This window comes from Anopheles merus, chromosome 3R (genome assembly GCF_017562075.2).
Source record: "Anopheles merus strain MAF chromosome 3R, AmerM5.1, whole genome shotgun sequence".
NCBI classification, from domain to species: Eukaryota; Metazoa; Arthropoda; class Insecta; order Diptera; family Culicidae; genus Anopheles; species Anopheles merus.
Window position 1 is genome coordinate 34,558,659 of NC_054084.1, and position 549,589 is coordinate 35,108,247.

At 46.2% G+C, this 549,589-nt stretch overlaps 16 protein-coding genes and 1 long non-coding RNA gene across 52 annotated transcripts; 7 read left to right on the forward strand and 10 right to left on the reverse strand.

Annotated features, from left to right (window-relative positions):
* Window positions 1–33,724: 33,724 nt before the first annotated feature.
* On the reverse strand, window positions 33,725–37,924 carry LOC121596551 (major facilitator superfamily domain-containing protein 1-like). The gene is made up of 7 exons (XM_041921600.1): window positions 37,401–37,924; window positions 36,814–37,068; window positions 36,209–36,485; window positions 35,406–36,140; window positions 35,228–35,340; window positions 35,053–35,152; window positions 33,725–34,982 (listed from the first exon to the last, which is right to left on the reverse strand). Exons 2-7 carry the CDS (start codon window positions 37,046–37,048, stop codon window positions 34,823–34,825), a joined length of 1,620 nt encoding a protein of 539 aa, XP_041777534.1. The 5' UTR covers window positions 37,049–37,068; window positions 37,401–37,924; the 3' UTR covers window positions 33,725–34,822.
* A 354-nt stretch (window positions 37,925–38,278) lies between these two features.
* LOC121596554 (vesicle transport protein SFT2C) lies at window positions 38,279–39,498 on the forward strand. Its single transcript, XM_041921602.1, has 3 exons — window positions 38,279–38,621; window positions 38,700–38,851; window positions 38,918–39,498. Exons 1-3 carry the CDS (start codon window positions 38,427–38,429, stop codon window positions 39,186–39,188), a joined length of 618 nt encoding a protein of 205 aa, XP_041777536.1. The 5' UTR covers window positions 38,279–38,426; the 3' UTR covers window positions 39,189–39,498.
* A 124-nt stretch (window positions 39,499–39,622) lies between these two features.
* On the forward strand, window positions 39,623–41,830 carry LOC121596553 (serine-rich adhesin for platelets). The gene is made up of 4 exons (XM_041921601.1): window positions 39,623–40,080; window positions 40,143–40,299; window positions 40,757–41,311; window positions 41,394–41,830. The coding sequence occupies exons 1-4, from the start codon at window positions 39,829–39,831 to the stop codon at window positions 41,618–41,620; spliced, it is 1,191 nt and encodes a 396-aa protein (XP_041777535.1). The 5' UTR covers window positions 39,623–39,828; the 3' UTR covers window positions 41,621–41,830.
* LOC121596555 (cytochrome c oxidase subunit 7A1, mitochondrial) lies at window positions 41,797–42,604 on the reverse strand. Its single transcript, XM_041921603.1, has 2 exons — window positions 42,393–42,604; window positions 41,797–42,169 (listed from the first exon to the last, which is right to left on the reverse strand). The coding sequence occupies exon 2, from the start codon at window positions 42,145–42,147 to the stop codon at window positions 41,923–41,925; it is 225 nt and encodes a 74-aa protein (XP_041777537.1). The 5' UTR covers window positions 42,148–42,169; window positions 42,393–42,604; the 3' UTR covers window positions 41,797–41,922.
* A 953-nt stretch (window positions 42,605–43,557) lies between these two features.
* Window positions 43,558–103,478, reverse strand: LOC121596550 (fibronectin type-III domain-containing protein 3A). 8 transcript variants are annotated; one of them, XM_041921596.1, is made up of 7 exons: window positions 103,269–103,478; window positions 97,940–98,617; window positions 96,602–97,727; window positions 61,370–61,563; window positions 53,146–53,428; window positions 49,834–53,075; window positions 43,558–49,768 (listed from the first exon to the last, which is right to left on the reverse strand). In XM_041921596.1, the coding sequence occupies exons 3-7, from the start codon at window positions 97,659–97,661 to the stop codon at window positions 49,274–49,276; spliced, it is 5,274 nt and encodes a 1,757-aa protein (XP_041777530.1). In that variant the 5' UTR covers window positions 97,662–97,727; window positions 97,940–98,617; window positions 103,269–103,478; the 3' UTR covers window positions 43,558–49,273. The 8 variants fall into 8 exon arrangements, with proteins under 8 accessions (XP_041777530.1, XP_041777529.1, XP_041777526.1 ...); XM_041921595.1 differs by having other exon boundaries at window positions 97,841–98,617; XM_041921592.1 differs by having other exon boundaries at window positions 96,602–98,617.
* A 5,355-nt stretch (window positions 103,479–108,833) lies between these two features.
* LOC121596405 (EF-hand domain-containing protein D2 homolog) lies at window positions 108,834–121,788 on the forward strand. Of its 2 annotated transcripts, XR_006005276.1 has the most exons (4): window positions 108,834–109,536; window positions 120,701–120,865; window positions 120,983–121,290; window positions 121,443–121,788. XR_006005276.1 is itself a non-coding variant. In XM_041921310.1 (3 exons), exons 1-3 carry the CDS (start codon window positions 109,367–109,369, stop codon window positions 121,230–121,232), a joined length of 585 nt encoding a protein of 194 aa, XP_041777244.1. In that variant the 5' UTR covers window positions 108,834–109,366; the 3' UTR covers window positions 121,233–121,788. The 2 variants fall into 2 exon arrangements, 1 of the variants encoding a protein (XP_041777244.1); XM_041921310.1 differs by having other exon boundaries at window positions 120,983–121,788.
* A 305-nt stretch (window positions 121,789–122,093) lies between these two features.
* On the reverse strand, window positions 122,094–124,915 carry LOC121596402. Of its 2 annotated transcripts, XM_041921309.1 has the most exons (3): window positions 124,874–124,890; window positions 124,674–124,802; window positions 122,094–124,604 (listed from the first exon to the last, which is right to left on the reverse strand). In XM_041921309.1, the coding sequence occupies exons 2-3, from the start codon at window positions 124,742–124,744 to the stop codon at window positions 122,195–122,197; spliced, it is 2,481 nt and encodes an 826-aa protein (XP_041777243.1). In that variant the 5' UTR covers window positions 124,745–124,802; window positions 124,874–124,890; the 3' UTR covers window positions 122,094–122,194. The 2 variants fall into 2 exon arrangements, with proteins under 2 accessions (XP_041777243.1, XP_041777242.1); XM_041921308.1 differs by having other exon boundaries at window positions 124,674–124,915.
* A 5,310-nt stretch (window positions 124,916–130,225) lies between these two features.
* LOC121596588 (probable cationic amino acid transporter) lies at window positions 130,226–144,491 on the reverse strand. 2 transcript variants are annotated; one of them, XM_041921668.1, is made up of 9 exons: window positions 144,417–144,491; window positions 137,542–137,712; window positions 137,216–137,410; window positions 135,440–135,666; window positions 135,060–135,214; window positions 134,516–134,904; window positions 133,851–134,456; window positions 133,611–133,784; window positions 130,226–131,879 (listed from the first exon to the last, which is right to left on the reverse strand). In XM_041921668.1, exons 2-9 carry the CDS (start codon window positions 137,693–137,695, stop codon window positions 131,707–131,709), a joined length of 2,073 nt encoding a protein of 690 aa, XP_041777602.1. In that variant the 5' UTR covers window positions 137,696–137,712; window positions 144,417–144,491; the 3' UTR covers window positions 130,226–131,706. The 2 variants fall into 2 exon arrangements, with proteins under 2 accessions (XP_041777602.1, XP_041777601.1); XM_041921667.1 differs by lacking the exon at window positions 144,417–144,491 and adding an exon at window positions 141,585–142,575.
* LOC121596591 (histidine protein methyltransferase 1 homolog) lies at window positions 143,539–144,950 on the forward strand. Its single transcript, XM_041921672.1, has 4 exons — window positions 143,539–143,670; window positions 143,735–144,180; window positions 144,241–144,497; window positions 144,599–144,950. Exons 1-4 carry the CDS (start codon window positions 143,610–143,612, stop codon window positions 144,753–144,755), a joined length of 921 nt encoding a protein of 306 aa, XP_041777606.1. The 5' UTR covers window positions 143,539–143,609; the 3' UTR covers window positions 144,756–144,950.
* LOC121596586 (rap1 GTPase-activating protein 1) lies at window positions 144,814–305,038 on the reverse strand. Of its 17 annotated transcripts, none has more exons than XM_041921650.1 (8): window positions 303,937–304,025; window positions 291,164–291,790; window positions 290,352–290,911; window positions 211,255–211,465; window positions 149,730–151,487; window positions 149,338–149,647; window positions 148,802–149,193; window positions 144,814–148,718 (listed from the first exon to the last, which is right to left on the reverse strand). In XM_041921650.1, the coding sequence occupies exons 3-8, from the start codon at window positions 290,609–290,611 to the stop codon at window positions 148,578–148,580; spliced, it is 3,072 nt and encodes a 1,023-aa protein (XP_041777584.1). In that variant the 5' UTR covers window positions 290,612–290,911; window positions 291,164–291,790; window positions 303,937–304,025; the 3' UTR covers window positions 144,814–148,577. The 17 variants fall into 17 exon arrangements, with proteins under 17 accessions (XP_041777584.1, XP_041777583.1, XP_041777587.1 ...); XM_041921649.1 differs by having other exon boundaries at window positions 291,003–291,790; XM_041921653.1 differs by lacking the exons at window positions 291,164–291,790; window positions 303,937–304,025 and adding an exon at window positions 304,808–305,038.
* On the forward strand, window positions 304,143–315,527 carry LOC121596592 (cytochrome c-2). 3 transcript variants are annotated; one of them, XM_041921675.1, is made up of 2 exons: window positions 304,143–304,232; window positions 314,941–315,527. In XM_041921675.1, the coding sequence occupies exon 2, from the start codon at window positions 314,962–314,964 to the stop codon at window positions 315,286–315,288; it is 327 nt and encodes a 108-aa protein (XP_041777609.1). In that variant the 5' UTR covers window positions 304,143–304,232; window positions 314,941–314,961; the 3' UTR covers window positions 315,289–315,527. The 3 variants fall into 3 exon arrangements, with proteins under 3 accessions (XP_041777609.1, XP_041777607.1, XP_041777608.1); XM_041921673.1 differs by lacking the exon at window positions 304,143–304,232 and adding an exon at window positions 313,903–314,015; XM_041921674.1 differs by lacking the exon at window positions 304,143–304,232 and adding an exon at window positions 314,099–314,210.
* Window positions 309,009–313,618, reverse strand: LOC121596590 (KIF-binding protein). 2 transcript variants are annotated; one of them, XM_041921670.1, is made up of 3 exons: window positions 312,219–313,618; window positions 310,373–312,144; window positions 309,009–310,256 (listed from the first exon to the last, which is right to left on the reverse strand). In XM_041921670.1, the coding sequence occupies exons 1-2, from the start codon at window positions 313,514–313,516 to the stop codon at window positions 311,679–311,681; spliced, it is 1,764 nt and encodes a 587-aa protein (XP_041777604.1). In that variant the 5' UTR covers window positions 313,517–313,618; the 3' UTR covers window positions 309,009–310,256; window positions 310,373–311,678. The 2 variants fall into 2 exon arrangements, with proteins under 2 accessions (XP_041777604.1, XP_041777603.1); XM_041921669.1 differs by having other exon boundaries at window positions 310,353–312,144.
* Window positions 315,528–316,657: 1,130 nt separating the features above from the next.
* On the forward strand, window positions 316,658–325,366 carry LOC121595454 (AP-2 complex subunit alpha). 7 transcript variants are annotated; one of them, XM_041919451.1, is made up of 8 exons: window positions 316,658–316,944; window positions 317,936–318,298; window positions 318,394–318,605; window positions 318,687–320,374; window positions 320,446–320,586; window positions 320,665–321,081; window positions 321,162–321,366; window positions 322,378–325,366. In XM_041919451.1, exons 2-8 carry the CDS (start codon window positions 318,235–318,237, stop codon window positions 322,453–322,455), a joined length of 2,805 nt encoding a protein of 934 aa, XP_041775385.1. In that variant the 5' UTR covers window positions 316,658–316,944; window positions 317,936–318,234; the 3' UTR covers window positions 322,456–325,366. The 7 variants fall into 7 exon arrangements, with proteins under 7 accessions (XP_041775385.1, XP_041775386.1, XP_041775387.1 ...); XM_041919452.1 differs by having other exon boundaries at window positions 316,658–316,940; XM_041919453.1 differs by having other exon boundaries at window positions 316,658–316,934.
* Window positions 325,367–325,617: 251 nt separating this feature from the next.
* LOC121595453 (DNA-directed RNA polymerase I subunit RPA2) lies at window positions 325,618–329,459 on the reverse strand. The gene is made up of 4 exons (XM_041919449.1): window positions 329,313–329,459; window positions 328,668–329,240; window positions 328,432–328,604; window positions 325,618–328,364 (listed from the first exon to the last, which is right to left on the reverse strand). Exons 1-4 carry the CDS (start codon window positions 329,379–329,381, stop codon window positions 325,742–325,744), a joined length of 3,438 nt encoding a protein of 1,145 aa, XP_041775383.1. The 5' UTR covers window positions 329,382–329,459; the 3' UTR covers window positions 325,618–325,741.
* A 126,791-nt stretch (window positions 329,460–456,250) lies between these two features.
* LOC121595632 (uncharacterized protein K02A2.6-like) lies at window positions 456,251–459,436 on the forward strand. The gene has a single exon (XM_041919736.1). It carries the CDS (start codon window positions 456,305–456,307, stop codon window positions 459,434–459,436), a length of 3,132 nt encoding a protein of 1,043 aa, XP_041775670.1. The 5' UTR covers window positions 456,251–456,304.
* Window positions 459,437–525,706: 66,270 nt separating this feature from the next.
* LOC121597773 (glucose dehydrogenase [FAD, quinone]-like) lies at window positions 525,707–527,731 on the reverse strand. Its single transcript, XM_041923888.1, has 2 exons — window positions 526,844–527,731; window positions 525,707–526,775 (listed from the first exon to the last, which is right to left on the reverse strand). Exons 1-2 carry the CDS (start codon window positions 527,673–527,675, stop codon window positions 525,754–525,756), a joined length of 1,854 nt encoding a protein of 617 aa, XP_041779822.1. The 5' UTR covers window positions 527,676–527,731; the 3' UTR covers window positions 525,707–525,753.
* Window positions 527,732–531,017: 3,286 nt separating this feature from the next.
* Window positions 531,018–534,851, reverse strand: LOC121597774. Its single transcript, XR_006005476.1, has 3 exons — window positions 534,766–534,851; window positions 531,460–531,719; window positions 531,018–531,393 (listed from the first exon to the last, which is right to left on the reverse strand). It is a non-coding gene; the product is annotated as an uncharacterized LOC121597774 (long non-coding RNA).
* Window positions 534,852–549,589: the final 14,738 nt, after the last annotated feature.

Sequence of the window (549,589 nt, forward strand, 5' to 3'; positions counted from 1 at the left end):
CTCGACGGGGAGAAGGGGAAGGAGAGCAGTGGCACATTACAACCATTGTGCCATTGTGTTTGCTACCGTTTTTCCGCACCTCACGAGCGAACGCTTCTTTTCCAATGGGGCGCAAGTGAGACGGACTGTGGAGTCGTGCGGGAGAACATTACCTTTGGAGAAAGGGAGACAAGAAAAAGCAGACCAAGTTGAGCTCAACAATTCGATGGAAAATTTGAGAAAATCTGTAGCTCATTTCCGTACCCAAACCATAAGCAGATGATTGTATCACAGACATGATTAAGATCATCAAACAAAAGGGTGAATTGTGTACATGCGCTTAAGCCCCCATTTTCTGCTGTCTTTTCTTGAGGAAAAGTTGAAGATTTTAATTCCCACTAGAGCGCGGCAGCTCGCTCTACCCTTTCATCGGCTTAATGCAATCGATTGTAAGACAAACAAATCGGAGCCCTTTCTTCTTCTGTGGGCAAAATGTATTCTCCCCCACCCGGTTTTTGATTTCAACTTACCCGTACCGTTTTTGGAAGACTGGAGGATCTAATCGCAAGTAACGCACCAACGATGCGCAACATGCAATGCCTGTTCCGTCACGCATGTCATGGAGTTTAAGTGTCAAATCAAGTGCGACCAAAAAGGAGGGGCAGAAGACGGTACGGATGGCAAAATTTCAGCTCATTTCAGCCTTCCACTTCCGGGGAGCTTCGGGGAGTAAAATGCAAAGCAAGACGGCAGTGCTGGAATTGTGCCTCTGTGTGTATGTGTATTTTTGACTGTTTCTGGCTTGGAAATTGAAACACAGAAAGCGATTCTCATCGCGAGTTGTTGTTTGTTTTTCCCCGATTTCCCGGCCTACCATACCATACACACGCACACGCCCTCACAGCCCTCCCGGGTGTGTGTTTGTAAGTGGAATTACGGTGGAAACTTCTCCGCTGGACCCCATCAAGATCATCTTCTTCGGGGTTGCCTAGTAGTAGTAACAGGCTGAGAGCAGTTGTAGTAACCTTGCGTGCGGAAAATCGTTTGATGATTGACGGCGAAAGAACACCGCCACCAACGTGGAAACTAAGACACAGGGAGGAGAGAGAGAAAGAGAGAGACAGGGTGGAATTGTTAGCATAACAACACCCGGTACATAATCAGTGGCGGACTTCGTTTTTGACGAGCTCGAAATGATTGTTTACATCCACGCAATCGACACGGGCTCACCCATTTCCACTAGAGATTGGGGCAGAGACACAGAGAGAGAGAGAGAGAGAGAGAGAGAGAGAGAGAGAGAGTCTGGATGGGCTGGGATGGGATGGGACACCAAACCATCATAGCACATCGTCATCATCAGTCTTGGCCATCGTCGACGTCTTACCGACGGTGAGAGACAATCTGGAATTTGATTCGTTTTCTCGAAGTCGATTTCCCTTCAAGCCTGTCAATTGATGTAACAACATGCGGTGGGTTGGGGCCTTGCAGATGAAGGGACCTGCTAGATGAAATGAAAGAAAATTCATTTCCCGAATGACTCGCAAACACACAAACACACACACACAATACAAACAACGCCAATAGGCACTAATAATTCGTTTGGTGGGTGCTATTTATTTTCCGTTTTAAGCAACATTCAACACAACGCAAACAAAGGACGTTTTTTGGGGGGGGGGGGGAATTGGGGGATTTTCCTGAAGGATGCTTTCTTGCTTTCTTCCCTCTTACTTCCAAAGCAAGCAAAGCAGTGTGTTCACTTTCGCGTGTGTACTGAAACCAGTGCCGTGGAGAAAAAAAAAGGAAGTGGAAACAATTTACCAACATGAAAGCGAATATGGTGCTACCGTTTATGTCCAATCCACAGCCCCAGCTTCCGTTTGCGAGCGGCGGATTAATGTTTTACGATCGAACCGAACAGATCGAGGTTAATCGCTACGCGCCCCGAGGACACTTGTTTTTTTCCCCGAGAGCCGAGTTTAGTGCCGCCGCGTTCGGTTGTTTGATACGCTTAGTTGGCAGTTTTGCTTTCGCCGTGTTGGAAGGTGATTATACAAAACAAACGGCGTTAAAGTGAATTTGGTTCTCTGGAAGCGCCCGAAGGTTGTTTGAATTAACGGAAGCGCCTAGTTGGAATGGTCACATTAATGGGAGGTAATAAAAATTAGTTCTAGTGTTTCGTGGTAGTAACAATCGCCGGATGGCAGCGCATTAGAATAGACATCAGTTGTCACATTCAGTTAATCTTTGAGTCATACTCTAGTTTATACTCTATACAACTGGAATATCGTTAAATTCTCTGTTTCATCCCAGGGATTTTCATGAGAAAAGGATCGGTTATTTAGGTGCACATTGAGTATTACTTTAAAAGGTACATCAAATTGCAGCAAGATTTAATAAGACACCTATACGATTTTAATGCATTTTGAGCAAACAAAATTCACTTTTCCATGGACCCTTTTGTATCAAATAGATAGGTTTCACTCTAATGCTACTCAGTATCAAGAGATTAAAACAGAACAATAGTGATAATATTGTTATGTTTCGAATATCTTCTTCTGCTTTGGGTATTGATGCAATAACCTTCTTCGTGGTCATTTCAAAACTCTTCTTTCATATCTTTAACACCATAAAACCGAATCGAAATAACTCTTGTTGTGAAGAATCTGTCTGGATGAGAATTAACGTGTCTATAGATTGTAATTTAAGAGAGAGAGGCCTTCTGCAGATATGGAAAATCAAGATCGTGTATGAGTTTTAGTGGTTTTGAGGAAGACCTTAAATAGATCAGATCTTAAAGAAATTCTTCTCACACCTTTATAGCTTAAATTAGGGAAATTTATCTCGCACTAGCGTCGTTAAGGACATTCTTAACAAGATGTTACATGTTTTTATAAATGCATTATGAAGTTATCATATGTCTAAATCTCAGATAATACTAAGAAATACTATTATCATTTTTTCTATGTCTTCTATACATTGTATCACATATCATTCATAGCCTTCAATTAAGAGAAAACTGCACCACTAACATCTTCTAGTTCTATTCTGGTGGAAATGACCATACAATACAATAATGTCTTCATGATGTCTCACAAAAATTGTAATCTAAATCCAACCTATTTGTAATAATCTCACACTCATGCGATCCTCACTTCCCAAATTTGTTTCAAACGAAAACTTGCAGAATTTTGCCCTCAAATTGACACATTTTAATCGGCAAAAAATAAACACCAACATACAATTGGTCAATAATTCCCATGGCAAGAAAACAGTACATAAAGAGCTGCTTAAAAATGCAATCAACATTTATCACTCACCATGTGTTTGATGTAGAAATGGTAGCTGTACAACATTTCACTCGCCAAACAACATAACGAACACACATACAACAACAAAAAAAACCGCTAGCCTTAAGAGCTCTTTCTGCTCAAGCATCAACATGCTCTTCCCCTCGTACACTAAACAATTGGCCCACGCCAAAGCGTGCTCTGCCAAAGGCCCTCAGACACAATTCACTCCTAGCTTAAACAAGCTGTCAAATCCATCATACGCCGAACCCGGGACACTAAACACTGCAACCGGTCATTCCAATTGGAAGTGGAGCTGCTTAAAACAAGGAACAGCTACAGCACCCCAGCCGATCCGTTTGGCGCACGCGTGTGTGTGTGAAAATCGTGGAAGATTTATTTCAAACTCTCCGTTTTTCCATACATTTCCCTTTAATCTCGCGCGAACGTTTTGTTCTCGCGTAGTATACGCAGCCGCACACACTCACGCAGAGCAGCGGGGTGGAAAATATATTTACTTAAGTAGATTGATTGTAACAATAAATTAAGTTTATTTCTGACCGTGTAACTAGTGTGTGTGGTTTAAGTTGTATGGTGCATGGTACCTGGCCACGCGGGAAAAAGGGGAGTGTGTGAGAGTTTTCGTTGTTATTTCTACACTTGATCATTCTCGGCATAGTTTTCCAAATCTTTGTGCGTGTTTTATGCCAGTCCCGCCACAGTCCCACACTCAGGTGGCCCTGCACACGCCCAGTACAGACTGTGGGTTTCATTCATCGTCAGCGTCAAGCTGCCAGTCGCAAATCGGAACAGAACCGAACCGAGGCAACACATCCGGACCGGGGTCCAGCGAGCAGTGAGTGAGTGCCCTCCATTGCTAGCCCTCGGAGTGACTACTAGTACGACAGCACTCGCTTTCTCGCTCGTTCACTGCAAGAAAAGATTTATTTGTTTCTGTCCGGGTGGGTCCGACGGTGGTGTCGGAACTATGGGTCTCGGTTGTTTAATCGTGCGGATTACGCGAGCGCGATCGTACACGCGCGCGCCAGCCCGTTGCCCGCTCGAGAATTTCTAAACTGCGGCCTACTGCGAGCGCTTGTTGATTTGTGTTGTTTGCCAAGATTAATGGAAATATGAATAGCTCTGTTCAGTGCTGTCTGTTTGATCTTCTATTCTGCTGCCGTGCGGGAGCAGTTGCATTCGCACAAAAGTGATTTCGCTTGCGTGGGGAATGTGTGCTCGCGCGTGTTAGTTAGTTTACGCGCTGATAGATTTGCTGGTCGTTTTGGAAATTTTAACGCAACCATCGAACGAGCGCCGGTGCCACCAATCATCGCACCGTGGAGAGGGCAATGGGCAGGGAAGCTAAACAATCGGTAAAGGGAAGCGAGTTATACGAGTTGTGTGTGTGTGTGTTACAGAATATACACTTAGCCAGCAGATCTCGTCAGCCCATTACATATTAATAGCTTCTTCGTTCTACGCTTTTCCAAACGCGTTCCAATAGATTTACTACCGTGGAGTGGAAAGATACACCGCGCATATCCGAAACCGATCTGGCAATAATAATGGCCCTCCTATGCCTACACACACACACATACACCTTCTCAGCCGAATTAACAGTTGTGTGTGACAACATAATCATCTTCATCCATCGCATCCTAATCCTAGCCTTCATCTTGGGATTTTGCCCCCCGAGCCCCAGACTCCGCAGCCAAGAAAACCCTTTTCGCTCTGAATCGTCCACATATCTCTACATTCCATCCGGCCTTACCGGCCACTGTTCACACCAGCGCAAACAACAAAACGACAACGAAAAAAACCCCCCTTCAACCCTTCTCATTTATGAGTGGGCGAACGTTCCTCCCCCCCCCGTTAAAATCGACTCTTTTTCCAATAGTAAGTAAATTAAATTCACCTGCTCTGCCAGCCACACTCCATCATCGGGACGGAACCCGAACACGCCCGGTACGCATAAACCTTCGCTCGAAATTTTCGGAAACCGGGTCGTAACGGGGGGGGGGGGAACACTGCGGATTTCGCAGCTGACGTGCCTATGTTTTCCCACCTTTCGTGCGGTACCGCTCCGGTAGGTGAGGGTGTGTGTGCGGTGGGGAAAATTGTCATTCCATGTTCCATGGCCCCGGACGAGGGAGCAGCAAACGAGCCAGCCAGTGTTGGCCACCGACTCCACGGTATTGTTCCATGTTGTTTCTCTTGTAATGCCGAGACGATGTGTCTAATAAACATGGCGTATTTCGCTGGCATAAATCACAACCCGGGAGGGCGTTGCGTTGGCTGTAGTTCCGACTTTTGCTTGCCTGTTTTTACTCACTTAGAAGTAGACTATCTTCCTCCCCGGTGTCATCTGTCATACGGATTGGATCGTTTCGTTTGTCTTTGGGCGCACGGAATGGTGGAAAACAACAGGCTTGTATGGGTGGGGGAGCGAGGGTATGGGAAAAGGGTTGGGGTTTATGATTTACATTTTGTTTTTATGATTTTAAAACGATTTTATAAATAAAATTTAATGTGTACGGTACGTCAGGTTGAAATGCACGTTACTTGAGCACACATTTGGTAATAGCAAAGCTTGATCCTCCAGGTAGAATTTGCTCCAAATAGTGATTTTTACGGACTTTTTATAGTGGAAACTATTCATTTACAATTCTCGTTTACCAATTGATGATCTACAAGGGAATCTCTAAACAAATCCTGTTACAGGCGCACTCAAGTAAAGCAAATATTGCTATAAACATCTTTGTGCCTACAGGAACGTTTGAAGCAAAAGAAATACAGTCAACCGAGGCTAAGAGAGCGCTCAAGACATTAGATAGAATTCTGGTTAATTATTAATCAACATATTGATCAAAAATGCACTAATCCATACACCGGAACGTATTTTCTTCCTTTGGCTGTTGTCGGTCAAGGCCTCTGTACCACTAATGGAGCTTGGCTATCTGTGACTTAGGAATTACCCTTATCAGGATAGTTATAAACTAACGTATCAGGGGCACACGGTTCATACTAGATTTGAGCCCATGACGAATATGTTATTAAGAAATTCGAGTTGACGACGGTACTACGGGAACACCCCGGACAGTATAGGGTTTTAAATGAATAAAAGATTGATTATTTTTTTGCACAACTTGTCGTAAAGGAAACCATACAAAACTATGTTTCAGTATATTGTTTTGGTTGAGAATCATTATTGTATGGAAATTGCAAGTAATGTTTAACGGAGCAGTAATTAAGTATTAACCATGATTCTTCAAACGTTATTATAGGATCATTACAAACCATTATTCTGGAAGCTTATCAATGTTCAATGTCAATTTCTAACTACAGTGGAACGCCGTTTATCCGGGCTCATCTGGACTTGACCTTGCCCGGATATGCGAATAATATGCCCGGATAATGAATCAAATCCGGCCGGTCTCGTAGTACAGTCGTCAACTCGTGCGACTTAACAACATGCCCGTCATGGGTTCAATCCCCAAATGGACCGTGCCGCCATACGTAGGACTGACTATCCTGCTATGGGGGGAAATCAATTAGTCACTGAAAGCCAAACCCACAAGTGGTGCAGGCAGGCCTTGACCGACAACGGTTGTTGAGCCAAAGAAGAAGAAGAATGAATCAAATAATACATTTTATCACAAACTCCTGATTAGTTTAAAAACAATCTTATTTTTCGATAAAAATAGCCCACTTTTGATTAACTTCATGTTTTTCCAATAAGAATATTTGAAATTTGCCATGAATTATAGTGTTTTTTTTTTTCTGACAATGTGCTCTGATAACCGTTTTTTCAAATATCATCCTCATAACGCAATGTTACCTTTGTATTGAACTGTCATTTCTAAACAGCACGGATAAACGGACAGCCGGATAAAAGGTACCCGGATAAACGGAGCTCCACTGTATATGTTGCTTTTGCTTACATCAGAGCAACAGAACACATACATTACTTTGCTTGTTTTTTTAGAATTAATTTTACAAAAATGGATCTTAATAAGAGGACATCAAGTTCTGGTAGTAATCATACTTGTAGAATTTATGTAAGATTTCTTCGACCATGTTCTCTCTAATATGTATGTTGAGCATTGTTTATTTTCTATCTCATTCAATTGCAATTCTTGTGAAAGTCTATCTTATTCTAGCTTGATTTTGTGAGTTTTGAGCAATTTAGTAACAATTTATTTTAACAAGTAACATTTAATCTAAATAAATCCCTCATCTAATCCTGAAGAATCATTCTTTTATAAATAATATAATAACAACTAGATGAAGCTAACTCTTTTCGCAGAAAACACCTTACACTATTGTGATTTCGCAAGACAATTTTGTACTTCCACTAAAATCTTCAAACAGTGTCTAGCAAAACTCAAAATCTCTATCAAACGTTCTTCACAAAAACGCCTCCGCCACTCCACCACACTGTGCACCGCGTGGAACAGCGCATTGTGGTGAGAAAACATGCATTAATAACGAAATATGTTTATGGCCCCCGGGGTGCTGAAATAAACGAAAGAGTTAAAATTTCAAACAAGCGCACGCACCCCTCTCGAGCATCCCCCCCTGTTCCACCCCACACACCAAAGCGATGGGGCCATCATAATAATATTGAATAAATTTCAAATGAACAGATTAATTTTTTATCGCCTCGGCTGCTGACTACTGGCCGTTCGGGAGAGCAGACACACATACACACCGTATACACGCGTGTTCTTGTCCGTCAACCACTTTGCAGCTGCGGAAATTTGGAACCGGAGCTGGCAAAAAACGAAAAAAAAGACTCAGAAGAGTGGAAAACTCGCCCGCGAGAAGATAAAACAACAAACACAAAATTAAAGATCACTTTTCTTCTCCAAAGATCTCCCCCCCTTTTCCCGCCTTTCACCGATCGATCCCCAAACAACCGTGTGGCCAGCCCAGCGGGAAAGGGTTTGGGTCGAATAAAATTTCCACCGTCCACGGCACGCGCTTGTATTGCGCATTTTTTTCTTTTTGGTGCGTATTTCCTGGCCCAGAGATTCACCGGGCAGGGCGAGAAGAAAAACCCATAAATGTCATAAAGTTATTAAGCGTGGTTCGGCGCGATCACTCCCATCGAGCGAGAGAGCGTAGTGCCTATCGAAGTGGTTTCTGTGTGTTTTTTTTTCCTTCGTTTCGGATTGCGGACAAAACCGGGCAGCGGCACACAGCCAAGCACCCATTTCCATTTGCTTTCCGTGCGGATGGGGCTATTATTCATCCGTCGATTTAGGCGGATTGGTGGTGGTCGTTGCGCGTCGGTCTGGTGTCCGGAATGAAACCTGTGCGGATGATCCACCAGCCAGTTTCCTGCTCGTATTATTATTCCCTTCCCGTCTATCGATTGCTTCATCCAGGCTGATCTCTTGTTTTCCGAAACGAGCTGGATTGGGTAGGACACAGAAGAAGAGGAACAGGGGGAGGGAGGTGTTTTATTTTGTTGTTTGATTTTCGCCCCACCAACTGCCTCGACCTTCCCGAACGTCGAACGGGCGGGAAATTGCGTCAATCGGACACGATTGAGCCTTGAGGAAAGGCGAGTTTTCGGCTCGGCTGGGTTTTAACGGCTTCCCCGGGAAAGGGTGTAGTGCTGAACCGTGGCCGAGCCAGTATAAAGCGCTAAAATACGGCCAATTTTTCAACCTGTCCGGAAAGGTGAAAGAATGTCATTATTTCGTCGTTCGGCGAAAAATGATTATTAAATTTAGCTCCAAACTTTTTCCCGCCAAGTCACTCTGACGCTCTGGCCCACAGTGGCATTTTTTTGTTGCTGTGTAGCTGTGTGCAATCGAAACTCGAAGCTGGACTGAATATTGTTTCTTAAAATAGTGGACCACATCTTCTCCCTGCCAACCCCATCACTCGCTCTCTCTCTCTCTCTCTCTCTCTCTCTCTCTCTCTCTCTCTCTCTCTCTCTCTCTCTCTCTCTCTCTCTGTGTTGTTGTTTCCCTGCGAAAGAGTTTAAAATTTATTTCCGCTATTAAAATCTACTGAAGACACTTCGCTTCCGAGTTTGCTTGTCACAAATACGACACTCGACACTGTGTGTCTCTGTGTGTTTTTCTCTCTGTGTGTGTGTTTGTGTGCCCCGGGAAACTCTGGAGCGATTTTCCCAACCGGGGTCGTTTTTCTTCGCGGACAAGAGCGGTCGAGGGCGCACACACACGGGGTTTGGCACTTTATAACGAGCCAAATCAACATTCTTCAGGCTCGCACGGACGTTGACGAGTGGCCCGCGACATGTGCCCGCGTTACGCCCGCACTATTGCCGGTCCGCTGCCGAATGTGGCCATTTCGGTGCGGACGGCCGCTGCTTCCTGGAGGTACTTCAAGCTCAATGATGCGTTTATGCGTTTATGCGGCTACTAACGCGCGCCGTGCACTGCTGCGGCGTGATTTAGTGAGCGGAAACCCTACGGAATGCCCTTCTTCCACCCTGGTTTAGGAGTTTGCTTACCGGCTCGTTGGTTTAACAGGGGCGAAATGCTGCGAAAAGATGCAATGAACCATGTGGACGTGTATGTGTGTGTGTTTGTGGGTAAGTGTGAGGTAACAATGCGAGTTGGCGAACAGCTGTGTCGATTGAAGAGGGTTGTAAATAATCAATTTTATGTTTGCTGTCATTATGTTCTGTCCCGAAGCTTTTTTACTCTGCCTTTGAATAGTTTATCATTAATGTTTGCATCTCTTGGCATGTTTTTGTTCGTGACAAACATGACAAACATGACAGAAATAATGAGTGCTTGCATGCTTGCAAGAAATGGGATTATTCTTCTTTTCGCCAACTTAAAAAACTGCAGAGGTTCTAATACTTCTACTTTTAATGGACTATTGAGCCTTATAGAACTGCTTTCTTCAATCGTGTTTTCTTCAATCTGCGATATGTAATGGCAGGAAAATATAGAAAATAAAAATAATAAGAACATAATATTACATCACAGAGACTTGAGAAAGTATATACAATGTCTGACATAAAATGAAAAATATTGTACGAATCGATTTAACTAACTTCAGCACAGTTTTAAAGCTTCTTTTCGATCTCTTGTTTTTGCTTTCCTTTTTGATGCTCTTCTTTCTTGCTTTCCTTTGCTATATTTTCATACTTTCTTTTTTTTATACTAGCAACAGATGTGTGCTTCCTTCGTTTGTTATGTTGTTCCTAACTACTTATTTTATTATTTTCTTTTTTACATAATCGGCCCTAGCACCGATGCGTTCCGGAGGCATTCACGTATTTTTTTAACGTATTTGGTGTAATTGGTGTAGAAAAATAGGTTATTTCTGTTTTTAGTGTTTTTTAAAACGTTTGAAAATAAATGATTTTTTTTTCATTTCACAATAAATACCGAAAATTGTACTGATTTGACATCAGAACTGTCAAAAATAAAAAATTCACATAGCTCGAATTCGCGTAACTCGAATGTCGCGTAACTCGGGGAAAGACTGTATGTTACAAAAAATCGATAGTTCCCCTTTGTATGGCGAAAAATCCGCAACGCATTGAGCTGCGGAAATATTCGAATATCAGAATAATTCCATAAATCAAGGTTGATGTTTTTGAAAAAAGTTTTGTAAAAGCAGGTTGATAATTGTTTTAGTTTTTTTTAAATGTTTTGGGTAATAAAAAATCACTCGTTAATTATTTTCAAAAAATGGTTTGCCTACACTAAATACTGAACTCGATGAGAATCGACTTCATGTAGGGGTATGAAAGAAATAGTTATTCTGTCAGTTTTACGTGAGCGCCTATCGAATTTTTTCGATCGAAAAATTGTGCTGAGGCCGAATAACAACTTTACTTCCTCTTTCATATGCATGGTGCATCCTTTAAGGCAGACGAAGTAATTTATGCACTTATTATTATAATCAAAAGGCTTAAAGCACCTACTACCGCGTGTACAGTTCTACAACCAGCCATGGAAAGTATTTTAACTCTATTCCCTTCGTTTCGCATCAAAAGTTACTGTACTGAGTTTTCTCTTCAAAAAGTTATGTTTACCATACCTTCCAGAACAAAGTACTCCAATTACTCATGCTCCCATCTATCTCCGTTATTAATCGCTCCCTGAGCCCTGGGCCAGGGCCATTAGTTGTGCTACTAATTGAAATTTAAACTCCACTATCGCACACCAACCCAGGCGACGCAACAAACAGCCACAATGAGCCGCCAAGCCACTCGAGCAGGCTACAACAAGCTCACCTCATTTCTCACTGCAACTTTCCCACTCGCTCAAGATACGATTTTTTTTTTTTTTGTTGTTGTTGTTTTTACTCTACGGCGGGTGAAGAGATCATTTAGCAAATGCCACTCGAAAACATACCCATCCGAAGCCGGAAGAAACTCTGAAAACAATTTAATATCTACATCGGTTAGGGCTGGGGGATGGGGGGGGGGCGGACCAATTCCAAATCGCAATATTTCCTCTGTCGCACACACACACAGAGAGCACCTCCCATCAACTGTCGGCGAAACCTTCGCTCTGCGGCATCCGTGTCGACTGACAGATGACACTTCGGTTCCGGCGAACACATCCTTCAGCGATAAACGCGGAGCAAGGGGACGCGCGCGCTAAGGAGAGGGCAGAAAAAATATGCACGTAATTAAAATATTTTACTCGTTGGAAATAATTAGAAGGAGTTAGTTCTGCAACGCTAAATACTTCCGCGTCACGGTATGCGAGCGCGCGCGAGCGGTTTTTTGATGTGGTAGCGCCCGTCACACCTACACGCGAAGATCGATGCATCCCTAGGACGGGTGGTATCGCAAGCGTGAAGGACAAAAAAAAACCACGCCGTTCGGTTTGAGGCCCGTGAACGGCATCTCCTGCCGGAAAGTGAACGCGGGAGTCGTTTTGGGGAAAAACTCCTTTATCGCAAAATGCCACCAAGGGACAGAGCAAGCATTATGTGCAAGCAAGCAAGCAAGCGGAAGCATTATACTGAAAAAAACAGGGTTGGGAGAGGATGATGCACCGCGAAAACCACCGTGCGATATAATTTTGCTGGTGCACTTGCACAGGTGCATCGCCTGCGAACGCGGGGCGCATACACAGTGAAGTTGAAAAGTGCACAACGCGCGCGCTGCATCAATGAATGCAGCGAGATGGGGGGGAAGCCGTTTTTCCCCACGGGAAGGGATTTTTTTCTCTCAAAAAAGAGCCAGTATACTTTGAAGCTGGCAGTTGTACCGTTGTGTGTGTGTGTGTGTGCGAGAGAGAGATTTTTTTTCAATTTCCAAGCGATTACGTGTAATTTAGCATGCTGGTGGTTAGAGATGAACTCCTCCACGCTGCAATAGACCTCATTTGTAATAATAATCGCCTTTGGGGACGAGGGAAGGCAAGAAAAAATGCGCTTAAACGCAGCGATGGTATACCTAAAGAAGTGTACCGTTTAATTAAGACGAGCAAAACAAGTGTCCATGAGACAACACTTTTCCGGGCGGCAGATACGGAGTAGAATAGGGAAGTCATTTGATGGTATCAAACGGCTTCGCTTTGGCACTTTTTGCAGGGGCTTTTTGTGGAATGCGGGGGACCTTGGGTAGTAGAGAGAGAGAGAGAGAGAGAGAGAGAGAGAGAGAGAGAGAGAGAGAGAGAGTGAGAGAGAGTTCAATTATTTCCATTTGTGTGGTTTCATGATGCTCCTGAATGTGTGCTCTAATATTCATGTTACAGGGCTTCACAAGTCAGAATCAAATCAAATCGCTTCTACTATTAATGGCAGGCTGAACATGGTTTTTGATGGAAGCAACATTAGTTGCATGCGCTAGCACACACCATATGATATCGTTTTACTTAGTTACTGGAAGCATAAGCGTATTAAAATGTGACAAAACTATGCAATAAAGCTTCAAAAAACTAGCATTGATAAAAATGGACACAAATTGTCGAATTATCATGGGTTTATCTTTAGGGGTTAATATTAACTTACGGGGTTAACAAAACGTTTATTGCACTTTCGATAATACTATCCCATGAATTAGCAGACAAAAGTTGACACCTCTATCCGCCAAACTCTAACCGTGGGGCCTTTTCCGTTGTAAGTTCGTAGGCTGAAATTTCAGCCTGTCAGCTGTTTGCATTGTATAGCAGTTTTCGAGCAGCTATCTAAGTGGGTATAATATACAGGTGGGCTTATTCCAAGGAGTATGAATTTAGAAGGATGTTTTTTTATCGTTTCTGTTTCTGAATGATTCTGTATTCGTCAAGCCTCCAGAAAGCTTGTTTGAACAAAAAAATTCACCCATCCTATAAAAAAGTGATATTCAATTTTTTTCATCACCAGATCTCTTTAATACACCTTGAGATAAATGTAAACACCACCTATTTTTTTAATAAAACAATACAAATCCGAATATTTGTTTACAAACTTATCCCTAACTTATCCTGAACTTCAACGTGTTTTTATTCGTTATTTGTTTTACTCCATTGTTTTCTATAAATTCTATGTAGTTTATGAAAAGACTCATGATTTTTTTTTGCCATTTTGCTTATTTATGCCTCTCAGTTCTGGTTTAGATAATTCGTTGAATGCAAGAGGTTTTATGTGGTACGATTCAATAATTTCTTTAAACATTTCCCAGTTATCTTCAATTTCTCTGCAGTTTTTAAATTTCTGTTCTAGTGCTTCAGTAATTCCGCAAAGGGAGCCATTTGCACTGATTACCGATTTGTAATTATGTTTGAATTTTTGATCCTGGGTATTAATTTTTTCATTTACTAGCAAATAGTATAAGATTCTTTCTTTTGAACTGAGATCCTTTGAATTAATATTTCGCCATATTTTGTTCCGTTTTAATGCTGGGTATGTATTTTGAGTAATTGAAAGAGAAGGAATAAAGTTTATTATTTTTTCATGTTTTTTTTTTTTTTGTTATAAAAAAGGTATCTTTTGCACAAATTCATTGCAAAATGCATTAAGAACATTAAAGAAATTCAAAAATAGCCAAAAATATTTCAAAGAATTAAAATATTTGCAAAAAACACATGGAGCTGTCAAATTGAGAGGAACCGCGTACTGCGAATTCGCGTATATCGAGTATCGCGTACTGTGGATAATTGCTGTATTAGACAGTAATCAAAGCAATCGAAAGCAAGCCCAGTTTCGAATGGCAGACGTCCCTGAGCGACAGGAGCCTCTAAATAATGCTGAAAATGAAGATGTACGGAAAAGTCGCTACATGCCTGCGTTCGCTTGGCCGGGAGGTCAGACAGTGCAACAGACTAAACAGTGATGTAGTACTTGTAAAACATTAACAAACATATCAGGCAGCGGAAATTGCGTCCACTGGCTTCGCAACGGCAAGCAATGACACCAAAACTAAATGCAGGAGTCCCATCGAGAATTTTTGGACCAACACGATGCAAAAGCTCTACTTCAACAATTTCGTCAAAAAACTGAGGAAGAATTCATAACGATCGAAGGTAGAGCTTAAAAACGTGCCTATACACATGTTTTCGTCTCTCATGGCGAAAATTCCGGTTAACTGGCGGAAGGTAGCTAGCAATGTCGTAAATTTATTTTTGCAAGTAAGCTTTATTAATTACCTTTCAAAGGATGAAAAGCAGTTATCTATCTTAGTTTATTTTCTGTAACCATCGAAACAAAAGATGTTTTTTTTTAAATGCAAACGATAATCTCATTTTAAATCCATCAAAATAGCTGCAGAGTAGGTAAAGCGTTCATTGTTTCTTGGTAAAAATGCATCTTTTAGTTATCAGTTCAATGTATCAGTATCAACATAGTTTGTTCAACACAATGACTATTTTATCTTAAAAGTATGTGAACTTATCCTCCAAACAAATGATCAAATGTAAAGACTTTGAAGACTTTGAGTTGTTGTGAGTGTTCATAACTGAGTGGCTTAATCTCATCATAAACATCTTAATCACTTTAACAATCTATTTGCCATGAATTGATAGAAGATATTTCACCAAGAATAGTTGTCGTGGAATTACTGAGAGGCAAAAACATGACCCATAGAACAGGGACAATGAGGGACTCTATAACATGTACGGTGATCTCACTATTGTCCACAGCACTAGAATCGTTTCATTCCATTAAACATGCCATGTCGTGAGGGTAAAACACGTTCCACTACATCGATTATAGTTAGTTTAGCTCATCAAATGGATGCGTGTCCATCAGAAGAGCGTCAGATATTTCTGATTGATCGACATCGACACAGATCAGAGCAAACGTTTTCAGATGCTCTTGGAGAGCAGTTCAATACATGCTTTTCGTACAAACCAGACAATATACAAGGCCTTGCCGGGGCAGAGGATCAGGTAATGGTATCATTATCAGAAAGCAGATAAAGCTATAGAAGAAGGTACCTATCTCTAGGCACTACACCCTAAGATGATGTAAAACTTCCTTTTTCTTACAAAAATCTCTGGAATAGAAGTACAAACCCCTGCATGGTTAACGCTTACTATATCCTACCGTCACCCACTGGCCCTCCCCGACACGCGTTCTTCATGCACGCATAAAATCAAACACCCTTCGTGCCCGTCCTCCTAATTGAGTCATTATTAATCGTGTGCCACAAATGAGCTCACCAACGAGTGCGCCACAAACACTGCTTGTAGGGTGGAGTGTGGAGTGTGAAAACGGGCGATCCGCCATCCGTCGCAGCGTAATCACGGTCATGATTGGGCCCGATCATCCATCCACGAGGCCCCACGCTAATGTTCGTGCGCGCTTGCATTTCACGTCGTCAACAAAAGAAACATTGTGTACTGACAGTGGCGACCGAACGCCCTCCGGGGCCAGTGATGTTGATTTCGTCATCATAATCATCAACTCATCGTACACACTTGTTCCGATCGCCCACCGCCCGGGTTCGCTTACCCCCTGCATCATCATCATCATCAGTGAAAGGACGGGTGCTGCTGCGGCTGCTTTGTCTGTGTTGCGAGAGTCTCTGTGTGGCGGCGATACCATCTAATGAAACGGCTGTTTTTCTTTTCTTTCGCCGTCGCATCGCCTGCGCTGGCGCTTTTCTTTTCCACCGGCTTTGTTTCCTTTTGAGAAAATAGACTATTCATGCAGAAAGAACCTCATCCAACCTTCTCATGCCAAACCGTCACGCCGGCTATAAGATGGTCTCCGGTCTCTGTGTGTGTGTTTTTTGTGTGTGTTTTGTTCCTGTACTGTACTGGCTACGGCTGCCTTTTCTTTTATTCTCCCGCAGCAAAGATTTTCCCGACCCGACATGAATGGGTGTCCCCCGTGCCTCCTGCCGCCGCCGCCGCCGCCTCATCCGAGCACAACAAAAGAATGGTGAATGAAAAGCGTGCTGCTAGCACACACACACACACACCGAATACAGAAGAACACAGCACAGGACAAACAACCGCCAAATGCGACGGTAAAGAAAGAAAAGACGAAAGGAAAAAAAGAAAAGAAAAACCGTGCAAAATAATACCAAAAGAAACAGCGACAGGGGTGGGATGGGGAGCTGCCCCCCCCCCCCTCCACCCTTTTTTGCTTCCTATAATGGGGAGGAAAATGAACAACATAATGTGAGAATGCGCGTGGAGCCATAAACCCGCTTTGAAATCCGATGAGCTGGCCCCAGGGAAAAGCCAGCAAGGACAGACGGAGGAGGGCCAAAAAAAACATGAAAACACTTCCACCGTCGCTCGTGGTCGCTCTCCTTCCCTCTCACTCTCCCTCTCTCTCGATCTTTCTTTTTGTATTACCGACTTCCGGTGCGGGAAGATTTTTAGCATTTTCTTCGCTTTTCTGTTCTTTTTGTTTTCCGTTTGATCCATTCTACTACTTTCACCGCGGCAAAAACGCGGCAAGACGTCAGCCGCTCATCCCCGAAACGATTCGACGGGGCCAATAAATCCCCACAAAACCGGAACCGGTGGCACAAAGACAATGATTTTTCTATCACTTCCTTTTCACCCCACCCGGGCGGGTCCGGCGCGGCCGCCCAGTCTCTGGTTTAATGAGTCTCGTGCGTATGGTTGTATCAAATGCGCGACCATTTTTACGATCGGCGTCTTGCCTGCTCCGTTCGTCGCCTGCGTTGCTCTGGGTAGACTGATTTAGTGTTTAGTGCGACGGGAAAGAAGGATGATGGGGATGAGCTCAGTGAGAAAAGGGGGTTGTTGTATTCTCTTACCCGTCTTAATTTTATATCGCTGACGAAAGCAGCTGTTTCAAGGAACTTTAACGTAGCAAACTACTTCAACAAACACCTCAAGGTAACGTCACTCACTCGGGTGCACCTTTTGCTAGCAACCCACCACCCATCATCATTTGCTCGATTGCACTCAAATCACACGTCACAAACGCGGTACACAGGGGCACGGGAAAACAAACCAAAACACCATACGAAATGAAACTATCAATTTTCTAATTTGTTGTGCCAATAAACGGTAACGGCCGCGTATGCGCTCCGAGGTAACAAGAAGCGTCCGAGGCGTCCAATTCGCACGGCAAAGTGTCTTCAAAACCCATCCCAGCATTTCAACGCACACTAATCTAGGCGTGGGGAAGGGTCTCCCATGACGACACCTGTGTGACGCTTGCTCTGATTTATGGAAAGCGACGACTTGATTTTTTGTTCATACGGCAATACTATACGGGCTGTCAAACTTGTTCTGCCCCGTACGGGGTTCGCTGTTCCCAATTCCCGCTGTGTGTGACATGCATATAATGAGCGGTTGAATTATTATTTTGGTGTCATAATTACTCCGTCAATGTGCAGTAAACAAACCTTGTTGTGCCGCACACTCTCTCTCTCTCCTCCCCTAAAGAGACCCCCAATGTCCTTGGATCAGCTTCGCGAGCTATCGGAAACACAATCCACCACCATCGCAAAACAGGTTGAAGGGACAGGAAAACGTCAATCTCGGGCCCGGACCGGAGGATGCGGCCGTTTGGCAGCATTGTGAAGATTGATGGTGGCAGTATACCCGGGCGATCGGGCCTAAGCAAGATCGCCAATGCACAATCGTGCGGCGACCGGGGCGACCTTATCGTGTGCCACTCCGAACCGCGTTGGCACGAGATCACGGGTCATTTATAAACGTGCCAAACCCAGGCCCAGGCCCGTGCATAACGGCCCGATGTAATAATCGATGCGCCCGCAAAAAGGGGTGAGAAGATGTTCCCAAGCGGCAGGAAATGAAGGACGGAACTGTGTCCAGGGGAGGGGAGGGAGGCGTGTGTACGCCGCTCATCTCTGCTTCCTGTCCACTCTTTTGCTAACCACTGTCAGCAGCAAAATGACCGGAAACAATCACTCCTCCTGCAGGAAGCAGATCGAACGCAGCAGACACCCACCAGGTTCTGACAGGTTCTGCTTCCCGGACTAGGGGCAGTTCCTTCTACCCGATGAATACTTTGTCGCCACTTCTCTATAAAGATGCTGTGTCCAACCGAGTCCAATGGCCAGTACGCGTCGGTACGCTCCGGTGCACAGGATTATCGGAAATTGGGAAACCTAAGTGGACGGTCTGCTGCCCATTCTTCTTCACTTTCTGATCCGCCGGAGCAGTAATTATCTTAATGAACCCGCTTCACCTCACACGGGGACGTGCCTGGGGACGGATCGTTCAGTTCGGTGAAAAGCGCGCAAACGGGGAACCTCGAACGAACACACACACACACACACAACAGAAGAAGGATACGGTGGGAGTGCTTTCACCGTGTCTCTGCAATAATATTGTTGGTTTTGTGCTCCTACGAGTTCGTTTGTGTTTGTGTGTGTACGGTGCTCAAGAAAACAACCCAGCAATACATAAACTAATACGTCCCCTCTCTCCCCCTTTTACTTCCAACGTTCTTCATCCTTCCACTCTGGGGTTCCGATGGGTTGGGCGGAATCCTTTCTACTTTATTAATCTCATATCTTCTCCACAAAGCAATGTTGGTAAAGGGCGAAGCTGCTGCTTGCTAGTTGTTCTACCCGTGTGAGCGTGTGTGTGTGTGTGTGTATGTGGCCATACCAAGAAACAGAAACCCCGGCACACGAAAACCCTTTTCGCAGCAGGGCAGCCAGCACACACACACACGCTCGAGCACGAACGGAGCGAAGTTTGGAGCGAAGCGTCCCTAAACACAAATACATCCCGAAAACAAATAAAAATCGTTGATAAATAATTCATCTGTACAAATACCTTATGCTCGTACATCCAGAAAACTCCTTCTACCGTCGCGTGCCAAGGGTGGGTCGTCCCCATGCCTTCCTACTATCCCCATGCCCATTCCGCGCGCCTTCCGAAAGGGACGCGCGCTATGTGCTAGGTTGTTGCCGCCGCCCCTATCTCAGACCGCCTCGTGTGCTCTATTTCTTCCGCACGCTTCCGCACACACTCTTCTATCCCACCCGGCACGAATAGGGGGGGGGGGGAAGGTCCGGGAAAGCTGCCACACAAGCATAACATCTCCGAGCTGTACTTGTACTGCTGTACAAGTCCTCGTCCTGATCTACTAGTACCACCCTTTCCCTCCCCAGCGCAAAAGTAAACCATCCGCTTATGCTTGTTGTGTTTTTCTCGCTTTTTTCCCCCTGCTTGTTCCGCTGCTCTCATTATTATCCTCTCAAACTTCCAACCCCCAAGCACAGCACACACATTGAAGCGGCAACATGATTTCCTTTCCCTCCTCCTCCTTCGACTCCTTTTTCCCCCTTTTCCGCCCAGCCCGAACCGAACATACTCTCTCTCTCTCCCTCTCACACACACGCACGCTTCATCTAGTGCGCGCACGGTGGTGCACAAAAGCTCTCTTTGTCCGGGTGTCGGGTGCCATCACCATGACAAAACCCACCTTAGGTTGAGCATGTGTTGTGCCAGAGCATGTGTGCACAACCTGTACAAGAGCAGGCAGTGGAAAGTGGAGAAGGGAAGGTATTCTGTGCTCTCGACCCGAATCTCACAAGGTGATGTCCCAGGTGGCGTTTTCGCTGCAAGGCAGCAGACGTGTCTGTTAAGCTGTGCTCTGTGTAGTATATGCAACGATGCGCTTATTAAGAACATTTAGGCGTTTTACGTTACAACGCATTGCCTACTTTAGGGCGCACATTGTGACAATGAAGCAAAACTACGGAGATCAACGCCTGACGGTATGCAAACTGTAGAACAAAACAAGCTTATTATTATTTACAGTTGGCTTCTCTCATGGTGGGTAGATTTTTTACTGAAACTATTCTACTCGGAGATGAAACAGTTAAGCTGCGCCAATGAGTCTTCACAACACCGCAATCATAACCAATCTGTATATATACACATTCAAGATTCACTAGAAATTCCCGGAATCTCTTGAAACTTCTTAAGGCACAAGATTGTTTCATAATTCCTGTAGTCTCTTGAGTTTTTGTCGGTATCAAGCAAAGGAATTGATAACAAAGATGCATCACATTGCATTTCGATGCATCAAACACTCTTTTATGTCTAAATAATGTAGAATATCTTGTTACAGGATCCTCTTTCTAATGTACAAGTAAAAGAGATCGTTGGGCTAAAAGAGTTTTCACCTCGTAGACCCTGAGTGAGAGAAAACAGTTCAATTCATTGTTCAGACAGTTACTATGTGAAACTATGAATATGGTTGAGCACTAGAAGATAATTTCATATCGAAATTTCAGATAGAAGCTAAAGGGTTCGAGGTTTGAGATTTTTTGCAGTAACAGTAGGAAATTGTACTGAAATTGTACTAAACTGTCAAAAATAGTTATATCATTGGCACTCTTCTGATTAAAAAGTGTGCAAAGAGAGTCTTCACTGTGTGCGCAAATAATTCTATAAAATTTTGCCCCAATTGCTGTTTTATTACAAACCATTGCCTACCTTAAGGCGTCCGTCAACACTAGGTAACAACCAAGGTGTTATAAATGACAAGGTGAAGTTGTTCAGAGCAAAATGACATTTCTCGACTTGACACATCTCTTCCGGGGGCTCCGGTATAAAAATCGGGGAGGGCTGGTGCGGGGTAATGAAATTTGTATGCAGAGAGTGACAGATGTCCCCCACAATGTCGCCCAGCAAAAGCGGTAAAAATCAACCTTCTAAATACATTATCCTTGGTAACAACGCAACACGCACAAACCCCCTAACAATATGCAATCTGCACTACAAATCAAGCTTACTACTATGCAAGGTACGTTTTACTAAGCCACGCAGCACGGTCAGCTGGGAAGCCGACTTGGGAAAACTCGGAACAAACGGAAGCAGTGCCGCTCGCTAGAAGCATTCTTCGGTCGTGCGGGGACGAGATCTTCGTTGCGCACTCTGGTGGCAGAGCCAGCCACGGAGCAAAATCGCGGCGCGTCCCTGGATGCTGTTGTGCTTGCTGAAGCTACCATACGCGAGACACACACACACATACAAAACGGGACCACAACATTCGGTGCAGTTGGAGTGAGCTTTGTGTATTGTTGATTTTAGTGCTCTATCTCTTTCGGATTGTAGTATGCTCTCATTCTCTCTCACTCCCGCTTGCTCGCTCTGTTGCATGTTTTTCTCGCCATTTTACATCTCGCTCAATGTCTCGCGTTGGGGAAGCGTTCCCTTACCCGGGCTCTGCTTTTGTACATAAGCACCAGCAGCACGGCGAACGAAATAAGCTTTCTCTTTTTCTTTCTATTTTTATCGTTCTGTGTGTCTTTCTCTCTCGCACACACTCACTCACATGGGCAAGCATGCTTTTCACATTTGCAATGTGAAGATGTCCCGATGAGGGTGGAAGCGAACAGGGTAGCAGCGAGGGACGATTTCGGAGAATGGAAAGGCAACAATTCCTAGCACCGTTTGTGCCCAAGCCGGTACAAGAGCTTCAAAGGAAAATGTATTGTAGACGGTAACACTCCCCCTACCACCCCTAACCCCATTGCCCATAGCATCGCTGTGTGTAGGTTTTGTGTTCGCGTGTGTGTGTGTTTATTTTCTCCACACACAAAAACACCACCAGAAGGGAAAGAAGTGTGGGTTTGCTCTTTGCTTGTACTGGTGTGTGCGTGCGTGTGTGTGTGTCTATCCTCTGTTGATCGTCGGCGAAAAGGGACGAGTGTGTGTTTTTCTTCGGGTTTGCCGAGTTGCCTGAAATCTCTTTGCAAGTTTGTCTAGGGGTGAACAACTCCCACCGCACCTGAATGCAGGCCCTTCCCTTCCTTCCCTTTTCCCCATTTCCAGCATTGTCCGCCACCCTCCTTGCGCTTCCTTGTCAATCCCCAAACAACAAACACACAAAAAAAAACGGAACACAGACGGAAGTTTTTCGCATGCATGAGTTTTCTTTTATTTGATGTTTGTTTTCCTTTCTTTTATGTGTGTGTGTGTGTCTACACTCAAAAGCAAAGGTACAACGGACGTACAGGGGTGGATGGCCGCAACGCCAGAAAGGATACAATTAATTAGAAAACCCCGAGACCCGGCTGCTTTAGTGATGAACGAACGATGAAAGGCCCGAACGGTACGACGATCCGTTGAAGGTTTTGGAGAACAAGAGGTATTATAAATAATCCTATCGTTGTTTTATTATGTGCCTTTTACCCGCGTGCCCCTTCTTGGCTCCGCAAGCTCAGGAAAGAGCCGAGAGAAACCCATGGCCACAGAAAACCATCCGCTCGTGACAGTGCGTCTTGGTTGTTTGAAAGACTGTGACAATCAAAGAGATTTCACCCGATGGCGGGGAGGGAGGTTTCTTTAAAGATCAAAACAAGACGCCCGAGTGTATCACAGAATGGACCGTGAATCTTCGGGGAAAAGTTTTTCCCAGTAATTATTACTTCATTCTGTTTGGCCGGACTTTCAATACGGGTGTGGTATGCTGATTACGAATGATGATTCGAACCATTCTGACAAGGGTCTTCTCGTCCAGACGTCGTCGACCTACATACTGCACCATCTATAAACGTCCATCTCTCTCCCCCCCCCCCCCCCCCCCCCCCCTCTTACCTGCCGTATTTGATTAATCGCATCGGACACGCCGCATGATATCTAAACGCTTTAATTATGCCCGAAACCTGCACTCCCCGTCCCGGGTGCAATTTATGCCGCCAGAGTCGAAACGGTCACTTGCGGCAACTGTCTGCGCCCCGCTTTGCGCGCGCGATAGTGTCTAATAATCATCGCGTCCAGGAAGTCCTCAGGCCCCCCCAATCCTCAGCCTCAGCGCAGGCGATCGAAACAGCGTTGAAAGAGGGCACCCGTCGACGGGAAATCACGGAAGACAAACTGGTTGCATGAACATCCCGGTGTACCTTCACTGTACCACTGCTCCCAGTCCCCAAAAAAAAAAGACACACACAGATCGGGGACCATTCGCCATTCATAATTCACAGTCCGCTTGAACCGGAAATGTCATTTAATTACCTACGCGCATCGGGACGCAACCGGTCGCGCTCGCTCAACGCGCACCGCGGCAAAAGGCGCAGTTGGCGATCGATGCGTGACACGATCTTCACGCCGAAAGGTATGCCCCGAGGTGTGGTACGGGGGGGGTGGGGTGCGGACCGTGGCGAAAGTTTTGCACATGTAATGTTTTGGATGTACAGATCGTCTAATTTTTCATTCCGACCGGCCCAGGAGGGACAGGCACGATGGTCTCGATGGCACGACTGCACGCACTCACGGCGACGCACTTTTCAGCTTTTGTGTGGAAGGTTCGGCGAAGGGGAAGAGATTGAGTTTCTCTTGCGAGCTAATCCACCGGGAGTGTAGCATCTACTGAAAGGGCAAACATACCCAAGATATTGCAAGGTGGCCTTGTGAACGATGTGAATCGCGATTTTACAAGGCTCTGATACAAGGCACGGTTATTCGCTATTCGGCTATTCGATCACGATGTACTAACAAGTCTAGGACTAACTTACATGTCTGTCACATGTCGATATTACATCCTTGGAGCTCATTATGCCAAACAAAAGGAGAAGATTCCGAATGTACCAGGATATATCTCTGGAGGATTTTGAATTTCCATGATCATCATTATCTGTGTACTATGTCTTCAATATAGATACATTATGAAAACATCTCCAAGAAAACACGTAAAACTATACTTTGAACGGAAGCTTAATTGGTTCTTTAGACACTCAATCACTTCTTCTATTTGGCGTAACGTCCTACGCGGACATGCCGGCCTATACAGGCTTAATCTGCCAGTCTTTAAGGGTTCGACTAATCAGTTCAATATCGTACAAATCTTACGCATGTGAGATGAGGCTTAGCTGGTACGATAACCTCTAAATAATGCATCAAATATTCTCCGAAAATTCAGTCTCCATTAGAGTTAATTTAAGTACATAAGTATCGTATTAAGATGATGGTTTTAAGCAAACATCTATGCCTACATATTCGAATAACAACTGGAACAGTATTATTCTAAGGTAGACAGTATTTCAGATGCGATTGTAGCAAAGAAAAGCAATGCATTCCACGTTTTTTTGGGAGCAGCCTGATATATATAATGCATAATACAAGGGTTGTAGTAGTACTTCAAACACAATACCATAGTTGATCATTGTCAAGCACAGTTGACGATCTCTTAAATTAACGCTAAACATTTATCTCTCTTATATACAACTAATAAGATTATTTAAGTCTCAAAAGCCATTGAAAGTTTAGTATGAAGCACTCTAGTAGAATCGAGTGTTTATCTCTACTCTCAGCCCTAGTGTTCGTTGATTATCAATATGTGGATATCCTTACATCCCATACTGACCGTTACTGTTTAACATCTATTAAGAGTCCTTGAATAGAGTTGGAATAGAGAGGTTGAAGTTAATTCTGTCCCAGGCTGTTGTTCTTGTTACAGTTCCGTTTGAGGTCTTCATCGCTATAATCATAGGCCTTGCTCCACCATGCCTCGTATCATGTTTGTAGGAAGAAAGCGCCTTATTGAAAATGTTAAACTACAAAAAGCGGCATCACATTTGTAAAGATTTTGAAGACAACTAATTCCACTAGCTGTGTACACGCTCTCATTTCAATACCTTTTCATCGCTTAAGCACGCAACGCCTGCATCCACGGACCGATCGAGGTCCGCCGAATGTTGTCTGTTTTCGCATGAAGTGTAATGCACCCGGGCCTGCCCGACCGTTTCTTGTGCGTTCGATTTCGTTCCTTCTAAATATGTCATCCATGCACGACCCGATACCGGCTGGCCCGAAACCGGCCAGACCCACTGGCGAGCAGCGGGATTCATTCATCCTGCCGGCACACCGCCCGTGTACCGCCCGTGTACACAAAACGTCCCAAACTGCCCCAAGTGGAATGCACTACTACTTTAACACCGTACTTTCGACCCCCTTCGGATGGTATATATTGTCCCACAGTATTGGCGAATCGTCGAGTTTAATACCGACAGACAGACACACACACACACACCCTATCTATCTGCGGGATCCAGCCCGCTGATGACGCAATAGCGGACAGAAAATCGCAACATAAACCAAACCCCATCGGTAGCGGCATCGGTAAGGGAGTGAAAAGAATTAATGTGATATTTTTAATTGGAGCACGAGCTAAATATAAAATCCGCTCTCCACACCTGTTCCTAATTTCCTGTTTCAATCTCTTCTTCTTTTTTTTGCTTTGCTTTGCTCGTGAACTTACTCACAATCCACAATCGAACACGGAGACGATAAGTTTTGACCGTTTAATGCGTGCGTTTGCTGAAGAGGAGTCGGTTTAAGTGGCTGTGCGTGCATTTTGCAGTAATTAATCGCTCCAAGTAAAAGCCCTTCCACCTGAAAGCTTGTGTGTAAATCCTCATCAGCAGGCGATCGTTTAGGGATCGGAGCCGTAAGCCGTCCTAAACGATTGATATCAATTACGTAGCGCAAACCCTTGCTCAAGAGAGCGCCCAAGTGCGAAGAGACTAGAGCTTGCCCCGTGCACTCTTGAGCTAAACTGCAGCAACGTACACTTCGGTCCTCTTATCGCTACCATATCGATCCATCATCATCATCATCATCATCATCATCAGCATCATCCCACTCGTAGATGCATCCTCCCGTCCGCTCGCATTATCACAGGTGCAATCTTCACGTGGTCCGAGAGAACGAGAATCTCCTATTCCGATTCTGTTGTTAACGGGGCACGACCGAAGTGCCCTGTTCTAGCAGTGCCCTGTTGCGCGCTCCACCGCTATTACTATCTCGATTGGTACGTACAATCGTACAATCAATCGTTTCCTATTCAAACCCCCCCCCCCCCCCCCCCGCTATTTTTGCAACAAAACCTAACGATTGTTTAAAAAGTGTGCTCTATACAGCACTGGGCTGGCCGACTCCTCGGTGATAAGAGGGAAGAGACTTTTGCTGCCCGTGATCTGCTTATTAGTAAACAGCTGCCGCAGTGGCAATACATTGTTGCGCTGGCCAACGTTGTACAATGTACAATGGAGCTCAACGTTACGGTTTGTAAACGTGGCAGGGCACATCATGAGGCTGAGCTGAGGTGATGGATGTGCTAGGCGGTGTTGGAGTTTAAAGAATAAGAGAAAAACATAAAACATCTATTTTCACTAATGTGTTTCTTTGTATGTAAAAGCATTCAAAGAGAACCAGTACATATACTACCGTGCGTTTATTTGCTCATTTCTATCATTGCAAAATGGGGTTTTTTTCCTCCCTGTAAACCTCCCGAAGCGATATGCTATTTATCCACATTCCAGCTTGGCCCATTCCTTTTGCCTGACCGTAGACCGTTTATTCGTTGGGGAAAACGTTTTACATTGCCCATCCCGACTGTGTTTGTGTGCCAGTGTGTGTGTGTGTGTGTATGTGTGTGCGAGAACCCTTTTCTTTCCATAAGAGGCTATTGGAAGCGAATGCGCCTGAAATGGCTAGACCGGTTAGGATTACTTACAGCGCAGGAATGCTTTTGTAAGCATACTTTCAAACGACAGAAATATTGCATTTAATTGTAGCAAGAGTCTCAGAAGGTGAAATATTACTATGAAATGACTTTAAGAAACTAGCCAACAATCTTTACTTATCAACAATGTTTAGTACATTTCAGAAATCACAATTAGAAAACATAACTAGAGACAAACGCCCTATATTAATAAATATTTTAATTAATATCATAGATTTTGTAGAAAACAATGATGTGCACACTAATAAACAGACCAATAAATCTTGAGAATCTGCATCAATAATAAGGTGATAAGTACATAAGTACACAGCAATATACTGATATACTTTGTACAAGGGATCATGAATTAGTAGACCATATATAAGAAAAATGGTAGAAAGAATAATAAATCAATATTGAAGCGAACCTGCTTTAAAAGTATGAAACAGATGTGACAATAAATGCCATATTTAATATTTTGTAGAATTTAGTACTCAGTTTAGTACTTAATTACGTACTACATTTAGAACAGTTTAGTTACTTATAGCCGGTCTCATGGTACAGTCGTCAACTTGAACGACTTAACAACATGCCCGTCATGGGTTCAAGCCCCAAATAGACCGTGCCGCCATACGTAGGACTGACTATCCTGCTATGGGGGGAAATCAATAAGTCACTGAAAGCCAACCCCACAAGTGGGTTGGCAGGCCTTGACCGGCATCGGTTGTTGAGCCAAACAAGAAGAAGAAGTTACTTATAGTTTAGAACAAATGTATGTAATAATAACATATTTTGTCAGTGAAATACCATTGATTTTTATCAGTGCTGTTCGCTATCTAGAATTCCATTCAAAGGAATAGATGACAGCTACTAAAACTACTATACAACAACTACCACCAACAAGCTATCTCCTCTTATCGTATACTTTCTTTTTACCCTTTTTTCCTGTCATACCGGCGCAAATTGAAAACAAAAACAGCTCAAAAACCTCGAAATTGAACCCTGAATGCAGCTCTATTTAAGTGCATTTTTACAAAACCAAAACAAACTCCACCTGTGCCAAATAAAATGAAACAAAAGAGCCGCGTAGGGCGAAACAAAGCGGGCAAAATATTTGTAGCCCGAAAATTCAATCGAACCCTTTTTTTTTTGTTGCTTTCTTCCCAACCTACAGCCGGAACAACTTTCACCGGAAACAAGCAATCGCAAAACGATTCCCAACCCTCCCATAGTTGGAAAATCATCCCTCCCTTTTGTGTGTGTGTGTGTATCGGTGGTGGTGGAGGTGGTGGTGGTACACTGGGAAATGTTCATTATCTTTCCGCACGGAATCGTGCCAAACAAATAGCAGCGTGTTAGCGCATCGCACAATCCCCTTGCTGGGAGGAAAAAATGGGGGAAGGAGGATCCGAAACTATTCAAAGCGCTGTCAGCACTCCTTTTGTACGTGTGCATCCCCGTTGCAGCAACAGCAGCATCAGCCACACACAGATACATAATCAGAAAAAGAGAAGGAATGAGAGAGAGAGAGAGAGAGAGAGAGAGAGCTACACGAACAAAGGCAAAGCTTCCCGGCGTTCGGTGTCTGTTCGTGTCGGGCTTGCGTTGGGGTAAAAGGGCATCGTCATTGCATTGTAGAGCAGCATCCTTCACAACAGCAACACAACCATGGCATGCTGGTGTGCGTCACCTTTTTTTTTGGTACCAGCGAATGGTACCAGCAGTCAGCCCGATCTGGTCACCCGGTCGTCGCCACCCGTTGCTTCCCTTTTGTTGCCAGGTTGTTCGGATCACAAGAAAACTGGAAAATGGCTTTGTGTGTACAGACACACACATACACCGAGTGTGCTTTCTACCCACTCTCGATTCTTATTTTCCTCAAACCACCACCAGCCTTCAGAGCATTCTCTCTTTCTCTGTCTCGCTTACCACCCGATCACAAAAGCGAATGCTTTCAAACACACAGACACACACACACACACACATACACAAGGATAACAGCATAACTCCTTTGCAACTGGAAGCTGCTGGTTGACCGCCCGGTGCAGTTTCGCTCGCTCGCAAGCACACACAACAGCATCGTTGTACCATAAATATACCCCTCCCCACTCACACACCCGAAACCCCCAGTCCTGTGCCACAAAACTGCAACCCCCGGGGGTTTTGTGTGTGCAATCCACCACCCCCTCCCCAAGTGGAGAGAAAATACGAAGGACACAGCCGAGCGAAATTCGTGGCGCTCGATTCGTTGTCGTCGTATCCTGGTCACGGCACCAGCAACAGCAGTTCCACAAACCGGCACGGAAAATCAGAAGTGCGGAGAGCGCAATGGCATGATAGAGTGAAGAGGGGAAGCGGGGGGGGGGAGGAAATGCAATAGAGATTGGTTGGGGGGAGGGTGGAGGGGAATAAAAGTTAAAGGGACAGGGAGGGACAGAGAAATAACATCGGAGCGTTTATTTTCATTACAATTCAATGTGTATACAAGGGACCTCCCTTCCCACCCGCATTCCTTTTGCTCGCCCGATGCCGGTTGAGGGACGGTTGTGTGTAGCTCAAGTTTTACCCAACCCAACTCCACCCCCTTCCACCCCACCATCTGCCATCTGCCCAAGCACAGCACAACGGAATAACCTTTTATCCTCGCCAAACATCATCAACAACGGGGCAACACGGTTTGCCGGGATCAGTAGCGCGGGGGGAGGGGAAGGGGAAGGGGGAGGGGCAATGAAGGCCATCCATCCCGAAGCAGTTTTTCATCCGGGCCCGGCTTCAGCTGGTACGGCTCGCCCGGCACACAATCTCCCCATCTCCCGCCCACTTTTGTCCTGTGTACGGGCTGCCTGGGTACGGGGGGGGGGGGAGTAGTAGCTGATGAATGCACAAAACACACCCGACAACTGGAATCCAACAAAACCTCCCAAAAGGTAGTTGGCAACAGGATGGTAGTAGGAGTAGTAGGGAGAGGGAAGGACTCGCTGGGTCTAGGACTTTCCGCTCAGAACGGAACAGCGAGGGAAAGCGATGATTGTATGTGTGCGAGAGAGTGAGAGACACAGGGAGAGAGAGAGAAGGATGGCAAGAGATTGTGCGGCTGGGGCTAGGGAAGAGGGATGGCTTGGGAAACACACACAAAATCAATAATTCCCTTTTATTCAGGATGCCAGCGTTCAGTCAGCGCTGGGGCTTTGTGTTTGTTGCTTGGTACTGGGGAGACAAGTGAGATAAAGCGAGCGGGAGAGAGCAAGAGAAAGAGAGAGAGAGAGAGAGAGAGAGAGACAGAATAGCAATGAATGGTACGATAATCAACGATCTCCACACCACGCTGCTGCACAGGCTGCTGCATGCATCGCCTACTTTTACCTTCCAGCGTTGTACTAGGCACAAGAAGCATCCTTGCTGTATGAGCTCTCACCATTCCAGTTACTTTCTCGCTCTCTTTCGCTCTCTCTCTCTCTCTCTTTCTCTTACACACACACACACGAAAGCACTGATCTGATTTCCGGGAAAATGGCAACGGTTGGAAGGAAGTTTGGATGATGCTGATGCCGGTGGAACCTTTTACCACACAATGCAGCAGCCAAGAACATGTTGGGGGAGACACACATTACTAACACCGACACACACACGGACACAAATACACGAGCACGCGCGCCTGTTGAGCCCGCCGATCCTCTGTGGCCGCTGTTTAGGACAATGTTGTCTCCTAGCTCCCCCTCCACCCCACAATTCCACCCAAAGCCTCACACAGTCATCCGAGTCCCGAAAGTGCATTTGGCAGGTAGTGTTTTGGCAGTGTTGCCATCCCTTAGAGGGCGAAAGAGTTCGAGAGTCCTGGGCGGTTCGGGAAGTAAATGTTATTGATTTTCCCACTCACCCCCCCCCCCTTTCTTTTGCCCCTTCTCTACCATCCACTTATTGTGTGTATGGCGGTGGAGATGGTGCTTCTTCCGCTTCATGCTACCGGGGCACCAGGCGTCCGCTTTTTAGTTCGCTCAAGCCATAAAAGCCATCGCCAGTTGCCGATGTTTTGGGGCGTGGTTGGGTTGGGTTCTTGCGACTCTTTCTCGGTACACACCATTGTGCCACGTGTTACTATGTCATGTGTGTGTGTGTGGTGCATTTTCTTCGAAGGCGAAGAAAGCGCTTTCACTTCTCCCTCTTTATTCCGTGTGTGTGTATGTGCTGTTTCCACACAGGAGCTTTCCTCTTGTCAAATTTCTACCCTTTTCTAGACCGAGCATTCTCTTCATTGAGCACTGCTGCACGGGGGACATTGTATGCGACAGCAGCGTGTGTAATGCAATTTATTGAATCGTCAACCAGTCAAGCGTGTACTCCTCCTCCTGTAGGACCGTTACGAGATAGCGATCCCGTTTCATTATGCATGCATGCAATATGCAGCGCGAGATTAATGTCCCTTCCCCTTTTGCTCACTTGCATATTGGAATGTGCTCCCTCGTCCCCAACTTTGGATGGAAGTAAAGAAATGGCTGGGAGTTCTTAAAGAAAAACCTCCAATATATGCTTCCGATCGTTTGCTCTTATCCCTTATCATCGCACTTCTTCTTGCATGATGCAATATTGAACCTTCTGTCTGAGTTCTGATGCCTTTTCTACTCTCTTTTAAGGAATGGGGAGCATTTTTCCCTGCTGTATCCTCCAAATTGGAACAGAAAGGCAGTGTGCATGTCCCGCGGAACCAGGAAGGCAAGATACCGCAACGCAAACATTTCACTCTTATCGCGCACTTTTTAGCACTTTCGCAGTCACTGTGAGGGGGGCTTTTATGGTGTGAAAAATCATGACCAAAAAAAAAAGGAAAAACCACAAAAACCCCCTCCCGAGAGAGGATGATTGAGTGCAACAGCCCGCTCCACCTGGCTGTCGCTTTTTTAAGCCTTTACTTTACTGAGAAAAAAAGGCTTAATATAGAGAAGGCAAAGTAAATACGGAAAAATCTTCGCTAAATCCGTCAATATTGAATGGGGTTTTTTGTATGGAGCGAACCATTTCTTTTCCTTTCCCATGGAGAGGGAGGGAGCCCATTTCATACGCAAAAACGAGGTGTGTGACGCCTATAGAGCGTCATAAGAGCGTGCCATAGAGATCTCGCTGGACCGGACCGGACCACAGCGGAAGTGATTAATATATTGTCAAATTGCACCACCAAATGTTTGCCCCTTCCTCTCCTCTTCCCTCTCCTTCTTCACCCCCTTTCACCGTGCCACGTTTGTTCCCGCGTGCGAGCGCGCGTCATGTTAGATGTTTCTAATTCGATTAAAAATAGCATTTTCAAAACAGCAAAGCATCCTTTCCCACCCTCCCTCTGTGTGGCTGCGCTACGTTCAGCTGTTGCTCCTGATTGAATGAATCAAACCCTTTCTGTCATTTCCCACCATCGAGAGGAGGGGGAGGTTTGCTCCATTCCGCTCCCTTCTTACCAGCGTTTGCGCGAAAAGAAATGATTAATAATAGAATTCATTTTTCGCGCATTGCGTTTTCTATGTGGAAAAGGGAAACTCTGCACCCAGGAGCATGAAATGAGAGGGGGCATGGGAGCGGGGGGTTGGGGAGAGGATCGTGCACCACACATCATCACACAAGGAAGTTGGAAAAGTTAGTTCTTTTGATGGAACAACGAGCGCAATTTCTAACAAAGTGCGACTTATTCCACCATTGCACCGTTCGGGTTGCTACCTCGGTCTGTGTGTGTGTGTGTTTGTGTGTGTCCCCTCTCTATTTTTAGGCCCGGGAATCGACCCTTTTGGAATCACGGGTGACACCGTGCCACTGCACCACTACTGCACTCTTGAGGTTGCAGTTTCGAGGTGCATTTGCGAGTACGCCTCTTCCCCGTTTTTGCCATTGCAATGAAAATATCTTCTTGGGGGTTTTTGATGAATGAAAGTGAATAAAATCGGCGGGGGGGAGGCAGAGGAAAGAGAGCGGAGTGTGGAATTTCACCCACTCCCTTCACTTTCTCCCCTCGGCGCCTACCAACTGCAGTGTGTGCAGCTGAGGATCGCGGCACATTCCCCAAAACCGCAGCGAAAGGGGGAACCGCAAACTACACGTCGATCATAAGATTTCATGAGATTTTTGAATGAAGTTGACGTGGTTTTGGGGTCGAGAATAAGCCGGGAATGAATGTGCATGTGTGTGTGTGTGTGTGCGCGCACACGATGTAAATTATGCAAACGGCAACTGCCTGACGTTCATTACCCGTTCTCTACCTCCATTAAAGTCGTTCCGCGTTAGGGAGGATCGTTTTTCAGCTGTCCTACCTCAACATTGTGTGTGCAAAGCGAAAAAGGTGTTGAATTTCTGCGGGGGAGAGGGGGAAGAATAGTTAAAAACACGTTGAAAGTTGTGTAAAAACGTTAAATAAGGCTATAAGCTATGAATAAAAATTTATAAAACGTAAATTACATAGAACTACTCGTTTTTTGTGCAAATTGTTAATGCTAAAATTCAAATCTCTTAACCGTTTTCTTGTAACGCATACGTAACGCCGCGTAACGCCTTTGTGTTTAACTGTAGCGACATCTAGCGGCATTTTAAGAGAAGCACGTTTTTCGAGAGAATGTTTGAGAATGTTTTGATTTACAAAAACAAAAATTAGGAACATAATTAGACTTTCTTCTCTTCAATCTATACCAACACCCATTGACCAACACACTTTACATTTGCATAGATTTGTGTATATTAGAACATATTTTTCCACTCTTTCTCTCTCTCTGGCCAATATACATAGTTCACAGCTAGACCCGGGTAAGCCTCTTAAACCCCCGGGCGAGATATTTGTGATATGTAAAATAGCATCGTACCGATGCAATATAATATATATATCCACTACTAAACTAACACATGCTACGGTACAGGTAAGCGACAACGCTCCTTTGTGTGCGCACTTGGTTTGGTGGTAGTGGCGCCATCGCTTAAACGTAAACTTTCGTTTTTTGTTCTGTGTGTGTATAACATCAACAATGAAAATGCAATATAACCAACCCACCCAGTTTCCCTTCCACCTATTGTAAAGTTTGTTTGTGTATGTGAGTTTAAATTTTGTAACTTGTTTTCTTCCCTTCCAAAAACTCCTTCTTTTTTGGCATCGTTGGCACTATTTGTGGTAGCAGTACTCTAATAGTTGTAAAACAGTCTAACATGAAGGAAAGAAACAACTGACCACAATACAAAAAAAGGGGGGGGGGAGTGTTGGGTGGTTGAAGTGTCTTTTTTGTTTTGCGTTAGAATGGTTTAGATTAGAATTATGCTGTTCCTCTTTGCGGTTAATACTTTTTCCATCGCCTAACCTTGGCCCTTTTTCGAGAGCTTCCACTTCCATTCCCGCTATTACACTTTTTTCGAGCCTTGCCTTCAAGTCTTGCTTCCCACATTCCTCCCTCACGCAATCATTCGCTAATCAGTTTCGATAAAATAACCATCATCTATAAAGTACATCTAAAAGAATAAGAATAGTCTTACATACGTAGACGGATAAAGACATTTAAGACATAACACGCACACACACGCACACATATACAAACGTACACGGGGACGCACACCGACACAGCCTCCATCAAAACCGGAATGAGCCTCCACCGCTCGAGCACATTTTCGTTTTCATCTTGCGGGAAGAGTTTGACGCCTGCACGCCCTCGATCGGACGCTTTGCTCCGACGTTACGCACGCCTTTACTCAGCCAACGGTTCCGTGTCGCTTTGATTGCCGTCGAGCACGCGGTTTACGTACCGGTTGCGGATCGCTTCCGGATCCTTGGCGCGACGTTCACGCTCCTGCTGGCTGTCGGTCATATCGCTGGACGATCCGGGCTCGCCCGACATGCGCGGCAATCTGGAAGATGCATCAATAGAGTTTTAATGTCGAGTTTTGTGCTGTAAATAGCTTTTAGCATGTGTCATACGTTTTGTTTGCGTAAAGGGAACGTGCCGCAGGGCTCATGTTCAGTATGCCGTCGTTGCTTGCGTCGTACATCCAGATAACGATGGTGGCCAGTAGCGAAACTGCAGAAAACAATATTTAAAACACATCGAACAAATGGGAAAAATACAGTAAAGACATTTAAAAGGAAGGCTTACCAATGAGCCATCCAATGAAAAACATTTCCAGCATGAAATATCCGCCCTTATCCACGATCATTCCCGAGATCATCGAAATCACGGCAAGGCCCAGGTTCTGTACCGACTGGCAGCTGTAAAAAAGAACAAAAATAAGCTTTAATCTCACTTTGAAGAAAGGAAAACCTCCAAAACCTACATTCCGTAAGCCGTTCCGAGCTGATATTCCGGCACGATCAGTGCAACCAGGGGCCACAGGCTGGAGGCCAGCATCGAGTACGCCAACCCCATCGTAATCATGCCAATGTACGGATTCAGATAGCTAAACGCCAGCATGCCGTGGGCCACAATCGTCACCAGCACGGACAGGAACACCCACAGCACATTGCGCCCGGTACGATCGACAATCAGCCCGAACAGTGGACTCGCGACCGCCGCAATAATGTACACGATCGAGTTGACCGTGTTCGCATCCTCGGACGAAAAGTCAAACTTGCGCATAAAAAACACCTTCCCGAGGGCAATGAACGGGAAGATGGCCACATAGTACGCCACACAGATCACGGTCACCATCCAGAACGACACCTTAAATGTGCGGACGTCCGACAGCTTCGCTACCTCTCCTCCCGGGGCCGAATCGTTGCGCTTCAGTATGCGTGCCGCCCGGCGATCCATCCACCCGAGTATGAGCGCACAGATCATCGACATTACGCAGGTCAGCGTGGCAAGCAGAAGGACCACCCCGGTGCACATGTGGCCCTGGTAGCCGAGACTCTTCACGTACTTGTAGATCGGTACCATCACGAGGAAGTTTACCGTGCTGCCGACGCGCGCAAACGACAGCTGCAGCCCAAACACCATGTTCAGCTCCTTGCCCTTAAACCACAGCACGGCGTAACTGTTCTGGGCCACGGCGAGCGATTCCGCGCCAATGCTGTAAAACGTAAAAAAGAGTAACAAAATGAACAAACTGAAATAAAGCTGAATTGTTTGCCTTCTTACCCAAACATAAAGCGCCCCACTATCATGAGCCAAAACAGATTGATCGTGGCGCCCATCGCGAAGATCAGCTGCCCGATCAGCAATATAAACATGTAGATGATCGTCCCGAGCCGGATGCCGAACACGCGGTCCATCAGAAAACCGCCAATAAAGCACAGGATCACATTCGGCCACGAGTAGATCGAGTACAGCATCACGAACTGGGTGGTGGTGAGATTAAGGTCCGACTTGAACGTATCCTGCAGCGCGCCCGGATTGTCGTAACAGAAGTACGAGCCTGTGGGAAACAAATTAACAAATTAATGAATGGGGGCAGCAAGGCAGAACGCTCTTTACGCGATGGTGGGGTCAAAGGTTTGCTTCCGGGCATGCCGCGCGATAAAATCGGACGCCCACACGGGGCACGCGATTCCACGGCACTGCTACTAGACCATCACATTCGGCCCACATTCGATGCTTGTGTTTTCTTCCCGGTGAGTGTTTGACAGGTCGCTTATCTATCTACAACGGCGTACGCGCGCGTAATCGCGCCCCGTCAGCTGGTGGAATCGGGACGGGCCGCCGTACCAATTATGGCGGAAAATTGCGTCGCTCGCGGCACTTACCGAAACCGACCAAACACATCAAGATAAGGGCCTGGAAGCGGTGCAGAAAGGAGGACGGATTACAGCACGCGCTTGCCCCACAGCCCGTCAACCGCTCCGCCAGCTCGTCGTCATCGCTTGGCCGTCCGTGGCGGGTCAGTGAGCGACCACTGCCGGTTCCGGTCGGCTCGTCCGTGTCCGTGTCCGGCTGCAGTATTGGACGGCGGGCCTCATCCTCTTCGTACTGGCGGGGCATGCTGCTGCCTCACAGCGGAACTGCGAACGAAGGAAAGGCGAGAAGGAAAGAGAAACAAGCAATTACACACTGGCTTTGACGGGGCAGACAGGGGGCCGTTGCTAACACACAAAGAAAATGAGTGATGCGGGTGACCGACGCAATCAAAGTGCACAATGACTCAGGCAACGAGAGACGACCCACATACGGGCGCATTACTCGGAAACAAACAGTGTTTAGAAAAACGCCCCGATTTTTCGGTCAGCAGTTTCCCATTCCCCCTTGTGAAGTGAACCGACTTGAACCCCTCCTCCTCCCAGGGGACAGTTCGGTGACGTAGAACCCCAGGAATGCACCGTCCCTAGCAACTTACTTCTCCTTCAGTGTAGGTGAGACTTTTGGTCGCAAACAGTGTTTATTGCGTAGGTAAATAAACGAAATGTTAAACGAAAGCTACAGTGCCAACAGGTCACAACACAGCGCTGCCTCTGCCTCTGCCAGCCCAAATCACAACACAATTGTTGGCCTAATTCTACACACACTCGCGCACACACACTCACACCCGCAGGAGACGGAGCGATTTAATCGATTGCGGGAACGCGTTGGCACCGAAGCCCGAGCGGCCGTTCTGTTCTGGCCAACTTCACCGATTAAATCCTCTATCGGACAGCAAACTATCGCACGGCCGGACCTCGCTTATTATCTCCACAGGCCACCACCAACTTTTGCACAGCTCTCTGTGGGTGAGTGTGTGTGAATTTGATCACAACAAACTATTCGTCACAACAAAGCGCGTTTACACTGCACGGTTCAGTTGCGATTGTACCATATGGGAGGGGTTTTTGACCTTTTTTGAGTTTTTATGTACCATTTTGGAGTAGTTTATGTTGAACAATGGTAGCAAAATTATTTTAAAACAAACTGTTTGTCGATTCGATAGAAATAATGGTGATTGCAGTGCAAATTGTTAACGCATTCAAAACACAACATTTGACAGTTCTTCTGATTTGACAGCAGTGGACCTGTACACACTATGTTTGCGATTTAATTTTAATCTTTATGCAAAAACGAAGGATAATATGAACTTCTTCTCAATTTTTGGAAATTATTTAAAAAATTTACTTGTTAGTTCTTCAGAAATTCATTGTTGGTTTAACAACATAATTTATTTCCGCTAAAATCACATAAGTTTACACTCTGCTCTCAACCTACCCCATTCGTGTCTCGTGTAGACGGTGCTTCAAATCTGCGATTGTTGTTGTTGTTGACGTCAAAACATACGTGTCGCCGTGAGAATCTGCTCGCGCGAGCAGCCTCCGTGTTTTTAGAAACTACAGCAGAAAAAGAGGTCTGCCCTTGTTTCTTCCCAAAAAGCAAACAAACGACCCACACCACCAGCATGGCGGATCTCAAGCGCGATCTCGACGAGTACCTGCTGCTGCAGGAAAATCAGAAGAAAAACTTCAAGCTCGAGATGCCCAAAATGCCCTCCCTTCCAAAGCCCGACCTGATGGGCAAGCTGTTCGGCCGCAACCAGGAACCGGAGGCAAACAGTTGGCTCAAGGATACGCAAGACACTTGTTGCCCCAAGCTGGTAGGTTGGTCAGACGGGGAGGAGCGAAAAGAAAAGGGAATTCTGTTTGCTAACCGTGTGCCCTTGTGCCTTTTTCAGTCCCGAATCCAGCGGATAGTCGGCTTCGTGACATGCATGGGACTCGGGATATTCTGCATGATCGTGTCCACGTTCTACATACCCGTGCTGATACTGAAGGCGAGAAAGTTTGCCCTCCTGTACACGCTGGGCAGTGTGTTTTTCATCATGAGGTAAGCAAAGTGTGTGTGTTTGTGTGTGTAGGACACATTGATGTACGTTTACCCATTTCGTTGTAGCTTTTCCTTCCTGAGCGGCTTCGGTGCCATGTTCCGGCAGATGTTCTCCCGGGAGCGGGTCGCCATGTCGATCAGCTACACGTGCTGCCTCACGGCCACGCTGTACTTCGCGATGGTTGCGCAAAGCACCGGGCTGACGGTGCTGTTCGCCGTGGCACAGATCATCACGCTGCTGTGGATGATTCTGGCCGCCATCCCCGGCGGCATGAGCGGGGTCAAGTTTTTCGGCAGCATGTTCCGAAGTTCCGTGTCCAGCACGCTGCCCGTTTGAGGAGTAACGTAGCGCAAGTGAGAAGAGGACGCATTATACTGCATGGAGAAAGCAATCGCGATGCGCAACTGTCTGTGTGTGATATCATGTTTAGCTGTAGCTGTACGTAAGCCAGAGATTACAATTACGATGTGTTTAGGTTAAATGTACCCCCACTACTTTCTTGGACAGGTCCTGCTGAGCCGGGCGCAGGGAAGGCGTTTCCCGCATGCCTTTCTGTGGCCGGTCAGATAACGATACTAAAGTATTTTTCAAATAAAACCGTACAACGTATATAAACGTAACAAAATAAAAGAACAACAAAATGCTTTTCTGTGAACCTTTTTTGTACGAAAACAGCAATTTTCAACGATTTCATCCAAACGAAACACAAAAATCAATCCCGGCTGGCAACACTGCTCCGTTCGCCTCATTAGAAAACGTCAAATTTGACAGCTGTTTGATGGTAAATAAAAGTGGGATTAAAAAACTCGAAAGCGAAAGTCGATCCGCGCTATTGTTTTTTTCAGTGGGTCGACGCTGTACAAGGGGGCGGGGGCAGGTATGAGTAATCTTTAAATTCCTCCCGATCCCGTTCGTGGTTGTCGATAAAATGTACAGCTAAAGCAAACAACAACAACAACGCCCCGCGGCAGGTTGGATGCGAAGCGCAGCACTACAATCGACACCCGACCACACCACAGGCAACACAACGACGACGACGACCAGGCGGACAAAGACCAGGGCCAGAAGGGCGTTCCAGTCCAAGATGGAGTGTGACGATGCGGCCGTCGAGCGCCAGAAGCTGGTGTCGAACGACGAGGAGGACGACCAGAACACCATCACGAACTTGTCCTCGAGCGGGCAGGCCAAGTCCGTTCAGACGCCCATCTCGCCCGTGCTGAGCAATAAGGTGAGTCATCGTCGTCGGAAGCGTCTTATCAGCTCGTGATGTGTTTTTGTCCCCGTTTGCAGCTGTTTTCCAGTGGCGAAACGAGCCGAAGTCAAAACTCCACCAGCTACTCGCTCGGGAAGGGAATCGCGACCGATGCGCCGCTGGCCACCAAGGTCAACTACGTGAACGAACGCAAGGCGCAGGATAGCAAGCCGAAGGCGAAGAAAATCCAACGAGGTAAGTAGAGATTGTCCGCCCGGGATAGCGATTTAATCCTTGCGAGGCAAACATTCAGGCGCTTTTTGCCCCCCTTTAAACGATCCCCCGTAAAAAGGCAAACATGCCCCCAAACACAGCCACAGTTACTTCCGAGTTCGGCTTGAATTGGCTCCCTCGCAGACGCTTGTGTTTCATGTGTTTTGTTGTGTTGTGTTTTGCTTTTTGTTCTAGTTCCTGTATTGTATCTGCTTGATTTTTGGGTTTTTTCATTTATTTCTTTTCCTTCTTCCTCTTTTTTTCTTCTTATTTATATTCCTTTTCATAATTTTGTTGCTCCCGATTTTGGTTCAATTTTCCACCACCACCTGGTATATGTGCCCCGTTGTGCTCCCGCTCCGTCCGTCCGTATGTTTTCGTCTCGCTCGCACTCTCTCTCTCCGTGTTCCTTGTGGGTTGGCTTTGCGAATCCGTGCAGAGCTCACACCGACCGGTGGCGTTCCGGTCACAGCCAATACCGCCTCCACTTCCACCACCACCGCTACCACCTCCTCCACCAGCACCACCACCACCACAAACATCACTTCGGCCACCATTGCCAACAACAGCTCTGCCAGCACAAACAGTAATCTCCCGGGCGGAGCAACAACGCTAGCACCGCCGCCATCCGTTGCCCCTAGCAACAGTGCAACCGCCGCTCGGTTGCTGAAATCTCCACCGTCACAGTACCAGCGCCCGAAGCCGCCCGATTCGTTGCCCTCGGCCGCCAGTAGTGGCGTTGGAGGAGGGGGTGGTGGTGGTGGTGGTGCTGGTGCTGGTGGTACAAAGCTCCGTCACCACCCCAATGCCCATCCCGGAGTGTCCACGTCCACGTCGGGCAGCTCAATAGCGCTCAATGCAAAGACGCACAATTTCTCGTCCCGTCCATTAAAGCACCATTCTTTCATATCAGAGGTACCCGACGTGCGGCACATGGAGCGGGCCCTGCTCGGGCTGCTGGAAGACTTCCATTCCGGGAAGCTGAAGGCGTTCGGTAAGAGAGAAGCTGGAATAAATCAGAAGCGGCCCCTTTACTAACCGAAACCGTTTCTTTCGTCGTCGTCCCCTTTCAAAAGGTTCCGGCTGCACGATGGAGCAGATGACCAGCATACGGGAGCAGCAGGAAAGTTTGGCCAAGCTACACTTTGACCTTGGCATGACGGAAGCATTTACCGGTGGCAGCAACAACCCGAACAACGACAACGAGCTGCAAGCGCAAAGCAATATGAAGAAGCTGGTGCAAAAGCTGGAACAGCTGTCCTTCTCGATCGAGAAGCTTCACTCGAGCAATGTGGAAAAGTAACCGCTGGACTGACACACGTAGCAGGCAGGAGATTAGTCTTAGGATGCGCTGAGCCCAGCCGCGGATAGGGATGGGATGTGATTTTAAAAAAAAATCGGTAATAACGTAAAAAGAGTAGAGGCGCCATTTTCTTTCCGTGGATCTTTCTACGGTGGTTACATTGAACATTTTTTGGGTTTTGAAGGGAATAAAAACGCAAATTTTATGTTACGCCCGGTTTTTCCATCTCTGCTCCAAACACACCACTACACACGCCCGACCTCCTCAGCCTGCTTCGTTTTTTTTTTTTTTTTGGTTTTTGCTTATGCCTTCTTCTTGGCGAATCCAAGATCGTACACCAGCTTGACGATGCCGAGCAGGCCGACACCGCACAGCGCGACCGTGATGCCGAACAGGGCCTTATCGGCCGGACCACCCTTCAGGAAGACGGGCAGCTCGTTCTTCGCCTGGAACGTCATCATCTTCTTACGCAACGATTCCGGCAGCTTGTCCGAAATCATTACTGGCGGCTCGGGATGGTGACCCATGGCGGATGGTTACTGCTTTAATCTGCAACAGACACACACACAAAACGGTGAAACGCGTATTTTGAAACGAGATGAAGTTTTTCACTGCGAGAGGGAAAAATTATGCAACACGCGTCGTTGCAGGGGCCATTTTTGTGCCAACTTTTCCTCCCGGGTAACACACGTGCTGCAACATTCGGCTTAATTAAACGCACTCGCGCACATTATCACCACAAGCGGCCACTGCGGAATCGATTCCCCCTTACCTGCGTGAGTCTGCGGACGAAGCGATCAAACGGTTTCGTTTGACTTTCCTTTGCTTCTTGCAACGTACGGTAACGGCTGCCGATGAAATGGATCAAAATGCACCGACTCTCCTTCAACTGTCAGCGAGTGGGAAGAAAAAGGGCATCGGTGTCCTAGCAACCGAAGAGCGGCTTCAGCGGGGCTTGCTTCGATGCACTGATGGTAACTGTCATGCCATGTGTGCCAATAACAAAAAAAAGGCAACGTTCGTGTCCACACCACCACTCAGCTGTGCACAGACCGAGGTGGATTATTTTTAGCACGCCCTGTTAGTGCAGCGAGCACTTTGCCCAAATGCACTTGCCAATTGCATTGCACAGGGAGGTGGGGCATCATCATGCTAAGATGCTTAGAAGGGTTCAATCGTTTCCTCTTTGTTTAACATTCGATAGCGTTTCGGTGCATTTGTTTCATGAGTTATGGGTGTCGGGAACGGTTTCGAAACGAACCACGTGCTCGGTTGAGTTATCTTTAGTTTGTTGGAAAATATTCAAAAATTTCCAGTTTTTTTTGTTTCTTTAACAGTGTTTAACAGACACTTTGAATTTCGGATTATTATCCTTTAACTGGGTATAGGAAGCTTTGCACCTAATAATTGTTCCATTGTTCCACGATCGTCCGCGATCTTTCCGACCCTTGGTAAATGCGTCCAAACAAACAAACAAAAAACCAGTCCAAAGTCCAAACATTTCAGGATTTTTTACATAAAATATATTTCTGTTAAATTAAATATTGTTTTATGTATTTATGTACGTGTATATATATATGTATATATTAAGATAATTTTGTTTGTTTCGTTTTTTTTTCATTTTTTTATATGTATATATATATATACTTAATGTCCACTTTTCAACATATAATCATCTTTTTTGTATTTTCATGCGATTTTTTTCTTCTTTTCTTATCCATTTCCCCACCTTATGTTTACACATTGTTTTGTTTTGTTGTAATGGGTTGTTTGTTTGTTTTTTTTTTTGTATGTGTTGCGCGTCTGTTGTTCGTTTTCTTTTCTGCTGTTGTTGCTGTTGTTGTTCTTGTTGCAATGCTTTTGCTTTGCTTGTTTCTTTACTGGTTTACCTTTGTTTTATTTTTATGCGTGTTTTGTTTGTTTGCTTGTTTCTTTTGTTTTTCATAACTCTCCGCTCGTTCTCTCTCTCTCTCTCTCATAGTAATTTGTTACACATTACACACATGCGGCTTTTGCAGTAGTTGTATTAATAGTAGTAGAATTAGAAGTAGTAGTAGTAGTAGTAGTAGTATCAGTAGCAGTTTGCCGTAATAGTAGTAGCAGTACAAGTCTGTGTGGCGTCTGTCCATTTTCTTGTTTGTTTGTTTGTTTCAATTTGATTTTTACCTACAGCGCGCAGCAAAAAAAAGACTAAGCAAACATGGTTGTTGATTTTGTATGTTTTTTTTTGCTCAAAGCCCATTATTAGTTTAACTTTGTTTTTTCTCTCTCTCTCTTTTTGTTTCATTTTTGCCTTTACCCTAATCGTTTCCTTTATCGCAAATCCGTTTTCTTTAATCGTGAATCAACATAACCACCTCCTCACCAGGACATTCACAATGTCCTCTCTCTCGCAGCCCACCCCACGCAGCTAGCAAAAACAAACAAAAATTCACTTTGTACAACTACCACCTCCTCTTCCCCACTCCTGCCCCACCCGGGGTTTGTTCAACCAAATTGGGGGAGCGGGCGCAACAACAACGTGCTACAAATTCAATTCAATTTTCCCTAATGTTTCCCACTCCCGTCTCATCGATATACATATATATTGCCTACCAACATCGCTATCTCTCTTGTTCCTCTTGATCAACAAAAGCGTTCTTGGGTTTCGTTTTAGCTTTTCCTTCCCCTGCTTCTCCGGTTTTGCCCTCGCTTGCTCAATCGTAATGCACGGTATAAAAAAAGAATAGTTAAATAGTTAAAATAGTACACACAAAAAAAATATAAACAACTCATAACTCCAGCATATTTCATAAAGTTGTTGATGCGCTTCAACATCCTTTCCTAAACGTGAGATAAAAAAATGCATATAAAAATTGTTAATCAATCAATCAATCCGCATCCAGCTTCCCTCTCATCGGTGGAAAGCCCGTGATCCCGGTGTCTGCCGGTAACCGGAAGCACGTGGCCAATCACGTCATCCCAACAGTCTTTACCTAATCTTTCGCTAAATCCTTTTCCTTTCTTTTTTTTTTTTTTTGCTAACAAATTGCAAACAATCCCTTGTATCATCTCTCTCCTGCGCTCATTCTCTACAACCAACCGACGCCCATAATAATTGCTCAATTGCGTTAACATAACAGACTTTTTTTTACTATTTCACCACTGTCACCTTCTCCTCCTCCTCCTTCTGCTACTACTGCACACAATCTACCTAACCCATCTTCAATCAACAAGCAAAGGGACGGGCCAGACCGTTAGCAATTCAATTCTAATACCTAATACATGCTACAAGTGTTTGCGTTGCTCTCGCTGTTCGAATCCGGAATCTCTAGCGTCGTCGTGTGTACCTGGTTGTTGCCCAGCAAACCCGTGTCAGTCCCGTTGTTTTCTTCTTCTTCTTCCACCACACACACACACATACACGCGCCTTTTCATTGGACTGGTGCCCGCTATAAGTAGAAACCTCAATGCATTATGTGTGATTGTGTGTGTGTGTGTGTCCATAGAAGAAGTAGTAATAATAGTGGCTCTCGATAGTAGCTCGATCGCTGGGGTTTAGTAGTTTTACTATGATTTGTTGTTTTTTTTTTTAAAGAAAATTTAGGAGGTTTGGCTTAACGAGAAACTGTTTCGCAGAAACAATGCCAAAAACAATTTAAGAAATCACTCAAACACGTGTTTTTGCGCTGTTTACAATATTTACAAACGAAAATAATCAATTTTTTTAACTTATAACCGAAACGATACCAATTTTGTCTTCTAATGTTCTTTGTGTGTGTGTGTTTTTGTTTCGTTTATGCTTTGCTTTTTTTTACTCTTCTTCTAACAAAACTTCATTTTCTTACAGCTGTGATTTGTGGTTTTGTGGTTTAGGCGCCATGTTTTACAGTATCCACAAAGATTTGTTATTTTTTTCTGTTTTTGTTTTCGTTTTATGTGTTTTGCTGGTTTTGCTTTTCCCTTATAATTTTCCATGCTTGTTGTGTGTCACACATATTATTCCACATACATTTTACATCAAACATAAAACAGACATACATACATTCGTTTTATGTTTTCTTTTGTGTTTTGTGTTTTGTGTTTTGTGTTTTGTGGTTTGTGGTTTGTATTTTGTGTTTTGTTGTGTGGACTGCAGTCTCGTATTAGTAATGTGGTTTACTGGTGCCATTAAGGTTTCCTTTTTTCTTCTCTGTTTTCTCTCCCCCACTGTACAAAATTAACAATACTTTGATTGAGAGTTTTTTTTTCGTGTGTTTGTGTATACATTGTTGCTCTTGTTGTTTTGTGTTTTGGATTATGAGAAGAAACAAAACCCCCTAACATTTTGTCATATTTTGTTTTGTTCCGGTGCTATTTGTTATACATTTTGAATAGTGTTTTGTGTGTTAAACAACGAACTTCTCTCTATTGCCCTTCTTTCCTATCTTATGTTTCTCGTTTTACCTATGCTTGTTTTTTTGCTACTACTTCTTCACCGCCCTTTCATTTAAATTCCAATAATTAAAGCCATTCTTTTCCAGTAGTGTCCCACTCCCACTGTCACTGTGTGTTTTCGTTATCCTCGTTTTCTTTTCCTTTTTGCTTACACCTATAAAACGACGTTATGTTTGTGCCTTTTCGCCTGACTGAGCTGACACATTTAGCATGCGGAAATAATTTATCAAAATCAGCTAAAAACACACACACACACAAGATAGAAGAGAGAGAAAAAAACAACAACAAAATGCACCATTTGATGAGTTGTGTGTGTGTGTGTGTGTGCGTGTTGGAATTGAAGGAGTAACCCGCGTCACAGTTTCTTTTGTCAATAAACACCCTTTTTCTCTTTCTCTCTTTAAAAGCTATCTCTAAAATAAAACACAGACAAAACAAAACAAAAGTATTTCGCTTGCCAACAACAGCAATAAATATATAAAAAAAAAACACTTCTATTGTTGCTGCTGCTGATGCTGGTATAAAATAAACGGTACAAAAGTAAGTATTGCAAAGTATTGGCTACAAAGTAAAGGGGAGGTTTTGTTTTTAAATAAAATTGCACATTTCGAACAAAGCTTCGTGACTAAACAACAAACACAAAATGCAATTTTTATAGGACAGCTCTTTTCAAACTGCATTGCGGAACAAATCGGAAACCTGCCACCGATCGTTGCCACCGATCGTTCTTGGGAGAGTGGGACGATCGATTGCATCATCAACCTTAACATTCCTATACTTAGGGGGGATATTTGTGGTTTAGCTACACTAGGAAATGGGGTATGAAGGGGGAAACACACAAGGAAGCTGTTGCTGGTGGTGGTGGTGATGATGGTTTAATCATGCTCTACTGGAAGACAACCCTATATTAACACCCTCACCGTACCGGACTGAACTCCTGACTATTTTCCAATATACGAATGTGTGTTAACATTAAGCAAGGACGCGAGCAGAAGACCAATATATGCTATAGAGAGAAATGGTTCGCAAAAAGCGCTTGAAAAAGAGAGAGAGATACTGTCTCTGTATATGTGTGTGTGTGTCTGTGTGTGAAGGAAAAACAGTAAACAAATTACTTACATCGAATGATAGCTTAAGTACACGTTTTCCCGTTTTCCACGTGCTGGTTTCAAACTCGCGCCCAATTTTTTAGTGTGGAATTTTCAAGCGTCAGCATACAAATTGCGCGTGTGTGTTACAATCAGGTAAGTAACAATAAAAAAAGACGGTGGTGTAGTTCTAAGGGTGGTACTGGTGGTGGAGGTGGAAGTCGTCAACTCACAATACACAAATTCTTCATCTTCATATGTGGAATGCTTTCGTTCCAGTTTCGTTGGACCCGGAGAGAAAAAAGGGCTGAGGAAAACGAACCCTATGTTTCTTGTGCTTTCCATTAATAAAAAGAGGAAGGAACAAGTAGACAATAAAAAGAACTGTTTTTCGTTTCCATCCCGTCTTCACACTGTGAGCCGTGGAAAGGGGAGATTGTGTGGTTCTGTGCTGTGGTGATTGAGGTTGCATTTCGATGCACAAGCCATTGCGATTTCCTCCTGTCTTATGCGCTAAAAAATCAGTAAACAAGAGATTATTGGTTTTACCAGTTGGCTTGGTTTAGATTTTCGGGATGTTGGCGGCTAAATGTCTATCGGGATATGGGGAGAGAGGACTGTTTCAACACCCTTCCAAAAAGGCTTTCCTTCACACTTCTGCTATGCAGCTTTTACACGATCGTGGAAAGTGAATCATAAATTGTGTTCGTGTGTGTTCTTTAACCATTAATAATACTTTTGTTTGCATTTTCTTCCGTAGTAGATGTATGTGTGTGTGTTTGTGTTTGGGTGTGTGCGTGAGAAGCAATTGCAGCTTCACACCAGAGAATGCCTCCTAGGTTAGAATGTGTCGATCGCTTTGCAGCGGGATTACCGTCTCTTCTAGCGTAATAATAGGTAGGTTTGTAACAAAAGTACCGAAAACGGACACATCTTTATGCTAAAATAAAAGCCGTACAAAAGTGATGGTGAGCATAGCTCCCTCTTCCTCCCTTCTCGTTCTCTTCATGCGTAACCTGCGTAATCTTTTGTCGTTGTTGATTTTTGATTATTCAATGGAAAACAAGCATCGGCTAATACAAACACGCAACAAAGTAGCTTCCGTTTTGCTTTGGGGCCAAACAACACAAAGAAATGGCGCGCTGCAACCGTAGGCAAAAGGCAATAAACAATATAGCAAATGTAACACATATTTTAGAGATAGGCGGGCGCTACGGTGCCGCTGCTTTCTTCTCGATTGCCTGGCTGGTTTTTGGATAATATTGGTTGATTAGCTATTTTTGAATTTCTCCTTCGGCCTCCCGTGTGGCTTTTTGTTCTGTTTGCTATACACAGATTGGTTTACTGCACACACACACACATTGTTGATTATTTACTCATAAAAATGGACAGTAAATGGTATATAGGTTTGTTGGCGCACTATAACAGGCTTGTTGTCCTTCGCGTTTCGCGTCGCTTTTTTCGATTGCAACATGCAAGGGTGACTTCTTTCTGGAATCAATTCTAAAAGGGGAAGGAAATTCCCCCTTTCGGTTAAAGCGTTAATGTTCCCCCCAACTTCTACCAGCCATGGATATGCCCTGTGCCCTGTGTGGCGGGGAGCGGGATGGTTTTTTTTTTTAGCAAACAGTGCTATTACTGGTTCTGTTTTTACTTGCTCGCCGGTGTTTTGTTCTTTCTTCTTCAATCGGTGCTTGCTCCTTCTCTGGGCTTTGATGATGCAAACATACATTTTGATTGTGAGAGTAGACTAATAATTGCATAAAGTATAGGTTAGTGCGCACATCACACGATTTTTTTGTTTGCTTGTTTGTTTTGCTTAATGTTGGTTTTTGTGTATGTATTTTTGTTTTATATCAATATTTATGTTTCATAATATACCACACACTTCTCTTCGTTTCGTTCTCGTACTGCACTTTTTGTTTTGCAATTACACCTGCACATCTCTCTCTCTCTCTTTCTCGTAATGTGGATGTATGTGTGTGTAGCAGGAAAAGGTTACTTTCCTCAGCTAGTACATTCGTTAGACATAGGAAGCGACGGATTCCCGGCGACGGACAAGGCAACAACATCGACAAGGACAGCACAATACAGCAGGCATACGGAGCGCGGGGATGGAGGGAGAGCACTTGTCGGCACCGGGGGGGCTTTACTTGAGGAATGCGGCCACGATGATGGACAGCAGGAAGAGCGCAAACACGCACACGACTGCTTTGCTCGAGTCGGGCTCGAAGAACTTCTGCAGCTGCTGGAGCGTGGTCGACGCAACCGTATCGCTGCGCGCCCCGTGCTGGTGACCGTCGCCGTCCGGACCGTACCCGTTGTTGCTGCCGGCCAGCAGCAGGCCCGCCCCGGTCGACGATTTGGTCGTCAGCACCAACTCACCCTTGCTGTTGACCACATTGCCCTGGAACGGGGTGCGCCCGTCGACGTCGTCCGTGGCGTGCCCGGCTGCACCGGACCGACCCGCCCCACTGCTCGACCGCGGCACGTTCGTCGCGAGATGGTGGTTCAGCACCGGGGAGAACGGACCGCTCATGAGCTCGCCGTTCGGGCGCACGCGCACCGGGCACACCTTGAACGCGTACGTCACGCCGTGCTGCAGGTTGTGTACAGTAAAGCGCGTTTCGGGTCCACGGTAGGCCTAAAAGCAAGGGGAAATCACGTTTAGTGTGTTTTTCGAGATTATAAAAAGCGCCTTCGACTTACCTGTTGAAATTCTTGGTCCCTAGCTTTGGCCATCTGCAGAATGTACTCGATCGGATCGACGAACGGGTTGTTCCGGCTCGTCTGCCACTCGATCGTGAGCGTGCCGTGGCGGGCCGCCGGATCATTGCCAGCCGCCGCGGCTGCCAGTGCAGCCGCATCGGTGCAGACGCGCGGTGCCTTGATGCTGTTCGGCGCTGCCATCGCCGTGGTGAAGCTGAAACCGTCGGAGAACTCGCCCCGCCCGGCGTGCCGCGTCTCGACGCATATCCGGAAGGTGTAGCTGGTCGTTTCGTGCAGCCGCATCACCTTGCACGTGTTGCGCGTGCCGGTGTACACGTTGTGGTATTCGCCCGTGCGCCTGTTCTCCATCTCGACGTAGTACCGGGCCAGGTCGGCCAGGTTCTTGCCCTCGCCCCAGCGCAGCTTCAGGTGCGCAAAGCCGGCCTGCGCACACTCCAGCTTGGGCGGTTTCGGGGGCAGCGGCGAGGTCGTAAACTTGATGTAGCTCGAGAATGGCCCGGTGCCGATGGCGTTCACCGCCTGGATGCGCAGCTTGTACGTCGTTTCCGGGTGCAGCTCGCCGATCAGCAGCATGTTGCTGCAGCTCGACCGGCCAGCAGTGGTCGCTGGGGTGGTGTTCGGCGCGCTGGCGGCCGCGTGGTTCTGCCCCTTGCCTCCCTTGGCCGAGTGGGCGGGACTGGCGGCGGCAGTGACCGCTTTGCCTAATTTGCTATCTACTAAATTCGTCGCGGCAGACGGTTCGTCCTCCGCGTCCGTCGAAGCCGCACTGCCTACGGATGCTTCCTCCTCTTCGTCCTCTTCCTCCTCCTCGTACTCCTCGTCGTAGTGGTGGTGGTGGTGGTGGTCGGCGGCCGGATATCCTCCAGCGCCGTGCTGCTGCTGCTGCTCGGGCGAGGTAGCTGCGATGGCGGCCGCACTGGCCGTGTGCGCGTCCGTCGTGATCAACCGATCGCCGCACTCGATGTTGTACTGCGTCACCGGCGAGCCGTTGTCGTGCGGCGTCTGCCAGCTAATAAGTATGCTCTTGGCCGTGATCTTCTGCCCGCCGACGGTCGGTGCGTTCGGCGCAGCCGCCGGCATCTGCTGCCCGATCGGTACGGAGTAGCGCGAGCAGCCGGCCGCATTCAGTGCGCACACGCGGAAGTGGTAGCGCGAGTGCGGGTGCAGATTGCGCACGTCCGCGGATCGGTGCGCGCCTCGGTACACCGTCTGGTAGTTGGCGTTCGCGTCCACCGCTCCTCCGCTCGCGTCCACTACCTCGCTGCTGCTCGACTCGGCACTGGATTGAAGAATGTACTCGCTTATCGGTGACCCGTTGCTGTGCGGCTCGGCCCACATCACAGTTAAATGCGTTGGCGACTTCAGCACGACGGACAGGTCGCGCGGCGACTCGGGCGGCGCCGAACCGGCAGTGAACGTAAACTCCTCCGACCAGGGCCCGGCGCCGATGCGATTCAGCGCCCGCACCTGCACCGTGTACTGCTCGCCGGGCAGCAGATCCTTCGCCACGCAGAACATGTCCCTGCCCCGGTACACCGCGCTGCGCACCTTCGTGCTGACCGTCTCCACCTCCATCTCGTACTCGAGCACGGGCGAACCGCCGTTGTAGTCGGGCTTCTCCCACCCGAGACAGGCGGCGTACGGTGTCGGGGGCGATTTGCAGTACGGTTTCTGGGGCGGCCCGGGCGACACCGGTTCCGTCGTCACGAGACACGGCTCGGAAAATGCACTTATCCCGCCGGGGCCCTCGCACAGCACGCGGATCTGGTAGGCGGTGCCAGGGTTTAGCCGATCGATCGTCGCTTCCGCCTCCTTGCCGCTGTACACGCGGTCGTACGAGGCGCCCGAGCTGATCTCCAGATGGTACAGCGAGATGTCCGCCCCGCCCGTATCGTGCGGTGCGTCCCACCTCACCCGGAACCCGTTCGCGTGCACCTTCCCCTTGACCTGCGGCTTCGCCGGCCGGCCCGGGCACGTGGGCAGCGTCCGGAAGACGACCTCCTCGCTCCACGGGCCCCGCCCGTTATCGTTCTCCGCCCTTAATCTAAACTGGAATGTGGAAGCGCGCCGCAGCCCGATGCACTCGTACAGCGTGTCCTGCCCGTTGTACACGTTCCGGTAGCCGTACCCCTGGTCGTCGTTCATCTGCAGGGTGTACTCCTCGCATGGGGAGCGCCGCTGCCAGGCCAGCTTCAGCGTGGTGGCGGTCGCGTGCCGCAGCGTCGGCGGTGCCGGTTGGGCCGGCGCATTCCCGACCGTGCTGTACTTGACCAGATCCGAGTAGCCGCTGCGGCCGTACTCGTTCACGGCCGACAGCCGAAACACGTAGTACGTCGACGGCTGCAGCTTGTTGAGTTGGAACTGCTTACCCTTCGTCTTGCAGACCTCGAAAAATTCGTACGCCAGCTGCATCGGTTGCTGTCCTTGCTGCTGCTGGTGGGCCATCGAGCCCTTGCCATTGTCACACTCCAGGATGTAGTGGATGATGTGGGAGCCGTTGTCCGACGGTGCGTTCCATCGCAGCTGCAGCGAGTTCTTGGAGCGGGCGAGCAGCTTGGGCGGTGCGGGCACGTCCGGCTCGCAGCAGGGCGTGTTGAAGACTGTCGGCTCGGTCGGGGAGCCGTGCAGCTGGTCGAGATACACCTGCAGCCGTACCGTGTACTCCTGGCCCGGTCGCAGGTCCTGCACCTTGCAGGACAGCGACGAGCCCTTGAAGATGCTCTTGTACTTGTTCTCCTTGCCGTGGTCGCTCAGCAGCACCTCGTACCGCAGATCCTGCACGTTGAAGGGCAGCGGCTCGAGGGCGGCACCGGGCAGGGGTGGTGGCGGCACGCCCGGCACGGGGCCGGCCGTTACCGGCGGCGGTGGTAGCGGCACGACCGGCACGGTCGGGGTCGGCGGCGACCACTGCAGCAGGGCGGTGCGGGGCGTTATCTCGGTCACCTGCGGCGATGGGACCGCGCTCAGATGCTCCACTATGAGCGACTGCGTGTTGTCGTCCTCTTCGTCCGGGGCGCTCGACGTGTCCTCCTCCGAGGGGGACGGCGTGTTGATCGCAACGGCCGCTCCCGTACCATTGCGATGATTGTTCATGTGGTTGGGAAGCAGATGGTGCTGCTGTTGCTGTTGGGGAGGGGCATGCGATTTCCGTACACCACCACCACCTCCGTTCAGTTCGGCATGTTTTCGAGGTGAATTGATCGGCGTCGTTGCAGATGCATCTAAAAAAAAGGGAACCAAAACGCTTTTAGTAACGAAGTTTTCCTTTCTCTACACCCAATTTGAACTTACTCAATTCCCGCTGCTTCTGGTCGAGCTTCCGGTGCAGCTTCGAGTGCTGCCGCTGGGCCCGCTCGTCCTTGTGGTAGCTGGTGTTCGTGTGGGGCGGCGACGGCGAGTGGGGCACGTTGCCTTGCGCCGTGTGCAGCCCGTGGTTGCCGCCCGTACCGCCGCCCACGTTCGCCCCGTTCGCACCGATCAGCTGGGATGGGTACATCTGGGGGGCACCGGCCCCGGGTCCCGCCTGGTAGCTGGCGGCAATCGGGTTGAAGAACGGCGTCGGTGTACCATTAATCTGTAATTGAAGACAGACATAACCCATTATTAGTTAGTTTCTCTATTAAAGAAATTCAAGTCTAGTCAGAGGCGGAATTCGTTGCTGCATCAAAGTAGATACTGTATCAGTTCCTAGACCGGGGCAGGTTCGTGATCCATTCCATGATTAAGACAGGCTTAGGACCAGTTCTTGAAGTGAAATAAGTTCAGTTGCAGTTCCAACAGCAGTACAGGATCAGGACTAGTTCCAGGACTGGTATGGCTTCTGTATAAAGGCAAGAAACTAACAATGGTTCAGGTTCAGTTCCAGGACCGATATCGGTACAGGTTCAGCTCTAAGACAGGGATGGATCAAGAACTATTTAAGGATCCGTATAGTTTGAAGACCAAGTCTAGGAACGGTAGGATTTGAGGATCAGTTCCAGAAATTATATGAATTCAAAATCAGTTACAGTTAATCAGTTAAGGTCAGGAGCAGTTCCAGAGTCAGTATAGGTTCTGGACCAGTTCCAGCATCAGTATAGGGTCAGGATTAATTCCAGGACTGGTATGAATTCTGTGTAAGTTCAAGAAACTGACAAGGGTTAAGGATCAATTCCAGGATCGGTATGGTTTAAGGACCTGATCTAGGAACGGAATGGTTTGAGGATCAGCTTCAGAAATAATATCAATTCAAAATCAGTTCCAGGCTTAGGTTCAGAAGCAGTTCCAGAGTCAGTATTGGATCTAGATCAGATGCAGTAACGCTATAGTTTTAGGATCAGCTCCAGTACAGCGCCATGGTATTGATTCAGAATCAATATCTCTCGATACACCCTGTGGGTTAAAGATGCACTTGAGAATACATTTGCTTCAATGCCTGTGTCGACCTTTTAGTTATCATATATCGCTAAAATTATTGTGCGTAACCCTGTAAAAGGGCTAAATTAACTATTGTCAAAATAGCAACAACATATCAACACCAAAGAACATTCTCGTTCAGTTTTCAATTTTCCGTTCCCGGAACCAAACTACCTGAAACACTATTCTTGCCACCGTGGCAGGCTTTCGTGACGGATCCATTAGCGGGGAAAGGGGAAACTGTGCCTTTTCCCCCCTTGCAGGTTTTCGGTACACTAAAACTCAACACAAAACACGCAAATTTGCGCAATGTTTTCCGATAAAAGAGACGGTTCAATAACACACAAGCACGAATTAATCCACCTCTTTTTGCAGTGAGACACGTCAGTAAATGCGTCTCGCTCCCTTTGCCGCGTATGCTTCGACTAAATTCGAACAACATACACCACTTGCGACGACCGCGGGAGAGAGATGCTTTCTCCCTCGCTCTCTCTCTCTCTCTCTGTCTAACTCACTCGGCCCGGGGTACGTAAGAAGGGCCTATCTGCCTTGTTACACCCACCCTCCGCCCGTGCCAGCACGTCAAAGTCATTAGACCCGCTGCAGGCTTCTTCCTCCCCCGACTCCGCTTCAGGTTGTTTCAGGTGGAGCACAGAAATGCAGCCACAGCAAACAAACACAAACACAACACAAAATGCGGTTCCCGGGCGATACATTCATGCATGGGACGCACTGTACTATACACAGACGACAGACGACAGACGACGACGACGGTTAGTAAATCGCCACGTATGCGTTTATTGCCGATCGAATCGTGGTGCGGACGATTCGCCATCCCGGCACACTAACACGGCCAATAGAAGAGGTCAATGTGTTCGTGTACGTGGCGCGCTGATAATCGAACACAACGGAAAACCCAAAAGGAACGAAGACGGCGTGTTATCAAACGTTTGTGGCAGGCGGCACACTGTGGCAGTGTGAGATAACACACCGGCCGGCAAATAAATGTATATATGTATGTGCACATGTGTGTGGGGGGATGTGGTGAACCTACACGTCTGGAGTCGGAGGCTTGGCAGTGCTAAAATCCCTCTCCGTCCTCTAACCGTGGTACAAACAAAACAGTACCGGCGTCGTCACACCAGACATCGCCCACCACAATAACAACAAAGATGTCGCACAGGAAGTGACCGCCGCGTGATTTGTGACCACGGAACAACAGCTTTAGGCGTCGTCGTCGTCACATATTTACATCGGCTTTCCTTGTTGGTCTCCACAACTCAAGCAATTAAGCCGCCCGGCGTGAGGATTTGGGTCTCCTTCCCCCCCTCTCTCTCTCTGTGACTGTTTATTTCAACTTCTTGAATGACTTGGGCTTGTTGTGTTCAGTGCTGCAAAATGTCATGAGCATCACGAGATGTTCACCGACGAAAACAATGAACATATCCGAGGTAGCTTGATGCTCATTGTTGATACTCAATGAAAGTTTGTTTAGTCAACCGCGATACCCTGACCCACAAGCTGAGCTTAATGCCGTCGCAAACATAATCATGAACAACGGCGTCAAATGTCACTGTTTCAGTCACCAACACTCATGACAGAATCGAACCTCAAATTAGCGTCACGTACACAACTGAGATGTTCAAAGGTGAAACACAATCAGTTGGTGGATCAATCACATGCCTGATGACATTTTGTATAGCACCGCACTCTTGGTCACTCACTTATTCACGACATTTTCTGTCAGTGATAATCACGACATTCTTGTACTATACTTGGCGTGTGGTTACAAGCAGCAAAATGAGCATGTCTTCTTGCTCAGTCTGCTTTGATGATCTGTCTAGTCAAACAGAGCGAGAAACCATGCTCATTTTGTATCTTGGAACCACTCCCACGCACCGTATATCTCCCACGACTATCGGGATGGACACCTACTGAAAATGTCGCGACCATGTGACTGACCAACAGTTGGTTGCACAAAATGTCACCAAGCATGTGATGGTCGCAACAACTGTATGAGTCTCACATCTGATCATCACAGTAGAGCTCGTGACGGTGTTATGATTTTGTTTCAGTCGGAATTTGTCATGACTATTTCAGAGACTTTTTGCAGAACTGATCACAGTATAAAAAAAGTCATGACAAAGCGACTGACCAAGCGTTGGTCAAGCATTGGTCACACCAATCGTTTTGAGTATCACCTCTGATTATCGCGTACTTAGACGCTGACATGGATTTTGTTTCAGTCAGATTTTGTGTATGACATTGACAGTGACATTTTGCAGCACTGGTTGTGTTACTTAACGACGACGAACTTGGTTGGTCGCGATGTTGTTCTTGCTCTTGTTTGCACGCAGATAACAGATACATCTTTGGGAGAATCGTGGTTTGCAAAATGCAAGGTGGATTGGGCGGCAGATTGTTTGTTTGCTCTTCACAGGGTAGTTTTGTGCTTCGTCGGCCTAGACAAAATATCCCTTTTCTTGGAACTGCTTCCCAAGCGATGGTGGAGTGATTTTGCAGAACCCGAAGCAGACAACCCCGCCACTCTAAATCAGTCGCGCGCGTGTGTGTGTGTGTGTGTGTGTGGGGATGTGGTGGCTTATTTTAGCACACTTTAGATTGCCCCTTTTGTTCCACGAAACAGGAACTTATGTTTTTTTTTTGTTTTTTTTTTAAGCTAAGAAGATAACAAAATAGCCACTCTTTCGTTAGAGTGCCATTTGACGCGCTAGACTAAATGCCCTCCCCTTTCCATTCCATTCCAATCCGCTTGACACCATCTCTCGGCATCGCCAGCAACAAACGGCGGAAGTAAGATAAACCGTACCGATACCACACAGGCTCAACAACACAACACACACTCTCGGGCCACATGGTCCAAAATTGAAGTGGGGTGTGGGTGGCTAGTGCCCCTGGGAAGGAGATGACCGGGGGTAGGGGGGATGACCAGTACCGGAAGCAAGGGTTAGCAAATTAGTTCCAGCATGTTCAGGTTTCTAGCGTTGCTGTTGCTGCACGAAAGTAGCATGCAGACAGCAGCACCACACAAAACACTCAGCGACCCATAAACATAAAATGCCACCGTCACTAATCGACGAAGAGAGGAACAGAGAGAGAGAGAGAGAGAGAGAGAGAGAGAGAGAGAGAGAGAAAGAGAGGGGTAGAGAAGAGGAAACACGCAGTTTTGTCACCAAACCGAGAAGGCCAATAACCGCCCCAAAAATTGCACACGGACGACGCTGTGAAGGCGGTGGCGCACGTTGTACGCGGATCGGCGCATAACACGGGGCCCAAACGCATGACACTGCAATTTACCTACACCCACACAATGGCACACCGGGGGAGCAATTTCTGTTGTTTGGTTTGGTTGGTGGCAACAACAAAAAAAAGCGACACCAAATTTGTTACCAAATTTTAATTTCGAATCAATTGTGGGTTAGCTTTTTATTGTCCCTTCTGCATCTCTTTCTATGGCCTTCTTAAAAAAAAAAAAGATACAAACATTGGCACCCCCGCGAAGGGGACGATGAGAGTGGGAGAGCAAAATCGGGGGACACAAAACGCAATTTTGACGCTTCTTCAACCGGCAACCGGATGTGATGTGCGTCTCTCGGCGTATGTGTGTGTTAGTGCCCCCGTATCCGGTTCATTCCAGCCCATTGTCTCTCTTGGCGGGGGGGTTGCCCCCGAAAGGTTAAATTTTGCACAACGCTATTAAAAATCTCTAAAACAAACAAAATGAGGCCTCTCTTTTCCTACCCCTTCCCTATCGAACACACCTTGTTAGGGGTCGAAAAGGGGTAACAGCAGCAGTTAACCGCAAAATAGGAGCCTGCAGGCACCCATTACCTTTGTCCGAGAGCGTACGACCTTGAGCCTCCGAGCTGTGGGGTGTGGGGGTTCAGGTTTGGAAGCCACCGAAATGCAATTTAGACGAGCACTAAGAGGTGGCCACGTCGGTTTTGGGCCACACGCAACACACCACACCGCCACCATTCGAACGCTATGTCGCGTATGCGATTTTTGCGCTGCGCAATAGGCGACGGCGGCGGCGGCTCACACACACACACAATTCATCAGCATTGACATTTTGCATGGACGAGCGTGAAGCTCTTTCGCTTTCTATTTTTTTTGTACTGCTGCTCGTTTCACATATCCACCTAATTCCAATCCATCGTCACATGGAGAACAGAGCACGTGGACGACAAGAGAAGCATGGTGGCGGTGGTGCGTTATTTTGTTTCGTGTTTCTTTTTTTTTTTCGACTGTTTCACAACGTTTTTTTGGGGTTAATCGTTTGGAATTAGTTGTGGTTGTTGCTCTTTTTTTGGGAGATGGGATGGAACACAATCTGTGCGCGATCTGTGCAGGTGAAGGTTGGCTTAAGGCACAGGCCTTGTACCTGTGGGCCATGAGGCAGCATCACACACGCGCAAACCGGACGGTGTTGACATTTGGAAGCTGAGAAGAAGAAAAAATAGATGGAAAGAACGCTGCAACCCTTGACCTGCCGCCACATTGAGGGGGCATTCGATTCGCAGCTTTCAGCGCGCGTTTCGAAATGCCACATACTCTCTACACTGTCAACGTGGATGAAATGTCAAAAATATGAAAAATCATCTAAAAAAACAGCGTGCGTTCCTCTCATTGCACTGCAAGTGATGGGCAGCAATTACACGCGAGTGCGCACATAACAACGCACGTTTGCGCGACAATGTCGGTGGTGCTGCTGTTGCGTGTTGTAGCGTGACCCGTGGGCGCGCGCGCGCTCTCGCGCACGCTCCTCTGGCTAATGCGATAGACCAGCTGCCGATGCCTCCACGTACAACACTCGTTGCTGTTGCACACCGAACAGTTCCGTTGTCGATTATAATTGTTCATATTTTTTCATATCCCTTTCCCGGGGTACCCCTTTGCTTGCTTCCTCCCTCTAAACACATCCCGCGATGGCCGTGCTTTAAATCGACGCCTAATACAAACGGGGGCCTGAACAGGGTGCCGCCGGGCAGTGGTGGTGTCTCCTCCTCGTGCGCTGCTCATTACGCTTGATATATTTTACAACAATCACAACAACACACCGAACCAGATGAGGCGCTAGTGTGGGGCGCGCAATAATGGTGCAATGTAGGGAAGGGAACTGCTACGCGTTCCGGCATCTGGCCGGCTCTCTGATGGCGTGCGCACATACATGAGCATGCAATGTTGAAGCTCGGCGTTGTTCTCTGCTCTGGCTCCACACTCCAATCATAATCTGATCAAATCCGGAAGCAACACTTCCTCCCTTTCTTGTCGGCGACCTTCCAAGAGGTTGGGCGAAAAAGAGCAGCGGGGGGAGGGGGGGGGGGCAGTTGGAGTTGGACCTTCCGACTAGAACTAGAGCCCCTTCAATTGGCCCCATACGTGTGTGCGGATGTACAGTTTTCTTCTTTCTTCTGCCGCCAAACCGTTTCTCGGTTGAATCGCCTTCAAATCCCGTTAGTAGTAGAAGCTCCCCAAAAAAAGAGTGTCTGTGTTTGTGTACCGGAGATACGGGAAACCGGGTCGGAGATTCGAATTTGATTTCGTCAAGCCGTGCCCCGGTCCTGCAGCTTCCTTCCGTTAGCTCAATTTTCACACAAACACACTCGACTCGACGGAGATTTTCTCTGTTTCTAAAAGTAAAAAAGAACCATACATAAAAATATAGCCAACAAGCGATCAAACACAATAAATCCATTCTCTACCCTTCCCTCCCCATACACACACCTTCTTCCTAGGGGACAGGATGGTTTAGTCGCCGGCAACTTGCCAACATACTACACAGCGGCCGCCGCCTCTGTGCTATCATAAAGCTATATTTTTGCGGCCCAGAGCCCCCCCTCCCCCACCCATTTATGACCGTTTTCAACGCGACCGACGATCATCAAACCGACCGGACCGTGTAATAGGCGAACACGCTGCCGGCTTTGGTGTTCCGCAAAAAAAACACACACACGGTTTAATTATTTGTCTTTGCTTCTTGTGACCACCACCACACGCCCCCTTCTTTCTGGATGAGTGGTTAACGTTTGACCAAGCCGCAAATTAAGCCACCCAGGGCAGACGAACGGACAGGTATGATGTATAGAGAGGAAGGATTGATGGTTCCAAGGAAAAGGATTGATTTGCGCCCAAACGGCGGCTTGGTGGATCTGCAAAAAGCCAATCAGGCAGAAATTTGCACCACCATCAAATGGCGGAAATCATTAGGCTGCGGCGTTCGTGGTGCTGCCGCTGCCTGCTCGTTGATAGAGGCGAGTGGCTGCTTTTATCTTTTTGTGCAGAGGACGTCTTTTATGACTCTTGCCTTTAATGCGCAAAGAAGAGGGATTGAGACACTTGTCCGTACCAGTATGCACGCTCTCTCTCTCTCTCTCTTTCTCTATGCCGATTGGAAGATGCAGTTTTATCGGCGTTTATGTTTTTCTTCGTCTTCTTCTGATGTTCTTATGTTTCTACTCCACGATACTCCAACCCCAGACTAAGTGAAGCGGTTGCACACATGTGCTAAGTATAGGACCGCTCTTCAGGCAATGCCAATTCGTTCACGCACCAATGGATGGAAGAACACAACTTTGCTACCACTCTTCTGCCAGTTAACGCATTCCGTTCCTTCAGCTAAACGATGCTAAAAGAAGAAAAACATGCAAATAATTGCAATTGTGTATCACTCGTATCGCTCCCAGCCCTTCCTGCTTCCCACTTCGGGCCGAAGAATAGTTTTAATTGATGAGTAATAGCATCATTCCGGGAGGTGCCGTAGTAAAAAGTAACACTTTTGCAAGTGTACACGCACACACGACGCTCCAGCGTTTCCATTTAACGAGCATTAAGAGCATCTCGATACGCTAATGGCGTCCCTCCATCAGAATGCCCACAAGTACGCACCGACGCGGCCATTGAACGTGCCACAAATTAGCAACAAACGCAGCATCATCTAGCGCGTGTGAGTGAATGTGTGAATTTCTAGGCGAATATGTTAGCACCAGCTATTTATCATGCAGCCTCCTCCTTTTGCTTGGTTGTGAAGTGGCCAGAGCCGCGGTGAGTCACCGCTTGCTACATACACGGCCGGCTCAGTCAGTGTCTCGATACTTACAAATGCTGACGGATGCAGATGGTGCTGAACATTCCCCTGCCGGAGCGGTTGGGGCGGCTGGGTCGACAGGATGACGTGCCGGAGCGTACCGTTTTCGTCCACTATCTGCTGCATGATGTGGCCCTGCGGTACCTGCATCGGCATCGCCATCGGGGGCGTACCGTTCTGCGACACCATTGGCAGTGTGACGGGACCTGTGTTGGAAGAAGGGAGAAGAGAAAAGCGAAATTTAATTAGTATATTAGTACAAATAACGAGGGGGAACGGAATCTCTGGATAATTTCCATCTCGCGTAGTAGCATCATCGACAAACTTCTTCGTGAAGGAAATGAGCGCGCAAAAACCGGGGGGAAACGCTACACCACAGGTCATTGGCGACGTTGTTTACGCTTTCAGTTTTTCCTCACCCACCAACCCACTCCAGTAACCACACACCTCCTCCACATCTTCATACCTTGCACTGATTGAGAGATAAACCTTCGTGCTGCTGCTGCTGCTGCTGGTGCTTCCGTTTTTTGTTCTTATTGTGGTGTAAATGTGCGATTCTTAATATATCCATCGTGTTTGGTGGACCAGCCACAGCAAGACGGTAGTGGGAAGGAGGACTCGACCTGATTTTCCCGACCGACGCTCCGGCGCAGATTAAGATATGCACGAAACGAACACTCCTCGCGATATTGTTATTTACGTATGCACTTTTCAAAGAAAAAGAAATCCAGAAACCCAAACGTGAAGTAAACCGACGAACGTCACACATGCGAAGAAGGACATGGTAAGGTGGCAGCGAGGAGCGAGGAGTCAGCCAATATTAAGGAGGTCAGACCATAAAACACAACAGATGTGCGTGTTGTGACGGGGTGATGGGCAGCGCAGTACCTGGTAAACCTTAGGTCAGACATTCCAGGACACACAGACACACGGGCACACGGACACAACGCACGCGTCTCGTCAAACAGAGAGCTGACGCGGATGATTCCTGTGCACCACACCGTCGTGCGTTCGGTTAATGCCCTCGCGCGAAAAAACATGCCAATTGGTGGCAAATAAACACAAACCGCCGCACACCGGATGTCTTATGCCCTCTCCCCTTCAGACGGTCTGCCGAAATCCGTTCGACATCCAGTGCTGAACACAACATTTCAGCTGATTTCAGCAATCTTCTGTTGACGTAGAGTGAAGCAGGGAATGTGTTCGAGGAGAGCAAAAGAATGACAGTACCGTTGGTTATGCTGTTTTTTTTTTTTTTTTTTTTGATGTTGTGTTTCTCAGGCATTATATATTCGGCCAACAGGAAAGCCGAAAAAGCCGTTCACGCGACCGGAGTGACCGGATGAAGAGCCAGAGAGACATAAAGACCAAATTCTGCACCAAACGTTGCCGTCTTTTGCGCAGTTGGTAGTGATTTTAAAAGTCTGTTTACTCGTGCTGGTGGAACAAGTTTCTGCGACATCAGCATAACAAAGAGTGGTAATTACCGATCGAGAGGAGCTTCTTGCTCGATGTCTTCGATGGCTCGAAGCATTGCAGTACTTGTGAGTAATTAATCTGGAGTAAATGATCCTCCAATGATTGTTCCCATCATCTCTCTCTCTCAGCTCTCGGTTTAGGTTCTCCAATGGCAGAACTGCATCGACGGCCCTACAGTAACTGCCCTTGGCGCGTAAATTCCCAGGGTGCTCATCGTGTGTTTGATGCCACTCCCGGGGCGTCCAAAGCAATGTCCAACCAAGCCGAAGGGAACTCGCAGGAATCTCGCGCCTGGTGAGGACGGGGACACGGGAAACATCAACAACAACGCGAGACGCTAATTGACACCCAAATGCTGGTCTGTGCACCACCACCCTCCTGTCGGGAGAGGGTGTGTATGAGTATGTGTGTGTGTGTATTCCCTCGGCAGTCCCTCCGATCTTCCTATCGATTCCGCATTCCCTCAACTCTCCCTGACGTCCAACGTTATGCGCTTTGGACACGCTTTCTTCACGCGTTCAGTACGGGTGTGCGTGTCAGGGCGCGTCTGGCGAACACCATGTGTGTGGCGTGTGGTGGTCCGATCAATTGATGAACGATTTTTCACCACAACGAGGGTCATCCCAGGGGAGACCATGCAACATGCGGGTTTGGCGGGTGCACTATTCTGCATCAAAGGGAATTCAACAAGGGTTCTATAATTTATCGCTGGATATTTATGGAGGGATATTGAAGATGCAGATTATCGTCGTGCAGTGCAAACGATTTTCCTATACACAGTAGTCGACAAGTAATGGCTGTTTTCTCTAGTTTTCTAGCAGCACCAGCAGTAGCTTCAAACACAAACAAATGGCAACCTTCTGGATAATGATTTGATATCTTTGCCTTACCAACGGACAGAGCTGTTGTCCAGCGACAAACACTGCCCTTTTTTCTCTCCAAACAACAAAACACACTCCAACGAGGAAAGCTTCGGAAAGCAACGGGGGCCCTCGGCAGAGGACGTGGAGGACGCCAGGGCCAGACCGCCAGACGGTCATTAATATTTCGTGTTTATATACATAGACAACTCGTGCGCTTCAGACTCCCCAGACGCAAGCCTCTCACTCTCTCGCTCTCTCTCTCTCTCATACACACACACACACTCCAAGCCCTTGTAGGTCGTTTCATCTCCCCTTGCGCCACCCCAAAACCCGCACGTGTGATGGCAGAAACCGAATGGAAATACATTTCGGGGTACTAACCCGATGCGTATTCGACCCAAACCAACCCAACCACATAGCGCTAGAGCATGCAGTTTTGCGCTCACTAGCGCTCGCACGCTCTCACTCACTTGTCTAGGCGGATTGCTTCCCTTTCCTGCGCATAGCGTAACATGGAGCTCCAGTTTCCAAGCGCCATCATAACCCAACCACCACCCCACGCCGAACGAACGAAGTTGGAGAGCAGAAAAAAAGAGCATAACTAATCAAGGTCATTATTTGCACAGAGTACAATCAACCCGTTTCGCGTGTCAGCAGCGTGCCTCCTTGGGCGTAGCTATCCGCCCTTTTCTTTGCTCCCCCGTCCCAGTGATCTCTTTGGATGGGAGAGTGTTGGAACAGTGAGCCAGAGAGAGAAAGAGAGAAAGAGAGAAAAGTAACCCCCCAAGAACGATCATCTTCTACCCACCGTTTAGAACTCTCACCTATCCCTTCCCTTTAAGGCCAGTGTTTATGTGGTGGTCGTGGTGGTGGAACCAGTTTTGAAGTTCTTCACCTTTTCTGCGCATCTTTTCCACCCTCGAGCGATGGCTCAGCTGGGCAGCCAAAAAGCAGGGGTAGGCAGCCCCTGTAAACCCCAATCAACGGCCAAAAAACCGGTCAAGAAAATCTGGATCTTTTCGCCACAGAGAGAGAGAGCGTCCTACCACAAATATGCCCACACACAAACACACACACAAGCTTCGAAGGACGTAGTTGCTTGGTAGGAGAAAGAAAGATTCGAGGAACAAAATCAAAGAATCAAACAAACTTGGAGGCGAACGAATCATCGGTGGTCGCGTGGAACGATCAAACCATATGTAGCGGTGGCTGCTTTCCAGCTTCTTTTGCTGGCGCCTATGCCCTCAAGCAACCCTCCAAAAAGTGTGGCCTTCACCACACATTCACCATGATCGAGAGGCAGCCAGAAGGGCACTTTAAACGGAAGCAGTGGTCCACGGAGGAAGAGAAAGGGGGAGGGATTCCAAAATTCCATTCTCGAAAATGCCGAACTGCTCGCCAGGTTCTTGAGGGCACACGGCGAGAGCGAGAAAGAACCTTCCTTCAGGCTGTGTTTGTGCGGATCATGATGATGATGATGATGATGATGCTGATATGGAGTCTTGCCCGTAATAGGCTTCAAGCTCTTCTCATCCTCTCTGCCTCATTTTCGACCTTTCATCATATGATAAACAACAATAAGTGAAATCCCGTTACCTAGCGACGAACCTTCTCCTGCTCCTCCTCATCCTCTCGGTCTTTTCCTTCGTGTCTGGTACGCACTCTGCAATCCTTCCAATTGCTTTTCGTAGCGACCTTTCCTTGCTTGGCGTTGTTTTTCTTAACCCGTTCCTACCGTACTAGAGCAGCAGCAGCGCCAACATTCTTGGCTGTACTGAATTTGGTGCTTAGTCCGTTACCTTAGGCGAGAACTGTGGTGGAAAGCTTCTTTTCGCGGTAATATCTTTCTCTTGCTTGAAGGAATTGGATCAAGTTTAAGTAAGAACCCAAGACCTTTTCACAAAAATTACTTTATCTCATCGTAGAATATGTATCATATTGTCTAATAAAAAGAACAAATTAAACCAATTGCCTTAAACCACACATAACAAAATGAATTTGCTCTTCAATTCGCTTGGTTAAGTACTACGAAGCAAATCGTTGAGAAATGATCACTTTCAAGAAACGTTAAACGTTGTCTCTATGCTCCACAGATCGCTGAAACACTCTAAAGCCACATTTTACGTATCTATCTATCCGCACCGCACATGACCTCTCTATCGCGCAATGCATTTGTCCCTTGCGGCTGCGGTGCAGCATTAAGTGGAGATATATATATTCGGTACCCGGTGTGGCCCTTGAGGTGCCTCTAACTTGCATCACCATCCCGCTGAGGGGGAGGGAAAATCTACCGCGAGGGCACGGGTGAGGGAAGGAACAACGTTAACGTTAGGGTTTACGATCGCGCAATGCTGGTGGTGTGCGATGGTGTCGTCTTTTATAGAGAACATTGGGTTGATATTTCAACATATTGGAGAAGCTTTAGACGCTTTTCCACATACCACACACCGCCCTGTGGACACCATCACGTTGTTCTGGGGGGCAAAAAGATTGGGGTCAACGTGTGGCAGAGAGTACACCACTTTTAGTGCAATTCTGTACCGCGTCCCATGAGGTAGGGCAGTACACCACCCTCGCGTACAGATCGAGACCAGAGACCGGAGAATGACATTAACGACATGGTTAAAAATTGATGGCGACATAGCGAGTGTGTTTTTCAAATAGATGGTTTCTCCGTCTGCTGTAATCGATTCGTGGAATTTATGTGTCGGAATCGAAGCCACACAGCTAGTGGTAGTGCTTTCGTAAAGATTCATTCATCATGCATCTCCAGGGTTGAGTGATTCGAATTACGAATTGTTTTTAGATATCGATTCAAAGCGAGTATTTCATGAAGTACAATAATAGGACATTAATAGAGGCAAAATGGGTATTATTTTTACCTTTGAACAAGAGCGAAGATGAATCTTCAAGCATCTATCTAAAGCTTCAGAATCATTAATACACTTTAAAAATTCATTCAGATTCATTCGCCATAACGACTCGCTAAGCATTTGGTGTATATTAGGATTGAACATACGACATTTGGCGTAAAAGCCTCAGCGCTAGGCACGACGCTACGAGCCACGTCAAAGACGACAACGTTAATTGCTTAATAAATACATGGATAAGCTCCAGATAAAAATGAATACTGTATCGGTAAGTAACAAAGAAATAACGTTGTATGGAAATGAGTAGTATCACAATAAATCATTTGGCAAAAGTTCGCCAAGTTGAACATACCCATTAATGGTAATGCCAGCACCCAAGTCACTCAAATGTGCATTTAATGCTGGAAATTACATTCAACATGCGATCTAACCATCACGAATGGCAAATCGTCCATCCCTTGCCTGTCCGGCCTGGGAAAGCATTTTTCCCAAAACCCGAACCAAAACAAAGAGCAATAAAAGGTGGACCGTTTGCGATAAACTTTAAGTAAGTTGTACGTCTAATTTCGACCTTGTTCGCGCGATGGGGTGAGATGCGAAAAAAAGTAGAAATACAAAAAAAGCACCGTACGACATTAGCACCGTGGAGAAGAAGCACCGTCTTCAACCTTTTCAAAACCATCATCATCTTCATCGTCATGTGGAAGATGTGATTCCACCTTCGTCTGCACATACACACACACACAGACACGAACGCGAAACAATCCTCTTTCACCATAGCCACCCAGCCAACCATCTCGAGCAAAGTCAAACGAGTTTTTTCGTCGATACTGCGAAGAACAGCCGGGCCAAAGTCTACACACATGCACATGGAGCAAAAATCGATGCGACCAACAACTCCAGCAAGACGGTCCCTTCTACAAGAGACAACGGAAGACGCTACTTCTCGAGATGTGGCCGGAGCGGAGCAGCGGCTTGAAACGGATGCACGAAACGACCTTTAATGATAAATACGTGCGCCGCCGCCGCCGCGCGCTAGAGAGCGCTCTAGAGTGGTGGTGGTGGTTTTCCCTCCCCGTTTTCGCCCAAGGTCCACTTGGTTTGCCACGTCCACGGCAACATCTACCAGCATGTCCCCTTTCCCCCTCCCCCCACCATTCACCACGTTACTGCGCGCTATTCCAGAAATTCTGCGAATCGCGTCTCAATCGCTCCACATGCGCGCGGCTTAAAAGTTGCCCCTTTTGCGGCCTCGGCCTAGGGGATGATGCTGCCAAATGGGGGCAGCAGCAGCAGGGCAATTGGGCGAAGGGAATGCGGTGAACATGGCGAACCACATTCTACGAGTTCGGCGAGTTTTGCACTACCACGCGAGGGGACGATTCGAGCTGTGATGATCATCCCTCCCCTTTCAGGCTCGAAACCTCAGCCCAGATGATGATGACGATGATGATGCTGATGATGACTTCGATGACTCGCGCGATGACAAAGAAAACCGGCCACATCACACCGCGAACATCGGGTGAAACAAAAACTCGCGAAAAGCGCGCCCTCTCGTCTTACCTTTGCTCCCTCCTCTGCTCAAATGCCTTTCTCAGTTCCGTGTGTTCTTCGCAAACTATTCGCACCACAATCCCCATCACTTAACCTCACGAGTCACTCGTGACGGTAGTGGTAGTAGTAGTAGTGTGCGGGCACATACAAACACACACACACACACAGACACACAGTGACAAACGCATCCTCACAAACGGCACAACCAGTTTCTTGCCATCCACATCACACACCAATTCCGGTTGCTGGCTCTCTCGCGATGGTTGGGTCTTTCCCAGTAAGCTGCCACCCCAACAACCCCTCTTCTGGTGAGGGTGCGCAAACCACCTACAACGAGAGAAGCTCGAGATCGGTAGACGTGTCATACGTCCATACAGCAAGAGACAGAGAGACACGCACACACAGCCGTGGCTTGGGCGACACACGTTATGCTTTTATGCTTATCATTATTTCAGGACAGCCTCAAAAACGGGTTTGCCTGGAAGAGTTCCGGGATGCAAAAATACACACCACATGTTTCAGTGTTCGAATTAGTGGGTTTTATCGGCATTGGGAAGCTGTTTAACATACATTTTAACCTGCTAGAGAGGCTATACCCTGCGCGCACGGTGACCTTTTCGGGCTTGTCGCGGCAAACTCATGTAGATGAATGTTTCTAACCTGCCTGCCTTTGTCTCTCGTTGCGCTGCGTGCTATTTGTGGCCGATGACAGCAAGTGCAATCGGAAACATGCACTTGTTGCTCACCGAAACAATGTTGTGATAGGCAGCACTAAACACACGCCATTATTATCATTTAAAAGCCACTTTAATTTTGTTGGGCACAAGTGCGCTTTGTTTTAGGGCGAAATAAAACCCAATTAATAGCTTCTCGAGAGTTAACAAGTCGTTAAAAAATAAACCATGTTGTTGCGTGTTTGGCTTGTCGCGAATGTCCCCAACGCTGTTGGAGAGGAGTCATCGCCACAGACTGTCATAAAGTTGTGTGGCAACAGATGCCACTAATGCAATGCATGCATTTTAGTTTTTGTTTGCATTTAGAATGTCAAAAAAATATATAATACAACAACCATTAATTTACATAAATATAAATCAAATTTTTTCCCAAGACCTTCTCCTCCCTGTTTTTAGGCACAAGAAGGTTAATTGGCGGAAATGGTAGAGGTTAATCTGTGTCTGCTATTTTTTTTTGCATTCGTTTTCCGGTGCACAACAATGTTCTTCCTCTTCGTTCTGTTGTAGGCTTTTTGGCTTTGTTTGCTTTTGCTCAGATCAGAAGAATATCCCTCGAAAATAAAAAGAACCAAAAGCGATTTCGCGGATTAAAAGTCTAAAAATTCGCACCCATTAGCAGTTAAACCGTCTCTCCCCTGATCATAACAAACTTCTGCCTAATTGCACACTGAAAATAAAAGAACGAGGTCCTCCGAGTGTTCCCAGAATTTATGTTTTCCATTGCAGATAAAGCGATATTCTTCCCGCGTATCTCTGTTTAAAGCCCGTAAGAAAAAACCATCAAATGATGTGCATCTAGGAAGACCAGAAAAACAATGCATTTTAAGAAAATTGCATCCCCATCCATCCATCCGTGGCGGGTCCGTGTGTCTGGTTGTTTGTTGACGGTTCGTTTAGAGATAATTAAAACTTCCAGCCCGCTCGCCTGCCCGCCCGTCCGCGTGAGTGTCCTGCATCCGGTCAAAGTCTCGCAAAACCAGATTTCCGACGGAGCACAGAATGCACCGTTCTGGAAATTCCATGCTTCGCAAACTGCAAGCGATAGACGAGTGCATTGGCTACACACCATAATATTTACATTTTTAGATTTAAAAAACCCACACACCCCATTTTAACACACAATCAGACAGCGTCTGTGTGCTCTCCACTCCATCATCATCATGCTCCACGAATTATTATTTATTGTTGTTCTTTGTAAGAACGATTGCGAGAATTACTTGCATTAATCGTGAATCGAAGTTCGTGCCACTCTGGCACAGGGAGGAGGATGGGGAGGTACGGATCATAGGTCAGTCGCAAAACTTTGATTGCACTTGCCTCCGACACAACAATCACTCTTGTAAGGGGACAGGGTTTGGCAAATGTACGGACTAGTGGATTTATTGTTATAAAGAAGATTCAAATGGACTTGATGTGGTGTAAAGGAGATCTTTTAAAAGAAAAGAGAAGGTTGATTAAACTAAATCAGAAAGGCGAGGACTCCGTGGAATTTTGAACTTTAAATGGAGATCAATCCACTTGCTGCAAAGAAGTTCCACGCGCTGGATGTAGCTCCGTCAGCTCAATTTACCTCTGTAAGCGTAATGTACTTCTTTAAGGTACATGTAGCTCTTTAAGATAAATGTACTCCTATAAGCTCAATGTAGCACTGTATCGTGAATCTCTATAAGAGCTCAATTTAGCTCCTATAGCTCAATGTACCTGTTACAGCTCAATCGAACTCTTTAAACTCAATGTAGTTTAGTGAGCTTAATGTAGGCATGCAATTTCTAGTAGTCTCTAGTGCAACACTGTAAACTCAATGTAGCTCTACACGCTCAAAGTAGCTCCGTCATTAAACAGCTAAGTTCAATAGGCATTAAGAAACTCTTCATACGCTTTCTGAATTAGTAGTGGGAGCTCGGAATCGGACCTACCTGATTCCGATTCCGTGTTCAGAATCAATTTCGGAGTTAATTCTGGAGCCGATTCCGGAGCAGATTCCGGAGTTGACTCCGGAGTAGATTCCCGATTTGACTCCGGAGCAGATACCGGAGTTGACTCCGGAGCAGATTCCAGGGTCGACTCCAGAGTCGTTTCAGAAGTCGGCTCCAGAATCGATTCCGCGATCGAAATCGGCACCAGAATCAGAATCGACTTCGGAATTAGGATTGACTCCAGAAATGAATTAGCTCCGGAATGAAATTTAGTTCTTGAAATGAAATGAGAAGTTTAAGAAGCGAAATCAATCTGGGAATCACCATTAGAATGTATCGTTTACAAGTAAATTTTTATTTTTTCGCGGCTATCAATATTTAGCATCGTTGGACATTATCATTATTCTGGTTTTGGAGCCAATTACGATGCCAGAGCCAATTTTGATTCTGGAACCAATTCTGGAACCAATTCCGGAGCCGATTCCGAAACCAATTCCAGAGCCGATTCCGAAACCAATTCCAGAGCCGATTCCGGAATTGATTCCGCAAACTGATTCTGGGCCTGCTATCCGGAATCGATTCCAGAAAACTTCGCAGCTAGCCGGAACCGATTCCGGTGAAATCTTCATTTTTCTCATCACTATTCTGAATCCACGTCTTTATACTGAATCAACATTTTTTACAAAATACTGATTTTTCAATGAAATCGATGTAGCGTATAACTTAATACGCATCGATTCAAGAAGTAAGCGCAGAGCACTGGATACAGCATTCTTTGAGTTCAGCTAAGCCACCATCCTCTTATCTGTAAAATTCCATTCCATTTGACAACTTTGTTGAGACGAGATTTGTTTCTGTTGCTGAGGTAGATAGAGAGACACCCTCTATATATCGTTTACGACCTTTGCGGCATTTGCTAATATATTTCGTCCATATAACAAAACAGATACTAAACAACGCTAATGACTAATGAAGGTCTAGAAACAAATGTTTACCAAAGAGCAGTAATACCTCCATTATATGATGCTAGAAATGATATTACCAACAAAGGAACTTTACGGTGTTCACATCTGAAGTTACAAAGCTGCAAAGTCTGATGTTCTCGTTGCGGTTACTCAAAAAGAAGTTGCCTATCCCTGACATTACAACAAAACCCAGCTAAGCAAACGCGAAGAAATTAATCCGTGCGCATTTGTTGACGTTGTTCGCGGTACGAAGGGTCAGGTCAAGCACCACACATCTCGCCATTCATCGGAATCGAAACACACATTGCACACATCCGGCGGTGGCATATATGCGTGTTTTCTGTTGATAACTACCTATCTCGCTACTAAGAAAACCTAAAGTATCATTGTTTACTACTCGCGCTTCTCTTGAAGCACACACAAACACGCGCGCGCGCGGGAGATTGTTGTTCGCCAACTCTGGCCAAATCCAACTCAAATCACCGGCGATGCGACGCCCGTCTATCTTTTGCCCCTTACCGTACTCATGATGCACCGGACAGGGATGGGGAGCTGGCGGCGGTGATCCATAGTCCGGGTGTGGGTAGTAGTACGAGTGGTCGGAGTAGTAGTCGCCGGCGTACGGCCCTGCTGCGATAAAGATGCCACCGGCAGCGCCGGCCAGTCCACCGTGCCCACCATTTTCGGCACCGTGCGGCGCAAGGTGAACGTGCTGCTGGCCCGGCCCAAGTGGTCCCGGCAGCTGCCGCACAAACTGAAGCACATCATATCCGCCGCCTCCGCCACCACCGTGTCCGCCCGTGGCATTTGTTCCGCCGCTGGCAACACTGGCCGCCGCCGCCGCCGGTGCACTGCTCACCGAGACGGGCGAGTGTTGCTGCGATGAGGGCGAGGGCTGCTGCGAGACGGGCTGACCGTCGGAGGCCGACGACAGCGAGGAGGTCGATGAGGTTGGCGTCTGTGCTTGGCTGAGGTGATGGTGGCTGTTCAGATGGTGATGGTTCGTCGACTCCGGCGAGGTGGATACCGCCCGTCGAACCATGGTTGTGGCTTGAGGGGGGCTTTTTTTGGAATATTGTCAGCAGGACACACGAGGACCCAGAGGACCGGGGATGCCCGTTCCGGCAGCAGAAGTCCTACCACGCGCCTGTGATCCTGTTGCTTCTACTTATCGTGCACTTTCACACTAAGAAACACACTTCTCCAGCACTCTAATCGCACAACACAAACACACTCGCTCAGTTTCACTTTAGTGCGCTTCTCCACAACACGACAAGATCTAGAAAGGCTTTCCGATGTGTGTGTGTGTCGGTTGGCTATTTTTGCCTTCAAACAACCCCCTGGGTTTTGGTTTTATCAACTTTTACCCCCCGTTTTCCAGGCCTTCTTTATACCTCGTCTCCCTTCGACACACAACGACGTTTAGATTGCTTTCACTCGCGCACACACACGCACACTTTTAGTCGCGCGCCCGGCCTGTGGAATTCACTTTTTGTGGACCAAACGGCGCACCAGCGCACACACCACAGCACGACGACGACGACGACGACCGTACCGTGTCGCACTGGATATCTTTTTCACTCACTTTTCCTGCTCGAGAAACTATTCCCTCTTTCTCTCGGTTTGCCAGCAGCCAGTGCGAGCAAAAGTGCGTTTGCAGTTAGGTTTCACATGACGCTAGCCGGAAGTAGATACTGTTATAGGGCCATGCACAGCCACACACATACACACACATATACACTCATTAGGCAGGCAGCAACACTGTCACTCGTGCTGTTGCTGCTGCTGCTGTTGCTGATGATATTCAGATAAACGCGCGTGCGAGAGCTTGAACACGGACTGCAAATGGAAAATGAACTTCATACCCTTGTTTTTTTTTCCCTGCCACATTTACAGAGACACACACACACACATATATATATATATATATATATATATAGACCGTCCGAGACATTCGACTTCCGTTTGCGTGGAATGTGTGTGTGTGTTTCTGTGTTTTGCCAGACGCGGAAATGGCCTCTTTGCTGTTTGGAGTCTCTCCGTAGTTTCGCTTGCCAGCAAAAGATGCACTCACAACATATATCGGTTACAACACTCTCTGTGGCCGCGAGGCGTACACTGGATCACATCTTAAGCGGATCTCTTCAAAGCCTTATCGTCCGTATCGTTTTCTGGAGGACCTTAGTTTGCGCAGTTTAGATTGCTTTGGGAACGTAACACCCAACACAACACGGAGAAAATATGCTCAAGTCTCGCTTCCCAGCAGACTGTGACAATCATCTTGGCGATCTTTTCATTTGAAGAATGATCCACAACCCCACTCAAACACCGAAATTGGAAACGTCAAGACGCGAAAGAGCAAAATGCCACATCTTCCAACCGGACGAGCAACGTACGAACCACACACACTTGACTCAATTTATCTCACTTGAGCCCCATATCCGTGATCTCTCTGCTTTCGACGATCAGTAACATCATCTTCACGGATTGTAAGACGGGTATAGGTAGCAGGAGGTAGTAGACAGAGGACGCACATTCAATTGTAATGCTTTCCTGTCTACACCTTCCCGCCCTTGTAAGCCCCAAAGATTCCATCGGCCAGCTGCTTTTGCGTCTTATGGCGGTGCGGTGAAGAGGCCCTCCTGCCACTTGGCTTCGAACAAATTTGGAACGCAATCCATCACAACGTCCTGCTGCGGCGAAGGCGAAGAAGTGTGCAAATCAAAGACATCAGCCTCACTCTCGAATTAAAGCAAATCTCAACCGGAACACGGCGAACGTCAACGAGTCACAATTGGGAATGCTACTGGTGGACTTGGGATGTGCTGGAGGCAACACAATTCCACACTGAGAGAGAGAGAGAGAAATGGAGAGCTGCTGCTCCCTACGATAGAAACCTCATTGCAAAGTGGCAGACCCGTACTAGAATGGAGCACACTTCTTTGTCAATGCTTTTGATAAGAAGAAGCAACGGTCACTTGTGGGCTTCTTGCGAGAAGTACATGATTGGGCGCGCGCGATATCTGGTTGGCGAGGCTCTTACTAAAACCCACAAGCTCGCTCCCTTGGTTACTGTCTTCAAGGAGCAACACAGCCACGGAATAGTACGACGTGCAGCGTTTGCGGCCAGCGCTTCAACAGAGCTCCAACAGAGCGCCAACGGAATGGAAAGGGACACTAAAATTACAAGCTATATGACAAAACACACACCACTGTGTCTGCGAGAGATTGTGTTCTGCCCTATCCGAGCCGTCTGTGTTGTGGTTGGTAATTTATTTAATCATAGCCTCTGTGCCATTCCAAAAACACACGAACAGAGGAGCGGGGGCAACGTTGTTGTTCGTCGGGGGAGGGTTTTCCCTTGCTGTGTTGCACAAAATTGTCATTATGCGTCGCCGATTCGCCGACTGTTGCTAACGGCCGGGGCCGCTCACTGTTGCTCTCTGCTCTGTGTGCCGCGCTTCGGTGACTTCCCTTTATTTTGTCTTCCTATTTCCTTTTGCAAAGAAAAACCACCCAACGCCCAGATCAAAACGTTAACGTCATCAAGCAGTAGGGTTTTTTTTAAAAGGTTCGTCGTTTCCTTTCCTAGTTCCTCGACTACTTTTGCCAATGCTTTTCAAAGGACGGGGTGTGCTTGATTCGGGAGATGTGTTGCAAATCCAAAAAAAACCCCACCAGTCGGCTTTGCGATGGAATTTCCATTCGCGCCGTGCAGATTTCCCAATCCTCCATGCCCGATTGGCAGCACGGCAGTGCTAGCGATGAGGACGCCACGAACAAAGGACGAGCGGAGCGATCTCGGGGAGTTTGGAGCAGGCTTCCTCTAACAGGAGGCCGAGCTAGCAAAAACCAGCAGCCACCGCGCAGACCGACGTCATCTCCACGCGACATGGCGACTTGGAGGGTAACCTTAGCAACCGAAAACTTGTATGCTGCTGCTGCTGCTCGCTTACTTCTGTTTCTTCTTCATTGCATCTTCTGTGGACTGCTCTAGCGCTCAGTAGCAGCAGGGAAAACCACAGCACAGAGACAAGGATTGAGAGAGAAAGAGAGAGAGAGAGAGAGAGAGAGAGAGAGAGAGAGAGAGAGAGGCGACTTTTTCTAGCCTGTTTTCTTGAGCGTTTATTGCTGCTCTTCGTACAAAAGTCCCTACAATATCATTATTGTATCGTTCCAAAGTGCAAACTGCACCACCACTACTCCCCGGGCTTACTCTCCTAGCACCCTTTCTACTGCCCCTCTACCACCCATCCTACTGGTCGAAGCACGTCATCAAGCAGAGACAATAATAGTTCAGTGTGCTGCTCTTTCTCAGTGCTTCTTGGCGACCCTTCCCCGGTTGTCTTGGTTCCCTACTCTGCATTGGCCACCTCAAATCAACCCCCTTGGCATCCCTCTCTCCTTCACCCACACACACAAACACACATACACAGACACACATAGAAACACACGCAAGCACGGTTCCAATTGGCAATTTTGAATGAAAGGAATGTGCCGATCTTTGCAGAAAACCTTCTCCAAAGCGAAGAAGCAAAACGAACAAAACATACAACAAGCACACTGACGCACCCACACACACACACACAAACACACGGCTCGCGCGAAACTAGGCCGCATACTAGCGACCCCCGGCAGTCCAGAGAAGGGAAGGGGAAATGTATGCTTTGGTGCATGCCACCCCCTTCCACCACCCTTCTTGCCTGCCTGCCTTGCAGCTAGAGTTGCATCCCCATCTTAACACACTCACTTATACTTGGCGAACTGCTGCTGCTACTCATCGAACCTCCATCGGGGAGGGAAAGGGAGCAGCAAACTACTTAAAACGTGGCAACATTAATCAAACACACAGCGCAACACAGAGAGAGAAGGGGAGAGAGTCCAATCTCACCCACACACATACACACACACAAAAACGCGACCGATACAAAAGAATGTGCAACAGAGCAACAGAGCGGGCAGCAGTAACGACACAAACGGGCTCCAACGCACGTACGCACACTAAACACACACACTCACACTGAGACACACTGACTGCAGCTTGAAGCGACAGTTGGAGCCAACCACCCCCTCCATAAGTGTGTGTGTGCGTGTGTGTGTGTCTGTAAGCGCTGGTGAGCCAAAAGGTTCGCCGCTTGGTGGTTTTTCTTCTTCTCACTATGCGACGGGCGTGAGAGATGTGTGCGCGCCCGCACGCATGCAAAAGCTCGACAAGCGGGGGTTGGTTTGGAGTTGGAAGGAAATTAACTTAACCAAAAACCCCAAACCCTTAACCACCCACTCCCAAACAAACAGTGGAATTACAAAACTTTGTCAAAGATTCGCAAAAAAAAAGAAAGGGTGAAGCTCCCAGAAAAGCTCCCACTCCCACACGGTATTAAGTAATTTTTTTAAAAAAGAAACAAGAAAATGCACACACACACACACACACACACACACATATTTCTTGATAGTGTTTGTATCTGATTTCGGTGTTTTTATCCAGTTCCACGCCACCCGTTCTTTTAAGTGTCTCTTCTCTTCATGAAAAGCACATTCCACAGCTAAACTCCTCATTTCAACATCTCTCTCTCTCTCTCTCTCTCTCTCTCTCTCTCTCTCTCTCTCCGTCTGTCTCCCTTTCCATTCTGCATTGTCGCGAGCTTTTGCCATCTTCTCTCTCTCTCTCTCTCTCTCTCTCTCTCTCTCTCTCCCTTCCCTTCAAACCCTTATGCTGTGCTGCAGTGGTAGCTAAACAAAAAATCGCAACAGTTACGTGGCACACAACATCGCGCGGGCAAGAGAGAAGGCCTTTTGCGCCATCCGCTTCTCCTCCGACGGGTTCGTTTTGGTGCAGCCATGAGGGAGGGAGGGGGGGGGGGGGGGCAGCATAAAAAAAACACGCGAAAAGCAGGACTTCAGCAAAATCTCAACCAGTCTCCAGCCCTCCAATAACTCACCCCCTCTTCCACTCGCCCCCCACCCCACCCCTTAGACGCGGCCCGCTCGCTATCCACTTTGCGGGTGGAGTTTATTGAACTTTCGGGGCTGCGCGGCTCTCCACCCGGTCGGTCGATCCGGTATGTGGCAGTGTATGTGTGTCTGTGTGTCTGTGTCTTTTCTTTGCGTTGGCCGTATTTCGCTTCTCTCTGTCTCTCTCTACCTTTTGCACTTCAAGTGGATAATGCTGTTGTGTGTTGGGGAGCTTTTTTTCTCTGTGCTGCCGTGTTGCTCGTGTGCGTTGTTATTACTTCGATCACTAGCGCACACTTGAACAAGCATAAGCATAGAGCGAGGGGGTGAAAACTTAAGGGTTGCAACAACAACAACAACAACAGCTAAAGTGCTGACCGACTTAAGCCGCGTTGTGCTTTAAAAATGCAAATACCACGCATGAAGTGGAGAAAGAGACAGGAAATTGCAAAAAACACTGTCGAGTTCAATTGCCATTTTGTGTTTTCGGCATTTTGGGGTTGAACATTTCAACGTTTGAAAACCCCCTAGTCCAGACACAACCCGAAGTAATTAAATGCCACAACAGAAAGAACAACCTCTTCAACCACTCACTGGGGCGCAAAGGAGAGACAACCCGAGTGAGCGGTTTTTCCATCCGTTTTACTCCTCCACGTGTCCTTCACGTGGACTCGTCTGGTCCACATTCCACATTGCGCATACAGCTACAGAGACACACACACAGACATTCAGCTCAATATGTACTCTGTCCAGTTCAGAACAGCAATACAGCAAACTCAGCCAAATTGCTCTTTTTCCGTCCCCACCAACCAAGGAGCTGCGAACTGCTATCTGCTGCTGCTGAGGACGATGATGATGATTGCAACTTCTCCTTTTCCCTTTTGGGAGGAAGGGTTTAAGGGCGTTTGTGGCAAAAGAACACCCAACAACGACAACAAAAATGTCGCAACAAATAGATAAACCATTGCATTCGTTCAAGCTCGTTCATCGTCATTCTAAGTCATTGCTGGCACCGGCACACAAACACACAAATACAGCTTTTATGCAACAAACAGACACTCACACCATCTAACAACACGTCCCACAGCACCAGGCCGCGCACTGGTCGCTGGTGTGATTCATAAAGTCGCGAGATGGGCCAACAAACTGGCAGCCAACAAGCGTAGCATTGCGATCATGTTCACCACCAACAATCAAGGAACACAACCAACAACAACAACAACAACAAAAACACTCTCTTCTATCCTTCTACTGTCGCAATATCCTCTAGCTTACAGTCCCTCTCCTTTTTACTTGGAAGAGAGAAAAAGAGAGAGAGGAAGAGGGAAATTTGCATGAATGACTTGGGACTTAATAAGCAAATTGGATAAGAAAAGAACGCCACGACAACAATGTGAAGCAGCAGCAACAGGCCAACGATCACCTTCACTATCTCCCTCCCCCTCCGACCCTTCTTCTTCGTCTTCTGCTTAAACACTCCACGATCGACGTTGTCATTTTTTCTCTCCTTTGCTCACCCTTTTCTATCTTATTCTATCTCTCTCTATCATTTTCATCCCTCTCTTTCTATCTCCTTCTCTCTCAGACTCCCTCGGAGAAGCTGTGGGGGGATAGCACTGTGATCTTTAAATGCCATTACATTCACTACACCACCAACACTACTACTGCACCGATACACACAATAGTACAGAGAGCGCACACAACACACTCTGGTGTGCCAACGCGCCACCACTAGAGCGAGCATAAATTGCTCCAGCAGACCTCCTCCCCTCCATCCACCCAACCTTTCATTGCCTCCCTTCCCCCCTGCCACAACACAACAATAGAGCAGCGGCGCAGTAGTCAGCATGGGCCCCGAATGGCGGTGTAAGTCATAATTTCACAACAAGCGACCAACCCCTGGTATGAGAATAAGGGAGGAATCGGGGGAGAGAAGCAGCAGCATTTTACGCCACGGGGTAAAAGAAATAACTAACCAACAAAACAGTAACACAGCGAGTCTTTCCCCTCACACCAGCAGACCTCCAGCCAGCAAGGTGGACGGACGTTGCCTATTTCTAGTATCTTCGGCGTACACACGGAGAGAGATGAACCACGCAACAGCAACAATAGCAAGCGCGAAAAAGGGAGATGACTTTTTCGCCAGCCGGAACAAAATTTGCCATCTTCAAGTTGTGTGTGTGTGTGTGGAGAGGTCTTTCTGTGATGTGCCGAACAGCTTCAAACACACGACACGAATCACGCGCGAACAGTTGGACCTCATTTTTTGGGGTCAAAGGGCGGCCTTCTTCTGGGGGGTTTCAGGCTTTACAACAGGAACCTTCTCCTCGGCATATCTCGCTTGGGATGTGATACACTTTTGACACTAGGAATCACACACACACACGCACTCAGGCACTGATCTTTCACCAAGAAGCAATCCACCGCTTATCATCGCCCCCCGACGGGACTGTTAAGGTCCCCACAGTCGAAAAACCCAGTCAAACAAAAACCCCAGAGGCGATCGAACTTTTCAAAAACTCGCGTACTACACACAGAGCCAAACACACACTTACAAACAGAGAGAACTGGTCGAGAGGAGCATTAGAGTCGCGCGCACGCCTGCGATCGCCGCGTGTGAAGTGCCACGAATACGGAATGCCAGCCCGTCGCGGACCCGGCAACTGCGGCGCGACATCAACTTGCTCTCACGAAAAGCATAAGCGCGCGGTGATGGTGGGGGTAATGTGGGGGCAAGATGGGAAGCAGTCGTGAATTGCGCCACTGCAGCACAATGTTTTTTTTTGTGTGTGTGTTTCAGTTGCTCTCAAATATCGATCGCGGAGAGTGGTGATCGCTGCGTTTGAAAGAAACAAGCGGCGATCATCGCGCGGATCATCTCTATGCTGGGATTTCGTCGATTCGGAATCGTGGCATAGATCGCGAGAGAGAGAGAGAGGGCAAACGATCGAGCAGCAAGAGAGCGAGTTTTGTATCTTGAAATTCTTACCACACACAACAAATACACACCGAGCGGGTGACAATCCAAAGCAACAACTAAAAACACAAATCCCCCACCTCTCTATTTTTGATGGATTTGAAAACCTGGAAAACCCCGCAATCGAATCATCTGTCGTGATGGCGATGTTGATGCGAGTAAACACACCGCGAGTTCGGGATCACGTACACACCAAACTTACAGCACGAACCATGGCGGCTGCCTTGCTGCGAGACAGCAACTGAGTAAACATCCGCTTCAGGTTCCACACACCTCTGTGGATTTGTCATCCGCAAAACAAAAAGAAGTCACTAAACAAGAGCGACAGAAGACACACTACTGAATTGGCTGAACAAGCACAAACCCCGAATATCTGATCTAGTCTGTGCAAACCATTGGGAAGCTCCCCAACAACAGATGATGATGATGATGAATCACATCCACTTCCATCTCTACCAGAGATTTGAATTCCAACAAAATTGCATAAGACACTATTCAATGCACCACCAATCCCTCGAACAAAAACCGTTCAACAGAGAAGGAAAACAAGGGCCACATAGTTGACATTCCTACGGTCTGCAGCTACGCCACGTACTCCAAAAGACAAGCAGCAACAGCAGCAGCAGCAGCAGTATCGAAGATAAAAACAACACACAAGACACTTGCTCTCTCTCTCTCACTCTGTATCTAAGCTCAAGCAAACTGTGTAATCACGAAAAAAAGGTCGTTGCATTTGTGTTTTGTTGTTGTCGCTTTTTCCTCCCCCTGTGTTGTCTTGTTCGGCGTTCGGCTGCTTGTGGGTGTCCTTCAGGGCTTCCTGCTGATCTTTGCAGGGTTTTAACGAGTCATTTTGCGTTTTAAGTTGGGCAGTTTACCTATTCACGGCAATTTTGAATATTGACTTTAGCGACATACTCTTAGCTCCAAAATGATCTCTTCTACACATCCAGTATGATTTTTGACACGTTTCATTTCTACAGTGCAAAGTGTGAATAAATGTCCATTTGATTTTTCTTACTTTGATCGCAAATATGCTTTTTGGAAATATAATGGAGTTATAAAAGCATAATAAATAGCTCTGTGTGCTTCAAATAATACATAAAACCACTTTTTACGTCTTCTAGTTCTACAACCACGCATCACACTGTACGAAAGCAGTTCACTTGGGACAAGTGTCAAATAAAAAAGCAAAAGAAATGCAAACAAACCATTTCTGACTCAACTTTCAACTACTCTTAGTTTAGACAATAAACGATTTATGAATAAAATGGTAAACTGCTGTTATTCATAACTATTAACATTCCAAAAATTGAAAACAGGATGTCTAAAAATTATTAACTGATAATGTTTAATACATCGGAAATATTTGCATCACATCAGAGAGGTCAAAGGTCAAATTCAACTAATAGAAATAAATACTTGGTAGAAATCAGAACTAATCTCGTGAACGATAAAACGTGTACAACTAACAGCGCAAAATGACTCAGTTAACCCTGCACGCTTCCTGCATTGTATCGTGGACTTTAAACCTGCTTGTTACTTCTCACTGCCTCTCTCTCTCTCTCTCTCTCTCTCTCTCTCTCTCTCTCTCTCTCTCTCTCTCCCTCTCTCTCTCCCTCTCTCTCTCTCTTTCTCTATCTCCCTCTCTGCCCTTTTTTACACCCATATCTGAAGCAATGTTTGCATACGCCTCTCTCTGTGTGTGTCTGTGTTAGAGAGCTTCCACTGATCCACCGTCTTTTGCTGCTTCTAATCTTCCACCATTCCGCCCGGATTTTCCCGCTTTTCCACCGACTTGACATCGTACTCCCATTTGGAGCGCCAGCCGTTTTCCAGCTACACACACACACACTCGTCAGCAGAGTTTCACATCTTCACCGTGAAGCAGCAGTGGCGGCAGTGGAAACTATGGAGAGCTGAATCTGCTTTCACATCCCGCCGCGCTCGTGTTTCGGTGTGTGCATGTGTTTCTTGGTGGAGGGGGAGGGGGGAGATGCACTTGTGTCTTACATGCAATACAGATGCACCATGTAGAGAGGGAGCGGAAAGGCCCACTCGCTCAAAGAGCGGAAAACTTCATTTCCAGCCACTCGGCCGCGCGTCTTCAAGAAAGGGGGTTGGAGGCGGAAAAGCGGCGAAAACAACGACATAGAAAAGGGGCACAAGGAAAAGCACCAACTCTCCTCTTCTTAATTCCATCTCTCAGATGGACCACACACACACACACACACACACACACACACACACACACACACACACACACACACACACACACACACACACACACATTCAACTACAATGGAGGAGAAGAGAAGAAAGAAAAACCGCCACAGAAACATGCAAGCGAAGAGGTCAACTTCCTCACAAGAGGCCACACCACAGCCGCAAACGACGATATGATTCGGCATTGGAGAAGTGGTGGTGGTGGTCCTGGTGAATGGAAAAGTCGCGGCAAAGGCAAAAGAAAAACGGCACAAAAAGCCACCCCAAACCAAGTGCGTTGGCCAGTGTGCACGCTGCCACCGCTTTTCCACGTCTTCAAGTCGCTGGCAGTCTCTCTCTCTCTCTGTATGGCTTGTTTTCTTCTCTTTTTGCTGTTTATGTTACTGTATGTGTCTGTGTCCAGCACTGCACCGGGGGAGGGGATGATTGTATCTTTCCTGCCAGCAAGCGCGAATATGTTTCAACGTACAACAAACAAAAGCAAGCGAAAACGAAAGTTCGACGGCATTCGATCGATTCGACCCCTGTCCCGTCCCCGTTGGTGCTGGCTGGCTGGCTGGGTGTTTTCCCGTTTTCGGCCAATCCCCTAGTGGTCTACTTTTTTTTGTCGGGATCAAGACGGAAAAAAAGGAAAATAGAAGAAACAAACCGAGCAGACAACCTTCCGCTACACTCCGCCAGACACACAACGAAAACTGAACCACCCAGACCCAAAAGCACAACAATAATTGTTGCAATTATCCATATCCCAAGCCTCCCACCGATCTTTCACTTCTCCCCCCGCGAGTTCTGCACCTCGTTGCCAATCGACCGCACTCTGCGCTTCACGCAATAGTTTTTGGCCAATTAGCGGCTCTTCCACCCCTCGCTGAACTAGCCAAAACAACGGCAACCAACGGAACACACAACGTCTGCAGGGGTTAGAAGTGTTCTCTCCGGGGCTTCTTGGGCGATCAGATCGGGCATTACGATCGTCGGACAGCCACCGGAAACCCCCCAAAAAACGAGGCCACTAGGAGCACATCTTCACCGCAAATTTTAACTTTGATTTCATAGAAAGAAGGCAACCATTTTCACACTTTTCCACTAAACTGTTGACAACCGTCTAACACTCTTTCAAGCTGTGGCTTGTTCACTTTTCTACGTCCACCGTTGCTGCATTTTCTTTTCTCCTTCATCCGCGATTGCACGACGCGTGTACACACAGCTACAGCTACACCACAACGGAACCCTTTTTCTCTCCTACTTGTTACACACGCACAATGCGTTTTCCTTCCAAACAACGAAAAATTTTCCGTTTATTTTCCTCCCTCATACACACACAGATACGTACACTTTTTCTCTTTTTATCTCAATCACACACACACGCAAACGGTCCCCTTTACGGGAAAGGGGGGATGGAAAATCAGATGCCAAAACGCAGGGTTAACAATAAACGCGCGCACCAACCACGGCGTACGGCGGCTGTCTGGTTTTGTTGTGCGCTTGTGCCACGACGACGCTAAACCGACCGACCGACCGAGAGCTCTGGCACACCCGCCAGCACCACCACCACCACCCTAACCGAGGGGGACCCGCGGGTGCAATCGCGGTCGGCCAGCTCTCTCTCTCTCTCTCTCTCTCTCCCAGCAGTAACAGACTCTCTCACACACCGCGAGGCTTAGAGGACGGGTGGCGGTGGCGTCGATCGCGCTCCACACGGCCCGGCCGCGCACCGTTTGTGTCACGACCCACTCTCTCGCGTGCGCCGCCGATCGCGCATCGAAATATCTCCACGCACACACACTACACGCACACACACACGTAGGGAGCTTCTGGAAGGGTGCCACCAACTAACTGCACACATCTAATGTAACAGGGTAGTGGCCGTCGCTTGGGCAGAAGCAGCAACTAACAAATAATGGAACATCAAAATCCGTACAATTGTAAAACGAAATAGCTGCAGCAACACTGTGAGCAATGTACTATTGGGCCACTAACACTACTGCAGTGTGTGTGTGTGTGTGCGCGTGTGTGTTGTGTCCCTCCTCACACGCTTCACATCACCGTAACGCGGTCCTCCTCACTGCGGTTGATGGAATGTGGACTGGACAACGAAACTATTCTTCAAATTCTTCTCCAATTTCCCCTTTTTGAAACACACACACACAGAAAAGAAACCTTTTTTTTACCTAATTTTTCTTCACGCAAAAAAGGGAAAAACGATGCGCCACGCGCCGTCGTGATACACAAATTCACGCTGCTCACTACACGAAGAGACAACGCAACAACACCAACAACGAACGAAATCCAAAATAAAAAATAAAATAAAAAAAACTAAGTGTGTTCGTGCGCACACGTCACTTGCAACTGCTGCGTGAGCGGATCACCCCTATGGGTGGTGGTTGGCCACTTTCCAAATCTGGAAAAAAAACATCACTCTCCGACGTCGCCATCTTCTCTCATCCCTAGTGGGGGTGAGAGTAAAAGAGAGAGAGCGAGTGGCGGCGCGCATAAACAAAACCACCCCTTGGCATGCGGGATGACAAAGGAGAGAGTGAGATGGAGCAAAACAGTGAGTTTCCCTCTCTCAAAGCTTCTCTCTCTCTCTCTCATTTTGCTTCTACGCTGGTGAGATGCTTCTCACAGTACAGTGAGAGACAGTGAGGCGTGATGAGAGACTTCGTGACCGACATGAGAAGGAGCAGGAGAAGGACATGAAAGGGAGAGACAGAAGATTATGCCACGACAGCGCGGACGTCGCATGGTGAGCCAGTGTTGTGCATACGACGGCAGCGTGAGAAAGAGAGAGGGAGAAATAGGGAGAGAGAGAGAGAACATCTCACTGCAACACCAACACACACAGCAACCTCTGGAGAAGCATTTTTATGCTCTCGCTAGAATGCCGCGCTTGATCACGCACACCGCGGCACACGGCCCGGCGCGCGCATACGCAACAGTGACTTGCGCACGTGTGTGAGTGGTGTTGATGATCCTCTCTCACTGGATCAGTTTTCTTGGTATGCAACCCTGTGTGCTAAGGGTACCGCATTCTCCAGCGATACAGTCACTTCCTTTTTCCAGCCAGGGTTGCGCCAGCTGCGTGCGAGAGGAGTCGAGCGGGCGACGTTCGCTTTCTCCCTCTCTCGTTGCATAGTTTCATCATCTTCATCACCATGATGATGCAGAAGAAGTCTAAAAACCCATCAACAGCAGCAGCAGCACCACTGTTTTGTTTAGAAAATGTTTTATTTGTAGCCGTCGCCTCTTCCCTCTTTCTCCTTTAATCTCAATAAGGAAGGAAAATGGAAAGCACAACAACGCAGATCACAAGACGAAACGAAACGAGCATAAAAAAAGCAATACACACTCACACTCAGAACACATGACAAATGGGCAACATAATTCGTTTTTGTTCTCCCGCGCAAGAGAGCTTTCAACAACAATTAACAAATAATTGTCGCGAAAATGGATGGCCCTTCCATGGAGAACAAAGAATTAGAGACACACGAACGACTCATGCTGGACACGTTTCGGTCTGGCCGCGCTATCGTTCCCTTTCTTTTTTTTTTAGAAATAGTTTTGATTTGATTTCACTTCACAACACTCTGGCATGGTGGCTGAGCAGTGCCTTCGGGCACTAGTGGTGGTTGCCTTTTAATGCGCTGTCCCACTGCCAGCCTGACTGACTAATTGACGGCGAACTCAATTAGACGGAATGTAATCACAGCGGCCCCGCTATATCCGCCGAAGAGGTCGGCCCGAGCGCGGACGACACACTCTGAGCAGACAAACGTCACCACATCGCGCACTATAGCCAATTCGATAGTGTGTGCCCTCGGTTCGTCTATATGTGTTTGTGAATGCACTAGCAACAGAAGCAGCACCAGCAACGGTGCATGATGTCAGCCTGTGTGTCTCTTAAGCTCAATGCAACCACATTCCAGTGCAATGAATCGGCCGGCCGAACGGAGCACAAGACAGAGACCAACGTCAATTGGTGTAATAAAGAGAGAGAGGATCTCCAGATACATCTGGTACTGTGTGCGTGCGTGTACAAACCCGGGAACTGACCCCCTCGTGAAGTCATTTCTGGACCACTTGGACACTTGGAATAACGTTGGTTTTGGTAGTCGCTGCTTGTGCAATCGCGAAGTGCGCAAACAAACCGTCCATACCACACATTCTGCCAGCGAAGAAGTTCGTCTTGCTAACACCACCGTAACAAACACCAATTGGCCGGTAGTGCATTCGTGTGCCACGGGTAACGAGATCCGGAACACAACATCAGATACCGTAGCAACCAGCACACACAAGTACACAGACAGAATGGGCTGATGCAGTTCACAATACAGTAAATCGGGCAAGAAGTATCTACCCATCTCGTTTTCTCCCCAACGGCTTTGGCAATGGCTATCGATTGCCAGCGCAGATGAGGCACACACTGATGTAATACATCTCAAGCGTTTACTGCCGTTTCCTTGCGCCCTTCGCCGGTACAGACATTTTTTCGGCACTGGAGACACCAAGATGATGTTCACCCGGCAGTAATGTGTGTGTCTTGGAGTTGTTGCTCGATTCCGCAGGCACACCCACGAGTAAAATGAGAGCAAAGGGTAACAAAATAGAGAAGAAAATGCACCTCTGAAAATGCAAATGATTGAAAATTATCACAAAGAGACCCAGTACACACTGGAGGAGTGCATTAGGCAGCCGCAAGTTGGAAAGAGGCTACATTATTGAGTTGGGTAACAGCAATACTAATTGATGAATTCGAATGAATCTTCAAATTGGGTCGATCAATCTGAAGCTCAAACATAGTTGATATCTGCGAGGCTTTGAAGTCATTCAAATCTTCAAATCTAAGATCTTCGGTTCTCTCAGCGCTGTTCAAAGATTCCTCCAAAGTATCACTGACAATTCTGAAATCTTTTGATATTCATTAATCTTTGAAAAATTATATAAATATTAAAATATTTACGAATCTTTAAAAATTCATTCCATTGAAAGATCGTGCCAACTTCAAAGGATCTCTTAGATAACCATAAATCTATGGAGAATCATGAGCCTTTTCAGTATCATATAATTCTTAAAGTATTCATGAAGCTTTAGCGATTCATTCCACTGAAACTTTGTGACCGCTTCTGAGAATCCCTGACAAATCATTAATCTTTATACATTAATGAGTCGTTTAAGAGTCATACGAATCTTGAGATTTCCTTGCATCTTTAGGGATTTATTACGCTTTACAGTGTTTTTCAAGTCAGTTTCGAATGGAAATATTTTTATTCACCGTATGCAAAATGTTGTTCCACATCGATCTGACAATTCATTTCCATCATAATAATTTTTAAAATCTACAGCTTGATTTTCAACACGTCTCAAGCTGGATTGAGTTTGACAGCTCTTTGTTATGTGTTGAAAAACATGTGTTGAAACTGAAATTTCATTTTGAAACAAATAAACCATATGAAAGCTGTTGAAAAACATTTTGGATGCGGAGAATAACAATGTTTATTCGAAACTGACTTGGAAAACCCTGTATGTTTGTGAACGATTAGACGAATCCCTGGGAATATACAAATTATTGCACAGTTATAAGTATTTGCAGAATTTTATAAGTCATTTAAGAATCAGAAATCTTCATGATTCATGAATTTGGAGACTCGAACCGTGATTCGGATCACTCATCACTAAGTACTAATATGAAAGAAACTATAGGAAACATTCACAGAACACATCACTACTATACAGTGACAAACATTCATTATCAGCAGCCAACTTACTGTCAAGGCCAATGGGAGTGTTCTTTACCATCACAAACAGCGTCAACGACAGCTTTTTGTCCCCGGTTTTCTAGTGTTCTTGCGCTTGCCATTTACTAGCAAATGCAGTTTTGCAACTGTGCAATTGCAATGAAGTCCGCCGCCCGCCCACCGACACACCCTTTCCCTCACCATTTGATTGCCACACGGGCAAAACTCTGGAACGAATGGATGCACAAGAGTAAAGCATCATTTTCCACAGGATTGTTCCATCAACACTCGCACACACACAAGTATTGTCAACGGCCTTGAAATGGCGGATGGAAACAATGTTGTTTGTGCTGGTGCTAAGGAAAGGAATGCTCTTTTCCGCAACACAGCCGGAGCACACAAAACCGAAGCTTAATGGCTGGGTGGCGAGCGAAACGGAAGGAAAGGAAAGGCGAGGCGGTTTATTACATTTCAACAGCGGTTTTGCAGCTTCTTCTGAGCGCGAGTGTTGTGACCGTAGCGAGCGTTATCGAAAACAAACAAACATACATAATTGAGCAAAAGGAAATGAGGTTAAGAAGGACTAATGCCCAACCCCCAACCTCTGCCCTTCCATTCCTGTGCGGTTTCTTCGATGTACCGCGGAGAGCAGCACAACTTAATAATACCTTCACCAACGGAAAATCTCTTCCTAGTGGAATTTCTGCGCCAGAAGAGACGAACTGTGGGCAGATGGTGACACATTTTCCGTTCATCCTCATCGCTTGTCATCGCGTTTTCACAACACAAAACCCTGTCCCAAAACAAGCACGCGACATGATACGAAATTTGTTCAGCATCCAGCAGTTTTATGTTGTTTCCCCCTGCCGGGCCCCCGATTGTCCTTCGGTCGTCCCCATTACAACGGGAAAGCGCAACATCTCGCTACAACGCAAAACTTGCTGCTGTCAACGATTGCCAAGGGACGCGGCGGGGCAGGAAGACGCCAAACTTCCATCATCATGTGTGTCGGTCGACGGCCGGTGGGTCGTTGTCTCGCAAAAACACACACCTAGCATAACAGTCTATGTGTGTGTTGGAAACGTTTGGAGGTGAACGACGCGATGGAAACTCCGAAGCGCGGAATATGTGCTGATGGGTGTAGCACTTCATTTTTTAGTACACTTGTGCCCGTTCCACGGTGGTGGTGGTAGTAGTAGTAGCAGTAGTAGATGACGCACACCAGTGCTCTTTATCGAGCCGAGTGAATCTACAACACACAGACATGCCTACACAACACACCAAGGGGATGTGTGCCCGAAAGGGTTCGAGAAGGATGCATTAAGGCATCGCTAACGAAGTACCGACGACCTCCTTAAGCTCCTTCTTGGCTCGTGGTCGTGTGTGAGTGTTGCTCGCTCCAGTGACTTTTCTGGGCGAAACGATAAGGCCGTTGGACACATCTTCCCCTCGGAGTGGAGTCACCTTCTACGGCGACAAGCACGAACTCGCTCGTTCAGCCTGAGATGTCGTTCATCACGATAGCACTCATATTTCACGTGCACTTGCTGCATATGTTGCATGTCTTGTCGGCGGGACGACAACGAACTGCATTGCAGCAGGAGAAGAACGGGAGTGGGTTGTAATGGAAAAATTGCAAACGCATGAACCCTTGAACCTGCCGTCTGTGTGTGTGTTTATGTGTGGAAAAGGCCATTCGCCTACTCGCCGGTAATTCAATTTTATCGAGAGCAGTACAGGAGGCTCTCGGTGCTTTGGAAAGCGTATTCAACCTTCCGAAAGGATAAAAAAGAATGTACTACACAATTTTGCAGTTTATTGAAGTATAAGATACTAACATTTGATAGTGTTCTCCAATGTCGTCACGCATTCTACGTGTCACTCAACGAACTCTCCACCGCATTTGATGCATTTGATGACATCTTTTACGTACCGGGGAACTCCCCCCTCTTAAAGAACGGGTAACATTAAGCTACCGTGTCGCCTACCGGAAATGAGGAAAGCAAAACTCGAAACCACAAGGACTCCTAGGATGGGAGGTGGGTGGGTAGGATATGTCTTTTAGAACATTACCTCGCTGAAAGTTCGTGACGTGGAAACTTAATATTTTGATGGGTTCATTTACCAACTTCTTCAACCCATGTCCTCCAATCTCAGGGATCTGCGTTGCAACTCTTGCGCTATTAGAGTCTGGCGCTCCAATGTCTACACCACAACGTCTTGTTGGAGAGCTTTTTGAATACTTCAATCAATCGCCCCCTCCTCACCGGCATCCCATCCCATTTTATTGAGCGAAAAATTGATCCCTCCAGAAAGCTTATCATTACGTACAGATGGGCGGACGACGACGAAGACGATGATGTTGAAGACGTTCGATATTTTCCGTATCCGTATTAGGCTCTGCAGCGAGATAATAAGGATTTCAAGACATGTCTAGATAATATGCTACTGATACGGTGTACAAGGAATTCTGGACAAGGACTTTCATACTATAAATCCTCTTTTGGATCGATATTCTTATTTCATTACTTGAAAGAGAAAGGCGTATGTGCAGGAATAAGTACAATAAATCGTACGGGCACATTAGAAATTGAAGTGTGTATGTCTCTGCCATTAAGATGGCCATAAGATAAAGCTAGCATAAAGATAAGATGAAGATCAGACTTGGATATTCATATGGCATTAGGATTACGATAAGATAAAACATAACTACATAAACCATTATAAAGATATGCCTCTTATTCTGGATCCCAAGCATTAGCTTGAAGAGCTTTAACGTGTAAAGAGATAGCATAAGCTCACAAAGCTCTGCAATACAAAACTCGATGTAACCTTGAATTGTCTGACCAAGTCGCTTCTTCAGCTTGAAATGTCGCGTTGAGTTATGCACCAGAGAAGATGTCTTCACACGGGAGTTCCAAAATGCCCAAGCAGAAACACGTCATCGGGTCGTCCGGACCCCCACTTCACATGGTGACCATTGCAGACCCGACAGCAACGACGCCACCAGGAACGTTAACCTTCTATACAACTACTGCTGCTGCCGCTGCTGCTGCTATTGCTGCTGCTGCTTCTGCTCATCAAACCAACAATAATTACATTTTTTATGAGCCTCTCTCTTCCTGCCGCGGGCGGTGATGGCTGTTGTTGTGAAGAAGCTGCACTGCGACTGCACTTTACTTTTACATCTTCACGTGGAGTTGTTGTAGTTGCTGTTGTGCCAACCCCTTCAACACACAAAAAGGCAACACAAAGCGTTGTTTTATTTCCGCAAATAAAACACAAAAGCAAACGCATCTCCCCACGTAGCGCGCGCACAATGCTTTACGATGGTCGGCGGGCCCGAAGGAGCCCGGGGTTTCTCGCTTGCATTGCCACCGGGCGCGCGCGCGTCTCTGTTTCGGTGTGCATCTCTTTTTTGCATTCTCGGCGCAAAGTCGTTGTCTGACGGTGGTCGCTCATAATGGGCAGCCCGGGTTTTGATGCACACAACAAGATTCACCAACATTACCCCTAGCCGGCTGGCTTGCCGAAAGGAAAACTCGCGCCAGCCAATAATAGCCATTCCTCGCTTCCTTACGCACAGAATACTGGCGCGGGAAGGGAGCGAAAGAGGAGGGGACGGGATCTTGACAAGGATCATCGCTATTTACACATGGAGCACAGACCCTTTTTCGCGAAATAAGCTTTGGCGGGAGGCGCAACGGACGGGCGAAGTACGAGGAAGTTCCAAGGCGACCCAAGACGACGGGTCGTGGTGTGTCTGCCGCCGTCGCCAGCGCTGTCGGCCGTGCGTACGCAACTGTAACTTACGATTTATGGCCCATAAAAGACATGGAGAGGCCGGGCCGGGCATATTCTATCCGAAACGAGGAAGTCGAGTGGCAGATTATCACCCCATCACTTCCATCTCGCGGCGGCAGTGGCGGCGGCAGCGGTGGCGACGGCTTGCGGGACACCATGCAATATTCATCCGGATGGCTTTTGTGTCTGTGGCGGTGGGCCGGTCCAGACCTACTACAACGACCACTACACGCCACTGCAAGGGAAGGGATTTGCAACAAGTTGCCCTGGTGGTGTGCTTAATTTCAAACCCCGAGAACCGTTGAAATGTTGATGAAAGGCAAATGCGTGGTGTGTGTATTTTATGCTACACGAGCCGACCCCCTTTCCGGGGTATCATCTTCCCAAGGTTCTGGCCACTGGGAAGTTTAGTTAATACAACGATTTTATTACGAACCGATTTATTGCTGCCGGTCCCGGTTCGCGTGTTGTCGGAGCATCATCATCATCATCATCATAAATGCAGAATGAAGTATTTCGAAAAAGCATTACCACTGGACGCAGCACAGTGGAAATATTGGTGTATTTTATTGAGCGAGTTAAAATCTCCCTATTTCCCTAGCTGCAAATTCCCGCAACACCCAAAGTTAACTAGGAGCAGAGACGGACCGGCGGTCCAGCGGCAGATACACGTATCATCATCTCATCCGACATATATCGATAGCAATTGCATTGCAGGGGGAATGTAGCAAATTGGTAGCAATATGGTGTGTCTGTACGTGCCGCACACTCGAGCACGATTTGAATAGGAACCGAAGGTCAAATTCATTACCGGTCTTTGGTTCAACAAATTAAGCGTCGCCGCGCCTTTGTCGACGAGGAGTAGTAGCGCAAGCGTCCTGCTACTATGCAGCTTCTCTCGTATGGCCATCGGCCTGTTGCGTTCCGTCGACGTCATCCCGGGGCCCCCTCATGTTTCCCTCCCCAGTGTGTTAAGCGTATCCAGTTACCGTCGGATATCCCGATCCCTGTCAGCTGCCATCGGACGCGGTCTCTCTCTTTCTCGTGTGGCCATCTAGAAGGGCCAATTTATCAGCTCATCGAGTTACAACGCCTCGCACATTGAAACATGCGCTGTAAACTCTCAATTGATTTTCATCCGTGTTGTTACCGACGGCTTATCAGGGGCTCCTCCAGGCAGGCACTGCGAGAACGTCAACAGATACTGCACATATCCTGCCGGCGAGGCGGTGACGCGCGCAGTTACCATCACACTCAGGGTCGTCGGCTGGGACACCGCCATATGCTAGCCGTAATGGCGCACATACTTTGCAACTCACCTTGTACTGCGAGCGGCCTCTGTAGCCGTAGACGGAACACAGTTCGATCGCAATCGATCGTAAACACTATTGATATTATGCAGAACATAAACTCTCGCGGGGACCGGGGCGCAGACATTGTTTGCTCAATCACGTACTTCTACGTACTCAGCACACTTCCGAGCGTAAATGTATGATTTTGAATTCAGTGTAAACAAGCAGTAAGCGAGGCTTCGAACCAGGGTGTATCCAGGACGGAAAAGGGCGAACGATTCACTGTTTGCAACGTTCGCATACATTCCGGGAGCTTTTTGCATAAACATATGCCCCCATCTATTTTTTGGGATGCTTCCCTGGCGCCGGAACTAATGGATTAAACGCCACATCCTCCAAATGACCGCCAAATAAAGGAAGCCACGTTACATCAGGTACTGGCTCTCCCACTGCGACCAAAAAAAGGGACGCCGAAATGCCTCGTGATCCCGCGGACAGCACCTGGAGGTGACTGTTTGCGCTACGTCCAAACGGGAGAGGGGGGTCGACGAACGGCGGAACCCATTTGAAAATCAAATTTATCACCTTTCTGTGTCCCATCAAGAGCAACCTGCTGCTGTTGCTGCTGGTGCTGGTGCTGGTGCCACGGACTTTTCTGACTCTTTCGCCTCTTGACGTCTGTTTCGCATAATTTCCATCCGCAAAACCTCTCCAATGCCTTCGCTTCTCTGGCTCTGTAGGCCGGTAGCAACCATGATCGATGGAGGAGGCAGAGATTTTGATTCAGAGCAGTAAATTTTCCCACCGTATCTAGTTCTTCTTTTTTTGTAGAAAGAATCGCAAAAAAAAGTGAACTTCTACAACATTTTCATAAGCACGGCGAGACCTAGAGTCCGGCTTTAACACACCGGCACAAAAGATAACCTTCATTTTTCGCTCTCTGTCGTTCTATTGGCGTTGTCCTTGGCACGGAGGAAGAAACCTGCGAAAGAGCCAGTCTTCATGCCACCTTTCACCACCCATTCTCTGTCCGGGCCCGGATAAGGTACATTAAAAATCACAACCCAAAAAATTACCGTTTGATCCTTCCCTGGATTATGACCCAACGCGGAGGCGTGGCGTACCATTAATAATCGTGCCACCCGATGTCCGACCGGTCGGGGGAACTGGTGGGGCAGCGAGAATGAGGCAGCGGTGAGGATAAATTTACATTGACGCAAATTGTCACCACATTTCAACTTTTTCGGCACGGCCGCCGCCAACAAGAAACGAACAGACAAAAAAAAACAACCGGTTGTAGCTTTTATCGGTTTAATGAGCGACCGGCTGCTCCCGGGGAAAAGGGGGAAACGACGGCATCCACAGGGAAAGGGACTAGCATAAAACAATTAAAGTTTCGTGATGCGTTGGCCGGTGGTGATGGTGACACTGTTACACCATGCACCCCTTTGCGGCACCTGTGGCAGCTTTCGGTCATAAAACGCCGTTATCAGCGCCACCAATAATGATCGGTAAAAGTTATCGCATTGCAAAGGGATTCGTTGTTACAATACGGATTGTTACTGTGTTTGCGATACGATTGAACAACGGTCGTGCGGGTTTGGGGCTTTTGTATGCGCGCCACAGGTGTTTCCGTTTTCACCCTACCAGGGTAAACATTGCAAGACGATATGGACTAGTGTTGGATTTCATGAATCTTTCGTTGTGATTTTTTCAAATGAATCTTCAGTGATGAGTGATTTAAATCACGTGTCGACTCTTCAAAGATTCATGAGTCTCTAAAGATTCACGAATCTTTGAAAGAGAAGAATGAAACTCAAATGCTCAAAGTCTCTATAAGCAAACCAAACAACAACAACAACGAATCTTTGAAGATTCATGAATCTTCCAAGACTCATGAATCTCTGAATATTTATGAATCTTCAAGGCTTCATGTTTAATATGTTTAATATATTTATTGATTAATCGATCGGGATCTTGAAGACGAGTTCTATAACGAGGGACGGATATGAATTGACGTGTACGTAGGTTACTAGATGGCGCGTTAAATTATATCGTAGCTAATAGAGTAGGAGCTAATAAAGTAGCTAATAAAAAGGCATTTAGCTATCTCACGGCGCTTTTTCAACGGTTGAATCCCTAAAAGCAGGCACCGGGAATGGTATGACGGGAACACATCGCCCTGTCGCCATGGTAAGAGTCTTACAGACTAGATGCTTTTCTTTGGATGGCCTCGATTCGATTACTCCATTGTTCGGTGCAGGGGTCGCTAACTGTACTGCCATATTCGAACACTGATCGGACGTAGGCACTGTAGAATCTATAAGCTTCATAATTGTATGAATCTATAAACTTCATAAACCCATTTAAAATTCATATAACTCAAGGGATTCTTGAAACTTTAGAGATGTATGATTTTCAAAATATCGAATTTACCCAATCCCACCTACAACTTGCACATTCTGGGTTCAAGCCTCGCATGGACCGTCTCCCCGTAGCAAAACAAACTATCCGGCTGCGTGGTACTTTCCAAAAAGACACAATAGGCTGACATGACCACGTAGGTTGTTACGCCAAGAAGAAGAAGCTTCATGTTTTTTTAGATATTCATGAATTCCTAGAGATTCGTTAATATCTCGAGATACACTCGAGATTCATTAATCTTTTCATCCGAGATTCTGATTCATTAAATCATTTCAAAGATTCATTCAGATTCATGAATCTGAATCAAATTTACCCAACACTAATATGTACTTCAATTTCGGAATTTCAAAAAACCGCCCTAAGAATGTCGATATGCGTACACGAAAGGTTAAGCGTACAATCCTACAAACAATAAGCATGCATTACAACGCAAATCAAAGCGTGCAAAACACTCACCTCGTATCGTTTCCCGGTTGCCTGCGATCTGGAACGTGACGGCCACCCCCGGCCGCACGTGAAACAGCACGACATGCTCCGACGGTGGCGTGTGGGTCGGACAGTACGGGCGCGTTTCCAGCTCGAACCCCGGCCCGAAGTGAAACACCGGCTCGACCATCGGCCAGCCGGCCGGCGACGGCTGGTGGGTCGTATGGGTGGCGGTCGAGGCGACCACGGCCGCCGCTGCCACCGCATTCGCCGGCATGCGCTGGCCGGCCGACGCCGGCACACCGTTGATCAGCTGATGGTGATGATGGTGATGGATGTGGTGCATCGATTGAATCCGCTGATGCTGCAGCGTGGGTTGATTTATCGCTTTCATCGTTGTTGCCGCTGCTCCTGGTGACGTACCGGCCGGCGCAAGGGTTAGAATTGGTTGCTGCTGTTGCTGCTGCTGCTGCTGCTGTGCCTGGCTCGTCGCCGACTGTACGACCGTTGCAGCAGCACCGCTGCAAACGGTTGCAACGGTCGGCGCGGGCGCTACCGTGCCCGTGGTCACGCAATTGCTCAGCGTACCGCCGGTCGCCATCGCGACGGCCGCATTCCGGGCGGTCGGTGCGACCACGGCGATGGCGGCCGACGTGGCCGTCTTCGTCACGACGATGCCGCCCGTCCCGACCGGTGGCGGTTCCGTCGCCATCTGTATCTGCACCCGGCGATGCTTCTTGACCGGCCCGATCGGATAGTAGGCCGTCGTGTGGGTGGCCGCTGTCGCCGTCGCCAGCGGTGGTGGGAAGCTGAATAAGGGGGGCTGCTGCTGCTGCTGCTGCTGTTGCGGGGGCTGCTGCTGCTGTGGCGGTTGTTGCTGCTGAAGCTGAAGCAGATGGTGATGGTGATGCTGGTGGAGATGGTGCGGCGGCTGCTGCTGCTGCTGTATCAGCACCTGGGAGGTGGACGGGGAGGAGGATACACAGGACAGCGTGACCGGCGGGGACGGCTGGTGGATGATCTCCTTCGGGCACTGGGGCTTCTGGTGCTGCTGCTGGGAAGCGGTCGACAACAGTGGTGCCTTTACCATCGAAAATCGGGTTTGGCGGATGGCACCGGCTCTACCGTCACACTCCGTCGTGATTTATGCCGTTGGCTTACAACCGCGCGAATGGAAAAAGGTAAAATAAAAAGGTTAAACTCTCTGAAGGGGCTCTACTACCGGGCCCCACTGAATTCACTTTTGCTTCGGTTCCACACTACACTCACAATGTAAACACATACACACACACACACACACACTAAAAGTTCACTAACTGACACGTATCACACTGGGCTTCCCACAACTAAACCACCGCGTGGCCCTACCTCCAGGCGCGACGACACACTGCTTACTGTGGCGATGGTGCGCCCGCGAGCTCATAAACCAACGCCAGCAACAGGCAGCTTTTCTCGCTCGTCGCTGTCGTCGTCGTGTCGCTCTCTTTCTCTAGTTACGGCAGCGGGGAAGCGTTGGACGACGCAGGGAGGGGAAGAGCACGGACAGCACACGCCAGATAAATTCATCAATCGGTTGTGCTGCGCCACAAGCACTCACGCAAACCGGGAGGAGGCAACGTGGCACTTGCGCGATTCGCCCAGTAGCTTCTTGCCCAACCAAGTGCGGAAAGGACACATGCGCCACCCAAGATGTCCCTCGTTTTGGCACACACACTGGACGGGTTGTGCTTTTCCTTACAATTTGCGCCGCACGCAGGACAACAGGTTACTGGTTGTGTCAATCAGCACACGCGCCAACGTGTCATTATCGCTACAGGGATCGGCTTTTCGGCTCGCTTCTGCTCCTCCTCTTTGGCACTTCTCGCTGACTGTGAGTCCCTACCGGCGGGAAGGATCACACCGTTCGCAGGACTTCTCGTTGCTAGTTTTTCTCGTTAACTTCGACGCGTTGTGGGGATAAGGTTCCTATCGGGGCTGGTTACTTCCGATTCTTGCGATACTTCAACGCGAAGTGAATGCAAATATACTTGTCTCGAGTTGTTGTTTCTGCAGATAGAAGGAGAAGAACTTCAATTAGTTACAAGACAAATAGGATCGATGTACAACACTTAGCACCAACCACAGACACACGCGCACACAACACCAGCAAGATACTGCGACGCAGTTTAATCGACACCAATTGCTATATATGTGTGTGTGGGTAGCACCAATTCGTGGCCCCAAAATCAACGTTCTGGCTGAAGCAAGGGCGCCTCTTATCACACGTTTCGGAGTGTGGGACAGCTTCCCATGGGCCCCCTCCCCGTTTCCCAGCCACCATGTGAAGCGTCCCTAACCCGACCCAAACGTGTGGTATGATTTATGATGGTTTGCAGGGAAGAAACGTGCATCAGCACAGCCTACGACTACTGCCCAGCTCCAAAGGTTCCGGAAGCGGTGACGTCGACGGTTCTATTGATATCGAAAGTGCAGAAGCAACCCGGAGACGGGAGATAGATATTACAACCCCCCTTCAAAATATTGACCCACGCACATCGGTTGGCAAACTAAACAATACGCACCGGCCAAAAAAAGGGGCCTTGGAAAGGTGGGAGAGCAAGCCCAGGCTGCCCATTCAACTGGCAAAATATTATCACTTCCGCCAGTGATCTATGACGTGGGACACAGCGTCGAGAAGAAGCAACAGCAGCGACGTGTCAACGAGTCATACACCACACAACATAATCACCGCACGATGATATCGCCACTATTGTGGTGGGGGGGGGGTTTAGCGGGGAGCATGTATTAACCCAATCGATGAGTGTGATGGGGATGATCACACGTCATTTGCCCAAGTGCGTCACTCGGACTAGATTTTGGTCGGCGTTTGTGTGTGTGTATGTTTCTATGTTACACTTCTTTATCGAGAAACCCCAAAGGGAAAGTAGGCAGGCAGCAGCATGGCCTCGTATACTTTTCTGCCACGTATGTCACTAGTATGCGAAGTGCTCTAAACACATCATGACTATTTAATGTTTTGAAAAGCTAACACCGATAGCCTTCCAAAGAAACTTCATGCGGGATTAACCGTTGCTGTGTGTGTATGTGCGCTCACGGGGGTCACCAGAAGGCGCCTCTCCTTGAGGGAAAGCGGAGATTGGTTTTTAATTCCGAAATCTATCGCCCGCGGAGCCATGCCGTGTAAACAATCAAACGATTTATTCGATTGTGCACAATGTTTTTGTTCCCATTTTTTTGTTGCTGTTGTGGTGGTGGCTCTCCTTATCTAATCACGGCAGCCTACGACACCGTTACAACAACAAGCAATCTTAATAACAGATGGGTAGCAAGGGGCATTTTTGGGGGAAGTACCCGGTACCGACCGTTTAATATACTATTAATAGCGAAATACGGGGCAGATTTGTGTTCTTTACAAAGTAATGTGTTCAATTAAAAACATTCCCATCGGTCTCTGAAACGAATGAATGCGAAACAACGAAAAAACTGTTCCAACTTCCGCGTATGCGTAACACTATGATTGATTTTCAGTCAAGCCAACGCATGCCAGGAGGATAGTGGATGTATTTTATTTCTTCTACCTTGGTTTTTGAACAGAATATTCCCACTTTTTTGTGAAATATCTGGAAGTATTCAAGGATTTTTCAATATTATTTGTTATATATGAACGAAGACTACTGCCGAATCAATCTCCTTTTCTCCACGACACACACGAACGAACCCGAGAGCGAGCATTAATTTTCTCTTACTCAAACGGGATTCGATCTCACACGGGCGCGCTCTGCTTGCTGCGCTGCTTACTCTCTCGCTTCAACCACACAAGCGGTGAGAGTGTGGTGACGCATCGCACTACACCATCCGGCGGGTTACGATAGCGGCCCGCTAGCATTGCAATATAAAGCGAGCACCAGGCGCACGCGGTAATCGCACTGTTTAGCTCTATATTTACCCGCCATAGAGGCTAAATCTTTTAACGGAAGACAGCAGATGAGCGGGTTTGCGGGTAAAGGGGATTAGTACTGCCGAAACACGCGATGTTAATTTTCACCAAACTGACTGATTCCATTACACAGCTATTATAGACGCCTGTTTTGTTTTGGGTATCTACCCCCATCTACCCCAACCGGGCGGGTGCGTACCGCAGTACGCGAGCACACTTAATTCCATTATTTATGTAGCCAAATCATGCTTCCTTCCTGCTGCGCTCTTTTTTCGCTCCTTCCCCGCGTGATCTGGTGCAATTTTCTGCGACGCTATTCGCCGTAATGGCGACAGCATATGGTAACGACACTGATTAATAATCCACACTTGGCTAATGCATTAACGGTTAGGCGCTACAGCCCACTTCTTCTGAGGGTTTTTTTTTCTTTGAAGGAACATTATATACCATGTCTTCAAAAAAAGTGCACACACACACACAGACTAATGCCGGATATAAACGCACTCAATCACGTTCCGCTTGCTCGGCTGCACACACCACACTCTTCCAGAGCATCTTGTGTCTTGTGTGACTGCTTCCAGCTCTTCGGTAACTGTGTATGATTGATTGGGTTTCGACGCTGCCTTCCTTCCGTGTGTCCTTGGCAACTGCAACTTGTCTCGCGCGCGCTTCACACACAAACACACACATTTGTAACGGGGAATCATCGTCCTACCCGGTCATTTTCGTCCGATCGAAGTAACCAGGGTGGGTTTTTAGGGTGTGTATGCGCACCGAACACACGTTGCGCGCTGCTGCAAACACACACAGACACACACATCACGCCCAAAAAAGGGAAGCATCCTACGTCCAATCAGCTGGACAACCGGGAATCCTTTTACACCCAGAGGCAGCTGCAACTGCGTGGTAGCGCACACTTTGGTCTTCCGTATGCGACCGCGTACACACACAAACACACACCCGCACACAGCATCATGGATGCTCTCGCTTGGAGAGAGCTGAAATGGGGTGGTGGCTGGCACATTGCACAAATTCTCACTATAAAAAAAATAAAAGCACAGACCTTGGACAAGACTGGTGCTGTGCAATTTTATGCAATTTATGTAACGCCTTGTCCAGTGTGGATCCTGCAAAAAAACGACTCTTCCTAAGACACACCAGAGCACATGGGTGGTCCGTCCGCCATAATCTGCCATATGTCAGTGTGGAATCCTACACCATTCAGCCCCGCCGTGTGTCGGTGTCCAGTAGAGTGTGGTGGTAATGCATGCACATGCACCAAACAACCCGGTACACGCACTGCACCGGGTGCTGTCAGTATACAATTTCCTGTAGCAGCGACAAAAAAAACACACGCTCTCTCTCTCTCTCTTCCTCTCCATCAACCGTCGAAGGACAGCTTCAGCAAGCATTAGAGAACGGTACGTGTAATTGGGCAGGCAGTTCAAATTGCCTCTGCCTCAATTACAATCAAAACAAAAACAGCAAAATGCATCGCAGCGCAGCGAAGGTTCCGGAAATTCCTCGAATGACTCACGCGTTACCCAGGGGGGGTAACGAGAAAAAGAGAGTGGAGGGGGGCCCAGACGGTCTGCTTTTCCAACACGCTGGGCACACACATTTCCGAGATTGGAAAATCTGCCCCGCAGGGCCCCTCCACCATTTGCTGTCGCCGTTCGTCGCGCCGCACAGCCGCATAAACACAGTCAAACACATGCGCGCATCTCCTCGTTTTATCGTCGCCTACGTGTGCGTGTGTGCGATGGGTGTCGGAGTTAGCTCCTTGCTGCAGCCTCTTGTGTTCCTTTTTTTTCTAATGTCTTGCGGGGGCCTTTTTACCCCCCAATACAATTACATATCTTGTGATGGAATGTTTTTCACTCCAAAAAATACCATTTTCTACATGTGACAGATGCATTCCAGAGAGCGAAAGAGCGAGAGAAAGAGAGAGAGGGAGGGTTTGTTGTTACTGTTCCCGGAAAAGGATCGCCCTGCTCGGGGTCCTGGGAATGAGTAGGCGATGCCTATATAGGCAAAAGTTCACCCACCATCTGGACCGATGGGAAGTGCGTGGAAAGTGAAAAAAAAAACAGATAAACTATTAGCTAACTTTCTTCACGACTTTCTTCCAGCGCAATTGTTTGATTGGAAAGGGCAGACGAGTGTCGGTGGCAGAAAGCCATCGAACCACTTCATGGGCCAATTTTAGAATCGACACTTTCCACTGCCATGACTAAGCGAACGCTTCTCGCAAACGGGGTTCCAGCGATTTTCCACACACCTCACCACACCACGCACGCACGCACTCGCGTAGCCCTTTTTCGCGAGAAACGCCCTCGCGCACACATATGGTACACACACACACATATACGGTGGAATATTTTGCGAATTTTCACAGGTGGCGTAGTATGCCGTGAACAGAGGCGTGCACACACAAACCCCCCCACTACAATTGCATCACATTGCGAACGACCACTGCGCCACCATCGTGTCCTGGAAAAGGGACACACCCGGGGCGGACATACAAAAAAAAAACACGTCCCCGATACACATGCAGCAGCTGCAGGTCTGCGTTTTTTTCCATCTCACCCGCACTTCACCATACGGTTCACACACAACACCAACAACCGGCGGTACCATACACACGCACACAGTCTGGCTTTTCTTTTCGGATAAAAGCGTCCTACTCGCTTTCGTCAAATGCCGTTTTTCATCGTTACCATACGTTTTCTTTTTTGCCTACGCCCGATTTCTACTTACATTCAATTCACTTCACCAACGCAGCACACGGCAAACACTGTGGCACGACGGTTTGGCGATTTATTTAGCACTAACACGCACGAGCACAAACACATACACAGAGCGACGGAGACGGAGATTGTACACCGAAATTTTCACACAATTTTCACCTATTTTCTCGCATATTTTCTTCGCGACGCGTTTGATGTGTCCCAGGTAGCAGAGAGCGGTACGCTCGTTTGACGTTTTGACAACCGCTGACCGCTGACTGTCAGACGGGTTAGCTCAAGGCGGGTCGTGGGGCCGGTTTCAAAAATATTCACGCAATTCTAAAAAGCAACAAATGCTTTTCAAATTGCAAAATAATGATAATTATTTGTTGTTTGTATTAAAGCAATAATTTTAAAATAGTTTTTAAATTATTATTAATTTTAAATTGATAATTTTTAAACAATTTTAAATTGATTATTTTGCTTGGCCGCTCAACGAGAACAACATTGACCAGCCTTGCTATGTACCGGTTCCGCAGGGCAAGGCGAGGGTTTTTGACGTTCGAAAATAGCTGCATCTCGCTCATTTTCTTTAGCCGTCCTTTACTCGCTTAACTGTCGGTTGAACTGTTTACACCTCCACGGTGAACACTCGGTAGCGCTGCTCAATATTTCAAATAATACCCGTTAGTACTTGATTTAAAGTTTTATAATTTCTTTTTTTTTAAATTGTGATGTGTCATGTTTTTGTTATTAAAAAAAGGAACATCAGATAATACAACTTTGTTGTTTTTTTCTTTTTTTCTATTATAAATTACCCATTATCATAGCTCACCTTGTTTCTATAGACTTTAGACAATTTCCCAAGGAATGTTTTATTTTTAAATTTAACCCGAAATTCGGTTTCGTTCAACGATTCCTTCAACGTTGTAATTTCATTCCCGTTTAAGCACATAGTTCCTCCTAAATGCTTGTCAAGTGCAATTGTTGTGTCCGCACAAAACAAACATGAAGACGGTGGTGTACGGCACAAACAGAATATGTATTTATTCACTATCTTTGGTATATGTTCAACTGTTTACAATAATAAATAATACCACACAATAACACGCAATGCGGGGCGAAGACGGCTGGTCCTTCTCGCGCCGCGATCCTCACTGAGGACGTCACAGGATGACAGCCCTGCTGTCAACAGTGAGCCCTCAGGATGAGGCAGCGGTCTGTCCACAACATCTCCCCGTTTTAATTAAGCCGGTACGGCTTAAGCCAACGCAGCGGTTTTAATGTAATTAAAACCGGCGTGGCAAGCGTACGGCTCAAGTGGCGCTGTGTAAAACGGGGGAGAGTGCTGACCGGCCTCCGTGTCTAACGCTCGAACGGGATGAGCGTTGCGGGCTGCAACAGGGGGCAGCCGATGTGCTGCACTCGCTCGTTCCGTTGCAGCCGCTGTGGTGTTGTTGTTGTTGTTGGTGTTGTTGCGTTGTTGCTGTAGGACGTTGCACCGGACGCCGATGATGCTGATGAGGCAGCTCTCCGGATGCTGCTGCCGTTGGGGCGTCGATGTGCGGCCGAGCAGGGGGGCGGCCGTGGTGCCGCGCGCGCTTCGACCGCTCAGCCGGAACCGCTGCACAGGGGCGACCGTGATGTCGCTGCCGGTGAACTGCTGTGCAGGGCGCGCAGGATGATGATGACGTTGACGATGATGATGAGGGTACACAGGGGGCGACCGTGATGCCGCGCACGACGACTGTGACCCGGGACACATACGATGTTGCTGCACAGGGGCGACAGTGGTGCCGCCGTCGAGATGCACCTGTGCAGCTGGAGCGCCGGCGATGAAGATGGACAGGGGGCAGCCGATATGCCTCAGCACTGTGCCTGCTCACCGGGCTCGACGATGATGCTGGTGCAGCAAGGGCGGCCCTGATGCCGCGCACGACAATACTGCACCAGTGTGTCCGATGACGCTGCAGCGGGCGGCGGTGATGCCGTGTGACGACGGTCCAAAGCGGAATGTCCCCTCGCTTTGCCCGGTATAGTGCTGCAGCGGAGTGAGGATCCTGGGGCTTCGCGCAAGCTCGAGCGAGCCCATCCTGCGCGATGGCGGTTGTGCGATGGTGACCTTCGTGCTGCGTCGGTTCGTTGTAGGATCCCCCCCTACGCGAGGAGGATCCCATCCTCGTCGCCACTGTTGTGTCCGCACAAAACAGACATGAAGACGGTGGTGTACGGCACAAACAGAATATGTATTTATTCACTATCTTTGGTATATGTTCAACTGTTTACAATAATAAATAATACCACACAATAACACGCAATGCGGGGCGAAGACGGCTGGTCCTTCTCGCGCCGCGATCCTCACTGAGGACGTCACAGGATGACAGCCCTGCTGTCAACAGTGAGCCCTCAGGATGAGGCAGCGGTCTGTCCACAACAGCAATAAATCTCGCTTTCAATCAGCAATCAAAACAAAAATCCCTAACTAGTCATGTTTGTAAGCAAAGCAATGGAAATGCCCAGTCTGTATTCATATCAACTCACCAACAACACTGGCTGTACAATGCAGTGTGTATTTATTTACGGATTTATGATTACATAAAATACTAAATTTAAACTCCTGCCAAACAAATGACTCATCTTTCACTTACTTTATTTTAATGTGAAATACGCCGTTTTGTTTTATAGCTTAATGTTTGAGCATATTTGCATCCTAAAGCAATAAACGTGCTTTGTGAGTTAAAAGCATGTTTGACTCATGCATCTTACATTGCCACGGCCATGGCCAAAGGGCGTCCATTCACTGGTGAACAATCTACAGAACAGCTCATTTATTGCACTTTGTCTATCAACGCAGAATCGTCATTTCCACCGACCGATAACATTTTTATCAAGGTAAATCTTTTTTAAATCTATCGTATTAATTATAGCTTCCATAAAAAAAAACAAGACATAATAAGCTACCCGTAAGGCCATCTTTGTGAAAGTTTGTTATCACTACCCGCTGATTGATTACATGATGAGGCGCGTGTAGGAACACAAAAATCAATAACCATTTGCTTATTTTCGATAGAGGAGGGGGATCCACAGAATCTTGGTGTGCGTGGCGCTATACAAATACAGCAAAACATGGTCCCTTTATCGCTTCGAGTGATAATGATGCGCGATGAAGCGATAGACGTTGCAAAATATAAACCCCTTCACTTCAACTGTACAGCCATTCAGTGCTAGAACACATTTCGCATCGAACGCGCCCCGATCAAGGCATTGCCAAGAATAAACCAAACCAAGTTTTGAGAAGTCCAGGAAGAAAGTGACACAAACCTTAGAATGCGTGTGCTGAGCTGCATCTCTGTGCTGTTGGTGGCACTGGTGGCCGTGCTGGTTCTACCGGGCAGTACCACTGCCTTCAGAAGGAACTATAACGGAGTGTGTGCCTGTCCCAAGATTTACCGGCCTATTTGTGGAAGTGATCTGATCACCTACGCCAATAGCTGCATACTGCGGTGCAAGGTGGACAGTTCCTACGGCAAATCGGTTCAGCTGCGGATACTTCGCGACGGAGAATGTGAGCGCAAGGCACCGATTCAGATTCCCGAGGAGATCCTGGATTAAGGCGAACGAACACCATAAGGAACTGTATTTGTGATAGCGAAGGATATGGAGAACAAAGACAAAGAAGTAAAGGAATGCTTCAGCTGTATGTGATGTGAAATAAATCGACAATAAAGTATTGATTTGTTAAAAAAAAAAACAATTTAAAGGTGCTAATAAATGAGTTTTACCTAACAATTTCTTTCAGTTTCTTATCAGTCAATTTGTGTGAAATACGCTTAGTTACAAACACTAGCAACAGACACGATTGAGGTTTAAGTGTGTTTTTTTAAACTTGATTCATTGGATTTACACCACTAGTTGAAGTGTTTCCCTGCATGAGCCATACGCTTTATCAATGCTATCAACAGGCCGCTTGGCAGCTGTAAACAAGACAACCCTTTTGAACAACAAAAATAACCATACTTTACTGCTGGATTTACAAAACGTAGCTGTTCCGCTATTACGCATCACTCGCCGGCTTGCTCTTTTGGACCTTATGGAACATTTTAAAAATAGAACACTGGCCAGCATGAAAATCAACAGCCATCTGCTGGCTGGTAATAATAAACACTTACCCCTATATATTGAGTATGTTTCGTGCGTTTCGCACGCACGCACACCCAATGCCACACTCCAGCCGGCAGTTTCAATCCAATTTCCAGACCAGCCCAAGCCTCCCATTTAACCTTCGACACATGACCTCATCTTCGTGCCATTTCATGTGTACGGAAAGCTGCGAGGGGAAGAGGAAATGGGGCAACCAAATGGAGCAGGATTCTGCCACCCGAATGACCTTGCATCGTACGCGGGAGCAACGGTTTTTTGGAGCTCCATTATCATCCCTTCCGAGCCGGAGGGATGATGCTGAGCAAGAGAGAGAGAGAGAGAGAGAGAGAGCGAGAGAGAAGTAAAAGGTTTCTTCTCCACGCTTTCTGCACGGTTGCCCACGTGTTTTTTTTATATATTTATCGATTTTTTTGTGACTTTTGCCAACGCGTCATTGTGGTATAACAGTATTATTCGTAGCAAATTATGACACACAAACAGTTGATTTGATTAATGTGTAATTAAGTTATGTTTATAGATTGAAATACAAATGTTTTAACATTTAAATTGTCTTCTATAATCCAAACAATGTTTAAAACACCACAAATCGTTGAAAATCCCACAAAAGAAGGACAACTGGTGATAGAATCCAATGAGAATAAAAATCGTTACATTCAAATAATCGAACCTATCCGAAAAGGGCAAAGTCGACTGAGAGAAAACGCTCTCAATTTACAAACGCACACATGTTTCTCTTGTCCGTTTTGAATTCATTCATTCCGCGTACGAAAGTGAAACAAACATCGCGTTAAATGGTTTGTCTTTTTCACTCCAAATCAGCCTTCGAAAGGTTCATTTTTGGTAATGGGTGTACAAAATCCTTAGCGCTTTTTGTTATGCCAGGCTTTTCTGTGTTGCAATGAGTTATAGAGAAGTTCTTTTCAAGAGTCAAGTGAGTTCTAAATCTAAATAAATAACTTGTTTTCGTACGAGTGATTTGAGTGTTTTGTCATTTTACATAAAAATGGTCCTATTTTAATAGTGACGTAGAATCGTACAAATTATTGGCACGAATTATTGGTACGAATTATCCCCCTTTGACTCTTCCATAACTTGTGAATACATATTTAATTCTAACCATGAATATAATCCTTAAATAAATTTAGTAAAATATTTTACATTAGACTTATTACATTTAAATACTTAAAACCATTAAAACAATTCTTACCATGAGTTGAATATTTAAAATAATTTAGTAAGATTTTTTCTTTTCCCGTATGACTTATGACACTCCTTCAAATACTTCAAACCATTAAAATTATCTTTAGCACACAAAAAAAGCAACATTAATAATATACTTGTTCCACTTTTTACTACTGCGCTTAAACTTACACCACACACCGTACCTTAACCATCGGTTGAGCGGAACGGAACCGAGCGCGCTTGGAGCATGATGAACCTACCAGTGAACACTTCTCTCCCGTCTGGCAACAGAAACGGTCGCGCACTCTGCTCCGTACTCGTTAACTTCAACACCGAAGAAAAACTCGCGCTTTTGTCGCAGGTCGGCCACCCCCCCTTTAAAGTGTTTTGTGACGCCAACCAACGGTACGCCATCATCCTAGCGCGATAAAAAAGGATACACTCTTGCAAAAACATTAAAGCAGCAGTACGGTGCCGCCACCTGCCACTTAAACACGTCCCGGCGTTTAACGACATAAAGGAAGAGCCAGAAGAAAAAATAACAAAGTTCATTACATTCGGCACCTGCTTACTTGCACGTGACGTAGTTCTAGAATTTCAGTAGCGCCGCGAAAGATTAAAGCGAAAGGTCCTTGAAAAGGGCTCCCTCTTCCTTATTATTGATCAGTAACAGAACAGTGCGCGTCCGTTCGTTTTGTTGTTGTGGTGGTTGTTGTGCGTTTGTGTATTCCGCTCTCGTTCGTTCTTCCTGTGTCTGTGGTGTAAATACAGTAAAATAAAAAAAAAATGTCAGCCGATGCGGAACTATCCTCCATCCTGAACCGTCGCCAGCAGATCAACGAAGCGCTGGACAATGGGCAGTCGGTAAAGCCCACGTTCAAAGTGGTCAACATCTACACCGAGTTCCACGAGTTCTCGCGGAAGGAAATCAAGGACTACCAAGCCACCTTCAGCAAGTGAGTATTTTGCTCGTGACACCAACATATAGAGCGGGAGAGAAAGAGCGCGAAAAAAGGAGAGCACAACACAAGAGAAGGAATATTGAAGGTTCATGGCCTACTGTTCCGCAGCCACGCACAGCTGCGGTGTGCTGGTAGAGGTCATCTGTGTGCAATCCGCCACACACATACGTTAGCCACCTTCTGCTGCTGCTGCTGTGTGCCAGTGGCTTCGAGAGCCTTAGAACAAATGCGCCGCGGCCAGGGCCAAATGGGTATAGCCCAGAACTGGTTTTTAGGGCTCCAATAGCAGCAGTTCACACAGACAAAAAAGAACGTTCGGTCGGTTGAATTCGAGAAGGATACAGTCGATGCATTCCGATGCATGTTGCTGCACTGCCGGATGCGCAGAAACATAACAAAGCAGATAAAGAGAGAAAGAGAGCAGCAGCACGGCACAGCACAAAAGGTTTGCCAGGGGTTTGGTCGGTTTTTTTTCTGTCCTCTCTCCTGTGCACATGCTGCACAACTGCAACTGCAACTCAAACGGTGGTCGAAGAGGCGTCTGATTTGAAGGCAGAGGATCGAACGCCTCAGATCCTGAGACAGATCATGTGTATGTGGTATTGTGCGTGTGCAGTTCGCGTTGTTTTTGTTTTGCATCTCGTGTTTCCTTTGCAACGACTGCTGCACTCGAATGCTCGATGTTTCCATAATAATCAGCTCGATTATCATGGGCCCTTACCTTGCTGTCGCTGCTGTGTCACAGTTCAAAGCACCCACACTCTACCCCGGCAGCCTCTGGCAGCATGTCATTGGATCGAAGGAAACACAAAACCATTGATTATGCTCTCCCCATTACTATGCTTTTCGCACAGCCCGTCGTCGTCGTCGTCGTCGTCGCAGGCGTTGTTTGCCATCTGCATATGAATCTCTCTTTTGTGTGTCTGTCTGTCTTTGTGTGTGGGGTCGGGGGGGGGGGGGATGCTGGGCTCAAACGGTTGAAAGGTTAACGACATGCGCCAACGCACCGAGAGTGTTGCAATATGTAGAGAAATAATAAGAGAGAAAGAGAGCAGCATCACAATGTCTAGCAGCTGACAATGTCATGTGAAAAATTAACCTACATTTTTGCAATCCCACCCCGGGACGCTCGAGGGGGAAGAAGCCCTTTGTGGGGGAGAGCTTTTGGGAGGCCCATAAAGTTGGGCAATTTAAGAGCAGTCGCACGAGCCCATGGCCCGGAAACAGAAATGTCATAATCTCTTGCCTGCTCTTATAATTTATTGAAGCAAATGTTCTACATAATTGTGTAGAATTGGGACTGAACCTTCATTCTTCTATACAAGACATCTCCAAACTGATTTTTTTGGAGCTAGGACATTCTTAACCAATCAAACTGAATACAATATCCTGCCCAAAACGGCTCTAAACATCCCCAGTCTATCAGCAAGAAAAGTTGTAAGGTAGAATCATATCAGAATTTATTAATCCCCTGCACGCTCCAGTCAGGGTCGACCACGTGGTGCACTCGTCTAGTCATACGACCAATCATCATGCTCGTTGTGAGTTCAAATCTTATGTGAATCGAACCTCTCCAGATGATGGAATTGGAATAATGGATGGATCCTAGCATGCCTTGGCTTTAGTAGACTACAGTTATGACTTAATAATTAGAATAGAAGAAGAAGAAGAAGCAGAAGAAGAATATCTACTCAAGACTAAATATGATATTTGTCTAATGAAGTAAGTCTGATAGAAAGTAGACGTTCAAAAATATGCTCAAAGTTGGCCCTCGTTGCTTCAAACAAGATCTTTCATTTTCAACATTGCAATGTTGAATCATCATCACAGTTGATGATCTAATGATCTTATGCCACACATCCCCATACGGGGGGTAGCTCGATTTCAAAACAATTGCCAATGTTGATATGTTGTGCTGTTGACAATTTCTCACCAGTAACGACCTCCGCCTCCTCCCTCCCCTGTGAAGGCCTTCCAGTAATAGGCGATCAGTTACCATCGTTCCAGCGGGGCCCATATTATCTACCCGACACGTAACACCATTGCTCGCCGTCCTTCCGTGTCGTGTCCAAACCAAAATATCTTTCTAATTAAATCGCAATCTTATCGACAACGCCGCATCGACACCATCCATCGGGAAACTACGCCGGGAATGTGTTGGGAGTTGAAATTTTGTCGCTTGGTAGCATTTTCTTCCCATCATACACGCCCCACGATCGTGGCGGCTTTTTGATGATGATCGCTGTTTCCTTCTTTTAACACCTCACCGCTCAAACCGTGAGCTTGCAACGCTCGATTGACGGCGATTAAACAGACAAACACAGAGCACGCACCGAGCACAGTAGAAACCACGGAAGCTGCTGTTGCCTTCATCGCGAACCAGTCGCCCCACGCAGTGATCGATGGTTCCGGTGAAATCTGACCCTCGCCCAGTCCGGTCGGTGACAATTCATTCCAAGCACTAGCACTAGGGAGGGGATACCACGAAGGGTTGAATTGCATTGGTTGGAACAAAATGCTCACTTCCACACCCCTTGCAACAGCAGTGGCGAATGACCTTCGACCAAATCTATAGAATCACCTGAACCTATATCCGTGGGACTCTGTCTGTTCATTCTTTTAGTTCTGGGATGTACCATCATCAAAGTAGCTAGTCCGGTAACTATGACGATCGCACCTTAAAAAAAAAGAACCATGCGCTTGTTTGCGCACTGGCGCGACAATTAGTACGCAGCAGCATAAAACTGTGGCAGGCCGTGCGGAGGGTCTCCACCGCTTGTGGTACTCTCGGTTTGGGGTATTTATATACGGCCATCGGGGCCACTCACGGACTGGAACGTTCTTTTCGGTCGGTGTTTCCTCATCTCCGGCTCTGCGAAGAAGAAGATGAATCTTTCCAGCGACGACACGTTTTGTTGACTTCAGGGAGAGCGCAAGATAGTAGATCGTGGATCGTCGTACGATAACAGCCGCTATGCTCCAGAGTGTGTTGGAGATGTGTTTGTTTTTATCTCTCCACCACTACTCGCTCGTTTGTTTCACTGTTCCTGTACGCACAATGCGTCACATTGTGTGTATGTGTCACATGTGTTTCCAAAGGTGGGAAATGGTTTAATTGTTTACATTAAACCCCTCCCTCCCTCTAGCAGCAGCAGCGGCAGCAGCAGTCTGGCAGGGTGTCAGATAGGGCCGACTGATTCTTGGCCACGCGTCGTGCTGCTGTCAGTAATGTAATATCGCCTCACCTCGCGTGCGTTTCAAATATCAAACAGTACAGAACTTGGTGGTGTTGTAGTGTCAGTGTTCTGGTTCTGGTTACTTATGTTACACCTTTTTTAGATATACAGACAGAAACTCAGTCCGGATGTCGAAGTGACTCAAGTTGTTCGGGGAGGGAGTCAACGCGCAACGCACGCTTCTTGAAGACCTTACGCGTTTCGCGCTTGAATTGCATCAATTCTTCCCCATTGGGGGTGTGGGGTTGTTATGATGGACTCGATTCGAAGAAGAAAAAACCCTTCAAAGACACACACACATTCACACAGCCAGTTCGTAACCGCAGCAGTAAAAGGGCGTAGAGCAAGTTTGGCAATATCTGGAGCACGTACTTGAAAGGCCCATGTTTGTCGAATTCAATTCCGATACCGATACCTTCATGCGTATCAACTGCAGCACCGGCGGGGAGGGGGGTTATTGAATACTTCAGAAAATCGCTCCCTCCGTATTTGCGCAGACGCAATCGATTAACTAACCAACCAAACGGTGAGGTGCATCGGTAGAACTTGCTGCGATGCAATATTACACGCCGTTGCGCAAACATGCAGCAAAACCGCAAACCGCAAACTTGCAGGGCGGCTAGTTCGACCGCGAGGTTCGGGATCAAATAATGTGACCTGGCACACATGATTGCTTGTCTGCCAGCTAGCCAGCAAAACGGGTCACCTCCATTCTCGACCCTTCGCGAGGTGTGAAAACGTGACTAGAAATCGGTATCAACTCCGTGGCAGGCTCAACATTGTGGACATGTATTTGTTTGTGTCCAACTGGGCAGAGGTTTAATCACAACAGGGAAGCCCTGTTGTGCGAGTAAGCATCGGATCAGGGACGCTTAATTAAATTTAAAATAGCCGACTATGGAAGGTTCGTTGCCGTCTCTGCACCGTTGTCAGGGAACTCTAGGGGCTCTGATTCTTGACGGTGACTGCGGTGGTTTATTGCGTGTAAGATTTCTGCATTGCATAATGCATCCCCACCGCAAGGAGGTATAGCAACACAGACCTCCAAACCCCTCCCCAAGACCGGTAGCGATACAAACCGATAAGTTTCGGTTTGGCGTTTTCCTGTTCCAGAATAGGTACAGGTGTATTGTGCCACATTGATCGTCGCCCGGGCTCGGTTCGTTGCTTCCACCCGCGCTACAAAACTAGGAAAAAACCAAAGCCTAATAAAGCCGAAGGTGAATCTAATGAACACTCACTGATTCCACTGAGCTTAACCTGTACTGCTGTCTCTCTCTCTTACCCGGGTCTCCTACAAAACAACAATAATCGGTTACATGTGAATGTAGGTCGGGAAAGGGGGGGGGGGCGCATGTGGAATGGGTTTCGGTTTTCTGGGCTGTTTACTATCGATTTCTAGTGGTGTAAAACAGAACGGGGGCCTGTTAATTCAGCTGCTACTTCCAGTCGGTGGTCGGCAAACACGTCTCGAAAATGGAGCTATATATGGTAAAAATAGTCTTAAAGTCTTGCCTAAAACTTGCCTTTTTAGTCATCAGTTTTAGATAGAATGACATATTATTCATCAATGTTTGCCTCTGAGGCTTCAAGTTCTGCTTCCAATGCGTGTGTTTTTGCCTGTAAAATGACAAATATTGCCTCTTATATAAAATATTTTAAATATTTCTGATAAAAAAGGTGTATTGGTGTCATTTATTATTGTTTCACTATCTCAAATTTCTTTTAATTCCTCGAAGATATGATGTTTAATATCACTCTATTCGGAACACACGAACATTCTCATCTGTATACGTCTAACGACATGCAATATATCCCCCAATATCCAATAAATATCCAATAGAACCTTCAAATGCTCCAAACCCACTTGACAACCACTACACTAGACAGCTAAACTACAGTAAAGCCCCAATACACGTACAAGTGAAGAGAAAATCTACGTAGCGAGAAGGTCAGGTACTAATAAAAAGCACTTCCCAAAAACATATAAAAAAGAAAACCTCCATTTCTAAGGCAAAAAGAGTAATTTACGTGCATTTAGGAGGTCAACCTGGTGTGTAGTAGCGGGCGTATATGCATATGGGCTCTGCTAGTCAGAAATACTAGAAGGCAAGGAGAAGAAAGCGAGCGGATAAATCGCTCGGAGCATCCAGTCCCTCTACCTACCCCAACATCATTTCCCTTATGACGGGTCTCTCCCACGTGCGCTTTGAAAGTGAAATCCCTGTGAGCTGTGTGGTGGTCAGTAGAGAAGCGGTGCCAGCAAAACGGTAGCCCAAGTCGGCAGCTAATGGGAAGGAAGGGAAGCTAATCTCTGCCCATCCAAATCTCGCACGTTAGAGATGGTGCATCAGCTTCTCTAATCCCTCTAAACCTCTCTTTGAGCGTGTGTTCGCTTTGGGGATGAAAAGTGACTACGATTAATCGTAATATGAGATCCACTGAAAGCTCGCACACAGCAGGGCCACTATGGTGAGAAGTTACCCGTAAATGGCTTTAGATTCGAAGACCTAATGATGATGCTTTTAGACAAGTCGTCGGCCCCCATATCAACACCTTCTCCAACTCTAAAGGACGTCTTTCGTCAGAGGGAGGAACACATTTTAACGACCCTTTTCCAAGAAACTAATCGATAAGGCAAGATCGATAAAGCTCCTGTAGTGCTTAGAAAGGCTCATCAACTACCCTCCCCAGATGAAGGTTCATTACAACTCCCCCCCTTGAAAATCTTTCTTGACGAATTTCTCAGAATTAACAGTTAGTCAAAGGTAGGCGCTGCGTTTATCTGTCATCTCAAATCAACAAAGAGAGAGAGAGAGAGAGCGAGAGGCACACGCACACGGCTCCACTGTCTTTTGCGTCGTAGGTCGTAGGAGGCGACGACTGGCCCCAGTGTCGTGTGTACGGTACGGATGAATCATACACACCTTTAATTATCGGCATTAGTAGCTCAGGCACAGTTGTTTACCTTGCGGCAGTGGGGCGTTGAGCAGGGTCGGTAGAGGAAGTTTCAATATTCAAATTGACGGTAGCCAAAGCACAAGGAACTGTGTAAATCGTGTTCCCCTCTACTCTACGGGTTCGACTATACGGTTGGTTATCATAAAAACTTCAATGGTGACGAATGTGTACAATTGTAATGTAGAGAGCGAGACAGACCGCGGGGACGACGACCACACTGGTTGGTTTATGGCACTGTGTTTTAGTACAGCGAGTTAGTAGTTTCCCCTGTTGTCCGCCTAACATGGGCGTAAGAGACACAGCGCCGGGGAGGATAATTGAGCGATTGAGCAACAAACAAGGAAAAGCGAAGCGCGTTGAATCATCCAAACAACACCATACCCGCTCTAGTATGGGTGGAGGAGTGTACATGATTCCAGTGCTGTGCAATGTCCAAAGGGTACTTTGGCAGAAAGGAAATGAAATGCCGCCGAGCCGGCTGGCTGATATCCATCGCTGCGCCATAACAACCCTTGCCTTTTCTTGTATTTCATGAGTTCCGTGAAGTTGGCAAGAACTACATCGCCCCTACCAAGAAGCTAGAGTGCCGTACCGTATTCTACACCATTTGCTGTTCTGGAGCTGTGTTGTGGTTGTGTGTTGTGAATTATGAACCGGAGGGAGCGCAATGTGATAACGTCATAAAATAATCAACAGCGGCCTATTATTCCATTTGTCGCTACTCTCCAATGGTACCCTTTGCTTATTGGCGTGTTGGAGGTTTGCGGACACAATTGTGTGACTCATGCCGCCCCTGGAACGCTTTGCAAAAGTGTTCAACTCCCCCTGTACTGTGGATCCTTGCTGTTAGAGTAGCCGCTAAAAAACAAAACGGTTAGAAATTTGAATTTAACGCCTGCGAGATAATAAAACCTTCTGTCAAAACGACGACTTCACGGCATGATGAAACACACCTCCACCGCAACGCAACAACAGCAAAAAACCGGACCGATTTTCTTCTTCCGCACTTTCCTTCTTTGGGGTGGGTTTGGGCGTATGTCCCCCACAGGGACAGGGACTTCTCGTCTCGTGTTTGGAGCGTTTTGAGAATGGTTAGTTCATCAGGAACCGGTTGCGTTTGCTTGCGACGAGAGCCAGCTCCAAATCTTGATGTTGGAAGTGATCTTCGCGTTTGTTTCTTCGTAACATTGAAGCCGTGCGGTCGATTACATACATCTTCAGCCCATTCGGGCGGCGTTACAATGTCGCTAGAGATGGAGATTTGCAAACAGCGTTGTGTAACGACACGATGAGGGCGGGTGTGATCGAGATTTTCTATGCAAAACACCCGCCGAATCGTCGATCCACGGTGACGTTTGAAATGAACCTTTCTCCTCCGAAATGACAAACCAAAACACAAGAGTGATGGTTTATTTTTGGGGCGTGGGACGCTTGCAGTACGAAAGCCGGTACTTCCTGTTTCTTTGGCAGGCCATGGAAACATGGAAAGTGTGTGCACTTGTCATGGGAGAATGTTCGTGTGTGTGTGTGTGTATGCAACGTATGCAACACAAGGTTCGTCGCCGGACGATGATTAGATATGCGTCGTGTGGTGTGCAGCACGTAGACAGTCCCCTGTTCCTACATAATAATTATCGTACTTCGGCACAACAACGGTCGGTCACACAATGTACATCGTTGCCCTTTTTTTCTGCAGCCCAAAAACGGAGACGGCCCTTTTGTGCTTTCCTTTTTGAAGCTTTCTTCTTGCTGCGTGTACCGTATTTCCGCTGCAGCGAGCAAGCCACAAAACTACGGCCCACACAGCACGGTTTGTATTCAAATGCCTGGTCAACACCGAGGCTCGTTTCTGTGCCTTCTTTCTTCGGCCTTTGCATCCTAGCGCTTCGAGCACCAATTATTCAATCGCTCCAGACCGGTCAACGGTCGAACGCGAGGGGTCGAGGGGGCAGAGGAGTGCTTGGTTGGTCACACGAAACTGGTCACATTCCCATATGGCTAAGACCCCAATTATGAAACCAGCTGAAAGCGTTTGGTCGTATCGGACACCTTAAACGGAGGATGACCGTGCTCGCCGGTGATCTCCTCGATTAGTCTCCAAGCTGCCTTTTTGCACCGATTTTAAGCGAACGGGACTCCACTCAGCTCGACCCCCTGCTAAACGATGATGACATGTTTAGCATTAATGTTATGCTTTTCTTTCGATTGCATCGTGTCTCGTCGGAATCTAAATTCCTCTAGCCGCGGCAGAGATCGTAAGATTTGCGTTGCGTAAAAATTTGCGTGTGTGTGTGTGTTGCGCAGAAGCTCCCGGGGAAACGGTCAATCATCAAGCGATCGAAAGTGCTTCCCGTCCGCTACTGGCAAGGAAAAAGGTGGAAGAGGAAGCCAGGGGGTTTTAGCGCATCATCACACTCGCTGGAGTTCGAAATCGAATTCGAAATTGACCGTAAACCGTAAAACACGCACCACGTGTGTTGTGACTTTTTTCCCGTTTCACGCGATCGGATGCGGATCACACACACACACACAAACGAGCCCGTAACTTATGTGACCGTTAAATTGGGTGGGCAGTTTCTCACGACGAATTTCGATTACTACTACTGCGGCTCCGGCGATGCGGCGATGAAAGGCCAATCGAAGGTGGATCAATTGATGGCAGCTCAATTGTGGCAGCTAAAGCGCATCGTGGGAAGAGAGTTGCGGATTGCGGAGTGAGCAAAACCTTGCCTAGGCAATGCGGTCTGTATTTAGAAAGTTTTACCACTGCTAACTTTTAGAAAGATTTATTTTAATAACTATTGCTTCCTTCCTTATTCTTTGGAGCATTCCATAATGCTTTCTGGCCATTTATACTGGCCTTGGATATGTTTTATAGAGCTATTGATCTGCTGTGTTGTTGGGCGAGAGTCAATTTAACTGTAATTTCAACTTATAACCTTTAACGTTGATGAACCAGGTATTTAACCACAGCTTAAAAGTCTTTATGGACACAATTTCCAAATGTAATTGGCGATGTCCTAAACTACTTCCGTTTTGCAAACATATTATGGCGCGTAAAGCTCATTTTGAGGATCGTTTAAGATTGCTAGACAAGATTTGACAAGATAATCCAACATTATTAAACCCAAAAGGGCTCTGCCAACGAAATGTCTGCAAAATTGCTTGAGTCATCTAGTCACGTTGTCTATTTATGGCCACCACCACATTGACTGATCGCATTGCTTTACACAGAAACCGGCAGCAGCTAAGCTATTGTCGACTTATGAAACTCCGATAAGCCGCCTGGCCCTGTAGCTGCAATGATTCAATATGCACAACCTGTTGCGAATGGCCAATCATGCGCTGATAGCGTCACCTAGTGTCTAGTGTCTTGGACATTTGCCTTCCTTCTCTACCAACACGCAAAAGGGAACGCGCGCAACGACACCGAACATCGCGTACGACGCAAGCAGGCAACCTGTTTTGTGCATTCACAAAAGAAGCAAAACACGCATCACCAATTTCTTATAAGGCACCAGCAGAAAACAAAACAAACACGCGCGCATAAAGTAACAAAAAAAAAATCCCCAATCGCATGCACCCAACACACAACAAAGCTTGCGCGGCGATAGGAGGGTTCATGCGCGAACGAGCTCGTGCGCACGACGAGGATCGCGGCACACGTTTTGCTACCAAATCGGCTACCGTCCCACGGTCACAGGCAGCACAGGGCTTCCACAGCGCAGAGGTTTGAGGGCCACAAAGACCCGAATGTCACGAAAATGTGACCGAGCGTGAAGAAACACGGTTCGATGGAACAATTGTCACCGTGCAGGCAGGAAGTTCCGTTCATCCGCAGTTCCGTTTTGCGCAGGGGGGACACACTGTGCAAAGGGCCAGTGCGCGCAATCAGTCTGAACGATAAATCCGATACACAACATGCTTGCTCAAGGTCATCAAACCATCCACAAACGCCCGTATTCCCGCGGTGCGTTAATTTCAATTTATGTTCTGATTCCAATTAGTCTGAGCTTCTGAGGGGGAGCGAATGATGGGGTGATGGTGGTGGTTGATCGAAAGTAGTCACCCTTAAAGGTGGAGGGAAACAGGTTTCGAGATTTCGAGATTTCGATTTCGACCGTTTTCGTTGACGGGTTCGTCGCTTGCTTGCTTCAGAAGCATTCTGAGCCGTTTGATTATCCGGATCACTTCATGAGGGGGGACTTTCCCTCGCGGATTGGTATCCATTTTTATCACAACAGGTTCCTCACACACACACACACAGGTGGTTCCCCTCGGGCAAGGTTTCGACTTTAATTTACGTTGGGATATAAACATTCTGACTCATTCATTGAAGAGTGAGCAACCAAGTAAGAGAGAGAGCACGCAAAAAGCACAATAAATGATTGGGTAAATACCAAACGGAGTGGAATTTACTAGCGGAGCCACCCAAAGTCAAGACATCATCTGGGTGGAATTAATAGCACGTTTTTTAGGTGCAGATTTGTTTCAAAAACAACACAAGAAAGTACACTAAAAACAGACGACACACGACACGCAGCTCCCGGTGTTTGAGTGTTGTACGAATGATTATGGGCACACACGCTTACGCGCCTTACAATAAACAATATTGCTCAGGTCAATAAATGCTCGAAAATTCCTTTTCGTGGCTGAACCAAAAATTCCTTCGTGACATTCTAGCCCGCACGGAGAAGGAGTTTATAGGCCATTGTGAGTAAAATAAACGCATGGAGGAAAGTGGGAGGGTGAAATGATATCATACAGTTGTGCCATAAAGCACCTTGGATTGAGTCTTTTTTACGAAATTAGTATTCAAATCTCGTGTTTGTGCGAACAGAGAGTCGTACCAGAGTTTTATGCCACTGTCGTGTTCCCATTCGAACGTTACGGGGAATTTAAAAAAAGTTGTCTGTCAATTCAAAACTAACCGTTTTGTGTCCCTTGCTCTCGTTACGAAGGTACGACGTCGGCAACGATGGCTATCTCGATCTGGCCGAGCTGAAGATCATGATGGAAAAGCTGGGCGCCCCGCAGACCCACCTCGGGCTGAAGGGCATGATCGCGGAGGTGGACGAGGACAAGGATGGCAAGATATCGTTCCGCGAGTTTCTGCTCATCTACCGGTAAGTAGTGCCTGTTGTTGTTGTACACTGGGAAATTTCAAAAATTACAATTAAATCTCTCTCTCTCTCTCTCTCTCTCTCTCTCTCTCTCTTTCTATCTCTGTTTCTAATTTACAGCAAAGCACGCGCCGGTGAGCTCGTGTCGGACTCGGGCCTTGGTCAGCTCGCTCGCCTCACCGAGATCAACGTGGACGAGGTGGGTGTTGGGGGGGCGAAGAGTTTCTTCGAGGCAAAGATCGAGCAGCAGCTGCGTACCAACAAGTTCCACGACGAGATCCGGCAGGAGCAGGAAGAGCGGCGCCGCATGGAGGAGGAACGCGTCCTGCGGCGGCAGCAGTTCCAGCAGCGGGCGGCCGTATTCCAGTAACTCCCGGGCGGATGGTTCAATGCTTTTTAGAAAAAAAGCGTGTTGTGTGTAATTGTGTGTACGTGTGTGTTTGTATAAAAAAAGATTAATTTAGTAGGTGCAGTAGGATAAGTCGTACAAAAAGTCCACCCCCAAAACCCCCTGTGAGGATACTAGGGGGAGATTTTGCTTTAAAGACGCAACCCAATTGACCGGTTTTGTTTGTTTTAGCCGCCAGAGTTTGCGCCAGTTCAATTCACAATTCACGCGTGTCATTTGCTTCCCCATCTCTCTATGGAGAGTTTCCGCAAGATCACAAGCAGCACCCCCACCCCATTAGTGTGTTCACCTTTTGAAATAGTTCACATACAAGTAAACAGTGACCACAGCAAGCAAGATGCTGAGTAAAAGGAAGCGATCAGTTGAGACAAGGGCCGTCCAGGCGAGAGAGTTTTACCCAGGCAACCAAGACGACAGATCCCAGCAAGCCGAGGAATGGATCGGATTTGACAGAGCATAAAACAGTTCGTTTAGTAGTTCACCCTAGTCAATTTTCGTCCGTAATATTGACCTACAACAAACAAAACATAACAAAGCGTGAGCGTATTAGAGAGCTAAAAAGGAAGATTATACAAAACGGTGACACAGGCGCAGGTTGTGCGGGTACCAAAAGTCTCAGACGGAAGATATATTTTTGATAAAGAGTAGAAAATTTGTGGGATCGATCGGGGTAAGTAGTTTTGGGTTTGGTTAGGGGAACGTATTGGGATCGCGAAGTAGGTACTAGAGAAAGAGAGGAATATTGCGTATAAATGTGTTTTAAATGTTTAAACTGTAAAACAAAAAGGGTAGATTATACAACTAGTTCAACCTTACCCCAGCCGGTGTTGTTCGTTGCTCTGTAAAACGTTTTCTTTCAAATTGCATCCGAAAGCTTCAACGATTTCAACCATGTTGCGTTCAACTTCTCCTTTTATTCTGCACTAACCCGTTGCCGACACCACAGCCACCGCCGGATCGTTCAGCCGGGAGTGTCTACAGCGTGCCATGTCCGCCTTAAGTGCATACTCATGGCCACAGGTCGGACAGTGGTACGGCTTAATCTTCATGTGGATGGCACGCACGTGCTGGCTGAGACCACCCTTCCGCTTGAACACCTTCGGGCACTGCTTGCACCGGTACTGGCGCTCCTCCGAGTGGGTCAGCCGATGCTGCCAAAGGTTCGACGGACCGGAGAACCGCTTCCCGCACGTCTCGCAGATGTACGCCTTCGTGCCGGTGTGGATCGGTTCGTGCACCTTGAGGCTGTTGTACGATTGGAACATTTTGCTGCAGGTCGAGCAGACGTACAGCAGTCGATCGATGGGGCGCGTAACGGTGGCCGCACTAATCGATGGTTCGGTTGGCATGTCCGTTGGGCCCGTGGTTGGTGGCACGGTCACCATGGAGAGTTCCTCTGGTTCAGCGCAAACAACAGTTGTGCTGCCCGCGGGAATCACGGGCAGACCACCAGCACACCCAGCTAGCTGGAGATGGCGCTTTAAGTCGAACAGCTTGTCGAAGATTTTCATGCAAACGCCACACTTGTGGTTCCACTGATCCGGTGGCCGGTGGGTGGTGAAATGTCGCCGCAAGTTGGACGCATTCGTGTACGAACGATCGCACAGCGAGCAGGGGTACTTGGTGAGGACGATTTCGTCTCGTTCGCCTGGGCGCTCCTTACCCGTCTGTCGACACTTTTCGCGCTCCAGCATTGCTCGCCAGCGGTACTGTCGGTGTTTGGCCGCCCGTTTAGCACACAAGCACACGTGGGAGCGAGCCCGTGCCCAGGAAGGAAACTTCCGCCTGCAAAAGCGACAATCCACGGTGAGTTTGGTGCGTCCAGTGCATTCCCACGCGCGGTGGGACAGCATTCGTCGCTGGCGAGTGAACCTCCTTTCACACATCGGACACGTCCAGCGGGGTATGCTCTTCGTTCTTAGTTTTGGTTCACTTTTCTGTGCCGTTACCGTGTCCTGCGTCGCTTCGAACCACTGACCACTGACGCCGCCAATCGTCATATCGTGGAAAATTTCATCCTTATTATCGTCCGCCTGTATCGGCAGCTTGGTGTAGCTGTGCTCCTCCAGCGTGTTGATAAAGACGAGCCGCTCGGGCAGGTAATAGTCGTCCGGTTCCGGTTCCAGTTCGGTCGTGTTTTCCACCTTCAAGCTGCTTACGAACTGTGCGGACGAGCTGGATGAGCTGGCTGCGGTAGAAAAGGATGAAAACTCTCCCGCTGTTGCCGTTGCCGTGGTAACCGATGGTAGTGTGATTTCGTACGGTTGCACTTCTGTCACGGTTGCGCTCGTTATGTCCACTATTGGTGGGTAGAGGTTAAGAATTTCGAGAATTTCACAGTTTTTGGAAGACTCGCGCACTTGGTTCTTGGTCGCATTGATGCTGGAAAGTGCTGGACCGTTCGTACCATCCTGTCCCACATTGTTGAACAGATAAATCCGGTTCGGTTCGCTGGTAAATGTCGGATTGTTTGCCATTACATGTGGAGGTTCTGGTTCGCTTGATTCTTGCACCGGAGGCCGTTCCGGATCTTTCTGCCGTGCGCTGTTCATTGCGTACTCGATTTTTTCCTCCTTTATGTTTATGCTCGCAATCGGTTCCTGCTTAATGATCATCGGTTTTGCCGACACAATTTCCTGCTTAGTTCTTGCGCTCGCAGCAAACCCATCCGGCACTGCAAACGCCCTGCCGTGCAGTTCCTGTGCGAAGCGATGCTCCAGGTCGGACTGTGCCCGGAGTACATTTTCGCTGAACTTGGAAAAGCCTTGCACCCGCTTGGAACAGTGCAGACAGATCTTGCGCGGCAGGTTGGGTAGGTCCAGGTTCACGAACGGCAGATACTTCCGTACCGCTTCTTCCGCCTGCACCAGATCAGTCAGCAGACTGTCGACGGCACGGCTGAACACGACGCCACAGATCCGGCAGGTAATCTCGATCAGCTGTATGTCACCGTCCGCCTCGGCCGGACCGAACTCGTCTACCTGTTCCGACGCAACCAGCGGGCAGAGCGTCCCACCGAACGGGGCGTAATCGAGCTCGACCGGAAGATAGTGCTCGAAGTGACGGTTGTGTGAGCGTTCCTCCTCCGGACAAACCGTTTCGTACGATATCACAGGCAGGGAGAGGTTGTTCGGTTGAGCTTTAGCGGCGACGGCATTGCGCACGGAAGGGACAGCTGTTGGGAGAAGGATTTTGCGAGCAGCACATCCCTTGAAATCGCTCGCCACAAAGTGTCTGCTGCAGAGGGCGCTCCATTTGGTCGGATGCCAGCCCTCGTCCCGGCCGGTGAATTGGATCCACTGTTTCAGCAGTTCGGGAGATTTGAGTGGAAATCTGAGGGCGGGAAGATGAAAGCGTTAGATGAGGAATGAAATGGGCGTCATGGAGCACTGGATAGCTTACTTGTGGAAGGACACATCGTCGCTGTGAGTGTATTTTAGGTCGCAATCGGGGATAACGCACGACGCAGGCATTTCAATCGAGCGCTTATTGGACTAATTAGTTAGTAATTTATTTCGTACCGTTGTTCAACTGAAAAGAGTCCAATTTTTATCTAAAATATGCAGAACAATCTTCTCACTGGATGGTTTGTTATTGTTTACGATTTAGCTCCCCTTTTTGTGATGACCCGTCAAACATTGCGACCCGCCATGCAATTGACAGCGATTTGTGGGGGCGCGCGAGGGCTCGCACGCCATACAAGTTCACCGCTTCAGAGCCCTCGCATTAACCTTTAACCTTTAAGTTGGCAACCGGATACCCGGGTATTTTTTTCAGCTTCGAACTGCAATAACTTTTGATTCATTGCTTTTATTGACCTGAAATTTTCCGTAGCCTCCCAACTTTTAATTTATGATTTTTTGGTGCATAAGTTGTAATTTGAAACAGCCTGTAAGTATTTTATTTTGATTTTTTTTAACTTTACCACGTAAGTTGGCAACCAGCATACCCGGGTATTCCATACATTTTGTATGGAGAATGACGTTTCTCTTCTTCCTCTTTTCGTATTGTGCTTATTTTCGAGTCAAATTCAAGCGATTCCAAATTTCTATTTGACCGTTATTTTTATCAAAAAATGAAAAAAAAACTTAATGAATAAATGAAATAGAAGAGAATATATGGTCAGCATTACTTGCTTACAGCATTAAAATATAGAAAGCATTGTTTACCTATGAAAATCGTTAATTTTTGCATAAAAACGTGTGGAATACCCGGGTATGCCGGTTGCCAACTTACTTGTGTAAATCTGGTTGCCAACTCTACGGTTAAAGAGCTTGCGAGCCTTGGTAGTTTTTTCACCCCTAGTTTTAGAAGTTATAATTATAGCACCCCAAACCTCGCAATGTTTGACGGGGAGGGTTGGGAGCGGTATCATCTGCTCGAAATCATAAGGTCATTAAATAATCTTTATTTTTCATACATAAGTTTTTGTTGTTGAGGTGTTATTCGCCGAAAAGATTACTTCTCCCATTTTGGGGGCGTTTTCGTTTTAAGCTCGTAGGCTGAAATTTCAGCCTGTCAGCTTTTTGCATTGTATATCAGTTTTCGAGCAGCTTTCTAAGTGGGTATAATATACAGGTGGGCTTATCCCAAGGTGTATGAATTTAGAAGACTGATTTTTATCGCTTCTGTTTCTGAATGAAGATTTTAAGAGTGTTTTGTGTATCCGTCAAGCCTCAAGAAAGCTTGTTTGAACAAAAGTTTTCACTCATCCTGTCAAAAAGTGATATTCAAAATTGGTTATAAAACATGCTATGAGACCACCTGGACTACATGCACTTTGATTCTGGATTCCATCACCATGTCTCTTTAATACACCTTGGGATAAATGTAAACAAACCCGTGTTTTCGAGCAGGTACTCGAATCTAATTCTAGCTTTGTGGCTAGAATAATCTAGACTGAAAATTGCAGGCTAGTTTTTTGTGTGGTTTTGTATGGAGTGTTTACATGATTTCAGCCTCCAACTGTCAAACTCCATACAAAAAACTAACTAGAATCGTGAAGGCCCCCTTTTGTGGATTTTTGCAAAATAAAATCTCAAAATGTAGGTGTTTAGTAAGCTATAATTTTCAATGTTATACCTGCTCTCGGGGCGCTATAATTATAACTGCTAAAACTAGGGGTGAAAAAACTACCAAGGCTCGCAAGCTCTGTATTGCGAGGGCTCTGGAGCAGTGAACTTGTATGGCGTGCGAGCCCTCGCGCGCCCTCGCAAATCGCTGTCAATTGCATGGCGGGGACATTTCATGTCGGATACCCAAGTAACCAAGGTTATTAGACTCTATACAGGTTACGACAGAGCGTTTGAGAGGGTCACCATTATGGATAGCTTGTTTACAATTTGTTTGTCAAAATAGATGCCGGCCAGCTGTTGCTTGGCACGAGCAACATAAATAAGTTTACAGAAGACGAAATTACTGCTACAATTTTTCTTCATGCTAACTCGTTATATCATTTATAGAATATGACTTCTATGTTGGATTGGTTAATGCTGAGCCACTTTTGCTTGCATGCCCTGGATATCATCGGATTGTCTCATCAGTTTCAATTGTTCTACAGGTTTGGTATTGCAGTCCCAGCTTCAGTGGACGAGAGTTCATGCCGTCCAGCAGCAGCAGATGCCAAACTGGGTTATTGTGCTGTCCCAGATGCTGCCCCTCGTATGAGAAGTAGCCAGATCCCATGTCGCTTCGCGCATAACAGCTCGTCCTTTATTCGGAGTGGAACAGACACGGAATAATTCAGTGAAAGAGTATCGATGTGATGACACCCTTTTGACGATGTTGGTCAGGGAACTTGTGATGATGTGGTGCAAAAAATGCTACCGGCATCACTTTCTTTCCGCTATTGCACTTGACCCTAGCTAGGACCGCGACTGCGCTGACGAACTTGCGGCAGCGGTGATGATGCGTATCCCTCCTTCGAAATTGCGGTGCTGAGATGATGATAAAGTAGAAGCTTGTGTGGCATGACCTCGTCCTTGCTAAAACACTGCTAAGCTACACCCAAGGTGACATGAATTATCGACCCCCACAGGAATAAGGCTGCAGCCAGAACGGAATGAACATTTGTTTTCTTTGAACTGGAACGGCAACAGTGGCAGCATAGTCGATCGTCTCGAACATGACGACTGCAACGAACCGACATGGAACTGCGGACAATAACTTAAATAACAACTTAAATAACAATAACTATGCATAAGCACAAATATACTTAGAGTTTATTTCCTAATTATAATTGTTACAACAGGACCGTTCAACATTTACTCCCCGGCTCAACCACTACTCTTCCTTCACAAGTGCTCTACTCGGTGACCCTCATATTCATCTCTTTCTCCTACTCTTTATCATATAATTTGTATGAAAAGTGAAATAATGTGGATAGGGTTTATCTGCCTCTATCAAAAATGAAAAATATTATCATACGAAATACCTCGGATCGTAATGCGAGATTTTCCTCGTGAAGAAGGGTATTTATAGAGCATTTGAATCTGGTCGTTATACGAAAAACTCGTTGTAACAGGTTATACTGTAGTGGGCTGAGATGAATTATGACGTGGTCACTTGCATCCAGTCTGCGTGTCAGACCTGTTGGACCCTGGAGTCGCTGTTGCTGGTTATTTATGTTCTGTTATGTTCCTCAATCATCACGAATAGCAGTTGCTTTTAAGAATGAACGGTAATTTGCTCCGAAGTCGGATCCGGCTCCGACCGGCTCCAGACAATTTAGAAGCCGGCTCCGGAGCCGGCTCCGCACCCACGGTTCCAAAGCCGGCTCCGCACCAACGGCTCCGGAGCCGGCTCTGCACCAACGGCTTCAGAGCCGGCTCTGCACCAACGGCTCCGGAGCCGGTTTTAACACAAGGGACCATACAAACTTTTTGAATAAAGTTCCAATCGAGGAAAACCGTGAAAAGCGGAGTAGGTCATGTTTAAAATAATTCACAAAAAAAATCGATGAGTTTTGAATATAATTAAGAAAGGCGAGACCAACGAATGCTACACAACGTCATACATGTCAATACTGCAATCACATCGTGTGTTAGCTTCCACGAGAAGATATATTAGTTTTTTTATTACGCTATCATACAATGCTGTCTCTATTGAACCGTTAGTCCGGAGCCGTTGGTTCGGAGCCGTTGATTCGTCGACGGCTCTGGAACAGTGGACCCGAAGCCGGCTCCGCAGCCGTTGGAACGGAGCCGTGAGTGCAGAGCTGTTAGTCCGGAACCGGCTGCGGAGCCATTGGTGCGGAGCCGTTGGAGCGGAGCCGTCGGAGCAGAGCTGGCTCTGGACCCGTTAGTCCGGAGCCGTTAGTGCGCTCCGAAACGCCTATCACTAGATCACAGGACTGTTCTTGGACGGAAAGGAAACTCGACGAGGAATTAAAAAATAAAATTATTTCTTTTTCATTTTACTAAAATATTAATCAAATTACCACGTGCTGTTAGAGACTGGTTTGATGTTAATCTATGGTTAGAAACGTGTCGTTCGATATGATTTTTTTAATGTCCAACCGCTGCATACATTTTCCGTCCAGCATATGCTCACTATCTGGCTACTTCATTCGCTTCTTTATCGGCTCTCCCTTATTGCTTATACACACATGATTTTGCAGCAAACTTAAGTTAATGCCCTGCGATTTTTCAACTCGTACATGTTGGGTCTTATTACGATAACACACGAATGTTTATAGCGGAATCCCTTCTCCACTTTCGATACAAGTCCAGTAGAAAGTACATAATTAAAATTAGATTTACAATAATTCAACCTAAAACATCGTACTATTGAATGATTGCAATCCAGTTGCAATCAGTCGAATTGTAAACAAACCAGTCCAATTGTAAACAAACCATTCCAATTTGTCTGTCAAAATTTTTTCATTCATTTTTTTATTGGAAATCGGCCAAAACAGGCTTTTGTCATAACCTGTATAGAGTCTAATAACCTTGCAAGTAACCAAATACCAACCATGAGATCGTTAACCCTCGTGTGAATGCCTCACTATTGGCAATGCTCTTTTTTACAGCTGATCAGCTGAACACTGGAAACCGAACAGGAGTTATTCACAATAGTGATGAATAAAGTTGACCAAAATCCGGATTCGACTCCGATCCGACTCCAATAATTTCGGAACCGACTTCGAAGGGTAGGTCCGCCTAGAATTATCCGGAGTCGTTCGAAGTCGTCCGGCATCGCCCAGTGTTGTCCGGAGTTGTTCGGAGTCATCCGAAGTCGTTCATAATAGGAGTTTTCTGGAGTCGTCTGGAGTCCTTCGGAATCGTCCTTCGACACAAAGTCCTGTATACGAAGTGCACACTCAAAGGAAAAGAAGAAAACACTTCGAAATGAAATGCCTGATCACAGGCACATTGCACCGGACGGCTCCTTTTGACTCCGACCAACTCCGTTTCCGGTTGACTCCGATCGACTCCGAATGACTCCGACTCCGGCTGACTTCAACTTTAAACAACTCCGGGTGATTCCGGATGAATCCGGATGACTCCGACTCCAAAGAGCAGATCATTAATTCACAATGCAAAATCAACGTATGAACAATTTTTGTTTCAAATTTCTTTTTCCATCGCTGTCATTTCTTTTATCGTTTTGTTATGAAAAGGTGACCGTAAATGTTCCTATAACAAATAAACCTCAACAAAATTCATTCATTTCTCCTTCAAAATCATTTCATGTGATTAGGCAAAACAAAAAAAATCTTGCCATATTTGTATAGACCCAGGTCGTAGGATCACATGCATTTTTCGTTGCCATTAGTTTTGTTCCTTGGGTGAACCTGTTGTAAGCCAACTGTCATCAAGCCATTCAAATTTGAACGAAACTCAACGAATTCTACGAAACAAAAAGTAGTGCCGAATTTTGTTTGACTCTGAACTCTGAATGTGCTGCGCGCGGAGCGCTTAAATTTCTCTTCAAAATTCCCCTCCGAACAGGTATTTAGTAGCTTAAGGAACACTTTATTTTAAATCATCCTTTTATACAGTACAGCGGTAACACACACCAAATTGGAGGAAAAACAGTTCCATATACAACTTTCCACAAGCACAGCAGACTGTTTTGTGAGCTCACGGCTCAGTATAGGGGTGGGCGAAGATGAATCTTATTCGAAACCACTCAGAAACATGCAGAGCTAGCGAGAAGATTAATTAAAATAGCGTTTCCTTCATCCTCCGTCTGTCTCTCTGTGTCGTGTAACATTGCCCACCGAGAAGAAAGTGGAACCACCACCTCTTACCCGGAAAACCATATAGTAAACCAATTCCCTTTTTTGTTATTTCCTTCCACCGGGGCACTTCCTACCCTAATGCTGCATCCCCCATTCCCCCGCCCAAAAAACCGTTTTCTACTAACAAATGCTACTATTCGCCTGCTCCCTTTAGCTTCTCTTCAAAAAATGCTTTAAAACAACTACGCAACTACGCGACTCGACATTTGCACTAAAGCCTTCCGGTTGTTGCAAAAATATGTATATATTTTTATCACCTTCCGGCATTCCTTCCGGGACTATCTGGTCTCTACCATCCAGCTTCAACTACGGAGGCTGCCGCAAAAAAGAGGCTGCAAAACTGTTTTGCAAAATGCGAACCGAAAACCTCGCAACCGCGCTATCTACTAGTACTACAATCATTGGTTTTGCTGAAGGCCGCACAAGTTAGGCTCGAGTGAGTGATTTGATTTAAAAGAGAATACATCGGAATAGCTTTAGTTTGGCTTTCTCTATCTCTACCGCAAATTGGGTTGGGCCGGTTGTTCATTCAAAAACAAAAGCACTATTTGAATTGTTCGTTGTGTAAATGTCGTTTTCTGTATCTATTAATTGACGGAGGCTAACGTTCGCTCAACGTCGACCCATTCCTGCCCGTCCTTGCTCTGTCACATGCGGGCTAAGAATATTGCAAAAAGAGAGAAACTTCTAATCTACCATCTGACTAGTACTACCCTTCTTCCTACTTCAGGAGGCATTCACTCGTATTTCCTTTGGTTTTTATCGTATCACATTCACATATATATGCAATCATTGCCCTTTTTTTCAACGACGACTCCCTCCGGGCTCCGGGAAATGGGCATTTCCGGTGGGAGTCAATGAAACGGATGGATGGTTGTTACACACAAACACACACTCACATACATGACATACACACACACACACACATTCACAGAGATTTAGGTACGAAAACACTGGAACGTGATCATTCATCCTCTGCTCTATTGATCGTTCGATCGTTGATCACCCCATCTTCCAACCCGTTTCCGATGACGGTGGAAGCACCTTTCTCTCTCTCTCTCTCTGTCGCTCTCTCTACACCGCCACACCACAATGGGCTGCAGTGGTGGTGTGTTCCTCGATCCATCAGTCAGTCCATTCCTCGACCGTGTCCTCGTCCTCGAACAGCTCGCTATCGGTCGAATCCGAGTGTCAGCTGTGCCCGGCAATGCGTGCCTGAATGATGGCACCCTTTGGTGGGCGGGGTACGCGAATGGTGGTCGTCTTGGTGGTGGACACGCTCGTGATGAGTGTCGTTTGGCCGCTGCCCGGTCGGTCCAAGCAGAGGCAGCACCAGGTGTCGCAGCGGATGAAGAGAAATAGTCCTGTTTTTTGGGGGTTATTAAAAAAGCTATTATTAAGTTGCTTGTTTTGTCGTCTCAGAATTCCTGAAATCCGTAGAAAAGATGTCTCAGAGAGTCAGTCAAAGCTATGCCTTAATACTGTATCCCTATCAGATGTTCCTTGAACGCCTGGTAAGTCACTGAAGAGCAACAATCTTTTGATTCCCAATCAGCCTAAAGATCATCATTCGTTCTTTTAACCAAAAGCCCTTGTTAACCAACATCGTCGTTTTAGAATTCCTGAAATCCGTTTGAAAGATATCTCAGAGATGCAGTGACAGGTGCAGTGTTCATCAAGATAGAATTCCTTCCAGATGTGAATTCGAAGCGTCGCTATCGCATCTTCAAGCTTAGCTCCTGTGCAATGCAGTCTGTTTGCCACAGAGCCAGGTGGAGCTACTGATCCGGGAGTAAGCTCGAACGGAGGGATAGGATGCTCAGCTGATGCGGCTGTTATCCAAACAGATGATCGCAGTGCATTGAATGGGTGGACAGGTGTTGTCAGTTCAGTTTCTATGACAGCCTGCTGGAGACGTGCTCGCCCGGTGTTTCGGGATGATTGCATAGCGTACTAACATTTGGAGCTTATAGTGGGTCTCTCGTTCACCACGCGGCAGATCTTGGAGTAGATGGCAGAATACTGATACGACACGTACCATCTCTTCATTGACTTCAAAGCTGTATATGATAGCATAGCCAGGTTAAAACTATACGACGCTATGAGCTCTTTTAGAATCCCGGCCAAAGTGATAAGGCTTCTACCCAGATACTGGCATACGCTGATGATACAGACATCATTGGTCTGCGGCTCTCCTATGTAGCAGAAGCGTACCTAGCGATCGAGCAGGCGGCAGAGAACCTCGGATTGTAGATAAACGAGGTAAAGACCAAACTGATGGTGGCAACATCAGCGACCGTACCAACAACAAATCCAAACTTACGTATGCGTGACGTACAGATGGGTGAACGTACTTTTGAAGTCGTCTCAGAATTCACCTATCTCGGGTCAAAGGTCAGCAACGACAATAGCATGGTGGTTGAGTTGCGCACAATGTTGATGGCTGCCAATCGGACATTTTACAGCCGGAAAATGAAGCTGGCACTATATAGCACCTATATAGTACCGGTATGAGTAACGGTACGCCTGCCATACGCCTCTGAGACATAGACACTGTCTTAATCTGACGAAACCCTCTTAGCCGCGTTTGAGAGGAAGATGCTTAGAAGCTTCCTTGGCCCCGTATGTGTGGAAGGACAATGGAGGAACCGTTATAACGATGAGCTATATGAGATTGTACGGCTGGACCTCACTGTCGAGCAGCGTATCAAGCTCGCTAGGCTCCGGTGGGCTGGCCGTGTTGTACGCATGGAAACGGACGACCCAGCCCAATAAAGTCTTTTTAGGCCGTCCACAAGGACAGAGAAGGCGTGGTAGGCCCTAATTGAGGTGGCAGGATGGCTGATGGGAAATACCGGATTGGCAGAAGAAGATGCTAGACCGTGAGAGGTACTCGGACACTCCTGAGACAGGCCAAGACCGCCGGAGCGCCGGATAAGTATGTGAGTAAGTGAGTCACTCCTGAACATATCGTATCTTGAGACAGCATCTTCCGACGAAATACCTGATTGTGCATCCTTGCGACATGCGACGGCGCTGACACTACGAGATGCTGCAACTGTTTCTAGTGCGTCAAATCTCTTGAGAATACTAACCTGCCAGAAACCATAGCAACAACGCTGGCCACGACTGTGCAAAGGAGGCCGAGAACAGGATGAACGATGCGAGCACAGTTAGCACGCAGCTCATCAGGGCCGGCGTTGCCGATGTGGAGCTTGCCTGATCATACCGCGGAAAGAGCAGCAGAATTGTTGCTGGAATGAAAACCACTAAAACAGAAAAATACACCAAGGTAATTACGCATTAAATCAAAAACTGAAAGCCTCTTTACATACCATTAACTCCAGCAATGATCATAATTGTATCCCACAGCATCAACCCGGACGCGGTTATCACACTCCCCAGTACGATCAGCACAATGAAGATGATCGCCAGGTACCAGCTGTTAGCGGTCGGCAACCGCAACGTGTCCCCATCGGACGTGTACCCCGCCGTCGAAACGGTCACCTTCTGCCGGTACTCATCCACAATGGCATCAATGTCCGTAGAGCTGTCCTCACTGTCCATGTTTTCCGGCTTGGCCAGTGCAATACACTCAATGTCGGAGATCTGATCGGACAGCACCGTTGACTCCACCGTCCCGGGTGGACTGTGTGGTGGTCCCTTCGGTGAGGATGGTTCACCCAGTAGCAACCACTCCCGTTCGTGCTCCTCCCGACTGCCACCGTTCAGCGTGTGTGACATACCAGCCCGACTGCCGGGCAGGACGTGATGTGCCAGGGCGGCTTTCGTTGAGGAGCAAAAGTTGGACGACTTAAAGCACCACAGACTGGAGCGACGACTATGTGCAGCACGCAGCCCGTTGGTGGTGTTTGCCTGGCCGGAAGTGGAGGAAGATCGATTGCCCGTGTTCAACCGACTGTAGCCAAGGCTGGACTCGTCTGCAAACGAAAAAACAGGTGAGTTACAAAAGGAAAATCACATCCAAAAGCTTACTTACTTTGCTGCGCGAGATAGTGCGGACGAAACGGTAGATAAAGAAAGTGAAACGATCGAAGCAGCGTCGCCAGCACACTGCTTGCGGCCAGTATGTAGGTGAGATTTTCCAGCGGACAGGCAAAGGCAAGCATCGCGCACAGACTACCCCCAGTAAAGATGGTTAGGGTCGGGCTGCCACTGTCCCGGTTTTCGTAACCGATCTGTTTCGCCAGAATGCGCCAATCGGACGTGGTTAGCTGGACGATTTCGGTGTACATCTCGGGAAACAGCTCCAGTAGGGCACCGGAACAGGTGAGCACGAGCAGACAGGCAACGGCCGGTATGAGCTTGTGAAAGTCCTTCAGCTCCAGGATGGACAGTATCGGGACGGCTTCATAATCGTGGCTAGAGCTGCAGAGAGTTGGAGGTTTACGGTTAATTGAAAACAGACGGGGCCGAACCCCCTCTCCCTTTTCGAATGTCTTAATTGGTTGTCGTCATCAAATTTATCGCCCTATTGGCAGTGTTTGTGGGGCAAGTGATGAGGTAGTATCGTGCACACTAACCTGAATTTTATCAGCATCGTTAAGCACGCGCCGACTAGCTCGGTCGATAGTAAAACTAGCAGGATAACGACCAATCCCAGGAGACGTTTGATGTAATTACCGTTTAGTAAATCGTTCGAGTAAGTGAACGTTGACAGTGCCGTCCCGGAAAGGAGCTGCAAGAAACGAGCAACGACCAAAGGCAGCGAAAACTTCATTAGCCAGCTTGTTTTTTGCTCACCCTCGCCCTCCGTTACAACACGATAAGATAGCACACAAAGCGGGGTGGAGGGAGAAAGAGCGAGGTAAAAAACGACTTTGCCGTCGTCGGTCGTGTGCGGCCGGTACTTTCGCTCGCACTAGAAGAAGCATCGTCCCAGTTCACGCGTAATCTCACTTACCCCGACGACTCCTTGCGGCAGTATTGGCTCGGTACGGAACAGGGCCGGATTGCCGCGCAGCCCCGTAATGATGACAATCAGTGTGCCGACGAGCAGCACGCCCGCCATCATCAGCAGCCCAAAGATTCGGGTGTTTTCCAGCCCGAGCATAAACATGCCGGTTACGATAAAGATGACCACCACGCCGATTACGTCCGGCCAGGGTTCGTTGGCGGGTGAGTTACGTCCTTTTGGGGCGAGAGGAGAGGGGAAAAACAAAACAGACGAGCTTAAATTAACATCTCCATCCGATGTTTCATTGGAAAATGAAATGAAGCGACGAGGATCCCTGGGGTTAATTAAACATTCACACGCGCGTGCTCTGTGCTCTCTGCTCGGTATGCGAAGGCACAAGCGAGGTATGAAATTATGTGACAGGCACAATTATGTGGCATAGGATTGCGGCGAGGTGGTGAGATACAATAATAATGTATTCAGTTTAAAATTACAAGGCCATTGATTCGTGCGTGTTCGTGTGAGAAAGAAGCGGAAACAAGGGAATCGTAACTTTTATTGTGCAAAAGCAAAGGTTTGTTGTTTCAATTGCATACTTTTGGGCGTTTTTAATAGTGGTTTATTTACCGAGTTGTTAAATTCGCCTAAAAGTATGCAATGCACAACGCAGACTGGGTATCACGTAGCACTTTTTCTGTTAGCTTCCAGGAAATTAATTGTCACATTGCTTTCAAAAGCCTAAAACCCCACCTTTTCTGCTTTTGTGGTGGAAATTCCCAGTAAAAAGGCAAAATATTCCCTTCCCTCTTACATAGAGAGCGCGGGGTGGAAACTGGAAAATCACTCACAGAATTAATTGCCCGAAATCACTTTGAATGTGGCTCATGCTCATGCTTCAACGCTTCTGTACCTTTTGCACACTTTGCCGTGCTCGGTTGCGTATGGCGTTGCGTTTAGTGATTAACCACCGCCACCGGTGTAATCCTCTCGGGATGGTCGGAGACCGGAACCGTTTAAAAAAAGCCTTTGCTCTGACTGTTGCTTCCCATGCTGTCACGTTGCCATGGTGAAGGTGGAAAGGCAGATACCAAACTCACAAAGCAACAAACAAGCTTTGTGTGTGTGTGGAAGGAAAAACATCACCCAAAGCGGGTTTGTTTTGCTACGCAGATTGCATACAGTTCCCCAGTGGCTTCAGTCCGATGCGCCCTACGGTATGCAATACGCCCGAACAAAATAACGCGTTTTGGTGTTTTGTAAACGCTGTTTTTGTGTTTTTTTTTTTCTATTTTTCGGTCGCCGAAGTGGGCGAAGCATCTTTCTGAGAGAACATTTTTGAAGTTTCACCTATTTATATCCCCCCAAACCGTCATGGTTAAATTTTGTTGAAAGGAAAATGAAATTTTCTTCTCTCCCAGCACGTCCTTTCGGCTTGGGTGGGATAGACTTGGCGGTGCGTCGGCACTGCTTACGTAAATTTCATTATAACGCAATCATTGTTAAACCAGCATTAAACCGTTTACCGTCGCTCGTCAACAGTCTTTCGCCGTCTCTCTCTCTCTTTGATGAACGATGAGTGCGCCTCCAGTATGCGTCACAGTTGGCTGTGGCTGTTGGAAGCAATTTGTCACGGACAAGATCCTGGTCCAGCGCTGCCTCGTCCATGGATCCCACCTCCACTCGAGAGCAATTTCTCACTTCGGAGAATATGAGCCTGTCGCGGACGACACCTAAGGATCCACACACATAAGGACCCATACACACACACACACACACACTTACCTAAAATATACATCCTCGCCAGCCCGCCGGTCATGGCGTCGAGGCAGGAGCTGAGCGTACGCACCAGCACGGCACAGGCCGAAAACAGGGCCAATATGTCCATCCACTTCGCCAGAAACAGGCAGAAGAAGTCGACCCGGTGCGTGGTGCGAATGTACGAGATCTGTAGCGATTTGATGCCCGATTTGCACGTGCCTGGAACAAAGAAGAGGAAGTTGTATGTGAGGTGTGAGAAATGCGAGCCCCTCTCGAATCGAACCCCGAGTCGTATGATTTGCTGACAGGTCGGTGTGGTCGCGTGTGTTGCGTGTCGTGTGGTTACTTACCGGCCAGGGCGGCGTACAGGGCGGCGAGCGCCATCCCTATCATCAGCCCCGGACCGCCCGCCTCATTGTACGCGATCAAGTGTGTCAGGATGAGCGTGCCCACCATCCACCGGCTGCCGGTTCCGCTGACGACGCACTCGAACAGATTCGCCATCGGGAAATCGCTGCCAACTGACGCCACGCGAGGGAGAACGAGAAACGAGAAACGTGGGATAAAATATGTTTTAAAGCATTCTTCCCGCATCCCCAACAACATTCCACATTTTGAACAGGGAGACAGATGAAGGAAGGGGAGGCGGCACGCTTTAAGGACGTTAAGTAATGTTATGCATGAACGTGAAACGGTCGTCCCGGGCACGAAGACGAACCGGTCGCCGGGACGGATCGGTTTACACTTTAGGTACACACGTTCACAAAGGCAAAGAGGCACGCGAATCGTTAGCGTACAGCAGAGCGGATGTTTTGCATTATGGCAAGGTTGTTTGATGTAAACCAAGGTCCCAGGGTGGAACGAGACGTGGCAGACGAAAAGAACAACAGCACTCGTATCGAATGTCAGGTGATATTGCGCAAGGTATTGGAGCGATTGGTTGGCTGGTTTGTTGGCTGAGTGTCTTAGCGAAACGAAATAATGAATACGAAATGCAAAGTTGAAGGACCGAAGGGCGAAAGGATCGAGTGACTTTGCCCACATCCCGTTGGTGTACTTGTTGATAGATTTTGGGAAGCACAGTGATATATCTCTCTACTCGAAAATGGCCCAATTTGGGAGTTTATTTTTTCAACTCGGCGCCTGAAGTTATGCAAGGTAATTTTCTTTTATTTTTTTTATTTTTTTGTTGTAACTTTTAGCTTCACAAACTCGTTAATGATTATTGTGATTATTGTGAATTGTTTCAATTAATATGTAAACTAAAAAAAGACATCCCTCTGCCAATTACTCTTCTTATCATTAAATGTTTTAAAACAATTACACAACCCTCTGTCGGGATAAATTGAAAGAGCGAAAAATTGAACCTCTGGACTTCAACATTAAATTAAGCATAGCTAAGGGACAGCAACATACGAGCGGCTCCTTCGTCCGGAATAGTTCTAACAAACAAGCCCCACTTAAAACACTTGTTTCGCCTTAATGTATGCAACTCGCAGAGCAAAAGCATCAACGTTGTGTTTTCTGTACCACAGATTGGCCATATGTTACATTCTTAACAGCTTGTTAAGAGCAATTATTAACATAGATACCATGTTGGATATCTATGGACCCTTGTGAGAAGCATACGACGAACTAGTTCCACTGAGTTGAGCAGCGGGAGTTAGTGCGAGAGTAAAGTATGACTAAATGGATGTCAAAACAAGTTATACAAATGGGGAGTTTGGAACAATTATTTAACATCTTTTCTCCTGGCTCTAAACACTCTGAACTTTAGTATCATTATAACTTTGCAGCAAATTTTCGAAGAGAAAATGCTACTAGACGATCGTCCTTCCTGAAGTGTCGTTTTGTGATGGTATTAACGATAAGCTAGAGAGCGAGAGAGTAGCAATATAGTATCCAGTCAGTGGCGGTATTATTGGCTTAAGCATTGCAACGGAGCAACACTAACTCGTTGGCACGGTAGACTTGGTCCGGGGCTTGAGGATTCCATAACATACGGCGTGGATTAAACCTTTGGATTTCGATCGTACGTTAGATGCGATACGTTCTAGGAATCCTTTTAACTTTAAGCAAATGTTATTGATGTAGCCGTTACTGCAATGGAAGGAAAGCAAATCCCAAGAACTTGCTCTACGGTGAAGCATTTTGTTTGAGCTAGACACGCCAACATTTATAGCGATACACGCTCGAATATAAATTCAATTGGCAAAGGTCTCGTTTCCCTCGCCCTTCTAAAATAGCAAACTCGCCTCGAATAATGAGAAGCAAAATCGATCGACTACTGTGCCCCTTCAGAACGGTACAAAACAAATCCTGGCTATAGCACAGGTTGTTTTTATTTCACGCAAAAAACATAAGAATCGAGCAACATCAGGGGCTCGTAATTCTTGCCCGCTGCACGGTTCCACCCGAAAAGAGTCTGTCCGTTCCACTCGTAGCTAATGAGCTCAGGCACGAAATCCAGACCCCCAGGTCGCATGCGAAAATACTTTGTCCTTCGGTGAAAAGAAAACTCGTTTCCGAAAACATTCATCACACCGGTCCGGCGGCTATTTAGACCGTATTTGAGCAAAGCGTACATTCCGCAAGACACGGAACCGCCAGAGCTTTACTTTCGGTAAAGCACTCGACTCTCGATTTTTACCGATCGTCAGGCTCGTCAGCTACATTGACAACATAATTAGCCAAGGTTCCTGCGCTGACAGGCCTACGACTGCCAGTTCTGTGCCGGTGAGATCGATTTCCAAACAACAAGTGAAAGGTGTGTTGCTGTACACCACAGGTTGGGCTGCACAATTCGGCAACAGTTTGGCCACCGCGTGCCTTGATGGCAGCCACCGACAGGCAATGTAATGTACTCTGTAATGTAGCGACAACCGCACGGGTAGCATGGTAGCAGGACGAAACGAAGACAAATGATCCTGCTTTGTGTTGGAGTTTTGGTGGAGCTGGTTGAGGTCGAGATCCGTAACAAGTCGCTTTTGCAAGTGACGATTGATTTCTTATTTGTTGCTTCCCGGGCCGGGGAAAGGAACAGTAACGTCCTTTGTGTTAGAATACAGCTACAGAGAGAAAAAAAAAAACCTATTTTATCGGGATTCTTCAGTACACAATGTTTCTGTCCTACTGGCGGGGGATATATCATACCGGTTTGTCATGAATTTTGCTTTGCCATTTTTGTTTATGATTGCCCCACCCTCGGAGCGGTACAGTTGGGTGTGGTGTGGCAATGGTAGACACGAGCTGACCAAGCTGTTAAAGCCATAAAAAGCATGTTTTAAGCTCAGTGGTGCATACCTTTAGGCGTTTTGATTTGTGATTTATGAGCCGGAATTCTTTTTTGGTAGTAGGACCTTCGGGGATCTGAATAAATCAATCGAAATGCGTATTTAGCTATTTACAAACATAGAATGGGACGGCAAAGGTAAATCTTAATCTTTTTTTGTGGTCTTTTTGAGAGCCTGAAGGGATGCAATGTAACGTTCATTTTTTGTAAATTTTTTTTTTCAAAATAAATTAAATTGATAGCAAATGTTACAAAGCGTAAAAGCGCTCAAAGTATCATCTTTTAAGTATTAATAATTACCAAGGCACCAAATAGAATAGAAACACGACAACATGAATATCATCTCCGCATACAAAACACAATTCAGAGTATTAAGAGAAAAATCCTATTGACAAAACGCCGTAAGTCATGCAATCTGCATGATGAAACTGCTTTCACGTGCGCTCTTGGTGGCAATTTGTAGCTGTTCCTTTCTTATGAAAGCATTTCATTCCGAGAATTAATGACTCTACATTTTTACACGAAGACTCGATCTTCAATTCAAAGCTCTCGTCTCGGTTGCGCTGAGCGTACAAAGCGCCTGTGGGTATGCAACGAATTTATGAAAACACAAAGGCAGCACTTTGGACGGCATAAGTGTAGTATACTTTTAGGCGTTCGTTAGTGTGCTGTTGCAAAAACGTTTAAAAAACGTTCCAAAACAAGTGCTGCGACGAAAATTGAAATAATAAACATATTTAAACATAACCTCACGTAGAAAAACGGCCAACAGATAATGCTTCCTACTGCGTCCCCGACATCACGTAACATCCCCCCCACCGCCTTGCAGGAAAGCTTTTTGAACCCAAATAGCAACTATCGCAACACTCGCGCGCAGACACACACAAACAAAACAGGGAACCAAAAAGCAACAACATTGCCACCCTGCCCTCCATTGTTCGCCCTACCACCTTCCTCCAGGGGTCTTGGTCACATACGCCGAAAATCGATCGATAAAGATTATACGAGTAGTTTTCCGTGCCCTCGGGCATAGAGAGAGCTTAGCCAATTCGTACTAGTTTGCGGGAGGGAAGTTGTTCCCTCTTTCCGATTGTTACTTACTTGCTTAATTGCGTCGTCTAGTGGGGTTGGAAAGATTGCAGTGGAATGAACGACGAACTGCTTTGGAGTTGTAAACAATAGAAAAAGATACGCCAAAAAAGCGCTCACTCACTTACGATCCAATCAATTGACGCCGCACACTATTGATCGACTTTGACTATTGGCTTATCAAACACACACACCGTCACCGCCACCGCCATTAATCTCTAGTGCAAATGGAACGATATCGAATCGAAGCCACCGCCACACAGAAACACACTAGCCCCCCGATACGGTCGATTGTTTCCTGCTGCGCCCAACGAAGGCATGGAAAAATTACACTTCCACTGTGAAATGACCGGTTTACGGTAACGAGCAAGAGAGCGACACACAACCTCACACACTGCGATGACGACAGCCTGACGATGCTCGGGTTCAGGACGACGTACGGTAAAAATCACGTACCAATCTCGCCCGATTGATGGGGTTTTGTCGTTGTTTTTGTTTCTCACTGGCCCACCCTCCCCCTCCGGGTGTGTCCGGGTGGCCTAATTGTCGTTCGAACACGTTCGACGTGTCTCCCGCTCCGAAGTGGAAAAAGCGATCAAACACTTCTTGAGGACATATCGGGGACACGCTGAAAGGCGCTGAACCAATCAATAGTCCGTGCAACGGTAGGCCAGCAGCCCCGAGCTATGACTTTGCATTGTTTGCCCTTCCTCTCACGGGGGGAAGTCAGTCGACCAGTATCAGTAGCAATCCCGTGGCCCGTGTACCAGTTCCGGTTAGCGGAATTAGTTCTTTACCCCCAGGTGGGGGGAGAGAAATCGTTTTTTCGTTCTTGGCTAACCACCTCCCAAACACTGCACAAACACACACACACACACACACACACATACACAAACACCGCCGTGGCTGGGAAACGGACGGAGAAAAACTCCCGCACGAATTGGTCCCCGTGCTGGACGCGCGATGACCACGTTACGCGCTCGCTCGTTCCGAACTAAAGACCGACCAGGAGAGATACCGTGTGGATCACACGGTGTAGCCTACCTTCGGGCGTTTGTTATGAATCGGACGACACGACACGACGACCGGAAAGAAACACACAGCGGCACGTCGTTTCGCTCGGACGCGACTGCGCACAATGGTGAAGGTTTGTGTTTGAACAAGAGGGAGAGAAAAAAAACCGGAAACGAACTGGACGGCTTGCCGCCAGTCCTGTCTGCCTAGTAGTTGACCAAATTTTGTGCCTGCCGGATCGGTTGCTGACGACCGGTCCGGTCACAGGACAGCACAGGCATTGCCAACCCGATTTGTCCCCGAACAACGAGCAACGCAATTAATTAAATAATGTACCGCGTGTGCGCTTTGTTTTTTTGGTGGGGTGAAGGGCTGGACCGTCTGCTGATTTTTGGGTTGAACCTGGTGGTTACCGTGTTGGGTGGTATGTATTGCAGGTGGCGTGCATTTAGGCGGTTTGGCGGACGGGTTTTGACGATGCACGCCTGTGCAACCTCTTGCTATGCGCTGGTTGCCTAATAAAATGAATAAATTTTTGAAACACGTTGTCCATGAGAAAGGTGATAAGATAATGGGAAACAACTTTTTTTTCTTTTATAACGCCCCGTGTTACTGGTGTGATTCTGAGCAAAATGGTTGTTTGGGGGTTCTGTGCGCTCTGAGCGCCTTACGGTATGCAATGTGATGTTTGACTGAAGATGGTTTGAATTTTTGGTTTCATTATTTACTCCCTTATTGATTACAAAGTTGGGTTAGAGATATTAAAATAAGCTTATTTAATTATTCTGTTGGATTGTATAATTCATGAAAAATTTTGTACTATAATCGCGAAAGCACTAACGGTCACTTTCAAACAAACCAGTACGAACCTTGTTTGTAGGTTTCAATCATTTCAATCCGGCTTGAGCAACTGTCATCCCGGTCGACTTTCAACCCCTCTCGCTCTCACAATGTTTACAAACAGTGTGCCGCTCTCAAATCACCGCTGTGTCTTTGCACGTGCTTCCCAAGTATTGCTCCGAAATGTTTAAATTTTCGTTTCAAGTAGAGCCGGAAGACGAATCACCATCAACCACATCGAAGGGTAAGGCAATATAAACAAAAAAAATAGTTTAAGTGTTTTTACGCCATTCTTTCCATCATTTTAGATGAGGAAAGAAAACCAGAATCCAGCACAGAGGAGAGCAAAACAACTGTAAACGGAGACAGTGATGTGTACCCTTGCGAGGAGCTTGATTTTGAGCTTGCCTTACAATCCAACAAAACTGCCGTCAATCCAGATGTAACGAGTACCTTTACACCGGGAGCGGAGCTAGCGATCGATTACCTTAACCATCTTGCCCTGCTGGATGAAACCTTCACAGACGATATCGTGACGGCCGAGACGGACCACTCGGACCTAATACCGAACCGGTACGAGGGTGGCCTAAAGGTGTGGGAATGTACGTACGATTTGGGAGAATTTTTAGCCACATGCGAGGAAAGGAGAGCCGAGTTTGACGGGAAGAAGGTGCTGGATCTTGGCTGTGGTGCAGGCCTGCTCGGTATCGAGGCACTGCTGCTGGGGGCCAGCTGTGTACACTTTCAGGATTACGTACGTTATCGAAAGAAGTCTTTTGAAAGTCACATTTTTAACTATTTTCTTTGGTTTTAGAACAAGGATGTACTGACGAAGCTAACGATGGTCAACTACGACCTTAACTGTCGCTCGTCAACGGAAAGTGACGAGGCGAGGGAGCAGAAGAGTACACCCGTGGAAGTGAAATTCTTTTCCGGCGATTGGGGCAGCTTTACGGAAAAGCACAACGAAACGTACGATCTCATACTTACCTCGGAGACGATCTACTCCACGCAGAACTACGCCAAACTGCTGCAACTGTTCGATCGGAAGCTGGAGCCTGGTGGCGTTGTGTATCCTTTTCTCAAAAGTTCCACGTTTTTGCACGACGATTTTCTTTCATTTCTTTCAGTGTTCTAAGACATTTTCCTTCATTCACGCCTTCACTACTCAGATATTTAGCAGCAAAGACGTACTATTTCGGTGTCGGCGGCGGTGTCCGTCTGTTTGAGCAAGCGATCGACACGGACGGTCGCTTCCGGCACGAGGTCGTGTGGAAGTGTGAGTCCGGTGTGAAGCGCGAGATTGTTCGAATCACCCGAAAGCTGTAGCAGTAGTCGCTTCCGATGACTGTTGACAACGAGGAAAGAAGAATACGAAACACAGAAATTGTTTTTGAAAGATATATTTAAAATATATACTCTACTAATGTCCGTAAGTTTAAGTTGTAGTTTTGTTTTGTTTAGAAGTAGTGTGTGTATTTGTGTATATTCTTTCCCTATTCTCTTTGCTTTAATTTCCGCCGTTTTCCCACCCATCCATATCGGTATATACGTTCTTGCTTTGCGCCCTCTTAAAAAGGTCTTTTTTTTAATAATAATAAGATAGCATCTCTTTCTCTCTCTCTCTCTAACAAGGTTCTATTTTCATTTAGCTCTCTTTCCCTCTCTTTCTCTGTTGGTACTTTTCTTTTGTTAAAGGGGGTGTTTTTAATCCTTCTTTTTCTCTTGGGTATAACTGTTATAATTCATTCAAAAACACAAACAAATCTTTACCATAAACACGCATCTTCGCAGCCGTCTCAATTAATGTCTCTATAATGCAAACGCATTCATCCTTCACTCTAGCCTTGTGTGAGTGTGTATGTGTGTGCCACCCATCTCCTTTACATCCTGCACCAATTCATCTTCTCTACTAGTGGTTTGAGTGTAATATTTCTGTATTTTGGGATATTATTTTCATCTGCGAGAGGGTTGTTTCCACATTTACACATCGATTGAAAAGCCTTTAAAGCCTGTAACATAGCCTTACAGAGAGTGTGTGTGTATTCTTTTTTTTTTGTTATTTTTCTTGCTTCTCTACAACGTGCAATTATAATCCCATTTACTAAATCTGCGATCTGTGTTGTTTGCTAAAATACTTTTTTGGGATTGGATTGGGTTTTGGATCGACCACTATTACCATTTCCACAATTTCCTAAAACACTGAGAATAAGCGCCCCACCGCCCAACACGTGGTGAAGCGTGGTGAGGGCCTTCTGCTGCTGCCTTCCTTCATCCCACCATCACCAACAACAAGCGTCAACAGAAAGCGACAAATACTGTTTACAATGCAGGTAGGTACTTTTTGCTCTGATGTGTAAAGGATAGTAGGTGTAATAATGATGGCCGGGGGCCAGCTTTGACACAGCTCTGGCTATTTGGCTATTCCACTAAGCGAGCAAAACACATGCACAATGACACCGAATGACACACAACACTTACAATGAACATTCTTACGCAGCCGAGCCGAGGCGCCTTCGAAGGCGTTGCGCAAAAGATTGATGTGCGTAAGCAAGAGATGAGCGAAAGAGAGACTTTGATGCTGCTGCGCGTAAACGGAAGAAAAGGGTTTTTTTTACAACAGTTCCGCCATTTGAGATGGTCACAAGAGATAGAGTAAGGGAGCTTGCTTGCTTGTTTGTTTTTCGTTATGCTTGGTATCTTTTGGGAATGTTGTTAACTTTGGTATCGATTTAACATTATACTCGGATGAGGGAGGGGGGGGGGGTCTCTCGCGTCTATTTTCTGGGGGCATTTTGAAAAAAAGGGAAAAGATAGTTTCGGGAAGGGGCGGGGGGAGGGATTGGTGTGTTCAGTGGTGGTAGTGATAAAACAATTAAAAGCTAAACCCTTATCTCTACTACATTCTGCACACTGCATCTTCTACTATTTCACCCTAGATGGGTTCTTACACAGTTCCTTTCCTTTCTCATTGCACTCATTGCACTCAAAACACGAACTGTGTGGGGGGGAGAAGAAAAGGGAAAATACGTAGAGGACGTAGAAAAACAGTCCATCCCAATTTTCACAATACGCGTATATACGCAAAAAAAACGGGATTGTGGATAAATACGTTTTTAGAAAAGGCAGTTGAGGTTTGATTTGTTTGCTGCTTTCTATCCTCGTTCTCTCTCTCCTTCTTCCATCAGTTTTATCTACACCATACCATACGGAAAAAAAATACTATAATTGTGTAATTGTGTTCGCTCTTAAGGACGAGCACAGACACACATGAAGAAGGGAGGCATAAAGTTTGTAAAAGTCGAAAAATCTCTTATCCCATACGGTAAAAAGCTTACCTAAATGTAGCTTTTCTTATTATACTCTCTTGTAATGTATCGTCGCTTAATATACTCTAAACTTAATCAAAAAGACAAAATGGGATCCAAAGACACGTTGCGTGTGTGTGTGTGTGTGTGTGTTGGTGGTGGCTGGCAGGCCGGCGGGCGGAGAGCTTTGTAAGGGCACAAAATTCAAATCCCCTCAAAACCGCCTCCGGCGTTTAAGTAGCCCTGTTTGAAGTAAGTAGTAGTTGAAACTGGGAAAGCACTTGCCATACCGCTTGCTATCGATCATCCTGCATTAGTCTAGGCGTATTATGTGCAGTGCCCCTTCTTGCGCCTGCAGTGCATAGCTTAAAACCCATCGAGAACCCGCTTTTAGGAGAACCTGCTGCTTTTCACCACCATTTTCTGCTTTTCAACCCCCGGGGGAGAGGAGTGCGTGATGGTGGTGCTTGCCTCTAGTCTACACATACATACACACATATGCTATCACTACTTCACTAGTACTGCACTACCGCTACTACTACTGAACCGCTCAGTATAACAGTTTGTTGATACTGTTATACTGAGCTCTTTCGGTGTCACTCTAGAGCAGCGAACAGATTTTCTCTGTGTGTGTGTGTGTTTTTTTTTATTTTATATGCCATTAAGGTCGCATTATTGCACATAGAAACGTTAGTGTTTTGTCTGTGATCCCCTACACTCACACACACACACGCACACACATAGAGTTCTGGTTTTGTTCTTTATGTGTCCCATCGCACATAATCCTAAAACACCCTATACACTACACAACACTACACCACTACATTCATTAGGTTTTGTTTTTTTTATATATTATCTTCTTCTTTGATTATTTGGTTTCTCTTTAGCAGCTCTCAAACTTCCCTTCCCCAGCCCTCCCCTTCTCCTTCTCCTTCTAAAAGGGGAAAACTCTTCCCTCGCTTCAATGCTGCTGCTTCGCTGCGTTACTCTCTAAATGGTAATTGACACTTACACCACACGCAGTTTAAATGTCTTGTAGACCGTTTTTCTTTTTGTTTGCTTCTAAGTAGGAAAAAAGCGGAACACACACAGACTAAAACATTATGTGCTTGGGAGAGTGTGCTTCACTTCGTACGTTCAAGGACAGAATGCTTTAGGCGTATCGATAGTGCATTACATATATACAAGATACAGTCTTAGTACAAGACCATCCTCCACACCGTAAAGGTGTGAGTGAGAAAAACAGATCTCTCTATCAACTGCTATCCATACTGCTGCTGTCCTTTCTATCTAATTCTAACATAGTAAATACTTTTCATTCATCTTCCTTCCATTACTAACCATTCATTGGTTTCTTTGCTCCTTCCCTTTTGGGGATGGGGGGGGGGATGGATAACAAAACTAACGACTTGCTAGACATCGCCACTGTCGTTCCATGCTAAAGCGAAGTAAACTGAAATAAATAGAGTGATGTTTGCAACGAAAGGTACCAGGGAACTGCTCGCTTACATGCTTGTATTTTGGGATTTTTCAAACTCCTCCTCCAACATTCAATTCCTCCTTAACTTTCAGTTTTCACGCGCACACACACACACACATTTTCTATACACGGGTCAACGTGTAGTCGCGATCACCTGTACCTGTACACAAAGGATACGTTTGGGGTAGTTTTTTTTGTTTTTAACACGAAAGGGAAAAATAACGAACAGAAAACAAGGGAAGTGGTGTACTGTACACAAAAGCATAGGCGTTACAAAAACAAACAACTCGTCCAGAAGAAGATCCTGCTTCCTGTGGCATGTCGATGTGTCTATGTGTGTCTGTTTTTTTTTATGTGGAGCCTTTAGATCGGATCGGCCACGGCAGTCGGTAGGCACTCCTTGAGCAGGTCGCGCAACCGAAGGATCTCTTTGCCGGCGGCGGCCAGGTCACCCTGTAGCGATAGTTCACGTTCACGTAGACGCTTGATGTCACGTTGGCAGGTCTAAAAAAAAAGGAGGAAGGGGACACACGTTAAAAGGACTGTCCATGTCTAGGTCGGGTCTGCTCTAGCTAATCCCTACTTACCACATTCTGCCGAAGGAGATCCAGTTTATCACATTTCAGGCGCGTTATCTCCTGCCGCATCCCTTCGACCTGCTGCAGCGTTTCCTGCGTCACCGATGCGGCCCCCTGGCCCACTACCACACTACCCCCCATCTGCCCTGCACTAGCAGTGGATCCCGTGCCCGAGCTCGCACTACCGCCACTGTTGCGCAGTTCGCGCGCATTGCCCCCATCGATCGTAACGCTTGCGCCACTGATGCTAACGCTTACCACGCTACCGCCACCGTTCGTCGAGCCCGTACCGTCCAGGCAGAGCGAGCAAGCCTTGGTGGTCGCGTCCGCCGAAGACATCGACTCCAGCCCCGTGTCACTGTCGATGTACGTAGCGCCAGCATCTACCGTTGGGAGAAAAACTTTAAATCATAAATCGAACCAAAAAGGCAAAATACCAAACCAAAGTAGGAGAAAATGGTAGGAAAATGGTTAGTAAACATGTTAGTGGAACTGCTACGGGGAGAGGGGTTACAAGGACAAACACACACACACAACACACTTACCCATCGGATCGAGATCGACACTGTTCAGGCTTGAATCGTCACTGGTTTCGGACATGGCCACTGGGCCATTGTTGTTGTTGCCGCCACCGGCCGCAGCATTACCGCTGGCTCCGTTACCGTTCGCACTGCCATTCGGGTGATTCTTTCCGATCGTGTTGTTGTTGTTGGGTGCATTACTATTGTTATTGTTGTTGTTGGTGAGAGTTGGATTAAGCGAACACCGGGACGTAATGTCCGGCGAGGAGGCAACCGAATCGTTCGGCGATTTGCGCGACCCAGTCGTACTGCTCTTCGACAGCGATCGTCCAATCTAAGAGATGGAAAATTGAAATTTCAGTCACACCGTGGGGGGAGGTTCGTCGTCTACATCCACTTCCCCGCACAATACTTACATTAACAGCTCCGCCCGGTCCACACGGCATGTCCGACACCAGGCTCGTCCCATCCTTGGACTTCTTCATCGAGTTGTGATGCTTGGCCCCACCACCCGTCGCCGTATCCACACTCCCTGCCCCACCACTGCCATTGTTCGTTGGGTCCGAATTCTGTGACCGTAACCGGGCGTTCAGCGCCTTCTTCACCGTATCGATAAACCGCGACCCGGTAAAACCACCCTCCGACTTGGGCGTCTCGGGCGTCGGCGAGGTAGGCACCCCGGCCGCCCCACCCCCCACATCCATGCCGAGAAAATCGCGCGTCTTCTCCTTGAGCTCGTCGACGAGATTCTGCAGCAGCGAGGAGCGCGTACGCAGCTCCAGCTGCGCAAACTTGTCCGCCTTGTAGCACGCATTTTCCGCATTGATCAGCTTCGTCAGCAGGAACTCCTTCAGCTCCGGGCCGCGCTTAAACACGGACGGCTGCGGCAGGGTCGGCCCAAAGAACGGCACATCGTCGCGCGCCGTCACCGAGATCTTGTACCGGCAGTTCGGCGTGTTCGGCTCGATCGGCTGCACCACGATGAACGCGTGCAGAAAGTGGCTCGCAATCATGGCCGGCGAGAAGGGCGTGTTTTCCTCCTGGAACACGATCGCCACGATGTCGTTGCCAATGTGCCGCTTGCGCTGCAGCTGCTGCGGATCGGCCTCGGTGTACGGGAGCAGCGTCGACACGTGGAACATGATTTCGCGCTCCTTAAACACATCGTACACGGCGGTATCGCCCGTGTGCCCGTTCTGGATGTCCAGCCCGCCCCGGTAGCCTTTGTGATCGCGCAGCCGAATGCGCTGCCCCAGCACGTCCAGGAACTCGTCGAAGGCGGGCGTCGTCTCGCTGTTGCAGAACAGCTCCTCCTCCGCCGTCTGGCCGAAGCGCTGGTACAGCACGCCGAATTTGAAGTTCGTCACCAGCACGTGCTCGTCGTAGCTCGCGATCAGGGCGGACGCTTTCGGGCACAGCACCGGCATGAAGCTGTCCACGTTGATCTGCTCGTTCAGCAGCCGGGCCATCTTGATGGGGGACGGGCTGCTACCGAGACAGGAGGCCGGTATCAGCTCGTGCATGGTGCCGGTGCGCAGTCGCAACAGTATCCGGATATGCTCCTGGTTGGCAACGTTTTCCGACTTGATCGAGAGCAGCACCGGACCGAGCTGATCGTCGTGCCCGACCAGGTTGGAGTGTTCGCGCGCGATAAAGAACCGCCGGTAGCACTTGGCCGTATCGTCCGACTCGATCTTGCCGACGCGCCACGTCGTGTGGGACGGCACCTCGTACGATGCGTCATGGTCCGTGCCGTCCACCCAGTAGCCACCGCTGTTCGGTACGATGATCATCGGATGCGGCCCCGGTTTGCTTAGCGCGTCCTCGAGCAGCCGCTGCACCGGCGGAACGGTCGAGATGATCGAGGAGGACTGCGAGCTGACGGACGATTGCGACTGGTACTGGGGGTGTTGCTGCTGGTGGTGGTGCAGACCGCCCCCACCGGCACCGGCGTGGTGCAGGTGGACGCTCGAGCTGTTGGACAGCAGGTGCGGCGAGGCTGGGGTCGAGTTCGAGTTCGAGTGCGGATTCGACGACATGCTGTTCGAGTGGCGCAGCAGTGATCGCGTGTTGCCGCCACCGCCCATCGACTGGGGAATTTGTACGCTAAGGTTGTTGGTCGACTCATTGGTGCTGTGCGGGTTCGCGATTCGCTCCTCGGCACTGCGTGTGTTCTGTAAAGTGGAGAGAAAAAAATGGAGAAAAGACACGATTAAACGGTTGTCCATTGGAGCGAGTGTGAGAGCTAGAAATAAGTCAAGCAGTTTAGTCCCTTTTTGCGAGGCACGATTTAGACCGGTTTTAAGGTCATTTTAAGGCGGCCAAATGTGGGTGTGTGCTTCTGTGCGACAGTTGGCAATTCAGTTGGTGCATTCGATTCGCGCAAAACAGGTGGCCATAATTAACTGAGCAAAAGGGAAGGCCATTCTGTTCCAATATTAAACTTCAATTACGTTTATCGATTCGCAACACTAACTACTCCCAGGTTAGACGCGCAACCAAATCCGCTGCAAATGATCTTACGCCAGCCGGAGCGTCACCAGAGCGACGCTGTGACTGTCAATCAAATCCAATGCTAAGTTGGGGCAGAGAAAGGGAGAGAGAAAGAGAGAAGTACAGTGAAGTAGTCAATTCTCGTCCACTTAAAGACTTCCCATCGAGCCGCGGACGCGCGCGAACATCCTACGCAAAAACAATCGCCACGCGGACTTGTCGGGGCTTGTCGCTTTCGAATTAGCGGCGGCATGAGGACAACGGTGTGACGTCGCCTGCTGCTCGATTATTCAAACCCCGTTGCTAATAGGTTTCGCAAACAATCTCGAAGAAGAAGAAGACAACCAAGTAAGTGAGGTTAAAGACATGGCCTACTGTTTGATGAGTGGATCTTGAAAGCATTTCCACACTCTGATGACTGTTATTTTGGGTTCCAGATGTGTTTTCCTATTTTTAGGTACAAATGACACACAAAAAGACCTCCAAAAGAGGGAAGAAGGTGTTGAATTCTTTCTCCAACCTTATAATGATCATCCTCAAGAAGAAGACACGACCGGAAGGTGCTAACTGAAACGTATTATTAAATCCAGCACCGAGCGTCGTTGGACACGGACACTGGAGAATATTTGCAACAAAAACCAGGCACAAAGATGCGTTCATAATGTCCATGTCGCCGTGTCGTCTTGCCGTGAATGCTCTCATCTCGGTCGTAACGAGAAAATGAAACAGGAAGCGCTTATAAGCAGGCCACTCATCGTGTTTGTCGGATGGGGGCAAGGGGCCACGAACTATAGGGTCTGAATGGTGGTGACAAATTTATGGACAGCGAACCGCCATCCTAACCCATCTATTTCACCCCGAGGGAATCACATTCTCTATGGCCGGTCAGATGCAAAGATGCAGCCTTAGATTTCCCGATGCGCCACCACAGCAAGCTGACTCTACTTCCAGGAACCACTTAATGAGGTGCATGAGTGTATGCACTGTGCCGCGTAATACACGAGAGCGTAATGTGATACACACACAACCACCACACTCCACGGAGATGTCACGACCTAAAAAGGCAAGATGTCACGGCTTTGGCTCGGGCTAACGATGCTTGTATAAAGCGCATAATCCTTCAAAAGTCACGTCCCACTACCATCACACACATAACGTGCGCTAGAAGAGATTGAAATGGGGGAAATTAGACTTACGTAACTAGTGCACCAAGGGGGGGTGGTAGAATTTCGCCCAACTATGACTAATCACTGGTGGTGAATTTTGGTGGGCTTCTCACTGGGGACTGGGAAGTTGGCGTTTTGATGTCCAGAGAACCTTGAAGAGAATGTGCGCTTCCCCGAGCTCCTCCGCCTGCTTTGATTTGAATTTACGAGCAACAGAAACGGAAGCCGCAGTAGGCAGTGGCTGATGAAGCCAGTGGGGGGAACAACAGTCACGTGTGTGACCGCGTCCGTGCGCGGGGTTCAAGGATTTTTGGCAACAACAAGAAAACCAAAAGCTGCAAAGGCAGTAGGCACTGGAAAAGGGAGAGCATTGATCCAGCACCGATAAGGTAAATTATCGTACATAGTAGCATAGCAAAACGGTACGCCGTCATCATTAGCGAACTTTTGAACTCTGTGCAGCACGGATCCTTACCACGAGAGACCCTAAAGGCCGTTAATCAGCTGCGTAATGTCCGATAACTTCCGCCGTACCGGTAACAACTCCCGGGCGCGGTTCATCGATCAGCAGCAGCGTCATTGTGTGTCCTCGAAACAATGTCCACAGAGTGTGACCCCGTCGGACCCCGTTCTTCCGTGTGGGTATGCAGTGGAAGGGGAATGAATTATTCAGATCCGCAAGCGCTACGTGTAATACGTTTCCGAGCGAGGGGGGGGGGGTTTCTTCAGTGGCGACATTATGTCCAGCGAACTACTGCCGTCGCCGCCATTTTCCAGGAGCGTGGTGGTAATAATAAATCCATTAACACAAAATACGACTGCCGGTCGGAGCAATCCCGGGTTGACATAAAATACACAAGACGCAAAACCAGAACCGAAGGTTGGAAAGTGGGACACCCCGAGGGGAGGGGGGAGGTCCTATCTGGAGCAACAAAGTGGAGAAGCTCACCATGCGGGTAAAACAAACAGAACCCGACGGTAGTCCATTTTTCTCTTTTGGGGTGGGTTGTCAAATCGTCCTACCGCGGTGGTCAATAAAGCAAAGCTAAATCCCGACACGGCACGCCATTTGCCGATTATTATGATCGATGGTGGCTTACCGCGTGTTTTGGTAAGCGCTAATCTAGCTAGATCTTGGGGTAAAGTCTTCGCTCTTCAGATTTAAACTTCAAAATGGGGGGATATTTGTTGCAGATGACTGTTTCAAAAAATTGGGTTGAATTAGTAAAGTTCCGGTAGTTATTTACTGTCTAGAAACAGAAAATATGGAAAATACTACAGTCTTTCCATTTTGATTTCTAAGAAGGTACAAGGAATTAAACTTTAAGAGCTAAACTGTTTTTTTTAAGTTAAAATTATCGAAAATACATTGTAGATATGTTCTTTTGGCTATCGTTTGGATGTCCACGACCAGATATCTATGTAATGAATACAAAAAAGATGTTTGTAGATGCTTCAAATTCGCCTGAAATTAGGGCCTAGAATAGTCCGAAACTCATCAAATGCCAATAACATGGTTTCAAAAACTTTAAAACATGAATCAAGCTAAAGAACTTCGTCATTGATTAATGCTAGAAGTTCAACAGAATTCTATTGTGAATCAATTTGCTTTATAAATGCTCTATAATATTCCAAAAAAACTGAAAGTTCCTCTCAGAAAATAGGCCAGCCAGTCTCACTAATTCCTTTAATTTGATTCCATAATTCCATCTTCAAATGCTTGCCAACCCCTGGGGACTATAGCTGGGGATTCATGCACTAATTTGTACCCGAGACTTTCCAGTATCGATTACTTCCAGAACTGCAAGGAAACCACCACGCTTTACGCTGCATAACATGATACACAGCCCCTTTAGCTTGCACTTATCCACTCTCATTCGGTTGCCTTCGTTTTTTTTGCCTTTGGGGGGTAACAAACAAACAAACAAACATTCACCAGACCGTTACTATCTTACCCCAAGCACAAAATTGATAGTGGAATATGTGTGTGTATGTGTGTGGTGTGCACTCGCAATAGTTTATGTAAATGTTTTTTTTTCACTCCGACTTTTTTTTTGCACTGCAGCAAAACGTAAGATTTACATGAGGAAAATAACATTTACCCGTGCAAGTGCAAGCCGCCGACTTGTGCAAGCAGAAGCAGTTGGAGTTAGAGTTGATAAGTATTTTAAATGGTGCAACCCCTTACTCTCTCTCTTTCTCTCTCTCTCTTTCTCTCTCGCTTGCATGTTCTCGTCACGCCACGCATAAGCACTAAAAGCAGATAAACCAAGCAGAACTAACCACCCAAAGACTGATTAGCGCGCGCGCGCGGACGTTTGCTATTTATTTCACTCCAAAAAAAAGCATCCCAGTAGACTTTGTGGCAAAGAAAAATGTAAACCTTAGGTGCTGCAGTAGTTCCTGGAAAAGCCTCTCTCTCTCTCTATTGAGCTCTCTTCTTGTGATGTGTCCAGGATGGATGGGCAGAAGAGAAGAGATGGAGCGAACAAATTAAAAGAATAGTCTACACAGCGTCTGTCTGCAACGTCTCCAGGTATAAACGTGTCGTTTCGTGTTGCGGTTGGCTTTTTAAACGTCCGAGACGCGAGTGATTCTTTGGTGGCCTCGGCAGCGGCCCACCGGACCGTGGCAAGTGGTTTAAGAGAAGTAATTATAAAATCATACACCGTCGTCTGCTTTACCCCCCTTTTGTCCCGGCGCTGCCGCTGGATGATATGCTGCTGGCTTGGCTGTGCTTTCTGGACCGTGATATTGCAGCTTTTCGCATTAAATCGCCCATTCGGCGTTGTTCTTAGCCTGCAACCCTTAGCCATTGAAGGGCCGGAATATCATCGTGTATGCAGTTTGCTTCCGACAAAGGCCAGGGGAAAGCAAAAGGGCTTTCTGCACAATTTTCACAGTGGGCCCACAGTTTTCCTTCCGATGTCGGTGGTGCAATTAATCAGCAGACCTAGAAGCGATCGCTCGGGCATGATAGCATGGAAAAAAGGGAGTCTTCTTTCCCCCGTGCTATGCTCACATATCTACTTCTGGAGCGTCTTTCTAAGCCTTTCCCTGACGGCACAAAGGACAAGCCACGACGATGTGGCGGTGGCGGTACTCTCTGAACCGTGAACCAACACAACCAACCAACCATTGTGAAGGACATAACGTTTGCGTCGTCCATCGGTCATCGGTGGGAACGGTTGTCGTCGTCGATTCGTTCAACCACACAATTCCTCCCCCCCCCCACCTTGGGTCCCGCGCATCTGCATAATCATAATTAAATGTGGGAAGAAAGCGCCATCGTCCAGCTCCCAAGGGTATATCATCTGCCTTTTCGTTACAAAATTAATGTAAGATCTTCGTTCTGGATCGCGTAACCCCCTGATGAAGCCCCGACACCGGGCAGAGCAGCCTGTGGGAAATAGTGGGAATATTTTCGCTTCGCTGAGCAAAGCGCTCCGATTCCTGCTCTGTCCAGCGCTCTTCTCGTCGGCCAAGAAGCTCTCTAAAAAGGCGAATAAACTTATCAAACAGGACTACGGGGCAACGACACACACACACACACACACCAGAGCAGAGGTCTAAATATAGTCGTCCAGGGGCGCACTAAGGTGTGTATTTTGCTCTCTTTCTCTGCCTACTTGGATTTTAGTGGAAACGCACGTTGGCAACACACGAATCGCGCGCTCGCACACAACACGACGATGCCTGCCTGCGCGTCCATCGCGTAAACAATATTTACAAAAATAAAAACGCATCAACATGGCCATCATGGGTGGTGGTGGTGGTGGTGGTGCTGTGTCTACCGGAAGATGGAGGAATTGCACATTTGGTCTCCCCTCACCAGTTCCAAAAATAAACAGCAAAAAAACCCCCGCGCGCGCACGTGTAAAATATGCACCAAATTTAACTGTTTTGATGAAAAATGACAACCCAAAACTCGCGCGCGCGTATGCGGTGGAAATGTGTCGGCAGTGGACTAATGTGTTTGATGCACATTTTTTTTACCGGGGAGTCGCTAGCGAACCTGTTTCCTGGTGCATCACATTTTTCTCACCCCTTTTCCAAACACACACACACACGAGAGCTCCACGGTTGAGTGAATGCCCCGCGCTTGGTGCGCTGCTCTAATCCTTGCAAGCGTGAATGCAGCTTTGGAGCTGCGTTTTCGTTAATGTACTGACGTCACGAAAGGTGGAAATAAATCGAAAGAGGAGGTTAAAAATTGAACCTGTACACAACACACCAGACCCAGCAGTAGAGACCAGAACCGTAAACATTAAAGCGAAATGTTTGATTAATGGATTGCGCTGTTAGACATCCTTCTCGGTAGGGTTTAGAAAATGGTTGGCGTTTTTTTTTTGCGCCTTGAAGTGGTTTGTCTTTCTCTATCCTTCTTTCCTTTTCGTGTCCTAACGAGGCCATCACCCATCCCGATGTGTTCCCATCCATATCCTTTTTTTCCCCGTTTTTACTCTCTCCTTCCATCCCATGTATGCATATTTATTCCTCATGCGGGACTCATGCGGGACTCATGCTCGTCCTTCCCACAATCCCCTTATTAGAGCCTGTGCTTCCGGCGACGGGAAGTCGGAGTTTGTATGAGGAATTAATTTCTCCATTTCCCAACCAGCACCACCAGCAGCAATAGACGTCCGTTTGAAGTGGTTCTCCTCCTTCGGTCGCTGTGTGTTTCACGGCATTTTTGCCGACTTCCGGGGGTGTTTGAGTTTTTTGTTTTGTTTTTGCCACCACACACGTACACACGATGGATATGGAAATAAGGGGAGAGGGACTGAGAGGGAAAAGGATACCTCGGTACCTGTGTCTCGTTAGGGGACCGTCTGTGTGTGTGTGTGTGTCTCATGTACAGCTCGTCCCAATCCCACATCCATCCATCCATTGGAACGTTTCCCATGCTGCTTCTGTGCAGTTTTCCGGTCCGTTCAAGCAATAAAGTGAAACCGCAACGGCAAAAAATCTCACGAACTAGGCCCAACAACCGTCGTGTCCCGGGTGTACGTGACCGGATTGCAGGACGCAAGATCATCGGCGTGCGGACCGAGAGATACGTGCCGGGACGTGTCTGGCGGCATACGAAGCGCAGGGAGTCTTTTTGGCAAAGGATTTCAGTGGGTGTGTGTCTATGTGTGCGTGGAATCAATATTAATGCAATCTCCCATCCCTGCATGATAATAGCTGCAGCAGACTAGGGAGTGGGGAGTTTAGTCATATTTGCACAAACTACAAGAAGTCGCCACAGAGATGTAGATAGAACGTGTTGGCGGTGGCGACGACGAACCCCCGACATTCTCGACTCCCTTGCAAGTCAAGCCCATTTGGGTCCATATTCCACCCAACCGATTAGATCACCCCGTGTGTCTGACACGGCCGGTAAGTTGGCCTGAATTGTTGTCTGAAATTAGGTCGTCCATATAACACTGGACTGAACGAGAGCGCAATTTGTTCTCGTTCCAATGGAGGCCTTTTTTCGCTTCAAACATGCTGCAAAACGGTTTGTTGCACCATTAAAGTCCCCTGGGACTTGCAACAGACAGAGGGTAGGTAAATGAGCTGTCGGGGTCCTTCCTCTTCTTTCGCGTTCTCAAGCTCCCAACTTCCACCGTTTTTCGAATGCCCAAGGAAGATCAAGCCTGCTAGATTTATTGCACCCGCTGCATTTGCTGCTCCGTGGTGGCGTCGTCGTGCTGCATACATAAAAGAGTGCGGAAGACACCTACACACAGTATGCAAGTTGCTCATCATCATCATCATCATGCTTGCTGCCTACTAGGATGGATGTGCATGTTCCAGCGTTTTGAAGGTTGCCCTCGTTGCGGACGATATTAAAAAAGCAACAACAAAAAAAGTTGGGATGAGAACAAGAAGCTGAGATCCCGATTTGCATACGAGCTGGTGTGTGTTCTGTTGTGTTGGGAGGGAATACCACACGATGGAAATGATAAATTTCCACCACCGAGCCGAGCCTAGATCGAAATCGCCACACACATTATGCATTTGATGGGGCAAAACTAATTTATCACGAAATAAAAACAATAGCAAACTGGGTTAGGCTCGGCTGGGACAGACATTGGCACTCTCTGGCAGAGGTTGAATGATTAACGCTAAGGTGCACGATGCACTACCGCCCCTCCCAAGCACACGATCCCAATCATTCTGCATTGTTCTTCTCCTCATCTCTTCATCGTTTGCAGATGTCGCAAATCGGAGGTTTGTAATTAAGTTATGTCATGAGAGCTCCAGAGCTCCACCCCTTTTCAAGTGGGGCTAATTCTTTTCGGTACGTCGTCGTCGTCGTTGTCGTGGCCCTGAACGCGGACAACGTGACTGTGCAGCAGTTCAAAACCGAAAAGGTAAAGCTGTTGGTGATGGGTTTCTTTTTGCGTGCGAGAAGGGTTCTTGACGCCGCGTGGTCAGCGAAGCGTGCTTCCTCTCTTGGCGTCGTGTGCCTGCCTGGTTGCTTGGGGTCGTCGTTAATCATCGTCGCGGTTTGAAAGGACGCGCAGCCCCAGAGTACGTGGTGATGGAGACAGGGGGACAGCTCGTGTCGTCAGTACGATCGGGCGTCCACCACAAGCGGGCAGCGTCTTCCACCTCCTCTGTTCTCGGATTGTGCGTTGGATGCTTATTTATTACGCTATTGCCGTCCTGTTCTCAATCTAAATGGGAAGAGCCTCCCTGACTTCCCAATAGTGACTGCTTTAGTAGAAGAGAGTTGGCTTTTTGCAATCGTTTTTCTCGATCCATACATTGCGGGCTTCAATTGATGTGCCGAAGCGTTTTCATCGTTCTTTGGGGTGAATGATTCAAAGCGGAATGACTCTTGAATATTAAACTGACATGTCTTATCCTGGTCCATCCATTCAGGCTTTTTACAATTCTAAAATTATTATGAATCTGCGAAATAAGTATGTATTTTTAATACTACTAGCAAATAATCCACCCATTACAAAGACAACTGTGTGATCGTACAACGTTTATATGGGCCATTTTCTTCCATACAACCTCAAAAAAACGGGACAAACTAATTCCTTAAAATGGGAAAAAACCTCCCTGGTCTTCCGCACCATGGGTTCAACAGTAAACCACCCCACTTGAGCACTAATTTACGATTTTTGTGTTTGTGTTGAGCCACCGTCGCCGGGCGCGCGCTTACATAAAGCCTTCCCTGGAACTTCCTTGAACGCAACGAACCGAAGCGTGGCCAAGCGGGTGGTTGTGTGTAGGGCCGGACAAAATCGAAGTTCTCGTTTTCCGGCGCACGTTGTTTGTTTCCCAGTTTGGATTTTGTTTCGTTGTTGTAGTTGTTGTTGTTGATGGATGTGCTTGCTTGTTGTTGCCATAGACGGGCCAAAACAACGCGTCAAGTTGCTGTGCGCGGCCGGTACATAAATTTGTCTACATTTTCCTGTAAACGGAAAGTTTGGGTCCGTTTTTTTCAGTTTCGTCGGTGGTAGCGCGGTAAGAGTTTGTTATACCAGACCGACCGACCGACAAACAGCAAACAAAAAAAAGAGAAAAAGAAGAAAGGGAAAACATCAACAACCACAGCAGCACAAGTGCAGCACTCGGTGCACAAGCGACTCTCTCTGTGTTACACGTTTTGGACGTAAGTTTGCTTACAACCTCACAACATTAGGAGGCACAGCAAAAGCCACCAAACACGTGTGGTCATCCTTTCCTGTTCATTTTTGGTAGCTAAAAAGCCTCAAGAACTAGCCTGCAAAGACCACACGACGGCTGGTGTCATCGGTCAGCAACCAGGAACAAGGGGGCGACTATTGCGCAATGCCCTGTGTGTGTGGGGTTTTTTGCAGAATAAAGCACTCCTTCTAAAGCACTTACAACACAAACTGTGGTTGCGCTTGATGCACACATCCGCCTTACGGACCAGTTCTCGCTCACACGGGGCTTCTTTCCGCTGCTGCTGACTAAAAGGATCCACCTGGAGTTTCGTCCCCGTTGGCGCACGTTGGTCGATTTTGTAGCCTTGGTTGTGGTCTGAAGACTTTGTGGGCAGGATAAGGGTTCCCTGGCCAGGTGTGGGAACGCACACCACAATGTAAACGTGTGGGACCCCTTGCGATGCTATCCGGTCGCTTCAGCGGCCTTTATCAACGTGTCAACAGAAAGTGCGCGATTGATTTATGAACATTGGTACGGGGTAGCAACGCGTCGTGTCGGTTGAGGGTTCTGTTTGACACCGTTGGGCGAGGACAAACAATTCGCATACGTTGCTGTGCTTCAAAACGAGGGGAAATGTTCTACATTTCAGTTCTGTTTAATTAAATCAACTAAAGCACCTCTGTAGGGGACCGGCCAGAAATTATACCTTCGGAGAGACAAGTTTGGGCCCTTTTCCTCCCCATATTTTCCGCCCTAATTACCGGTGACACAATTGCGGCATGCGGATGGAATGGGTCGTCCCACACATCGATCAGACATCGATCGTGCCCCCACGTGTTTGGTGTTAGATGATATGATGCAGCACACCTTACGGCGGCGGAAAAACAACAACGCTTTACTACGCAGAACGAATCGATGATGGACACGCTTCAGTTGCTCCCCATGGTTTGTTCTTGGGGAGGAGAAGAAGCTTCACTGTGTGAAACAGTTTATTGGGTTGTAGAAAAAAAAAGCGAAAAAAGGGAGTAACACCCCTACCACAGGGAGTCACCGCCAAACGGCCAAAGGTTTGCGTTCGTTCACACCCTTTTTTCAAAACCCCCGCTGTCTGTGTGTGTGTGCACTGTTTGATATACTTTCCACTTTTTTCTATAAATAACGAGGACCGAGAGTTCCTCGTCCCTTGACGCCACTCTACACACACGGTCAACGCGTCCGCAGGGGTAGAGGACACACTCGCTCTTCTTGTGGCCCTTTTTGCCTTCTTTTTCTGGGAAATGAGAGATGTCCGGTACGGTCTTGCACCACCAAACAACCGGCTGTGATTATGAGGAACCGTGTAAGTGTGTGCCTGTGTGTTCCCTTTTTGGAGACATCTCCGTCAAACTGCTTTTTTGGGACCATCTATTTTTATGATTCGGAAGCAAATGGGCAGTTGACGGTGTGTCATTAGTCGTTCTCGGAGGGGGGGTTCGTTATGCTGCACATGCAAATAGTGATCTTTCCACCCCAATGGCACTGGCAGGTGGTAACGCACACCATAGGGTTGCTTCATCGTGCACCCCTCTCTCTCTCTCTCTGACAGACAATGGCTCTCAGGCTTTTCCCTGCTTTTTTTTCTTTTCCCTGCTAGCATCATCCACCCTCCAGATGATGGATTAATGGCGGCAACACTCAAACACACGCAGAGGCAGACAACGGGCGGTGGTGGCGGCGACGGTGGGTTGTCTCCTTCCCACCCCACTCCATTGCAATATCGGGCAGCGAATGGCCCTTCGGGCACCACGGGCGTGTGATTGATTACGGCGGCCCGCAACCATTTCATCATCGACTTCTGTGCCACCACCGGCCGCCGTCGCGTAAGCGCGCGGAAGCCACTACTGGCGTGTCTCAATTCACTGCTCCATTAGACGCTCCCGAGTCTATGTGTGTGTGTGTCAACCCGAGTTCATCATCATCGTTAAAAATAAAACAAGAAGGAATCGGTGTGTGTGTCCGCGACTCTCAAAAACTCAAACCAACCTCTTTTTTTTGCTGTTGGAGGACCTAGACGGGGAAGTTACGGACATTGACGACAAAAAAAAACAAACAGAGCGATAAGTTCCGTCGTTTTGTGTGTGTGTGTGTGTCTGCGTGGAGAACAGTTCTTATCACAACTTTGTGGTGCAAATTTAAATTCCCAGTAATCACATCCAAAAACCCGACTTTCGCTCTTTAGCCAGACGATGTAGTTGGAAGAATTTAAATATTTTGAAGCTTTTTTACTACAGTGCCTACGAAATAGTCACCATGTTTTGATAACCTTCCCGCACGGTCCCCTAATCATGGCACCGCTTTCTGGTCTGGTGCCGAAACCCCTGCCAGCTGCTGGCGGTGGGTCCCTCCTATCGGAAGTGAAGTCAATGTTTTGATTGGAGCAAACTTGCGAACTTGTCGATGTCCATATGGCGCACACACGAATGTAACTGCTGCTACCCATCGTGAAAAGGTGAAGGTCAATATGCCCTTACGATTGGTTGCGATTACTGCACAAATTGCTCTGACCTACCTTCCCACCGCGAGCCCGACGACGATGAGGTTCATTAGTGGTGGGGCCCGTTAGGCGTTGATTAGGGAGCGGTGGGAGAGCCTGATGTCATAAAACATGACTAGCTACGACTGACGGGCGGGTGGTGAGCTCATCCATCAAAAAAGCAGGGAAGGTTTACTGTCTGTGTCATTAGTACGTTGGAAGGTAGATTTTTAATTTCCCTCCAAGAACGCTCCGTTCTGTAAGACATTGGTGTACAGCCATGAAAGTACGCCACTTCCGGTGCAGGTGTCCAATTGCTCTTTTCTACCGGGTCTGGTTAAGAACCTTCACTTCACTTCTGTTTCGTTGTTATCATGCCCGAAAGTTCAATGGCTGCAGCTGCTGCTGCGGAAAGTCAAACAGTGTAAGTGGCCGTCATACGCCCGGCGAAGGCGAATTAGTCCGCGCGGGCGCAAGCGTTTTATGCCATTTTTTGACACTCTCCACTACCAAGTTGTTTCCGGCTTCAGTGCCTTTGCCCCGTTATTGCGACGTCGAATGCAGCTTGGATCGATTGTTCCCGCCTGTCCAAGGCTGCGGAAAGAAATGCCGCCGTTTTGGGGCGCTCGTTAAAGTCAATTTGCAGCCGGTCGCGCGAGCGAGGTTACGTAATGTGACTATAATTACACAAAAACGCCCTCCCACCACCACCCCCACCACCCGCATTACAGCCATATTGTTCGGCAAGTTTTGTTGGTCCATTTTCCGTGCTTTGTGTTGTGTGTGTTTACTACCCCAAAATGCGCATAGAGAGGATGGTCATGATCACTACACTATTGTAGGCCTCGGAAAAAGCACTATTTCCCGCATTTGTCCCCCAAAGACTCTAACACCAACACACACACACACACACATGTGGACAACAGAGCTTTCACAACTAATTGGAAACCCATAAGACCGTCGCCCGGCATGTGTCGTTCGACGCCTGGTTGACGATTGTTGTGCGATGCGCGACACATCAAACACAACAGCGCACTATTGGGACATCTTTCAACAATAACAAAAAAAAAATGAAAGAACTATGTACATCGGGCGGGTTAGGTGAGGTGGAAAGCCCATTGTTTTGTTTGAGTTGCAATTAGCAACGGTGCCAACCGCAAGCACCCTCTCCGTGACAATCTCGGACACATATGGCTTGCTGTATGTCTGCATCAAAGGGACAACGCAGCACCACAACGGCTCATCAACAACTTCAACGCTTGTGAGAATCGGTGGCCGATTAGATGATGATATAGTGTGCGCTATTTTTAGACAAAAGAAAAGTGCACCACATACACTTGCCCCGCCCGTTTGCAGGTTGCAGGTTGCCACCACAAGTTTGCTCCGCGGTCTCTGGAGGGAGCGCGCAAAACGAATTTAATTGTTTCCAGGCATTCGCAATGCGCAACTGAAAACCGTTTTTCGTGTGTGCTCTCCCTTTCGCCTTCCCTGCCAGTGTGTGTGTATGTTCAGTTTTCCCATAGTGCACACACACACACACACACACACACGCGGACAATGGAAAGTTTTGGGTTCAACACGGGCTTGGTATGAAAAATGGCAAACTCGAAGGCGGCACAGAGTGAGAGTATTTAGCTCATCGATCCATTATGGTTTATTGCAGGTGATGCCACCCCTTGGTGGGAGGTGTTCAAGGGGTGGTAGGTGACGGGGTGGCACCAAGACACCCTTGCTCTAGCTCCTTCCCGCTTGCCAGCCACTCATAACTATCATCATTAGGAGCCGATCAAAGGCATGTGCTGGTGGTGGTGCTGCTGCTTGTGAACATGCTCCTTCCTTCTCACTTGCCGGCCGCACCTACATAATTAAGTGCGAGCGTTTTTCTTCCATACACTGCCACTCTCACCTCTCACCAGGGTCCGGGGGCCCCCCACTTATGATGCCATCCAATGCAGCACAACGCCCGGTGCTCGCTTAGCACGCTTTCCCTTCGTCACGATTATGTAAAGCGGAGCGGAGAATGGTGCACATCTTCCCGTTTTTTTTTTTTTTTTTTTTTTTTTTTTTTTTTTTTTTGTGGCAACTTCTCTCCGGCAACACATCGGGAGCGATCACTTTCGAGCTCGCGATCGTTGCGTGAGGAGAAGACACATTTGTATCAGAGACGCACCCACCCACCCGTCCATGTTGGTTGTGAGACGTGGGAAAACTGGCAGGATTGAGGGTGGCGGTGCGCTTCTTTTTTCATTTTCATTCGGCGTGAACTATTGCACCATTAGCGTGTTGTTGCTGAATGCATAAATTGCATGCGCTTGTGTGATGCATCACCGTACAAAAAAAAAAATCTGTCTCATCGGTCCCGTGGTTCTCAGCGCCTCATCTTCTTCTTCTTTCACCCGGCATAATTGCACACACACACACACGCTGTGATGCATTTTTCTGCGATGCATCGCAAAACATCGCAAAACGGGTGGGCGTAACAGCAGCAGAACAACAACACAGCAGGCCTTTCTAATAACTTTGCGCAGTGATAAACCGGGCTCGCGCCCGCGCGCGCGCAAATATTACGCGAAAAGTAAGCCATTCTTTTTGCTGCTTTGTTTTGAAATGGCGGGTGTTTTTTCCTTCTTAACGTTTTTTAAACGCCTTTCCCACTTGAAGCGCTTTGTTTTGCCCGAAGAAAGAAGCTAGTGCTGGTATTTTTATCCACACATATATTGCTTCAGAAGAAGGCAGGAAAACCTCATAAAAATACCAAACAACTCATCTCGGCCCTGCCCTGCGAGGGGCAACTATTTCCGCAATTCTCGCGTCGCGTTGGGGATTTAAAAGTTGACTTTCTTTAGCGCTCGCTCTACTCATATCTTCCCCTTTGGCATGTAATAGTTGGAAAATTGCCAAAACTGAGAGTTGCGGGTTATGCTGGAAAAGCCACGTACGGTGCCGAGGTTCTTGGGCCCGGCGGCAAACATGTTGTCGTTGTCCTCTTTACGCGAGAGAGAAAACACATCACAAAACCACAAAACCCAATGAAGTGCAGTCCGTTTGGTTGTCAGGGGCAGCAGCAGCTTATTGCTCCATTTTTGTTTTAGCCCTCACGAGCTTGATTCTGTTGCGCGGAAATTCGTAGCCCGGTTCCGGTTGTGTTCTACGTTTCACACAGCGTACCAAAATTGAAACAAAACAAAAATCCGATTTCAAATTGAATTCACCTCACTGCTCTGCTCCACAACAATTCAATTTCGCTGCTTCCAGGCGCGCGCGGCGTGTGGTGTTGTGGCCGGCGCAAAATATTGTACGCCGCGCCAAAGTGCACCGGAAGTTGTGCACAGAAAAGCACAGAATTTATTGCACCCGCCCCCGAAACAGTGGCCGGGAGAGGAGTTGCACTACAAAACGGATTGTTTTATTCATTTTCTGGTGGAAAGAAACACACAAACCCAACGTTTTTGAACCCCGTTTGGAGGGCGACAACGACAACGACGACGGAAATTCCTGTACAAAACGGTGATGGAAAACTGTTGCATAAATTAAGCCGAATATGGAGGGTGGCATAATGCCACCCAGTTTTTGCTCCTTTTCCGCAAGTTGCAGTGTGTGTGTGTGCACAAAGAGAGGGTAGTGTGGGTGGATGGTGCGGTCTAGCCAATGTTATACAAGAACACTTCCTGCACAGAAGCAACTTCGCCTAGCCAGCTAATACTACTTACAATGCAAACCATTCGAGTTTTTGTGCCCGTGCTTACGGTACGCACCTGAAACGAGAGTGAAAAAGAGAAAAGAAAGGCTTGTTTTAGTACAGTACATCAAGGAAAAAGGTACATTACACACTGGCGCGCACACAGGCACAAAAAAGGAACTTGCTTCACTTTCTAGCTATTTAGGAACGGAGCACTAATTTCATGTACGACGACGATCAATGTTTTATATGTTTGGGTATAATGCTTTTTTTAACATTTCCTGCTGATGAGGAAGATGATGTCGGCGTCTCGTGGGTATGAAACAAAACATTAATTAGCCCACTTCTGGCCGGCCAGGAAAAACCCTGGCAACTATTGTAGAGATACGCACGTCAAAGGTAAGGTGGTTCGTTGCTTAGACATTAGAGAAATTTTGTCGATTTAATATAGACGAGCCGAAATTGCGCTTTCCACAAATCATAATGCGGTGGTAGTGGTGCTCGTATTTTTGATTGCATACCAAAATTGCGCCTCTTTCGCCTCGGAAAAGTTTAAATTAAGTTTGAAAATTATCTTCCACATGCGCGCACGCAAGCTTTAACCCACGCTGTCTGCAAGAAAACACAACTCCCCAAAAACAAGGTCGTGCGATGTAAAACGCAGCAGCCGTCGTCGGTCGGTTGTCTTGGAGTCGGTTGTAATTTCGGGGGGAGGGCAAAACTAAGCAAGCCAGAGCAGAGACTGAAATCGCGACCACGCTGCCGCCAACATCGCTTTAAAGGGAAAGCGATTGATTGGATGCTCCCGAGCCACCGCTGCAGCAGCACGTGTGAGGAGAGTCCGTCCGTGCGCACATCTTCTTGGTGACCGGGTTTTGCTCTTTTGGGGGTAATTGATTTCCGCCCTTAAATGGTGTCAGCTGGATGCTGCTGGGCCCCCCCCCCCCCCCCCCCCCCCCCCCCCCCAAAATGCGTCGGGCGACTCAGTGGTTGGTTTGCTTTGTTGACACAGTTCTTCAGTGGAATTGATTTTCTACGCCCATCTTCTAATTCAGTTTGTTCTCTCTTTCCCTCTCTTTCTCTTTCTGTCTCTTTTTGGCTCTATTTTTGATGTGATGTAAAAACAACGCTTCCAAACCGTTTTGTTTTCTGCTTTAGATGGGGCCGCAATCGTTTGGGGGATGCTGCAAAACGTTTTTTTTTTAAATGTTGATTTCATTTCAGCTCGTCCGCGTTGCACAAACAAAACACGGTGCGAGTGCATCACAATTTTGCATCACAGCCCAGCAGTTTGATCGACAAAGTTTTGCGTTGTGTTAATTAGAGGTCCGCAGCGATGTGTTGGGCCAGAGTGATCTTTTTTTTTGTTTGGGGGTGATGATGATGGTGCAGCATTTTACACAACCATTTTTATTTCTGTTCTTTTTCTGCTTCTTCGTGCTGTTATTATTGTTGAAAGCTCTGCATGTTAATTTGTGTCTATTGTTTGGGTCCGTCGCACATGCAGCAGCACATATACCCTTCCCAATCAATGACCTCACCTCCGCTAGGATGCCGAAAAACGCGTTGTTTTGATTGACCGAAAGAGCGATGATTTCTGATGATTGATTTTGGTGATGATTGAGTAGGCAAAAAGAAAAGATTGATGGCACACACACACAAAAAAACCCCCGTGGAAACTGTACATGTGCGGCAGAGAGCTCTTTCGTTGCCAGTTCAAACAATTTGCATTTTGCAATCCTAACACTGCAAACCAGCAAACCCCGAAACACGATGGCGTCTCGTTGGATTTTGGCTTTCCCCATTCGGTATGAAATGGAAAACCAATTTTACCTTCCTGCGCTTTTCCGCAGCACTCGCTCGCTGTGATTGATTGATTTCGAAGGTCACTCCCCATCGCTTGCATGTGTGTGTGTGTGTGTGTGGTTCGTTGGGAAACCTACGAAACGCCTAAGCCTACATAAATCCATGTGACAAACGGCAAACAACCCCAATTGTGTGCTGCCATGCTACAAACGATCACGAACACAGGGTGATGTACATTATGTTGGTTGCATGCTCTACCACCACCAGCCACACCATTATTGCCCACCAAATCTAGATTGCATTCGATCCATGACTCCGATGCGCTGCATTTGCGCCGCTCTTCTCGTCGTGTCGCTCTGTCAAGCCTTCACAAACAGCACAAGCGAGGCGTAGTGTCGTGATGATGCCATAAAAACCCCCGTCAACCCCCATCCACTCCGGTGGACACTTCCAAAATCCATTTGCATTCGTCCGGAGGAGGAAAAATGCTCTTGCACACACTCGTGAGAACCGCTGGCCAAGCCCAACCAACAAATACGCGGCCGCTTGGGTCGTCGGTAGCAGTGATGAACGAGTTAATTGGCCGCGAGTAGTAGTTTGTGACGCTTCCAAAACGGACAACAAAGCGTCAAAGAACCGTTTTTTTTGTTGTGTGTTTGGTGTGTGTCACGTGCAGATGTGCACTGGGAGGAATGGGACACAAAGACACACACACGAAAACAAATAGATATGAGATTCGTTTGAGCGGAAAAAGTCGCGCGTTCGTCGCTTGGTGCGCGTTGGCCCGCTTTTAACAACCCCGCTGGATGTGTTTACGTGAATAAAATATTCACGCTCGGCACGGTAGTGAAATGCATCATTTAGGCTAGGTAAGCACGAACCGAATTGCTGTGCAGAAGTTTGTTTTTCGAGCCCCATGGACGCCCACAACCTCAACACGCTCCAAAAGCATATCGATTGCCCTCAACCTACTTCGTGCTGGGGGTTGGGGGCTTTGTGGGTGCACTAAAGGGATGTTGTTGTTTTTTTTTTAAACATTTCAGCACGAAACCTCTATACCTTCATACACATGCATTAAACAGTCCGGGACTGTGAGTAGGGATTTTTCATTATAATTCAATTAAAATCGTGATTCGAATGTTTAAACATATTGCGCTCCCGTGCGTGGTTATTTGGTTCTCCACCGATTGGTGTGGTGTGTGACGTCAATCGGCGGGCGGTGGTTTTAAACGTGCGTATATGAAGTCAGTCAAAAACCTTGTCAGAAGCCGTGCCATAATGCAAATCAACGCTGTTGGAATAATGCAAAACGAGCGCGAGAGCGCGCTCCGTACGAAGTTTGAAATCGAAACCTACCTACGGGCAAATACGCACTAATCCGATTTGAAGTTTTTGTGCTTTTGCGGGTGTGTGTGTCTCTGTGTGTGAGCTGTGTCTGTGAGCTAAGACGAGTTTTGGTGGGGTGCCTAAAATAAATGGGATTTTTCTCGCCAAAAAGACCAAACGCAAACGGAAGCGAGAAATGAATGTCAATCTTTACGACTGTGTCGTTTGGAGCTCAACTGTCACGCACTAGAACCAATAAGTCTGTCTAAGCATGTGTGTGTGTGTGTGCCGAATTGACAAGCGTGAAGGCAATTCTTTAGTCTCCTCCCCCCTTGACTTCCATAGCCGCTGGAATGTTAATGTCTTTCAGTGCGCCCTCTCGTACGCTGCTGAATTCTTCGCATAGCTTCTCCAGAGCACACACACAGAAAAAATCATTCCAATTGCTCCCAACGACTGGAGTGACATTTCCTATGGAAGAGCAATTGTAACCCCCCAAAAACGACCCCCTTCCCGCTGGTAGGGCTTTGTGGAATTTGCACCGACGCAAATAAAGTCCAAAATCACACTTAATGCCTCCTCGAGAGTGGTTTAGTCGCTTGAAGTGGTGCATGTTCTCACGAACAGCTTTTAGCGTGTCGAACTCATCTCGATCACGTGCGTTTTTCGACGGCATGAGAAGCCTTTCGTTTTTTTTTTCGTTTTTAACGCCAACACACGCCACCAACACGGGTGATGATGAAGGAATTTGCCATACAACCGCTACCCCCCCCCCCCTTCCCCCCCATCACCCAACTGCCTTTTTTCTGTAATTGAGTGCATGAGCCGGACGGGCGCTGATTGTCACTTTCCCCGCCATCATGACGTCACGCGGTGGACCAACCCGGCTCGGAAGAAAGTTTCACTTTTCTCGCCCCTTCATCGTCGCGTGCAGACAGGGGCAGGCAGATCCAACGCCAAGCAAAAACACTCCGCTAAACATTACTCCACCCACCCCGAAAAGGCAGAGTCCACCACACTGTCACTTTCGATTTGTTCAAAAACAATTTCGCGATTGTCGAGCACCACTCTCTTCCCTTCTTTCCGTTTAATGTGGTGAAGGATAGCTACGAAGCTTACAGGCAACAATGGGACAAATCGTCGTTTGTCTCATTGCCACGCAGCATAATTTTTGACCGCCAAGGGGGGGGGGGGGGGGGAGGGGGGTCATTAAATTAAAGGCAAGCAGTGCAACAGAAAGAGTGCAAAGCTGCTGCTCCCCGTCCGATTTGTCTTCTACGTTCCACCTTTTCGCCCTTTACCATGAGCTGTTTTTTCTGTTGTTGTCAATCATCGATTTCAAGTCCGTCGCGCGAGGGTGAATTAATGAGCCCAACACAATTAAAAGTGAGATTTATTTGCGCCGGCAGATAGCAGTGGATTTGAGTCAAAAAGCATAAAAACCCCCATGGGTAGGCGCCCATTGCCCCATCGTTTCCACCCCGGTGTGAGACCGGGAGAGGGTGGAGTGGAAAACAATGCTGATGTAAAGTCCCGCGACAGAGTGAAGGTGTAACACAGCGTACCATGAGACCAGCGTCGCGAAATGAGATGGCGAAATCGTGGAAAACTCCACCCAGTCATCCCTGGACGGCGGCAGGGGCACATACACACACCCTTTTTCTTGCGCTCACGGGTGACAATAACAGTCCAACCGAAAGGCTGGGTGGGCGGCTTGCCTTTTTAAAGCAAACAAAGATTGCCGCACTTTGTGTGGACACTTTCAGGTTGGTCAGTTTCCCCGTTTTTTTCGTTGCCTGCGTCATTTCAAACGAGCGCGGAACAGTCAGGAAGAAAGTCGTAGTCATTGCCCGCAGCACGCCATTAGTAGAGGACCGAATCAACAAATCTAAATCGAAAAAAAAACTCCCTTTCCTCGCCTTTCTTCAATGCTTTGGAATGGTTGCGGGAAATTTATCTACCTCACCACCGTCCAGCGCCAGCATGATCTTGACCGATCTTTGCTGTGTTGAATTAAATCTCCGCAACGTCAAAGTTAAGTCAACAGAGTGCGCGAAGCGCATTAAGAAGAGCGATCCTCTTTCTTCATGGTTATGTTGCCTGTATGTTGTTTCTATTTCGGATTCTTTGCCAAGCAGAGGAGAATAAATATTTCAACGCTTTCGATTTCGTCGCGTTTCGTGTCGCGATCGCAGCATTTTTTCACACTCGATCGTGCGTGGCCGCTCACACTGTAAAACGCTTATACTTAGCACAAAGTCACACAAGAACATCACATAATAGGCGGTTTGTTCCCTCCAAATCCGCTTTTTTGCGACGCCCAACTGTGCTGCCCTTGTACTTTTATGCTAATTTTTATGAAATAAAAAGTGAAATGAAATGAATGAAATTCATCCAGCACTCTTCTGCGCGCCAAATTGCAACCGTTCGCCGTTGCCGCACCTTTTTGATCACGCCTTTGATGATGATGCTGATGCACGAGTACCGTTTGTGGAATATTAATTACCATATGCTGCCAGTGCGTACACTACAGACACAAGGTGGGCGATGGTACTGTTTTGGTTGCTTTTTGCATATTAATTAGCCAGACTGGTTGGCGCGGCAGCTTGGATGACAGAAAGAAGTGTTGTTAGAGTGTAAGAACAATTCTTTGAAAAAAAAAACAGACCTTTGCATTATTATTTTCTAGCAACACTGACTCTCTTTTAAGTGGCCGACGCTGTGTGTCTTTTTTTAGTTGTAAACGTTCTAATCAACTAGCTCCATTATCACCTAAACTCCCAACGTGGCTTGATGGGTGGGCGCGAATGGGAGTACAACCAGCAGAGGCACAGAGTGATAAGAATCTTTGCATCGGTCAGCAAAGTTAACCTTCACCTCGCACTGGGCGGGGGTCATTTGACCAGCGGACAGTACCGCAAAGCGGTGTCACTCATCCGTGGCCACGCAATGACTCACACATACACACAAATTATAGTTCCACGAACACGAGCAGGCGTGTATTAAGCTCCATTAAAAATAAAACCTGTGAGGGTGGGCACACGATGATTACACTCATCGCAAATGCATTAAAGTGGCCCGCACCACGACGGTGTACGTCCCTTTTACCTTATACCACCGCCACTCCGCCAGGTCCACTCGTTCTCTCTGCGCCACTTACAGCTCATTTAACACGGAATAAAATGAATCTCATCAAAATCGATTGTGAGCCACCACCAATCACCCACCGAGGGTCGCCTGGGAGCGGCGGGAGACGGAACCCATTACTCACAGGCACAGACTAGCCAACGACAATGTATGTTTGGCTGGACGAACCAGCAGAGCCTTATATACCCTCTCGTATGGCAAGTACACCCAACAGCAGCATTGAGATTGATGTCTTTCCGGACACGTTTTATAAATTCCCTTTTTTTCGCTCCTCTAGCTGAAAAGTGAATTTCATTTCAAACTCACCAACGGTTCGGTTGAGTGGTTTGATTCATTATATTGAAATAAAAAAAGCTAGGTACGCCATCAGGCGTACGGCGACGAGGTAAGCCACATAAATAGGAGATTAAATGTATAGAAATGCTAAGCGAAGTAGCAACACCTTCGGGACGGTACACCATTTTTAACCATTTTATCACGCCATTTTGTATCATTATCAAATCACACTATTATGGCATCGAGCCGGGCGCCGGTAGCTGGAGGGTGCAAAAAATCACTTTCAATCAGACGCTTGATTGTTGTGGGCTGTGTGTGTGTGTGTGGGTAATAATGAGTTGAGCAATAAAATATAGGAATGGATTAGTTTTGAAGCACGTTTAAGTTCGAGTTTGGTGCAATAAAAAAAGGAAGCTCTTAATATACAATTTCCATTTATAATCACACACTAACGCTATTCGTTAGTAGTATTAGTACTGCGTAGTTCCGGTAGAGGGAGTACCGCGCAAGTGTAGTAGTGAGTAGTCTACATATACAGTCAAGAAGACAGACACTCTTGATACATCATATCATCATTTGAATAGGTCTCAGAATAAATATTATCCTGGCTTTTATGAAGACTTGATACCATTCCGTGCATAATTACGTCACCCGTCAATCTTATCGATTAGACCACCGAGCCACTCTTCCACAGCCACGTTGAAAGGGTTATAAATTTGATTCATCCCACGCTAAAAAAAACCTTCATTCGCCTCCCCTTTTAGCGATACGGAATGTACACTCTAACTGCCTCATAAAATAAAGTTGCAATAAATGTGTACTGCATATCTCTCTCTTCTGCCACTAATCCCCTCTATCTCTATCTGTCTCTCTAAAATCCTCAATTAATTTTCTAATCACCTAGGGAAGACACATTCGCCCTGGCAACCTTTCCATCCTATCAAAATCTAACAGAGAGGTAGTAGTGAAATTGCTAGAAAGCTGTTTTGACTGGGAGGTTTCTTTCACCGCTCAATAGTGATTGTCGCGTTTCGATTACCCCACCGCGAGAAGCTCATATGCATTGGGAGGGAAAGGTGCAACAACAAAAAAAAAAGTCTCCCCCGTCAACACACTACCTTCACCATATCGGATCTAAAAATCGTTGGGTAGGCAGCATGAAACCGAACCCAACCGCCCGCGCGCATATCTTCCTACCCGCGTCCGATTATTAAATGCTTTCGTGAACAAATGCGCCACCGACTGATAATCTAATAAAAGTACAGCGACTGTTGCTTATTTTTACGCTTCCTTCTTCTTCTGCAAGCATTTTCATAAACAGTGTGTATGTCTGTCTGTGTGTGTGTGTGTGTGTGTGTGTGTGTGTGTGTGTGTGTGTGTGTGTGAGCGCCGATCGCAAGATGTCTTATTAGTGTCTTCACTTCTCACTCTATTAACATTTCGAATAATTTCTACTGTTCGCACCACCGACACGTAGACAGCAGGGAAAGGGAACCGAACTGTAGGAAGATGACTGTCGAAGCGGTAATTTATTATCACATCGTTGCCGTGGAACGTCTCTACCGCACGGAACGCGAAGTGTGAAAGCGATCACACCGATCACGGTTCCAGTTGGCTGGGTCGATCGATCGATTCCGCATGCCGCGCACACTCGCAAGAGCAGCATAGCAATGGATCGGGATGGAAAATTGGAAAGAAAATCGTCGTAGCAACATAAAAATAGCATTAAAAAACAAGCTCCAGTTTAAAGACTACAAGCGTCAGCTAACAAGCGGATCACACACATAACCGACCAGTCCCTTCGCGCCATAAACTTTGATTGCTTTGTGCCACACTTTGTCGCGCGCGCGCGGTCAAATAAAATGTAGAGTAAATAAAATGCAACCACGGGACCTAAACGTCGTCTAGCAGAGAAGTAGCAGCTCGTTACCCGCAAAACGGAAAACAAGCGGTTCTTTTTAGCATGTTGCGGTGCGATCCGAGAGCAGATCCTAAACACAAAGCGGGTCGCGCGCGGTACGGAAGAAAAACAGAAATAAACGGTGTCTTTTCTGCAGCCACTGCTTCCTTCCCTGGCACTAATTCGTCTGATGATGGCGGTCCGCTCCGGATCTCGGACCTCGATGTGTTCCCGTTGGCATTAGGTCAGTTTAACGGTTTCCACTGGACTCCACACAGCTCTCTCAGCCTCTCACGTACATGGGCAGTGTGGGCCCATCGTTACACATTCTGCCGATCTGTCTGGTGTGCCGTTGAACTACATGAGCGAATGCGCCAGTGCGCTTGGGAGCTATTCCGTGATCGATTTTGTTGTTGTTTTGGTAAAACAGAAACACACAAAACAACGACGACGACGACAACGAAGACGATCGTAAACAAGAACACTTCAGGGCTTGTTGGTTTGGTTGGAAGCATAAAGGTTCAACTGCTAATCCGCGCACCGATCATCAACAAACCAAAAAATTGATTACCCTCAAACCTCGGGCCTGTGATCTGATCACGACGGTCGATGCTCGTAAATTACGGCCCTGCTCAGCGTGTATGAACAGTTCGTTCCGTTCTTTTCCCGAGGGCAGCAGCTTCCGCAAACACCGTATCTCTTCTCTTCTCTACTGGGCAAGCCAATGGGAAAGGCATTAGTGTGGCAGCGCGCCATGAGTTTGCGAGCTGACGGGTACTGCTGGGGCGGCTTTCACCAAAACCCGCGCAATGGTACGCTAAAATTACCGCGAAAGTACCCGGTTCGATTTGCCGATTTACCGTTTTCCCCGCTGCGGATGCTGGATCCATGCTGCACTCTCGCGACGGGGGCAAGCGAAGAAGATTAGCGGTGAAGATTTCTATCTGGCAAAAGGGTAGTGTGCTCTTTCAGTCTCCCACTGAGGCAGTAGTGGGATCAGTACTGTGAAGAGGCGAACAAAAGCCTTTCCCTACTTGAGATGGAATAATATCCATCCATCAGCGAGAGGAAAAACTGACTTACCGGTGGCTTATGATCGTCATAATGCTTTCTTTTGCGCTGGGAGAAGCATGACGGGCTTGTTGTTGTTGTTGTTGGAAACTGTACATCATGATCATTTCTCATGCTGTCGATCTGTTGCAAAAGTCTTCCGTTCTTGTGGTTGGGAAAGATCCTTAGCTAAATGAGCACTTAATCGATCAGTAGAAATGATTCCACGCTTGTTGCACACTAGAGATCATGCACATCATCGCTATGATCTGTATTGCTAACTTCCATAAAAAAGCATCTACTGTACAGTTAGAGACTGCGATTTTAACACAGAAAGGCGACCTGAAAGCGCCCTTTCTATACATGCAGTTCGTTTATTTCCCATTGGGAACGCATTTTACGATTAGCACCCTGGTCGGTAATCGTGATAAGCTCGTTAGTTAAATAATCTTTACTACTACTGGAACCCCCTTTGCTTACCACATTACGCGAAGAAATGGGGCCACCACACACACAAACTCAACACAACACACACAAACTCACACTCGAAATTGCTTTTCCACCCATTGGTAATTGGGAAATTTAACACACTTCAAACGCCGCTCGGAACCTCCATCACCACCACACAATAAACAAAGTTCCGCATTGCTTTTAAATGGTGCGATCGTGCGCTCGAAGGGAGCGAAGAGGGTTCGATCGCGGTACATACAACAACAACAAAAACTCCGCACATGTTACATCTAGCTACTGTTACGGGGTAGTTTCGACCATTAAGGGTTGAGATGGTTGAGCCGTTCGGGTGTTACGCCTTACCGAAAGGTACGCACAGACGATTGGTTTCCGATCACGTCGATGGCATTCACCTCCGCCATTTATATATTTCATTGTGAATCAATATATATACATGCCCCCCCCCCGGAACACGACAACTACACTAGGCAATGCGCAGTTATAATGTAAATGCGCAGACAACACAACACGACGCCACAAAGCGAACATGCGCGTGCAACATGCGCAACGGGATGTGTCTGCGCGCTATGCGAGTTTGTTGCTATTTAATGTCTAGGATTTTGGTGTTAATAATAAAACAATTGAATTACTTCATCCTCACTGGAGGTGTGGGAGGGGGGGGGGGGTGGATAATGTGTCTAGTCGAGGGCGGGTTCTTGTGCCTACGCTTTCCCCCCGAAAGCGTCTCCGTCTAATGATAGTTATTCTTCCCCAAAGACCATAATTTCAGTAACTCCAAGCACCGGCGCGTGATTGACACGAAATCTGCGCTCTCGCGCCTCTATGGGGGGTTTTGTGCGTTTGGAATGACGATGACTTTTATGTGTGGCCTATGTGTGCGTGTATGTGGCTAAAGTTTATGATGATTACTACGCGAGGAATAAGCAATTGAGGGCGAACGCGACTATAACCAACTTGACGTATTCGGGAAAAACTGCTCCAAGAAGTTACGTCTATAGATCCAGCATTGAAGAACAAACGGCTTGATTCATCGCTTGGGGTGTATACCATGGTCTTTGCAGCAGTAAATGTGTCAAACGTACAAGTCCCTCATTTGTTCCAGCAAGTCGCCATTAATGCTCTCCTTGCATCCCACACACACACACACACACACCAAACAACACCCACATGTTCGCCACGGACTTATGCTCCAAAGTGTGGCGCCTGCTGACTGTGAGGTCCACAGCCATAAAACGCCACAACCATTCCGGGAGTCGTCGTGGGCTTTGCTGTCTGAACATATTGAGAGGGGATTGGGGATTGAAATAGAGGAACAGACACATAACAACCTTTCTTGGCCATCTTAGCGGGGTCTAAAGCTGCTCAATTTGTCGCCTCTAGCAGCAGCAGCAGCAACGTTTACACAATTGCATCTTCTGCGGGCGGTGTGGGTCCTAAACGGTGCCCGAGATTTTGGATAAATCTTTCAACCTTCCTCTTCGATTCACTCCCCAAAACAACGAAATCGTGCGCGATGTTCTCTATTGAGACTGTGCGAGCGAAAGCAGCCTCTAGATGATTTCGCTTTTAATGGCGCCCAATTATGGTAAAATTGCTCGATTTACAGCCTTCAACTTTGTGTGGACCACGCTGACGACGATGACGACACTGACGCCGTTGCTCTGTGTAAGCGGAGATGTCTCGACGGACCGCGCTCTGTGCGTCGTGCAGAGCATAAATCATGCAGAACGCGGGAACCGCGGGGGCAAATTGGAGGGAATGAATGTTGCCCACTCAAATCTAAAACAATCCACACGGCCACATTGTTTTCTGCGTGCTTTTCGTGCCCGTGAGAGGACAATATGGTTCCTCCACAACCCCTCCCTCGAGCGAGATCCAATTATTGGCAATGACTCTTTTGACTTCCTCCTTATTTTTTGCCCTCAATGTCCCCAGGAGAACGAGAGATAGAAAGGAGCGCATGGGGACGATCCTTCTATCTGGTCGGTCTTCATGATATTGCGCGCGCGCGCACACACGTCCTGATGTCGCCAATATATCACTCGTCTCGTTGCACCGTCATCCTTTGCTTCTTCCTGTTTGAGGAGGGCCATCTGTTGCATATATCGTTTGCCATATCGTGATCGCGGGGCGTGGAGCAGCGTAACATAAAATTTATATTCATATTATTTTATTACGACGCCCAATATGCTTAATTTTAGGCCTCCAGGGCGGAGGCCAATGCACACACACACACACACGATCGTTGACGATGATGATGATGATGATGGTGGTGATGGCCGGGGCTCTGTGATTTGTTCGAATTGATACTTCTGGCGCTGTAACCGAGCGAGCAACGAGTGAGCTTTTTTCTTGACGTGTTCTTGGGGCTTGTTTCTTGCGTTTACTTGAACCATGAAACTTCACTTCATCGTTTATGCACATTTGCCCTTCGGCTGCTCCAATACCGCGAAGCGAAGGGAGAAATATGGACACAAAGTGGCGGTGGTGTGGTGGCGTATTGAGTTTTGCTGCATGAAATTCAACCCACCCGGCCGGGGCGCGCGCGGGCCCTGTTCGGTCACCGTCACTTCAACATGACGCTGTGTGTGTGTGTGTGTGTGTGTGTGTGTGGGGGTACACCCTTGACTTGAAAGTGCAATGAGATGAAAATGGCAAATATGCGAACGGAGATCGCTGTATTTAAATCATTGTATCAGCTTGCAATTCAGCGCATTTCCAGTGGCAGCGGACCGGAAAACGCACCCACCAGTCACACAGCGGCAGCGCACCAGTAGCATACAATTAAGCATTGTTACAAACATCAAGCCCCCGCCGTGTGTGCTACGTACGTGCACATTTTTCCGCCCTCTCTGGCTCTCGCTGTTGTAAAGCGAATTCTACATGCACACACACACACACAACCGAGCAGAGGAGGTGATGACGTGAGGCAAAAGTTTAACAACACAACAAACGCCCGCTTAAACGCAAGAAGCCCCGGGCGGCAGGGGAATTAATCGCTGGGCGCGCGCTGGGTGGAGTTGGGCGGCGAATAGAAACAGATCTATGCGACCCTTCCACCCCTATCTCTGCTGCGACGTTTTACACGTGTTTGTGATTGCCCGGTACGCACACTGTCGCACGTCGCAGTACAAATTAATAGGCAGCCCCGAGGAGTCCGGAATGCCGACACGCCGGAACGAGTTAACCTTACCCATTAGCTTCTGTTGCCCCCCATGACAGGGAAGGGTTGGAGTTGTTGTACGCGTTCTACCACCAACGCACCCAAACACAGTGTGGTAGAATATTTTGCTTACGCTTTTTCAGCTGGACAGGGTGGGAAAAAAGGTTTCGCAGTTACAACCCTCTTACAGTGGAACACGTATAAAGTGTGTGTGTGTGTGTTAGGTCGCATGATCGCGAAGTAACTAACAACAACAACAACAGCAACAACAACAAAACCAACAGAGTTGTTTCACAGTTGTTTAGCATGCACGCAGTTGTGTTGGTGCGGTTGCAGTAGGCGAGCGCGATCGACAACAAGGCGCAAGAAAGACGAACGCGCGCTCGCAAGCACATTTGCATTCGCGCAACGCGACAACGAGCCTCAGGAATGTGTGTGTATGTCTTTGTACTTCATGAGATAACTTCATGTGTAAATATTGCATTCCCCCCCCCCCCCCCCCCAAGCACTGCTTCTAACAGGGCTGTGACGCTGGTCAATATCACGCCCCGGGATTGAACGCTGAAACTGGCTGTGGAAACCAATACGTTCGATTGATTCCTAACAAAGCACCGAAGCATATACCGATGGGAGCGCATCGGGGTAGTACAGATTGCAAAAGAAACATTTGCGCTTATGCTTCTAGCGGCCCTGCTAGATTGATTGTCCCGACGGATAACAATTACGTTCCCGGGGCGAAGCAATGGCCATAAAAATATAATCCATAAACAAGCAAACAGACCTCTCTCATGGCCACTTCCCAATGTGTCGCTCGCCCTCTGTATCGGATGTCTTGCTCGGATGTAGTTTCTTCTACTTTTGCTTTGGTCTTCCGTTTTTACCACACCCCGGTATAAAAATGACAAGGATTAGTTTTTTTTCCCCCTTGTGGGATATGCTCTCTTGTCCAGCTGTTTCCAATGTCCTGGAGGTACCGACAGACGCAGAAGAGAGAGAGAGGAAAAAACATATGGTTGTATGTTGTAAAGAGCCTCAAAGCCTGGGCGTACATACAAATCAAACATCGTAAAAATGCCTCCGCCCGCCCGCTTTCCTGAAGGACCAAAAACGCACACACACACAGTCGCCGGGGTGACAAGATCCCAAGGATAATGGCGCCTAGGGAACGGCGCACTAACGGGAACAAGCAGAAATTGGGAAGAACTAGCATAGGTCTGTGGAAAAACTGTGTGAAAAGAATGTTTCTGCATCGGGCACACCAAGCACTGGTCCCGTGTAACTGGATAAGAAATCAAGAACAAGGCGGCTTTGGTGTGCGGCCGATTCATCCAATGCCAGAAGCGAAAGGGCAAAAGCTCTCTCTCTCTCCACGACACTACGAAACAGGGAAAGGATGGTTCCATAAAAAGAGTTAATCTTATGCCATCATCGCCATCATCATACGGCCAAGGAAGCTTCGTAGGGGCTGCTGCTTTTTTTGTCTGATTCAGGCTCCATTGGCAAGCTCTTTTGCACGAGCCTTTTGCAGCGCGGGGCAGCGTGCCAAATCCGTCGGTGTTTGCTGGGGCGAATGTAGGCTAAACGTCATTTCCATTTTTGGACCCCCTGTTCGGTAAAGCCTGCGGGCGAGACCTCGCTGGCCTCGACACTGCGAAAGAAGGATGGTGGGAGAGCGAGAGGACGGCCAGACACTCTGCTCCCTCCCAGCACTCGGAGAGTTCATGAAATTGAAAGACCGAAACCATGCACACAAAACACACCAAGAGATGACATTTGTTACTACGCAAGCAGCAGTAGCAACAAGACCAGGGGCTTAGAAATAAAGATTCCTTTTTTTACGAGAAGGCTGTGGCAGAGCTTTGTGAGGTGAGTAGAACAGGGGCACACAGCTAAGCGAACAACCTTTTGTGCCTACCCAATCCTACGAGTGATCTACGCCTCTACAAGACGAGACGAGCACACAAACACACCAGCAAGCCCAAACGGTTCCTCGCACACTCAGTGACGCAGTCACGATCTGCGCTGATCCGAGAGAGGCGTGCGCAACCGGTTTTTTGTCGCTCCGTGTCCGCATTTGCCTGGTTCGGTGTACACACTGTGCACGTTGACATTTTGGCGCTGCCGACGTGTTCGTTTGAGAGCCTAATGTAAGCCGACCCAACTACGAGACTCCGACAAGGTTAGAACAAACTTCGTCTTCTGTCTCGCAGGGGCAGAAATTCGACACTCTTTCAACCAGATCCGCTGTTGGGGGAAAGAAGCCTGAGCAGAAGATTCAATTAACACTTCCCCAAAAAAAAAACAACCACCTGATCACAAGTTCCATAGCAGAGGTTTCCCTTGATGACCAGACGATCGCTCGGATCGCTCAGATCGCTCATTATGCTGCGGTTGCCGATGCGGATGAGGCTTTGACACAGATACTGTGTGCGCTAGCGGCGCAGAGGAAACCACAAAGCGCAAGAGTCGATTGATACACAAGAGGAACTCTAGAGCCCTCCAAAAACCTAAAAAAAGAGGCCCAGGAAGTGAAAGCCTGAAACTGGTATTGCACAGTGAGGCTTTAGTGTGTCACATACCGGCAGAGATACTACACACACAAAAGGGCATCAATCAGATGTGCACGGTTGTGTGGGGAGCATCAGCATACCCCCTCCTGCTTTTGGGTGGAATGTATCTCCTGGATGTCTTTGGATGATGGGGACACACAGCACAACACAATTGGACACGATTTTCCGTTACTTTCCGTCGACCCAATTTGCATGGCCCGGAAGTGGCGGCGTGGATAATGTCCCAGTTTGAACTGAGCCGAAGCAGTTTCCTTTTCGACAGCAGTTTAGATAAACACACATAGAAAGCACCGCATTAAGATATGCTGGAAACTTTTCATCGCCCTCATTTCCTAACCGTTGACAAACCAATTAGGCGAAGCTTTGCGGGCGCTAGAACGAAACATCTAACACACGGCTGGTGAGAAATTGGACAAAGTTCTAGCAGCTGGCAGAGTTTCTGTTGGGGGGAAAGTTCAAGTTCTGAGCGTAACAAAGTATAAAAAAGCAGCACTTTTGTACTCTGTCCCTCATCCAGATAATTTCGTACGGTCTGGTGAGTTTGTTGTTTTGTTTTTCAGGCCGGTGGGGGAAAAGTCACAACCGGAAGGAATACCCCCGTCAGTTCCAGGCAGGTGTGAGAGATACATTGCCACACGCTGTTGTCCCCCGGCGGATGTGTGGAAATATTTGTCCTTCTTTCTCCTCTGCTCGCCTGTTCCTCTGGCTATGTTTTTTCTACCCCACTTCAGTTCATAATGCTGTGCAAACAAAGATACCGGGGCCGCAACATGGATATGAAGAACAAGCCGCCAGACAGACAGACAAGCGGTAGTAGGGAAACATCTGCCCACCACCGTCGTATCGTGTCATGTGGCACACCGTGGAATATGCGGACACTTGGCAGCTTGGGTGCGGGAGGAGCAGGTCGTCACTGCCGGCAGAGGATGGCGATGGGAAAAGACAGCAAACAAAAACGGTAAAAAAAACCTAGGGAACAAGCTGAAAGTTCTTCCTATGCGTCGTTCTGCTCCTTCTCGCGTCGTCTGCTTAGTTCCCACACTGTTCGTCCCTCCGTGCTTCCTGGAAGCTTAATTTTATGGAGCGCGAGTTTGGACATTTAACGCCTCGGCTATCAGGATCTTTGCCGTAATCTTGGTTGACGCCAGCAAGGTTGGTTTTCGGTGTTTGAAACGGTACGGTAGGCACAAATTAGCATCAGCCAGAGAGGTTAGGGAGCTGTCCGCACGGCCTTGAAAAGGCATTATCACGCTCAAAACCTTACCGGATAAGCCGGTTGCCGTTTTAGGAAGAGCTTAAAATGCCTCTAAAGGACTCTTTTATTCTGTTTTCGTTAGACGAACAAGCACAAATTCTTGTGGCAGTGCTCATTTCTCTCTTTCTTATCGGTTTGTCGACTCGAGCCGGGTTTTTTTTTGTTGACACACTTCCGTCATCGCGCGAATGAGAAGTCTCCGTTTGGCTAATGTCCACGCAAGCTTGAGGATTGCTCAAGAACTCGTGGTAGGGAAGGTTTGAGAGCAAATTAAACGAAAATTTGCTAAACATCATCGGCTCGTCAACGACCGTAGGTCGTCTACGACGCGATTCCGAACATCATCAGCTTCAGTGTGTGTGTGTGGTTGGGCGAATTTTTTGGCACGCGTCACACCAAACAGGCCGGTCCGTCAGAGTTTGAGATTTATGAAAAATGAAGAAACACACGATTTGCGTTTAAAGTCCACACGACGACGAGGTCGCGTGCCCCCTCCGCGCGCCCTGTCTTCTTAATGGACTGGGCCAGGGCGCATCATCTTCATCCTCGAGTTCGTCATTAGGCGAGTTAATTGCGTGTACGATGCGCACAGCGATTAACGAACACTAGCGGGGTGTACGAATCAAGTAAGTAAAAAAGCTGGCAAACACAGCACATTCCCCTAAACGGTGAAGAAAGTCCTTCGTCCGTTGTTGAACAGCCTTACCTCGATTCGTCCACCGGGATGATGATGGTGATGGTGCAGCTGGTTGTTGTTGCCATTGGCCGCACTGTTGTTGCCGGTCGCACTTATGCTGCTTGTTATGTTATTGCCATTGTTGTTGGCATTGTTGTTGTTGTTGTTGTTGTTGCTGTTGCTGCTATTCGTCATGGAGCTTCGGCTCCCGGGCAGATCGCGCCACCGTAGCACCCCCATCACAGCCTGTCGCACCCAACGGCGCTCGCCGCCCTCACTTTGGAAGGCCACCGTGTTTTCGATCGGGGGGCGCGTGGTGTGGCGCGTGGTTTTTTTTCTCTTGGGTTGGGCTCTGTACTTCTAAATGCGTCCCCGTTTTACGCACATTGGATCGAGCAATCAAAATGATTTTTGATCTCCTTTTTTTCTTGAATAGATCACTTCAAAGCTCGATTAAAAATTGCACTTGAAAATTGGAAGTCGTGATCCAAAAAAACAAAATTAAATTGATCTCGCGCAAAGGTTACAGCGTAAGTATGCGTTGAGGGGGTTTTTTCACTCTTTTTTTCACTTTTAAGCACTTTTAAGAACACACCTTGAGAACTACTGTGCCAGCTCTCCCAAGCCTCAATTTCCTGAAGGTTTACTACCCTCTCCCATTCACTGCGACGAAGGCGAAGGTTCAATCAACACCACTGGACATATTTGAATTCGTCTCAAAGACTTTACCACACCAAATTCAAACACACAAAAAGCACACTTTTAGAGCACGAAAAAACACCTAAAAAATCATACAAAGCAGAGGGAGGAATGGAATCAATTTCGATGTAATTACGCATTCATTGCCATCGAGATTGGGCCGTGTTGGGTGTCTTTGCGTGTGTGCGTTTGGGTTCTTTCATCATTCAAATGCGCTCTCAAACACTTAACCTCAAATGTAATGCCACTCGAGACACACAGCAACGACAGCAACAACAAAAAAAAAACGCACCGGAAGGTCAACGTTAAGAGGGTTTTGAAGTTGTTACACCAGAAAACAATTGCCGAATCTCACATTTACACTAGATTGCTCATCCACACAGACACAATTCAGTTCTAACACTTTGAACAAGGAGAGCACACAGAAGAAAAAAGACTATGCTTCCCCAGGCATTCTCCACTCAGTCAGTCTCGTGTTGTCTCGCGTCTGTCCATTAAGCGAACATCTATTTACAGAGCCCGAGGAGCAGAGGAAGGTTTGTGGAGGACCATCCAGGATTCCAGTGCAGCAGCAGCGGACGGGCGGAGGCAAATCGAACGATGACTCATCGCCTAGGCTCAGGTCGGAATCCTGCAGGGGTTTTCTCTCCCCTTCGGCGAAGCAATCCATCGCAACCCAACGTATGCCGCCCCCGGGGGCAAGAAGGGAGAAGGATCAACCCACCGAAGTCTGTACACAGGGAGTTCGCTTTCCCTTTCGGCGTCGAAACAGGGGTGTGTGTGTGTGTGCGTTTGTGTCTGTTTATAAGGAGACTTTTGCTTTCGCTGCAAAAACTGCTCTGTTTGCTGGTAAATGTTTGCCCGTGCGAAATGCACGTTGACTCTTGCGCCAATGTAAACCTGACTTTCACACTGTTTTCGGACGGAGCCGCCGGTCGTGCGATGGGTGTGTGTGATTTGCTGGCTGGCTCGAATCATATACGCCCCGGTTGCGCCCCTGACTGCCTGATAAGCAGCGCCAACAAACGCCAACATGAAGTCATTCGGAGGAGCGCAAAACAACGCGCGACACTTTCACTCAAGACGCACGTGTTTTAATGTAAACCTCTTCGGTGTTGCTCATCAATTAATCACTGTATTAAATGTGTTGCGCACAGTTTGCAAGATAGGTTGTGTTGTTAAAAGGTAATTTTCGCCGGAGCAATTCGTCCAAAATTTCGCCAACAAATTCACCGAAAAAAACCCTCTCAAAGCTTTCCCAACAAATTAATGACTATCCTTTTGTTGGAATTTCGGCCAACCAACACAGTGGACGGAATGGCTTCAACGCGAGAAACACACATATGACCGGCACACCGGGACCGGTTGACACACTGACCACATCGTCAACATCATTGTTCAGCATCATTATCTTCCCTAACGACAAATATTAATCACTGGTCCACTTTTTCCACAGTCTACCTCTTTCAAGCCAACAAACACAAAAGACCGCATCCATTAGGGAAGCGGTTGGTTTCGGGCGCAACAAATGACTCTCTGCAGCTTTGTAACAGGACAGGTGAACACAACAGGTTGGAGTTTGTGAGCTGTGGCGCAGGAAGAAAAAAGGTCGTGATCTTGGACGTTGAAAAAGCGTTCAGCGCAAAGAAGTTGCCGCCGAAGAAGAAAGAAGCAAACGTGCCTCAACCCACCCGTGCCTCAAAAAAAGCCCCACTTGACGGACAATCACTTTCAATTACACTTTCTTCTCGGGCGTGTGTCTCCGCTGGCTGTCTGCTGACTCTACGCACGCAAAAGTGCCGTTCGCTTCCAGACGAACGATGGACACGTTTTTAAACCTTTATGTGTGGCTCGTGGTTCTCATTAGCCACGCCAACATGTTGCAGAGTTGTTGTTGTTGTTGGTCTCTTCAACCCGGCCGCAGCAAACTGTTGTTTAATTTTCAGCTGTTTTGCTGTAGCGGGGGTTGGATTATTGCGGATGCTGTATTAGACGCAAGACAAAGTCGAAACACACATACAGACACACACACGGAAAAAAACGTGTTCTACCAACATCACACACACACATAGGGCACACCAACAGCCACGAATATTATTTGCACCACGTTTTTTTTGTCTGAGCGCCGCCTCACACACGTTTGTGTGGCAGCGACAAACAGAGTAAAACAAAAATACACACCACAAGATCACAAGAAGGCAAGGCAATGCAAGCAAGGGAAGAAGTGCGGCTAAGGGGTGGTTGCACTATCTCAACTCGCGACTGATCGCCTACCCTTGTTTGCTGCTGCTGCTGCGCTTTGCATGAACGCGTAAAAATAACACACTGGGACAATGCACGCACGGCACGCACGCACGCAACGCAACCGAGAGATACACACCACAAGACGCACACGTTTTTTGTGTGTTGCCTTTTGCTTTTGCTCGGTCGATCGCCAACACGACGACGGGACGCGCAAAACGGTTAGAAGCACACACGCGAAGCACGTCCGCACGCTTTAGGGGATGAAAGAGAATTGAGCAGCAGAGAGTTACGGTGCTGGTGCTGTTGCTGCTGCTCGTGAGCTGGCCCTATCGCCTGTGTTAGGCTCATGGTACGCGCGATGGCACAGTGGGCGAATGTGTGCACATTGTGTGGAAAAGATAGTGTTTTTGTGATAAGGGTCTAGTTTTTGGATTGCATTTTCATTTGTGGAATAGGTTATAAATGTAATTAATGAATAAATTTCATAAACACTACATAAATATTAAACACATTGTTGTGCCATTTTAAACATTTTTTATTCAAACAAACGCATCTAGACAGTAATTAGAAAAAAAAATTAACAAGACAAAATGTCTTTCTGGAATTGAAATGATATAATACAAATGAAATAATCCACATAACAACAAAACTATTTTTTTTTAATTAAATCTTTTTATTTAAGGAATTAAGGCTCCAAAGACTCTCAAATGATGTTTGAATTTAATATTACCAGTTTACTGCTAGCTAGTCTACTCCTTTTAACCAACAGTTGCAACTTAACCTATTTTAATTTCATAGTTATCTGTTTTCAGTTTTCAATGTTATAATAAATCAATTTTCAATTATTGTTTACGAACTGTTTTTCAACAGCTGTCACATATTTCTGACAGCTTTGTATTGTGCTGTAACAACACGATCGTTTGCGATCGTTTAATCATGCTGTTTACAGTGGAAAATGACTTGAAATACAGGGTAATGTACGTTTCGATGTTTTGCAGTATTGTATGGTAGATTACTTATACTTTTATCAATTGTACTAATAATTAAAATATTTAAAACAATAATTCAAGCTAAAAATCTTAAATAAAAGTTATCGAAAGTTGTAAGTAATTATTTTACATGTATGGTAATGTTTTTTTTTTAATTTTTATGACAGAGAAGTTTCTTACAACTTGAATAATTTATTTTTTTTGACTTCATACTATATTCACATACTCACATACTATATTTTAATTTTTATTAATTTATCTTATTACCAAAATTACAAACTATCTAAACTTATTCTTCTGCTAATTGTATTTAATTTAAAAGTGTCACAAAACTGACATACTATAATATAAAATCCTAGTCCATAGTGCATTCGACCATGCTCACCGATTCAGCTCTCCGGTTTCCTCTCGCTAAACCCTTTGCCTCTCTCTCGCACAACAAGACGGTTTGAGAGAGAAGGTAACTGAAGTACACACAGGTTCGAAATCAATTCGAATGCTTTTACAATAATTCACCCAAAACAGCCCCTTCCACCCTCAACCGTGGACAGTGGAAATACAAATTGGCGCAGTTCAAATTAATCCACCGATCCGGTACTTCAATGCCAAATCGTAACACTGCACAAAAACACCACCACGGAGAGCGCTCTGGTAAATAGTTAATTCTCTGCAGAGAGTTTCCACTTGTCTCTCGGGTCTACGGGTGCGGTGCGGTGAGGATGAAGCAGGCGAGCAGAAGAGTTTGTTTGTATGGATGACCGGCTTTAGCGTTAGCTAATGCACGTAGCACTGGGTGCAGCAGCAGCAGTGGCAGCCTATGCGATGCACTTTACTCTTGCACAATCTTCTCTCTTCCTTCCTCCCCAACAGCAACATCCTGCCGGAGGGTAATTTTCACCCCCATGACTGTGTGTTTCAAGCGCGCTGCTGCTGTCGAAAAACGCGGCGGCCGGTAAATACGCGACACGAGAGCTACGCGCGAAACGGGACCGAAACGTGTCGACAGCAATGCCAATATGTTGTGCACCTCACACTCTTTGAAGCGTTCTTTTCCTTTCCTTTTCCTTTCTTTGCTGCACAACATTCCCATTCAAAACCGTTCCCGAAAAACCACTTGCTTGCTTGGGGAGGGTGGTTCTGCGCAAAGGTGTGCACTGTTCGCGCGGGAAACTTTCGTCCTGCAGTGCGTTCTTCACATACCGCCAGCCAGGCGCAAACGGAGCACAAGGAAGGAGATTAATGTACTTCAATTCATTCCATAAAAAAAAACCAACCACAGCACAGATGGATGGTTTGCAATGTGAATGCATGCCCGGTCGGTTCCCTTGTCCGTCAAGGTACGCGTCTCACAGGGAACAGGCCGGAACATGTGGCCACAGCAAAGCAATCCCTCAGCCACATGATCGAAGAAGCCTTTTGCTAATGACAGGCGTATTATTTCCCTCTCCCTGCACACAAACACACACACACATGCACAATCGACACAGGCCGGATATACGTGCGGTGTGTCCGGGTCCTCGTGTGATGGCATCACACCAGTAGTAGAGTCTGAAGGCACATTGCACACTGCCGCCGGATAGGGGGGGCCCCGTAGGCGCGTTGTCTCGCCGGAAGAGTTTGCGGCAGAGGAGCGCGCGCAGGAACGAAAGTACATAAAGTGAATGAATTATTGAAATGAAGCTCCACCGACACACACACACACACACGCCGAGTGGTATGCAAAATGAGGTGTAGAAAGACGTCACGTACTCGGGGGAGGCAGAGGTGGTACGCAAAAACGGCGACATATGTACACCCACCGGGATGGGAAGGCATGCTTGTGTGTCGGTCGTGCGAGCGCGTCATACAGCCGACGGGATGCATCCATTTCCGGAGAAATGTGACATAGTGTACTGGCCGCGAAAACGGGAACCCAAACCCGGCGGAAGGAATTGGGCATGACGGCAACGAGCGGTTTAGCCAAGCTTTATCTGATAACCTTATATTATTGCACACCTCTTCCTGCAGGAAACAGGATTGAGCGACTCGGTTGTGGAGGAAGGAGTACATCAAGTTGTTGGGCAACCAGGAATGATTTAGCAACTTACCCACGGAGGTAAATTATTCAGCTTGGCACAACTACTACTACTAGCGTAGATAGGCTAGACAACTTCGTTTTTGTAGACGACTTCCTATTACCCCTCGCAATAACTTTGACTCACCTGCAAGAATAGAGAGAAAAAAAGACATAAAACATTAATTTAGAATTCATTCTTGTGGTACATCAAAAAACAGCACACAGCAACTCAAATAAAAACCATCTTCAGGTTGAAGCTTTTGTTTAATAATTCATAGAGGCCTTTAGCGAAGCGCATAAAGGTGGTGAATGATGAATCATCGATCAGTAGTAGTAGTAGTCACCGTCAGACGGGTGGGGATTTAAAAAAAACAAACGAACCGTCCAGCCGGGCCGCACTCTTTGCTAATCTTTTCCTTGACTATAACTCATGCGAATAAACGGTTCTCCGTTCTAAACACACCGCGCGCTACGCTACCCCTCCAGAAAAGGAAAGACAGCTGTCAAACTGTGAGCAACAACGAAACGGTCGGAATAATGTGAAAGCAACGACGCTCACCGTGGACGCGTGCAGTAGTGTGCAGGAGTTTTTGAAACCGCGTACGCGAATCATTCATCACCAGACACTGGCTGACTGCGGTGGTGGTGGAGTGTGTGAGTGGTGGAAGACACAGCACACACCAAAACGTCCAAGGTGTGGTACACGGCGGCTTGGTCTTACTGTGTGCCTGCGAGCAGGCTTTGAAGTGAAGCAATTCGTGATGACGTGGGGACGGGGTCCTCCTGGTTGACTCTTGGCGGGGAGGAAGAAAATCAAATAAAAGTATAACCCCTTTTGCCAGGGAGTCGCACAGACGGCGGCTTGGTATTACAATCTGGTGGGCGAGACATGTACGAAAGACATGTTAGAGGGATCTCTCATACGAGTTCTGAAGTTGGTTTTCGAAAACTGTCCCATTCTTCCCCGCAGGAGACAACAACACAATAGCGTCTGGGACACATGCTGACGCACTTCTATAGAGCATGTTGCAAAATCTCTTCCGTTAATCTAAAACTCAAAAATGACAAAGGGCAATTTTAAGCACACATATACACACTCTATCCGAAAGTGGTAATCTACCCAGCTCATGGCCGAGAAATTGAAGATCCGGAGCGATAATCCATTCTATTCCCGAGGTGTGTATGCTCTACCAGGGAAATAAAAGGCAGGCGACAGTGTCCACCGTTGTACTGCGAGTAAGATACTAATCTTTGTTTGTTTGAAGAACATCTACGCACAAGCAACATGTAGAGAGTGGTTTGCTTTTGGGGTGGAAAGTACACGTGCTGGGAGATTGGAATACACCAACTACGGGGCGGCATAGGGACATCTAGAAGCAGAAACACGTCCAAAGACAACAAACAACGATGAGCCGCACGGGGTTCCGAGATGTACAGAGGGAAGAGGTTGGTGAGAATTAGGTTCCAATTTTTATGACCCAACCTAACTCCCAAAAAGAGTTATCTTGCGGGAGCTCTTTGAGACTCCGACATTGGGGGAAGTGTACAAACATGGTTCCGCGATAGTTCCGCGTTCCGCATCTCCCTCTCCGAAACATTCCGAAATGACGCAAGCGTTTCGTTGTCAACTTTGCCCTCTTGCCCAAACTCCAATGGCGCCTGTGTTCTAAATTCCAAAACTCACCGAAGGAACTGTGCCATCCGAACTGTGCTGCAGAACGTGCGATGTGTGTGATGAGCGGCAAATGTGAAACACGTTCCACACGATGAGGACCGTTTGGAAGTCCGTGGCGTGTTGTTCGGGCTTAAAAATAGCTCGTCCGCTTTGGAGCAGCAAAATCATCACGAAGCACGGGCTGTGTGTCTTCCCATCCCGGGTACTTTGGATGCAACGATCTCGCGATTTCGTGAAGCAGTTAAAAGCGATGGGGTGGTCCTATTGCGAAACGACGTGCCGGCTCTGTATCGCTTCTGACAAGCCACTCGAGAACCTTGCGACGGCGCAATAACAGAAGGGGTGCGCCCTCCAGCAGCAAACATGTCCTCAATACGTGTGATTTAAGTGAAGTAGATCTTCTAAACTGGAAAAAAAGCTTCAACCCACTTCGTGGCGCGAGCGTCGCTCGATCGACAACGGCTGGTGAGCGCGGTCGCGCGCTCGCTCCAAGTTGCTATATTTACTTCCAATTTACGGCGCGTCGTGAATCATCGACCGTCAACTGACATCGATTATTTTAATTAAAAAGTTTCAAATGGTTGGGGTTTGGGCACCATCCCGAAGTGTGTCTAGACGCCTATATGAGGGGGGAACGAACCAAGTTGACCGCTTCGGTAGAGCTCGTGCCCCGGATGACTAGAACCGCCAGTTGTTTGGAGTTGGGTACGGGGAGAAGCCGTCATCGTTGCCACTCTTGTGGTGGGGAACAGAAGGGATCAAATATCGGACAAATGAATCATCACAGCAGGTCCCGGGGCTCCAGCAGCGGACCAGATGACACCGGCCAACGCAACGCCACCTGTACACCGGGGGTTTGTCGTTGTGCGACTTCTATTTCTAACAAGCCACTTCTGTCCTCTCTCCCTGATAGATGACCTGTTGGAGATCAGGTTTCGATCCTGCTTTTTGTTGTTGCGGCGCCATCGGAAGTGGATGGATCCTGATATCTTCACCAGCTTAGCGTGGTATAATCTTCGTTATTGTAATAAACGTTTATTTTTACCTTCGAACCCGTACAATGGCCATTGGGAGGTGGTTTCATGTGGCCCTTTTTTCACTAGCAGAGTGTCCGGTTTGGTAATCCAACACTTTGTGCAAGATTTTCTTAAGAGTTTGGCATCGCGGTTTGGAGCGATAGACAACAGTAAAGTAATGGCTTCATCCGGTGTTTGTTTTGCATTGTTGAAGGTTGTGGTGCTCTTATTGGACAATTGACGGTAAAATGCAATGTTTAATGCTGGTGATAAATTCTATTAAATACCTGACAACCTTGAGGGTATTGATGCCTAGACCTATGAGTCTTTACTCGTCAAAAGATTTTCAAGCAAATTGAAATTTAATATATAAAACATACAATAATGATTCCTTCACATGTTGTTGAACTTTAATTGATATCTCTATTGATCCTCTTATAATCGATGCTTTCTAGAGGTGTGAACACTTACATCAAGTGCTCTCCATACTCCACATTTGCACCAATTTCGATCGTCCAAACCTCAGCGGCCGGCCGCCAATTGATACATACACTCTAAAGTAGCAAAGGAAACTTCAATAACAACAACCAAAACCCCAACCATACCACTCTCTCTCTCTCTCTCTCTCTCTCTCTCTCTCTCTCTCTGACGCTAGAGGCCGCTAGCATCTGGCCACCTCCCCAAAACTACACCGGAAGCTAACGAGGAAGTATGCGCACCGAAAAATTGTGTTTTGCAAATGCGCCAGGCCCGGGCCCGCTTTCTTTCACGCGGGGGCTTGGGGGGGTTTAATGTTTTTGTTTCTCTCGGTACATTATGTTCGCCGTCCGGAGCTAAAATCTACCGTTTCAACCACCGAAAAGTGCTGTTGCACGGCTGGCCAAAAACGGACGGACACGGAAGACGGTTTGGTATGAGTGTGTATGTTTTTTTTTTTTGCCGTTCGGTCGTGCTGCTGTTGTATAGGAAAAGTAGCAGCAGCACAATTTATGCAATCAACCACCACCACCACGGCGGAGCACACGGCACAGGTGGTTCTCGGTGGATCGGTAAGAAATTATGACGCAAGATTACTTACCGAGACACACACACACACACACACATACACACAGGCCGAACCAAACAGGAAAAACCAATTCAACCGATATTGGTGTAATAGCGAGAAAGAGAGAGGGAGAGGTTCGATTTTTCCGTTTTTCCTCGCGCCCCGATTACCATCATCATCTTCATGATCGAGGAACGTATCGATGGAAGAGCAGAGAAGCCTTTGTTCAAAGTCAACTTTTAAAGTAAACAGACACATACACACATACCCCAGTCCAGAGGTTTGTGGCCGATGAAAAGTGGGAAATTGCGGCGGTGGTGCTTCGGGCCAATTCCTCGAAGATTCCAATCAAGATTGGTTCAAGATTACCAACAGTACCAACGCCGGGCCCATCGGTTAGGCGATGTAAAACCTTTACCAAGCCCGGTTCCAAAGGTACCAATAGCATCGAAATAGCAAACCAATTTCGATGGCGAAAACTACGCTCGATTGAAAATGTGATGCTTCCCTCTTGGGGCTTGGGGCGAGCTGACCGTTTTAAAGGTCTTTAAACCTTCCTTTTTGGAATTGAAGTTGGAGTTTGGAGCAGCAGCCAACAGCAGCCAACACAAAAGGGATTGAGTATCACCCCGTTAGGGCCATTAGCACTACCCGAAAAGCAGAGGAGGGCGGGGTGTAGAACCAACTCAACCGTACGTCCGGCCGTTTTTCCGAACTTGATTCATGAAAACTCATCGTCATACAACCGTTTTTTTGTTTTTGCAAACTTCAACTGCGTACTGCCTGGAGCTTTAATAGTCGTTCGTGTTCTCTTGTTGGGGGGTTGATTTCCTTCCGTTTTCCCTCCCCTGGCACTTTCAATCACGTACCAACCCAGCAGCTCAGTTTTGGGTACGTTTCATGTTCTGATTCTTCAAGGCGACCAACCAAACGGCGACATTGTTCTTACGCATTCATCCGATACGTGAGGGAAAAATGCGTGAGCTTATCTGGGAAATGCCGGGGAGGTAGTAATGGTGGAGAACAAAGATTAGGGGAAGACACCGTCCCTACCACCTGTAGCCGTCTGTGGTCTGGGTGTGCTTTTTTTTCGGAAGCAAAGGGAAACACCAATGGGGATTTGAAGGGAAAAAAGCAGAAGCAATACACAGGCAGCAACAGGGTGTTAAGCTGCTGTAAACCTCGATTGGTGCTGGTGTTTATCGAGCTCATTGTCAACAGGTGGGCAGAAAGAGGGAGTCTTCTGTAAAGCAATTCTCGTTCCTTGATTGTTATCTTCCAAAGAAGGGATTGGAGCTATCCCTACGGAGTTGTTGTGTGGTTTTGGAGGTGGAGATTTTAATCCCTTATCGTTCTGCTTCCTTGTATTGAAATCGAATCTGTTGAAAGAGCTCTCGCAGAGAACGTCCACTGTTTTTTCCAAGCAAATGTGACCCACTTAAGCCTTTCCGACTCTCAATTTCTTCGATGCACACCGATTGCTGCCACCGGTACCATGCCGTACCGTAGGCAAGAGATGCTGTCATCCTGGTGCAGTTTCTCTTTTCTTCGCTATGTTTGTTTGTTGATCGTTCCTTTAAAAGCGGGTCACTTTTACTATGCAAAGGTAGCAAAACATACAAACAAACTCATCATTGTGGCGCCGCATTCGATTCGCTTTGCAACAATATTGCAAAAAGGAGAGTTTTTTTTTTGTTGGTGTGGATCCATACAGCCCTAGGCAGCACGATGATGTGAAACAAAAGTGAAAAATGAAGAGATTTATAAACAACATTAGGAGAAAAACATAACAAACAGACGGGGAGGGTAAAAAACGCTTTAACTAGGTAGAAACATCTAGTCGGTGGAAATGGAAATGTAAAACAGCAAACATTAGCTAGCAAATCTGGGCAAAGAGAGGGCAGCGGGAGTGAAAAGCGAACGTGAACACATGCACGAAAACATACCAATCAAAGGAGAGAAAAAATGTACCGAGACAGAAGGAAAGAAAGAAAAAACAAAGAATGAGAGAGAGAGAGCGAGAGAGAGAGAGAAAGAGAAATAGACTAAGAGAGGAAAAAAGCAAAACGAACTAAGATTATGATGAGTAAATTAAAGGCACGAAACACCGGGCAACTGGGCAGTAAACTGAAAAGCAAAGTTGAAAAACAACAAGCAGAGGAAAGAGAAGCCAAAAGGTTTCTGTGTGCAAGATTAAGAAAAAGGAAACAAAAGAACAAACCTAAGAAAAAAGCTATTTTTAATGCAAATGCTTCGCCGGAAAAAAGGAAACAAAGTGGAAAACTCTGCTTAAAAACTCATAAAAAACCAGCACCAGCCTGCCGAAATGAATCGATCACAAAACGAGATAAGAAAATCAAGATAAAACCCCAACACTCGATCATTTTCTAATAACACTTCCGAGCGAAAACACAACCCTTGACACATAACTTTTACCTGTTCGTTTTTAAAGGATGATGGTGATTTAATTAAATTGCAACAACTTATTAAAACGTATGCTTTACACTGCTGGTGGGCTTGTTTTGATGGACATTGACTTTGCATAAATGGCCCATAACGGCAATCTCTTTCACTCCACCATGCGGTGGGGGTGAACCTCGCAAGTCTTTCATTACCCACAACCTCGGTCGCGCTGTAGTTTATCATCATTTTTTTTTCTGTTTCGGGCGGACATCAAAAAGCTCCAACTCCACTTTGTTTCATTCCCCCTTTCCCTCTCTCTCTCTCTGTGACAAGTCAGAAAAGACGCGCCTAGCGTCTTGGCTGGACAGGAAATAGAAATTTAATCTTCATTTCTTGGAGCTTTCAAAAGCAAAACAAATCACTCCGAAAGGGTGCGGGAAGGTGATGGTCCCCGGGCACTGGGGTGGTGTGCATAATTATGAGCATAACATCTGCCGGGATGGCAAAACGTGAACAAATGAATGCACAAACTGTCGCTGCGGAAGGGCCAGACCAGCGGCCAGAAATAAATAACAGGCAATAACGCGCGCGCAACTCCTCCACGCACCAAGCGCACACACCTTTCAGTGTGAACGAACTCTCCCCAAAAATACAAAACAGAGGATAAAAAAAAAGTTGAGAAAATCTTCTTAGAAGTGAAAGAAATGGGCTCTTCCTCCCCAAAAATATAAACGGAGAAAAATGGAGGAACTAAATGCGGGCGCGGGCCGACTCGTTCGGAGCGATGGCCCACCTCAGCTATTTAATTCAATTAACATAGATTTTTGCTCCATTCCCCAACCGTGGAGCGGGAAGAGGCAATATGTCCCGCAAACGGGGGAGAGTAGGTTTCGGGGTTCCGACGTCATTGCGGCCACCGCGCGCGGCATAGCAGCCGCTCGTCGTGGTTGCAGTGGACGCAATGGCGTCGGTTTTATGCATTCCGATCAAGCGCGCCCGGTTGGTTGGAATTGGCAGCGAAAATATGCAGCAAACCGGGACCGGCCGTGGGGCCGAGGGCCCCATTCTCATTGTTTTCAAGGGACCGAGGTAGGTGGGTATGCAAATCGGCAATGCGCTGCTGTAGTAGTAGCACTGCCTATAGCGTAAAAGCGGGGGACTATTCCTTCCGTAAAAGTCCGCTTCAAAACCCTTTCTGTTGGTCGGTTTTTTTGGTTCCGAGGTGCTGATTCTTTCTGTACCATTTCTTCCGAATAATTGACGTCTCAGACTGGTGACCACACACACAGAAAGAGAGACGAGTCGCAAGGAAGAGGCTTCACACTTCGATAGCTTCTCATTTGTTTAGGGCCGGCGGCAGTGTGCCGTTTGTCTACCGCCAGAAACGGCAAAACTTTATACCATTTTCCATCAAGCCCTTTATTCAACCAATTTGGAGGGAGGGAAAGAGGGGCTTTCTTTTATCATGCAGACATACCAAGGCCCTTTTCGTTTATGGTACACCTTGAGCCCCCGTGTAAGGAAACCGAGAAGCCCCATAATTAGCCTCCATTGCACACACACCACACACTGTGGCGGCCAGTTCTGGAGCCAGTTAGCTTTCCGTGACACGGTACCCGATTTCCACCGAAGCTCCTAGTCTTGCGAGAGACGGTTTTCCACGAGGAAGAGGAAATGACCATGGATTTATTGCACCATCGCCACCGAGTGTGTGTGTGCGCTCATTGGAGTGGTTAGGAGACCTCGGACGGTGCGCGCTAGCGTGAATGAAAACGCCCCTAGCGAAAGGGCGATTGCAATTAAAAAGGGGGAAAAACACCTCCAGAAAAAAAGGGGGAGTCCCAATTCTACAGCCAGAAGTTGCGTTGGGTTATGCTCTATTCCCACACACACACACACACACAGCCGTGCTGAGGCGGGTGCACTTGTCTTCTGCGACGGTGTTCTGGTGAACCGGTTCCGGTACGCTTCCTTCCCATTCCGACCAACACAAGGGACTCCGCGTTGAGTGCTGATAAGCTTCGCGGGCAAGGTTTTAACGCCCAAGCGTTGTTTTAATGCTGCTACCATCAAGGTGGTGAGTGTGTGTGTGTGACCCGCAGAGTGACCCTTTCATTATTCAAATTCAAACGCAACCGTTACTGCTAATGCACGGCAATGCAGATAATGCCACCCGGGTGTATGTTGTGTGAAGGTATGTTGAGAGACCACGTGGAAGGGGATGGGACTTGGTCGGAGAAGAGGTCGGTTGTTGTTTGTTGTTCTTTTATTTTATTTTTTTTTTTTTTCAGAATGAAACAAAAGCAAGTGTTGATGGGGGAAATTGTAAGGAATGAGGTTATTTTTTTCTTTTGTTTTTGATGTTTTGCTTAATATAGTTTAGCATTAAATCAATGAGAACTATTTGCAGTATTTTAAAATGATTAAAGCAATTTTTATTACTTAGAATAGGGATCAAATATGTATTAAATAAACCATCTTAGTCGACATCATTGCTCTTTAAATAATAATAGTAATAAATAATAGTTTACATAAAAGAACTTTCCATTCAAATCAATCCATTTAACTTCAACATACCACAAGACGATAGAACCGACATAAGACGTTAGATTCGCTTCCTTTTCAAACAATTCCATTCTATCGCAAGCAAGATTTTCTCATGCTCAAACCAAACAATATCAATAAAAAACGGCTCCCAAAAGAACATACAACATAACAGAGCGCGTCGGGTTTTTTTGTTCGTTCGCTGGTTTATTCACTGCAACGGTTTTCAACCCCACTCGCCCTCTCGGTCTCTGGGGTCAACAAATAAGGGGGAGAAGCTCAACCCGAACATCAACCCGCCCGGAATGGCAGGTGCATGATGAATGTCGGAACGACAAAAGGTAACCAAGAAGAGGTAGCAGCAGCAACAGCAGCATAAAATGTGAAACAATGGTTGGCGAGCGCTGCAGCCAGCAGTCAGCAAATTAAGCACAGAAGGTGCCATATAATGGTCGGTGTGTGCGATTGTAAAACAATGATAAGACGCTGGTGGAAGGAAATCCCTTTGCTCTGTCCCCCGTCCCCCAGAAAAGGTGCTGATGGTAGGCGGCGGATAAATTAAGTTTGAAGCGAGTTTGTGATTCTTTCCGGTACTCGGAATAAGGCCCAAGATACATTATACGACGTGAAGAAGAGTTATGATGGCGCTGAGCGAAAAGCGTATGATTTTCGATTAGATGAGGTTTACATTTTTATGAAATGAATGCAAAAGATAGCAAACGCGTTGTGACAGAAGAAGGTGTGCAAAACGTTAAACTGAGACAAAGTGCAATGAATTTAAGTTCACACCCGTAGGACGATTGCTGTGTGGGAATAAAACTTGGAGGAAAACTTGGAAAGAAATAAACAAAGAGGGAAAAAAAGGAAAAGTTTATATAAGCTTCATTTAAAAGCCGCGAAAGCTTTGAGCTGATAATTGCGTTTTGAATACTCGACGCTAGATGGCGATACTGTACAGTGAAATTTTTAGTTACGATTCCCACCAGCGGTGGCGCTAGCGTCGTAAGCATTCTCTTTGCTCCTGAAAGTATGCAAGAGCTTGCGAGCGTAGCAAAACGAACAGTATGCAAGTTGCTGTACGCGCCACTCCTGATGGTATGCAATTTGCATCATAGATTTCATCAGATCACGTTCGCAAGGAACAAACACGTGCTCAAACGAATGCATTTGTTTGAGTTGCATCAGCTGAATTATGGTTTGCATAGTTGTGAATTAGTGAAGACGACAATAATCTATCTTTAATTCAAAATTGTTGCAAATATTTTGGTAAAAATTGTACTGCAAAATCAAATTGATATCTCACCGCAACTAAAAGGGCTGATGGGCAATTTAAACTATCAATTAATGCTGGTTTGTGACTCTTTGATGCCTGTCGCAAAAGAAAACACACACACAAAAAAACCGCACCACCCATGACCTCGAGCAGCAGAACGCTGTTTTTTCGGTCAGTTTTCCCCATTTCCTGCTGCGTCATTTGTCGGTTGATGGCTCGGTGGTTATTATTAAAGGGAGAGAGATCGATGTGAATGATGATTTGTCAAACGACCAAAGGACAAAAACTAGTGACATGCACACACACACACCACGTGTCTCGCCCGCAAATTTGATACATCACGGCCCATCATTTCGATGTCACAAAAATATTGAAGCATCGTTCATTTGAAGTTCAATGAAACGGATTGTGGCCGGCTACAAACCGGCGACCTCCGACCGAGCGGATCCGACGCAACAAGAACGAAAAAAAAAAACAAACCCGGGAAGCTCTAGGAGCTAACCACCGACCGGAGCGTAGAACACAAAAATCGCCACCTCACGCTTATTTACCCGATGATGGAAAACGTCCAGCCGTTCATTGGCCCATGGTAATTAAATATATTAACACACACAAAAATCATTCGCAACAAAAGGGCGAGGAACGAGAGGGAAGGGAGATGGAAGGGGTTTTTTGGTTAGTTGGTTGGTTTGTGTGTGTATAGTTCATTTGCTGTTTCATTAAACTTATCATCCGAGAGAAAAAAAAGGGACAAACTTTGTGAGCTGCCGCATGCCGGGCGTGTCTTCACCAACCGCCCTCCCGGTAGCCTGGCTGCTGCCGGTTTTTCATAAAAGTTTGAAATGTGATATGCGGGAAAAAGGTGGTCAGGAGGATGTCTTCTCCTGCTGTGCGATGGTGCGTCGTGTATTGCACGCTTTTCCTCTTCGGACACAACGAGGAGGAAAATTATGATGGACACTTTTTGGGGGATTTTTGTTTTTCGCTACTCTTCTACCCCGAACAACAACGCCCCGGCAGAAGGTGGTGAAAAGTGTAAAACTACTACCCAAAAAACACGGGGGTTAAATTTGAGTCCTCTCTTTCCTCCGTTTCAATCTGTCGACGTCTTCTCCCGTTTCAAACGCACAGCACACCGGTGGCAAACGGTTTTGCAAGGAAGAAAATCCCATTAACCGTGTATCATCATCCGTTTCATTACCCTTCTCGATGCTACGCCGGTGTTTTGTTCGGTGCCCAAAGCGGGAAAGCCGCTGGTTAAAAGGATACCGCTGGTGCGGAGCAATGCACTGTGTTTACCCCTTTACCCCTTTTGAGGTAGTTTTTTTTTTTGGTCTCGTTGTTCCAGAGCACAATCGGATCATTTTTTGTGCAAAAAACAGTATCGAACTGTGAGTTTGCTGGGACATAAAGCAAAGGGACGCTGCTGGAAGGACATCGGTAGGTACTCTCCTGTTTCAAACAGCCAGGAACGAAATACAAGAAGCTTTCTTTAAACTCTCCTGTTCTTTTTTTCATGATTTTTCCACTACGTCATGTATTTTGTGCCGTTTGCCATTTTTTGCCACCAACCATACTCTCTAAAGCCAGCGCAATTATCAACTCACGTCCAAACATTTCGACTGTGCGTCACCGTGTTGAGGTCTTGTATTTCCTCCCGGCTTTGATCCCACCATTCGCTTGTCGCAAGCCTTTTTGAATGGATTTTTATATTTAGCAAAAATGGTAGAGAGATTGTTTTTCCCTCCCCTCCGGTATGCTCTATATCCCACGATGGACTGTTTTTTTTTCTTCCTTCAGCACAAGTGAGGGACGAAAAAAGTGGACAGATTTTTCTATTTGCTCGAAAAAACCAACCCACCCAAACTCGAGTACTCGATGACGCAAAGCCACCGCTACCACCACCACCACACGAAATGGGAAAAGGGTTAACACAGGGCGCGGGCAGTATCAAAGGGAGGGGGGAAATTATTATCAAAAACTTTAACCGGAAGAAGATCCGGTTTGTTTTTTTTTCTTTCTTTTGCTACTGCTGTTCTCGTTGCCGATTGTTGGAAACAATGATTTAGAGATGGAAGCCATATGACCCCTCCTACCGTTTGTTATTAGGCAAACTATTGTTTTGAAAAGTAATTCATTTCACGTTTTTCACAAAAGGAAGGTGTGTGTGTGTTTTTTGCTTAGTGAAATGTCATTTGGAAAGATTGTTTATGAGTTTTCTGTGTAGTGTAGGGTTCTCTGCCTCTCTCTCTCTCTCTATCTCTCGCACATGTTGGTTTAATTGTAATTAATTCTGGTTTTTTGGGTAACGAATGAGAAGCGATTCATGCCCTGAAGCTGATAATAAAGGCAGTTGCCGTTGACATCTGCTGTAAAGGTATGATCTTTGCTTTCGATAATGTATCTGGTTGAAGAACTACTAGTTTTAGTTTTAGATGCTTAATTCCACTGTTTTAATAAATGAAAATGATATTGAAACTGCTGTATCATGAAATCAGAGATTTTAGACAAAAAATGCTATTTAAGAAAGGATTTAAATACTGAGTCAGATACAAATCATGAAGAGTTACAGTAAAATAATCAATATGCAACAAAAAAAAACGACGATACGATAAAATATGAAAATAAACCTAAAGCTCATATGCTAACAACTCTCCCATAAAAGCAGATTACACCAAATAACCTACTAAAAGTCGTCGAATGGTGGGCTTTTATTCGCGCGTTTATGATGCACAGCTCGAGTTACCACTATTACCAGCGCAATAAACTGCCAACCTTACCGGTGAAGCATCATAACGCTGGCAAGTTATTGGACAGTAATCTTCCGACGCCACCCGGGACCGCTTCCCAGCTTCCCTAAAAAGGCGCTTCAGCGCGATGAGTGTTTGTGCTTCTTCACCGTGCCCCAGACGCCGATTCCCCACGATTGACAAACATGCACACAACAACACACTGCACCCAAATTACAAAATTAAAACACACCAAAATACCCCAATTTGGGACGCCAACATATCGGATGTCGCGCGGGCGCGCTCAGAAACATGGTGCACCCGGCCACGTTGGACACAGAAGTCGAGCGCGTGTCCAAACACGGTCAAGAGTGTCAAGGTGTCACGGTGTACACTACCGATGCTGTTTGCTGTAAGACATCCTGCTACTTCTCCTTTAAGGCATTCAGCGACCCGCTGACAACACACACCGAAGTGTCGCAAGTGTTTCCCAAAACTGTGAGCAAGGAAATGGCAAGGACACTGTTTGTTTGTGGCGGCATTTTTTAATGGGTTACTGGAGGAGGTGGATTTGGAAATATCTGAGGTTTGCAAAACGCTCAATGCTCGCATCACGCCCCGAAGTGATGATGGATGGCGTTATGAATATCGAGATCAAACGCAAATACAACTTCATCAAATCCTTCCTCGGTTCCTTTTTCGGTTCGGCACCGAACAGCTTTTCTTGAGCCCGTGTGCCAATAAAAGCATTGCCCTTAATGGAGCAATCGGTCCCGTGCGCATGGTCCGGGGTCCATTAGGGCCAATTGAAGTTTTATAATCCAATAAGTGCAATCAGGGAGTGACATAAGAACCGGAACTGGCTCGTAAAAACCAATTCCCATCCCATCGAGGGACGTGCGTTCTCTCAGGTGTCCGCCGGGCCACCAGACCGGTTTGCAGATGCAGATGGATGAAAACACTCAGCAAGTCACGTGGTAGGACGACCTCGGGACGACACCCGGTCAACGCACGTACGGTGCAAGAGGTCCCTGTACACACCCTGGAGGCTAAGCAGGTTCGGGCTCCGGGGCATTCGCAGGAAGACAGCGCCAGTGGTAGTAAATCTTAAGCCCGAAACAATAAATCTTAGGCGCTCTTGTGCAGTTGGAGGACACACCACACACTGCAAATGGCCGTGAAAAAATGGTGTGTGTGCTTGGGTAATTTAGCAGATTAACCAACTACGGAACGCCGGTTCGGAGAAGAATACGAACGGAAATAAGCGATGGTAATTATAAAATAGATTGCGATGGCTTTTCCCATTTTGCTCGCGCGGTTGTTCTTCGCTTCTTGTTGCTAGCTTCCAGCTCTGGGTGGCGGCTACGTGGCTCAAAGGCGAAGGTCCTGCTTGCTAGCTCCCGGAGAAATGATAACGAACGCGCCGGGCAATATGATTATCCTATCCGACGCTTTCCCGACACGGGAAATTATTTTTTCTATCACCTCTCCGTTTCCCTTCCTTTGCCTTTTACACTTCCCAGGCGCTATCAGCGTAGTTGGTATGATTTGTTAGTTTACCCGGGAAGCGAACGTGTCCTCTGCGCCATCGATCATTGCTTCAAATTCGATTCGCGCGCGCGCGCTCTCTTCCGGCCCTGATGAAGCCATTATTCATGCGATGGGATTTCCCTCGCCCTAATAGGGATTGTAGGATGCAGCAACGTGGCACGTGATGAACTGACCCTCGACAAACCCTGGGCCCCATGACCGTATAATGAATTCGTTGACATTAGAATTGCAGCATGCTTTTGCTCTTTCTGTCGCTCCCAATTCCAGGCTGCGGAGTTGCATTCTGATCGTAATGACACGCAAAAGCATACAAACCACGGAACACGCACTCGCCAGGGGGAGGGATCTAGCGAGAACAATCAAAAACAAATCCACCACTCAATCGCTTTGTTTGCGCCGGTGTTCGATGCGTTCCCTCGTTTTTCAGGGTGTCCTTTCACGCGCGTAGCCCTAAAGCCCAACCATCCCGACAGGAGGAGGATGTGGTCAATAAAGAGAAATTTGCGACAAAAGGACAACCGCCGCGCCGTGCGACAATTAAATCGATCATCCGGCTTTTGTGGCTAACGCAGCAGCACATAAGGACGGCGGACAGATGTGTTTGTGAGTGCCCGAAAGCCTGTTAATTGTCCCGATCCCGGGGAAGAACGGGATCAAACAAAAGGTTTCCAAACGAGACCGTACGCCGGACATCATTGCTTGTCCTTGGGCACACGCGCTAATGGTGCGAGGAGCTTGTTGTTTGGAGGGATTGTGTCATAAATTGTGCTACTAGTTGTTGCCCATTTCAAACTTCCGGGTCGGTTTTGAAATGTTGCGTTCAGGCAATTTAAATCCTTCGCCGATGGTTCGAGCTGACTTCGGGGGTTAACACTGACTGCGGAGGAGTCCTTAGAAAGACCGGGCAATGCAAGAAAAGGTGATCACCCTGTGTCTCGTTAATCGCCTCCCGAGAGATAAAAGTTTCAAACACACAGACACATACAAACACCCAGAGAGATCAATTAAAGACTCATCAGGATCTTCAGGATTCCAGGCTCAACCAGTTGGAACCAATAATAGCCGCTGACGTGTGCATCTTTTGCGCCCGCGAAGCAAGGTCCGTAATTATCTACGGGGTCCTGTCGTGCCTTACAAAACGCATACACGCATATCGAACCGGGATCGCTTTGGATTGAGACACTTATCACCTCATCAGCATGGTGTGCAAGAAGCGTCGGTGTAGTGTCAATTGGTCCCAACAGATAGGGAAAAAACGATATGGCACCCTTGGGGGCGAGGAGTGTCCCTCGCAGAACATACGGTGTAACAGCGTCTCAAGCGTACACAGCACACAGTGGCCACGTGTGGTGATCATCGTTTGACACTTCATTTCACCCGATGTCACTAAGCGACAAACCCCCAGATGAACGTTGACGGGAGTCAATCGTAAGCCACGTACAACACACCATTCGGTGCCGGTCATAATGGCCCTCTTGTCTTCGCCGGTCTCAGATCGGCGACCGTGTGGGACGCCTTTTTTTCTTCTTCTTCTTGTATCCCTTTTTCTTCTCCTTGGCATTGGAGTGCCCTAAAGTGCGAGTTCCGGGCGTGCCGGAGGCGATGAAGTGTCGACGGTGTCGCGCGCCTTTATGTTTGCCAGATGTTGAGGAGAGTGTGGAGTGTCACCCCCGGGGCCGTTTTTGGGAACGCTGTATATCGATACATGATGGGTGTGTATATGCATTGCTCCGGATCCGTGGCATATTGTTTGCGTGTGTTACACACAAAGACATCACCGACGGGGCGTTTTTTTTGTCTGAATCTACCGTCTTTGAGCTATTACTGCCACCTTCGAGGATTAAAGACGAGGCGTTGGAGAGGAACAAAGGGGAACGGCAACCTCCTGCCGGAAGATTATGGGTTTTTGATCGTTTTGAGAATCGTTTGTGTATCGTGGCCGTTGATTTTTTCCTCTCTTTTTTTCCTTTCATTTTGGTTTGTTTGCTGGGTGTGACCCAAGCCACCGCCGGGGCTTATGTGGTCGGCTTATTGGAGGTTCTTTTTTTCGGCTCTAAAAAAGCCGCAGGAAACAGCACGAGGTGTTACAGTTATCTATTATTCTTGGCCTTAAGGCTAATGAATCGTAAACTTCAATTGGAGCAGTTTTTGGTATTATTATTCCATTGCGCTTAAGGCGTTTATTTTGACATCTGTTTTTGGAGGTGATTTTGTTCCTTCTTTTCGCTGTTCGTGTTGTTTTTTGTGTTTGTATGATCGACACTTAACTACTGTTTTCGATTGCTTGAAGTGATCATGATCATGTGTTTTTGTTTTGTCTTCTCTCCCGTTTGATCCCAACATTTCACCACTTTGTTCTCTTTTTTTTGTCTTTAGCGTTGCTCGTGTAGGAGAGATGCGTGGCCAAACCCAATAATGTAGGCCAAACTTTAACACTTCAACAAAACCATTCGGGTTAGCCTCAGCCGAAAACGAACAGGGAATAGTTTTTGTAACGGATTTTTCACTCCCCATAAAATCAGCTACCTAGAGACACAAAAACACACAACACCACACACTCAAGCAGGCTCTTCAGAGTGTGTTCGAGTGTTTTTTTGTGCCCGCCAAATCCAGCGCCGATGTGCGTTTTTATCGCTCTCAAAACAAATCGACACTCAGCGGTGGTGGCGGAGAACAGACCGATGCACCCTTTTTTTTGCTGCATCCCAATTCAAACACTGCATCCCAACTGGATGGCCTGCGAGTGTGCACCACTGTACACAGACACACATTCACTCTATGTTCCAGCTGTATGTCCCAACAAGTTGGGATAACAAAAATCGAGACACATCGGGCCAAAACGGATCGTAAAATTTTATGACTTTGTTTTCTCGTTTTCCTATTTCCTCTCGCCGGGGTGTTTTTGAGTGGAAAAACGAGGGTTGTGTGGTACACTTTCAATCAGTTCCATGCGAGCTCTAATAGCTGGCCAGCTTATCAATCTGCGCGAACACGATCCCACCCGATCGCTGGTGGCTTTCGAGCCAATTTAGAAATATGAAAACAATTTCAAAAATTTTAATCCCCACCCAGGGACACGTACAAAACGGCGTTTTTTGAGGTTTAAAAGGGTTTTCGGGTGCCGAGAGGTTTATGACTTTTTATGACACACACGCGAGACCCGGTTTGGGCGGCCGCGAAGCCCTTCTGCACAGCACAGCTGTTGCTTCGAAGCGCTTCTTTTGCGCCGAGCGTTTGCCCACAGCATCACAAATCAAAGCTCGTTCTGCTCGCAAACAAACCGCGCGTGTTAGATCGTGCAGGCAAACGGTGCGCGTGTAGAACACGAACTGAACACAAATTATCAATACTTAAGAAGAGTGTGTCGCGCGCGCGAAAGGTTAAGCCCAGGCCCCGGGTGTGTGGATGGGAAATTTATTTCCACTCACAGCGCGGGATGTTGCTAGGGCGATGGTTACGCTTCCCGCCGGGTGCTGTGTAGGACGATGGTTTCCGGAAACCCGGTGCGGATTTATGGATTTATGGACGGCCCAACGGTCTTCTGTCTGAACACGACTAACACACGTTTTACACGCCAACGCTCGAAAACCGATTATGCTTGAAGCTGGTTGGGGCTGTCAAGAAGGAAACGAATGGAAGAAGACAGAGGTCACACACATTGCATGGCCGGCTCGGGTTATGCGTGTGTGTGTGTGGCTTCTTCCGATCCATCTTCCGGAACAGGTGGGAACATATTTTCCGCCCGTTGCCTTCGAGGGGTTCCCTCACTAACCTAATTTCGTTCCTGCACACCGCACTGTTGTGCCCCCATTTTGGCATCTCGCTGTACCGCGAAGCTGGCAGCAATTCAATCAAAAATGATAAACGGGCACACAGCGAACAAAAATGCGGGAAACTCGTGGTTGCACGACGGACTTTTTTATTATTTTTTCGCTACTCTCCCAGGCAAACATCCAGGAAGGTAGTCTTGATGAACGAGCGACATAAAGCGGTTAATAAGGGTAAGTTTGTATCAAACATTGCATAATTGCAGGCGGTTTGAAGACTAACAGGCACGTTTGCTTCAAAAAACGCCCACATGTATGCAATTTTAATGGCAAAGGAACGTTTTTAATAAATAAATGCCACCTGGGGTAAGCTTTTCGACGGAGCAACAAGCAAAAAAGCTTAACATGTAATACTTTTCCTTTTTTTGTACCATCTTCCCACCACAAAAAAAAACAATAGCGTCTACGCGGTTGGCATACGACGTTTCCCCTGGCGATAGACCATATTGTAGTCGTCGTCGTCGTCGTCATCGTTTGTCATGAAAAATTGGAAAATGTGATCGTTTACATTCTCATCGCCGTGTCGCCAAGAAGCCACACTTAACTGCCGTTGTTGGTGCTCGTGTTCTTATCCTTTTTTTTGAGTGCCCATCATTCATCATGTTTCCAGCGTCCCGTATCTGCGCCAATACCACACATACCTGAACACTCTCGCATATCGTAGATTGTGCGCTCAATCGGTTATTGAATTTTCCTTCAATAAATAAGCCCGCGAGACAGCCCAAATAAAAGACACCAAGGACAGATAAAAAAAAACAAGCTGCTTCTTGAACTCCACGAAGCGGGGGAGCACTTTCCAATGCTTAGTCATGGAGAAAATTGAACATTCTTTGTAATACCTTTCCTCCGTAATATGTTCTCCCTTAGGAGATCTTAAAAGACAAAGGCAAAAGTCCCTTCGTGTCCACACGAAAACCCTCAAAGTCATGTTTCAGTAGAAAAGGAAGCTCAAATAATATCAATTTAAAAGCCCCACCTACCGAAACCACAAAAATTCGAACAAATCTATATCCTATTGGGACATCCCCGGTAGCAACTCTTTTGGGACATTTAATCCGCTTTTCACACAGCTAATCACTCTGCTACCTTTGCTGGAAAACCTATTTCCTTCGAAGGAAGAAACCTGTTCAGAAAAGAAGAGGAATATAATCTCTTCCATCCAGTCTTACGGTAAGGATATCGATTTCAAAGTCCAGTCCAACGTTCCAGTGCCCAGCTGACGGCTTCTGTTTCGTTCCGATTTCGGTGTTCGTGCAACAGACTGTAAGACACGACGACGCCCGGCATTCCAACTGCCGATTTCGATCTCGATTGCAGCAGAACGGAAGCTGTGATCTCACAGAACTGCAGCCACCCAACCGTTTTATTCACATCCTTACCCCCAGCCAGCGGGGAGGCGAACAAAACGAACGTTAAAGAGTAACGCACCGAACACACCGACACATTGACATTGAAATATGTACCACGTTGTTCTTAGATAGGGCCTCGCGCTCGCACAGCCCGATTTCAGATGGAAATAAAATCCAATAAAAATAGGTGCGACCTTACACACTCTCCCTCGAATCTGTTTGTAGCGATTGAGGCTACAAAGGGGGAAAAACATACACACACACACCGACAATCGTTTAGCTCATTTCAGTGAGGTGTGAAGCTTGAACACGGCTTGAACATTATAAAACTAAATCAGTTTCCTTCCCCGTGTCTTTCCGGCGTCTTTCACGCATCGATAGACAGAGCAAGGCACGCGCACTGCGCCTTCGTTTTGACGGGGTTTCCTTAAGACGTTTAAAGACATTGAACTGAGCTGCGCGCGGTGAACGATCCTGTGGTCTAACTTTCAATCAATGTCCAAACAAATGGAATGGTTATTAAATGGGACTACAGCAGTGTACAGCGCGCCACAACGCCCCACAAAACCTTTAAAACAGGGCTCATATTTTATCGCTTTATGATGGTACACAACGCAGCTACATGCTAGCCTAACCCCATCCAGGGTTTTATGGAACATAACGTGTAAAAGTCTTCCCTTCACCCCCAAGGTTGCATGGGCCGCGGCGACAGTTACGAATGGGCGCACGGTTTAACGGTTTTTGTTCGTTCGTTCGTGCGTTTGTCGTCTGTCTCATCCTAAAGGTGGCTCTCGTTAGCATAAGCGGCAGTCAATAATCGTGTCGCCAAAATGAGCACGAGTACGCAGCCGATAAGAAGGCTGCGAGGAGGATATAGGATCGTTTGCGATTACCTTTTGGGCGCACTGAACCGCAACGGACCCGGAGCTCTGAAGGTCGCAGAAAACACTTGCTCGGTGGTTGACGGAAGTGGCCGGCTCGTGCCAGCAACGATCGCGTGCCACCAGCGATAGGCGAAGAAAGCTTCCACCTGAGCACGCCTGAGCACTCGTCCAATAAACCGCCACACCCGTGCACTTCAACGAGAGGAGGATACAGTTCATAAAGCGAATTGCAAGCTGCAACACGACCGAATTGCATCGCCGTCGTTACTGCTACGTTTTGTGCAGTGTGAGTGGCACGTGAATGAATAAATTAAAGCGATCTTCTTCACTCTTCTCTACAAGAATAAGAAGGAATATTTGAAGTCGCCATTGCGACTGCCGTGCGGCCGAAAAATAATTAAAAACGTATAACCTTTTTCCAAAGTGGCGGAAAGGCTTACACACTAATAACCGTAATAACGACGATCGAAAGGGGCAAAAGACGAAAAAACTAAGGAAAGGATACACGAAATGGAAGAAGCAGTTTACGCACCTGTGTGAAGTACGACGGTAGAACGCAGCGCTGATCGTCCAGCCGCGAGCACTGGACGCGCTCGAGCAGCTCGAACAGATCGTGCGTTGCGCCGCGCAACCGGTCCGGGCTGGTGGTGGCGCTCTTGCTGCTCGGTGCGGTCGTGCCCGCGGACAGTCCATTCTGTTTCGCGTTTGCCGCTGCCGTCGTCCACCCGCCCATATGTTGACGCCTGTGTGTGGGGGAGAGAGAGAGAGAGAAAACAGTGAGTCAATTAAATGAAGCTTTTAATGTGATATTAATTATGTTTTATCTACGAATGGTCACCATCTACTACAACCCACACCGTCATTCATTCAATGAAACTACTGCAGCACAACAGCGAACGAACTCTCAAAACCCACCGACGGATCGGATCAATGTCAAGAGGGTCCTTAACTCGCAATGATTGATCGTTGCGTTTGTGTGTATGTTTTCATCATTTTTCCATCACTTTTAAACGGCCCCAAAACCGGCGAACTAATTGCCCTCTCCGGTGCCGAGGCTGCGCTTTTTTGTAGTGATCATGATGCAGACACAAGGGAAGATATAAATACGGCGCTACTGCTGCTGCAGCTTGTTGCACGACTACTGCAGAAACTGGTTCCAACTCGGAGCGATTACATCTACATCAAAAAACACGAACGTGTGGGGTGTGGAGTATCAGGGATTAGAACAAATTAATTTAATCGCATCCAAAACAGACACACACCAAGCCTAAACACTGTTTGGGTCTAAACCGACCACCATCATGGTGGCGGCGGTGTGCGTTCACGTTTGTCATTATTTGCTGACAGCTTTAATACAAACGGACGACGTACATGGTGGTGGTGGCCGGCCCTCGGTGGTGCTGGTGCCACGATTAATGATCGTTTACCGATCGCTGATTAATTGTTACAACCAGAGAGCGGTTAGGTACTCCCACCCAATGATTTGTGTCCGTTTTACTTTAAAGGAGGAGAAATAGTCGGCACAGATCACTACTGGACACAACAAATGCAACCGTAGATGGAACTGCAGAGCACACAAACGTCCCCAGAGAACGAACCTTAAAATGCAACTGTAATTGGACGATGATGATGTATGAGCCCGTCCTTTGCCGTCTCCTAACTAGCCCGGTTGATTGATGATAAGGACATTCTCTCGCCAGCACCACATCAAGCGAAAATTAAATTCCATTGAAAATATTGAACTTTTCCTGAAATTGCGTTCAAGCCTGAAATGGATAAACCTCCAAAACTGTCTAGATAAACGCTTTCTGAAATTCCGAATGGTTTTGTTTACACCCCGAGAAGTGGCGATGTTCTACACTTGAGCAGACGCTAAAATCCGTTAATCCCTCTTCAAACATTCATTATCTCGAAGGTGTAATAATGTTCACACAAAAGCCCTTTCCCGGAATCCTTGATGCATCCCTCCTATTTTGATTGAAGTTGCGACTGGCGACTCTCCAAATTGCACCTAAATCCGGTCCAAATGAAGTCCACCGCCAGTGGGCAGTGAGGACTCGCGAGTGTTAGCGAAAAAATGCCCTTCCCGAAAGAGCGACCCACTCGAAAGTCGAACTCGGACTGTTTGTTATTGTTGATGGTGCTGCCTGTCAGTTTGCAGTGCGTTGAGGTTATGCGCACATATGTGTGTGTCTCTATGCGAGCTAGGAAGATTTATTCATAATCAGCAACGTGCAAGAGGCGACAGGGGGATGATTTATGCACGTAACACCCCTTTCTGGAGGTCCAGATAGACCGGAGTTGCAGCAAAGGGATACCCTTTCATAGAAAGCCCAGGGAAGCTGTTGAAGGACACAATTCGAACGAGCGGCCGCTTGGTTGGCGCGTGTGTAATGCCAGTTGTAATGCGCGTAAGTGAGCATCTCTCCCCCAGTTCAACTCGAACGTCCGAATCGATGTTTCGTTTTGTACCTTTACAGCAACAAGAACAAAAAAACAAACACACCCTTTAAAAAGAGGGAGGGTGACGTGCGGAAATGGAAATAGATCACACGCACACAAGATGCTCTTGTTGTGTGTTTGAAAGCAAACGGCGAATAATTTTTCATAATCACCAAACATTCAAGGTTTTTTTTTTTTGTGTGTGCGTACTTGAAAGATTCCCTCTTTTGGTTTATTATGCTGAAAGGTGGTCAAACTGTTATGGCTGTGTGTCTCATGCCTACCCCGCTGTGAGAGGCCAGAAGTACGGCAAAAGTGAACATCCCCCGTTGTATCCTTCCTGGCACCGCACCGGACGGCGGCAGCAGAACACAAAATGGCTAATGAAATTCAACTCAGCCCGAACGGAATCATAACCCTTTTTGCTCGCTAACACTGACACTACCGGCTTTTTTACCGATTTATTTTTGTTTCCATTCCAGACCCGCAACACCACCTGTCTCGTATACGCTTTGCTTGATAGCTGATTCCGTGAAATTTCCACCGTTGGGTTGGGATTTTCCCTTGAACTCCCTGGTCCCGTCACTGGTCAAAGTGAAATGCTCGAGCCCACACTCGGACCGGGTCAGACGTCCACCGGGTTTAAATGTTGAGTTCCCTGTCTCTCTCTCTTCCTCTCCTAGCTTCCTTTGACGTCGTTCCAGTTGCACTCAATGAAGATCATCTGCATATTCTGAAGTGCGCACTCCGGTGGTGCACTGCGCGGACGCTCCACACTCGTTTTTATTGCACTGCTGCAATGGTTCACATCTTTGCTTCATCGCTTCATCGCTGACCAATGGGTGGTGCCTGTGTATAAGTGGTGGTTCCGGCCCACGCGCCCACTTGGTATTGCTCCGTATTTCCTCGGATCTTCGCAATTCCAATCCCTCGGCAGGGCCTCGGACGTTGTGTTCGTTGTGCACTGTTGCATAACAACCAGGTCAGTGTCTGGAATTGGAACCGATTTATCAGCCCCCTTCCTCCTGGTTGGCGGTAGTGGCGATCTTTTCTGCCGGGAAGAAGGGGAGGAGGAGGTGGAGCAGGAAGAAGATGCTTGGGAATATGTATATTCAAATACGGTTGATTCTCCAGTTTTAACTGACAGACCAAAACCAAAACCTACCGAGCCGCCCTAGCTGCAACTGACAGGCAGCACACACACACACACAGTCAGAAGGTAAATACGAATGGACAGAGTGTTTCAGACCCTCTTTCCCCTCTCTCTAACCCTTCGTTCCACTCTTATTGGATCTCGTTTACCATCGCGCTCTGTTGCAGCACAGTACCGGAAGTACTTGCTCACTTGCTTGTGCTTGTGCAAAATTTATCCCTCGGCACTATTTTTTTGTTTTGTTTACCTCTGCATGTCATTCTATTCGCAGAGACGCAGAGAGTTTTCTGTTATTGTATTTTTTGTACTGCATGCGAACGCGGGCTTTGACATTATCCGGAAATGTAATCACACACACACGATCGGTGTTGAGCCTCTTTTTTTCTTTCTACTCCGGAGGTGTTTTATGACTTTGATCGGAGTATAAACATTGAATATCAAATATATGTGTCACTAGAATTGTATGGGTTCCCCGTCTAGTGTGGGTCTCTAGTTTGCCATTTCAATTCTGCAACTCATTTGCATTTCCAGCGCAGAGAACGAGACCTTCAAAGTTATGTGTTTTCTGTACTTGTACTTTTAATTGCAATATTTGACAGTTATGTGTGTGTTTTTGAAATAGATTCCTTGTGGCCCATAAAACTATGAAATATGCAACGATTTGTGTGTGCATGGCATTGCATGGCGTAGCGCTTTGTGCTTGAAGAGTTGCGCATAAATTAGTAATTTAGAAGATTTAAATTACCGAATGGCACTTATTTGGTGTACTTTGATTTGCTGCCCTGCTGATGCATCTTGTGCGGCGGTACCTTTAGGGTCCTTCAACAACAACAACAACAAAACGGGTCACGCACACCCCAAAACGTCCCAATCAATCCCAATCTGCGCTCTGGTGCATTCAGTTCACTACTCGATTTGCATTTTATACGTTCTGCTGTGTTCAAAGCCTCTCTGATTGAAGTGAGCCCGGAAGTGAACTTTTTAATTTTCACTGATCCAATCTAAACACCATCTCTCTCCCGGGGAAGACCCCTGAACGATGACACAACCTTACGAACCCTTCGCTGTTCCAGCAACGGGATGGGATAGCTGTTTTGCATACGGGCGTGCTGGCCGGCCGGCCGGGTGTTGTAATGCTTCAGCTCAACCCTTGGGATTTACCCGAGATGCGCACCCGAAAAATAGGTTAGAAAAAATTATTTAAATGTTGTTGGTTCTTTGGCAGCTTAATTTGGAACAGTGTCATTGGCGCAATGCGCTTAAACAAATATTTAGCACTGTGTCGAACTGTGGTTTCAGATCAAACAGTGTGATACGGTGAGCAGCAAAAAAAAGGGAGCAATAGATCAATTTCTAGATAAATAAGCAAAAGTAAGGGCATTAAATTGGAAGGATTACCTTTAAACAAATGATTTGACTTAGAAATTACTTCTACGTGGAGCAAAACAATCAACAGCGCCTTTCTTTATTAAAAGCGAACAAACCCCGAGCAACGCGCTCATTGTTTCCATAATTCCTCATCTTTGCTCCAATTTGATCTAATCCCTCAGTGTTTTTTCGTTCGCAGCCAGCTTATAAAAATCATCACCTGACAGGGGGGGTAGGTAGCGGGACGTGTTGTTTGATGAAATTTTCCGACCAAATCCATAGGGATAATCTCTTCATTCTATCTACGTTCGTTCGCATTTGAGTTCATCTTTTCCATCAACACCCCGAACATACGAGCGCGGTGGACTGCTGGAATCGGGGTGGTTTAGAGACCTATGCCACCTTGATTCCACCACCACCACCACCCGCCTCTCGGGACAGGACAAGGACTTTTGCAAGCGATGTTTGTGTGCGTGAGCGCCCTCCAACCGAGGTTCAGCGCCGTTACACGGTTGGCTGAACTGATTGAAACGTAACGCCGCGTTACACAGTGCGAGCGCGCCTTCAATGACGCACCGTGCGGCCTAGCGCAGAAGAGGTTACCCCGAACAACTCCGGTCCCGTCGATTGTTTGCAGTTTGATTTTGATTTAATTATTTTTTACGCTACGCAAACGCCGACTACAGTCGGTCCTTCTAAACGAGCCGAGGCGAAGGGAGAGGGTTGCTGCAAAGAACTTCCGTTCTTCCGGCTTGTGATGGAGTGTGCAAGTATTACACTTTAAAAGTGCATTTTCAATATGATCCACAGCGCATGGAACTCATCTCATTGGGGAAAAAAAATAAATAATCCAACCAGTTTCTATTTGCTCGATCGATACGTCAAAGGTTAAGCACATGGCTTGCATACTGACCCGGTTCGAAGCAAAAAAAAAACATCAACGAACCGCCACACACAGCCAGAAACACGCATTAAGCTCAATCAGCGGCAAATGATGGTGACCTTCGATTCCGTGTCGAAGGGTAGATGGGCAATTTGCCATTTTAATACAAACGTGTACCAAATATAAACCAACACAACTGCCGATGCATACCACACTCTTCTCAAAGGATAACAATTAAAAGCTAATGCTCGAGAGATTGTGCCATAAACATTCTGGGCCCGGCTATGGTTGTAACCTTTTAATGCTGCATTTGCAACCAAACAAACATCGGGACGGGCGAAGGCGACGAACCCGACAACGAAGACGCCGGTTGAGAGAAGCTGATTAGCCTGCCGGCACCGCGCCTGCACGGTTGAGTTATGGAAAGGAATGATTATTTACACTCCCATGCCCGGTATGCTTACTTTTGCCCAGGGTTACCCAGTTGTCAATGCAGCATGATAGGGCGCCTTACTTTTGTTTTGCAACGACCCCAGATTGGAATGGATGTTTAAACTTCCTTACGACCGTGTTGGAATAGGAAAAATCAATTTACCATCAATTGCAACTATCATTTGCAAGCCCAAACCCAAACAGAGGATGCACGTAAACAAATCTGGTACGGTCTGCTTCACTCACGGGTGCATTATCTGCAGCCAACGATTTCCCAGTCCAGTGTTGTCCCACGGTTTCGCATAAGCCTCTCCGATGCACAACACATCATTATCGTGTTTGCGGTGGTGCTGCATTTTCCCAGTTCTTAAGCGCGCTCCGCAAAGCCGCGCGAAGCAGCGGGAGGTGTGTTTTTGCATAATAGTTCATAAACCTCTGAACGATAATAACAATAAAATTCGACACAGCAACACAGCTTCACGACAGCCTGGCTTCTTTTATATGGCACAAATTGAGGTCCCCCTCTTTTTCGTTCCCTCTTCCAGAAAGGAATCGATTAATGATGTCTTACACCCCGTCGTCGCCGTTTTTCGTCAAGAAACGTGGTACCACACACGCACGATACCGTTTGATTGCAGTAGGGACGGAAACAGAACAACCGTACGACCCTTTTTTTCTGTCGCAAAGTAGCTGGTTGCCGCAAGTTTGGGTTGCGCGCAAAAATAGAAGCGCAAACCCCGAAATTTCATGTCATGCAATCATTTATCACCTGCACAACCTTAACCATCATCCTCATCATCGACTTTCTGTTACAAAAGGAAATTACAAATGATGATGCGGTCGCTCGTTCTTGGTTTTTATATGCGCGGGATACATTTCTGGCGATTGAGCATTCAAATAATAAGCCTATTTTAGCGGCTTTCCCTTCAAACTAAATCCTTTTTCCACATGCATGCAAAGCAACAATCACATACCATGCTAATGCTTTCTTTTCTTTTTCCACTCGACAAGACGACGATGGGTGAGTTTCGGGTGGGGAGTGGAAAAAATATGATTCTATAAAAAGCCCGGCCCGGTGAAAGCGTAATTGTTTAGCGCCATTGTTTGCACGAGCTGGAAGTTGTGCGGTCGTTTAGAGGGAACGCAAAGCGAAGCAGGAGAAAAGCAAAGAAAGGGTGAGCAGCAGCTTCCACAATTTCATAACGGGCGCTATTAAGTGATGTTCTTTGCTGTGCAAATCTTTCTCCGTAAGCTTGATGCTTGTGATGGTTTGTGATGATCTTAAATCGTGCGGGATTATGGGATGTATTACCATTCTTTGCTCACACACACATTCACACACCCATAAAGTTTATATTTTTATGTGTTTCATGAACGAGTAGAGCTTACGATGCTTCAAATGAGCGCTTAAAACTCTGTCATACACGCGAGGTGAAAAATGCGAAAATTAAATATTTCACACGCATAAAACCATCGAGCAAACGAGTCACAGCCGGTCCCGGGCGGTACAGAACTTGACGGCCTTTGCCCATTTGTTTCTCTGCTTTGTTCTGGATGTCTAATGGCTGCTGTGTAAGAGATATCTTCTTCCGCATACGCTTAGGAAACAAAAAGAGGAACAAAAACACAGTTTCACGTACTCCCCTGGTATGCTTGGACGACATTCTTCCGCCATTCCCTTTAAGTGACCAACGCGCTGACGTTCCTTTGTAACACACACCAAAAAAAAGAAGTCACATTTCTGGAGCTGCCCAATTATGAGCGTGCCAAAACGCTGGCAAACTCCAGCAAACAGAACCGCTATTTAATAAAAAAAAAACAACACGACCGAACCCGCCAAAATCATAAATCAAGAACTTTTAATAGCCCTGTAATAACAATGACTACGCACATATCCTCCCCGTTTGTGTGTGTGTGTGCGTGCCAGAGTCCAACGGCGCGCCAGAGGGCAGTTTGGGAAAAATTACTCGCCAAAAAAAAAAAAAAAAAAGAAATGGAAAGGAACGGAATCCACCAGTTTCCCCCTGCTAACGATTCGAAACTCAATGCCTCTGAATGCAACAATTTCACGGCAGCCAAGACGCAGCCCCGGCCAAGCACAAAACACCTTGAAAAACCGGCCGAAAATCGTTCCACGGTTCCCACCAACACACCCCTTTTTTACGGTCAAACTCTAAAGAGCAAGCGTGAGTAAAAAAAAAAAACATAAACTTCCATATGCGCGAAAGATTTAGATAGTTCTTACGCCCGGTTTCGCCTCAATTCTTTCTCCGCGACGCGACAGAATCGACAGATTTGAATACAAGTTCTATTAAACAATGGCTCTACAGCCGCTCGTACGGCAGAAAACAACTTTCACTTTGCCCACGGTACCCTACGGCCAAACGAAAGGGAACGAAAAGGAGGGACGCCAAAACTCTCCCTACTTTCTTCGCGGCTTCTTATCCTGCTTTATCGCGCCACGGCCAAGGGGTTTCTGCGGCGTTCCCTCCGTGTTCTATTAGACCGTCAATTGTGCGTGAGATGCACGCGAGCCGCCGTCTTGTCAACGCAGCGATTTGCATTGTTTTCGGGCAGGGGAGAAATGGTTTTAACAGGGGAAAAACTTCGCGTTGAAAAGACGCGGAAGGGAACAAGGCAGTGTGCAGCACCCGACCGTTAGGTTTTTTTTTTTGTTTTTTAGATCGCGACGCTAATCGCGAAACAAGTTCCATCGAACAAGTTATGCACAACAACGGCAAGAACGCTCGACGCGTTCGTCAATCAACCACTTGGAAATCGCTTGGCTGATGGACGCTGAGACGCTCCAAACCTCCTCCCCCTTGTGCGCGCAGACCGGGAAAAAGGGAAAGTTGCTTTGTAGCGACCGCGCAAACCATTCCCTGCTCGCGCGCGCTATGGGAAATTTGTTTTTCTTGACCGGATTGCATTTTTTTCACTTTAATAAAATTACCATTAATATGACTCCGTACGCGGTGGTCCTTGATTTTTCATTGCTGTCCAGTGAAGAGGGGGAAAATGCTCAACAGCTTGTAGCGGCTTTAATCTTCCAGCAGCAAAACCTTAAGATGACCATCATCATCATCATCGTACGAGAAGGAAAGTCGCACGACCGTTTCAAAGTGTCCCTTTAGCTCCGTGCGCGCACAAAAGACGTGAAATGTGAGTGGAAGAAGTTGGAAGATGAAAGAGGACCCTTGAAAAAAAAAAGTATCGAAAGAATAAGCGAATCGATCGAACTTTGAACGTTCGGTGCTTGATTCTTTAAGGCAAGAAGAAGGAGAGAAAAAAAGTCAATTTATTTTCCCGCTGTCAGCCCGCTTCAATCGAAACGACGCGCGCCGTCCAAAAGTCAAGTGTCACTCACGGGCTGCAGTGCTGCCTGGTTCGCTGTACCAGCATAATTTGCGTGAGAAAACAACAACGGCAACAAATCCGATCGAAAGCGGCGGAAAACGATGCTTCACACAACACACCGTCGTTTTGCTCAGTTGGCGTCCGTTTGTGCGACCGTGCCGTTGTCACGCAACGCACTCTTTGATTGCTTTTTATTTAAGGAGTTTTTTTTAAATTATTGTTCAATCCCTACTTCTCCTTTGGGACGCCAAAAAAGGATCTTCAGAAGGGTGACGCATTATACATGGTTTGCTCAAGATGTTTTGAGCAAACGCGAAGAATTAAAATGGCAACGATCTCCTTTCGCAAGCGTTTGCAAAATATTTTGAAAAACACTTTGTCAATCAATTTTTACGATTCCGGTGGCCACCCATTAAAGAAATTTTATTTCTCCCCCGCCGGAGCAGGACTGCCAATTTCCAAAACCCCGTAAAAGTTTCCCCTTGCAAATTAAGCTACTTCCTGAATTGCCGAAACCGTTCAAAAGCCCCGATTTACATTTAGCGGAGGCTCAAATTAGCAACCCACAAAAAAAAACCTCCCCACGCCGTCCCCGCATTATTGGCCGGAAATCAATTTTACCCTTTGCGAAACAGGACGAAGTTACTTCTCCATTTCTTATGTCGCTTGCGCCTTACACACACACAGTCCCCTTAAGAAACCCTGTTCAAACTGTTCGCCGAAGGTTTTATCCTCGAGAAGAACGCCCCGAATAGTCCAATTCCAACTAACGAAAAGGCCCAGGCCAGGCGAGCGCAGTGGTGACGGTAATTGCAGCCTTTGCTTGCTAAAGCGTGAAAAAATACGGGGGACACTTAATGCTTTTTTTGTCCAAAGTGACAAAAAAAGGACGACTGTGTACGGTTATTTTTGCCGCTGTGCCCTCCGGGAGGGACCAGGACGACACGCCAGCGTCCGATCAAGGAAAATGGGAACAAAACAAAGTCAAACGGGCGAACGATCGTTTCGCTTACCGCAGCAGGACCGCCAACTCTTCTCAATTTCGCCGGAAGGGGTATTTTTTTGTATTGTTGTTGAGTTCTTAAAACTCCTTCCTTTTCCAATGGGTAGTTGTTGTACGCTACCGCATCCTTTTTTGTGTCCTACCAAGGTATCTTAACGCTTTCTAACGGGAGGAGAAAGTCACTTGAAGGCGTTTCCCATCGATACTGCACACTTCCTTGAGGCGCCCGCTAGGTCTCCCCCCTTCAAGCTTGATGATGGCAAAATAATGATCGATTTTTTGCCGTTGCTGGCCGTTTCTCATTTTCTTTAATGAGGTTTCGATTTTTCGACGTAAAACCGTTCCGTGTTCCTGGGTTCCTTCTTCACCATCCACCTACCAGACATCCTGCTGGGGTTTGGGATCTATACTCAGCGGGCGGTACAAATACAAAACACACACACACACACACAAACGACGCATAGTTTATCCTAGTTTTCGTGAGTATTCCTCTTTTCCAGTTCTGTGCTTGTTTTTTGCGCCCAGAAAATGTGCTTTTGATTACTTTTCTTGAGCCACAAGGCGTGGGAATCAGCAATGGTGTGTGAAAAGTCCTCCAAACCGTTCTCTATCTAAGCCTGAGCGTTGCGTTGTCTAGTGAAGCAAAGCAACAAAAAAACCCCTTCAATCGCAAACGGACATTAAAAGGTCTCATGGGCGGGGTACAGTTTTCCGGTTTGCTTGTGGTCAACACGGTGTTGGTGTTTTGTTCATTCTTCATTCTCAGCATCGTCCCAGCGATTCAGTTGAAGAATACGTCCTACGTCAACGCGTCAGCTAGCACCAATTTTGGCCAGTATTGATCCTCCTCCCGCTGGCTAGTTTTACGACCAACCTCCGAGTCCCTCGGGTCCCTTAGTTAGGTCCAACGAGTGACTGAATGCTGATTAGGTTTGCTTCCGGTCACAGCGCTTTGCCGCAAACACACACACACACGCCTTACGCTTTGTTCTCTCTACCGTTACATACGGTCATCACACACAGAACACTAATGGGCATTGTGCACCATTTTTGGACAGCACCGAACAGACAGACAGGCACAGCTACATTACGTATGCGTTCCGATTTCTATTGGCACAAACACGGGGGAGAAGCGCATAAATCTGCAAACAAATACTGTTTGCCAATCGTTCAATATCGACGCCCAGGACTCTTGGTACGACGCCTCCCGCTGCGCGTACAATGCCGTGTCCCTCCTCGGTTTTGTGCAATATCCTCCCAGCAAAAGGTTCATCTCCCTCCCCGTAACCATAACAATTACCGAGCGGTCGCTACGAGCGGGGCTTTGATTTAAGTTCGAAATTCCAGAAAATTAATTAAACCATTCTATTCATAATTGCACCATTCTGCATTGGGTGAAAGTCGAACGTCGAAATGTGTCTCAATTTGGATGATAAAGCCTGCAATTGCAATGCTGGTGAATGGAGATAGGAGAGGAGTGTACCGTGTCCCTTGAGGGTAGATGGTACCGGTCCTTGTTACTGGATGACTTTGACAGATGTAACCACATTGCATGTGCACCGTTGTTTTGGAACCGTGCGCATGCATGCAAGGAAGGAAGCTCTAGACATCAGGTAAATGCACACGAGATGCACATCTGAAACGGCATTGGCACGCTCGGGGGTGCCCTCAAGCGTGCGCTTCCGTGTCTGAACGATGTCGATGTGGTGTCGTTTGCGTTTTTCGGCGTCCAACTTCAAAACACGGTCGCCCGGGGGAGGTTACCCGTCGAAAGGTAGTCAAATACCGTAACGACACGAGAAGAAGACTTCGATAAGGTTCAGCCATCGTTCAGTTTGGTTCTTTTGATCCCGTGTTTGACGATGGAATGCTCTAGCGCTCTATCTCCGAACAAGAAGTCGGAAACTGTAATTCCCAAATAGAAGCCAATGCCACACAGTGCTGGTGTGATGGAATTCATTCACCAAATTACACACGGCCCAAAGGGAATGAGTTGTCCCCGATTTAAATGATACGTCTTCGTCTTTGATCGGACATGCTATGCTTCAAAAGCTTCCAAAATCTTGCCTCTCCACAAATGGGACGCCACGTGATACACCTGATACGATGTTTTGTCTGAATTTCCAGAGGGCGCCTAATTGTACATCCAGAAAAGGGAGAGAGGACCCAACTGCATCAAGATTAGGCGTTGGTAGCGTGGGCCCAGCTCTTCTTCACGAAGGCCCGATGTTGAGTGGGTAGTACCGATGGCAAACACGGCACTGGAAATTTGATTCCGAACGCGTTTCAATCGGAGTCGCCAGACGGGGCGCGATCATCAACCGCAACGCCATTAGTGCGCACGCACGATCCATAGTCCCCCCCCCCCCCCCTCCCACATACACACACTCGGGGTGGTTTGGAAAGTACCCTCCAGGGAGTGAACCGTTTTGTTTTGACCACCTACAGACCGCCCCATCATCGCCTCCCACGCCGCAGCAACATCGATCGGGCGAAGAATTAGAATTTTTAATTTAGAACCCAACGCCACGCTCCAGCATTTTCAAAACCCCCGAACAAAGGATCCCGGTGGACCTGTGGTATGTGCCGCCGGCTTTTGTCTCATTTGCTAATTTTGGGAATAAATACCTCACCGGGAGTTCGCAACAGTGCCGGTAGCCGCTTACGCGAAACGGGTGTTTTGCTGCCGCCACCGGACACCGGGGGTCTTAATTTCTGAAGAGGACGTTTTGGGGTGAAGAATCGCACCTATAATATCCCGCTCCAACAATCCACCACCTACCAAGCCGGCCAAGCTACTACTACCCACGGGATACCCGAGCGACAAACAAACCCTCCTGTCCGCTGTCAATCCCTCGGCGGCAACTCGGCGTCTTCCAAGCGGCAAAACGCCCAAACGCAGCGAAATTAAGACATCGGAGCCGCATCCCCAAAACCCATCGGAGAGCTCCGGCGGAATCGTTCGTTCGGGTGCTGCTCGTCGCTTAGCATACTAATTGGATGGTAATTAGTGTCTCCACACCGAGCCAATCCCTGGAGCTGGGGTGGACGCGCGCGGATGGTAAATTGTTTTACCTTAATTAGCCTGTGCAAACGACTCCGCCACCGGAACTCGCGGAACTCAACACCTTCGAAGTAAGGAAAAAAACGGACACCGGAATCAAAAACCCCGCATCGGAGTCCGGGAGTTGATTGTATCTTCTAGGAAACAGGGCCTAGAGCATCAACCAACCAGGTGAAAGCAAACGGAAAAAAGACATCCCCTCGAAAGACTACAATCATCAGTCAAGAACACCAGTGCGAACCCACTCTGTGGGTAGTGTTACGCCACCTACTGTGGATATGGCTCTCCGGAGAGAGGATGTCTTCATCGCGCGGCACCACAAACAGCCACAAAACTTCATTGTTTTGTAGGTTCGGAAGCAGAATTTGGTTGGAAATTGATTCCCAGAACCGCTCCGGCTGTCTTTTCTGGAACCTACTGAACAAACCGCAGTTTATTTGCATTCTCTCGCACACTAAATGGCGACCGCATCGTAGACACTGGCGCCATCCATCGTTTCGTAACCCGGAGCGCATCGTGCCGGTCACTTAATCAGCCCATAAATCAAGCAGTATCCCGCAATGCTACCAAATCCAACGGTCATTTTGGTGTGCGTATTTTCTTGGGTTCGCTGTTTACTTTAAAAAAAAAAGGTCATTGCTGCGCAAGACGCTGTCTGCATCTGCTTTCTTCGTAGTTTAAGGGTTTTGCAGCTCGGTACTTTCTTTGCAGCTTCTCGCGAGGTTCCTTTATTTGTTTATTTGCTGCTAGCAACGAACCTCTTAAACCTCGCGAGGGCTTAACGAACAAAATACCGCGAAGGGCACTGGCAAACGTTCACACAGCCGAAACAAGACAGCACAGAGTCGCCACATAATCCTTCCCAATTTTTTGGTGCTGTTTGCTCATCCAACTATCTTTCCACGCTCTTTTTCGTACGCCATGTAGCCGGCAGGACACACACACACAAAAGCGCACCCATTTGTTTCAATTACAGCACACCGAATTTGTGCAGCTCGTTTGCGGATTGTCGTTTCTTGACCTGTGGCCGTTCCCGAGCACAGCGCTCTGACCACAACCGTGACCCCTTTTTCTCTGTTCTAATCCTAACCCGGGACTCGTGTTTGACCATGCAACAGCCGGCCTGTTTTCCCACCACCAAACTACCTGGCCCTGGTCGCCTGGCACTGGTCGCACCGAAAATGGAACTGTAACACGATACGTCCCTCCCGAGATTTCAAGCGCCCGGTTGTATGCAATCCGTTGCATCAAAAGCACACTTTTACGCGGAAAGGGCGCAAGCTTCGTTTGGTGCTGTGGTTATGTTGAAGCACACCAAACACAAAAAAAGCGGGAGGAATTTTAATTTACACCCAACGCTGACCAGTATTACAGCACGAAGTGCAGCGAAGCGATCAAGATGAGTCTTTTTTATGTACCAAACAACAGTGGTGTGTTGGGTCCATCTTCCCATTCTCATTGTGCATTCAGCCCCCGAGCTGTGTGTTGATTTGCGGCCGATCGGAACGGATTTGGAACGGAACCGAACCAACCAAACCGTAACACGCAACACAACGCTCGGGTTTTTTTTTGTAAATCAACCGGTTATTTGTTTATGATTGTCACGTGTGTAAAGTGATCCGCACAGAACAATACACCAGGGCATACCATTGGAGCTGGGATTTATTTTAAGTCATCCAATGCATTCGTAATGCGGCAGCAGAGGAGATAAAAAAGAGAGAGTTGAAGTATAATGGCACTAACGGCGGGTTCTAACGATTTCCCGATTGAATTCTATCACCTTTCTAAAAGTCGCCCGTTGGAGTGTTAAACACCGACAAAAACGCCCAAAAAAGTGATCAAAAAACGACGAAAAAAAGCCACAAAATCAAACGCGAACTGTCCACTGGCACTCTCCAGGGACACTCTGCTGCGAAGCATTTTAATTCCTTCGATGGCACAGAAACACACCCCAGCGAAAAAGACCCGAACCTTTCGGGGAAAATAAATCCCCACCAAAAGGGTAATGCGATATGTTTGCTTTCAATTATTTTCTATTATTTCAATAAACACGTTCCCGTGTCGTAGGACGCTGGCAGGCGAAACAGAGCTAAAAGGATTTACCTTTTCACTCGACGCCACGGACCGATGGTGATGTATTGTTGTTGTTTTTTTTGTATTTTTCCTGTTCCACGCGTCCTTTTTATACGGTTGTCAATATTTATGCGATTTGAAACGGAATACACCAGCAGCACACACCGACTCATGCGTTCATGTGTGTGCGTATACCCGTTTTAGGAAAAACTTTTGCCTAATACCTAAAAACTTCAAAACTTCAAAATGCAACTGGATGGTGCGTTCGTCACTTCATCGTTTCACGGCCACACCATATTTAGGGGCTGACATGAACGACACAGTGGATGTGCGAAACGAAACCGAAAATAAAACAAAACTCCACACAACAGTGCCCGGCGTCTGGGGAAAATCCTCTTTCAAGCTTCGTTGGCAATGGCTTTCCGTTTTCCTGGGTACACCATGTAACAACAACAACAACAAAACACGCATCCACGCCACCACCAGGGGAACACAAAAATATGCAAATTGAAAACGATACTCTTGCACAGAAGGCCCTTTTTCCCCCGTGCGGAGAGCTCTCGGTGTGCCTGATGAAGTTGTCAGAAGAGCGGTGCAGCGGCGATGGAACTGTTGCAGAAATGCAGCCAGAAAACGGTGCAGCTGTGGCTGCGGCGTTCGTGGTACACGTGGCACCCGTTGTTCGTGGCACGTGGTAGAAGAGAGAGGGAGAGGAACAGTGGGAGAGCACGATGGTTCTGTTGTTTGCAGTATATGTTTACGGAAAATCGAGCATTTCAAGAGGCCCACCAGTTTGGCCTACGCCCTCTAAACACAGCCCGTCGAGAGCCCTGAATTAAGCGCCAATTATTGTTTAATCAAGAGTGGCCAGAGCCCTCTCTCGCCCTCTCTCTCGCTCCCGGATATCCCTGCCCACGGTCGTGGAAGTGGAATCGGAAATTTATCGGAAATTAAAGAACACTAGAAGCCGAAAATTATAGGGCAAATAAATCAATCCCCCCTCTGCCACTGCGTGCCTTCCCACTATGGCGTCTGTGAGGCGCAAGCAAGAGCGTTTGCGCATCTACTTCAGCCGGCCACTCACGTGCGCGCAGCACCAGTAGCACACACTACACCACAATGATCGAGAGGGACGTCCAAAACGAAAACACTCGACCGACTGCAATTCGTTTGTGATTTCGTTGCCACACGCTAAGCGCTTTTGCTGGATGAAAATGTGTGCCGCCTGACGTTTGTAAGTTAGATTGCGCAAAGCGTCATCATCATCTTGCGCATTAAATTAGGCTGCACAATTGTGCACACAAAAAAACATAAAAAAGACGTTTGTCTCGTGTTGGATGGGACGCTCATCTTTCTTTTGCGGAGCGGAACGATGTTTCGTTGTTGTGTTGGGTGTTTTGTTTTTTACTTGCGGACCAAAAAAAGTACCAATTTTCTCGCTCGTAATAGCAACGGCAACAAGACCAGAGGCAATCTATCGCCAAAAAAAGCGCTTAAATGGTGCTGTTGGCACGTTATTTTTTAGTACGCGCGTTAAATTGTCTCTACAATCACAGGAGAGAAAAAAAGCGCGAGAAGGTGTCAATCACTTTACGCGGCCACACGGCAACGCATCGAACGGCAACGCAACAGCCGGGCGATGAGGCACGATTTGCCTAAAGCTAGTTAAATAATTGATTTTTTTTCTTTCCTTCAATCGCAGCCATCGTAGTGTCACCCATTGGCCCCATCATGGCATCCAAAATGTACGCGTATGTGGTAAACGGTTTCGATGCGTGAGAGTGCGACGCGCGGTTTTTTGAGCGAATGTTGCGCGTTTGCACATTTACGATGACGAAATTGAGCGCGCAATCTCGACGCGAAACTGGAATAGGAGAATCACTGGGAATGGAACGCTTTCTTGGAAGTTGCCCCTCACTCACAGCAGCTATGAGACATCGGATTACGGATTCTGTTTGCACACACAGCACGACGGGACGTTAAAGAGCACTCGATCGTCATGGTTGATCGTCGTTGCATCTACCCCACACACGGTCACGGTATCTTAATCATCGCCATCTATGTGTCATAAAGCCATAAAAAGAATCGATCTCTCTACCCCTGCGCGTTCCGCTCAAAAAAGGTAGCACGGTATTTAACGGATGCACCTTACAGAACACTGCCACAAGCCACCTTTTGCTGTTAATCACCATCAATTACCAAAAATTGCCTCTTTAAGGGGAACATATAGGAACATACCAGCTCAAACGCTGAATGATTTCTTGTGTTTTTAAAGCTCTATTTTATGTCTCTTAATGTCCCATCGTTTGACAGTTTTTTCCTCTCTCCCGAAAACAAGACGGTTTGACCAGGATCATTGGAAAGAAAGACATCAACATTTGGGGTAGACGACCACGAGCAGCATTAAATATTCCAGCACCAGCACTAATTCTGCCTCCGCCCTCCAAAAAAATCGGTATAAAGAAATAAAGGACACACAAGAGCACACCACTTTAAGGTGATCGCGACCCGATGACTTCGAAACCACCTGGCAGCGGCCAAACGACGAACCTTTTCTCTATTTCTGGCTCTCCCAATTTTTTCGGTTTCGGCCTTCCCGATTGGAATTTATTTATTACTTTCGTCGCCCATTTAATAACGGAAAATATTGACTACCGTCACACACCGGCCCAAGCCGCGCATGCTTCCCAATTAATAACCGCAATTAAAATAGTTTCCCCTTGTCAAAACTGGGCAAACGCTTGGTGCTGCGCTGCTCTTGGGAGACAATTTATTTGTCGAGCTTACTTCGCGATCCGGGTTTGTGAAACCGTGGTAGTTTGAAATATATCCCATGCAGACCAAACACGCGGGGTTTTTTTAACGCGGCACATCACAGCCATAGCCTTTACCGATAAGGCCATAAAAAAGTGGATAGGAGAGAAAAAGACCGTAACGATAATTATCGTAGAATAAAAACCGCGTAATTACTCCGCTACGCAAATCATTTCTGCGGTCACGTTTCGGGCCTGTTTCGCGGGGCCATGCTCGCGGTTTATGCTTTCGCCCGCCAGTCCACAGCATGCAGCAATGATGATGGTGGTTGCGGTGGTTGTTCCGGTTCCGGAGCGCAAGGGAATGGAGAGGCCGTTTGTGCCGTTATCGAACATTAGAATTAGTATGTGCCTGCACGGTGGTGGGTGCATTACCCGATTTGCCCAGTTGTTTCCCCCTGGCCTGTGGCAGTATAATTGCCGATAATGGGGTTTGAATTCAAATGATATGACATCTGATATCGTGGTCCGTGAAACGCCCCTTTTCACACGCGTGACGGGAACGATGCGGGGTTGGACTGATTATCCCCGTTCGGCCTGTGCGACTGATATTCGAGACATCCAAATGACACACTCGCAGGCAACATTAAAACACCCATCAAACACGATACAGTGCGCCTCGCTGCATATCGAGGCCCGCCCGGATATTGAGGGCCGATATTGGATGATCGTGATCCTAACAATTACTTATTCAGCAACACACACACACACAAAAAAAGCAAGGGGGAAGGGGAATAGACGCCACATCTGGATAGAGCGATTGACGTGTCGAAAAACGGAGGAAAATTCGATACACCCTGTGTGTGTCGTGCCGATTTGCATTTGGCCGGAAAATGATCAATATTCATTGAAGCCGACTAAAGCCCCGGCACCGTACGGAAGCAACCAAAACCAATGGCGGTGACAATGGGATCCCGGAAGGCATGATCTCCTACGGGGTGGCGGCGTCATGGGTGCTCAATTGACTGATGGATTTCGCTACATCATCGTTGCTCACACAAGCCCTGGAAGCAGCAGTAAGGGGTGCGTCGATGCGGAAAGGGTTGCAAGGGGTACAGGAAATTATGCAAAATCCACATACAGCTTCCAAAGGCAGCTACGCGGGATGGTAAAGCATAGCCGTAGACAGAAAACACACAGACACACCATGCGACAAAACATGTGTAATCGCTTTATTGATAATTCGGCCACATCGGAAGGTCGTGGCTCAGGGGCGTGAAGCGGCTGGAATTGGGGAAGGAAATTGGACACCCTTCGGTGTGTGTGTGTGTGTGTGTGTTAGACCGAAGATTACCTCGGATGTTGTTTTCGCCATATCCCACAGCCACCATTATTTGCTTCCCGTCAGTTGACGTTTGACTAGTGAACCGTGGAAGATGGTTAATTGATCGCTGTCAGTTTGGCCGTTTGGGAAAATATCTATTCATGTGCACTTTTTTCATTTTTGTACACAGGATTTACACACAGGTCACATACAGAGAAATCGATTTGTGTTTGCGTAAGAGCTTGGATGACGCTTTAGTGCGTGACTTTTTTTTTGGTTGTTGGAGATAAAACGGTGGGTCTAGCCCCTGTTTTTTGCTTGTTTGTCTAATAGACATTGAAGCGAAAATGAAGGGTTCTGTACATTTTGAATTGTTTACAATGTAACTAATGGGTGATTGATCGTTTGCTGTTGAATCACAGCACAATCATAGCTCTTGACACAAGATTAAGCTTGAAGCAAATTTAAATATAACACCACTGATAAAGCGTTTTCTTCCAAACCCGAAGCGTTTCTATTCCATTGCCTTCACATATTGCAGTCAACGAGCGTTATCGGATCGCTCTTATCAAGTCAAAAATTTGCCAACACAAAACAAAACTCATTACGCGTCGCGTACGAGATGATGATTCTATTTTATTTGCCCGTTTTTTTTTTTATTTGCCGCTTGCAAAAATAAAACATCGCACGAGTTGAGTGCAACTGCTGATAAGAAATTTACAGCGAAACGTGAACGCGCCACCACTTTCGACGAACCGGGCGCGTCCGACTCCAATTTGCTTTCAACTGCCTTACTCCGGATGGGAGATTATTCTTAAATTGCACTCAACCACGGCACGGGATTAAAGCAATCTCGGTAACAAGCGCATTTGTTTCGGGAAGCAACATAAAAGGTGACACAGAAAGTACAACTGCATTGGCAATTTGGACAAATTAAAGGCCCGAAAGAACCAGCTCGGGAAAGAAAGTAACCCCTGGATTGCACACTGACACACCACCACTCCCTACGAAGCGAAGCAGCAGCAGCAACAGGAGCATCAAAGGGGAAACAAACCAACCAAGAAATATATTGAAAGGCTCGACAAATATTCAAGGAATTCCATTGCGATTATTCTCCTTCTCGCCCTTTTTCCCCATTTCTTATGTCCCCGCCGCAAGGCAAACAAGCGCCTCGCCTCATGGAAGCCATGGAAGAGGCTGGAAACTGGAATTCAAATCAAGCTTCCTCTCCCGTCATAATAGCCCGAGAGATGTTCGCGTCAGGCAAACCTGTTCCATCGGGTGAAAGATGACACACACCACACCACGGTGGTTGTGTGTAGTGAAAAGGGTGAAAGAAGGAGCGATTTCGGCAACGGAACGGAACTGTCTTTCACGGAGAGATCTTTCGCCAAGGGAGAGACAGAGCAAACAAAGGAAAGCAAAAACACCCATGTCCAAAGATGTTTTGCGGTTATTGGAGGGCTATTTTGGTGATCTAATTCCATGAGATACATCATCATTAAGTTTTAGAGGAACCGTTTAGCAAAAGGCGAGACTTAATAAGCGACCAGATGGAATCATGTCCAGAAAGAATATGAGATCGGGAAAGATGTTTAATTGGAACAAGAGCCGTGAGGCTATTCCGATCCCAACTCCCCCAAAAAAGTAGGTCTTCTTGATGGTGCCTCACACACACACACGCCATACTACCGCAATAAAAACACGATCGAAGAGATATATCCAACGGCTGTGAAAAGTCGAGGCCGAAAAAACCTAAACAAAACATCGCCCGAAAATCAGGAATTGGGTCCTGTTATGCTTGTTTCCCGGTTTTGCCTTTCTTTCTTCATTTCCGAGTGCGGGTGCCGGCGATCGATTTGATTGCACTCATTACGATCATTATTGACAGTTAGTAGAGAGCACACACGCTAATGCTGCTCTGTGCAATCAAAGCAATCCGATCTTCCGCGATTTTATTCCCGGTGCGTCACTTCAAAATTGCCTTCCCGAAAAAAAAACCCACGGACGGCGCGTGCACATCAAGTGCATCATCGATTTATTGAACACGGTTTCCGGTAGTTGTTTGTGTGTCGGAGATTTTTTTATTTCTGAACATTCCCCACACCCACTTCTGGTGGGAACACAGATCGTTATGTAGGTTAGCTTCTTAACCTCCATACGCATTCAAGCGGTAAAGCACTCACCCATTGGAGTATATGGGTAGTGTTTTTTGTGTACCTTGTTTTTGTTCTCTCCTTCGATCTCCAAATTTTCTTGAGAGCTACAGCTTCGTTAATGTAATGGAGCTCCCAAATTGCGCCTTCACCCGAAACCACAACCCTCGTCTGGAAGGTCTGAACCTATTCTGGAGAGCCTACTTTGAGCAGGTTTTACGAGTGGGCCCCCTCGGGAGTTCCCACTTGGCAGAATAGCGGCGCGGGTGATCATAATTCTTGTTCCAACACTTTGGTTTTATCATTTCCGTTTCTTCCGTTTGGCGTCTGCGTGTCCGCCGGAGTGAAGCGGAAACTCGCTTACTTGTAAACAAACGGTGCAGCAGCAGCAGCAGCAGCAGCGATGTACGCGCCAACAGCACGCTTGTGAATGCCTGCGTCTCGTGTGTGCGTAACAGCTGGCTGCGCATCCGACAAACCGCTAATCCGACAAATGATCTTTCCCCACCGTGCTGCTGCGCTCTACGGCAGATTCCTGGACAGATTCAAAAACCACACTCTGTGATTCTGAGCGGCTCTTATACTTCCATCGTTCGCGATCGTGTAGATTTGCTTAGCATTTGCTGGAAATTATCTTCCCGCTCTGCCTTCTACCACCGCAACGCATCTTCGTGGAGCGTAACGCATGGTTTTCTCGTTGAAGCGTTCCTACGTTAGCTACCTGACTCATTATTCGGCACACACACAACGCCACAGCAACGGACACTCGTTTCGGACACTTGACTAACTGACTGACTGACACAAGGGCCTTCCCACTCGGTTTTGATGCAATCTCCCCGCACGGCAAGGCAACGCCGAGAACAAATGCTGACTTTGTGTGTGGACGCGCGGCGCTTGCCGGACCCTGACGGGACGCTCTAATTATAACCTCACCCCAAAAAGCCACACAGTGTCCACCCGAATGTCCGAACGTTACTGTTCCAGGTTTCGCCGTGTCTTCGAAAAAGGGGGCGATGTCAACGGTTTCGAAAGCGCGGGGAGGAGGAGTATTCTTCTGCCTGACGTCCGGAAACGACAACGCACGAAATTATGCGTCTTGTCGCGTCGCTTCAGTACCTTCAGAACTTGAGGAACACTTTTCACTCTCGGACGACTCTCGGACGTCTCCGAGGTCAGGGAAACCATTGAAAGGGTTCTGTGATATATGTCGAGCATGTGAGGTACGACAGCGTTACGCTCCGGTGGAGAAAAGCGGTGCAACAGGGTCCGAAGAAAAAAAAACCCCGAAAAAAGGGGTAATTATAACTACGGTAGGATGTGGCCCGACGAACTTGGACCGGATACTGTTACCCGAGCGGAGACATTACCCGTCCAGGGGGCGCCATAACTCATCACACCGGTTAATCAAAGTCGCTCGCTCTCGGACCCGGGGAGTCTTTGACACTATCAATCGGTTCAATCAGTTCCACCTTCGGCCGGACGGGATTTCCCTGCCAGCGAGTGAGAGAATTACCCTCTGCCTGATGGTAGCAGTGCGATAAGCGAACAGAACTAGTCACACTCGCGCGATGAGAACCCAAGCGTCGTCGTCGTCTTCATCTACATTCATGTCACTAGGTGTTTGCCTTCCCTTGCCTGTAATCTCGCTCGTCCCCTAAAGTCCCTTATGCAATCGGAAGGGAAGGATCTTATTGTATGTGCAAGCCAATGCATTCGAGGGCATTGTATCAGTGGAAGGCGCAACCAAATTTATGGCCAGTTTCTTCTCACCTTTGAGGTGGACGCAAAAAAAGCATACAAGAAACGTACAAGAAATCTCCCAAAACCGGAAGGGAGTTGCATTTTAAGGAATGGTTGCTGATGTCTGCATTACTCAGGGAGTTTTTGTTGTTGTGTTTCTTCAGGAAAAAAGTCTCCATTAGAACTGACTTTCATGCTGCGATGTGTGAATTGCACCTTTCCCGTTCGGCCCACCCGACCGGTTGTTGAGAGCAAGATTACCTATTTCCTCAGAGTAGTATATATCCATTACACACACTGCATTCGTTACAGTAGATTATTATCTTCAAAGTACACCGTACGGCTTAAAAAAGGGGGCGCTATAGATGTTTAAACAAAAACACGATTTTCTTTGCTATTAATTTGTAGAATTTGGCTTGTTTTTTACGTCCCTAACACACTAACCCACGACCAAAAAAAGCAATAAAACCTTGTATTGTTGCACATTTACGAAGAACTTGTTGGCAGGAGCATTGCGAACAGAAGCCAACAACAGCAAAGAAGCATAATCTCTCGCTTCTTTGAAAACTCGCTTCACGAAGCCGGCTCGCGTTGGTTAGTGCGGGCTAAGCATATTTATTAGATTACATCTCATTTTTTTTGGTAGGAACTAACATGTTATGCTTCTACTTCTAAGAAATTGGGAACGCTTACAAGCCCTTTATTGTGTTTTTTCTGGTTTTTTGGAGCTTCCATTCTAACGAGCTTCTTGTTTAAGCAGCAGCGCCAGACTGGTTGGTACAACCATTAAACGACCACAATAAACGTTCTCTTTCTGTCTCTGTCTCACACACCCGCCGGAGGCATCAAACAGGGAATGTGGTTGTGTCACGGGCACACGGGGAAATAAAATATTTTGAAGAAAGAAAGAAGGTGGCGCGGCGTGTCCCTGGAATGGGACGCGCTTCTCCAACGCGAAGAGAAAGTCCGCGAACCGTTATCACCCAGAGCCGGACGGCCGAGCAGTTGTTAAGGGAGATCCGAGCGCATGTGTGCGTGCATTTCTCGTCTTGTGTTCTATTTTCTTTGCATCTTTTCCCCTCTTCTCTCACCCTCCCTTTTTGGAAACATACATGCAGAAAGAGGCAAAATCGCTTCATTATCATGTGCAGTCCGGGGCATTATCAATTCAGAAGTGTGCGTTCTTCGCGTCGTTCGTCTGAGGAATCAAGAATTTATGACAGAGATGGTGCACGGTAAAGGCCTTTTGCAAACCATTTTATACCCTTCCTCCATGCTCCCTTTGCCTCTATCATGATGGTTTTACGGTCGTTCGTCGTCTTGGTGCGTCGTTGCCCGAACCCCTTGTGTTTATTCACGCCAAGCACGCCAAGCCGCCGCTGCCGCCGCTTCATTCAATTTGCCTTCATTCGCGGGCACTCTGGTTTGCACGTGTTGGCGGCGTACACACATGAGATTCGTGGTTTTGTGACTCGAATCTATTGAGCAGCTAGGCCAAGCTCACTAGACCTGTCTCTGTGTGTGAGAGCGTGGGGCAGGTTCGGCTAGCCCATTTCCGTTATCGATTAAGTGTTCTGATGTTGCTACCACTGCTACAGCGGGTGCACCAGTCAAATGCAAATGCATTACAGATGTGCACGAGTGCTGGTTGCATTCTACGCTAATGCCGCGACTGCGCTTCTCAATTGCTTTGATATAACGTTCTGTTGGAAGGGGCAAAACGCAGAGCATGAGGCTAAATAAAAGCGAATCCCATCCGGTTCTTCGTTCGCCCATCACCTCCGCGTGGCTCTCATGTGCAGGTCTGATCTTCATGCCAACGCAAAATTATACGCCTTATACGTGCAAGACCGCGGCAAAGTGAAACCAACATCGACACACATCTCAACAAAATCACGATCACGCTCGCACAGCTCGGAATGTGGAAATTCGTCAACGCTCGATGCTTTGATGTAATACCGCACCGGGAGGGGCAAGACGATGGAGAAATAGAGTTTGAGGTCAAATGACAATTTGGAAGGAAAATAAAACCTCCCAAACAAGAGTCCCAACGCCCGTGCATGGAGTGCGTGAGTTTATGAGCTGTTGGTGCGACGGCGACCGTCGCTGTTGATAATTATAACAATTTTGCGATCACCGCCTTCCCCCGATCACTGCCATGGGGACAACACACACAATTACCACACAATCGGCCATCATCTTGCGCACGCAAACTGTTTGGTCAGAGAGAGAGAGAGAGGGAACGGTGACATCATCGAGCAGACCATTTTGAGTAACTTGCGACAGTTGCATTCCAGCCCCTGCTGATGCTGTCTTGCCGTCTCTCCCGCTTCCTGGGTGCGATGAAAATTATTCGAAGGCGATTGACTTAATCGTTGCATTTAATGAATACTGCATCCGTCTGATGTGGCTTTATTGGTGTGCATCTTTTGCATCTGGGTGGGTGAGCATTGCTTCCGTGGTGCGCTTGAACGGCTTGTTTTGCTGCGTACAATTACAATGCGCGCAGCACACACACACATCGAGCGGTAGATCGGTGGAATGCTGGTGGTGCATTAGAATTGCTAGTGTGCGATACACTCCCTTTTACTGTTGGTGTGGAATACAAAATTAATCGAACTAAGCGCAATTATCGCACTCAACCCATCGTTTTTCCTCCGAATGAAGGCATATGTAACGGTCGGCGGTACTGGTGGTATTTTGCACAAATTGTTTTTGCCCCGATTTCGATGCTTGCCAACGCGCACAAACACGCAAAAGAATACGGTAATGAGAAACAAAAAAACAACGCTTCAACAAAAGCACCTCAATTGCTATTGCGCACGTACGGAACGCACACTTAAGGTAGATAGAGAGGAGGAACAAAACGATCCCGCTAGAACACTAGAGTTCCGTGGTGTGAGATCGTTATTCGGATCATCCGTTAATCCACCTACGCCACACTGTCGAGGAGGGCAGTTCTTGGGTGAGCTTCTGTTCTGTAGGTGGAAGAGATGCCTCCCCCGTACAGTACTGGACGCCTTTCCAGAAGATTTCAAGGCTTATTAACAAGGTGTGGGGCATACACTGTAATCACGTAACACAATGGAGCGATTTATTAAGCAAATAGGACAAATTGAAGAGAACTTAGAAGTTGAACTTCTAAATTTGATCGAAAAGAAGTAAAATATATATTGATTGATATTGATATTGATATTGAAACTAATTTAAAAGATAATCATTGATGACTTTATGAAGATTTGTTCAAGATATTGAAAACATCTATCAAAAAATCCTACTGTTGATGTCCGACTGCGACAGAATTTCTAAAACTCATAAGAAAAAGAGTTTGGACATGGCAAGAGATCTTGGAACTAATTCAATGAAATGTAATTGAAGGATTTCAGAAGATTTGATGAAATATATTGCAAAAAAAAACCTATTACAAAGTTCCGCAGTTGATCTCTAAGAGCGACGGAAGTGCATAGAGCAGAAGATTGATGCATTTAATTAGCGTCCACCTTCACCATCTATCCTTTCCTTTTTAACGGACAACTCCAGCTACTGGAATTTAAAAAAAATGCAAGGGCGAAGCAATTACTTGCCTAATCCCGATGTAATCACCAGGCGGCGAGAGGGCTAGTGCACACAACGGCTACAGATCGGTCCACACACCAATCATCATCAGGTGTGTGTGTGTGTGTGTGTGTGTGTGTGTGTGTGTGTGTGTGTGTGTGTGTGTGTGTGTTTGCGTCTCATCAAGGATGTGATCGGAATTGGAAAGCACCACCAGGTCGGGGAAGGGAAATTAATGTAACACTCAGCATGAGGTGGTTGCTTTTGTTCAGTGCACTGACGCAGCAGCAGTAGCAGCAGCTCGGGCAGCCCCGGGGGATGAAGATGCCCCGTTGCGAACCGTTCCGGGACCGTGGCAAGTGAGCAAAAGGACTCACGGAAGCATAAAAGAAAGCAAAAGTGTGTCCTCACACTTTCTCACCTATATCGATCAAGTGGCAGAGAAAGGGAGGGAAAGCACACACTTATACATACATACACTCTCATCGTTCCCTTACCGGAACGAAACGGAAGTAATAAACACCAGGGATCGATGGAAAAATGAGTAGAACAGAGCGAGAGAACAGAGAAAAAAAAGTCCCATGGTGATCGTAAATTTCGACCCGCCGATGCATGTAAAAAGTGTCCCCCGGCAGGCGATAAAAATCTATTCATTTGCACCATTGCATCCTGCTAACCTCGCAGCCTAAAGCCTCGGCAGTACTGTGGCACCCTTATGAACGGGAAAAGGAATGCAATGAACGAACGCGTAAGCGCTCTATTGCTGCTGGTGCTGCTGCTGCTGCTGCTCCTGATAGGCATGATCATTACACAACCGAAAGGAAGCACACAGGAAGCAAACTGTGCACTTACTCTCTCCACTGTTTGCCTTTTCTCCAGGACACAATTGTGTTACCGATTTCCATATATCGCCGCCGCTGCCCAGTCGGAGTATCCTGCCGGCAGAGGCGTTAGCAATTAGTCAAATATGAAGGCGCACGCACATACCCCGAAGCGGGGGTCCTAATGTCCTCGAGGAAGGATGAGAAAAAAGGGGGAAACACTATGGAACACACGAGAGACACAAACAAACGGAAATCCGTGAAATGGAGTTTCATGAGCAGATAGACACACTCAAGCTGGTCCGGAACTGTCCGTGCGTGACATTCCTCTGGAGCCGTTTCTCGATTTATGAAGTGTTGATTACTTTGAGCATATTATTAATTACTCCACACACACACAGCACACTGGGTGGGAATAGGAAAACAGCCGAAATGTTTCCTAATGTACACTCTGAAAGCTCTCCCCGGCCGGGTGTTCGATTAATGAAGTTGACAGCGAAACACTTCACACGGTCGAGACTTTGGCTTTTCGCGGGGCATTTTTTGATTAATTAATGTCGGGAGTCAACTTCGGGCCGATTTCCGGACGTGATTCAGGGCAGTGCAGTTCCCAGTCAAGTCCAATGCGTTAAAACCGCTGCCCCGTAAGGAATGGTAAGAGAGCCAGTGTGTGCCCAGTGGTGACAAATTTATTAAGCTACCAGATAATGTACGACGCGGCGGAGGAGAGCAAGGTCTGTTAAATGTTGCCCCTAACCTTTTATGTCTTTGAGCGATTCCCTTTCCGTTGTGTGACTGTGTGTGCTACAACATGGGGTAGGTCGGGAATGTGCAGAATATGTCCGTTGCGCCACACACAACCATTAGGCTTTGCGCTTCTGTTTTGCCTGCGCTAGCCAACCTGTCTGCGGAATCGATCGTTAGCGGCATATTCTGTTCGGGCCCGGGCCCGGTTCTTGGGACAATGACGTTCCGCCGCAGGCGTGGGAAGGTCCCAGTTGATGCAGTTGCATCTGCAGTCTGCGTATGCCCGCGTATTCAGGTGGTTCAGGTGGGAGAATGGAGCAGTTGAATCGGGGGCTATGAAAAATGGCCCTAGCAGATAAGTTTTCATAAATTATAAGCTAAATCACGACGGGGAGACAGCGAGAGAGGGCGCAAACGGACCGCAACCGGACGCACTGAACTAGCACCACCGCCATAACTCTCCTTTTTTGGCTGGAGCTGCATGCTTGAAATGCTTTCAAGTGTGGGCGGTTTTGTGTAATATTGCATATTGCATCGGTAATTCTTGACACCTTCTCTCACTGGGCCGCTTCACCGCGCGTTTTGCGCTTCTCGGGCAAGTGAAAGGAAGTTGAGTGGACGGTGAGGGCACACTTTAATTGGGAATTGGACCGGGCGCGATTGGAACAGAACGGCCTCTGAAGTGTGTGTTTTATGGGACGATAAAGAAAAGGCAACCACAACAAACGGACCAGTAGTTGCCACCGAACGGCCGCCCTGAACGTCCCATTAGCGGAGGTGATTGAATGCCAGTTGCAGCTCTCGCTGATAAGCAGCTAGCCAACGAACCCCCCCTCATTAGGATATATTGATGTCATCATCAGTATTTTGAACCGAAAAATAAAGCAAATAAGTGGACCGTTTCCCCCATCCACTTTGCACGTGTATGATGTGAATATACTTTTTACAATTATCTTTTCCATGTTTTCCAATCTCAAGCCTAGGTCTAAGCCTAGGAGCCCGGTTCAACAGTCGCCAAATGTGTCTACCATCTTCGGTTCGCTGATTCTTCGTGCGCCCGCCACCCCATCATCACTGCACTACTGCGCCTGGTGAGCGCGGGGGGTGACGATCAACAAAAAACGGCCAAAAACGAAACCTGATGGTATGTGTAAATCTTGCAAAATGTGTTTTTATTTTCGCGTCCGCCCAGCGTTTTCGTTTGGCATGGCCTCTAGTAGCATTTCCCTTTCCAAACACAAGACCCCACAAAAATTGCGTCCACATCATTACACCCACCACCCTCAAAAAAAAAAAAAAAAAGAGAGAGACAGAGAGAGAAAACCTGAGCCTGTAAAATCGTCCATGAAAGATAATGATCTGAAACGCGCCAAACCGTCGTACGTTATTTGTAATGTTGGACTTTGTTTTTTTTTTAATTCCTCTCCATCTTCCCTAGCGTGGAGGTGTTTGCGACTTGCATCGGTCAATATCTGCTTTCATCGTTGGAGATTGTGCGTGTGGTGTTTTTGTTTTGCCAGCAAGGGCGGTAAATTTAACGCAACATCTCGCAACATTACTTCACTTGGGCGCGATAGAAAGTGAATGCTAACGCACGCGGCAGAGAGAGAGAGAGAGAGAGTGAAAGAGATATAAAGTAAAACCTGAAGTCAATTTCTGGTACGAAACCAGAAATTCAAGAACGCAACCCCCCTAATAAAACGATCACGAAAAAATCAAACCAAAAAGAAGCGACATGAAATGTGATGAGCAACGAAAAGCCAGAAATGCATTTTTAATGATCAATTAGGCGCAATAAAGCTGTCCGATAAAGCATCTTCTTTCCAAGACTACAGCGACGACCACGACCACAATCGACATCTTCCGGCCAGCCGGCGGATTTTGAAGAAGTTTTTTCGCAGGCAAAGCAGCAGTTCCCATGACACAGTGTTCTTTGGGAGCAAGCGCATCGAAATCGATAATCTTATTAAGAAACCACAATTTGAGTTAGAAGATGACACCAACAACACGGGACAATGCTACAGGATATGATGATGGCAATGGCAACCACTACTACGACGGCAATCAATACTGGATGCGCTAAGCTACGGTACTACGGTCAACCTTCAACTTCTCGGAAGTTCTACTCGGACAAACTCAAAGTGCTACTGCTACTGGCTAGGTGGATGTTGTCCTTCTCGGGATGAGGCGAGGCCACGTCTACGGACGCAAAGATGCCCTCTCTACGGGGTTGATGTGGTGGGGACGAAAAGTGTTAATGTACATACAGCATTCGTTTCATGTACCTCTTGCGAGCGACCAGGGTGTACGATTCCCGGTGCCCTGCCGTTAGGTACTTCATTCTGTCGGATGGTTCGGTTGTCTCCGGCTGCTGCTGCTGCTCCGGCTGGTTCGGTGCTGCGTTAGCCCTTCCTGCCTCTCGCAGTCGGCGGCGCCAGCGACGTTGACCAAAGCTGGCCGGTGCTGCTGGCGGTCCTCCCGAGGGCGCCGGAAGGGTAACCAGCCCAATCGTGACGTCGCTAATGATGATGCCGGGGATCCGCACTGGGGTTCACAAAGGCTCGTTCGGTTCGAGCTCTGGACACGTGTTCGGTGTAGATGAAGATCCCTGATAAAGAGTCGCACGCGCGCGCACGTGCACTCTCGGGGGGAGGGAGTTTCTATCGCACAGGTGGTCAGTCCCTCCAAGGTGAAAGTGAGATTTTTAGACGAAGATGATCGATCGAGGATGATAATAGTTTGTCGTTTGGGTTTCGTTAAATATCTCGTTAGTTTCGGTGCGTTTGTGGCATCGCGGCACCACACAATGGGTTAACAACAAGCGGCGGCGCAAACGTCATATCCGACTGGCGGCGGTGAGATGAGTCAGAGCTGTCATGAGAGTTAGTAGTATGCGGGAAGCGGATTGCGCAAAAAGCAAACAAGCGAAAGCTCAAGGCAGCAATAATGGATGAATCAATGTGAGAAGTTCGGGGTGCCCCGTCGCTAGCGAATGGTCATGTGGTTATCGAACCCCCGCGCCTGTTGCGAGAATGCGTGACACATTCGCGCACGCAGCTATTAATAACACTCACTATCTAACTGGATGTGGTATGGCGAGTATGCTTCTTCTCCGCAAGTGTCGTACCGGCTGTGGATTACCGGCTGGAAAACCGACCCAACTGTGCCTTTTGCTGGCAGATTGCACACTTCTTGCCCTCGCTTTCTGCACTAGCTGCACTTGTGCGGTGAACGTTCTGCTGCTCCGGATTCTGTTGCTGGCACGGTTTCATAAGTCACCGTACACGATTACGCGTTGCTTCACCTGTCGTTCACAGGGCACTCCGAACACTCCACAGACACATACACACACACGGACGCGTGTTTAGCGTGTTGATGGTGATCGCAAAGGCAATAGCAGCAAGAGCGAATTGCAATCGTCTCACGCGCTGTGAGACGGTATCGATTTTATCGACCCAGACAAATGGTTACGTACGGCCGAATGCGCGAATTGGAACGCGTTGTTCACGTGGAGGAGGCCTAAACACACACACACACGCTCGTATACACTTCTAAGGTACAACTCTTTTCGCACCCACAACACACACATGAGGCGGCGGTTGGCCACAACGCGACAAGCCCTGAATTAAACACTGCCACACACGCGCGTGTCTGCGCGACTCGATGGGGGTGCGCGTTAAGGTTTTCGCGGTTTGCGCGGTCGGTGGGTGAAGGTTGTGTTTTACCTTATTTCGACTAACACACACAAAATTGGTAACTTAAAGTAATAGGCAGCGCAAAACACCAAAAACATCCAAAAGCCGCTCCAGAACCGGGGTGGAAAAATGATCGTCGACCAAACACACACAAAACACACTTGTTGTACGCAATCACTCGCCCTTTTTTGTTGTTGCAATCGTATCGTTTTGCTCTCGGCTCGCGAAGGGCTTGAGTACGTGATCTTGTTGTGGGCCGTCGAATCAAGCGAATATACGGAACGGAATTCACCTGCGCACCTCTCTTCAAGACACTTCTGGGTGTTTTATCTGCCCGTGCACTTTCGGTGGACCAACAACAACAAAAATCGTCACTCGCAACACGTTCTTTAAACCGGGAACCGGGTTATCATCAGCGCACAGATTAGCACAACAACAAAAACCGCAACTGCTCTGTACTGTTGAGCCCGGTAAAACTCGCGCGATGATTACGCACCAAACGCGAACGGCTCTAGGGGAAGAAAAACACACACACGCAGCACACCGTCCGCTCCCTTCGACGCTTGCCAAGCGAATGAAGCAGTGGACGGGAATGAACGAACGAGCGCGTAAAGGGAACGAGCCAAACGAACGAACGAACGAACGCAACTGTGTGCCGGGCCCCCGACCAAGCGCATCGAACGGCATTAGGAGGGTTGCGGTGCTTTGCCAGAGGGGTGCGAAGGGTTCATCATCTCATGAACGCTGGGATGAACACACAATTGCGCACGATCATGAATGAGTGTGTGAGTTCATTTTCGTTCGGTCGGTGTCATAAATAATAACAAATTTAAGAGTTTTAAAAATGTTCAGGTGAAATTACTAATAATTAATATTAAAACTCAAATTACTTTTATTCGTAAGTTGAGAGTTCGTGATATCTGCAGGTATATATTTTGAACTTTATATAATTTTATGTTATAAATATTTTTTTTATTTATAAATTGAAATCGCAAGAATGATAACATGAGTTACAATTCCATTCTTTGAATCGTCTTGATTTTAAAAATACATCAAAACTCCAAACCAGGAGCACTCGACCATCAACAAAACGCAGTTAACTGGCAATTTATAAACTTATTCTAGACATCATTTTAAATTTTTACTATATTGTCTATCTCAAAATCGCTTTTCAGATAAAAACGTTATAAAAATACAACAAAAATCAATCCCCGTAATTACCCCTCGAACGGTTCAAACTATTTCAAGCAATAACGTAAAACAAAGAAACCCACAACCATGGGGTTCGACACCTTTGCCGCGCACCCAACCAAAGCGTAAACGTTTAGAAGAACTGCTGCAGCAGCAGATGAACACGCAACCGGTTTCGAGTGTGATCAACTGCTCCCGATAAGATTATTCGATGGTGGTGCCGTGATATACAGCAGACAAATTTAAGTGATATTTTAATTATGTTTTAATTATGTTTTACAACCAAAATTGAATCTCACAACAGGTCAGAAATGTGAGGAATTGTATCAAAATCAGTTGATTTCCTTGAACAGCGTAAATGAAGAGCTATTAATGAATAGAGTGAAACTGACTTTGAACTTCAATTTGAATTTATTATGGAAGGGAAATAAATAAATTTCAGACTATTTTGAATGAATCAGAATTTACTTGGAGCTCTTTCCCCTCTAAGTACTTCAAAAATGTGATAAATCAATCGCTTAGATCAAGTAGGAACAGTCACGCGATGAACGTAGTACAAAAGCGTCAATAACGGATGAACTTATCGCGAAATAAATCACGGCAAAAGTAATTATAACAAGCACCAAAGTAAAGCCAAAAGTAACAAATTGCTGCCAACAGCAAAAAAAAATACGATGCAACAATCCGTTGAGCCGGTGCCGGATTCCACCTCCCGGGGGAAATCAAGTTGCACCACACACACTCGTTAGAATCGAAAACTAATCTTTTCTGATTGCTGATTTTTTTTCCGTAAAAAAGCCCTTTTTCACCCGAAAAAAAATCAACAAGCCCTCTAACCCTTATCCTGTAACCAGGTACAAAAAAACAACACGGAAACATCCCTCCCGTGTGCTACTGTTCATCGCCGAAAAACCCAATCGATCGAGCGTGCCACCGACAGCAAAACAATTGCTTCCAAATTATCATCCAATCGAAAAACTGACAAAACCAACAAATCAACAGCCAAATCCTCATTCTTTCCTAGCCGGAAGAATGTTGTGCGCGCAAAAAAAAAAACCACTCAAACAACGCGCACGCACCACGTGCTCTGCGCGGCGGAGAGCGGAGAAAGCCCACAATCCGATTGCCGACATATCCCTTTTTTTGTTGTTTGGTGCGCATATGTGTGTGGCAGTTAAGCGCTGCGAAAGTGCGTTTGTATGTGGCGGCGGCACCCCAAAGTGCCAGTTGCGTGCGAGATGGCGATGATGCCCAATGCGCACGATTAAGTGTTTGAGGCGGCGCTTTTTCGATCGATTATGAGTCAGAGTGTTTTTTTTTTTGCTAGTCGGAAAATTGAGAAAAACACAGGAATTAATTGCTATTTTTTTAAGTCGTGGTATGGGATACACAGCACACACAAAAAATACGGAGAAATGGGTGAAGCGAGGGTTCAATCGGAAGTTGAAGATGAAGATCTTTCCGAAAAACACACATTTGATCCGTCGCACGAACTTCATCGGGAGGGGCGGAATTCGTTTGGGGCTGGCAGAAAGTGAAACGATCATCAGCTCATAAATAGCCATTTTCGATCACCATTCGGTCATAGGGAGCAGCGAGTGTGTGCACCCCATCATAGGGACCCCCCCGCTGCCAGCGGGAGATACATTGAAGATTGCCGAAGGCTCCACCCCACAAGGTATAATCATGACCGCGGACCGGTGATGATGGAAAACACCATCCGATGAGGCTGGAAATTGATCAAAACTGTGGGCACGCAATGCAACGGCGGGGCAGTCTCCGTCCTCCCGCCATAAGTGAGAGTGGAATTGATGGAAGATCTCGAACCCGTTGTTGCTGTTGATGCGAAAGTAAGAGTATGCGCGGACATTAAATGTCCGGAGCCATCAGAAGCTTTTGATGCACCACCACCATCACCACCCGGGGGCGCATCGGAGGTGTCGAAGAGGAAGAAGATGCTTTCTACTTCACTGGAAAATGAATCAATCCGGTCGGGCGAGGCGAGCAGGCGCACGAGTATGTAAATCGGGACGCCCGTTTGCAGATCGATTCAAGCTTACCCCGTAGGCCTAACGGAGGGGAGGGGGGTCCGCCATTTAAGCGGGAGTTTGAAGAAGAAACATAATTACACCCTTTGGAAAATGAGGAAAAGCTGCCTAGGTGATCGCTCCGCTGCTGAGAGTTGACCTGTCCGGAACCCGGGCAGACCTCAGGGTGCGCTTTTTGATTGATCTTTTGAGGCTCCAGATTTCATTCCAGGGTTTTCTTTTGAAGATGCAAAGTAATTCAACTCCAAGCGCTGGCTGTAAATCACAATCCAAAAGTCTCAAAGGAAATCTCCACAAAACTTTTCCCCCAACTCAATTCACTAGTTTTCGCGAGCAGATTTTTAGCCTCTTTGCGCATTGTTTGCTCTGTTCTTGTAAAGCAATCCTCCCGAAAACTTTCCTTACCTTCCACAAGAGTCTCTACCGCGGGCAAGAACTGCGATGCAGAACTGAGGTACGGCTCAATAGCAGAAGTTCAATCGCCCCCATCAAGTGTGTTGTTGGTGAAGAAAGTTGAGCAATTATCATAAATTTACTGCTCCGCTCACTCTACCCCGTCCTCCTCCGTGGGCACCAGAAACCTGACGCGTATTTTGCGTACATGACCGGCGGCCATTGGCGCTCGGCCACGGTTATATATCGCCACACATCGACTGCAAAATCCATCATCAAACATTAATCCCCTCCTCTTGGGGGCGCATAAACGTCTCGTCACGAAAGCTCGGTAAGCTCTCCCGTCATGTGCGACGCGGGTTCGTCGTCTCGTCTCGTCTGGTCGTGAAGATGACGTGTTGTTATTATCGCTTCCTACCACCAGCCCCAACCTGGCATGGACGGGCTTGTCGTCTGGGACATGTTGGTGGGCTGTGTGCAGCACCACACCAAGCCGCATAAAGTGTACGACGACCTCATCAATCCCGTCGCTCAATCACGATATGATGTGATGTGCAAGTAGTTCACTACCGTTGCCCTTTAGCGAAAACCGAAAACGGAATTAATTTCTGATGAAGATAGAGCGCTAGAGCACCTGAAAGCCGTTGAGGTTTTTTCACTCTTATGTTTCGTAAAAGTGAGTGACCAGGCTATTTTTTAAACTTTTAAGCCAGCAGAATGAACCCACAATATTCATGAAAAATGGTTGCAAGCAAAGCGTGTTAAAACTAAAACACAAACAAACAAAATAAAAAATTAACGCCTAGATGTCATCATGCTTAGAATTTTCAACACGCGCTAGGATATAGGAACACAAAAACCTACAATCACGTTCACGGCATGAGTTCTAGGGATGAAATTGTTACCTTCGGGACGGCTTCGGCCTCAAAAATCAACAACACTGGAGGCCCTAAATGCACTGAACAAACTCCCAGAACTTCCGACAGGCCATGACGGTTTATGATGTCTCCCGCAAACCCCTGAGCACTCTGGAGCATCAAAAGCATCACCTGGGCGTGTGTGTGTGTGGATGTGGAACTTGTTTGTCTTAACGGCGCACGTTGCAGGTGCTTTATGCAGCAGAACATCGACCGTAGCTCGACAAGCGCTCGTAGCGATTTGGGAAAAAAACGAACCAACGAAACCTACCCCACGTTTGCAACGACATAGACCGGAAGGAACAACAACGCTTCAATTTAGACAACAGCCGCAGCCACAAAAAAGGGAACCACGAAAAACAATCACCACACACACACGCGCGCGCGTCAACCGCGCGCTGCTGTTCGCGGTTTCGTATGTTTGCTTGACCATATTTTCCGTCCACTCCAACCGCCCTTTTTGGACCGAGTGTTTAGAGCTGTGCGAAAAAACACAGCGCAAAAAGAAAACTCTTACATCACCAACTGGCCGGGAGACGTATTGCCGTGTGGCAGATATGGAAATTGCCACCCTGGTGGTTTTCGTGCGTGGTCAGCGTTGTTTGGTGCGGCGTTTTAGGCATTCCCTGCGGTAGGACTTTTTCGATCGCGCATAATCCGTTTATTCACTCTTCCGGTAGAATAAATCGCTTCCGTTTTAGAGTTAGGGAAAAATCAACATTTATATGCATAACAAAACATAAAAATGCTCTAACGGTAGCGCTAAATTCTATTCCATTCGATCCAACTGATCCTTTCGGCTAATCAAAACACACACACGCTCCCACGTGTCGTCAGGTTGATGTGGTTGGTCTAATTAATTAAGCTTCAAACCCCATCATTAAACGTTGACGCGTGCCCGCGTCATGCCACACCAACCACTTCATTACGGAGGCTCTCGGGCTAGGAAATAAATAATAAAAGCTTTATCACGTACTTACTTCATTAGGTTTGTGCCGGTGTCGGAAGGAAGGATATTGCTCACGTTTCTTAGATAAGTTTTGTTGCTGCTGCTACTGCTGCTACTGCCCGAGCCTTCTCGCGTTTCCCGCCCAAAGAACCGCAAAAGTGCGGGGATAAATTTTGTTACGAAACTTACCAACCACAGACGCACACATACATCGCACGAGTGGCCGGAGCGTGAAACAACCGGCGAAGAGGTCTTAAGACACTGGCAAAGTTATTTCGCCACCCTATCGTTCTAACCACACTTCGAGCAGGCAAAGTTAATCACAGACATTCTCTCTCTATCTCTCTCTCTCTCTCTCTGGTTTCTATCGTCCCAGTGTATGGAAACTATTGAACGAAAGTTCCGAACACTCAAAGCTCTTCCGAACAGCGCCGTGGATGTCGTTAATAACTTTTAATGATCAGCCGGTCGTGCGGATCGTGCCGTGATCGTGGTTTCGTGTTCGATTTGTCAAAGTTTTAACACACTCATGAGGTGAAAAAGACACATCGGGAGGGCAAAAGTGTCATCTAAACACGAGTGGCTAATTTAGGACCTTTTTCCACGTGTCTCACAGCAGTACGTTTGATTGAAAACACTCTCCTCCTCAAACAACTATCTCGAGCACCAAATAAGCCATTCTGTAGGTCGATTATTTGCTCAAACATCTTGACTTTGAGGCTCATAAACGGGACTCCGTGCTGCTGCTGAGGTGCTGAGGTAATATGTTGTCCATAAAACCCGACATAAAACTACCTCTATAAAATGCGACAAAAGTACACAGTGTCGTTTAAGCACCGAAGCTTCGCTAGAAGTGCTCGTAATAAAAAACAAAACAAGCACAACCTTCAGCAGGCCATTTGTTGTTTTCGGCCAAATTCCCTTATGTTTGCTTTGTGGTGTTTGCCTATGGTCGAGAGCATCAATCGTAGCCCCCTTTGCACACCGAAACAAAAAAACGGAAACGGATCGAGAAATAAAAATGCGGAAAATGATTTAGTGCGAAAAAACAGCCGCAGCAGCAGCATCACCCTCCGCATTGACAGTGCGCTTGTTTGCTTTCTCTGGCACTTTCACCTAAAACTGCAGCGCAGCGCACCGGTGTGGTGTCGTGTGTTTTATTGGCAACAGTTGCTTCCTCTTAGCCAGTTTTAGATAATGCCATTATTACACGCTTCTCTTTCCTGGATGCCTCGTTTCGTTTTGAAAATTGCCTCCAGAACTGTGTGTCGATGGGAGGACAGAGAATGAAACGGTAAAAAAAGAATGCTTGTGCTTAGGAACCAACGATTCTGGTTCTAGCCCAAACAGTCGCTCGATCGAGACCCGAAACCGATTGGCGCACACACGGGAGAGCGCACACACCACTAATCAATAAATTACTATTCATCAGCTTCATGAAGCGTGTTACGACTGCGTGTGACTGCCAATACAATCAAGCGCATTGCCCTTCGCACAGCGCACCATACGATTAGAGACCCGTGCTTTTGGGCCCGTTGCGTCACGATTTTTCCCTCTTTTTAATTTGCCACTGCTGCTTCTTCTCCCCCCTCGAAGAAGGTGGACAGCAAACGGGACAGAACACGGTACGATCGGTGCGCAAATTTGTCCCGCCACTGCCAGTGGTTTGACGTTCGATAACGGGACACAATTCGTTTGTTTTTTTTCCTTCCTTCTTTGGTTTTGTTTTATCCCGAAGGGTCCCCCTCATCATTTGTGCCCTTGGCCACTTCGCGCATCCCAATCAGCCCGTGACCATGACCACCGTTTGGCCAGGGTTTGTCTACTAACGAGCCACGAGAGAGAGAGAGGCAAGCAAAAGCAAGCATCAGCGCATATGTGTTTGGGGTCCGAAATGCCCTAAAGCTGCTTCTTATCCCTTCGGCCACCACACGCGCCGGTCCACGGGGTCACCACACCGTGTTGATCCAAACGTGCAGGAGGTCTAGTGGGTTGCTATTTACTGTGTCTAGCCTTCCACACAGAAGAATATCCCGGTGTAATCCAATTGTTTTCCCTCTCGTGTTTTGTGTTTTTTTTTCTCCTCGTGTCTCCTCTTTTTCGCTATATTTCACCGGGTTTTTTTTTTCTCTTCTAGCAATTAATGCGCACTATTGTTTTGCTATTTCATGCTCGGCGTTCTAGCGGACGTCCATGCCGGTGCCTTCCGGCATCGGGACGGGACGTGGAAAACACACCGCAAAAGGTTATCAGCGCCAAACGAAAGGCAAACACAGCCTGCACGGCCCATCACCGTACAGCAAACACCCATATGTGCGTTAATATCGAACGGAAAGGGTCGCAAAGGAACGAAACGGGAGGAAGTGTAAGAGAGGTCCGTTCTGTTGTTTGATTCCGATTCCGGAACCGTTTTATGGTCAGTTTGCAACAGTTGATTGAATATTGCCGTGCGCTTACGCAAATGCTTGCGCGCGCGCGCGCCTATCCGCGTATAATGAGCAATAATCAAGCCTTCAATGCGTGTGTGTGTGTGTGTGTCTGTGGGTGAGGGAGGATTTATGTAGTTCGGTTCTTTAGCCAACCAAATCTAAATTCTAGCGAGAGAGGTGGAGCAAGAGGAGGAATTGAGGGTTGCGCGGGAAGGTTTGGCCCCGAGAGTTAATGGCAATTACGTGTGTGCGCCAGACATGTGTTGGGCATCGGAAATTCTGTGTACCGAAAGGTACAGCTCACACCGACACACAACATGGCTGGGGTAATACGGTAATTTATAAAATTAATTTAGTTAAAGCAAATGAATGAGCATTGTTCGGTTGCTTCTGCTGCTGCTGCCAGTGCTGTTGCTGACTCCTCTTGTTCTAAGCTACGATATTTATGGGTCGATTAGCGCCCAGACAGAACCCGACCGGGTCTACATCTACAAATTAACCTTTATTCAGGCGAAACAATCAGACCCTGCACATGATGCCGGCTTTATTGTTCGAAGCAACTACTGCTATGGTTCCTGTCAGGAAATTGAATTTCTCGAACGATAAACGGAAGCTATTAGAAACGGGTGGTGGGGGGGGGGGGTTTCCACCAACAACAAGAACCGTTGAACTTCCCCAGGATATTTCGGAGCTAGCGTTTGCGAAACCGGGTAGCACCAATTTCCGAGGACCCTTGGAAATGATGCAGAGGAGTTCTATTTGTGTGTGTTTTTCTGTGTCTTAAAACTCCTTCTCCCAGAACGGAAGCATCGGAAAGATAAATCAAAACAATGCTGGTTACCGCGGTGAAAGCACACTGCTAGGATCAAAAGCTTATCTCCCGCTCCGTATTTGCGCCAGGGGTGGATTCACCTTCAGAATTCGATTCGAATTCGATTTGCAAAAACCCCTAGATTCTGGACAAGGATAATGCAGTAGCGCCCGCAGGCAGGGCTCAAAACGTTGCACACAAAAACAATCCAACCAGCAGGAGACACCTCTCGGTCGTGGCTTTAGTCTTTCTGCTCGCCGGAGCAAGAGTGCCTCCTTGCAGGCAGTAGCAAACAATGCGCATGCCTCCGTATGCATTCCCCGGGGACCTGTTGCACACGTCTGGGTCTGTGTCTGGGTTTCCCTGGGAGCCTCCGTCGAAAGACGGTAGCACTCAAGAAGTTACGCTTTCCCTTGTCTCAAGAAGCTAAGAGGCAAAGAAAACTTGGAGAACTTGCAACTTCTTGAGTCAGTTTTCCCGTCCGTTGTTCAACAGTGCTCTCGTGGTGCGCTTGCCACCACACCCTTGACTCTGTACCACTCGGTGCAGAAGTAATGCGAGAAGAGTTCGCTCGATGCACTTTCTACGGCAAAATTTATGTCCCACTGCGGCAGTCGATGTGAGAGAAAACTCTCCCCCCACTACAACAAGCGGATGAATTATGGGAAAGTTTAAAACGGAAAATGTATGCGTACCGTTTCACGCATCGTTTCGAAATGCTGCGGCGTAAGAGCATGGAGTTAGTTCGTGTGAGCTAGAATTTCGTCATGAAATGTGAAGACAAATTTTGCGCTACGGAAAGTGAGAATCCTTTCCTTTCATCGTACACACTTCATTCGACACGGAATATCTGTCGCCAGCGCTGAAGTCAAGCGAATCCTTCCCCCTTTTCGCTCGCGCTCCGATGCCATTGAGACATTTCCAGTTAGAGCGGGAGCACATTCTTGCTTAACTCGTGTTTCCTACCAAGTTTTTGGATCACTTTTGCTTCTTTCTGGGTACCTCTGGGTTTCTCTGATAGCAAAAATGAGAAAAGTCACCCTTCAGACAGTAGCTGTCGTCCAGTAACTTTATGTTGTGCAAGCATTTCATTGTACAGCATCTAATTCGTGGAAATCAAACCTTTTCTTTAAGTTTGAATAAGATCCCAGTGAAAAAAAAATCCAAGATCTTTGTGGAGACACTAAGCTCCAGGTACTCTCCCCTTGGAATGGAGATGCATTCAAGTCTTCACGAATTCTGCACAGATCTATCGTGATAATTTGGACGAAAAACAGTTTCGACATCATTTCAAACAACGTTCAATTCATCCAACAGAAACTCCCAAAGATCTTTCAATTTGATCATCTCCCGAAAGTCCACCAGCAATGGAAGTATCCTTTTTTTTGCGTTTCTCCTCGTGCGCATTCAGCAAAACCCCGACACGTTTCAGATAAAGATGTTGTGCGCCAATTTCATTCAACATTTTTCCTTCTTTTTTGCATCCACCAGCATCCATTCATTGCTAACAAGTTTCCGTCCGTAGGTTCCAGCCTTTCCATCAGCTTTTTTAAGGTTCCGGCGTTCCCAAGATACAACTGTGTGTGTGTGTGTTCTATAGGCCGTACATATTCACAAAGTGTGATGAGATTCCTGTTCGCTGTTGTTCCCAGTTTGCTACGTGAACGTCATCATCATCATCAGCATCATCCTGTGTATTTCGTTCTTCTCCACCGTCGACCGTCTGGGTGTCATTCTTGTCTTCATTTCCATACCGTTTCCTTCAAAACCTCTTTTTTTGAGTCACAGGTTTTTGCCACTCCAAGTATACCACCAAGGGCCGTGTACGTCGGCCATCCCGACGGCGAAGGCGAATGTGTGCGATAAAGGATCTTGCTGCTAACACGAGGAACCGTTTTCTCGAACACCTCACCCTCAAGCGTGGAACGACATTTTAGTCCTACTTTTTCTGTGTCCTTTAATACGCGTGTAAATAAAAAAGCAACAATCCCGAAAAAAAGGACCACGGTGACGTATGCCGCTTCTTTTGCACACGGAAGTACGGTCGGGACAGGCGAATAAAAACTCAAGCATCCGATCCGAAACTATTTGTACGACAAGAAGCTGTGAACGTCGGCGTCGTCGTCGTCGTCGTCGTCGTTGGTCTGGCCTGCCGGGGTAGAACACAACCCTTAAAGGAAGAAACCTCCCCGTTGCTTTGAGGGTAGACGAACCAGGGAGACACACCACAACAGCGACTCAGTTGGCTGAATCGTTTAATGACGATTAAAGTTTGTATTACTTGCATGAGGCTGTTTTTTGTCCTTCTCCTTCTTCTCGTCCCTCGTTGCCACTCCATTATCCACTTCACGGGACCCTCACGGCGGAGGACTTGGCTGTGGCTGTGGTTTAGTGTGTAGCACCTTTTTTTTTGCTTCTTGCTTCTGGTCTCGTAGGAACCTCATTTTCTCGCTAGTTAGCGCACAGCGGCAGAAACCGGCATAAATCTTGAGTTCTGTCGCGGAAAGCGACAAAAAACAACCGTGTCATCATAAAACTAGTCTAAGGACCTTCTGTTTTTTTTTTTTTCTTTCGCCCATTTGTAAAAACAGTTTTTCCTCCAGTGACAGCGCTGAGCACAAGCCTAAAAGCAAATAAGGCAAGACACGGAGAATCTGGGAGGAATGAAAGCAATACACAAAAAAAACATATTATGCTTTACAAGACAACCGTTAAATGAGTCCCCAAGGTGTCATTACCAAGTGGTTGTTTGTAACTTTTTTTGTGTGTGTAATGCCTTTTACATCCTCTCCTTGTTGTTGGCGATGTTTATTACTTTTCCATTTGCGACAGAGGTACTTGAATATTTAATAACGCTACGTTAGGCAGCGAAGCATTCATTTTCCGCGACTGAGCTATGAAAATATTGAGCACATTATCATTATAGCTCGCAAACGCTTTTCACTGCTCCGCTAACGCGACCGAGCAAATATGCCAGGCCTGTCTAGGACACACAAAAGAGTCTTTAAAATTCATCAAACTCAACAGCTCGCACTCAATATTTCCCACAGAATGTAGCCGACCGGGAGAAAGAGAGAGTGAGAGAGAGGAAAAACAGAATAGAAATATGAATGCAAGGTACTATTATTGTACCTACTTCACCCAGACGAAATATTATGCTTCATTAAAATAAACCATTTTCTAATGAGATTTGTGCTGCACGAGTGTCACGCGGCCGCCATGGTTACAAACGGCATTCTTCAAAGGCATGTAAATTTGGCGTCTCAAAAACACGTGAGATATTGGCCCGGGCAGAAGACCAGGACAAAATCACGCGCGCGTTGCAATATTCAAAATATGTAACAGATACTTTTTCCAGACGCGTCCACGCGGTAACTCAGTCGTCCCTTTCCCTTGGCGCTACGCAACCATGCGTATATCCTTTCACGCAGCGGAAGTGCCCAGCAGTGAGCGAGGCAGGATCCACCCATACCGTATGTTACACTTTTACACTCGCGCACACCGCCGACAACACAGCATAAACCGAAAATAAAAATATGTTAATAACCCACCGACGATTGAAAAGGGTTGCAAAGTCCTTTGAATCTGAGGATAAATCGATGCGTATACATTGCATTGCTTTGAATATAAAACACCAGAAAAAAATCCTTCAATCCTTTCACTACATCTATCAAAACACCAAACAAACAAAACGCTTCTCAACCTTCTTGAACTTGAACCGGGTGTGTGTGTGTGTGTGTGTGGTAACATTTGTGCAAGGAAAAGCAAACATTTGTGCTGATTGCTTCGGGGCGTGCCCGTGCCCTGTGTGTATCTTTCCAACCCGAACATCCAATAGCCGGGATGGCACGCGGAAGACCGATCGGCCGAGCCCAGACTCCCTGAGGGAGCCACAAAAAAAGGGGTTTTGTCGAGGAAAGGTGAAATGTAACATATTTTTATTGACGGTGTTTAATTTCTTTTTTTTTTCTTCACGCAATGATTCAATTCGCTACAGGAAAAAAGGGATCATTGTATCCTTCCGGTTAAGGGTTCTCTCCCACAGGGATGCTCAACGTTTATGTTTATAATTGCATATTACTGTGATGCTGAAGAGATAGCTCACTGCAGGTAGCAGACAAAAATATGAGATAAGAATCATCATTCATCCAATGAAGATTGTTTTAAACATGAGAGATTGAAGAAAGTCTATTTAAAAGCAAATAAATAAACAACATCAACATGTTTAAGACCCAATTCTAACATGATACATCGAAGCTGTAAAGATCTTACAATCTATATTGCTCAAAAACGTTGCAGATATTAAAATAGTAATTAAAGTATTTATATAAATAAGTTAAATATGCCTCCAAAAACATGTACAGCGCTCTTAAATAAACTCTGTAAGTAAACTTTAATGCCATGACCACTGTACATATCAAACAGTGCGTTTGCTCATCCCTGACCTAAACCCTTTCACGCTCGGCTGCGATGTGCATTGCGATTGCCTACCGCCCAGGGGCAAACGCTCACAACAGAGCGGACAAAGTAAGCAGAGCGCGCGCGCGCGGTGAACCGTAGCCAGTGTGTTCCATACCAGCTTACCTGGCGCAAACTGGGGTTGGCGGTTAGAAGGCGTACACGCGGGCGCACTGTTGTGGTTTGAATTGTACGTTATACCCGCGAGCGATCGACTCTGCGTGTTGCCGCCTATCAGGCGCTTACGAGCCAAGGCGCCGCGAGATCCCATCGCTAACGCTAATGAGCAGTGCGCGGTGGCGGCGGCGGCGCTGGGGCGATTTGATTTTCCTTCATGCTGTGGCGAAAACCCATCACCGCGGAACGGCCTTCGGGCGAATTGGTTTCAGCCGTACAGGTGTCTTTGGGTGGATGGGATGATGCGAGACGACGACGCGAAACGGCTGCGAATACGTATCCGCATGCCACTCTTTTCTGTTTACGTTTGGTCTGCGGTAGCGGGCGGTCGTTCTCTTCTTGGCAAGCTAATAGTATTTGCTATTTCTCTTTACCCACCAGCTCTCAGCACCATCCCAAATTTGTCTCAATCATTCCCATCGATTAAGGTGCGCAAGCATTCTAGTCTAGGGACCCCTCACCAGGTCTTACGGTGTTTGTTCCGTTCTTCCACTTCAATTGCTACATAATCAGCGCAGTCCGCCCGCCCGCAACAGCGTCCTTCCCCTGACGGTGTAAATTCTCGGTGCGTGCGTTTGTTTTTGTGCTTCTCTCTTTTACAAGCCCTTCTGCTTCAACCGGCGGCGCAAATACCGACAGACGGTAGACGCGCGTGTTCCGGAAGACTAGCCCCCGTCCGGAAGGCACGGGGAATGACAGTACCGTTCCGCGAGTACTCATTGACCACAATATGCCTTTTCTCTTCGCCAGCCCATTTCGATGGTGCTTGAGTTCTAGCGAATCACTTCTAAATAAAGCTGACTAAGGCGCGCCGCGTTTGTAGGTCAAAACCGGTCAACGTCTTTGCTTGATGATGTCATAAACATTGGGGATTTATAGTGGGACTTCTTCGGCTGACTCGGCTTGAGAGTTCGCGGGTGTTCTTCAAAAGAGTAGCAAAGTGTGTGCATAATATAAATCGGACCTAATGATGAAGTGAATTACAGTACAAGTACAACCAACTAATGACCCCACGGACGGCAGATTGCAGTGGAGCTCTGAATCATCATCACTTGTAACAGCTTGGAATTGCTTGGAAACATACCTGCAACGAAAGGAGAAAAAACATGTTATTAGTTAAAGTTTTTCTGTACAGTAAATGGTGAAAGAAACGAGTAGCTTTTTATGGTATGATGTGTATTATTTTCACATTTCCCTTTCGCAGTTAAATAACCATACCATTTAGTGAGGGAAAAGTGCCTTAGTACGTCCATCTAAAAAAAACCATAAATCCAGACGCGCACTAAAATTCGTGATCGTCCAATTCCTGCACGTGAACGCACATTCAAATGTAAGAAAACGTAACGATTGCGGCCTCGCTAACGAACATTCCACCCGTAAGGCAAAGGATTTTTCGGCCAGCCTGAGCGCCGTGCTAATGCACATCTTCTTTACACGATCACGAAGAAACTTTCGTTTCGTTGGTTTGTGGCGTCGGGGGTTTTGTTTCCAAACGTAATTTAATAGAAAACGAACTTTGCGTACGAATGGCGCACACGGGATGGTAAGCAGCGCTCTAAAGTGCCCCGACCAGCACCATCACTCTTGGCATAAAAATCAGTTTTACATTTAGGCCATTATGGATATTGGGGTTACATCAATCGAGTCCGAGAGCGGGTGGTATTAGACCCATCTTACATACTCTTTCTCTCTTTCTCTCCTTCTCTCTCTGTCTCTGTTAACATTCTCATGTTCAAGATGGACAAAGAGGTGTACTTGCACCAGATGAGTATCTTTTTAATAAGATACCATAGAGCACACTGGTCCATAGTGCCTTTTCGCTAATTAAGCGTACGATTCGAAGACCTCGATCGCAAGACCTCGATACCATTCCGGCTGGGAGTCTTGAGCGATCTTCAGCAAAGCAGTAGAGGAAAGAAAAAGAAAGTCTTTCCACTTCTGCACAATGGTCAATGCCAATGTCAATGCAGATGAGGACACTCCAGCACGATACGCACCCCGTATCGACCTCGTTTGCGTTGCGCAAATGAGTCAAAACAACACGTGTGTTTCCAGCTCGCGCCACTTTCGCCAAAACGCTGTCAACACACAAACACAAAACAAACGACTGCTTTTTTGGGGCTCATATTTGGAGTCCGCAAAAGGGAATGGTTTTATACTTTACGGCGACAGCTCTGGGAGATTAAAATCGCATTGGGAAAGAAATTGTCAACACAATGGTGAATGGTTCAAACGTGTATGACCTACAGAAGTTACTTTTTTTGATAAAGAAATGCTTTCTCTATTCTATACCGTGTAAATATTGTTTTTTGTTTTGCTTTTCTTTCCTTGTAAAGCATCTTTTCAATCGAAACAGAACCGGATACACACGGCAAGGGAAGAAAAAAACAAAACCCGCCATTCAGATTATGAATTTTTAATACCATCAACACGGAACAACAAATGTTTGTTGTTAATTTTTGTAAGCAAAAACACCCCTTCCCGGACGACAGAACTCCGGCCACGGGGTGTCGTCAACCAACCAACAACAACAAAAAAGGACACTTATCCATCTGTTGTGTTTCGGGCTGAAGCGTTTCGCATGCCAAATTGCCAACATACATATGTTCCATTTGACACGAACGTCAATCTGGGCTTGAGCGTGTGTGTGTCACTTCTGATCGGGACGACGACGATGATCGGGCACGAAATTTGCATACGCATTTTAACACGACGCGCCGCGCCAAACAATGCCAATGACACATAGCTAAGTGCATTAGAAGGGGGATTTGCATGATGAAGGGTTGCGGAAGCAGAAGCAGCCGGAAGAGAAAAGGAGGACGTTAAATGGGCGAAAGTGTTGCAAAAAACGCGATGCATACAGAGAGAAGACACACAAACCGTTGCGAGGTTTCGATCTGCTGTTTTTTTGTTGTGAGCGACACCCCAATGTGCCAATGTGCCACGTTTGATCCGATTTAACATCCGATCAGGAAATTGCTGGGAACAGCAACACACACACACACACACAATAAAAGGGGTTACATCAGCATCCGGAAGAAGGCAAACCACCAAACGGAGTGTGTTGTGCGATCGAATGGCGCAAAAAATAAACGGAACAGAGAAGGAACGGAAGCGAAATATCAATCATAACTGGAGCGCGGGCACAACGCACAAACCGGCGTCGAACCGGCGAATCCTTGCACCGTGACAAATGGGGGCTTTGGCGGATTGATGTGGCGAATTTTTGGCCGATGCGATTTGAATCCCTTTTTATCATTGTTTGGATGCCAAAAAGATGGGAAGAATAGGGGAAAAGACCCCGGCCAGCGACATCCAATCGGCATTTCGGCCCGGTAACATCCTTCCAAACACAAACACACACACACGTGGTGGGGAAAGGGTTGTGTTCTTGTTTGACATGAAGCTTTAGACGAACAACAACAACAACAACAGCAAGCTGGGCGAAGGAAGTGATCAATCTATTTTGGGCTCGTTTTCGATTTAGCAAAACGATAGCAAATTGGATTTTGGGAAGGAGAAAGATGTCTCTTTCAATAAGCGTTTTGTGCAAAACAAACGATCTGTCTGTTGTGAGGGTTGTACAACAGAAATGGAAGGATGGAAGCCTTCTTAAGCTCCTCCTAATAACGTGGCTTTTCTTAAGTGCTTGTGGTACATTCTAACAAACAAGAATCGTTTTGCTTCTATTAAGAGGAACCTTTTTTCTGTATTTTTTTTTGCCTAACGCTCACTTGGAACAACTTTAATGAGTGCCCATCCCGCTCGTGTGTTACAAATACACACACACAATGTGCCTTTACAATGCGACATTCACATTCGTTTAGGCGAAGAATTAGAAGACCAAAAACCTTGAAAGTTCAACCGAAACCATTGTACAACAGTAGCTACTGTTTCTTCTTGACGTTTTTTTTTTGTTCAGTGTTTTGAAGGAACGGAAATCGATGCCACTGTGTTTTAAAATTCATTACAAGCGAGAAGGGGCAAAAAAGAAGGCTCCCAAACAATCGAAAACATTGTTGTCTGTGGCGTGGCGACACAGCACACCCCTGTGGCGGGTGCTGACAGTAAATTTAACACCATCTCCACGAAGCCGCCCTTCACGGTTGTGTGGCAAGGGCGGGCCCCTTTAACAGTCAAAAAAGTGCATTTAGCTTATCTGTCGGATCCAAAAGATCAAGCCGATGATATCTAATTTGGGTAATCATCAAGCTCACAAGAGGCTCCCACGCCAAATTGTGCCCCGTGTGCCGTAGGAGATCAGCTGCTGTAACTCGTGACTGTACGACACGCACGCCAATCTCGGACCTACCCTTTGCACCTCCACCCAGCGGACCTGTGGACGGGCAAAAACATGAATGAATGCCCACCATCTCTCCGTTTCTCCCTCGGCTGGGCCCTTTCTGGACGAGAGTTGGACGCACCCCGGGGCAGCACGTAATCATAAAACTGTTTGCTGTAAGGCCTGATGCCAACGTTTTGATGCGGAGCGTGATTGACGCAATGTTGCAAACGGGCAATGATAACGAACCTCCTCTCCGTTTGCGATTGCTTTCCTGAAAGAATGCTGCGTGCTGCTTCGCATCCTGAACGAGCGGGCTGTTTTGTTTGCCTTGCTGTTTGACAGATAATAGGGGCAAAGGGTGATACAGTTGTAATTGCTCCAAAACTGTAACCAATAGCTTCGTGAAGACTCTTTGTGAAGAAATTCAATGGTATTTTTATTAATTTCTAATACACCAAATCGAAGTCGGAAGACACAAGTGAACTCCAAAGCCTTCGCTAGCGACCAAACAGGCTTCGTTGACGGAAATATGGAATCGATTTTATGGGTGATTTATTTGATTTTACGAGCTACGTTTTCTCCCAAACCACCTTAATCCCAAAACGACCAAGTGAGATCCAAAAATCATAACATAACTAGCAATCGAATAAGATTATTTTATGTGCTTTGTCTGTATCGTCCCGCCTTTAAAAAATGGCTTTAAAAATCCACAACTCTAATGATCGACGCTATCAATCGTTATTTTGGAGTGAAGCGAGGAAAACCGAAACAAAATCGGAAAGAAACGCATTAGTTCACTTTTTATTGCCTCCCAAAAAAAACCCCTCCAACACCGTATACATTATTGCGTATTGCGTCACAATATGACCGTATACTACCGCCATGGAGCGATGTCTTCACGCGATCACGTTCACCCAACCGTTTGGCGTTATAAACGGCAGTTCCAAAAAAGGATACCCAGGCCCATTTTTAGGACACTTGTTGGGCTCATCATCCACCTCCTAGAGGGCGCTATTTGCACGCACAAAATCGAAGACGATCAAAGAATCAACAATGATGTCAGATTTTAGCTTTTCGGGATTTTTCGATGACTCCCAGTATCAATCACGCTAATCACACACGCGCTAACCAAATTGGCACGCAACCGGGCACAACATTAAATTTATCGATGATCGTAAATATCACCAAGGCCACGCCAAAAAAAAAGCACCAAGAATTTGGAAATAAATCACAGCTCAATTTAGGATTTCGTTTCCTTCATCCGTCTACATTTTCGCGTTAGGTAAGCATTAAACGAGAATTGAGTGCGATGCAATTTTCCAAACCCAATTTAGACGAAACGGCACCCGATTGCTAACTGTGTCTATTCTTACGCTACAAATTGCGTAGAATCTTGCAATTCAACACCGTTCTTTCTTCTTCCAAAAACCTCGAGAATTGCCCAAAACTTGTTGGTACAATCGGTTCGGCTCGTTAACAGCGTTCCCGCCAATGCGGGAACCTCGTTAAAGCTCGGAAAATCATTTTTTCTCAAGCAGAGCTTGCACAAACACGACTCAACGCAATTACGTTTGTTAACGTAAATAAACGTTTTACGTTCACTCCGAGTTCACGGTTCTGGAGCGTGTTAGTGTGTGTGTGTGTGTGTAATAAAAGCACATCACTCACGATGAATCACTTCCAAGGAGGCCCCGGATTTCTTGGAGCTGAGTGTCGCATTTTTTAAGGAGCGAAATGGATTCCCACTCAAAGAAAACATTGGAGAACATGGGATTTAGGGATGCTTTGCAAAGTGGTGCACATTATAAGAATGCCTTACTCCCTCTCTCTCTTGTAACTCCCCATATATCGCTCATTGCTTCTCTGACCATGGAGTCATCCGCATATTGGCATGCAGAGTATACCCTATTCTGCCCCGCCAGTTTTCCCATGGCGCCCCACATACGCTGGAATTCTGTGCACAGCACGCCCAGCAAGAGAGATGAGCCTGAGATTTCCTCCCATCTTCGGGACGGTGGTCCTTCCGGAGGGATTTAAATTATTCATAGGTCCTCGCTCGCTCGCTCGCTCTTTCTGCTTTACAGTCCCGCCCGCTGGACTCTGGAGAGTTGGTCTTCTGGTACCGGTCCGTGAAGGATATGCGTCTGCTTCTGGATCAAAAACAAGAATTGCGTTCGCACCCGGAGCCATTCCTGAGTCTGGGGAGATATCCTCGTGGAAACGTGATCCTGTGGGATAGGAAGCAGGCCACAAAGCATTGGCACAACCCGATAGAATCCCAAGATTAGCCGAGCGGGTTTCAAATGCAAATTTAAGGTACTTCCTGTAGGTTATGTTTTGTGGAGAGACGGTGAGATTGAATCGGAGCAATCGTTGGTGATCTATTTTCTGATCCTCCTTTTTGTGGACAAACTACTGCCGCACACCGGAAAAGCCATACCCCAGCCGGAAGTAGGAACATATTAGCGGCAGCATAGTAAGCTACCTTTCAGCTACTACTGGATTCGCGTTTGAGAAATCCTGGAGAGCGCTCAAACGTCTTGACATGTGATTTTCGCGCACCGGACGCAAATTTGCATGTTCATATCGGTTGCTGCACAGCAAGTACACGCCTCTTCGGCTCGTAACGCGTATCCTTGTCGAAAAGGATACATCCATCCTAACGGTCCTTTTATGCAAAAAGTGAAGGTTCTCTTTCACGAACACATCCTATTTTTCGTTCTGATCCGTTATGCTGTAGCAGCTATTTAGTCGAGCAGAAAACAGGTTCCCCGTTGACATAAATATTTAACAACATTTTGTCGTTTCCTCCTTTACAAGCCCACTTCCCAACTTGCACTTTCCAGCATGTGCGTGAGTATGTGTGTGTATGTGTATGAGAAAAAAGAGAAGAATAAAAACTGCCGCCATAGGGTGTCAAGTGGGTAAATGAAGTTTCCAACACTAGAAGCTTCGTGCCGTTTCACCATCATCCCTTATTTCCTTCTTTACTTTCCCGCTTCCCATGCCTCCGTAATGACTCTGATTATTGTCGAGTGTCCATCTTCCATACTGTGTCACAGTGAGCGCACACAGCGGGCGACTTGAGCCAACCGTTGTTCGTTCGGCGCTCTTCCGTTCGAACAACCGCAAAAAACTATACCAGTCGGAGTGTGTTTTTTTTTTTTCGTTGCCGTTTGCACGAGTTTTCCCTCACGTCGTGGAGTGGAAGAGCAAAAAAAAAAGCTGGAAACACAAACTACAGAACACACACACCAACACCGGGAGCGGGGTAAGCGGTAGCGAAAAATTGTGCATCAAAAGTATTAAAAATTCAAGCAGCGCTGAAGTGCATTCAATGCACCGACCAATCCGTCACAAACCCATGAGCCTGATGGGGGTTTTTGGCCGTCCCATCTGGGTCTGGAGAGTTGTGTCATTGTGAGAGAGGGTTTAGAGGAACGTATAAACTCCCTGGTGGGCTTGAGAGGTAAAAAAAAAGTCTCTCCAAACATTCACCCACTTGCAGGTACACTTTCGTTTCATGAATTGTTTCGAAACATTGAAAACGAGCATCATATTATGAGGCACAGCGCCGTCATATATTTTAGCAAGCTTTTGGTTCTAGTAAGAGTTTGCCCACATTGATTTCCCAATAGAAAACGCGCTTGAAAACACTTCTCACCCGCTTATCAAGCAGCATCGTTGTACTAAACGTACAAATCGTTTCGTTCTGCAATGGCGTGTGCATGTTAACATGCACCTTATCAAGATTTTCATGCCACGGTCATTACATTACCACCCATTACCCCCATTCGGCTTCTTGTGTTCAGTATTTGGTGGATCAATATCGGTGAGGTAAGTATTTCATTCCCTTCGGTCACGTGTTCCACCAATCCTCCAGCTCTGGCCAGCAGCCCAACTGTTTCAAAGCTCGACTAACAGCATTTTCCGCTCCAGTTACTTTCCGGCATGGTAAGGTTCAATTCCGGAATGTGAGCAAAACTCAAAAGGTCACAGACACCCGCTCAGACGTTGTTGTTTAGAATGTTTTTGAGGGGGTATTGAGTTTCATTTTCAGACGCAACACACGTGACCAATTGGCAAACCCTTTTTTCGTCGATAACACGAACGCCACATATATACCGACAAAACGGTAGCAAAAACGCAAAAAACACAACCGTAAACTGTGTGTGTGTGCGTATTTTATCGTCTCCCGCACATAACGTACAGAGGGGCAGGTGCGCCACACGTGTGCATTTTGTTCACTTTCTTTATGCATGTTCCGATGCTCGGCTGAGGTAGTTTTGCTGTTCCACTTTATTGTTGCTGCGGGGAGCCCGTGCGCCATGAATATTGCATCGATGCACGGTGCTCGAATCGAAAACGGAAAGAAAACGGGAACGGTAGCCCTCCGCCGTACCGTGCACGCAGCTCATGATGATGGTACTGTTTTTTAATTCAATTACAGCTTGTTTAACGCCAGTAGCCCGGGCCTTGCGCTCCATCACCACCATTGCGATACGAGGAAACAATGCTTTAATCCGCCAGATATTAGCATCATTTTCAGCCCTTCTTTTCCTCGCAAAACTCCCTTTTTTTTTTCAAAGGCAAAATACACCCCATTCGGCAGACCGTTTATCTTGAGATGCGGCCAACAGCACACGCATGTTTTGCGTAGGTCCTTTCGCAAACGGCACACACGCGATATCGTGATTTGTAAGCGTGTTGCAAACCACTATTTTTTGTTTGTTCGCATTAATTGCTGGACGCGTTCACACATCAAGCGAATCGATGCTGTCGGATGTGTTTCGACTAAGCGGTGTGTGATTAACTACTTCCCGATTATCACGTATTTTGTATGGGAGGCAATATAGCAGCAAACATTTTAAAGCGTTTTCTTTATGGTACTTATAACACACAATTTGATTGAATAAATAGATCGATTTGGATGATGTTCGAAGATCTTTGCAAATGACGGTGTTTTGTGAAATGGCCAGAAATGTGATAGAAAGCAAAGAAAGACTTACATATCTATTCCCAGAAGGTATTACGCCTGAAAGTATGCAACAGTAGTAGCAAATTCAGGTTTTTAAGCTATCTATAACATTTTATCTACGAAAAGTGCTACAACAATCCGAACAGCTCAACTAAATTTGGGTGAAAGTAGCAGAGCACTTCTACTCTCAATTGTCATTGAAGATCTCCAAAAACCACCACATCCAATTGATCCTAATCAGCTGACCTATTCTTCCAAATTGCCAAACCACAATTGATTTATCGCGAGCAGGATCACTCCAGTCAAGCGGAAACCTTTTGTGTTTGCTCGCGGAAGGCAACAACGTGTCCAAATTTTCCAAAATGCATCCGATCGCCACTAATAGTGTAGCAGCGATAAGACTCAGCTCGGAAAGTAAATACCCCTAGGATGAGGACTTTGCAGCGTGCCGCGCCAACTGAAACAAGCACGAGCCCTGAATGTTTATTCTGGCTTCCAACAGGCCAAAATCGATGGCATGTTGTAGATAATTGATTTATCTAGTTTTTTTCCTTCCAGTTTGAACCCTCCAATCGTCCTAAAGGCAAAGAGAGAAAAGGAAATGCACGTGAACCCCAGCGATTCGTTTAGCCCATTTAATTCCCCTCGCCTATGCTAACGCTATACATTGTACACTTTTTGCATATGCGAAAACTACGCGTCCCAGATTCGCCGGTACAGCAATTGGCACAGGTAAAGTGGCATCCCGTCGGGCTGAATGGTGGAAAACTCGTCCCCGGTTTACCTTTCTTATTTTTTTGCTCCTGCCGTTCAAAATGTGTAATAATTATCGATCTCTACATGCACTCGCCGCCGGCCCGGTGATCGATCAATAATCGGATGGATAACGAACGGCGAAGCAGCAGCCACACATGGTAAGGGGGAAAATTGCACGAAGGGTCGGATGAGACATCGCGATTGCAAAACTGCTCTATCATTGAGCGACAATCAATTGTGAGGATTATTTTGCATCGCTTTACTCTGTACATTGGACGCATAGTACTTTTTTAGCATTGAGTAATGGACTGGATTTGTTTACAGACAGCGCTTGGGGTAAGCCTTGTCTTTTTTTGATGAAAAAGGTTTGCAAAAAACAGAATCTTTCTTTGCTAAAACATATGGGTGCAGAAAATTATGCCATCATTTTCTGGAGGCTTTGGGTATCGAATGCCAAACAATCAGCGACATCATTATTTATTGCATTTAAGTATTTTCCGATGAAATGGCAACTCATGATTTCGGGAGCAAGTGAGCACGAAGTTAGCTAATAACGTTCCGACCGGGAACTTGTCACAGGTGTATCGATGTCATAAATAATTCATTCGATAACAGGTGGTTTTATCGACGTATCCGCTGCCGAGAGCGTTTCGTTGGAAATCAGTACCAGTAATCGGTGCTTGATTACTTCGTCGTGAGGCTTTTTTCCTTTCTTCACCTTATATTGATTGCCTCTTCGCTAATGTCCAATCAATCGTTGGGTGTGTCCCGAGACTAATACCGCACTCCTTAGCACAAATCCTTATCGTCCACACAATTCCTAGAGCCTTACGAGCAGCTCACGAAATCACAACCATCGAGCAGTTACTATTTGATGCCTGCTAACCTCAGGATATCTTCAACATCATCCAGAAGCTTTTTACCCAATCTAGCACCTCCAGGTAAAATATCAACAAACGAAGTGTGTCTTAGCAATTGATGAGTTCCACAGAACTTAATCAATTCCCAAACGGAAGCACTGGTAAAAGGGAGGTAGTTTTTCCACCGGGGCACGTTCTCTGTGGTTCACGTACGAATTTCCGAAACTACCTCTGGCCACCAGTTCATCCCGTACATCCTGCAAACTCTTGATAATTGGCACGTGAAGAACGACTTCCGCTTGTTCAAGATAAACCTCGCAGGCAGCACACCATCAGGAAAATGAAAGCAGCTAGATCACGCTGCCATTAAGACGAATCTCGATAATTAGATTTCGCGCAAAAAGTTTGTTTCGCTCCTGCCAAATTTTTCCCGCCAGGGCAGTTGTTCCCCGCGTGTCGAACATTGGACGACACCGACAAGCAACGACACCACAACTCCGCACGGCTCCGCGCACAAAACTCGTCAAAACTTTGACAACTACTCTCCAAACCGGATAACGAGGAGTGAGTTAAAGTTTGGACAAGTATGTTGGTTTTCGATTGGCTCTAGGTGTATGTGTGGACACAGCTCTTCAATCATCGATAGGTTGGAGTGATGTTTGAAACTTTCTGCAACTCCCGTACTGACTGGCTACTGCGAGGAAGTTTGTGAAAACATTCCCATGTTTGATAAGAGTGTGTGAGCGAACAACTTTGCCCTCGGGGAGCTTTCTGCACATGTTTGCGTTTATCTTGGGGCGTACGAACACAAGCTCTGGGCACTACTTGCCGGTGTGCTCTACTGCGAACTGGGCGGATAAACGGAAACATTATCGAAGTGGCGATTCACACTCACACATTCCATGGCCGACGGGCGATGCAATTTTTTTTTTTTTTGCTTTTACTTTCCAAAGTCAATTCAAGTAGTTTATGAATGCAATAAAACTCAAGCATTGGCACACAATAGCTGCACCCCTCGATGGTTGGCGCATTGATAGAGAGTTTGTGGCTATGTGTGTGTGTGTGTATGTCTTTTTCTACGACGTCGCGCAACAACAATAATCAAAGTTAATTAAAATTCTACTTCATCACCCCATCGACCCCCACCCGGACCACACCACCAGGCATCGGGTCGTTACGGAGGTCCGCCGGCTTGCAATAAGTGCACTGAATGCGTTCAAAACCGCACCCTGCACCCTCTGGCGTCTGGTATCTTAAACGAATCGTGCGATCACCACCTAACACTACTTCCACCCCCTTGCCCTTAGAGGGTGGAAAGAAGGTGGTCAAACTCGTGGCGGAAGGCGTTGTGTCTTTGTGTCTGAGGTGAACAGTTTTTTTTCCTTCTCCATTCGATGTTTAATCCGTGCAAGCCGCAAGCTATAAAAAGGGCTGCCCGCGAGAAGGGCCATGAACAATTGTTTGCATTCTTCGGCAATGTGGAATGTTCAGGAGAACCGTTTTCTTTTCTTTGGGTGGAGCAGCACCTCCGATGCATACGCAAGTGATCGATTGTGCATTCTACGAACGTCACCAATTACCGGAGGTGTTGAAGTGGATAGATAGCGCTTTTTTAAAGACAAATGAAAGTTTTAGAGCTGCATTTAAACACCCATTGGATGACCCGTTTGTTCAACTGAACGGAAGAATGCGGAAGAGCGCTGCATGGACGTGATAATTATCAACCTTCCGCCTCCAAAAACCACTAAGCAATCTCATCTAATATGCAAAAAACCAACCCATTGATCATGAATTAAATGCAAAAACAGCCACACCGGTACTTAGCCACACAAGACCATTTACCGAATATTGAATGCTCCAACAGCTTCCTCGTTAACGCCACCAAATCAGGTCATCAGGTGGGCTTTGGGAGAAATTAAGCCAGCATCCCTAATAGAGCACAACTCATCATCATCATCACCATCGCCATCAGCACACATCGATCCAGTTTGATGGGCGGTTGTGATTGGGCCAACATTTTCGCGGTGTTGTTAGCATTTAACCGCCTCCTGAATACCTATGTATAATTTCGACGCTGCTATATTTCGCTCTGGCACAATTGCACCCGCCACCACAGCGTCATTTATAGGAGCATAATGCACCAACCGACTACTAGGAAAAGGGCACCCAGCTTCATAATCGTCCCCCGGCACGCGCGACTCTCGGCGGTGATCGTTAATGGAAGGTTTCCGTTGTGGCGGTGCTGTTTGGCAGGCACAATGCGCCTAATACGCCTAATTATAGACACACGTAATCGGTTGCACCAAACAGTTTGCGCTTTGCGTGTGCACTGACGTTTTCACTCGGTGTGTAGAAACGGAAGGTACAAAATCCAGCTTGAGTTGTTTGGAGGAGAGTTGAGGAACTATCGTTTGGCACAGTCCAATTTGTGATTTGGCTAGCTTCCTAAGTGCCGAGATCCGGGTTTCCAGACTGTCTTCCGAAGAGACGTTTAATGATCGAGTTAACACTCCTAATAGCAACGCTTTTTTGCGTTTGCTGAATTGCACAGAAATTAAGTGGCAGTACTTACTTGTGCTCAACAATTACCGAAGAAGAAGTCACTGCTAAAGAGGTTTTACGATTACGACGGGAAGCAATTAATACTCCTACTGGGTGACGACCAATGAACCAATATTTATATCACTCAATGTCAATCACCAGGTCGTGGCCCCAAGGTCGCAGTGGCTCGTACGTCCACGCCAATAAACGTGCCACACCGAGTGAGTGAGACGGCTTCTTTACCCGGCCCATTGGAAACAAAATTTACACTTCTGCAAATTCAATCAACACTAATCCATCTCTCGCTTCGTCGTCTTCTGTTTTCCCTTTCTGCACTGGCTGACGGAGAGTGCACATCCTCATCCTCACAGACCTTCAAACTGATAGCGACACAGTTACTGGTAGCGCACCTGATAGCCTTTGCAGATTCACTTTCCACGGATACCCTGGATCTCGGGACGACGTGTGTCAAACTCAATCCTAGCCTTGATTGAAGTGAAAACCCGCCGCCACTCCCCCCGTTTACTCGCTTATCCGGCAAATCTAATCACATCTGTAGCACAACACCCAGGCACACTCTTTGCTTCAATCGAGCATGCACATCGAGCGGGTGCGACACACGCCAGCGTGCGCTGGACACGGACCAACACATGACCCACATCTGGGTACCGGCGGCTTACGTCCGGGCGTGCATTAATCCGAGCCGTCGCCTGTACGTGTGCATTGGAATGCTTGGAGGCGGCAGGGGACGACGCATAGGGGTGTGTCGTTTGTTAGGAATCATTTAATTTTTGTTCCATATTTTAAATAATCCATCCAGCCCTTGCACTTGCAAAACGGAATCCGTACGACAGATCGGACTGGGTGGGGTTTTGCTGGACAAATGTAATTGGAAAAGCAATTGAATGTATCTAGCAGAGAGTGAGAGAGGATTGGTACGGATGTACGGCTTGCGGAATGGGAGGATCGGAAATTGATTTGATTGCACGATAGATCTCTCTGTGTGTGAGCGCTGTTCGACGACGTTTGACTGAGGCTTACAAGCTGAAGTCGCACGACGACGACGACAACGACGACAACAGCCGCTAGATGCACATCTCCATCCGGTCAGCCGGAGCTTTGAATCCGGTGCTTCTGACTTGCTGGCTGTCTGTGTGATCTTCCGAGAGTGATTTTATAATACCAAATTAATTCAATTGCAATCGGGGGCGCACTCAGAGTTTGTGTGTTCTTGCTAACACGGTAAATTTCCCCCGAAGCCATATAGACGCGTGTGTTCGTACCATTTCGGTCCGGGACAGATGCGGCACTGGAAACAACTGGGGTTAAAATGCTGCTGCCCGGGTCCAGCTGCATCCAATTATGCTTTTATCAATCCATCATTTTTACCAAACGAAAAGGGATGTGCAGAATATCATTACGCAATATCAACATTCAATTCAGTGAAATGCATCAGTCTGCACGTGAAACCTCATCATTGTTAAAATTGGAAAAGGAGCGCAAATAACATTGAGCATCATGTCAGGCTGAACGCTCATCGTAGCTGAATTCGCAATTGAATTATGAATTCTTGTCGAAGAATAGCTCAGAGCGATGTATTTTACATTAAAAAATCAAAGTGAAATTAATTCTGCCGAATGAAAGAAAGACTTTCATCAAATGCTTCTGTCTGAATTGATTAATTATGATTACACGCATTTCCACCCCGGGGTATTCGTGTACATACACGCGACAAGTTGTTTGACATACATACCAACCACCAACAAGTCCTTCAGGGACAAGGGGTTCGAATACAAAAAAAAACTATGCGAAAAAATTCGCCACACCAATGATTAATGAGATGAAATGAATTCCAAGTAATTCAATTTGATGCATTATTTTCCATTCGTTCGCCCATTCTCGCTCTCGCTATCGTTTTATTTACAACTCCAGCAGACGATGGGCGACAACAACGATGACGCCACCGAGGCGTCGCAACCGAGTGCCCAAGGTCGTACGATGCTCATTTGTCCGCACACCAACCGTCCGCGTTTCGCACACGAAGATTAATGGAAATTCGCGACAATACACACAGCGCGCAGAATGAAAAATAGATTTTGCTGACGTTTTTGGCTTTTCCCTTTCCCAAACCAATAAACCTCCAACCAACAAACCAGATCATTCAGAGCTGGGCTAACAATGCGAACTGCGATTGCCAGCCAACATCGTTGCAGTGCTATAATTAGTACATTTCGAGTCTGTTTTGCGACCACCGAATCAGTTAAATAATATTCTAAACCAAAAACCCTTTGTGGTGTCGTGATTGTTTTAAGCATAATTTAAGAGTGGGTTCGTGTGACACGAGCACCGCATTATGACACATCGTCGCATTGAAATTTGAATAGTCCTTTTGCCCAAACACTTTTGCGCCCCGCCGAAACGCGCAATTAGACACGGAACGTAGAAAGCGAACCAACAAAATCGACCGTTGATAATGATTTCTATGTCCCATTGACGCGCGCGCGCACACACACAGGAGAGCCCGGCTTGTCACTCGCACGCATTGCGGCCGGCGATATTTGGTACATTAAATTATGCGCGGCCTCTTAATGAAATAATGAGCGACATAAAACCGTCACCTAGGCGCGGGGAGTGTCGCGCGCGCCCGGCTCATCATCATCACCGCGCGCGGGCACGCAGCAACACAATAGACATTCATTTGCATATGAAACCATACACCATACGAAACCATATATCCCGGAATCGAGAGGAGAAATAGAACGGGTGCGGAACGGCAAAGAAAAAAAAGGGTGGAGAATGTTTACGTCCAAATGGGACGAGACAGAGGATACAAAGGATACTCTACCAAACCATCGGGCGTGTGCCTGCGATTTGTCGATGCACTTCCACAACACGAGGGACACCGTGTGCAATGGTGCATTGTGCTGTGATGCAGCTCGAAAGAGAGAGAGAATAAGAGAGAGCAGGATAGAAAATGCAGGAAAAAAGGAAACATATTTATGCACACATGGGCGCACAACAGAAATCTCATCATCATCCGCAAACGGGTAAGCAAACGGGGGCATCCAGGACAAACCCCGGAAGAAGAGGCACAGGACATCCGATGCCCCCGTCGAAAGGGGTGAACGTTTTTTGGTGGCAGCAGGCGTACGCGTAGATGTGTATGCGTACGCGTGTAATATTAAAATCAAATTCGTCATATCACTCAAGCGCCGTTGAGCACACGGAACTAACGTGACGTGACGCGCAAGGGAGAGAGAGAGAGAGCAGGGGAAATAAGCGAAGAAGAAAAACTCCAACCCCGTGAAACTGAAAAACAATTGAGATTGATTTAACTTTAACGAATTCCGTAATCAATCAAACTCGCACATACAGACAGGCAGGCGCACAGGCCAGTTTTAAAATTTCAACCGTTTGAAACACGCGGGACCAACGCGAGCGCGCACACGTCGGAAAACTGTACAATCAATGTGCATGCAAGATGTACAAAAAAAAACCACACAGAGCAAAAGAAACGCAAAAACCGGTCAATGGCACACGACCGAGATCGCGTCCAAATGTCAGACCGGGACCCCGGGGAACAGGGTCGTCGAGGTGCCGAGGGGGAATGACAACAAGCATAAAATTGTCCGCTTCCGCTCTGCCGCTCTTGATGGGGCGAACTCTCGGGGGTTATGCTTTTCCTCCCTTTCCTTACCTGTTCACAACCGAATGTGGAACGCATCCCGGGGACACTACCACGAATCAAATGTCAACCACTTCAGGGATATTTCCACTTCATTATGAAGGTGTGCAGCACGTGACACACACATACACTGCGTCTCTGATTGTGTGCTGCAAATGGGCAAAGAGGCGTTTGACGAATGGCTCTCCTATTTTTTTCACAACGTCTGCATACAAAAACGTCCTTAGGGTGAAATGAATTTCTGAAAAATGTGTATAAAAATAGATAAACTCCACACAATAATAGGACATCGTGGAAAAAAACACAATTGTTTTTAGCTTCACCATTCTATTGTCCCTCGACGAAAATGGGTCCTCCTCTCGTGCAGCTCATCTTTCACCTCTTGTCGGGTCCGTTAAAGTTATCAATTTACCGATACCGGAACCAACACGGCGCCGTGAGGTAAAACGCTGCAAAGAACAGTACCTCAGAGACAGCCCCTGAAGGGGCATACGAAAAACCAGGACGATGATGATGTATATCGGGTCACCAGGAACGGGCCTCAACCGGTGAGCACACGCGTGTCAATTTTACATCCATTTATGACAGTTGTGTTGTGTTCCCCCTGCTGTTCCTGTTGTTGACCGATGCGTAGAGAGAGCTACACGACCGCACACAAACCATCTACCAGACAGATACACACACACGCTCTTGGATGGGGATAACGTCCGTTTTGGGACAATTGGAACTCCGGCTCAGGGAAAGGTGGGCGGGAAAGTGCTGGCTGGGAACGGTGGAACGATTCGTTCCATTTTATGCTTCCCCGGTGCACTCTGTTAACGTTTGCACAACTTTGCACAGCCCAACAAGCATGTACGCATCATCGCTTGTCTCCATTGACCCGTAGAACGGTTGTGCCCGGTTGCCATACGATGCTGTCCCGATAGCCAATTTGACCCGAAAAATACCTGCCCAAACACAATGTGCAATGTGACGAGCGAATCAGGCGAACATGGCACGGAATTGGGACGGGGCAATGTAACGGGCTGTGCGGCTCTATGCTAGTGTCACCACAAATCCATTACGGGGTTCGTTGGAGACGGGTCAGATGATATTGCTACTGCTGTGGTTTGCAAAACAGGTCTGCCGTTGGCAGATTCAATCTGGCACGAGAAACACCGTACATGCACATGCAGCGGAGATGCTAGGACACTAAATTCCTGATGCACTTGTGCTCTTTGCTCTCTTTTATTAAAGGATCCTACAACATAGGCTTTGGAAGGTGCATAATTCTAGATGACGTAAACATTTTCGAGTACACTTTATGCCGGAAAGAAGAAACAGCAAGAACAAAATCCCCAGGAGACCATTCTCATACCTCTCAACACCAAGCCTCAAGGCCGTCAGTTTCACCCGAAAAGAACAAGTTTTATCATCAGAGCCGCAGAGTGTTCCTCTGCCGCTTCGGTGCTAACCGGTTCCGGTGCTAATTTCACGCCTAGCATCAACATACAACAACAACAAAAACAAAAAAAAAGCTCAGACTTCTGCAAGTCTGAAGCATCCGGCCAGTGTGTTGAGCGGTAGAGTTGATTCGAAAAGTTTTTGAGTTTATTTCCAACTCTGAAGTTTGCACCCCCTTCTAGCTCTTGTTGCTGCTGCCAACTCCGCACTAGTGCCGGGTAACGAGATGGAGAGTTGGTGCGGAATTATATAGCTCGTGCCAACTGTGGAAGTGCGTGATGGGCGAAAAATGACAGCAAATTAGCACCAATGGACACATCGTCAACACATATTATCTGTGGCAAGTGGGCAACAAACTCACAGTGGAGAGTGCTTGTGCTGCTGACTGCTGGTCGTCGTGTACCATATGGGAGGTGTTGGTAATGGACGAGAGTATCATAAGGAGGGCAGATGTTGGAATCTGGTGACATCTGCAAGCTGATTGTTCTTTTAGATAGAAGCTGATTGCTACCGGAAGACAGTGGAAAGTTACGATTATGGAGCACATTATCTTTGTTCCATTAGTTGTGTACGTCCCTGGGATATGGCCAGTGTCCACACCAGCTAGAGTGGAACTAAGAAAACTTGAATTATGAAGATGAAGACAAACGGACGGTTTTGTTAACTCCAGTTCCACTACCAAGACGAAATAATCTACTGGCGTTATGTGAACAGTATAATGAAAGTCGTCCTAAATGCTCCTCAAAGTATGCAATCTACAAAACAAAACGTGATTCGTCACGCAAAGTTGCCAAAAAACTGCCTTTTCCTCTGCTACGCACTTTCTGAAAACGCAAAAACCTTCTGAAAGGTGTTAATTATACGCAACAGGTCGTTCTAGAGGACCAACCAGAAATAGCCCAGATGACGTTGATGTGTTCACGTGAATGGAAACGTAAGCATAACATCATGAACTTTGAGTTTCCTACAACAAAAGCTACCATGCTTCTTCCATAAGAATGCGCTTCCCGACACTTAAAAGACTTTCCTTTTTATCGCTTCGTCCGAAAAATATAATCCCCTTTTCCAAGTACCTAACCTCAACCGACTAATTAAAGCATCGCACAAGGTTTGCACATTCTTGCTCCATCTCCTTTACGCTGAACCCTTCCCGGAGAAATGGAGAAATTATTTATTTGGGCCACAGCAAACGCCCGGCATACCAAAATCGCCCGGACAAAAATGATTACTATTCAGCACAGGGTACACTGCGCTCTCGCGGAGCCAAAAAGGTAGTAAACAAATTAATTTCCGCCACTCCGCAGCACCCAAACCGCAACACACCGTCGCTCCTCCACCTTCTCTGCTTTATTTCACGGCCATCATAAAGCACAACGAATGCTTAATTCTCACCGGTTGGAGCTGGTCGAAGGGAAAGAAAATGGTGCGAACGCCGCCACCAGGGCAGGGTTGCCGATGGTCCATGTGAGCAGCCGTTGCGCATTTTGCTGCCCAGCCGGAAGAAATCCATGCTAATTCGTGTAGCATTATGAGTATTTTTTTTCTCTCCCTCTCGCTAGACATCAGCTTTGCGGCGATGAACTTCCTTTCTTCCGCCACTTGCAATACCTGCCACCACAAAGCTCGGGTTCGGGTCGATCAGCAGCGAAAACGCACATCAGCGCGCAAACCCCCTGGCGTGAAGATTTCCAACCCCCGGGGCGAACCTCTGGCTCTGGCGCACACGCTAACAGTTTGCCCTCCGGCGGTGGTGGTGGTGTTGTGCTGTGGCCTGCATTCGGTGATGGATTTCTGGCGACCGTCTCCGTCTCGCCTGCCTTTGCATTCCACGTTGGACAGCTTCGGTCGCGTAAAACAGCGGCACGGCGCCCTCTGACTGACAACAATCGCGGCAAGGGCTAAACGTTTCCTGTCATCGGTGTCAGCGGTGCGTCAATTCGCACGCACACACCGCATGTGGTCCCCGGCCGGCGCTGAATATGATCTGAAATTTTCATTTCTCTTCACCCAACCACAGCACGAGCGCGCGCGCTCGCTCCCCGTGACGCATCACGCAGTTGCGAGCCGAGCGCGAGCACGTTCGCGCGACATCAACCAAACCAAACGCGGGGGGAAAAATGCAACCAAATAATGTTCATCATCCTCCAAATGCGATCGCCGTTTCGCACGGATGCAAGCATCGCATCCAATTACGATTATTCGCGTTTGTTCACTTTGAGTTGGTAAAAGTGAGGTAAGAAGAAAAAAAAGCGATACAATATGAAGTGCAGTCGCATCCGCTTTTTTTGCAGGTCAACCGAGAGCGAAGCAGACCGACGAGCTGAAACTGTCCCATTCACAATCAGCATGGCGTGAAAAATGAGTCAGCTTTATGCTTGAAGTGCATTTTCCTAAACGACACTCTCAGCAGGCTGTGGAGTTTGTGTGTGCGCATTGAGTGCAATGAGTAATTCGCTTGTGTGCAAATGCACTGCAACAAGATCAATGACGGATGTGCACTCGACCAGCCGGTGTGTGTGTGTGTCGCATTGTCTGAAGGACGCTGTAGTTTAATCATCATTAGGACCATATGGCTAAGCACCGGCACTCGGCCATGTGCATCGCCCGGCATTAGAAAGCGCAACGTAAGCGTAATTGAGTAATTGAGCGATTGGGGCGGGCTTGGGCAAACTTTACAATGAAAGCCGGATGAAGGGCAAACGCATCGTGGAAAATTGAAGCGGATTTCATCTAATAACATTGTAACAATAAACCTTTATTCTGTGTTAATCAAACTTTTTTATTACCACGTTTTCCTTGAAGACAATCCCAAATCGATCGAAAAAATAAATTGAACCATTTCCACACCTCACCTGGCGCAAAACCGGAAACGCATATGCGCTAAGACATCTCTTTCCAATAGTTCACGCCTCATCAAATATCGATTCCAACGGCCTGCCCGTTTTCTTACAGAAACGAGCAGTGCACCGCCACCAAGTCGTGCCATATTGTTCGAGTTAATTTGAAGTGCGCACCCCTTCCCGGGAAACCCTTTCAATGTGGCACCCTAGCACCACCGGTAACGACTCCTTAAAGGACTTCTTAATAGCAAGTTTGCAAGGGGTTTCCTTTTCCAGCGACGAACTTCCCGGGGGAGAAGTGGTTGAAAACGAATAATTCTTAATTTTCCACAGGGACTTGGGTTGCAAGTGAGGACCCAAGCTCAGCAAAAAAAAACGACACAAAACCACAACCATTTCACGACGGGCACTAATATCCCCACAAGAAGTCACAGCAGGGACTGCAGCAGAGTTGCCCCTCTTTTGTTGCTTTGACTTGACGTGGTAATGAAAATTTACGACCCATGCTGTTCAAAACCCACCACAGCACGGGCTCGCGTGTAAGTGTCTTTTTTGTGTGTTTGCCAACCCTCCTCCTCCGTGGTTGGGGGGGAAGAGGATGAGCCACACCACACGTTAATGAGAAAGTATCTTCCTTTAAGACAATAGCCTCAACCCCCGGTGATGGCAAGTAACTTCTGGAGCGTGTTAATAACGCTAGTCAAGCGGATCGAGCCGATATGCTATTACCCAAGGCGTGGAGTGAGTATCGGACGCTTGGACCAACGACCGTCGTTTGTCGGCTCGATTGGCAGAAGAGTTCTGGTTCACTGCGCCGCCCGTCTGACGAGGAGCGAATGTCACATTTTCGATGGTGTTGTTTTGCTCCACAACTCGAGCGGACGGCGATAATAACTTACTGGAGCGAAGGAACAGTATCGGTTTGTGCTAAAGTAGCAGCGTCCACATTGCGTCGGGTGCTCCAATTAAATGAAACGTTCCCAATTTCTTGGAGGTGACAGGAGGTAATCACCTCCGAGGCAATAAATACCTCCGACACGTGTATGCCCTAACTATAGGGACAATCCAGCTTCGTGGAATAAACATACACGTGGAAAGTAGCATGGAAGATGGATGTGTACTGGCGAACAAAACAACGCGACACATCTCCTCTCCAGATGCTCCAATCAACTCCAATATAGGACACAAATCTCTAATCCATCATTGGTTTATTTTTTCGTTTTGCTCGGGTTTTCATGCTAGTCTCGCTTTTGCATCGATGAATACACCAAGCACGCTAATCAGAATTATTTACGCTCGCTCGGTCCCGCCGTTCGCCGACTAATCTTCCCGAAATAGGCGAGTGACCTTGATTATCTCTGGAGATTCGGGGTTTTGTTTTCGGGGCGTTTTTTTTTTGTTTTGTTTCCGCCTGCATGCCGGTCGGTGTCGGCTTGTTAGCGCATCAAACCATCGAACATTTAATGACCCGAACCGAGACATACACACACACACAAAGCTCTATCGGAAATCAAAGGTTCCGATGATGTTGCTCCGTAAATACACAGTGGTCGCCACAACAAACAAAAGGCTGCTTCAGGGCGAAAGATCTGGTTTAATGATCTCATCGGCCATATTCTAATTACAGTCCACGGTAGAAACACGACGCGAAGCGCGTTTTGGAATTTCTCTTCCAATTTCTTGTACCATTCGTGGGAGTTCCATCGTAAGCAGCTCTGCAGTTCCGATTTATCTGAACTCCCCCGGAGCAGCACTCTAAACGAGAATAGACTTCCGATCGGACGAACTTTCGACAACACACTTAGAGTCATCAACAACAACACACAAAAAAACGACGTGGCAAATCCGTAAACGAACTTTCCCTTTCTTATGAGCGCCCCCTTAAAACAGAGAGCATAATCTGCACCCATTAATGACACAAGCCTCACTTCGGTGCCGTGTTTACCCATAACACCGGCTACCGTTGGCATTAAGAGTTCCTTTCAGCTTCAGGGTAAAGGTGCACGAGAGCCTGGCAATTTCTGGATGACGAAATGATGGAACTATGCTACTGAACTCCATTATATCTTCCTTAAATCGCAAACATAACCTACACTCATCCACCCATCATCGTCGTGATCGCGATTGTTCTGTGTTTGCGCTGGTTCGCTCTTCCAGCACATGGGCTGACTGCCTCTCCGTGCACTTCCAGAAGGTTGTAATTAAACTAAATCCAAGCACGACTTCGCTTAAAAGGCCACGAACTACGAAAATCGTTCAAGCAAAAGTGAGCACAAAAACCATATCCGGCGCCGCATACCAGTGCTTTGTTGCTCCGAAAGAAAGTGAAGCACTTTCTTCCCGCCGCCGTACTGTACTGCAACACTTCCAAACGTCCCGCCGTTTAAGGAAACCGAGAAGAAATGGAGGTTTCGTTTTCCCAAAAACCATTTTTTCCACCGACTCAGCTACGCTAATCGATAACTTCGGGACCGTTCAAGCTTGGAGTGGTTCACTCCCGCCGTGTGATCGTGACTAATCGATCGGAAGAGGAAGGGCAAGGAAAAAGTCCATCGTGTTCCACAAATTCGAATCTAAAGCTCTCCAGCTCGGAGAGAAGATGAATCGATTTGAAGGGGGGGAAAAAACATACAAACATCGGGAAAACGGGAAATCTATGCTACGAAATTGAAATTCGTTTACCACCGACGGGACGGTAGAGAGTGGGTAAACAGATTTCGATTTCGACTGCAAACTGCACGGCATCAATACAGAAAACGCGATGAAAACTGTGGAAAATTTAGAGATTTCTTCTTCTACCGGTTCATCACCGTGCAAAATTGGACAGACGGGAAGTTCTTCCTTTTTTTGTTGTACTGTGGTGCATCGAACGTGAAACATGAAATAATAATCGCTCCAAAGGTGGCCCCCCTCATTTCCCCGACATCCAACATTCAGCTGATTTTATCGGGTCAATGTTTGAATGAAAGGCATAAAACCATGAAAACCACATCAAAAGTGTGCAGATCTCCAATCACAACCGATCGATCTAACGAAACTTCTCGCACAGCTTTCGATTGCTCGATCTTTGGAGAAGAGGAAAATTGATGAAAATCTCCCGTTTGCATCAGATCCAGCAACTATTGTTTATCGATTATGGTGCAGCAACGAAGGCGTAGCCGGCGTTTTGTGGCCAAAACATAACGAGATAACAGAAATCGGGAGCACAACACACACAGGAAAACCGAAATGGGATTGAAAAATAACATAACCAAACGGTTCCTGCACGCCCGACTTATCTTCCCTGTTCGTTACATATTGGAGCATTGGAATGGATGTGCCTCACTCCGCATGATCGTACGTGTCCGAAGGCAAACGAGGTTGACCGCAACAACCAAACCCCTTTGGCTGCCCTCTATATTCGCTCTCTTACATGATGGCTTTGTTAGTACGATGTACCACAAAAGCTGCACCATTGACTCATCAGTTTCCTGCACAAGTGGTGGTGCCTCCGATAGCAGCTCTGTTCTGTAAATGGAGTTTCTTCATGGCCGTTGCAAAACCTCCCATTGCATATGGGGGCCAGATATGGAAAGCAGGTGATGGTGGTGGGTCGCACCATACACACATGCCGTGCCATGGCGGGAAATATTTTAATCAATTACCGATAATGATCTCAAACCCTTTTTAAGTGACGGGAGACGCCGTTTTGACTAATTGCTGACGACCTGAGCACCCCTCGGGTAAAACTGTGATTGTGTAATTGAGTCGTACTAAAATGTATGCGGCCTACAAAGCACTCTCTCTGCCCCCCCCCCCCTGCAACCCCCCTCGAAGGGAAAGAAAGAGTTCCATCAGTTCGCGTTTTAAGGGCGCCGGCTTAAAATACGATAAGATTGTGTCCGCGCCGCTGACGTGTCAAAACCGGAGCTGCAGTAAGACGTGAAGACGATCGATTTAGTAACCACCGAACCACGGGGAAGGTAGAACCGGAAAAAGCGACCCGCATCATCGCGCAGAGCGACCCAATGCGGCTAGGGAAATGAGGTGAGCACAATTTCACCCATCACCCATCATCATCATCATTATGGGCTTTTCACCTTGCTTTTTATTTTGCTTCTTATTGCACGAGGCGGCGGCTTGGGAAGAGAATGTCTCTTCTTTACGGTGGGATGAAATTTTTGCTCGCGTCATTCAAATCTGAGAGGGTTTTTTGCTGCTTTTTAGAGAAAGATCTTAGACCCTTAGCTATTGGCAGGGAATAACCACGGGAGTATTATGTTTTGGGAAAAGAATTTTACAACATCTGCGTTCGACGCTTTCCACTCTGCAAGATTGCCCGTGACGCAATGGGAAATTTGGCGCATTTACACACACACACAAACTCAGAAGCTGAGTTTTCCGTCACTACAATGAACCAAGGTGGAGTTTGTTGGTTTGGTTGTAAAATTTCGCAAACTCTGCCTGTTTTTTTTTGTGCAACATCGAAACACGCCTTACGTTGTATAATGAAATGATGGCGCCCAATTGTTGTTGCCCCAAACGCTAGTAAGAGTTAGATCATGTGAACGATGGCAGCAGTTCGCCAATTCGCAATTACACCACCAACAGCTCCTCTGCTGTCGCATATATATTAAACGGGTACCCGTTTATGATCCACGTCCGTCTAAACGGGACCGTTTTTCGCTGAGCGGTGCCGCCCAACTACCACCCCGAGTTACGTGAGGGACACACGGGACAATCTTGGGAAGTAATGGTACCATTATGCTAACCGTTCGCCGGCTTTACATTATTGTTTACATTATTGTCCACCTCTCCGAAGACTCGTAGAGGAGTGCCATAGTGTCGCTTTTCCAAAATGAAAACGTTCCAATTATGGTTCAACCTCCACAGTCAGCATTGGGCAGTATGCCGAATGCATCGTAAATCATGCAAAAAAACAGCCGCTCCATACAGCAACCTTCTTAAAGACCCACAACGAATGATAGATTGATCTGTCACTTTTGTTCGAGGCACGCCGAAGGAACAAAATTCTCGACCCAACAGCTCATTACACAGTCGACCCAATTCTTGCCAATGCACTCCACGAACAGCGGACACCAAACTATTTCCCACCATCATTTAAAGCAGGCGAAGAAAACCTCCCTCAAAGCCGCATTGATATTGCCGCACAGAGTCATGAATTTCGGGGCGCTAAAATGTGTGAACCTCCCTCCTCCACACGCGTTTTGGAAACGGCCTGGCGTGATTGTTTAAGAGGGCCATCCATCGAAAATACAGTGTGTGTGTGTGTGTCTCGCTCCCTTTGTTGGAGCTACAAAAGTGAAACTTTTCAAATGACAGTAACGCACACACCACTTAGCAAACGCTACTGGAAAGAGCTGGAAACGGGTCGGGTGTCGGGTACCAAATCGTACTACTTGCAATTACTTGCCCGGCAACGGTCACCACACTTTCATAATCGTGGCGTGTACGGGGACGAAGTGGTGGCACAAATTTATGAAAACATTCGGGGGCATTGGTCCTATTGCGCCAAAACCAAGACGTACCACCCCGAATCACGAATCAAAGTTTGGTGGCGATCCATCGCGAACGCACCACAGTCCACAGTCCCACTTTTCTACGATTCGATTTCAAATTGCTTCAGCCACACACTTCTGCAACGCATGATTTTTTTTTTCTTCACTCGATTGCTATTGTAGTTTAAATGAAAACAAACAATTTTTGATTCCACTTCTTGCTGCCGGCTTTTGCTCCCTCTCTCTCTCTCTCTCTCTCTGGCAATGCGCATCCAATCGTCTAGCGCCGTCGTCTGTACGCCGTATCTTCATTGAAACGAGCACTTTGCGCGCACCAGAAGAAGGCGCAATCCCGTGCTCTTTGTCGGGCCACTTTGTCCGGCTTGTGAGTGCTGGGACGGTGAATTCGAATAAATTCTTCGCTAGAACACAAATAAATAAGCGTTCCCAATGACGCCATGACTTGCTTGCAATAGGGTTGATTGCTGCGGCCGCAACAAACACTTTAGCTCTAAAAAGGCATTTGTTCCCGGTTTGCAGTTAAACACTCTGTTCCACTTCATTTGAGTTCGGTGGGTGGAGAAGTGGGCCGAGGAATGGTGTTGGGAGTGCACTACGGCAAGGGTCTGTTTCCACTTCTGCTACTCCCAAACAAACCCCAAATTGATTCCGAAGAGTAGGGAAACAGAAAAACGAAGAGAAAATCCCATTAGAATGTTGGAAGTTCTATTTTCCGATGGTCTGTTCTCCTCTAACTGTAACATCGCAACATCTTCCGAGTGACCGAGCGAGTGACCGTTATCGTTGAGGCACTCTTACCCCCGCACTCGATGCAAATCGACCCCATCGACCATAAGGAAATGGGTATGCCAAGCAACAGTGTTTGGAAAATGTATTCATACCCAAGAAACTCTCGACTGCCTTGCTACTACAAATGCCAAACTATCAACAAGTCTCGACGAGCGCGTCTTGACTCTTGTTGTATCCACTCTGTGCCCCACATGCTCCGGTGGAACTGAACGGGAAATATCAAGCGCAAACGATGATGGGAGGAAAAATAAATACATTTCCCTTTCTTTCCCTAATTTCTGCTACTCGCCCAGTCTCAGACTGAAGCGGGGAATAGTCTCACGGAATCGAAAATCAATGTAGGAGTAAAAAAAAGGGGCCGAAATGGGTGTTTTGAGGGCAAAAGAAACCAAAACAAACATACACTATCTGTTCCATTTTGCCGCTATGCTGCTGCTGCTGCTGCTGCTGCTGCTGCTGCTGCTGCTTCCCATTAAAAGTCCCGATTCCAGGGGCAATTTCCAGACAGAACTCAGAACCTCCGCCAGAACTTCCGATACGCGCTCGCACCACACTAACATATGTTTGCTGTTATCTTTTCTCGGGCTCTCTGTGTGCGTTTCCGAAAGCAAACCTATGAGTTCATCCCAGAAGAAGACTCTTCATCGCTCTCACGCACACACACACACACACAAAGAATGCACTCTTTATGGATCTTGGAAGCCTCATCCTTCCAGAGCCCGATCGTTAAAAGGGGCAAACATTGTTGCAGTTCCAATTTGGTGGGATTTTACAAACAACTGACTTCTTCCCTTTTATGTTACATTGAAATGCGCCACACTAGACGATCTTGTTTGTGGTGGAGAGCAGTCAACAGTTTGCTCTGGGTTGCACACACAGTTGCGCAAAATGCAAAAACCGCATCATGATAACGTTGAGATGGGTTTAAACTTCCAGCTTAACGAGGTTCCTCGACTCTTACCCAAACTGTCCCAAGAACACACAGACATGGAATAGTTGCCCCTATGCACATTTGTTTTCTCTCCCTCCCTCATGATGCTCCTTACTTAAATAGCAAACACATGTAGTCGAGAGGACATAAATATTTAACTCAGCCCGAAAATGCAATTGTTTCACGTCATCAACACACACTGCAACCGAAGGGCGCTGCAGCAAACGGGGCCCTTTTGTTTGTTGCTTTTTCCATTCGGAGATAAAGAAAGCAGTGCATAAAACCTACCACACACACACAGCAGCGGATTGGAGGGTTCAAGGCAGGATAATTTCCCAAACGAAACGGCTCGACGCGAACAGCGACGACGAACAAACAACAACAACACGGCCGACCCTCCAGAAGATCTTGGAACGTTTCCTGCAAGCACCAACAAGCGTGCCCTTCGAGAATGTTTTGCTTATCTGCGAAAGTAAATAAATTGAACTTCCATCAAGCAATGGCGAAAATGCGTCCACATTCGCCGATAAACACCCAGCTCGCCACCGTCAGGCCAGGACGGGCATGAGCTCGAGCATCGTTGAGTAGGCAAATTTCAACTGTGTTTACAGTATCTTGCCCGCCCTGCTGACGATAGTGCAAACGGGTACCGCAAGGTTTTTCCGCCTGCCCAAAAGCTGTTGCAAACGATCGAATGACAGGGTCAAGAAGCATGGCCCACACAAACTAACCAGAGCTGCAGAGTGTGCTGGAATGTGCGCGACGCATGCAAGGAAGCTACTAAAAATCGATTCCGAGTATACACTACCACATCGATGACGTAGGGATATGTTTGGCACCGGCACGAGGAGGAGTAAAACGCGAGATTGTTCCATTGCGTAAATAAATATTTTTGTTAAGCCCGGGAAACACTTTTCTACCGGCTAACATTCTCCCAACCACTTCTCCCGATTGCCGAATTTCCGAAACTAGTTTGAGGAGGGTTTTGCTTTTGCACAGATTGCGTCCACGGCCGTGAACCGTTTCGAGTTTCGATGACGTCAATCCACAACGGCCACAACGGTGTGTGTGTGGCTTACCGTTTCAAAGTTTGATGTATTACCGGGCCCATTCTCATTCTTGTGCAGCATTTTTGACAAGGGTACAATCAAACCGTACCCCCAAAAAACCGCACAAACCACAAGGAAAAGCCGGTACAACCAATCTGATGATGAATCGATCCATATCCACTGAAAGGATGGAGTGGAAAGCGGCTGGCAGCAAGTGTGCCTCGTTCCACTCTTTAAACACATCCTAATACCTCGCGCTAATCTACATTTATCGAACATGCAGGACGAGATTGACGTTCCCGTGAAGACCCCGGAATAAAGTCACCCACAGCCGAGCGGAAGTCAGCCTCCGCCGGATCACAAAAACCACCTCCAAGCAGAGCGGAAAAATAGGGAACGTATCTCAGGAGATGGGGAAAGGGGTTGATTCCACTTCCGCACGGAGAAAATGGAAAACCAATCCCGACATGCTCGGGGCAGCCTGCTCGCCCCATCTCGCACATGGAGCTTACACGGGCTAAGCCACGGTAAAAAGCTAACCGTTCGCATATACCACTATGCTTATGCTGATTTGTCGGTGAATAATAAATAATGTTCTGCTGGGCGATGCTGTTGGTCGTGCGAGCCGTGCAAAAAGTTGCCCGTGTACCGGTGGGAAAACCGGAGCCAGCAAAAATCAACACAACAGCGAAGCGAGATTGCCTTCGGGAAGGGGAACGATATCGAGGCGGGAGGAGGGGGGGGGGAGCAAAAGTCAATGTGGATGGGAAAGGCGGAACCGAATCTTTAAACATGAGAATATTATGCTATTTTTCAGGACGAGAGAAGCCCTTGTTTTGTCTTCGCCATTTACCGCCCAAAACAACGTCCCCAGTGGGGGAGTTTCCTGTTGCTCGGAAGTACATAATGGGTTAAATTATTATGAGCTAATAAATTTTCTTCTCGAAAAGTAAGCGAGAGAGACGGTTTTATGGAGCTTACGGGGATTAAAATTGATTTTACGCCAGGAATTGTTCTAGAACACATTACTCGGGTTTTATTTATTGGTATTTTAATGACCCGTTTCAAACCCGCTTCGATGGTAAAGACGGCAGGCGGGAGACTAGTGTGGGGATACGCGCCGCTCGTCGTCAGTTCGAGACTTAAAATGAGGGAAACTATAAAGAGTCTTTTGAAATCAAAATTCAGATCGAAAATGATAACAGGTTGGTTGGTATGTGTAGTATTAGGATCTTGTGTACTGCCAAAAGAGAAAAAGAAGAAGAGCATATCTTGTTAAGAAAATCGTTACGAAACAACAAGCTTTTTGCCACACATGCCCCCCATGATTGACGATCGAAATAAAATTAAATTCACCGATAAAAACAGACAAAAGTGACGACCACCGCTCCGATCCAATCCGCATACAAACAGCACATCAACGCGCACGCTTACTGCTCTCTATTTGCCACCTGCAGTGTGTGATTGAAACATTTCACTCCTCTGCGCCACCACCACCAGTTCGTTCTGCTGTTTGCTGCGTGTGTGAGCCCAGTGTCTGTCAAAAAAAAAAAAAGTTGATCTGCACATGCTTTTATCCTGCCATCGCATCAAGAGAAGAAAAAAATCAAGGGGCACCCACCCAGAGGGAAAGGACTCTCCACCAACTCACCCAGCGATAACATGGGGTGGCGAAATTGATTTCTGGCACCGCTGTGTGCCAATAAGTCTGTGTGCGGGGTCGACAACCAACAGGCAGACCAAAACATCCGCCACATCAACAAGCGGCAGCAGCAGCAGCAGCAGCAGTGGGAGCCGCAAAAAACAAAAGCGCTGCAACACTAGCGCGACAGATAAACACTTCCCCAATAGCAAAACCAGCTGGTCATGGTGCCCCCGGGGCGATTGGGGAACCGCACCCTAGGGCCTCCCAATTTGACACCTGTTGCTTTTTTTTTGCTCCCCGTACGCAGAATACCAAACCGATTTTCAAACGGTAAAATAATGAACTACGGGCTTGCAGAGATGGGTCAGTGGAATGGACCGTGAAACTGCGGCCGCCCTTGGCACAAAACACCAGCCGCCCCCAGTAGAACAAATAAACACGGTTTCGATGGTGTGTCAACTTCAGGACACACGGCTGGGTTATGTTTATTTTCCATCATTCTCGAGCTACCAATCGGTTCGCCGATACGTTTGCTTTGTATGATTGAAACGATCACAGAAAGCAACCACCAACGTCAACCTGTGATGTGATTCCATGCTCGAATGTGCTCGTCGTCGAAGCGAGAAGCAGAGAAGAAGCAACCAGAAGAAAAAATACACAACCTGCCGGATGATCTAATCCATCACTAATAAGAGAAACATCACGCATTCAGTAGCTGACAGACGCGGTCGGAGCGCGCTGAAACGCCGTGTTGTCAATCAAACAGGCTGCTTTCAGAGTAGATTGTGGAGGCTCCCGTGCCGAGCATAAAGGCCTCATCCTTTCCCCCAATCGATGCCTATCGGGAGCCGATATCGAAGCTAATGGATTAATCTCGTCAAACCACTATTTTGACGCCTCTTTCCAGAAGGTAATGGGTTGAAGAATTAGCAAATATCTCTGCTTCGGCTGCTTGAGACAATGACCGTATCCCGCATTCCTTTCAAAAACTGATGCTGATGGCTTTGATGTCCTAACAACCACAAAACCTTATTCTACCTTTGATCGACTAGACAACAGGAAAAGCCTATAGTATGAGGCTTTGTATACAAAAACAATGTCGGCAAACGCAATCGCTTCTTTTGCGCCTCCACTCGGCATCGTGTGATCGACACCTTTTGGTTCATTCGCCCGTCCCGGTACGCCGCATTTAGCCTGATTGACGTATTGAGCCCGGTAAATGGGTGTAGATTAAAACAAACTAGCGTCTAATAATTATGTATTTAACTCGAACGTGCAGTTAAAACCATACCACCACCGCTACACTCCAAATGAGCCTTGCAATCATTACCACCTCCGCCCTCTTGCCAGTCGCACACTTTCTCTTTCTCCTGCCCGAGTGCTGCGCGCGCTTCCTCGTCTCGGGCATCCGCTGTGCCCTGGGCCGGGCTCTGCTAGCGATGATTATTTCTCGTATTAAGGTACGAAATTTGCCATCGGTTTCGGTTATTGCACCTTGACGCGAAATTGTACTTGCACCGAGGTGTGATATGTGAGTGTGTTGGGTGTACCGGAGAGTTTGGATTCATTTTCACGGATTTTGAAAAATTCATTTCACCAACGCTTCTGGAAGTTCTAGGCACCATTCTTGAAGAATTTTAGAGAATTAGATAACTCTAACTCGTCATAACTAAAACCCCTGTTAATATCTTCAGAAAAATCTTAAGTCATATTCCTAAGACTCAATAGTAGCCATCTTAGGAGGATTTGCAGTCATGGATCTCAACAGGTTTAGTAAGCCTACAAACCAATAAACAATAGTCTCCATAAGCCTGGATAATACTGATTCTAATCCTGAACAATAAACCAAAATCCATTGCTACTCTTGTCATGTAAAAAGTGCATCACTTTTCAAGATTACTTGAGCGACGTCATGTATTTTGATAAGCATCTCCAGTAATCTTGAGTCTTGTAATACTGCAGATATTAAAGAGAGCTTTAATACAGAGATTGATGCCTATCGGCCTAAAGGCTGTAGATTAACAACCAGGAACCTTATCATACACAACATAATTCTTTAAAACGACCTATCCAGAGTAAGTTAAGAATAAGTTAAATGCTAATATCATCCTCAGCAATGATGTTTACAACAGCGTTGAATTGCTCAGAAATGTCTGGACCTCAACAGTTCAGACTTTTCGTAAACCTAATCAATATAAGTTATGACCGAAAACCTCTTTTCCACCAACATTTCGATAAACCCGCAAAGAGAAACCACCTCCATCATAACATTATTGCTTTTCCACTCAAACTCAAAACATTACCCCGCCCCTGAGTGTTACATATGCAAAACAAATCCCCATAGCACAGCGATCTGCGTAAACACTTACCCTTGTGGTGATAAGCGTGAGCTCCGATTAAGGCTGCGCGTTTCATCGTCCGCTCCAGCGCCACCCGACGTCGAAGAACCTTTCGATGCGATCGGGCTAAGATTGGCACTACCCGGTCTGGAGCTGCCGTCCGCTAACGGCCCACCAGGTGACAGCGCACCGGCACCCCGGCCAGCTCCGCCACTGTGCCGCTGATCATCAGCATCGTCGATTACGTTCTCGTTCGTCACGATCTGTTCGAGCATTTGTATTTTCAACATTTTCACGTATATATTTGGTTTAGCTTGGTGAAGACTTTCCCTCCCGTGTGAGAGATGTGAGGTGGAAACTTCTTCGTCCTCTTCTTCCTCTTCTTCACAGTGATCACCTCAATCAATCATCTGAGGCAGGTAGATATTGGGATGATTATGAAGCTACGGACACATTAGTCGTTTTCCACAGACTGGACACTAACACTCACCCACCCAGGGGTTGGATATTTCACACTACACTTTTTCGCTCCCTACCCCTCGCTGTGGGGCACATACACGCACACATACATTTAGAAACACGTACACGGACTGGGAAGAAGAAGAGCATTTGAAATTAGTAATACGGTTTTGGGTCGCGCAGCACCTTCTCCCCCTATCGGCCAATTTCACGGCTACACACCCACAGAAACAGACAGCGCGAGTACACTATTGCACACCAACAAACCAATTTTGGAGTAATTTTCCCCACACTTAACGCCACCTTCCCCTCCCCCCGGTTCGAACCGATTTTCCGATACTTTTCTTTGCAATTTTTCGAAACCCCTGCTCTGGTACACTCACACAATCTCACTCGCGTGGGGTTAACAAGATCGGCCACAGTGGGACACAGAACGATCGACGTCTGGATGTTTCTTTTTCCACCTCGTTACAATTACATTCCAACACGCGTCTTGAACCGCCACCCACTACTACGGCTCGACGAAGTTGGCGTACTCGCGTCACGTTTTGGTTCGACTTTTCCACTGCCAAGTACCGCACACACCTCACCCGCACGATGTGCGCATCCGTTTCACATTCGTCTCTTGTCTTGTGGTTGTGCATTAATTATTGTTGCACTGCACTTTCATTTCACCTCCACTGGCAATGCCACTCGGGCCCGTCGAGTCGTCACAACGGTTGGCGCAGTTGCGTATTGCGTTACGCCAGCCTGAGAAAAAAAAACCTGCACCGCACCGAAACGCTACCACCTATTTGTCCATCAATCAGCGCCGGCGAAGGACACACACATCGAAGATGACGATGATGGCAGTTTTCCAAAATTTTACTCCACTCTTCAATCAAACCAGAGGCATAGATCGAAACCTTCGCCTGGGTGTAATTTGGTAGCAGCCGGAAGTTTGTATCCTTTCCAAGTGGCCAGAGTTGAAGCCTTCAATGGTTCAAGTCCTCTTAGAGGTAGCACAGTCACTGTGGAGGGGAAAAAGAGAATTAAAAGACTTATTATTACACGCTGTTCATGACGCTTTATGGGCTTTACGATGGGCAGTGAAATCCAGCACAGAAATTGCGACAAATTGAACCATAAATTTCATTTAAACGCGCCTATTCAAACGCTCCTCCAAAGCCTCGAATCGGCGATGAGCGAACGAGATAAATCAATCCAACCGGAGTGTGTGCTCTTATGGGAAATGAGATTAATTTAACGTTCGATTGTGTTCGACTCCTCCAAAGCCTCCCTCTTCCTGCAATGTGCCTGAGATGCGACGAGATTTGGTTCATTAACTGATTTCGACTTTTCCTTCCCCCCTCCTCAAAAACTCTTACGGCGGAAGCAATGTGTGTCGTCTCTTGATACGAAAAACACCCCGAAAGACGTAATTTAGACGCACGGAAACCAACTTTCTACTGTGCCTAATTCCATCCGCAGCAACAGCAGCTCTTCAAAATGTATCGACCGTCAAGACATTGATCGAGACGATCGAGACGTTCCGAGAGTCGAGCTTGAGGAGAAGATCATCACTTTTCACACCCTTTTGGGTGGACAAACGAAGCGACACATCTTCTTTTTTACTATCTATTGGGTATCGGTAGTGGTATTAGTGTGTTCCTATGAAGCGATCAATCATATCTGGGTCCATTTAGTTCCGCCTCTTAGTCCACAACTTTGTGCGGGGGTTCATCGAATGGCCTCACTCAGACTTGGAGAATCCAACTTGAAAGCGTCTCCCGAAAGGTGCGGTTGTCGAACGCTTCAACTTTCGGCAGACGCACCCACAACAACAACACAATTGCTAGACACACACTCAAACACCCACTCCTACCAGCATAAAAAAGGCACAGACAGGAAAACGCGTTTCACGCATCGGCAGTATCGAAAGTAAGACTCATAAATTATCTGCTCGTTGTTACAAATGCCTGTTTCTTGAGCGCGGCGCGCAGCCTGCGAGCCTTCTTCAAAGTGGCCATTTAACGCGACAGTCGCCCCGCGAAAAGAGACACCGCCAAAGACCTTGATAAGGCAGGCAGACGCGCAAAGAGTGTCTAATTTGTTGCACAATCCGCATGGTTCGCCCCCTGGTGATAGCGTGATTGTGATTCTAATTCATTTGACCGTCTATATTTTTGCTTCTTATGTACATTCTGACGATTAACACATTCCATGAAGCTGTCTTAATCTTATTTGCAAAATGTGGCCCGGACTCGCTCCACCCCTCCCCCCCCCAACCCCATCCAGGTTAGACAGATTTGTGGAGGCTACTACAACCAATCTCCGGAACGCGCGATTAATTCCCAAACGCAAAATAAACACAATTTAACAAATCACCATCATTCGCACGAATGCGCCTGGGGACCATCTTTCAATGGGCCTGCCGCGGTCGTGTGCTTTGTTATTCTTCTCATTCCTACTGCCCTACTGGTTCATGTTGTATTTGATGATCACATCTCATAAAAACCCACGCCTTCTAAACACCTCATGTTTTTGCCGTTGTCTTACTAACACAGACCCCCCCCCCCCTCCCACCATTCCTACTCCAACGTTGACGATCTAGTTTATGCTCTACGATTTCGTGGGAGAAATGAATGGACGATCCGTGGCACACAATGCGCCACAACCGTTTCGAACTGAACAGATTGCTTGATGCTCCAACCCAACAAAACATTCAACGCTTCATCTTCATCTACGCAAAGGTTTTTGTTATGTTTTACATGAAAAGGTGAATTCGGCCAAACACCGAAACTCATCCACACCCCCAGCTTTTTTTTGGTTGGATGTTTCTTTTTTTCCCTTCTTCGCTCTCTTTTGCTCAAGGTATGACTTCTTGCTGTATCTAATTTCCCAAAAAAAAAACCTCAAACAAACGTTGCTGAAACCGCAACCCAGAGACGGTTGACTCAATGTCACGGGAGTGGATGTTTGTTAGCAGCACGGCGATGATGAGATAAACCACATCGACCAGTGGCTTGCAGACCAGATTAGCACTTGAAAGGAGATCAGTCGATCGATTGGAGGGTGCAATATTATAGGAGTACAAAACAGAGACTAAGCATGTATCTCTGTCGGTCACTGTCTGGAGATGACTTCAGACAACTTTGACGATCGCAGATCTGATCAACAGTTTGTTGATGTTGGAGATGTTGGGCGTCTGTTTAGCCGATGATGATGGTTCTGTGATGTTTCTGTTTACCGCCGCTTCAAGAGGTAGTGATTATGATTTTATGGGAATTTCGAGCGCACAAGGCCAGGTTCAATCCGTGGGTGGTGGTGAAGGTAAAGATGAAAATTGGAGCACGGATCACGAGGAAAATAGGTCAAGGCTTTTACGTCTTGCTTTCATCACACTGCGTGAAGCTATTCAATGCATTAGTTTTTCTTCTTTGGAAAACTTGTTGGAGGAAAGATCCCAAGAATTCATCTCTTCATGATCAAAGAACCAATTTACGAACGGCTCTTGGGGAATTGCATTACCCAAGAGTTATGTGGATTCTTGGAATTTTGGAATTGAGAAAACTTTTGCAATTCCCCCTCAACTATTTCGCACCAAATGAAACAGATCTTGGAAAAACGGTTCTTGATTTGTATCTCGTATGGGACGGTCGAACAAAGATGTAACTAATTCCTCCTCCCCCAGGTAGCTAAGGTTGTGGATCACACATCTCAGATAACTTCCAATTTGACATGAGCTGTCACATAACTACATACTTAATTAAAATTTAGTAAATTGTGAAATGGAGTTCCTTTTTCTGGAATCTCCCCAAAGTTGCGATTTCGCTTTCAATTTTATCATCTTTTTACTCTCCCCCAAATCACACCTTGCACTCTCAAGGACTTCCGGGTAATCCACAACAAAACAAAACAAACAAAACCAGCATGGGAAGTTGATGGATGAGGATTTTGATGCCGTACATACCGGACCGACCGACCTTCCGTGGGTGTCCCGACCCAACCAACATACGAACAAAAATTTCCTTTCACTCCTGCGAGAAAAGCTTCCGCTTCCGTTTTTTAATCCCGCCGGTGTGCTCTACCGGCAATGTGTTTTTTTATTTCAATTTCCCTGTCTATTTCTCCCTTTTTCACCACCGTCGTAACATGCTTCAAAAAACAATTGAAAAGTTCTGCCACCTGTCGAGGATTTGCCTCAGCAGTCACTGTTGGAGGTTGCCCGGAACTCCTCCCATCTACCTTCCGGTGGTGGTCTTATTTCTCTTCGGGATCTAATTTAAAATTAATTAAGCAATCCCATCCTAACAAAACTCCACCTCCCTTCGCTTCCCCGGAGCTCCCCATGGTTGTCGTTGCTGACGCACCCGGGGACCAAAGGTCACATCCTGTCACAATCTCCCAAACACGTCCGGCCACGACTCCCTCTTGTTCTCTTCCCCCCTTCAAACACAAACCTCATCTCCACATTAACGCCAACCGCGCTTTAACTCATGGTTCTCGTCGTGGTTCTCCGGCCAGCGCTTGTTGGGGAAGCATTTTCAGCGGTTTTCGCAATGAATACGGCCTTGAGTTGCAAAACCGACGTCCGACGACTGTACAGAGAACCCTTTCCTCCCCCGCTAAAGTAGCAGTAAGTGACGTGCAGCTTGGTTTTAACGCCCTCCCACCACAAACAAAACCATTACATTGTGTCCGTTTCGTTACGATGTCACCCGGTACGTGCTGGCTGTCGGAACCGGCCAAAACCACGGACCCCGGCCAATGATTGCCAGCATTTGTATCCCAGAATTGCTCTCGAGTACCTCGTAGCTCTGTCTGTTTCTCTCTCCATACAGGGCTGCAAACTAACGCAAATTACCGTTGATTTATGCTCCAATTGTCTGGCGTCCGCAAATAAAAACTTTTGCTGCTGTGCGGATCTGTACGGAGAGGGTGAGTTAGAATGAACGATGAACCCTGCCAAATGGGGTTTATGATATTTTTCTCACGCCTCAAAATGCCTGCAAAATGGAATCTAAGGGAGATCCAACAACAAATGATAGTATCAAGATACTGGTAACAGTGGCATCACGTAAAGGATTTACATCCTATAATATATTATGGCAGTTTTTATGGCAAAAGGAAACAGAGGTATAAATCCTTCAACGAAACCCCTTTCTACCGCTTGCAACCTTTTTCTCTAATCGATTTACGGTCCATTCTCGATCTCTCCAACTTGGAAAGACATTTCGAATCACTCGAGCGCCCGATCGAACCTGCCATTTGTGATTTAAACGATAATGGCGGTCAAATTAAATCCATCTCCCCCAACGGCAAGAGGGACCGAGGACATTATAGAAGGGCCCATTAAACACGTCACTCTAGGTGCTGTTGTGTCCACATGGGTGACATTTCCGAACGGTATACGCGGGTATAGAGGGCATCCTTGGTGGCTGGAACCCATTTCAATCTGGGTGTGTGTGTGCTACTAACGACCCTTTACCCCAGACGCGTGTGTGCCTAACAACTCCGTCCTCTTTTTTGTTGCTGGCTGTGGTCGTCTGGCAGTTAAATTAAGGTACGTGTGACAATTTTCACACATTCCCAACATCAACTCGATGCCGTCGATTCAGGCAATTCATCAATGTAACGAAACGCACTAATCGGAAGCAGTAACTCGCAGTGTGTTCGAGCGCTGTTGGATTTGAAGGACGTTTTGCAGTTGCTTTAAAGTTAATCAGCACAAAAAAAAGCATACCTGAACGAATTCAGACGTGATGTCTTGTTGGAATGTCTGCCCTGCCGCCAACATTAGCGCGCGGATTAATAATTGTGTGCATGTGTGTATTGTTATTTTTCGATTCGACCATTCCGGGGCGTTTTAGGGGGTGGGTGTGATTCGAATTTTCTTCGAGCAGTTTGAGTTTTCGAAACCTAAATTACTTCTTGCCAATCGACGCCACTTCTGGCACGCTGTGCCCGTGTTGGTGTGCATAGTGGTACAGGGTTGCGCGGCCACACCACACCACACCGAACGGAGCCAGCCAAATTCATCCGTGGCCATCGTTTGAAATCGTGCCAGGCCCAAACACACACCGACACCGACCTTACCCAAAACCGCCCGGTCGGTCGGAGCAGCACCGACCGTTCTTGTTTCTCCATTCGTTTCTCCATTCCGCGAGTTCCGTGTAGCGTCCGATTTTTTTTTGTTGTGTTGTGGTTGCGCGCATGCAGAATAGCAACAGGCAAACGCAGTATCGCAGCGCGAAACGTGCGTGCTTTTTCAAAACGGCACACAAAATGGTACGCCACCAAGTCCAAGTTAAGCGGTACGGTACACGGTTGGCGTAGCTGCTTTTGCGCGCCATCCACGAGCAACAAGTTGGCACCGGAGGAGAGTTCGCCGTGCCCGTCCGCTGAAGACTATTAAAGCTCCAGCCGAACGTACGGAATGGAGACGTTACAGAGTGGTTGAAGCGAAGGGGCAAGGAGAGAGAGAGAGAGAGAGAGGGAGAGAGAAGCAAAAACACGCACCTCGGCCTGAGGTGTTGGAAACTTTGAGGTGAAACTTTTGTTTATAATCACCTTCCGCGCGGTGTTATACTCGACCAGCGAGCGAACTCTAAGTTACCGAAATGCGTGTGCGCTTTGTATGTGTGTACCTTTTGCGCGGGGTTTGAAACAATTTTGGCCTAACAAACGCGGCGTCTAATGTAGCTACAAATACAACATAGAAAATAGCAACATGAAGGTGCGCTAGAGCAAAATAATTAAACGTGATTATATATAAATCAATTGTGAGCTAAGCTCTCGAAACGCACAAATCAATTCAAACTCTGGGGCAAAATAGTGAGAAGCGTTCCATCGCTTGTTACCGATCCGTTGTATGTGTAGTACATTACGCGTTGGTATACTTGTTTTGCGGCTAGTTACCGACAGATTGTCTCGGGGTGTAATAAGTGTCTGTCTGAGGTGGATTTGCCCGGGGGAAAGAAGAAGGATGGGTTTCTCCTCCCAATCATATCAAAAGCAATTTGATATGTTTTCTCACAAATAGAAAACATTTGAATTTAGGTGACTCGAGAAGTCAGGTGTATCAGTTGATTTTCCAAAAGATGAGTTTAATATTCAAAAGACTCAGTTGAAAGACCAACGACATTATTGATTTTTGAAGTAAAGTAAACCACGTTCCAAGTAAACTAGTCAAATGTGAAGACTAATACAACAAAATATACACAAATGTTAAATATGATTGTGTTTTTTTTTCCAATATTCGGACTTCAAGCAAGGCGATTGGATTATCCAGTAGAACTGTGTTGATCTCAACTGTCTCAACTCAATATCTGCAAAAGAATTAGAATTGGATTCTAATGTAATTAATGTTTGTAATTATACTATAGAAATACATTTTCAGCAAGGTTTTGAAGTGATGTTTTTACAGTATCAACTTATGCTTCCTTTTTTCAAAAACAGCTCCTTAAGCCCGTGTTGACAATGAAGTACTTGCTTAATTGATAAAGTTTAGGCCATAACTAGCATTTAACTAAACAAACATAAATCTTATTCCAAGATCTTTTAAGAGTGAATAGCTTCCAGCAATTTCAACTACGCCCGCAGACGAACAATCGGAAATTCCTAGCCCGACCTGAACTCGATTCAAGAAGTTCTCGAACAAACGAGTTCGCCCAACCTTTCCCTTTCTCTCCCATCTTTTAATGATTCGGTTTCCCGCAAATGTTATCAACCGTAGCGAATTCCAGTAATTCAGTTTCAGCACAGAAAGGCATGGATATTAAAGCGAAGAATGTTCTTTTCATTCTACCACCCCGTTCCAAGAACTAGGACGACGATGGAACGCGTAGCGCATCCTACTTTCTTCGCTGGCGTGTACTAAAATTCCTTCTACCGCCATGGTGCGCGGGGAATGGTGCCGCGATGTAGCGGACAAATTGAAAGTGAACTTTCAATCCCCGATTGCTCCCACCCATTCTGATCCCTGGAAATCGATCTAACACCTGGGAAACCCCCCCCCCCCCCCCCGCAGTGGCAACAACTATAATGGAGGGACGACAATTTCGTACGGCAAGGATAATGGAGGTTCCTTTGAAGGCAGAGAGCTGGGTTTAAAATTTCCAATCAATTTTTCCATCACCTGATGTACTGGTTGTTTTGTTTCTTCCTGCACCATAAAGCTTGCGGCATGCTCCATTGCATCGGGAAGTTTAATCATTCGATCTAAGCGAGTGTGTGTCTTTCGCTTCCTGCTCCGTTCAGACATCTTCTGGGCGTCGATCACAGGACCTTAACTCATAACAACCTCATAAAATGCCACTTCATTTACTCGCTTTGCTGCAATAACGTGCCTGCCTGGTTCCTCTATTGCCAATATTGTGTCTTTAATGAGGCTGTGTCTTTGTACTTCCTGCATGCTGCACACAACCCACCCAGTGTGGCACAATTATGACGATGTGACAAGTTTTCTGCAGTCCGAAAGTGACACTACTTGTTGCCTGCTAAAATTGAGGAAAGTAGAAAAACGAGACCATAACCCGGGGCCAAGACGACAACTTCCTCACACCCGTACAATGCAATGTGAAGAAAGCTTCCCGAAAGAAACAGAGGGAAAAGGCACAGTTGAACAATCGTGTTTACAAACAATTTAACACGCACTGCGCACTTCGAAAACTGCATTCAAATGGGAAGTGGGAAGATTCAAAGAAAAGAAAAAAAAACCAACCAACCCCGGCAAGAGTCATCCGGCACCGGGCTCAGGACTGTAGTCTTCAATATCCAAATGCATTTTTATGTCCCCGGCTCCGGATTTCCACGGTCCTCATCCACTTGCATTCTCTTTCTTCTTCGTTTGTTCGTGCCCGATTATCGACCCAATGGAAAAAAAAAGAAATGCTCAATGCACATCACACCACCATTTCTACCGCACAGCACAGTTGAGTAAAGCGGAGACGCAATCGAGAAGATCATAAACCGAACATAGGCCATAATGCACCCGCACCAACGGCAGCAGCAGCAGCAGCAGCAGGGAGACATTCCGGAAAGGATATGCTTGCGTTGCTTTTATGCCCGACAGTGGCAGGAATTTCATCGGTCCCGGACACTGATATCTCGGGTCCGTTGGCTGCTGTGGCTGACTTTTATTAAACAAACACTGGAATACTGGAGGCTCAGTGCCTGCACAGAGTAGGCAGCGAACGCCTTCATTGGTTCGCTCGTGTTGGTGTGAAGTAGGGCGATGATACACGTCCATAAGCAAAACGAATAAGACGCGGCCTGGAATCTTCATCTTCATCCATAACGGCTCGAACACTTGATGGCTTTATGCTAAAAAGGGGCCTTGTGCGCTCTCGGTCTGATCTCCGTGTGCCGGAAATGAAATCGTCAAAATTTCCCCATTTCCTTGCTTCTCTGACTCTCTCTCTCTCTCTCTCTCGCTATCTGCCTATCGATGACAAGGAAAGGATGTTTAGCAGACATCCGCGTGCCTTCATCTATCGGCATCTTGTGCTGGCGGGCAACACTTGCAACCGTCGCCGGCAAGTATTGATATTGTGCAGTGCACACACAACTTCGACGTTATTACGATTTGGAAATACGATCGGGGTGGAGTATCAGTTCCAAAAAACCACCACCGCTTTCCAATCAGTGTCTATCAATGTGTGTGTGTTTACAAGGGGGTGAAACATCAAGAAAAAAGGAATGAACTTGTGTAATCGCTTTAGCGACAAAACGCTTACAACCCACCAATATCAGTGATCGTAAAACAAACAATCTGGTAAAGGCAACAAACTCACAAAAAAACACCCGAGGTTCACGCTCTACTGAGTTGTCTTCAAATTATGTAAAATGAAACCCCGGCGCCCACGGTGGGAGGAACAGGGGTTTAGGTGAAACGGAAAACGAGGGCAAAATCCTGCGGACGAAGATGATGCGACGGGCGTTTCGTTTCGCGCACTCTGTGCAACAGAACATCGCTTCAGCATCTGCAATTGTGCAATTCGCAACCCATTTGCGCGCGAGGGTGGCGATGAATTATTTACTACGCCGACGACCGATTGACGACAGCAACCGACCCAGAACGAATGGATTGATCCATTCCGTTTTGTCGCCCCGTTCCAATTACCGGGACAACGCGTACCAGGATGACGCTTTGCCATCGGCGGCCATCCCGGTTGACATTATCGCGTTCAATTGCTCCATCCCGAGGGGCGCGTGCATCCAATTGGCCCTCTCGGAGAGCTCAGTCTCGCTCGCTTATCACACTCATGAAACACAAGAGTCAATGTAAACCATTGGTGCAAGACAAAAATGTGTCTGTGTCGGGGTTATTGCCACTGTCCAAGATTAAATGTCGAGGGGGAGGAAAACATTATACTTTCTTCGTAATTTGTCTAATAAATTGTGACATTTTTTTCCACGCATTGCAATACTAATCGTCCGGTAATGCGTACATCCGGCGAAGCCCTTATCGCTGGTGTGTAAATCTGCAAATGCACTCAACCTTTTTGTGGGATTTGAAGACGGATGCGATGGGCTTTAAAAGTTAAACGGCCCCCTTTAAATTGGTTTGCTTGCTTGCTGCTTCTTTCACGAAAAGCTTCTCCCGTGGATTTGGACATCAGAAAAAAACGAGTCATAAGTTGTCCGAACGTCGGTACGCTTCAACTACTGACAGGTTACTTTTCATTTCATTTTTTAATGACCCAAACGGGGAGGAAACTAAGGTCTTGCTTCTTGGGAGGGAACACTCCCCACCCGGTTCCGACGAACGCTCGGACGTGCTCGTTAGCGCGTGTGTCTACTGTGGGCAAACTTTGCACGCAATGTTGCTTCATTTTCGATGTTTTACTTCATTTTTTAACACGCCTCAGTGTTTCGTTCTACGCGTTGGAAACGGCCACGAAATCAACTCCACCATTTTTCAACACCCAACGAACGATGACAGCTCTAGCAAGCGCATTCACGAATCGTCACCCGGTGTTAATGAGTGAAACTAAAGGCGGCACCGGTCTAGCCTAGCCTTCTGGAAACCATATGGCCCTTTCGCTGCGGAATGCTTGTTTCCTCGCTAGCGCATACATTAATATCCCCGCGCACCAAGCGGGGGAAATTGAAATCAGAAATGTTCAGCGGACACAGACGTAGACGCCCGCATGGCGCGAACGGGCTTACTTCCTTCTTTCTGCAACAAAACAAAAACGACAGTCGGCAACCGGCACTCCTCTTCTCGCACGCTATCAGTGTCAATTGGTTCTTCGGTTGCCCTTTTTCCCCAGCGCTTTTCCCTGGTTTGAATTAATTTTTGACACTTGACTGGTGCGCTCCACTATCTCCAACAACACCAGAGCCATCGCTTACGGTGCATGCAAATTAACTGAGGCGTGGGGTTTGGAGCGGGAAGGCGCGTTTAAGAGCACTTTCTTTGAAACAGCTTCTTCTGAGCGGTGACGACTTCTGACCGTATTTTCAAGTGCCAATGTCCGATTTGAAGTGAAAGGACTTAAGGCAGGGCGTCGGTTTCGGGTCGTTCATCTTCATGTACAGTTGACCCTTCCCTGAAGGGCTCGGTGTCGTTTTGAGTGTCATCCTCTCCAAACCTCTCTGGCTCGGTGTTAGACGGAAGTGGGACGGTTTTTTTTGGGGAATTGGCCCCAGAAACCCTACGCAAGATAAGGGTGAGAAGATGATCCTAATAAAACACGATACTTTATCGCTTCCCCGGTTGACGCATACCGTTTCGATGGCAGTATTTATCGGTACACCCCTGATGGGTGGGGTGATTCGAAAGGTAAACATCTTCATCTTCACCCCGCCCGAATGACCGTCCTCTAGTCCCCAATTGCCAAAAACCGGACGGAAGCGTTTGAAGAAAAAAATGTGTCAAATATCGAGCTGACCCCGTTTCTCACCGAGCAGACGACGCCGCTTTTTTTTGTTTGTCGGTGAAAAGCGAAACTTTTCGTACAGTGCCACACGGAGAAGCGGAACACAGCAGAAGCAGCAGAAGCAAACAGGAACATAACTTCTGCTGCGTTCGAAAACTGGGAATGAATTTGCTTTTAGCGCTCAATCAATTATTCACAATCGGTTGCGCTTAAATCAGGCCTGAAGCGGCTGGCAGCTTACTTGGGTAGTTCGGGTCTATCGGGCGGCCCGCCGTTTGTCATTCCGGTACGCAATACCCAACTTCCGCCATTGCCACGGTTCACCGGGAATTTCAAACGCGGGCTCGACCACAGCATCCCATCGCGGGCTGCTTCACACGCGTGATAAGCGCGCGTCAACAGTGCGCGCTCACGTTGGCAAAGGGAGGCCGATGTGTGTTCCTACCCATACGGCGTGTGGATTAACGGGTTATCATCCCGATCCGTTCCGATCAGGGGAATGGGATGGATTGGGATTGGGTATATCATCATCAACCCAGGCCTGATCATCGCTTCCGTCTGTTGGACCACTTGGGATTGGTTTTACACAAAGTAGGCAAGAAAGAGGGGTCGTGTGGGCTTCCGCAACGCCAGCAGCTTCCCTCAGAGCGAGCTCCCAATACATTCAATCGGTCCAGCGTGTGTCTTCGCCCCAAATTCGACACTCTGCGATGCGCTGAGAAGGCTACAAAAAGACGGAAGACGGAAGAAAGATTATTGATTTTTGAACGCAATTTAATTATATCTCTCTATACCCCTCTCTCTTTCTCTCTCTCTTTCTCTCTAGCGATCAATGAAGGGTTTTTTTGTGCTGGTTCGGCCATCTCTCGTCATTAAAAACAACAACACAACTCATCCGATTTTGGAAATGAGTTTAACACGGACCCGTTGTGGTTGAAAACGCAAGAGAGCGGGAAACGGTTCCATCTTCCCAGTTTCCAATCAGCTTCATCCGTTTTGGGGTATGTTTTTTTGTTGCTGCTGTTGTTGTTGTTGTGGCCACTGATTAAATAATTATCGCCCGACATTTCTGACGACAGCTCTTGAGACCGCCGTCACACAAACACACACCACAGCAAGCATGTCTTAACTGATCGAGGAATCGAAGGGAGTGCATCGAACCGCAGTAGCCTATGATTTGTGTGAACAGCGCATCAAAGCACGTTTTTGACACATTTGCCCGCATTTTACTTTGGAAAAACAAACACCAAACTGAGGAGCTGCCTGCAAAACTGCGTTTGTTTCGTTACCTTTTTCCCGAGGTCGCCGTGGTCGTGGACACACAAACAAGCCCTCCGCGACTGGTGGTGACCCTGCCCAGGGACCTGCTGCAAACGCGCTGATTGAAGCAGAGAGACGACACGGTCAAGCAGCGTTGAACTAGCAAAAGGGCGCACTGGCTCTACGGAGGTTACAGAGTGTGTCACACACGCGCGGCAATCACCACACAACAATACACACCCCCACAGAGTGCGTAGGATAAGTACTCGCAGGGACAGACGCACACACTCGTCGGATGATCGTCGGTTGTCACACACGCGGCAAGGTAAGCTCACGGCGGCTACTAGATAAACCTTAGATAAGCATTTGTCACGCATACCAATAGCAATTCGGCTCACTTACACTTTCCCGCTATCACTGTGTGTTGCCACCGATTTCCGAAAATTTGCACCATGTACACACACACACAGAGACATACACGTGCGGAAACGCGGTTTGTTTTCGATTTCGGCACTCGGTGCGTTTAGAAAGCGCGCGCCCTACCACCACACACAGCAACACAGCAGCTTGTTTGCATTGCACTCCGATAAAAACGCCACGCAACAGTGTGCGGAGTGTGTGTGTATAAAGAATACACGGCAGCGCACACTACATCCTCTGGCCAGGGTTACTTCACACCAGTACAGTACACACAGAGAAACAGCTCACCTAGTAGTAGCACAAGGATGCGGCGGCAGCCACAACCAACTGTTGCCCCGCTGCTATCTGTTTTGAGGGTGAATTACTTCCACCAAAAACACACACAAACCCCTTCTTCTTATTTCACACTTTCACGCGCTGTATTTCCATACCAAAACGATAAATTGTATCCTTTCAATCACTTCCTCAAATCGTTCTCACTTCTAATAGACGCGTCCGACACCCCCCACACACACACAACCACACGCGGGCACGGGTCACTTTCGATGGTCGAATTGCAGAAGCGGATCTTTCGCGCGCCAAGCCCTCCTGTGCGGCAACGTGCTCACTCCTACGCTATTGTTTAGAAAATGTGCGCACAGTCCCGGTACTGGCCCAGCTGTGTGCCAGGGGAGCAGTGTGCCGTGCTGCCGAAGCGAGACAGACGAGCGATGGCGCGTGGTGTCGTTTCTTTCCCGCTGCTGGTGCGTTCGGGCCCGCCGTGTTGACGCGAGCAACAGCCGATGCGCTGTGATTTCTCCAACCCAGGGGGTCAGTGGTCGGCTAATGGATTACTAGTTGCTCCGCTGAATTTGGTATTTGTAGAAACATTTAACATTGATTTAAAACTTCAAAATTAATTTTTTTGCTAAATAAAATACTGCAGTATAAAACTTTATGAAAGTGGAATTATTTTACCTAATTTTTTTGGTTGACATATTTCAGTGTCAGTGTGATGAGTCTAGTTTGCCAGCCCCTGTCTCAACAATCTCGTTCGCACAAGTGCAACCTCTAGCCATCTCGCTCTATCCAATCGCAAAGTATAGCTCCAGCAGTGACACTTTCCTGCTCGAACACGAACGTGCTTGTTGCTTTTCGTCGAAATTCCTTCGCTCAGCTGAGAGTGTTTTGTTGTGGGGGAGGGGGTTATTTCCCTATTTTTCTATCTTTCTCACTCGCTCACTCTCTTTCTCGTACTATTACTCTCACACACGCTCTCCCGCTCCCATGGAAGCGTAGAGAATTTCAAAATAAACATAGCGATGCACAGAAAACCGTTGCAATCGGTGTAATTTGGCCTGTAATTTGTTCTATCTTTATTGGTAGATTAGATTATTGGGGGAGGCCCGTTTCTGGCAGATGGTACAAAAAATCTAGCAGTTTTTCTTTTATTTCTATCAGACGTGTGAAATGGCGTGTAAATACGAGGCTGTGTATGCAAAGATTTGCTTGTTTTGAGGAATTTAGAGCGAGAATATTTGCACAATTAATATCATGTTGGATGCTTTAGCATCAATTTGATCATGAAAAGTAAAGGAACATATTCAACAGGCCTGCGATGGCAGTCCTGGGGTACAGTCGTCAACTCAAACGGCGAATAACATGCCCATCATGGGTTAAAGCCCAGAATGGACCGTCCCCCCGTAGCAAGGATTGACTATCAGTCTACGTGGCAATGAATTAAGTCTCGAAAGCCTGTATATGCCAGCATGTCCGCGTGGGACATTACGCGAAATAGAAGAAGAAGAATATCCAAGAGGCCATAAAAAGAAAATGTATAATCTCTTCCAGCTCGCAAGCTTCTTCTGTCGTCTTCCAAACCATCTGATTACCGAAAAGAACTCGCAACAATCCCCTCTTCATTAAACATCAATCGTGCGCCCACACGTGGCTGACGTCTATCCCATCATCCAATCCAAACCTTTCTCGACCTACACGTGCCATTCGCGCGGGAACGCGCGCGTTACGCGACAGATTCCAGGGCACGCGTTTGTATGCGCAAACCCACACCGCTCCCTCAATTTAGCATAATTCCCATGCGCCTTTTTGTCTGCGTACGATCTTCGGGGCGTGCTGCCCCCACGATCGCGTTACGATCTTCTTCTTGCGCAAACCCACGCTCCGCGCTGGGTTGGTGTGTGATATGAAAAATATGATTTTATTTTCTAGCATGAGAATTGCCCATTTCGGTAATTCTTTTGTATCTCTGTTTGTACCGGCGGAGGTTTCCAGGAAGAGTGTATATGGGCTCCAGCCGAACCGACGTGATACCCATATGGTACGAGGGGGAGGGGAGGTTGTTATGCGTCCACTGTTAAGATGCGGGAAAACGAAGAAAGCTTAAACCCCGATCTGCGATAAGCTAATGTGCATGAGCGTGTGTGTGTGTTTTCCGTGCTTTTTCTTTATGCAATCGGGGTGGCAGAAATGAGCATTGGAAAGTGTGTGCGATATCGACTACCATCAACAGGCGTTTTTTTTTCGCCTCTGGTGGGTGGCAAAATGGTTAATGAAGCGATCGCCAACCGAGCTAATTACTCTCCGCTTTTCGGGTTGGTGTTGGTTGGTGAATGACCGTAGAGCAATAAAAAGCCACTACGGTATCCGAATGCAATCCAATTGTTGACCATGCGCGGGGTGTTGCTGCTATTGACGGTGTGAAGAAGGGGACGGGCAGCATCCTTAACGAGCTCCCCAACAGGGCCCGACTCCGATCATTACACATCGGAAGGCGAGGAAACGACACATTAGCGCGCACCTTCACCGCGATTATGCATCAGCGCGGGTTTAGCGCACCGCGTGTGTTAGGCAATCCGAGTGTGTGTGATAGAGCTTGGGCTTCCTAATTTCCATTTTCTCCGAGCGTCTCGTTTTGGCTGTTGTTGGTTATTACAATCACAAATGCATTTCAAAATAACCCTCGCTCTGTCCTATGCGTAGGCAACTGAAAAGCGTGTACGCACGTGCATACACGTATGCACCAATTTGTTGGACCGTTTTGTTGAAACATTCTGGTGAAATGTTAGAAAAAAAAGATAATGTTTCTTTTTTTGGTCGTGAAAAAACAATCTGTCCCAAAACCGTTGGCTTCAATCACTATGTGCAATGTTCCGGTTGGTGACAAAACAGGGCCAATGGAAAGAATAGAAGCGTTTAAGAGGAAAAGTGCATACAACAACAAAAAAATGCTCCCAATGATTGCCCTGGTTGCAACATACGTTAACGAGCAAAAGAAGCAAACAGCAAAAAAATAGAAAAATCCGTATGACACTTTTCATCAAATTATGATTTTCCGATGAACTGTCTCTCGGTTTTTTTTTCCTGGTGACATTTTTCATCTACCCACCAAGGGTGTTGCGATCAAAATATTTGCCTCTCCGCACATCTACGCACCGTGTACCGTGCGCAACAACCAAATTGCTGCAGCTCGATCATCCCTTGTCATTTAAAGGGACCGTCTCTTAACTACCACCACCCCTGGACTGAGGCACCCCTTCGCTAAAAACTACCTGGCAGTAGAAGTGAAAAAAATAGGAATACACACTACACAACCTGGCCACGATACAAACACACCCGGTGCTTAGAAAGCGCGAGCGATAATGAAAACTGGGACAGCGAGATAAACATCTGTCGCGCACGCTGTTCGCGCTGTCTTGTATCGACGTATTGTGTTCCTGTGCACATCGCGTATGTACGCACCGGCGGCATAAACGCGGGAATTCATATGTTGCGCCATACTATCGCGCCCGGCTCATCAAATGGTTTCCCCGGCTACTGCCTACTGCCCCCAAAGGAACTCTCTCAGCAAACCAACGGCAGCAGACAAAAGGCAGAGAAGCGGGTCTCTGTGTCTCTGTGTTGTGTTCACGGTGCAAAAATTAACCTTCCCCAAAACAAAAGGAAGAAAAAGGTTTTAAAAAAAGTGTGCCAAACGCACGCACAGGGCAAAATGAAAATGATACAACATAAATCATAACTCAAAAGGGCACGCGCACGTACCCGCAATATGGATTCCGTGTTTCTCCTCTCTACCGGTTCAACAAGCCCATTCAATTAAGGGTTTATAGACACGTACACGGTGCAAAAAAGCAACAAACAAGGGCTATCTGTTTTGTGTTTTTTTGGATGGACTGAATTTTTAGAAATATTTTAATGTATAAAAACTGCACTAAAACGCCTTTTTTGCACGAAAGAAAAGTTTCGGATCCAGATGAGATTTCAGTCGGCGGTCAGCGGTGCGCTAGACCAAACACTTACCCACACGTCTACAATAGCACCGCAGTTTTTGTTGTGCAGAATGTCCATTACAATGCACACCAGGTGCTTCTAGATGTTGCACACAAAGTAACAAATTCACCCCAAAAAAAACCCTCTAAAATGCATTTTTTGCAATGTTTGCTTTATTTCATCGATAAGAATGTACGTTAAAGTGTTGGAAGAAAGAAATTGCTTTCCGTGTATGTTTTATTTTTTATTTTTGTGTAACAATGTATGTAAAACTCTCAATGATTAATGGTGTCTCTTATTATTGGCGCCGATTTTTAATTAGCATTGGTATTTGTTTTTTTTTCTTGCTGCTCTTACAGCTTTTACGTAGATAATGTTTGTCAAGAAAGGGGAAAGGTAAACACACACATGCACATTTTGTTGTATTATTTGTGGATTTTACACTTTCACATTCTACACACTGTCTTTCTATTCTGCTCTCTGTCTTTGCTACGAGGAAGTAGGATAGTGGCAGCCATTATCCTGGCGGATTAAGTTTTAACGGACTTGCATTGTAGCCTTCTATCAGCGATTGATGACGACGGATAGTTTAATGATTTATTTAGTAGCTTATTTGTTTTAGGTTTCTTTTATGTCTCACCTTGGACTAACCACAGTATTGTTTTTTTTTTGGGTGTTTTTGTTACCTTTTCTTCCGTCTCCACTGCCCTGTTTTCTTAAGTTGTTAACCAACTGTGTTTTCCTCCCCCCCTCCCCCCTTCCCCCTTTACTAATGGTGATATTTATGGCGTAATCAGCGACCTGCACACGTTTCATTCGTCGGTATGCTTCATATGTTGTTTTCCCTTTTATTTTACGCTCCCTTTTTCCCACCCCAGCCCTGTTGCACGATAACGCAGTGCTGCTCTCAAATTTCGTGTGCCCGTTGTGTGTGCGCAAACCATCCCTTAATTGGTTCCGCAGGGCCATCCGACAGCGAGAAATCTATATTGACTTAAATTAGTTCCGTACGCGCCAACACACACGCACACGAATGCGCCGCGCAAACGAAACACGTGTCACACGGAGGGCGGGGAATTGGAGTGAATGTTCCGCCGTTTTTCTCACACACACGCACATCCGGTATTTTACGGGACGCAATTCTAACAGGAATGCTGATTCCGTAACACACTTCTAAGTTGCTCTAAAAAAATATAGATATATAAATGTAAATATGTACGCAGTTAAATTTTTCCAAGCAGTTTATGTTGGCAATCGATAAAAGGTGTGCTGTTGAATGTCCCCCAGTCGTTTAGCAGCCCTGCTTGATCATGAGGTTAGCAAAGCGGAACACCTTCAGCCAGCTGAAGCAACCGTAGAAGCCTCTCTCCCGGATGGACTGCACGGTGGCGGCCACGACCGCCTGTACCGCCGCACCACCGCCCGCTGCTCCATCGGCCGGTGGGTCCGCGCTGGACTCATTGCTCTGTCCCTGCTGCTGGTGCTTCGGTGTGGCCGCATTGCTGTCGGTCGTTTTGTCTGCGGAAATTTTTGGCGATGTCATGACGGCTGAAGCTTCCTGGATTTTCCTTCTTCACTCGGTGCTTATGTAAGCTTTAGCACTTGACAGGCACGCGAACGAACCGTACCGTTCACACGCAAGGACACTATTGGTTTGTGGTGACTGTGAGAGAGGGGATAAAAATACGGGAATATAAATCAATATTTTTGCGTGTTTTTTTTTAAAGCTGCTGCTCGTCGTTGGACGTGAACAAGTTACCGATCAAGGCGTAAACGTACAACGTTGTGTAGATGTACACTCAGCAGCGTCCGGAGGGAACTGACGATCCAGCACGGGAAAGCAAAAAGGGCAATGTTGTTGTCTATTTGTTGTTGGCGCTAATCTTCCCCTTCACTTATGTAACCGACACAACAACACCACGAGAGCAGCACAACACAAGCGTCTAAGCCGCACTAGCCGTTTGCTCGCTTTTAGACAACACTCGATAATTGGCTAGCAAAAGGGGGGACAGGAGATAGTTTTCGTCCAGCGTTGCGACTAACTGTAGTCACGCTTTTTTTGGCTTTACGAACAATCCACAATCTTGTAAATGCGTCTCGCACAAAGGGGAGAGAGATGACCAAACGCAGTTTGGAAGTGATGTTTGTGGCTGTGTGGTTTCGTTCGACTGAAGCGTCCAACAGCCGCGCGAGAGCCAAGAACATATACGCACCCGAACGTGCTGAGAACCGTGCCAAGATGTGTTAGATAGACACAGCGCTTCAAAACGCGCGAGAGAGCGAGCGAGAGAACGAAGCCCTTTTAGAACTGGGCCACCAGCACCACCGCCACCACCGAGAGTTGGCGCGAGGGTGAGTTTCGCGCGCTCGCGGCAACCACTTTTTGGCGCCGCGCAAGAAAGTGAGAGAGGTCAAGGTTCCGGCAAGGCATCAACATTGGCCCGGTTGCGCTAGTCTCTATTCAGGATTCGAAAACAAAACCCCCTCAAAATTCTCTCGCTCTCTCTCTCTCTCAGCTGGTTGCTGTGCAGTTACAGTGGAATTAATACCATGTGGGCGCGCTTGCGTACCGCGTGCCGCTGCCGCTGCGGAAACGGATGATTTACCGGAGTCCGGAGCGACTGTTCGGACTGAATTTTGTGTTCTATAAATATAGGTGAAGTAAATGCGCTCCAGCAGCTGATCTGAAAGAGGAGGGCAAATGTTTGCATTGCGTCAATGTGTATATTTACGCGAACAGAACGGAGCGCATTGGTACAGCTTGCTGAATGTGATTGCAGCTTAAATGGTTCCCAGTGTCAAAGCAATTTGGATTGCGAGCTGGTTTCTATATGGGCATGGTTCTCGTTCTATCCCTTGTTCCTAAACAAGCCTACAATTTAAGCGTATATCACGCACTGTGCCCCATCTCTTTACTGGGGGAGCCACAAAAAATGATTCATTGAATGAGTACGTATGAGGGCTTCTTTTCGAAAGAGCTCGTGCAGCCCACAATCACAAACCTATGCAGGCCTGAAGCACTAGCGACTAGGATTAATCAGTTAGTTAGTAAAATGTGAATGTCTTTCCTTCTCTCTCTCTCTATCTAGCCTTCCGCCATTTCGTTCTTAAGCTTTTCCACCTTCAGCGGCAGCAGGCTGATCATCTCCTTGCACACGCCCAGCTCCTGCGCAAACAGTGGCCGCATCCGCTCGTCCTGGCAGCACTCCACGAACCGGCTGTAGTAGAACAGGCTGTTTTCGGTGTTCTGCAGCTTCAGCCGCTTGTCCGGCGTGATGATGCGGTAGTACAGGCGCCCGATGTGAAAGAACGCGTACAGTATCGGTTGCATCTCGTCCGCGTCAATCGTTTCCGGCAGCTCCAGCGTGTCCAGCTCGATTTTGTACGATTCGATGAATTTTTTAAAGTTCCGAATGCTCTTCTCGCTCAGATGGTTGATTTTGTTGAGCGCGTGCGGTGTTGGCCGATCCTTTGCCTGCATTTCATCGAGCTGGGAGAGCTTCACGTTCAGCATGTTGGAGTAGGTCAGTCCCAGCTCGTACCAAGCCTCTCTGAAAACGGTGGAATGTTAAAAAAAAGGTTAATTTTCTTGCTTTGATACGTCTTCTTTCACGGTAAAAATTACCTGCAAATGGTTTGGTAGTAGGTTGCGTTCAAAATTTCCACAATCTCCTCCAGCTGGTCCGCACCGCGCTTGAACAGCTTGCACTGATTGCCATCATCCTCCTCGAAGAACGCCAAATGCTTGTACAGCGACGCAATGTCCTGCAGAATCTTCGCGTACTGTGACGCTTCCGTTTCCTTCGTGTAGTACTCCTTCGCTTTGTTCAGCCAGGACAGCGAGTTCAGCATCACCAGCTTCGCGTCGTCAAACGTGAGACAGAACTCGTCCGTCACCTGGCCCTCGTACGCGGCCAGATCGAGCCCAACGAAGCGGTCCATCTTTTTCACCGGCGTTAGCGGCGCAGCTATCTCCCCGCGCTCGTTCGGTTCATCGTCCGCGCTCAGCCGCTCCTTCGAGGCGCACAGAATGTGCAGCCCATACTTGGCCCAACAGCGGCCCACGTCCGCCATACGGTAGCGGAGTGTTTCTTCCTTCTCTGCCCGCTCCGCTGGATTGGTTATCTTCTCGACCACCTCCGTCTCGTAGCGATTCAGCATAAACGTGCTGGCCGCAAGCAGATGCCGTGCCTGGGAGAGATGATTCTTGGGGAAGTAAAACTGGGACAGGGTGGCGGCGTTCAGCGCCCAATCCACGTGCTCAAACTCATTGTACTCGAGCTGGCGGCGCAGCGTCATGTGGCAGTATCGGGCCGAGTCGGCCAAATTGTCGAGAAAGCCAAACACCTGCGCCAGATAGTACAGCGTGAGCGTGTGGTTCGATTCGAGCAGCTTCAGCCCCTTGCCCTTCTCCACCTCTTCCTTCGTGCCGAACAGATCGGCCATCGTGAGCGGTTGCCGGTCCAGCTCCTTCGTTTCGCAGTAGATGTCCTTCGCCTGGTCGAGGTACTGTTTCGATTCGGCAAAGTTGGACAGATTGCAGGCCATGATGCCGAGCTGGTTGAGTATTTCAATGTGCACGTTGATGGCCGGTTCCTTGCCGTTGTCCTTTTCGATCAGCTCAAGCGCCTCCTTCAGCAGTACTTCGCCCCGTGGTTCCTCCACAAAGATCGTTATCTTGCCAATGTCTTTCAGAATGTTGGCGTGTATGCAGCGTACGGTTGTGGCCACTTCACTGTCCTGGTCCAGTGCTTCCGAGAGCGTTTTCAGCTTTCGCAGCGCACTGTTCAGCAGGTCGCGGGCGGTGTAATGCGAACGGAACGGTTCCGTCGGTGGGTCATTCTTGCTTTCCTCGTCGATGTAGCGATGGGCCTTTTCGTAATCTTCCCGAATGTCGGAAAGATTTTCCTTCGTTACTTTCATCCCGCACTGTTGGATTTGCTCGATAATGGGTGGAAAACGGAGTGCGTTTCGCTGCGAGCGGAGAAAACAACAAACATTGATTTTGTTGTTGTGTGTTTGACAGCTCCTGCGCAAGGTGGGAGTGGCAGGGGATTTTATCTTTTATTAATTTGGATTCAGAGAGGTAGAATGGAAGGAAATGAATTAAACAATATTGAAGCATGTTTAGAAGATATTTAGAAGAAAAAAACAATATTTTGTGATGATTTTAAATATATTTTCCACAGTCCGCTGATCGCACCAACGTGTACACGCTGCTTTATCACGGCCGATTTGCAGCTGTCACTTTCGCGTGGCCAGCGACCGCCGCAACGGCGAACACATTTTTGCGCTGTCAAAATCTTTCCTCGTGTGATTTCGCTCGCCCCCGCCTTGTTCTTTTTCGACATCCCGTGGCGATTACACGCGTTTGCACCCGCTCCCGCTTGGGTTGAAAATTTTCCTTGCCTAGCCGCGCTCTGTAAGTACATTGATCTGTATTTTTAGATTTTCGTGAAACCACCGCCAAAGAAAGCAAGAAAGGCTCATTGTTTTGATGCGGTCTAGTGGATTTCTTTTATTGGGTTGAAACCCCCCCAGTGTAGAGCTGTGAATCTCGCGGGCCAATCATTAGTGCTCGAGCCAAGCGGTGGTGTGGTTTAGCGTTTTCAAGCAGGTACAGCATACAAGCGCTCTCTTGATCGAGTGGGGGGTGATGGGAATCTTTTTCCCGCCCTGACCAAATTTCCGATCGTGGTGAAGTGATTTTCGAGCATAGGCTGACTGCTTCGATTTTGCACCGTGTGGCGTTGACCCAGTTTCGGTGCCTAGATACTGCTAGAGAGCATTTTCGCCAACTTACGTAATGTGCTCGCGAAACAAAAAGGGAAGAAATCCCTGTGTCAACGTAATGTGAGCTTGGCCTCCGCCACGAGGACAGTGCAGGAGCCACCGAGATAAGGTGCCTTCGTGTGCAGGCCTTGAAATAGTTCGTCGCCATGACGACAGTGGGATGGATCGAAGCAGAAAATCCCTATTTGGATGGAAAAGAATAATGTAGAACAATAATTACATCACACGTGAAAGGTCATTACGTCACACGCCGTGGCTGAAAAAGGGTCAAACTCCGCACGGGCAGCGAAGGGCAGGTGACCTTGGTATGATAAGGTCTTGGTGCATGAAGGGGGAGGGTTTAACACCACGAGAAGTCGCGGAAGTGGTGCGATTACGAGCGTTACATGGAAATCCTTTCACGCCTCTGATCACCTGATTATCGGCGGAGGGTGGTGGGGTGGTGAAATGTACCCTGCCACAGTTGCATAATGTGTTGCAATGTTGCACGTGATTGTAATTGATTGCATTTATTGACTGTTTTTTCGTCTTCTTCTTTCAACTCCTCTCCACAGTCAAATCTTTAACCAACAACAATGGGTGTCCCAGCTGGTGATGTTGAGAAGGGCAAGAAGCTGTTCGTGCAGCGGTGCGCCCAGTGCCACACCGTCGAGGCCGGTGGCAAGCACAAGGTCGGCCCGAACCTGCACGGACTGTTCGGCCGCAAGACGGGCCAGGCCGCCGGCTTCAGCTACACCGACGCCAACAAGGCCAAGGGCATCACCTGGAACGAGGACACGCTGTTCGAGTACCTGGAAAACCCGAAGAAGTACATCCCCGGCACGAAGATGGTGTTCGCCGGCCTGAAGAAGCCGCAGGAGCGTGGCGATCTGATCGCCTACCTGAAGTCGGCCACCAAGTAAGGTGCATAAGGGGTCGAATTACCCGTGGGGGTGTGCGGTGGTGCTCGTGGTGTACTGTTAAGAACGGGTATCGGTGTCCTAAATTCAGCCAAAACACTGCTACAGATTGAAGAGAGAAAATAGAACTCACACACACTCACTCAAGCTTCTTCTCCATTGAGATTCGGAACGTTTAAGATCAGCAAAAGAACCGTAAGAAATAGGAAACAGACAGATAGAAAGATAGGCATGAGCGCACAGAGAGAGAGAGAGAGAGAGAGAGAGAGAGAGAGAGAGAGAGAGAGAGAGAGAGAGAGAGAGAGAGCACAGAGAGAGAGGGAGAGCGAGCATCCTTTTACCGGATGGAAAGGCTCCACACCCCACCCCATCCAAACGATTAGGACAATGTCTATGTAAATCTATTTAATTTAATTTATGCTAGAATTAAAATAGTTTGACAGAAATCGGTTTTTGATCGATCGCCGGGAAACTGGAGGGAGGAGAAGCGGGGGCATTCGCGCGTGTGTTTCGACGCACGGATCTTGTGTGGTGCCTGGTGGTGGCACGGTTCTCTAGCAGACGATCCTTTCCAGCGATTGTTTTTGCGTGACTTGGGAGGATCGTTCTGTAGAGATGATGGAGCGCCTGGCATCGGCGGTTCGAACACAATCGGATCCGGTTTAGTTCAATTTTCAGTAAATCGAACGATGTAGTATTATCACTATCAAAGAGAATTGTCTTCAACCCAAAAAACGGAATGAGGTGTGATGCTGAATAAAAAACACGGAAACCAAAACAGTAAAACAGTTGTTTTGTAAAATGGAGCCAAATAGAATTGGGGAGCATACAATTTCGTGGAAAAAATCTTAATCATATGCAGATGATGCCACCGAAACATCGCGAAGGAATTGGTGGGGGGTTGAAAAACAGACCCCCGGATAATCGAGAAGGAGTGGGGTAAGGCCGACTTTCTTTTGAAGTGTCACCCTGTGTTGAGTTTGAGATATTAAATCATTAATTTTTTTGAATTTCGAAGAATTAAGGCAACATTTTGCATTGATTATTAATCAAGACAAGTTTTTAACGAATTTGTAGTTACATGTTGAAGAAGAATTAAATAAATTGATGAAAGTACAGATATTAAATGAGTTGAAAAAGATGACATGGCACAGTGGGGGGTTTCCATCAGAATCCTTACTTTTTATTTTGATAATTTTATGAAAAATATACTCAAAATGGTCTAATTTATTTTTTACGACACATTTATGCAATTTTCAATTTTATTCAATTCCTTCAATGGTTTAAAAAATCTGAAAAACATTAATTGTTTTTTGGTTTTTCCATAGCGTTTCCATTTGTCATCAAAACTGTCAAGCGGCCCCGTCCGTGCACGAGCTCCCGCTGTGCGCCAGTGAGAGTGCAGAAGCAGCGGAAAATCGATTTTTATCCTTAATCTAAACGCAAAGCGAAAGCTCCCCGATTTGCGTAAGAAAAGGAGCAGGCAGCAGTTTGCCAGCACACAACATACACAAACCGAACGGAACTTTCTACCCGCAACAGGATTCCCGGTTTCGAAGGGTTGTTGTTCGACGGGGTGCTTTAGTGCTGCACGATTGCAGGCCGTGGTGCATCGGTATTTTTTTTCCGAACAGCGAAGAGAAGACACAGTAAGGGTGGGTAAGCATCGTTCGTCATCATCATCATCCGAATCTGTGAATCGCACGAAAAGCGTCATCATCGTCGTCAGCAGCAGCAGCATTGGTGTAAAAGTAGGCGGTGAATACGGGATTTCGAGATTCGTCCGGTCGTGTCAGGTCATCCTGCGAGGCTCGGTATCAGGGGATGGGAATGGAGTGAAGGGAGACATTTTCTGGGCGTCAATCGTGTGTGGCGATAGCGGTGTAATTATGTGGTGGTTGTAACGACGGGCGTGTGTGTGCTTTGCTGGCGAACGGTACATAATTTGCATTTGCGCTCCCCAAAGTGAAATCCCGCTGGGAGTGTTCCGGGCCGTGCTCGTGGGCTTTGGAATTGCAAAAAAAAAAAAACGAAAATCGAACATTCTATTCATTTTGTTCACGTAGCAAAGTGTCCCATTAAAACGGTGTGCGGTACCGTGGCACAACAGTAGTGGAAAGAGGAGCGGGAAAGGCAGTGCGTGTGTTGTGTGTGGACATGGAAGAAAGTAGCTCCCCCAGCTTCAATGGCGGTGTCCGTGGCAACGTTCTTGCTACCCAGCCTACTTGCGCTTGTATGCGTGTGTATGTGTTATTGTTATCAGATAATTGAATTAAATTCTTGCTCTTGCGGCTTGTTAACTGCGGGCTGGGTGGATGCTGGCGAAGAGGCGTCTAGAAGTCGGACGAGATTGATATTATGCTGGCGCGGCACACAGCATGTGTAGTAGCAAGAGCGAACGACTACGATAACTCCCGGCCACCCGGGATGTGTGCGTGCATGTGTATGTGTACAGTTTCATGTTGCAAAGACACTCTCCGAACCGCCCCGCAAAGAGTAGCCGCTGATAAAACATAATTTCTCCTTGCAATGCTGCTGCTGCTGCTGCTGCCGATGATGATGTGATGACGATGACTGGTGTTGTCATAATAGCAAATTGATTCTCTTTTCACTAAATGACAACTTCTCACCTTTTTTTTGTGCCTTGCAGGTGGATGCATCGTGCTGAACTGACAAGAGAAACAGTACTTTACATCAACGCTAACACGCCCTAATCGCGGCCGTTGTAGTTCATCATCAGGAAGAGAGGGCGCAGATACGTTGTGACGACAGCAGACGACGACGTGGTCGCTTCCGGTCGCGAGCAGCAAAGACGCGAGCGTGTGTGTGTGTGTGTGTGTGCGTGCACCGGGGGGGAGGGTATTGTGCTTGCGGTGTAATTGCGTTGGGTGTGGAACAAGCGTAACGAGCCGCCGGTTGGTATAAAGAGGGAAAGCAACCGCATCCAAGATGGCACCGGTACGTGGGGATGGAATGCGCGGACTGGCCGTGTTCATATCGGACATCAGGAACTGTGAGTGTGCCGCTTCTAGGGGGCTGTGGGTGGAAAGGGATTAACTCGGTTGACCTATTTCTAATTTTTGCTTTTGTTGTGGTGGACTCCTTTAGGCAAAAGCAAAGAGGCGGAAATCAAGCGCATCAACAAGGAGCTGGCCAACATTCGGAGCAAATTCAAAGGGGACAAAACGCTGGACGGCTACCAGAAGAAGAAGTACGTGTGCAAGCTGCTGTTCATCTTTCTGCTCGGCCATGACATCGATTTCGGCCACATGGAGGCGGTCAATCTGCTGTCCTCCAACAAATACTCGGAGAAACAAATCGTAAGGCCGCGACACATCATTAAAAATAATGATTTTTTTTGTTTTAAAATAACAATTTATCTCCTTTCTCCCCCCCGCCAGGGCTATTTGTTCATCTCGGTGCTGGTGAACACGAACAGCGATCTGATCAAGCTGATCATCCAAAGCATCAAGAACGATCTGCAGTCGCGCAATCCGATCCACGTCAATCTGGCGCTGCAGTGCATCGCCAACATCGGCAGCCAGGATATGGCGGAAGCGTTCTCGAACGAAATCCCGAAGCTGCTCGTGTCGGGCGACACGATGGACGTGGTGAAGCAGTCGGCCGCGCTGTGCCTGCTGCGGCTGTTCCGCACCTGCCCGGACATCATCCCGGGCGGCGAGTGGACCAGCCGGATCATCCATCTGCTGAACGATCAGCATATGGGCGTGGTGACGGCGGCGACCAGCCTGATCGATGCGCTGGTCAAGAAAAACCCGGAAGAGTACAAGGGCTGCGTCAGCTTGGCCGTGTCGCGCCTGTCCCGCATCGTGACCGCTTCGTACACGGATCTGCAGGACTACACGTACTACTTTGTGCCGGCGCCGTGGCTGTCGGTGAAGCTGCTGCGCCTGCTGCAGAACTACAACCCGCCGACGGAGGATCCGGGCGTGCGCGGTCGGCTGAACGAGTGTCTGGAGACGATACTGAACAAGGCGCAGGAGCCGCCGAAGAGCAAGAAGGTGCAGCACTCGAACGCGAAGAATGCGGTCCTGTTCGAGGCGATCAATCTGATCATACACAACGACAGCGAGCCGAGCCTGCTGGTGCGGGCGTGCAATCAGCTTGGCCAGTTCCTGAGCAACCGCGAGACGAACCTGCGCTACCTGGCGCTGGAGTCGATGTGCCATCTGGCGACGTCCGAGTTTTCGCACGAAGCGGTCAAGAAGCACCAGGAGGTGGTGATCCTGTCGATGAAGATGGAGAAGGACGTGTCGGTGCGGCAGCAGGCGGTCGATCTGCTGTACGCGATGTGTGACCGGTCGAACGCGGAGGAGATCGTGCAGGAGATGCTGAACTACCTGGAGACGGCGGACTACTCGATCCGGGAGGAGATGGTGCTGAAGGTAGCGATCCTGGCGGAGAAGTACGCGACGGACTACACGTGGTACGTGGACGTGATACTGAACCTGATTCGTATTGCGGGCGATTACGTGTCGGAGGAGGTGTGGTACCGCGTGATCCAGATCGTGATCAACCGGGAGGAGGTGCAGGGCTATGCGGCGAAGACGGTGTTTGAGGCGCTGCAGGCGCCGGCCTGCCACGAGAACATGGTGAAGGTGGGCGGCTACATTTTGGGCGAGTTTGGCAATCTGATTGCGGGCGATTCGCGGTCCGCGCCGATGGTGCAGTTCAAGCTGCTGCACTCGAAGTACCATCTGTGCTCGTCGATGACGCGCGCGCTGCTGCTGTCGACGTACATTAAGTTTATCAATCTGTTCCCGGAGATTCGCGGCACCATTCAGGACGTGTTCCGGCAGCACAGCAATCTGCGGTCGGCCGACGCGGAGCTGCAGCAGCGCGCGAGCGAGTATCTGCAGCTGAGCATCGTCGCGTCGACGGACGTGCTGGCGACCGTGCTGGAGGAGATGCCGTCGTTCCCGGAGCGCGAAAGCTCCATACTGGCGGTGCTGAAGAAGAAGAAGCCGGGCCGGGTGCCGGAGAATGCGGAGATACGGGAGACGAAGAGCCCGGTGCCGAACAGTCACAACAATGCTCACAGCAATGCTCAAACTAATCACACGTCAAGGTAGGCTGGGGAAATTGGTGGGTTTTGTTGGAATTGGGAGGTGTTTTATCGTTGCTTACTTTGTTTTGCAGTGCGAACAACGCCAACGCTAGCTCGGATCTGCTCGGGCTCAGCACACCACCGGCCAGCCAGTCTGGCACACTGATCGACGTACTGGGCGACATCTACAGCACAGCCAACGGTAACAGCAATGTGGTTAATAATTCCAAAAAGTAAGTTCACAGTAAAACAAGCAATGAACACATTCTTATCATCTTATCGCAAAATTCTCCTTTCTTTCCTATTTTCAGATTCGTTTTCAAAAACAATGGCGTCCTGTTCGAGAACGATCTGCTGCAGATCGGGGTGAAGAGCGAGTTCCGCCAAAACCTCGGCCGGCTCGGGCTGTATTACGGCAACAAGACGCAGACGGCGCTGCAAAACTTCGTGCCCACGCTCCAGTGGTCGGCCGAGGATGCGCTCAAGCTGAACGTGCAGATAAAGGCGGTCGAGCCGACGCTGGAGGCGGGCGCCCAGATCCAGCAGCTGCTGACGGCGGAATGTATCGACCACTATCTCGGCGCACCGTCGATCGTGATCTCGTTCCGGGTGAGCGGTGGGGCGCCGCAGAAAATCACCGTCAATCTTCCGCTCACGATCAACAAGTTCTTCGAGCCGACCGAGATGAACGCGGAATCGTTCTTCGCCCGGTGGAGAAACCTGGGAGGGTGAGTAGTAGAAAAGGGGGCAAAAGTGACGAAGAAGGGGTCAATTTATTTATTTAAATCGTGATATTCTTTCTTAACAGTGAACAGCAACGAGCACAGCGCGTGTTTAAAGCCCAGCAGCCACTCGATCTGCCCGGCGCGCGCAACAAGCTGACCGGTTTCGGCATGCAGCTGCTCGACAGCATCGATCCCAACCCGGACAATATGGTGTGCGCCGGCATCATTCACACGCAGGCCCACAAGGTGGGCTGCCTGCTGCGCCTGGAACCGAACAAGCAGGCACAGGTAAGGAAACTACAGGTTTTATATTGTATTCATCGCTGCTAAATGTCATGAGAACCACGTGATAATCATCAAACGAAAACAATGAACATATCCGTCAAAGCCGATACTCTGACTGACAAGATGAGCTAAATGCCGGCGCAAGCATAATCGTGATTTTTTTCTGGCTGCCAAATGCCACTGTTTCAGTCACCAACACTCATGACTGAAACGAAGCTCACGTACACAAATGAGATGATCAAAACTGAGATTCAAACAGTTGGTGGACACTCACATGCTTGATGACATTTTGTAAAGCACCCAACTCTTGGTCACTCACTTCGTCGCGACATTTTCATCTTTGGACTATACTTTTGGCGTGTGGTCCCTAGTAACAAAATGAGCATACTTTCTCGCTGTATCTGGTTTGATGGTCTTTCGGATCAAACAGAGCGAGAAACAATGTTCATTTTGTTGCTTGGGACCACTCGCACGCACCGCATATCTCCCCATGACTATCTTGCTGATCACCGACAGAAAATGTCACGACCAAGTGGCTGACCAAAAGTTGGTTGCACAAAATGCCACCAAGCATGTGATGGTCGCAACAACTGTTTGAGTCTCACCACTGATCATCACAGTAGAGCTCGTGACGCTGACAGTTTTTTCAGTCGGAATCTGTCATGAGTATGTTAGTGACATTTTGCAGAACTGATCACAGTAAAAGGAAGTCATAACATAGTGACTGACCAAGCGATGGTCGCAAAAATGTCATGTGTGTCTGATCACAGTAAAGTCGAACAGTCATGACAAAGTGACTGACCAAGCGTTGGTTGCACAAAATGTCACGAAGCATGTATTGGTCACACCAATCGTTTTGAGCATCACCTCTGATTATCACAATAGAGTACGTGACGCTGACATGGATTTTGTTTTTTTAGTCAGATTTTTTATGACATTGACAGTGACATTTTGCAGCACTGATTCATTATTTATAATTTTATAATTATTTATAATTTTTTTTGTCCATTTCAGATGTTCCGTTTAACTATTCGGTCCAGCTTAGAGGCGGTAACGCAAGAAATTTGCGACCTGTTGGTGGATCAGTTCTAAATGAATAACTCCGCACCGGCACACGTTTGTTCCAAGTCTAGAGACGGAAGGATTAGCACTATAGATGCATACAATAATCAATCAACTAATGAGAAATGATGTGTAGAAGAGAGAGACTGCAGCAGAAAGGTAATAATGGTGTGGTTTGGTGGTGCCCAAGGCGCAATGTTCTATTTCCCTCCTTCCCCCATCCCACACGGAAGGTGGAAAAAGCTGTTTATGTTTTACCGATATTTGTGTATGTGTGTAGCTTTGTGGTATGTGTAAATGTATACATATACGTATGGTGTGGTCAGTAAAAAAAGAGGCGGAATAATGCCATAAGTACTACTTGAATGCGCCTACCCCGCGGAGGCGGACGGAGGGTGCTAGTGATGATCAATGACAAGATGGAATGTCCTTTTGGCGCAAGAGGCGATTGAAACGAATAAGTTATCTTGTTCCATTACATGTTAAACAGCGGTAAACGGATTTGTGTTTGTGTGTGCGGTACATAGCAAACGAATATGTACGATCGAGCACTCCCATCACCCCAAAACTAGAAAGGAATTACGGAATAATTCGTAAGCCAAAGTACTTCCGTTGTCGTTGTACCACGAATGTGAGACGTTAAAATAGCATTTTCGTCGCTAGGCTTCCTTCCACCAAGGCAAAAAAGGGGGCGTTCAAACAGGATATCATTCGAGACAGTGAGATGCGCCCCCAGGAGGGGGTGGAGCAAACGGAAAACCCGATAAATTAATATATTAAATCAAGCTAAATAATTATCTATTGGAACGTAAACTTAGAGCGGCATGTGTGCAAGCGAGAAGGAGCGAGGTGTGAAGTAGTAGTGGAGTGTGCAGCGAAAGAGGAAAGTACCGCTGGAACAAATTACTTTACCCTGTGTGTACACATTTGACCACAGGCCACAGACTTTTGATGATGGTACCGTTTGGTGCCGAAGTGACGCGCCAGTAGGAGACATACAAGTAGTAATCTCATTCTCAACGTTTAAGGGGCGAATAAATGACAAAAACCGAAACGCAGCTGTTTCCTCGTAGAGTTTAGGAGAAAAAAAAAACAAACAAACCTTTCCTCACACACGGTGACACAGTGGAGAAAGAATTGACACGAAACGTAAGAGCGAAACGTGTGTGTAAACATCGAAATTGAAGCAAAACACCCAATCAGGCGTAGGGAAGAGCAAGCGAAAGATACAAGCACACCCTCTGTTCCCTAAGAGCTAACTCAATGTAGATAAAGCCCCGTTTGAAAAGGCGCCGACGCGCTTGTTGTTGCATGTAATGTTGGTGTAAAGTAATTAACGTAAAGCATCATACAAGTCCAGCAAATGATAAAACTGTTTAGCCTGCAAAAAGGAAGGCAAATGGTGTCTGTGTGTATGTGGTAGATAGCATACTTATGCACGTCTGCTGCTTCCTCCATGCGTATTCTCCCATATCTCTTGCGATCGTTGTGTCGTTGAAGAGATCCGTTGGGCAGACCGAGCGACAAGCGAATTCCAATAACTCTGCGGAAGGGCCACACCCCACGGCACTGTTGCAGCTGCACAAAAAAAAAACACACACACACACACACTACTGCTCTCAATACTAAGAAGGACGAAAGAGGGAAGCGATTTTTGCGAATTTGTGTTTTTTGCCTAGTATGTGTACATTAGTTTCCTCGAGAGAAGCAGAGCTACCGCGTAACGGAAGCCCACGATCGGTTAAAGTTTTCGCTTGTGTATTTCGCTTCGCTTGTCCACGATAACCACGATTCGGTGTTGACGCATACACTTGGAGAGATAGTGACCGTGCAATAGTAGTAACGCCGCGCGCTTACAGTAATGAGGTTTTGCGAGCGATCGTGCGATTTGGAATGAAGATCGCTGAACCATCTCCCGTAGAAGAAGAAGCACGCAAGCGTGCGCTAGCAGAAAGGGCAAGAGATTGATGAAATTATGTTTTTATTGTTGCAAATATACATATAATGCACTAACTAAGCAAGTTGTACATTGTAGAAAGTTGTATTTAAACGGAAAAAAAAACTATGCGCAAACAAACCTAAGGCGCAGACGGAGATACAATTTTGGGGGAGGAACTTATCGATCGATCTAAATCATAATAGTAGGAAGACAAAATGGAACCATAAAACAAACTTCATTCTCATTCGATGCTTCGAGGCAGTTTCATGCGCTTCTTACAACATAGAAAACAGCAACAAAAGAGTTTTGATTCATCACACAAAACACGCAAAGTGTGTAGCATGAGATGAAATGCGCACGCCAAACTTCATATTTTTTTTCCTTTTCCCCTTTCCTTCATAGTAGTGAAGATCGCTAGTCTACGAACAAGATATAATATATATTTAGCTTAATATGTAATAGCAGGCATATATACATACATATACTGGCTGGGAGGACATTCCAAACAAATTGAGAGCGTAAAACAAGAAAAAAGGAACAAGGTACGCGCGTTACTCGGTGAATAAAGAGAAAATACACATTAAAATAATGAAAACCCATAAGCAATCGACCATTAGGCGCAACACAAACATCGTCGGCATAGCGTTCAGGAAAACTCTGTGAGGAGCTTACTATTAATTACTGGAAAGGAATAGTGGAACGGGGAAAGGCGACCCACATCTCCCGCAATTGTTATTTGATTGTGAAGAGCCTCGGTAAGAGGAGAAGGGAGGATCACACGCTGCTCCCTCTCGTATACCTCCACTGGATGGTGTGTTCCGCGACCCGGGAAGGGCAAGACCGCATGCGGAACATGCAAAGAAAGGACCACTCAAGACCACCACATATACCACAGGGGGGAAGCGTATTCGGCTTGTATTCGAGGAAGCTTAAAGTATAGAGAACCACACAGCTGCATAATAAGCTCTGCACCCCGTTAGGCATTAACGAGTTATAGAGAGAGAAAGATACGGTATAATATAATCTAAAAAAACACACACAAATATTAAACCAGATATCCCCCCCCCCAAACAACCCAAGATGTGGACTAAAAACTAAAATTAACTGTACGCAGCCGAGAAGCATTATTGTAGGGGACGACCGGCAGAAAGCAAGCATGAAGAGTGTGTGTGTGCGTGTGTGTCGGGAGATCGTACGGAAGAAGGACGAAAAACAAAACAAAAATAATATATTGAAAATATACACATGTTATTGAATCTGAAAAGCACAATCTTTAATTTTAGGATTGGTGCCGTTATTTTTTTTATTTAAAGTTACCATTTTACACCTAACAAACTAAACAGAAAATGATCGTGTTTAACCAACTGCAACGCCGCCTCACACATCGGGATAGGACAGCTGCAGCTTTACGTTAATGTTCATCGACGTCAGCTGCGACACCAGAAACTTGAAGATGTACGGAATTTCCACATGGCCAATCTCCTTGTCGTCCTCGCACAGCCGGCACGTGGCCGGCACGTGCTGCAGCTGGTTCGAGTTGTCCGCCAGCCGCTTCGTCACGCTGTCGATCGGCCCAATCAGGGTGCCGCACCGGCGGCACACCAGCGCCACCACCTTGTCCGACCCGTGCACCAGCCGGTCCTGCAGCAGGAAGGACGCGCCGTGCGAGATCAGCCCGTCGCGCTCCATCTCACCGAACCGCACGCCACCACCCCGCGAGCGGCCCTTGTTCGGCTGGTGCGTCAGCTGATCGATCGGTCCGGTCGACCGTACCTGCCACTTATCGCTAACCATGTGCCGCAGGCGCTGGTAGTGCACCACCCCAAAGAAGATGTCCACCTTCATCTCGCGCCCATCCACCCCGCTGTACATGCGCTCCGTGCCGTAGTAATCGTACCCGGACTGTTCCAGCAGCCGCCCGAAGTAGTCGATCGCCGTGTTGCTCTCGTCGTACCGGAACGGGGTCGCATCGTGCACCAGGCCCTGGCAGGCCGCCGTCTTGCCCGCCATCGTTTCGATCATCATCGCAATGGTCATGCGCGACGGGAAGCCGTGCGGGTTGAAGATAATGTCCGGTATCATGCCCGACTCCGTGAACGGTAGATCGATCGCCGGCCAGTGCTGCGAGCAGATGCCCTTCTGCCCCGCTCGCGACGCGAACTTGTCGCCCACGCTCGGATTGCGCGGCACACGGTACGTCAGTATGAGCTGCTTCGTTACGATGGCCATCCCGCCGCGCCCAATGCCACGGCCCGCGTCCTGCAGCGGAGCGCCCAGCTTCACGTTGTCCACGATCGCTTCCTCGTAGCCCTGGTACGACACCACGTGGTACGTGTGATCGTTCACGTCGAAGTAGCAGTACAGCGGCGTACCCTTCGTCAGCTGTGCGCCCTTGAACGGCAGCCCATCGTTGTCGAGGAACGGGTTCAGCGAGGCATCTTTGGGATTGCGCGCAAAAAAGCTATCCCCCGTCAGCTCCACGTACTCGTGCTTGTAGATGTTGCCCGCCGCGAAGCCCCGCTCGAACGCCGCCTTGTTAATGATCATCGCGTCCTCCATGTCGTACCCGGTGTACGAAATGACGGCCACGATCGCGTTCGTGCCCATCGCGTAGTTGTCCAGCGCAATGTTGTCGTGGTGCACCGGGCGGAACAGTGGCGTGGCGGGCGTCTGCAGCCGGTACATCTTCGCGATGCACTGCTTGTCCCAGTTGTGGCACGGCGTGCCCATCGTTTGCTTGCCCATCTGGCACTGGTACATGTTGCGCGGCGACTGGTTGCAGTCCGGCATCGGGATCAGCTGGGCCAGGTTGCTCATGAACGACGTTTTCGCCAGCTCCGCGTGGGTGGTGAGCTGCGGGTACGCTTCCTCCGGCTTGACGCAGATGTCCATGTACACCTGCTCGAACGAACCGATCAGTTCGGTTTTGCCGCACAGCAGATTCTTCACCGGGCGCATCATGCGCGCTGGTCCGACGAACAGAAACAGCCCCGGATACTGGCCACCTTCCCGGGCCGGCACGAACGCAATTTCCGTTTGGTTCGGTATGGTTTTGCCTTCGATTTTGAGCAGGCGCAGCTTTTGCACCACCTGACTGGCGGTGGCACGGGGCAACATGCCCAGCATCTTGCCCTCCAGCATCACCACGTACCCGTCGTCGTGGGAGAGCGCACCGAAGCTGCCAGCATCGCCACCGAACGGCTGCATACCGAGCGACACGAGCGTGGCAGGGATGTTGGCCACCAATTCGGGATCCTGCGTCACCGACACCGTACAGTCGGAGGTCAAATGGTTCAGCAACCCGCACGGCTCCCCGTCGGGCGTGTGCACAGGACAGATAAAGCCCCACGCATCCGGCAACAGCTGGCGCGCTTCGGTGGTGCGCATCGTCAGGAAGTACGAGCCACGGTGTACCGCCCGGAAGTGCGACATGTACCGCATGCGGTTAATGTTTTCCGCAATAATCACCAGTCCCGTGCTCTGCATCAGTCCCATCTCGGTCGCCTTCGCCAAATTGCCCGTCGCCAGGAACATCGTGAACGGGTGCTGAAAGCCGGCCACATTCTTCAGCGCCTGGGTCAGCTCGTGCGTCGTCACCATCGGCGAGGTACGGTCGGGGCACAGCTTCATCAGATTGATCCGCACGTACTGCATCGTCGAGAGGCACATCTCGCGCAGCAAGCCCTGGTAGATGTGGCCCCCGAGCAGTATCTCCTGCATCATCGTGCCGTCGAGCGATTCGACCGCGTGCCGGCCCTGCACCACCGCGTACAGCTTGTGCACCATGTGCACGAGCAGATTGAACTTGTCCTCCACGCTGTCGAGATGGATCAGCACGCAGTGCTTCAGCAGGAAGTGGCCCGCCTGCTCGTCCGAGTACCAGGCGGGCAGGTTGATGTCCATCAGTCGCCGGCGCATCAGCATGCCCATGTACGAGCGGCATTCCTGCGAGCTGTGCAGGTTTTCTGCGTGCAGATCGCGCAACATCGCCATGATGCATCTGGAGTGAGGGTGACGAAATTGAAAATTAGGCCTATTTTGACGGTTAAGAATTCGAATTGGCATACCTTTTGAAGTACTGATCGCTTTCGTCGCACGCGGTCAGCTTCTTGTAGATGTCGTTGTCCGACCGATCGCCGAGCGCTTTCAGTATCATCATCACCGGGATGAAGGACAGCGCCTTCGACACGCTTATCATCAGCTTGGCGGTACCGTTCGTTAAATAGTGGAGCACATTTCTCTGCAAAATAGCCAGCCAGCATTACTTTCCCCTACTTTACCACACCTTCCCCTAACAACCTACCGTTGAATATTGATCCTCCCGGACGCACCGTATAAACACGCCGGTGGCGCTGAAGTCTTTGCCCCGATCGCGCCACGTATTACGATTCACCGCGATCGGATAGTTCCGGCGCGTGCTGATAAGCATACGGATCAGCTTCTCGTTGCCCCGCACGACAAAGTAACCGCCCCACTCGTCCTCATGCTCGCCGCGCGCCACCAGCTCCTCCGGCGTTGCGTTGGCCAGATTGCACGCGTTCGAGCGCAGCATGATCGGGATGCGGCCCATCTCCCTGGTGAGGGGATTCTGGGGGATGCCGTCCAGCTCCCAGTCGAGCGTGATCGTGCACATGCCCGCGTACGTATCGGACTTTTGCCGGCATTCGCTCGGAAACACACGCTTCTCCGCCACCTCGACCAGCATCATCGGGACGGTCGGTGGTGCGATGCTGATGTCCGTTATCCGTAGCTTGATGCGGTTGCCGTTGGCCATCTCGAAGCACACCGGCACCAATCGGGACAGCACGTCCTCGATGCCCTCGTCCAGCATGTAGTTGAACGAGTCGATGTGGGGACGGCCCAGGTTCGCCAGGATCTGTGTTGGAAAAGGAAGACAGGGTTCAATTGCTTGTTATAATCCACCTTTCACTCTTTGAAATACGCTTACCTCATTTTGTTTTTTAGGTATTTCTTTAAATTCCGGTCGCAAATTGGTCAACTCTGGCAGGAGCTTCATTTTTGTTAGCCTTTTTGGAACCGCACGCGGTATTCCTTTCGCTCAGTGGGACCGGTCGCACGTGTGTTTGTTTTGAATTTTGACAGTACGTGCCAACTGACGTACCGCGGAACCGTACAACCTGGCGACGGTTTTTGACGTTGAACAATCGCTGCATCTCGCTCATTTTCTCTACCCATCCTTTACTTGCCTACAGTGCTCGTTTTAACCCTAGTGTCAAGGCGGTCACTTACCCGCGGGAAGTTTTTGCACTTTTATTTCTTAATTTCTTTTGATAGAAAAATCGTACAAACTTGAAATTCATAGAATACCTCGAGAATTATGTTTTACACTACTTCTATGAAAAAAAAATAATAATTTCAGATTTTTTTTATTTATTAACTTTTTTTCGATTTGTACCCCTTACATCCACGACCGCCTGCCTAGATAGAACCATAAATTTTATACAGGAAATTGGAGTTTTGCGAGTTCAAAAGCTAATTATTTTTTTATCTGCTCGTTGTATTTGCATGAAATGTTTATCGAAGCTGCATCTTCATGTTGGTTAAGTGAAAACATTTTTTCTAGAATTTTGATAAATGTCTCACCATACAGTGGAGCGCCGTTTATCCAGGCTCATCAGGACTTGACCTCGCCCATTAATTTTCGCAATTTAATTTTGCCCACCAACACAATTGCACATCTGTGCGAGCTTTTTGGCGGCCATCTTGAACCCTCCCAAACCCTCACTCGAAACGTCAAAAACCGTAACAACGACTTACAAAAACGCTTGTCAGCGAGGGAAAATCGCACCGATTTGGCGCGTTGGCGAGCTCGTGAAAGCCGGTTGTTGTCATCGCTATGTTTTGCGGATTATGGCAACTTCTGTTTGTAATTGCGATGTTTTTCGTTTGCTCATTTGTTTGTTTATACTCACTATGGGAAAAAAGGATGCAAAATTACTTAATTTAAAACTTTATTTACAAATCAAACTAAAACGCTGAAAAAACATTATAGCGCATTTGTTTTAATTCAAATACTATAGAAACCGTTACTCAACATACGCAACACGTGTGTCGGTACACGCAAGCAATTTTTAAAAAGGTGTGACGCATGGACAAATGACCACAGCCGTGTTGTAATTTCCATTTAACTCTAATCGCAATGGATAGTTGGTGGTCCAAACTATCTCCACGACCAAAAATCCCGTTAAATTTTTAAAACATCTCTACGCTTCTGTTACGCTGCCTGCATGGGATCCACCACGAAGCGCATACACATTCGGCTCGCGCTTACATTCTCTCTCGCTGTAATCGAACAATTATGAAGTGAATGCACATTTCGTGTCAATTTTTGATTGAAAAACTGCCGCCTTTCACTCGTCCCGGTGTAGCAACCGCACGGACATTATTTGGTCGACTTTCGCGCTCGCGCGGAGGTGTCCGGTGCCGGGGGGGGGGGGGGGGGGGGAGGCCATCATAAATTGGCGCAAAACAAGGTTCACCTTTTACGGGTTTGCGTCGGTGGCGATGCTTTCTCGAAATCTCGAACCAATAATAATGGTAAATGAAATTAATAAAATATGGTTCCATGCAATGAGCCGAATGGCTATCATTACGGCCCGCGTATCATGTTACGTCTGTTGCGCCTTTTGCTACCTGTTCTTGTGTGTTGTTGAGTGAAGGGAACGACAAAAAAAAAAAACTGCCGTTGGCTATTTCTTTCCCCGTACCAAAAAACACGCGCTCTCCTGCTAATAACTAATAAATGGGAAAGCAATGCAGTGGAAACGCAATCCCTTTTCGCGCTAGCGCGCGCGCTCGTGCCGCTTCAAACTCGCGCGCTAATCACGTGTACCGTTACAAGGAGGGGAAAGGGTAAAAAGGAAAACACACACCCAAGACGCGCAAGAAAATTCCTCCACTTCGCGATGAAGCGAGGGGTGGCAAATAATTGCTCGAAGGCGTTGAAAAGAAAATGATCACAATGATAATATCCGATTCCCTGCCGCGGCGAGGATCGCGGGCGTGCGCATGAAATTATAAATTAACCTTTCCTTTTTTCCCCGTTCACCTCCCGTTGCCGCTCGTGTGTTTTACTGCTTTATTAGGGGGAATTAAAATCATCCCGCCCAACAACAGGCCCAAAAAGCCCCACGGCTGCCTTCTCACCAAGCGAACAGAACCGGGGCCCAACGCACCTGCAGATATGTTTTGTGAGAAGTGAATCTTACAGCGATGGGTGCCTGAAATAAATATAAAAACAAAGGAAAAGGAGAGCAAAACATTGCGGGGGAAATGGGTGAAATGGCAAAGAAATAAATTCCGCTAACGAACATCAAAACCGTTGCTGATTCGAATTGGTGAAACACGGGCTCGTCGAAAACGATGATGATGATGGGTGGGTTGAAGTTTATTTTCTCTATGGAATCTCTCATTTCACCCAATCTCTGTGACGACGAAATGCGCTTAAGGGTGAAGGAAAAGAAAAGGCGCGATATCAGCTCGCGAAGGCCCCACCAAAACGGCTTATAATTAAGCGTAACAATCGCGTACCATTATTTTGCCAACACTCGCTCGCCCAACGCACTAGTGATGGGAGCTCCGGATTGGATTTCGACTCCGACGTTTTGTATCCGGATCCGACTCCAAAATAAATATGGCTTCGAATCCAGCTGCACTAATTGGCTCCAATTGAATCCGGATTACTCCGATCGACTCCAAATGGCTCATATTGAATCCGTTTTACTACTCTGTGCTTATTTCGTAGAGCAAAATAGTTACAGTACAAAAGCAAGCTTCCAAACTAGTGAACTAGTAGCAAAAATGCGGAGCCGACTCCGATCCGGCTCCTTTAAATTCGGAATCGACTCCGGAAGGAAGGTCCGCCCTGCATTATCGGGAGACGTTCAGAATCGTCCGGAATCGTCCGAAATCACCCGGAATCACGTGAAGTCGTTCGGAGTCGTCCGGAGTCGTTCGGAGTCGTCCGGAGTCGTCCGGAGTCGTTCGGAGTCTTCCGGAGTCGTCCTGAGTCTTCCGGAGTCGTTCGGAATCGTTTAGAGTCGTTCGGAATCGGAGTCGTCCGGAGTTGGACTTCGAAGCAAAGGCCTATATACGAATTGTAACCGGCCGAGTTCGGGCGACTTCGAATGACTTCAAACGACTCCGAACGACTCCAGACGACTCCGGACGACTCCGACTCCGGACGACTCCAAGCGACTTCGAACGACTCCGAACGTCTCCAATTGACTCTGAACGACTCCGAACGACTCCGGACGACTCCGTACGACTCCGGACGACTCCGAACGTCTCCGAACGGCTCCGGGCGGCTCCAGGCGGCTCCGGGCGACTTTGACTTCGGGTGTATCTAGTGGTTCCATTTTGCTGGAGTCAGAATCTGACTAATAATAATCGGAGTCGAATCGGAGTCGTGGGTGCGCTCCAGAGAGCACATCACTATTCCAAACAACCCTAGCTCCTAGCTAACATTGCTGTCTTGATAGCTACACTTATAAGCTAAACACTTCCAGATTTTATCCAAACATTTTTCAAGCAAATCATTTAAACAATTTTGAGCGACGTACAATACATTGTTGAATAGTTTAAATTAACTAATTGAATCTAAATAATTTCTGGAACAATAAATCCCCTTAAGACAAAATCGACATGTTTTCTCACTCTCTCAGGTTTACTGACCTATTGGGTAGAATGAGAAAGCATGTCAATTTTGTTAGTTGGGGTATACTCCAGACAAAGGAATTCAAATTAGGAAGTGAAGTTGTAAGATACTTGTGATGAATTTACTAAGGATAATGAAATTTACCCAAAAATTAAAAAAGCTAAACATTATTCCAGGTCAACTAGCTCCTTCCCCGCTAACTGCGGAGTTAATCCAGATTCGAATCCGAAAGCGGCTTAATGCGGATCAATGCAAATCCGGCTACAGGCCCATTTTTTGCCCATCACTACAATCCACTCTTACCTTTTAATTAGAATGTGCTGCCATCGTCATATCTAAGCAAGCGTTGGAGCTTGCACGCCCCCCCCCCCCTAAGGGATTACTGCTGGGAAGCTTTTGTTTTGTGTGTTTAGGCGAAGGTTGCTTTGGTTTTTTTGCTCTTTACATTGCACACTGCACTCTTGAACTTTGCTGCTTCTTCTCTAATAAATCTGTTTCTTCATTCAAACAATTCGTCTCCGCTTCGGACGGTTCATTGTCAGTGAGATTTTCCACCCCTCTGGGCGTGTGTGTGTGTGATGGACGGAAAGGGGGGCATGATACGTCTTTCTGTTTTGTTCGCGATAATCACGAGAAGTGGTGATGGTGGATAAAACAAAAATCCCCACCTTTGTCGTAAGAACGCAACATAAATCGATCGACCGGCTCATTGGTTGGTCGCTGTTGCTCGACCGGACAGCCGGCACTACTGTTGTATGGGGATGGGTGGTTGCAGGGGATTGAGGGGGGATGAAGAAACAGCGAATTGTGGTACACAGTAATCCTATTAAACACTGATATCGATTCGTTATTTATGAAATTAATTATTATCATTTCCTTTGCTGACCGACCCAGCCTGGACTCGCCGCAAAACCGTACATGGCGCAGCGTTTTTGGAGTCGAGTCGTCATGGGGTCGTTGTAATAGGATCGTCTTTCCCTCTCTGTCTCTGTGTGTGTGTGTGTGCGGGTATGTCCGAGGGGATTGGATTTAGTGTTACAGTTCGATTTGAGGATTGTTGTCTCTGACTCTGGTTATCAACGAGTGTGCAAGGACCTGGGGAGTCTTCATTGCTATTGTCTTTCTCCTTTCCAACAGTGGACTTTCACCCCCCCCCCCCCATAAACCCAATCGGATATCAATCGCTTGTTTTATTTTTTTTATACATTTGCTTTTGCTTTTTTTTCGTGTGCGGCGATGATGAGTGCTGATAGCAGAAGGATGTGGTTCGTGCTGATTGCACAAGGGTTAGTTTTGTTCAATTAGTTAAGGGATGAGTGTTGGCTTTGCTTATCGTGATTCAGCGTGCCCCATTTCAAGCGCCGGTTTGTGCTTATTTTATGAAAGTAATTATTAAATGAGTTTTGATTGCAATTTTATGGAGAAAACAAATCAAATTATAACAACTGTATGATGTGTGATATAAACTTTAAATAACAAATAGATTTCCCCAAGAAATTTATGTGAATCATAATTTAAATTCCTAATAAAAGATGTATAAATTTTCCACTCTTTTCGAGCTTTCGAGCTTAGTAATAACTAAATAAACGTAACTAAATTGCCTTTTTGATTGTGTAATGAATAGAACAACCAGCTCAAAACAGGGTTTTAACGTTCATTTTGAAGAAAGGCGTGATATTCGTGTGCCTTAAGTGAGATCCTAGCGCCAGCAAGACTCTGAGTTCGGTTCTCGATTGAATCTGTCATTTAATTAATCTGATATCTTGGTTATTATGAGCGCGCAAACGTTATAATTACCATAAAACGCGCTGAATAAATGAGCTGTTTGATAAATTATATATAAAATGTGGGAAATTGAGTCCTTCTTTTCTTTTTCCAGCTGCTATTGTATACAGAATGTAATGAAATTGATTGACAAAATTCAGTGCATTTTTGAGGCTATATTGAAATATTATGATGGAAGTATATGCATCAATGTGGTGATTATTTAAGTCAATACACAAATACATACTACGTGAAAGATAGGTTTAGAAACAGTGAAATATTATAATAAACTGCATAGGGAAAGCATTCCCTTAATGTGCACGCATATTTGCTTTCGTCTCACCATCCAAGCCTGTTTCTGCTGCTCATATTAATTAGTGCAAATGCTACCGTTTTCAACTGCAACCCACCGTAGTAGTAGTTCTGCCCGCCGTAATTGCTGTAAGTCACTCAAACGGCCTCGGACGAACCTCTCCGGTATGGAAATATTGATTGGGTAGTGGAGCTTTGTGTGAAGTCGTACAAGTTCTTGATTCAAAGACATATCATCACTGCTATCGTCAGCCAACAGTGTGTGTCGGTTTTGGTGTGTGGCTGACGGTGTATGTGTCGCGCTTTACTGCCACCAGAGTACGTCTTTTGCCTTTGGTCGCATCATTTATTCATAACACTGGATTGTAAGTGGTCGATAGTTTTCGAAGGCTTGGTGTTGGGAGCGTAAGGGAGATGGAGTGTGTGGCCTTTGTTAGACAGTTTGAGTGGCCTATCAATATCGAATTACGTCCGGAATACCGGACGATTCCTGTTGGCTTTTCTTCTGTTACTGCTGCTAGCTCGATTAATGTCCTTTCTTTCTGGCGTAACTGCCCCCTTTTTCCATATGGCCCTATGGTACGCCCATGGGACACTTCCCCAAGCAGACGGTGGTGATGTAGGGAAAATCGTTTGGGAAAATGTGACCGGTTAGGAAAATGAAACTAATGAACGCGTCCCGTCTTTTCCTCCTCTCTCTCTCTCTCTCTCTCCCTGGAAGCCCTCGCTCGTCGGTAGACGACGGTGTTCATTAGTGGGCACTAATTTCGATGCCGACGCTGTTCTGGGTTGACATCTCGGGTGGTTTCAGGCCGAACGGGGCCCGGGCAAGGTAAGTTTTAGCGTTTTGCGACAGCTTGGCGTAGTTTTGCGGCCGTGATTTGATTGGCGGCCGAACAGCAACTACGCATTTGCGTAGTTTTCGATCGTGTTGAAATGGCATGGCCCTGGCCGGAAAGTGTGAGAGAAATGTACCTGTAACTCACACTCAAACTCAAAGAAGGCATTACAGTGTGGAATGAGAGGTCCAGGCGTCACTCCACCTCCCGAGTTGAGGTCGTGCACAGTTTGATAGCCTTGATGGTTTGATCCATCTAGCAGCAGTAAAGCCCCGAACGCCTTATAAATTCCGCGTACACCGATAAGAACCCTCGTGAAATCCCTCAATTAATGAAATTTGATCCTGCTATCTCCTGAGGGGAAGGAATACTTTCAGCCCGCAGTACGAGGGGATGCTTCCCGTAGCGTAAAAATGGCCCACGGCTGAACACTTTTGAGGAATGCTCTTTTTCGGGGCTATCTTGGCCGGTAGCGATTATGGCTTGGGTAGAATGCTTACATTGCAGCCGCCACCTTCCACAGAAGAACATTCCGCTGGACGCTTCTGGCAGGAAGGAAATCTGTTCCTGGTAAATCCTGTTAGTAGTTTGCCTTATTTTTTACAGGGATGGGAACGTTTTTGCCTGGAAGGTGTTTTTACAAGATTATATGACTTATTTCCTAAAGGATATTGAACATAATCGAGTGAACTGATGAGTTAACTTAATATATTACTCTTATTATCCAACTCTAGAAACTGCACAGTGTAGCCAATGTCATCAGAAATACACTTTGTGAGTGGAATATAACCACTCAACAGTATGAGTTGATGAGTTAAAGCTATTAATAAGTGAGTTGATAGTCGGAGTGGAGAGCGTTCAATCGTTGATCGACATTCAACACTACAAAGTGTTATTGAACTCACCAACTCTCTGCGAGTGAGATACTACACGGCTTGGAGTGCTAAATTATTTATTTAACTTTCTAAAGAATTTAAGAGTTGAATTACTCTTCGAAAGTTAACCTCCCTAAAGAGTTGTTAAATGAACAAGTGATCAATGTAATTGAGTTAAGAGTTGGCATGGCGTGTTATTATGATTTAACTCTCAAAATAGCTATTTAACTCACAAATTATACAGTTCAGTATGAGTGAGTTCGTAGCAGAAGGTGAAGAGTTTACTCCCTCATCGAGCTGTATCTCTAGAAATAGTTGTTTAACTCACGAGTGATGTGATGAGTAATGAGCTGTATATGAGTTTAACAAACACTTCGTGATAGTTTGAATCATCTTATACAAAGATGCCGGAAAGATTCAACTCACAAAAAGACTCCGATTAATGGGCCATTATATTGAAATTGTATGCTTGAAGATGACGCGGTTGCAGATAACACATCTTCGTCTTCCGCTTCTTTGGCACAACAACCCTTGTCGGGTCAAGGGCCTGTGGCTTTACAACACTAGTGGGATTGGCTTTGAGTGTCTTTTTGATTTACTCATTACAGGATAGTCCTGGTCCTACGTATGATGGCACGGTCCATTCGGGGCTTGAACATATGATGGGTATATCGTTAAGGCGTACAAGTTGACGACTGTACCACGAGTTCGGCTATAGATGACACCTGGGTCATATAAACCACTCTGGCAAAGTGTATAATCTTTGAAGTCGATCGATTGAAGTGACCATAACCATCAAAAAAGGTCGGCAGACGTCATGCTCATGATGGGTTATTTTAGAGTGTAAAAGTTGAACTCTTGATGTCTGATTTTGGCTAACGTCGCTAGTAAAAGGACGAGCGGGAAAGGAGCATTTAATTTATTTATTATTTTATTTATTAAAGCATTTATTTTATCGCTAAAAGCCGTGCAATTCGCTACACGTTATAAGAGGGTTCCATTTTACACCACCGACATACACACCGACAGACAGACAGCAATCCTTTAATCACCTTCTTATAACCGATCGGTAAAATGTATGCAACCTCTTCTGTCCCTTACTTCTCACTGGGAATCCATTCCCATCATCACCAACAGGCAGGGTGGAGAAAATATGGAGCTGCCGTAGTAGTAGTAGTACGAGAACACAGAAATTCCATATTCACTGTGGAATGGAGGTGAGGAATGAGGAGCAGGAGGATCGAACCCCAGATTGAACCGGAAGGATCAGTGCAGTGCGCGGTCCGCGGACCGCACGCCTGTACAATTAAAATCGAGATAAAAGTTTAATTTAAATAAAAGAAGCTTCTGGTCGCTGTGATTTTGGTGCATATTCGCGCATCGCTTTTGTGCTGCGCTGCGTCGTCGCTTCTGGAGGAGGGATTGGCCTTCACATGAGGCTTGTTTTCCGATTCGACCGCAATCAAGATTCCACCGTACCGTGCTGCTAGTGGTGATGGTGGAAACAAAGGAAATTTATTAAATTTTCTGTACGAATAACTAATTATGCCCTCTTGCGGTCTTTGTTCGGTGCAGCCCAACCGGTGCGTTGGGGACCGGCCCGCAAGGTGCAGCCAGCGGGTGTGTGTGTGTGTGTGTTCGCTTCGCTTCTGTTCCCTGTTTTGCATCGAGGCCGTGCAGGTTTTCTCATCCCCAATTCCACGGATTGCAGGAGAGTGGGAATGGGAAAAGGAAGAGAAGCGAATGAACTGATTCGGTGAGACAGATTGTGAGAAGCGAGGCTGGAGGGTCCCGGTCTGGTGCCCGGAATGATGAGGGCCGTGGGATTTGGCGAAGAAGCGTGACATAATCCTAAATTAAATATCATCTCTCTTTTCTCCTGTCCTCCCAGCCTTGCCCGGTTTTCCTTTGATTCAGCTTGAATTGAACCGTGTGTCCGAATGTGCCTGGTTCGATTCGTATTTTCTTTGCCCTGCTCCTGCCGTCCCCAAAAATTGCACGAAAAAGACAATCCTTTTGGGAACCGAAAAAGGGTCCCCGAAAAGTGCATTCGGGGAACTGGAGAAGGAAGATAGAGAGAGGGAGAGAAGGGCAACAAAACACACGCAAAAGGCAAACATGCACGCAGCCGATTATTCTCCATTGCAGTTTTGAAGGTGGAAAGAGGTGGATTGCAAGAGCCCAGAGTGGCCCAAAAGCGCAAACCAACGATTGGGAGCAACGCTGTCGATAAAGTACACAGAAGCCATGTTCGATTCGGCAGAAAACATGAACCATCGTTTGGGTCGACGATTTGAGGTGGTTGTCTGCAGTGAGATGTAGAATGGGAGGGCCCAAGGATACGTTTCTGTGTGGAATTTGTTTGAGCAAGGTACAGAAAAGTGTACAGCTTTGAGAGCTGAGTACATTTATATGAAAGATTATTGAAGTAAAGTAAGAGAGAGTGAAGATTTAATAATTTAAAACATTAAAATAGCTTCAAAGCGTAGTGTTTCGCTTCATGACAGGGGTTTTCTCTCATGCAATAGAGGGAATATTTTTTAATGAATTGTCATTAAATGTATTTAAAATGTTGATTTTCAGTACATACATGTCTCTTCCAAATACTTCTAAATGAATTTAAATTTAATAAAAGATTCATCATAATCTCTAGATTGTACAACTAACTTTGTTATACATGCTGTTGCCCTTTTTGGGTCCTTTTTATACTCCTTGTGGGGTTAAAGGTCGTTTTAGTTACTTAAAAAGGCTCAAGCGTCTCAAAGGTGCAAGCTTAAGCATGTTTAACTCTTTTCAGATTCAGGTTTCGATATCTAATTATCAATTTTTTCCATTTTTACGCCATAAATATCGTTATATGTCTTGATTTAAAAACAGTTTTATATATTTTTCAATATTATTTTGAAAATTTTACAAGTTTTTTAAAGGTTTACTATTGTATCCCTTGAAACTGTTTACTCTCATTTTTTTCAAATTTTAAAACGGCTTCTTTCACAAAATAAATATAATTTGCAGCTTAATTAGATGAAATTCGTGGTCACACATTTCCAACCGACGAACCCTGCAAAACGTGGGGACCAGCCTCCAGCATCGCTGGCAAGGTAAGCACAACATCGCTTCCTGCAACCAATCAGCATAAGCAAGTCGCCGCCTTCTTGGGATGCAACACGACGGCTGCACTCCCTTTTTTAATGCCTTTTTGCTTTGCTTCCATCTTGGAGCCATATTTTTGCCACTGCCATCGGGTGCCTGCCTGCCCCATCCGAACGGATTGTTTCGATTCACTCCACAACCTGCCCCCTTCTCTCTCTCTCTCTCTCCTTTCCGATGTGTGTTTGAGCTCCTGGTTTATTAAATAAAGTTACAACGTACACATTTCAATACGCTGGAAGCCCTTAAATTGGAACTTATTGCAAATATCATCGATTTGTTTTGCGCTTTAATATTTGCATTGGCGTTTCGCTTTTGTTTCGCGGTGGTGGTGGTGGTGTGGCGAGATGGTCCGGAAGGGAGTGGTATACATGGAGAGGGAAATGAAGGGAAGTAGCGTGTTGTTCCAATCGCGGGAACCTCCGGGAACGGCCTTCTGAAGGAGCATTACTTTGAGCATCCGACCCCGCTCCCAAGCAGTTGCATCCCGGGGGTGTTTGGGGTTTGTGTAGCGTCTTATGCAGTGGCCTTGTTTTTCCTTACCTTACCTCATTGCCCACGTTTCCACTCCTTTTGGCTCAATGTGGAGCGAACGGGAGTCTGCACTTTACACCCATGTATGCACCTCCACCGGGCGGATCTTGCTCATGGGTACTTGATGATGATGATGATGATGATGGCCACGTACTTTTGTCTTTAGCCTTTTGTTGCCTTTGTGCCTCCCACAATCTCACGGTAAAGCAGGGAGGGGGAGGGGGGAGTTAACCTAACGCCAGCTAACCTTGCCACTTTGCTCTGCTTCGCAATCGTTCGCATGAAGAACATCCGGAGATCGTACACAACTTGCAGAAAGGGATTGTTAGCATTGTGGGGAGCGGGATGAAAACATGGAAGCACATTGAAATGTAAAAGAAACGGGAAGCACAAGACTTTTCGCATAAGTTAACTAATAAAGCAAATGCACTTATCGAAATGTTGTGTAGTTTTGTTGGTAGGGGTTTTGGTGCTTTGTTCTTGCCCTTTCCATACACCTATGGATCGCTTGTGGTCGTTATTCTTTGCCTGCCAAACTCAGATTTACTGTTATAGTAAGGTTAATTAAAACAGGAGCTGAGTATTTTTTTTTATAAAAGTATAAAAAAGCAAAAAAATCAATTTTTATAAAAAGTGATACAAACATATAAGAACAGTTCTAGTTTATAAAAGTAGTGCCAAACACCTTGCAAATAGTGTAGCAAACAACCAAAGCTCAAAAACTAACACCACACCGCAAAACAACACAATCAATTAACCCCCTGTCATCGGCACCGCTCTGCTAAACTTTCCTTCTATCCCGAACGTTGTGAGAAACGATGATTAGCTTTTACGTTCCATTCCCCTTCTCACCTCCCCCCTCCCCTCCCTTTTCAGTTCCTATTCCACCTGCTTTACTTCCTCCCAACGATCTATTTTCCCCTCTCTTTCTCTTCCTTAACCCCACTGGTTATCTTATCCCTACCTTAGAGTTTGGGGTCATCATGGACGGTGCTTGAAACTGGGCGCCCTTTTGCTTCCTAACTAGTGAACGGATAAATCTTCCACCCTCTCAACTACTAGAAGGTATAGATGGGGGAGGGGGGCACCGTACCGAAGGGCCCCGAGCGTAGACGAGTTTTTCGTTCGTACAGCACTCGCCACTCGCCACCCTCCCGTCGGACATATATTACCGCTATATTATTGTGCTTTATCGCATTTATTTATATTATTCTTTTTTATTTATTTGCGAGTCTACTTCGCTCCGTTGATAGGTGTGTATGTGTGTGTGTGCATGTGTGTGCATGTCTGTCTGTTCAACTCCATTGCTTCGTGTACATTCTTATTTGTTACAATTACTTATTATTTCTTCGTTCCCTCTGCCCGTTAAAACCAGAGGACGCAGCGAGTGAGAAATGGGAGGAAACAAAACTTGCACACCCGTATGTATGGGGTGCCTTCTCCTGCTTGAGCGAAGTTTGTGTTGGGTCAGGTCGATGAAATCGTGGGAGGAACTGTTTTGCAGGTTTTGTAATCTACAACGGGTAGGGATGGGTGTGAGAAAGAAAGGAACGAAAGAAGGAGAAGAACTGTAAAAACAAAAGGACTTTCCAGCAGCACCATTCCCTTCGCCGTTGCTGGAGAAGAGTGGGAAATGGTTCACATTTGGCCCTTGGGTTGTTGGGGCTCTGTTGGAAAAGGCATGCAAGTGTAGCCCACTTGCACGCACACACACACACATACACACATATGGCAATGATAAAGCCGGCAGAACAATGCAGACCATACAGGCGAAACCATTCACATTAGGTTGACGGGCTCGCCGGGTGGGAGGAAGGTTTAATGCCAAACAAAATACGTTACGATACCCCATCCACCCATCCACTGACCCCCCCCCCCTCCCTTCCACTGACCCCCCCCCTCCCTTCCACCAAACCCAATGGAAAGATGGACACACATACACACACACAATTGCATCTTCTTGAGGGAGACAGTGGGCCACAAGTAGCGCTCTTTGCCTGTTTTGCGCCAAAGAGTGCCGAAGAACATCTTTATAAGCGCAGCATTTGCGACAGTTTTGTCCTCTCCCTTCCCGAAACGGGATGAGTGAATGGGTAGCGAATCGGAGGGTGGCTCTTGGACCCACATATAAGGTCATCTCTATAATCGATTAAAGTGCTATTAGCATTAAAGCTTCGGCCACCGCACATTGGCACATTAGTGCTGCAGCAGCAGCAGTCCACCGAAGCCGATGCACCTTTCGGGAAATATAATAACATAATTTGTGTCCCCCGCTCCAAACATGGCCCCAAAGGGGGGGAGACCTTCTCCCCTTTTGGGAGGGCGTTTGCAACGAGTGAATGTATCGCTAATCGATACCGATGCTGCTGCTGCTGCTGCTGCGGGCATCCCGTTGTATTTTTCTGTGCTGTAAAAGGCGCTTTCCGCTCGCCGCTGGTCGCCTGGACACAGGCTGATTTGATGGTGGTGATTTAGGATTTGCCACAAACAATTGCCGCTTTCTGAGGGTACTCGAAGTCTTTCAGATAATGGCAATTAAAGGGTCTGCAATGGTATCCCAATACACCGTGTACGGAAGCTTTTGCATGCTTTTTTTTGGAACTGAACTGTCCAGCGCGCGCGTCCTAGACCATTTCGGGGTTGGAAATAGTGATTCATATGGACGATTAAAACGGCTTTATCTTCCGTCCCTTTTTTTTTAGCTGTTGCTGTAAATCCCACAAACATATAATCAAACAAACAATGTTATAAAACGGTCGGAAACGGACGTCCAACGTGACGCGAGAGCGCGACAGCCTTCGGTACAAAGTAACTCAAACGTTCCCGTCTGTGGCATATTTTTTTACGACCGCCCCAGGCTACACACTATCACCCCGGTCCCATCTATAACGAAATTCTTCTTATATGACTTATAAACGTTTTTCCTATAATCATAAAAATGACCAACCGGAGGGAGGTGGGGCAATAAAAGCGGCTCGCTGTGACTTCCTGTCCTGGTGGTTTTGTGGTCATCGCTTTTAGGAGCGATGGACGCGTAAAGGGTTCTTTTTAGACGCGGTCCTTGGCATGACCAAACCGGTGAGGTCCCAAAAATGTCGAATAATTGTGGCCGGCAACAGCGCAGCAATGAGTTTATTAGAACCATAAACTCCTCCAGAATGGTGGTAGAAGGAGGACTCTTTACGTTAGCCTTTGCCATTAATATTAGCAGAAAAATATTTCAAACTTCACACTTATCACAGGCGGGTCTTGAAGGTAGTTCTCCTGCCCGCTCCGCGGTAAGGCGGAGAGTTTTATGCGCGTTAATATATCGAATTACCTGCACCGACGTTACGACCGTTTTCCAAGACTAGCGCTACAAAATGTTGCTTATCATTTGTAATTATATTCAAAGCCCGCCGCCATCAACACCGGTTCCCGGGGCGACTTATACTACCACTGCTGAGGGGCGCATGTGCTTTTTTAATGCAATTTTTCATCGTTTCATTGATTTCGGGCTTCGAGTGGCGGTGGTGGTGGTGGTGGTGGTGGTGTGTACCTGGTACGTTTCTTTTTTATTTAATGATCACTCTGTGCGCTTTTTTTATTAATCAACATTTAAGTTGCCAGAAGGGGGAGCCTGCTCGCTTGTTGTTTCTTATAATCCGTGCGCTTCGTGGCGGAATGTTCTCGAATTTCTCACCAAGGGCTATGTTTTAATTAGCTATAAAAGGCGAACCTAGGGGTTGGAGAAGAGACAAGGTTTCATATTTTGCGGGCCTGATGGTGAGGCCGGGTGCGTGATTTGCTGCAACAAAGTACTGTTTTATACAATGATTTAAAAATATTGATTAAGAAATATGTTCAAATGGCACCTGTTTTAGCAGCAAATTTTATACATTTCTTATTGTTTTGTACAAAATTTAATTGAATATCTTCTTAAAATGTATTTTAAGATCTTTAGGAATTAGTAAAAACCACATTTTTACTTGCAATTTGCATACATTTAGGTGTTTTTGAGCATAAATTCACCACCCTTCCGTGGTGTATTACTAATTACCTTTGCAATGTGCCTAAAAGTATGCAATTTGCCACACAAATAATGTTTAATTTTTAAAACAAAACACTCAGCATAACATAGGCTAACACGCCATTCGTACGATCGTTTTTTCGAAATCGTGAACAGCGAACAAATGATTCATCGGACATCGGACAATCAAGCAAAAATAAAACAGAAGGACACGGAGGAGCAGTAAAATTATCATTACCGCGCGGACAGTCCACAGTTTATGACAGCTGATTACGGCGGATTTTTGTCCGACCGGGGACCGGACCGGTCGGTTTCCTCTCCCTCCTTAGAGCCTCCCTCCTCAACATACACCGGCGTCAACCTCTGGAGCTATGGAGTTCATGATAATCCCCCGTTTTGCCCAATCCCTTCCTTCATGGCCTAAGTGACGGGTTTGAGTTCTACGTGGAACCGAACAGAGCCGGCCGAGCCACTCTCAGCGCACAGCCGTGATTTAGATATTCGTTTATTTATGTTGAGATAACAGTTTATTTTAATACAGTTCGTAAATTTAATGACTTATTTACGATTACCATAATAATTTTAAGACTTAATAATAAACGAATGCACGAAGGCTCGATGGAGGATACAGCACGGCCGTGTGAAAGGTGTGTGGCGGCGGCGGCGTGATGCTGATGGTCGTACATTGCTTTATTGAAATTTTATTTGATTCGACGACGAGCGTCGCCGATGATATTCCGGTTATGCGTGCGGTTGCGTGTCCGAGGCAGGGTGCGTTTGGATTGTACAGGATCCAATAAATTTATGGTTCGATATCACTACGTGCGCAGGCCAGACGCCACTCGCCGCGGTTAAGAGCCCGATCGTGCTCGAACCTTTGGGAGAAGCTGATGATGATCCATTGGATCCAGCCAGCAACCAGTCTTGGCGCCATAGAACGCAGCGCCTTTCTATTTAGCTTTAATATTGCTCGCGATGCAGCCGAGCGCTTCCTAAAGCGCGAATCGTGAATTAACTTTGTCCGAAGGCGCAGTTCGCACAAATCAACGATTGATGGTGAAAGGTTTCATAACAATAATACTAAACCGAGCGTACCGGTAGCATCCCGAGTTCCTTCATCGGGAGACTCGTGGGCCATTTCGGTTGTCCATCCGGTGATGCTTACCTCCCGCGGGGGCATTTACGGATCCGTACGTCCGGATGTCATTTTGAAGAGGCCGACGCGGAAATAGGTTCGAAATGATGCGCACGAAGGGGTGTATGAATGGTAAATGCCACACATTGCTGTCCCTCGCACACCCTACACATCGAAACCCGAAAGAGAGCGGGTGTGTGAAAGCCCGCGTGACGAACCCAAAATCCCATTAAAATTGAAGTACTTTAGAAAATTTCCCTTCGAAATCGAACACCCCGGAAAACCTCCGCTCGCTTGACCCCGGGAAGGACATGCGACGTTTGACCCGTACGGGAGACAATGAGTGTGTGTGTGTGTGTGTGTGTTTGCGCGCTTGCAAAGGGTGTACGCTGTACAGATTAGATACAGTGCAACCGATGACCACAGGGTACCATCAGCAATCGAATGCCACCGGGCCGAACCAGATCGTTTCGAGCCGTTATAAGCGCTCATAAATATAAATACAACCGATTCGATTCAAACATTGCTGTGTGATGGGTGCACGGCGTGCGCGCATCGGGTTTATCCTTTCTTCTTCGGTCGGCTCGGGTCCGGTTGGCAAATGCCTCGCGGCAAACTGCACATCATCATTAGCCATCGTATACGAGCCGGGTGGATGGGATTTAAGGTAAGGCGAGAACGAGCAAATGAGCAAAAAGGTGCACGATGGATGAGCACGATGTGGCTGGAATGTTAGTGTCGTATTTTTAGTGTCTAAAAGTATATCTCTCACATGTTTGTAGAGTATGTGGATTTGTGAAAACTTTCATGAAGTTTCGAGTTCTTCATTTCAAAGGCGACAGATAGTGGAGGACTCTAATGAACAATTTGAATTAAATAGGTCACAATAGTAGCTTAGCAAAAGCATGCGCCTGAAAGGTATGCAACACGTGTAGCAAACACTGCTTTATTATTTTAATTACACAGTTTGGCCTTAGTTGTTACTGAAATTAGATATCAAACTGATTTTATGGTATATTTTGTTACTGAAAATTATTCATCTGATCAATTATTCATGTTTTATTCATGTTAGTTTATAGTTACAAGGAACTTAAAGTTTGAAGTTATTGTAAAAGTTGTTGTGGGCTATTTTCTAAAAACTCTAAACGCAATCGTAACCAAATAGTTCAATGCAACACTCAACTGCACAAAACGACTCCCTCTGTATCCTGTTATGCCTACCGTTCCCTATTTCCTTTGAAACTGCATCAGCCCTTTTGTCATCGACCAATAGAGCCATAGAGTGCGACCCGACGGGTCGAGCCATGGGTCACGCACATCAAACTGCAATAAGATAATTATTGTCCACCGATGAAGGGACATTAGATTCGAGTTTTTCGAGAAACAATCGCAGTCCACAGCAGTCCTCGACTCTTGGACCGAATGTCCCGGTCGCCCTGGCAATTGTAGACCCTGGCCTGTCCGCCCACCCATTGCCCGGAAAATGATGACGGTCGTTTGTGTGAGGCGCTTTTATAAATTGCGCACATCCTTCGTTAATGATTTCGGGTGTCCGGGTTTGTTCGCTAGCGCTAGCGGGACAGTGAAAGGACATTGTGCACGCTTTGTACGGCAGCAGCTACCGGGATTTAGCTCGGCGGACCGTTCAGCGGGAGCAAACACAATCCCGATGGTGGACAGTGTGGTGCGGAAATTTGCGGCACGTGCGGCACGGTGGCACGAGAACACGAAGGGCAATGTGCATGTGGGTGACCCTTCGCGCGTGTGTGTGTGTGTGTGTGTGTGTTGATCTTCAATCAATGCATCGAATGGTCGAACGTTGCCGGAAACTGACCATTCCGGTGTTGCGGAGGGTGAAATTTAAAACCGGATTTGTGAGGAGCGATTTGTGAAAGAGAGTAACACTTTTCAGTTCAGGGGCTTTGGGATTTTTTCTCAATGCGAGCAGCGTCAACTGTCATCGAGATGCTTGATCGATGATGAAATAATTTCCTGGACATTGCTGGGACGACGCTGGTTCAACGCGGACGGACTGTATTGGAAGGATTGGGCTTTCGCTGCATGTTGTTTGCAAAAGTTTGAGAATTGTTTTCGAATTGTTGCAGCCGGTGGGTGGATGGGTAGCAGTGTAGCTTTGTTCTGGCTGGAGTGGTCGTTAGCGTCGGTATTGTTGTAATTTTGTACGGTTTCATCGGAAAGGAACGGGAAGTGATCGATTGTGCGATCGACCAAATGTTGTGCATTGAAGAAGCCATGGGCAAAAGTATTAAAGATGTGCCTTAACTCAAATACGTAGTTTTATGTTTCAATTTTGAAATAAGTCATTTAGTTTCACTAGGACCTGAATTTTATTTTATTTTATTTTTTGAATCAGCTTTTATTAAAACATAGTGGGCTTCATTTTATGCATTATTGGGGCCCTTCATGATTCTAGTCAGTTTTTTTTGTATGGAGTTTGACAGTTGGTGACTGAAATTATGTAAACACTCCATACAAAACCACATATAAAACTAGCCTGCAATTTTCAGTCTAGATTATTCTAGCCTCAAAGCTAGAATTAGATTCGAGTACCTGCTCGAAAAATGGCAAAACAAGGTGATGTTTACATTTATCCCAAGGTGCATTCAAGAGATCCGGTGATGAAATCTAGAATCAAATCTTCATTCAGAAACAGAAGCAATAAAAATTAGCCTTCTAAATTCATACACCTTGGGATAAAGCCCACCTGTATATTTTACCCACTTAGATAGCTGCTCGAAAACTGCTATATAATCCAAACAGCTGACAGGATGAAATTTCAGCCTAATAACTTAAAACGGAAAGGGCCGTATTATTATTTTATCAATGCGCTTATTTTCTTACTGAAAGAGTCATTTTCAGTACAGTGTCATAAATGATGATGATTTCAGTACTATTTTAACGGTGATTACCATGAATTTAAACCGAATGAATATAGATTGATCCAGACGACACTCGATCCAGTGACATATCACTTAGCAATTCATGTTGTGCCACGGCACCATTGGAGCTCTCCACGAGGTAAGCCGTTTGATGATGACCAGATGATTCAACATGATTTATAATTTGATGCTTTTATCATTTCAAATATAGTAATGCATATAGTAACACTTTTGATAACTCGCTTCTTAACCAGACTAATACCGGTAGCTATTAATCACCATTTCCACCAATTTCTTTAAATAATACAACCATCGTAAACCTTGTCCAAATTTCTGCATTTTCTCTCCGTATATGTGCTACACGTTGCATAAATGATGAAACAATTCCCAGCATTCCCAGCAACACCAAGCATGACCGCAGCATATCTTGGTTCCCGGTGCAAAGATATGCTATTTCAATCGATCGATGCCGCATCGAGTTACACACAAACGTACACTTTCACCGCGCGCCGGTTTTGAGCGGTGCAGAGGCAAATGGATTTCGTGCACAATTCCACCGCTTTTGGGGGGGAATCGCGCAGAGTGCAGTGCAGTGGTTCAAGAAAAAAAAGGTAAGGGGGGGATGGAAGAGAGAAAAAAAAACAAAAACCACAAAAACAACAACTGCATACTTGCTGCTGCTTACCTTCTGCTTGGATCTTCTTCGGCCGGGATTTCCTTCGGCCGGTGCGTTTCGATGCCCGGGCCACAGCGGGATTATCTGCACAGCGATGGAGTTTTGCATGCCACACCCCCTTCTTCGGCTGGGTCCCAGTGTGCGGGGTGCAAGCCAGTGTCCGTCCGAACCGTTCGATGAGGCTGCCGCCGAACCGGGACGGTGATGAGGCCTGGACCCAGCCACACCACGACTGCTACACACGGCACGGTACATAAACGCAACGTAAAGAGGTAAAAACGGTTCGCACCCACTCGCTTGCATCGAGGGGTGGAAGGGTGGTCGAAAGGGGGACAGAAAGAGGTACATGGAAGGTAAAAACGAGCGAAGGAATATTTCATTTTAATTTATTGTTAAATGTTGGATGGGAAAATAAATTTAAAGCATTTTCTTCGCGTCGCTTTTGAGGCGTCCCGTTCGTTTCATCCAGAGGGGGAGGGGGGGGTGAGATGGGTACATTTTTCTTTGCGCATTTTTTCTCCTCTTCTCTCTCTCTCTTTCTCTCTCTCTCTGTCTTGTCTTTCTTACGCGCTTTTGGTTACACGGGGCGCTTGGCCACGATGAATCCCGGGCGGTTCGAGCCGGCCCAATCTACAATGTGATTCGTCGGTCGTGCCGCGTCGTCGATCGTCTGGGGGCGGATGGAGGGGGGTGGTTGTAGTGATGGAGCAGCAGTGTTGTTGTTGCTGTTTGCTGCCTTTTGGAGCAACTTAAGAACGAATAAATTTCACCATAAATATGTATATTAGACACATATAAACGGCCATTATTTAATTTCTGTCCGGTCTGGTGGTGTGTGCGTTTTGGTTGCCTTTTCCTTCTTCCGTACGGAGCCCGTGCATGTCGTACACAAATATGAGCGAGCAGCAGCAAAAGCGAGGGCTCCACAGAAGATGAAGAACATCAGTTTGAAACATCCAACAAACGAACGTAAATGGTTGGCAAAGAAAGATAGAAAGAAAGAAAGAAGCAAAAGTAAGAAGATGAGGGGGGGAGGGGAGGGGAATAAACGCAACAACTCCACCCCCATGTAGCAATAGACGTCGGGAAGAACACCAGAACAGGGTAAAGGAATGGAGAATTTATTCATAAACCAGGTCATCATCGGGGAAGGATTAGAATGACTTCCTCTTCCTTGCCCTCCCAAGTCTCCATTTTTTACTGCTTCCCTAGTTGCCGACCAACTTCCAAAAGTCCAGCAGTCGTTCGTATGATAAACCGACGGAAAAAGGCGGGAATTACACTGCCCAAAATAACATAAAACAAAACAACAAAAGCACAATAGCCGGTGATGTGTCGATTATTGATTGTTTATGCATGAGATGGGTGTAGTAGTAGTTGTAGTAGTAGTAGCAGCAGCGGGTTGAAGAGATGTGTCGCGAGCCCACTCGCGTCCCCGGGAGCATAAATATTTATGATCGCTGTCTTTTATGCTGGGGGGCTGTCCCAAAATATGCGCTAGAGAACGCGCTTGCTCTATTGAAACGCGCTTCTGCCGCCATCCTTTCGACCAGCTGTGTCAGACAAGCGATTCAAAATAAACAAACACACACAAAAAATGATACGCGCAGAAGTATTAATGAAGTACCACCCCTCGCAAGGGTTAATTGAGGTGAATAAAAACAAAAACCCTTCCAGAAAAAAAGGGTCGCGACAGCTTAAAATGTGTATGTCCTTTTGGTTTTTCACACGTCATAACTTATGTCAACGTCGTACGCCGTCCATGGAGTGGGTTGCAGCGACGCAGCGTGTTTTATTGCCACACCCGCTGCGGACCTCACCGGGCACATTTTCCAAACACCCTTCGGTCCGTTCCCCAAAAGAACTGTGTCGACTTTTCAAACGTTATTTGTGGCATGAACAAGAGAGAGAGAGAGAGAGAGAGAGAGGAAGAAGGCAACATGCCCGGTCAGTTGCGGGCTATGTTTTATGTTGTATGTGTTTCCGCGTCCGCAACCAAGGCGGCTTTGTAGCGTAAAAGGTGTGAAATTTTGGGCAACATCTGGACGGGCACACGATCGCTTGCACTGATCCCACCGTAGCCCTTACCTTTTCCGCCGCGCAGAGTCGCACCTTTGGCTTTGGTCGGTCGGGCGAAAGTAATGAGCTGTTGATAGAGAGAGAGAGAGAGCAGGAGAGAGCGGGAGGATGAAGAGGAGGTACACACGACAATTGAGCTGTCAAAGCTGTCCGTGGTGAGGACGTGCGATCGTTGGACGAAAGCATGATCATCTCGCAACGGAGGGTGAAATGGGTGTTAAAGTACTTACCCTTATTTAGGCCCGCCTGCGTCCGCCTCTCTCTCTCTCTCTCTCTCTCTCTCTCTCTCTCTCTCTCTCTCTCTCTCTCTCGGGAAAGGTGTGTACGGTAATTATACGCAGGCAAAGGGAATTAGTTATCACTGTCATTCATTATGTCTTCCCAAAAGGAGTAGTGGGTTGATATAAACGATTTTTTTAAAAACCCACAAAAATGAGTTGAAGCTTTTTTTATGTAGTGACACGACCGTGACATTACTAAAAGGGAGATTTTATAGCTCGCCAACTCGCACGACAAGTTGAACCCAAGTTGTACAGCTTTATTACATCCAGCATGACATTTAGTACCTTCAGTTTGACTATGTGGCAACAGGGACAGGTGTAATGAATCTTTTTTTTTTTCCTTTCGAGGAGCTTTCGAGTCTGCCCAACCGCCATTATTAATTCTTCTAGCCCATTCAACCGCTACATGGTGCTCGTAAAACGGTTCCACATTTCAATAATTGAAGAAACCAAACACAAGGGACCCCCTTTTCCTAGGAAAAGGCAGCCCTGTAACCTTGTCGCAGTTCGCTGGAATCATCTCGAACGGTCCAATTATGAGCACCCAAGCAACCACGGCACAAACTGTCATCAGCCGTAGCAAATGATGCGCGCAATGCCGTTTGTTAGGCTGCATTCGGGTTAAAAAAAACGTTAAAAATCCTGAATTCCCCCTTTACTTTCTGCCAACCTTATGCAAGCGTTTACGATTGCAATCGTAAAACATTGATACACGGGTCCCGATAAACGATCATCCAACGCGGGTTTGGTGGGGAGATGCGTAGAAGAAGGAGAAGAGGATGAGGGAGAATAAACCCGAGCGCCCAATGGACTCCAGGACATTCAGCAAACAACGAGATCTGCATCCATAAACAAATGTATTTTAAATATTGCTCTGATCTATATCTTGGTGTGTCGTCCCGCCTCCCCTCCCTGCGTGTGTGTCGACCTCTGGGTCCCTGATTCCCCCACGGATCTACCCAAGGTACGCAGCTTGGTATGCAAATCCGTGTGTCCGAGAAATGAAAATTTGCGTTATTCTCTCTCTCTACACCCTACTGCATGGTTTTGCACACAAAAAAAAAAAAAAACAAATCGTGCAATCGGGCTGTGTGGTTATGATGCTGTTTCCTGTTTCTGTTTTGGACGCGTTTTATTTAAACGCAACAAAAAAAACGAGGGCTTAAGCAATCACTGATGTTCTGCGCAACTGTTCTATCAGAAAAGGGGGGGCAGTAATAAGGCAACCAAAGGGGTAAAAATAAAATCATCATTATAATATATTGCCGAATTCATAAATCTTCCCAGCATTAGATTCAATTTCATAAAGGGAACATTAAATCGAAAGAAAAAAATAAAACAACATTGGAGCGCGACTTCCCAGGTTAGGACGCTACCAGGAATTGGAATTGGGATGCTTCGGGAGCCTCCAAAAATGATAATGATGAAGTCGCACAGTGTGTGTTTGCAGTTCTGACCCGTTTTGTTCTTCCGTTTTGTGAGCTTTTTGTGGTCCCAACAAATCAGATTGGGAATTTGGAAGGTTCAGGTTTTCAGGGCAAAACGGTTCGTCCAGTCCCATTTTTCGGAGCGGATCCAGGAAGGAAGCGTAGATGTTTTGCAGTATGCACTGGGCAGTAGGCTTTGGAGAGTGACTGGAGAGCGATCCCAACTGCAGTCGACGCTTGCTTTGTTGAGGCTACCGTGTTGAGGATCGTTTCGAGGCGACTGTTTGATTTATCGCACATTCCCCGCATCGACGCCGGGGACAATGGATATCAATTTAGTGCCCAAGTGGAGCTCTTCCTTTTTTTGTGTCTTCTGGATTCGCTTCTATTCAAGATCCTACTTGATGGGGGTTGCCATTTTCTGTTGATGATGCCAACATGCACAGATGCTGCTTCGGGCTGATGATCTTGATGGCTCGTCCCCATGCATGGCCCTTTTTTCCATACCATTGAGACCTCATGCCTCAAAGTTTTAGAAGACTTTTCGAAGGGCGAACCGAATTGCAACCTTCTAGGCCGAAAAGGTTCACCGTTCACTTTTGGGGAGGAAGGCGAAAGGCACACCATTATGTTGCGCGCGCGGGGATAAAAATATAAATATGTCAACTAAACGTCAAACGGTCGGTGGTGGGAAATAAATTTTGGGAACTCCTAAGAAAGTGATTTTCCAGAATTCCCCCGGCGGTTGTATTTTTATGATTTCTTTCCTTTCGAATCTCGAGCAGCTCTCTCCCTTACGCAGAAGGTGACATTGTTTGATCCATGCACATAAATTTTCCACCCGTTCTTGGTGAGCTGCCTTTTTTGTGTGTGTGTGTTGGTCTTGGGACTCCCTTTTTCCCACTTCCGAACGCCCAGCCCCCAGCCAAGGCTTGTATGCAGAAAACCAATTTAATTAGCCAATGAATAAATATGGGAGCACCAATATTGACAGCAGCTTTTCAAGGGTGCCCCTTCGAGTGTTGAGAGTCGAATGGTGAAGGTAGCTGACACCGGAGCTGCTGCTGATTGGAATGATTTATGGGCGCTTTATGCGCGATGGCTCATAAATTTCGATTCATCGATTCACAACCACCACCAGCACCGTGCGCGCGAGATGTCGCATCAGAGCTTTCCTGTGCGCTGCGCTCTAGTGCGGCTCGATCACCAACCGATCGCGCAGCAACTCATAAATATTGCGAAATATTAGCTCGGGTCAATTTATCGGCCAAGTGCTTGTGTCCTTCACTGGCAGCAGGGCGGTGCGGCAGCTCGAGTGTTTGGTAGCAGAAGTTGGTTGAATTTATGAGTGAATGTTTTACGCAGCGCGATGAACGTGGTAACGGTCGGTGATGGATGGAGCTGGATTTGCACTCCAGCTCGAGTGTCCTTCGTTGACACCTTCGCCTTAAAGCGCACGCCGTTCGTTGGAAAAAGAATGGCCATCACCCCGTTTGTCCACTGGTCAAACTTTCAAACTCGTGCAGGAAATGATCATATGGTTCAATTCACACACACCCATCCTACCCCTCCTACCCATTAACCCGTCAAGGAATGGAGGAAGTGCTGGTTCAGATTAATTTCTGACAGACGAACAAAACGGTCCATAATTGACGTTGATTGTCATCCGCTCCCGGAAGCGCAATGAAACGAGCTTCTACTGGTTGGAAAAATGGAAGAAGAAAATTAGCACATTTGCTCAGTGTTCGGATTGAGCTGTGCTGTCCTCTGTGTTGACTGTGGGACTGTGCCCTTTACTGTGCCAACCAACTGTCGCTTTCCCGGTCATATTTTTCTCGGGGAAAAAATTCATCCGCACAAACCGAAATCGGTAAATTGATGAATCATGTCGAAAGCCCGTACCGCCTGCGCGTCCGGTCACTACTTCCACTACCCGCCGAACGAACGCGGTGCCGTTGAGAGGTGGACAATCGACGCCCTCAACCCTCAAATCCTGGGCCAGTAATAAAATTCTTGTATTACAGGTTTCAATTTCAATGGTCCACCGTTTCGGGATCGAGTTGTCGGGTCGGTTTTTGGGCAGCTGCACAAGGCTGCAAGTGGTCACCGTGGAACGTGCACCGAACAGAGCGAGAGAGAGAGAGAGAGAAGCACAAGAAACTGGCCAGATGTTCGATCGATCCACGAGCGCCGTTCCGTATCAATGCCGTGTGGCGGTGGTGGCGGTGGCGTTGGTGGCATACAATACCATACGCACGTGAAAAGCAAACAGAGAGGGGGAAAAAAGGGGGAAAATGCACATCCTTAGCTTTTTATTTTGTCTTCCGGGGTTTTCCATCCACACCCACCCTCTCTCGCACTCGCAACGGGCAGTAAGAGTGGTCTCAAGGTCGCGTACGTGTGCCTGCTGCTTTGGGTTGCTGCTACTACACACCCTCACCGCATTGGCGCACACAGAAACGTGCGTTTCTATTGAAATTGTGTGTTGGAAATTATAAATTATAACTGTTCCGATCGAAGGTTGTAGGGGCTGGGGAATGCTTGATTAAGCCATTTCTTCTCAGCCTTAAACAAAGCGTCAGTTATTGTGTGTTGTGTGTGCTCGGCAATTCATTTTGCTCTCTTGTTGTTCATAATAATACGGACATTTATTCGTAAGCCTTCAATTAAAAGTACTCCTGGTGTAGCAAATAGTTTTTGAAGCTTTGATATTTTGAGTGTTTTTTTTTCTATTTTTTGAATTTTATTTAATTTTGAGCATGTTGGTTTCATTTGCCTTTTTAAGCTTTTATTTATATTCTATCGTAATATTGGTCATTCTTAAAGACAAATTCTTCTTAATTCTTACAGTCCGTTCCCGAGTTACACTTTTAATGCATTCCGAAGTCATCCCCGTATCTCGAATATCTGCCTTAGTTGAATAAACAGCCTTCGTTTTCCAGCCAAAATGATTCTTAATGAATGTTTTTGATGTGGTCGATGGTACTTTTCTTGTGAAATGAGTTATTTAATATGTGTTTCGCATGGATTGTTTTTTTTTCGATCATTTTCGAAATTTTAGGTTAAAATTGAATTTTCATTTGACAATTCTTGGAGCAATTTGTCTAAACTTAGAAAATGGCCGTTCTTATAAGTTTAGAACCGCTAAATTATACTAAATTTTAACAAACTGCACTTGGCGAACGTTTGAATATTTTTGTACTAAGGAATTGAGAAAAGTATTCTTTAAACTTAATTTTATTACAGCCTAAGGTGGAAAGACTCTAAAAATTAACAGATAATTCTTAATTAAAACATTGATTTAGATTTATAAAAAGTACAATACTCGAGGAAGCTCGAGGAAAAACTTCAATTAATGACATAAATCAACATTAAGCTTTTAAGCTTCAGAACATTTTATTTGAATTGTAAAATATCATTGAAAATAACTAAAAAATAAGACAAAACAACAAAATTAAAAAAAAAAATGAAAACGATCAATAACCTCCAGAATCTATGTCTTTTTGATACATTTTGTCATTTGTTTTGGTCAAAATATGGTGGAAATGTAAACTTATAACAGCATCTGGGAGCTGTTCAACCTTACAGAAGCATCATTCACATACTTCTGCACCATTTTCGGTCCTTCCAGCCCTTCCTCTTCAATTTGGGTCAAAACCGGACAGCGACACTGAACTACGCCCGACATCACCGAGCAACTCTACAAAAAGGCAAAACTGATAACCAGTTTTTTCCTTCATGTGTGTGCCCTGTCTTGAAGTTGAAGCCAGCATTCACCCAGTCATATGTGCAGAAAAAGAAAAAGAGAGGCAAAACAAAAAACAAGCGAAAAACAAACACGGGGAACCCAGCGTCCCCGCATACCGTGGCCGAGGTCGGAGAAATATGTCAGAAACGTAATCCCTATAGAATAGAGTAGATTTATTGATATTTGCTACTTTATGATATTTCTATCAAACATTTACGATAATGGTCATGGTTGGCCGGGCATTTGGTCCAGACATTCCCGGTGTGCATGGTGTACTGACCAGTACTACCAGCCAGTGCACCATCGAAACGTCTCCCTCTCTCTCTTTCTCCAAGCCACCCGGTTGGACCTATTGAATGGTGTCACGTGTGAAATGATACCTTCCACTGCCCTTTTGCGAATTTGTTCGCTCCCGGTTTGATGCAAGAAGGAAGGAAGGAAAAACCACACTGCAAATGCTGTGTTTCGCTTACGTTTGCATTGCAATAGTACGGTAGAAGCTGTCACGATTTCCTTGAGAGCAGGGGAAAGCGATATCGATAACTCAAAAACGGTAATCCAACACCGGACATTCGGCAGTGGCAGTGATTGCTTCAGGCGTAAGAACTGCCACCCACCCCAACTGCACAGCACGGCGGGGATAAAGATGACCAATTGTTAGGGATGTCCGTTGGAGAGTTGCCGCTTGGGTAATCTCTTGCCTGCAGATCGAAGAAGATGAAGGTGGATTAGGCGAGTGGCTATAGAAAGCAGGCAAAATCCTTGCACCGCAACAATATCAGGGATGGAATATGGGTTTATGAATTTCATAATTCTAGCAAGCCCCCCCCCCACACCCTCATAACTTCTCACAGAGGTAATTCCCTGGCTTAACAGGATCGGTGAGGCAGGGTCGTGTAATAAACGTATGATTTCTGCTTGCCGGTGCCGCGCGCGAGATCCCGTGTAGGTCCCGTAGGGGATAATAATTTTTCGATCCATCGATCGATTTCGATATACCTTTTTGGGTGGACGGGTTGGACGGTCGGGGAGGTTGTTTGTTTGGTCGGTGATTTGGAAGGGAGAGAAGTTTTATTGATACCACCGTGGAACGGCCTGGTGGCCAGGAAGTGGAATAAAATGATAGAGATGTTCCCTTTCGTGAAGAGTGATAGTGACCGGGCCGGTCGGTCCAGCTCGTATCGGTCGGCGCACCGGGTCGAGCGTGGACAGAGTGGAAAGAATATATATAGATATTTTTTATTATTATTGATATAAATTGCGAGGGATCATCGGCATCATCGTCGTCAACTTCTTCGTCGGCCAAAGATGCTCCCCGCTCGAACCTGATGCTCCTGGCAGCCGGGAGGAAGGAGGGCAACGTGGTACGTGGAACTGGAACAGGTTCTGATTTATGGTGGCTTGATTTTTCGGGCCAGTATGATAGACAATAATTTGTAAAATATTATACGAAAACCACTCATGCTACTCAGATGGCATTCCAGCAACTTCGGAGATGGTGTAGCGTGAGGGAGAGCTGCTGGTGTTGGTGGTGGGTACAGGGCAATAAAAAGATGACCTAAGGTATTTTTCTTGTCCGTTTACCGTCCCGTTGGAAGAAGCTGGACTCTGACTCTCTCTTTCTCTCTTTCTCTTTTACCGGGGGAAAAGTTATTAATGGCACAGGCTTACAGTATCGATACGATTGCTGGAGGAGCTGGATTCTAAACTTGCTTTCTATACCGCCGGCCGACATAACAGATCACTCACACGTACGAAACGCCGAACAGATAGCAGCACTACTCGGGACTCGGGACACGTTGTTTGCGTTACAAGGGTTGGTTTGATGTGCGCAAAAAAAAGCACGCGCGCAAAATCCCACAGTAAGAAAGCAACGAGAAGCAGTGCAGCATTTACTTGCGCTTCTTCCGCCAAGGTTCCGGTCGGGTGGGAACCATCGACCTTACTGCTACAGAACGCTTCCGAATGCTTCGAATTACACATGTATGAGGGCAGACACGGGCTCGTCGTACACGGACACGGCTGTATAAAATTTCATCCACCAGGGATGTTTCGTGTGGTGTGGATTTTTTACTTTTGTAAAGCAGCAAAGGAAAAAAAAAAGCAAACAAGAATAGTAATAAAAACCGACAACATATTTTACAACACTTATCATTACCGCTTCACAGCACCGTTTTACACATAACACACACACAGAGACATGAAACAAACACGAACAGGGAGCAAATCGTTTATGGCTTTTAAAGAATTTGATACGTGTTTTTTCGCTTCTTTCTTTTCACTTTTGAGGGGGAGAAAAGAAATGCCAGGAAGGCAATCGAAAAATTGAAACCTAATAATAGGGCATATGTCATAAGGGCATGGGTCGTTTATCAATGTTTATACTCGCAAGCCCGGATCGGCTCGGCTTTTAGCTTTAGCTTTTTTTTTTTGTAGCAGGGTGGGTGTGGGATTTCAATTATTTGATGATATTTCAAAATTCCAAACAGGTTTATTAGCAGCAATGATACGTCGTTCGGTTTGTCCGTAGGGGTGGAAGTGGTCTCTTTTATTTCCTTGCGGATCAACTTCATGGCGTTTCCGTTTCCAGGACAGCTTGCGGCTTTTCGAGCAAGGAGCATCGCCCAAAGACACATCTAGTAGGCGAAAGCCATTTGCTTTGAAGGTATTTTTCTTCTTCTTTCTTAATGTTATCTTACAGCCTCAACCCTTTCCACGTGGCAGCTCGTTTGTACGTCCGCAAGAGAGCGATATATGACATACATATTCATTTTCCATTCACCACTGATAAAATAGCAACCACCTTCCTGAGTTGCTGGTCCATTCCCTGTCCCGATTGTGTGGTGTGTGTTGTGCTCGCAGGGGACAAACGTGCCCGGCCAATGTTTGCATTTTGGTGAGTGTGTGCGGCATTGCCTCTTGCTTTCTTGCCTGGAAGTCAATGCGGCGTGAAGAAAGGCATAAAATCCTTTAATAAATAAAAAGTAATATCCTTTTTTCCAACCGATGCGACATCGGAGACGTGATTACGGGTGAAAAGTGCATGTCGCTTCGGGTTCGAATCGATACGAACGGTGGCTGCTGCTGCTGCTGCTGCTCGTTCCCATCCAAGGCCGCCTTAGACGGTGGGTTTCTTTCTGTAGTTTTGCGCGGGTTTCGCGCAATCATTTCTACAGGGAAATAAAGACGACCGTACGCGACCGTGGCAGTGCAAAAGCAATATTCCTGGGGCTGTGGTGTGGTGCAGAGGGATGATATAAGAAGACAGCGCCGTGTACCCGAGATACACTAAACCAAAGCCGTAAACGGTGTGTGATCTGTGAAACATCAATATTCAGTGTGCACTATTACTGCTCCGGTTTGGCAGGGTTAGTGTCTTGCTCATGTCAGACAAACATGTTTGTAAAGTTTTCAATTTTTTCCCTTTACTTGGAAGATACCGGGGAACGATGTAATCCCCGGACATTGGGCTTTTGATCCGATGACAAATTGCGGCGCTGCGTTTGTGTGTTTCTGTGTGAACGATGTGTTGTCATATTGGAGTAATAGGATTGTGATTTACGATAACGGGCCCCGGAAGAGTTGGGAATTGGGAATGCTGCCTCCTACCCGTCCGAGGCATGACCATTGTGTTGCTTGCATATGTTGACATATGGTCGTATGAAATCGTAGAAAATTACAACTTCTCCATACACACAGCCCACCTTCATATTGCAAATCGGAAAACAGAAAAAAAGGGGGAAACAATACCCATAAATGGGTTGTCGATATTGAGGTTCGTAAATATGAACCTCATATATTTCTACACGTGAGCAGCGTGTCAGTGGGTATGGTTTTATTGAAGTTTTTTGTTTGATGTCTTAATTGGGATGGACACACAGGGTGGATTTCACCGTTTCCCCCCGTTAATAAAGGCTAACAAGGGGACTAAGGCCGTCACGAAGCAGTCATAAATGTTGGTCGTGTATAGGATGTGGTGGACACGAGGCGCCATACGTCTTCACACGCATACTGGACAGTTATGATAAGACACCGTTGTTTTGTGTGGTATCGTGCTTGCGGGTCATTACACATCGCCGGACATTCCATTTCTCCTGGCATATCGCGCCCCGATGCTGATCGTTGAACACATTTTTCACACCTTTTTTTTGGTTTCTGCCTCCACTGCGAATGAATGTCCTATTAAGCTTATGAGTCTGATTAAAATGTAATGGGAGGGGGAGTAGAAGAGAGACGTAGAAGGTAACGCAAAAGGAAAGCATTTTCCTTGTTTAAGCGGGGTGAGATCGCTACAATGACCGAATGAATGACAGTCGAGAGAAAAGGAAAGAAAAAAAAGGAAATTAGGCAAAGAATAAATTACTTCCCCGCGACTGCTGAATGCCTGTGTGCAGACGGGGCAAAAAAATGTTGTAAATAAATATTTCCGTATCACCTTGGCACACCACCGTTTGCTGTGGACCATTTGCTTGAATATTTATCGTACACATTTATCATCACAAATCGCCCCGTCAGGTAGAGCGAGAGAGAAATGGTCTCTTTAGGAGGCTTCTCGTATGATAATTGCTGTAATTGATCGTAATACATAACAATCGTCACTTGGAGCCCAAATTCCGCACTCAGAAAAGGCATTAGAATAAATATACACTTCTTCTCGCGCTCGGTGCTGAAAAGGAAATGAGATGCACACGGTACACAAGGAGTAATATCCAAGAAAATGACCAGTAACACAAACATAAAAACAATAAATGAGAAAAATGGTGATGAGTGAGGGGTGAATGAATTGAAATGATGATCTTCACGATCGAGGAACATGTTCAACAAACAAACAAAAAGGGGGAGGGAAGAAGTGAACAGTAAAAAGACGATGGCAACGATGGCAACAAAACACAACGAAAGCGACTCAACCAACCGACCGCACAAATAGTTTAGCATGAAATAGTTTAACATTTTAATTTTGAGCTCGCGCATTTCTGAATTAATTATCCAAAATAGTAGGAATATTTCTGTGCATTCTTCCCTTTTTCTTCCCTCTTCAGTACTTTTGCTCTTGGGGTTGGCCCGTACCGCGCGATCATCAAAAATGGATGATATTTTGGGGTGGCGTGCGCAACACCTAGACAAGGTGAAACAAAACCCCTTCCCCGGGGCGCTTAATGGGTTCCTTTTGGTGGAATGGCTGCCAGGGAATCCTTCTTGAGCCAAAAGTGGGTTCAGAGGGTGTGAGTATGATAAATTAATTTAGTCACGCTTTATAATCATTGCGATGACGACGTCGACGGCGGCAACAATGATGATGACGATGGTGAAGATTCAGAAGTGTTTGCGTACCCGAGCGCAACGCCTAACGTTCGTGCGTACCATCATTCGGTGTGAGCTGTTTAGAGGGTTGAAACGACAGAGGGGGGGTGTTTCCAAGATTTTCCATGGCCACATTTTAAAAGCGATTGTGGTGGGGGTTTTTTGGAGGTAAAATGGGTTTTTGCCTCTCCTACCTTGACCATTTTGTTTGGGTGTTGCTTGGGAGAGCATTCTAGCCGGCATTTTCTTCCACTGTTTCTCGGGTTGGGAGAGGAAAGGTAAACCCAACCAAGTTCCCGGCACGTGTACACTTCACCGGAGAAAGGTACTCCCGTGATTTGCGTTGGGTTTGCGAAAAGATAAATGTCATCTCATAATGTGCTTCGGGTCCGGTATGGCCTAAAGTCGGCATGGTTGGGATGGGATTGGGTTGCCTCCTCGGAGACGCGTTTTCTGAGCGCTAACGCGAACGCGAACGCGATTGTGGCTCGGGTTTTGCTTGTTTGTTACTTTCAATTGCCACCTTACGGGTTCAGGTCGTGCAGTTCTACCTGAAGCTGATGGTGCACGGTGGATGGTTGTGGTCTGCGAGCAATTGCTTCTGCTTGGATGGCGAGTGAAGTAAGATGTCACGGATAGGATGGCGTGCAAATGGTCCAACGAAGGTGCGGCTCTTGGCTGACATTGTTGTTATGAAAGGTGATGAGCAACACCGGTTGCGACACTGTTGTGCAACGTTGGAACGCGGAATATATATGAACATGACGTCGTATGACGGGAAGGTGTGAAGTGATAAGCGGTGCGTTAAGAAAGCCAACCATGATTGATTGCACTTGGTGGGATTGCAATGGGCCTGGTGGTCGCTTAAGAATTGTTGATAGAGAAGACATGCTATTGGAGACTTCCTGTTCGGTTTAGCTTTGTGTAGTGTGAACTAGAAGATCCACAAGTCCACAATAAATTTTGGAACAAGCATATAATTTCGACTTAGAATTGCATTATATCAATGAATATATTAGTATCAACGACTTTCTTATGGCTTAGAGATCCAAAGAACAATCACTATGTCCTCATACAGTTTTTTGAAGAAGGGATCCACTTCAAAGAATGCTTAGCAAGGTCGTCCGTTAGTTATCTTGAAGCACTAAATTCAATTTTTAAATCTACTATATTTTTCGATTGTTTAATATTCAGGGACAATCCGTTCTTGCTGTCCAAACATTCGACTTCACGTTGATTAACGTTTATAAGGAAATGAAATTGTGGAATTAATTATCTTGAATAGAATAAGCCTGATTGCTCCCAATTTAAGGTCTGATATGTTTATTTCCAATATCGATTTTGAACTGGATTTTGAACCGAGCAGGCTGCAAGAACCTTGTTGGCAGATTAATAATTGAAACCAAAATATTACAACGATTAAAGTTTCCATACTCTAAAGCTGTCTAGAATATCTCTCTATAACTCTATAAGAATAAACTCCTGAAACATATGGATTGACTGAAAAAAGTAAAATCATAGAACTCCCACACGCATAATCAAACGCAGGCTGAAAAGATCCCGATGACAGTTTACGACCCGAGAGCATATAAAGGAATAAAAAGGGAGAAATGGCAAATGACAATAGCAATAATCGGGAATGATGATTTCACCACCATCCACCATCATCTAACCCGCTCTTCCTACCCCCATCGGTATGGAAAAATCTCATTACTAAATCGAAATTTTCCGTGATTTAGCGCACGATTGGCACGCCGGGAAAGGGGTGACCCCAGTGCTGTGCTGCGTCGTCAGTTTCTCAGTTGAGCTACGAATAATAAAATTGTTATACACGTCAGCACGTTTGATTCAGTTGTTGCCCTTGTTGCCCACCCGAATCGCAGTACGGTTGGTTCGCCGTACGCCACTACTAGAGAGAGAGAGGGAGAGAGTGAGATAGAGACATAGAACGAGTGGCACGGAAGTGCCTTTTTCTTTAGATTTTATTTAATCAATCCTATATAGCGTGAAGTGTAGTGAGGGTTGGTATTTGTACTTGGTGGATGTAAGCAAGATGGGGGGAGCCGGGGTTTGACGAAAACTTTGCACCAAGCGCAGTGCAGAAACGCCAAAAAGGATTGAAGCCGCACACAATTGTAGATTGTTGGAAAATGATAAATGAAGTCGTCTGCAAAGTGAAGAAGTGCCGCCACCTCCGTCGCCATCGTCAAAAACTGGTGATGAAGGTGATGAAGCTGAAATGATGTCGTCCTTTAATTGCTAAAGCCCGTGTGGAAAGAACCCACTCCACCTGCGTTACGATTTGAAGAAGTCGCAGAAGACCTCGCTCGGGTAAGGTCAACCAAGGTACCAAGGTGTTGTTCGTGCCAAACCGTATTTTTCGGGGCTACGGAAAATTAAATTTTTAACTCCAATAAGTGTAATATGATAATCGACAAAGTTTTTCAATTAATATGTTTTCACGAAACGAAACCGGGGCGGGGGGGGGGGGGCGAAAGGGGTTGATGAGTCTCCGGCACATTTCCGTTTCGTTCTGCGTCTCTGCGTTCCACTCCCGGAAAGGGACTTCCCTGGACGGGGAATGGCAAAAAAGAGGACCGAAAGTCAATTCAATTGTCATAATTACTACGGCTATTCATAGTGTTCCGGTTTGGCGGAGTTGGTGAACTTTGTCTTTGTGTCTCTTTTTTTCTATTTATTTACACTCTGGCGCTAATGGATGTGCTCGTGACAGAGAGAAACAGAGAGAGAGAGAGAGAGAGAGAGAGAGAGAGAGAGAGAGTATTTGACAAATTATCACAGCACTGAATGGGGAGAAAGGATGCGGCTTTGCACGGCATGGCGTGACAAGTGGCATTTTGCCCGGCACAGGCAACTGTCCACAGAAAAGTCATCGCAAAACAGTAATTTAAAATTTTGAGTTACAATTTACACCTCGTTGTGCTTTGCTTCCTTTTCCTAGCCCTTCCTGGAACCACTCCTCAGTCCTCAGTCCCAGGGATCGAGGAAGGGGTTTTAGTTTAAAGGAAAGGATTTATTTCGACAAAACCTTTGCTCCGTCTGCTGATGAATGGCCCTCGATAAGGATGTTTGCACGGCAACAAGGCGTTAAGAAATTCTAAAATTGAATTTATAAATGAGTTTGGAGTGTGTTTTTTCAAGAACCGTGAGGTTCTTCGTTTCTTAATCGATGGAAATGATTGCTACCGGGAATGAGGGCAATGAAGGCTTCACAACCTGATGGGCGTTTGGGAATGGCCCCTTCTCCATTGAAACTTCCAAAAAGCCTTTCCCAAAAAAAAAAGCCATGAGAAAACGATCGAATCGATAAAACAGAAACATATCTACCTCAAACGGTAGTGTTTGTTTGTTTATGTATTTAGTCTGAAAGCCTTTTTGTATCCCAACCTCACGCTAAAACACCACCTACCAAACGGATGCCGATCAGGTTGCGATCGGTCGATCGGATCGCTCGCTCGCCCGCCCGGCGCTCGGCGGTATCTACTCTCAAGGGTTTCCCCCTTTCCGTCTAAGATGGCCATAAATTTTTAATTGCTACCATCTGTCATGGAAAAACGATCTTTCGGCAGACTTCAGAAAAGAGGCCCCCTGTTTTCCTACGCGAGTTCCAAAGCGATTCATTCAAATCAGCCAGCGTTTTAAAGACCGCGAGCTTGGGCCGCCGAAGTCTTATTAGTCCGGCTGGCGGGCTGGGTTTGGGATGCGGCATTTTGCGGTATTTGCTGGTGTTGTTTATTTTAATGTCAAATTTGTCTTATCTCAAAACACAGGAAAGGTAACCGAACGGAACCGATTTCGATTCCGATGACGAATAGCCGACGCCGGTGCGTTGTGTCTGTTTTTTTTTTATTCAGTTTCTTCTCTCCGTTTGTGAGATCCTTTTTCACGTTGGGAATCTTCATCTTCGGATTGAGTATATGGTAGTCTTGGGCCTATCGAATCACGCTCGTCACAAGAGAGCACCCTGGCAAACGTTTTGTTTTGGGGTGAGTGTTTGGGGTAATTTTTGAAGTGAACCGCAAATGTCAAAAACGTCCATCGGCGTCCACAGACAAACACAGACAACACACTGACAAACAAAAAATCAAACGGCAAGGGAGCCATCATAAACATTGGGACACGGTGTCTCATTAGTCTCACGATCGGAGTCGTTTTATTCGGGGCTTGTTTTTTTTCTCCTCTCCTTCCCATTTGCCGTTTTATTTGTCGCTTATACAAACTGGTTGAGCATTCCGGTGGCGTCGGTGCTATTAAAATGAAACAACATACCGCAACATACCGGTGTGCCGGCAACAAAAGGAACTGAAGTCGGCGGCATTAAAAACCGATCCCAAAAGTGAGCAACAAAACTGAGGCCATATCAAACGAAACGAAGAGAAAAAATGATTCCACCTGTGTAATAACCACGCACCGGCGACCGGGCAATCGGGCCGGGCGACAAGTGAATTGATCATTTTAATCCACTTAAAATTAAACATTCATCCGTTGTCCCGATTCTCATTACTTCTCAACAGCCCAACAAAACGAAAGAAGGGGTTCCCGATTTTCTGAGGAAAAGATTCCGAAACTCCGGTAGGTGTTTTAATCGCTGCCGGGAAGAGGCAATTTTATATGCGCACGGTATTATATTTCCCATACCCGTTTAAGGCGCTGCCAGGCGACCTTTCGTAGGATGGAGCTGCAAACGTGGATTATCGATGGAAAGATGAAGAATTTTGAGAACCAGCTAGGAGGGGACCTACTCACAGACACACTGATTTTATGTGTTTCTCGTAAAAATGGCTAGTAACGCTAACGATGATCCGGTTCCATTTCCCACCAGATGTCCCGATCGAGGGATGGTGGGGTGTTATGGTGCTTCTCCCGCTTCACCTGATTGTTATGATTTATAATTTTTAATTAATCAACAAAAATGATAACCGACCTGCGAGCGACCATGCTGTTGCTGTTGAAAGATTAATACGTTGATAAAGACGATCATAACCTCGATGATGATGATGATGATGGTGATGAAGTTGGCAAAAGACCGTGCTGTGATCTCCTGCAGCGTGTTTTTTTTCTTCTTCTGAAAATGTCCAGGTGTCCCCAGACCAGAGCTTGGCGTTGCGATGGTTCAAGAGCCTGGGAATTTCTGTCGCTTTTATGACCGCTCACTCGTTCGACTAGCTCGGGGCACCCATCACCCACCAACCCGGTGACTCGGTATTTTGCCCGGTGGATTAGTATAAATAACAGTGAGATAGAGAGAAAGAAAAAAAAAAAAAAAAAAACTCATGTCTACAACTTTGTAATCCTAGTGAATCTCGTAGGCAAATGATTTATGCCAATTAAATGCGTCCTCCCATCATAGCGGCAGTGTTCTTCGTCACTGATAGACGGCATGATGAGGTGTGGAAAAACATAGCATCGGGACTTGGTGTGGATGGGTGGAGATCTTCCCACTCGGGACGTTTTCGCCGGGAATGAGTTATTAAATGGAGTGAGGAGAGGGGGGGGGGGGTGGAGAAACAAACAAACCATAATTTCGGAACATAAGTGTTCGAAGAACAGACGAGCAGCACTCATCATGCGTCGAAATCAAGCCAGACGACAATAAACTGACTGCCAGTGCGTGTGTGTGTTTATATTTTTAACGAGTGAAAACACGCTGCGTGATGATGGCGAGGTGGATCATAAATAGTGCCGAGACCGAAACCGATTAGAGACTGGGAACGCTCACGGTACTAGCATGCGGTAGGCGACGAACCGAACTGAAGGGAATCTTCACGCGTGATAAAACCAAGCGTTTTTGGGGGGCGAGATGAGGAGACATGAGAGATTAATAAATAGTTGTGCTTACACATACACCAGACCATCCAAATGCCGCTATTTGCAGACAGATAGAGCACTGTTTTTGGATGAGTAATTTGGCGTTGTTTTTTCCCCCGTCGGTCCCATTCCTCAGTCCTCCCGAACAGAAGCTGTTGGATTCTTTAAATACTTACCCAAAAATGTAACACTAAAGGGAGGTGGGGTGAATGGGAGGTTCCGGGGGCCAGAAGTCAAATGGAGAGTGGAGGTTAATATTAAAAATAAACAAACAAACCCAGTAACCCAGACAGTAGTCGTAGACGTCTGACCGTGTGGCTCCACCAGTCGTTCCCTAAAGAAGAAGGTCGTCAGATGGCAGGTGCCGACACTTGGCACTTGGTTGAGACTTTACCGAAGCAGCCAGACACAGACAGGGCAGAGATGCTACGGGGAGCAATGTGTGTATGATATATATGTGACGATTCACCGAGTTATGAACCGAGGAAGAGCGTAGTAGCGAACGGAGATGTCCAGATGTGGAGCAATAATTAGTCAGCTAATTTAGCACGGACGAACGAGTGAGTGTCTGCTGTCATAATAGAGATGTTTGGGGAGAGAGGATCATCATCTTCATGATTGGACTGTGGATCTGGGATGAGTCTTAGGCCACACTGGGACAGAAGTGGATATTGTTATCTTAAAATACGCACACCACAGCCACCATGCAAGCTTATGCCTTGTGTGTGTGTGTGTACGTTTAGCCTTGACATTTGTATTGATTTTTCACCTCTGCTCCGGTCAACTGTAGCAGCAGCAGGAGCGTATCTCACTTCCGAACCCAGTTCCAGTTCAATACCATCGATGAAAAACTTCTGCATTCTGAGGGAGTGTGCATGTGTGTGGAAGCGGGCACAGAACGAAGAGATGTGAAAGTGATATCGCACGTCGGCCGTACCAGGCAATTAGGGTCAATACACTTCGACTGATCTCCGGTCGAGCGTGAAATAACGCATGTGAGAGAGAGAGTAAGATAGAGGGAACGAATGAAGGGAGGACAGGCGGCGAATCGGACGACCGAAGTCGAACAAGTGGCCGACGGTCGATGGTTTGTGTTTGGCATATCGAATTTCGAATCCCCCCCCGCCCGGGGTTTTTCCTGTGCATTTTGTGTGTTGTGTGTTGTGGGGGAATCGGGAAAAATGTAACGAGCAAGCGAGCCCGCCTTATTGTTAGTATGTGTCCTGCTTGAAACAAAAAAGAAAAAAAAAGCGTCATAAAGAGAGTGAGACAGCACGGTGTAGAATTTCTAAGCCCAACTCTATGACTAATTAAATTGGGATTAATTCTTCCCACTACGTACGTCATCTCCCCATCCACACTTTGCTACAAAGCTGCAGCTGCAGCCGTTGTTAAGAGTGCGCTTGTTACCAGTGAGCAAGGTCAACCGATGACTTCCTTTCGGTGGCGGCTCTAGGTGTGAACCTCATGTCTGACGTGTTTGTTTGCTACTGCCGCTTTTTGGCTCTCTTTTGGTGGATAGTGGTGGATAGGTGGAAGAGAGATCTTCACGGTGGTCGAACTAGCAGCTAGTAGCTTATTATGACAGGTTTGAAGGAAGGTGATGAAGGAAGACTGGTTTTTAATCCTATACTTGGGTATTAGGGTAATTCGTTTAATTATGTAATATGATCTACCTGCTTACAAAAAGGGTTGAAATGCTTAGATGATAATGATCTTCATTTGAATAGAATGAGGAGTGTGAACGGTGGTGAGAATTATTATAATATTTTTGCTATTAACAGTTGCGGTTTCTTTGAGCCTGAAACTAGGTTTTTTTTGTGTCTTTTTAAATAATTTCCTCATCTTTTTGAGCTTATCCACGAATTACACAAAAAATAATAATCAAACAACTGCCGCAGGTTCAATTAATTTTAAAAATCATATACAATAATGTCCAAAACAAAATTGACTACGTTTAACATCATGCAAAATAGTTAAAATGCAGGAATGTCCTTCTATTTGGCTTTTTAGAAATGTTTGAAAAATACTTTTTGTTAGCTATATAAATTATGTTAAATCATAAAATGGTTCAATTATTGAAGACATTAAATGGGAATATTTGTTTTGCTGGGTTTCTTTCAGTTCAAAAATATTTTAATCAATTCTTCTCTAATGTGTGGTGGTTTATAAAAGTTTTCCTGATATGATTCCTTAGTCTTTAGTTAGTTAAAATTGTTTAACTGAATGTAAAGTGTTTGCATGGCCAAGATTGTTTCTTATAAGCCTTATATCAGTTTTATAACTTGATCCAGCTTGAAGCATGAAGTATATTATAAAATCTTAAACTATCCAAGGGTCATCTTTTGCTCCAAATGTCTCAAATTTATTCCAAATGTAATGAAACAACCACCCCTAAACCATAACTCTTTACGATTGCTTCACTGTGTACGTTTGCTCTTTTCTGTCCAACAGCACCATCAAAGGCGCGCGCGCGCTCGCCAGGCCATTATTTTCCACCCTTTTGGGACAACATTTTTGGTTTGAAATAATCAGTTTAACGTTTTGCATATCGGTTTGCCGGTTTGTTTAGTACGGTGATCCGTTTGCTTGCAAAATAAAACAACCAGCGAAAAACGATAGAAACAATGTCCTGCCTGGTCTGCCTGCCCCAAAATGCCCACCTTCTAGTAGACATTTTCTTAAGCCAAAAAGCAAAAGCAAAGGCGTCCTTTCTTTCCAACTTTATACCAACTTCCCTCCCTTTTTCCTCTTTCACTGCCAGCGCTAGCGCCATTTTTTACTGCCCCGGGGACTTTTTGATTTTCATTTCTTACGCTCCAGTAGGCTCCCATTTTCCATTCCGGAAAGGATTGCGGATCCCTTCCCCGGCTAGGCCCGGCCTCCCGCTCCGTATCATTGCAGCGCGAACGAATAAAGAATTTTCCTGAGCTCGGTGGAAAAAGCAGCAGTCTCTCCTTCCTTCCTTCCTCCCCCCTTGAAAGCCATTCCGAAAAGCGTCAGCACCAGCAAAATTTTCCTTCGCTTCCCTTTATCTTTTCCCATCCATCGTCGAGCGCCATCGTACGCTGGCTTTTTTGGTTCAACTTTTGCTGCGTGTTGGTTGTCGTTGCTGTTGTTGGTGTTGCTGCTGCTGGCTCCATATTTCCACACCATACTTCGCACTACCTCATCACCCGTCCTAGTACTAGTGTCCTTTTGGCACAATGTTTATGCAAAGTTTCAAATCTACCCCCGGGTTTTTTTTTGTGTGACTCTACCCCGACAAAGGAGGAGGGAATAAGACAGACCGGCTTACCGTCGTTCCTCCTGCCGCTTCTTATGAATGATATGGAAATATCGCATTATTTCCATAAATTTAGAACAATGGCAGGGACGAGCGCTAGAGCGCTAGAGCAGGCACCGAGGGCCGTGCACAAAGGCGGGATGGGCGGAATGGAACGGAACGGCAAGTGGTCGGAACGGATGAGATGGATGGATGAGAAAGGCAACGGTTCGCTGCAGATTGGTTCGGCTCACGTTCCGCTGCGGTGGGAAGGGTGCTGGGGGGGGGCAGGCAATGGGGGTTGGCAGGGGGTTTATGTGCTTCTTTTATATTTTCTGATTTTGATTGGCTAGGATAAGATTATCCATTTTTATGCATATGCGCAACATCAACGAAACGGTTGGAGCTTTCCGTGCAGACACACACATACAGACACAAGCACAAGCAGGCTTATGGGTGTGTAAGAGAAGCGGAGTTTACGTTCTACGCAGGAAGGAGTGAAGCACTGGCGGGCTGGTAGGAGAGAGAGAGAGAGAGGTAAAGACATTTGCATGTTTCGCTGAGAACCGGAACGGAAGCTCCCCTTTTGGGCTGTGGCGCGCCTAGGTCCCGGAGTCTAGCCACACAAAGGCCGTGGGCATGGAATCGGCATGGGGTAAAAAAAGAACTGCTCACACAGACACACAAACACACACACACACACATGGTATGGTTGAAAAATAAGGGAAAAATATGGTTTAAACGAAATGCTAGATTTCATAAAATGGAAGTTATTTCCCCCCACAGAGTTTGGCTCCAAGGGAGTGAAAGAGATGCACACACAAACTCCGTCCGTACGAGGGCTTTGGGGTAGAGCAAAATTGTGCTTTGCTAGGCAGAAAGCTAAAAATCTAGCTTCTAGCTTGCGAACAGTGAAGTGGAAACAGCCCGAAAGATAAGAAACGAGACATTCATGTCACACACAAACATGTACGGGGCCAAAGTACAGCAAATGCTCCGGGAAAGAGATGAACGTAATAAAAAGGATTTTGACTGCCCTCCATCGTCCCCATGCCGTTCCTTTGCCCCACAGGAAGGCTCGAGGGCAACAAAAGTGTAGGGCGAAAAAAAAGAAGAAGTAAAACGGAATAAATTGTATTATAAAATATTCCTCCCCTTTTAACCAGTGCCTTGAGCTCGTGCAGACAGCTATGGCTCGCAGCAAAGCGAGCTGGTCTCTTGGCCGTGGAGTCAGCCGCACAACACAGGTACCTACACTCTTACCATACGCCATTTTCATTGCGCCGTTTTTTGAATTATACATATGAAAAACTCCACTTGCAGTTGGGAAAGGAAAAGCTGACCTCAACCACGACAAGCTTTGTTCCCCTTTGCCAGTGTCCGAAATCGTGCACAACAGGCGGAAGGCTTATGATGTACGGTCATTTATCATTCGAGCTGGCCAAACATGCAAAACAAAATCTCAACGCCGGCTCGCCCGTCCTCGTGTACCTCGTCTGCGGTCGTCTGCCGAAACAGGGCTGCTAAGGTCACGGAACAGAAACAAAATGGAACCAGCACCCGGGCCGCCAACGGCACATTCACCTGGGAAGCCACATTTATGTGAATAATTTATTACTAATAAGATAATGTATATGGTTTAAAATGGTTAAGCTGCGGAAAATTGTATGCCAAACAGTGCCCGCGAGGCCTTGTGTTGTGTGTGTGCAAGTGTGAGAGTGTGGTGTATATTCCCATTGGTTGTTTGGGGCTTAAGACCTCCCGTAAAAAATGGGCGAGTTCTTGGCTCACGGAAACAGTTCATATTTCACTTCTTCCCTGGTGCCCCTTTCCGCCAGGCACCAATGAATTAAAAAAAAGGCAGGAAACTCACCTTTTGGGTAGCTTCCTTGCGCCATTGTTTGCATATTTGTGTGCCGGGGCAAAGGGAAGAGAACGTGGAAAATACAATTTCAGTTTGTTTTATGGCGCAGTTGGACACACCATTGGGTTTGTGTGTGTGGTTCACTCAAGGAGGGAAATATTACCTTTATTTCCCACCTCTTCTTTCTGTATAAAGAACAAGCGCTGTGAGGTGTGCTTGAAAATGATCCGCCGTAGGTGATAACGCGGGGAAATGATTTTCGAGTAAAGGTGCCCCGTGGAGAAGGGCCGTTGGGTTCGGGAAAATGGAAACACTTGAAAACACTTGAAGGGAAGGGACACACACACACATTGAAAAAAGCAAAACATTACTTAACTAGCTTTGCAGAATGCTGGTGGATGCGTCGCAAGCAACTTCTACCGATACAGCTCCCTTTCCCTTCAGTCCATGCCAGTCTCGGAAATTGATCGAGTGCTGGTGATAGAAGTTTTGGCGATACGCATCGTTTGCAGCGTACGAGGTTTGCTTTTTTTGTATATGTTATCTCTGGATGGTAAAACATCACAAAATCATACATTTTTTGGCTTGTGATGGTCGTTGGGTTTTCCCTTCAATGTTTTTGCTGACGACACAAGAGTGCCGCCGTAAGTAGTCTTAAATGATGACTGATTGTTATCTACAGTCTACCTACTGCACCCGAGGACACACACTCTAATGACACTCCCTAATCCATCAATCGAGATCGAACACAAGCACGGTCCAGGCCGGCCGGTTGCAGTACGTTGCAGCAGTGTGCCTCGAGCTGTGCATGTTCCTCATCATCAGTCATTTGCCTCGATTGACTGGCCGATCTATCTCCGACCGGCTTATCCATTTAATGCACCAAACTGATGTGTCTTTGTCCACTCCACACACACACACATACACATACAGACACAGAAGTCCTCCAAAGGTGGGCCGTACCAGTACAAATTCAATCAACGAACCAGGGGGAGAAAGAAAAAAAAACGCATACACCTAATAAGTTGATAAGTTTATTATGCTTTCGCCAGCGCCGGTCACGTTGCGTGACCTAACGGCCAACCCCTACTTTCTTTTGCCCCCGTGGTGGCTTACGGGTGGGTGAACAATAGATAGGAAAGACACTTTTGCTGGCGTTTTTTTTTTGCTTGCCTTTCGTTGAGATGGGGTGGACTAAATCCTCCCCCTTTCAAAAGCCTGCCTCTAGGGGCAGAGAATAAGGAAGTGCGGTTCGGTTTGTATTTTTGGTTGGTCCTGCTGTGCAAACATATTTTTCAGTTTTTAAACTTATTGCGCTAATGTTTGGAAGGGAAGCATATTTTACGCACACACTTGCTCGATGAAAAAGAATAGGGCGTAAAAAAGGACTCTCAAGAGAGAGAGAGAGAGAGAGAGAGAGAGAGAGAGAGAGAGGGAAACAGGACACAACCAGCACCTTATCATCCTCTTCATCATTGTCATCATCATCATCATTGCGTGGGGTTGAGCCCGCAGCTTGAGGGTGCAATTTTCCACTTTTTAGCGGCATACCAAACCCGGCGGAAGCACCAGTTTTCGGCACAGTGTGAAAAGCCGATTCCATGCTGGGCTTTACAGTTTTATTGTCCTGTCCTGTGCTGTGTGCGCGCTCGTAGGGTGATGATCGTCGCTTTTAATCACATTTAAGGTGCAGCAAGGGCTGGCCCGGACAGCGAGGGCGATAAGGACGTTATGGGATTATTTGTTTCGATTTTTTCGACACTTTGTCGAAGAGCAAAAGAGACCGGGGAAAGCAGATTTTGCAAACAGTGAAGCGGGAAAACAATTATGTGCTTGTGCTAGAAGTGATTCAAATCGCTTAAGCACATTGTTGGCAAATTGTCGCTCCCCATGAAGGTTAAAACTTCCCCCAGTCGGGTGTTTTTCGATCGCCCAGGTGCTGTGGTGGCCAGCCGATGGAGACCGATTGTGCATTCTTCCCACGCACCGCCCCTGTGAAGTGAGTCAGTGCGGTGGTGCGAAGCGTTGCATACCGTTAGTAGATGCAGTTTCACTCCAGCCGAGTTTAGAAGGTAAGTAGAACAAAAATATCACTTCCCACACCTTCCCCGCGGCGTATGCAGCCGCCCGCGTTTGCATTAAATTTAAAATATGATGCTTCTTGTTTCGGTTGTAATATGAAAATTGAACGTGACGTGCCGTGCATGCAAATCGGCGCTGTCTTGGCCGATGACAATAATGCTGGCGATGGATGGTGGGGGGAGCAAGGGAATATGATCACTTTCACATGCACATGCGTGGTGAAGGTTAGCGGGCGTACGTTTGATTTTGCACCAAAACATGCTGGTTAGGATGTTAGCGCACGATGCACGATGACACAGTGGGGTTTGTGCTGGCCCCCTTAAAAGTGGTTTACATAAAACTTAGAGATGAAGTGAAGGCTGGCAAATGGGGAAAGAAGTAGTACCAGCAGTAAAAATGTTTACAAAAATCCATTTACATATATCTGTTGAAGGCAATAAAATGTAAAAGATGACATAAGCTACACAAGTGTAAAGCAGATACACAAGCAGTTATGAATAAAATGTATTTTCTTTATTGTGCTATAAAGTGGAAAGTATTTCATTATGCTCATGTCTTGGAATTCCTCAAGTAGTAACAGGTGGGCTGATAATTATTTGGCCTATAATAGTAAATCAGAATTTTTTGCAATTTTCTTTTTTTTATTCAACTTACATCCCTTCAAGGGCCATACACCGAGTATAGCGGTCTTTTTTTTTTCTTCAAATGTGGCCGTTTTGTAGCGATTTCGTCCTTCAAACGCTCCAACAACTTGATGTAGCATTCGCTGTTAATGGTCTTTCCTTTCTCAAGGTAGTCAATGAAGATTATTCCTTGCGAGTCCCAAAAAAACTGACGCCATAACCTTGCCAGCTGATTATTGCGATTTTCCCCGCTTTGGAGCAGGTTCATCGCGATCAGTCCACTCGGACGATTGTCTATTGGACTTTGCAGTGTAGTGGTGAAGCCATGTCTCATCCATGGTAACATACCGACACAAAAACTCGGAATTATTACGCTCAAACAGCTCCAAACACTGCTGCGAATCATCAACACGTTGTTGTTTTTGGTCAAACGTGAGCTCGCGCGGCACCCATTTTGCACAGAGCTTTCTTATATCCAAATACTCGTGAACGATATGTCCAACACGTTCCTAGGATATCTTTAGGGTGTCAGCTATCTCGATCAACTTCACATTACGGTTACTTTTAATAATTTTGTGGCTTTTTTTTAATGTTTTCGTCTGTAACCACCTTTTTTGGGCGTCCTCTGTTTTCACCGTCCTCAGTGCTCATTTCACCCCGCTTAAATTTAGCATACCAATATTTTATGGTTGATTTTGGTGGAGCAATTTCCGAAAACTCATCATCAAGCCAATTTTTGGCTTCAACTGTATTTCTTCCCTTCAAAAAGCAATACTTTACCATCACGCGAAATTCCTTTTTTTCCATGATTTATCGAAACACAAAACTTGCGTCACACAAAATGCTCTAGCTCACTAGGTTATTGTCCGAATGCTGTCAAATTTTGACCGAACTCGTTTCAAGGTCGGTACAAACTAAAGAAAATATTGTTTTAAATTTATCAGCGCCATCTATATGTTAGACCAAACATTTATCAGCCGACCTGTTAGTATTTTTAGAGTTTACTAGAAAATAAGCATTACACTGTTCAGTTTTATCATTGAATAGTCACCAAGACATATGTGGTGTATTTACATACTTACTAACTTACTTACTTAATTGCTTAGTTACTTACTTAATTACTTACTTACTTATTTAATTATTTCCTTACTTACTCAATTACTTACTTACTTACTTCCTTACTTACTTACTTCATTAATTAATTATTTTGTTACTTACTCAATTACTTACTTAATTTTTTACTTACATACTTACTTACTTGCTTGCTTACTTACCTGCTTATTTACTAACTCACTTACTTACTTAGTTACTTCCTTTCTTACTTACTTAATTACTTACTTAATTGCTTACTTACTTTATTATTTATTTAATTACTTACTTAATTTCTTCATTACTTACTTACTAGCTTACGTACGGACTTACTTAATAACTAAATGACTTACCCTGTTATTCTCTTCTTGATTCTTATTGATTTGTTTTTTGTGTTTATTTTCGATCAGTCTGCATAACTTTTCCATTTTTTCCATTCCTAAATCATCCCGTATGCATATTTTATAATGCATGTCACTATTGGTAAGGCTTTCGGTGAATCATGTTAAAACAGATTAAAAACATATGAATTCTTACCATTTCCAGAAATACATTTGGTCAGAAATACATTTCGCCAGAAATATATTTTAGGCTCTATCACTATTCTTCAGTATTCTAAAGTCTTGAGCCCATGTGGCCTACATTTCTTCAGCCCCCTAATTGAACATTTGAGTCCATTTTGTGCCACACTTTAGCTCGCCCTATCTCTCGCACCTTTTAGCATAAAATTTGCGATCGACAAAACATGATCGTACAATCAACTAGACATCCGATCGTTGGCTGCATACGCAACGTCTAAAAACCTCACAATCAATGCCGCCCTCATCGCGCTGGTGCAACGCGGAAAAAGAAAACATTTGTAGCTCCCAAAACCTTCCCCACCTTTTCTCCCCATCCTTTAATCTCACGGAATCTCATTCACTTTCCACCGGCGTCCCTGACATGGCACGTCAAGCTGTCTAATGTTTGCAAAAATGTTGACGGAAATCAACAAACCCGTGCAAAAACCGAACAAGAGGAATGAGTGACAGCAAAACCAGGAGCCGTTCGTTTGGCTGCGGGACCGTACACCATTTCTCCAAGTGCCTCCCAGAAACCTGGTCTGAGGCCACATTGGGCAGGCGAACCGCCACTTGATATTTGCTGCGCGTCATCCGCGCGAGTGTACTATAATCTTATGTATTTATAACAATTGCGATTTGCGTGCGGAATCGATAATTTACTGACACGGCAGGCGGCCTGCCTCCCTCTTCCCTGTTGGCTTTGGCCAAGGTCCGGTAACGGGGGTTTGGTGCGCAAAAAAAAAAAAGAAACATTAATCTCCCGGGGCCGGTGAAGGTTGAGCGTTTTTTAGATGTTTTGATTTATCACTCACGGGGCCGGCTTTTGAGCAAACCCATCACGTAGCGCCTGTCGGAATTATTGAGGAATGGGGCACCGTGGTCGTGTAGGTGCAATCCGCCCCGGGGTGAATGGCACTCTCTCTCTCCAAGCTCCGGGTTTTTTCTTCTGTTGTGGTTGCTTAGTGAAGGATGTTTAAAAGTGGGTTTCTAGTTGGAGCGCGGTTTTTTTCCCCCCTCTACTACCTGGCCGCACTTTTGCACGGTGAATAAGTTTAGCATTAGAAGCGTGCTAACGGGCTGGAGGTGAAGGAAAATTGAACATCGGTAGTGATGTTGCTCAGATTGCTTTGGGCGTACAGGGATTGCATACGGGATCGGGGATCGGCGGTACGAACGTTAAGTAGGTTTCTATGATGATCGGCACATTAGCATGGCGAATGAGATCAGCAATGTTGCTGTCGGTCTGTGCTGTGTAAGTCCCGTAACAGTTAGAAGCGATAACATTCTTCATACTTTAAGATGCCATAAATTTAACCCTTAAATTCTGCGCTCGTAGTTGCTCGGGAGAGACAAGTCCCTGGGAGTAGTTAAAGTTGACAGTTTTCGGAATGCCGTGCGCGTGTGTTACGCATGTTACGCGCATACCGCTCGAGTGCATGTGTACGACAGAAGTCATAAAGTTATAATGGAGAGAGAGAAATTTGGGTAAAGCGAAATGGGTTTTCCCATTTTTCAATCACGCTTCGCCAACACATTATGCTCAATGTCGTCGGTTTCTTGTGGAATAATCGGCCCAAAAAGGGTGTCAGATGATTAATGATGACCCAATGGAGGGGTCAAACCGTATGTGGCTTGAACAACTAGGGGCTTCCCGGACTCTTTACGGTGTCAAATAAAATGTCTCACTCGCAGAGAGGTTCCATTCGCTCCCATCGATTAGGATATTTGGGTGAAAAATGATTACTGCTGCATCAGCTTCATCCGCACTGCAGCATCGATCGTTGCGCATACGTAAAGATCTGCATTTGAAGACAGTTTACCAAACAAAACAAAGAGTTGCATCTTCCAATGGAAATACACAAACACACAAAGCGTCCTCTGCTTCGATGACAACAATCAACAAATCAAGCGATACACCGGTTGATGAACCAAACCTTTTCTCCCTTCTTCGGTGCGATGCATATGATGCTGCTCCGTATGCGTGCCCGAACTGGGGTGGAAAATTTATTGTCATATCACTATAAATCACCGATCACCGGTCCGATGGATAAGGTATTTTCCACGGCTTTTCCACTCCGGGGCGAACGAACGAACACCCGGGACCGGGGCCGAGTAAAGAGTTGATGATGTCGCTCATCCCCACCCGTTCCGGTTCGGTCCCGGTTTTTGTGTAGTTGCTGCTCCACCGGCACCTCACCGGCCTCAACCCGGGGCAAAAAAGGGATTCATCATTCTAAATCTGGCCCATTACCTCGATTGTTCGTCTCGAGGCTGTTCTTTCTGTTCGGGCCTATTTCCTTGCCCTTTTTTTTGACTTCAGTTGTTCATTTTCCGTTGTTGTTTAGTAGTAGTAGTGGTGGTAGTAGGACGCTTAAAAGCCGTCTGGAATTTTAGGCCCTTTCCCTCCACTCTCAAGCCCTTCCTTAGTGTGTCTGAAATATTTCACACCATTTAGCTCTGGCAGAATCGGGGTTGAGCTCGGAGTGAGTTTCAAATTGGCCGATGCGAGTCGATTTTCCACTGTGCACGGAAGCGTGCCGGCTACTCCGAAACCGGGGGGCTGCCGGTCCAAAAGAAGAAATAAATACACTTACGAGACGGTACAGGCCGCATCAAGCATCATCAGTGTTGTCTGACTTGCGGACGAATGCGTATTGTTAGGGCGGTGGGGAAGGCGCCCTTTGTGTTCGTTCGGTTCGTTCGGTGCGACGGTGCCATGTAAATGAGTCGAATGGGAAGTCTGCCGTGCGTTTGCATAAATCAATTCCGACATAAGGAATTGGAATGTGATCGTATATGGTGTATGTGTGTGCTAGGGAAGTGTAAATTTATGAAAATATAGATAAAATAACTTAAATAAGATAATCATAAAGCAGCAACTGTTCGAGATCAAGATGCTATTCTTCACCATTAATGGCTATTAGTTTGTTGCACCACTACCATCTCCTTCTAAATGGGGCCAAAGATTTCTCGCCTTTGCACCTTTCGGACGCGACAGTGCGTGCCAGAATGGCATTGCATTAAACTCCTCCTCTCTTCTCTCTCCCATCATAGCTCATAGTGGCAAGCATTATGTGCCCATCCAGACTAATAAAACCGTGCACCGTGTGCACTCTGATCTCCGATCTGCGTCACGGGTACGTGCCTGTTTGCCGCAAACGAAAGTGGTGCGACGGTTTGTCTAGTGTTGCCCGCAAGCCAGCAAGCCAGCCAGTCAGTAATAATAAACGCCACTGGGACTGGCGGGGACAGATATTGTACGCTGTGTGGTACAGCGCACGCACCGAGACACACCGGGACAGTTCGCTCCTCATGCACGCGCCTGTGTGGGAAATTATGGATGTCGACGTTGTTTTGGTCGTTCAACAACGGCTGGTACAACATGGAAATCAGCCAGCACCAGGTCTGGCCGTCCGTGGGAACCTTGGGAGACCACCAGCGGAACCGGTCCAATGGAAGACGGTATCTGTAGCAGACACACACACACACACACGCGCGCGACAGTTAATCCAGTGTGTTCGAAAACAAGTGGGCCGATATGACGAATGCACGGTGTATTGCAACTGGCTGCACTGCTCCACTGCACCGCGGTTTCAAAACTGCGCCAGAAACAAAACGAATCATTGAATATTGTCGCCAACCGTTTTTGGGACGGACGCACGGGGTGATTCGCAAGGGTAATGGTAATGGTTGTTCCGCCTGTCTGCCGTTTTACAATGCGGAGATCGGGTGAAGATCTGCAACAGATCGCACATCTGGACTGCTGCGGCTGCTACTGCGCTGCTGCGGCTGGTTTGGAGTGTACACGGGTGGCTTTATTTAGCAGCGCTTCAAACCTGCAAAAACCTGGGAAAGAAGAAGGGCTGAGAATCTTGTTGAGGTTGGCACGCGTTGCATATGATTTTGTGTTTGCGGGTATAAGCAGACGACGGCCAGCTGGGAGTCTTGCGATGAGCTTCTTCAATGTCAGGCATGTCGAACTCGTGCTGCTGTAGGTGTTGTTTGGGACATGTAAGTCCTGTCCATTTCTATTAGTAAAAGTCTGTCTATTTGTCAAGTAACTTCTGAAAGCGTCTTAAAGGCTTAATAATAGTTTTCATATGCCTTTTCAAATGCTGTAAATTCATGAATATAGTGAAGTACACTGAGCCTGAGATGATTTACAGTTTAAAGAGATGGTATGAAGATTCAAGACAGTTATACACTTATATAGTTATAGCTAGCATCCGGCATCCTTTGACAGTGTAGTACAATATTTTGGGGAACCACCATACGCTGTTTGTTAAGCATAAGCCTTATCTAATCTATTGCAGATACTGCAGATCTGAGAAAGCTTTTGTGTTTAGCGTTAATGTGTCTTCTTGTTTGTGCCGTCTGATGGTACAGTCGTCAACTCGTACGACTTAACAACATGCCCGTCATGGGTTCAAGCCCCGAATAGACCGTGTCCCCATACGTAGGACTGACTATCCTGCTATATGGTAACAATAAGTCACTGAAAGCCAACCTCACTTCACTAGTGGGTACAAAGGCAGGCCTTGACCGACAACGGTCGTTGTGCCAAAGAAGAAGAAGAAGTCTTCTTGTTTATTAGTTCTTTTCTGTTTGTTGTCGTGATTTTGATTATGAAAATGATCTCAATTAGATTTTTCGACTTAGAATGCTGGCTGAATTTCTTTAAGTTAATAAGTTTACTTATTGAATATCTGTTTTTAAAACTCTGTTTGGCTCACTTTTTCTGAGCCAATTTCTAAAGTGAAAAGTATTTATCAACAGTCATGTGACGTTTTGCAGCAGCAGTGTTGTGACAGCTGTCAAGTTGAAACACAGCTCGGATGCATTGAATAATGCTGTAAACTTGGGAAACTTAATCGTAACATAGTGTAAGACGAGTCTGTATCAATTAAACTAACTTGAAATTGTAATAAAAATTATAATTATTGAACCTGTTTGAAACTGAAAGAGAAAGTTGTATAAAAAGAAAAGCAAGAGCTTCAAGGGATTAATTAGAGTATACAAAAAAATTAGCAAGCTATGAAATTCATTTTAATAGAATAAATTGCATTGCTTCTGTGTGTTTGCCATCCCTGACCTACGCACCAGGTGCAGTAGCAAGATCATGTTTTGATGTCAGATTTGATTTGTTTGGCTACACTTTAATAATTTGCAAACAACACCAATCTACTCATTAATCTCCCTGTTCCAAACCACCACCCGGGAAAGTGAAAGTACAAATGAAAGGAAAAATTAATTTCTTCACCGTTTCAGTCGATCAAAGCAGAGTCATAAAAGAGAACAGAGGGTGAAAACAAAAACCTTTACAAAGCGTGTTCTCATGTCTCATTAGCCATACACCGCCAGGATAAGGATTGGATGGCCACCGCGGAACACGTTTCAGAACGGGGACTGTTGAATTGTTCTCTCGTCACGTTTTGCTTCCAACGATCAAACGCAAGGCACGGTACGGTATCCCGATCCCCGCACTGTGTGTGTGTTGTGTGTCATCATGCCGCGGTGCACCTTTTGGCGGTGCATCAAGCGCTTCCAATGGTGACTGTACTGCATCATCATCATCAGTACCATCATGATCGTGGCCGGCCTGTCATGTTTTGGTGAAGAGTTTAAAATTAACCCGCGTGAAACGATGGTTACGGGAGGTGTCAGTTGTGGTTCAATTGTTCCTTTGGCGGCGCAGGACCGGCGATCGCGCCATGAAGTTCAAAGTGATACAGCAAACAAAATAACTTTCCGTGGAGGGTTCAAAGAGCATCTGGGGATACAAAACGCATGGAAACGGGCGGGCACGTGTAATAAATATTAAAAACTCGTGATCTCGTAACCTGAAAGGCCAAAAAAGGGGTTATGTTAATGCGCTTGCTACATCCTTGGCCGCTTCCGGTTTTGTTGAGGCACGACAAATAAGGGGGAGACTTTGTTGCGCTTCCGGGCAATCGGATACGGTCCCGACGCAAGCTCATGCGCGATCAAATGCTCGCAACGGTGCTCATAAAACCGACAGCTCATTTATAGCACGAGCAAACGTGTGCACCACTGTCCTGTTCAATTTGCCGAAACTTCCACCGCTTCCATTTGTCCAAACTGAAGTGAAGCAGGACTACGGCACCAAAGCACCGGGTACAGCCGCCGTCAACGCCCGCGGGCTCCCTGATTGAGCATGCAGAACGCCACCGCAAGCGTGCGGGTGTTGGCGCTGGTGCTTTGGAATAAATAATAATGCCAGAACTCTTTGAATAAGGAAACCCAAACCAGCTGAACCAGCGTTCCTACCGGTTGCCCGGTTGTGCCCTTCGGCGGAAAGGATTATGAGGCTTGAGCATTGAGCTTATAAGAAGAAATTATCACTTCCCCCGTCTGTTTATTTTCGTCCAATTTTCACGTTCAATTTTTCACCCAATTTTAGCTTCGGATATTAAAAGTTTGTCGTCGCTGCGGTACCCTTCTTAGCCGGTTTGTTTATGAGCGTTTTATCGGGCTGACGTTATCGATCGGTGTGCCGAGTTTTCCCCTTTTATATTTGCACCTTTCCGCTGGTACGCCCTCGAGCGTCGAGCGGAAACGGCTTTGGACCAAGAGAAAGAACATACACAAAAAAAGGGTCAGCGCTTATCAGTACGTTCGAGCATTAATTTTCCCCGATTCCCCTTGACAACTGGACCAAGGCGCCGTAATAATGCGTCGGTGGTGGAACGGTAACAAGGTGCAGATCATACCCCAAAAAGCGATCGATCGTACCACAAAAAACAAAAAAAAACGGAGGTCATCGCCGCTGTTCACCAGATAAGGGGATTTTATTTTTATGAAATTTTAACGGCCACCTTTTTCCGGGGTAGGGGTTTGCTGTGTGTCCCTGTGTCGCCCTGTAAAACAATGTTTCATTTTCCAATCCAACCCTCCGTTGTGTGATAAATGTGCTGTAGAGCGCAGCAGAAGCAGAAATAAAAGGCCAATGGGAAGAGGGCAACACTTCGAATGCAAAACAGCGCATCGATCAAGCAAGCGCGGGATCGGTTCGATCTCCTATTACGAGGCCGGGGTGTGTGCGTGTGTCATGCGTTGCGTACGTACGTCAACGACCGTACGGGAATGTATAAGAAAAACGCGTCTATCGCGTCGCGATCAATTAACGCACTCTAAGACTTGCTTGGCAAGGGTAGGAAGAGGGAGAGGGCGAGCTTGGACAGGGTGCAGAGCGGTGGCAGCGTTTTTTGTCTATAATTATCAGCAAAGCGGCATCAGGCGTCGTGCCCGTGATCGGAACCCACACGGTAGCCCCACGGTTCGCCGGTGATCCTGTTTGGATCCTATTTACATCGAATTGAAAAATATCAAAAACCGATCAACATTCCCAGAGTGTGGCGCTATTTTTATCCGCCCAACACACAAGAGAAGGATGTAGAGCGCGCGCGAGCTCGACCGTCTGCTTGGTGCAGCATTGGCGGGTGCATTTAATTTGTCATTCGATCGTACATTGTACTCGCGGTGGCCAAAAGAAGGACGGAGAGGAAGAAGTCAAGCAGAAGAATAACAAAAAAAAAACCCTCGATAGGGAATGCAGTGCTCGATCGGTGGAAAAATATGCGTTTAAAAGGCGTGTATCGTTCGGTGAGGTTTTGTCTAAATTTCTTTATTTTCTTCGAGTCGTTTGCGATGCCACGACATTTGCCGAGTTTCTGCTCTGCTCTCTTCGCTTGCGCTTGCCGCACTCACCAAACTATACATAATCCGGTAGTGCACGAACGAGAAACCCCCTCAGCAAGGGGCAGAGGGTGACCAGTGGGGACTGGGGAAGGACACATTACAGAGCGAACATTAATTCCGTGATCGAATCGAATATGTGTGTCTCATTGTCGCCAGTAGCAGGCAGCAGCAGCAGCAGCAGTCGGCAGCCAGCCAGACGATGTCTTCTGCACACGCTTCGAGGTGAAGACGTTTTTCATCGCCCTTCGCCGATGCAATTAATGAGTGAGTGAGTGTGTGTGTGTGTGCACGGTTGCAGTTTGTAGCAAACTGCCCCTCCGATCTCGAGCCCAAAAGGGTGAGTTATAATCACGATCAGAGGGACACAACAAAAAAAGTCGAAGAAAAACCAAGCAAGAATATTTTACAATTCTTGCAAAAACCTTTTGCCATGATCATATGCTGTTTTTTTTTTCTTAATGGCGTAAAGATTTTTACATGTTCTTTTAGCATTTATGTTGCTCCCTTTTCCTCTTCCATCCAATCTGTTGGATTTAGTTCTAAAAAAAGGGAGGCATAATTAGGCATGGCGCGGCATTCTGGCCTTTTTCCCGGAACCGCGGGATTCCGATCAATAAGCCACCACCGTAAGGTTCGGGTGCTTGAAAGTTTCGTTTAATTATTCCTTCTCCAGTTCGTACACTTTTGTTTTTTTTTTTCGCTAGAATATGTTGAAACATGCATAAAGCGTGGTGGTAGCGTTCACAGCGGATTTATGTTTCTCTGCTACACCGGCTCCATACACAAGTGGCCGGCACATGAAATATGTTTTATGAGAAGCCTACGGAGTGCGTGAAGGAGTTTGGCATTTTGGTCTAGAAGCCTGCGAAGGGTTCGGGAAAGCAGGTCCGCCCCGGTTCTCATGACGCATGGCGTGGCCATCGCGTTTGATGCTCCCGCCCCGGAGGGACTCATAAAACTGGGGGGCTCCCACTGGCTGGCTGCATACGTTTTGCGTTTTAGTTTAATTTTTATGATGGCTCTGGAGGTGCCGAGAGTACGTGAGAGGTGTGCACGTGTACGCTTTTGCTGAGGTCCGCCGTGCCTAACAGAGATATCAATTTAATTAATCATTTCATTTGGTTTGAGAGAGAGAGAGAGAGAGAGAGAAAGGGAGCGAGTTGCATTCTAGAGTTGCACCTGTCTCTCGGGGCAACGGAGCAACGAAATGCACCCTCTGTGGTGATAAATTTGAGGGTGTTAAATATTAATAATTGCTACAGCCACACAGGACAGCAGCGTATGCATCGTGGTGCGCTTCTTTGTGCGTGTTGAATGCATCCGCAATGCGGTGTGCGTCCGTGTGGTGTGTGTGTGTGAGCGGTTAGTTGTTTGTTGTTTGTTTGCACCCGGCGTCATAGGTCGCTTTGTTATGGTAATTTCCACGCTCGTTTTGATGATCCCGCGCGCGGTTTAATAAGGTGTGGAGCGACCATTCCCCGGTTGGTGTTGGAAGACACATAAAAAGGGAAAGATTAAGCGGTGTTTATTTTTCACTCAGCTCATTTACGTACACGGCTTCGGCTTTCTTGACAGTTTTACTAGCGGGAGCGGGAAGGCATGCCTTTTTGATGTTTAGAACAGTTAATAATGAACTCCTTTGTAGTCTGGTTTGGAAGTATGTTATTTATTTGATTAAGTATCGTTTAATTCAGTTTTTTTTACTATTCTCACTTAAGTAATTGTTTAGGAGCGGTTTTAATTTGAATGGGCAATGGTGTATTGTCTACCGAATATTGTAAACCACTTTTTGGACCTGAATATGTAATGTCTTTTTCTCCAAAAAATTTTGAACAAGGTGTCGTGACATCTGGATTTGGCGTCTAGACTTCACGGCACGATTAATAATTATTTTACACCGATACATTTAGATGTTGTTATGGAAGGAAGGAACTAAGTGAAAATAAATCCCCATTGTACAATTTTCAATCAATTCTAATTGTCCTTGTAAATGCTGCATTATTTGCTTGCATGGAAATTATTGACATATATTCTAACCAATTTGCTTGCCCATTCTTCAGACAGGAACTGTCACGATCGCTTTCCTGTGTCACCTAAAGTCTGCCTGCTACACACACCAGCACACGCACACTAAGCGAGGATCAACGAATGGATTAACGTCCCATAACGCAGGGATAATACGATGTAATCCTTCCTGGGTCCAGCAGCAACGGCAGCACACTCCCAGACCGGTTGGAACGAATCGCCCAAAGTCGACCTTTCACGATCGAGATTTGTGGTCCATTGTTATTGGCAAAACTTGGTTGGTCAGCAGCAAATTAGGTTATGATCTACATATTTGGGACAGTTTTTTTTGCCTAAAATACTGTAAGCTGCTCAGTCGCCTCGCTTGGGTCTCATCCAGCTAAGGGCGTATTGTGTACCGTTAATTAGGAGCAATATATTGTCGTGTCTCATAATATTTATGAAACCAATCGCTCTTAAGCTGCTTTCCTTCAGGCCCGGGGTTCCGATCGCTTTCCTTTGAGGTTCATAGCGATCCTTGCCGCCGAACAATGGCTCCGTCAAGAGAGACGAAAGTGATCATCGCTTCTTGCGCTTCCGTGCCTAATCATGTTTCTTCGGGCTCACGTGTCCTCCATTGAGGGAAAATATGTCACATACGACATATTTCAGCTTCAGCTGGTCGGCTCTAGCCGGTGTGTCGCACACAATATGTGTACGCCACTGCCAAAAATCCTTCAACCGGAGGGGGGGGGATTAAGCAATTATCATCGGACGGTTATTATTATTATTTGCTTTCCATTTTGTCACCCGAATCGTCCGGTGTTATCCCGAGCTTCCCGAGGGCTCATGCAAAGCGCCCGAAGCGGTTCGGCTTTGTGGCAAATGAAAAAATAATACACTCTCCCAAGGATTACAACTATTAATTCGAGCAGTACACACCGAGACACACACACATACACACAGGGAGGACACAGGGACGCCGAAATAAAGCACAGAAGTAGGCGATGATGGCATTAAAAAATGTCATCTCCTTTTAAACAAACATTTCCACTGCCTTTCAGTCCTCAGCAGCAGCATCATCGTGCGCACGTTCCGGTTGATTGAAGACCGGCTCGGAAGCAAACGACACGGCTTCGAAGGGGCGCTAGAAGCAATTGCGTATTTCTTGTTCTTTCCTTTTGCGTACCACGGTGCCAGATGACGATGGCATATGCTGCGATACAGTTTGTCCAGAACATCAATTTTGAATCAGCAGCAGCAATGGAATTGCTTCGAAACCTTGAAGCCACGTCTCGTTGCGGCGTCTAGCGTTTTTGGGTGTCTAGCCCCTACCGGTGACATAATTTTACCTCTCCCCGTGAGAGGAGGGATTAATTTGGGTTTTGTTCTTGTTGCCGTGATTGTTTGATTGTTAGGGAGAGTTCGCATTTAACCTGAGACCCTGGGGAGGGTTAGCCGATCATCTCCCGGGACCATGTAGCGCAACCGCTACAGGGTGTGTATGGCAATTTCACGATGTTTTGTAGCTGTGTCTTGATGCATTGTACGGCAGTAATGTACAAATATTGGAAGCAGACGCAGATATCAATCCCATCTACCGACGACTCATCGAAGTGTGTTCAATTTGAAGACATCAGATCAACATCAGCCAAACCTAAACCATACCATGCGTGGAAGCCGTTGGGTAAACATTAAAATAAATTTACAAAATAATCTGCCGACGACACATGCGCTTCAGTTTTTCAGAGGGGTTTCCCTCTGATCACGGTCGGTCCCATCAACCCAGCGGGATGGGCGAAGCATTTAACGACACATACCTACGGCGTACAAAAAGGTTCGGGATTCGGGACGCGATGCTCCTTGCTTCGGGGAGGTTTCAGCTTCCGGTACCGGTAACGGGCAACTGGCATCTCGATTACGCGCATCATTTAACCGGGCATTTGCTCGGGTGAAGGATTTTCCGTCCTGATGGTTATGCTGATTATCTTTTGCGGACTGCGGCCGCCTGAACCCTGAACACACACACACACACCCCCAGCACACACCTATTCCGTGGTGTTCTTTTCTGGACCGTGTCGTCCTTCATCCCAAAGCGAAAGGATCCGAAAAAGATCATTCATATCAGCTCAGCCATCGAATCGCTTTTTAACAGCTTGGCGGTGTTCCGGTGTCCCTCCAATTTGAACCTCTTCCAGCTCCAAAAACCACCACAGAGGCAGCGGAAGAGGGGAAAACAGGGAATTCTAAGACAACGTTACGTAGGCTACCAATTTCCCAGAAAGCGCCAGAGTGGAATGGAATTCGTTACCGTGACTGAAGAGAGTAGCGAGGGGGGAGGGGGGGGGGATTGAAATCGAAAGCGATCCGCGAGTTTGAACCGAATGGTCAGCATTCTCCATAAATCATTTCCAATTAATTTGTCCCCACTCCGTCGCGGTTTCCATTTCTAATCATTTGCCAATCATCATCTGCGGAGTCGAAGTAGAAGGATGCCGCCACAGTGTGCGTGGTGGACATTTATTGAATGATTATCCCATCAAATGGCGCTTTCTGCTCAGTTCCCGGCTCCCGCCAGGAGCCAACTTTGGAGTAGTTTTTACCCCGCACGATCAGGTGCTTGATTGATTGGGCGCTCATTGAGAAATATGCGAAGAATTCATATGCCGCCTGGCTCCCGGCTCTGGCTCCAGAGCTGCGGGGAAGCTGAATATGGAAGGTTTGCAGCAAAAAGTAGGCCCCAAAACTGACCCGCCGAAATGTCCTCGGCTGCACGGATGGTATGTGTTCACGGCGTTTTCCTGGTAAAATGATCCAAGTCTGTCGTTGAACGATTTTGCTGACAAAAGTATGCAATAAAAACGTTCGCTCGATGATAAATATACCGGGCATGAGCTGCAACTGAGTCGTACATATTTGGAGCAGGCTGGAGACAGCCCTCTGCCATACGTCATAATTGACGAATATGATGAACATACACATACTGTCCGTTTTAAGGGAAGAAGTTAGAACCACACAAACCGGGCGGTCAGTTTTTCCAGGAAATTCAACCAGTGGTCGACCAGAGCGCTTAGACACCAACGGTGCAGTAGAGCATCAGCCACTCTGCTTGACTTGTTGATTGATTGAAGCAGTGCGCTTTGAAGCGTCTCCGGGCAGGCGACATCCTGCGGCGGCGCCACCATGTTTTCTCTGTTGCCATCACCGCACGGGAGTTGGGAAAATATGACATCACAGCATGACACGCGGCACGACGACCGGACGACTGGACAATGGTACCCGCCCGGTTCCCGGGCTTCATTGATTATTATGGGAATGACAATCAAAATGCTTATGGTTTTTGCTCCCGCTCGGAATATTTCCAAGCTACGATGACATACGATGACATACGGCCGGTGAAGTTGGCGGACCTCCGACGAACTGTTCTGCGCGATGCGCGATAACGTCATGACCGCGTGGTTTTGCGTCAAATCGTGCTTGCTTGGCCAGGCCACCAGCCGTGTGGCGATGGGCGGTATTGGCGAACTGTATTGCTGCTACAGTTGATGTTGTTGCGGCCGAGCCAAGACCCCCGAAGTGTAGACAGAGGAGATGGTTCCTCAGTGTGTGTGTGTGTGTGTCTGTTTTTGTGTGAGTCCTATTGCTCGGAAGCTAACTACTTGGGGAATGCTTGGCATGGATGGATAATATTTCGAATTCAATTCAAAAACCGGTACAACAGAAGCATGCTGGGTGTGGTTGTTTGTGTGTTTTGTTCCACTGTACTGGACATTAATTAAAAACTGATGAGCAGAAAATCAAGCCTGCGGGCATGGAAGCTGTATATGCTCCAGTACCGAGAGCGCAATATCGCAACGAAAGAAAGAACGACATATTGGAAAGGTTATCTCGTAAATTAGTTACAATTTCCACCGCACAAAAAGCAGCAGCTAGCCTGAAGACACTTCAGACCAGAAGCAAGCAGTAAGCGCCGATACAAATGAACCCAATTTCCAACGCTCAACCTCAATTTGCCATCCTTTCCATCGTTTGTCGTCGTTGCCCCTGCCGGCAGCTCGAACTTCACAGAGAAATGGGAAAAATGTCTCAAAAATTCCCTTCCCGAAGGGAATGCCACAGCTCTACGAGACGAGAGAGAGAGAGGGAGAGAGATATGGGGACAGCAGGGAAAAGATTTTTCATCCGTCCCTTTAAATTATTCATCTTCCCGTTCGTCCCCCTGGTCTGCGTACCAACGGCGAGGATAGTGCGCCGACACGGTGTCGCACTCCTCCTGCGGGTTTTTCGGTGGATTCGCCACCGCCGACTTCGCTTGATGAATGCTCGACATAATCATAAGCAATAGCCCGGCCACGTAGCGTCCCCAGACGCCATACAACGGGGAGGGAAGCCCACCGCAAAACAAAACCCGGAGGCAGACAAGCGTGAGATGAGCATTTTCGGGCGGTTGCTACCACTGCTGCTGCTGCTGGGCGCGTTGTACATTATAAATATAAAATCTGATTATTTGCTGGGGCTGCCCTCCCCCCCCCCCCTTACTCTTTGGTGCGTGCATTGTTATGCCAACGCGCACAGCACGGCCAAACAATGACAAAATCCATGGCGCAGCAAAATGGATTGGAGGCATTTCCGCGGGGTGGCATTTTGTGATGTTGTCAAGTTTTGCATCTATTAATACCGACGCGCGGCATGAAAATGTGCCCGATGTAGATTAAGCGAAACTTTGCTTGCGCTAGACAATGTGCGCACTGAAGAATGTGCACTGCGAGAATCAAACCCTCCCTCCAATCCCCGTGGGTCCGTCAACCCTTTGCGTTAATTTGACGATTTACGACGGCCAGCCCGCCCAGAAGTGGTGATGTGCGCGCGGGCTCGATGCATACAAGTGCAAAACAAACCGAACCGAACAGAACAGAACAACCTGTATATTAATTGTCACATTAGATCATATCTGTACCGCCATGCCGGACAAATTTGTACGGTTTAATGCAGCATAAATATGTACAGCTTGTCCTTCATGGTGTTGCAGGGGGGTTTTTTTTGTTGTTGCTGCTGTTGTTGTGTGTTGTAGATCCCTTGGGGTTCGAGTAGCTTACCTGTCCAGTGTGGGTACTTACAGATCCATGGTGGAGGAGAAAATAAGCCACTGGAGCCGAGGAAGTAAAGGGGGGCAGGCAGCATTGTAAATTGGAAACCAGTCATGTAAAGCCAAGCCTTTTGCTTCGCTACCAACGTTCGTGCTGCACACTTACCGTACTGCAACAGTGCGCTTCCGCCGAAGCCGTCTGCGCACGCCCTGGACAATTGCAAAACGGCAGAAGGAAGATTAGCGCAAGATATGGGTTATGTCTGGGTTATGCGCACGGGCACGGCTGGTGGGTGACAGGCAAAAGAAACAGGGTGAACAGTTTGCAGCTGCAGTTGGGTGGCAGGGTCTTGCTTTAAAGAGTGAAAAAATTGCATACAAATTCAAGGATGGAAGGAAGACGGTGGCCACCAACGCTATCGCGTACGTACGTGCGCCAGCGAGCGCCATGGAGAGAGAGAGAGAGAGAGAGAGAGAGAGAGAGAGAGAGAGAACAACTTATTATGCTGCAAACGCTTCCTCAATAGCGATAAGCAGTCTGGGACACCGGTGCAGCAGAAGAAGGGGACAATGCTTTGCGATTATGTGCTGCAGGCAGGGAACGGTGCAACTGCTTCCACCTTCTTCCTTGAATGTACATACAATAATAAAAGTAATAATACGCTTTGCTGCTGCTGCTGCTGCTGATTGTGTGCTGGTGGTGGATCTGTGTCCTTCCCCTTTCCGTGGCCACGATAAATCAAAACAAACGGAGCAGCGGTGCGGAGCGGGAATGGTTTATATGTTCAATGTGCCATATTTGTACGGCCACGGGTTTTGGGGCGCAATTGCAGTCGCCGGGGCAGCGATTGCATCGCGACAAGCACAACGCGGTTGGTATTGAGATGTTGCTTTGCTGGCATGCTGAGGGCTTGCTGAATCTCAATTCTGCCGAATCAATTTCGCAGAATAATGCACTGCCATTCCACCACCCCGCCTTGCTTAGCGAGCGTTATTACATCTCCATCTTTGGATTGTTGAGGTCGGTACGCTTGGGCTTTATAGCGTGGTAAAGGGGGCAAATATGTTTTATTGCCGGTCGCTGATGGATCTTTATGAGTGATCGTATAAAAAAGAATGATCGTAGGAACCGTCCATTTCAAAGGCTCTTTTGGCACTAATTGGTTGGGTGGGCTAGCTTGATTGATGGTGGAGCCTACGAGGATTGAACAAATGTTCTAAGTGCCGTCTATTGGGGCATCTTTTATGAAGGATAATAATCTTTATTTGCGTATAAATATGTTGTGAAAAGTTCCACTGCTTTCCTTAATTATCCTACGGCAAGACGTAGATACCACCTCATACAGAACAATTAGTATGATGGCCTAAAGCAGAGCCTTGTAATTGATGCACTCTTAATGCATGAATCGTTCAGTGTAGGTTCATGTTGGGTAGAACAAGAATGCAAGCTTTCTGCTGTGTTTTGTTACTTGTTACTAAAGATATTGATCATCAACATTCATGCATTGGACTTGATAGTAAAACAGACGTTAGGGACATTGAGTTTGTCTTCGATTTGGTAAGAGTAAACTCCACTAGCTTGGTATAATTTCTGATTATCATTTAACGTAGATCTGTTCGACCAGATGTGTCCTTGAAATCGAAGATATGCAATAGAAAATAGCTCTGTCAAAAGATGAAACCCTTCATTAGGATCTATGAGCGTTGAGATACGACCTTGGCAACATCCAGTCAATACAGTTATATTACAGGAAACACGTGCTGAAACGGTACAGACTGCAGAAATGGTAAGTAAAGGCATTGTTAGATGAATGTTCCAGACTGTTGTAGCTTCGTCATTTCCCAGATGAGTTAATAGATCATCTTTGACCATGGTTTCTAGAAAATGTGTTTTGATCACTGAGAGACAATAGGCAAAAGGTCAGAAGATGGCTTTAGTCTTAATGAAATAGGTCTAATTTCTTGCTCGCTTAGCTTAACTCAACCCTAGAATACATGAAGATATGATACAAGAAAACACAACAATTCTATAAAACCGCAAATGCGGTACATATTACATAGTTCTTTATTTATGGCTGGTTATGAGCCTGATCACACATACACATATCGTAACACAAAACACCCAACAACTGATCGCCATCGAAAGCTTGCCACCAATTTCCCACGCTAGAAAGCGCAGAGCAGCGAAATGAAAAGTGTTGATAAATATTCAAATGAATCGCGGCACTGAGATGCTTCCGTAACCGTATACGCTTACAGCGCTCTGGGTGCCGATACGCTAAAATATTTGGCAAATTTGACCAGATTGAACTTTCGGGTCGGGTACGATAGAGGGCCTGTTTTGCGTGAAGAATGTTCCGCTCCTTATCGGGTCGGGTCTTGGGCTCTTCCCTCCCGTGCTTTTGAAAAGAATGCGTGTCATCTTCCGAATCCGTTTGCCGCGATCTGAATGCGCCCCGGCACGGGTTCGGTATTTTCCTTTTTTCTCACCGTCTCGCGCATAAAGCATAAAAATCCCACACTGAAACATTCGCCCCCCTCCTTTCCTTTGGCTGAGCGGATGGATGGGACATTCTGTCACTCTTCTCACGCCTCGCACGATCGTGGGCAAGTGTGGGACACTCCATAGATGAGAGGCAGCGGCGAACCAGGTTCGAAATATAAAACAATCCACAAACAAAATCGGGGAACTTCACCGAAAAATTGTGGAAAAAGAGGAAGAAGCACGCACGAAAAGGCTAAATAATGCGCTTCCTATAAAAATGTGACAACAGCTCTATCTCACTCCGCATTCGAAATGTTCCCCGGCGATCGCGGGCGCGCGCACTCTCTGAGGGACACACACACACACACACTCAGAGACGCCGGGGGAAAAGGAGCGTTTATTGAATTTCATAAAGGCATGCCGATTCCGGCATATATTACCACCTCGTTGGAGCTTTTTTTTTCTTCTCTCCGGTTCGGTTCGGTGTGCTTGGGGTCAGAAATTATACGTTTATAATTTCCTCATTATATATTCATCTTTGACTGTTGCCATCTCTGTCTCTTGCCGCATTCGATCCTGAGCCCGCTGCCACACTACGGCTCCGAAACATTCGAAAGGCCATTTGGGGAAGGCATTGTTTTAAGGCCCGGGGGCGAAGAATCGACCGGATCGAACCGGGTTCGACCAATTAAGCGGCAAAGATCATCCGTGCACCTTCGCTTCGGCTCGCTAGTGAAGCCGATGAACCAAATATTAGCGTTCTGTTCTGCCTGTTTGCCTGTCTGGCCCCCGTTCGCTGCCAGTTGGGGGAAGGAGCGAGAACGCGGTGAAACATTTTGAATAAATTTTTAAAAACGCTCATTAATAAACCAAGAACAGCCAACAGAATCCAGTCGACGCGCTCAGATGGTGGCGATCATCAATTCCATCCGCCAAGACTCTTCTCTGGACACACCGATATCCGATCCGGGGCTGTTTCCAAGCCATTACGGCGATCTGTGTGCCGCGTGCAGTCGCGTGATGACGCGTGAATGGTTTATGCTTATAGTTATACTTTTGGGGACCGCTTTCCCGGCCGCCGGCCGTTCAGTAATGAGCCCAAAAGAGCGGAGCGGACACAGTAAAGGTCCGGACGGATTTTTTTTTCTGTTTTAATAATTCACCATAAATTTTGGGAGAAAAAAGGTGAGAATGGAAGGCGGATCGGAGTGCTTATTAAATTCGTAAATAATCTCCCACCCTGACGGTGGAAGGATTTTCGCTCCGGAGCGGCCAGTATCGAGCCCGTCTGATCTTATGAGTAATGCGGGGGCTATTAGTATTGGGGAAAAGGAAACCGATAAGAAAGAGCGAGATTAAAGCAAGAGTCTGAGTGTTGATTTTGGTTGCGAAATTGTTGCGAAATGTTCACGTTTAACACACAGCAGCTTTCCCTTTCCTTGCAAGAGTTACACGAAGATCTTCACTACAAGATGCCGTTTAAAAATCACTCAAAAAAGTATCGATGGTACCGCTGCTTATGGGCTCATTAAGGGTAGTCCTCGCCTTTGTCAACACACACAGCAAAGCGATTCATTCTTCTTACCCACAATATCGACCAAAGGCGGTGAAATGGTCGTTTGTTTGTCTTTTTCTTCTCACCCCTGCTCGATCGCCAGGTTTCGGGAACGCTTTGCTGCCCTTCCGAGTGTGATATCCAACCTTTTGGGAGGTTATATATATTCTCGAATCACAACACTAATCTAACCCTCCTGCCCCCACAAGAGGACCGCTTCCCTTTGCACCCTCCCCCGGGGGCCAGGCCTGGAGTGCTTGGAATGGTTTTATAAAATATTTTTATTAATATTTTCGTCCAACCTATTCGTCGGCGTTTCAAACCCCAACGATCGTACCGGAGGATAACACACACACAGAGCGAGAGAGAGGAAAAAACGCTTCATAATGAGCCCTACCCTACTACCCACCGCCAACGACGCGAACGGGTTGGGACCACTTTATGGAACCGAGCCGTTTTCGGGATTATTTATGCATATTCAACGAGGTTATAATTTAATTTAACTCTTTTATCGTCCGTTTTTTGTGCTTTTGTTTTGCTTGCTGTTGTTGATGATCCTCGCCTGCCCGTGTGTTGTTTCGTTTGCCTCTCTCTCTCTCTCTCTCTCTCTCTCTCGCAGCATTGAGTTGAGGGAGGGAGGGCGGAAGGGAGGGATACTTAGCGCGTCGTCCCACCTCTTGGGTGGTGATTTTTGATGAGAGGAAGCTGGCCCGGTCCGATAGAGCCATAGATAAACACGGCACCGAACAGTAGGGTGGAAGCACCAGGAGAAAGGCGCACAGGAAGAAATGGGTAGGTCGTCGAGTCGTCGCTTCGTCTAGGGCAGCAGTGCCCCTGTGATATTTTGGAGCAAAACGGGGCAAACGAGGATAATGGGGGAGCCCGACAAAAAAAAAACATGCAGGGAAGAATGGGAACAGACAAAAAACAAACACATGTTAGAGGGATGGTTTATGATGGTTTGTTAATCGTAAGATAAGCAAGTCAAGGTGAAAATGAGTAAGAACAAGAAAAAAAGGAGCTAAACCGATGCATGAAGAAAAAACCACAGAGCGAGAGAGAGAGAGAGAGAGAGAACGGATTGAAACAAGAAAAACACACACAAGCAAATCATCCCTATCGTGGTCGTATTTTGAACCACTACGCCTGTCATCCCGGCCGTTTGCAGCGGTATGAAATGGAAACAAAAAAACATCCCTAAAAGTTAAGGCTGAAGCTGCACAGGGAACGGGTAGAAACGGTGCCGATTCTTGGAAAAAAAATGTGTCCCCTCCGGGCGGATGCATCGCAATGCGGCAAAGTGTCAGCTAATGGGGACCCCGAGAGAAGGTTGCAGTTGCAGTTTCAAAAAATGTCGATCGACAGAAACATTCTGAATATGTCGAAATGAAAAAAAAAAACACCTCTTGCCATCGATCGATGATCCTCGTTTGGGTGTTGGTTTTTGCTCTCGCTCGTAGGTCGCCTTTTCATCTTCGTTCTTAAACCGAAAAAGGGTAAAGCACCTTGCTCAAGTGGTGAGGAAAAGAAGTCAAAGAAGAAAAAAAAACAAGCAATGGATGGAAAAATATTTTTATCCCCCATTGTGCGAATGCCGGCAACCGTTCCGGGAGCCATAACCAGCATAACCCACGGCGCAACATAAAACAAAAAAACAAAAACAAAAAAGCAAGCAGATCGCCCACTTGCGCGCCTGCGTCCTCGCGTCCCTGATGGTGGGATGAAACTCCCGGTAGCCCGGTTCGCGCAGTGGGAGATTAGTCTTAATCGGGCCGTTATTATCAAACATATTTTATGTACCGAAACGGTATCGCCGTCACAGATGACCCCATGGGCATGGTCGGGGCGGCTATCGGTGTTTGTCGCATCGCTCCGTTCGCAGGTAATAGATAGCTGTGCCGCGGTCGTGCCGATTGCTGCACCGCGGGTGATCGGAAATCTTCTGCCAACTTGCTGATCGCTGATCTCGAGGGGGTCCCCACATACACACACACATACACAGTCGGTCGGTTCTTATGATAAGATGCCCAAGATTCGCCTTCGATGGCTCGAACGGAGTGATATTTGTCGTTATAATTTCATTATAAATATGGTCTCGTCGTTTCGGCTCTCCCAGCGCTTTGTGGCTTTGCTTTGTGCGGATGGGTGAGGATGACTGTGTGGTACGGTTGTTGCAAGACGCGGAACGTTATTAATCGATCGGGAGCCGCTGCTGCGAAATGCTCTCCTGGGAGCTGCAAAATGGAAGCAAAAATGCATCTTTTGCGTTTTTATGGGGGGAAACTGGGTAAGACAAAAATGCAAGGTTTATGAGGACAATCGATCATGGAACGTAAGGGGGGGGGGGGGGGTAGACATTTTTGATCATTATAGCGTTCCGCACAAGGAATGGGATGGATATGGTTCACGGAAGTCCAAAACGAGCTCAGATATTGGGCAGGAATGTCAGACTTTTTGGAAGAGATTTTGAGGTAATTTTTGGAAGCTACAAATAGGTTGTACATCAATTTCATGCTTTAAATTATTGCAATTACAAAGGATTTAATAAATGAATCCTTCGAAACAAGCTATCAAAAGATGAATTGTTGTGTTCATTCGCAATGTTAATTATTAAATTGCAGAAAACAAACTTTCACTTAGACAATTTTCCAAACAATTCTGTATAAAAGATCATACTGTTTTTGTATGATTATAACATGTGGACGCATTAGATTTTGAAAATTGTGTGCCAAACATGATGCAGGTCTTGGTTGAAAGAGAGCATGATATTTTTATTAAGTTGAAAACACTGATCCAACCAATGTTTTGCTTTTCATGACAAAGTTTTTACGATTTAGAAGAATTAATAGAAATATCCAATGTACTAAAATCGAATAGTGTAGAAAGAACCAACATTTGTTTATATTGACACTATGAGATTATTTTGAATCAAAATAAAGGTTCGAAAGTTTATATAAAAATTGTAATTGAAATTGTAAAAACTTACAATAATTGCAGACATTTAATTATGTGTGGTGAGGTATTCTAAAGTTTAACTAGATAGTCCTTGCAGGACCATGAAGGCAACGATGTCCCTGGTAAACTAAGATTTATTATTAATTAAACTATTCATTTCATTACAAGAATCGAAAACTTCGAGTGTTTTGAAACCTCATTTGTTGATTTATTCAAAAAAAAAAAAACGTCACTGCGAATATTCCCCTTAAGAATCATACCACAGTGCCGAAGCAATACAAGAAAATTCCCCTTGTAATGACTACTGCCCACCAATTATCCTAGTTCGAATGAATTTAATAAATCGTTGCTTTTCCTGCAACTGCAAAAACGTGATATCGTTTCACCCTTAAAAAACAGACACACTCACACACTCACAGAAATCCTTACATTACCCAGCACCCTTGCCCGTCCCCAGCGGTACCGGTTTGCGTAGTTGCAATTAATTTTTACGCCCTTTTTGCCATTCCCTTCGCCACGGGATCGATTCCGTTCGATTCCGATCGATCGAATTGAGTTTGAGTTTGTGCTCCGCTTTTTTGCTTGTTGTGTTTGTCACCAATGCTACTACCGATGCGCGATATCTGTTACTGTCCACTGGTCCGAAACTTACTTGCACCAAACGTGGGCACCCAGTGCGCGCGAGAAATAATTACCTTCGCGGGGCGGAGGACCCAGCGACACACCAAAGGCGGAGGCCCTTGTAATAAATGGACGTATGTTTGTCTTGTTTAATTCGACCATTTACCTAAATTGGCGATAATTTGATATTATGACAGGTTAACTTATCATAATAATAATATTAATTAATTTTTATTTCTCTCTCTCTCTGTGTTTCTATCCCCCCGCCGCACTTAGCGGCTGTCGGTTTCGAAGCGTTGTGATGGAATGTGGTTCAAGTAGTGGGTTTGTTTCCTTACCTTTCTGGCTTCTTCTGCTTCTCTTCAAGTGTATGTGTGTGTGTGTGTGTAATGTGCATCTAGTCCGTTTCGTTGTCTATCTCCTCGCCCCTGTGCAGCATTTTGCAGCGTAATTACACGGCGCAGGGCGACGCGTGTTGACGCGAGAGCTGCGCAGAGAGCAGCGCAGCAACACCCGCTCACTCAACCCCAAACGCTTGATCATCTGTCGGCACTCTGTGGATGCAACCGATCCGGACAGGGGGCGATCGTCGGGCGTTATCTTTACGCTTCGGTAGTGTTGCGATAAAGCCAAGTCTGCAGCGCACCTACGTGCGACTAATCCTTGTGTATTTTTTGTTTTCGCTTTTGCCCGGCGGTACGACAGGTTCCGCTGCTCCTTCACGCGGACACGGATCAAACCACCCCGACCGAGCACGTCATATGGGGCTGAGGTGTGAAAAACGGTTCACCTTGCATGCTCAAACCTCCCCGCTTGCCCATAACACAATTCCATTGGGTGGATGTTGTTTGATGGAAGGCCGGTTGACCAGCACAAGAATGAAGTGCGACGGCACGATGAGCATTGATGTTTGTTTGTTTTGAGCTTTTGTTTTTCTTCTTTCTCTTACGTTTGTTTGGGGGGTTTTACGGACAGCATTCACTCGCTGATATGAGCACATTAAGAAATCTTATCAACCTGCACGCATCGGTGCACGGAGCTTGCCTTTCTTGCACTCTTTCCTTCTTGTTCCTCAGCTCGATCACCCGAGCATCTGGTAGCACGTTGAAGATACACACACACACACGGGGGCTTTACAGGATAAGCGGCGACGTTAATGAGTGGCCTGGTGGGCCGGTGAGCCCAGCGAGGCCCCGACCTGGTGACATGGTAATGTAATTAATGGACTAGTTAAAAGGGAATATTATATTGTTTCTCGTTGGCATTTTTTTAATTTTATTGTTATTGTTTCACCGTGAATGGCCGTGATCGTGACAGGGGGCGAACCCGAAAAACATTGATAAAACCCGGTGTCGAAATATGGACGGCGAGTGCAGCCGAGGTCCAGAGCGCAGGTTTTACGAGCGCACGCATTAAAAGTGGTGTAGTGTGTTACCAAAACCCGTCAGAAATTGTGCTATTAAGTGCTGTTTAATCTATCGCTTGTGAATCGCGAGGGGGTTATAGTTTGGTTTCATTTTCAAAGGGAAAATAATAGCGTTACCGTGGCGTTGCTTGTAACTAAGTCGAGCGTCGTTTCGATGTGTTTGTGTGTGTGTGTTGAAGGGTAGCCGGGGTTAAATGAATTATAAGATTGATGGTTGGCAGCAAGTAAATGGGATGAATTGTTGCATGAAGATACAATTGGATCATCATGGTGCAATAAAATTGCAAAACGTCTTACTTGTTTGACACAGGTTGTATAAAAATTTTGGGTAATAAATGTAAATTTCATAATGAGTTTTTATGTTTAAAAATGAATAGCCTAGCTCATTTGAAGTAAAGGTTTGTAGGAAAAGAAAAAGTTGATGAATCAAAAGAAGTATTGAAAAATCTTTGTTTGATATTGTGCGACAAACTCTTTGAAATACATCATCAAAACCAATAGTACTAAAAAAACATTGAATCAAAAATAAGTTATCTAAGAATAAGATAAAGAGAAAAGGGAAAGTGTGATCTAGATAGAGATATACGAAGAGATAGGGGAAAAGAGAGAGAAGAGAGAATGGTGAAATAATTAATATCAATACTTTAAAAATAAATCAAAAAAGCAAATGGAGCCTTTAAAAGATCTATATGTACTAGTAAACAGAGAGGTTAACAGAACAGAAAAAATGAACCAGAATGGCTTCAAAATATGATTTTTTATTTGTTATGTATTTTAACATAGTTTTAGGAGATGTCGGAAGATATTTTAACAAATAATTATAATCTGATTAAGTCATTTTTGCCATCTTTTTTGTAGAAAAGCCGAATACACGAAAACTGCTAAAATAATTCTTTCAAAAATGTTCTTAAGAAAGAGATTATAGATATAAATATCTTTGGAGAAGGCTCCAAAGATATTTCCTAAAAAAACTTGGTAATAATTGCGGTGAGGCTCGTTTGATTGCATTCCAAGTATTTTAATGCACTATCGCCATTTGATGCCATAAAAGTCTGCCTGTGTTCCACAAACCCTTCATATCCTATACCATTTGTCCAGTTTTCGATACCACAATGAACGGGTCATTTTAAAGAGCCGCAAGTCCTGCCCGTCCAGCGGGCATATGCATCCTCTGGTTTGGTATTTCTGTTTTCGCACGCCGATTAAAGAGCAAAGCAAAGGACCGTTGTCCCTTAAACCACGCACTCCCGAAAGGGGCGCCTCTTTGCTCGACACAACAAAACTAGGTCAAAACAGTCAATCGATGGAGATGGCGCTGCAACGACAGCCTTTACAGCCTGCCTGCCTGAGTCGGAATTAAAGAACCTTCCGATTCAAACGCAGGCTTCACCCCATGGAAGCTTCGGTAAAAAGCCTTCGCCTTCGTTGCCAGCGCCCTAGCGGCTTTATATGTAGCTGTACATAAGGATAAGGAGCGACTTTTGTCGATGGCTTCGTGTACGAGCAGTGTTTGAATGTGTGTGAGTGTACGTTTTTCTTCGTCTTTGGTGTCGGGAGCCGCGCCAAGGACGTGCAAGGAGCGGAGAAACATACACACAGCACAGCAGCCCGAAATACGGCACCAAAGACGGCAAAGGTTCATTCCGTCGGTACAGACCGACGTTATTACGCATGATCTGTCGATTTCGGGGCGAAAATTTATGGCATTTCTATCGATTTCTTCACCGTCGACGTCGGGCTAATGCCTTTTTTCTTCGGTTGCTGTCCTTGTCAACGTTTCACAGAACCAACTAAACGCACTCCTGGAGAAGGAGGCTTTTTTCGATTGATACGGCCTGTAAGATGGTTCGTCTTTATCGATTTCAGGATATTGCAATGACTTCAACGGAATGTCTTCAATTCAGAGTTATGTTTGAAGCAGTAACTGATGCCTCTTTCCCGCTTAAGCTTGACCAATGCACTCAAATAAATAGAACACCGTATTAATCAGCCAACCCGGTGCCACTTTCTAATAAGCTTGTCCACCGCAAAACCGCCCATAAATCAACCCGGGCTGGAAGATGGCAGACATTGAAAATTGTTGCCCAACTCGCCAAAGCGCTTCAACCATTTGCCCCGCGGGGTCCTGGGCCTGAGCTCCCCAAGAACCCAAGCGCATTAAAGCTGAAACCATAACTCCTCTCGGCGGGGCCGGAACCAGCACCAAGGGCAAACGCAAACAACACAGACACACACGCCTCAAGCCTCAAATGGACGAATAATTTCACAAGCGTATGCCACCAACCGAGGAAAGGAGAACGGTTTATTTATGACAGTCACCCATTTAGCCCCAATTTGAGCAAGCTCCAGCGGGCTGGACCGCGATGGCACCGATCAAATTTCACCGCCCTCCCTTGTGCGACGTGTGAGGGTTATCGTTGTTGGGTCGATTTTTTTGTTTGTTTGTTTTTTAATCCAATTCAAAGACTTTGCAGCGCGAGAGGAAAGTATAAATTTCGTGCGATCCTCTCGTTCTTCCCAAAGTCAATAACTTTATTCGAGGTGAAATATTAGTCCAGCGGAGACGGTCCAACAGTGCAGAGCAACGTTTCCGTTATGACAATGTTTTTTTGTTCCTTCTCCTCCTCAAACAATTCCTCCAACAGAAAAAAAACAATCAGCAATGGGATGACTTCCTGCAAGCAAGTGGTTTTCGGGGTGGAGATGATTAATTTATGTCACCAACGGAACGGATCGAACCTGCCCACGGAATGGATGGAACCCACTTGGAGCTAATTATAATGGGGATGGCTCATGAATATTCGGAGCATCGCACGAGTCCTTCGGATGGGCCCGCGTGTGGAGGAAGATCCCCAGTGATCTATGGGATGGGCGCGCGATGGGATTGGGATGAAGCAATGAAATTAGACAAGGCATCCTGCCCTCGCACCTTCCAGCTGGACGCTACCCTCTGCCTTTCACCGTTCTTGTCAAGTGAGACGCACGATCAACAGGGTGTCATTTGGGGCTGGGGCTGCGTTGCGTGCGAACAGCGTCACGCGAGCGCGTTCGAATCGTTCCGATTTAGGAGCCTACGGGGAGCTTTTGTGAGGTTTTCGGGGCTCGTTAGGGCCCCAGGTGATTAAGGGCGATCGGGCGCGCGACCAACAAAGCAAGGAAGCATATTTATACTTCTCTTTCGCTGGGCTGATTGCATCCATATTTTCTCGATGCGATGGTGGTGGGTGCTTTGGCTGCCTGCTTAACATACTACACGGCTGAGCGAAGAGAAAACGGTAGTTTTATGAAGCCATTCAAAGGTGATAAGAGCAGCGAGAAATGAATTGATGTGGTTTGTGTTTTGGGCTGCCAGTTGTGTTAGGGGGAATGATCGAGTCTCTGAAGATATTTAAGAATCACGTTAACTTTGAAGTGCAATCAAATGACTCATAAGTATATAAGGAACATTAAAATAGATCATTATCAGTTCAAAGTCATACTAATGATCGATCGTGGATCATACGATCGCTTCCTTTGGTAATCTAAAAAAAACAATAAAATCTGTAGCTCAACCTTTCGCTTCCTTGAACTGCGTCAAGATCAAACGATTCCTTTCCGTTCCATCACAAAAAAAAGTCTCTTCTGGAGGACATAAAACCAAGCTTTCACTTCCTGTACACCCTTTGGCAGCAGGTGCGTGTGGGTATTTCTGTGTGTTGTGGGAAAAAAGCTAAACCACCGAACCACCGATCAACACTAGACACATCCGTGAGAGTGATTTTGATTAGTGACAAATGCCGATAGAACAAAGATGATTGAAAAGCCCTTTCCGAAAGGCCATTTCGAGCCGATTTCAAAAACGTTCAAAAAAGCCGACGGACTTGTGATGTGGGAAATCAGAAACCCCCGATACGCAATCATTATTTTTCGGAACGCAAACGAGATTGATTCGTGCGTGGGGTGGACGGGCAACAGGGATGGAAATTAATCGAACGATGATGAAATGTTTTTTTTTTTTTTTAAATAAAAAGGCAAAATAGATAATGGGACAAATGGAAAAGGGTGAGCATAGAACAAAAACGAAATGCAGGGGGATAGTCATTAAAATTAAAGGAAAATGAAGTAAAGAGCGATTGAGTGTGGGAATCTGGGAATAATAACCCGGAAGAGCAAGAAAGAGGAGGAGGAAAGAAGAGCAAAAAAAAAACATCAAAACATGTGATCGCCAGTAGGTTGACATTCGTCCGCTACGATCACTTTTAAGTAGCAGAAAGGAGGCAGCGAAAAAAAAAAGGTGAGTGAAACGAGCCTTGCGATGTTTTTTTCCTGTTCCTTCCCTCTTGCCATTACACTTCTTGCCATTTGTTGACAGACATGGCACAGGGCAGACAGACAGCCAGACCCCTTATGATGGCTTTCTTCTCGCAAATGCCATTCCAACCTCCAACTGTGGCAGAGCTTGCGCGGATTGATTGAAGCTCTCGCAACGCTGACATCGCCCGTAGTCGTGTGTCGTGTAGAAAATCGATCAACTCCACAAACTCCACAGCGCGGGTGACGTTTGGGTACAAGCCTCCAGGCTCCAGCTCCTGCTGGGGGTCGTGTTGTTTGGGATTTCGCCCAAACCCCCTTCTGCCGCAGTCGCTTCGCGCTGGATCGCCTCATCGAAGCGATCGATTGACACGCTTTGCATGGGGCGCGAGCACACGAATGCGTACGGAAAAGTGCATACATTAAATTATGCTATTTACCGAGCGATTTTATGGGGTAGGACGAAGAGCGTTAAAGGGGGAGAAGACATCGTTAAGAATGTTTTTTTTTATTCGCCACTCTCTCTCTCTCTCTCTCCCTACTGCTTTTTAGCTGCTCAACCAACATCATCGTCGTCGATCGGGGTGAGTGAGCTTTGGCGCTCCCGAAACCGATTGCCCGCCCTGCCACGGGGACGTTATCATGTGGTGCGATGGTGCGATCGGACGGCTGACAACGAATGGGTAGCACAGACTTTTCCGGGAGCCCCTTGATCACGCATCAAGATGTCGTCGAACTTTGCCGCCGTTGTCACTGCCGGACGACGCTGGAGCTGGCGCTGGCACTGGGTCGATATGATGAAAGCGTGGCGAGCGGAGGGTTTCGCCCCTGTTTCGCTCGCTGCTCGGTACAAACCTCGATCATCATGTCGTTCGATTTTTGTCGTTGTCACAATCACTGTTTGGCAGGAGCTTGGCGGACGCTCGAGTTCCCTTCGTTTGCAGTGAAATGGTTTGTCGTTTGCGTCCTCCGGGCCGGGGCTGTTGAAACTGTCACACATGATGACAAATACACACGCATGCACGGTCATTGGGTCAAAGGAGCGGCAGTGGAGGACATTGTTTGTTTGGCAAACCGAGGGGTGGACAAAGGAGGGGATGCAAAAACAAATCCATTGGAGCAATGATTGGTTTTGCGGTGCCTTAATTAAGCCTGCTGCCTATTGTGCCTTAAAAAGTGATATAATGAGGACGTTGGTGCTACCAATCATCGGCGCGCATCTGCATAAAATCTGCATAAAAAAAAGTTAAACCAAACAAAACAATGACATCAACGTAGCGCTGGAGAGGGAAAAAACAATGTTTTGTAAAGTATTTTTATATGTCCGGTGTCCTCCGAGCAGAAAACAAAAAAAATCCGCACGGAAAACACTCACCGTGATTGATCACCCGTTAAATGTGGGGCACATTTTAGAATGCAAATGTTGATTAGAAAATCGTTTTAAGCGAATGATTTGATTAAATTCTGTTGTTTTCGTTTGTTATCCGATATCGGATTGGTCAGCGTGGATTGCTATTTCATCAGTGTTACTCAATAACAACAGCAACAACAAAAAAAAACCATGGAGAGTTGCAAAATTGCTTTCAAAATGCCTCAGGTGGTAATTCGCGCTGGTTTTTGGACGGTTTGGAGCTTATCATAAAACAATCCAACACGTGTTTGTTCATGCTCTCTGTTACCACTTTTAATTGCACGGAAACGGGTGCGTTACACAAAACACAGCTCAGGATCCAACGGTACAGGTGTTTTAAGCAGCTGGAGATCTGGTGCAAAAAAGAGCGTAAAACCGTACCAGATGGTTGTTGGACAGGAAAGGACGATTGTATATGGCATTGACTAAATAATAAAAAAAAAACATTTAAATTAATTTTCCTTGCAAAAACATTCAAATTTGTGGTACAAAAAGATGTGCATGTAACGATCATTGATAAGAATTGTAACATGCCTGTAATGTTCCACCAATTAGGATCAAGTAACATACTTGTACTAGTTTAACGATATTTAAAATGGTTAGGGGTACAAACCAAACGACATAATTAAAACAAAATCATACTCAAAAACAGTTTACAAATATTCAGTTACGTTGCTTTTCTATTATCTTTTTTTGTTCTATTTCCGTACGAATGTACTCTACTAAGTGACACTTCAAATGTGAATCATATCATGCTTGGGCTTGGAATATTAAGTTCAATATTTAAAAGGTACTGCTGGTAATACACCAGCAATGCCTTGAAAAATTACATTAGATAATTTCATATTTTTTTGAATAATTCTTAACAAGTCTGTTAAACATTTTTTAAATCTTCAAATGTGCTTTAGACATCTTTCCATTTCCCTTTGATCGCTTAATTTCCTCGAGAATGTTGTCCCCAAAATTAATAACCCATAGTTTGGGCACATCACTGTATCCAGTGACGACTATTACGGATGGATCTTATTGGCATCACCTTATACGTAACATTTCATAGCAAATTTTAGCTTCAATTTGTTACCATTTTTTATGTTTAAATATTTCCTAGTCACCTTCAACTACCGTCCACTGTCATAAAGCCCAACATATTTGTTGGTTGTTTGACCATGTCTTATTATAGTTCGAGACTTTTGTAGTCTTTTCATTGCCAGCATGCTATTGCTGAAGTTATTTTAAGTCTGAGGTTATGTTTTTAGTTTATTTTCATAAAAAAGGTATACGCTTTTAACTAGACTGATTGCGTAGAATACCATTCCATATCATCGTAATTGAAGTTATTCTGTAAAATACTGTTTTTGTTCTAAATTCCTTCCCCATTCTTCCTCATTCCCAACCTCAACCCGATCTCTAGTTTCAGATCATTTTACGCATCGCTAGTGAAGTTATTAATTGTGCCAGCAGGCACGTTGAAAGCTACTAATAGCGCAGCTCTCCTCCCAGTGTGCCCCTTTACAGGAAGCTGCCTACGGTGGTGGTGTGCACGATCACACCGGCCTTCCTTGCTTCCTTCCTTCGCTAAGCTTCCTCCACCGGCCTGAGGGGAGGGCGTGAAAGTGACGCCTTTTGGCCGGACGACCACCGCCGCGGGAAGCACGCGACCTCAGGACGTCGTCGTCGTCGCGATTGTGTGGCTGCGATTGTTCATGCTGGCGCATGAACACCAAACCCGCGGGCGTGTGAAGCAGTGTAGCCGTTGCCCCGTACAGCGGCCCATAAGCGAGCATTTTGTGTTGCGTCAAAATGACAAATGATCTTCGTGACTTTCGGCATACGACAAACACAACAAAAAAAGAGGCACAAGCAGGAAAAAAAACACTCTTAAGCAGCAGCAGCAGCAGCGGGCGTCTTAAGATTGTGTTTTTCCACTTTTTTTTTTGAGTTCCCGGTCGGGGCACACTCTTTCTCGCGGTGTTTGGCGATCGCGACTGGGGCACTTACACCTTCGGAAGAGGGGAGATACGCTTAAAACCGAGTACCAAGATCCAAAGATCCGCTCGAGACCTACCGCCCCCCCCCCTCCCTCTCTCTCTCTCTCTCTCTCTCTCTCTCTCTCTCGGACAAGATATTCCAGCCATGTATAAAGACATTAAGATATTTAGCCCTATTTGTGTGTGCCAGCGAACGAAATCGCTTTCCGCAGCCGCCATCACACAGACAGACGACGGACGGACGGAAGCGAATGCGTTAAGATTTGGGAACCGTCCCGGCGTCCCGCAATGCCGGCTTTGAAAAGCGCGTTAATTCCGTGCCAAGGAGGCGCCTAATTTTTCCTTCAACACCACGGCCAAAAAGGGGTTTGCTTGCTCGCAGTTGTGGTTAATCCACGGTGCTGCTGGCGTGCCACACCGGTACACGGCTCGCTGGCTGGCTGGATGGCTGGCTGGCTTGGGTTGGGAAGCATAATTTATAATAATCACCGCATCAGCTACCGTTTGACGCGTATTGATTTGCCCGGGGTTTCGGTTCGGGTGTTCCTCTGGATGCCCGAGGTCGGAGAACTCTATTCCATCGGGTGCTTTTGATCCATCAGTTCGGCATTGGAGGGTTTTGAGTGTCCCGGGCGGGTGTGAGTGTTTTCGTGTTACTTTGGCTGGTTTGGGTGTAAGAATTCAGTTTGCGATGAAGGAGGGTTTGTGTTGTTGGTCGTGGTGAGGGTTTTTTTTTTGGTGTTGTTGTTCGATGTTTTCGACACAATGTCATGCTGATGATGTTCAATTTATCATGCAGCAAACCACATTGGTTTGTTTGGTCTTTGTTTTGTGGGCATTTTGTCAGAGAAATTTAATCTTTGACTCATGTTTATCAATTCATACGACTTATTTTAGTTCGCTGTCATTATGGATTATCCAATCATCTATCTTATTATGTATTATTCTTTTACGTTTTACAACGAGGGCTGGCGACTTTAATATTTTTATTATGTTCAGCTGTTCAGCTTCGTTCTCGTCCGTTACTTGCCCTGAACCGTAGTGGAACTGGATATGGATTTAGAGACCCACTCAACTCCATGATTAGGGTGTTTAATGAAGTTCGTCATTTGTTTGATTTTGGAACCTCAGTGCAATCCTTTAAAAACAGCCTTAGAAACGAATTATTAAGATGATCTTTCTACTTATCATAAACTATTCTGAATTCTATCATTACTAATTTTTATGAATAAATTTTCAATTATTACTTATTTCATTAAATTTAATTGTTACTTATTTTTCTTAAAGATTTCCCGTGATTTTCGGACGTTTTTATTAGTTTTAAAAAATATTATCTAAATTAATCTGAATATGTTCCATGCTTTTTTAACTAGTTTTACACATGATGGAATTCGTATCTCAATTTGCTAGTTTTTTAACTTGATTTTCAAGTTAATTGGATCAACAATGATGAGACAGTGCTCAATTAATGCTACGAACGATTCAAACTATGTAGGAAAATATTTATCAAATAAAATCTTTTTAGTTTAACACATTTGGCGAGAAATTTGAGGATCAGGATCAATGAATACTTGTCATATGAATGAATATGAACCAAATATTAAAAATAAAATAAAATATGAAATTATCATTTTTCGAATGTTATCCAATATGGTCGAAAAATTAGAAATATTAACTGAACCATTTTCAAAGTTAAACTCGTTATCATTAGACCCGTATTAGAAATAGTCAGATAAGCACTTCCAATATAACTAAAATCCAATTGTACGAATTAATGTTGTTTTTTTCTGTATGAACAATGCACATCAACGGGAACAAAATCTAACATCAAACGACCTTATCTCAAGCTAGCTCAAATGAATAACCGACTTCTGGCTTCCGCCCGGTAATTATTTCGAACATTTTCCTCACTCAATCAAAACCAGCTGGTTTTTGCAATAGTTGGGCTCAATAGTTCCAATTGAACGCTAGTGACCGGGTTTTTTTTATTTCCTCTTGTTGTGGCCCTCTGTAATTCGCACAGCTCACACCTACCCCACTCGAATGAACCGGCGAGGTCCAACCGTCGAGCGTAGTCGAGTACAGCGACCAATAATTCATTCGTCCTTCCCACATGGCACCACATGGTTACCGAAGCGAAGATGAGGAGGGGGAGGGGGGGGCACCATGCGGAGCAGGGCGACCACATTTTTAGCGCAATCAAATGTAACAACCTTCGCCCGGTTTGGGGGAAGCATGGGAAGGGAGGAGAGGTCCGCCAAAGTCACATGAATTCAATTTCGCAAATTTATTTTCAATCTCCCCGAACCGAGAACCGAGCTGTAGTAGTAGGAGTAAAAAAAAAAAAAACAAAACTACCACCTCCCACCCAACCAAATGGATCGATGCAATCGATGCAACCCGCTCCTCTCGCGGGTGTGCGCTTTTGTTCAATTATCTAACATGCATATCGCGCGGCACCGTCGGCTGATGGATTGAATTTTTGCAACAAGTGTGAAGTGTGTGTGTGGGTGAACCAGAAAGGAAGGAGCGGGAGCTCAAGGGGCGATGGTGTGACCCGATGACGCTGGTGTATCAATCGTTTGGCAGCCGTTGGCAGCTCAGTGTCCCCGCACCGTCAAATCATCTCCAATCGTGCCCCTGCGCCGCCGTAATAAGTCCGCATCGCGCACTGTGTTGTAAATTCAATTCGTTCAAAAACACCACAGCAGAAAACTATACATCCCCCTGCTGCCCTTCCTTGCCACCCCTTTTTATAATAGTTGGCCAATGCGAAACATGAAGGGAGGGGGGGTCGGACGAAGGGGGTGGAAAGAGAAGGTCCTCGTAACACGCGCCGCGACAGGCGAAAACTAAGCCAACTCGATCGATCGCAACTTGTTTCAGCACACATTGTTCAAACATCATGGTGGATCGATGTAAAAGGGGGCGGAGGAGATGGTTGAGGTGGGTGAGAAATAAAACGCAAAATTCAATCGACCACCCTACCTCCTTCACGTCGCTTTGCACTCCTCCCCACAGTCATTGCTTCACCATTAATCAGGCAAAATTCCTCTCCCCATCATCCCAACCACCCACTCAAACCCATACACTCTTCAAGTGGGAAGGTGGCAGTGGGGGGGGGGAGACTATTTTTACCAAAAAACATTTATGAGCAGCAAAATTGGTCTCCCTTCGAAGGGGGGGGGGGGGGCATCTGGCTCGGTTGCCGTTGGTGATTTGGCTAATTTGCCAACCTTTCTCTTCAACCCCCTCCTAAAACATAGAGCAAAAACAAAGGAGATAGGAGAGAAGAGGGGCCGATTTGAGTCACTTTACATTGGCCATTTAAATTGAATTGGCAAGCGGGTTTTAATTTAGACAACTGGTAGAATATCTCAAACAGCTCATCATCACCAAACCGGGTCCCGGGTTCAGGCTTTTGCATAACCGAGAATCGTTCATAGAGAGAGAGAGGTTGCCCTGGGTGGGGAAAGAGGGGCTTTGCTTTGAGGTTGATTTCGAAGCAAGAGCGTCCTTTTGTCGGTGTATGTGTGTGTGTGTGAGTAAGCGTTCAAAGTGTTCGAGAGCTCGAGAACGCCGCCAGAGCAGCTGCCGAAGGACGCGGTGGACGAGAAAACCCCAAGGTGGAATTTGTAATATTTGCATTTGATGTAACGTTTCGGTACAGTGGTGGAGTGGGTTTTTGCATATATGTATGGAGCGACTAAACGTTCGCCGGAGATGTACGCCGAGATGCCGCGCTCCTACAAGGCTCCCATCCCCGAACTGGCCTGAGCTCCGGGGAAGGAAGTTTGGTTTTTGCGGTAGTTTGTTTGAATCCACCAGCACTAAACGAAACGAAGCCGCGTAATCAAAGCAACCCGACTTTTGACAATCTTCGTGCTCGCTCGCGTCCCTCTCACTCTCTCATTGTGCCTATGTTTATGAAATACATCATCTGCATCCTCGAGCGCATCGCGTGCATCTTTCCGGGGGGGGGCTTTTAACGTAATCGGTTCTTCCTCCGGAACCGGACCAAAGACTAAACCGCAAGCTCGTTAGCGAAGCTTGTGAAGTGAGTAGCAGAAGAGAAGGGGGGACGAGTGTTCAATCGGTGAATATTTTTATTATAAAAAGATCGATCGACTCCGCCCCTTTCGGATGTGGAAGTTTTTGGGGGTGCGCAAGATGCCGACGGGGTTTTAATTTTTTTTTATTGATTCCGTCGGTTCGGTTCTTGATTTGTGGCTGTGGCTTGAAGGCAACGGGTGAAACGGTTGAAACGGGTGCAACACATTTCCGCTGAGTTCGTTGTACAATTACAACGAATTTAAATTGGAAGTTTTCTTTGGTTCATTGCACTCGTTATTATGCCGTTTAGTTTAGCGATTGAGAAGTGAGTAAAATAATCCACCAAAAGCAGACGTTGCACTATTTTAGTTGTTTTTTTTCCGACACTCAGTAGCAGCACCAACGTACAGCACCAAATAACGTAACGTCGTTCTCGAAGAAGCTCCCAGAACGACGGCGACGTTTTATCGAGAGTGCACAAACACACAGTGGCATGGCGTGCGCACACCCCAAGAAACTCTCCCCTTCAAGCGCCCGCACTCCTGCAAAAACAACCCGAAACATCGTTTATGTTTATCGGTTATGTTTTATGCTTCACCCATCGACAACCCCAAAACACCTCCATTCAACCCTGCCGGTCGTTTCTGGCTGTGTTCAAGTGCGTGTGTGTGTGTGGAAAATCGATTTCGTTCCACCAACACCATCAACAGCGAACGATGCACTACACGCACTCATACACCTTTAGTCGCTTGCTTTGGCTGTGTGTGCGCGCAGCGGATCCAAGCAAGTGGGCGTGTCCAGAATGGTCGCCGTTCCAGGCAGACACGATGAAAGCCTGTGAGTGTGTGTGCGTAAGCTTGATGCCATTGCTAGAAAATCGATGAAAGCAAAACAAAAAAAGGAACAAAACACCATGGCGGGGAAGTTGATCGTTGAAGTGCGTTATGATTGAGGGGAAAAATCGACGAAATGACAATACCAAGGGGTGGTTTGTTATGTGCAGGTTTATGCTGGAAAGAGTGGCAAAGACGATTTGCAGCAGCAGCAGCAGCAGTGTCGTTGTATATAGACATCGTCAATACAACAAACTCGCAAAAAGAAGGAGAGCGAGAGAGTGTGTACGAGAGAGCGTGTGTCGTCTCGCTTTTTTGAGTTATGATTTGTTTATTAATTTCGGTTCCTGTGCGTGCGCGACAGGCCATTGTCAGGCAGGGACAATGTAAATCGTTGCCCCAAAATGGGAGTCCTTTTGAATCTGGGCGAAACGGTCAAGCTTGGCCAGTGACAGGGACAATGGAATTTTCGGGAGTAAAACAACTCGCCTGTACTCGTCGAAGGAAAAATTGTACAATTTTGTCTTTTTTGCCGTCCTCTCGTTTGTGTCATTTTAATGCACAAACTCCTTTTCAGAATATAGGGTGCGTTTTCCCGCTTCCCGGATGCGGTGCGAAAATTACTAATGCCATGGTACACAGAATAAAACAATAACAAGTTTGGGTGTTTAGGTATCGATTTTTGCTTTTATTATTCTCCTCTTGAAAAGATTTCACAAAAAAAATCGCTCTAAAGAGCAACTAAATTCCAACACACTATTGAAGGATGAACACCAACAAAGCAAGGAGTGTTAAAGTGTGTGTGTGTGTGCGTCTGTTATAAATATTGATTTGCTGCAACCACAAACCGAGTCCGTTTGTACGCGTCGTGATGGGAATAGAGGAAGCGAAAGGGGGAAAACAACACACATAAAATTTGCCAAAAAAAAACTGCAATAAACGAGCGAAATTCGCTCAAAATGCTAATACAGAAAGGCAACAGCAAAAACACACACACACAAATCGGGAGCGAAACCGTAATAAAGCGTAAATTTTGTTACCATTTGCTCGCAGAAGTCATTTTCGCCCAACGGTGTACCTACACGATATACGACTGGTGCGACCACGCTGTGGTAATTTTAAATCCCCTTTCAGCCCATCCATTCCCCTCCTCCCCCGGTCCCGCATGTTTTGGTATGTGACCCCAACCTGTGCCTAAGCAATAAGGATATGAGAGGCCCCAAAATGTTTGTGCCAAAAATTGTGTATTCAGCGACAAGCGCGCGCGAAAAATAGTTGCCCCATGTTTTGTGCGATTTTATTTGCGCGTGAAAACGTGAAAGTGTCGCTGAAAGTGCGCGAATGGAAATTAGAACCTCGGCCCATCAAAACCGAACGCGGATATTGGTTCGTTCGGGTGTTAGAGTGTCAAATTGGTGCAAAAAAAAATCGGACTTGTCGTGTTGGCTAGGCTTTATTACTCTCATTTTAATGATGTTCGATTGCGAATTTCGAATTACCAAACAAGCGGATGCCCCCTTCGGTGTGCCAATAGACGATGACTGTGTGCCAGTGACTTCTATTGGAAAACCGATGGCACACCAGCGGCGAAGACACGGCCGATCGATCAGGTGGCAAGAAAAGCGTCGCAAAACAGGCATTTGTGTCCCCTTCGTTCCCATCCCAAACCTCTGCTCCCAGCTCACCACCCCAAAACAACACACTGGTTGACACGCAGAATACAAAATGAAGAACCGACGGGTTCAGGTTCCGCCGCAACCCGCCGCGCAAAGAACGACACTCTTTTCCCACCTCTTGTTCGGAGTAGCATTTGGCGCGGTAGTGGAGGATTTTTAATTTAATTCTGCAAAGCACTGCGGCCATTATTTTATTGACGATTTTTGAAAATCTTGATGACGGCCGACCGTCTCCCGGCACAACCACTTCAACCAACCCTCGAGCTGATCGGACTGTCATAATGATGTACGGCACGGACGGGCGCAGAACGCACAACAACGTCCGCGTGCGTTTGCGGACGGGAGGAGCGAGAATTTTGGCACCTCTGTGCCAAACCGGAGGGAGGGTCGGTTGCTTTGGACACCGTGAGATGGGTACGAATCGATCGACAATTCACCGGCCGGGCTGCTGATTTGAAGGTGGACAAAATTATGGATGCGAATTGAGCAAAATGTCGTGCCGTGGTTTGTCGCGTTTATTATGATGACGCTAAATATGACCGCACGTAACCACGCAACGGCGACGACGACGACGCCAACGACGACGCCCGGTAAGGTGTGAGGGAACGCATTTAGTGCGCCAACATGAATCGGACAGCAATGTGGGAAACAACACAGCACAGCAGACGGACAGACGGACAGATAGACGGAGGCTTCATAAATGTGTTTGCGAAAATCGGTTTTCGATGTGAGATATGTTGCTCCCCCCCCCCATGCTTCTTGACGGTATTAATACACCCGACCCGAAGGGAATGCTTGATGAGATCGGACCGGGCGTGATAAAATTTTGCCCACCTTCGGGGTTGTGTAGGTTCCTGCTTTTAAAAATGGTTCGAGTTTTGAGCAGCAATGAGCAGGAATCTTTCACTTTATATTGTCATAAATAATGCATTGCTAAAGCGTTAAGGTAAAACCGAGGCAAACCAACAAGCTTTTTAATGATAGTTAATAGAGCACAAATCGACATGTTTGGAACGGTCAATGGACACCAGAATCGGCTTTAAATCGCTTCATTAGCAGCAGCAGCAGCAGCAGCAGCAGCTCGTGTGAACAACCCTCCACAGGCCCCGGGCAGCGTGTTGCAGACGTTACGTGCGATGGATACCAACGCGTCTTCGAAATAGGTTCGTTCAGTCCGGTTCGTCCTATCCTAGCAAGCGGCCCCTGCTCTCTGCTTTCCTTGTTGAAGCACAGCCAGCCAGTTGCTAAGGGGTAACTAACCCAACGAAAATCCCTTTACCCACATATCCCTTTAAAGAACAGCGAAACATGCCAGTGCAGAGCTGAGCTGTTTTTTTCTGATGGGAAGCAAAACGATCAAGGCTGCACTGACGCTTAGAATGGGATTTTGGGAGGAATGTAACCAAACAAAATGGGGGGGGGAGGGGACATTTTAAAAATGGTCTTCCACGACTCAACTAAAGCGCGATTACTGCTCAACTTTAAACGGAGTTTTCCTCTGCTCCTGTTTTTGTATGCTGCTGTGTCCTGTGTGACGGCGACGGCAAAATCAGCTGTCGATGTCGATGGTTTGGGCCCGCATCGCGTTGCGCTCGAGTACCCCATTGACCACAATTTAAGGACACGTTTTCACACACACACACACACACACACATACACACAGAGTGAACAATCGATGCCTAGTGGTCGGTGTCGCCGTCGTCTGGTCTGGTCTGTTCGGTTTTGGTTAGCTTTAAAGCGCCGTTTTTAGCGGCCGCGCGTCACACACATACAACCGGCGGGTCGGGAAAGTGAGTCCTGGGCTTTTTGTCAGACTTCTCCCCCCTGCCCCCCCCCCTTTGAAAAGCACCCAGAAAGGAAGGGAGAAGGAGGGTAAAATTTATTGGCAACACTGCCAACTCAATCAACGGGAAACCACTACTACACACACACACAGACACCGGTACCGGAAGCGTGCCAGAGTTGATATTGTGTTGCTTGCATATTATCAACACGGGCTTCACACGCCATTCTCGGTGGCGTTAAGCGCTCGTGATGAGATCGATTGGAAAATTAAAGTTTGCTACCACCCTAGGAATTTACTCTCACCCGGGGCGGGTCGGTTTTGTTTAAAGTGTTTTGCGGAAATCACTCTCCCTCTCTCCCTCTCTCTCTCTCTTTCTCTCTCCCACACACGCACACGTGGATACGCGTTTGTGAAGGAAGGATTTAAAAAACTTTTTCTCATGCCTAGTAGCGCACGCTCCCGCATGAGGCGGCCAAATGAATGAGCTGCGTTGTAGGAAGGATAATGAAAAAGCACCGACATTATCAACAACAACAACCAGCAGCAGCAGCAGCAGCAACAGCAGAAGCAGGGGCCACCAGTTGTTGCATGTTTCTTTGCCGTCGGGGGAAACCTCGCGGTTTGTTGTCCTTGTTGATTGGAGCACACACACACACACACTCCCAACCAAACTGGGGTGGCCTACACTGTGTCAGTCGATTTAGTCGGTCTCAGATCGGCCCCAAAGCTGAGTGCTGAACAACGAGTACGAAAAAAGACAACCTCCATCAGCGTTGGCGTTGAAATTAGAAGCGCGAAAGCTCGGGACACTAACGCGTACAGCTGGAGTGCGACACGCGCGCAAAAAAAACACGTGGTGCTCCGATTGCCGCCCTAATCGAAGTAGTCGCGGAAATGGGCTAACACACGCAGTCGCTCACGCAAACGTACACGCTACGCACTAGCGTATTGAGCAAACACAAACACACTAACCCCTTCAACTGGAGTGTGCATTTTGGGTAGTTCGGTGGGAAAAACAGGATAAAAACGGTGCATTAAAACACTTTAAATGGGGGTTTTGTTGGAATTGAAATGTGTTAAAAAGGAAGCTTTTAGAAAACAACATTTTCCGTCGGAAGTGTTCGATTTGTGCAAGAGTAATCTGTTGCACTTTGAACGTATTTTAAGGCAACTGATGGTTCATTTTTCCCGAAGTACCACAGGTATGTTTCATGTTCCATTTTTTTCTCGCTAGTTTTACAAGCCAATTTACAAAATAAGTCAATTTGTAAGCCCCTTTTTTCCAGAAGTACGAAAGGTGTAATTGATGTTTCTTTTTGTCCTCTTCACAGTTCCTCTAGCCCAAGAGTTAATAATTCGGCTCCAAAACACTGGACAATCAAGACCCAAGACCCGGAAATGACGGTGCGCTGTGTCTCCAATTGTTGTGGCTCCAGTGTGGCTGCCGCAACCGCGAGCGCACGGCAGCGATGACGAGCGATGACTTGAGATTGAAGAACGAGCGTTATTGCTTGACGCTGACCCAACCGTAACCGTGAGCTCTCAGAATGTCTGGCCAGAATCGAAGTAGGAGGAATCCCCTTCTCTGTACAGATGAAGTAGCAGCTGTAGCAGCAGCGGGCTATGTAGTGAATGAATCGAACGGTGGGTACAGTGCTGCCTGTATCTCCTATTTCAAGTTAAAATCTTAAAAATATCTTCATCGAGAATTCACAAAATCAAGCCAAAATCATCACTTTCTCATTGAAACGAACTTCGGAGTGGTGCTCCAGTTGCGCCAAGCACTGTGTTCCAGTGTGTGGCCTGTAAGTAAAAAATTGACTAACTTCGACATATTTCGATCTCCTCTCGAGAGAGAGCACACACAGCCGAAACGCCGCCACCGGTTCAGCCGACAGGCCCGAAAGTAAACCGAACAAAGATTATTAATATCATCCACTTAGGCACGCTTCTGTGTGCTGTGCCTTAATCGATCGCAATCTGATTAGTCATCATCCGTCAGTCCCGGGGGGCCACCGGGTAATGCCTCCAGTTTTTCCCCCTCCGGCGTAAGCCGGAGCTCGCGTTGACTTTGTTGCTAACCGCCATGGCCGGGCAGGTGTGTGTGTGTGCTTGTGTGCTGTGAAAAGGAAGTGACCGACTGACTCGATCGTCTCACACACTCACTCCCAGGGGTCGCGTTTTGCGTGTTAAAGTGTTTCCTTCCCCCTTCCAAAACCAACCCCCGTTTCGCCTGTCTCTGAGCGGCAGCAGGCAGTTCCGATTTTCCCATTTCTAACATGCAACAATCGATCGTACAGAATCGATCCAGTTTTTCTCCACTCCAATGTGCCTCCTGCTTGTGGGGGTAAAGGGGTGAGTTTTGCTTCCGTATGTCTCCCTTTCCCGTTTCCCCGATTGCTTCACTGCCACGCCTTAATCGTCCATGCCGCGAAGGTATGAATGACTAGACCGAAAAAAAAACGCATCATTCCAGAATATCCTACTCTGTTCTCGTTTTCCTCTGTAAATTAAACGTTCCGCGCACCCGCACGCACGCAGACTGAGCCACATGTGTGTGTGTGTCTCATTTTCCGGCGATTTTTCAAACGCAACACCGCCGCGCGGCACCGGTAGCAACAGGTTTAATAGGTGTGAAATTTATTTTGAGCCCTCCGGATCGATCGATCGATCGGAATCGAACCGCCCGTCCGCAAACGGTTTTGCCGACAAAAGCAGCGCGATCATAAACGATCAAACGAAAACGTGGAAGGAAAGGTGTTGCGAGGTAGAGAGAGAGAGAGAGCCTGGGAGGGAGAAATCGTTTAGACCGCGGTCCCTGCCAAATATGCACGGAATGCTCGGAGCTCGGCCGGGCGGTCGAGGATTGAGTTCCAAAGGGGGCTAATAACGATATGCTTTTTTGACAGTTTCGTCTGCTGACTCGTCAACTTTTCAACCGCCGGGCCGGTCTTTTTTCACCACCTCAGAGGGATTGGCCTAGGAGCAGCCGCGCCTCTGTACGCCGTTTGACGTAGACCAACGGAGGAATGCGTGAAGAATTCATTTAAGTCAGCGTGTCAGTAATCTTTCGCTAAGCGCGAAGCGCTGCCCCTGAGAAGGTGTGCAGTGTGCAAACCAGCTTTAGCGAGCCTAGGAAATTGGCCTACCCTGCCTACCAGGGGCAAAACAATAATTAAATGTGTTTTTAATTGTATTTCAGCGTGATCGGCGAAAGGTTCTGTTCGGCTAAAGAGGGAATATAAGAGGGCGCCAGCAAAAGATCGTTCACAGATCACCATACTGATCGGTGGGCCGAGGGAAATGGGAAATGGTGGAGACGTCTTAACAGATGCATCGAAGCACAAACAAAGCGAAATCCTGCAAACGGAGCCACTACAGAAAGCACAGCGAATCGCAGGCCCTAAATGGGGTTCCGATTGGGTCGCCGGGATACGTGTCCCAAGGCAAGCGTCCTGGAAGTCTGGTGCTGCGGCTGCTGCTGCTGCTGCTGCTGTTGCTGGATCCTGCCGATGAGGTCAGAATCCACGCGGGCCACGACTGTCTGATTATCTTTTGCTTCGTACTCCGTTTCTCGGTTTCGGTTGGGATTTAGGCGCCCTCCTCCCCTCCCATTGCATTCCTAAAGGTTCCCGGGGAAGGCTGGCGTCTGTGGCTATCATTTTTTTGACATCAATTTTTGTGCCCAACCACCCATTCCCATACGGTGCAGGTGGTGGGCACTGGGCACAAGACCAGAAGCCTCTTTACGTCGAGGGCGTCCGTGGTTGGGGAAGCAGTGGAGTTTGAAGGGTCGTGCGGGTTGTGTACAGATATCGGGAACGAAATATCATGGATTCATGAGGCGAGAGGGCGCCTCCAAGAGCAGCAGCAGCACTGTGGTCGGGCGCCCCCGGAGGCCTTAAACGTCTGCAGCAATGCAAACCGACATGGTACGCGGGTTTGGATCCTATTAAAATGGACCAGTGTCACAGACGCGTACACGTGAAGGTGGATTTGGGTGGGAAGAGCGGGACTTGCGGGACGATCGGGACGTTGTCACATTTGTTGTTTCATTTGAATCATCATGAGCATGTGCAATATGTGCACAGTTGGACTGAGGAAGACAAAAAGTTTGGGGTTTTTATTTATTTATTTATATATTTATTTTATTTCACTTCAACTGTTACTACTTTTTTCAAAGTTTTAGTACATTATCATGTCATTTGAGCATTTAAATATCATACAATCTTTATTTAACACATCCATTTCCGTTTGTGTGAAGTGAATTAATGGTTTTGTGATATCAACTGGTGCTTTTGCTTTATCTTCTCAATGATTTGTAGACTTTGAATTTTTAAAAAATCTCTACAATATTTATTGGCATTTATCGTTGATTTGTTTGCTTTTTATTAACTTTTTGTGATATCCCTTGACTTGCCTTATCATCTACTTGATAATTTCATAGTAAATGTTGGTCAAGTTTCATGAAAATTGTAACATAGTATATCAGTTGTATTTTCTGTATCGAGAATCAACGTTTTATGTGGTATCAACTTATACATTTGCCTTAATATTTAATTGATAATTTTGAGTATCAATATTAAGCATCATTTATTTAAATAATTGCATGCCTTTTTGATCTCTTGAACGAACAGTTTTGTGATATCAACTGGTACGAAAAATTTGCCTTTTTAAATGAAGGATTAGATTGCTTTGCCTTTTACTATGGCTTTTTTGTGTTAGTTGCGTTCATATTCTTATTTCTATTCAAGTTATAAATTAACCATATTCAGCATCAACCTGCAAAAGAGCTGTAAATCAAACTCAAACCCCTAATCCACCCAATCCGTCCCACAGTGCGCACCGTCGTTCCCGGTCCGTGCAGCGTGTGCAATCAGCCATCGTTGTCATCGTCCACGCCGTCTACGATTTGCAATCGACCTTCGACCGCTTCCTTGTACATTAACGTTTGCGCGATCCCGCATTCCCGATCGAGGCGGGAACGGGGGTTCGGTTCTGCAAAACTCATCCTCCCCCAAGCTTAGCCGTAGGGGAGACCGTACTGAAGACATCGCCTGTCGAACGCGCTCTGCTCGTGATCCTGCGAAATCCCGCACAGGTTCGTACGCCCGTCCGCCGAAGCAATTCGAAGCAATTGCTGTATTTCGCGGATTTTATCGATCTCTAGGGCGAAATCGGTTTCGACCCGCGGTCCTTTCCTTCCATCTTTCCACTGGGTAGGGCGAAAATCCCCGGGAAACGTACACACACACACACACACACACACACACACACACACACACACAGGGCTAGGCAGAGAGACACAGTCCTCAAGGTACAAAGTATAGCAGATAGTGGAAGCAAATAAGAGAGGGAACACACACTCACACACAGGGAGGACAAATTAAGAGTCGAAAACGGTGGACGGTGCTTTCATCGAATGTGAACGCCGAGGGAAGTAATATTTGTGCCAGTGTTGTGCTGTGTGTGTGTTTCCCCCTTGTTGGCCCAGCTCACGCTGGAACGCTTTATCTACGTGTGTGAATTCACGTGCGATTGAATGGGACGGGCGGGTAAGGGTAGGGCGGAACTACGTTGGCAACTTCGGCGTGCGAGAAGATAACTTTACTGGCTGTGCGACTTTGGTGACTGTGGCAATGTTGGCTGGGTTCCATACGTTCCGATGTGTTCCGATTCGTTCGATTACGGTTACGATTGGAGCCAAAAGGCAAAGAGGCCATCATGAGAATCCCCAGCTCTAGCTCCGCTTGCAGCCCCATCCAAACCCGTGTGCAAAAGGTCGAAACATTGGTCAATGCTACGAATTGCATGTTCGGGACCCCGCACCACCCGCATCCGCACCCGACCGAACACACGCCGGTCCGTCCGTTTGCCCGCGGGTAATATGTATATTTTAACTCATTTAAATTTTTTTGAAACATCTTACATATTTTTTAATTAAATAAATATATATGCGAATGTTCTAATGTTTTGTGGGACCGTGTCGGGCATGAAGGGAGGCATCTGAAGGGATTGCTTGCAAGCGGCAGTAGCAGCAACAGCAGCACGCTTTACTCGAAGGAACGAACATACCACACACGCATACGCAGCGGAGCACGTCCGGTGCTGCTGCAGTTTTGGTGCAGCCGCCGTGCCGTGTGTGTTAAAAGTTATGAGATCAGCATCAACAGCAACCCCATCCCAAGGGAAGGGGAACACACGGCGTTCGGCGATATTCGCATAATGGTTCACAAATCCGCACATTCCACCAATGCGAATGTGCTGTTTGGCGTTGTTGCGCGTTGCTTCCATCGCCTTCTGCGCTTTTCACGCGTGGCAGGAAGATTCCAACGCACGGATGCAAAAATCCAAGGACCATCCGCAACAGCAAAACAAACAAAGGAGGATCGCATTTCGATATGGGGCGATGGGATGGGATGGGGTGGGATTTTGAAGACGAGGGTGCTTATCCATCGATAAGAGGAAGATTTTTGGGGCTTTTCTGGGGCCTGGGAACTTGCTGGGAAGCTGCTGTGCTGCGTGAATGCTTTATTAGTTAGGAACCTTTTGGGGGTGGGAACCTGTGGCTCAGTTTGGTTGTGTTTGTTTGTGGAAGCGAAATAAGAGAACGCAGGAGAGATAATTTTGTTTGCTAAAAAGCTAAAGGAAATTATAAAAATAAATACAGGGGATCTTTTTCTATGCCGAGTTGGATATCTTTGCTGGAAGAGGCATGTCTTTAGAGCCGTAATTGCTCCAAACATCACGATACTTAGCTTGTAGTAAGAGTGTTATTCCAGGGGACGTCAATTGTTATGATAAATTAAACATAAGCTTTTGAAATTAATATTAAAACTGTAAATAAAGATAAACATTTCACAATTCCAACAGGTATGCTTGAATGAAGAAGAGACTCATCTGATATCATATTTGCCTATAAGCTAAATTACGGCTAAATCCTTTTTTATATAAATATGTATCGCTCTATCAATTATAGTTGCAGCTTTTCACTGAACATTTGTATTTTGTGTAAGAAATTGGACTCTTTTTTATTGACCCTATTGGCCCAAGTAATGTATGTAAGTGTTTGGGAAATTTGAATAGTGTAACCTTAGACGAGACGAGGGTTTTATAATGTCGGATGTGGCTCATATCCTAATTTGATTGTTTCCATTAAGCGAGAATTAATGTCTAATCCAGTCATTGAGTACAATTTAGTCAAGGATAATTATTTGGGTAAAGAAGTTAGAAGCTGTTCAACGAAGATTTACTAGACTAGCTATGAATTTTCCACCTGAATGAATTTGAGAGGAGTAAGTGTTATGCCAAGCTATAGGAACCTTTGTTTGTTATTAGATAATGAAATTGATGCACCTTCTCTATTAGAAAAGCTTAACAATTATGCACCTGCTAGAACATTTCGATCGCGTAATTTACTCTCTAACGTACCTAGACGCACACTTTATGGATCTAACGATCCTTTATTATTAATGGCAAGGCAATTTAACGACTGGATTGATCATTTTGATTGTAATCTCTCGACTGATTAGTGTAAGTCGAGCCTCTTATCACTATTGAATTTCGGTGTTAATATTCGTTGATATAGAGATTAGTCTGAAGCTTAACAATAAGTTTGTTTAGTAAGTTATCGTAGCAAAAATATGCAGGACAAATATATATATATATATATATATATATATATATATATATATATATATATATATATATATATATAAGAATAAATAAATAAATAAATAAATAAATAAATAATAGGGAATATAACATTTCTTTTAAATTATTATTATTTAACAAGCTTGAGATAGTTTTCCTTGCAGAAAACAAACTCCATTTGAAGTCACATATTGCCCCATGTAGCTTAAAATTGCTCATCCCAGAGGCTCTAGTAGCAGCCGTCTCTTGAACCTGGGATTTTCATTCCGTGTAAAGTTATTGTTTTTCAATTACTTACACACCCCCCCCCCTAAACATTCCCAGCAATTCCCATACACTCTCCCGTACACGTACACACGCGACGAGGGAATGAAATTTAATGTAGCGTAATTCGCGATGCGCGCGAATCACCTCCCGAGGCAGCGTAGCCCCACCGCAAAGAATCTTTGTCTGCTGGGGCGCTTCTGGTTGGCATTGGAATAAAGGAAATGAACGTGAGGTGGAGAAGGCAGGATATGAACCATACTCCCTCAAGTGCAATTGTTAGACAAAGGTGCGAATGAGGTGGTCCTGTAGGAGGTACTGAAGGACAAGCGAAAAAACAAAAAAGGGAGCACCAGTGTGCATAAAGAACCCAATCTCTCCCCCACTGAGGGTGGATGAGGGAGCATGTTTTGTGATGACTCTGTTTTGTGTAAGTACGTCCCGCTGCTCTCCCCCCCCCCATGGCATTTTATTCCCTCGGTGCGGTAGTAACAAAACGGGCAAAGGCACGCAAAACAAAAACACACACACGCGTGTGTGTGTGTGTGCACTGTAACCAAGCCCTCCCGATGGATTGTTTCCAGTCGTTTCTTGTAGCTTCAGCACTAGTGGTACGTTCCCGGTGTCTTCCCCTTCACCTGGATCTGGATTAGGTACGGAAAAAAGGGGTTTGGAGGGTATGGAGCAGGGATAGGACACACTCAACACACACTCAAAATCGAAATCGAACGATTAAATTAAATTTTATTCGTGATTTATTTAAATAAATTACGCACCCGGGTTAATGCATTCGCCGTCGTGTAGTTACGATCACCGGGAGTTGTATGTTTTTCCTGTTCTTTTTTTTTCCTTTTTCGGCGATCGGACTCATCGATCGGTGTGGCATCATCATGCCCATCATCATGATCATGCATGGTGCCGAAGGCGTGTGGGGGAATGGACACGAGAGTGCGGAACTTGGAGAAGGTTCCAAAACGCAACCAACACGACTTCTTGGTGCCTCCGATGTTAATGATCATGTGTGTGTGTGTGTGTTTGTTGCTTTGATTTTGGAGTTTATTGTAGCGCGTTTTAAAACAATTCCCTGTTCGACCTTCGACGATCGGTTGTTGGCCCGGCCAACATAGTATGATTACAGGACGGAAATTCTCGAATGTCCCCCGCCGATCGGGTTGAGTAAGCGTGTTTTGATTGACATGGTCGTTTCCATATGCAATTGAAACGTTTTAGGGCTACATCATCACCCTTGACGCACCAAAGAACTTGGAACGGCGCACATTCTCGGTCCATCGGGAAGTCAGGAGAGCACAAATCTCCTCCTCAAACACAACCGCACCCGTTATGAAGCTAATGAAGAGCAAACGCCCTTCAGCGTGGAATGTGTGTGTGTGTGTCTGCGCGAAAAGTTTCTTCCGCACGACCTGGAGCATCTCCCTCGCGTACGCCCGCCTTCAGGGACCGATTACGTTGAGTAAAGAGCCAACCGGGATGTGAAACACGGCACACGACACAAGGGGATCAGATGCATGCAGATATTTAGCACACGTAGGCTAAAACTTTCCAAGATTCCCATGCCCAAGACAAACATCACGTAGCGCTCCTCCCTGTTCCTTCCCTTGGGGAGGCGAGGGTTTTGAGGAAGTTGGTGCTGGAACACGAGCCGAAACTCCACCCGGAAGGAACCACTCATCCCATCGCTCGATGAAATATGGTTTATGCTATCTGCTACCATTGAGATGTGTGCTAAATTTGTGTGTGTGTGTGTGTGTTTGCGGCAATATATGACTCCCGGGAAATCGCGAGAGAGTTTGCGCTGATTGTTCGAATACGCCAAAGCCTGCCTTAGGATTCGAATTCCACGGTTAGGCACAAAACTTGAAGCACATTCGTGGAGCACGCGTACGCGCGTGTATTATTTATGTTGAGAGTGAGGCCAAACGAAATGTTGACTTCCTGCAAAGGCCTACTTGGACCTACTTTGTGGTGGGTTTGGGGTGGGGCTCACAAGTGAAACGTCACACACATAACCCTGAGAAGATACCGAAGGAGAAGGGAAGTAGAGCCACGAGGCACAAAACTTTATGCTTTCACCAAAGCAGCCGTTGTTTGTGTGCTCGTTGCCTAAGCACGCACGCATCATGCGCGATTTGTTGTGGAGCGGTTTTGTGGGAAGAGGGGGGGCACATGAGAGTTCGCGGTTCGCGCGTAGAATCCGTCCAGGAGTCGTTGCCGTTTCGGGGGGGCGATGGCTTCATCAAGATCCGCTTCCGATGAGTATGAGTAATGGCTTCAAATTGAAGATGCGTTGCGAACTTTGCAGTGTGGGGGGAAAGTTCAGGGGGGAAAACACGGGGCCGCAGTTTGCTGCCGTACGTGAGATAGTAAAGTTGGCGAGATGTAGCGGTTAGTGCCTTGGAAGTCTAAGCCCTTAGAATGTCGGTTTCAGAGGTTCTCATTTATCCTATTTGGACGATTATTTTCCGGCTTCGTGCAGCTTGACTTGGTTGTGGTGATATGATATGGTTTGCCATCAAAAACTTTTACCACCTGCCCCTCAAAAACATAATGCTTGGAGAGGGTACAAAGATACAAGATCAATCCCATATCAACAGGATAGAGGCGACTGATAGTGCGACGTGATTCCGGATGGAGAAATCGTTATCATTGTAATAGCTACACTCGCGGAAATTCTTGCAATTGGAGAACAAAGTTCCTCCTGACTTGTCGTAGTACTGTGCCTCTCCCCTTATAAAGGGAGAGCTCCAACGCATCAACACCAACAGCAGGGCGAAAATCAAAGGCTAACAGGCCATTTAGCCCTGTCCGGGTGTTGTTACGCTCTCGTGTTACTCCAAACCCAAAACGGACTGACTTGTTTGACTGCTGACTGATCGGCCGGCCTGACTTTGTGTCATTTGTGTGTGTATTTATTTATTTTTTCGTTACACACTCACACACACCATACCCCACACCAAAACCGACCTCGGCGGCAGCAACTCGGTAGCGTTTTTGATTGCGCGCGGAGCGCGTTGAATAATTCCGCACCATATCAAGTATGAATATGTTTCACTTAATTTATGTGTGTGCCCACCGTGTGCTTCTTTTTTGCCCCCCCCTCTTTTACCTACCATCGATGAGTTCCACCACCGCGGTAACCCTTTTCCGCTAGTTGTCCATGGGGGACAACACACTTCACAATTGCGTGTGTCTCGTTTCTGGATCGACCGAAAAAAAAAGCAAACTACGGAAAGGCCAACATTCCGCGGAGGTCATGCGAAGGGCGTACCGGGAGAGCAGGAAATGGAACACAAGACTCCAGTGGGACGCGGGTGGGAAGGGGGTTGCTGGGTGGTGTTCTTTTTCGATTGTACACACCTCCCCCATCTCGCCACTCTCGCGGTAAACGCGGTGTAAACACACATTATTTTCATTTTAATATTAAACTACTGGAATATGAAATGAGGCTCGGGGTGATATAAATTTAATATTTGACAAATAAAAAAAAAGGCAGACCCGGGGTTTTTAACATCCACGGTGGTGGCACATAGTGTTACAAATGAAGCTCGACATGACGGCGACAGCTTGCAAAGGTAATACGTGTGATAGGCGGTACACGGCGTTTTTTTTTTGGGAACGATTAACCGCCGTAATGTTATGCTACGGGGTATTTCAGCGTTTGCTCTGGAATTCAAATTCATACGCGTTCTCTTGCGCGGTGCATTTCATTAGTATCCCATTCCGTGCGCAATTGTTGCTGTTACTTGCGTTGTTAGAGTTTTGCTTTAGTTTTGGATTTAAAAGAAAAGGTGATGAATCCACCTACAGTGGGGGTACAGTTATGTCGCATCATGCATTCATTCTTTCCCTGCGTACGTACGCAGCGCAGAGAAGCGCAGCGCAACAGTTCCGGTTCGGACTGTAGCATAGTGTTTATGCCTCTCATTCCCCCGTTGCGCGTTGGTATGAAAATTATCACATATTTAGTGCGTTGTGTTTTCGTGTTATATTGTTCTTGCTATTTATTCGACGGTTAATGTGAGGAATTTTAAATCAACCGTTTCACACCAGAACTGTCAGCCGAGCTGAAGAGCTGTCAAAGTGCAGATACTGACAGTATCGTCCTCGTTGCTTCGTCACTTACCACTTACCCGTACATCATAGTAGTCGTGCGAGTGATCATTGAACATTTATGAAAAGTGATGTAATAAAACTGGAATGCCAAATATCTGCATCCATCAGTGTCATAATTCGTTTTTGGCCCCAGTAGCAACATTTAGATGATGTGTGTAGTCCCTGTTGACGGGTCAGTGTTGTTTTGCGATTCGTGCTGCCATTGGGATGTGCTGGTTTGCATTACTAATTCATTGCAGTTTTGTGTGTGTGTGTGCATGTAATTTATTGCGGTGGGAAAATTCGGTGACCCGTCGGCACGGTAGCAAACAAACGTCATCCAATTTATTCATCATCAGGTGGATATTGTGCTGAGTGGGTTTAAATTTTGGTCAAATGCTGTTACGCCGGGGCTTTTTTTCTCTTTAAACCAAACTGAAACATTAAGAAAGTCTTCTTATATTTTCTCAAAAATGTAGGATACTCTTGTTCGATCACAGTATCGAGCTTCGTCCGTTATGAGTCTTTCCGTTATGTCACTTTTTGACACATGTACATTCATGCCTGTTATGACATTTGCGTCTTTTCGTCAAAACTATTCCGTAAAAGGTTGTACCATGCGGTGGTGAAATAAGAAATCCTTTAATTTTGAAGTAAATGAACCATGTTGGATGAATATGAAATAATCAATGTAAAATAAATTAATTTGAAACAATGAATGAAGTAATTTAAAATTAAAATTGAAATTCAATTTAATAGGAATTATGATAATTTTTGGATGAGGCAAAAGCTTAAAATATTTAAAAATAAATGTGTTTTTTTTTTAAATATAATCGTAATGCTGCATGCCGTAAACCATAAAGATTACAACTCTAATTTGAGTCTAATTTGTGCTTCAAAGAATGGAACATTCAAAATTGAAGTCAATTTAAAATATAATTTTCACCATCATCTTCCTCAAATTAATTCTAATGTGCTCGTGCCAACAAATATGTGATCATGTCATCACTCTCGCCCTCCCTTTTCAAAGTGACCGTGTTTTGATCGGTTATTTATTTATTTTTTGTTCATCATCTTTCCCCTCAAAACCCGTCATCCCGTTATGGATATTACGGAAGCGAAAACATATTATTATTCATTCCTCGCAGGTGGATCGCAGCCAGGATGACTGGATTGAGTGAAATTTGTTCCACTGACTTGCTGGTCTGCTTTTGAGGCCTGCGTCGGACCTTCTTGATCTTTTTTTTTTCTTTACGAGTTGAACCATTTTTTGCACTCTAATAGCCCTGTTACGAGGCACGGTGAGGATGTTTTGAGTTGTTTCTGTTTTTTTTTTTGTGTGTGTCTCACGTTATGTCCCGCACTTCTGAACCCAATCATCGGCTAGCGTGACCTTGCTAAATTGGTCAAAGCGTTCGCGTACGTGTGGGGTGGCGCGAGCGGCACTTTTGTGCATGACGTTGATGTGCAAAAACTGATTACATTATGCCAAACGTATCGTTTTGTGCAAAAATCCAAATCCCAATGGTCAATCGTCAACCGGGATGGTTCTTTTGTTTGCCAAGCACACCCATTATATATACACACTGTGATGTGATAAATTTCATCGTCAACCCTTTTGTTATCAGAGCCAAAGCCTACAACGGGCGGCACCCGATTATAGAGCCAACTCAACCGATCGAACGATTGACTTTAATCCGCTTCCCGTTCCTAAAACCAGAGATTGTTTTCGATCCGGAAGAATGGCAGCGATGAAGCCTCACGAACGAAACTTATTACACTCTACCAGTGTTCCGATAGGGCGGGCTAATAAAATAGAAACGCTCTTTCTTCGCCCAGCCGCCCCATTTGGGCCGCAGTTTTCTCGCAGAGGTGAAGGGAGAGAAATATAAATTTGAACCAGTTCAACTTGGCAACATAAAATGTTGCCTCGCCGACCGCCACAAGGGATAAATTCATGTTTTTGATGATAACAGCCAAAAACACACACACACTCACACACACACACCGTCAACCACTTTGGAGGTTCGGTGAGCATGAAAAACCTAACTTTCGCTCAAACCCCTCTTGTGCAAAAAGCCACAATTTTGCCACGTTTTCCAGAAGTTTTTCCAGAACACGTCCAGTTTTACGTGACGCCTCTTCCTCCTCCCACAGTCCTTCTCCAACACCCGAAAGATGGGTTTTGCTGTCCCGAAGAAGAATGCAGAGGGTTCGAGGGTGCGCGCGTGTGTGTGTGTGACGTGCTGTGGTCATCGGTACGAGTAGAGATCGCACAAGATGCCTGTGTGTCTGATGGTTAAATGGGAAAACCATACTCGGGGGAGTTGTAAAACAAAATCTTGTTACATTTACGACTGCCAGTGGTTATTTTTATTTTATGCCTTTTTATTATATAAAATAAAAATACTTTTGCTGTATGGAATTATAGCACGGCGGCATCGTCCGCGCGCGTTCACCTCGCTTGCGTTCGCCTGTGTTTGCGCGGTTGGGGAACGAGATGGCGCAGATGGAAGCACGTTGCCAGAGCACGGCGAACAAAACCACTCCGTGGCACGACCCTAGGAACGTCTCGTACATCAAACAGAATTTTCCACATTCTTTCATTTTCAGCTTTTCTTTAGCAGCAGCTGTGTGTGTGTGTTTCTGTGGCTTTGGTTTGGTTTGGACTGCCGTTGGATCGTTTGTTGACGGGCGTTTCTCTAACGTGATGTTGGTGGTTTATGATGGGTTGAGAATCGGCGAGTGGCGCTCAAGATGATGGCGCCTTTCCAGCGTTGAGTTCCCCCGCTCCCCCCTCTCTGACATCATTCCAGTGTAAGTGCGGTACAAAGTAATGAAAAGGTATCTCCGGTCCGGCGGTCTGTGAGCGAGCGCAAAAATGAAACGGATCTCTTTCTTGCAAGATAACCACAATCTTGCTTTCAGCTCGCCCAAGCTGGACCTGCGTTGTGGCTGGCAGGAAGGAAGGATACAAAAAACAAAGCATCTCCAGTGGCTCTTCCATAGACACGCAGCACACACAAAAACCAACCTTCAAAAAAGAAAACACCATCATCTTAATCGTAAAAAACAGCCAACAGCTTGTGCACTGCGAAGCGCAAATCACAAGATATGAAAGCTTAATGCACTCTCATCGGTGGTGGGTGTGTGTGTGCGGGCTAGAGATGGGAGAGAGATACAGAGATAATAAAGTGGCATTAGTGGAAGTGGAAACCATTTGCGAAAATGTGCTCGAGAGGGAAAACGTAGTAGTGTTTTTTTCCCATAAATCATACGCCAACGCCTGTTTTGACAGAAAATGTTGGGAAATGGATCTGCACGAACTGGAGCGATTTCGATTGTGTCGCATCGGTCATATCGGATAACGTATTGTGGCTAATGTCTTTCTTCCTTCCGGGTTTTGGTTATGGTTTGCATTTAAAAAAATAATAAAAAATGTGGAAATCAAGTTAAGTAATTAGGGGAATAGGGCCAATTGTAAGGTCTCACGCACTATGGGTGATAAAAGGTTTTAAATATCGTTATTATTGTAGCTTTTATTCAATTTTGATATTGACAGCCAACTGAAACACTGATACTGGAACTTGCATGTTAAAGAATTGGTTTTATTATGAGGATTTATTTATAAGCAATACGGCAAAGCCGTCCCTCTTATCTAAAAAATAGGATTTATTTAACTTTCCTTTTTTATTTGATAGGAAATTACTTATTTTGAGCACATGGATCTCTAATTCAGGATAGAGATGTATTTCATTGATGAAAACGAAGGACACTATGCAATCATACAATTAAATTAATCATGAAAAAAGTGTGGCAAATAATACAATTTAAAAAGCATGAAACTACAATGTATTCATAACACTTAAGTTGTTATTACAAATAGGTATGGCAAAGGAAGAAAAGTAAACTAACAAGTAGTAATCTAAAATTAAATAATAAATGAGAAAATGAATATGAATTCAATACCTAAAGATGAAACAGTAAATGCTAATACTAAATAAATGCTCGCGATTTTCTTACAAGCTGTATGGCAGAATTCATTTTTTCAATCTTTTTGATATGAAAAACCAGTAACATGAAACCAGTTTGCTTAGTTTTGATATAATATTTCGTTTAATTAAATAAATTGACATCGTATTTACATTACTTTTTTATGGTTTCATACATTTTTCATATTTATATTGATAGATTACTTTATTTCTTATTTTATTAGCATTTATTGTTCACATTACATTCATGACACATTACACTTTTAAATTTTATATACTATTTTCTATTTGTTTCTTACTTTATTTTTCAATTTATTATGTGTGGCTTCGATGGTATTTAAATGTTTAATGATAGTGAATGTATCGCTTCTCACTGCACACCTCCACACTGTGCGTGCGATTACCATTAATAAAGGTAACTAAATATGTGCAAATTCTTTTGAAATGATAAATAAAAGCATTTGAAGCGTTTCTGTCCTACATAACTTCCGTTTTGCTCTACAACAAATGCTGCAAATATTGAGCCATGGAAGAGGGCCACAGCCGAAGCCAAAAAGGGCAAAATAGGGGGTGTTTGTGAAAATGTGTTCCGTAAAATGTGCTACACAATCTTTTCCCAAAACCCCATTACCACACCACAGCACCCCTCACACACACACACACACACACACACACACCTCATACTTGCCTGAGTCGCATAAGTCCATCGGAGCGTTAAAATAAACACAATAAAACATAATATTGTTTTACAACGAGCACGGTTTTACTGCAACCGGCTGTGTTCCGGTCGCTATTACACCCGAGTTTGCTCCCTTCCACAAACCCTCAGGCCCAATTCCCCGCGCTTAGTGACCTTGTCCTCTTCTTCGGTGTTGTTATAGGGTGTCAATGTTTGTGTGGCTGTGTATTCTTTTGCTTTGATAGAATAAAATTGCATCGCTATCGCTCGGGGAATGCAACAAAACGGCAACCACCCCAACCTGGTTGGGTTGAGAAATTTGAGTGATATTAATTTCATTTCAACACTTATTTTGCCTCGGACATGATAACAAAAAAAAAAAAAACAAAACAAAACAAAACCAAAAGCAAAAGAATCCGGAACCAACCAGTCCGGAACTTGCACTTTGGAGTTGCTTAGTTCCTCTGCGTCCGCCTCGTGAAAGCTGATGCCGTGTGAGAGGTGGGTTTTCACGGAGTTTGTTGCAGTTTTGGCCTTTGGTTTGCTCGGTTTCAATCTTGCAAAAAAAAAAAGACCGCGCAGACACAATGGTGTCGCGACGTGGGACTTTGCGCATCGGCGACAGTGCCGCGCCACGCTCATACGCACCTGGATTCGCTCGGCTGCGTACGCGCGAAGCGCGTGAATGCGTCGTCTCGTTTGCTTATAATTTTCCATATTACAGCGCGCAAAACTAATGCGCTCAGTGGTATCAGTTTATGACTGAAGAATCATTCCCAAAATGTGACAAATGTCACTACATTGTAAGGGGTCGAGGCATATATTTATGTTTATTTTTGGAGCAAAAGCGTGGTGGGGTGGTTTCTCCAAATCCACGTTGCGTTGCGTACCATTTAGTGGCGGAATGTTGGTGTGCGATTGTACGCAAACCCGGTTGGGTGACTTTTCTAATGTACTAAATGCGTCGTTTGTGCGTGGCGGATGGAAATTATGGTTGGCAAGCACCGTGGTGGCAAGCGCGCTGGTGTCTGAAGGTCTGGCTGAATGTGATTATTTATGATTCATATGCTAATATGGAGCGCAGGTTTTTGTTTTTGTTATGCTAAGATAGATCGATCATATCGTTCTGCGCGTTGCGGAAACTTTATTCATATTCTAATCCGCCAGGGACAGGTCCGCAGCGACAAAGAGTACTTAGTGCATTATTGTGCTCTCGCTACTTTATGATAACTTCCGGTTGTTTTAATGAGGCATTTTGAAACCGAATGGAACAGTGTGGTCATATGTCCGTGCAATTTTAAATTACAAAAGAGATAGAGTCATCTATTATTTGCTGTTGAGCATGATGGAAATTGAAAAAAAAAACCTTTAAAAAGAGTACACAAAACAACAATAAATGACCAACGTAACACAAAAGGCTAGAATTTTCGCTTCCACAAAATGCATGCATGCACACACAAAAAAAAAACCTGTGCTAAGGAATTGTCTAATAACTGCTTCCCAAACCCTGACCTCGGCAAAGGATTCCCGTGAAGAACCAGTGTAGACAAAAACCTGCGCTATAAATTCCACAGACGCTACGGGAGAGTTTCTTTTGTATTGTTTTTTCTTCGCAAAATTGCGAATATGCAGTCCAGTCGGCACAACGTTAGAAGTATGAAATAATTGCTGCCCAAAGACGAAGACGACTCGGACTCGAGGACACCTCAAATTTGTCTGCAATTTGAAGCCCTCTGGCACGTCCTGTCACTCGTACCGATAGGGCAGCAGCCCTTTTCGCTTGTCTTTTACAACTCTTTTCATGCAGAATTATTGCCTAAAGGCATAAAGAGAGAGAAAGAGAGAGATAGAGAGAGAAAGAGAGAGAGAGAGAGAGAAAGAGAGAGAGAGAAAGGCAGTGAGAGAGAGGGAGAGAGAAATCACCGTTGGGTGCTTGACCTTGCCCCTTTTTAGCCAGTGGGAAGAGAAACGGCACAACGTTAATTGCCCGTACGGTTGTTCTGACATACCCGTTTCCCTGTCCAGTTTGGGCAACCGTAAATCATACGCTGCAAAGCAAAAGTTATGAAAATGTCCATTTTGCCGAGCCAGCAGGGAAAAGGTTTTGTGCAACATGCCCTCCGCCTCCAGTGAGCTACCTGGTTTTCTGGAGGAAGGAAACAGAAAAGGAGTAAGCAGAGAAACGGTTTTTATTGCACATCGTCCTGCAAAAAAAGGGGACCACAACACCATCAGCAAAAGTCAATATATCATCATTTTTGAATTGGTTCGAGTCTCAGCTATCTTCCATTCTACCGGAGAAACCGGGGCTCAATGGAGGGTTGGCAGTGTAACTGCTGTGTGGCATCGGTAACTGCGAACTTGAGATGCAGCCTTTTTTTGTGTGGCATGCAAACGATGGTTAATGAAACGGACAAACACTCCCGGCTGTATGGGGTTGTGGAACAAAAAGGTTTATTGTTCTTGAGGCTGTGCCGTGCCGTGCTGTTCTAGGGTTGGTCCGATGTGACGGATTTGGGATGGCCTTCGCTACCTGTCCTGGAGGCCTGGTGGCTGTATGGATGAAAGAAGGGCATAACGGTGGGACGCCGTTTGATTTTTGGATCCGTTAGCGAAGCACGTGGTAAACCGGGACCGGGTGAGGCCGGGTTTTTATTCTCCTCGTCTTCTTCGTTGGTGTGTGTGTGTGTGTGTATTGAGAAGAAGGTCCTTTTGGTAAGCTGTGAACGAAGGTATTAGCAAGGGTCTCGAGCTATACCCGGTGGACGGTGTCAGTGTGGATGTTTTGGAAGTAATTAGTTAATGCAGAACATAAATTTTGTAATTATTTGTTATTGCCCTTTCTGTTGCCTTTTGGAAGAGTGAAACGTCAACAAAATACGCCCCTTGTCTTTGGGAAGGGATGCTTTGGGTAGCAAAGATGGAATTGTAGGGGTTTTTCTAAGTGTTGAAGAAAGCGAAAAACGAGTAGCCAGAATAAAGTGACGTTTTATGTACCAGAGGAGATATTGGTGTGCAAAAAAAAGGATGTTTTTACAATTTTTTCTTAGTTTTATTATTTTTACAGAAGCATAGGCATGTATATTTTGCTACCAATAGACTTGTAAATGCTTGGTAATTCATAAATCATGTTCATAGTTATCAGAGATCTGGTTTGCAATCAAGCCAGGTGATTTTAATGCTTTATATACATTTATTACTACGTATGCTACCTTGTTCTACCATGTTCTTGACTTCAAAGAACAAATCAAGTTGTTTGCTTGAAGGAAATGGTATTTGCGATGTTTGAAAGACTTCAGAACTCCCATAAAAGCTGTTATGTATTGTTATAAAACTTCAAAGATAATTTGTCGTCGAATAAGGACATTCCTGGAATAATTAAAGTCTTTCACAAGCATCTAAGTTGATTCCTGCGAGTCGTTGAGTCCTTTGAGTTGTCAAACACAAGACACGTTCTGCCTTGTTTCAAATAGCAAATATATCATACTGATAATACTAAGGTTTTCCAAGGTTTACATGGACTCACTAGCCTAAGTAAGTCCATCTCAGCAATAGCTTTACGACAAGGTTACAACGAAATAATTGCTCTACTTGCTGATCTTCAAATGAAACTGATTAATAGTTAGGAATGTAGCACACAGCTCCGATCACACTGTGAGCGTTAGTTCCTTGGGTCACTACGGCGTGCCGGACGCTGTCAGTCACAAGAGTGCAATATTTCCCCATCCCCGGTTAGTTTCCCTGTTAAGAAGCACCGTCTGACTCATTGCCCCGATCGTGTTTAATCGATCGGTTTAATAGCATTTAACCACTTGCAGCGAGAAAATAAAATAAGCCGCCACCACGATCCTACCACGGTGCAGGATGGATGGCAATGTCAAATGTTACGTCAAAAGGCTAGTCGACGGCCCGCCACGATCAAGCCCCATTTAGAACGCTGGCTAAGCTGGGTGAAGCGATACGGTAAAGAATTATCGAACCAATTATCGAGTGCGATATATATGTGTGCTGGGGGGAGTATTGTAATTTTGTGCAATTAATTAACCAAAACTCCGTGCCCGTATCGGATAATTTTCTCATCTTGCTCAACTCCTGCAACTGGTGGCGGTACTGCTGGTGCTGGTGGTGCAAAGTGTAAATTCGCGGATGTTGCACACATAAACACACTCACACACTAGGGGCTAGGGTGTGCGAATTACGTCCGAAAGGCAGGACGGTGCAGGCAGCCGCTTCAATTGCCAGTGCCATTTGAGCTGCCACCAATTTCTGTCTGATTGCTGTCACTGTCAGTGAGCTTCCCGGGGCCCCTGCCCCTGTTTCCACCACTGCCCGTGTGCGGCTGTTGGGGATCGCAATTTCTATTGCAACCGCGCGTTTGTGAAACGCGAACTCCTGCAGCACCCAACAGTGCACCAGATGGTCCGACGGATGAATTAACCAATCTCGCGCTTCACAGCGCTCAAACAGGGGAGCTCAATTTCGACTTCCCCGTCCTTCATTTCCATGCCCCATCGTGGTGTAAAGGAGCACACCACCACCACCACCAGCAGCAATCGTCACCTCCACGGGCTCGGGGCCCACAGTTTGTCATTATGCAGGCCACCTGTTGCCCTGGGTTTTGCGCCCGCGAGTTGTTTCCATCGGCTCATCGTCCGGTTTCGTGCGGGGCCGAGGATCGAATGATATTCTAAATACAATAATTACGAAATTGAAAATTTATTTACAATCGTTTAATGCACCAATTGAGCTTCAATGCAAATAACTATTATTACGCGTGGCTCGGTTGAACACGGGGACAGCGGATGCTTTTGGTGCAATTGGCTGCAATGCACACGGAGACGAAACAAAACATGGCGCAGCTCACGAAAAAGGTTCAGCCAGCCAACGCTGCTAGTGATAGGAAATTTGAGCTTTTATATGAGTGACGATGGTACACGATGGTGGAATTCTTGTAAAGTGTTATAAAGCACTAAAACTGTTCACTTTACATGAGCCGTTTCTTTGCCTTTATTGGTGGCTTATTAAACTTGTTGGCAGATCGCAGACGATAGCAATTCAAAAGCTCCTCCTCATTGTGCAATGTTTCTTTACATATCTTTCTCAAACACACACGCTTCATCCATCCTTGCATGACTAAGAGACGGTTGTAAAAAAACTCTTCCTCACAAACACACACTTTTTGCTTTGATTGCATACGGCAAATAGGCTACGAGCTGCGAGGAAACCTTACCGGACGAACTTTCCAGTCCGGTGAGTACGGCACGGCACGGCGATTCCAAGATGTCTTCCAATTTGTACACCATATTTTATGTATGAAAAGCGAACGATTTTATGTGGCGATGGGGGACGGATAGTCCAACCGACCGACCGTACACCCCCCTTGAGCACAACCCCTGTTGTACCCCCTGTTTTGATGGAGCACCAGTTCCGGTCCAGAGCGGCGGTGGCAGGTCTCCCCCCTCCCCCTACGTTCGCTACAATTGGCCACAAGAGTGGATAATTTGCTTTCCTTCGTCGGCTGCGACTCCGACTCCGTCTTGGGCTGTTTCGTCGGTCGTCCCCCCACACGCGAGTCCATCCATGGGTTCTAAGGGGTTTTACGGACGGCCCTTTTAGGAGTGGGAAACTTGAGCAAAACGTTCACAGAGCCGTACGGTAATGTGTGCGCGAGTTATGTAAACCAAACGGGGTTGGGATGGGTTTGCAGCGGAGGGGAATAACATAAGTCGCCGTGAAGATCACTGATCGCAAACGATGTTGATGGTTGGTTGATTCTGAAGTTGATTGATATCTTAGAGGCAGAAACGGTTGTTGTTTTTTTGGTGTTGTTTTGCTTCACCATCAGGCTAAATAAATGGGCATCGGAACGGAAAACGGATCGCTGGTGTGGGATGAATGAGTGAGTGAGTGTATGGGAATGATGAAAGTATGGCCGTTCTTTGTCTGAAGTATTAAAATTTTCATAAACATCAAGCGAATTGTTTCGCTTTAATGTGTTATGATGAAATGTCGTTTTACTACAAAATTAGTCATGACTATTATAGATGAATCATTCCTTAGATTGCTTTTGGCATTACAAACGTACATAATCAAAAAGCTAGAATTATTAAGTAACTTTTTAAATACATTGTCATTACTTGAACTTCAACTTTGGATTATGAACGAAAGTCATAACATCATCAGGCCATTGAGCAATGAGTCTTCTTAGCTGTCAATTTTTAGAACATTTAGCAACAAAAAAGAAGGAAACTGATATCCTTTTTCTCAAACTTCGGCACAAACTCGGTGACAAATTTTCAACCCAACACTAGATCACCTAGAACTGCTCACACTTACCAGGCCAACGAGTTGGTAATTAATCGCAAAAGAACAAATTGCTTATCACCTTTAAAAAATCAAACCACTGACAAATGGGCTCATGTAGCCCGATGCTTATCGGGCGGGAGTCGATGATCAACACCGCAACATCGCAAGACGTCGAACAACCTGTTCGACGCTGGAAATGATTTGATCGTGATATCCGTACGGCGACCATCGATACGAGCACGCCCTCCGCCTCCCCCCCCCCCTCCGGGAGACCTCACTAAACGAGTGGGTAATTTCAGTTTTTAATACACCTTACATACCCACACCTTCGACAAGCAGCTCCGGGCGCCACTGCCAGCCCTCCGGGAACATACTGGAAGTGAACTCGGCCAGCAGATAAAACAACGCGCAAAAAAAGAGGGAGAAAACTGTAACTAGTACATGTCACCAAGGGGGGGGGGGAGGGAGTGTCCACACATCCACATAAATCGTGACTAATTAGATCAATTAATATATGCTCGTAATTAATTATGCACCATGGCCAATTAATGTATGCGCGCATGATGGAAAGCTGTATTCTCGGGGGAGAAAAATTCGCTGGAAAAATCCGTTCCGAAAAAACGTCCCTTCCCCCCAAACAAACCCCCCCCCCCCTTTAGGCAATAAAGCGTCCCTGTAAGCGTCTGCGGGATGGCTTGTGCAAAAGCTGTGACGCCAGCGTGTCGCTTGCAACGAGACAACACGCGGTTACACGTCGATGCAGATGCATCAGATTGGAGCCGAGTCTCTCTCTCTCTCGTGTGTTTGTGTGTGAGTGTTTGTATTTGCAACCTTAAGCAACGGATTGTGTTCACCTTTGCTTGGGTTTTCTTCCCCCAACTGGTCACAATTGTCTAGCTGCTACTGCTGCTGTGTCTGCGAGATAATCACACCCCGAAATGGGGATTTCACATTATTTGTCTCTTTAAAATGCTCATGTCCAAGCAAGCGCCTCCTTCGCCGGCGCAAGATGGATGTAAACGATTGCACCCAGGCGCACTGCATTATGCACCGTGATGGGGGGTGTGCATCGATGCATCGCTTTGCCATACAAATTACCAGATTTGTATCATTATTATGACTGACTGATTTGCATGAAATAATAGCCCAGCGAAGCATAGCCCGGTGAAGCACTGCTTCGGGCGGTGCATAATACCCCTTTCCAGTACGGCACCAGTCCCGGGGTCCGGTTGCAGGTGCGAGAAGATAAATGTGTTCGGTTGTACGGTCCGGTTGTGCGTTTCGCATGCTAGAAGGACGATCTCGCAAGGAAGATGTAAGCTGGCCTACGCAGCCGGAATGCAAAGCTTTCTTGCGCTACGGTACGGTACAGAGTACGTACCGTAGCACGAGCTCACAATGATACAATGTGTTCGAAGGCGAAGGCGTTTGCAAAGTAGAACAAAACGTCTGGAATGGAGGAGTTTGTAACGGTTGCGAAAGCTAGACAACAAAAAAAAATCAGTATGGATCGCTTTTGCTTGATCGATTTGTCTGCGTCTAGGCAGTTGTAAGCCGGCGGGCCGGGCAAAATTTGTAGTGGTCGTGAAAGGAAAAGGTAGGTGGTGTGAATGTTAATGCCATAAAAAGATCCTGATATGCTGTGCTGCAGCAGTTTGCTAATGTGTTGCTAATGGAAGACGTATCGTTTGACGTAGCGTTTTGTACGTGTGCACATTAGTTATATTTGCTTAAAATTAACTTAAACTTTGATTTGAAAGTGACATTATTTGAATTGTTTATTGTTTACAATGCCTAGTAAGGTTCCTTTCGATGTGATCGGTATAATTAACCAGTTTAACTAACTCGACTGTAGTCTGCACGCAGACAACGATTTAGGGGAAGGTAGGTAAAGAAGACCCCAAGAGTAAGATGAACACTTCTCATAATTGCATGAAAAAGGTAATTTTCGAATAATTCAACAATGCTGCATCCTAACTTGAAGTAATACAACACATTTGAGAACATTTTTGGCATAATATATGCAAAATTGGATAAATGCACGAACAAAACAAATTTCCAATCGTGCGCACCCTTGTGAATCTAATTTGACTATTGCGTTTTATCTTCAGCTCTGTAACTTGCATTGGTTATAATTTCGGAAGTTTTATTACATGAATCAGTTGTCGTGATTATTTAGCAAAAAACTGGTGAAATTACTAGAATTAAAGCAATACAAAATATTGTTTTCTGGTGGTTTAAACATCCTGACACCAAAGCGGGAAAGACGGACACTCTGTCGCAGGGAATGATGGACACCGATTTTATTTATTGATTTTACTTCCTTTAGCAATTGGTGATGAACAGATATCATCAATCACCTTAAACAAGGGTATGTCGAAGATTCTAAATAATCCAGAAACAACAGAAAGTATTTAAATGATCGAGAAATGAAACACAGGTCAAAATAGTAGCAATGCGTTTTGCTGCATGCTCCATACTGATTAGGTACTTTACCAAAACCCAATATCTTGCCTCGTCTTTGACAACTTTAATCAACAAAAAGAAGAGGCATTGGTATGGCATCGCTCAGGAATAGATCTATGGTATTGCAATGATCAAAAGTTTAATAATAATATTGATAAATTAATTAATATTAATAAATAGTTAATTTAAATAGACTTGGTGAAAAATGGCCTTTACCTATTTGACCAAGTCCATTAAACGTGCTCGGGTATTGCATTTTAGTAATTTCCTAAAGGGAAGGTCTAGACTAGGCTTGGGCAATTAGGTTCATTTTTATGAACGTGAACGTACTAGTTCTTTCGTTTACATGAACTGAACGTGAATCGCGATTCATTCGTTCCATTCAGTTTATGAAAATATGGTAAATAGTTTCATTCCTCAAGAAGAATTACTTTATTACATCTAATGAATAATTTGGCAGACCAGGACAATCTTTATTTCGACAGGTAGGACGTTCTTTTTGTGAAAGATCTGGTCATACGGTTCCCGTTCATATTTGTATTGGATGAGATGAACAACCTGGCTTTGTATGACGTTCTTCATTTCGACGGTTGGATCGTTATTTTCGTGAACGTCCTGGTCATTCGGCTCACGTTCATATTTGTATGCAAGAAATTAACGACCTGGCGTACTAAAACTTTCTTTATTTCGACGGGTAGGATCTTATGAAAGAATCGATGAACGTTGATTATATGAACGCAGGTTGTTCGTTATTTAGGATGAATTGAATGAATCGTACAGTTCTGGTCTTGAGACACAATTCTAGCCTAGACTGTTTGTTCTGTAAGCTGGAGCAACGTCCGCTGTTAGTGCCCAATCTTCTTCTTCTTCTTTGGCACAACAACCGTTGTCGGTCAAGGCCTGCCTGTGCCCACTGGTGAAGTGAGCTTGGCTTTGAGTGACTTATTGTTACCATAGCAGGATAGTCAGTCCTACGTATGGGGTCGCACGGTCTGGTCTATTCGGGGCTTGAACCCATGACGGGCGAGTTGTTAAGTCGTACGAGTTGACGACTGCACCACCAGACCGGCCCCAGTTAGTGCCCAATATTTGCCATAAATGCCATAAATTCTGCATTCAATGATATGTTAGAAACAGTGCTTATAATTCCTAAATTCACGGCTAAATGAATCGTCGTTGAAATTGATCAAGAGTTGGTTTATGTACGTACCGGGACGTGCAAATCAATGAGATATATTCAAATACTATAAACCTCTTCAATTCTCAACGTTTTCTACAGATGTCCATCTTACCCTTCATGGTGTTCATCCCACGTCCCATATCAGGTGTCCATCTTAACTGAACATTTCAAAACATAACAAAAAAACACTCTTTATTTCATGAAGACAACATAAAAAGTGATATAAACTTGAAAGATTGAACACATGCTCTGATAAAACATGAGTTTAAGATAATGTATGCACATTTACATGGACGTTATATTGATATATTCCCAGGTTTTTAACATTGTCCTTAAGCTGTCCGTCTTTACCTACCTTCCCCTATTGCCTTTTTTGAGAATCGCTTCAATAAAGTTTGGAAAATTGGCTGAATAATGTCTTTTATTATGTCTCTTTATTATTTTTTATAATTATTTCTGTAACAGTCAAATAGTTACAATTATTTTGAATGACTTCTGAATATAGAGTGTTTATTTGGCAGTACGTCTCAAGCGAAATGTGAAACTGCGTATGAAAATCATCGCTTGGGAGTGAAGAATTTGGATGTAGTGTGGTATCTTTTGAGATAGTCACGGTCGCCATGTGATATGTTCGATTTTGGGTCGGTCGCAATGTAGTAACTTTGAACTCGCGTTGGCCAGGGTGGTCTTCAAATATCGTTAGGGAAGGTCAGTTTTTGCCGAAATAGGCAGAACTGAAGTGGATACTGTTTCGTAGCGGACTTTCGACACTTGATCGTCCAGGCGATCATAGAAACCTTTAGGAGGTTTCCCTTACAGGTTTCCTGTTGGAGTTTAGAGGCCTTACCTTGGGTAGGAGGACATAAGTAAACTCCTCAAATCAGAAGTCGATAGATGATGGATGGGTATAGTCCTATCCTGACAGTCCGAACGAATCTTACCTGCCATGATCGGAGTTGGTTTTATTTATATTCAAAGAAGTTAAGGGTTTCGTACTTTTGGTTCCGGGTTGTATGTAGGAAAGTCATTGTTTTCACTCAGCTAGTTACGTTTGTCTTTGGCTGACAAGAACGATGGTTCTTGTCACTAAGTTCCTGTTTTGGGTTTGATGCATATACTGTTCCTGCTTTTGGTTATAATGCATAAACTGTTCCTGCTTATGTTGTATGTTTCAGTTGGTTTTGATGAGTGTGTCACAATTGTTTTATATCAACGGTGTGGCCTGAGCTCTTCCGGGTGTGTATGGTATGATTAACTGAATGTGTAACGAATGTGTTACAATAGTGTGGTTTAGCTTCCTAAGTTTGTGTTACAATGTGTTCTGATAGTGTGTAGCTTAACTGTATAGCAGATATGCTACAGTAGACATTCAAAATATGCCCAACAATGCTCTTCGTTCAATTTAAATTAATTCAACTGAATTTCTTATGAGCTTAAAGTGATCTGAACATTTCATCAGTCTTAAATACTTTTGATGAAATTAACAACAAAATTTAAAACAAATAAAACATGAAAAATTAGTTGAATATCGTTGAAATACACTCCACAGTCCAGGGTCCGGTGTCGGTGTTTTCAGAGTTAAACGCATGTGCGCGTGTGCTACTTGGAAGGTGTTTTTCAACAGCTGTCATGTATTTATTGACAGATGTGCAGTGAACAACATATTGAGAGCGATGAGTGATGCTGTTAACATTGGACAAATTTCTCTAAAAACAGTATGAAATTATTGGTTTTACTTACATTATGAATGACTTTTATAAAATGCTTCACCATTATCGAGCACAAGTTATGTCATTGCCAAAAAGGATGAATGAAACTACCCACAAACAAAACTATAATTCCTTTCTTTCTACTAGCACCATCCATCAGTTGCGATCTCCCAGTTTGGCATCCTCATTACGAAAGCATCCACTTTCCATCGCTTCCTTCCACAAGACGCTTATCGTTGTGATAGCCAAACGATGGCTGTAATTTATTTATTTACTGCTCTCTGTGAGTCCGAAAGCTCCAATCGTTGGTCGCTCAATGGCCAGTGCCGCTCAGTGGTCAGTTTTCGGTCGCGATCGGTCTTTAATTTGTACCACCACCCATTGATCCAACCGCTTCTCCACTTTCCCGCCCAGCAGCGTCGAACCGAAATTTTCCCAGATTCCCAGATACCACGGGACCTTCCACTTCCCACAGCCTGTCAAAAGTGATGCAGGCGATCTGCAGCGGGTAAATGGTTGATTCTAGCTCCCCACCCCCCGTCCTTTCCCGCCCTCCTATCCATCACCATTTGAGTAAGGGAATTGCAAAAAAACGCAAGAGGAACGCCAGTCAGGAGAAGCATTTATCGTTTTATGCCTTTCGCAATCATCGAAATCACACGAAGTCCAAACCCATCAATTGCACCCAAACGCAAACGGATCTGGGGTGGTAGTGTGAATGGGTTGCGCGATTCCAAAGCCCAGGCCACATTCCGCCTCTCCCCTCCACTGCACACACACACACAGTAAGTGTGTCTGGGTGGGTTTGACGAATGCAATTTTGCACAAAAACGGCACGGGTGTTTGTGGCCGTTTTTTTGCGCGCTCCTTTCGTTGCATTTTGCTGCACCGCCGTTCCTTCTGCAAAGCCCGCTTGTTTTTCTTCCCATCCCCTTGTGTGTTTCTGTGAGCCGTGCTCTGTCTGCCTGTCTGTGTGCTTTAAGTCTTATTTTGCATACCCTTTTCTGAAGCGGGCCCAGCCAAGCATTCGCAGGCTCATTTCATTCGATTGCAGTTTATTGCTATTATTACAGCGAGCGAAACGTGTTTATATCAATTTGAATCCACACCGAAGCACGGCCGCCACGTTTGATGGACATCATGGCCCTGCACAGCCATTCCCGTGGCCGCCCTTACCCGCATGGCCGCCCTTTACCCGCTGTCCAAAAGGGTTCGCAAGGGAGGGAGAGAAGCCATTTTGGCACCCAACTTGGATCCTAGAAGCGGGTTGGGTCTGGGTGAATTTGGGGCTAGGAGGGCGAGACGATCGGACCACAACTGCGATTGAGCGTAGGGTTTTGTTTCGTGTTTTTTCTCTTTTGTTTTTGCGCAACGTATTATTTTTATTTTTTATTCTCGGTTTGCTTCATCGAGCTTTACGTCTGTCAGTGTAAAAGGGCCATAGCACATACACTCACACAAAGGGGTGGCGAATTGGCGAACTAACTAGCGATGGATTCTTTATTACTACTTCCTGCAATTATGAATGAATATATAATTTGAATGCCTGTCCAAGCGGGTATGTCTCTCTCTCTTACTCTCTCGCTCCACCTCTCTCTCTCTCTCTCGCTCTCTGTAGCGCGTTGTTCACACGTGTGTTACGACGCTGGGCAGTCCACTTGGGCCGGATATTCCACGGGTTCGGTCTTGCATTGAAACAACTCACCCAACCCACCGAAACCAAACCAATGGACCCTCCCTGGGCCAGACTTTTGAATGAAGTATAAATCGATTGATTAAAAATAAAACTGTTATTATTTACGACCATTCGATGGAGAGCCAAGGGCGGTGTGGTTTAGGGGAGCCACCTTTTGGACATGGGGAATGGGACCTGCCCGGTATTTATATTTATTTGTGTTGTGTTTTGTGCCTTTTACTTACATTTCGACATTTTTATGCTTCAACCCTGATTTCCTCATCCAACTGTAACCTCCGCTCCTAATCATCCCATCACTGGCAAAGGGGTTTTTGCCAGCTGGGGGATTTTGCATTTGACCGATGACCATGCTTTTGTACGATCGACAGCGATCAATCGCGCGATCGAGAGGAGGGATGGGGAGCATAAATGGGACCTGAGTGCTCTGGTACAACACGGTCTTCTATGGTCTGTTACCAGTGCAGCACCGTGCCGTGTGTGTGTATTGTCAACTGTCGACTCGGATGCCAATCTCTGCTCAGGGTGGGTGTGGGAGAGTAAAATTAATAATAATAAGCTTTTCAATCAATTTCCATCTCGAACTATTCGAGCTGGAAATGTTCGCGTTGTGTGCGACGCTTGGAGCGAATAATCTGGTGGGGGATTGGTAGTTACTGCCAAAGGGAATTAAAACTAGGTCAATCGGTAGAGTGGGTGTAGCTGCAACACTGAAAAAGATCGATGAGTTTCATGGTGTAGTTGCTGGAATAAGTTTCAATGCAGCTTCTTTTAATAAAATTATTTCTTAAAAATGGAACCACATTGAATTAAAAATTAGAAAAAAATACTTTCAAGCAGCACAACCAAACTTCAAACTTCAGCATAATGTAAAAGTTTACTTCCGATTGCAATAAAACGTTCAAATCTTACTTTTTGTAATAATACAGTACTCTTAAATAAATTTACTGAGTCTTGAGATTCCGGAGGTTATGTTATTGTATTTTTTTCATAAAACCCTGTATTATCTTACATTTAATTGTTTCTGAATTTACAAGAATTGCTGCTTTTATACTAATTTAAATAATTTTAATAATCTCTTGCACGATGTAAACGCCATAACGGATGACAGATACAGAACTGAATCTTGGCAATTATAAAAATTAACTCGATATCTCAGTCCTTTTGACAATTGAGATCGGTGAAACCATCGTCAAAATACAAGCTTGGTAAACCATTTAGCCGAGATTCAGTTAAAAAAGTCAACTGAATATTCGATCATTTTTAACGCCCGTTCGCCCCTTCGAAAATTGTGCAATTTTAACTGAGATATTAGTAAAGTGTGGTTTCGGCATTATTTTCAAAATCGAGCCCGTGAAATATTTTTAAATGTGTACTTAACAACACTAATACATTTGATGACGCTCTCACAAAGAGTAAGATAACACTCATTCACCTATTAAATTAATTATATGCTTCACATCATACCTCTCAAGGCCGAATACCCCTTAAAAGCTTTAAACGAATCCATTATAATCGCCTCCAAACAGAAGTTGTTTGGAAAAATGGAATAAAAATAATTAGAACCATAACCGTTCTCCGATTACCAAATATTGTTAAACATCGAGCTTTGTTTGACGGCAAACACCCTCTCAGTTGAACTCAGAAAGCAAATAATAATAATAATAATAATTGCAAATTGATAGCTTCACCAGGCCGATATGCTTTCGGGTCAAGTACGGTGAACCTATTAAAGATCAACCCCAGGCTAGTTATAGAAAATCATTTTCTCATGTTAATATTTTATGTAAACGATCCACCCATCGAATCGAAAGCATACACAGCCAATTCAATGCCCACACGCAGGAGGGTGAAATTGCACGGCCCGTCGATGTGAGCACAATGTGAGCGAGCATTGCAAAATTACAATAATTTTCAGCCTCATTTCCGGGATGCGTTTTCGGCAGCAAAGTTGGAGGGTAAGCTGGAATACGGCAAATACTGTAGACAATCGAGAGAGTATGTGTATGTATTGAGCCATTAATCAAACGAAACGGTGAACTACGGAGCGGAATATATGTACATCTACATACAGACTGCGGATATTGAACGGTTGAATTGAAGGGGAAAACGCTTTTACATGCACGCTTTCTAAGGACACGCGCGCTTACACACGCGCACACGGCTTCCCTTTGCGCTAATGTGCATAACTAATATCGATATCATGCAGTATAATGTTGCGATAGTCGGGCGACAAGTTGGGAGTTTCGAGTTCGAACTGGGTCCACAGCCGAGCAGTAATTAAAGGGGGTGACGGCGAACACTGCCACTACTGGCCATGGCTAATTGTGCAAACATGATGAATAGATGAGCAGCACCCCTTCGTCAGCGTCGTTCTCTTGGCCCAGCTCGTTATTGCGTTATGCCACGAGCCACCTGGATAGGTCCAGCACGGGTAAAACGGCCTTTGCAAGGCAGTTCTGGCTCGCATGACCATGTTGGGAGGCGGCAGGGGGGACGCAGAACAACCACTCTCGATGCGTCGTGCGCGTAACGACGATGCGTCTTGATCGCCTCCGCGGACTGTTCCCTTCTACGGCATGATGTTTGTCGCCCGACTTTACAAATATGACTGTTATGACACATTTGCCACTTTGCAGTCCTCGGCCCCGGGCCCCGGCCCGAATATGGCTTAATAAATTATGTAAAACACATTTTATTACCTAGAAAATCGCACACAGCGCTCGAGCGGCTGGGTGGCGTGCGGCGGATTGGGTCGGAGGGTCGGCACCCGATAAGGGCATCCGGGCAGTCGACCGAAGCGGACAGTCAATGGCATGCGATCCGCACTGGCTCAATGTGCGCTTGCGGCAGCTCATCCATCCGACCGAGCCGAGTTCGGAGAAAGGGCAAAAAGGGTCGGTATCACGGTGGCTGGCCATATATCCGAGTAGACTAGGCTGGGCGCTCTGGGGGGAAGAGTGCGAGACCGCAGATCAGTGGAATGTGTGCTCTACTGTGTATGTGTGTGTGTGTGATTATTAGTTCTGTATTTATTAGTAAACCGATGTACTTTCGATTTTTGTACAATCAACCTACCACTTCCCCTTGAGGGTGCATTGCTGTGCGTAAGTGCGTCACGCATCGTTTATCCGCAGGCGAAACACGACTAGTGTTGGGTAAAGTAGCACAATTCAGTGTGCTGTGCGCACACGCACATTGCCCTAAGTGTGCTGTGCGCACTGTGCGCACAGTGCGCACTTCGAACCAGTGCCAAAGTGCTAGCACAGTGCTAGCACTATCGCACAGTGCTAGCACTTTCGCACAGTGCGCTCTCTGAGCACAGTGCGCTCTCTCAGCACAGTGCGCTCTCTCAGCAAAGTGCGCTCTCTCAGCAAAGTGCGTTCTCTCAGTAAGTCTTCATGCAGATTTGTTGCCTTGCAGCGTGTTCAGAGAGCGTACTGTGTAAAGAGTGCGCACTGTGCGAAAAGTGTGCTCAGAGAGCGCACTGTGCGAAGTGTGCGCATTGTGCGAAAAGTGCTAGCACTGTGCTAGCACTTCCGCACTGTGCTAGCACAATGCGCACTTCAAGCACTGTGCTGTGCTGTGCGCACAGTATGGTGTGCTGTGCGCACAGTGCGCACAATAGCACTTTACCCAACACTAAACACGACGACGTGCTGCAATGTTTGTGCACCTCTTCTCTAGCGCTCACACAAACACCCCACAATCTGTCGATGATCTCGTGGCTCGAAGGCTCTCGATTTGGTCGGGCTCCAGCTGGTCGGGCGCGCTATAGATATGCATCTGCTGACGGGGCAGAAGTTAGCTGCCCTTGTTTGGAAGGCGGGGAGGCCTTGTGTGGGGCGTCGATTATTTAGCGGAAAATATTCATACCGCGGGCACAGTGATACATGCACGCTGCGCACTGATTAGTATCTTCCCCGGAAGAGTGATCTGGTGTATGGTGTTATGGGGATGATGTTACGATGTGCCGCACGGCAGGTATGCACTAATGGTGACAGAAATGTGTGACACTCCGCGATAAAGTGTAACAGCATCGTAAGGTAGGCACCTCGTTACCGGAATGGTACTGGTAGCATGATTAGGTAAGCGGATGGGGCAACTCGAGGGTGACATGATGCAGATAAAATTTGATTTCACACGTTTTTGTGAGATTTATCTTGAGTGAAATCATCATTTAATGCAGTAAATCATTTGAACAGTAAAGGATGAAAAACAGGCTCCGAAGCATAGCTATATTAGACTAACAGCTTAGATCTCTTGTAGCAATGCAATGCTTTGAAATTTAGCATACTTGGCGTATTGAGGAATTCATGATTTTTACAGACTTTTGACAGACAGAAAAGAGACCTTTACACTCAAGAAACTGTATCCACTTATTGAGCTAAATTCTTTCATCTTTTGGAGTTTGTTGGCTGATATGCCCTAAAAAGATCCAAGCTCAAAGGACCATCCTTAAAAAAAATATTTAAAAAAAAATCAAGCAAAAGTCAAAAATAAAATTTAAAGGGTTCGTTTGCTAGTAAAAATCACGAATAAGAGTGTACTTGCCGCTTTTCCCATAAGGATCCAATACCGAAACAGTAATTATTTTAAATTAAAAGTGTTTGTATCATAATAAAGAGTTCAAGAACGGATTGTAATGAGTTATTAGTAAAATTGTGCAAGAGTAATTAACAAAAGTAATAAAAAGAAACTTTATCTAGTAATACTGTTTTCTTTGACTTTACAAAACCGTTCGCATTTTTGGCGATAAACTATCCGTGTAAACAGCCTTACTTCTTAATGATTCAAACTTCAGGACTTAAGCCCTAGGCTTTGGAATGGGATCGTCAATATTGACAGTGATTAACACCGGAGCAAGTTCAGTTCAAAGACAAAGATATGGTCAGGAACTCGGGCTGTTAGAGACTGCTAAGATATATACTTCAGTTCCTAGTCTATCAGATTCCAGCAGCTGCTTTGAAACTTGTGCAAACATATACCTCTCGTGCGCTGATTTGGTCGTCATACAACTCCGGAAAAGAAACAACTCCCTTTAAACACACTACCGTAAATTGGAGATCAATTTAAATCTGATCGCTCCTCATCATTCTTTCCCTGCCACCAAGCTCCATCATGACATTACGCCCAGCTCGACTCCACTCTCGTTCTGCGCTGCATGATTTATGACGTCCACCTCAAGTCCCCGTGGCCTGTGCAACTGTGTGTTTCTGCAGTCAATTTTCTGCCCGATATCATGCAGCCGAGTCTTCATAAATTTCTCATGAGCCAACCAACCCATTGGCCGGGCATCGATGCCTTAAGTAGATCCGCTTTTGTTCCCTTTATCGAACCGTACAAACAAAACCAAAAAAAAAGAAAAAGAAAAAACAAGCTTGCTTCACGGGTCACGTATGCAAATTCCCCTCGTTTTTCAGTGTTCCCCAGCAAAACCACAAAAATCTGCGGTATCATGCGGTTGGAATGGGGTGGCCAAGAGTGGAAAGGCTAACCGCGAGTCACGCAATCAACTTTGAGGTACAAATCAAATCAAAGTAAATTTACCTTTCACCACATCCGTGCTCCCGTGGCTTCCTGTCGCACGCGTTTTTCTCCAACCGGAAGCGCAGCCGGAGAACGAAAGGAGTAGGCAGGAAGGAATAAAAAAAAACCGCCACTCACCCATACGTTTCCACCCTATGTTAGTGTTCGTTCGGTATCCTTCCAAAAACGCAAGTACCTCGTTGAAAGTTGCACCTTCACGAACGAAGGGAGCCCTCTAATCTAATAACGCGCTCCTGCACACCGAAAGGACCTGCCGCAACCGGAAGTAGGCCTTCCCTCGTCCCTGCCAGTTGATTGGAAAATTGTCTGCCAAAAGTCAGCCAGCGTGCTCAGCGTGGCCCTCTGTTGAACACGTGGAGGGTGAAAGAAAATATGAAAAATTACCCTTTGCGTGGGCTGTTGATCACTCGCTTCAACGGAAATCGGTAAGTTAAAGGGCAATTCCCAAATACCAGCGGAGTGGGTCTGTTTGGTTGCAGAGTTTGTTTGTATGGTTTTTTTTTCTTCTGTGTGTGTGTGTTGTTGAACGGATATTCGTTCTCTCTCTATCATTTTTTCTTCCCCGTACTTGTTCCCTCAAATACCTTGCCGTGAAGGACGCCTCGAATGCCTTCCGGTGCGTAATTGAAGGCACGCGTTCGTGTTTATGAAACAAATAAATAATAAATATCATGCCACAACCATAATTGACGGTTATTAACGATCCCCATGTTCGCGGGGGCGTAATGTGATGAGTGATATGATGGAAAATTGATCTCTGTCAGTGAGTGAGTGAGTGCTGCTAGGCGCTCGACAGCCGTTCGACACACGCAGTCCTCTGGCAGTATCATCGCACCAGCACCGTTGAGCAGAGCGCGAACCAGACGGACGGCGCGGGAAAACGGTGGCCGAAGAGGAGAACGGGAAAAGAAGCAAAACCAGAGGTTGGGAAAAACTTTATGAACTCCAACGCCCATCACGGTGCGGTCATAAATCAAGCGATGACGACTCGCGTGAGTGTGTTCTCCGTGCGAGGTGCTGTTGCCAGTGCTGCTGCAACGTTCGGCAAGCAACGATGTTTACACAGATTTGAAGTCGGAATTATGTTTATTTCCTCATTACATTATTGTGCACCAGATAATATAACAACGGGTTTTCACAGTGCGTCTGTAAATAAATACGGTCCCATAAATCCCCCCCCCCCCACTCCTCTGCGTTGGCTTCTCTCTATGTCCCTTCTTTCCTCCCTATGGCGTGGAAAACACCGTTCCCATTTTCTTCGCGCTGCACTGTGCGCGTTGCTTATATTCTAATAATTTTTGGCGGGTTTAGCTAGTCTTACTAGAGTACATTACAGTGGTGGCTGTGTGTGTGTGTGCATCTACTGTTTATCTAACAATTTCAGTGCTTTCCGCGGAACCAAGCAACGCACGGCTGCACCACTTCGCTCGCAACTGCTTCCGGCCGTGGTGGGTGAATCAAATAAATTCCTCCAGCCATCCTTCGTTCAGGTTTTGGCGACGCCAAGACGGCAGCACACACACACACATAGAGAATGCTACGGGTAAGGTTTATGTGGTTTTCGGATGGTCCAGATCCGTTGGTCCGTTGCCGTGCCTTGGTGGAACCGTTTTTGACGAGGCCAAAAGGAACGATTTGTGTGCGTGTGTATTCGGTTGTTGGATATTCAAAACAACAATAGCCAACCGGCCCCCGGCCGTCCGGAATGCTGGAGGAATCGTTTACGTTTAGGATTTATGGTTATGTTAGATCTAGGCTTTTAATAGGTTTTTAAAATATAATTCCAAATTTTACACTCCGCGGTTGGAGCGGAACGATGGAAATGGTGGAGCCAGCAGGGACGCAAAGAAGCGCTCTGTCTGTCGATCTCTGTTCTGATGATCGTTGCGCCTGACGGATGGCCCACGTGAGAGCGTGTGTTTTGTTACGGAATGGTACGGTTTGTTCATTGAATTAATAATGGATAGTTTTTATTAGGACCTGTGGCACTGTGTGTGTGTGTGATGTAAAAAGCCCCCCCCCCCTCCCCCATACGCGGTAGTGTAAACATGTGTTTGTTCAAACTGTGGCTTTTTTTAATTCTCTTTCCCAATGCAAGCAGAAATTATGGTTATTGGGGAGCTGCGCTCTCGCGTGTGTAAAGAGTTTTTTGTATAAATAAACTAGCGTGCAAAATTTCATCAGCCCAGAAATCAATCGCATTTGACGTGTGAAATGAGGGGATGGGGAGCAGAGGGGAGCTCGGTTTCGAGATTTCATTTAATCAATCTACGGGTTAATAAATTGTTTCGCTCGGTACTGGTGGGACTGGCACTGTTAGGAGGACGAGAACAAAAATTAAAAATAAATAGAAAAAAATCGTAAAACAACCCCGAAAGAATCGCTCCTGCCCTCCATAACCGCTAAGGGCAAACAAAGCGTAAGAGAGGGGGAGAGAGAGAGAGAGAGAGAGAGAGAGAGAGAGAGAGAGAAGGGAGGCGATTTAAAAAAACACTGTTTGTGTGCTATTTGCGTTTATTTTGTACAACACGGTGGATATTATCCGGGTCGAGAGCTGGCTGAGTCGTTTGCTGTGAGTGTTTCCTGCTGACCGAGGCACTGGTCAGTCATGAGGGCGGATGTGATGGTCACTTCATCAACACCATCACCACCACCATCATCATCAGCATGACTGCCAATGGTCAGCAGTTCTGGAGGCAACATTATAAAAAAGTGCGACTTTTAAAAATTGTGTCACATTTTGTCACTTGTAGAGTGTTGCACTTGTTGCACTTCGGGAGCCGAAGGGCTGCGGGCATACACTGGACTGCTTCTGATCTAGTCGAGCGGGTCTGTCTGTCCCATCGGTAGCCGTGATTTACATTCTTATTATTGCATAGTAACACGCATAACGCAGTAACATTGCAAGACTCGATCAGAGTACACATTGAGTGAATAAAGACGATTCCATTCTGAACTAAGGAATAAATAGGCATGCGAGGATTCTGAGTTCGAGAATTTGAAATTAGACGATTTCAAATGTCTAATTTTCATTTGCGGACTGCAAGCTCCGGAATTCTCGGATATCAGAGCAAGACTGCTATCTCGAATAGAAAACGCGACGCCGGAGGCTAAGTGAACATTCAAACACTAATGGCAGAATTTCAACGGCTTATCAATCTGAAAGCGGATACAACGATGATCGAAAATCAATCAAGATCGAAGCATTCCGTGCATGCAGTTTCAGAGAAGAAACCGTATCGTTTGCCACAGCCTTCCCGATTCGACAATTCAAAAGATCAGCGTCAACCGAAATCAGATTCGAATACTGTCCCTCGTACTCCTTGTTGGCAATGTGGAAAAATGCATTTTGTACGGGATTGCAATTTACAGATCATCTCTGCAAAGTGTGCAAAAATGTAGGCCACAAGGAAGGTTACTGTAAAGCCATGAGATCAAAATCTTCAAACAACAACACATATCAAAAGAGTGAGAAGAATCAAAATCAAAATCAAAAGAAATCTCAGGGAATTTTCGTTAATCATGTCACGAAAAACACTGCTAAAAGGAAATTTATCTCTATCATAATCAATGGCATAACTACATCACTCCAACTGGACACCGCAAGTGACATAACAGTTATTTCTAAAACAACATGGCAACATTTGGGTCAACCGAAACTTTCTCAAGTATCCATTGAAGCATCGAATGCATCGGGAGAACAACTCAAGCTTATCGGTGAATTCGAATGCGAGGTTATCCTTAATGCGATTACAGAGAAATGTGTTTGTTTTGTTACATCATCACCAGTCCTAAATGTTATAGGTATAGATTGGATAGATAGGTTTAATCTATGGGCAATTCCCTTCGATGTACTGTGTAAGAAAGTTTCATCAGCATGTCCAAAGGATCGAATAGTACAGCTTCAATCGAAATATCCAACAGTTTTCGATGATTCGCTTGGACATTGCACAAAAACGAAGGTGAAACTGTTTCTGAAGCCCAATGTAAAACCAGTTTTCTGTCCAAAACGACCAGTACCATTCAATACTATCGCTCTTGTGGATGCGGAACTATCAAGACTACAATCACTAGGCATCATCACACCAATAGACTTTTCGGAGTGGGCTGCTCCGATAGTAGCCATTCGCAAGCCTAATGGTAAAGTTCGAATTTGTGCGGATTATTCGACGGGGCTTAACGAAGCTTTAGAGTCAAATCATTATCCTCTACCTACTCCTGAAGAAATTTTTGCACAGTTGAACGGAAGTGTTGTATTCAGCATAGTCGATTTGTCCGATGCATACCTACAAGTAGAAGTAGAAGACGAATCTAAACACCTTCTTACGATCAACACACATAGAGGTCTTTTTCAGTTCAACCGTCTCGCACCGGGAGTCAAATCAGCACCTGGAGCTTTTCAAAGACTAGTTGACGGTATGATTGCTGACATTCCTGGCGTTAGAACATTTCTAGATGATGCTATAATTTTCGGTAAAACTTGGGAGGCACACAAGCAATCATTAGACACATTTCTTCAGCGTTTAAAAGAATATGGCTTCCACGTCAAGCTGGAAAAATGTCATTTCTATCAAACTGAAATTGTCTATTTGGGGCATGTGGTAGATCGCAACGGCATACGTCCTGACCCAGAGAAGCTGAAAACCATCGCATCTATTCCAGCACCAACGAACATTTCCGAATTAAGATCGTTCTTAGGAGCTGTGAATTTCTACGGCCGATTTGTGAGAAACATGCATGAACTCAGACACCCGTTAGATCAATTGCTAAAGAAGGATACGAAGTGGAAGTGGAATTCGGATTGTCAGACATCGTTCGAAAAATTCAAGAAAGTACTGCAATCTGACTTACTGTTGACACATTATGATCCGAATCTTCCTATCATCGTTGCAGCAGATGCGTCTAGCACCGGCGTTGGCGCAGTCATTTTTCATAAATTTCCGAACGGATATTTGAAAGCCATTCAACATGCTTCAAGAACATTAACGTCTGCAGAACAAGGCTACGGACAACCGGAAAAAGAAGCTCTGGCTCTTACTTATGGGGTAACCAAATTTCATAAGTACTTACTTGGTCGGAAATTTACTCTTTTAACCGATCATAAGCCTTTACTATCCATATTTGGTTCAAAAAAGGGAATTCCTTTGCACACAGCAAACCGACTCCAACGGTGGGCATTGATGTTATTAAACTACGATTTTACCATCGAATATGTTTCAACCACCGAGTTTGGGTGCGCTGACATGCTATCAAGGCTAATCGACCGTTGCAAGCAACCAGAGGAAGATTACGTTATAGCTTCGATTTCACTTGAAGAGGATATTCAAAACGTCATGCACGAATCATTGAAACAAGTACCAGTATCATTTGCTGACATTCAAAAAGCAACAAGATTGGACGAAACACTGCAAGCTGTTTTGAAATTCATCCGGGAAGGCTGGCCGAACGAAGCGTCGTCAATCAAAAATCAAGACATTCGTTCGTATTACACACGAAAAGAATCGTTAACGCATGTAGATGGATGTATCTTGTTTCACAACAGAGTTGTTGTTCCAAACATTTACAGGAAAAAGGTACTTCAACAATTCCATCGCGGTCATCCTGGAATGGTGCGAATGAAATCCATTTCTCGAAGTTTCGTTTTCTGGCCGGGAATGGATGTCGATATCGAAAACTTTGTCCGGCGTTGTACTTCATGTTGCACTGCTGGCAAAGCACCAATCAAAGAAACACCTGAATCTTGGCCTGTGCCGGAAAAGCCATGGTTACGGGTACACGTGGACTATGCCGGTCCTGTAGATGGCGTGTATTTTTTGGTTGTAGTTGATCCATACACAAAATGGCCAGAAGTATATGCAACCAAAACTACAACAGCAAAGACAACTATCAAGTTTTTAACGCAATCATTCGCAACGTTTGGTGTTCCAGAAACTATAGTCTCTGATAATGGTACCCAGTTCACCAGCTTTGAATTCCAAGCATTTTGCAAACAATTGGGTATTTGTCACATCCGTACTGCACCATACCATCCGCAGTCAAACGGTTTGGCAGAACGTTTCGTGGACACACTAAAGCGTACATTGCGAAAAATTCGAGCAGGAGGAGAGACTTTAGATGAAGCTTTGCAGACTTTTTTGCAAGTTTATCGAACCACACCTACACCAGATAAGTCTCCAGCTGAATTGATGTTTCAGCGGCCTATTCGAACAGTTCAGTCATTATTACTACCTCCAGTTTCACGGTCACGAAATGAAAAGCCAGAAGCTGGTAGAAAATTCTTCGATCCTGGAGAAGCGGTTTATGCCCAAGTCCACCGCAATAATTCCTGGGAGTGGAAACCGGCATCAATAGTCGAACGAGTCGGTAGAGTGAATTACAACGTGTTTTTGGAAGACAACCAGCGAATTATTCGCTCACATGCAAATCAACTGAAGAAGCGTCTACAGGAGGAAACATCGTGTGGAAATAGAAATTGTCACGACACTGGAAATTTGTTAACTATTTTCTTTGACGAATTTGAATTGGAACTCCACAGGCAGTTGAAAACTCAATTGAAATGACTGAACAAGAACATTACTATTCAGCTGATGAAGAGTCCGCTGAAGAAATTGAAGGAGAAAATTGGCAAACATCATCGTCCACAGTTACTACTCAAGCCACTCCACCAATGCCTGCATCTTCTGCTCAACCCGTGAAAGCGGAAAGACCTCGAAGAATTCGTAGGCCACCAGCCAGGTTTGAACCGTATTGGTGAATTAAGGGGGGAGATATTGCATAGTAACACGCATAACGCAGTAACATTGCAAGACTCGATCAGAGTACACATTGAGTGAATAAAGACGATTCCATTCTGAACTAAGGAATAAAGCAGTTGTGTTTTCTCAAGATATATTCCCTGCGACATATCACTTATTAAAATAAAAAAACATACAACCGTGTGCGTGTGATTGCTTTTTTCTCGCTCTTTTTTTTCTACACATTGTTCCACGCTGGCACAAATAGTGTGCGCTAGAGAACCCCCAGATTCCCTCCCCATCGGGGTGTGGCAAATTGACCGCACCACGGGTTGTCTTTTAGCCGGGTGTCGGGGGAATGGGGAGGGCTTAGTGTAGTACAAAATTAATCAACAAATTAGTTTTAATTTGGCACAGATGAACAGCGGGGGATGTGAATAATAATGGTCCCCCAGCCCAGGCGGTTCACCGAAAAGCCGGCCCCTTTACAGCCACAGCGTTTACACCGTCGCACTGGACGCCGGATGACTGCTGCCCGGGGATATCGAAGTGATTTTTTAATTTTTAATTTAAACCTCCCGCTGACAACGACAACGCTTTACTCTCTCTCTCTCTCTCTCCCTTTACTGACGAGGAAGCAATCTAGCCCCGAGGGACCGTTCCGGTGACTTCCGGTGTGCTCTAATCGAACTGATTCGCTCGCAAGGACCACCACTATCGGGTCCTGGGGGGCATTTTTAGCTTCAATATAGAAAAAGGCGATGAGAAGATTTAATAAAAACCTATCAATCAATCAATCGAGGATTAAAGCGAATAAAATGTGATAAAAACGAACCGATCAGTGCTGAAAGTCATCCCCATTGCAAACACCAGGGATTTGTGTGTGTGTGTGCGTTGCTTGATGGACGTGGTCCGCTGATATATACGCCATATCGGAAAGGAAAGCACACGGAAGCACATCATGCAAGGCAAAACAAAAAAAACCTGTCACTGCAACTTTACATCATCGATGGCTTGTTTTACAAAACCGTACTAACGGGCTACATTTAAACTGCAATCAACTCTTATTAATTGCTGCACGAATGTTCACTTCACTCGAAAACAAACAGGAAAAAAAAAACACTGACTTGACTGTGCAATGGTCTGAGGTCCGCCTTGAAAAGATGGGGAGATGGGGGAAGCCTTTTGCGAACACATTTCAATAACGCGGGCTGTTCCCAGTGTCTGAGTATTTTTGCAGTTTTGCATATCGGTTTGACTGGCGCTGCTGCTGCTGCTGCTGCTGTTGAAGTCATTCTTTGCAGCGATCGATCGCACGTTTTCCACAAAACCCCGATACGCGCCGATACTGCTGTGTGCGTTTGCGTGAGTCTGTGTGTTTGTCCGTTCGTCTGGGTTTGCCAAATGTTGATTTATGTTCGGTCGCGATCGAATTAATTGGCCGCGTTCGCGTTTAAACCTGACTGTGTTTGTGTGTGTGTGTGTGTGTGTGTGTGTGTGTGTGTGTGTGTGTGTGTGTGTGTGTGTGTGTGTGTGTGTGTGTGTGTGTGTGTGTGTGTGTGTGTGTGTGTGTGCCTGCGCCGCAAGGTGACACAGCATTGCAACACGAAGGGTAAGCGGAGGAGTTTGGTTTGGCACTTTACTGGGATGTCTTGACCCGTATTTTGGGCGCGTTTTAATTGGGTCCTTTTCCGTAGCCCAGTTGCCCGGTCCTTTACGGATGGTGGGAGCAAGAGGGACTGCAGGAAGGTAGAAAGATTTGTGCAGTTTGGCTTTGTGAAGGTTAATGTCACTCGGGGATGCATTTCTGATGCCGTTCAGTTCGGTGATCGATGTGCCGAGTAGGGTGAATTGCAGGGGTCATGGCATGTACGCTGTTGCGGTTTTTTACGACCAACTGTAGTGTTAATCGATGGTTGGGGAAGATTTTGTATTTTTAACACGAGTTTTGTCTGATCGGTAGACTTTGTAGGGCCGTTAATGCTAAATTGTCTTAATTTATTTTAATTTGTTTGGCAAACGTCTCCCTTGATTGGATTTGCTTCTCGTTAAAATATACTGTTAGAATTAGTCTTGTTGTATTCAATAACACATAATTCTGAATACATACAGATAATCAAACATATTACAGTCATTGCCATCAAGTTTTGTCTCTGAGCTACCATGTGTTTGTATCAAAATCAAGGTGACAGGATAGATTACATGAGGGATCTTAGCCCTGATTTTAGTAGGCATCATGGATGGAGATTTCTAAGGAAATTGGCAGATATTCCTAAGAACTTTGCTAAGGACTTTGTATGAATCTTTGGACCCTTTGGACTCCCTAGCTGTCAAATGAAGATTTGTCAAAGAACACTCGGATCGTCCGACCTGTAGTAATTTATGGACCTTGATCAAAGTCACCTTTTATTGACAGTGTGTCTCAATGTTGATACTTTACTCTATTGAGTGATTTCCGTAGATTTCATGTACAACTATGGTGAACAATTCAATAAAAAATACTTCAGGGTTCTATACTTTTTGTTCAATTTGAAAGCCTCATGAAAGTTTCTAAGTCAACACGAGTTTTGTACAATGAATGCAGTAAAAATTCCCAAAGAATCACTTTTTACATGAAATAATAAATTATAAACTTCGACTAAAACTATTGTAACGTAAAACATTTCCCCAAACAACTTAAATGAAGAGAAACTATTATGGTTCCTAGTTGAGGTACTATTTACTATAAAGTATTTACTTACGGACGAATTTTTCAGAATTGGTTGCTGAAAAGGATACACACTACAGTCTTTCGCAGAGATACGCGAATAATGCGTTCCAGAGACATTCGCGTTACTCGGATTTTAGCGTAAGTTGAGTTCACGTTTTACTGCCAGAAAAGGCTTGAATTATTAAGATTTTTTTATTGCATTTAGTTCATTCAAGTAATTTATTACTTTGTAAATGTAATTCGTGCTTAGAATTTGGATGTTTATGTCTTTTTAGTGATTTAAAACTTTTGAAAAAATTGCAAATAATTTTTCATTTGACAATTGATGGAGAAAATCAAACTGATTCTGACATTTTAACTGTCAAAAATATAATTTCGTGTAACTCGAATTCGCGTAACTCGAGTGTCGCGTATCTCGGGGAAAAACTGTACCTCAAAATTAGTGCTGTAGCAGCAGAATTGATGTACACTGTCAAACATTTGTAGGTTGAAGACAACAGTTGCACACGACAGTAATGTGTTGCTGATGATCTTTGATGCTTCATCCTCTACATACTATTTAATCTGTTTCAGAACAAAGGATTTCTGTTCGAAGAACATATTTATTGTTGTGTTGTGTTATTGAAATGTGCTTTTAGTTTTTGTTTGTTATATAAATTTTATTGTGTGATAAAATAGCAGAATAAAGGTCCAATTCAGTATACATTTCTTAAAAGACAGAACTGTTTTCTCATAATCCTTGTAATATCAGCGTTAGCAAAAAACAGTTTCCATTGCTGTAAAAAAAAACCTCGAACTCACCCTGCTTAACCCAGCATCATCCATCATTTGTACCATTGTACACGGGGTAAATCTCTCCTACAAGATAATATCAATAATGCCTTTTACTTTGTCTCTCCCTGCCTTCCACCCCCCCCTCCCCCCCCCCCCCCCCCCCCCCCCTATTGCCACTATTTATTTCTGGTCAATCAGCTCTTCTTTTTTTGTTGTGCACTCCCAGAAAATCCCCCTAACACATAAAAAACCCCTCTCGAACGCAAGAAAAACGCTGACGCGTGCCGGGTATCAGTTTATTTACACAAAATATTTCACACCGCTAGAACTTCCGGCGGCGGCGGCGGCGCCGGCCGTCGCTCCAGTATTTTGCAGCAACAAAACAAGAAGGAAGTGAGCAGCACACGAACGGCCGAAAGGGTCTCAAAATCGTTCCTCATTATCGGTATCATTTTCGTGCCAATAATCCCTGAAGCGAACTGCCGGTGGCCGGGCTCAAACCCGGTCAAAACGGACACGCGTACGGTATCGAGTGGCGTTAAATTGTCACCCGTAATGTTGTTGCGGCACAAAGGAACGGTTTCGGCAAGCGGGTGTGTGCGGTCCTAGATCCTTACCAAATCAGGCATCTTTCTTCCCATGCTTCGGGAAGGATTATTGGCGTAGCTTCGTTGCGTTCGTTCGTACAGCAAAAAACATCTCCCAATCCCAATGATGATGATGATGCTGCGATTGTAAACTGTACAAAGCCCGAGTCCCTTGTAAGTCCCAAGCTAAGTTTACAAATTTATGCACAACATGATCGGAAAAGCCCGGGAATGGCGGAAGCTGACGGTGAGAAGCGGTAATGTGCCCCGGAAATGTGTAAACATCCCACCGGCCCTTCCCGGGGGTTCTGCAGCCATTCGATCATTTACCGTAAATGTAAAATATCCTCCCCATCGCTCCTGCCCGCTGCCCGGTCGGTCCCTCATTCGGGCTCGCTGCCGATATCGTTTGCGATGAATGTCTATAATTTACATATTTAATGCCATGGTGGAACACCATTTCGAAGCCATCATCGTACAGTGTCGCGACCACGCTTCCCTTCGGCTACCACGATTGACGTCATGCGTAGCCCACGGTAGCCGGGGCGCCATTTTGCTTCCAGAAACGTTCTTTTCACCTTTCCGCCACCGGAGAGCAAAAAGGACATTAAACTTCATAACTGTCAGCTTCATCTCATAAAGTATGCAGGAAGCGATTCCACCAGGACAAGGGGCACAAATTCCACAACACACACACACACCGAGGGACCGGAACAAAACCACCACCGACAAACGCAAACAAACACGAACACGGTGTCCCATGTTCGACAGCTCCCCTTCCTCTTCCGGCACTGGAAAAGGAAAGAAAATAATTTCTTTTAATTTTCCCCGTCATCACATTCCATCGCCATCGTGTGTGCGGTGCACGGAGGGGACGCGGACGCTTTTTGCGTTGATAGAAAACGCCTCGGCAGCGAAAAAGAAGGCGCCCGCGCGCGACACGTCCTCGACAGCCGAGCCGAAACAGCGTCTTTCCCTGGGAGTGAAATTTTACAGAAAATAATCTTATTTGATGCATATAATCTTCCCGCCGCTGTTATGAATTTCAATTGGTATCATGCTTTCTCCGGTGCGCCGGTGTCGGTGTCGCCTGGTGCGCATTGTACTGCCGGGTGTACTGCAGCAAAGCAAGTAAGGCACGGAAAAGGCGGATTTCTTTCTTTCGCGCGCTGCTTCACGCTCCACGAGCGAGCGCGCAAAGAATATGAGCAATACACGGGCTGATGGGATGTTGGTGTAAAGGAAACAGTAGGCGACGGTTCGCTCTACGACAACATCCACAAGGACGTTGGCTCCTTTTTCGCCCCGGTGCCATCGTTTGGGCTGCGTTTGGGCTGATATTTGCCCGCTTTCTTCGGTTCGATTCGATTAGCGCTTCGAAAAGGAAAATCTATTTGATTAATTTATTTCGGCGAGGCTGGATGTGAAAATTAAATTTAGAATTTATGTGACACCGTTTTTATGCGATAAAATTGATATTAATTTTATCTGCGCCTCGCTCTCGTCCGTCCAACCATCCATTGCGTTAGCAGGACGGATGGAACAATTTGGGGGGACCTATTTCATTTATTTCATTTGCTGAAAATGGGACATCAATACTTCTGAGTGTCTATATGTGTGTGTGTGTATGTGTGTAACAAGCAGCATCAGTGAATGATGTTGTGCAACAACAACGAATATGGAAAATGAACTTTTGCAGCAACAAATGGATGGGCGAAGATGGGGAAGGGGCTTGCGTTTGAATTGAAAATTATTTCCATTTTCCTTGCCTTTGCCCATCCCCACTCCCGTTGGATGCGGGGAAATTGTTTGCAGGGAAACGGCACTGTGTTTGCTTTTTTTTCTTCTTCTTCTTCTTCTGCTTCTACCTCTTGTTTGCGCTTTTGCGCTACATTTATTGTAGCAGTGACAGTGCACGGCATGATGCGCTGCTCTCATGCCCTGTCAAGCAAAAGCATATTGGAAAACGGGCAAAATTAAAACCAACCTCAGCAACGGTAACTGTCGTCATCCCGGGCGCTGCGGGGGAGTAAATGAAATTTCATTAACAGCGGGTCTCTGGCTGGCTGGCGGTGTGGGGCAGATTTTTACCAAGACACATCGAATGAGGGGGAGGGAAGCCCACAGCTTGACAGGGTGCGATGGAATTGTCATCTTTCGTACGCTGAGCTTGACGTGTGTCGGTGCCCATTGGGAAAGGGATTGCAGATTGCAAAAGTCTGGACGGAATGGGTGCGTCCGATGAGTGCAAATTGGATTGGAAAATGGAAATCATGTAAAACGAGTGAAAACAGTTAAAAAGAATAGGGTTTTTTGTGTTTTGGGACGATTAAATGCTTGATTACACTTTTAATTTATGAGTTTTTAACTATTTTTCTCCCATCGATTTACTGCTTTGGCCATAGTGGTCTAATTTTCGATTATTAAAGTTTTAATATGCCGCTCTTGTATTGCACAATTGCATACCCATAGAGGAATTTCCAAACGCAAAAGATATGTTATTGGTATTTAGTCCGGTTAATGAGTGTTAGAATTAGCAGACAGTCTAGTTGGAATGAAATTTTTATTCATACTTCTTACACATTAAAATCGGAAAAGTAACAAATCGTATCTAAAATATCTAAAATATATCCAACATACATACCTAGGCGCCTGACAGTATGCAATATACTTGGCAAAGCATGACTAGTGGATAATCTAATCGTTTGATTATTTAAACAGGCGTGTCATTGACGTTTTCCTATTACTAGAATTGAAATCCTTTTGTACATATATTTGTCAATAAAAAATGCTTCGAATTACTTGCTTGGTTGACTCAATAGGACGATTATCGATGACAGCAATTCATTCAACGGACGTTCTGTTTAGATTTAATTTCGTCCAACGATTAGATTGAAGTTGGAACATGAAAATGCCACATTGAACGCATACAAAAACATTACCCATGATAGAAAACGGCAAAGGGAAGTTCCATGTAAATAGAACACACGCACTCACCATCGTTAAAACGGGACTCATCGTAACGGAAGAGGCGCAAAAAATGACACTTCCGTCACTGCCTGTGCGACGCAGCCCCTTTGTGCACTTGCACAGGGACGGTTTAATGTTTCCCATCCGCTGCCCCGGGGCCGTCGTTTTGCAAATCCCTCTGAGAAAATGTTCACTCGCGACACAACCGGCGTCCCTGTCCCGTCTCGTCATCACGCATGCAAGCAAGCAGGCAAAAAAAGGGACCAAAGCGTGAACGGAGGAGAGATAACGGGGGAGCGAATTCTCCTTTATTTACTTTTAATATGATAATCACGTGACTGTGACAGGAGCATATGTAAGCGTTTAGCCCGTGCAGCATATTATTTTTCATCACTCGTGGCCGGTGGCCAAACCCCTCTGTCCCAAAGGGTGCCGCGTGCCATGGGCCGTATTTTGCGTACAGTAGGCGAAAAATCTCGCGCTCGCTCGCCCGCCCCGGTGTGAGACACAAACGCCACCGTTGATTAACGCCACGTGCGGATCGACAATTTGGTAATCATAAATTTATGTTATCTATTGTGACATTGGTAAGGATGTGTTTACATCATCGACAGTGCGTTATGAGCAGCGGGAGGCTGGTTGAGCATGGAAAGCCCCAGACAGAGCGCTTCCGGAAGCCATTAGAGGGATCGTCTCGGAGGAGCGTGCGGTCGCCGGATGCAACGGCTTTGACCTACGGAGATGGAAGGATTTGGACTGGTGGTTTTGAATGGTGGGAGTTTCTTGTTTCTTGTGCTGCAACGCAAGGAGGGATCAGAGATGATTAATGCGAAACGCAAACATTTCCACCCAAATGGACGGTCTAACGAAGCGCATAATTTAAGCCAATGCAACCAGTGTAGCGATAAGATCGTGAACAAATGACTGTGCTAGAAATTGATCCCGTATCATTAATAGTGTGTCTGATGAAACATTATTGATGTTTCTGTTAATCTGTACGCGTTGAATGTGGAGAACATCTGAATCGTGCTGTAAATTGCATACTTTTGGGCGTTATCATACTAATGTCACTAATTTGCCTTAAAGTATGCAATTCACCATACATAATCATTGTAATAGCGTAGAGGCATATAGTATCAAATTTAATCTAAAGCTACCGAGACATATTGTCTTCCCTCACAACCCACAACAATCAATATGGATGTTTCCATGTTGTTTCTTGCGCTTTTTTACGCTTGAACTGCGAATCAGAAGAGCAGCCAGGGCACGCATGCGGTTTGCGATGTGCTTCATAATTCCACATAAATCTCGCCGGGAACCCTCCACCGTAACCGCAAGGTATTGGTCGGTTGGGAGTTTCCTTCCTAAAAAAGAAGAAAAAAAAGATACTCCGCCCTTCCTGGAGTGTGTAAAAAAATGGTACACCAACATGGAATGATTTTTCCTGAGCAACACGCACATGGAACAGATGAAAGGTTTAACATTTTGCTTCCCTTTTCTGCTTCACAAAAGCACACATATGCGCATCGCTCAGCAAAAAAGGTGACATCATTAAGTCAAACGGTGCGCGAAAAGCGCGTTCATCATCATTACCATCATCATCAGCGCTCAACCTTTTCCTATTCGCTCATCCTGTCCATCCAACTGCTGAGCCCAACAGCCATGGACACATCCACACGGGCGCTGTGATGACATGGGCACACTTGCCACACGCCCCACAACACCTCCACTACCGACCAATCAATTGCGAACCGCTTCCGATTGTACCGGCCCACACTGGTGGTGCAACTTCTGCTGAATCCTTTGATCCGATTTCGGTCGCTCTACACACTCTCCCTCTCTCTTCCATTCTTTGACCAGCCGTTTGCAATCAACCCTGTCCAACAAAAGGGCACAAGTGAGCAGAACGGCAGAAGCGCCCGATGTTGCCCCGGAGTGTATGATTTGAATAAATTATTAAGCTAAATTTATTTTATCTCTGTGTGTGGGTGTGTGTGTGAGGGCGGGGGAGAAATAAAACGGGGGTTGTATATTTTATTGATTTTTCGCCGCCCGGTTTTTACCCAAGTAAAAGCCGTCCGTGGTGCCGGCCGTACAAAATGGCCACCACTAGGCGCCCTTCTTTCCTTTCCTCCAATACACACACATACACAAACACACCCACGCACAGTGTCCGAGCAGCATAATATCCAGCGAAATACATATCACAACGTGGTTACGTGGCAAAGCGCGGCAAGAACCTTTTATGCTCTGGAGCGGTTTTTACGATTCCAATACATCCAATAGCCGATTCCGATCGGAGTGGCCTTTGTTGGACTGATCCGACAAAACGCTCTCTGTGTGTATGTGTGAGAGAGAGAGAATTTGTGTGACACAAACTGGGGGACGCCCGGGGAAAAGATAATGTCAACTTCAGGGGTTTCCTGGCTAGCGCAAACCCGTTGGAACGACGAGTGGGACGGAGCAAAAAGGATTACCATTACCCGTGAAATTCATTCCCCCCTCATCACAACACGGTCCCAGTTTCGAAGCAAACGAATGGTCCTTTTTGGCGAATCGTCCCTACATGAATGAGAGATAGTACGCGCGCGCGTATGTGTGTGTGTGTTGGAGGTGATATTAATATACGGCGGAATAAATACGAAACGGCGTTCGAAGCTTAGCAGAGGAGCATCGTACGTGATACCACCGGCCTGCGCCAAATGGTTGGTGGCCAAACCTCTGGCTCTGATTGGGTTTTCTTGCGGGGGTTCGTGGGACGGAAAATGCCCGATGGAACACACCCTCCTCCTCCACTCGCCGAGCGATGGTGTCATCTCTTGCACGATTTTATCATCATTGTTGTTGGTTTGATTTTATGGGGTAAATGGGTGGAAAAGGCTGCCTTTTGCCGGAGGTTTTGACGGCAGTTGAAGCAGGTTTATGGTGGGTGGGTGATGATACCCTTAAATAGTGAGTGAAGTGAGGCGTTGTTGATGGATAAAATTTTGCATTTGAAAGCAGCCTACAAAAAGAGGTAAATTGTATGAATATTTAAAGACTTTTATATGAACAATAAATATATAATTTGCAATCCAAGATAAAAAAATGATTAGCAATTGCTGTTTAAACCTTAAAAGAAAAATGGAGAAAGATTGAAAAAACTATTTCTACTCACAAAATCATATTTTGTCCACCTCAAACTTCAACCGTAACGCATCATCAGCTCGCCATCCTTTTGTGTGCGAAGAATGACAGATCCATCTTGTAATGTAGCCTGCATTTCCCTCCCCCGCCAGCTCCGGCTTGGGTTATTGCTGTCGATTGTGATTCAGCCTTTCGATGCTGCCCTTTTTCTCCCCCATTCAGTGTCTCTCTCTCTCTCTCTCTTTCCCCTGATCACTCCCCCAAACACAGCCAACAAGGATGGCATTGCTGAGATATGAATCCCGGCCCGGCTCCAAAACGCGGCCCGGCGTAGTGTGAGGTTCTTTGTCCTCATTGTCGAACGACCAGAACGCAGCCCAGGTCCTAAACCAATCCCGGGGCACGTAAAACCAAACCTGCATGCACACACACACACACACACACACACACACCCAGAGGAGATAGATGGACAGATAGAGGGAATCATATATCCCCGCACTGTGACATTTCGTTCGTTCGTGTGTTTGTGTCTGCCGATTCCGAGATCCCGGCAGTTTGGCAAACGGCAAGCATAACAGCACCAACGACCGTCATCGTCACGGATCTATGATGAGTATTTATTCGCTGTGTGCTCTCGAGATTACGAGAGCGCGTTACTATTGTTGCGATACGGGGGGGAGGGAGGAGGCCAAGTGGGTTGGTGGGTGGTTGTGACACGGAGAGGTCACATACGCTCAATCATACCGGCACAGAAACACACAGACACATACAACGGTTCGGTGGGGGGGGGGATGGAAAAGCATTTACGCGCGTGCACCTACACAATGGCACGTGTAGTATGGCTGTGTGTTCGCTTCCATTATGGTTTCTGTTCCAATTCCAATCCCACCCTATTGGATTTATCAAAGCCTTCCCTCTCCCCCCCCCCCTCCCAATGCTCTCCTTTACCACTTCTCCACGAGTTTACCTTTACACCAGGACACAGGCTCGTAATACCCTGCTCTAGACACATACAGTCACACACACACATACATGGAGCCCACCGCAATCGAACTGGAGCGCGCGCGCGGCCCACACCGGGTTCACCTTCCACACCGGGCTTGGACCTTGAGCCGTGTATACATATTTATCTGAATAATTTAGCATGAGCAACTTTCCATAATAAAATGCCAACCCCTACAGCCGTTCGTCCTCTGCGCTTCATGCCACTTCCCCTTACCTCTCCCAGCATCGGTTTTATGCTGTGGAACCGTGTGCGTGTGTGTGTGCGTGCTTGTGTGTGTGTGTGTGTGTGTGTGTGTGTGTGTGTGTGTGTGTGTGTGTGTGTGGAAAACTGACAACAGTTTCAGATGCTGGCCTTTTGGAGGGCCATGGGATGGGGAGCTCAAGGGAGAGGAAAGAGTGTGACGGGAAAACTCTTGTTTGATATGAAATCGAGAACATTAACTCATCCGATTGCTCTGGAATAAACTGGGAGGGAAATAGAGAGAGTGAGAGTGTGTGAGAGAGTGAGAAAAACAGCACACATACCTTGTACGTGTGTATCGGGGGGTTTTTGTACGAGTGTGTTTGCCAGTACGAATATTTACCTTTTTCCCTATATCACTTCGCTTACCTTTTTCTTCGGTGCCAGTTCCACCCTCTCTCTATCTCTCTCTCTCCTCATCCAAAAAACGTCAACCTTTTGCCATCTATCCCGCGCACGTGGCCCAGCAACTTGCCGTTGGTGGGTGTATAAGCACTCGAGCAGCCTCTCAACCTCTAACAAACCCTTCTCTCCGCTGCTGGCTTTCCTTGGAAAATGGAAGGAAAATATCATCGCCCCCACGCCTCTTTTTGCCCCCCCCCCCTCACCCAGCCATAACCCCTTCACCACTGTTGCCCTTCCCATTTGTAAAGGGAGCAAAACAATTGTGATGTTCATTTATTCATACCTGTGTTTGCTCTCGGGCTGCTGCTTTTGTGTGCCAGCTCCGTTGGAGAGAGGCAGGGAAGCTGTTGAGAGGCTGGGGTGAGAGAGTGAGAGATAGAGAGCCGTCACCGCCCCCGTGGCACCATTTTCCCAGGTGGAAAGATGGAAATATTGGCACGAATGCTCGGAGCGAAAGTAAAATAACATTTCATTTTACCGCCTTCCCCGAGATTCCCAGTACCGAGATGGACAGCCAATGGAAAGTGCCCGTTTGGGAGAGATAGGTGGCCGAAACGGGCAGGGGGGGGGGGGTGTTTTATCCTTCACTGTTGTAAGGAATAAATGATGGGCTAGTTTTGTAGTTCAAAGTAAATGTTTCAGTTCTGCATTGGTGAAGCGGGTCAAATTGGGTTTGGCAAAGGATATTGGAGCAGAGTGGTACTTGAGATTGTTTCTGCAGAATGTACGGTTTTTGTTACGTTTCAATATCGTTATACATATTTTATTAAACAACTAGATAACTATGACCATATCTGACTACAAATGACATTGATGATAATTTATTTATGTTTGAATAACTTTGATTTAGAGGGTTGGTTTTCACTGATGTCAATAGAACACCCAAAATACAATATAATAGTTCTATCAAACATGAGCTAACCTGACGCTAGTTTGACGGTTTTGTTATATTTGTAAGGCCCGAGCACCAAATTCTGCACGATCAATTGATTGTTCGAATGTTAAAATTCACCTGTATTCATCTCATTACGCTAGTTTTTGATTTTTCTGTATTTAATTGGTTATCTTCAATGTTGATGGCATCATGTTTCATCATCCTACTTCAGTTTTTTCACGCAAAGTCTGCTTAAAACCATGTCAAATTCTATCTAAAACGCTAGTAACCTTGTAATAGGTAATTTGAATGTTGATTTTTCTTTCACTGTGTTGGTTTTTATTGAATGTTTAGCATGAAAGTATGTGTCTTTTTGATGCTCCTCGTATCACAGTCGTCCAGTCGTGGAGTCGTCTGCAGTCATCCAGAATCGGCTGCAGGCGGAGTCATTCGGAGCCATCTGGAGTCGGCCTGTATAGGAAGTGCACGCGCAAAGAGAAAGACAAAAAACACAACGAAAGGAAATGTCTGGTCACAAACACATTAAACCACACGGCTCCTGTTGTCTCCGACCAACTCCGATTCCGAACGACTCCGGGCAATTCTGAACGACTCCAGACGACTCCGGGCCATTTCGGACGATTCCGAACGACTCCGAACATTGCAGTGCGGACCTACCTTCCGGAGTCGATTCCAAATTTATCCGGGTTGGATCAGAGTCGACTCCTGATATGTGCCAACATTACCCATGACTAATGTATGTCAATACCCAGATACATTAAAAAGCTATAATGCTTGAATATTTCATTCTGCCGTGTAAACCCCTAAAAGATTAAAAGATACCAACAATACATTCCAAAATCAACAAGCTGACCCAGCTTTACCACCTCACTAACTTGATTTATGTGTTTGAACCTTAAAGCCTATGAAAGTACAAATAGTACGTTATCGACTGTTGTTATCTTTTTGCCAAAATGGCCTCCTATTAAACGCCAACATTATCGTTTCAAAGCATTCTCCCCCCAAGCTCATCAGCTACTAGCACCTTTCTATTTCAAATGAATTATTGCTCTGTTGGGTACATCTCCATCGTCCATCGGCCGCGCTCAAAACAGGGTTATTAAAGCCATCTTTGCAGCAGCAGCAGCAGCAGCAGCCGAAAACGCTCTTATCGTAATTAACAATCAGTAAAAAACTTCACTCTGGGACGCCCGAAAACAGAAGTGAGCATCGCTTTATCGTCCAATTATTTTCCTACTTACAATCCAGCAACCCATTACCGTACGCCGAGCTTAGAACGGCTAGAAAGAAGACACCCGGGCTCCATAATTTAAGGCACTCATAACACTTTCGAGACGGGGTGCAGAATTTGCAGCAGTTTTTGCCTACCGTGCGCTATCTTCCGCTTTAAGTGGGTCTGCTGGGAGGTTTGACCAGCTAGGCGAGTATGAATAAAGCAGTTATATTTCTGCCATTGCGATTACCCGAGCCTTGAAATTGGTAACTTTCCCACACACACTCTCGCACATCACACGGCGTCACCGGATCCGGTGGCAAACCAGGCAGCAGCAGGGCCGTCCGTCCGTTTATGTCGGATTGTTATAACTACGAAAAATAAAAAGTAATAATAAAAACACACAGACACCACAGAGACGCACGGGGTCCCACTGTGCCATGTATGACTGCAATTATATTATATGCCCCAGCCCATCCATGTTTTGATTGTGGCGACGGGTGGCGGACGCCGTGGAGGAAAGAGGTCCCAGCAGCGGTGAGGATCCACCCCAGGGGTGGTTTGTTTTATGATTTCGAGCTCCAGTGCTGCAGTGCGGGATGATGAACGGAAATTAATATGATCAACGATGTACCGGTGGAGGAGAATGGGTGCAGTGGAAGCGACGTCAAGGAAGAAACATTTACCATTCGGGAGGCATAAACATACATTGACAATTAAAATATAACGCAATACGACCTAACGATGTCCAGAATGGATGTCTGAGATGTTTGATTGCCGTCCCTCGGAGTGCGGGAGAGGAAACGGGTGGATAAAATAAAAACTTTATTATTTTAAACATCGTTTCACTGCGAGATCCCCTCTCCATTCCTCCATGCTCTGTATCTCTTTCTCCTCCAGTGGTCCAGTGGCAGTGGTTTCAGGTTCATTTATTTCTATTAATGTACTGCTGCTGATGCTGGGAGATCTCACCGCATAAGGAAGAATGCCTTGAACCTGGTGCCTTGTGAAGTCATACAGTGTGCGCTCGTTACATTATTATGGAGCTGTTGGTGCGCTGTCCACATGAAACCTTCCCCCATGTGATATGTGGCCTAAAACGAAAACTTCGATAATTAACATAAGCGACCGCGGTCTGGGTGTGTGTGTGTGTGTGTGCAAAAATTCGAAGGCCTACCAGGGCCGCGTTAATGTGGCTTTGACTTTAGCCGGCCAGGGGACTCTCTCTTTCTCCCCTCTCGTGGGGAAGTCTGAATAAACTTTGGTGTGAATATGTTTACATCCCCACACGGACGTGGTCATCTAAAAGCTGAAAAATGATCTTCCCTAATAACTGATCCGGTTTTCCGGTGTCCAAGCGGGTCCACCGAGTGGCCCAGTGGGTAGAGGAAGCTCTTTGGCTGAGGTCGTTGATGGTTAGCGATCTTCACTCCCAAAAATGACAGCAAACATCACTCACGGACGGACGGAGCGTCGTAGAAATTCATCCGCCAAAACGGTGACAGGACCCCCGAAGTTCCTCGAAATGATCCTCCATTTTATCTCCTGCAACGAGAGAGTGAGAGGTGGAGGCCCGGGCGCAGCCAAAGTTTTATTTGATTTATTTTTATTGTTATTTTTATTTCATTCATTTCAATTTGATTTCCGACGAATGGGCCTTGCGACTCCCGAGGTTTGGGGAGTTTGTGTGTGTGTGTATGTGTGTGTAAGTGCACGGCTGCTTTGGAGTTGCCAAGGGGTGCCAAAATGTGTTGGACACATTTTACGACGGCCTCGAATGCTGCCCGAGATTCGGACAACGCGCGAGCGGACTGAATCTTCGAAACCCGAACACGCATTATGAGATATTGAAACCAATAATGCCAGAAGTCGGGCCCGGGTTGCAAGCCCCCGCTTGGGACAAGCTGCGAGGCTGCTTTTGGCTTTTCCCAATCGTTACGGTTCGTGTTTTATTTGCTCGTCGACGCTGCCTTACGGGTCGGGGTCGGTCCATTTCGGTTGATTAAATACGCGCTCGGCGTATTCGTATTTTATTATCACCGCGCGACGCTAAGGTTATGTATTTGTTGGCTGCTCTTTGGTTTGTTTTGTTTTTATTTGTGCCTCACATTTTCCTTATTTCATTTGGATTTGAGCTGAAGTGATTTCGAAAATGGATGAATTCGACGAAATGTCAGCACTTTGTGTCTGTATGTGTGTCCAGTTATATGAGTCGCCGTATATGTCGCTACCTCCCCCCTTCCCTCCCTTTGGTTTGGTCGCAATAGAAATTAAATCTCACAAAAACGGCCGACCTTCGGTGAGCTCGGATAGCCCGAAGTGATAATAAATAAAATTTTAGAGATAATCATTAAAAATCATTTAACTGATTCGTTTGGGTTGCTGAGGTTTCGCTTGAAATCTGGCCCTCCTTCGGAATGCTTCGGCACAAAGACGGCTGCATCGTAAAATACCGATCTGCTTTGATGATCGTTCGTCCGTTCGATCCGGAGCTGATGGATGGATAATTAAAAGCTCGGTTTGACATGAAGGAAGGCATACGGACAGTACTTTGTTGCTGCTTAATGCACTTGAAGGGACGGAGATCATTCGATCACACATTATTGGAAGTTTGTTTGTTCTTCGATATCAATATCTTGAAGTTAAGAACTAACTATAAAGGCATGCAGCTAGCAGTGCGCTCATAAAATCATTATATCCCAATAGTTATTTTGAAATCCATTTAATGTACCCAAACCGAGCCACTAGTGGTGTTCTCAGAACACAGTCCGAACGTTCTCAGAGTCAGAATGAGAGATTTAGTTTGATATTTGCTTGAATGAGTCGATAAAACCATCACGAATTCACTCATATAGAATTAAATCACTCGTGAGTTAAGGAAAGAGTTCCTTTCCTAGTTAGAGGATTAAGAGGTTTTAAAGAATTCCGGAATGATTTGGGTTTTAATAAACAAGTTCACTTGTTCCAGTGACTAACTACTCATTTGAAGCAACAACGACGTTGAAATTAAATTCTGGTGGCGATGATTTATCCCTTAACATAATCTAGTGACTCTTGCAAAGCGAAAAGAATCATTTGGCAGTCAAATAATTCTTTACAGAGTCGAGATTACAGAAATAATTTAAAAATAATACAAAGAGAGTAAACTAAGGATCTTACTCGTCATTTCACGTCACTCATTCTGAATTAATTCTCGCTACTTCTTATTTGCATCCATTCCAGTTAGAGAGCAGACCTGAACATATCTTCCCCAAAACCATCCCACCAACATTTGCCTAATAAGCTCCCGCTTAATTCAATTAGTAAAGGACCCCCTGCAGGTGGGAATTAATCCACCGCGAGCCCTGAACGGAACGATTGGGCGGGACTTTTCGCTTTGTACTGCCAACTCCTGCGGCGGCTCTTCCCAGGCCAACCGCCGGAAAACGGTAGCGTATCATCGCCCGGCAGGGAGTCGGCTGTAAAATTATGAATTGAATACATTACCGTCCGATCCGGCAGGTTTGTGAATGAAGTGATCGACGTGGCTCCAACTTCGTCCAGGAATGCTGAATGAAAGAAGCAGATCACATATCCAAGTTGGCTGTGTGCTGTTTGCTCCACTCGGAGTTTAGGAAAATTTGAAACCATGGGAACCGGTGTAGTCGCCAACCACAGCATCGCCAACGCATATATTGGCAGTGATCCTCTCGATCAAAACGGTTTGACGATTGAAACTAATGATCGAGATCGTTGACTGTCGTGATATGGGCACAGGAAACCATAAAACACACCTACACCCGCGCATCGTCTTCTCGGCTTCCCGCTCTTGGACACGGGAATGTCCAAACAGCGCACAAATTATTTGCGTGCAAACATGATTGCTAATTCAATAAAATATTATAAATTATTTAACTGGCAGCACACCGAGTATCCTCTCCGAGTGTGCAGTTCGCTGCGCTAAGGGGAGAAAGGTGATGACAAAGGAGACAAAGTGACGGTGCGTCAGAATATCACTGCAAAACTTCAACACCTTCGATCGTCGTCGCCACGAGCAGGCGCACGAACGCGCAGAATATGGGAAACACAGCGCAGCAAAGCGAAAGACAAATGTGCGACAATCCCGGATCGGATCCCGGCCGTTATGGCACGGACGCGGCGTTAATCGGCTGGACACCATCGTGTCCGCACCATTCCCGCTCCTCACGGTGTTGCTTCAGGTGCATATATTTTATCTGAATTATATCGTCTACGGTTTCAGCGGACGAAGACGACGACGACGAGCCAACACCGCCATTCGACTTGCATATACGCTTCGACGCGCACGATAGGCGTAACGCTTCGTAAATCATCATTAAATATTATATTTTGACTCCCTTCCTTTTGAAGCTTCATTTCTATGGGGCCCCGGGTAAGCACCAATGGCGTAAGGCGAGAATCTCCGGAGACAACGAGGTGTGAGCTGTATGCCGGAGATCGCCATTTCAGATGCAACTACACCACGGAATAACTACACCACGGGATCGATCGCGTTCTTCGGGAGGGGTGCTTTTTTTATCGCGCCAACCCCATCGGCGATCGTTCCCAGAAGTAACGACGGCGTTTTGAGCGCAGTTTAAATAAATGTTACGTCGATCTACGAAGAGGGTATCGCGGCATCGCAATAAGTGCATACACACACACACCCCCGATCGTGCTTAAGTAGATATTGGATCGATCGATAGAGCTTTGTTTTATGTCACGGAGCGACGTAGTTGATGGGATGTTGAGCGATGGCACGATGAAGGCAGGTTGGTACACCGAAAGGCGAGCGTCTGGGTAAGACCGAGAAGAAGGGTGTATGTAACAATATTTTTTAAATGGTCTAGACTCGAGACAAATGAAATAAACAAAACCCCATTCGTGAGTAACGAGTGTCTATGAAGAGAACAAAAAGGAGGAGAGTAAGATAGACACAACAGTCCATTTGCTGCTTCGGAGATGAGAGTCGTTTTGTGGTGTGTGTGTTTTTTTTAATAAAGAAGAATTTTATTGTTACAATTACAATCTCGTAGCAAACCAACCGTTGGAGTCTCTCTTCCAAGAACGACCAATTAGATAAAGAAGAGGTTAGGTAGATATTAGAATTTATTCCAGCGTTCCAACGAATTTCTTCTCAGCTCGTTTCATTCCCCACTTCACCTTTTCAGTGGACTAGATGCTACTCAATGCTACTCCCCCTTTTACATCGAGGCTGGGTCGAACGAGAGTGAGACAGAATGCTCAGCAAATGCTCGTCTGCTCCAAAAAGTACTACTCGTACTATCCTCGTTTACATCACCAAATTCAATTCGCACTCGCTCTCCGATTCCGTATCATTCTCGCTTCTCCCTCCACACAGTAGATGGGCGGACGGGCAAAACGGGCGGTTTTTACCTATGGCAATCCAAAAGCAAACTCCCTATTCACCGATCGATGTTCGGGGAAGGGAACGGTACGGTGCGAAGGTAATTTATTTGATTTTTTATTTTGGCTACCAAATTTATTTGACGTAATGAATTTGGTTTAATTGAATTTCAAATTTCTAAATTTCAAACAATTTTTTCCCCAAGATTAATGGGTGTACCAGAAGCGCGCACTGCCACACATACACACAGCGAAGACGGAGCGGTGAAGCGAAAGATAAGGACAGAGAACACGGCGCAAAGCGGTCGCTGGAAAGAAGGTCAGGTGAGAAAGCGATATGCGACCTCTGGCTCGCGGTGTGCGGGTCCGAGTGCGGCCCCCGTTCACGATTATTCTGTTCTGGCTCCAAACTTTGAATTTCTTGACTTTTTCCTGCCCCTGTTTTCGACCTTCCCGTGAGATCCTCTCTATGTCAGAACCTCATTTATGTCGACTCCCAGGGCAAGGGAGGTCTCGCGGAAGAGGAGTTGCTGGGAAAGGTAGAAAATATTCTTTCGCTTTTAATTAGTCTCTAATCTTTGCGCGCATGAGATGTAGCCGCAAACTGGTTGGGGAGTGGAAGGCAAGCTAGCTTCGGCGGGCACCATCCTTCACCTCCCTCTTTACACGGTGTGCGGAGTTGGCTGGACTGCCTCGTCGTTACCTGTCTGGCGTCTTGCGTCCAGACACACAGCCGGTAAGGCACACCACGGAATGCCGAATTTCGTACGGCTACGCCACGGTCCACGAGGATTAAAATAGCTTCTGAAAGTACGAACAAGTATCGGTGCCACGGTGCTCCACGGAACGAGATTAATCGTCCCATTCCTACCTTCCTTTCACCCGTATCGATCGACAGTTTGGCAGCATCTTGAGAGCGACCGAGACGGAAGTAAAACCCCGCGTAAGTAAATAAATATATCGATGGCCGGTTAGCGTCGAGAATTATTATAACAAATGATAAATTTAATTATGTTAAATTATTCACTCCCGGGTGCGCTCCACACAGGCGCTTGATGCGCACTGGCAGTGCAGGTTACGCGACCCGAACCCGACTGCGCGGAACCACGTGCGCTCGCGCGCCTATGTGTGTGTGTGTGGCAAATCAAAGGGTAATTTTTTATAAAAATATGATCTGGACTGTATCAGACGTCAATGTGAGGAAAGTAGAAGTGGAAGCATGCCCCGGTTGCGTTTCAAACTGCAACCGTTCGCAGCAATATTCGGTAAATATTTATCCCCGTGCAAGCGCATAAACATCGATCGTTTGACGGATCGGGATCGGTTCTATTCAGCGCGAGCGCGCGCGTGCGCCTTCATAATTTCAATGCTACATCAAAGATCACTTCCTCCTGCTCTCTTGGCAGTTCCGCCGTTCCCCTGCAGGGAAGGCACTTCTCACGCGGAAAGGCGAGAAAGTTTGAAGTGTTGCCTGTCTGCGAGGCACTCTGCGGACTGTTGGAAAGTGTTTGATTTCTAAATGATTTGATGAATCAACACTTGTGCCGCTGTCGATCCATTTGATGAACGGATACATATCTCTTTCGGTCTCGAGCTTGAGATTTGTTTAAACATTCGTACGAGATTAGGCCGTTCGATCGCTTTCGCAATCTGTTTGCCGCCGAGTGCGTTTCGGCTGCGGCCGTTGCGCAACGGTGGCCACTTTGGTGTGGATTGGAAATGGAACTGGAATGAATATTAATATTCGATCATTTTCTATTGGGAATGCCTACCTCCTCCTCTTGCCCATCCCTCCCTTTTGGCGGTATCTTTATCGGATTACAGTTTCTGTTTACCTTCCCTTTGTTTGTTGCCCTCTGCGCGCTGGCTGGATAATCGACCTCGTGCGACATTGATACGTTTAGGCTAACATAACAGCGCTACTTAACGAAATGACACCCTTATCGGGCCAGCCGGGCGCGACTCCGCGCCGAGGTTGAAGCTTTCCGATCAGTGTTTAAAGTAGCTGTTTATCAAAAACCTCACGAGCCGTTTAACCCGTCTCGATGTTGTTGTGAAACATCCACTTCCATCCCTCCCACAGCCACACTCATTAAGCCCGTACAAATATTGATTTTCGCGGTCGATTTGTGAGTGTTTTAGATTATCATTTTTAATTATCTTGTCCTACCGTGGCCACCGATTCAGATCCCCTCCAAAGTGGATTCTCCCAACCGCGACGCACATAAGGCTATCGGAATCATATCCGCAATGGTTTGTTGGGATCGCGTCGCGTCTGCCCTCGGCCCACATGGAGTGGGGTTGGCAGCTTGTGCCGGGTGTCGTTTTATGAGCAGCCGACGATCGCTAAGTGGATGGGAATGGCCGTCGAATGCAAATCGGTTTTGGTTTGCGCGGGGAGGGCATTTACAAAACTTTTGCTGCCTCGTTAAGCAGATAAGCACGCGCTTGGCACAAGCGGCCGGCAGTGTATTTGTTAATATGACCGATTCCTGAAATGCGAGTCTGGTTGAAAGCGATTTTTAATATTTCACAATAAAAATATTGCTCACCGGAGTGGCGTATGATCTTGTTTAATGAGGAGTAATAATCCAATGCGTGTGTCTTTAGTGGAAACATCCTGCACAGAATCGGTTACAGGTTGTCCTTCAAAACAACCTGGCACGAAGAATCAAGAAATCACAATGGGACTTTAAACAAATATGTGAAGTAAATTGTTCCAAAAACTGGATTAGGCATTGTTCATGTCATACGAATAACGATATAACGTACAGAGCATTTCCTTCACCATGCTATTGCTTCATCATTTCTTATGCGATACAATAAAATTGCCATAGTGGTGTATCATATCTAGAAGAGTTATTATTCTGGAATTTAGGTTTATTGATCGTGTATGAGAACGTTACGTTTACTGTTGAAATGTTATATCCTAGGGCATACATATTTTATTTTTCATTCAATCTCCTTATCTGTTCACGTCCGAAAAGTTTACTTTTTACTCAAATGACATGTCTATCGATGTCACTTGACGATTTCAAGAAAATTGCTGTTCTATGACGTATGAACTCTTACTAATCGGCTGTGGATTTTTAAGTGATGTATTTAGAAAACGATGCCTGGATGTATATTTAATACTAATTCTTCCTCAAAATATTCGTGGAATACTATAAATTTCCTCGTATGTATCGTTGGTTTCTACTTCTAAGCAGTGAAATTCAAATACATTTTTTTGTTATTCAACATAGTTGAAAATTGCAAGCTCAGGATCTATTGTGTCACTCGTCCTTAGAGATTCTGAGCACCTTGAGGTATTGGAAACATTGAAGCTATTAAAAACACAATTCAATACATAAGAGTCCATAATTCTGGATGTTTTTGGTGTCCATTTCTTGATAAACTATGCTATGATGTTCGGTGTTTTACCAGGCATTCAATATTGATAAGTATTCATGCATCGTACTATCAGATGCCTTGCTCGTGTAGTTACTGTTGACTTTGTTTTCTAAAGTCTTTTATCGAATTCAAAGCATGATTTCTCTGTTATTCAACCAATCATTGGTTTTTAATTCTGGTTTCATTTTTTGAAATAGAAGCGAAAGCAGTCAATGATATTTGTAATTGACGGGACATTGTGTAAACTTCCTGCAACCTCATTTAAAGCTAGATAAAAATCGAGTAAATAATGCACAAGACTGCTGCCGTTGCATATTCAAAATGTGATGTGGCACATGTGGCCCCCGATTCCGATTGCCGTTGCCAGATGGAAGCTTTCAAAAATTCGGACTCCATCGATCGGATTAGTAGCGGAGTGGACATAATAACACTTATCTTGGAAATGAATTTTCATTAAGCCGGAGCTGCCTTGGACTGACCGAACAAGGTGCAAGGTGCTCGGTAACATACTCGAACTCGGTAAAGCAAAGGCATTGGAATGGTTCCAATTTTCCAATATTTTCGAATATTAATCGAGCGAAGTGAATGTTACGAAATCAGTCGCAATGGAAAGTGGATACTCTTGATCGTACGGTACGCCCCGGAGCGGGAAGGTTACGTAGGTTCAAAGATTCATGTGTCACCATTTCTCCCACCATATCGAAACCCATACACATTCGCTACAAATCATCTTCTTCGCTCGATTCTCTGTCTCCCTGCCTTTATTAGCCGCGGCGAGGCAACCAAAACACGCCTGCCTGTTTTACGGAAATTAATAGTCCCGATGTTCGATAAAGCCCACTCGACCGTTACCGATTGTTCTTAGGTTCCAGGTCCGGACGCGTCTCGCCAACACACCAACAGAACAAAACTTAATTAGATGCTTTAAAATATTCAAAGCTCATACGGCAACGGCTTTCGGTCGTGAAGCGAAACGCTTCCAGAGCGCGCCTTTCCGAACCGATCGATCGAACCATCGCTTTTTTTTTGGTTTCAGCAAAACCATACCATCCAGCATCAGTAACGAGCTAAGGAAGAAGAGGAAATGATCTCGACCCCTTTCCTCGGTTCATCCAGCGCTTCAGCGCTTCAGCCCCAGAGCGGAAAGTGTCACCCCGAAAGATGGTGTAAAGTGTGAAGCGGTAAAATATGAAACCCGAGCCCGGCCGAAAAGCGGGAAGAGCGATCACGCGCGGACGATCTTTTGGGTTGGACATTTTTGTTTGTTTTTGACCGCCGTTTTTGGTGGAGCGGAGGTATTTTTTTTTTATTATTACCATCGCTCCGGCCACAAAATGCTTCCCATCGTCACCCTGGTAGCGAGCCTCCCATCCCATCCTTGGCATTGAGGGGGGGGGGGGCAGCTGGGGTGGGCGGTACTCTCGCTTTCATATTTCAAATTGTCATCGAACACTTGTGGGAATGTTTGAGATCGATCCGCGGCAGTTTGATGCCGATTGCATCCTCCCCCCCCCCCCCCCAACCCATCTCCACGCCAACACCCCGCTTTTATATGCTTTCTTCAGCACTTTAACACAGCATGGTTTGGCTCGTTTTGAATGGGACGCGCAACCGTAAAAGGGAAGTTAATCATCGATCAGTTCGCAGCATGGGGCGTGTGCGCGTTATGTCGCACCGTTGCGGTTGCCGTTTGTGAAGGTCTGTTTTTTGCGTGTTTGCCGGCTGCGGGATGCTGCTCCATTATGAACGGCTGTGGGGAGGGAGGGTTAAGGTCGGGATGTGGTGCGTTTGTTTGTTTTCTTGCACAAAACGGGGGCACACAGCACACATCAGCGAACGGTGGACGTGGGACGTGGAAGTGGGCCACACTCTCGGAGGAGCGCGGCCCCATGGTGCGCCGAAGGAGCAACCACGAGATGAAGACAGGTAGCAACGATGGGTTGGTGATTTTGCATTCTACCGTCTTTGTCCTTCGACAGCCACAAATCATTTTTCGCAACTGCCGGATCATCCGCCGCTGCCGCCGCTGTGGCTGTGGACCGCGCTGGATGGCAGCCGGGCGAGGCGGCGGACGCATGTTTGTCCTTCGATTGTGTTTGTTTTTTCTCTTCTGGGGATTTTGCACCCCGAACGAGTGTGTGCATTCTTCGATGCATTAAGGGGTATGTTTTGTTTCGTTTGCGGAATACTTTCGTATGATTCATGGCAGGTTTGATATTTCCGACATTTCGAAGAGGTTGTTAGGACGTCTGCAAGATATTCCAGAGTTATTGTAAGGTAGGTTTGAAGGTTTCAGGACATTTTGAATGAAGCGTCATTAAAAACATGACAATCTTCGTGAAATCCAAAGAAAAACTATCAGTTCTCTTAGAAATGGTTCTTTAGTTATTGAAGAAAAACATGTTTTGTTCTTTTCTTCAAATATACAATAATTATATGAATATTTTTAAACAATAATTGTAATATTATATTTCATTAAAAAATGTTGAAATATTTTGTGTGTTAAAACCATCTTTACGATGCTTTAGCAATTAGACAAGTATGCTTGTTTGAACGTTTTTACTCCAGGGTTCCTCAAAGCTGATTTTATAGCTTATAAAAAGAAAATAAATAGAAGGTTAAATATTCCTATATTTTATGTATTTCAATATTATCTAAAGTTCAGGGAAAAAATAAGTATAAAGCTCTTCTAATAATCAAAATCATTACCTCATTACGGTAAAATAATATCGTGAAGAATTCGTGGCTGTTCGCTGCTGAACGTTTTATGATTGTTTCATTCTATAGCCACTTTTTCCCTGTGACATTCCATTCAAAATGCTACCATAAAGTGTCGCCATTCCACGAGCCGACAGGGAACGAAATATGAAAACAAAACGATCGTTGATAAAATATGAAATAAATGCGAGCATGAACTGAAGGAAGTGAAAAAAGAACAGTTTATTGAAAGTATTATTAATGTTTAACAAATAAAAAGGTGTGAATAGGTATTGAAATCGGCAGAGCTCAAACTAAAGAAGGCCTCTTGGATCTTGCCATGAGCTAAACTGTCTCTAGCTGTAGTCATCTTAATTACACGCAATGCATGGGAATGTATTTCGCTTGTATGAACACACTAGCGCTAGAATGAGGATTTCCTTGTTTACCAAAAATAATCAAACGCACACACACACACACGCTCATAAAATCACGCACTGATCCAATGCAACTGCCCCTCTACCACCACGTGCACCACGATCGTTCTAGCATATGCGTCATGCTCGCTTCCTTCCCTTTCGCAGAGTGCATTGCGTGTGTGCAATGTCTTGCCGCTGCCGTCGCCGACTCTTTGCTTGATGCGGCAAAGGTGCAACTGTCGAGAAAAGCAAAAAAAAACGGAAAAACGCACGCGGCTATAAAAAGGCGAGAAATATATCACTTGCAAACGAGATGAATGTTCTGCGAATGGGAATTGTTTCGATCTCTGTCGCTCGATTTCGAATTTATATCACCCCAAAGTACCAATCCCCCCCCCTCCCCCTCCCCCCCCATGTTCCATCGATCGTAGTCATTCGAAGTTCGGCGATCCGATTTTATGTCGTCCCCAACTCGCCAAGGACGCTGTTTTGGGTTCGAGGAGTGGACTAAGGAGGAGCGGACGGGAGACATACTATGCTCATTCTTAGTCACATTTTATTCACTTCTGACACTTTGTTCGGTTGACTACACACACACACACACACACACTCACAAAAAAGTCGCTGCCCTGTACTCACTTGCTGCTACTGCTGCTGTTGCTACTGCTACCGCCGCCGCTGCTTTGTGGCTACGGGGTTTTGTGTAATGTTTCTACCCCTTTTATTTTTCGCACGTTCCGCACAGTTCCGAAGGCATCCAGCCCGACGACGACGAAGAACACGTCAAAACCACCCCACCTTTTGCGACATTTTCCATCCAATTTTGCGACGACTGAAAGGAGCAGGCAGGCAGGCAGGCAAGGAGACAACCGCGGAGGTTCCACCCGAAAGGTATTCGGTGCGATTTAAAAGATTTATAATACTTCAAATTTCTCGTGGCTGGAACATTTCAGCTGCACCTTCCCATTCCTTGGACCCTGTTGGATATCCGTTTTTTCCTCCCTATTCGCCCCTTTCTATGCTTCCATGTGTTTTTCATAATCGACAATATTTTATAGCCCGCCCGTTTACCTTTCATTCGCGCGGCATTCGGAGGCTCATTTTTCGGCTGAGCAAGCCGTAGAACAAACCCCGTCAAACTATTGCTGCACGCAAAACGACGTCGCGAGACGTTTTGTGGTTCCGGCTGACGCTGACACTGACTGACAACTTCCCGAGGAGAGGTTGCTTAGCTCGGACGACGACCAAGGAACGGAGTTGCATCAAACCCCACCGGTCCAGGGGCGGGGGGCTGCCTCTGATCAGTTGTCAATTGTATCATCGTGATGGGCGACACACAAGCGAGTTTTTCCAGCGCACAAGCAAAACATCAATCGATTGATCACGCTATCATGCTTTGCGTTTGTCACCTTCCAAGCGTTTGTCCACACACACATTCGCGGAGAGTGATGATGCCGCCGCAATGAGCTTGCATAAATGATCGTCACCTTCTGTGGCCTTTGGTCGAAAGGGTTTTTTTTCGTTTTGTTTTATGTGCTGCTTTGTGCTTTTCTTTTTTTTTTTTTTAACGGGAGATTCGTGATTATTTCGGTTGCCACGCTAAATTGGACTTTCTCAGCAATGGGCGTATTTGGATTTGCCTTTTTCAGCGTTGCAGCAGCAAAGAAAGGATTCTGCTGCTGCTGCTACTGCTGCTGTGTTTGTGTTTTTTGGGTTGCATTTTTTCCCTAATATATGCAAAAAGTGTTAATGAGTTGTCGAAGACTATTGGGAAGATTTGTTGCGCATCGGTAGAAGCTGCACAGTGCGATTCAAATTATTCGCCTCAATTTGGAGGTCTAAAATTGGAATATTAAGTAAAATTAAACATGCAGTGGAGCATCGATTATCCGGCCTCAACGGGACTTGACCTCGCCCGGATATGGGAATAACACTTAAAATTAGTCAAATCATATATTTATTCACAAATTTCTTATATTTTTTGGAAATGCATCGTATGTTTTGATAAAAATTACCCAGTTTTTATTGACTACATGTTTTTCCAATGAGAATATTTGAAATCTGCTATGAATTATATTGTTTTTTGTCATGCCCATGTGCTATGATAACCGATTTTTTAAATATCCTCCTCAGAACGCAATTTCTACTTTGTATTGAACTGTCATTTCTCAACAGCACGGATAAACGGATGGCCGGATAAAGGGTACCCGGATAAACGGCACTCCACTGTACAAAGATCAGAGATAAAAGCAAAATTAAATACAATTTTCTGAAAGTTATATAGCTCATTCTAAAAAGATTCAAATCATAAATTTGAGTTTACATTTCATCTTTGCATGTGAATTCAACAACACAAATTTATGAATGAATTATACATTAGTTACAGTGTTTTATTAGGTTTTTAGACAATTTTCTATACAGTCTATGGCTTTAAAACAGTCAATTAATCGTTAAACTAATCCAAAAATAATGCAGAGCCTTTTTATAATCTCTTGTTAATCTCTTCAAGTGTAAATCACATAGAGCATGTTAAAAATGCATTACATTTTATTTTAAATAATTCTTTCTCTCGGCTGTGAAAAAAAACCATACTAATATTGCTTATAATTCTTATTTCAACCAATTTTTGTCCACTTTTTATCCAGCACCACTGTTCACCGTTCGCGATCAAACTACACCACAAACACTCCATTCGATCGCTTGATTCACGCCACCGTCACCCACCGGAAAGACACGGCCACAAAAATGTATGCCCCCGGTCCGCATTAGCCAGTGAAAGAGCCGGGCCCGAGCACGATAAACGAATGGCTTCCTTACTCACCTTCCGAGAGTGATCAAACATAATTTTTAATATATTTTATGGCTTTAATTAGTCGCAGCCGCAGCTCGGCTGCATTCGGCTGCAAAACGGCTGCGGTTCGGTTCCATTCTTGCTGTCTTGCTGTCTCTTCTCCTTATCTCTGCCCCATACGCAACGAATGCAAACGATTTGGTGCGTTTGCTCGTTGCGTTTTACGACACCGTCCAGAGGGACATGGTGTATGTTCCCCCTGTATGTGACTGTTTGTTTTTGTTTCTTCTCTCCATTATCTGCCGATCGCTCCGTCTTCGTTCCAATAATAATAAGTTTATTTTAATAAATAACATGCAACAACGCCAAGCTGCACTGTGGCGATCCGGGTGCGAGGAAGGGGTTTGGAATGTGGGTCCGGCCGTTCGAAGACATTCGATTCGTTCTTGGTGGATTTGGATTTGGTGGCTTTGGTGAGGCTTTCGGATTGGCGATGATGATGATGGTGCTGCTGCCGCTGCTGATGCTGTTGATGTAGGAGATGCCGTTTGCGGCTGGAGAAGAAAGATGGCAGTGAACGACAACGAAAGATTATTTCAACACATTGAGTTTGCCCGTTTTTCTTCTCCCTTTACTTCTTTGTTCGCACCTTTTTAGTTATGCGTACATTTAATGTACGTTTTTATTCAATAACGAAATGTGTGTATTAATTTCAGCAAAAGAGAATGTTTCTAACGCGTATATATATTTGAAAAATCATACTTTTACCCATCCCGTCAATGTTTTTTTATGTTGACTCCTTTTAAACTGTCCTGGGGATGGATAAGCGTGTTTCGAAAATATTTGACGAAATCACAAAAAAACAACACAAGGCAATCCCTGGAGGCAACGTCACAGCTAAGAGCGTTACAGCGTCGGGCCAGACACACATCAGTACGCAAACCCGATCACATTCAATATTTATTCACATTCGCTCGCTTGCACAACGGAGCCACAAGCAAAAGGAATCCAAAATCAGTATCAAATTCCTTCCCAAAATGAAATAAAAACGCTCTACGGCCACGGTCGACCCGTGTGTGGAAGTGCAAAAAAAAGGATAATTCACCCACTGTCGGGTGACACACGCCGCCACCACCCAAGTACACAGACATACACACACACACATATATGTGAGTGTGTGGAAAACAAGAAAATTGGCTCGTCTTGCACACAACGTACACGCAGGGCGCTTTCCCGATCCCTTGAGGCGGGAAAGCATTGGCTTGGAGGAGAGCCGACGGTAAACTAGACCCACCGCGAGACGCAGAAAGGTTATTCAATTTGATTTGAATAATATAGCAGCGAAAATATAACATGAAACGTCCATAAAGTTTCAATCGGGCTGCTATCCGTTGTCGCTTGTCCTTTGCCTTTGAATATGTCACGCATGATGCTGCGACTGATTGACATAAAATATTGATTTTCACCCCCGCGAGGAAGAGTGGAAAAGACCACAAGCTCGAGGTTTTGCTTGAAACTCAATTCCAGCCCGAAAAGGAATAGCGGTATGATAGGGTAGCCAATGATTTATTTGAATTGCTTCATAAATTTCTGAACAGTATGTTTCTTTTTTTTTTTTTTTTGTTGGCTAAGCGAGGTTTGAAGTATGATTTTGAAGGACGGGAAATTGATCGTAGGAGGAAACATTCAAGCACTTTTGTGATGTTTTGTGATGGTTCATTTACATTTCGATTCATTTGCCGTTGCCTTATTCCAACCGTTCACCGGAATCACCATAACGATCGCAAGATAGAAGTAACACGCTCCGCTTCAAACCGAAGACATTTCCTTCCTAACACAACGCTCTATCCGCACGATGATTTCCATCGAAAAGGGAGATAAAATAGGAGAGAGAGAGAAAAAAAAGTCGAACTTGAATCGCTTAATCATACCGAAAATAATTAATGAATTCCTAATGAAAGCCACTACCTGAATGAAAGGAAGGGCCTCTTACACTGGCTCATTCCTTGCCAGGTTGAGCTTCCCCCCCCCCCCCCATAATTTAATGCTGAATGCATTTCTTTGTAAGAGATTTTGGCAACTGTTGTATCACATTCGCAGCATTAAATGGGCAGAAAGCACTAGGGCAGGACAACAATCGAGCACGTTAATCTATTCCAAATGAGTAATTTATTTACTCGCCGGCAAAATTATACCATTAATTTCCCTTCCCAGTTGGCTCGTCTCTGTTCGGACACCTCTCAGAAAACGAAACGAACCTCGTGCCTCGTGAATGCAGGGAAACAATCTAATAGAAGTCAAAGTAGTTAAGCAAAAAAAAAAAGGTTTTATTTTTACCTCCCCAAAAACTCCGGGCCAGGTCTTGAGGAGATGATTGCTCATGACAAAGGATGCTTCTTCCGGTGTGCGATGATGAGGCGGTCTCGTAGTCTCGTGGCGACTATTATCATCATTTCTCGCATACACAAAACCATCAGCTCGAGGCGATTCTAGAGGGAGCCGTACATCAATTCCGTGTCGACTAGCTTTCCCAGTGGAGTGGCACTGCTTTTTCAGAAAAAAGTGCGGGAAAACTTCCAACAAATCTGGCAATACTCTACGGCTCTTACCATTATTGAAAGTTGGCCTGGTTTTTTTTGGATAAAGGAAAAACGGGGAAATCTGGCTAAAAAGAAATCCTATCCTTGGGAGGAAGCGAAACGATACCTTAAAACGACACCGGATGACACATTCATCCCTTGGGTCGGTGTTGGGCCGGGGAGCTTCTTTACCTATCATTTTGGCTGTTTTCACGCTTCTCAGTGACACAGTGGCTGCTTTTTAAGATTCTTCGCAGCGGCTTCTTCTCCCCAAAAGAAAAGGACGCCAATCACCAAACTCCACACAATCCAAGGGGCTGTGTTTCCTTCCAGCCCTCGGGGCGAAATAGATAAATCATATCCAAGTAGGCACGGGTGTCAAGGGTGTATACAAAGCACATCAGCACACACACACATGCACACTGTCAAAGCGATGGATTGATATTGCCAAGGGCGAAACCATTCAAATTCGCATGATCAATCTGCACAACGATTGGGTCGGGTGTCGATTATTTTTTCATGCTCGTTGTCAATCAAACCGAGGCCAAAAAACGGGGCGGTGGTTATTTTGGGTGGGTGAACTCGGCAATGTGTCTCTGGCAAAGAAGTAAAATGTATACATTCCGTTCACACACACAAAAAAGACACACATTTCATAAAGCAAGATTGATAATACGGCCACTGTCACGAAGTTTGCTTCACTCACCTTTGCAGCAAAGGGGTTTTAGTTTTTTTTTGTGTTAAAATGCGATAACATCCCGAGGACGACGACGACGACGACGACGGTATGGCAGCAAATCACGACTTTGCATGACTTTACTCTTGTGTCTGTGGTTTGGTTTCCCTCTGTCCTGTTTGCTGCTCCCCAGCACACCGACAACAACCGGGGGACACTTTATTAATGAAAACGTTTATGCACATGATCGTCCATAAATTATTGTCCCGATGTGGTCCCTGCGAATGGAATGTATGCGGGAGGCTGGAGATGAAATGCTCCAGAACCATCGTTTTTTTTTGTTTTCGGTTGTCTGCTGTCTCTCGCTCAACCCAGAAGTTGGAAGTCATTTGCAAGTTATCGTTTGGTATTTATTTATTTTGCCCAATTTTTACATTTCTGACCCATGGGGGTTCTGCGGGGGGTGGGAGAGTGTGCACTCAAATAAAGCCCCAGCAACAGAGCAGAAACAAAAATACGGGAGGTTAAATAAAACAGCAAGGTAAGGTTCGTCCCATTTTGCCATTTTCTGCAGCTCGGCTGCACCTTTTGTGCTGCAGTTTGTTTCGATCAAAACCAATGCGTTTTTTTTATTTTATTTTGCTATTTGCTTCAGTGTACAGAAACAAACAAACAAAAATACATAAATAAATACCCCAGAACTGAAGGTGAAACGCAAACGAAAAAACGGCCTTTAATGAGACTGCTCATTAAATTACTATCTGATAACAGTTACACATTTTCACATAGCCAGTGGTGGGATGGAGCAAGCCACAGCGCGTACAGAGAGAGAGAAGCGAAAAGTGGGAAGGATGATCACACACCGGGGCAGCATAAATATGTTATGGTTTGAGTTTTTATTCGCTTTCAACGCCTGCTTTGTGTGTGTGTATGGAAAATGGGAGGAAAAAAAGGAGTAAAAAACAACACAAAACCCATCTCTCACCCTCTTCCTCGTAGTAGGCGATGGCTTTTAGGCATGATCCATGACATTCATGCATAACCGATTGCGATCAACTGAAAGAGAGGGGATTCCGAGGGGACACCCAAAGGGCCAACGGGGTGGTTTTGGTCTGCAAATTTGTTGCATTCAGTGGTTATGGTTTTGATTGCATACATTGTGTCTGTGTGTGTGTGTGTGTGGCTGGATGAGTTTTTTGCTCTCTTTTCCGATTACCAGCGGTGTGATTGGCAGCAAATGATCAATTATTATCATCATCAGGTCCCGGAGAAGGCTCGTACAATGTGGGCAAAATAAAAGCGACAATGTAAGCGATTAAACATTGATCGCTTTTCATTGACGCCATGACGCTGCTGGAAGCCAAAAAGTGGGTGGGTGGGGGGACAAACAATAATGTTTAATATTTTACATTACACAACCACGAAAAACTGACCAATGGAGGTGTAGCCTTTAATAAATTGATGCCGTTGATTGATGATGCCGTAGCCCCATTCGGTTGGAGTGTTTTGAGTTCATTCAAGACTTTTTGGCACCGTACGTTGTTTTGTTTCTTCAATGAAACCCCTTTTGCCGGGCTTGTAACGGGTTTGGAAGGGTTGTGGGCCGTTTCTTTCCACTCTTTCTTGTTATCCAAAGCCCCCAAAGAATGAAATATCTTGAATGAAAGATGGCTCCGAAAGGGGTAAAGCGATAGATAAATGGAAGGAAGAGGTGGTGTGTCCAATGGAGGATCGATTTTCTCTACATACCGAAGCGGCCAGCAATCCCATTCCTTCCCCCCTTGCAGCTCCGCCCGTAAGATGGTGTGAATGAATCTTGGAAGCTTTCGCCATGGCTTTTCGGCGGGGAGAGAGAGTGTAAGAGGGATGATACCTCCTGATCTTTCCCAATCCCCCCTTCGCAAGGTTCCCGTTGGCATTCCTGTACACTGTGACGAGTATCAAGATGAAGTAGAAGTAGCAAAAAAAGCTTCAAATCATGCCCCAGCGACTCATTCATAAAATCGAACATTTTTCTCACTCACACGTACGCACCGGTCCATTGATTAACCAGGGGGAGCACTGAGGCAAGATCCCGGTTCTAATCGAGATGTGTCGGCATTTCTCAAAAAAAGACTCCTCCTCCCACCTCCAAAAGCCACCCATTTGGAATGCAAAGGAATGTAGAAGCGTACCTAGTTGGTAGCTGATCGTACCACCGTGTTCTACCACAGTCGAGCGAACATGAGCCTGCTGCGATCGTTCTGGTTTTGCCCAAATCATGTGCACATAACTGTAGCATGATATGCCGTTTTTTCCCTCTCATGCTTTGGAAAGGTGCTTTGGGTGAAGGAAACCTTCTCTCATGCTCTCTCTCTCTCTCTCTTTGTCTCTTTTTCCTTTCTTGCTCTTTCTCGCCTCCAAAAAAATGTGTAATTTATCGCATTAGTGGAAAAGATTTTTATTAATTTTCGTTTATGTTCCTTTCGGGCCGGCACGAATTCGACGCAGTGGCTACCAGCGTTACACGTTACGCAGCCGGAGTCTACCAGGCGATGAGGCGATCGGAAATGAGGTTTTTGCTTTGCTTTCTTGCTGCCGCTGCTGCTCGATCATGCGTAATTTTTCCACCGCAGAGACGAGAACCGAAAGATGAAGAGAGTAAAAAGTGCCTTCTCCAAAGCAAGAAGACGGAACTGTGGTGTTGTGGCATAGCAAATATAAATGAAAAAAGGGAACTTCTTCGATTCCACTGTAAAATATCACCCCAAATGAGCTACCCGAATGTTTGAGGGTTCTTTTATTCCTATTTTCAGCCTTTTTTTTGTTTTTCGACCACGTCATCCTGGCCGGGATCCGTTTATCAAGCGGGTGAAGAATTTAATTGATGACGCTACCGAAACGTGGGCTACTGAATTTTGAAAATTTCGAGCCCACCTATGAGGCGCCCATCACCATCGCCATCACCAATCGGGGAAGGGAAAGCACAAATCCCCGTGCAAACAAGGGGGAACTACACGAGCGAGGGATGTGACGCGAGGACGTCACACAGAGCGCCTTGATGCCACCGTCCCCGAGTCGTTTTTCTGTGCATTTCCCCGCGCGCAAGTGCGCAAGTACCCGGGTGGACGGATTAGAAATTTGATCCGAACTTATGTACATAATTTGTCACTTATTCAATTAACTATCTCCGCTGCTGTTGCTACCGTTGCTATATGAAATCTGACCCGTGTACGTGTTCCTCGGTGCGGAAAATCCCTCAAATCAAGGGAAGGAAATCTGGAATTCTGGAAATCAGGAGTGGTAAATAGTGGCAAATTGATACCACGAACACTGAAGTGCTCGTGCGAAGCCTTCTTCCGCCAGGGTATGACAAGATTCTCTTATCACAAACGCAATTGTCCAAGTCGATTGTGCGTGGAAGACGTAAGGATTTGATTGATCACAGGATTGTAGGTACCGCTGGTAGACGTAATGTTTGCCCTCATACTGCTGTGAGATGATATCTCGCAAACAATTGGCGTGTAAAGAAGCCGGCCCTTTATGAAATTGAAATTGAATTCGATTTATCGCTTCGCGTACCTTCAATGCACGGGACCGCAAAACCGTACCCAATCGTGACCGGAATTGAATAGCTGCGCCCCAAAACCCGATATTACATACACGCCAAACCCTTACCACCAGACGGCAGGGAGTTCAGCTTATCATATCCAGTCCATCCAGCAGGAAAGGGATTTGAATGGTCATTTGTGCAGCGAAGCGAAAGTGATACTACGATTTACTAATTACCCCGAAATCCTCCCAAACGGACACGCACACACACTCTCCACTCTGGCTGGCTCCGGGATGGATGGATTAGTTTCCTTTCCCTTCCCTTCCCTTCCCATGGCTTCGCTGCTGTGTACTTGCGGAAAATGGCCACATTATCCCATTGCTTCTCCCACACTCCGCTTGTTGTGTAGAGAAATCGGCAATGCAAATGATGATTAATTCTGGGTAATGAACAACTTCCGAATGATTTACGATACTGGGAATTATTCAGGTGTGTAAAAGGCCTCCCTTCTCATCCGTTCCCGTCGTCAATGCTTCTTCCCTCTCACCTCTCCCCCTAGTACGCCGGCCGGCTAGCTTGTAATTACACTGATACAATTTTAATAATTCTGCATCCAGCCTGGGCGCTTCTGTCGGGTTCGGCAGGAATGGCAGGATAGCTAACGGCATCCATTAGTCTCCGCCATCGGGCCCGCCGATCGATCCATCGTCCGCCTCCCTGCTGCCTTGCTGCACTCGCCTTGGCGTAATGCTCCAATTTCTCGGTAAATAATTACGATATTATCTATCTTTATGTTTTATCGTAAATCACCCACACAGTTCTCTCGCTCGCTCTCCGGTCTTAATTATATTTTATTTCCACCAACTCGCGGGCAGATCTGGGTGTGTGTGTGTGTGTGTGTGTGTGTGTGTGTGTGTGTGTGTGTGTGTGTGTGTGTCTGTATGGATGAGTGTTTTGCCATTTGCCGCCAGTCGTCTTCGTTGCTTGGGTCGTTGTCTCGTCTCATTCGAGCTCTGTTCCTGTCCTCCCATCCCGACTCTCTCTCCCTGTTCCGGGGGGGGGAAGGAAAAACCTTCACTACTCGGGTGTCTAATTTTCTTGCCCGTGCGGTGCGAAGAGACTTAATGATTTAGTAGGAATCGAGCGCAAGAGCAAACCGGGGCCGTGTCTCTGCTCAATGTCTCCGTGTTGGTGCGTCTCTGTACCGAGACAGCTGGCAACTTGGTGGTGGGATTGTCGGCGAGGGAATGGCAAAGGGGGGAAGTAATTTCACCCAAGAAAATATCATTAGATATTTTCTTTGCTGTGGCTTTTCCCATTGGCGTGTTCGATGTCAGAGTAACAAACGCTTCTATGCTCCGAAAATTCAGTACACTGTTCTTTTAGAACATACTTTTATAACATTCCAATGGAAGTCGTTTTTCTTAAAGAAAAAACTTCCCACAAGCACACAGCAAAAAAGCTGGGCGAAAACAATGATGAAAACCAATCACAAATGGGAAACGCGTTTTGTTCGCCTGATTAACGCCTAATTCATCATGGCCCGATCGTTTCGGTTCCGTCAATGAGGGTGGTTTGGTTTGGGAAAGCAAAAACAACGCCTCCGCCTCGTACACGGCGGGCCACGGAAAACGGTTTCCACCGGAACGGGCCAGCGGAAAAGGTGAATGAAAATTTAAAATTGAAACAAAAAAGGAGATAAAAGGTGAAGAAGGAGGAAGCGATGGAACCAGTTAAAGCATTTTCCTGCCACTCGATAGACAGTCGATAGAGAAGATGGACTGTTCGCTTCGTGCTCGTACGTGGGTATCTGTCATTTGTCATCCTTTTTGTAGTTTCCTTCCCCTTCGAACCTCCCTTTTGCTGCCCTTTGCAAATGGTTTGCCCGGCAGTGCATGAGGTGGATGGGTTTTTGTGCGAGCTTCCAGCAATCGAACATATTATTTATGCTGACGATTAGTTCGGGCTTCGCATGCTCGCTCGGTGGGGAGACATTGCACTTTTCTTTTGTGTCGCTTTTTATCGTCCCATGAAGGTGGTTAGAAATGCCACCCAATGTCTCCTTCATGCTTTCCCCCTCGCCTATAACGATAGACGTTTTTTTTTGTTGCTCCCCGAATCAACGGACGTGAGGGAAATTTATTCATTCATCTCCATCTCCATCTCCGGTCGCCCAGGCCGTACTTACACAACGAAAAACGAAATAAATCGGTTTCGACATCATCGACAAAACACATTTTGTAGCTTCCCCTTGCCCCTTCGAACCGTCTTGGCCACATAAGCCTTCAAGATCGTATAACAGAAAACCTCAACCACACACACACACATATACGATCCGATTGGCAACGGGGGCTCAAGGCGCGATCGAAGCCGCACGGTGTGAAGGTGTGAAGTTGCACGATTTCCCAAGCGCAAAGGTAAGGAGCGCAGGCACTGCCGGCTGGGAGGGGAAAAACGAAATTGATTTGTATACACATAGAAAAGTCTTTATTGAATGGAACTAAATAATAATAAACAGGAAGTGAAATAGATTGAAAAATGCTTCCAAACGTGTAACGATTATTACCCTTTACCCCGAGGTTGTTCCAGCACTCCAGGGGAGGGAAGCGAGAGGGTGCTTGCCACAACTAGCTGGGGAATGGACATGTCTTTCGTCTGGTTTGGATCGAGCAGTAGATCGGGACGCGTTTGCCGATGGAGCGCGTTCCAAGCCATTCACGCTTGGAATGCAAAACCCCGAGGGCGAGAACGGTTTTTGAGCCATTGGTTTTTCACTTCTTCGCTTCATCGCATCGCACCCTTTTCCCTTCCACCTCCCGCCACGCAAATCAAAGTGACCCAGCTGCCCACTGAGGTCCAGTTGAGGTTTGCCCTATTGCTTAACCAACATGAAACATACGCGCGAGCTTCAGCACAGCGCACAACACATACGCCGGGCCGCCTGGACGCGCAATTCCATTCGATTCGATTCCGTGCGGTTGATTTGCGCTTGGACCTTCTTCCCCATCCACTCCAGCCACCTTTTTGTCAATCTCTTGACGTATTTGTTGCTCATTTTACATCCCACCTGATTGGGAAAAGCATTTCAATTGCATAAGACAAGAGTGTCAGGTGTCAGGGGGTTATTTTTTCTTCAAAAATACGAAACAAAATTAAGCATTAAGTTCGTGTCGGAAGCGAAGCAAACCGTCAAACGGCTTGCGGGACCGCTTTATGTACGTCATGTGTACAGGCTTGTCGAATCGAGTACGAATTGAAGTACGCACACTCGAGTACAGTGACTATTTGAAGGGTTTCATTTTAAGGTGTTTTTTTTTTGCGAAAAGACAACCAAAAAAGGTCGTTGCCTGTTGTAGTATGTATGCCCGTTAGACAATAAAAGCTGTAATTAATACGCATCTACTTTGCGCAAAGCAAAGCATTGTTTGGTGATTGAATTTGTTGCTAGAAAAAAAAACGCCTCCCTTTCTTTAATGCTTTAAAATCTAATATTGAACAGATTGACATTGACGAATTGTTATGATGAATGGAAACGATCATCAATAAGCGAACTGCCCCTTCCGTATGTCTTCCTCCACTTGCCAAACATTGATAGGTTTTCACCGTTTCCGGCAAGGAGTTTTTTCTCTTTTATTTGTTTTCTTTTTACAATTCCCTTTACGTCCTAGCAAAAAAATGAAAATTTGCTGGAGGGTTCGTCAAAAAATGTGATTATTTTATTACTGCATTTGAGTGGTTTTAATCGACACGAAGCGGCGAACCTGCCGCCGGGCGTTAGGCCCTCTCGTTCTTTTCCACCGAGTTCCACCCTCTTTCCCATTCCCTCTCCCCATTTAGTTAGGTCATATTTTAGCACACACACACACACACACACACACTGCGTTTCGCTGCGGGACATGGCACTTCATGGGTTAAAATTCTGGCCAGAGAAATGGTCGACCCATTCACTTCGCTCTTCCAAAAACCTGTCAACAGTTGTTTTCAATCAGCCACACACTCGGGCTCCCGGTGACTCCTAAATAGAAGGAGCGGGAAACAGTTTTGGGTCAAAAACATTTTTCCATTTTTCCATTTTTCATTTTTCCATTCATGCTGTTTCGGGGGAAATGCAACCCAAAGCCAGGACTCACAGGCAGGAACACGCTGAAGGAGCGCATTCCTTCCTGTTTTCGGTTTAGGAATGTCCCGCTCAGCCGCACGTGGCCAATTACCGCTGGCTGGAAACGTCTAGGCGTTAACGTCAAGAAAACCCCAGGATGCTCCGGGCACACACAACCAAACACTCACACAGCCAGACAGAGTCACGCGTGCCGCACGTCATCACGTCGGGTGTAGGAGAAATATTTCATTTATTGCCCACTTGCCTTCGGCTTTTTCGACGTGTCATCCTGCGAGGGTAATAATTTTACGGGTGAAAGGGAGGGGAGGAACGCAAAAGGCAGGGAGGCAAAAGGAATGCTTCCGGTTTTCCGGCGATGAGCCTCGTTTCCTTACTAACAGGGGCAAACTCAAAAAGGGGTCCAACAGCGCACAAACGCATACACACGCTTGCCGCTGCTCTGTTTACGGAACGTGCGTGCCGTGCCAGGGGCGGGAATTATGATCAGCAGCGATTTATTTCGTATTAAAATATGAAAATTACCCCCTTGCCCGTGGTAGTGGCAGCACAGAAACACTTCCTTAAGGAGAAACCTCCCTTGGCGACGGCCGGAAACAATTTCCAGACAGAGCGTTGCTTGCTACAACAGCGCCGGCGAGCTCCGATCAAGGCTCTGGCATGGCAAAGATGACTTCCGTGGCGTGCACGAAACCGGGCGGAGACTGTTTACTTTGCGGATGAGTTAGCGACAAAAGCCGACCCGAGCCCCTAAATGACGGTGGGTCGCCTGCCCTTGGTAGAATCATTATTGCTCGCTAGGAGTGAGGGAGTGAGCACCCAGTACCCGGATTTCCGGTGATTATTCAGTACCGATAGTGATATATTTTTCATCAAATCAGAAATTCATTCGGTTGCTGTTGCTCTCGCTTTGATTTGGGATTGCGATTTACGGGCAGCGCATGAAGGCGATGAAGGGTGAAGTTTATTTGTGTTTGCACATGTTTTTGTTTGCCTTGCGTATCGCAAAACAGGAAATCGGAAAAAAGGGAAAGAAAGGGACGTGCAAATGTGATGTGGAGGTGAATGTATTCTTCCGCGTCCGAATCAATACATATGCGATGGTAAAAGACCGATTTTACATTAAAGATATTAAATAAGAATGTTATTAGGATAGTTTTGATGTGCGCTTTGCATGCTTTTAGGCATTTTTTAGCTATTTCTTTTGACTGAGTTTTCGTGTTAATTTTCACAAAACATCATTTCTCTTGTAACAAACATCTGTCAGCTTATCATGCGAAAACAGTTCACCGTACGGTGTGAAAAGTTTTTCCTTGTTTTTCTGCTCTCTCTATTTCTTTTGTAGTACCTTCTGCCCTCTCCACTGTATTGGGAATCGATTTTTCTGTCCCTTTTTCTTCCTCCCCATCTTTGGATGTATCCATCCCCCGGTTCTCAAACTGACCGTACATTGATGGTCCTTGTCCTCACAAAACCCTGGGAGGGTCAAACGGTCATGCTCGTACGTTTGAGTTGTTTCCTCACTCAAAGTTTCCTCACTGTCATGTTTGTATATTACTTTTCAGACAAGCGGAGAGTTAGTTTGCTACATGCAAGGTTTGTTCAGCATGTTTTTTTTCTGGGTGGAAAAAAGGACTTTTAGAAGAGATGAAAGACCGGAAATAGACTTAACGGTTGTAAAACATCCACCATTTGTCAAGGTACTCTCTTGGTACATGGTGTTTTAGAAGCTTTTTGGGTGGAAAGATCCATTGTTCTATCACAACAACCACACACACACACATAACAGTAATAATCGCATCCCTCAATGTTTGACAACATGCCCAACCAATGGGCACTTTCAACGCGTCTCGGGAGAGAATAGTCGGAGCTCTTGAAGATGATGCTCGATAAAATTAGAACACCCTACTCGACTGGTCGCTTAGAGGACACGCCGGCGACCGAACCACTTGAGGAGGAATAATTCCACTTGCCCGGGCTGCTTCGCTCGAGTGTCGAGCCGCCAGCTTCCAAACACCTCCGGTGCCACTCGACCCGTACACTCCCCCCCCCCCCCCCCCTCTTGGCCACTCGAGAGGACCCACTCGAGGGGCGTTGATTAAAGATTCATACATTAAATTAATGAGCATTGTAACGATTTATTTGACAGATTCTGCTGACACCGCGTGCAAGGCCACTCGTCCACTTGGCGACGATTATGTCGATTTGATGGATTTAAGCGTTGAACACAAACACACACGCACAGTCCCTTGGTGAAATATTACCAAATTGTATTGACATCGAAAATAGAATGCTCTGATTGTTCCATGCCATGGTTCGATCCACTTCTGTCTACGCTGCTACAACGCTTGTCTGCAATGAATCAGAAGCAAAAGGTCTATAAAAAATGCTCTCTCGTTGAACTTCATCAAAGGAAGAAGGGAAAAAGAGGGCAAGAAAACAGGCGAAGAAGGCGTCCTCCTTTTTATATCAATTTTTGGTAAAAACAAATAAAAACACGCAACAAAAATCCATAATTTATAAGTTTATCTGCCGGGCCGTTTTCAAGGGGCTTCCTTTCCTAGCCTGTTCTGGTTCCCGTCAGTATGGTCTCGGTAAGGATGTGGAAAGGACACAGTGAAAACGGACCGCTGCGTAGCTTCGTACCGCGCAAAGCAAAGTTTTGTGTAATAGAAATCTGTAAACCCGCAACGTACTCCGTCCAACTATGCGTGTGTCGGGATTTTCAGGAGGTTTACTTTTTATTAGAAAAAGCATTAACAAAATGACAAAAAGGGACAAGTGTTTCACCCGGGGGAGGCGGAACGTAGGGTACCGAAAGGGGGAAGCTCATAAATTATGTGTCACTACTCTCGGCTCGGTGACCTCCCGAGGCAGAAAAAAAGGATGCTCAACCCCTGGATTGCGCCAGTTGTGCAGCAGACGCGCTATTCCGCTTCCCGTTCATCCTTTCATTCTCAGCTCGGCGCAGGTAGTCGTGTGCACACACCACACACACACACACACACCTGATCTACCTCCCACGTAAGGATGTGCCGGAATAGAGGGTCAGATGACGGGCCGGGTGACGCAACAGCCGGAGGCGCCGTTGTCACCATTATGAGCTGATAAAAGTTTTAATTTATATGGCGCTTCCCGTACCCGAACGGTCCCGAATACCAAGGTAGCGTCATAAAAATATAATATTTTTAACCAACCAGCGACGCTGCTGGCGTCCGTCCCTTTTTCTGCCCCCCTCCCGGGCGAGATCTACCACCCATCCATTAAATGATCATCAAATTAAGGTTTTATTTTAAAAGCCGTGAGATACATCGTGTCGATCGCCGCCGTGCTGAAGAACATGCCGGTGGCGACGACAACGCAGCGGTCTAGGTCGGTATGGTTGTCTGCTGCTGTGCGGGTCTGGCATCGAAATAGTGGCAAATATTTCTCATACTTAGGAGATGAACCATCTCGAACAAAGCTCAGTCTGTTGTAATTGTTTTGTCTAGTTAAAGGAATGAAAAATTGACCATTACCAAACCCCGCACTGTCGCGTCCTTCGAAGGGACCGTGTTTGTGATCAGTGCTGCAAAATGTCACTGCCTCAGTTGTGTCATATAAAAATCTGACTGAAACAAAATCCATATCAGCATCACGTACTCAATTGTTATAATCAGAGGTGATACTCAGAACGGTTGGTGTGACCAATACATGCTTCGGGTCATTTTTGCGACCAACGCTTGCTCAGTCGCTATGTCATGACTATTTTTACTGTGATAAGTTTTGCAAAATGTCACTGACATAGTCATGACAAATTCCGGCTGAAACAAAATCATTTCAGCGTCACGAGTTCTACTGTGATGATCAGAGGCGAGCCTCAAACAGTTGGTGAGACCATCACATGCTTGGTGACATTGTGTGCAACCAACTCTTGGTCAGTCACTTGGTCGCGACATTTTCAGCCGGTGATCATCGCGATGGTTATGGGAGATATGCGGTGCGTGCGAGTGGTTCCAAGAAACAAAATGAGCATGTTTTCTCGCTCTCTGTTTGACTCGACAGATAATCAAAACAGATAGAGTGAGAAAGCATGCTCATTTTGTTGTTAGAGCCCACGCGCCAAGTATATTCCAAGAATGTCATGATTATCGCCAACGAAAATGTCGTGACCAAGTGAGCGACCAAGAGTTGGGTGATAATCAAAATGTCACCAAGCATGTGATTGATTCTCCAACTGTTTGAGTATCGTCACTGATCATCTCAGTTGTGTACGTGAGCTGATTTGAACTTCGTTTCAGTCATGAGTGTTGATGACTGTAACAGTGGCATTTGGCAGCACTGTTTTCGCAGCCAGAAAAAATCATGATTATGCTTGCGCCGACATTAAGCTAAGCTTGTCAGTCAGAGTATCCCGTTGGACTCAAGAATTCACATGTCGTGTTCACCATGTCATGACGCACTTTTATTGACTATCAGCAATGAGCATCAAGCTACCACGGATATGTACATTGTTTTCGTTGGTGAAAATCTCGTGATACTCATGACATTTTGCAGCACTGTTTGTGACGAAGTCCGACAGTAGCAGTAGAACGTTTGTGTTTGCGCGTGCAGAGTACATCATGACAGATGTGATTTATGCGCGTGTTGTCATAAACACAATGGAATCGATCCGCACGGCATCCTCACAAAAAGTGCGTTATATTAATTCGCGGCGAGGGATTCAGACACGATTCTCGGACACGGAGCACGGGAAAGCAAAACAAAAAAAAAGAGCGGAACACAACACGGAACATAACAATGGCAAGTGTGAAAGTAGTGTCGCTTCCGGGCACTGCCGGAGATGAAGTAATATCAACATTTGGGAGAGTGAACAAAACAAAAAATAAACCCGCCCGTAACAAGGGTACCAGTGTTGGTGGTGATATGTTCGTTGGACACAACGGTGCATTTAAAACAGAGAGAGAGAGAGAGAGAGAGAGAGAGAGAGAGAGAGAGCTAGAGAGGGATAAAAATGGAACGGACGCAACAGAGCGCCCTCCGCGCAACTATAAAAGAATATGTTTTATTAATTTGTGCAAGTTGTTGTCATCCAAAAACACACTAGGTAAGGGTCAGCAAGTGGTGGTACGATCATAAAAAATCAGTCACACCAACCGGAACGATACAGATGGAAGAGGCCGTTCCCTGTGTGTGTGTTTTTTTGCCCTCTACAGGGGATATTGTTGCATGGGTGCATACACAACAAAAAAAAACAACTAAATGTGTGAATTATGTATGCCCAGAGGGATTGTCACTTTGGCCCGTGCCCCGGCCTAAAATACGCTACCTCACCGGAGAAATTCAGTGCGGAGAGCGAAGGGAAGTAACAAAGCATCCCAAAATCCGTTTTTGATAAAGTAAGTGACTAATCTCCGGAGCCCACGGTCTCCTCGCATTCAGCAACTCCTTCGTTCAGGGAATTCGCCGCGCACCGGGCCGGCAGCCGGCCTTCGGGCTACGAGGAAGCACGTGGTTGTGTAAATAAATCCCGAAACTGCACTGCACCAGAGGGGGGAGGGGTTGACAAATTTATTCCTCGATGCGGGGAAAATTGGAAAATAAACTTAAAATGCGTGTCTGCTACATAATCGTCATCGGTGTCGGTGGAAAATTGAATCACTCGGGACGTTGTGAAGGAGGGAGATTAGGGGGAATGATTTTAATAAAGTCATAATCGAGTCTGCTCTACTGCTATAGCATCGGGTGGTCGGCATTACAGCAGCATATGCAAAGTTACTTATTACGGGGTTTTGATAGGATGATAATGGGTTTGTGCTGCCGTTTGTTTGATTAAATTTGTACCCCGTGTTTCCCGCCCAACCCCCGGGGCGAAGCTGTTTTCTGGCGAAGGTGAAATTTCGCCTGCAGTATCAAACTATTTCAACTAGCCCGTAATGTGCCATTTTCCGTTCGCATACCGTTTGCCTCGGTTGAATGGAATGGCTTAAAAGCCAGCCGCCTTCCTCGTGCTCCACAACTACAGGTGATCGTACGCTCTCTTGCTGATCAATCGAAAAAGGCTTCCGACTCGAAACACCCGTAAGCGGAAGATGAAGATGATTCAAACATTTTCCCGTTTGAATTGAAATCAATTTCAAAATTGAAATTCCATTCATTTCCACCAGCCCTGGTACCTCCCCGGAGCTCTTCCTATTTATCCGGAACTGCCACCGGCACCAGTCTCTACAGGCACTATTCCGAGTAGCGTGCCACTCCCCATTACCCTTGTCGCACAAGAGTATTCCCTTCTGTGTGTGTGTGAGAGAGAGAGAGAGAGAGAGAGAGAGAGAGAGAGAGAGAGAGAGAGAGAGAGGGAAGCGAGTGAGTTATTTTCAAAAACACCGAAAATTCCGATAATAAATAACTTCCAATAACTTTGCCGGGAGAATTTCGCACAAACCCGCTTACTTGCTGCCATTTGCTGCCGTTCCGTCTGCCCCTCCTCCTTGGTGCCATTCGTGCCATTCCTTCCCTGTTTGAGGCACCGGTTCTGGTCATCTTCAGCAGTCTTAGTACCCAAAAGGGGGGGAAAGCATTCCACTTTACAGGAAAACTAAACTATGAAGTGGAAATTCGATTGGAAAGTATTTTTTACCTCCCCCCCTGTTCTACCTTTCCGACCAGTTCCTGCGCCATCGTCATCACTGCCCGTAAATCAGAGCACAACCGCACAACCGTCTTTGTGTGTCCGTTTGTGTGTCCCCCTTAGTGCTAGTGCTAGTGGTGTTTGGGTGCAAGAAAATGCTCCTCTTCCCTTTTCCCCCTTTTCACCTCTTTCCCAAACCGGGGGGGGGGGGGGGAGGTTTTACAAAGTGAAAGAGAGTGCCACAGTGCCGAATCGAACCTGTTCAGGAGCAATATTTCATCCCACTTGCGGTCCCCCAGCATAGTAGACCCACGGGACACAGACACGCGTATGTATGCGCCACACTCGAACTGACCAGAAGGAAACGGTATCCGTTTTTCGGACCTGAACCGGACCGAACGGATTTGGGAGGAGGCCACCCACCACTCACCCACCGTTTCAGGACCTTACAAGAGAACGGGGAAGAAGGCACGGGATGGTTCGGGAGTGTGTATAAAATATTTATTGACTCTCCTTCCCCCTAGGGCCTTCTAAGAAGCAATCCTTTTTATTTTATTATTTTTACTCTTTTTAAGCGCATTGTTCGCTGGAGTGTTTTTCTCGCCGAACACTGAAAAGTAGTAGTTGGAAACAAAGGGGATGGAGAAAACAACGAGAAATAAATGAATGTGTGCCGGACTTTTGGGCGTATGGAGAGAAAGTACGAGATAGGAGAGCCCCCACACAAACCTCCTCCATGTAAGGGCACTCAATGGATGGACATGGAGAAGAGAAATCCATTTTCCAACCATACGCTAAGGTGTTGGACGTACAAAAAAAGGCAGAAAACTCCGTGAGGAAAAGGTTTTCATACACATATTCATATGTAATGGAGAAGGTTTGAGTGTGTGTGTTTGTGGGTACAGTCCCACGAGAAAGGAGGAAATATCTTCCCAGGGCTCTCCCTTTTCGAGCACAAAAAAAAACGCGCCTGTCGCCTGTAAATCACATCATACCGAACCGGCGGCACCCCCACATCATCCTTACGGCGAAGAAAATGGTCAGCCATCGTCCCATCGTGACGGTGTGCTAGTGTCCGAAAGGGATAGCAACGGCCACTCGCTTGACCATCTCGAGATACTTCGCGCTAAAGTATGTATTAAATTTATCACGGTCAGCTGTCCATCGCGCTCACTCCGCCACGCAGAAGGATGCTGCCTCTCTGCTCATTGCACTGGACTTCGAAAACTTCACTCACACACACACACACACACACACACACACACACACACACACACAGCCAGAGAAAGCTAACTGACCATCACCGTTCATACACATACACACAACAAAGATGGCATCCTTGTGAGTCATACACACACAGCCACGCACACTATCTCTTTTTCACCCATCGTATCGCTTTTCCAGCGGCAAGTGTCTTGGTCCGCGCGCACGGGATTTTCCCTTCGAATCGGGTCCGGGCGTCCTAGTACGGGGGCCGCACACACTGGACACTGGAGAGCATGCCTGGAGTACGTATCTCTTCCGTTGCTTCATACACACAGTCGATGAGTGCGAGCGAGACAGGGGACGACGATGACGGTCTTGCTCGGCTGTCGCCGGAACCATTTCGCAAATGGTTGCCTCTGCTTCTTCCGGTTGCTAGGCGACCGGTGGCCGGCGGTGGTCGAGGAAATGTAATTTATGATGAAGCACACAGCACAGCGGAGCAGATACACCCCGAAAGTGGAAATAGAAAGCCGTACTGGACGAGGGAGGCTTCTACTGGACGTTTACTGTTGGAAAGGAGAAACATGGATTTTTGGTAGAATTTGTTTTCGAATGTTTGTACGTTTATTCTTGTAATTTTATTAAATATTTGTTTCATATGGACCAGATTGCATTAAAAAGTATATGAAATCTTTGTTTTGTTTCCAAGAATCTCTAATCTATTTAGATAAATATATAAATCAAATACAATTTTATTTTAGTTTTTTATGATAATACTCATATAAAATAATTGTTAAATTTATAAAACCATTTTATCCAAGTAAACAAAGCATACGAGACACGCATATTTTTCATTTAATATAGGCATTTTATCGATTAAAACTACATCAGTTCAATCACGATTTGATACTTGTCCTGATTTGTACAAGTCTTTCCTCCTATTAATTTAGCCACGAGGACAACCTTGACCCATGGCTGTTAAATCTCAACAAACAGAATCATTTTTCTTGTCCACTTGCTTCGCATCTAGTTTATCTACTTATTTCTTATCATATTTCTTATTTTAATTAAAATGAAAATACATTTAAGAAACAATTTAAATCTTTACTCAAACTCCAACACCCAATCCACCCACTGTCAATTATCCCATCTCATCAGGCCGGTATTCATGCTGTGCCTGCCTCATAACAAGATCCCCTGCTGATCCCCAGGCCCGATTACCTCCCTCCCCACCTCACCCTGTTTTTTTAATTCGTTTGCATTTTTTTTTGGTTTCGTTAGTCATCCTTGCTGACCCAACGCTCAACATGCTCATTCCATCATGCTCAGGGCAGGGCCACAGTACGGTTCGTTTGGCGGCCCTGGGTCCAGGGTAGTAAAAAGGATAAAGAGAGCAAAAAAAAAAAAAAGGATGCAATTTTGCAGTCAGCACACATGACGCACGCAGCAAGCGAGCAGCCACAGGCCACACATACGATCGTCCTTTTGTACTTTTTTATCGCTTTTCCACTCATATCGGGTGGTGGAAAGTGGGAAAGCATTTAGCATGGAAACAGACATCCACTGACACTCATACGGTGGTGGGTGGTAACGATAAATTGCAAACTCAACTGTACAGAAAATCATAAATTCCAACCAATTTGGGTGTGTTTAAGCTGTTTCTTTTCTTCTTTTTTTTGCCTGTGATGTGATGTGCACAGAGAAGTTGAATGGAGTTTTTGGGGCTCTGTTTTGTTGGAAATACACTTAGCAATTTATGAAAACGATGCTACCTCACTCTTCGTTTGTATGCAAACGAACCGTTTATGATGATGCATTTCCATCTCCATATGGTAAAATGGTAATATGTTTCACCCATCCTGGAGGACCCTTTAGCTACTTTGCTACATCGTTAGGTTTGTGCTATACGGAGCAGTTTTCTCTACAATGTTTCAGCTCCGTTTCTAAAGCATTTCAAATGCAATGGATACGGGTTAATGAAACAGCCATCTCCCTCTCCGGTGTTCCCCATTTGGACGGGCAAATTCTTTCGCTCGCCCCTCGAAATGGATCTCATCCCTTTCATGTCACTTGTGAGCTAAACACGCCGCTTACGAAATTCCGTGTAATCTTTCCCAGGGGGGGGGGGGAAGGAGGGCGGCACCGGATTGAAATTGTTGCCCGTTTTGGTACGAAATGGAATTTTCATAGCAGCTCCATTCTGTTCCTAAAACAGCAAAACACAAACCTGCATAACCTGCCCGGATTACATATTGATGGGAAATGGTGAAATATTTGTACCCGCTATCCCGGAACCAGAATGTGCATTCAATCAACCACCCTCCTCCCCCCCCTCCTCTTCTGAACCCCTTCACTTCCACCACCCTTCCCTTCCGCACAACCTGTCCCGAAATTCAATAAACGAGCAGCGGAGCTGATGGACGAATTGCATTTAACCTCGTTCAATTAAATTTAGTTTTGTTATCGTTTGTGTTTTTCTTTCCACACTTTGCCACACTTCTCCTTTTGACCCCCTTCTTACCTTCCTCCTCTGCTCTCTACATCACTGGAGCACATGAAAATATGTGTTTGTTTGTTTGTGATCATACATTAATCTGCTTTCCATTTGCAATGTTGTCGTATTCCCTCAGCGAATGCAATGGGGAATGGGCGGTCAATTCCCTCCACCGACGTCGACCTTTCACCCCGCTCGATTGACAGGCCGCTGCCGATCGATCGATGCCTAGCAGCGCGAGGTTTGGTTTTTGTTTTGAATTTATTTAAATCAATCAAAATAAATTCCACCTTCTCGCTGCTTTTCCACCCTGCGGAAACCCCCCGAGCAAATGGCCACTCTAAAACAATTCGATAATTGTTTGCCTAGCGCCTGAACCTGAACTAGGGGTGATAGGTTTAGGAGGCATCGTGTGTGTGCGTGTGTGTGATCGAGTTTTTGTAGATGCTTAATCTAATTTGAAACACAGCAAGCGGCCCGGGTCTTAATGTCAGTTCACGTTAGGTTGAGTTGAGCTCACCTCGATAATCATAACAGCCAGCCGTTTGCTCATTGTAAATCGAAAGCTGGACGCTTCGAAATCGAACATTGCACCCGGAAGTGGCCCTATTCAATGTTAAAGGCATCCTTTTAAAGGTCCGAACGAATTCAAATCATCCAACCCCTCGCGGACTGTTCTAATCATACCGCATCGCACAACGGTAATGAGTCGGTGCAAATGGGCCATTGCCCCCGGCAGGGAAGAAGTTCATTTCCGTGCCATTTATGCCATACGTGCTGGATTTTAAGTTCAACTTAAATTGTTACCGAAGCAAAAGTGAGGTACACACACACACACGCGCGCAATGGCTTTGTGCTGCCGTCCGGCACATAAATCACGCAGGGCACGAGCCAAACCCAGGGACCGCTCACCAACAGCCAGCGAGAAAGCGAAGCAGCAGCAACACAACGCGAACGATTGACATTTATGGCCAACTAAACTACATAAGTTTTGGGTTGCCTTTTCGCCTTTTCTCGGCTCCGATGCAACAGCTTCATATCCTGGTGTAACAGCCCCCGCCTAACCGGTAGGATGGATAAATTGTGCTGTTATTATTAGACAAAAGGCCCTATGACGCTTTTCTCCCGAAAACGCTCCCGGCCCCGGTGGCACATTTCTGGGTAAAGAATGTTTCACCCCAAAATTATTATAAATCTGTCACAATCGGAGCATAAGGAGGAGGGAGAGGATGGTTAACCTTCTCGAGGGGAGTAAGGAGGGGAGTTAAAATGGTGGGGAGAAGGGGGCGTCTTTACGCTCGACGGGGAAAGGAGAAAGGTTGGTGTTGTTGTTATTGTTGCTACACCAAAAAGGATCATTACGTGTGGGGTGCCTTATAATGATGATGTAGGGAATGGAACTTCTGGTAGCAAAATGATATACGACGAGGTCTTAATGTAGGACCTAAAAACTAAAAATACTAATTTTTGATGTGTTTTAAGAAACTTATTTAATTCGGACGTTTGAGAGTCATTTTTAGCAATAAAAAATATAAATTGGAGTGATTTTTTAGAGAAAAAAAAATTTTTTTTTGAGCATATTGCTATTTCTCAACTTCTTCATAATCTTTGGTAAATAACGGTCATATATGAGTGAAAATGAGCTTCAACATTGGTGTTGGCAGTTTCACCATAAAATTAAAATAAATGACATCGATTAAGTTATGTACAAGATGCGTGAAAGGAAATTAAATTTTAAATATTGGTGTAATGGCAGCAATTGTTTAATACATGATCCATCATTATGAATTATCATAGATAAAAAAATCTACTAAGATTAATGTAATTCGCTCTCTAATACTTCATGGGTTTTTTGGTAATGGCAGTAACTGTTTTTTGCGTTTTTAGATAATGGCACGTAAATTATGTTTGACAATAATGAGAGAACAACAATAAATCTAATTGAAAAGTTCCATTCTACTATCGTTTGATGCATTAGATTGAACATTTTAGCTTATGTAACAGTAATTACAACAAAAACTCAAACTATCATTTTTAATTTAACGCTCCCTTTGGTTAAAGCTGATTGAAGTGCAGGCTTAGATAGTTTTTCTAATCCTTTCATGCATATATCATACTTTCGCTTGTTTGTAAACAAATATCTCCTAAACTCCTTAAATAATTTATTTGCAGGATAAAGCAAACTGATGTTGTTTTTCCTGTAAGTACTATGTAAATATTCAATTATAATGCGAATAATTAATTTAAAGCAGCGATGGCAAACTCATTTAAGCCCGCGGGCCAAAATCCCAATGAAAATAGTAGCAAGGGCCGCAGCCTAGTTTTTAAATGATATATGATATGATATGATTTGTAAAAAAAGTTTAAAATATAGTTGCAGCAGATTATTTTCAATTGCTCATATGCCTCTGATATTTCCAACATTTGCACTATAGTTTTATGGTTACTAACAAGATTCAGTACCCAAAAATAATGTGCAAAAACTGGCTTTGACTAATGTTTAGTTCCAATACAGAGCAGTAAATTTTGTAAAGGAAGGTTGATAGTGGTGTAATTTTGATTGTCAATATTTTTGAGCTGGGACTAAAGTAGGGAATTCGTACTTTTGATGACGTCTAAAGTCCATAAATTACAACAGGTCGTTTAGTCCAGTTCAGATCTTTACAGAGGAGTGGAAGATGTCATACAAGTCCTTAGTACCCGTCATTGCCTTCCTGCCAATCTCCATAGAAATCTTCATTTCTTATGGCAACCAAAATCAGAGTCATAGGCCCACCTGTAGTTCATTTAATCACATTGGTCTTGGTAGGATGACCGATGGAAGCCTGATAGAGATCGTTTGTATCATTCTATCAAAAGTAACACGCGTTTCTGCTGACGTCTGATTTCATCTGATTTCTAACCGTTTTGCAGAAATATATTGTTCTATCTTTAGTATACCTAAAGATGGGTTCGGCCTTTCCAAAACAATATGCCAAAAACGTGTGAGAGATTGCGTTTTTAATTTCTGTTCTTTTCTAATAGAAATTGCTTAACAGGTCGCCAAGTGCCTTGATTGATGGTGCCTTAACAATAAAAAGTAATATTCCTAAACTGCCGGTCTCGTAGTATAGTCGTCAACTCGTACGACTTAACAACATGCCCGTCATGGGTTCAAGCCCCAAATGGACCGTGCCGCCATACGTAGGACTGACTATCCTGCTATGGGGGGATCAATAAGTCACTGAAAGCCAAACCCACAAGTAGTGTGGTACAGGCAGGCCTTGACCGGCAACGGTTGTTGAGCCAAAAGAAAAAAAAATCCTAAACTACATTCATATGAGCAAGACATTCACGATTTTGTATGAGGTTGAAACTAAACCGTGAATTATTTCTTACAAGAATTCTTCATCAATTATTTGTTTTGATAACAAATTTAATCATCGGAAAGGATGTAACATAATTTTCATCAAATTTTTAACCATTTTACTAAAATTGTGCAGAATTTTAAGCTCAGTTTCATTAAAATAACCATGTTTGATTTTCCTTCTATAACTACAACAGTTTTATTTTTTTAATTTTTTAATCTTTTTTATGTATACATGCATAGAGAGAAGGTAGGAAAAAAACCGACAAGATTTTATAATGATGATGCATAATCTGACAATTTATAGCAAAACCTGGGAAGTTGAAAATCTCTTCATATTTCAGGAGTCCAGAATTGACTGACATGTACTATAAAAGTAAAAACGTCTATAAATAAATTTAGGCTCAAGCGGTCGCGGGCCAAACCATAAGAGCTCGCCGGCCACATTTGGCCATCAGTTTGACTTCTCTGATTTAAAGGATCTTATTGATTCTTGCGATTTCATGTGACCATTAGAAAAACACAATTTAAAATAGTGTATAAAAACCATTCGAAATTCTTCACAATGTATAACATATTATTTACGATGCGATGCCAAATAGTCAATTGTGAATATTATTCCTACGCGATAATAAAAACAAACCCGACCCCATCAGACGATAAGTCAACCACCTCGAAAAAGAAAGGCATTTGCTCAACACTGAAAACTCTACAGCCCTACTAACTGAACGCACACGTAATGTGATCTTGCACGACGGGTATTAGTTTTCCCATTTCCATCGCCCTTCCGGCTCTCCCACCGAGCCCCGAGTGGCATTGTGGAACAACAACACATCCGCGTTGCACGGCCGAATTGCCCAGCTGTTCCGAAACTGTGCATCAATAAATCGTCAGCTATTTTTAAAAACGGAGGTACCACTCATTTAAGGCTCTTGCACCGTTTGTGTGCATTGTACCGTACGCGCGTCAGTCCCCGGGGCGGGTGGGCAATGCATTCCTGAGGGCCCGGGCCCGAGAGCGGGGAAGTGTAGGGAAAATTATTATTGGTTTTTAATTTTTGATTATTTTTAGGGACCCTGGGCGAGTGAAAGCCATCGCCACCGCCGGGTAAATGGACCCCATTGTGATGGAATTTTCCCTCGCTTGTCTGCGTGGAAAAGCGTTTGCTCCATCGTGGGCCCAAAATTGGACTCGACGATTGTGTGCCACACCGCGCCGGACAGTTTCGTGATGGAATTTCAATCTCTTTCACCAAGAGTCTGTCCTTACTTTCCCTGAACAGCCCCGCTAAAACCGCTTTCTGCCGCGTAAGTGGTGTGGAAAATCTATACGCCAAGAAGTGCCAACAAAACCCTTAGCGAAGGACGCCACGTGAGGAGGGGAATGAAATTCCAAATATTTCTAAATTATGTGTTATCTCGCGGTGCACAACGAAAGTGGCGTTAATATCTTCATCTTGCAGTGCAGTGGGGGCGGGATGGGCCTTAAAAACGTGTCGCCCGACCGTCATCATTTTCACGCCGCCAGGCACTTTAATCGCTCGTGTCACGGTCGCGTCTAGCCCAGGTCGGCAGAATCTTTGGAGTTTGTGAATCCATTTCGAATAGTTTCACAGCCAGCCGTTACCATTACCCGTAAGCGTAAGCCGCCGCCCTGTCATGTCCTTTCCCGAGCGGATGATTTTGACGATTGGATTTTGATTTCCCTTTTCGGTTCTCATTCTCATTTTGATCCCCCAAAAACAACGACTTGTTTGGGACCATTTGTGGAGCATTTGGGCAGAGGAAAAGGTAAGCGAGTTTTTGAAACTACAAACACCCAAACTGTCGTACCAAAAGCTGCCGAAAATAAAAACTTTCCCCGCGTCCCTTCGTACCTTTTCCCGCTGGCCCAAGCTGAACGGGTGGGACGATTGCGGGAAGCAACATGCGGCTGCGGAAGGCGTAACAACACGCAGTAGCAGCAGCTTGTTTATGTATTTACGGTCGGTCTGACAGATTGTTTTCCTGCGTGTTGTTGGAGCAACGCGACAGCACGGGAGCGAAAGGAGGAGCTGGAAAATGGAAATCACCGCCTGCTTGAGAATGGAAATTTTTCAACAGACACACACACTCGCCGAGTCACACGCGACAACCATATGACAACGAGGAAGAGGATCTAGTGGGGAATTCTTTTTTGCGCTCACGCGCCGATGGATTTTCCCTGTAATAACAATCCCTCGGACAGAAGACAGAGTCTGAATGGTTTGAAAGGAATGTTATCCTCCTTTCAGAGATGGAGTCACACGCCCCGGACACGCCAATCGAGACACAATCAATAAGTGCTCATAATTTAGCACCCCAGGGCCCAGACTATTCCGGGGACCCGTTCCGAGGTCAGTCAGGAATGTTTGTACCAATGTGGAGCCGGCAAGAAAGGGCGAGATTCTAATTTGGGAAAGCATCGTCAGCCGTTTCGATTGTTCGATAAGTTTAATCGAATAATGGACACGCATTACTGCTAATGGTTGCTGCCCACTTGGGGAATGAGTTGAAATTGTTGTCTAATTGTCAATGTGTTTTTGAGAAAAACATGAAAGCAAAACAAGCGCATAAATTTTGATAAATTATTACCCCCATTCAAATTTTCAAAATAGAACCAAATGACACTTTTAGATATCAGTTTTTTGCTCCTCCAAAAACCTCCATTTTGACTATTTTCTTAGCTTACAAATCACTTGCACTCACCTACACACAGACAATCGCTGTTATCTCGTCCCGAAATCATAAACGCCTCGCTGCCGCGCAGAAACCACATTCACGCACCAGCATCCACAGCCGCACTCCGAAAGCAATGGCGCAAAAAAGGGAAAAACGTCATAATTTCATACCTCCTGGGTAAACACACACACCAGCGCAAATGCGCACCAGCGAGATGGTGGGTTTTTCTTTTCCCCGGGAAAGCAATCGCACCGTACCGTACACCGTAGCACAACCGAACGCGTGCGCCAGAAGAGGAGCGCAAGCACAAGCGCAACAAATTTTCATCATATTCAATTCAAAAACCCCCTTTCCCCGTTTGGCCCTTCTTCCAATCCTCCCGCCCAAAAAGGACTTCGGTTTTTCGCCACGGAAAAGATGGTGGTGGCTTTTTTGTGTGTTAGGCCAAGGTGGGTGGGTTGGTGGGAGGCAAGGGCATTGGGTGACCGGTGGTAAGAGGTTTATGACGACGGTGGCCACGATGCGCCTGCGCCGGAATGTGATTTATGTTTTTCATATATGCTGTTCCGTTCCCGAGCTTCCGAGCAGCTCCGAAGCAGCTCCCGAAGCTGTCGGGGAAGGGGGAAGGGTGAAGAAGGCTTTATAGATATCCCCGCGTGCACACAGATACACCAACACGCACACATACGTACACATTTCTTTGGAGCATTTCAGTGTTTTTACTCTTGTTTTTTTTTGCTTAGAGAATTCTCGGGAAATCGGTGGAAATGGTTATTATATTTGTACATTGGGATCCTTTTGGGCCCTCCAGTGCAGAGGAGTTGGTGGACAGCCGGGACAAGCGGGATGAATGATTTGGCGAACTTTGCTCGGGTCTGTATATGTGTGTGTGTGTGAATGTGCACTAGGTGGAAATGTTTTTCTTTTCCACTCCACAGTTGTTTTTTTTCTCCTACGAAAGCTTCCATTTTTGTCTTGCTCTTGGCACAGGTCGCACAGGATCCGGTTCTGATCGTCCGTTTTCGCTTCGCCCCCCGGAAAAGCAAGCATACGGACTACATACATACGCATATATACACGTTCATGGAGAGGTCCACCTGGGAAAATCTGGGAAAAACCGTTACCATGTTGCCACGTACAAGATGCCACCTTTTTTGTTCTGGGAAAAACCCCGCACCACCTCTCCTTACGACCCAATCGGGGGCCCACCGAGGTGGTTAATGGGTGGAAAAACAATGTTGATGGTGTGTTTTGCTTCCATCGCTCGCCAGCCAACATCATTCGAAACGGACGCAAAACAAAACCGTCACCTGACCGCAACCACATCCGAAGACAGGCTCCAGCAACCTCGGCCTGTGTGTGTGTGTGTGTGTGGGTTGTAGGAACAGTTACTCATCATATCTCGCACCGAATCGACTTTAGGAGAGCATCGTCCTTCGGTGTGGTCCCATGCATCTCGACCTCAAACTCGGAAGAGAAAGAGCAATCATGGCCGTGAAAGGACACCGTGCGGGAGCAAACTGCATCGAGAACTGTGTGTGTGTGTTCTCACCGAAGCTGTTCTCGCCGTCTGCTCCGAGTGTGTGTGTGTTTATGGGTACGGCGGCCGTTCTTCCCTTGTACACGCAGGGTGCAGGTGTTTGTAATGACGCGCGCGCTGGATTCGAATCCACTCCACTTCACCGGACACTTATATACCCGGAGAAATGGTATAAAATATGATATGATATAATGTGATGGTAGACACGCCTCTTGGCGGGAATATTACAGCGAGAGCCGTGTCGGGGCGAGCGATAAGAGCCCGATCGTCGCGTGGAGATAGCTTTGGCTAAGGAGAAGAAGGAGCAGCAGGTTGTGCGGTGCACTTACAGGTGGGTTGGTATGAAGAAATTCGTACTCGTTTTTGTATCTCTCCGTGCTATCATAATATTTGGATGACTTCATTCTGGGGAGGTGTTGCTTTTGGGCGTTTTCATCGAACATATAACACTTTAGGTACATTTTTTTAAATAAAAAAAACATTCTATCAAACAAAATCCCATTCAATTAAACTTTATCCCAGGCTGGGTCGCCCGCATGATCGTATGACGTTCTGATAAAGGGGTTTTTATTCCCCCAAAGCACTTGAATCGAGACAGTTTTTTCGTCCCTTGAAAGTGCTTCAAGATCCACACAAAAAATGCGCTCACTTGGGAAGGGAAAAGTGTAGCGAAAAGAGTGTCCCGTTTTAGTGCTACTTGTTTTTTCTTCCTGAGAATGCTTTAGGTTTTTGCCCAGCTTTTCTCCATGCAACCTCGCAAACGCGCGAATAAAACAGAGGCGCTCCATAATCCGTGATAAACGAAACACGAGGACAACACTCGCACACACACACGCGCAAAAAAGGAAAACACTCACGACGTCATGAAAAAAACAGTGGGTTCATAAAAAAGCAAATCCTTTTGCCATATGGGAAGCCTTCGGGAGCTCCAGATCGATCGATTGAGAAGAGAGACAGGGATATTAACAAAAAAACAAATACAGAAGGTGGCGATTGGCACAAACAGCTCGTACCATAAGCTCGCACATGAAGGTGAACTGATGTAAAGTGAATGCCCTGTCACAATTTTCACCAATCGTTTTTTGTTTTGTTTTTCTCTGCCAACGTTCTGCCACTACACGTGATGTAAAAACGATGTTACGATGACTATTTTTATGCCATCAAACGAAAAATCGAGATTGAATTGCGTTGGAGCGACTTTGGCTTTGTCTTTTTTTTACAAATCTCCAATATTTTTAATTGAATTTGAAAAGTTCATTCCCACTTCGGGTTTCTGGCTGCTCGGGGCCAGTAAAAAGGCTAAGAATACATTTTATACCTCAACCAGTGTAAATGGTATCGGTTTTTGTACTCCACCCAAAGCTAGACGCACTTTATCCGTTCCATTTCCGTGTGTTGCCACAGTTTCAAAAAGCGCTCCACCGAACCAACCAAGAATATATATTGCCCACCATCTGGCCCCTACGAGAAAGAGAGAGAGAGAGAGATAGAAAGAGTGAGTGCTCTCAAAGCGCCCGGCCCGGCCATAAAGCCATAAAAAGTGGAACAACGATTGACACCTTCTTCAAACGCGCCCGAGCGAGCGATCAAAAAGTTTCAAATTTTATGACTTTTCACCAGGCCCGCCAGCTGTCGCGGAAGGAGCCAATACCTCGGGTCTAGGACCGGGTCTGTCCGGGGTTGGGACAAAATTGACTAATAGACATCTCCCCGGTTAAATATCCATAAATCTATTTCCGAGCAGCGAGCGGAAGAGTGAAGGTTTTTCGATGCTGGATGGAAATTGTCACAGGAATCACCGAGGAGGTGATCGCGGATTTGTAACCGAGGACGCCTAGGAACGACATCCGACCTAAAGGCGACCTGAAACTAAAAACAAACACCAACCCAACTGTGGCACCCTTACCGACGAAAGGCTTTTTTGTTGTTGCTTCTTTTAGGTAACGACGCATCCGAATTCGGAGTGAGTTTAGTGAAATGATATATGGTTGCTCATAAAACGTCAAACAACCCGGTCTGTTTCTAAACCGGGCGGCAAATTAGTCCGGATGCTGAAAAACAATAATCCATCCTTTCGCTTTAAGTCCTGCTTGAGGGGACCTTTCCACCCAGAGGTGCGTTAAGCGATACAGCAAATGGAAAACAAAACGAGCGTGGTGAGACGGGTTGACTCTTTAAGATCCGGGATGTCATGTCGATGACACACCGGTGTACAATGCCGCACAGTTGTCAGTTGGTTGAGGCATCCCCCCGTTTTGTTCAAGCAGGCCATAATCCGATCGATTATTATTATGACTTTCTTAATTTCCATCTGTAAAACCCCTTTCTCGAGCATCCGTTTTTGTTTGCCCACACTTCGGTCGACCGGGGTTAATGAGTACAGACACCGCACATACATGCAGACACAACGCCAGCGAAAGAGGCCTGTCATCACGCCTGTCTTGTAACGAGGCGTGTTGCGCCTGTCAAGCGTGACAGCTGAACCGCATCAATCATAAACACGCGCAAAGATCAAACTGCAACTAACCGCGCGCGCACGACACTAAACGATTTAATAGAAACGCTCTTAACGATGCTCCGCTGAAGGAAACGGATGGAGAGAAAAATAAGGAACGAAAAAAAAAAATGAATGCTGATAATGATGTTGAAGCCGTGTTGGAACACGGTGAGCGCGTTTTTGGGGAGCATCCAGAAACACGTGTGCCGTATTATGAGTTTTATTACGGCTCATTTATTAGTCGCTACTGCACGCGGTGGAATTTGATGTTTGTTTGTACTTTCTAATGGTGTGGTGCATTCGTGTGTTTTGTTTTTGGTATGTTGCTCATGCAAATGTGAGACATATTTCATAACGTTAATAATCCACTCCCGAAGGTTGTGGTCTAATTGCTGCACGAGTGATGCAAGCTATTCTCTAGCTAGAGTGGTAAGAATTTCTTCCCTTAATTTCCCCATTTCTACACATTGTGGAAACAGCGTCTTCGGCTAGAAAGCATTGCCCCATTAGCGATAGTTATGGCGTTTTATAATAACCGTAAGCCGACACCCGAAGGGCCGAAGGGAGCGCGCGCGTCGCAGTAATAGCGTGAGGAGCGCAAAGTATAAATACGAACGCTTCGCTAGCTGCGTTTTCCATACCTACCAAATCCAACATCGCACCAGCTCCCTTCCCAGCCGGTCGGCACTATTAATAGCGGAAGCGGAATTTGAAGAATAGACGCATCTTCCCTGTGCCGCCGTCCCTGTGCAGACACAATGCTGCTAGTGGAATATTGCTGCCGCCCCTTTCTCTTCGCTTTGTTTACTATTTTTGATTTAGTAACACACTACCACCGGGTCGCCCGATGTCGCTCATACGTGTCATCTTGACGGGCTTTGCCGCGCTCGCTAAGCGTTGCCACGCGTCATCCCGGGGGCCAATATTGCCGTTTCATCCCCCTTGCGCAGGTTTCACCACAACATTGCCGTGACAGTGAGGTCGTCGACGATTTGTCCACGGCCTGCTGATTGAACTGCTGCTATGGGGAGAAGGAGAAGCAGCAGCCGCATCTGATGATGCTGCAGCATAAACAATAACAAAACACGACTTGCCACTCCGCTCCAGCTGTCAAATAATTCACCCCCAAGGCCCGCACTTTGTGAGCAGCAATTTTTGAGGTTTTAGGTTGAGGTCAAGGAGCGTTGGGTTCGGTGTTTCATAGGGCGGAGAAATGCGCCACCCCACCACCCTGAGAAGAGGGGCAAGAGGTTAACCACCGAAAGGTTAACCTTTACCGTTGTTGCCGTGCACCGCGACATTAATGCTTGTCGGATCGGTTTTCTCCCGGACACGCCGGAATGACTGAGTTCCAGTATTCATTTGCATTTGGGAAATTTAAAACTGTGCTCCCAAACGAATGCTCTACTGTCAGACAAACTTTTTGACGTTTGCAACCGTTCACCGTCACCGTCGTGCCGGTGCGTTTCCTAGGCAACGCGCGGAAGCTTCAATTATCTGGTCACACTTACACCATTTCGTGGCGGAGTGTGAGGAAATTTCATTAGACTAGAAAATTATTACCATATAAAAGCGAATCCAGCCGAAACAAAAGGGAGCAGCAGATGAGTCCTTTGTTTTTGCCCTTGCTAGTCAACCATTCTCTGCCGTTACAAAGTAACAGACGCGAAACGGGGGAAACAATTCAATCGACGACGAGACAACAAAAAAGGTAAGACAACGTATGGGAGAAGTATTGATAATTGCCGGAAATATTTGAAGCACTTCAGAAGTATTCGCCCTTTCTTTTTATTTTGTGGAGAGAACAAAAAACACTTCGCAATATGCGGGAAACTCGCAACGAAATGTTCAGCCCACAAAAGTTCAACTGCTTCAACCTTTACGCTGCTAAATTAACAATAAAACGATCTTCCTAACAAGTTGACGTGTGAATGGAGGAAATGGTGAGTGTGTGTGTGTGTGTGTGCTTGACTCTATGACACCGTGTGGGGGCTTGTAACCCCTTCACTCATATGGTGTGATGCGCCCCCACCGAGTACCACCGGTAAGTGCGTGTTTAGCTGCATTATTAACACTCGAACGATTATTCGCACGCCCGGCAGCACACGCGAGAGGGAGGTCCTTTGGTTGGTGCTTCGTGTTTTTTTTATCGCCATCCCACCATCCCGAACCATCAAATTGCAATAATGCATAATTAAAATCGTCATAATTTGCTACTTCCCCCTTTGTAACTGAGGTGAGTGAAGTTAACAAGACGTGGGTGCAATTTGGGCGCTCTTTGTTTCAATCTAAGATAAGAAAAGCGTTTGGTATGCATTGTTTACAAGCAATTAAATGGAGGTTTGGAAGCGGCTCTTGAGAAGATGTTTATCGCGGGGTGGGTTAAATCAATTTAAACCGTTTTGTTTAAATTTGAACCACGTTTATCTTACAAAATAGGGTTAATGTTTTGAGGTTGAAAAAAATGGTTTGCTTTAGGCTCTTCTGCTTTATGATAAAGAAATTTACTAACATCTTTCGTACTTTTTACTAACTACGCTTTTTCTCCCTTTTTTATTATTCAGTAAGTAAGTTCATTTTATTGTAAAGGTTAAATTAAAATGAGCTTTAAAGAAATATATTTAAACAATATTCAATGGAACTCAACCGTATTCATTTTCAAACATCTATAAATTAAACATTCAAAACCCAGCAACATTAATGCCAAATATTTTATTGTTTATATTAGCATTAAACTATCATTTATTCTTTAAATTTATTTATTTTTTTCTATTTATTTTAAACAGAACAAAATTTATAACATTTCGATTCTAGATGTATTTATACCAATTCTATTCGCCAATGGCGTTTAAATGTTGTGTCAAATCTTATGAAAAAAGTAAAACATTGTTTTCAATGCTCACAGCTTCATTTAAGAATATTATGCTGAATGTTTAAAACAAAACCTTATAATATTAAAATTGCATTGCTTCACAAGCACAATGGATAAAAAATATATCTAGACATTGAAATATATCATGAAAAAACCTTGGATAGACCCTTTATCTCCTAAAGCATTTGCTCTTGAACTGTATTTTGTGATTGTAGCATGCAAATCTCATGTCACTCAAACGCAACCCGAGAAAGGCAATTATCTATTGCCATTTTTACCCCCAAATAGCAATCCTGCAGAGATACTGCCCTCAGCTTCATCCGCAAACCCAGCCTCAGTTCTGCAGATTTCGCCATCGAGATGTCAAAAATAATTATATGATGCTATGCATTCACCAAAAATGCTGCAGCGATTTGAAACGATAATGATTTTATAATATTCATAATCATGGGTGACGGTTGCCGCCGAAGCACGCCGAATCGGGAGGGCAGTCCTTTTTTCGTCAATTTCAACCCAAAAATCTGCGCTGCGCAAAGTGCAAAACGAAACCGAAAGTCTTTTTTGTGCATGTGCTTGTGCATCTTTTTTAGGCTCGCGATTTATCTGCAGCTTCTTTCCTTTTTTTTTTTGCTGTTTTGTACCAGACAGACAGAAAACGCTTAAAGGGATAAGGAAATTTTGAGCATCTGAGCTTTGTGACGTGGTAACTGAATGGTTTCTGAATGGGGCTTGGTATACTGGCCGGCCTATGATTTTTGTATCAATTTTGACTGATCAAATGCCCACACAGCTAAGTGGCTGGGCTGTGTTCGCCCGTGTAAAGGGTAGAATTATAGCGGGAAGAAGCTGAAAAGCTCTACAAGAAGAATGATACTTGCAATTGCAGCAAAGTGGAAACACTCGCACACACAAACGCATCGACAAAGATTCAACTCAGGCGCACATTATTTTGTCAGAGTGCCGTAAAAGCAAACAGCCCCGAACCGTTCCCCAATAGATGAAGAGACAACCGAGAGGAGGAAGGCACAGAGCACAGGCAAACCCCGCTTCGGGGGTCCGTAAAATCGGAAGCAGAAAGGACAAACTTTTCCGCTCAGCTAGAGGAATGAAAACAAAGCACCATCACAAAGAACCCTAGAAAAAAAAACACACCACTCACCTTCCACTCCACATCGAAATGTAATAATTAAAGTGTCGTCTTCGAACAAAACTTATCCCATTTCAGAGAAAACCCTCTCAAGGCCAGCCCACACGTTTCCCGTTCCCGTGCCCGTTTGTCGCCGGGTGTCTGCCGTCGCAATGCAAACTTTTCGGCAAAATTGCAGCAAAATTTTAATTTCATGCTTGCTGACTGCACATGCTGCTACCGTTCTGGGCAGATGATTGTGCCCGGGCTACTCGGGCCACTCGCGGGTCGGAGCGGTAACGCCTCCCTGCCCAAAAGTGCTTGATGCACCTACCCGCCCGGGGGGTGCTTGTGGAAGCGAAAATGAACATGCATAAATTTCGTCCAAGTGCAAGTGATAAGATTAATTTCTTCGAACCTTGCGTCAACCGGCAGCAGCAGCAGCAGTGGCACCCACATCTTGTCCAAAACTTCCGTGCTTTGGATGTCTTTTTTCGTCTTGGAGATTTTTGAGGCGCTCTATAGTTCAGTCTCCGTTCCTGTGGGCAACTCCCATTGCACCATTCGGATCGGATTCAAGTGCGAATGATATAAAATCGAGCATATCTTTAATGCTATCCGCTTCTAGTTGCTTCTCTAGAGTTGAAAGTTTTGCAAAAGGTTGGAAATCGTTCCAAAGTAACTGTATTCTTCGTGTTTTCCCATGGATTCATTTCTACATCCGCACACGTAACAAACGGGGGAAATTTGGAAATTGTCGCTATTACTGTTGTTTGTCATTAAAATCCATTTTACGAGAGTGTGTTCGTCGGAGTCAGTTTACCCTTTTGCCTTCCCCGACACACACACAGGTCAAATACACGGTCACACGCGGACTTTCAGTGTCCACCGGTGTTCGTGGAAATCCGAAAACTTTAATTACCACAAACGCTTAGCTAGCGTTGCTTCATAACCTATCGATAGGCTGGCCTATCGTTTCCAGCCAACCAATCCATTAGGAAACGTTCGGAGGACGGCCAACAACGTTATCGTGCGGAGGTTTTCCCACCAACTTTTCTATTCACCTCTATCGTCCGTATCCATCTTGGCGGCGCGCCGCCGATCTATTCGTTCGATCGGTTGTGTGAAGGTTATGTTTATTGTTGAAACCACTCGCTCCCCGCAAACGAAACGGCGGTGAGGAAATGTAGTATTGTTTTATTTCGTTTTCGCTGAAACAAGCCATACATACTTCTCCTGAGAAACTCCTTTCCACAACTGAACGGCCGGTCAACTTTGTGCCCGGGCCATATTAGATACCAATAAAAATCGCATCGATGTCCCGCGATAATCTCACCCAATTTCGGAGCTTCAAAAGCGCGATAGTTCCTCAAAATAATTAAGTTCCTTTTGCCGTACGAAAGCTTTATACCGCTCGTTCCCAAGCCGAAATGTTCGAAATGTCTTCCTTTACACAGACGGTGGGAACACGCTCCTACTGTGGTGCTGGGTTTGATTGACGATTGTCACATCGTTCCGCGGACGTGATACGTTCATCGTTGACATCGTTGTTCCCAGCAGCAACAGAAAAAAAACTGACACTGAAGGAAGGAATTGGTTGCTTTTGAATATATTAGCTAATAAATTTCGTCAAGCGACGAACCTAGCTGCCCACCACGAGCATTGCTTCATACGGCGATTTTTACCGCAAAGAAAACAGAAAGCAAAACAAACAACGACTGCTTGGGAGCTTTAGGGTACACTTTTTTGATATTCTTCAAACGTTTCCATATACAAAAAAAAAACCGACGTCAAGCACGTCAACACTTCTCGCCAGGTCCACTGGTTCTGTCTGTATGCGCTGTGACTGGAATGGTGGATTCAATAAATTTCCCGTTTATAAGAAAAAATCATAAAAAGTGGACGTTTCTGACTGACAAATCTGACCGGGGCCTGATCGGGCAGTGCCTATGGGCGAAATGTGCGTGAGAGACAGCGCTTGGGAAGCAGTTCGCCCAGTGTGACCTTCAGTATGGAGTAGCAACACCATTCTAAATGGTGTGAACATAGGCAATTTAGAATTCACATTCACATGGGCTGGGCGATTTTTCGATATCTCTCTTTTTTGTGTGTATGTGCTTTATGCACCTATGGGAATCGTCGGCCTCGCGAGCTTTTATTGCATGCCGTGTGTAGTGACAAGAAGAACGAAACGAACGATTTTAATGCTGGAACGGTTGGAGTTTATTTAATGTGTACCAAAAAGTTTTCTAATGTTGCGTCTCATTGATTATCCTCCTTGATCATATCAGCTGCCTTCTCCCCGATCAGATAGCTCATGGCACACGTATGTGCGGACGGTGGCTCTGGAATAATGCTCACATCAGCCACCCTCAGTCGACCAATTCCACGAACACGCAGCCGAGGATCAACCACCGCATCAGGATCACCAACTGGGCCCATCCGACATGTCGACACCTGATGCTGGAACGTCGTCGTCTGCGTACGCACATGACACCGCCAGTAGTCGTCCGAATTGAACACAAAACCCTCACACCCCGGAACGGGCCGCTTATAAAGCTCAATGCCCAGGCGCTGTAAAGGCTCCGCCTCAGCAATCCTCAACACTTCTCTGATCGAGTACACTAGCGCTTCCACGTCGCGCTCATCCTCAAAGTATTGATAATGGAACACGGGATGATGGAATGGGTTACGCGACTTCAGCTCCACCGTACCAACGGTGTGCGTTTTCATAAGCATTGGTAAGAACATAAAGTTCCGCACACCCATCAACGGCCCGTAGTAGTCGCGTATAAGCGCCTCCGGCAACCGGTACGCAATGCTCGTCGAGATCGAAGAATCAAAGCTCATGGAGACAAACGATTGCATTACCTCAACGTCGGGTAGGTCTGGGTCGGGGTCACTGGCGAAAGGGGACTTCACGTACAGTAGGCTTTCGATTGAGTTTGAAGTTAGTGGACCAGTCCCGTTGCGAAAGCGTAGAATTTCATCCAGCGTAAGAACCTGTTCCAGGCTGAGCAGGTTCTGTTCGGAAGGGGATCCGTTGCGCATCGTGAAGATAGGTCCAAATGCTCCACCATGCTCGTACACTCGCCGTCCAACGGGCAGATCTTGAAGAACGCGTATTCCGTGCTGTTGGAGGTGAGCCGCCGGACCGATTCCAGAGTTCATGAGAAGCTTCGGTGTCTCGAACGCTCCAGCGGAGAGGATCACTTCCCGCCTAGCACGCACTGTGTGGTAGCGTTTGTTCTTGGTAAATCGGACTCCAGTGGCTACCTTGCTGTCTGTAAAGCATATACAAAAATAACCAAATATAATTCTGAAAAGATTGAATTTTGCACCTTCGTCTTACCTTCTTTGAAGAGTATCTGCGTTGCCCACGATCGCGTGGATATATGCAGATTCGGTCGATGACGCACATCCTTCAGATAGGCCGTTCCAGCCGTCACCCGATGACCTCTCTTCGAGTGTGCCTGTAGAAACGAAACGCCTCGAATGTCTCCAGCATTGTAGTCCAGGTACGGATAACCAGATTGTGCCGCACTCGCCACGAACGCTTTGGCAACTTCTGACCTGAACGGACAGTCTTCCACCGACACTCGTCCACTCTTCCCGTGGGCTCCATTCTCATCAAAATCCTGCACATTGGCATGCTCAATCTTTTTGTAGTAAGGCAACACATCCTTCCAACTCCAGCCCTCCATACCGGCACGGGCCCAATTGTCAAAGTCGCGCCTGTTGCCACGCGTGTAGATGATGTTGTTAATGATCGACGATCCACCAACACCTCGCCCATGCGTCCAGCTGCACTTACGATCGGTTAACCCAAGGCAACCGTACTTCTGACGCTCCGTCTCGTATCCGAAACTGTAGTCAGACCCCATCAGCATTGGGCCAAGCATGGGCGGCTCAGCAAAGGCAGGACGTTCGCCACGACCCAGCTCCAGTATCAACACCGACACGGAAGGATCCTCAGACAGACGATTCGCCAGCACACAGCCAGCCGGTCCGGCACCAACGATCACGTAATCGTACACTTTTCTTAGCTGAGGGTTTCCATAGTCGATTTCGTTCATTTCGTCTATCATCTCCGTGAGGCTGTTAAGAACACGAGGATCCAGAGTGCCGCACACTAGCCAGCAACAGCAACACAACACTTGAAAGACAACGATCCAGCGCATCATTGTGCGTGCAAACTTGAACGTTTCCTCCACAAAACTAACCGACCTTTACACCAGCAGATCCCGGAACGTTCTGACCGGGTCACACGTAAATCCCAATAAATATAGAACCATGAACTAACGGGATGCCTCGGAACCGGTTAACTCGCCGGCACCAGAACCAGTTAAAATGCGTGGCTAAAGAGACGCCACAGTATGTGCCCTATATTTGCAAATTTTTTGTGACGCTTCCCTCACTGGATACACCTGTTCGTCTCACAAGAACTGCGCTTCGATCATTAACCTCGGGTGAACCTGAGGTTCATATATGATGGAGTGTTGGTGATGTGTTTTTTTGGTTAAAAGTTTGGTTTTTGCTCTCGCTCCATTAAAGCCTTCCTGATAAGTTAGCCTCAGGGCTAATAACTTGAGCGAATGGAGGGGCTGCTGGGTGGGAGATGAGAAAGCTTCTTTACTGGATGACCTTAAAGCTTATGATGATATGAGCCATTTTTTATGGAAGCTTTTTCAACCTCATCCCATGGCAATGTTACGAGGCGAACTGTCTAACGGGAAGGTAATAATGATAACTTATTCATGTATTCTTCTGATGGTCAAGTTATGGTAATTAGCGCTCTAACTGCTTAAAATCCTTATTTTAAGACTTTGTTGTTTAACAGTTGAAAATTTTTCGGCAAAAATGTCAATGCTATTATAACTTTTCATTCAAATAAAAGCGTTTGGCATTAAATACGGTAGTTTTGAATACACTAATTTCTTTTTGATTAGAACGTTGCTTTTTTAACTTTCATTTTAATTTAGTTTTCATAATTTGACTTAAACTTATTCCTTTTCAGAGTTATTGTTGGGATTATAGAAAAAGGAATTTATTTTTCTCGAAAACAGATAATCTGTTTTAGACACAAATTCCCTAATCTCGATCGAAGCAGAAACTCAAAAGCACAAGCGATCGTCAAAAATGACAAATCAAATAGAATGTATTTTATATTTTTAGAGGACTTGATCACTTTCTATTCATATATCTATACTGATTGACGACAGACTAACATTTTCTGTCCATATTGATAACGTCATTAGCAGAGTCAGCCTAATCCTCGGTCTAATAATTTGCTCAACAGTTGATTTGAATGATCCTCGCTGTTTTAAAACTCTGTACATGGCTCTGGTTCGACCTTTATTAGAATATGCCAGCATTGTATGGATTATTGGTAATGGCATTGTATATGCCTTCCAGTATTAGAGACATGACTCGGCTTGAAAGAGTGCAGAAACTTTTCACTAGAGTAGCTATTCGGCGCATAATGCCCTTTTTTCTCGACCCCCATATGAAGTCCGCTGTCAGCTTTTGGGAATTGACTCTTTAGAAAAAAAGACGGCTCAGTCCTCCTTAACTGCTGGTTTGATCCTTAGCACTATTGATGTTCCAGACCTCCTCTCTACCATTCATTTCTACGTTCCTTCTAGATCCCTCCATCCTCGTCCTCTATTATCCATCCCCACTCGTCGAAACTTGTACTGTCATATTGGTCTCTTGCTAAACTGCCTCAGGCAGTTTAATACAGATTCCGACCACTTGGACTTTACATGTTATTTGCTTTCCTTCCACTCCCGTCTCCAAGTCTCCTTTCCTTCCACTTCAACCATTTCCTAAACAGCGCATTTTTATTTGGAATTGCTCTTCACTAATTAGAGCAAGGCAGTGTTATTTTCTTTGCTTTATCTTGAATATTTGTCAAACCTACAAGGCGTTCAAATTATTTGAAATAAATAAATAAAAAATAAATAAATAACTGACCAACATTATTAACAGAGATTAAATCATTTGTTGTATTTTTTCAATTTAAGTTACCATTCATCCTCCGTAGCATGTGAAACGAGTGTTTAATAATTATAAGATATAATATTCCTTCGTGCGATTTTCTTAATTCAATGTAAAAGGTATTTCAATCACAAAACTTCAAATAACTGAAACGTTCAGCAGAGAAACGGCAATAATTTCCTTGAAATCATGTGCGAAAGTATTTCACCTTTCCGCATGCCTTCCATCTCTCCCATCACACCGCAGCCAACTCACATACAACTTTAAAATACCTTCCAAAATATCCTACCGTGCCACCGCTCAACCCGTTCGCCTCAACCCAACAGCAAACGAGCGCTTTATTATGTCATATTATCATTTTGTCACCGGTGCGTGTCCGTCCGATCCGTGCGCCGCGGCACCACTTTCTACGCGATCCGCGTCCCTCCCTGCCCACCTCAAACCCTTCGCATGCGCAAACATGCACCCTCGTCCCTGTCCCTGTTTTCACGGTTCAGCGGGTCTTTATCATCATCCCTTTTTTTTTTTGTTAGCTGTGTGACAAAGACACTGCGGCACGCAATGATGGAAATTGATACAGTGAACTGTTTCACAGTGAACCAAAACAACACAACAAAAAACCCCAGCACGTTCGCATCGCACCGCGTGCTTCACTGCCATGATCACTCTTAAGCCTGCTGCTGCTGCTGCTCTACATTTATGAACATGCTTTCCTGGTCCTGGTACTGGTTTTCATAAATCCCTACCAAACTGGTGGGGTTTTATTCTGCTACGGCTGTATATACTCCTCTCCGTTGGTCGTTGTGCTCGGTTGGCTGATTTGATTAAATGTTTACATTATCCTTTTAATTTCCTCACCACTCATTTTTCATGTTTGTGCGCTTCCCCGTCTATCCACACGCTCTTAGTCTGTACGGCGCTGAAGAGAAAATGTCACAATTTGCCTTCCGTTTGTGTCCTCGCTCTCTTCCCCCCCCCCCCCCTCGGGGAAGCTCGCTATTTTCACAACAGATTATTTTCACACTACTCAAACAATAAATCTTCTTTCATCTGGGTGTCTATAACGCAGCACACATGGGAAGATGGAGTATGCACGACATGCCAGCGTCCATCAAGCGGAAAAAGTATTTATCGGGCCACCGGGTCGTCGTGCAATTTTTGAATCCCTACATAAATTTACAAATAATTACATTCCACACGCACACACACACGGATGATGCCTCAAGCGATACCTTTGGCAGGTGCTGCCATGCCCTTTAGAGCCCGTGACCATTTCCCTATTCTTCTTTCGCTACGATTCTAGTACCGAAGCCTATCTCACCCTACCCGCCCTACACCCGTGGCCCTTTAACGCCCTCTGCTTATCGGGTGTGGTGTGTCACAGTCCCAGTGGAATTATGTCCCATACTTCTGGCACAAATGGGTGAGTGCGATCGTCTCAATAACTTGTTTATAATTTCACACTTAATTCATCTGACAGATGTCATTTCGGGTATCGCTGTTCGGGTGGTGGCGTTTTTTTTTTTTGCCGTGGCACAAAAGGGAATACTGTGCCAAGGGAAGCGATCCATTTACTCAATCGCACACGATACATCATATTATTTGTTAACCGGGTAAAGAAGTCACTCACCGGAACCGTAATCGGCCCTGTTTTCTTCCCCGCGTGCGCGTCCTGTTTTGCCACCGTGGTTTGCGAGCGACAGGAGATCCTGTGTCAACCACCACGATGGCAGGATGACGATGATGTTGTTGATGATGATGATGATGATGATGATGGTTGAGGGTGCTTTCCACAAGGGAACCCAATTCCACGGTCCTACCCATCATCGGATTCCCTTGAATGGCAGACAAGCATGACAAGCTCCAGCATACACACAGACGGCACACAATAGAAATGAAACACTGTGACAAAATAGAGTAAACATTAATAAAGAAACGCACGGGATAAATCGGAAAAGATATATTTACCTTCGTATAGGGGGGTTTTCCTTTTTTTGCTTACTTCTTTGACGGTACATTTGTCACAGTCGTGCGTATGAGAGGACATTTTTTTAGTTTTCTGCTTTATTCAATCTACTTTTCTGTTTGAAGGGGCTGTGATTTGAGGCACCACGGACGGTCCCTTGACGGTGTTGTAAGTGGTGGTGGTGGTGGTGTTGTACGGTATTGCAAATATATTTTCAATTATCATTCTGTTTCCGACCGAGCATCTGGAGCCATGTATGATCCTGTTAGATGGGAGAAAGAGACGTCACAAGCCCTTACTCTCTTGAGATTACAATCGATGACGGGAGATAGAGAGATGTGAAATGGATAAAAAAAGAATACCAACGAGTTCGTCCAATAAAACAAATAAAATCAAACAAACGCGTCACGCAGCGAAAGAGAGCTCCGGTCAGCTCGACCATTTCGAGGGGTCAGTGAAGCGTTGGTATGCATTTTATTGATATAAATTTGTAATAAAATATGTATCAAACTAATGCATTTCATGGGGTCATTCCACCCGCCCGTTTGGTCCGCTTTCCAAGCTTCAAAGAGAATAGCCCGATGAGCTGACCAGGCTTCTGGCCGGAATGCGCATCGTACAGCATCGTTTGCAGACCCTCCCGGGACTGTCCACCCTTGCACGGTAAGACAATAGAAGCCGATCGGTCGGTCGGTCGGTCGGTCCTGCCTGCTCGCATCATGTGAGGTCAAGTGTGCAGCAGCCCGGGCCCCAAATCGCAATCGGTCGGGATAATTACTGAATAAATCATGACGTAAAATTGATTGCCCTTTGCCCGTTCGTGATACGTGATACCGTGGTGTAGTGAGGTGGTGAGGTTGTGCCATACCGTATGTATCAATCTGTAATGTGCAAGTGTGCACACACACACAGGCACACTCGTATCAGCGCATTGCTGTGCGGTATTCAGTTGGGACCGATAGAGCAGTATACTGTTGCTGTCCCTTCATTTTTGCCTACATAATTGCAGCCCGGATTTTTCCTGCCCGGGATGACGTTATCTAATTTCAGCATCGGGAGCATTAGCCCACGAGACGCGCAACGGGCAATGGATTTATTGGATAAATGATATCGGTACCTCGTTGGAAAGGGGCCTCGTTTCCACTACGGAAAGGCTTCTAAGGAACGTTCTGGATTAAAATGTTGTGTAAATGTAAGATAAGGCTGAGATTTGATGAAGAAAGTGCGCCTGAAAGTATGCAATACGCATTACAATATTATCTTGTTAAGGAGGAATAACGTCCTCTTGGGTTTAATAGTAAAAAGGCGGAACTTTGTGGATAGATGGTCATTTATATTGTTTTTATTGAGAAATGTCTTAAGGTTGTTTTGACTAAATACCTAGAATGGTCTTATTAGATTTTTTGTATCGATCACTGTTTTTTTTCTTTTATTCACAATTTAAAAATTTTAAAATGTGCTTCTATGGTATTTGATGCATGAAAATATATTTTGAGTTTGTTGAGGTCCAAATTTACTTGAAAACGCCTTAAGTTATACATTACCATATTGATTTGTTGAGGTGTATCTGATGTTTTAAGTTTGGAAAAGCTTGACATCGTTTAAAATAGTTATTTCTTTTGTTATCTTTACAGTTTTCTTTTTTCTGTTTTCCCTTTTCGTTATTCTTACACTACTCTATTGCTCTTTGTGAATAATATAAACCCATCAAAAGATTCCTATCCAAACATACTCACATCATTTAAACCAAAGTACCGCGAAGAAAAGCCAATTTAAAGATAAAATGAATGATATATGACTGATAGCCTGGCACAAACGCATCCCATTCGTTTTGTGTATTCTGTAATATTTTAATACCCTTTTGACCATATCGAGCTGTGGTCGCAGAATTCCTGGCCGTGCCTTCCTTCACCTTTCTTAATGCCCCTCAAAACCCACCAAAGGTAAGCGATGAATTGACGCAACAAAAACAAGCGCTTCATTGCCTTCGCCTTCTGCCGTTCGGTTTTGGTTCCGTTGGCTAGAGTGCCTCGTGCATAATTGAATACGAAAGTGGAAAAACCGTCCGACCGAGCCGAGTATGTCAACACGTGGTCGCTGTTTGTCGCTGGTTGTCGTGTTGTCACACCGAGAACCGAACCAACCGTACCCAACCCAACCCAACCCAACACCAAAGTCTGCAGGCTCAAGAACCAAAGGAGACAGCACGGCGACAGTGTTCTCTTGGCGGTGTCTTGCACGGATTCCCTGAATCCCCGTCCTGTGGCAAACAACAGCAGTAAAAAAAACACACTCCTAAAAGAGCACAGTTAGCTTTAGCCAGGAAGAAAACACATCCTGGCCGCCCATGGGGAACGGTCACCCCGGCCACGAAACGGTTCTTTGTGTCGCGCACGATGTGGTAAAGCAAATTTTGATTCACCATCAATTTTAAGTGGTAGAAAGAATTATTGAATTCCCTCCTCCCACTCCCCTCCCAGTGTCCCTTTTGGGCCGGGGAATTCCGGCCGAATGATCAAAGGGAAAAGAGCCCAGTTGCAGTGTCGCATTCGAAATTGCGCGACGAAACGAAATCGCGGTCGCTCATTGAATTATCAATATCTACGAAATGGATCTGACCAGCGCGTTCGCTTCGGTGGCATCTTTCAAAAATGTTTCACCCCCAAAAACCCCCGAGCGAGAAGGAAAAAGGACATTCCGCCCCGAAAGCTCCGCTGGCCCAGTGTCGTCATTTCGTGGGGGTATTTTTGACATTGAATTGAAAGTCGAATGCGAACGGGAGCTGCCCGTGATGGGAACTGACAAGGTGGCGAGGTGGTGGCGAGAAGGGATAAAATAATGCCACTCTGTCTGGTCCGACCGACGAACGACGCGTTTGGGCGGCAGGCCACCGTCAAGACAGGAAGCCCACTGCCTTTTGCTGATCGGCTGCTGAGCTGTTCTTTAATGGTGCAATGGTGAAATCAAAGTAGCCACGGAGACCAGTGCACGGGACGTAACCCTTGCCAAGGGAGTGTAGCAACGTGTCGTGTTGTGTGTGTTTTGTCGGGATGCCTTTATTCTTTGCCATATTTCCTTGAACACCTGAGCATTTTTTAAATTATAAATTTATAAATACAGTGTGAATCAAATCCCTGCGCGTGCCCTCCAGTCTCCGGTGGCCATCCACTGCACCGTTATGGCAACGAGCTGGATCGAGTCGTACAAGGCGGTTGGAAGTTACAAGACGATGCTACAAAAAAGGAATACCGCTCTTGCTGCACAAACCAGCTAGGAAAGAAGGAGTTGAAGGTATTTGTTTTTTTTACCTTTTTGCATTTTTCTTTCACTTTTCGCACCTCTTTTTTGTGTTTGCACTGCACCAACCACTGTTCCATTTTCTGAACACCAAACATCAAGATTCGTTTGAATGACAGAATGAACAGGGCTCCATGGCTTGCTCTGGTTGTCTGTACGGGCAAAGGGTTCGGGCTTGCGCGCGATGTGATCGCACCGACAGATCGCACAAAAACACTGCATCGTGATTTTCGGACAATGGGGTTTTGCGCTCTGGTTTTATGGCCTGGGCGAATGGGTGAAAGAAATATGAGCAGCAATATAAATAAAATATTACCGCTGCCCGATTAAGGGAGCTGCTTTCTGGAGCGTTTGGTAGATCACTTTCAGGAAACGGTAGCAGTTTTGGAGAAGTGGAAATGAGTGAGCATACATTGGATATAAGCCACAGCAGAAGGTTTTTAGGACTTTCTTGACTTTAATCGCTTTTCTACTGTTACTGAACGAAGTTCATTCAATCCAGGCCATTTCAGAGAGGCGTATTCTTACCTTATATGCAAATATCCCATCTTTTGTACCGCTTTATTTTATTACAAAATCAATACGAGCTTCGAGCTGACACGCATTATTAACCGGCAAGCAATCATAGCTATAGCGCCATTTAGCTTCCTGCACTGGTCCCATTAATACCGTTAAAGGCAGATTTGCCGGCTTTGGTAGGATTTTCTACACCGTGCCTTTACCGTGATTCCCCGACATGCAAATTCAATTTTCCTCCAGATCACACACACACACACCACCAAGGCTTCCACGTGCGAGGAATTTAAATCTTTCGTTACGCCGCTTTAGAGTGCGCATCATCCGTGCAAGGAAACTTTTCCTCCTTCTTGGGGCGATAAAATAAATACAGCGAACGTAACACACACACACAGAGAAAAAAATCGTTGAATTATTTGTCACCCCGGAAGTCTTACGAACGTTAAATAAATAGCTAAAAACAGAACGAACAACCATCGAACGAGAAATAACGTTTGCATATTAATAAACGGTCAAAATCCACCGTGAAAATGACCGTAAAGAAGCGCCGAATTGGTCGTGGATTCAATTATTTAAATTTCATTAGCGTAAAGTACCGGATCGTGTCGATTAGTTTTATGATGATCGCTCTTCCTTGGCAGGGGGAGGATTTTACGCTTCCGCTACTGCTGCTGCTGCTGCTGCTCTGCCACCCGGGGAAAATATGACAAATTTGATTAAAACTCCCATTTTGAAGTGAGACCGTTTCTTCGCTTTGCCCGCCTGTGGTGCGTGCGTCGAGTTCCCGCTGTTGCTGTTTCCCGCTTTCCCGATCCCCGAGATAAGGTTCGGGCACACAATGCCAACGCCCGGTTTTGGCGTGAAGGCAATGAGGGAAGAAACCTGTGACCGTACTGTTATGCAAAGTTGGGGTGCACAGAGTGTGACCAACAATTGGCCAAATATTACTGGCAATTTATTATCATTTTAAAGGCATCCGTATCGGTGAGCACCGCGACGGGCGGGCGCGTATGTTTGGTGCCGTTTGTAGAGGAAGCTGGAACGATGTTAATGGAAAGTATTGCCGGGAATACTTTGAAAGGGGGGATTGGGAAAAATGGTTACAATATGTTTGGTTTTGTAATTATTTAAATTTGAATGCATAATCAATCGTTTCCGTTTTGACGATGATTTTTATGCACATTGTACATATGCACATGCTTTGAATGTGATAAAATTGTATGGAATTAAGCTGTTTATGATTTTTGTTTTTGTTTTGGTTCGATAATTTGAAATATAAACAGAAAGCAAGTAAGTAAAACAATTAATTTTAAATTAAGTAAGCCGCTAAAAATTATTTTAAAAAGATACTTACAGATTTTGGCCTTTCAGTTGATTTAAAAATTGTTTAGAAAAGTAGCCAAGAGCATTACTGAATATAAATAATAATTTTTCACTATTATTATTATTATTATTATTATTATCATTATTATTATTATTATTATTATTATTATTATTATTATTATTATTATTATTATTATTATTATTATTATTATTATTATTATTATTATTATTATTATTATTATTTTTTATTATATAAGTATTATTATATAATTATTATTGTTATTATTATTATTATTTCATTGTTATAATTTTTTTAACTGTTTATATTTTTACTTTTAAACAAAGTCATCTAGCCATGCTGGCCTGCAGAATTTAATACTAGCATCCTAATTTATACAGTTAGTGAACTCATTCTACACGAACTGATAAAAAAGTAAAGATATCAATAAAATACACAAACAAAAAATATATGAAAGTAATAAACGGCGCAACGTTTCTTTAAGTATATTTATACTTACGATAAGATCAACAATGCTGTCGATTATTCCATACGAGTTGATCATTCTTTTAAAGGTGGGTTATTAGAAGCAAATACCGTACACTTTCATTCAGCATAGAAAAAGGAACATGACGTTAAGTTCTTGCCTGAAGGTAACTGAAACTTATGTGGTTAAAGTTGCATATTTTAAGCAATATTTCCCCAAACACATCATCATTTCAACACAAAGAACATATATTGTTTCTGAATCCAACTCAACGTGGCCACTTTTGTATTCGTTTCCATTCATGTCTGGTTTGTTGCCCTCGCTTCAATCCCCATCTCACACTGACTGTAAGCTGTAAACAGGACAAACCGAATGTACTATCAGCAAAGACAATACTAACAAGGAGCCCCCCCCCTCCTTCGGCCCTCCTTCAAATCCTCCATTATTATAAAATTTTGAACATGCACGTGCAGCATCTCAAGTTTGCGTGACGTAAATCTTAAGCCGCGATAAAAATCGTAACACCGTTTTCCGCTTTTGCTGTGCCCCATTTTCCTGGAAGGGTCCTTTTTGTACGCGCTCACCTACCCATCCCACCTTTGCTCTTATTGGCCAAACCTGGGCACAGCGAACACAGGCGTCTCGATCCATCGTTAAAACAAATCCTTTCCATGGACAGTAGCGAGCGAACTAGGATGCAGAACGTGGGATTTGGCAGTGTTTGGAAGCTGCGCTAAACAAAACGTCCTCAACCTTTCCACCTTATAGCGACGTTTCGGCAAAAAAACAGCAAGGAAAGCAGCAGATCGAAAGCCTTTTTATCAAAAACAATAAATTTTCAAATAAATAAAACCCAAAAGATCCCGTTCCTGCTTGTTTTCCCCATCTTTGCCATCCGCACTGCCACTGCCAGCCGTATCCGATAAAACAAAAATTGCCATAAAAATCTCATCTGTATGGATAAAATGTAATATCTCGCACCAGCATTACATCTACCGTTCCAACCACCCTTACCCCACCTCCAGTGCTTCTCTATGGGCGGAAAAAACCGCCCACATTTGCAAAATGGACGCCAGTGACAACCAAAAGATGAGGAAAGGAAGCTAAAACAATAAAAAAAACGGCACGCAATAGGGATACAGGAGCGCGCGCGACGAGGCCTCGAGGCCTCAAATTGTCCTCCCGTTTTTTTGTTATTTTGGGGAGGTAAAAAAGGGATTTTCCGTACAGCTTCCGATGAGCTTACTTTTATTTTTCCCCGCTCCGTAGTTTGTTGCGGGGTGGGGTTTTCCTTTTTTTTTGGCCCTCAGTTTTTCACAACGATATGGAGTCGGATCGGGTGATTCTTTCCGCACTTACTCCGCTTCCTTTATTATATTGCTTTTTTTCCTCTTTCTGTGTGGGGGGGGGGGGGGGGAGTTGCAGGGGAGGTGTAGGTGTATGCTTTTTTTTCCTTGGCACTCCCCTTGCTGCCTGCAAGATCAATATTTTTCCATTCTTACCACACACACACACACCCACCGGTAAGTGGCATGCTGAGTGTGAAGGGACGCGGAAAAAGGATCAAACGAGCTGGAAAAGGTGTGTGTGTGTGTGGGCTTGGCGGTAACATAAATATGGCGGAAACAGGGCCACGATGGCCATTGTTGGGGGTTTTTTTTTGTATCACACACCCACCACACCCTCCCCACCTAGTGTGGATCGAAAAAGTCACCCACTCAAAGACCGACCGAAAGAAAAAAGGCAAATAAAAGTAATGCTCGTCCGAGAAAAAAAGTATAACTCAACCCAAGAGCGGTACAAAATTAAAGGCCAAACAAAAGAAGAAGAGAAAGACGCTGAAAAATAGTATATTTTATCTTCCCATTCCTATTTTTCGGCCGTTTTCCACCGCCTTTTTTTTCTCCTTCTAACCGGGTGAGATTTCGTCCATTTTGTAAGGAGCCCGAACAGAGTTGGCTGATAATGCGCGCTGGTGGGGGCCAAATTTCTCATAAAATAAGTTCACGATAACCTTTTCCTGCCCGATCGGTTGCATCGGTTGCCACAGGGAGCAGGGAGGGAGGGTTTTCCACATCAGAGTGTGCCTTGAACCGTCCATATCGTTTGAAGCAGCGAGCTTTACTGTACGCCCGAGAGGGCAATTCTGCTCAACACGGCGACCCGCAATATTTTTCTTTATATCCTTTTTCTTTTTTTGCACTCCGTTCCGCTTTTTCTGTTTCAACAAACAACAGAGAAGCAGTAGTAGTAGCATTCAAAAAAATGGGGTAAAAGGATCCACTCAACTCGGCTTTCTCGCTTTTTTTTCCTGCTGCCGCAGGGCTTTTGAGAGCTCTCGCTCGCTTTGCAAATAAAATTGAGATGTATTTTGTTACAACCATAAAAAAAAAACAGCAAGCCCCCTCCTGGTCAAAAGACAAATGCTTTATTTTATTATACATTTATGTAAATTTTCGAGATTATACCTTTTGCTTGGTGGAATTTTTTTATCACTTCTAAACAAAAAAAAACTAGAGCGAGGGGACCGAAAACGGTTCGTCAGGCCAAGGGCTGGAACATAAAGGGTATGCACCGGTTGAGCGGGGGGGGGGGAAATGGCAAACGTACGTACGTATATTTCACGTTTCATTGTTTGGCTAGCCTTCGGCCTTGGGAAGATACGCCTACGTCCCGTGCTGCTTCGCTTCGGGTCCTCCTTTTCGGTCTTTCAAAACTTCATATCGGAGCGTAATGGTGTTGGAAGAAAAATTGCTTTGAATAATCGGTTTATCTAAGTATTGTGCAAGGTTTCCCATTTCTCCTACCGCGCAGTACAGGGTACAGGCTCGTGGGCAAGGGCTTGGGGGAGGTGATAAAATGGTAACACAGAGGAGTTGTTTAGGAGAACAATCAAATGTTTATGTTATGAGCCAGCAAAGCACAATTACAATTGGTTACGGAAAGAAGGACACAGGGAGATATTTAATTAAAGGAATATAGGATTTTTTTGAGCTCGATTTAATATACTTTTTTGTATTTTGCATTTAATTTAATATAAAGGAAATTGTTGCCCTGTTTTTACGTTTAACTCCGCTAAACCCATTACTCAATTTTGCTTCACTCGGAGCAATAAATTTTGCATCCCTAAAGGCATAAATATTCAATCGAAGACCGAACTGATCCTTTTTCCCATCCTTTCCCAGACGAACGTTTCAGGCACATTCACAAGACAAGCCGTCTCTATAAATCGTTTCCCCATACTACTACTACTAATACTATTGGAAGCACGAAAATTACACCGAAAAGAACGAGAAGTATAAAAATTTGAACTCTTGCCAAAAGTCATCTTATCCCATTGCAGAGAAGCGACTCCACAAAAAAAAGGGAAGCAAAATACACCGACAATCCGTTGTACAACATGGCGCGGCTAGATTGGGGATTTTCATTTGGCGTTCCACGCAGGGTCCTGCTGGAGCGGGGGGGGGGGGGTCTTTTGCCACAAACATGCTATGATTTATGTTGCTTAATGGGAAATTAGCATTAGCAGGCAAACTTTACTCCCGCTTCTTGTCCTTTCTATCGCTATTTTTCGCCCAACACCGCTCCGCGGTTGGGTTCGTCGCTTAGTCGCTGATTCTTCCATAATCGACTTTGCGTTGCGTTAGAGAGGTTTTTTTTCCTCTTTCGTTTTTTGTAGACGGCATCACTTTCAATAAGGGGCTGGAAGGGAACAACATTCCCTCACTTCTTCGCTGGCAAAGCGGTTCCGTCCGTGGGTGCCCATCCCCACGTTCCGGGTGGCGTGCAATCGAGAGTGTGTTTTTCATTTATTTTCTCAAACGCAAGAGATTGCTTTTCCTGCTTTCCACCACCAGCACCAGCAGCAGACGGCTTCAAGGCAGCACAAAAAAAAACACTCCACACAGCCAAGATGAAACAAATCAAGAAGAACACTTCTTAAGGGAGCACAAGCACTTGCTCTGTGCCAAAACATCAAAAGAAAAGCGGACCTTTTTTTCCTTTTGGCAGACCCTCTGGGCATCAAAAACCCAAATCTTGAACCGAAAAGTGGATCGAAGAGTGAAAGAAGGCAAAATAAGTGTAACACAGCGCCAAAAACAACAGCACGCTTCAACGCAAACCGTAAATTTTGCATTTCATAAATTTGTTTTGAAGCAAAGTTAGAACAGATTAGTGGAAACCTGCTTCCGAACCGTTTTGGGTGGGCCAACTCAAACTTCCTGCGGTGCGGTAAGTCTCACCCACGGTAAAGTTAATTAATTTACGCAACTTTGCGGCTGTCTTTACTGAGCCATAATTTACTTCCCTTTTTTTAAGTGACCCAAGTGGCTCCATAAGGGCTCGTAGTTAAAATCTATATTTTAACCTCTCCCCAGGACGTCTAGCATGGTAATATTCATTTCCTTAATTTTTCTCCCATAAAAAAAAATCAACTTGATGTTCTCCCTCGGCGTTTATTCCCTCCAAATCTCAACAATCATAATCCCCGCAACGCCGATTGTGCCATAATTCTATGCACAGATTTATACATCACACACTTTCCGGCTTCGCAAAGCGCATACACCACCCACCGTGAGGATAATTGCATCCGTGTTGGATTTACGCCCGTCTCTACACCCCTGCCTACCAGCACGGGCACCGGACTCATCTCAAGAAGTGACTGCTCCCTTTTAAGGTGACATTCAAAAACGCACAAATCCGTAGATGGACTAAATATGTTAGCTCAAAAGCACGCGTGCTTTCTTTCCCCCTTTTTTTTTTGGTCGGGTAGCTTTTCCTAGTGTCAAAATCAAATCCGAATGTTCACACCCCGATCAAAGTCGGCGATGGTGGCAGTGTGGAAGAGCTAAGCAGCGAGAGAGAGAGAGAGAGAGAGAGAGAGAGAGAGAGAGAAGGGAATAACAGCAAAAAAAGATGACAACATTTCCATTAATAACTCGAGAGATTATTTTAATCCCCTTTTCCGCATTTCGGGTGGGTGCAGATGCAGATGCAGCATTACTTTATGCTGAAATGTACCCAAACACACACACACACACACACACACACACACACACACACACACACACACACACACACACACACACACACACACACACACACACACACACACACAAATACACACAGAGACACAGAGGGCAAGCAATCGCTCTATTGACTGTGAAATTGTACACTTGTTCACCATATTTATCCCTTCATGGGGGAGGTGACTCGACACCGGCAACTAGATTAAACCCGGCCTCAGGACGCGACTTTTCGCCCCTTTTTGTTTCGAGCAGCGCATTTTATCTATTCATAGCCGGTTCTGTTCTGTTGTCGGCGTGGACAAAACAGGCGAAAATTATCACTGCCAAAGTATGCTTTGGTGCTGTATTACCCCTTATAAGGAACGCCAGGCACCCCTTCTGTCTAGTACAGAGGAAGCAACTGTGTTACCAAATTGGGAAACTGTAGCGCAAGTGTTCTGGAAGGTGATTTTTTGTGAGTAGCTCTACGGTGGAAGACGGACAGAATGGGCCAGGATGTGCGTGGTCGATAAAGCAGAAAATTATGTTTCGGACAAAGACGGTGTGTGTGTTTTGGGAAGCAGTAAAATGCCGGGCAGGGACATGAAGCAAGGTGTGATACGGACGATTGGGATGAATGGAACTTAATCTTCATAATTGTGCTTCCGACAGAGAGCCCTGCCGAAGGGTGTCCCTGTTTCGTGGTTCGAAAATGTTCAATAAACCATATTCTAGACCGTCCAGCGAAGGGTGTACTCTATCCGGTGTCCTTTTAAATGTAGCTCTTTTCTGTTTAGCTGGCTTTATTCCACTACTCAAAGCAATGGTGTGGACGTACAATTAATAGTTTTCTAGAGGTTTTTTTTGTCTCTTTTGAAATGATTTTTCCTTTGCAAAAGATTCTAACAAAGTGTAACACACCCTTGGCACCCGGAGCAACCCATAGTAACGACACCGGGAACATAGGGGGAACCGTGCACACGGAAGCCGTGTATAACGAGCAAATGCGTCCAGATGGCAAAGTGGTTTAGAGTTAATCTTTTGTTCGTTCGGCAGTTTCTTCCCTGGACAACCACCGCACTCCCCACCCAGCTGGGTAGTCATTTCCGCGGTCCGGGTACAGGGTACCGCTTTAATGACGGTTCCACACGGCACCGACACTGTGTTGGTTCGCCTGTGGATGCATTGAACCCTACCGTACTGTTCGCACACTGCCGAACTGTGTCCCGTTTTAGACAATTACCTCGCAAGATTTTCCGTACGGGGTCAGGGTTCAACCTGCATCTCTATTTCTCTCTTCCCCCCCTCTTGGCGTTAGCGTTACACAGTTTCTAGTTTTATGGTGGGATGGACACCTTCCTTTTTTGTGTGTGTCTGCTGTTCGCTGTTGGTTCCTGCTGTCCCTACAAAGTGTTTCGATGGGTGGTGGTAGCAAGGGAGCCAACGTTCCGAGAGGAGGGCAACACGATTGCCATCTATTAATTTGACAAAAAGCCAGTCCGGAGCAGCAATAGTTTTATTGATGTTTGCATATGCTGGCGGTTCGGGTTGTCCATTGAATGATTGGTTTTGGTGAATTATTAGTATGCAATGGGTTTTTTTTTCTTTTCTAGCCATTCTTGATGGCAATATGGGAAACCATGGCCATATGTGCGTGATGCAATCGATAATGCGGTCAGGTTAAAGGTTAAACGATTGGGCTAAATGGCATACCGGGAGTGGTGTTTTGGTGGTGAAATATGATATGGACGAAGTGGCTAGGAAAGGACACTATCTTGACACCAGTAAATTATTTTATTAGCTGATAGACAGCTTCAATCCAACACTTTTATGTAGGGACAATCGAGAAGGATACATATCCTGATGTTTGATGTATAAAAATATGTTTAATTTATGCTGTAACGATTTAATAATTGAATTATTTGCATTTCAGGTCATTTTTGCCTAAAATCTTGCACTAGTTTTGCATTGGTGCTTAAAAGTTGAGATTTGTTTGTTATTAAAGGTTGAAGATAATGATAAAACATGTTTTTATTATCATTTCTACTAGAAATTCTTCCCTTTTTTCGCTTTCTGCGATTGGAAAAATTATATAAATTTTTGAAAAAAAACGATGCTTTTATCAATAACAATGAGTTTCAAAGGTCCTTCAACTCTTTAATTCTGATCAAACATTCTCTAGATAGTATTGGTGTGATCGAAATTTCTTTGCAAAAGAAAATTGTGAGGAGCAAATCTTTCCTTAGTAGCAAAGACGCTCTCGTTTCCGTTTGCGTTTCATCACAACTCTAGCACAATGTGTTTGAAGAGCTGACAAAACACGAGCTGCGGTCAAACGTCCATCCAAAGGCACGAACCACGTACTTCAGCCACAAACGGCAACCCATTCGCTCGATATCAAATCAACAGGACTGTTGACCGAAGAAATTACAGCCAACTCCGGCGGCCAACGAGATAAACATCCCAGTGTCCTTTTGCTCGGTGGAACAAACAAGTTTCCCTGTGCTTCACACCTTTACGCTCCCAGCGACCCGTGGGGAAGTGTTTCCTGAGGTCCCCGGCTGCATCAAGACAACATCAACACACTTTATAGTTGCTTTGCTCTGCTCCCTTTCAAGACGCTCGAATCGTACAAGATTGTAAGCAAGCGTTCCCTCCATCATCTTTTGCCGCAACCCCAAACTGAACCACTGAATGTTGTGGAGTGTTGGGAGAAATTGCACTTTTATGTACCGCTCCGTACGCTGTTCGGGAGCAAAGCAGAAGCCGAAGGGCATCATGTTTTGCTATTTTATTATATACTGCTACCCATGACCGTGCCATACCTTCTCATACCTGGCTGTAAAACTTGAAATAGTGATGCGCATCGCCGTTGAGCTCCTTGCTCGCGTTGCCAAGGTTACGCGAAAGCTGACCAGAGCAACGAAAGCTTCTCAAGCAAGCACACTTTTTACCAGTGGAAAGCAATTTTGCTCTTACTTTTGCCACTCGAAACAAGGAGGAGTTGGCAGCGATGGTCATCGGAATTTCGGAACCACCATCTTGATCGTGATGTGTACCTCTTTGTGGTTTTCCCAAGATTATTGCACTCCTATCGTGTCGATGGTAGTAGTGGTAGTAGAAGCTCAATATCTCGTTATCTCTCTTGCTCTCTTTCTCTCTCTTTTCCATTTCCATTTTGAGATCTATCGTTATGATAAAACCAGCATTAAGACGGTGAGTGCATAAAGGAAAACCCCAGCGTGTAAAACAAAACCACCCCACGAGAAGACGACGTTGCTCACCGTTTCTGATTAGTTTGTAGTGGTTATAGTGAGGACGCGGTTTTCATCGCGCTAAAGATAGTACGGACGGATACGGAAACCTTATAGCTTTATCGGTGAGTTCTGCGCGAGTTTTCCGGAAGGTCCACGACGACGACCACCCGTGTTCATTGTATCCGTGTGGGTGCGTCTACTATCGCAGTCGCAGTCTCATATATACTCGACCGTCTTTTTAGCCATCCCCGGAGCGCGCACACACTAGTAATAAGCTAGTTTTGTTGGCTCGATTTTCCACCGTCCATAAATCCCCAGCCCCAACGCCCATCCCGATTTGGAATGACTTTCCGGATACATAACCGCGAAAAAGCAAGCATTTTCTTGCTTCCCGTTTTCCGCTATTCTCCACCACCACCACGTGCGCGCATACCCAGCGTTTGCGGTGGCAGAGCGAAAGAAACAGCATGCCATGGAGTTTTCTTAGCGAGCGAGCGAGAGAGAGGGAGAGTGCGAGTGAAAGAAAGAGAGCCTGGTAGAGTGAGATGACCGACGCAAGATAGTGTGCGCATACACGCATGCGGTCAAAATATTTCATAACTTGTGTTCCATATCTTGCAGAAGGATATCATTGGCCCTGTCCGAAGACGTCCCGCGCCGGGTTTTTCCCTTCCGAGCGTGCGATGCGACCGAGGGTGCAAGTGAGACGGCACTATTAGACCATCTTTCGGGTGAAAGAGAGACGGTGCGTATGAAATTGCACAAGCGAGTTTCTTCCACCCCGAACGTGACCAGGGGGAGTTTTATCCGATAGAAAAGATAATAAGCACGAACAGGAAAAGGAAATGCGGTCCTCGCTCCCGCTCACTCACACACTCGAACGGTGATCGGAAAATCTTGAGAAAAAAAGGAAAACAGAGGACACGCAAGGAAGGAAAAACGTGCGGTTTGATGATGCCACCCACGGGCATACGAGCTGGCCATTTCGCTCACCCACCCGCAAACGGACACGCTTCCCTGCAAAACCGTAGCCTTATGCCGTATTTATGAGCCATTCTTTCTCCTTACTAGCGTCGTTTTTATTTTTTTCTTCTCTGTGTGCTGCTCCTTGCGCTGCTGCTGCTGCGGCTGCTCATCCTTTTCCACGATTCGTCCAATCGTCGAGGGAGCGTCCAACACACATCCACATCGTTGGCGGGAGGGAATTTGCGCAATATTACGATGGGTGCTGGCCCCTTTTCGCGGCTTCCGGATCCGAAGGCGGTGCGTAATGCTTTTCCCAAGACATGGGGGACTATTCTTATGCGATGGAGATATGAAATGGCTTTTTATTTTTAAGTGAATTAATTGTTATATTTTAGCTTTTTTGTGTAGTTTTCGTAGTAAAATTTGTGTCAATTTATTCAAGAAATTATAAAATGTAAATTGTGCAAGACAAATTGCATAGTTCTAGATAAAGTGCGAAATTCGCCTAAAAGTATGCAATTTACACAACAAATGCGATTCGTTAGGGCTAACTAAATGCCTTATAGAGTAGATATTCTATTCGTATCTCAAATGCAGCACTTTGACGTACAAAATACATTCTGATTGAGGAGAAATATGCGCTGCATCATTCCTTAACAGTTACTACCGTTATCCTCCTATCGTAGTTTAATGGCTCACGGTCCAACAAGACATTGACCGTCATTGGAAAGGACAAATTTAACCCCCGAACCGAGAAAAAAATGCAAAGGCATAAAATAAAATAGCAATAACAATTGTGCGTTTGAAAATGTCCCCCTGCTCTCCAACACTCCCTTCGCCCCTTCCCGAACCGCGATTCCAACGATGACAACGGCAACGGCAACGGCCAGCAAGAAACCCAATCTACCAAATGAGCCATGCTATAACAACAGAGAACCCCAGCTCCCACCCCAAAAGTCGGCTCGACTCATAAACCTTTGCGAAAACGAACGCCCCTAACGAGCGTGTGTCCCGTTACTCTTCTGCCAGCTCGCCACCGATAAAGTGTCCGTTGCTCTGGTCAGCAGCTAAGGGAGGCAAATGTGTCAGGACTAACGAGCGAGAGAGAGAGAGAGAGCAAAGAGAGCTAGGGATTCTAGGATTCCTTTACCCACACCGCTTTTGCCGCTCGCTGTTGATGAGTTTTGCGTCGGACACATCCAAAATTACGACCAGAAATAACAATCCCAGGGTCCTCCCTTTAGCCCCGTTCCAGTTTCCAGTCCAGTCCAGCCCGGGTGTGTGTGTGTCTGCAGACGATGTGATATTTTCGGCAACCTTTTTCCCTGGAAAACGCCTGGAAAAACACTCTCCCTTCTCCCTTGAACGGAGCAGCGACTGACCAAACGCACACACACACACACACACACACTAGACTGGTGGACTGGTGGAGTGAAAATGAGAAAAATGTGAGTAATGTATTTTCATATATTTCGCCTCGCTCTCCCCCTTCCCACCACTCCGCGTTTGCTGCCGGGAAAATTGTTAAGCAGAATTGGTCCAATACATCGCGAGGGGCAGAGCGACAACCAGTGGGAGGGGGGGGGGGAGACCATTGACCCACCTTCCCGACCATCGGGCTCGGCTTCCTATTTCAACCGTCTGACCGTTTGCTTTGGGGTGCGGAGCGAGCGGAATGGTATTGTTTTTCCAAGGACTTAGAGCACTGGAATGGCTTTTCCTTCATCGTGAAGGGCTTCTTGCTCGCTCACGCTCAATACGAATATGTATATATGTGTATGGGATATATATATATTATCTGCCACATTTGGGGAGTTATTTTTCCATTTTCTTTTTCAGTTTCTGAAAAGGCAAAACAAACGAGGGGAAGTAAGCAAGGGGAGGGGAAAAAACTTTTATCTCTTCCTGACCCCCTCTTCCCGGGCACCCCTTGCGCCCGGTGTCCAGTTGTCCGAGCCCGGTGGGAGTGTTATATAATATTGAATTGTGTTATATTGTGTTGCAGTTGGTCAATGTTTTCGTTTCATTTGTGGCGCTTTTTGGGAGTGGGAGATCGATTGGCTGGGAAGGGAAGACGGTCAGCGCTAAGCTTCAATTCGTCGTGGCGCCCATTTGCTGAAGTTTCCCGGTATGCCGGCCCCTTCAGGCGCGGTACACGGTACGGATCCATTATTTAATTATGGAGAAATGCGTCGGGCGAGTGGTCATCTTACCGCGCAGCCCCCCATTGTACATAAAGGTCGGTGATAATTTTATAAGGTCAGGTCCTTTTGTGCCACGGGAGAGGGGTGGATGACCATTTCCAATACATAACCGACTTCAGCTGCAAATGATAATGTACGTACACGGGAAGTTATGGTGGTGATACGATTAGAAGAAATGTGATACATTGTACAACATTTCTACCGTAAAGTAATTTCTCAACTTTCAATTATTTATAAAACAAATCAAAAACACACACACACACACACACACACATGCAGCACATACTTTTACTCACTTTTTGTTTTATTGTATGAACACCCTCTTCTCCCCTCACATCCCAATTTTCAATGTTTAAAATGACAAATCGTTTTTAATCGTTTTCCATTAAAAGTCGCATCCGTACCGTGTCGAGGGGAACATGCTGCCAAAACAGAGCCCGTAACAGGTCCTGTTTGAGCGGCGTTACGAATAAATTACATAATAAACGATGATTCGACATGACTTGCAAAAGCGCGAGGCGAGGGGCAGTAATTATTTTTCACGCCCTGGCAGATTCCATCCTGGCAGGTTTTTACAGTTTTTACAGTAGCAAGGGAATGCTAAGGCTAAGCAATCGAATTTTGCGTGACCGGAAAGGATAATGTGCCGGTAGCTTGATAGGTTCAAGATGAAGATGATGCTGATGATGATGATGATGATGAGGTCTTTTGTTTAAATTAAGCGTCCTGTATTTTCCCTGTATATCCACACGTGTGTTTGTGGGATGATTATTTACACGAAAATAGAAGCTAATCTTTGCTGATTGCTTCAAAGCGGAATTGGAAAGCCCTATGGAAGTCCTATTTTAATTCCCCAAATTCCCCTTCGTTTCGGATGTTCTTGAAAATCCCCTCTCAAAAAGCAAGAAAAAAAGACACCAAAAATCTGGATATAATTTTCATTTTATCATTTTCATTTCCACAGTGGTTTGGTTTATTATAATTTGAAATAATACAAATTAATAAAAAAAGAGAAAACAGCGCCTTAAAAGTAAAAGTATAAATACCTACGAATAATAATAATATTCCCAGTGTA

Coding starts and splice junctions, on each gene's coding strand:
- LOC121596551 (XM_041921600.1), bottom strand. CDS start 37,048: ATGCCCCGCCAGTACGAAGAGGATGAGGCCCGCCGTCCAATACTGCAG. Junction 36,486..36,813: donor GATGTGTTTGGTCGGTTTCG/GTAAGTGCCGCG, acceptor TGTTTCCCACAG/GCTCGTACTTCTGTTACGAC. Junction 35,153..35,227: donor TTTCATTGGATGGCTCATTG/GTAAGCCTTCCT, acceptor TGTTTTCTGCAG/TTTCGCTACTGGCCACCATC.
- LOC121596554 (XM_041921602.1), top strand. CDS start 38,427: ATGGCGGATCTCAAGCGCGATCTCGACGAGTACCTGCTGCTGCAGGAA. Junction 38,622..38,699: donor ACACTTGTTGCCCCAAGCTG/GTAGGTTGGTCA, acceptor TGCCTTTTTCAG/TCCCGAATCCAGCGGATAGT. Junction 38,852..38,917: donor AGTGTGTTTTTCATCATGAG/GTAAGCAAAGTG, acceptor ATTTCGTTGTAG/CTTTTCCTTCCTGAGCGGCT.
- LOC121596553 (XM_041921601.1), top strand. CDS start 39,829: ATGCGAAGCGCAGCACTACAATCGACACCCGACCACACCACAGGCAAC. Junction 40,081..40,142: donor CGCCCGTGCTGAGCAATAAG/GTGAGTCATCGT, acceptor CCCCGTTTGCAG/CTGTTTTCCAGTGGCGAAAC. Junction 41,312..41,393: donor CGGGAAGCTGAAGGCGTTCG/GTAAGAGAGAAG, acceptor CCCTTTCAAAAG/GTTCCGGCTGCACGATGGAG.
- LOC121596555 (XM_041921603.1), bottom strand. CDS start 42,147: ATGGGTCACCATCCCGAGCCGCCAGTAATGATTTCGGACAAGCTGCCG.
- LOC121596550 (XM_041921596.1), bottom strand. CDS start 97,661: ATGGTAAAGGCACCACTGTTGTCGACCGCTTCCCAGCAGCAGCACCAG. Junction 53,429..61,369: donor ATCTGCATCCGTCAGCATTT/GTAAGTATCGAG, acceptor CTTCAATTACAG/ATTAATGGTACACCGACGCC. Junction 53,076..53,145: donor CCAGAAGCAGCGGGAATTGA/GTAAGTTCAAAT, acceptor CCTTTTTTTTAG/ATGCATCTGCAACGACGCCG.
- LOC121596405 (XM_041921310.1), top strand. CDS start 109,367: ATGTCAGCCGATGCGGAACTATCCTCCATCCTGAACCGTCGCCAGCAG. Junction 109,537..120,700: donor TACCAAGCCACCTTCAGCAA/GTGAGTATTTTG, acceptor CTCGTTACGAAG/GTACGACGTCGGCAACGATG. Junction 120,866..120,982: donor GAGTTTCTGCTCATCTACCG/GTAAGTAGTGCC, acceptor TCTAATTTACAG/CAAAGCACGCGCCGGTGAGC.
- LOC121596402 (XM_041921308.1), bottom strand. CDS start 124,744: ATGCCTGCGTCGTGCGTTATCCCCGATTGCGACCTAAAATACACTCAC. Junction 124,605..124,673: donor GACGATGTGTCCTTCCACAA/GTAAGCTATCCA, acceptor TCCCGCCCTCAG/ATTTCCACTCAAATCTCCCG.
- LOC121596588 (XM_041921668.1), bottom strand. CDS start 137,695: ATGGCGAATCTGTTCGAGTGCGTCGTCAGCGGAACCGGCAGCCGGTGG. Junction 134,905..135,059: donor ACGATGCTGATAAAATTCAG/GTTAGTGTGCAC, acceptor AACTCTCTGCAG/CTCTAGCCACGATTATGAAG. Junction 131,880..133,610: donor GTTGCTATGGTTTCTGGCAG/GTTAGTATTCTC, acceptor CCCAAAAAACAG/GACTATTTCTCTTCATCCGC.
- LOC121596591 (XM_041921672.1), top strand. CDS start 143,610: ATGTTTAAATTTTCGTTTCAAGTAGAGCCGGAAGACGAATCACCATCA. Junction 144,181..144,240: donor GTGTACACTTTCAGGATTAC/GTACGTTATCGA, acceptor CTTTGGTTTTAG/AACAAGGATGTACTGACGAA. Junction 144,498..144,598: donor CTGGAGCCTGGTGGCGTTGT/GTATCCTTTTCT, acceptor TTCACTACTCAG/ATATTTAGCAGCAAAGACGT.
- LOC121596586 (XM_041921653.1), bottom strand. CDS start 290,611: ATGTTGAAAATACAAATGCTCGAACAGATCGTGACGAACGAGAACGTA. Junction 151,488..211,254: donor TACCGTCGTACTTCACACAG/GTGCGTAAACTG, acceptor TCCACTTTACAG/AACACACGCAGTGCCGAGGA. Junction 149,194..149,337: donor TGTCGATCTCGATCCGATGG/GTAAGTGTGTTG, acceptor TATGATTTAAAG/TTTTTCTCCCAACGGTAGAT.
- LOC121596590 (XM_041921670.1), bottom strand. CDS start 313,516: ATGAAAGTAACGAAGGAAAATCTTTCCGACATTCGGGAAGATTACGAA. Junction 312,145..312,218: donor TACTACCAAACCATTTGCAG/GTAATTTTTACC, acceptor CACCGTTTTCAG/AGAGGCTTGGTACGAGCTGG.
- LOC121596592 (XM_041921675.1), top strand. CDS start 314,962: ATGGGTGTCCCAGCTGGTGATGTTGAGAAGGGCAAGAAGCTGTTCGTG.
- LOC121595454 (XM_041919451.1), top strand. CDS start 318,235: ATGGCACCGGTACGTGGGGATGGAATGCGCGGACTGGCCGTGTTCATA. Junction 318,606..318,686: donor AATACTCGGAGAAACAAATC/GTAAGGCCGCGA, acceptor CCCCCCCGCCAG/GGCTATTTGTTCATCTCGGT. Junction 320,375..320,445: donor CAAACTAATCACACGTCAAG/GTAGGCTGGGGA, acceptor TTTGTTTTGCAG/TGCGAACAACGCCAACGCTA.
- LOC121595453 (XM_041919449.1), bottom strand. CDS start 329,381: ATGAAGCTCCTGCCAGAGTTGACCAATTTGCGACCGGAATTTAAAGAA. Junction 329,241..329,312: donor TACCTAAAAAACAAAATGAG/GTAAGCGTATTT, acceptor TTTCCAACACAG/ATCCTGGCGAACCTGGGCCG. Junction 328,605..328,667: donor GGGAGGATCAATATTCAACG/GTAGGTTGTTAG, acceptor GCTATTTTGCAG/AGAAATGTGCTCCACTATTT.
- LOC121595632 (XM_041919736.1), top strand. CDS start 456,305: ATGAGATCAAAATCTTCAAACAACAACACATATCAAAAGAGTGAGAAG.
- LOC121597773 (XM_041923888.1), bottom strand. CDS start 527,675: ATGATGCGCTGGATCGTTGTCTTTCAAGTGTTGTGTTGCTGTTGCTGG. Junction 526,776..526,843: donor GCAGATACTCTTCAAAGAAG/GTAAGACGAAGG, acceptor TATGCTTTACAG/ACAGCAAGGTAGCCACTGGA.